We start from the raw sequence: 576,716 nt of genomic DNA on the forward strand, positions 1-576,716 counted from the left end.
TCACAATTTTTAGATTTTCAGAGGTACTTCATTGAATGGCTTCCCTTTGCTTAAGAACAAACATATCACTTTGTATTTATGAGGACTTATCTGGATTTTTTTCTGTATCTGAGAAAAATTAAATAAAAGCAACCCTGTGATGGCTTCACCTTTACATGGTTGGCTAAGCATGATTTTAGTTCTCTTTTAGGAATGTTTGTAGTTTGGTAGTATACAGAATAGACAATTGTATGATTTCTTTGGAGTTATTTAGTTTTTGGTTTTGTTTTTGCACTGAATCTGCTTTTCTATTTTCTGGCAGTAAACATTTTAATTAATCATTAAATATCAAATATCAAGAAAAAATATGCACTTCTTTGTGAACTACTGATCTTCCATCATTAATTCCAACAGCAATTATATTTTCAAGTTCAGAGAGTATTTTTCATAAAAGAATAATCTTTAGGTTTAGACTAAAACTTTACAGACTACTGAAATGTTCTCAAAGGTTTTTACTTGTTTATTTTTTCTTCGTTCCATGTCAACTCTCAACAATTATGAATATTACAATCTTTGGGGGTTTTAATCTGTATAATACAGAAGTCCTAATATATTAAAGTAGTACAGTAGTTCTACAATAAAATATGAAAAAATAGCAAGGAAACTAGGAATTAACACATCATTTTCAGAACTTCAAAAGTAAATTAAATATTTTAAAATTTTATTCATTCAAAAATGTTGTTCAAAACTTGTGGAGTTTTGAGCTCAATAATACTAGTGTAAATACAAACACAAATACTCAAATAATACTCAATACTAGTGTAAATACTAGTGTATTTACAAACACAAATACTCAATAATACTAGTGTAAATACAAACATAAATACTCAAATTTTTATACTTGATGGGAAAACAACTATAGAAACAAAAAACATATGATTGATTGCTTTTTTGAAATTTACTTTAAACACTGAGGTTAAATTTTATTAACATTTTTCTTGTTATTATAATAAAACTAATATTACTAGTTGAACTTATCTAAATTCAGGAGATCACTTAAGTTTTGACCTTTTAAAAATGTTTTCATATTTATTCTGTGACCTTTATATTTATATGTATTCGGTGACCGTATTTATTCTTACCTTATAACACGAGTGGTTTAGAATTTTTCTATTTCCTGTAGCCCAATGTGGTGTTAAGGACCTGGGCTCAAGATTTTGCAAACTTAGTTATTAATTTAAGTCTTAAAATTTGCTTGTGAAATGACTTTAAGTAAATTCTTTAACCTTATTTAATCTGTTTCTTTATGTAAAAGTAGGTATAGTAGTATTTACAAGTTATTATCATGCAATGAATATTACACACGAATTTGCCTAGCCCAATGTCTACCACAGAATGTTTGGTACCAGTTTCCCTATCTGCTTCTTTCCCTTCCTTTTCTACATATTATGGAATTGTATATTCTAGACACTGGTTCCAGGTACTATGAAAAAAATTAAATTTACCATGGTTTTGGCCCTAAGGACCCATACCTCTTTTATTTTCAGTTTTACTATCTTTTCGTAAAATCAGTTTACTTCATAACCTAATCTTTTGCAATTATCTTGTTTCCATATATCACTATTTCTCACCTGTCTTCCTGTTCCCTTTCTTCATGTTAATGTCCATAATACCTTAATCACAGCTATGTAATCATTAGCTTAAATTCCTCTACTGATGTCCTTTACATGTGTACTTTTATTTTTAACATAAAATTTAACCATATTGCCTAAAATATAAGCCCTCCAAATCCACATCATAAAAATAAACGAATAATAGTTTTCAACCCACTTTCCACACAATGGTCATTTGATTATCCCAGACTTCCTTAACTTTTCATGTTGTCTGGGCTTTTGGCCTTGTGTAAATCATATCATGTTTCCTCCTGATAGTCTATAAAAATCAATTCCCACATATATATTTCAATGCTCATTTGGAACCACTTCCTTCTCCAAGTCTAACATCTAATAATTCTTCCCACTTCTGCCGCATAAATGTAGGCATGCTCTGTAGTTCACACCTGAACTAAATCTACAACTCATATTAATATTTAAATATTCAAATAAGTCATGAACTCCTCAACAAAGAACAGGATCTCATAGTCTTGCATCCCTCACAGAATCAGGCTCAAAAAGATAGAAACATTGTTATATTTAATACCTTGCCTGTTAGAGAAATAATTTAGGAAATTTTATATGTATGCATACCTCAAAATGGAAAAATAAAGTAGTTAAAAGAAAGGGAAAAAAGTCCTAGAAACTTAAGCTACATTATTCATTAATGTAATAATGAATAATCAATAATTATAATTTATAATTATTTTGGCATGAAAATTATTATATAGTTATTTAGATATAAATTATTTGGAAAGAAAGCTAGAGACCTGAGAAGGTAGCTGAATATAGATGATAGACATGTTTATAGATGAGTATTTGAGAGTTTTCTCCTCTGAAAAATATTAAGGACAAATTAATCACAAGATTTTTCATGATTTTCAGGAAAATTTTATCTGAATGATAGACTTCAAAATATATGATTGTATATAATTCTATATGGATATGTGTTTATGTGTATGAAAATATATATGTATACACTACTTTTGTAATAATATATGAAAAGCAAAATCAGACTAACTGAAGGGTTTTTTTTTTTTTTTGGAAGTAGTATGTTCTAGCTTTGCTATTTGTTCACTAATTTTCCTTTATGTGTTTCTTAATATCTTCATCCCTTTACAGAGTGTCTTGGCATAATTGACATTTTAGAGAGTTGTAGGAAGTGCTTTTGCTCTTTGTCTTTAATGAAGAATAGAAATTCTTGGTGCAGCTATTAGGACTGGGAAGCTACATTATTCAGAATGTGAGTGATTCTGTTTTGTCTCCAGAAAAACTAGTGTAGTTCACTTTATGCTTTACCCATCGGTCTGTTGCTTCATGCTGTGAGTGTTGGAAGTTTATTATATACTTGGACTCTTATTCAGTCAGTAATGCACACTGAGCACTTTAAAAAATTAGTAACAATTGAATGATATAACTCATTTCCTAGCCTTGAAATTTTACTGTTTCAGAGGTGAGTGTTACCAAGAGTATGTGTGTTGGTGTGGTACAGTGGATATGATATTCAAGAAAGGAATTTACTTTTGAAATTACAGTGTTAATGGTCAATTTACTTCTTTAAAAGAGAGAAAGGGTGCTAAAAATGAACAAATTGTGCTTGAATGAGTCATCCTCCTATGCTGTAAACAATCACTGCATTTCTTGCCCAAAACCTAGGAAAAACCCTTTCATCCATCTCTCCCGGCAGTTGCTATAGATTGATCAGAATGAGCACATGTGATGTAACCAATTCACCATTCCTGTGTTAAACATCTCCTACAGCTCTTTAAAAGCACTTTCTTGAACAGTAAAGATAATTTTTTACCAAGAAATATATCCCAAACTTTTAGACTTTGTATTATTTTATTATAAAACATTTAGTGATATATGTAGCTTTGATTTTTGAGAAATCAAGTTATACTACCTTTTTTCTTTGCTAATATGGTCTTATTTCTACTGCCATTTATTTTATTTTTTAAAATTATTTTTGCCATTTATTTTATTTGCCCGTTTATATATTTACTATTATGTACTACCAATATCCTCTAAATATTTCCACTAAGGTTTTAATTAAGATAATTATTATAAAAATGATTGTAATACATTGAATAGGCTTACCATTTCTTATTTCTAGATTAATTTTTAGTGTTTTTGAAGCTTTCTGCTATGAGGACCCTTCCTTTAATTTTTTTAAATATCCACAAGTGGCCTTCTTAAAACTTGTTTAGATAAGTGAAAAATTATAGTCAAAATTAGCCTTTAATTCTAAGATGTATTCTGGTATTGCTATTCAAATGTATTTTGATATATTAGATAAGATTTCTGTTTTTGACAATTATTGCCCTGGATATTCTTTTCATATGGTTTATCTATTTTTCTCTTTGGCTGCTCTTGCCTTTGTTTTCCAAACTTTACTGAGCATTCTGTATATGTGATTTCCTGTGAGGTCTATTCTTCTCTAAGACTTTGTCTTCATTATGTCCTTCTGTTGGGTAATAGTAAAACAGGCTATGCATGAGCAAATTTTCATCCAGACAGACCTGCAGTGCTTCAAAACCATGGTTAACTGTACCTTAAATCACTTCAGTGGACAAACACAGTACTCAATGGAACAAAAAATATTCTTGTTAAACCACATAATTCTCTAGTATATATAACATCTGCTTAGAGTGAGGGAAACATGTAAGAAATTTTTAGTCTATTTATATATCTAGATGCAGAATTGTATCCGAACTACACATGTAAAAAGGATACCGAGACAAAATTATTGTGCCTACAACAAAAAAATCCACATATTTGCCATATCGCCATATGCCAGTCCCTTACCTCTTCCTAGGTTTCAACTAATTTTTCCTTTGTCTAGAATCCTCACAAACCAAGCTACCTCAGAAACAGAGCACATTGGGGCAATTGAACAAAAATGAATACATAGGATATGGAGGTAGTAAATAAATGATTGGTAGAAATCCATTGTTCTCAGAAAATTGCATATTCTTATAGTGCCATATTTGATGTGATTTCCTCTAAGTTTCATTATCTTTAATGATGTAAAAAAGATACGAATTACTGCAGTATATACCCAGTGCAAGAGTTTCATACTATGCCATTTAAAAAAAAAATGTGCAAGACAAAATGCCTGATAGAGTGTTAAGGGCATAGGGTGTGCATCATTGGTTCAGCATGGAGCAGGACATGAAGAATGAGAACAAGAACTTTTGATAATTTATATGCATGTACCATTCAAATTTTTATTTTTTAGATGCTTAAATATATTTAAACACATTTGTTCTTTTGTATTTTGATGGGGTGGTTCATTTAGTAAAGCACTTTATACTTGAGATGACTTTGGTAACATTGGTTATTGACATTTTAGCTAATAGCATATAAATAAAAGATGATGAGTTGGCCTCATTTCTAAATACCTCCCTGCTCTTCCCATTGCTGGGGAGAAAACCAAAATTAATTATTTAAACATTTGCTATGAGCTTCCTATGTGTAAATAATGATATTGCTAGAGGTAAGAATAAAGGCAAAGATCATTTAATTGTTGGTATTGAATCTAGAAAACTTTTTCAAAATGTGAGAAGTGTATCTTTTTCATATCCTAAAGCAAGTGGTAGACTAAGAAAAAAGGTTATGTAAAAATATATGTTCAACAATAAAAATTAATTAAATAGTAATAAATTCACAAGTGGAATATTATTTAGTAAGGATTGAGTTTTGCATATTCTGTTTGAATACAGACAGATAAAGTCTTAACAAATAGCTAGACTCTTATAAACCACAATTTTTCTTCATGGGCTCATGAATCAAAATTTTATTCAACTTTATTCACAAATCTGTTTGAAGAAATTTCCTAAAATTAGAATTATCTACCTCCTTATTCATTGTTGAATTTACTAAAATGGACCTCAATGTCTCAGAGAATTCATCAACCATTTTAATAGTTATACATATTAATTTTAACTCCAGTTAAATTATATTCACTTTTAAAAACCTCAGTCTCTTCATCTATTTTTGAATAGAGTAATAATGATTATATATAATTACTTTTGCACTGAAATTTTGGAAAAATAGTTCCATTTTGTTCTTTAGTGACATGGTTAGAGAAAATGTAATAATATATTTTAGCTAGGGCCCAAACCTGGCGGGGGGGGTCACTGGCAAAGGGATGAGGTTGAGCAGAGCATTGCCCTGGGGTAGTCTGGTCTGCTGATAACTGATGAGCACCCAAATACTCCCTACCTCCCTGAGGTGCACTGCAGAAGCCTAAGTGTGGCTGGGGAAAGAATTCTCACAGGTGGTGACTCCGTTGAACTTCATACCTGGCTGTCACCACACATTAGTTCATTAGTTATGTCATCAATCCCTTGCTATCTCTCTATTACCAAATTTGCATGTGTATTTTCAAATATGTATATTGCTTCTCCCAATTCTACTCAAATTTAATAAAATAGGTATCAGTGTTCAAGGTGGAGTGGTATGAAAGGATTGTGAAAATTGGTCATAATTTCCCAGTCCCCTTATATGCTGTATAGTTTACTTATTACAGTCATTTGCTGAAAATAGGAACAGAAAAGTAAAAATTATTAACTCATAGAAATAGAAAAGTTTTTGCCAGTGACTGGGAATGGGGTGAAATAGGGAGAGGTTTGTAAAAGAATACAAATTTTCAGCTATAAAATGAATAAGATCCGAGGACCTAATGTATAATGTGGTGAGTATATTTGATAACACTATATTGTATAGTTGAAATTTGCAAGATTGTACAACTTAAATGCTCTCTCTCTCACACACACACACACACACACACACACACACACACACAAACACCAAAAACATACACACACATACACAGAGAGGAGGTGATGGATGTGTGGATGTATAATCAACCAAATGGGAGAAAATGTAAATCACATCACTATGATGAACACTCAAGATCTTATAATTTTATATTTCACTTGTACCTCAGCAAAACTGACTTTTCAAAAAAGATTGTATTTATTTATTCATGACAGACAGAGAGAGAGAGGCAGAGACACAGACAGAGGGAGAGAGGGAGAGAAGTAGGCTCCATGTAGGAGCCTGACGAGGGACTCGATCCGTGGTCTCCAGGATCACGCCCCGGGCTGCAGGCAGCGCTAAACTGCTAGGCCACCAGGGCGGCCCAAAATGGACTTTTTTTAAATTACATTTTTAGTTCATTTCCTCATTTATTCAGTATTTGTTAAATATTGACATGGGTCAGGCACAATTTGGTCCTGGAAATAAATAAGTGAACAGAATATGATCATTCAGTAAAACATGGCTTATTTCTCCATTTCTCATTTAAATATTTCTTTTGGCAATTGGAAATCTTAAGAAATATGTATACCATTTATATTTGAAGCTTTTTAAAGCATTACTTGTGATTTTTAATATGGTTAAGTCTGAAACATATTAATCCTTGCTACTTAGTTTCATGGTGTGCTTTTATGGTGATGCCTCTTTAAATGAATGCTCTCATGGATAATCTAATGAGCATGAATGATTCATCATTTTCCATCCTTCACATCTCCTTCTTACATTAAGAGGACTGCATTGCTCTCTTATTTGTATTTGCAAACTCAAAATTAGGGAATGATGAATTACATATTAAAAAGCCACCATGCTCTTGGTGTATGCATCTGCTCATGTTTAGAACACAAAACTTTTTCCACTAAAGTTGGATTCTATCCAAGGAAATTTCACTGATCTGTGTCCTATTGCTCTGTAATCTATTAAATTAAATAAGATTGTAAAGCACAGGCGCATGAAAGCATGCCTATGGTTTTAAATAAGTGTCTTCAGGTAACTGTTTCCAGGAGGATGCCTGCTGGAATATATCTCAGGGACAATTAAGTTTCTAAGAAGAATTTAATTCAAGTTCAATTTTGCCATTTTCCATATGTATAGATGAATAATAAACAACCCATTCCTAAAAATGACCTCAGCCCCTTTATCCTTACGTCTTATTACACATTCCCTCACTAAACTACACAGCTCCACTTGTTATACAGTCCCTGGGTCTTCCTTGTTCTTGATTACAAATTTCAGTTTTCTTTTCCTTTCAGAAGACTCAGCTCAGAATAGACTTTCTCATAGGATCAATAGTAACAAATTTGAACTCTCATCTTTTTTTCCTCACCCTTGTTTTTCACTTTTTGTCTATACATTTTCAATACATGGCTATATATGACTTAAAACAAACTCTAGGCAGATTTTCATCAGTCTCATTTAAAAGAAAGTGTCTAGAGCACAAATATTATGTCACACATGGAGAGGAGAAAGCTTATAACTCATGAAATAGGTTTATATGCTTCTTTGGAAGGTTTTTATATTTTGGCTGATTTTGCATGTGAACATAACTTGTGTGTGTAAATACATGTGTACTTTATGTATTTATTTGAGGGAGAGAGAGAGAGTGAGAAAGCAGAAGCAGAGGGAGCAGCAGAGGGAGAGGGAGAAGCTGTCTCCTTACTGAGTAGGGATCCCAATGAGGGACTCAATCCCAGAACCCTGAGATCATGACCTGCACCGAAGGCAGATGCTTAACCAAGTCAGCCACCCAGGCACTCTTACTTCAATTCATTTTAATTGGTCTGTTATTCTATCTTTCAATATACACTTCTCTATTAATGGACATTTATGAGATTTTAAAAATATTTTAGTATTATAGGAGTATCCTATGAAAATGTTTTATTCCTTATAAGTTCTGGGATTTGTATGACATATATAAGGGAAAGAGCATGTGCATCTTCAGCTTAACAGATATTTTCATAATTGTCTTCCAAAGTGAGATACCAATTCATACTCCCACTAGCAGTTTTTGAGAATACCTATTTTTGAGAGCTATGAGAAAACCATATTTTCCACACACTTGTTATCCTCAGTAACTTCAAGTTAACTGCACATGTGGGTATATTCCTGGAATTGCTATCATATTTCAGTGCTCTGTTTTACTGCCCTTGAACCAGCACTACCCAAGTTGAATATAACCTTATAATAAATGTTGATATCTGGTATGGTAACCACTGCTCTTACTCTTTGAAAAAATGTTATTCTCTCCTCTTCATTCATCAATATGAATTTATCTCCATTTGAAAAATAAAACAAGTTTATTGCAATCAAAATTAGAAAAATAGCTCAGTGCCATGGTGAAGGTGCTATCATATTCTGAAAAAAGTTATTTTTTATAAATATAACTGCATACTGTCTTCTTTTATATTTAAATAATTTTATCCACTAAGGAGGACACTTGATGGAATGAATACTGGGTGTTATACTATATGTTGGCAAATGGAATATTTTATTTATTTATTTATTTATTTATTTGGCAAATTGAATTTAAATAAAACATTTTTAAAAAGAAAAAAATGAATAATTTCATCTAGTTTCATTTCTTGTAATGTTTCTGTTATGTTGGTTCTTAAGTTATTTTCATATCTTTTCTCTGCTGCTCAAGTTCCTTCAGAAACACTTTATAGGTTTTGCATTTTTTAAAAATATTTTATTTATTTATTCATGAGAGACAGAGAGAGAGAGAGAGAGGCAGAGACACAGGCAGTGAGAGAAGCAGGCTCCATGCAGGAAGCCTGTTGTGGGACTCGATCTCCAGGATCACATCCTGGGCCAAAGGCAGGTGCTAAACCACTGAGCCAACCGGGGATACCAAGTTTTGCATTTTTGATCTCTGCTTTTTCTTTGCCTGAAATCCACCATTCTGACAATTTTTTCATTTCTTAAACTCTTAAAGGTTATATAAAGTCTGCATCAAATACTTCTGCAAAGTACTTGATATCCTATTAGAGAATGACTTTCCCTCCATCAAGTTCCTGGAGCATCTCTTACTCACATGGAACATATCAAAAGTTCTTGGGCTGCTGCTATAAAATCCAGTAGCTCCCTGGAGCTTCAAGAACTAAGCATCGCCCTCCTCTGTCCTACAGTGTATGCATGTTTCCTCCATATAAATTTCCTTATAGGCATTCGGTGTCTGCTCATTTCTTACAGTTCAAGAGAATACACTCGGGAACCTAGTGAAAAAAACTCTTCTTTTTCTTACTTAGGGTGTTTTTCAAACATAAATCATTTCCTACAAGCTTCATGACTTTCCCATATTCACAAACACAGAGGCTGTGTGTTGAATATTATTTTTTAAATAGACTCACTATTTCCACTTAAGCTTATTTTTTTAAAAAAATAAACTGATACAGTAAATTGGAAACAAGTCTCACTTGCCAAAAGACAACAGGAAAGATATGTCCATTTTCACCTGCCATAAGGTAAACAGAAAAGGTGAATACAATAGCAACAACAACAAAAACAAAATGATGACATCCCAACTTGAGAGACACGGTTTAGCTGAAAACTTCTCTAATTGCCTTTTTTTTTTTTTGAAATGTGGTTAGAAACTAGTAATGTGTCTACTAGCATAAAAAAGACTTTTCTTGTGATGTGCAAAGAAAGCTTGGAAGCAAATATAAACGAGAATAGATTTCTCTTTATGTGAATCAAATAATGCCATGCTTCTTTACTATCTGAAGTGACTACACTTACCACTTAAGATAGTTTCCCTACCACCAGTAGTAAATCTCACATTAGGACAAGCATGGATTATATTCATTTTTATTGGTTTATGGATACTAAGGACAGTATAGTGTATATTTAAAGGTATTTAAAATGTTCTGAGGGTGCCTGGGAGGCTCAGTTGGTTAAGTGTCCTACTCTTGACTTTGGCTCAGGTGATAATCTCAGGGTCCCTAGTCCTGCTCCAGACTCCGTGGGAAGTCTGTTCTCTTCCTCTCCCTCTCCTCTGCTCTTCCCTGCTGCTCATGTATGTACTTTTCCTCTCTAAAATACAGAAGTGAATCTTTAAAAAATAAATAAAAAATAAAATGTTTTGCATGTAAAATGTTTTGCATGTAATAGATATTGTCAATAAAATGTTTTGCATGTAATATTCAGTAGATATTTGTTATATTTGTTGGGGAAATAGTGTGATGTAGTTAAGGAAAAAAAAAAACATCAACAAAAATGCCATATCAGTCCATAAACTTGAATCCAAAAATCAGTGTTTTACTTATTTGAATATGTTGACTTTTTAGTACTTCAGATTACTAATTATTAAAATGGGACCCATAAGATTCACTTTTATAGAGTTAGTTGTGTTGATGAATAAACAAGGTAACCCATGCAAAAGGTTGACTCAGGGCTTGGCTCATAGACAGTGTAGGGTATGGGTGAGAAAATGAATTTAGGGATCAGAAAAGCTTCTTTATATTTCTTGTCCTTATCAACTCTTGCCCCTTTTAGCTCTTGGAGAAATTTCATAACTTTTGTGGGCCTCATTTTCCATATCTTGTAAAAAAAAAAAGGATAAGAAGAGCTTTCTTCTCTGGTTTGCACTTAGGATTAGATGAATTAACTGGGCGCTTGTGTCTGGCACATGATAATCTCTATGCTGTCCTTTGCTGTTAGTATTAATTTCCTTTCTTCTCCTTGATTGAAGGATCATATAGTGTTAAAATGTACAATTCTCTTTTTAACCGAAAAGGAAAATTTTTTCATTTTGTTATAGGAAGTAATTTTGTAAGTATGAATAAAAATCAATTACTTAATTTTGTTTCATTTTTAGATTAAATAGGATCACTTAGCCTTTTAGTTTAAGAGTATAACCAAACATAAACTGGGCATAAATGCATCTGGTAGGGAACACAAAGTACTGTTAAAATGCAAAAGTCTACAAATGGCACTAAAACATGCAATCATTTCACCTTTGTACTGTATCATGGAAGTAATCTAGTGAATAAGCACTTTGTAGTTTATCATTAAATCTGTATAATTTTTCAAATGGATTTTGATATGCAGAATTTCACTCATTCAAATAAAAATTTTAAGGTGCTTTAAATAATTAGGTGATTTATATTATTACTTCTTTTCTTATTCATCCTAACCTACCTTTTCTAGTACAGTAATTAAATAAGTAAGTGAATAAACAAGGAAAATATCAAAGATCACATTGGCTATTAATATATTCAGTTATTCTAAGAATTAGGAATGTACATGCTTTTAAACAATTTTGTTTTATATTCCATCTAGTTAAACTCCCAATCTGTACTGTTTCTTTCTTTTTTTTAAGATTTTATTTATTCATTTTATTATTTCTTTATTATTCATTTATTCATGAGAGACACAGTGAGAGAGAGGCAGAGACACAGGCAGAGGGAGAAGCAGGCTCCATTGCAGGGAGCCCGATGTGGGACTCGATCCGGGGAGTCCAGGATCATGCTCTGGGCCGAAAGCAGATGCTCAACAGCTGAGTCACCCAGGCGTCCCTAAGATTTTATTTATTTATTCATTTGACAGCAAGAGAGAGAGAGACAGAGAGAGCATAAGTAGGGGGAGTGGGACGAGGAGAAGCAGGGTCTCTGCTGAGCAGGAAGCTCAATGTGGGGCTCCATCCCAGGACTCTGCAATCATGACCTCAGCTGAAGGCAGCCGCTTAACCAACTAAGCCACCAGGCGCCCCTATACTGTTTCTTGATTGTAAAATAGGTGTTTTTAAACCACTTAAATGCAATTTGAAAAGACCACCAATTTATAATGTAGCCAGGCCTTTTCAGATCATCAGGTTGAGGTCTGAATTATGTATTGTGGTCAGGAATATAGCTCTCCAGATCTCTGGAGAATATGCAATTTTAAGAAAACAATTTTATAAAATGCAATCAGTAAACAGTTTACACATTGGGAACCTGTAATCAAGTCTGCAAACTTTGGAGAAAATACTTTGGTTGTTACACAGAGGATACACAAGGATAGGAACGTTAACAGTGAGCTCTGTGCAGCCACCTGGTTTCCATGGACAGGTATTCATAAATATAGGAGAGGAAAAATAATTTTCCATCGACCTTTTGAGTCCTTGGCTGAAGCCCCTGTAATAAAGGACAGTTTAAGAACAACAAAACCCAACAGAAAGAACTTTATTAACATGTACTATTCACTTATACATAGGAGATAACCAGGGAAAAGTGAGTAACCCAAACTGATGGCTTAGAATGCAGACTTAAATGCCAATTTAATAGGAAAAAGGGAGCGAATGAAGGCCTCTTAGGGGAGAGGAAATTATTTTTAGGAAAGATGGATGAGCCCTTAGAAGAACAAGTGGGAGGTGTAACAGGGTAACAGTGAAGTGTAATAGTTTATGGGTATGGTATCAACATGTACCTGGGTGTGATATCAACTTCTGTCCTCCTTAGATGTTAGAGGTGTTGGCCCTTCCTGGTAGATGACACTCCCAGGGAGAGGATTTAGGACAATTTTGGAGGTTGTCTTTTAGCAAATAAAGGGAGTTCAGAGAAAGCCTCCCCCTTCATTTGCTGATTTTCAACTGCCTAAGCTCGATGTGTCAAGATATCAAAGTGGAATATTTTGATGTAGCTTTTTTTTTTTAATCCTTCATTGAAAACTGTGATTTCTGTGTTTGGATATAGCAAAATTAATACAATAAATAATCTTTTAGGGGATCCCTGGGTGGCGCAGCGGTTTGGCGCCTGCCTTTGGCCCAGGGCGCGATCCTGGAGACCCGGGATCGAATCCCACATCGGCCTCCCGGTGCATGGAGCCTGCTTCTCCCTCTGCCTGTGTCTCTGCCCCTCTCTCTCTCTGTGACTATCATAAATAAATAAAAATTAAAAAAAAATAATCTTTTAGACCACTTTCTTTTCTACCTGTGAAAATAAGGATCAGTCTCACTATGTGAGTGAAACATTTCATTTCTTTCCTTTAATCTTTGTAAAATTATTTTGTTTCTGCACAGGGAACCATTCTCCGATGACTTCTTTTCACTTCTACTCATATCAAATATATTAACCAATTGGGATTTTTTTTTCAGTTCCAAATCACTAAGTAAAAATGAAGAAAAAACCCAACTTTTAAAAGCTCATGAAAGCAGCTAAGACACATAAGTAGGTTCAAGAAGATAGCCTCTTAGGTCATAGAAATCACTATTATTTCATTTATTATCAACAAACAATTGAGTATTTAGCTATATTTCCAAATTATGTAGCTGTCCATTTTCCAGCACATTACTGATTTAATTTAAAAAATCAGTAAAAGCAAAACTATCAATCTTCTTCATCAATTCTAAAAGTATGTAATTTTTTTCATCGAAAATGTATTCACTGGCATATGGTGGGATAAAGAAAGAAAAGCTCTAAGAATCAATATATATTTATATTTTTGGTAGTTACTGCACATTGCATTGTTTAATCTTTCCATATATTTCAAAGGTAGGTCAGTGTATTGTCAATTTTTAGATAAGGAAGTGACTCAAATACATGTATAGAGTGACAAATAGCATATGGTCAGAACACCGTCGAAATTTAAAACTTCATGAATGTCATCCTTTGATCTTATTGAAGAACACACACCTCAGAAATAAAGAAAGAACAAATTCATTTAATAAGATATTTTTGAGGGCAGCCCCCATGGCCCAGCAGTATGGCACCACCTGCAGCCTGGGGTGTGATCCTGGAGACCCGTATCGAGGCCCACGTCAGGCTCCTTGCATGTAGCCTGTTTCTCTTCCTCTCCTTCTGCCTGTGTCTCTGCCTCTCTCTCTCTCTGTCTGTCATGAATAAATAATATAATAAATAAAAAATAAATTAATTAATTAATAAATAAAATCTTAAAAAAGATATATTTTTGAAAGCCTGCTGCCTGCCTGACAGTATTATTGGACAAATGGTGGCTACAAAATATTTGTTTATTCAAAACACATTTTACACATCTATTTTTCTACTTCAGGAAGTTGTAACAATAAATAGATCAAAATCCCTGCCCTTATATAGCTTCGTTTCTAGTGGAAGTAACAGGAAATTAACAGATAAGTATTTAATTTACTACTAAGTGGAGAGAAGTTCTATGAAGACAGATAAATCAGGGAGAGGGAATTAAGAGGGAGGGGCACTCTTCTATTTTATATGACATTCTTACAGAATGCTTGGTCGGAAAAACACATTGTTTTGGGTAGAAAGCACACTTTCCACTGCTCTGTGGAACACTGCCTCTCCTATTTCTTTGAATTCACTTCATTAGATCTCTGTGCTCCTGCCTTTCTGCTAGAACCAGAATATGATGGTTAAGTTCTTTCCTCTCTCTCTGAAAACCTATTGCCTCATGGATGCATAACTTCCCTCTTAGTGTCCTTCAGGACATTGCTCAAAACTTGTGTTTCCAGTGAGGCTTTAACAGGCCACCCTGTCCAAATGAAAACACACATTTTTATTATCCTCCTTCCTTGCATTATTTAGCTTCTTACTTACTATCTGTTTCATTTATTTTTGCTTGTTCTTTGTGTCCAGCTTGAGAAAGTAAATCCCATGAAGGCAGGGATTTTTGTTTGTCTTCCCTGAAGCATGGATAGCTTCTAGAAAGATGCCTTGTATGTAGAAAGTGTTAAAATAACTTTTGTTTGATATATAAATAAACACAATAATTATGCTATGGGAACACGTTCCTTGAAATTAATCAGTAGATGCAAGATTTAAGGCAGAAGTTGGAAACCTTTAAAATAATCATGTCATGACATGATAAATGCTGACCATGAAAACTGATACAAACAGATATATGTAAAAAAACATAAGCTATAATGGTGGAACTACATGTCCCCCAAAAGAGACATAGGATTTAAGTATCAATAAAAATTTTATTATTTTTTTTAACTATAAGGACATAAAATATTGTGCCACTATCAATACAATAGGAGACACAGTGATGGCATTAGAACTAGAGAACTGTTCTTGAGGACTGTTGTTTCAGAAAGCCCCCACCACCAGTCAAAAGATGTCACTGAGTCCAATAAAGGAGATGAAACAGCTACAGCTCTTCCAATTCACAAGTGGGAAAAAATACATACTAAGGATCATATAATATTATTTTGAATTAAATATAATTCCACTTACTCTCACTGCATTCCCTAAGTATGTTTCCAGTTGCCTGAACTTCATACTTTCTACATATATTCATCCAACCATAGAGTTAACTGATATTTATTGAATTTTTTAATGAAGCTCATGGATGTAATGGTAATATACTAAAAAGAACCATTATGACCCCCAAATTGCCCCCCCCTTCTGAGTTAAGGTAAAAAATTGGTTCAGTTTTAACTGAATAAACAGTAAAACCACCAGGAAAATGCCTAGCATGGAGTAGGTATTCAATAAAAGTTCCTACTAATCTTTTTGTGTCATTTATAGCATCCCTAACTATGTTTGACGCTATGGTTATATAAAAAAATTAAGCAAAGGAGTTTATAACCTTATTGTGAGTGTGTTTTTTTTTTTTTTCCTTATTGTGAGTGTTAAGGAGAATAATTTTCCCTCTACCTAGGAGTTCTTGACTAAGGATCCTGTAAAAAAAAAAAAAAGATTAATAGGAAAAAAACCACAGAAGTTTATTAACATGTATACCTCATACATATGTGGGAAATAGGAAAAAATGAGTAACCCAACAAAGTGGCTTAGAATTCTGTCTTAAATACCATCTTAAGTGGAGTGGAATACAGGCCTCTCAGAAGAGAGGAAATTATTTTTAGGAAAGATGAATGAACCCTTAGAAGAATAGATGGGAGGTGTGATAGTTTGTGACAAAGTGTGTCTGGCTGTGCTGTTGATTTCTGTTCTCTCCTGTGACAACAGTCAATCTTTCCTGGTTCATAAAACTCCTGGGGATGGCACACATGACAAAGAAGTTTCTTTTGGTGGATCTCTCTTTAGACAGATATAGGTTGTTCAGAGAAATCTCCCTGCATTTGCCATTTTCAAGTGTCTACAGTTAAAAATAATATGTCAAAGTGGCCCATTTTGGGGTGGCATATTCTGGTATTTCATAAGCTAAGACAAGAAACAACCACAAACAACAGAAAAGAGAGTGATTTTATATATATATATATATATATATATATATATATATAAATATATAAATATAAACAATTTCATATAAAAATACAAAAATATTATATATATATAATCAAGATATATATAATATATCCACAAGATTCCTCAAGTAACAACAGCTAGTCAATATTCTTACTCAGTTTCTTAACACTAGTACTGGAAAAAAGGCCGATTTGTAATATGTAAAGCAAAATTACCAGTTCTCTTTTCCCATTTTCCACCTATGGTGGAAAGGCAGGTTAATACTTATTCATGATATACATGTGCCCATTCCAAGGTTAGTGTGAGTAATGATGGGTGAAGCATTCATCTCTTTTTCTGGCCTATTCTCCTATATGGCCCCTCCTAAGACTCAGCAGGCAGAGAGGCCTAAGATCTGGGGCAGGCCTCAGTAGGGCAATTCTCCAGCACCATCTTATACTGGCAACACTTGATGACTTTTCAGACTTCTCTTTGTGTCCCTCCTTCATGTCATCAGATGTTGAACTAGTCTGCATTCCTCTCTCCCTCCAACTTCTTATATCATAAATTGGCCTTACCTTTTATGTTCCCTTTTAAAACCGAAACAATTCAGAGAGTTGAAGTCTAATTTTTGGCTCAACTGCTTTGTCTTTGTTTAGGTAATCAACATTTAGTTGTGCTAGAAATAAAAAACAAACTTGTTTTGGTTAGATTATATTGATCTTTAATAGGTCATCTATATTTGGTTTATTTAAAGCAGAATACTCTAAAATAAAACATAGTTTTAATGAATCTCTTCTTTTCCTTACCTCCAAAAGTGAGAAAACTCCAAGCAGAACACCTTTCTGAAGAGTTCATTACACATTTGAAAATTTTACACCAAAACAAATTTGAGTAAACTATATATCCTTTAATCTGATAAAATGTAACTAGAGTTGTCAAAATGGAATAAGAAAGACTTTCAATAGAGTATTTTGAAATTTGTTTCCAAGATTTTTCATAAAGAGTGGTGCTTTCCAATCAATTATCAAGACCATGAAACTATACTGTATCTCCCTTGTTCTCATTAACTTTTTCTATTTGCTGTTAAAATACAAGCCAATAACTCTTAGTCTTTCTTTGATTCTTTCTTACTTTTCTTTAAACATGTTTTCCTGTAGATCCTTATTGATTTAAATAGTGTGGGCTTTCCACTTGCCCAGTTAAACTCTCCAGCTGTGTTTCTGGCAAATTTATTTGTCCTTAAAGATTTTCCTTTTGCTCCTGCTGTGTATGTGTCGCAGTGCTTGCCAACGGGCCCCTCATGCTTGCAATCTTAGTGTCAGTGGTGCTCATGACTGTCTATGTTGTTTTATCTCTTCGTGTTGATATATCTCTGAGTAGGCAAAAGGCTTCTCAGCCTATTTCACAGTTGCTTTAATGGACAGGTTTTATTATTGTTATTGTTATTAATATCACATGAAGGGCTCTAAGAATTGAGTTCCTTTGATGTTAGGAACTTAAATCTGAGTCTATGCTTAAATAAATGCCCCTGAACTGATTGACTTTTCATCCAATTAAGTACTGAAGATGTATTTCCTATGTAAAAGTGCATAATTTTAGGATGCATAAAGTATGTAAAAGAAGCTAAGAATGACTATTGGGTGACTGAAAAATCTCTGTCTAAATGTCCACAGTTTTATAGAACTTTTACTCATTTGGGAATGTGTTTCTCTTTTAATGACTATTCAAGTTTCTTTTTTTCTGTCAGGCTTGGCTAAAATCTTCTTCTATTTCCTATCTCAAGAGGCAGCCCATTTGACTCAGATATCTTTCATCATTCTTGAAATTCAGTTGCTGGGCTGCTTCTTTTCCAGGCTATAAAAATTGACTACAACCTTTTCTATAAACCAACTGGAAAAAAACCCATTCCAAATAGATAATTTTCTAAAATAGCAAATTTTAACTACCACCATGTTGGAATATGCCTTTGAGAATTAAGTGTCATACTTAGAAAGTAGTATAAAATGCCATGGTAAGTGGAGTTTACTGTATTGTTTTCAGTCTCTCTCAACATTAGTAACTGTTTAGAGACTCATATTCTGGGAACAGAAAATAAAATGCCTTTCTGCTTTGTAAAGTTCACACCATATGATTTGAACACTTCAAACATTTTGTTTTTAAAATAAGATTTCAATGATGTGTTTTAAAGTTAATTCTAATATAAATACTCATACAGCCCTTGAGTAGGTGACCACTAGCTAAGAGGTAGGAAACAAAAAGTTTTAAAATGAGTATTTTCACCATTTAAAATGAAAAGGGCACTTTAACATCCTACTTTCCTGCTCCTATATTGCTCTTATATAAGTCAATGTAATATTCATTTGAGAGCTTAGGAAACTGGGGCAGAGAAAGGCTAAATGACTTACCCTAGAACTCACAGAATAGAATGGCCAGGCTGGGATTGCAATTTGGCACATAAATCTGGGACTGCATTTAGTCGATTGTGCTCCATTCCTTGTCTGAATGAATAACAACTATAATGTTAAATCGAACATGATCAACACTTAAAGAAAAGTGACATCAACATGATTTACCACTTCTCCTAGAAATAAGCTACTCCCATTGAGCAGGTTAAGAAATTTTGGAACCAAGATTCAATTTTTATGGTTACAAGGCTGTTGCATACTGGTACTTGCGTATACCATGTCCTAGGTCCAGAATCAGAAATTAAAAGCAATTTCCCAAATTATCTAGCTTAGTTTCTTGTAGACATATGTTTTTAAAAAAAATTTTAGAGGTGTATGTTTTATATTTATATTTCACCTAACAGGGGACACAGCAGATAGGTCTGAGCAGAAATTAGATGCTCAATTTATATTTTGTTAAGGAATCAAGTTAGCAAGGGAAATAAGTAAATACTTTGCTACTCCTTTCCAGTTTTTGTGCTTAAATCTCTACATTATATCCAGTGTTCATGTGCGTAGTATTATAAAATTGTAAAATATGATATTCAAAACACAGTTGTATCAGATATATCACTTCCAATATAAAGTGGTGTTCTCTAATTTATGGCTGTATCAGCAAATCGACAATTCAGTGGCAAAATATAAACTGGAGATAGGAAGTGCTCAATACCTGGACTTGAACTAACTTTCAAACGTACTCAAGCATTTGTGCAAAGTTTGAGAGGCCTTTTTTTATATTTGGTAAAACTCAGATTTTAAAAAGCCATGTCCAACAATTCGCCTCCTGTTTCTCAGTTCTTACTCCCATTTTTAAGTTGTTCAAACTCCCTCCCTTGTATGACGATGAAGATATAATTGTGTCAGTTGGTCATTCTTTCAGACAGTATTTCTCTCTTACAAGACATAAAATGGGGTATTACACTAGTAGCTTTTATTTTTTAAACAACTACAATTTAAAACAATTACCTTATGCATTGTACTCTCCTTTAACATCTTTTCTTCCTCTGTTCTCATAAATATTAGGAGAGGTCAAATTTTCTTTAGCCTTTCCTGTCTATCCAGAAAGGTTCCATGTCTAGTTATATTCACAGATGCCCTCCTATTTCCACTCCTAATTTTAGAAAATAAATAATAAAACCTCACTGAGAGAGGGCAAAGGCTATTGGGCTCAGGAAGGGGAAGATGGCTCTTTCATGCATACATTCTAGGTCCCACACATTGAAATCCAGATGGAGGAGGTTTGTGGTCATGGAGCTTCTGAAGAAGTGTTCTATGAAAGAAGATAGTGAATCTTGGTGCCACATGTCTCCATGCCAACTACCTGCAGACTTGAACCACAGCACAGCTGCTTTCAGTTTTGCATATGCTGATGTGAGTCAGAACACTAGTGTAATAAGACCAAAAGCTGTTCTTATTGGATTGTGATGATTATAACCTGTCTATGCCATCCCCATTTTGTAGAGAGCAGCTGCTTGGCTTATCTTTTGTCATTGTTACTAGTTTGATGACCGCCACCTCTCTGAGAATGCACAGCTCATCTCTGGATCCCAGCTTCATCACCTCAATTACTCACCCATATTAAGTGTCCTCATTTCTTTTCCATTCTCTAGCTCTTATCCTGGATGTAAACTTGCACTGACCTCTGATTAATACTCCAACAGCAAACTTCAGACTCTCATCAAAAGTCCCATTTCTTTGCTTTTCTTTACCCTTGAAAAATTGCCTGTACTTACTTCATTTCTGTTTTCAGTTTTCTTTTCAGCCCACTGTAATTAGGCCTTAAGATACTCAAAGATCTTTTTAACTCTCTTCCTAGAAGATCATCATTTAAGTTTTATGTCAAGAGTCACTTCCTTTGTGAGGCATTCTCTTTTTACCCCCTGTCTTTCTACCACTTTCAAAAGAGTCTCTCCAGTTATATCTCCATGCCTATTATCTTCATAGCATCTATCACTATTTAATATTCTATTACTTATGTCACATATCTATTATATTATTGTGTTTCTCTTGTGGTTATTCCCTTCTGTGAGGCAAGGAAATAATAGCAAATGGTCTCTGCTATTCTAGTTAATTTCTCTCATATTCCATCCAGCTCAGTGGACTTCACTAGAATTCCCTGGGGCTAGATTATTAGTGATGAACCATGTTTAGTTCATTCTGGATTAATTCATTGTATTCTAGTTTTTAAATGTTATGTTATTAAATTTACTTAACAAAATAACCCCCCCCCAAAAAAAATAATCCCTTCTGAAAACCAGATTTTCCATACCTTTGGAGACAAGTATGGAAAAACTCACAATGTCTATTTGCCTATGCATCTTTCATTTAACCTTATAAAATTATGATGGACATTTTATTCACATTATCAAGATTTTTAAAGTATGTTTCTTTGTAAAGAAAGTACAAAGTCGAACTTTGAATAAGCCCTTTCCTGAATTGCACACAAATACAAGTAAATGCATTTACCTTAATGTGAATGCTGATAGCTGTCTTGATCCAAAAAGGCTGAAGACTTCTTTGGTCTTACCTAAAAATGCTGGGTATTTTAAGTTATTTGATTCTAAAAAATGCTTTGTAGACATGAAATATAGTATGAAATGGAATGGCAAAACTAAGATGAGGAAGGTTCTAATTACTTTATTAAGTAGCTAGGAGGAGTGAGTGTACTGAACCTTGAAAACCAAAAGAATTGCAAAGAAAGTATTGAGAAGTAGGGTGCTGAAATTATATAGTGGATGAAGGTAGAGAGGACTCTAAACCAGAGTGACAGCTCAATGTGGTGATGTTTTCACTCAAGAAATCATGATCATCTCTCTCCCTTTTAGGAAATCTATTTTACTGATCTGAGAAAATAAGTTTCTCTGCAAGTGTACATGTGTTAGGTAGATTCCTTTAGAATGACAATATTATTTAGTGATATTTTCTCTTTTATTTACAGAATTCTCAAAATGCCTAGGGAACCAAGATATTTCAGAATATTTTTAATACTTGAAAATGGATCAACAGTTAACATTTTAGGCAAAGGTTGTAAAAGTTTCAATTCTATAAGAGTTTGCTTAATCTCTTAGAGTACATTGTCACACTTCTTTGCTAGTACTACTACTGCACTGCAATGGCTACTTAAATGTTTTGTGATTTTATAAAACACCAACACCCCCAAAATTTAAAAATCCAGTCAAGAAACTGGCAGAAGATATGAACAGACATTTCTCTAAAGAAGACATACAAATAGCCAGCAGACACATGAAAAAATGTTCAACATCACTTGGCATCAGAGAAATACAAATCAAACCCACAATGAGATACCAACTTACAGCAGTCAGAATGGCTAAAATGAATAACTTAGGAAACAGCAGATGTTGGCAAGGATGTAGAGAAAGGGGAACCTTCTTACATTGTTGGTGGGAATGCAAGCTGGTACAGCCACTCTGGAAAACAGTATGGAGGTTCCTCAAAAAGTTGAAAATAGAGCTATCTTATGACTCAGCAATTGCACTACTACGTATTTATCCCAAAGATACAAATGTGGTGATCCAAAGAGGCACCTGCTCCACGATGTTTATAGAAGCAATGTCCACAATAGTCAAATATGGAAAGGGCCCATCCATTGAAAGATGAATGGCTAAAGAAAATGTGACATACATATACAGTGGAATATTACTCAACCATCAAAATGAATGAAATCCTGCCATTTCCAATGATGGGTGGAACTAGAGTGTATCATGCTAAATGAAATAAGTCATTAAGAGAAAGATAAATATCATATGATTTGACTCATGTGGAATTTAAGAAACAAAACTGATGAACACAAGGAAAGGGAAGGAAAAATAAAATAAGATGGAAACAGAGAGGGCAACAAACCATAAGAGACTCTTAACTATAGAAAGCAAATTGAGGATTGCTGGAGAGGAGGTGGGCAGGAGGATAGGGTAACTGGGTGATGGGCATTAAGTGGGGCACTTGATTGAATGATCATTGAATATTATATACAACAGATGAATCTCAAAAAAAAAAAAAACAACAGATGAATCTCTAAATTCTACTCCTGAAACTGATAATGCACTATATGTCAAATAAATGGAATTTAAATATTTTTTTAAAAATGAGAACAAAACAGGTCTGTAAGATTTAAGAAAAAAAAATTTAAAGAAAACTCTACCCTTGTCTTTTTTGCACTTTGGATACTCTAAAATATGTTGTGATGAGGAAGGTATATAAAGTAATAATGTTAAGCTCATCTTTAAGAAAACACCATTGACTTTCTTAAGATGATGAAAATAGCTTTCATTAAACAACATTTTTGTGTGTCTTCTAGACAGCCTTTTCTCTCACCCTTTTGTTATCCCATTTACTTTACAAAATCATTGGTGGCATTTGGTATATGTACAGAATTTCTATTGCTTTACAAAAAAAATCTTATTGCTCAAAATACCATTTTCTTTGTAACTTGTGTTGGTTTTATTTTAGAGACTTAAGTTCTCATTTTTTTTCTAAGACACAGTAATCCCACCTTCATGTCTAAGTAGAATTAGTAGAAATAGAATATTCTGAAGAACTTTGCTTTAATGTGAGATGAAAGACAATGCATGATATAAGTAGTCACAGTGTTTGTGCCTTTTCACAGAGGAGCTATACAAGGGAAAGTCTCCTACTTGCCAGTCAGGCCTAGCCAAGTCGTCTACTTGCCAGTCAGGCATAGCCAGATTTCTGCTCTCTCCTGCTCTCCTCCTATATCCATATGCTTCCTTTTCTTATGCCCTTCCTTAATCTTCCCTTTGATGGTGGTAGTCCCTAGAGTTCCTTTGATCTTACTCATATAATATATTTTCTACTTTATAATCATACCACTTTTAGAACTATAAAATCTCCACCAAAATCTTCAGGCAAAATTCTCATGGCATGCGGTCATCAGTTATAACATACTACACAGCAGTTGATATGTTGTACATCTCCCCTTGAGATAGGAATCCCATTCAGGACTAAAGATTGAGGCTAGTTTCAAGGAAATGTGAACTATTAACCTTAATAAAAATGACATTAAGCAAACAGATAATTCTTTATATCATGAAAGAATTTTCTCTTGTACATCCAGTACTATTAGTACTTCTAATTCATTTAAAATTCTGAATTAATATATACGAAGATTTTTATTACATGGAGCATAATACTCTTCGCAAAATTAAAATATTTAGCTGCATTAAAATAATTTAAAGTTACAGCTCTAAAATGAAAACAAATTGTGGAAAAGCCAAAACAATTGTGGATATTTGCATTTATCAATATACCGTTCCACATTTTATTTAGAGTAGGATTGGCTCAATAAATACTACAACTTACACTTAAGTTATATATTTTATATAATATATATAGGCATCCCTCAGAGATATGGCAAGTTCCATTTCAAACCACCACAATAAATCAAATATTTTGATAAAGTGAGTCATATGTGTTTTTCGGTTTCCCAGTGCATATAACAGTTATGTTTATTCTATACTGTAGTCTATTAAGTCTGTATTAAACGGATGTAGAAAGGAACAATGTGCATACCTTAATTAAAAATATTTTATTGCTAAAATATGCTAAACATCATCTGACTTACAGTGAGTTATATAATCTTTTTGCTAGTGAAGGATCTTGCCTTAACGTTGATGGCTGCTGATCGATCATGGTGGTAGTTACTGAAGACTAGGGTGGCAGTGGCAATTTCTTAAAACAAGATGACAGTGAAGTTTTTTGCATCAGTTGACTCTTCCTTTTACAAATGATTTCTCCGTAGTGTGTAGTGCTATTTGATAGCGTTTTACCCACGGTAAAACTTCTTACAAAATTGAAGTCAGTTCTCACAAACCCTGCTGCCACTTTATCAACTAAGTTTATGGAATATTCTAAATCCTTTTTTGTCATTACAATAATCTTCACGACCTCTTCACGAGGAATAGATTTCATCTCAAAAAATCACTATCTTTGCTCATCCATTTGAAGCAACCCTTCATCTGTTGGAGTTTGATCATGAGATTGCAGCAATTTACTCCCATCTTTAGGCTTTTCGTTCTAGTTCCTTTGCTGTTTCCACCACTTCTGCAGTTACTTCCTCCACTGAACTCATGAACACCTGAAAGTTGTCCATGAGGGTTGAAATCAACTTCATCCAAGCTCCTATTCTTGCTGATATGTTGACTTCTTCCCAGGAATAATGAATGTTCTTAGTGGTGTCTAGAATGGTGAATCTTTCTGGGATTTCAATTTATTTTGCCCAGATCCATCAGAAGAATCACTGTCTATGATAGCATTATGAGATGTATTTCTTAAATAATATGTCTTAGAAGTCAGAATTACTCATGGGCTCCAGAATAGATGTTGTGTTAGCAACATCATAAAAACATTACATTAATCTGGTTGTACATCTCCATCAGAGCACTTGGCTGACCAAGTGCTTTGGCAATGAGCAGTAATATTTTGAAATTAATCTTTTTGTGAGTAGTGGTTCTCATTAGTGGACTTAAAATAGTCACTAGTCATGTTGTAAACATATATGCTATCATTTTCGCTTTGTTGTTCCATTTATAAAGCGTATGCAGAATAGGTTTCACATAATTCTTTAGGGCTCTAGGATTTTTGGATTGATAAATGAACATTAACTTCAACTTAAAGTCACCAGATGCATTAGCCCCTAGCAAGAGTCAGCCTGTACTTTGAAGCTTTGAAGCCAGGCTTTGATTTCTCCCTTCTAGATATGAAAGTCCTAGACGTGTCTTTTTCCAACACAAGGCTATTTCATCTACATTGAAAATATGTTGTTGAGTGTAGCCACCTTCCTGAATTACCATAGTTGGGTCTTCTAAATAATTTGCTTCATTGCTGCAGCTTCTACATCAGCACTTGCTGCTTCACCTTGCACTTTTATGTTTTGGAAATGGCTTTTTATTTAAACCTCGTTTAAAAAAATGAACCTTATGAAATCAGAGAGGGAGACAAACCAAAAAGACTCTTAATCATAGGAAACAAATTGAAGGCTGCTGGAGGGGTGGGGGCTGCGGGGCTGGAGTAACTGGGTGATGGACTTTATGGAGGGCACATGATGTAACGAGCACTGGGTGTTATATAAGATTGATTAATTACTGACCTCTACTTCTGAAATCAATAATACATTATATGTTAATTAATTGCACTTAAATAAAACAAACGTTTGTGCAAGGGGAAAAAAACCCTCATGACCCAACCTCTGCTAGCTTCCAACTTTTCTTCTGCAGCTTCCTCACCTCTCTCAGCCTCCAGAGAATTGAAGAGTTAGGGCCTTGCTCTGGATTAGGGTTTGGTTTAAGGGAATGTTGTGGCTCCTTTGATTTTTCTTTTTTTAAAAATCCAGACCACTAAGACTTTCTCCATATCAATGATAAGGCTGTTTTTCTTTCTTATCACTTCATCTGTTTGCTGGAGTAGCACTTTTAATTTCCTTCAAGAACTGTTTCTTTGCATTCACATCTTGGCTGTTTGGCCCAAGAAGATAAGCCTTTCTTACTAAGCTTAATCATTTCTAGCTTTTGATTTAAAATGAGACATACAACCCTTCCTTTCACTTGAACACAGAAGCCTTGCAGGATTTTTCATTTGTTAAGTTTTTATTTAAATTCCAGTTTACATAGAATGTAAAATTAGTTTCAGGTGTACAATAAATATAAGAATTCAACAATTCCATACAATAGCTGATGCTCATCACAAGTCATTGCAGGGTTTTTAATCAGCCTAATTTCAGTGGTGCCCCAAAACAGTTATTAGTAACACCAAAGATCTACTAATCAAAGATTACCATGGCAAATATAATATTAATGGAAAAGTTTGAAATATTGTGAGAATAACTAAATGTGACAAAGAAATACAGATGAACAAATGCTGTTGGAAAAAAAAAATGGCACAAATAGACTTCCTTGCCTCAGGGTTGCCAAAAATCTTCAATTTGTCTGTAATGCAGTATCTGCAATGCACAATAAAGTGAAACACAATAAAATGAGATATGCCTGCATTTTATATTAGCTGACAGGTAATTTTAATTCTTCACTGATGTTGTTTTTATTTTGGTATATTTATGCAGCATTATTTCTGTTGTCTTATTTGTTTGACATGCATAATAAGAGAAATCTGATGAATCCTAAAGAGGAAAACATACACTAAACTAAGAAAACTTATTGCATTGGAGAAAATTATATTTTATAACAATCTTTTTATCCTTCAGGTAATGAATGAGTTATTCTAAAGACTGTATGCCTAGTACATAGTCTTTACTTTTCTTAACCATATTTCTTGGTTGTATCTGGCAGATAATATATTTGCTTTTTAAAAGAATTAACTTTGAACCTGAATTTATATATTACCAAGAAATACTACCACCTCTTTTCCAAAACTGATTTCTGTGTATATCAATATGTTATATAATATTTGTGTAACAGAATAATACAGTATAGTGTCTTTTTTTTAGAGATCAATTCTATCGTGAGAACTCCATGAAATAAAACTAAAATAAATAACCAACAAAGTTCTAAGTAAAAGTATTAATTAAATATATCTATATAATTCTAAATAAAAGTGTATTTTCTTCCCAGAGGTTCTTTCAAATACACTTTCATTTTATTAAAACATATGCCCTGAGCACTAATATCCTGTATTTTTAGATAAAGGTACAGAAATGTCTTTTAATAATATTGGTCTCTGTCTACTCCAAAGAACAGGTGACACTTACTCCAAGAGTAGCTGGGATATGCATAGAATTTTAGGTTATAGACACCTGGGAGTAGAGTGGATCATCCTCAGAGTCTCCTGAAAGAAATAGCTATTATTAGAATTGGGCAAATGACTGAAAATAATATACATCTTAGTAGTATCACAGTTAAACAGCTCTAAAAAGCAGCACTGATGATGTGGTGTGAGGGGTTTTGTAAGATTTTAATCTTATTTAATTAATTTTAATTGCACAGAAATAGTTCTTTGAATACTCACTGCCCATTATTTGTAGATATATTGTGCCTTTTGATTTTAAAAAATCATTCGTTTTAGTTTTGAATGCTTCTTTTCTTTCTTTCTTTCTTTTTTCTTTTTTCCAGATGACACGAGAACAATATATACTGGCAACACAACAGAACAACCTGCCAAGGGCTGAGAATGCACAACTTTACCCCGTGGGGATTTATGGATGGCGAAAGAGGTGCTTATACTTCTTTGTCCTTCTGCTGTTGGTTACCATGATAGTTAACTTAGCCATGACAATATGGATATTGAAAGTGATGAATTTCACTGTGGTAAGTACCACCATGACTTTATATCTACTGCTTTTGGTTCAAAGACGATATAGCACTGTTATTTTTATTTTTAAGTGAAAGTTATTTATCTTAATCTTTACAAGTATATGTATTGAAATTCCAAAGACTGTGATATATTATTTTAAGACTGCATTCACTATGTGTTCATGACACACATATGATATTAGTACCTATCCTTTAAATGTGGGGAATTGAGATCATGAGATAGTATAGGATACTGATTCATTAGCAGTTAGAAACCTTTTAGCCTATAGATGTAAACTATTGCTTGCTAAACCTGGTAATCTAGGAAAGAGGTCTATATTTTTAGAGATGATATTTTATGTTAAAATTAATATTAGACATCACAAGTGCTTTTAAATTACTTTACATAGAGTATTTGCCTCTCTCTATATGGTTTCTGTGTAGCATACTGCATGATTACATCTAAACCCTGAAATTTTTCATGGACCACATAGACCAATGTCTGTAATTGTCACCAGGTGGTGGTCTCATTCTTTTGGAGCACAGACATGGTAAATATAAGATACACCAGAAATTAAATCACTCTATCATGAAAAATACTAATTTAATAGCAAAATAATCATATTACTCATTGATAAATTTTGCTTTAATTTATTGAATGTGTACAATAAACATATGAGCCTGGCTTATCTGGAAAAATTAGCTGCTTCAGCAAAGTTAGTAGCTCCCTTTGTATTTTCTAGCTAAATTCTTAAATTTACTCTCCTCTGCCTTTAAAGCTTTCTGCTTTTGCTTAAAGACCTAAGGTATCTTCACATTCAAGCTGGTATCTTACACTTGCTGACCAGACTACTATTATTCTTTAGAACTCTGCATCCTCAGGGGCAAGTGTAAAGCTAGATATTTAACTTCACTGATCTTTGTATATCGGGTTGCTTCTTTTTTTGTTGTTTTTAAACTCTGCTGTGTATTGATTTAGCAAGAATGGTTTCTTTCCGAGTTCACTAACATGTAATTCTAACTTGAAACAGAGTCTCAAAAAGGAAAATGAGCCCAGCATCTGTCCATTGTGTTAGGGCACTGTGGTTGTGTGCAGAAGGATCCTGGGAGAGCAGGTGGCCTAACCTTCCTGAGAGGAAAAACTGTAACAGAGCAAAGCATGATAGAAGAACATATGCTCATGGAGAAAATGAGCTGAGCAAGGGTTCCATTTCTCTGACACAGTGCAAATTTTGAAGAGTATTCATCAGAAAAGAAATGAAAGGCAAAGAAAAGTTGAGCAGAACTCAGTATTCCAGGATTAAAGAAAATGACTATATCCTAGCAATGGATATGTGTTCAGGGTCACTGATCAAGGCCTAAGAGGCTGTGTGTGGTGGCTAGAGGTGGAGTTGGGTGCTACTAGACAAATTATTGCTTTAAGAGATGCTCTGGTAATATATCTGAACTATTTCTTTGTCTTAAGTGTGGCTCAGTGTCCCCGTCCCCCACTCATTGAGAATATTTTGGCAGAGATTATACTAATTTTACTCCTAGTCTTTTAGTTCTGAGCTCTGCTCCTGTCTTCTCTTACTAGTGTCTGGGCTTCATTAATGATTCATTTATCACATTTTAGAGGCTGGAGATTCTTTTATATGTTTTTGACTGTCAGCCAAATTAGCAGTTGTTGACAGCAACTTTTTCAACCTCATTTTTCTTAACAAAACAAAACAAACAAAAGTCACTTTGAAACAGACAAAGAGTATAATTTTCTCCAAGATTTGAAATTTCAAGTATTTGATTACCTCTACCAAAGAGCATCTTTCTAAAGCTCACAAAAGTTGTGATCTACTCTCTCACTTCAGGAGCCTTGATTCTATCCAGTGACCAGGCCATGGAAATTTTCAGATTCAAGCCCTGTAAGTTTCTCAAACATATTTAAATTAATTAAGAAAATAAACTTAAATGCATAATTACATGGCTGCATGCATCAAGCTCCCAATACCTTGCCTCATGCTGAGGTCATGGCTGGATAAGCCAGCCAAGAGAAATAATTGAAACAATCACCTTTGTCCTCAGGATCCATGCAGGCCTCAGGGTTTCAGTCACCTATGGAGCTATCTAATTTGAACCTCAGCTGGCCAAAATGTAAATGTCAACATATTCCTGGGGATAATGAAAAGGAGTTCATTTACATAGGAGTTTTGGTGTTTATTTATTTATTTAATTTGTAAAACCACAGTGTTGCTTTTTAATAATCAACAAATAGGAGGTTATTCTTTAGCCACGTAAGCTATTTGTATGTAAGTGAAATAAATGGAAAGATGAAGTAATTATTGTGTTAAAATACTCTTTGTAAGGTAATATACTCTCCATCTCAGTGCAGTAATTCAAAATTGTTCAGAGAAAATCTGAATTAGTTAAATAGTTGCTGAGTTTAGCAGTTCTGAGTACTACACACCAGATTAAATTGTATGAATTTGAAAATTGTGAAATAATTTGTAATCCTCTTACATTAGAACAGTAAAAAATCAATTTTATATTTTCACTGGTGCATTATAATTGCATCTATCTCTAGAGTGAATACCAGAAAACATTTGCCATACTATCATAAGAAGTAGTAAATGATGTACAAATTGTTTGGGGACTATTATTGATTTACCCAAAATGTATTTCTCTTTCATCATAACAGTTTCTATCCAGTCCATGGAAATGTGTGTTTGTTAGCATCTTTTATTTCAGCAAACTCGGCATGTTACTATTATCAAAATACTGTGTTTTTAGCCAGGGTAGCTGCCAACCTGGGTTTATGATGCTTCTTGAAGTCCATCATTATGCCTAGTGGTATACATGATCTGTGTGGTTGATATGACCTTATTCTGTTTCTTATTTTGTGGAAAATAAAATCACACAGCTATTGAGATACCCAGGTGCAGGGAATCAAGAAAAAGGAAATTATACTACAGGGTGAAGGCTTAGGATAGATATATACCACAATTTCTTGTCTATGAGAGTTGATTAATGTAGGAATGAACTGAAGAAAGAGATTGTGAAGTTTCATTCTCTCAAGATCAGTGTAACCCAATTACGTGTTTGTGTTGTTGTTCATGTTGGTGGTGGCTAATTGGCATAATAGCTATATGATTCAATGTAAATGGACTAGTTTAGCAGATCTGTCGAATCTAGGCATTCTGCTAACATGATATGCTTCTTTGGTTCAAATGCTCATCCTAAGTAAGTTAATTTTACATTTGAACACTGAAAATTAATATAATAAAGTATTCATTTTAATCACAAGAGTACCAAGTAAATGTTGGTAGTATCAACTGCAACTTCATTTGATTAGCTATGCTAACTAGGCAGCAAAAGAAGGATGGAAAAATAAATGCCATTTATTAAGCAAAGAGGGGGATGAACGTCATGAATATTGAAACTGAGAAGCCATGAATACCGAGATATGGGTACTAATTGAAACAATTGATCAATTGAATAAATTGGAAAACAAAATTCTTAGAGACTTGTGTGATTGTTGGGATGAATGTTAGCTGAAAGGAGATCCCATAAGAAGTAGGACTGAATATGATAGTCTTTTAGGATTAAAAAGGAACTGGGAAATCTTTAGTTCGGCCGTCCACATACTATTAGGGGTCACTCTATGACATTCTCTCCATTTAGTCACTTAACACCGGCTTAAACCCTCCTTTGGATAAGCAAACCATTGCATTAAATCACTAGATAGTTGTATTGCTGTTTAGTATCTTGCAATTTTGTTGCATTCTCTCTGTATATAATTTCAATCATGGGATGCTAGGTGCATTCTTTCAAACCGACATGAATTTATCGTTTTATTAAGACTAGTTTGTTCTAATACACAATACACACATATATACATACATACACAAAACACACACGCATATATACATATTCAAATATACATACAGTATACATACACATACACTTATACACATAGTCACATCAAGGATGTATATTCTATATAGATAACTCTTCTATATCTTTACTATTCTTATGCATCAGCTTTGGCTTCCTTAGCAGCCATTCACCTTTCTTCATTTCAAATATTATCTATATTACATTATTATCATTATATGTTTGCAAGACGATCAACTTTTTAAAGATCTCTTTCTGTTTATTGCTGTTGGCCAGAACATCATTGATATATTTTATCATATTTTCTTTTCTTTTGGTGTACGTTTCTAAAGTTAAGAGAGAGCATATGTATCACTATATTCATTTTCTGCTCTCTAATGTTTTTTAATGTTGTAAGCTTTATAAGATAATTTTGGGGAAATATGAAATAATATACATTTGCTAAGTCTTCAATCTTGTGCTCTAATACCTTGGTAAATGAAGTATCACATATTCCCATCTCACTCGTGTGACTATTCTTTTTCTTTATCTTCATCATTAACCCAGTGCATATTATCTATAGCCATTATTGATTTACCTAAGATGGATAAAGTACATTTGCGGTATGCTGTTATGTGTCAGTGTGTCCATCATCAAACTTTTTACTCCACAGTCATTTTAATTCCACTCTTTAATGGGACCATTAGGTTGGAATAAACTTTTTCCATCTCTACGTATATAGCCAATTTTTATATTTATCAAAGCTGTGCCCCTATACCAAATGCATTTTATTTGTTTTTCAAATCTATGGTAATATACTGGTTATGTGGGAAGCTTAAAGGAAATAACTATATTTTGTTGATGTTTCATTGCTTTTTTTCTTAGCATGTTCATCACAGATTATTTCACTTTATATGACTTTGTTTATTGTCTGGTCTTCTTCCCCACAGATAGAATAAAAGTTCCACAGGGCTCAGCATTTTTGAACCTTATTCCATTGCTGTATCCCCAAGCCAGAGGACAGTGCCTGACAGATAGTTAGCTCTTAAAATGTATTTGTGGGAAAAAAAATCCAACTTTAACATGTCTTTATTGAAAGCTAGGTAAACTCTTCATTCACTGTGATTTGTGCCCTTCCAAAGACCTGCCTTGAGCTTGAAGAATTGATAAAAAGACTACCAGTTATCCTGTCTCTCTGTTGGTGTTTAAGGTCTCATAAGCACATGATAGGGTTCCATGGACTGTGCATTGGTATTTATTAACTTCTGCATTGATAAAGCAGTTTGTGTTCAACACATCAAATTTAATATTCTTAGCAGACCCTGCATTTAAGCTGTAACATATTTTAGGAATGAAGGCCCAATCTTGATTACCCATATTAGTAGTACAGAGAATTGCCATTATTAACACTTTAATTTATTTATTATGAAATATTTTATCCTACAAAAGGATTTCCATGTAATATATATTTGAATCAGTAATAATAATAGCGATAATAATAATAAACAATAGAATGAGCACCAGTTTCCTCATCATCTAGCCGGAAAAATAAATTCCTAACTCTATCTATAAAGAACTATAGTCATAAAGTGATTGAATCAATTTATATTACCTCCAGCAACCTGTAAAGGTTTCTTTTGTTCACTTTGTCTCTTAACAGAGAATTGCTAAATTGATACTTAAGCTACAAATCTGACACCTAGTTAATTGATAAAGATCCTTTTTATTGGTTTGTTTAGATGTTCCTTTCTGACAGATTTATTCCTGTATCTATTTTTAGTCATATGTCTTATCTCTGTGGTAGTACTTACTATGTTGCATTAGATACATAATAATGGTTCATTTAGATATAGATTCTTATCTTCCACCAATTTTCCCCCAGTCCTGATGCAGGCAGACTGGGTCCAAGGACCCAGAGAAGGGTCCCACAGGATGAGCCAAGAAGCTCCTTGGCTTCACACCAGATAGAAATCAAATGTGAGGTGGAGAATGTGAAAAGAGAGAATAGTGTGAGTGACAGGTAGAGAATAACAGATGGAGTGTCTGAGAGACTGGAGGAGAGAAGAATGAGACTCGTCATTGCTTGGGGCTAAAGGTTTATATTAGGAAAGGGTCTAAGATATCTGTTCCTCTAGGAATGCACGGTAGGGGCCAATCAAATTCAGGGAATAGATGTTATTTCATAAATTACCGATAGTGGGGGTATTGATCCCAGTTGGCATCAGCTGAGGTTTGTTTGAAGCTAACGTCCTGAAACATGTTTGGGACCTGGCTTTTCTTAGGTATTATCAGGTGTTTGGGGCCTAGGACAAAACTCAGGGAATGATTCACTTTTTTGCTTCCCCCCTTGAGGTGGGAACGTGACTTCTTTGGCTTATCAGAGGCAAAATATGGGACAGGAGTAAATGGAGCCTAGCATAAAAACAGTAGAGACAGAGCTTTTCTACAATGGAGTCACTTCAGTTTCCCCACTTCAGTTCCATTAATGGGCGAATACCTCAAGGAGCAGAGCTGGTTTTATTGTCATATTTATCTTGGTGACATGCCCAGGAACATACTAGGTGGTGATACATTATTTTTGATTGCCTTTTTGTAAATTTAAAAAATCTAGTTTCACTTTCAGTAGAGGGAGCCTCAAATTTAATGTCTTCATGTTTCTACTTATTCTCTCTGTAAAACTGCTTCAGATTCCAGTTGGTTTCCATTTTTACCTTGCAGACTTTTGTTTTTGGCTGAAATCTCACCCTCCCCCAATAAGAGAGTGGCATCTCTCAAGTCCTTTCACATCTTTCAGCCTCTCGTGACCAGCTTCCCATGACAGGAAGACAAGCAGAGCACATTTTTTTCCCAGAATCCTAGAGCTCTTAAGTAAGATGGTTTTTCAGCGAAAGTACAGTCCTTTGAAGCTCCAATTACTAGCTCTGATTCCCTCGGTAATGACTACAGTAAAATCCCAGTCTTTTCTTTTTTCATGGGGAAAAAAAAAGCTCCCCTTAGATTTTTATGTAAAAATATTCTTTTTCTATACTATCCTACTTCATCTTTTGAGGCAATATCTGTTGATAATTAAGAGATGCCATAGCTGGCAATTACTTGTAAATGACTACCAAATCCCAGAACTTTTGTGCCATCAGTTGTTTACAATCCTTCTAGAAAAAGTAATCAGATCTTCAGGCATGAGAGAAAAACACTGTGTTTCCTGACTTCCAGCATCTTTTGGGAGGGCACCTGCTGCTGAGAAGCCTAAGCCTGCTCACCATAATCACACATAACTTTCCCAAATGCCTCTTCATATAACAGCTGAAGTCAGTGGAATATTAAGATTTTCTAGACATTTGTTGATCTAATTTGGTCTCATTTCTAGAGGGTATTTGTGATTTTCTGAATTTGCTTTGATTAAAAAAAAAGTCATAAGCACAACAAACAAAATAAACATCCAGTAATTTTAATATAATTCCAGTTAGTGAAAGAAAGAGGAAAGGGATCAATAACAGCAGAAAGTAGAAAAAGGAAATACTTTTATTCAAGTAGCCCACAAGGGCAAAAGTAGGGGTATGAGTTTTGTCATTTGTATTTCTCACAGAATTGTTATAAAACATGGATTCAGGGGCACTTGACAGGATGAGCACTGGGTGTTACTCTGTATGTTGGCAAATTGAACACCAATAAAAAATAAATTTATTATTAAAAAAATTAAATTAAATGGCAGCCCCGGTGGCCCAGTGGTTTAGCGCCACCTTCAGCCCAGGGGGTGATCCTGGAAACCTGGGATCAAGTCCCACATCAGGCTTCCTTCATGGAGCCTGCTTTTTCCTCTGCTTGTGTCTAGAGAGGTCTCTACCTCTCTCTCTCTCTCTTTCTCTGTGAGTCTGTCATGAATAAATAAAGAAAATCTTAAAAAATAAAATAAAACAAAAAAATAAAAAATTAAATTAAAAACTGAACCTTAAGTTCTTTCTAGTAGACATTCATTCCTCTCAAAACCCACATATGATTTTGTATATTCAACAATAGAAGACCATAAAATGTACTATTTTTTATTCAAAGGTGTTATAATACCAGGGGAAAAAAAACCTTGAGTTTCTACTGCCTGCTAGTGACATATTTTCCCATGAAAATTGATATCAAATAGATTTCCTTGGTGCTGGTACTGCTAGATACCTCTCATCAGCAATCAGGTAGTGGTTGAAAGAATGAACTTTGGGTCCAGATCTTGTTTTTGACCTCATTAGCTATGTTGCTTTTAGCAAGTTACTTAAACTATGACGTAGTTTCTTACTCTGTCAAATGAATACAAGTTTTTTTTTATTAGATTATTATAGGCATCAAAACAATGAAAATCATGACAGTTCTTCAGATATGCCTGGTAGATACAAGTCTCCCATGGTTTGCAGTTATATACCCTTACTCATTTTATGTGGCTCCAACTTCACAGTTATTCCATATATCATGTGAATTAACTTGATTCTGTTCAAGTCAAGTCTAAAACTGTAAGGGGCACCTGGGGGGCTCAGTCAGTTAAGTGTTCGACTCTTGATTTTGGCTCAGGTCACTGTCTCAAGGTTATAAGATCAAGCCCCACATTAGGCTCTGCACTGAACACTGAGTCTGCTTGTCCCTTTCGCTCTGCTCATTCCCCATACTGCTCACACTCTCTCTCAAATAAATAAAATCTTTAAAAACATTATTTAAATATTAAAATATAAAACTGTCCTAGAAAGATAAAAGGATCTTGAATTCATGTGTATTAATAAATAAATGGTAAATAAATTATGGTGTTTATAGTCTTATTTATGCTAATGATATGCATAAAGGCTGGGAGCATGAGCTTTTGTGCTACACTGGTTCACATTCAGGCCCCATCACTGCTGCGAGTTCCTGAGCCTTCTAACTCTAGTATTTCCATCTGTAAAATGGTCAGTGGTGTTGACCCATAGAGATGTGTATGACAAACATTATTTCCCTGCATTATTAGATGTTAACAATTAAAATTATTTTACTTGATACATTTTATCATAGAAAATGATGTATTTCCTCAGAATGATCAAAATCATAAATATTTCTTTTGAAATTATAATTTAGTGATGAGATATAAAAAAGTATATTTAAAATTTCTAAGAGGAACCCTTTAGCTGTCAAACATCATAATTATTTTGGTGACCATAAGCCTTTTTTTTTTTTTAAACTTGTATTACCTAAAAGTGACCCTACTGGCTTGTTTGAAAGAAGGAGCTCATTTACCAGAGAGCACTAATCTTTTTGAACAATTTGGAAAAAATATAATTAACTAGATGATAGAAAGGGATGTATGTTCTTAATCCTAAATATTCTGAGTTTCTTTGATGTTCAGAGTTTTAAATTGTTATCTGTTTGAGATAATGTATTCTGAATATTTTATCACATCCCAAATTATAATCTTAGGATATAATCTTTGCATGTTGAAGTTTAAGATGTCTGGGAGCCCGTATTTATTTAATATGTAGTTTGTATTCAACAAGATTGTGTGCTATATAGACTTGTCCTTAATGAATTTCACAATACTGCAAAGTAAATATTATCCCCTTTGACAGTAAAAGACACAGAAACTTCGGGAAATTAAATAAACTTCCCAAGGTCACATTGATGAGCAAGGTTAGAAGCATGGGTTCTACAATTTTAAAGTCCACATTCTTTGCACTACCTTTCATTGCATTAATGTTATCAAAATTAAATTAAAATTAAATTAGTTCAGTATTCCTCATTAAATGATTTACCTCCCTGTCTACCTCAGTGCATTCATACAACACTATTAAATATATAACTATGACATCACTGCTTTTTAATTACATTTTGAATTTGTTGGACAAAAGATACCTCAATTCTCTAAGCTTTTATTAATTTAATGGGGAAACATACCTAATCTCTCATAGTCAGTAATTAAAACAGTGAAAACTCCTCTGTAAGTTCTGAACATGACTGTACTTTTGATTTTGGCAGAGTGAGCATTAGGTTTAATTTCTGGATACAGCAATGGTGCTTATTAATAGCATCTTTATAAGAGACAATGGTTTTCATAAAGACAGTTTTATGCCTGTGTTCCAATCTTTGCTCTGGTTCAACTGTATTTTGCTGAGGAGTTTAAGTACTTGGCCATGAAGAAACCACTCTGAAGATGATTTAGGATCACAGCTCTTGTCCATCTTTCTGGGCTGCCATTGCCATTTTCCCAGTTAATTCCTCTGTGCATGAATCATGGTGCCCACCCCAAGCCAAGATGGGGCACTACCTTCTGTGGCACCATAGTCATCCTGAGGGAGAGAGTGCCAGCAGTAGGAGCCTGCCTGCTGGAGAACCATCCGGTCTGCACCGCCCCTCAGTGTGGTGTGTAGATTTATTACAGAATTGATGAGAGTGAATGATATAGTTAATGTTGCAAGACTGTTTCCATTATATCCCTCTGTTTGTACCTCTTCATAATTTTCTGACAAATTGTCCCTCTCCCATGGAATCTTTCATGCTTAGTCTTAGCCCAGCAGTACATTTTCTTTCCTTGACTTTATAAAGAAAAATTTAGTCATTTTTACCCTAGTTCAAACAAGTACCAAGTAAGTCTTTTTACTGAAACAAACTACAGAAACAGTGACATAACCTAAGTCATAAATCATATCTATCACATGCAAAATGAACTATGCTAGAATACTAGATATTTTGGAGGGGAAAACAAAGAATTAAGAAAATTAGTTATTGAATAAAAAAGTTAAGACAGTACAAAGTTGTTAATTTATATGTTTCATAAATTCTCTGTGATAGAGAGCTGGAAAAGACTTCAGTTCAGCGCCTATAGAGAAAATGGAAGTGCAGAAAAATAAAATCACTCACCCACATGGGTAACTCAACAGCCAGAATATAAAATATGTTGGGTCAAATTGAACTTAAGGTAATATGTTTCACATGTGTGCTTATTCTCACATATAATAACATATAGTTTGTCTTATGTAATTTGACTATTTTAGTGAGAAATTTGGGGATTATTTTAACTAAAACTGAAGTAACAGTAATTTTCTTAAGAAAGGGAAATGTTTTACTATTTTTATACTTTGTAAAAAAAAATTTCTTTTCAAAAGCATACTTGAATGTCATATTTGTTGTTCCAAGTAAAGAATATTATTTTCGTAAAATTGATCTTATTGCATAGGCATTCATATGGGTTTATTAATTTAAATAATATCACCATAGACCTTCTATTTGTTAGTTTGTAAAATCCCTAGATCAAATATATGTTAATACTACATAATAGATTAATAGCACTAATACAACACATTTAGTTTGCTAAATAAATAATTTAATACTTAGTTTTAAATACTTGTGGAAATTCACCACAAGTGCCCTTGCAAATAATTGGAAGTTATTTATATCTGGTGATGACTATCATGTAGGTAGCCATTTGCATTCTTCCCAAAGTGTGAGTAATGGTGCATAAAATATCTCCAAGTGTGTTCAAGTGTACTTCAACATGTCTTATAAATTATGTAATTGAATGATGTCATTAGAAAGTAAAATAACTGGTTTCTCGCAATTCACATATTTTTGCCATCCACAATTTTTGTATATTTCTGGATTTAAGAGATTTGAAATACATGAAGCACCTTTTACCACTGATAACTCCTTTATTCTGTTTTGATCTAGGGATTTATTAAACTAAATTGCAGAAACACTGTGCATTTGCTAAAAGTTTAATATAAACTGATCATGTTTATCTCATAATGCCAATTTTAGAAGAGGGAAGTATAAAAGTTAAATGCAAATGTGACCTAAATATGCATATGTGTGTGCATTACCAGAAGAAGTATTTATTTTCAGTGTTCATTAGTCTCCAAAACATGACATTAAAAAGCAATACAAGTTACTTAAACAATATTTAAAATGAGTATATCTTCATTGTAGTTATAAATTTTATTCTAAAGCTCATGGTAACTTACAATTTTGTAAACTGAAATCTGTTTTTAAGTTACTTAAGCTACTTTCTTTCTAATATGCTTCATTTCTGATTGATGACTTAAAAGCAATATTAATTTTATACTTCTCTAGAAGCTCTAGTTAGTAAGCTGAAAATAAAATAAAATACTCAATTTTCTAGAAAAGCTCTTATAAATTTATTTAAAGTACGTTACTGTCTAGGTACTAAAAGAAAATTGGTGTTAGTAAAGAAGGAAAAGGGAAAAAGTATTCATGCAGCAGCAAGGTGTTGTATATCTTTTGTTTTAATAATATGATATTCCTATGAGATACATACTATTACCTCTGTTTTTAAAGAGAAAATCTTACCCAACTTCAGGTAACTAAAAAATGACTGAGTTAATATTTGAGTATTTGTTTATTTAACACAGCAGGTCAAAATGTTTCCACCCACTCAAGAATCATTCTACCATTGATATTATTCACAAGCCATTCTAGCCAAAAGAAAAATTTTCTGTGTAGGCAATATTCTACTATATGACAATAATAAGTGTTAAGTCCTCATACATTTTTATAGGGCCATGAAATTGAAAATTTCTTCCTTAACTTTAGAATGGGATAAGGTTATTAGTTTAATATCTGTTAACTTATATTCTGTTGCTATATTTTTCTTTTGATTCATTATATACATAGTAATTAATTATAACAAAACTAAAGAATAATGGTACTTTCTATAACTTTTTCTGTCATCTGTGCAAATAAAAAGTAGTCTGTTACATGCACAGTTGGCTAATCATCTGACTCTTTATTTCAGTTCAGGTCATGACCTGAGGGTTGTGAGACCAAGCCTCACATTGGGCTCCAGGCTGAGTGTGATGCCTGCTTAAGATTCTCTCTCTCCCACCCTCTCTGCCTCTTCCCCCCACCTCTCTTTCTCTCTTAAGGAAAAAAAAGTAATTCCAATATAAATTGATTATATAACCATATTTGACAGTAAAAATGTCCTTTCTGAGGAATGTTTTCCTTTAAAATTCATTCCAGTAAAAATGTTTTCCTTTCTGAGGAATAACTTGAAATTTGTATCATTTTTTAGATTCCAGATTTTCAGAGTAATTTGACATACAGTATATACCCCCCAAAATTCAGAAATGTGGAGAAAAATTATAGTCAAAGAAGTATGTCTTCTTTTTGTATGCAGCAACATGAAGATCTAAATAAAAGGGGAAGTTAAATCTATAATAATAAATTTATGTATTAATATTAATTATTAAAAATTATTTTAAATTATATTAATGATTTTGAATAAATCTGTATCATATAGCTTCAAGTGAAAAAACTTTTAAATAATATATACAATATTATGTCAAGTCTCTAAAAAGAATTACATAAGAAAATATAGTAAAAAGCAAAATAGCAAATGGTAATTATCAGTAGTGCTCTTACAAGTTTTTTTTTTTGTACTCTTTTCTGTAATCTTTATTCAATGAGTATGTATTTTATAATCAGTGGAAATCTATGTGAATCACAGTGAATTCACTATGTATTCTGTGTGGCATGTGAACCACCATCTGTGTGGCATCATAATATGGGCAAATAACAACCAGAATTATTTCCGATGGAGACATCTTTAGGCACTCTCCATTCTAGCAGTAGAGCTAGAATGAACCAGTAACCTTAAAACACCTTATTCCAACTGATTTGAACTTGATCTGACCTAGAACTGAATTAAGGACATGTGATGAGGGCCTCGGTTAGGTATCATTCTGTAATACACTTTGTGATCAACAATGTTATGTGACAAGTATGGCTTTGATTATTTTCTTTTCTGGAATTAAATACAAAAATATGGGTTATCAATGAAAACCCAAATGTTTTTAAAATCTTATGCTATAACACATGATGAGTACTTATATATAATTCTATGCCAAGTGTTCTGTTTTATGTAAGAAAATGCAGAAATAAGTATTCAATTTTCAAAGCCAACAAACTTAAATTTTTTTTTTTCAGAAGTAAATGTAACTTTGAAACCTGACAAGATCAATCTTTATTTTACAAAAGACACACTTGGTCCTAGATTTGCAACACTTTCTTGTTCTGATTTTGTCCACTAAAAATAACATCAAGTGTGTCAGAAAAATCTTACTGACCTAGAAAAACCTATATGGGAATCTAATCTTTAGTTATGAATCCTTGAATATTAGATCAGGAAATATTTTAATTTTCCTGCTCAGTGTTTTTTTTTTATATATATATTAAAGTGAATTTAGTCCTAGGAAATAGGATAAACTGAGTAACTAAAGACTTATGATCTCTACTTTACCACTGGGTGGAAAAGAGCCAAACTTGACTCCCCTGGTTACATTTTTCTTCATGAAGAAAGTACTTGACTCTGAAAGTCAAGAAAGGAAGTACTGACTAACCAAGTCTGATTCCTGCACCTACCGTGATATATATGAATATTTTTAAATGGAGCATTGTGTTCTCATTTGACAATTTCTTCCCTCTGTCCTTCTTTCCTTCCTTCCTTCCTTCCTTCCTTCCTTCCTTCCTTCCTTCCTTCCTTCCTAAGTTTTATTTATTTGAGAGAGAGTGTGTGCGTGAGAGCAAATGAGAGAGACAAAGAGTGAGAGAACACAAGCGAGTGGAAGAAAAGGTCAGAGGGAGAGGGAGAAGCAGACTCCCAGCTGAGCGGGGAGCTCAGGGCAGGGGCTCCATCCCAGGAACCCAGGATCACCACCTGAGCTGAAGGCAGCTGCTTAACTGAGCCACTCAGATGTCCCCTCAGTTAACAGTTTCATTAAAATGACTTGATTTTTTTTGTGAGTGTGAATATTCTTTACTTTTGCTTAAACACAAAGTAAATATATAAGCCTTATAAAATAGCAAAACCTATGCAGGTCTGCCACAACGAGTATATAGACAACCTCCTCCACTTACTTTTCTGATGTATTTTACCCAATCAATATTCCTATTGGAATTTATCTGTGTTTGGCATAAAGAGCTGATTTCATAAGGGCAAACAACATACATTCAGTTCTTCCAAAGACTCTGTTTAAAGTAGCAATGCAATATGCTATTACATAGAAATAGTTTTCTAATTGTGATTTTAAGTAAAATTAGTGAAAGTTAATAAGTTACTCATTAACTAACACTTTTATTTGGATTCCTAAAAATAAATAGCTGTGGCCTATTTTATTAAAATTGTGGATAAGAATTCTTCCTGAGGATCATTTACCTCAGGTTTTATTTATTTTTTTTTTTTTAAGATTTTAACTATTTATGAGAGATACACAGAGAGACAGAGAGAGGCAGAGACACAGGCAGAGAGAGAAGCAGGCTCCATGCAGGGAGCCTGAGGTGGGACTCCATCCCCGGTCTCCAAGATCACGCCCTGGGCTGAAGGCGGCACTAAACCACTTGAGTTACTGCCCCATTTACCTCAAGGTTTATGAAATTTCCTGTTAATTCTCCTAGAACTTGAGTAATTCCATACTCATTAGGTCAACCTTTTTAAGTGCCCCTTCCACACACACTGGAGAAATACTGAAATTGAAGGCAGAGAAAAACTGCTAATGCCCTACAGAATTCCACCAATCAGAAAAATCAAACAGCCATAGGCTTTGGGTGATAATGATGTCTTAAAACAGGTTCATGAATTGTAATATAACATTCAGTTCAGGATGTTGATAATGAGGAGAAGGTTATGCAGGTGTGGGAGCACAAAGTATGTAGAAATCTGTAGGTGTCATTTAATGTTACTGTGAACCTAAAATTTCTGTAAAAATAAGGTCTATTAACATTATATATATGTATATATGTGTGTATGTATAGTGTAGGTATGTATTATGTATGTGTATTTATATCTATATATACACGCATATAAAGACATTAAAGAAATCAAGCAAAACCAAATTCCTATACTTGAGAGCTCCAGCCTTCCTTCATCCAGTAAAGAATGTCTTCCTTAGTCATATCTGTAATTAAGAATAAAAACATTCCCTTGATTTCTTCACTGAATTATGAGTTGAGTTATTACAAGGGCATTAATATTTTTAAATCAATTCAATACAATTTATATGATTTTTTTTGAAACTATGTAGTGTAATTGGCTGAATTCTCTATTCTTTAGATAATGAAAATGTACTCTGAATATCTTCTAATGACCTGTTGACAGTTTAGATGTTTGTATGTCACCTGAAAAAATGTTTATGAAAAAGTTAGATCTGTTATAATTCTCCATATTGAATATTGTCCCAAAATTTCCTCTTTAGCTCTTTAATTAGTAAGTCTTTGTGATACAGGTCCATACATGGAGACGTCTACTTTGAGATACAGTAAGCTATAACAATATTGTTCTAATTTTGTAAATTGTATGCGCTACTGAAAGAAATTGACTTGTGATTCAGATTATTTCTATTTTTTTTCCTATAGCCAATATATGAATACTCACTTTGCTCTTTTTGTTTCTAGAAAAAAATAACTGCATCGTAGCAACTTTCCACAAAAGGCAATTGACACTCTTCTTTAGGATCAAATAAATATCTTACCTGCTCATGCTTTGAGGTTTCTGATTATTATTTTACTCTAGATTCCCCAAAAAGTTACATAAGTCATGTGGATATCTAACTGGAAGTTTCATCCTAGTAATGTTGCCTTAATTCATTTTTTAAATTCATTTTATAAATATTTGTTCATAAGCTTTGTTTTATAAAACATATTTTATAAAAAATCATGAACAGATATAGAAATTTTCAATCTAAAATTTATATCTATGACTCTTTGCATCACTTCTTTAAAGTATTGGGGATGTTATTTTTCAGAACACTGATGAGGACTCTGATGGTTATGTATTGGGTAGAAAATTTATAATTTGGGTAGAAAATTATAAATTTCTTTTTTTTAAAATAAATTAATTTTTTATTGGTGTTCAATTTACCAACATACAGAATAACACCCAGTGCTAATCCCGTCAAGTGTCCCCCTCAGCGCCCATCACCCATCCACCCCCACTCCCCCTCCTCCCCTTCCACCACCCCTAGTTCATTTCCCAGAGTTAGGAGTCTTTATGTTCTGTCTCCCTTTCTGATATTTCCCACACATTTCTTCTCCCTTCCTTCTATTCCTTTCACTATTATTTATATTCCCCAAATGAATGAGAACATACACTGTTTGTCCTTCTCCGATTGACTTACTTCACTCAGCATAATACCCTCCAGTTCCATCCACGTTGAAGCAAATGGTGGGTATTTGTCGTTTCTAATGGCTGAGGAATATTCCATTGTATACATAGACCACAGCTTCTTTATCCATTCATCTGTCGATGGACACCGAGGCTCCTTCCACAGTTTGGCTATTGTGGACATTGCTGCTAGAAACATTGGGGTGCAGGTGTCCCAGCGTTTCACTGCATCTGTATCTTTGGGGTAAATCCCCAACAGTGCAATTGCTGGGTCCTAGGGCACGTCTATTTTTAACTCTTTGAGGAACCTCCACACAGTTTTCCAGAGTGGCTGCACCAGTTCACATTCCCACCAACAGTGTAAGAGGGTTCCCTTTTCTCCACATCCTCTCCAACATTTGTGGTTTCCTGCCTTGTTAATTTTCCCCATTCTCACTGGTGTGAGGTGGTATCTCATTGTGGTTTTGATTTGTATTTCCCCGATGGGAAGTGATGCAGAGCATTTTCTCATGTGCATGTTGGCCATGTCTATGTCTTCCTCTGTGAGATTTCTCTTCATGTCTTTCGCCAATTCCATGATTGGATTGTTTGTTTCTTTGGTGTTGAGTTTAATGAGTTCTTTATAGATCTTGGAAACTAGCCCTTTATCTGATACATCATTTGCAAATATCTTCTCCCATTCTGTAGGTTGTCTTTTAGTTTTGTTGACTGTATCCTTTGCTGTGCAAAAGCTTCTTATCTTGATGAAGTCCCAATAGTTCATTTTTGCTTTTGTTTCTTTTGCCTTCGTGGATGTATCTTGCAAGAAGTTACTGTGGCCAAGTTCAAAAAGGGTGTTGCCTGTGTTGTCCTCTAGGATTTTGATGGAATCTTGTCTCACATTTAGATCTCTCATCCATTTTGAGTTTATCTTTGTGTATGGTGCAAGAGAGTGGTCTAGTTTCATTCTTCTGCATGTGGATGTCCAATTTTCCCAGCACCATTTATTGATGAGACTGTCTTTCTTCCAATGGATAGTCTTTCCTCCTTTACTGAATATTAGTTGACCATACATTTCAGGGTCCACTTCTGGGTTCTCTATTCTGTTCCATTGATCTAAGTGTCTGTTTTTGTGCCAGTACCACACTGTCTTGATGACCACAGCTTTGTAGTACAACCTGAAATCTGGCATTGTGATGCCCCCCAGCTATGGTTTTCTTTTTTAAAATTCCCCTGGCTATTCGGGGTCTTTTCTGATTCCACATAAATCTTAAGATGATTTGTTCTAACTCTCTGAAGAAAGTCCATGGTATTTTGATAGGGATTGCATTAAACATGTAAATTGCCCTGGGTAACATTGACATTTTTATAATATTAATTCTGCCAATCCATGAGCATGGAATATTTTTCCATCTCTTAGTGTCTTCCTCAATTTCTTTCAGAAGTGTTCTATAGTTTTTAGGGTATAGATCCTTTACCTCTTTGGTTAGGTTTATTCCTAGGTATCTTATGCTTTTGGGTGCAATGGTAAATGGGATTGACTCCTTAATTTCTCTTTCTTCAGTCTCATTGTTAGTGTATAGAAATGCCATTGATTTCTGGGCATTGATTTTGTATCCTGCCACGCTACCAAATTGCTGTATGAGTTCTAGCAATCTTGGGGTGGAGGATTTTGGGTTTTCTATGTAGAGTATCATGTCATCGGCGAAGAAGGAGAGTTTGACTTCTTCTTTGCCAATTTGAATGCCTTTAATGTCTTTTTGTTGTCTGATGGCTGAGGCTAGTACTATGTTGAATAGCAGTGGTGAGAGTGGACATCCCTGTCTTGTTCCTGATCTTAGGGGAAAGGCTCCCAGTGCTTCCCCATTGAGAATGATATTTGCTGTGGGCTTTTCGTAAATGGCTTTTAAGATGTTGAGGAAAGTTCCCTCTATCCCTACACTCTGAAGGGTTTTGATCAGGAATGGATGCTGTATTTTGTCAAATGCTTTCTCCGCATCTAATGAGAGGATCATATGGTTCTTGGTTTTTCTCTTGCTGATATGATGAATCACATTGATGGTTTTACAGGTGTTGAACCAGCCTTGTGTCCCGGGGATAAATCCTACTTTGTCATGGTGAATAATTTTCTTAATGTACTGTTGGATCCTATTGGCTAGTATCTTGTTGATAATTTTTGCATCCATGTTCATCAGGGATATTGGTCTGTAATTCTCCTTTTTGGTGGGGTCTTTGGTTTTGGAATTAAGGTGATGCTGGCCTCATAGAATGAATTTGGAAGTACTCCATCTCTTTCTATCTTTCCAAACATCTTTAGTAGAATAGGTATGATTTCTTCTTTGAATGTTTGATAGACATTCCCCTGGGAAGCGATCTGGCCCTGGACTCTTGTGTCTTGGGAGGTTTTTGATGACTGCTTCAATTTCCTCCCTGGTTATTGGCCTGTTCAGGTTTTCTATTTCTTCCTGTTCCATTTTTGGTAGTTTGTGGCTCTCCAGGAATGCGCCCATTTCTTCTAGATTGCCTAATTTATTGGCGTATAGGTGTTCATAATATGTTTTTAAAATCGTTTGTATTTCCTTGGTGTTGGTAGTGATCTCTCCTTTCTCATTCATGATTTTATTAATTTGAGCCTTCTCTCTCTTCTTTTTAATAAAGTTGGCTAATGGTTTATCTATCTTATTAATTCTTTCAAAGAACCAACTCCTGGTTCTGTTGATGTGTTCTACAGTTCTTCTGGTCTTGATTTCGTTGAGTTCTGCTCGAATTTTAATTAACTCTCTTCTTGCTGGGCATAGGGTCCATCTGCTGTTTTTTCTCTAGCTCCTTTATGTGTAAGGTGAGCTTTTGTGTTTGAGTTCTTTCCAGTTTTTGAATGGATGCTTGTATTGCGATGTATTTCCCCCTCAGGACTGCTTTTGCTGCATGCCAGGGCACGGAGCCTCTTCCTCTGCGGGAGCCACAGCCCAGCTGCTCCCGGCCGCACAGCCCCCTCCGCGGAGCCGCCGCCCGAGCCCCTCCGAGCTGCTCCGGGTCCGCCATGCGCGCTGCAGCCCTTAGGGAGCTCGGCGCACTCTTCCGGGGGCAGGTGCCTGTTAGTGTCCCCGGGAGCCCGAGGGCATCCCCGCCCTCCTGGGTCCTGCTCTGACTCCCTGCAGGCGCCTTTCCGCCCAGGAAGGTTGGTGCAGCTCCTGCTTCTCCGGGACGGGGCTCTCCTGTCTTGGGGACACTCCCCCCGGCCTCAGCCCGGCTCCTCGCGGGGCCCCTCCCCCTTGGAGGCCTTTTGTTCCTTTATTTCTTTTTCCCCCGTCTTCCTATCTTGATAGAAGCGCGAACTCTTCTCACTGTTGCATCCCAGCTGGTCTCTCTTTAAATCTCAGGCCGAATTCGTAGATTTTCAGGATGTTTTGAAGGTTATCTAGGTAATTTGGTGGGGACAGGTGACTTGGGGACCCTACTCTCCCGCCATCCTGCCCCTGCCTCCGAAAATTATAAATTTCTAATTGCAACTCATTTAGCCTTGAATTCCAGCACAATTGTGAGAGCTTTTGGTAGTACAAAAGCAGTGTGTGCTCACAGTCACATCCACATATGTAAACAAACACATACACAATAGAAAAAAAAAAAACCCTTAATTTTAATTTATTGTTAAATCAAGTATTTTAAGCAATCTTGCTGTATTCTAACCAGTGACCTAAATCTAAATTCTGAAACTGCAAGTAGAATTTAACGCTGTCAGCCATCAGGACCTCTCCTGACCTTTTATTCTTATTTAGTTTCTCAAATAAAACACAGGGACTCATTGGCCAGTATTTGTGCTTGGGACAAAGGAAGGGAAGGACAGTATATAATGTGTATAGTCTAAATTCTAGGTGCCTTCAACGTTTTTTGAATTTCATTGCTTTTTATGCTTATTTTATGCAACTACAACTTGAATAGGATTTAACCCTCAGTTAAAGTTGATTGTTAATAAATTGAGTCAAATAAATTTTGAATGTAAAACATCTCATTAAATTAGCAAAATTGGGAGTGGGAAGTACTCATTATTATTTTTGATATGGTTAATTTTTAAAGCTGTTTACTTTCTGTAGCCTCTAGTTTCATACAATTCTATTTTTAAAATTCACTTTCATTTTAGTACATACCTATCCATGGATATGATATGGGAGAGCTTGGTTCTTGCCTCATGCAGTTGAAGAATGGATCTTACAGACCATTCTCATTGGTCTTACAGCTCAATAAGAGAGAGTGAGCAAAGCAATAGAAGTTTATTAAGCAGAGATACAGAGAAAGCTCTCAGAAGTGAGAGGGTACTGGACAGGGTTGCCACTGAGGGCTTTTATGGTCTATCTTTTACAGAAAACTGACCAGGGGACTTAGTAAATTTCTGGTCAATATCAGAGGGATTTGTAAATATGTCTATATTTAGAACAAACATAGTGGACTTGTAACTATCATAGTAACAAACCAGATGTTTTTGTGAATATAATGAGCCCAAACAAGGTGTTTCTTTCTCTCTGGTTAATATCTCCTCCATAATATTTCTCTATATCTGAGATTTTTGTGACCCTAGTCAGGTAGCCCATGTCCTTGATATTCTTGTGGCATCTTGGTTTGAGCAGGGACTATTGATAACCCCTTAATGACATATTTCTGTGATTATTTAGTAGTCATTAAAGGAGGATACTTCCTAACATTTTGGAGCTAGTGATCCAGGTTTATTTTTTTCTGTTTTCACTGTCTTATCCCTGTTCTCTTGGTATGGGTAGGAATCTGACCCTGGGGCCTTTCAGTGTCCTTGGGGTTTACAGGAGCCCACGGATTGCTGGTAGCCTGATTCTGGGCCTTTCCCTTATCTTTCCCTGCCTAGCCCTGTCTGCCCCTAACTCATTCCTACATCAGATTTACTTCAGCAAATCTATAATGTATAGCAAAAATGAATCCAGTGAATAAGAGTCTGGGAAGTTCACTTGAAATCAATTGAAACAATATTATAGAAAGTGAAATTTTAGGTATTAAATATTAATAACCAACTATCTTAACTGGAGATTTCATAAATCTAAAATAGTCATTCATTAATAATTTTCAAATTTTTCTTTAGAAGAACCACATTAAAATTATTTATGAGATGTTTTCTAAAATAAATCTGTAAAATTAATGGAAAAGTTGAATTTATGATGACACTATCATATTTCCTAGACCTCATGAAATTACATTTGAAATGTAAGATGTTTTGAAAATCAAATATGAAATATCCTTTTTCTTTGTCTAATTAATTTATAGCTTAATTTATTAATTGACACTACACATTATTTTTGATGTAAGAACATTCTTATTTCCCACAAAAATATTCTGGAAAATTCTGCTTGACTCAGACTTTATTATTTTCATCTCAGTGATTAAGCTAAGGATTTATTTCTACTTACAATATGTTTTTCCTTAAGATGGTGTGCTTGAACAATTTAACCTTGCTTACAGGAGAGCAACATTCACTTCTTATAAAGAATCATACTTTTAAAATCCTAAAGAAATTGCTGAAGGATATAGTTCTCTAGAAACATAATAGAGAATTTGTCTAGTTCAAATTTTTAATAAGCTTAGTGATGAATATATCAAAATTATCATTATGATGTATAGGTAGAAAATAATATAAATATATTTACTTAGATTGGATATATATCTATTTATGGTTAATATAACACTTGAAGACTGAACATAAATGGACAGTTTTCATTAGAGATAAACAGAACTCCTATTTGCCAAATAAGTACATCTGGGAATAGGCGAAGTAACCTCTCAGACTGGCTGAAAAGCAGGGAATGAAAAATGCACATGACATAAAAACAGGGAATACTTTGTGACCAGAGATTTTGGAGAAGATTAGTAACAAATTACTCAAAAAGTATGTTGGGGGGGGGGCGCATGGGTGGCTCAGTTGATTAAGCACCCGACTCTTGATTTTGGCTCAGGTCATGATCTCAGGGTCTTGGGATTGAGCCTCATTTGAGGCTCCATCCTCAGCATGGAGTCCACTTGGGATTCTCTCTATCCTCCTTCTGCCTCACCCCCTGCATGCAATCTTTCTAAATAAATAAATAAACAAACAAACAAAATATTTTTAAAACAAAAGTATATTGGGAAATATTTGGGGACATGGAATTTTGTAGAAAAATGGAAGTATATAAATAAGGGACAATCACAGGAAAAAGTTGGGGATTGATACCATTTTAAGTGCTGATTTCTAATATATATTAAAAAATAACTGATTAGAAAAACATTTACCATACTTGAATATTTTTATACATTATTTTGGCTTTGCAACTTAGCTAAGTATATTCGTACTTAAAATGGATAAATATATTCTGTGATTTCTCAGTTTTTGCTAATGAGTATGCGCCATGATCAAACCTTAATATGTCCTTGGGAAATTAATGTTAATTGACATCAAAATAACTAGAAATGCAGATTCGGTCTAACTACACAATACTTTGTAGCTGGCATATTAGCTATCTATTTTTAATTATATTTATAGGATAATGACCTAGACTCCATGTTTACCCCATTGTTAAGCAATTGCTTTAGTAAAGGGTACAGTATGTTTTAAGAATTCAGCAGAGATAGGAAGAGTGCTATGAATGTCCAGACTGCAATTATATGTATACCAATTTTGATAGTCAAATAAAAGATGAGAAGGAATATTGGATTAAATTTCCAGGAATTTGAATATAGCAAGTCTGAAATCAGTGTCTAATCAAAGTGAATATAGGATTGGGAGCAAGAAATGAAAGCTTTCTTAAATTATAATTTTTGCATATATCAAATGTTTTAAGATAAAATCTACAAGCAGAATAGACATGTTAAAGCAAAACCAGTCAGCATAATGTGTAGGAACTCAATTCTTAGATTTAAGTTTTGTTTTAAAACACTGGTTCTTCCCTTTTCTAGTGGAAAGATTCTAAACAAGTTACTTAACCTCTGTGTGTCAGTATCATTTTCTTCATTTGTAAAATAAAGATATTAATAGATAACTCTTTGGATGTTTTGTTGATTAAATGAGAAAAACAGCCTTAGCACAGAGAAGAAACAATGACTGTTGTCCAGATTTTCTTAAAAACAAACAAACAAAAAAAAAAAAACTCATGAAAATTATCAAATACAGAATCCAAAGTAACCGCCAATAAGATGGCAAATAAATCACATAACAAAAACCCTGGAAAAGTTTCTGTAATTTTCTTAATTAATAAAGATAATGAAAGAGATTTTACAACTATGTGCCAGAAAGACCAAGTAGGCTTATTAGAATCTTCATTCTACTTCCTATTTGTCCTAACTCAGGAAACAGAACCTATTTATAAACAGCCACATTACTCTAACAGGATAGGCAATTCACCTTTATACTTTTAAGGCCAAATATTGACGCAGGATAGACAATTTTGGAGTTAAAGTATATCTACAAAAAATTAATTTGTTTTTGTGCCATTATATCCTAAAAAGGTACTAATAAATAAAACTGTTTTATCTTTTTTCCTTACTATAGACGACTGAATTTTTCCAGTAATGCTCTGTTCCCTGGTGAGGACCAAATGGAGAAGCAAAATAATCTCTACATTACATGATGTATATACATGAGGGCTATAGTGCTAGGAAGAAGAGCAAGCATATCTCCAATATCTAGCAGAAGACATTGACAATACTTAGTGTTTTGGCATCACTGAGGACACGTGAAGTTAATGGTAACTAAACGATCACAAAAGGCAACCAAGAGCAGGCTAGACATCTCTAGATACCTCTTTGTTCATGGATAAGAGGAATCCAGAAGCTCAACATGTGGTAGGCAAAATCCTATTTTACAAAGGAAGAATATTTTCCTACCTGTTAGGATAGGAATTCTTTTTTTTTTTTTTAATTTATTTATTTATTTATTTATGATAGTCACAGAGAGAGAGAGAGAGAGGCAGAGACACAGGCGGAGGGAGAAGCAGGCTCCATGCACTGGGAGCCCGACGTGGGATTCGATCCCGGGTCTCCAGGATCGCGCCCTGAGCCAAAGGCAGGCGCCAAACCGCTGCGCCACCCAGGGATCCCCAGGATAGGAATTCTTTTAATGAAATAATATAATTATGTTATAAAACAGATATATTACACATTGTTACTATTCTCAATAAATCAAAAAGAAGTTTCTAACAAATAAGATGAATAAGAATAAGATAAGTAATTGAATTAAAAAATAACATAAAAAAAAGAACATATAGGCACATTGGAAACATCAAGATAATATAGATATACATATTGGTAGAAAAATGAAATCAATGAGACAGAGAACAAACATGTAAAAAACTCCAAATATCCAAGAGGTAATGGTAATGATAAAGATGAAAGGGATAAGACATAATGTAACTGATACCCAGCCTACAAATAATACAGTTTTCAAGTAAGAAGCAGGGTAAAGAGATAAAAGGCAGACAGAAGTTTATAGCAGATTGATAATAGCTATGAAGATTTTTCATAGTAGTGGTGGTCTTATGAAAGGAAATCAACATTAAGACACAATCTGATAACAATTTACAAATTTAAAGAAAAAATAAAATTGCAAGAATTTCAGCAGAAGGGAAAAATTTATTTTACTAGCAATAAAAAACATTTAGTTATTTAAAATTGTCCTGTTTAAAATTGTCCTTATTTAAAATTCAAAATAAAACAGTTCTAGTTGCCAGGCTTTGAATGAAAAGCCTTGTACATGAGTGCCTGGGTGGCTCAGTCAGTTAAGCCTCTGATTTGGGTTCAAGTTGTGATCTCAGGATCCTGGGATCCAGCCTTATATCAGGCTCTCTGCCTAGTCAGGAGTCTGCTTGTCCCTCTACCCCTTGCTTGTGCTCTCTCTCTCTCTCTCTCTCTCTTCCTCTCTCTAATAAATAAATAAAATATTTTTTAAAATGAAAAGAAAAGCATTGTGCATTATACCTGTAACATTTCCTCCCGGTTTTCTTTCATTGTATTCTGTGTTCTTTATAATTTACTTCATAATCTCCCTTCCTATCATGCTTCTTGAATTTTGTCTCAGGGTTCTATGTTCACCTTTCCACTCTCTCATTCTATATGTTTTTCCTGGGTGATCTCATCAATGAGTTCACCTCTGTTCTGAAATCAAAGCAACAAAAACAACAACAACAAAGGATCTCTACCTGACACCTCTGAGTTCCAGATTAATATAAAATGACAACTGCTGGATAGACTCACTAATTGCTTACAGAATCCTGTCAATCTCCTAATTTTATGGAGGATATTTACAATGGTCTCACTTATACTACTTTTTATTTGTCAGAGTCTCCAGAGGAAGAGAACCAATACAATGTATATGTATAGAAAGAGAGAGGAACTGGCTCACCTAATTGTGGAGGCAGGGCAGGTACAAAATCTTCCAGGTAGCCATCAGGCTAGACACTTCAGGAGGACTTGGTGTTGCAGCCCAAGTCCAAAGGCCATCCTCTGACAGAATTCCCGCTACTTTGGGGAAATTGGTCTATTTTTCCCTCAAGGCCTTTAAATGACTAGATGAGGCCCACCACCACTATGAAGAGTAATCTGCTTTATGTAAAGCCTACCAATTTAAATATCAAACTCATCTAAAAAAATCTTCAACAACATTCAGAACAATGTTTGACTAAATATCTGGATATTGTGACCTAGCCAAGTTGACACACGAAATTAATAATTGTGTACTTCAGACAATTCCTTGATTGACCCATTTCAAATCTACCCTTCCTACTGTAATCAGAGAAAAACATTTAAACGCATGGTTGGTCTTAAAATATGTCAAAGATTCCTCCTCATTGCCTAATAGAGGAAATCCAAGTGGCTCTTTTACGTGGCGTACAAAATCTTTTATAACCTAATTGATGGTGCATAACTGTCCTGCCTTCCACAGACCACGGAATATCCAATCCTTCATGCTCTAGTAATGGGCTGCCAAAGATATATGCTTTTACTTTTAGTATTCCCTCCTCCTGGAAGGTCTTTCTGAGTTATATGTAAGGGGAAAATGTTAACCACCCTTCTAAACTCTGCTCTAACACCAGCTCTTTGGACTATATTCTTCACTTCCACAGATTGGGTTAAATGCCTTTCTTGATACTCTTATGGAATCTAGAATTTTCTACTCATCTAGAATGTTCCACTTATATTGTTATATATAGAATGTATCTATTAACACTTGTTCTCTCCCACTATAGTATGAAGTTCCTGAAGGCAAAGCCTGTTTAAAGTTTCACATAAAAATTCTGCATAATAAATCTTTTTTACTTCAACAGCATATTGAAATCAGATAGAAACATAGTTATAAGTAAATAAAAAAACTAAATGCAAACATAGGAAAGGAGATAAGCTGATGTTTTAATAATTAAAACAAAATAAAATTCATATTTAAAGATCTATACAAATATGGAACATCTAGACATATATTTTAAAATAGTCTCTTAAAATGAAGGAGATGATTACTTTTATGGGTATCCCTATGAACCATTTAGAATGTAGAGAAATACAGGAGGCAGACTTATGACTCACCTCACAATGGCTATGATGGAAAAAAATTAACAGTTGGATTTGTAAGCACGTTCTCTCTATAATTTTATCTGCTCGTTTCTACATGTTCTTTCCTCCTGAAAAGAAATATAGCTTAGTTTCCTTATTTACTCTCCTCCACAGAAAATTTAACAGCGTTTTAGAATTCATAACTGTTTTTTCTTATGTTACTAAACTCTCTGGACAAACCCTATGTGGTGGAACTATTCAGTGACACAGTTGAACATGTTCAAATTAATGTTTGATTTCTCATTTGAAATAATTGATATGTATTGTCCCCTATTAATTGTTTTTTCAATGATAATGTATGGTGAAAAAGAAGTGTTACAAATTTCTGGGGAACAGAAAAAAGGTAAAGACTTCTACCAGTTCTTGGAGGAGGGCTCAAAAGTGTAAGAAAAGTTACCAAGAGAAAGTCAGATGCTAAGGTTCTTAGAAATTAAAATAATATATATATTAATTTCTACATATCTTAAAAATAAAAAATAAAACATATATATTTCTTAAATTCAAAGCTTTATTTCATCAAATTCCAACACATTTTATATTAAGAGTGATTCTATCTGCATCATGTAATCAGGTCAGTGACCTAACTACCAAAGAGGAAACCTCACACATCTTACAGATTACTAAGAAGTTATGGTTAAAGGCTATGCACATATAGAATGACAAGAAAGCATCCCATTTGGTCTAATGGATATCTTACTTTTTATCTATATTCATTGGGAAATTGTGGATAAAATCTCTTAATTCTCCTAAAGTAACATTTTTAATCCTTAAAAAAAAAAAAGACCAAATGGCTTGAGTTTTAAAATACCCACAGATTCATATTATTTAACGACCTCCTCTTTAGTAGTGCATGACTATATGTACTAACTCATAACTAGCCTGGCCAAAACCAAGCATTTTCTTTTGCCTATATGTTAACTATATTTCTAAGTGTTAGATAAATAAGATTTAGAACTTGATCCCGCAAAAATTGTTTTCTTTTTCCCCTTGATTTTCATCTTGGGGTCAGAACTGGAAGAGGAATATAGACTATTGAAATCCCATCTATATTGAGGAAACAGCTGAAAACCATTAATACTTTTCCTATCTCTTTTTTGGATCTTTGGTAGCAAAATGCCTTGCAGAGAGCCCCTCTGATTGGTATGGGTTGCCAAAACATAGTAGAAATGTTATTGACATGCCATGTTTAGACAGGAATGTATAAAGATTCCATTCTCAATCCCACTGAACAACTGTGTAATCTTGAAGAAATACAGTTTTTGTAGGTACCCACAAGAATAGAAATTAGTATGATGAGACTGTACATAGCTTCCACTGGACTTCTGATGCCCCACATGAGATGACCCTATCACAGAGCTTGCTGTGTAGGACATCCTTAGGTGGATCAGGAATATTATCTGGGACTCCAAAGATCTGTGAGAGCCATGTTGGGTGTGTGTCAGTAGCATGTGTAATTGCACTGCCTGGCTGTGCTGAAATCACAATTTACAATTCATGAAGAGTGAAGTATGGTATTTCATTGCCAATATGACATGCACAAAAAAAGCAGAGCACTCACATAATCACAGTGGGCCAGAAAGGAGCAAAAGGATACAATAAAGATCAACATGTACATAGCAGGCCCTCTATCTTAAACTCTATATGGCCACATAAGCTCCCCTTGATGGAGCCCACACACCATCTCAAGAAATGGCTTTGATATGAAGTTGGATTGTGAATGAGCTGAATATTCCTGATCTCATAGAAGTCTGTTAACCTAGAAAACTGAAATAACTTTAATTTAAAGCATAGGTTCTTTACCTTTCCTCACTCTCTTCTATCTCAACTCCAGTAGTAGAAACTGGCACTCATGAAGAAGTTTAATCAGTAATGGAAACAGAGAAAAAATATTTTTCATATCTATATTTTAATGTCTACACTTTTATCCTATAACACTAAAAATTATTCTTTTAATGAGATTCAAGCAAAATTTGAAAATATGAAATGTGAGTTGGTTTCTTTCTCTACTCCATATCCAGAATATTTGAATAATTAGACCCTAAACAAGGATATATTCTACTAACTTTCACATTTTTTCTCTTCATTTATAATATTGTTATTTTTATCTGTAATATTCTATTCTTTCAAAAAACATCTTCTTTTCAATCTTTCTCTGTTTTTTCTTCTATTTAATGCACACACACATGCACGCAGACATACAACATACATTGTCCATTTATCCATGATTTTTATTCCTTTCAATCATCTCAATATGTATTTAACTAGATGTTTTAAAATTGCAATTTAAAAAAATATATAAGCTAAACCTATTCTACAGTTTCACAAAACTATTAGTTGTAAAGGGATTTGTTTTGAAGACAAAAGGATGGGCCATTCCTCAGACTCTCTTGGCTCCTTTCATTTTTTTCTAGCTTAACACACCGTATGCCCACAACACACAATTTGTAAAAATGTAAATGGAGAGAAATGGCTGTCTCTGAAATTCATAAACCAAAATTCAAAAAATAAAAGCCCAAAAAGCAGAGATAAGAGTTTTGTGCTAGTTCTTTACATAAAACAACAATAACATTTATATTTAATCAACTAGTAAATTATCAGTTTATAGACTGGTATATGAAATCTGACTGCCTATTGAATCAAATAAGTTGATAAAGTATATTAATTTGAGTGATATACACTGTGATGGAAATAAAAGGTACCAGCACATTTTTCTGAATCATTATTAAAATAACAATAAGAACAACAACAACAACAACAAAAAAAAAACAGATCTTTGGATGCATAGGGAGAGTATCACCATGCCTACACTTGGATTTCTATAGAAAAGGTGAGCAGCTGTGAATTAGTTCTGCTTAGACATAGTTTACTAAAAGCTACTCAATATATAAGTGGTTTGACATCATATATCACTAGGCTACTTATAGGTGGGAGGGAAAAGATACTTCTTTCAAATTGTTGGTGGAGGGGCAGGTGGATGGCTCAGTGGGTTAAGCCTCTGAGTCTTGGTTCTGGCTCAGGTTGTGATCTCCTGGTGTTGGGATCAAGCTCCACGTTGGGCTCCATACTCAGTACATATTCTCTCTCCCTCCTCATCTCTACCCCCTCCCACCCTCCCACTCCCACCTTTTCTACCCATGGGTGCATGCTCTCTTTCTCAAGTAAATAAGTAAATAAATAAATTTTTTTTTAAAAAAATGTGGAAAACACATGAAGTTTCAAATTAAATAACTAGAATTTTTTTTTCAGTGTTTAACATTGCAGATTCTAGGATTTTTCTTTAGACATATTCACTTTCATAAGCTGAAATTTCAATATCTTTTCTGTACTTAAATAAATTTTTCTAGGTTTTATAGATCTAATAAACCACAGTTTATTCAAAAAAATAAAGAAGCTTCAAATGTACAAGTAGTCCCAATTTGATGTATAACCCATATAGTCAAAGTGCCACATAATCAAAAGCTGTCAATATAGAAAACATGAGCTGAAGGTCCAAAATATAAAATTAAAATAAATAAAATAAAATAAAATAAAATAAAATAAAATAAAATAATAAAATAAAATACAATAGAGGAGCAGAGTTGGGAAGTAATTAGTAATGATTATATTTAACTGGAAAGGCAATTTAATGCATAAATTCTCTAATTATAACCTACTTTAATATTTTGAAGCCTAGGAGTAAATGGAACTAGAAAGATTTACAAAATGCCCTAAAATTATGAAGGCAATTTTGCTAAATGTTTCTTTGCTTAAGGTAATCTTAAATGGGTCCTGGGTCCTGTTCAACTTGAATTCAGACTCTTTTTTTTTTTTCTTATTTTGTTAAGAAAATCAGCTTTTCTGATCTTAAATATAATGCTCGGTTATTAAAAACTTCTGTCCCAATAATGAACTGAGAGTGATAAGGAGCACTGTCAGCTGCTTATTGATAACAGTAACAAGAAATTAAACTTCCTTTAAACTATGCCTTGCTGGCAAACTGTATAGACTTATCAAACACAATAACATTACATTTAAATCACTTTTCACTAGAAATCTGATTTTTCTAGCTAAAGGTAAAAGACTAATATATATTTTGATGTTAAGATAATTAATTTAGAAGCTTTGAAAAGAATTTAAATAATTAATAGCAACAGGATGGGGATCCCTGGGTGGCGCAGCAGTTTGGCGCCTGCCTTTGGCCCAGGGCGCGATTTTGGAAACCTGGGATCGAATCCCACATTGGGCTCCCGGTGCATGGAGCCTGCTTCTCCCTCTGCCTGTGTCTCTGCCTCTGTCTCTCTCTGTGACTATCATAAATAAATAAAAATTTTAAAAAAATGGCAACAGTATGTCTTTTGTTATTTGGATCATTCTGCAAAGAGACAATTTGATTATTAGCATTGATTATAGACCAGATACCAAGGCCCTAGGTTTTGTAAATTGCTACAATTAAAAAATTTACTTAGAAAAAAACCCCAAACCTCCTTATATTCTTTCTATTTTTGATGTGCTAGTGCATGTCTGTGTATGTTGTACCTACCTAGAGTAAAAAAATGATTGAGTGCCTCTCTAGTTTTCTCACAAAATACTATTTGGATTTCATGAATGAATTTACCTTAGTCCAAGGTATGGGCTTCAGCCTTGCAAGCTCAGAAACCTGACTTTATTATAACACCTAGAGGGAATCCATTATTCAGTATTAAATTCACATTATCTTATGACCTTGATGCTTAAACTCAAAATGCACACTTATTAACAGATGACAAATATAACTGTCTTCAGTACCAGAAGATTCGGTGTCTACTGCAGTTTCTCTCAGTAGGCAAGTATACAGAAAATACTCAAAATGTATAATGACCATAGGATTAGAACTAGGAGAGTAAAATTAATTCACTGTTTAAGTCATCAGGATGAAATTATCTGAAACATTTGCTGACCAGACTAACGTTCCCCCAAATGGATACAAACTGCCAAAATGTACCTCTGGGTTTTCTTTTCTCTGCATTTCCATAGCAGGGCATAGTGGTTTCTGATCGACTCACTCCTTCCGATAAATTAATATGTTCAATCAGGTAATTTGTGAATCTTGGAGGCTATGAAATTTCTGTGGACAGTACTGCCAACTTGTTAAAAGCACCAGCTTTGGAGTCAGATGCCCTGAGTTCTTTAACTGGCCTTGACATTTCTCAGATATTTGACAAGATACTAAACCTTTCTGAATATTAGTTTCCTTTCATGTAAGTTGTAATGACAAAAAGTACCATTGGTATTAAGTGGCTAGAGGCAAATGCATAAAGGAGTAGGAATCAGAAGGGCTTCACTGCAGTGAAGAAATTTGGGATCAGTAAATTGAAGTCCAATCTTTCACCCAAACAAAAGGAAGTGCCTCTAATATTACATATGTAATGTCATATATAACATATATGATTATATGTTCTGGGGAAAAAAAGAAAAAGCTATAAGTAAAATACAACTTGGTTCTTAGGTTGATAATTAACCTTTTTGGAAAAGCCATTACCTTTTTCTAAAGCCACTTTGTATGTTTAGCAATAGCATATGTTTAGAATACATGGTAAACTCAAATATTCTGGCTTTAAAAAATCTGTGTGAATAGTTGTGCACATATGTATCTACATTATCTTCATGGAGGGTAGGAAGAATAATTGTCTTGCTAGCACACTAATTATTTAAGCTTTATAGACTCCACCATTTTTCTCATTGGTATAGATTGTATTAGTGCCTCCTTAGCCAGAAATGAATTAGCAAAGAATTTTTCAAAGATTTTTTTTAGTACTTCTCAAGAATGGATGTAAATACTAATTTACATACAAAAGTGTATAAAATTTATATCTGGCTACTTTTATGTATTGTAGGAAAGGTCAATACATTTATAATTATAATTTTAAAATATTGTTGTATTTCCAATTAATTCTAAAAAGATAGGGGTATTTTAAATTTTATGTTAGCAGATATTTCTATCCATTACCCAATTTCTCAATAATTACAAAAACCATAATTTATGAATGTGATATTGCTCATAATTCTCATATACATCATTAGTAGAACATCCATACAGATTGATAAAGTATAGCTATGTAATAAAATATCAAGTTATCAATATTTTAAAAATACATAATACCTTAGAACTTTTTACATTTGAAGTAAAGTTTTAAAAATATTTTGCCTAGTATTTTGAATGATTCCTTTTGTACATTAAGCTGTGATAAAGTGCACACACATATGTGCACCAATATAAAAAAAAAATCCCAATAGATTTAATTAGTCAGATCTGAGGTACAAGAACAACAAGAATAACGTTTTAAATATATGTAATCCTTCACTGAGTAATGGGGCTAGATCTCAAGTGTTCTGTTATAAAATTGTTCGCCTCTTCATAAATATTTATTGCAGGTTCACTCTGTGTTAGATACAAGGTTAGGTCAAAAGAATATCAAAATGAATAAGATCATTCCCACCCATGAGGAGGTTAAGAGAGCAGGTCCCATGATCAGAAATAGTGTCAGTACAATGTGGTAAGAACAAAAACCAAAGCCATTCTAGAATGCTGAGGATTTTTGTGGTATTTCCTGTCTTTTTTTTTCTAGTTTATCTGGGATTGACTTAACTTCAATTTGGTTTCTAATGTTTGAATGTTCCCTGTTTTTACCCGTAGGTTAATTGCAATCTATAAGACACAATACAGCATAATTCAGTTCCTGACAGAGTGATCAATAAGTTAAAAAAATAAATTATTAATGCAGGAAATGGGTTCAGATTCAAAAAAAAAAAAAAAAAAAAAACACTGGTTTAGCATTCTGTTAACATTTTCTGGTTTTATATAAATTTTGTTCCGGACTATTTTGGAAGGACCACTCTAGAAATGTATCATTGGGCCAATTAATAGGGTTGTCAGACACTTCAGGGTATTTGTTGTTGCTGTTGTTAAGGTGCTGCATTCATGCAGTGTGAGTGCATTCTGGAACATTGGAAAACTGTTTAATGTCCTTTAAAAAATGTGTTTGTTATTTTTGGTATTAAATTAAGAGGAGCTTTTGAAATTTGACTATTTCTTGCCTGTTGAAAATTTTCCTAGTATTCAGTCATTAGGCGAATCTGTAATGGGCCATACCCTGTGTCTCATGATTTATTATAGAATTGTACTAGGGCTTGGTTTTTTTAACCACTCCAATTTTGCTGTGCATTTGGGGTTAAAGATATTTTTGCTTACATATATTAAGAGACTGTTCTTAACCACACTGTACTGATTGCTAATAACTGCCCAAAAGCTATTTTCCCAGGTACATTTATTAGATTTTATTCCATCCTTACAATTTTTTTTTAATTTTCAGAAAATAGCAATACAATAAAATAATTTTTACTGTCACACTGCTGTTCCCTAGTTTTCTATGGAAATCTAGAATCAATGTATAGTTATTATCTTTTTGGTTTAACCTGTATCTGTGCATTCTTGTTTTAGAATGACTAATGACTAAATCAGATGGTTAACGGTTCACAAATTAAATAAAAACTGTATTATTATAGGTTTGAAAGTATTATGGCTATAATTATTAGGTATTTTTATAACAAAAGCTATTAATATAATATATATCCACATGTTTCCAATTGTTTTTTATACTCTTTAACTTATAATTAGATTGAACTATCTAAAGGTTAGTACAGGGAGAGCAAACTTTGATGGCAAATTAATAATCAATATTACTGTGATAAAAATCGACTTAAAAGTCATTTAAACAAAGAGAGAACATCATTTTTAATATACTAATTTACAATAAGTAGCAAATGACTAGAAGTTTTTTTTTAATGACTAGAAGTTTTTTTTAATGACTAGAAATTTTTAACTTCCATATTATATGCAGATCATCTCAAAAATATTTTGTGTATAATCACATTTTGTGTTTGTACATCTTTTTGCTTCGTGGTTATATGGGTTTTGTTATATTTATTATAAATATATACTCTGTTCTTTATCAAGTGTGTTAAACAAATGACATTATTTTTTATAATCAGTGGATTTGAAAGCCTAAAATTATTTAATTTAGACTGGTTATAGTAGAAGCTTGAATAAGTGTTTGTTGAATGAATGAAAAATCTTCTGCTTAAAGTCTTAGCTTTTCTATTCTCTTCTCTTTTTTTCTAAATGTTTTTTTTCTAATTCTAGTAAGCAGATAAGCAGTGAGTAAAGTTGCATTGTACAGCATTTTGTTATAAAATGGGAGATTCAAAAAGAAAGCTAGTAACCAAAGGCTCAAGAAGGAAGAGCTTTAGAGTAATGATTGCTAGATAGTCTTCCTTACAACCTATGAGCTGAAATTATCCAGTCTTCACCATATACATTCTCATGATGTTTAGATGATGAATATGAATACTTTTGGTTTCTCTGATATAGTAGTTTGGCCAAGATATCTTTTTAAAGGCATTTTGTACTTTCACCAGATGTTTTGTCAGGTAGATGCTTTAGAATCTGGGCCTGTAAGAAACAGACCTGAGTCCAAATTTTGTTTTTCCAACAAATCAAATGTAACCATAAGCAGGTTAGTTAGTCTCTGTGAGTCCTGGTTGTCTCTTTTGTTAAATGTAAATGATAATAACTACCAAATAGAATTGTGAAATTTAAATAAATACTAAATCAAATATTGCTTAAAAGGATTCCTCTCCTAGTGCTTGGCACATAGCAAATGTCCGGTAAGTTTTATTAAGCTTTAGCTATGGATATGTAATGAACAGGCAATATTATAGTTTTCAATCATTGTCCAATCTATGATTCTCCTGTTTAGGAAGATCACTGCCTGCCTTTACTATTCTAAAGGAATATTTTGAATCTAGCTTTATAGGATTTTTACTTATGAACTACATCATAATTTTCTTTAGCTTCCCAGTAACTAAAATGCTTTATGAGTCACTTCTTTGCTCAGCAGTGAAGACTGGGGAACAATAAAAGGAATTGCTCCTATTCTCTTGTGGCATTTGTGTCTTTACCTTAACCCATGATGAAACTAAGAGTAAATGGGAAAAATATTGAAAGTCCTTGACTTATTAAAATGTTCTCATACACACACCACACACACACACACACACACACACACACAGTGCTTTGAGCATATGGTAACATTAGAGGAATGATGTTTAAATGTTTCTGTTTTTCATAACAATATTTTACCTAAAACAAAAAATCACCAATTCAACTCCTTTAGAAACTTCTAATTGGCTTGGATTATAGAAAACAATTTCTTCAAAATTTTACTCATTCTTTCATCCAGAAACTTGAAATCAAGTGATCACTGTATGTCAAGGAGCTGGCATACATTGATGATTCATTGGGGATCATCACGGAATAGATGTAGATCTTGTCTTCAAATAACAAATCCTTAACTTTAGATCAAATTTAGACAGTATTTGGTACCAATGCATGTTATATGTTTACATTATAACACAGAAGGACTCTTCATAAAGTTATTTTCTAGTTTTTTTTCTGACTTCATAGCTAATCTGACCATAATTTAATGATTTTTTAATACTCCCGGCATGGACATATTTTCTTATTGATCTTTGTGATGAATTGGTACTCTTGCCTATAATTTACTTGATACTGGATCCTTGTATGGAAATGTACCTTTCAATTAGGGTATAATTTCAACAAGAAAAGTAGGATCTATTCCTATATATCACACTTTTCACAAATGTACTATGGATAAACTGCAGAGCTTGTAGGATATTTTGACAGAGTTTGTTTTTAAGATAATGAGAATCAATACCGAGGTTTAACCATATTTTTTCCAGTTTTGTTAATGTTTAACTGATATGTCAAAATTATTTTCTTTCTTATTATTTTATTTATTGTAACCTTTTATTTTGGAATAGTTTAAGAATCACAAGAATAAGTAAAAATATTTTAGAATCCTCATTTATCTCTTTACCCATCTTCCCCCAGTTATAAGATTTTCATAACCATTTTACTGCTTACTCTTGGAAAATCTTTGTGAATTTTCTTTCCCCTTAGATTATTGTAATGTAATCTAATCCATCACATCACATTTCTTTATATCTCTAGGTCATCCCTTAAAATGTCCCCAGAAGTATCTTGAAATTTCATCATAATTTTAGACTCTTCCTTTTCTTAATTAAAAAAAATAAAAGATTTTATTTATTTATTTGAGAAAGAGAAAGTGAGAGCACAAATAGGAGCAGAGAGAGGGGGAGAAGCAGACTCCCCACTGAGCAGGGAACCTGACACAAATCTCAGTCCCAGGATCCTGAGATCATGACCTAATGATGTCAGATGCTTAACCAGCTGAGCCAGTTCTTTTTTATAGATTTATTTATTTATTTATTTATTTATTTATTTATTTATTTATTATTTATTCATTCATTCATTCATTCATGAGAGACAGAGAGATTGAGGGCAGAGACACAAGGAGAGGGAGAAGCAGGCTTCCTGTAAGGAGCCTGATGTGGGACTCAATCCCAGGATCACACCCTGATCTGAAGGCAGATGCTCAATGGCTGAGCCACCCAGGCATCCCATCTGAACCAGTTCTTAAACAAATGTGGAATAATCCTGAAAGCATTGAGTGATCTGATGATACATGAAAAAAATCAAATAATAAATCAGAGAAAAACAAATGCAATATGATTTCATCTATATGTGACATCTAAAACACAAAACAAATGGATAAACAAAGAAGCAGAATCAGACCTACAAATACAGATAACACACTGATAGTTGTCAAAGGGGTGTGGGGTTGAGGGATGGGCAAATGTGTGAAGGGGAGCAGGAGATACAGGTTTCCAATTACGGAATGAATAAGTCACAGGAATAAAGGGTATGGTCAATGGTATTGTAATAGCATTGTGTGGTGATGGATGGTAACGATAACTACACTTGTGGTGAGCACAGCAAAACATATAAACTTATTAAATCACTATGTTGTGCACCTGAAACTAATGTAACATTGTGTTAGCTCTATTCAGTCTTTTTTTTTTAAGGGGAAAAATAGTGAGTTTTATAATCCTAATAGATTGTATTTCCCTTTTCAGAAAAATTATGAGTGTTTGACACTTCAAAAGAAAGTTATAGTAGGGTTTCTTTCCTTCATGTTTAAGTACTATTTTTTTTTTTTTTGGTATATGGAATAATTTTAATTGCAGTTCATGTGGAGAGAGACTACAGTAGAGAATGTCTATTGCTAATCAAGTCATAACCATGATCCATTTTTCTATCAGATGGATTATTTTTTTCCTCTTATGACCCACGGCATTGAATTTATTAAAATCATTATTAAATGGCTGCTAACTAACTACATAGTAGTTTTTGAGGTGAAAGAAACAGTTTTTTGTTCCTAGTCATTGAAATGTATTAAACTTTCTTTCAATACACATAGATAGCTTGAAATTAAAAAAAAAAAGTTCAAAAAAAAAATTCAAGTTCATTAGTTTTCTTTTTGTTCAGGCATAACACTTGGAATTTATCGTAATGAAATTTAAGTAATCAAATTTAAATCATTTATTTTAATGATGTCACTTGAGCCCAAAGTGTTTTATATCACTTTAAGTAAATCAGTTGTTTCAGTTTGTCACCAACGGCACAATTAGTGCATAGGTAATGCCTAAGATTGGGTACAAACCTAAACTTAAACACAAATAACAGAATATTACTAAGCAAACCTAGAGGTCACAAAGGCTTTACTGAAGATTCTCTTTGTCTCTTTCTCTCTCAAATAAATAAATAAATAAATAATAAATAAATAAATAAATCTTTAAAAAGAAAAAAAAGGCTTTACTTGAGAAATATGATATGCTATTCCCACTTTATTGCTCTAAGTATAAAATAGAGTAGTTTTGTTTATCTTGGAAGCTAAATTCCCTTCTGTTTATTCATAAAAGTGTAGAGTGGTAGATGGCCTGAGAAAACATTTCAGAATTGCAAAAGCCATCATTAATATCAGCCTAAAATATTAGATGTTCTATGATAGTCACTGGATAAAGGAAAAGACATAAAAATGGTCAATTTCAGATTTAGGCTTCTATTCCCTTGTGTGTGCAATAATTAGCTCTTTGCTTACCGAGCTCCTGTACTAAAAAGAGTGAGTGCCTCAGAAATAAAACTCTTTCATATTTACTTCCCCATTACTGCAAAGTAGCCCTCATATATTAAATAATCAATAAATATTTACTTTTTGACTGGATGAAGAAAGGAAGAACAAAGGAAGGAAGATGACAGTTCTAAAAACTGAATGCATGGTTATTCCAGTTAAGAACTTTAAAGTACAAGGAAAAAGTCGCTCATATCGTCTCAAATATTAAATATTCAAGAGCATTTGACAGCCAGGAATAAAACAGCTAGAAAACAGCTTCTCTTCCATCTTTTTTACAGGCCTCTAATTGTTCCAGCTTCTCTCTCCACACCTACTTTATTCACTTCGACCAACAGGTGTTCTCTGTTTCTTGGTAGTTTATTGCTATCCCCAAACTGCAACTTTGGCATTTCAAGACTTCTCTGGTCTCAACATCCCAACTATGGTGTCCAACAGGAGGGCCTGATTCCCTCAGCCTATGTTTGGATCTGTTTAGCCCAGCTCACAGTAGTCCTACATTATTCAATCTGCCACCACAGAGCTCATGGGCTGACTGTGGACACCCACTCCAGATGCGGTAAGCTGTGTCTCACCAGCCTTGCTTCTATGACCCAGGTTCTCTTACTTCTCAGCTGCCTTTTCTCCTTTGTACTGACTCTCATATTGTTTTTCTCATGAGTTTTCCTAACATACTTTCCTTTTAATGGTGTTCAGTCACCATGATGACTTTAAAAAAATAAGGCCATGTAGCCATACTGAAATTTTTATGGAACTTTTCTGAGATACATTCAAATTGTTTCAATAATAATAATTATTATTCAAAGGACATATTTTTTGACTGATATATTTTGATTAATGTGGTTAAAAGTAATCATCTTTTACAAAAACTATAGTATAAAGGGAGAAAAAAACATATTAATCAATAAAGCAGTACTTTTAGATTCCTGAATGTGTCTAGCTGATCCGTGGATTGGAGTACTCTCCACATTTATATTCCTTCAATTTTGGCATGTAGAGATACAAAATTATGTCATCATGAGTTTCTTTGAAAAGATAACTAAATTCATTTTATATTTCTAAGTTAACTACTTCTCACCTGAGGATATTTTAAATATAATTATATCTCTTTCCCCATTACTTTATAGCACAGAATTTTTTTAAAAAGCTTAATTGGTCAAATCAATAATAAACAGTAAGTTTGTGTTAAACTATTTAAAAATTAAAAACTAAGATCCTCACTAATATTTTAATTAATCCAAATAAGATTTATTTTTTAGTGTGGGTTAGTTTATTTATTTATTTATTTAATTTTGTGTGTGGGGGGGTTAGTTTAGATGTGATAATCATTTGGCTTTCTTTCACACTTTATTAGGAGGTATTGGGTAGACACAAATACTATTCTGAAGAGAAAGTAGTACATTTTAACATACATAGAAAGAATTATTGGGATTGCTTGTTATGGGCACTAGCAATCCTCCAAAGTTGTAAACTGAGCTATTTGTGAAATGACATCGTCTGACATATAAGATAAACTAAAAGGATTATATGGTTCAAATTATTGTTAATGAATCAGAACTAACTCCATGCTTTTGAAGTCAATCTAAGGGGAATACTTTAGTCTTCCTCTTCTATTATACTATATGCAAACCCTGAAGTCCACATACATACACATATACACACTATACATGTGCGCACTGTTTAACTCAGTTCATGACTGGTTTCTCCTCGTATGTTTCTACATTACTATTTTTCTTTGAAGGGGATGCTCTTCCACTTGCTTTTACAAAGTTTAACAACCAACCATTAGCTCTTCTTTCATCTCAGATTCTTCCTTCAAAATGGCATAATTTTAAGATCCTGAGCCAGGGCTCCCGGGTGGCTCAGTTGATTAAGCTCAGGTAGTGATCTCCAGAGATCCTGGGATTGAGCCCCAAGAGTAGGGCTCCTTACTCAGTGAGGAGCCTGCTTCTCCCTCTCCCTCTCTGCTCCTCCTGTTTGTGCTCTCCTTCTCAAATAAGTAAGTAAATAGACAAATCTTTAAAAATGTTTTTTTTTTAAATAAAATCCTATGCCATTTCAAGATCTATCTCTTTACCCATGAATCGATGTAGTTATTGAGGTAAGAGGTGGTTACTCTGTTGGTGTTCATTCTCTATGAAATCTCTACTAAAAACTGCTAATAATCCAGTTAGCTTTACTTGAGGGTTTATTTTAGCAAACTTCTGGTGCTTAAAAGTAAATATGTTCTTGTAGTGGAAACTTTTTTTTTCCCAGATTCTGGGGCAGAAATCATTTTCTTCTCCATTATCTGCACACCTCTGTGATTTTTAGGTCTGTACCTTGAACACTTAGGCATATCTGGATCTCTAGGGCCCTTATATGATGCCATTCAGATACTTCCATAATATTTTCAGTGTAATCATTTAATTTTAATTAAAACTTACCTGGCAAGATTTCTAACATATACTGTTTTCTAGAGGAAATGATTTTTTTAAAACAAACAAAGTAATTGCTTCTGTGTTTCTTTATTTGTGTGATAAAATTCACTGTTTCGAAACCAAGTTTTATACTGGATTTTTAACTATGATATTCAATTAAGCCTGGTTTTATAGGGCTTAGTAAGTTCTTCCTGAGGGATCCCAATACTTTCTATCTTCTAAGATTATTTAACCTTTAGTCTCCTCTCATGTAAGATCATTATTGGCATTATTGAATCTCGGAACTAGACTCATTCCATCTAGTAGCTATCAATTATGGTGGTTAGAAGTTTTAGATGTGATTAAGAGTGTAACCAGGAAGTAAGAAAAATCTAGTAGGGAGGGAAATATTTGGGATTGGGAAGTAAAGGAAAGAGAGGAGAGTCATTGAATTGACATATGCTAGTCTTTGTGCCTAATCTTTGCATTCTCTACTTCACTGTCAGGATTGTTTCAGGATTCTTGTTTCTTGAGATCCTGTAGATTCCCAAATACTATGGAATTTAAATGTGTATAGGACACATTTATGTACATGTAGCCAAACTTCACTTATCCTTTATGGTCAACGAAATTGATTTTTCCACATAAGTACATATTCTTAGGAATGTTGTTGCCATTCAATTACTACTAAAAATATCCTTGATGGACATATTTTAACATACAGTTACAGAGTAGTTCAGCTATTTTTGACGGCTCGTTTTCATTATTAAATATTCACTAGTGCACCATACAGCTTTATAGTTACAACCTCATTGTCCTTTCAAATAAGTCACAAGAGCACTTTTGTATCTGATACATTTAAGTGATATGATTGAAATAATTAAATGATATCTGCCAAATGATATGCATTCAAGAGCGCTCTGAAATGTGAGTCTGAAGGGTCAGAAATGCTAAACAATATTTGATCAATTCAACTTAAATTGTTAATATGTAGAAATAGGGTCAAACAGAATCAAGTGATTTTTTTTTGACAATAAAGAGAATATATAAAACTTTAGAAATATAAGTGTTATTTATTTGTTGAATGATCTGTGAGGAGTCATAAGCTATAAAAAATAATATATATTACATTATTGATATTTTGAGGCTGATTAGAAGAAGAAAAGACAGTATTGTGTTTTAGGTTAGTAAAATAGTTTATCTTCACACTTAATTTTTCCTTGGATAGCTTAAGAACAGGCATATCATTTTTATTAGAGTTCAAATGATTATAATAGCATAATATGCAAATGAATGTTTTTGTATACTGAGAAAGGTTGAGATATTTATTTAGAATCTTTCAGATTAAGCATTTGGCAGATTAAGGATATTTAAATATTTAAATATGTTTATGAATAGAAAGTCTAAAATCAGGCATTGCCTATTATGCAGCAATTATGCATTCCTAACTTATAAAATAATTTTTCTTTAATTACCATTCCTGATAGGAAACTGAAAATATCCAATTTCAATGTGCATTACAAATTTTGAAAATATGTTTCTACAAAGGGACATTAATAAATTTAAATTTTATTATTGTTTGCAATGAAGATAGATTAAGGGAATGCTTGAGGAGTTAAAGTCAAAAGAATTTTTCAAAGCCTCAAGCAAAGCATTTCAAGAAGAAAAATAGATACACAATAGTTGCTAAAATGTGCTATTCATCCCAGGAGATATATTTAACATTCAGACCTCATGAAACACATAGAAATATTAGGGTAAAACCTAGGGGGTTTTTCTTTTGGTAATATGGCATATTAACATTAAATCTCTATATTGTATACATAGATGCCTCATGTGTAGGTCTGATCATGTGAAGAGCAATCCTAGATGAAGGCTAATGCATCTTAGTGGAGTTCTCTACCAAGCTGATTGAAGCTGACAGCCCTGTGCTGTTTGCAAGGAAAACTTCATGGGGAGTTAGGAACAGATGCTAAACAATATGGCACATTTGATTTCATGCTGCTCACGCATGCCAGCCCCTGGCAGTCTTTATGAGGTCAGAGGATTAGTAAAATTGCAGTCAGCAGGAATACAGGGCATATAAGTAGAAAGAACCAAGCAGGTGTGCTAAAATGAGTTAGATGTGGGCTTTCCCCAGGTGTGTCTTACTTGCCCTTCAGCATATGGCTGTAGGATCATAGGGGAAAAGTTAATGCTCAAATAATTGAATCCAAATAATGCAACTAGTTAGGACTTTATACATGTTGAGTATGAAATATATATGTATGCTGGACTAAACATAGGCTAAAGATAATGGTAATGTTTCTTTAAAAATCTAAATTTTGATGATTATTCATAAAAATACATCAATATTTAGTAAGAAAATATGTTGATGATAAGGAATTCAGTTTTGATTATAAGCCTTTTTTTTTTTTCAAATGGTTCTGGCTTTTATGGACTCAGGTTATTAACCTTTAAAATTAAAATGTTGGAATGGATGACATCGAAGATTCTAAGATTCCTTCCATATATGAAAAAACAATGCCTGTTTAATAAATCTCAAGACTTCAAGAGTTGGTTATGCTATTTTTGTTTATTTGTTTGTTTGGCTGTTGTTTTGTTACATAAGATAAGGGTGCAATTTACCCAGTGATTATCAACTTGGAGGAAGGAGACAGCACAGAAAAAGAATTTGGACCTGAGAAGTAGGAGGACATTCTCAGCCTTTTTCTACTATAAGTGTCAATTTTCTCCTGTAAAATATTAACGGAAGTCTGTTCTGTAGTTTGGTTGTCTTGGGGGCATAAAACATAATCACTAAGAGAATTTATTTTAAATAAGAGGAAAGAAACTAAGACCCTGAATGATTGTCACAAAACTAGATGGCAACACATTTAGAGTTTGTATGACATTAATTTGGCAAGTGCTCTGGCTCTCACACTAGCTCTTTAAATCTTTTTGAGACTCTATAAACTGGAGAAAGTGGTTTGGAGTGGGGTAACACACACACACACACACACACACACACACACATACACACACACACACAAATACCAGCTGCAATCTTAATACAATCTTAGAGGGTAGAAAGTATTGAGATCCCTCAGGAAGAACTTACTAAGCCCTATAAAACCAGGCTTAATTGAATATCATAGTTAAAAATCCAGTATAAAACTTGATTTCAAAACAGTGAATTTTATCACACAAATAAACAAGCACAGAAGAAATTACTTTTTTTTTGATAAAAAAAAAAAAAAAACACCTTTCCTCTAGAAAACAGTATATGTTAGAAATCTTGCCAGGTAAGTTTTAATTAAAATTAAAGGAATACACTGAAAGCCCATTCTCTCTTTCGGCCTACTCTGCTTTCTCCTATCTACAGAGAGCAGCCTGTGGGAATGATAGCACAAGTGCAGGTGGTATAATTCATGTACAAATTCATTGTCGAAAATTGAGACTCCCTTCTTTACTAAACTTGAGGTAGTTCTAGTTTACAGTGGCTCCTTGGGTACATACTGGATAATTTGGTATCAGTGTTTTGCCTATGTTTCTATCATATATGAAAACAGAACAAAGAGGACTCTGAACAGAGTCGTCTTATATAGCAGCACCATAATGGTTGAATCTATTTTGAATCTATTTTGTGATACTAAGAAATTAGATAAATGTATGATATGAGTGAGGAGTCACCTCCCTTCTCCACTTTTAGTTATTTTTGAAATATGTAGTATATACTTCAATCAGCAGCCTCACAAGTCTTGCTACTCACAGTGTATTTCACATTCTTTTTTTTAAAAACTGATTTTACTAAAGATGATCATATGGTACAAGATGTTAGAAGTTTAGTTTTGTGATGTGGTATGAATCTGTCATAGAGATATTTTCCACTTTCAGTCTAAGGAGAAAGAACATAAACCTCTTGGGAACACATTTGGATGCTATGCATTTCATGTGATCGGAGCAATAAAATTACTAGAGACAGTCAACAGCTTTACTTAAGTATTTTCTGGGTAACAAAAAAGTCATATAAAATCAAGAAATGTACTAACTTGAAAAACAGATATGTATCTTTTGCTCAAAGGAAATATTTTTTATCAGTTATGTAGAAATAAAATTTTTTAAAAATCAGAGAAAGAAGGACATGAAGTATATTCGAACTCTGTAAATACTGTAATTCAAAGATAACATTGGTATGAATGATATCTCTAAATTTAGGTATATAACCTTTCCACATACTTGAGCTCTTTGTGCAAGGTTTTATTAGTTTCTTTAATCTAAAGCTCTGAATTTGGGGACACCTTGCCTCAAAGAGAAATTAATTACAGCTATTGTAACCCAAGTTACTAAAATTCTGTTGTATACTAACAGACCTAGAAATAGAGAAAAGACAGTATATATCAAGGTTATCTGAAAATTTTAAGATTTCTGATTGAATTACTGCTAAATATTATGCATTATGTGGTATTTCCAGGCATGAGAAATCAAAGTTGGCCAATTTTACAGGAAACAAAGACAACTAATCCATTTAAGTTTGAGAACATTAGAAGCATTATCTCCTTTATACTCATCAAAATTTCTGTCAAGTATCAAATTATTATTTTAGAATATGATCAGAAAAAATGTCTTGCAGAAGCTTTTAAATTAAGTGTTACAAAAACCAAATAATAATGTTTTGTGACTTTTTTTTTATTAACTGGATACTTTACCTTGGACTCCTCTAACTTTGGCATGTAGGAAAATACTCTGCATTCTATTTTTTTTTCTATGCAAAATAATGCCCCAAGACTAGATGTCCAGGATTTCTTGAGCGCCTTGTATTGTTTTACATCTTATATCTGTCTGGCTTGTGGGTACAGCTTGCTACCTCTCTTAGAGTTGACTGTTACTCACCAGAGATTGAACTCTTTAATATTTATAAGTAGCTAGAGGAAATTATTTTCCCTTGAAAAGGTTGACTAATTTGGGTTATATTTGCTTTTTAATCTGTTGGTTGTTTTTTTTTCTTTTGCGTTATGACCAGGTAACCATATAAACAAACATATATAAATGGAGATATATGCAAATAGAGTTATAGGCAGAGATCTGAAACCCTTTAAAGAAATATATTGTCTTGGGATCCCTGGGTGGCGCAGCGGTTTGGTGCCTGCCTTTGGCCCAGGGCGCGATCCTGGAGACCCGGGATCGAATCCCAATTCGGGCTCCCGGTGCATGGAGCCTGCTTCTCCCTCTGCCTGTGTCTCTGCCTCTCTCTCTCTCTCTCTGTGACTATCATAAAAAAAAAAAGAAATATATTGTCTTTCTTATAAGATGTGATAATTACCTTTACATGTAAGCTGTATTTTGTTAGGAATGTGCTAGAAGGATGAAAGCAAAGTACAAATAGGGATACACGTTTTTAAAGATTTATTTATTTATTTATTTATTTATTTATTTATTTATTTGAGAGAGAGAGAACACACAGAGGGAGACAGAGAGGAGGAAGCAGACTCCCCACAGAGCAGGGAGCCTGACATGAGACTCCATTCCAGGACCCTAAGATCATGACCTAAGCCAAAGGCAGACACTTAACCAACTGAGCTACCCAGGCATCCCAGGAGTACACTTAAAAATATATATATTCTAAGTTGCTTCACAAATTTTAGAATCAGGTACCAATAAGATGGAGGAAGACTACTTTATTTTCCAGAAAAGGACATTAATTTTAGACCATGTAATTCAGTAACACAAAGTGGCAGGATTATCTATCTCAGGAAGCAGGGAGCAAGGGCAAGTAATGGGGAGTTACGGCTATTTGTCAGTCTATTTAGAGGGAAAAAAAAACAGCAAAAACTCCAGGCAGAATGATGGTGAGTCAAATGTATACTTAGAGTGATAATTGATTTCTTGAACAATCTGAGGAGAAAGCTTGACAATGGACCCACAATTGGGACCAGAAAAGAATCTTGACAAAACAAGTCAGAATCATATTACTTCCAGACAAAGTATGTTATATGCTTTACAAAACACAAATTAGATGTAATGATTATTAAAATTAATTATGTAGACTTCCACTTCTAGGAGAATTTGACCATTTACCTACTCCAGTAATTAAGTACAACTAAAAATCTTGAAAAGGGTTGTTGTAGAAGATTAAGTAGGGCATTGGGACTTTCATACTAGCCAGGTGGGAAAGAGACCTCTGCTATAGTATCAGTGAAGGTATATAAAGAGCAGTAAGAAGGAACTTTGAGTCATCTAAGTCAGGGGAAGTATCAGGGGAGACCTAGTGGAAAGATAGAATCCCCATCCCTGCTTAGGAGTAATGAGGCCCTGTGTTAGGTATCAGTGGAGGAGAACTTGGTCTTTCATGCCTGCCTGAAATTAATGAGGCAGCCCATGCCTTCTCTCTTGCTGTGTGGTGTCAGAGGAAACTAACTAAAACTAAAATATATAGAATCTAAACTTTAATAACACAATATCCAAAGTTTCAATCAGAGATCACTCAACATACCAATAATCATTAAATATTGGTCTGACTCTTGGCTTCAGCTCAGGTTGTAATCTCAGGGTCATGAGATTAAGCCCAGTGATGACTCTGTGCTCAGCACAGAGTATGCTTCAGATTTTCTGTTCCTCTCCCTCTTGTGCTCTCTCTTTCTTTCATAAACAAACAAATAAACAAATAAATAAGTAAATAAATAAATAAATAAATCTATCTTTAAAATGATTAAATTAACAGATATTAACCAAAAAAACCAAATGTTAAATAGAAAGCCTCAAAAATAAATAAATCTCAGCAATAAATTAGAAGACATAAGAATCAAACAGAAATTTTAGGATTAAAAAGTAAACTAAGAGAAATAATTTAGTCAATGAATAGGCTTTACAGCAAAATGGACATAAGAATCAGTAAACTCAAAGATAGAAGAATGAGGAAGAAATGGGAAAGAATCAGTAAACTTAGAGACAGAATAGAAATTACCCAATAGAAGAGAAAGAAAGAGAGAGAGAGTGAGAGACAGAGAGAGAGAGAGAGAGAGAGAGAGAGAGAGAGAGAAGACCCGGAAAAAATAGCAGAGGCTCAGGGACTTGTTCAGTTAAAATAATGATTTGCTATTTGTATTATCACTATTCCTGGAAGAGGAGGAGAGAGTGGATGGGGCTGAAAAATTAGTTGAAGAAATGAAAAAAAAAGTTGAAGAAATGATTGAAAACTTCTTAAACTTTGTGAAATAAATAAATACATAAACTTACAGATTCAAGAAGCGGAGTGAAAAAAAAAAAGCAGAGGGAATAAAAAACTGATGCTATCCGAAGAAACCCATAGCTAGACATGTTATAGTCAAACTTCTAAAAACCAAAGACAAAAACACATGAAAGCAGTGGAAAAGAAATGACATCTTACCTATGGAAACAAGAACTTCATGACAGATTTTTTTTCTTTTACCAGAAACCACAGAGGCAAGAATAAAGTGCCAGAATTCTTAAAATTCTGAGATGGAAAAAACAAACAAATTCCTGTCAACCTAGAATTCTATTTTAAGTGAAAATATCATTCAGGAAAGAAAAGTAAATAGACATTCTTAGATAGAGGTAAAGAAAGACCTTTCTTTAAAGGCCTGTCTCTCTATCCTAAGGAAATTGTCTAAACAGAAAGGTAACAATAAAAGAAGGAAATTTGGAACACAGGAAGGAAAATGGTAAAAAATAATGTAAGTTAGTTTAATAGACTTTCCTCTCTTCTTGGGTTTTAAATTATGTTTATTGAGTGAAACAAAAATTACAGTATTAGAATGTAATAAATTGGGCAGCCTGGGTTGCTCAGCCGTTTAGCACCGCCTTCAGCCCAGGGCATGATCCTGGAGACCTGGGATCGAGTCCCAAGTCAGGCTCCCTGCATGGAACCTGCTTCTCCCTCTGCCTGTGTCTCTGCCTCACTCTCTCTCTCCTCTCTGTGTATTCTCATGAATAAATAAATAAAATCTTAAAAAAAAGAATGTGATAAATTATGTATATAAGGTAATATATCGAACCACCACTAAAATACAAAGCTGCACAGAGACTCAAATTCTATATAGATAATCAAAATAGGGTTATGAAAATGAAAATAATTACATTTTCTGGGACTCATGTAAAACTGTTTTGAGACGAAAATTTACAGCACTGAATACATCAGAAAAGTCCCAGTGACATCAGAAATCACACTTCCCACCTCACGAGCCTAGAAATAAAAGAGCAAAATAAACACAAAGAAGCAGAAGAGAAGGACTAATGGAGATAGTAGAAATCAGTGAAAGTAAAAATGGAAAAATATTAGAAAAAATAAGTTGGTTCTTTGAAAATCTTAATAAAGTTGAAAATTTCTAACAAGACTAATACAAGAAAAAAAAAGAGCAAAGATACAAATTACCAATATAAAGAATGAAACAACAGAGAGCATTCTAGACTTTGCAACACAGGAGTATAAAAAGAGAAATAATAGGGACACCTTTCCACACAATGTAAGTTGAAGTAGACCAATTATTCAAAAAACTCAAGCTACCACAGTTCACCCAAATTAAAATTATGTATTTAAATAGTCCTGTAACTTTTAAGGAAGTTAAATTTTAAATTGAAAATATGCAGAATTATATATCTTGTCCAAGATGTTTTCATTGGAGAATTATACCAAAGATTAAAAGAAGAATTAACATTAATTATACATTATTACTTCTAGAAAATAGAAAAGGGAACACATATAAATTTATTTTATGACTCTGTTATTAATCTGATACTCAGGGACACCTGGGTGGCTCAGCGGTTGAGCACCTGCCTTCAGCCCAGGTCATGATCCTGGAGTCCCAGGATCGAGTCCCAGGATCAAGTCCCACATCTGGCTCCCTGCATGGATCCTGCTTCTTTCTCTGACTATGTCTCTGCCTCTCTCTGTGTGTGTCTCTCAAGAAAAATAAATAAATAAATAAAATCTTAAAAAAAAAGACTCAGCTTTTCTGATACCCAAACCAGATAAAGTGCCAGAAAATAAAACTACAGATCATATGCCTCCATAAATATAGACGTTAAAATCCTTATTAACAAATACAGCAATATTTAAAAAGAATTATACTCCATGAACAAGAAGGGTTCATACAAAGGACTCAAGACTATTCAATATTTATAAGTTAATTGATGTAATCCACTAAATTAACAGGCTATACATGAGATATCACATGATGCTATCAATGCAAAACAAACATTTGACAAAATTCAACACATAATTAAACCTCTCAGAAAAATAGGAATAATGAGGTACTTTTTCAAGTGTTTACAGAGCATATAATTAACTTACATGAAAGACCTAAAGCTTTCTCCCTCAGATTAGGAACAAGGCAATAATGTTCACTCTCACCACTCCTATTTATGTTGGAAGGTCTAGTCAATGCAGTAAGGCAAGAAAAGGAAAGAAAAGACATGCAGATTGCAGAAGAAATAAAACTGTCCTACTTTTAAATGACATGAATGTCTATGAGAAAAATCCCAAGGAATCTTAAAAAGAAAATCCTAGAAATAATAAATGGGTCCAGAAATATTATAGGATATAAATGTTATAAAATCATAGTATTTCTATACCAGCAATGGGCATATTTACTCTAAGATTTAAAATATATCAATTATAATGGCTTAAAAATGAAATACCTAGGAATATATATATATATATATATATATATATATATATATATTTTTTTTTTTTTTTTTTAATGTGCAGCACGTAGGGCATCTGGCTGGCTCGGTCATTAGGTAATGGGACTCTTCATCTTCGGGTCTTGAGTTCAAGCCCCTATTGGGTGCAGAACTCAAAATATGTACAGCATTTTATACTGAATACAATGATAATGAAAAAAATTAAAATATCGAAAAGAGAGACATATCTTGTTAATGGATTGGAATAAACAACCTAGTAAATATGTCAATTTTCCCCACGTTGATAATGTATTTTAACAAAATTTCTGTCAAAATTTCAAAAAGAATTCTTATATATATCATTAAGATTCTTCTAAAAGGTGTATAAAAAAGGAAGCAAATATAATAGCTACAACAATTTGCCAAAGAATAAAAAAGTGAGAGGAATCAATCCACTCATTTTTAAGACTTGCATAGCTTCTATACTCAGGGCTGTGTAGTATTTACGTAAGGATAGATGGATGCATTAATGTAGTGAAAAAGGAACCCAGAAATAGACTTACACGAGTATCCCCAAGTGATTTTTGACAAGGATGCAAACGCAAATTAGTAGAAGATAGATAAGTCTCAATTCTTTTTGCTGTTGCGCTATGAATGTCCAATTTACTTGAACACTATTGGTTGAAAAGCTTAAGTTTCAAACCTTATAAAATGAGCTCAGATTACAGAGTTAAATATAAAATGTAAAACTATAAAACTTCTAGAAATAAAAAAGAAAATGTTCAGGATTTAGGGCTGGTCACTAGACTTGTCACCAAAAGCATGATCTCTAAAAGAAAAAAATCATCAGCTGAACTTAATCAACATTAAAAACCTTTGCTCTGCAAAAGGCTCTGTAAAGTGAAGCAAAAGAGAATCTCCTGACTGGAAGAAAATATTCCCATAACATGACAAACGACAAAGTATCTGAAATATATACAGCATTTTCAAATTCACCAACACACACACACACACACACACACACACACGCACACACACAAATTAGAAAAAGGACAATACATTAAAAAATTCACTGAAAGAAATATGTGGAAGGAAAACAAGCACATAGAAAGACATTCTATGTTATTAAGTCTCAAGGAAATCCAAGTTAAAGCCACAATTAGACATCACAACATAATTATCGGAATGGTTAATGTAAAAAACAGGATAGTATTAGTACAAATTTGAAAGAATATACAGAAGCTGGATGACTCATACATTTTTGTTGGAAACATAAAATGGGACAGCCACTCAGAAAATTAATTTGGCAGTTTTTAAAATAAAACTAAGTATCTATCAAATAACCTAGTATTTGCATTACTGGGTATGTGTTCTAGAGAAATGAAGACTTATGTCACACAAAACCTGTATATAAAGGTTTATAGTGGCTTTATTTATAAAGGCCAAAATCTGAAAACAGCCTGTGTCTTTTGATATATTCATAGTTAAGCAAACCAAAGCACTGCCATACTATGGAATATTACTCAGCAATCAAAAGGAATAAAATCTTGATACACCCAAAAACCTGGGTGAATATCCAAATAGTTAGGCTGAATGAAAAAAAAAAAAAACACCTAAAGTTAATTCCATATGATTCCATCTATATAACATTCCCTAAATGACAAAATTATAGAAAATGGAAAAGAAATTCAGGTTGCCACATATTATGGAGGAGGCAGTGCCAGGAAACATGTGGCTATGAAAGGCAACATTAGGGATTCTTCAGATGATGGAAATGTTCTGCATCTTTACTACTCAATGTCAATATCATGGTTTGATATTTTATTTTATTTATTTATTAATATCTTATCATCAGGGCAAGCTAAGTATAGGGTACATAGGAACTCTCTGTATCATGTTTTACAAACCTGCATGTGAATCTACAATTACCTCAATTAAAATTTTAATTAATTAAAATAAATAAATAAATAAATAAAATTTTAATTAAATCAATTATATGCTAAAGAAAATATCTTCTTGATTTTGTTTTACTATACTAAATTTAACTGTTTTCAGCAAATGCAAACATGCTTATTAAATAATATTGGTTTTTGAAAATAGAACTCAAACATGTATGCTATTATTACAAAGAGACGGAGGCACAGAGAATGAGGGCAAGAGAAGGAAAATGTACCAAAATAACATTTCTGAATACAATAAATGGTAAGGTCCAAAGAAAGTTAAAATTAGCAGAGGATTCCTTTTGAATGTCAGATTGAAAATAGTTCATTTTTCATGGTCTCAATCCTTTTTTATTATGCCTATTTTATTTTCATGTAGAAACATATTGTGTCCTCATTCCTGCTTCATTCATTCTGCTAAGTGCCTACAATATGACAATTTTTGTTTCAGTGCTATTGCATCTAGGGAGGAAATTGATGTGTTTTATATTATTTTCCGTGCTGAATTGTATTTTTTAACCTGATTTAGCATTCATTTATTAACATACTTGGATGTTTAGCATGTTCCAGCAATGTGCCAAGAGATATATCTAAAGCACTGGTGTCTGACACTTTTGTCCAAATTAAATTTTAATGTTATTAACAGTTTCAATTACCATTGATTACAACATTCTCAAGTTTCACCGGGCTGGCATGAGCTTCAACAACTGTGAATAGTAATAGCTGTTTTCATGAACAGAAGATCCCTGTGGGGAGGCTGTCATTAGAAACCATATGACTGCCAGAGAGCACTTCAGTATGTCAATTCCCCAATGTTCTGTAGTCATCAAGACAAAATCGTACTTTGTTTTCATAGTTCCAACACATTGTTAAATAATGTGAACTGAATTACCACTTGCTAATATCCCATAAGGGATTTTTCGGGTTGCAGTATAACCTGCTATGGGTATAACTTGTCAATGTGGAATGACTGTTATTCAAATACTTGTCATGACAAATTCTTTCTTATGATAAATTTATCATCACTCTTCTGTTTTAAAGTTTTTAAAGGAGAAGGAATTCAATGTTGTACTCACAACTGGCACACCTTGAGTGCACGCAGTATTTTAAAAACTAACATATGTTGGTAATATGAAGTAGGGCATGACTGGTGCACAAGAAGCTACTTTCTATAAAGGATGCAAGACACATAAAAGACATAAATACATATATATGCTTATATATTACATACATGCTTATATATTTATATAAACACAAAACAATAAATTCTATGCCATAGTGTCTTTGAAAATATGTAAGTATAGCTAATGAAATAGCTGATAATACTTGTGGAAAGTCAACAACAAAACCAGTATATTCTAAAACAGTGCTTGGAAAAAAATAGAGAAATACGAGAGGAAGATTATTGTAGATGTAGAGACAGAAAAGACTGAATTTCCAAGATATGAAAATGCATGAAGAAAAGTAGAGGAAGCCATAAGTATTCTTTAGTTCACCATCGATTCTTAGCATAATGGATATCTAACATTCTCTAACACTATAGATGATATCTAACAGAAAATTAATATATTTAAAAATATGACATATAGTGTTTCCTAACATAAGAATTTAAATATGTACTCCCTTGATTCTCTTAATATGTAGTGTTATAGTTTACTTTATTACAAATACATTAATTAGAAATATTATAACATATTATTTGATTATTTCACATCAAAAACTTTTCCATGTTTTTATCATTATGGAGTTTTATTTTGGTTACTATATACCATCTTTTTATGTTTTCTGATATGTTGAACATGGATTCAAGAAAGAGCTTCATTTTGCCACAGTATAGCTATATTTTGTAATATTTTCTGGGGTCTATAAAAAATACAAAGCTTCTTAATCCATTCTTGCAGACAGAAAAAACTAAAGCACATTCTCAAAAACAGATTCCATAATACTGTAAAAAACCTATTCCAGCACTTTGGAATAAAATGGTTATACTGTTGGTGAGAATAGAAACTTGTGCAGCCACTCTGGAAAACAATATGGAGGTTCCTCAAGAAGTTAAAAATCAAACTACCTTACAATCCACCTATTGCACTTCTAGGTATTTACCCAAAGATTACAAAAATACTGATTCAAAAGGATCCACACATTCAGAAGTTTATAGCAGTGTTATCAACAATAGCCAAATTGGGGAAAGCCCCAATGTCCATCAACTGATGAATGTATAAAGATGTGCTATGTATATATATACATGGGGATATTGCCCAGCCATTATAACGAGAGAGAGAGAGAGAGAGAGAGAATGAAATCTTTCAATTTGCAAAGATGTGGATGAAGCTAGAAAGTGTTTTGCTAAGTGAAATAAGTCAGAGAAATACAAATACCATATGATTTTCACTCATATGTGGAATTTAAGAAATACGTCAGATCAACATGAAGCAGAGGAAAGGAGGCAAATCATAAAACAGACTCTTAATTACAGAGAACAAAATGAGGGTTGCTGGAGGGGAGGTGGGCAGGGAATGGGTTAAATAGATGATGGGGATTAAGGAGAGCACTTGTGAAGAATACTAGGTGTTGTATATAGGTGATGAATCACTAGACTGTACACTTGAAACTAAAGTTATACTGTATATTAACTAAGTGGAACTTAAATAAAAACTTAGAAAAATGAAAAAAATACATTGGGAGAAATTTTTTTTTAAATCTAAGTATCCAAAATCAATAAAGAATTTATCAAACTCAACATCCAAAGAATAATCTAGTCAAGAAATGGGTAAAAGACATATACAGACATTTCTTTAAAGAAGACATTCAAGTGGTCAATAGATACATGAAAAGATGATCAACATCACCTGGCATCAGGGAAATATAAATCAAACCCACAATGAGATATCACCTCACTCCAGTCAGAATGGCTAAAATGAACAACTCAGGAATCAACAGATGTTGGTAAGGATTGGAGAAAGGGAAACCCTCTTACACTGTTGGAGGGAATGCAAGCTGGAGCAGCCACACTGGAAAACAGTATGGAGGTTTCTGAAAAGTTTAAAATATTCTATGACCCAGCAATTGCACCACTAAGTATTCACTCCAAAGATACAAATATAGTGATCTGAAGGGGCACCTGCATCACAATGTTTTAGCAGCAATGTCCACAATAGCCAAATATGGAAAAAGGCCCGGTGTCCAGGTGTCCATCCACAGATGAATGGCTAAAGAAGATGTATATGTGTGTGTGTGTTTGTGTGTGTGTGTGTGTGTATAATGGAATATTACTCAATCATCAAAAAGAATGAAATCCTGCCTTTTGCAATGACTTGGATGGGACTACAGAGTATTTTGCTAAGCAAAATAAGTCAGATAAAGACAATTATCACATGATCTCATTTATATGTGCAATTTAAGAAACAAAACAGAGGATCATAGGGGAAAGAAGGAAAAAATAGAATAAGATGAAATCAGAGAGGGAGATAAACCATGAGAGACTCTTAATTCTAGGAAACAAACTGAGGGTTGCTGGGGTGCAGAAAGATAGGTAGGGACTAGCCTACCTGGGTGCTGGGAATTAAGGAGAGCACGTGATCTATTAAATACTGGATGTTATATATAACTGATGAATCATTTAACCCTATCTCTGAAACTAATAATATACTATATGTTAATTAATTGAATTTAAAAAAATTAAAAACAAACAAAAACAAATTTTTAAAAATAATAAAATTTAAAAAATGTTTCTATATTATGATCAATTAGTGATTATTTTAGGTTTACAAAGATTATTTGTGTGGACCTCAGTTATTGTCTTAAAAACATATTAAATATATATATTTATGTGTTAAAGAGTGTTCAAATCTGACTCATTAGTTGATATGTTTGCTATATTCATATAAAACAAATTACATAACCTGATGTCTATAAGGCTATTAAAGATCTTGCCTAAACTCAGTTTTAAGCCCATGCCAGTCCAAACCTTCTTATGATAAATTCCTGTGACTTACTTCCTCAGGTTTTTCGTTTGTTAGCTTTCAAATACGAGCACTCACATGTCACCTTTATTCTTTATATCTCATGTGATGCCCATGAGAAAGAGAAATTGGGCTCTTGGGGTCAGAGCCAAGTCCTTTCATTGGTTTGTACAAAAAATGTATTTCCATGCAGCATTTTCTAATATATCAATAGTTCCTGAAAATTTAGTGGTTATTGTAATCAGAGTGCACTACAATCTCCTGGTTCCTGGCTTTAGCCTCCCTCTACTTATTTTCTCTTTTGTGAGACCTTAATAACAATGAACAAACCCTACAACATTTCAAAGTCAGCAGTGTTTCCATGTCCTGAATCTTAGGTTTAAGTTTTTAAGTCAAATGGTTGCAATACCCAACAAAAAATTTCAATTTATAAGGGCCTAATGGTGAACAAAATTTTCTCAAAATTTGTACCCTTTGGTGGCATAGATTCAAAAGGTATTCCCAGTCAGCCATTCAAAAGGTCCCTGGATGTCATCCATTGGTCATTTTATGCACATATGTTGACACAGTTCTGGCAGTACTAATGATGGAGAAAATAAATCACTGATAAACAAGAACCTAATTCATGTAGAAAACATACGGCAGATTTTCTTTATGGTCCTTCTTTTAGTACTAAGGCCAAACTAATTTCTCTGATATTAGTACAAAGTTCCTTAAAATATTTGCAGCTGCCCTGTGTTTCTATAGAATAAAATGAGTCATGTAAGTAAGGAAAACCTGGAAAAAACAAATGTATTTTTTAAAATCCATTTTTATTGGCCCTATAGTTTGAGAAAATTCCTTTTTGTCTCTATTATTAAATTGATTGTTAAGTTTTAAATTTTATTATTACTTTCACTCATTTCTTTGCCTTCACGATAATTTAGTAGAAGAGAAAAGAATTTTCATCGTGAGCATCCTGCAGATGCCATTTTAAAATCCTTTCACATTGTTTTAAGCAATAATCCATGAGATGGAGGGTTGGACATATTATTCTTAAATAAAAAGATCTCTTTCTATCTCTTATTGGGTTACTGGGTGATAGAAATAGATTTAAAAATAACAAGTGAGGTGATAACATATTAAAATATATTCAAAATCATTCATTTTTCAAAGCAGATTTTAGCAAAGCATTTTTTAATTTAAAAAGACAAACATTTTTAACAAGTGATATTAGCTAAAGTTTTGGGAAATTGGTTCACTCATATACTAGGATTGGAAGTATAAATTAATGTATCTACCTTGAATCTCAATGGGCAATACCCATCAATGTTTTAAAACAAAAGACATAGCACAAAGACCCAGATATTTTCTTTCTCACACACAAACTCACAAATAAGCACAAAGATATTTCTATCACAATTGTTTTTGCATAATTCTTAATACAAATTATTATAAATTATATATGCATTAACAAGACTAGTTACATCTTTTTTAATGAAACTGTAATATGAATAGTCATAAGGAAATGAAGTCCTATTCATTATTATTACACTTACTATGTAACCTTGGGCAGAGCACTGTGTACAAAGAGGAATTTTGACTTGGTCAGCTTTTCTTTATATATCACTGATGATAAGAATTACTAAGGATACTTACTAACAATATAAATTCTCAGTCTTTATTTACAGGATCATAATCCTTGGGGAAGGGAGCTGGGAATGTCCATGTCTAAGGAGTATCTGGAAGAGTCTTTAATAAAATTTGGGAAACACCAGTATAGACCATTCCTAAAATTTCTTAAAGGTCTTAAATTCTAAAAATGTAAATATTAAATTTGAGCATCTACTATGATCTATATATAACACAAAGGATTATGAGTGATCAGGAAACATACTAACAGGAAAAAAAAATAAGATATATTGGGAGGCAACAGGGGTTTGTGATTTAGTTGGAGATCTTCACATATGTGACTAATGTTACCTGCTTGATATACAAATACATCTTCTTACATTTGCATAATTAATCATGCCACGTCTACTTGTTTATATTAATAGGTACTCCAAATTTCTCTTTCAAAGCCCAGTTTCCACTTCCCGAGCACCCATCTTACTGAGATAGTGAAGGGCCAGTCCTATTTCCAACCAGCATGTGAAATACCCAGAGATCTTGAAAACAAGGCTGTTTTAGCTGCCAAGGACTTACTACCAGGTTGATGGGTGCTTTATAGTCTAGTTTCACATGCTGGATGAGTGTTTCTCTATGATGAGAAACCCAGTTTCACAGATGCTTTTTTTTTTATCCTCAAAAGTTAAGCAACTGTTGCAACTTTTTAACACAAGATTAAAGCCCTTTCAATTTTTTCAGATTGTTGTTAATAATCTGTAGACTATGCTCACATACCTAGATGTAATCCAGGAATACTCTGTCCTTTAGGAATCAAAAGAAGTGGACCTATTCAAGCATCGTTCCTGAAATCCTGGGACCGTTGGTGGGGAATTATGTTATCTTCTGGTTCCAACATCTTGTTTAAGATCTTGAATTAAGTTAATGATAGTATTTTTATGCCCCTTTCTTCCCCAAAGTCTTTTGTATTGCATTTTAGCCCAGTTTTTTCAGTTATAAAATAGAATCACTTGGGCTCTTGGGTGGCTCAGTGGTTGAGTGTCTGCCTTTGGCTCAAGTCATGATCCGGGATTGAATCCCCATTGGGCTCCTTGCAGGGAGCCTGTTTCTCCCTGTGCCGGTGTTTTTTCCTTTCTCTCTGTGTCTCTCATGAATAAATAAATAAAATCTAAAAAAACAAAACAAAACAAAAAAACAAACAAAAATAGAATCACTGCAGAGCTGCTTTTATTGCAATAAAACAAAATTTGAAGATTTTGAGGTCATGAGCAACTTAAAATTTAATTAGAATATCCCTGTTTTATTTTAGGTTATTCTCCCCCTGGAAGTTTCTCAGTGGCCAACATTTTTAAGAAGGTTCTGGCATCCTGCCGTGTTTGCTGGTCCTCCTATACTTGATCTTTTCTTAAAAGTTGCTCTCAGTTTTTTGTAGGCAATTATGCAGAACTGAGACTGTATCTCTTTGTTGTAGTCTCTTTATGGTATGACCTTTGGGCCTTTTGGGGAAACAAAAGTAAAAACAAAATATTCTCCTAACTTAAAACAAACAAACAACAAAAACCTCTCCACGAAGTAGAAGAGCAAGATACATTTTATTATTTGAATACACAGGACACTAGAATGCAATGTGCATTATGGGCAATCCATTAAAGGGATTGCAAAGACATAAGAAATCTCACTCTCTTCTATAACCAAGCAGGTAGGACACTTACGTGTTTTCTCAAAATAAACGACAACTAGTCCTCAGGGAAGGCAGCAGCATCACCTGTCACACACAGTTCACCCTAAATTCACCTGGTAATTTGGACAACCATTTATACTCACTACCTGCCTTATCCAAAGCAAAAATAAATTTCTTCTATATTTGTAATGGGGTATGTTTGCAACTTGGAGCCAGGAAACACCTGAAATTAGCCTACTATGTCTCCACAGGCCAGGGGACAAAGGGTGCCTGTCTTCCTTGATGTTTACATTTCAAAGAGATGGTTCCTAGGTCCTTAAGAAAGACATTGTTGTGTTGTAAAGCTGACAAGAAGTTTATTTAGCTCGTAAAAAGATTTACATACATCTCAAAGGAGCAGAAAAGAATTCACAAGGGCAGGTTTTCTAAAGCAAATGATTCTTGAAAGAAGGAAAATTTCCCCTTTTCAACCCTGAGAATTAAATATTTAATTTTCTTATTTAATTTATTATTATATTTTAGTTTCTAATTTTAATTTCTAATTTTAATTTCTTATTTAATTTAGTTTCTTATTTTAATAATAGATATTTCATTTATTTTAATTTTCTTAATTTAATTTCTTACAGGCCTCACCTCTCAAAGTGCTCTATAAATGTATTTTCTGACCAAAAGCTGTATTATGGCATAATCGTAGGAGGCAAAGGTGACTAGAGACAGTTTCGGTTTAAATTTCACTTGTTTACTGTTAATAGATAACCGACAGAGTAACAACGTTCCAATATCTCTAGCATCTTTTGACACAAATAAGTTTTTTAGTGTATTCTCCAGAATACAAAGATAGGCTGTACAGTATCAAGTATTGAAACTGGGAAATTTTTACAAATCAACAAAGTCAATGGCTTCTTTTTTTCTGGTGTGAGGTAAATTAAGACATCTAATTAGTAACCAAACCTGAACTGGCACTTGAGCCTTTTAATAATCAGTCCACTTTACATTACACCTTTTGCCTCTTATTATAGAAATAGAATAAAGTAGAATATTTATGGGGATAAACCCAAAACTTATTAGGCATATTAAATATAAAATAATATTCTCTAAGTGTTTCAAAGGGAATTTCTCTTTCTCCAACTGTTTGGCCTACATTCCTCACTGCATGGGAAATTTTTTTATTGGGCAAATAAATCAAATTAGGAATAATACATTAGTCACAACTGTGAAAATGCTATCTTGAAAAGTTACAATGTTTACCTGATTATTTAGGAAGATTTGGGGGATCCCTGGGTGGCGCGGCAGTTTGGCGCCTGCCTTTGGCCCAGGGCGTGATCCTGGAGACCCGGGATCGAATCCCATGTCGGCTCCCGGTGCATGGAGCCTTCTCCTCCCTCTGCCTATTTCTCTCTCTGTCTCTCTCTCTCTGTGTGTGACTATCATAAATAAATAAAAATTTTTAAAAAAGGAAGATTTGTAATATTGCAACCCCAATCAGCAGAAGTACACATCGCTCCTAGTAAAATAGTTTTCTATAGCTTGTGTACACGTAAATAGCAAGTTTGGAGTTTGAAGTTTTTAGCAATATTATACTGTAGTTTTCTTCCTGTGGTTGTTTATCTGATTTCTTTGTTTATCCGATTGCCTAAATTTGCATAAGACATGAAAAGCTTCAGTTTTGCGAATGAGATAACATTGACAAGCCTCCTTGGAACAGATGTAGCCTTTCTTGCCACTGTCATTTAAGCTCTTGACTGTTGCTGCATTTTACATTTATGATATCATACATATAAAATTCTAATCTGTATTACTCCATTTTTGTAATAGCTCTCCATTGGATTAAAATTTCCCCATCCATCATCTTCTGAATGTGGCAATATTTCATTTACTTCAAAAATAATTTAATGAATTCAGCTACCATTTAAACACTGTTGATAATAAAGCCTTGAAACCTACATGACTATCAGTTTAGGTCTGATTTTGGTCCATATTGAATTTTGATTGTCAGCAGAAAGAAAAAAATGATTTGTATTTATTTTATTTCACATAGTGATATATTAAATTTATTAAGATGTGTATCTACAATTCCCTATGTTCTGAATTTAATGTTTATTATATTATGTAGTTTCAGCGGATGGTACATTATGTAATGCATTGCATGTAATTTAGTCATTTGATAGTTCTGGGAGACTCAAAGGCATCTAGAGCTAGCTCACCATGGAGATGGCTGTTGATGTTTCTCTGGTGAGAAATGTCTTTCACTTAAAAATTTCAAGTCTATTAGCCTACCTCTAATAGAAATCTATTATTAATGATTCAGCAGCAGGTAAGTTAGCTCATATAAATGTGGATACATCATATTCTCTGGAAGCAAAAGTAAAAGGTCATCTCCTAAGCAATTACGACAAGGTTTTAAAGGTATTTATATGATTTTTTTTTTTTGCCATTTTAACTCACTTTTGCATTTAAATTTCAGACAAGATCAGAGAGAAATTTGATCCTATAATAACGTTTTCTATTTTTCATTGACTAAACAGAGAAGCAAAAGTCAAATTATAGATAATAACTGTGTTTAAAATGGCAAGTGTTGTCTAATAAAAATCTGGGAAACAATAAATTCCATATCATTCTATGAAAGGTAGAATCTTTAAGATAGTACACTCAAAAGAAATCTAAAGTAACAATTCATTACATCATATTTATTTTTTAGTCTTTATTTACTATAAATTAATCCTTATATTTCTATCAGCAGTGTTTATCCTGGGACTTAGACATGGTTCACAAAGGTTTTGAACATTCTATATTAACACTAAGAAAACTTACATTTGGATTTAAATGTGTTTTTGTTTCCAATTGATACTACACATTTTCTTTAAAGTTTTTGAAATATAAGGCAAATTAAAAGATCTTATTGTCTCTGTATTCATTTTGTTGATCCTAATTATGTTTAAACATATAAAAATGTATTCATTCAAATAGTATAGTGAACTCACTTTCATTTTATTCTTAAATCAAAGTAATTGAAAACTTCAAACAAGTATTTGTGATAGGATGAAATCTATTAAAACCAATTTAATCTAAAACTTGATAACCAAAGTGGCTGACATTCCAATATAACCAGTTTTAACTAGAGAGATACTTTGTTCAGTGCTATGCTTCTCAGACAGATATTTGATAGAATGCCACTCAGGAGAAAAGCTGTACACCCACTGTGGCATATCCCTGGAATTTTAATTTTCCCCAAAGATTTGGAGAAATTAATTCATAGCTCTTATAAAAATGAATATTAATTGCTCAAATAGTATAGAATGAAAACTATTGGCATTCTGAGGGCCCTGTGTGTTCTATCTCTGGAGCCTTAGTTGTGGTGGGGGAATATTTGTTCTCTGCCTTTAAAATCATTTCTCTTAAAAAGATAGTGTTTGTTTGTTTTTTTTTTTAAACTCCATCTTTTTTTTAAAATTTTTTTTTAAATTTATTTATGATAGTCACACAGAGAGAGAGAGAGAGAGAGAGAGAGAGAGAGAGAGAGGCAGAGACACAGGCAGAGGGAGAAGCAGGCTCCATGCACCGGGAGCCCGATGTGGGATTTGATCCTGGGTCCAGGATCACGCCCTGGGCCAAAGGCAGGCGCTAAACTGCTGCGCCACCCAGGGATCCCAAAAGATAGTGTTTGAATGCCTTTAGTCACTGATAATTTTTGTAAGTTCTTTTTTTTTAAAGTTTTTATTTATTTGAGAGAGAGAGAAAGCATGAGGAAGGGGTGTGTGTGGGGAGAAGAGCAGAGGGAGAAGGAGAAGCAGACTCCTCACTGAGTGGGAAGCCCACTATGGGACTGGAGTTCGATTATGGGTCTTTATCATGGGATTATGATGGTGAATATATATATTTTTTACTTCATCATATCTCAGGGATGATCCCTGATTACCACCATGTATTTCTATTTTTTTTTAGCAACTACTCCAACTACTCTTCAATGAGTGCCTATAATATGCCAGATCCAGACACTTTTTTAATAGCATTAACTGCATGTAAAATATTCCTAATTGACTGCAAATAATTTTATGATTGTTGATTCATAGATATTTGCAGTCATAAACTGTTCCTGGAGTCACAAATTCATTTGTTTACAGGAATGTGGCTCTAGTGAAGTGAGTTATTCTTTTAAAAAAAATTAAATTCAGGGATGCCTGGGTGGCTCAGTGGTTGAGCATCTGCCTTTGGCTCAGGTGTGATCCTGTGATCCTGGGATTAAGACCCACATCAGGGCTCCCTGCATAGAGCCTGCTTCTCCCTCTGTCTACATCTCTGCCTCTCTGTGTGTGCCTCTCATGAATAAATAAATAAAATCTTAAATTAAAAAAATACAAATTTAAATTCAAATAAAATATATAATATATTATCAGTTTCAGAGGTGGAGGTCAGTGATTCATCAGTCTTACATAATACCCACTGCTTATTACATCACATGCTCTCCTTAATGCCCATTACCAGTTATCCCTTCCTCTCATCCCCCTCCACTCCAGCAACCCTCAGTTTGTTTCCTATGATTAAGAGTGTGGTTTATCTCTGTCTCTGATTTCATCTTATTTTATTTTTTCCTCTCTTCCCCTGTGATCCATCAAAAGAAAGCTGGAGTGACAGCCCTTATATCAGACAAATTAGATTTTAAACAAAAGACTGAAATAAGAGATGAGGATGGGCACTATCTCATAATTAAAGGGTCTATCCAACAAGATCTAACAATTGTAAATATTTATGCCCCTAACATGAGAGCAGCCAATTATATAAACCAAATAATAACAAAATTAAAGAAACCCACCAACCATAATACAATAATAGTAGGGGACTTTAACACCCAACTCACTGTAATGGACAAATCATCTAAGTAGAAGATCAACAAGGAAACAAGGGCTTTGACTGACACACTGGACCAGATGGACTTCACAAATATAGTCAGAGTATTCCACTTTAAAGCAACAGAATATACATTCTCCTCGAGTGCACATGGAACATTATCCAGAAGAGATCATATATTGAATAAAAACTCAGGTCTCAAGCAGTAACAAAGGACTGGGATCATTCCCTGCATATTTTCATATCACAATGCTTTGAAACTGGAACTCAATCATAAGAGGAAATCTGGAAAGAACTCAAATACATGGAGGATAAAGAACATTCTACTAAAGAATGAGCGAGTCAACAAGGAAATTAAAGAAGAATTTTTTTAAAAAAATTCATGGAAACAGATGAAAATGAAAACAGTTGTTTAAAACCTTTGGGATACAGCAAAACTGATCCTAAGAGGGACGTATATAGCAGTACAAGCCTTTCTCAAGAAACAAGAAAGGTCTCAAATACACAACTTAACCTTACACCTAAAGAAGCTGGAGAAAGAACAGTAAATAAGCCTAAACCCAGCAGGAGAAAGGAATTAATAAAGGTTAGAGCAGAAATCAATGAAACAGAAACCAAAAGAACAGTAGACTAGATCAACAAAACTAAGAGCTGATTCTTTTAAAGAATGAATAAGATTGATAAACCTTTGGCCAGACTTATCAAAAAGAAAAGAGGTTTTGTTTTGTTTTGTTTTGTTGTTTTGTTTTGTTTTTGAAGATTTGGAGGCAGGGCAAGCTGGTGGAGGAGCAAGGTCCTCACCTCTCCTGGCCCCATCAACTTCCCTAGATAACTTTCAAAATATCCTGAACACCTATGAATCCAACCCGAGATTTAAAGAGAGAACAGCCAGAGAGCTGCAGAGAGAAGGGTTTTCACTTCTCACAAGGTAGGAAGGCGGGGAAAAAAATTAAAAAAAGAACATAGTGGGGGAGGGGCCCCTCGAAGAGCCGGGCTAAGGGGGGCAGCAAGGGCTTCCAACAGGAAAGCACAGCTCCGGAGAAGCGGGGACTTTAAAAGTCTGCCCCAGATTCTTCCCAGAAACGTGCTCAGCAGGGAAAGCTGGCAAGACTGCAGGGGGAGCCGTGGGGCCCCCAGGTTCCAGGAGTCACGAACAGAGGGGTGCCCAGGGAAGAGCAGCCGCACCCCACAGGCCGGGGCTCCGCCGGAGGGTGCTGCACCTGCTGCCTTCAGGAGCCGCGACCCAGGAGCGTGATTCCAGCAGCACAGGCCCCGGATACCAGGGCACCACAGGACATGGCCGATCTGCCCTCCCCCGGGACAGGCGGAGGCAGGGAGGGCCCAGGACAGCAAGGATGGTCCTGCTGCCACGTGCCCCCAGCTGTGCAGGTCAGTGCCAGCCCCCAGAACATCCAGGACCCTGCGCACTGGGAGCTGCGGTAGTTACTGGGGAGCTGACTCCAGGGCTGGGGAGCTGGCCGCTGCCAGTGTGGTTGTTCCTCCTGGTGTCACCCTGTGCCTGGGACGGAGCGGGGCCACCAGGGGACAGGGGCCTCACAGGGTCAACAGCTCCCACTCACCTGCGCACCTGGCAGGGGGCAGGGCATCTCCCCAAGTGCACAGGTGCACACATCTGAGGATCAGCACAGCAGGGCCCTCCCCCAGAAGACCAGCTGGAAGGACAGGGGGAGAGCAAGTTCTTGACAGAGCAGTGCTGGAAAGCTCCAGGGAAAGTCAAGGGATTTACAGTATGTAAGAACCAGAGGGTACCCCTCCTATTTTTTTCCTTCCTTTTTCCAGTACAACTCATTTTTATATCAGACTGTAAATTTCCAATTTTTTTCCTCTTTTCCCACCTTAACTACAATATTTTACCACCTCTTCATTTTTAGTTTCTTCCTTTTTCACTTTTATATTTATACAATTACAGGTCCTAGATATATTTTCCACTTCTAGATTCCCTTCAACATACTCAACTTAATTTTGGGAGATATACAAGATATGTTTTTGTTGTTATTATTGTTTTGTGTTTTTTGTTTTCTCTGCCTCATTTTGTTTTACAATGAGGAAGTTAATACATGACCAGCATGCACCCAGAACCAAGTGGTATACCATGCTGGTTGATTCTGTGAGATTCCTCATTCCCATTCTTCCCCCGTCTTTTATCTCATTTACTGTTTTGGTGGTCCATGTTGAGGCTTTCTACAAGTATTTCTGGTTTATATAAATTTGGGACTGAGCGTCTTCAAACATACAGAACTTAATATACTCAGAACCAAGAGGATCACCCTCTAGGACCCTTTAGGTAGACTACATTCTCCCTTCATTACAACTTCATCACCACCACCATCTCCCAGTCTCCCCTTTTATTCTTCTCCTTTTTCCCCCTTTTTTTCTTTTGTTTTTCCTCTTTACTTTTGCTTTTTTCCCCTCTTTTTCTCTTTTTTCTCTTATTCTTTGGGATTTTTGGCCTTTTATTTTTTGCTACTTTTTTTTTTTAATTTGTATTTCACTTTAGTGGTCCTTTTGTTTTATTTCGTTCTGACCTTTGTTTTCAATCTCTGGTCTCTGACCTTGTCAGAATCATCTAAGTTGAAATTTATTTAGGTCGTGGTTGATATTCTTGATTCAGCCTGCTCATAAAGCCACTCTGCACTGAGCAAAATGACTAGAAGGAAAAATTCACCACAAAAGAAAGAATCAGAAACAATACTCTCTGCTACAGATTTACAGAATTTGGATTACAATTCAATGTCAGAAAGCCAATTCAGAAGCACAATTTTAAAGCTATTGGTGGCTCTGAAAAAAATGCATAAAGGATTCAAGAGACTTCATGGGTGCAGAATTTAGATCTAATCAGGCCGAAATTAAAAATCAATTAAATGAGATGCAATCCAAACTGGAGGTCCTAACAATGAGGGTTAGTGAGGTAGAAGAAAGAGTGAGCAACATAGAAGACAAGTTGATGGCAAAAAAGGAAACTAAGGAAAAAAGAGAAAAACAATGAAAAGACCATGAGGAAAGGTTAAAGGAAATAAATGATAGCCTCAGAAGGAAAAATCTATGTCTAATTGGGGTTCCAGAGAATACCAAGAGGGCCAGAGGGCCAGAAAACATATTTGAATAAATCGTAGTGGAGAACTTCCCTAATTTGGGGAGGGAAACAGGAATTCAGAGCCAAGAGATAGAGAGGTACCCCCCCCCCCAAATCAATAAAAACCATCCAACACCTCCACATTTAATAGTGAAACTTGCAAATTCCAAGGATAAAGAGAAAATCATTAGAGCAGCAAGAGACAAGAGATCCCTAAGTTATATGGGGAGAAATACTAGATTAACAGCAGACCTCTCCACAGAGACCTGGCAGGCCAGAAAGGGATGGCAGGATATATTCAGGGTCCTAAATGAGAAGAACATGCAGCTAAGAATACTTTATCCAGCAAGGATCTCATTCAGAATAGAAGGAGAGATAAAGAGCTTCCATGATAGGCAGAAACTGAAAGAATATGTGACCACCAAACAACTCAGCAAGAAATATTAAAGGGGACACTGTAAAATAAAGAGGAAGCCCAAAGAAATAATCCACAAAAACAAGGACTGAATAGGTATTACGATGACACTAAATTCTGTCTTTCAATAGTTAATTCTGATCATGAATGGGCTAAAAGATCCCTTCAAAAGACACGAGGTTTCAGACTGAACAGAAAAGCAAGACCCATCTATTTGCTGTCTATAAGAGACTCATTTGAGACCCAAAGACACCTCCAGCCTGAAACTGAAAGGTTAGAGAACCATTCACCATTCAAATGTTCCTCAAAAGAAAGCTGGGGTAGCAATCCTCATATCAGATAAATTAAAGTTTATCCCAAAGACTATACTAAGAGATGAAGAGGGACACTATATCATACTTAAAGGGTCTATACAACAGAATACCTAAAAATCATGAATATTTATGCCCCTAATGTGGGTTTTGCCAAATATATCAATCAATGAATAACCAAAGTAAAGGCATACTTAGATAATAATACACTAATAGTAGGAGACTTCAACACAACATTTTCTGCAAATGACAGATCTTCTAAGCACAACATCTCCAAAGAAATGAGAGCTTTAAATGATACACTGGACCAGATGGATTTCACAGATATTTACAGAGTTTTGCATCTTAAGATAACTGAATAAACATTTTTCTCAAGTGCACATGGAACTTTCTCCAGAATAGACCACATACTGGGTCACAAATCAGGTCTCAACTGATACCAAAAGATTGGGATTGTCCCCTGCATATTTTCAGACTATAATGCTTTGAAACTTGAACTCAATCACAAGAAGAAATTTGGAAGACATTCAAACACGTGGAGGTTAAAGACCATCCTGCTAAAAGATGAAAGGGTCAACCAGGAAATTAGAGAAGAATTAAAGATTCATAGAAACTAATGATAATGAAGATACAACCATTCAAAATTTGGGATACAGAAAACGCAGTCCTAAGAGGGAAATACATTGCAATAAAAGAATCCCTCAAAAAATTGAATAAAACCTAAAATATACAAGCTAACCTCACACCTAAAGGAACTGGAGAAAGAACAGCAAATAAAGGAGAAGGAGAGAGTTAATAAAGATTCGAGCAGAATTCAATGAAATAGAGACCAGAAGAACTGTAGAACAGATAAACAAAACCAGGAGTTGGTTCTTTGAAAGAATTAATAAGATGGATAAACCATTAGCCAGCCTTATTAAAAAGAAAAGAGAAAAGACTCAAATTAATAAAATCATGGATGAAAGAGGAGTGATCACAACCAATACCAAGGAAACAAACTATTTTAAAAATGTATTATGAGCAGCTATATTCCAATAAATTAGACAATATAGAAGAAATGGATGCATTTCTGGAAAACCACAAATTACCAAACTCAAACAGGAAGAAATAGAAAACCTCAACAGGCCAATAACCAAGGAGGAAATTGAAGCAGTCATCAGAAGCCTCCCAGGACACAAAAGGGCCAGATGGCTTCCCAGGGGAATACAATTAAATGTTTAAAGAAGAAACAATATCTATTCTACTAAAGATGTTCTGAAAGATAAGAAGGGATGGAATACTTCAAAACTCATTTTATGAGTCCAGCATCACCTTACTTCCAAAACCAAGGACCCCACCCAAAAGGAGAATTAATAGACCAGTATCCCTGATGAACACAGATACAGAAATTCTCAACAAGATACTAGCCAATAGGATCCAACAGTACATTAAAAAGATTATTCACCGTGACCAAGTGGGAGTTACACCAGGATGCAAGCTTGGTTCAACACTCGTAAAACAATCAATGTAGTAGATCATATCAACTCAAGAGAAAAAACAAGAACCATATGATCCTCTCAATAGATGCAGAGAAAGCATTTCACAAAATACAGCATCGATTCCTGATCAAAACTCTTTAGAGTGTAGGGCTAAAGGAAACACTCCTTAGCATCTTAAAAGCCATCTACAAAAAAAGCCCACAGCAAATATCATTCTCAATAGGGAAATACTGATAGCCTTCCCCCTAAGATCAGGAACAGGATAGCGGTGTCTCCTCTCACCACTGTTATTCAACATAGTACTAGAAGTCCTAGCCTCAGAAATCAGACAACAAAAAGAAATAAAAGGTATTCAAATTGGCAAAGAAGAAGTCAAACTCTCCCTCTTCACAGATGTACATAAATAACCCAATCCCCACCCCAGGTTTGCAAGAACTCATACAGCAATTCGGCAATGTAGCAGGATACAAAATCAATGCCCAGAAATCAGCGGCATTTCTATACACTAACAATGAGACTGAAGAAAGAGAAATTAAGGAGTCAATCCCATTTACAATTGTACTGAAAAGCATAAGATACCTAGGAATAAACCTAACCAAAGAAGTAAAGGATCTATACCCTAAAATCTCCAGAACACTTCTGAAAGAAATTGAGGAAGACACAAAGAGATGGGAAAATATTCCATGCTCATGGATTGGCAGAATTAATATTGTGAAAATGTCAGTGTTACTCATGGCAATTTACATGTCCAATGCAACCCATATCAAAATACCATGGAATTGGTTGGAGAGAGTTGGAACAAATCATCTTAAGATTTGTGTGGATTCAAAAAAGACCTGAACAGTGAGGGGAATATTGAAAAAGAAAACGAGAGCCGAGGCCATCACAATGCCAGATTTCCAGTTGTACTACAAAGCTGTGGTCATCAAGACAGTGTGGTACTGGCACAAAAACAGACACATAGATCAATGGAACACAATAGAGTATCCAGAAGTGGCCCCTCCACTCTATGGTCAACTAATATTCGACAAAGCAGGAAAGACTATCCACTGGAAAAAGGATAGTCTCTTCCATAAATTGTGCTGGGAAAATTGGACATCCACATGCAGATGAATGAAACTAGACCATTCTCTTACACCATACACAAATATAAAATGGATGAAAGATCTAAATGTGATACAAGAATCCATCAAAATCCTAGAGGAGAACACAAGCAACACCTTTTTTGAAATTGGCCACAGCAGCTTCTTGCAAGATATATCTATGAAGGTAAGGGAAACAAAAGCAAAAATGAACTATTGGGACTTCATCAAGATAAGAAGCTTTTGCACAGCAAAAGAAACAGTCAACTAAAAGACAAAAAGACAAAAAAAAAAAACTAAAAGACAACCTACAGAATGGGAGAAGACATTTGCAAATGACTATATCAGATAAAGGGCTAGTATCCAAGATCTATAAAGAACTTATTAAACTCAACAGCAAAGAAACAAATAATCCAATCATGAAATGGGCAGAAGACATGAACAGATATTTCAAAAAGGAAGACATAGACATGGCGAACAAGCACATGAGAAAATGCTAGGCATCACTTGCCATCAGGGAAACACAAATCAAAACCACAATGAGATGCCACCTCACACCAGTGAGAATGGTGAACAATAACAAGACAGGAAACAACAAATGTTGAAGAGGATGTGGAGAAAGAGGAACCCTCTTCCTCTGTTGGTGGGAATGTGAACTGGTACAGGCACTCTGGAAAACTGTGTGGAAGTGCCTCAAAAATTAAAAATAGGAATACCATATGATCCAATAATTCCACTACCAGGTATTTACTCAAAGAAAATGAAAAGACTATTCTGAAAAGATATATGCACAATATGTTTATTGCAGCATTATTTACAATAGCCAAGATATGAAAGCAACCTAAGTGTCCATCAATAAATGAATGGATAAGGAAATATGGGGTGTGTCACACACACACACACACACACACACACTGAAATATTACACAGCCATACCAAAGGATGAGATCTTTACCTTTGCAATAACATGGATTAACCTAGAAGGTATTATGCTAAGTGGCATAAATCAGAATGAGAAAGACAAATACCAAATGTTTCACTCATGTGTGGAATCTAAAAAACAAAACAAATGACTAAACAAACAGAAGACAGATTCAGACGTGTAAATGCAGAGAAGATTGATAGTTGCCAGAGGGAAGTAGGGTGTGTGTGTGTGTGGTGGGGGGAGTGTAAAATGGGTAAAGAGGAGTAGAGATACAGGCTACCAATTATGGAATGAATAAGTCACATGAATAAAAGATACAACATAGGGAATACAGTAAACAATGCTATAAAATGGTGACAGATGGTAGCTATAGTTGTGATGAGCCATAGCATAGCACTTAGAGAAGTTGAATCACTATGTTTTACACCTGAAACTAATGTAACATTGTGTGTCAAATAGTAAATCAAAAAACTGAATAGAATTGGGGGTAAGGTATGTGTATTAATATACAAATAAAACAGTATATGAAGACAATGTAATCACTTTTTCACAGAAATGTACCTACTGCATGTATATAAATTAAAATCCACATATATAAACTCACATATATACATAAAGTAAAATTTGAAAGAGTTGTTGGCATAAATAGAAAAAATTAACATTAAAATTAGATTTTGAAACATCTTAAGTACTGGTACATCAAGCAATATAACAAATAATAAATAATGAATTCAAAATAAAATAAAACAGAATAATTCAGTTAAGGAGTTCAAGACAATAGCTAATCTAATATGGAAAAATCAACAAATTTACAGGGAATACATACTACTTCTCAGAATGTATGGGCTATTCATAATTGTTAATGATATAATATGAAATATTAAATTCCTCATGGAAAAAAAAATCCTGAGTTACAGAAATGCATAAGAAACTAAATTACACTAAAAAGTGTAGGTTTCTTAGTTAATGCAAAATATTTCATTAAACAATAACAATTGTGTTATGCAGATTATATGATTTATTATATATAATATAATATGCACAGCCACACTAGCATCTGAGTAAGAGGGAGAAGCAATAATTTGTGTTCAATTTTAATTACTTAGAATTTACTAGTGTAATGGCTAGTACAACCACTAAAATAATAGCACATATGTGTTTAACTAAAATTTTGGCAGAAGGCAATGTGGAATTATTTAATATATACTTTTTTAAAAAAGATTTTTATTCATTTATTCATGAGAGACACAAAGAGAGAGGCAGAGACACAGGCAGAGGGAGAAGCAGGCTCTCTGCAGGGAGCTTGATGTGGGACTTGATCCAGGGATCTTGAGATCACACCCTGAGCCAAAGGCAGATGCTCAACCACTGAACCACCCATGCATCCCTGATTTAATATATACTTAAGGTAAAAAAACAAAACAAAACAAAACAGAAATCAAAACAGAAAACAAAAATAAAAGGAATGAAAAGCAGCAAAGGGAAATTATCTGAAAATACAATAGGTCATTCATCCTTTTAGTTTTAAAAAATATTTTTGATGTTCAAAAGTAAACATAATATTTTCTGATATGGTTCTCAGTGTATATTTAGGTAATATCTAAGCCAGTGATTTGTAATGAGGAGATGGAAAAGAGGAAAATCTGTTGATACACACATGAATTGGTAAAATGTTGACACTAATAGACTATCAGTAATGTATATGTTTTAATCCCTAGATCAACTACTAAAAAAGTAGTATGAAGAAATATATCTTAAAACACTATATACTGAATCACTAAAAAAAAGTTTGAGTAATCCACAGAAATAAGAAATTGAGAAACATAAATGAAAAATTAGTGACCAAACGCAAAAATATGAAAGTCTTAAAACTTAAGTAGCAGTAACTTAAAGTTAATTGATCTAAATACACCAATGAAAAGACAGAGATTTTCAAACTGGATTCTAAAAATTATCCAATTATATAGTTTACCTCAGAAACTCATTGCAAATATAATAATATGGATATATTAAATGTAAAAGGATGGAAAAAATATAACATGCAGACACTAAGCAAAAGATAGCTGGAGTGGATGTATCATAAGACAAAGTACACATCACAGCAAAGATAATGATCAGGAATGAAGAAGAATATTATAAAATAAGTTCAATTTGTCAAGAATACATAATAATCCTGAATTTGAGTATAACAAATAATAGAGCTTCAAAAATGACAGAATTGGAAGATAAACTTGACAAATCCATAATTATAATTGAATACTTCAACATCTCTCTCTTGGTGTCAATAAAACCACTAGAAAGCATATCAGCAAAGATATAGAAATATGGAAGGACATCATTAACCAATTATTTCTAGGCACTATTTATAAGACATTCCAACAAACAGTAGTAGATTACACATTTTTTTAACTGCATATAACTCACTCAGCATGATAAACTGTGTCTGATCATAAAAGACAAAATTTGCTAGAGGAGAATAACAAAACTACAAGAAAATTGAAAGTGAAATGATGGGAAAAGCATGGTATATGAGCAAACTGGAGAAAATTGATACATCTACAGTAGGATCAAACAAAGTAGACTTCAAAGGATTGAAGCACTAGCAGAAACAGTCACATTTTGTTATGTTAAAAGGGTCTGTTCACCAAAAATGTATAAGAGTTGTAAATCTGATTAAAGGCCCGCAAAATAGATTTGGGTATGGATGTTATGCTTAATAAAATATTTTCTGAATAAAAAAAACCCCCTAAAAATATAAACTAATCTTTTTAGGAGTAAAAAATAAGATTCATTTCAACAAAGGATGGAATGTACAATTATCATATGACAGATTAATATAAGATATTTATATCACCGAGATTGGCAAAATTAATATTATTGATATTTAAATCAACAACAACAAAAAAATTCATTAGGAAAATGTACCAAAAAATTCCAATCTGACATATGCCAATGTTCACAAATAAAAAGATCTATATATTTATACCACATGCTTAGAAAATATGGGTTCTTAGATGGTATTATTGGGGGATGAGGATATGAGGAAAAACAACTTATGGGCAGTGGATGGGAAACTAAATGATTTTGGATAATTTGGAAAAAATAACCTATTAGGACATATTTAAAAAATAAGCAGAGATATCTTATGACCTTGCTATCTCATTTTCCATTTATATACAATATTGTGATACTCAATTGAAAAGGCATATTTATTAGGATGATATTTATGTCAGGTAATCTTTTAGTAGCAGAATATTGGTGTTCATTGATCTGTGAATGGGTAAGTAAAATGTGATGGATTCATGTTATTTGAAACTATGTAGCAAATAGGAAAAATAAACTTAAAAGAACCTGCAGTAATGTGGTACTATATATTAAGAACACTATACTGAATGGAAAAAAAGTTAGAAATGAAATTAGGTTTATAGCAAAATACTGTTTATGAAAACATTATATACACTCTTATCTAAACACATATACATGCTCAAAAAACAACTTTTCATATTTTGTAAGATATTTTATCAATCTAATGACAAATATTATAATATTAGAGCATCTGCCTACATTAGGAGATAGGGAATACAAGGAAATAAATATGTAAGCTAAAACCAAATAGAAACTTTCAGGAAGCAATGATGATAATGTCTTCTCAACTGAGGAGTATAATTAATTCTCTGCAATTCTGATACAAAAACAGTTATATTTACAATTCCTGTAAATCATTCTGTGTATAACACAGAATCTGACTTTCAGAAAGTACTGAATAAATGCAGAAAGAACAGTTTAAATGTTAGCACAGTATCTCAAGTGAGAGATGATGATGGACTTGAATTCATTGATAGTGATGAATATAGGAGAATAATAGATTCAAGAAACAAAATCTGATAAGACTTAGTGACTAGAATTGTAATATGAAGGAAAAGAACTGTTTCTGTCTTATATGAAATATGAAGTATTCCATATAAATAAAAATATTTCATATAAATACTTACATGAAACATGAAAGATCATTTTTCAGTGTCTGTTGTGGGACAGGTTGATATAATTTCCTGAAAAAATAAGGAACATGGGACGACTGCAAGCTTTAGAGAGAGGGAAAATCATCTGGGATGGTTAAAATATCACAAAACATTTTTTGTTTTTTGTTTTTTCCAAATCTACTCAAGAAAATTAGTAGTGTTGATCAAAGATGTGATGGTGGCAATGTGACATCAGGAACTGTTCAGGTCTCTGGGAAGGTTAGTTTGGCTTGGAATAGAAAAAGAATCAAACACTTGAATAGGAAGAGCTTTCTCATTTAATCCTGGAGTCTTACTCGAAGGATTACATATTTGGGCCTCATTCATTTTTTTTAATTAATTTTTATTGGTGTTCAATTTACCAACATACAGAAAAACACCCAGTGCTCATCCCATCAAGTGTCCGCCTCAGTGCCTGTCACCCATTCACCCCCACCCCCCGCCCTCCTCCCCTTCCACCACCCCTAGTTCGTTTCCCAGAGTTAGGAGTCTTTATGTTCTGTCTCCCCTCCTGATATTTCCCAACATTTCTTTTCCCTTCCTTTATATTCCCTTTCAGTATTATTTATATTCCCCAAATGAATGAGAACATACACTGTTTGTCCTTCTCCGATTGACTTATTTCACTCAGCATGATACCCTCCAGTTCCATCCACGTTGAAGCAAATGGTGGGTATTTGTCGTTTCTAATTGCTGAGTAATATTCCATTGTATACATAAACCACATCTTCTTTATCCATTCATCTTTCGATGGACACCGAGGCTCCTTCCACAGTTTGGCTATTGTGGCCATTGCTGCTAGAAACATCGGGGTGCAGGTGTCCCAGCGTTTCATTGCATCTGAATCTTTGGGGTAAATCCCCAACAGTGCAATTGCTGGGTCCTAGGGCAGGTCTATTTTTAACTCTTTGAGGAACCTCCACACAGTTTTCCAGAGTGGCTGCACCAGTTCACATTCCCACCAACAGTGTAAGAGGGTTCCCTTTTCTCCGCATCCTCTCCAACATTTGTGGTTTCCTGCCTTGTTAATTTTCCCCATTCTCACTGGTGTGAGGTGGTATTTCATTGTGGTTTTGATTTGTATTTCCCTGATGGGAAGTGATGCAGAGCATTTTCTCATGTGCATGTTGGCCATGTCCATGTCTTCCTCTGTGAGATTTCTCTTCATGTCTTTTGCCCATTTCATGATTGGATTGTTTGTTTCTTTGGTGTTGAGTTTAAGAAGTTCTTTATAGATTTTGAGTTTAAGAAGTTCTTTATAGATTTTGGAAACTAGCCCTTTATCTGATATGTCATTTGCAAATATCTTCTCCCATTCTGTAGGTTGTCTTTTAGTTTTGTTGACTGTATCCTTTGCTGTGCAAAAGCTTCTTATCTTGATGAAGTCCCAATAGTTCATTTTTGCTTTTGTTTCTTTTGCCTTTGTGGATGTATCTTGCAAGAAGTTACTGTGGCCAAGTTCAAAAAGGGTGTTGCCTGTGTTCTCCTCTAGGATTTTGATGGACTCTTGTCTCACATTTAGATCTCTCATCCATTTTGAGTTTATCTTTGTGTATGGTGAAAGAGAGTGGTCCAGTTTCATTCTTCTGCATGTGGATGTCCAATTTTCCCAGCACCATTTATTGAAGAGACTGTCTTTCTTCCAATGGATAGTCTTTCCTCGTTTATCGAATATTAGTTGACCATACATTTCAAGGTCCACTTCTGGGTTCTCTATTCTGTTCCATTGATCTATGTGTCTGTTTTTGTGCCAGTACCACACTTCCAAATTCATTCTATGAGGCCAGCATCACCTTAATTCCGAAACCGGACAAAGATCCCACCAAAAAAGAGAATTACAGACCAATATCCCTGATGAACATGGATGCAAAAATTCTCAACAAGATACTAGCCAATAGGATCCAACAACACATTAAGAAAATTATTCACCATGACCAAGTAGGATTTATCCCCGGGACACAAGGCTGGTTCAACACTCGTAAAACCATCAATGTGATTCATCATATCAGCAAGAGAAAAACCAAGAACCATATGATCCTCTCATTAGATGCAGAGAAAGCATTTGACAAAATACAGCATCCATTCCTGATCAAAACCCTTCAGAGTGTTGGGATAGAGGGAACTTTCCTCGACATCTTAAAAGCCATTTACGAAAAGCCCACAGCAAATATCATTCTCAATGGGGAAGCACTGGGAGCCTTTCCCCTAAGATCAGGAACAAGACAGGGATGTCCACTCTCACCACTGCTATTCAACATAGTACTAGCCTCAGCCATCAGACAACAAAAAGACATTAAAGGCATTCAAATTGGCAAAGAAGTCAAATTCTCCTTCTTTGCCGATGAAATGATACTCTACATAGAAAACCCAAAAGCCTTCACCCCAAGATTGCTAGTACTCATACAGCAATTTGGTAGCGTGGCAGGATACAAAATCAATGCCCAGAAATCAATGGCATTTCTATATACTAACAATGAGACTGAAGAAAGAGAAATTAAGGAGTCAATCCCATTTACCATTGCACCCAAAAGCATAAGATACCTAGGAATAAACCTAACCAAAGAGGTAAAAGATCTATATCCTAAAAACTATAGAACACTTCTGAAAGAAATTGAGGAAGACACAAAGAGATGGGAAAATATTCCATGCTCATGGATTGGCAGAATTAATATTGTAAAAATGTCCATGTTACCCAGGGCAATTTACACGTTTAATGCAATCCCTATCAAAATACCATGGACTTTCTTCAGAGAGTTAGAACAAATTATTTTAAGATTTGTGTGGAATCAGAAAAGACCCCGAATAGCCAGGGGAATTTTAAAAAAGAAAGCCATAGCTGGGGGCATCACAATGCCAGATTTCAGGTTGTGCTACAAAGCTGTGGTCATCAAGACAGTGTGGTATTGGGCCTCATTCATATTTGCAAACTTAGGTAAACCCAAAAATGAATAGGAAATAATGTAAAAAGAAAGAAATTCACCCAAATTACCTCCATTGCACATTTATTGAGTTCCTTTCAGATTTGAATAATATGATATTAAATGATAATCATGTTATGAATTTTTTTGTATTTGTATTAGTACATAAGGAGGTATCATTTTTTAAGATTTTATTTATTTATTCATGAGAGAGAGGGAGAGAGAGAGAGAGAGAAAGAGAGAGAGAGAGAAGCAGGCTCCATGCAGGGATCCTGATGTGGGACTTGATCCCAGGACTTCAGGATCACGCCCTGGGCTGAAGGCAGGTGCTAAACCACTGAGCCACCCGGGAATCCCAAGAAATATAAATTGTGATGTAATATTGCTTTCATTTCATGTAATCCTCATTCATTACTCTAACGCATTAAATTAAGTCATGTCAGTGAGGTTATATTTTGAAATTAATGAAATTTTTAAAAGGCTTTACACTAAGCCAAAAAAGCCATAGAAAGACAAGTAGCATATGATTTCACCTATATGTGGAATTTAAAAAACAAAGAGATGAACATGGCAAGAGGGTGGTGGGAAGAAAGGAAGGCAAACCAGAAAGCAGACAGATTCTCAACTATAGAGAACAAACTGAAGGTTGATGGAGAGAGATGCATGGGAGATTGGTTAAATGGGTGATGGGTATTAAGGAGGGCACTTGATAAGCACTAGGTGTTGTGTTAGTGATGAATAGCTAAATTCTACACTTAAAACTAATTTCACACTGTATGTTAGGTAACTGGAATTTAAATAAAAACTTGAAGAAAAAAACAAAAGTGTTTGCAAAAAATTAAATAATAAATATAAAACATTCTAATGATGCAACTGCTGATGTAGTATAAATCATATGTTTAATTCAAATTTTCCTGCACAATTCCATAATAAAATCTATTAGAACAAACAAATCAATAAACAAGTCTTTTATTATTCATTTGGTTTATGAAAAATTTAGCTATCTCCATCTTCACTGAAGTAAGTTCATGCTGGTTTTTCATTCTTAACTAGAAATTATTGTACTAATTTTTACAAACACTAATGATGACCCATACTCACTCATGACTATTAACGTCAAATTGTCTTAGATGTGTTGAATAATTCCTATATACCTGATGGCTAGTGTTCTATTATTATACAACAATAAAGGATTTACAGTGTCCAGCCTCCTGACATATTTTGGAAAATTCACTTCTATGTGGTTAAGAACTTAAATGTCAGTAATACATGATCCCATCAAATATATTCTCCAAGATGAGCTATTAAAATGAAATACCAAAGAGATTCCCCAGACACTAATTTATAATCTGTATGTGCAGCACCAGGTTACTAGACCATAGTATAGGGTAAAGATGAGTTTTTTATTGGCTTTTTTTCTCTAAGATTTTTTTTTATATCCAATAACCTAAAGAAAAAGTATTTCTCTAAGGAAAATGAACAAAAATAAGGTTAAAATATTTTCATACTAATATCAGCTTTGCTTTACTTATTACAAACTTGCATTTTTCAGGATAACTCCTTTTTTTATTGGAAACACATAAATTACCTTAAAAACCCACAAGGACTATTTAGTGTACTGCTAAAATAGTGTCCTGGTTGGCAGTAGTTAGACAGCTGAGCTCTCAAATAACCTTAGAAATACTCACCTCAATTAAATACTCCCAATAAGTTATAGGAACACATAGTGAGCTAAGAGATCCCTGATGTATACTATCTTTTCCCTTAACAGTATTTATTGATTTTTTGATCCATTAGAGTGTACGTGCATGTGCCCATGCATGGGTACATGGGTGCATGCACACAGGTACATTGTGATATGTGTCTGTCTGTTACAGAGTGGCCATTAAGGATTTAGGGGGGAGTGGATCATGAAGTTATGGACTTTCCTACATATCCATTTTAAGACATGTACTTAAACTGGTCAAAAGTAGTTAAGTAAAAAAAAATGGGAATTAATGAATTAATTTTTATTAATTTTAAGGCTTGACAGGAAATAGGTCTTTAAGGTCCAGTCAAATGAAATATAAACAAAGAAATGAGATGGATTTAATCATTGATGAGTAGAATGAATCAAGAATATTTTTGTAAGTTTTTAATGTCCATGAGGAATGTTAGTATATAAAACTGGGAATGATGAGGTTTCAGTTGATTAAAAGCAGTACTACAGATTTGAGGTAGTAGAATAGGCCAACATAATTTTCTCATTCCATATTCCGTCTCAGGAATGACTTCTTAAAAGGAATATTTTTTTCCTCACTGGTTATGTCCTTGAAAGATTTTAACAGAGCTATATAGGAATCCAGAACGTTGAAATAAGAGGTCTGATAAAAAAAAAAAAAAAAAAACTGGTGCACATGTATGTGGACATAAAAAATCTATTGATTTCCTGACCTGTTATCTAGAACATAACTTGGCTTATAATGGTGGTTTGATAAATGGTTGTTGGATGATCAAATCTACACATTGATTTCATAAATTTTCATTTAATATGAAACCTGAGATTTTATGCTCATCAGAGAGAGGTAGGAGAGAAGAATGGCAGAGGAGGAGAGAAGAGGGGAGAGGTTGAGAATAAGGACAAGAATCAGCAGGGATCATTTTGCAGTGAATTTTTTACTCTGTTATGGAGTTCCATTTATGGATCAAGTAAAATCTACGCTTTGAAGCATTTTTTATCATACTCAAGCAATATTGGTATTTCCTAGACAAAATACAGAAGGTCTAAGATATTTTCCATTTTCATACTATAATAAAGAAACTAGCATATGTGGAATACACATAAATATATTACTCATTCCATTTATGTAAAACATAGACAAAGTTCTATAAGCAAGATGTGAAGCAAAGGTCAGTGATCAAGTTGGGTGTGGCTCTGAGATCCAACAAACCCTGGTGATCAGTGGGGTGACAGTGTTGTAGCCAGTTTATCCTCACCCATTTCTGAGATCCAATCAAATGTATTTGTTTCACATAAGAGGCTCATAAAATGCCATTTATAGGTATTTTTTTCTAATTTATAATACTTTGTTTTCACCACACCATTGTTTCTTAGTACATTTGCTTTGTGTATAATAAAAATGCAACTAAATTAACTCACTCTCCTGCTTTGTACTTTTCATTTCCACACCAACTGCCATTTGCACACACACACTCTGACCAAAATGAATTCATAGGATGAACAAGATCTTTAGGGCAAGCAGTTAATTGAGATTAGTAAAGTGCCACACCAGTTTGAATTATATTTATAATTCTTTTAATAAGAAAGATCTTGCTTAGTTTTTTGAAGACATTATTTTGTAGCCACTTATCCCCGCCCCCCCCTTTTTTAGAGAGGAGGGAGGAGAGGCAGAAAGGGAGGGAGAGAATCTTAAGCAGGCTTCATGCCCAGCACAGAATCCAGTGCAAGGCACCACCTCACAACCCTGAGATCATGAGTCAAAATCAAGAGTCAGATGCTTAACCAACTGAACCACCTAGGCATGCCTTTGTATTCATTTGTTAATTTTTTGGCTACAAAAACAGGTTTGTCTACCCAAACATACAGTGAACATAGCAGGTAATAGTTTAAAATGTTGAAGCTTTAAAAGTCATTGTTCTCATTCTAGTTTTTAAATGTAGCCATAGGGATCCCTGGTTGGCGCAGTGGTTTGGCGCCTGCCTTTGGCCCAGGGCGCGATCCTGGAGACCCGGGATCGAATCCCACGTGGGGCTCCCGGTGCATGGAGCCTGCTTCTCCCTCTGCCTGTGTCTCTGCCTCTCTTTCTCTCTCTGTGACTATCATAAATTAAAATAAATAAATAAATAAATAAATGTAACCATAGCCTCTTAGAAAATGTCCTGTTAATCTAATTTGGTGATAATGAATTTTTTAATAAAATGGGAATTCTGCTAGAAATTATATTGCTCTTTTATATTTAATAAATTTAAGAGCTTGAAAGAATAAATGTGTTCTGTTAAATGAATTACCTCCTATTCAGTTCTATTGACTTGTGGTATTTTATCTTTACATTAAATATATGTAAATTACTAGTTGGTGACAATTTTTCATCTAGAAGACACCATTGCATTTATGAATACAAAATTGGAAATCCTCAGAAACTAATTAAAGTTAATCTTTAGTTAAATGTCAGAGAAAAATTGCATCTGACAAAAAAGAGGTTAAGGAAGATTTTATTCAAGACTACTGTGATATGGTTGCCCTGGGTGGCTTGGTCAGTCAGGTGTCTGACTCTTGATTTCAGCTCAGGTCATGATCTCAGGGTCCTGGATCAGCCCCCACCTCAGGTTCTGCACTCAGCATGGAGTCTTCTTGAGGATCCTCTCTGTCCTTCTGTCCCTTGCCAGGTTCACTCTCTCTCTCTAAAATAAATAAATAAATCTTTTTTAAAAAGACTGTCATGATGGCGGTCAAGATTATTACAATAGTGGAGAAAGATTGGATTTAACTCTTTTAAAGCAGAGAGTGAAGGGTTTTTAAGCATTTAGATGAGTTAGTAGAATCTACTGGAGGATGTTGAGGCAGAGATTCATCAATGTGATTAGCCCAGATGTGTTTGCCTAATTGCTCCTTATGAAAGTTGGGCTCCTGCCTTCCCATAAAGACTGGGAGATAAGGATGCCACCTTTCTTGAGAATTACATTTCAAAGGGTGGTTCCCCAGGTCCTTGAAAAAGTCATTCCTGGATTGTAAAAGTGGCATGGATCTTGGAGAAGATTGGCATTTCAAAGGTGCAGAGAAAGAATTTACAATTACAAGTTATCTAATGTAAATGCTCTAATAAAAGGAAGGTTGGGACCTAGAGTCAGAGGGAAAACTGTCTAAAGTTTAGTCAAGCTGAGGGAGAACCTTAATGCTGTCTGTGTCATAAGCAACAAACCAAAAACAGTTTATTGTAAAGGCCATGATGAAATATACTATTTCAAATTTCTATTCAAAATACAATATATGACAAAAATGCAATATATATATTCAAAATTATATTGCTTAACCATTAAAAAATGGAATCCTGCCATTTGCAATGATGTGTGAAGCTAGAGAGTATTGTGGTAAGTGAAATAAGTCAAAGAAAAACAAATATCATATGATTTCTCTCATGTGAAATTTAAGAAAAAAACAAATGAGCAAAGGGGGAAAAAGAGAAGCAAACCAAGAAACAGACTTTTTTTGAAAAAATATTTAATTTATTTATTCATGAGAGACAGAGAGAGAGGCAGAGACATAGGCAGAGGGAGAAGCAGGCTGCCTGCAAGGAGCCTGATGTGGGACTCAATCCTAGATTCTGGGATCAACCCCTAAGCCAAAGGCAGATGCTCAACCACTGAGCCACCCAGGAGTCCCCAAGAAACAGACTCTTAACTGTGGAGAACAAACTGATGGTTTCCAGATGGGAGGTGTGTATGTGTGTGTGGGGGGGTGAAATAAATGATGGGGATTAAGGAGGGCACTTGTGATGAGCACTGGGTGTTGTATGGAAGTGTTGAATCACCATATTGTACACTTGAAACTATACACTGTATATTACACTGTATGTTAATAAACTGGAATTTAAATAAAAAAAGAAAAACAATATCAAATATTCATCAATCTTCAGATTCTAACACAAAGATAAAGATGTCTTATTAATAGTGTCAAAGAACTAATGAGATGGTAGGAAATAACCAGACTGAGATCCAAGAGAGGTCCAGAAAAAGCCAGAGAGATGGATCTATTCAGATATATTTTCATTTTGGGGTATTTGTTGTATGGAGAAAGCTGCTCATAAGCTAAGCTGCACATTCAGGAATTTCATGGGCTTAATTGGAGAAGAGTAGGTTTTTTTATAGCATGTAGAGGGTGGGCATTCTGGTTAACGACCCAGGTGGTCCTGTAACCCAAAGGACTGTGTCTTAGGAGAAAGAATAAATCAGAATTAAATCCATCACTGTACTTAATATTGTGTGGAAGCTTTAATCATTCATGATAAAAATCCTCAACAAAGTAGTTTCAGAAAAAACATACCTCAACAAATGAAGACCATCTATGAAAAGCTCACAATGATCATCATCCTCAATGGTGAAAAACTGAGAAATTTTCCCCTAAGATCAGGGCTGTGACAGGGATGTCAACTCTCACCACTTTTATTCATCACAGTCCTGGAAGTTTTAGCCAAGCAATCAGATAACAAAAAGAAATAAAAGGCATCCAAATCAGTGAGGAAAAATTAAAACGTATGCTATTTGCAGATGACATAACACTCTATAGAAAACCTAAAGATTCCACTAAAAAACCTGCTAGAACTGATCAATGAATTCAGAAAAGTTGCAGTATATAAAATCAACTTAGAGAAAACTGTTGCATTTCTATATGCCAATAATGAAGCAGCAGAAAGAGAAATTAAGAAAACAATCCCATTTGCAATTGCACCAAAAATAAGATACCTAGGAATAAACCTAACTAAAAGGTGAAATACCTATTCTATGAAAACTATAAAACATCAATGAAAGAAATTCAAGATACACAAAGAAATAGAAAGACATTTCAGGCTCATAGATTGGAAGAAAAAATATTGTTAAAATGTCTCTACTACTCAAAGTATTCTACATATTTAATTCAATCCCTATCTAAATACCAACAGCATTTTTTACAGAGTTAGAACAAACCTAAAATTTCTATAGAAACACAAAAAATCCCAAATAGCCAAGCACCTTAAAAAAGAAAACAAGGGCTGGAGGCATCAAAATTCTGGACTTCAAAAAAAAAAATTCTGGACTTCAAGTTATATTACAAAGTTTTAGTGATCAAAATAGTACTGGCACAGAAATAGACACATAGATCAGTGAAACAGAAGAGAAAACCAAGAAATAAACCCACAACTATATGGTCAATTAATCTTTAAGAAGAAAGAAAATTGAATGGGAAAAAGACAGTCTCTTCAACAAATGGGGTTGGGAAAACTGGACAGTGACATGGAAAAGAAAGAAACTGGACCACTTTCTTACACCATACACACAAAAAAATTCAAAACAGATGGAGAGACCTAGATGTGATATCTGAATACATAAAAATCCTAAAGAATAAAGGGAGTAATTTCTTTGACATCAGCCATAGCAACTTTTTTTCTAGATATATCTCCTGAGGCATGAGAAACAAAAGCAAAAATAAACTATTGGGACTACATCAAAATAAAAAGCTTCTGCACAGTGAAGGAAACAGTCAACAAAACTAAAAGGCAACCTACCAAATGGGAGGAGATATTTGCAAATGACCTACCTGATAAACTCTTAGTATCCAAAATGTAGAAAGAATTTATGCAACTCAACACCCCCAAAACAAATAATCCAATTAAAAATGGGTGGAAGATATGAACGAACATTTCTCCAAAGAAGACACAGATGGCCAACAGACACATGAAAAGATGTCCATCATCACTAATCATCAGGGAAATGAAAATCAAAATTACAATGAGATACCACCTCACACCTGTCAGAATGGCTAAAACGACTACACAAGAAACAATAGGTGGTGATTGGAATGTGGAGAAAATGAAATCCTAGTGTACTGTTGCTGCAAATGCAAAAAAAAAAAAAAAAAAATTAAGCACACAGGAGAGCCTTTAAACCCTAAGATCCCATTCTGATTGTTTCATGTTTTGTGACATTTTAAAACAAACCATTTAACTTTTGGTGTTTTGTATTGCTTATCAATAAGAAGTTAAATAAGATCTACCTCATGGAGATAGTGCATCAAGTGATAGTACAGAACAACAAAAAAAGATCACTAATGTATAAGCAAATCTCAAAATTAAAAAATATATGTATATATATTGGAAAAGCAAATGTCAAAATATGAGTAAGCTTGATTCAGAATGGGTTTATATTCTTATTTAGAGTGAAAATAAGCTCTTACAATTACATTATGGAATTATGAGGTGGAATATAATTAAGACTATAGAAGCCATGTCTTAATGGAATTTTCATATTTCTTCTTTTTTTCCGTGGTAATAGCACTACACTTAGAGAGTGAATTAAGGGCAAATGATCCTGTTTGTATAACCAGATACCTTGGTGAATCAAAATGAGAAATGTGATTTGATCTTGTCTAATTTGGGTTCAGTTCCTCAGGGTCACTCTTAGTGTGAACATGTCATTGTCCCAATTGTGATGTTTCAGTGACATATAATATTTTATACAACATGTCACCTAACTAATATAAACTGCTTTATAATGCATTCTAAGAAATGGCTGTCTATTCCAGTATGAAGGGAAAAATGGGCTCTAGTGGGCTCAATGACAGTGATACTTTTGGCTTTACCTTAATAATTTCACCTTAATAATTGACTTTAAAAACTAATTACTTTATAAGAAGAACAGTTAATTTGTAGTTGTTTAATAGTGACTTCTATTATAGCATTTCAAATTTATCCTTTATCTTTGTTATATAAGGTATATATTACTTGAATACAGACTAAGCTTCTTTAGGAGCAAGACCACAAAAGATAATGTCCTTTTTTCCCGAAAGATGTTCTTTATATATTCGAGAGAGAGGGAGGAGAGAGGGAGTGAGTGCATGAGCATGAGCACGAGTGGGGTGCAGAGGGAGAGGGAGAAGCAGGCATCCCTCTGAGCAGGGAACTCAAGGAGGGGCTTGATTTCAGAACCCTGGGATCGTGATCTGAGCAAAGGCTGACACTTAACCCACTGAGCCACCCAGGCACCCCAAAAGATGTGTTTTTTTTTCCAAAAGATGTTTTAATAATATGGCAGTTATTTATTTCTGGGTTACCAGTTCAGAAGTTTAACTTCAGATGCAGGACTATAAGAGACTCTCCTCCATGCGTATTCCCAGATATCTCAATTGGTTCTGAGCATCATGCTCCATCTCTGGTTTTAAGGGAATTACATCAGTGCTATGTTTTAGAGAACTGCAAGGGGAGAGGAAATGTAGGGCAAATATGTTCTCTACAATGATGACTTAAAGTAGCGTGAGTGAATAACTTGTCCAAATGCAGGAGTTTTTAAGAATGAAGGGGTGATAAAATAACTTCATACTTTTTTGGAAATATTAACTGAAAAATTGGTTTTATTATTTTGGTAGGTGTAAAAAACAGTTCTATTCTAAATATAAAATGCTTTTAAAAATAGCTTATGTTCATATACTTGTTGTCTTAGAAAGAAAGATGATGGTTGCCTTATACCAAGAAAGATTGAAAGACAAGAGACAAGTTAATTTACTGATCATTTTTTAGATCTCTTTATGCTGCACTGAGAATTCTATTCACAGTGCCCACACAGTCTCACACATAAGAGGTAACACCAAGGAAGTAGCTGGAAGTACAAACTGGAGGGCTTACTTTATCAAGGCCTACTTTAATTCAAATACTGATAATGATGGTTAAAAATGATAAATTCTGGAAAGACTGTTAAAGTAGATGGGAAGATTTGAAGATGTCTGGGGAATGTGTTCTTTAGTTGGATGGCCACGTATCCAGCTAAATCTCAAACAAAGAGCAAAAAGCAATAGTTACTCCTACATGGATTACTAGTTTCTGACTTAGTGATTTAACTAACTTTTCTGCTTTCTTGTCTGAACTAGTGATTGCTAGCCCTTTAAAATATAAATAAAACAATATTTATACTAAGTGAGCAAAAGATTGTCATTTCAAAATTAGATTGGGTTATTTTTGCTGGGAAATGGTCCAGTAAATCTATCCAGGAAGAAATTAGGGACAATTGTGGCTTCACATTGTTTCCTGTCTCACTTAGAGAAAAACAGTCCTTGACTGCCTATTGCCCAATGTTTAAAAATGATTGTTTCATATATTTTGTCTAGCTTTTTAGTTTATGGTGAAAAAATTAGTTTTGTCTCTTGATCAGAAATGGAATTTCTAATTTATTGAAATTTTGTTTTTTTTTGTTTGACATTTTAATTTTCTTTCTGAATAGTAATAAATTTCCCCAGTATAAAATTCAAAAATTAAATATATAATGAAAAAAGTTTCCCCCACTTTCACTTCCAGAGGCAACCAGTATTACAAGATCCTTGTATAGTATTCTAGATTTATGATATGTATTTACAGAATAAAAATGCAATAAACTCATCCAAAATGTGATTATAGGGTCAAAAAAAATCAATAGCATAAAATCTTGGGTCACATTTATTGTGCTATCAATAAAAATATTTTTCTGTTAGATAGTACTCACTAGCAGTACAAAATTAATTATTATGAAATGCATATTGTACATTACTTAGCAAACAATGAATTGAGTAAGTCCCCATTGATCATGGGGCAATGACTTCTAAATTCTCCTCCTCACTTCATTATTTACAACCATGTATGAGCCTCCTGTGTTTCAAATCCTCACAGAAACTCATGAGTGGAACTTTTGTTTTGTCAACCTGATTAATGTAAAATGACAATTCATCCTGTGTTTAACATACCCCTGATTACTGAGATTAAGCATAATATATCCATTGTTTATTCATGTCTTAATGTTCTGTATAATATTTATATCTTTTTTTCAATTACTCTACTGGGTTAATTTATTATTCTGCATATATTCTGAATTACTAAACTTTTGTGTTTATATGTTGGTTATAGTTTATTTTTTCTTTAGTTTATGGGCAATCTGTTCAATTTTTTGAGAACATCTTTTGATAAAAAGAAGCTGTTAATCTTAAAGCAGTCAAGTTCTCAAGATTTATTATTATTATTTATTACTAACTCTTTTGAGCCTTTTTTAATAGAAAATTTTTCTTTACAGTGCAGTGATAGGGATATTATTCTATATGTCTTTAATTTGAAAGAAATTTTTATCTCTGTGTGGGGTGTGGAATAAATCTAGATTTTATTTTAGTCAAGAATTTTAAGACCCAACCTCAGTTACTCAAGAAGTCTGCATGGTGAGAAGTAATTAACACAAAAAATGAGAAAGAATATCCAAATTGGAGCTAAAAAAATAATGTGGTAGTCCTAAGCATTATAAAGCCCTGACACTGATTTAAGGAGTGTGCACATACTCATAGAAAGGGATAAAGATCTGGATAATGAAGCAACATAAGGTATGACAAATTTAGGGAGGAAGATAAGGATAAGGATTATCCAGTTAGAGAAAAACTAAGAGACTATGGTGTCCTGAAGAGAAGAGAAAAATATTTCAAGGAATAATGATCATAGATGTCAAATTTTATCAGTAAGTCAAGTATGATGAGACAAGAGAATTGGCCATTAGATAGAGAGATAAAAGAGTATTAATCATCTTGAAAATAGCAGTTTTGGTGAAGAAGTAGAAGAAAACAAACCATAATGAAGTATGCTCAAACTAGAAGGCAAGAAAGTAATTAGAGACAGATGAGAAAAATATGTCAAGAAGCTTTTCTATGAGGGAAAAGAAGAAGTGGGGTGATAAGTGGATACCAAGTGGGGTAAGGATTTTACAGTTGTAACGACAGGCAGTTTTAGAAGTCTTATCTGTTTGCTTCTATTTTATAAGTGAAAGAGAAAATAAGGTCATTAAATAAGAGTGAAAATGGGTAGGAGAGAAAAGAATTTATGAAATTTTGCTCTGGGCAAACGTAAGGGTGAATGGAATACAGAATTGTAATTTTTTTCTCGGGAAATTTTATCTGGGTAATTTTTTTTTTTTGAAAAGAAAGATACTTAGGTTTTGTGATCATATATTTAAGGTGAAACAAATCAGCTTGATTCCCTCTTAGTTCTATTTTATTATTTTATTTTATTTATTTATCTTTAAGATTTTATTTATTTAGTCATGACAGACAGAGAGGCAGAGACATAGGCAGAGGGAGAAGTAGGCTCCCTGCAAGGAGCCCAATGGGGGACTTGACCCTGGAAACTGGGATCACGCCCTGAGCTGAAGGCAGATGCTCAACCACTGAGCCACCGAAGCATCCCAGTTCTTCTATTTTAAATCTCATTTTTATTTTTAAAAATCTAAAAGTAGTTTATTCATTTGTATCTGATAATTCCCACATCTAAAGTCTTTGCGAACATACTTGCTTTAGTTATGTTGGATGAGTCTTGCCCATGCAGGCATGTTTTCTTTTACTCCTCTTCTTTCATCTACTATATTTTCCTTAGTGTTAATTCATGTTTTGATCCTGAATAATTTAATGATCTCCAGTCTGCATTATCATTGAGGTGGCATGACCAACAACAAACAAAAATCAAAACCAAAATCAAAAGTTCTACTCAAATAGAGAATCCAATCATCTGGATAATAATATTCCTACTATCCAAATTTTATTTAGAAATACCAACAAATAAAAAAAAAATGGGATCCCTGGGTGGTGCAGTGGTTTGGCGCCTGCCTTTGGCCCAGGGCGCGATCCTGGAGACCCGGATAGAATCCCACATCAGGCTCCCGGTGCATGGAGCCTGCTTCTCCCTCTGCCTGTGTCTCTGCCTCTCTCTCTCTCTCTCTGTGACTATCATAAAAAAAAAAAAAAAAAAGAAATACCAACAAAATAATGTGAGCTTTTATTAATGAGGCAAAAGCTGAAAGGTAGTGAAATGTAAGAGGCCAAAACAGTTAAGTAGAAATTTATGGATAATCTGAATTTATAATTATTTCAAGACCTGCTTTAAGAAGAAGCACATATAGAGAAAATATAGAATGGTCCGAAAGGTGAAGATGTGGCTTTCTGTAGCAAGAGGAGCCAGAAGTTTAAAGAAATAGATACCAAGAGAATAGCCAAAATTTCTAGCTGGGATTCTGAGGGACAACTCTAATAACTCTTCTTTCTTGGATTTCAGAAGAGACCTCCATTTCCAATCTTGCAGACCTATAAATATAATAATATAGTTCTTTACCCTTTGTTTGTTTGTTTAATAGACTTTATATCTTAGAAAAGCTTTATGTTCACAGCAAAATAGAGTGGAGATACAAAATTCCCATGTCTGTATTCCCTACCTCCACACATTCCTAGCCTTCCCACATTGGTTACAATCTATGAACCTATGTTGACTCATTATTATCATCCAGAATCCGTAGCTTGCAATAGGGTTCATACTTGGTGTTGTACATTTTATCAGCTTAGAGAAATGTACAATGACATGAATCCACCATTTTGGTATTATACAAATGAGTTTCACTGACCCAAAAATTCTTGTGCCATCTATTCATTCCATTCTCTTCCCTCACTATTGGAAAGCATAATCTTTTTAGTGCCTCATGTTTTGCCTTCTAAATATCATGTAGTTGAAAAAAAATAAATATCATGTAGTTGGAATTATAGTGTAGAGCCTTATCAAATTGAGTTCTTATACTTAGTAGTGTATGTTTGAGGTTCCTCTATGTCTTTTCATGGCTTGATGCTCATTTCTTTTCAGTGTAGAATAATTTTTCACTATCTGGATGTACTAATTTACCTACTAAGGGACATCCTGGTAGCTCTAAGTTTTGCTTTATGAATAAAGCAAACAGCCATGTGTAAGTTTTTGTGTGGATATAGTTTTCAATTTGGGTAAATATTGACTGATAGACTGTATGGGAAGAGTATATTTAGTTTTATAAGACACTGCCAAACTGTTTTCCAAAGTGGTTGTACCATTTTGCATTTCCACCAGCAATGGATGAGAGTTTTTGTTGTTCCACGACCTAGTCAGTGTTAGGTGTTGTCTGCCCTTCATTTTCTTCAGGCTCTTTCTTAATTATTTTTCAGTATATATTCTTTAAATGAATGTCTTCACCGCTCCACTAAACTTTTATGAACAAACTTGAGTGAGTTCCTTGAAATAAAAAAAATGCTCCAAGAAAAAAAGACAAAAAGGAAAAAAAGTTAACCATAAACCAAGAGTTAAAGATTGCATAGTGAAGAAATGATAGTAAATTTGTGATAATAATAACACCTCATTATCTAAAAATCTACATTTTTCTTCTCTTTTACATTTTTACATATAAGATAGTCTGGATTGTTGTATGTTGTGATGAAAATCTGAGCCCACTTCAAAAAATGCTATAATGTTTAAAATTTTAGGAAATTTAGGTCTAATATTTTCATGGTTATTAAATCAGAGTATATGTTGCTAAACAGAATCATTTATTAGTTGTACATATTGTTTTAGACAGGTTTAGTAGATGATAAACTACTGACGGAGAATAAAATAGTGTATAACTACTATGAGGAGGTATCTAATAAAAATAAGATAATTGTGTCACTTCTACTACCCAAACTTAATTTAGAATACTAATAGGGTAATAAAAATCACTAGTATGTAAAACAACTTACAGTGGTAAGAAGCACAAAAATATAGGTAGTAAATTTCAATGAAGAATATTAACATTCATTAATTAGCTCATAAAATCAAATGCTTAAAACCTAAGTACTTCAGTATCTCAAAGTTTGTTTCAAAGGGTTTTGCCAGCAGGTTTGAGCTTTTTCTTATTAATGAAATGCAAAAGTAGCATGCCAGTAGACATTCATATAAGTAATTTTATAGAGAGATGTTTTATGGAGTTCAATATAAATAATAAGTTTCTAATTTATTACTGTAAATTACTTACAGAAGTGAAAAGAAACAAAGGGTGCTCTTGAAAAGAAGGAAATATGTAAAGGAGAATAAACTGAATATACCCAAATCATAAATTAGAGGAGGGACATTTGCCATCAGCAGCAGTTCATATGAGATTTTCCAAAGGAAATAAAATCTGTGTAGGGTTATATTTTTATATATTTTGGAAAGAACATGTAGTCGAATGTTATAGTTTATTAAATAATAGATGGGGTTTGGGGTACCTGGGTGGCACAGTCAGTTAAGCATTTGACTCTAGGTTTCAGCTCAGATCCTGATCTCAGGGTCCTGAGATCAAGTGCCATATCAGGCTCCATGCTCAGTACAGAATTTGCTTGAAATTCTCTCTCCTCCCTCTGCCACTCCTGTTTGTGCTCTTGCCCTCTTTCTCTCTCTCTTTTTTAAAGATTTTATTTACTTATTCATGAGAGACACACAGAGAGAGAGAGAGAGAGAGAGAGAGAGAGAGAGGCAGAGACATAGGCAGAGGGAGAAACAGGCTCCATGCTGGGAGCTCAATGTGGGACTTGATCCTGGGATCCTGGGATCATGCCCTGGGCCAAAGGCAGACACTCAACCACTGAGCCACCCAGGCATCCCTGTGCTCTTGCTCTCTTGCTCTCTTGTTCTCTCTCTCTCAATAAATAAATAAATCTTAAAAAAAAAAAAAACAACCAACCAAACAAACAAACAAAAAAATGGAATAGATGAGTTTTTGCCTCTTTTTAAAAGTACATATAGGAGTTTGGAGACTGCTTGTCCAAGACAAAGAGGCAAAAAACAAGTATGAGCGTAGTCATCAAATGGATTAGATTTTAGTTCTGGCTACAGGATTCTGGCAGGTAACTTGTTATAACTCCATAATGTCATCTGAAAGTGGATATTAGTAACTACTACATCAAGTTGAGGGAATCAGTATATTAGCATTTATGATGGGATGGGATTTGTGCAAAGTTCAGAATACAGAAAATATTTAGTAAATTAAAAGCATATTATTCTTATTAAACTCTGATAGACCATTAGCCATAGCGAAGGGTAAGTCCTTTCAAGAGTTGGAGAGATTCAGTATCATATGGGCTTTGTTGTAATTATTAGTACATTTAAGAAAATATGTTCTTTCTTTATTATTTATTATTTCAATAAATTATATACACACATACATATACATGAATATCCAATATTGAAACTAATATATTTGTTCTGCATACATTACACATATGTGAATTGTCATTTACTTCTTTTAAGTGGAACTATTTCTGTTTATTTTGTCCTCTGGCTTTAAGGCCCTGATTATAATATCCTGGAATATTGGGATAGGGATTTAGTTTTTATTGTAATTTCAACAATTCCTAGCAGAAAGTTTTCTTTGTACATAGAAACCAACTAATGAATATATAAAATAGTTAAAATATGAGCTTTATTGTGAGCCATCAATGAAAATTTAATCTAGGGGCAGCCTGGGTGGCTCAGAGGTTTAGCACCGCCTTCAACCCAAGGCCTGATCCTGGACACCCAAGATTAAGTCCCACATTGAGATCCCTGCATGAAGCCTGTTTCTCCCTCTGCCTGTGTCTCTGACTCTCTCTCTGTGTCTCTCATGAATAAATAAATAAAATCTTAAAAAAAAGGAAAGAAAATTTAATCTAACACATTTTCAATCAGATATATTTCCTTCTGTTTTAACAACAACCACTTATTAAAATGAATCATTCATGGAGATGGCAGTTTTTAAAATGACAACAAAAGGAAATTTCTGGCAGCCCAGGTGGCTCAGGAGTTTAGCACCGCCTTCAGCCCAGAGCATGATCCTGGAAATCAAGTCCCACATCAGGCTCCCTGCATGGAGCCTGCTTCTCCCTCTGCCTGTGTCTCTGCCTCTCTCTCTCTCTCTCTCTCTCTCTCTCTCTGTGTGTCTCTCATGAATAAATAAACAAAATCTTTAAAAATATATTTAAAAAAACAAAAGGAAATTTCTTTTAAATGTTTTATTTATTTATTTTTTTTATTTACGACAGTCACACACACGAGAGAGAGACACAGGCAGAGACACAGGCAGAGGGAGAAGCAGGCTCCATGCAGGGAACCTGATGTGGGACTTGATCCGGGGTCTCCAGGATCCTGCCCTGGGCCAAAGGCAGGCGCTAAACCGCTGTGCCACCCAGGGATCCCCAAAAGGAAATTTCTGTGTAAAGAATTCTTAATCATTGTTGCTACTATTTTTATTTTATATTTCAGTTTTATTACTTTTACAATTATGTATCAGTTGTTTTAATTCTACCCTAACAGTTATTCCACAATTGTTTTACCTTTTCTTATTGGAAAATATTGCATTTATATATGGTGAAAATACTTAAACATTGACACGTATGTGGAATTAAAAATCTATGTATTTTCATTGGTAATATTAAAATATGATTCTTTGCTAATACAACAAAATTGAGTGTAAATCTGTTTAGTTTGTAATATAAAATGTAGAGCTTTACTACAGTGCTCTTGTATGATTTGAAATATTCCATTTTCTAAGACAATGGCATAATAACTCATTGAATAAATCTGCATTGTGATGTCAGGTTGGTGAAGAAAGTATATATATCTGAACACTTAACTCTTCTGGCATTCAGCATAGATTTTTGGCAGCTTCAACTATAAGGAGGTCCAAAGAATGGCTTTAATATAGCAGATTTGGCCTTTTCAAATTTATCTCACGTGTTTTGGAATGATGCATTTCTAAGATTAAAACTGTGACTTAAAAAAAATTTCACTATCTCTCCAATGGCTAAAATCATTTGGATGTAATAAAAGGCTTTGTCAAGGGCAGGTAATTGATTTTTCAATGCGAATCAAAATCTAACAGTAAATTTAAGTATTTTAGCCTCTGACTATAGTTTCAAAGTTCTTTGGAGGAGAATGTCTGCAATATATAATTTATAAAATTATTCTTTTTTTCTCTAATGGACAGATATATTTTAATTTTGTATGAAGGAATACCTGGTATGATTTATATTTTCCATTCTTGAAATTAATCCACAGAGCTCTCTATAAAGTTAAAATATGCCTAAACATCGAAAGAGAATTATGATACCTATTACTGAAAAATATAGTTGTGATATTAAATAGATTTAAAAACTAATTTCTAACATCTCTTTCTGTGTGAACACATGAGTTTATATGTGTAGTCATGCATGTGTGTGCCTATATATTTAGGAGTATATATTTTAAAAACATCTTAATCATCTAGACTGCACTTGAAAGACTTAGAAAATGATTCAAAAGTTCAAGTATTCACATGTACAGGAGGTATATAAGATAATATAATGATCTGAATTTAAAATAATTTGATTATCTAACTCGTGTTTATAGAGACCCTAGAATACTTCAGCTTTGTGTGCAAAATAGTTTTATTCAGGTAACATTAAATTATGTTGTTAGAGGTCACTCTTCCTAGTAACAGATGTCCTTTATCATTTCAGTAAGGATTTATTTTTTCATCTGTAATTTTCTCTCATATAAAAACTCAGAATTTGGCAATGAATGCTGCTGCAGATAAGGAAAGTATTTTAAACATATTTTTCATAGAAAACATTTTTTTAATTCTGTTGAAATACATTTAGGAAAAGTCGAGTCTATTCATTTGTGAATTTTGATCAAATGTTTTCACTAACACTGATGTAGTTTAAAGTACTGGTGGAAAATTAGTACTATTTTTTGGGAGAGATTTTGTTCATATAATGGATTCATTATTTTCATATTGTATTTACTTTCTTGCCTGATATTTATATCAGGGTTGAGGTTAGGAAAGTGGCAATGTTTTTAATGAAATTATCTCATATATATAATGTGATAATAAAAGGAAAGAACTTAGGTTTAACATGAGGGCAATAGTAGATTAGGGGAAAGTTTTCTTATTCCTAATTATCTTATACATAAAAATGTAATTTGAAAATAGTTATAATTTTTAGCTATTATCTTAGGAAAATAGAACTTTATTTCCGTATTAAGACATAAAGAGAGTACTTCATAAACCATTGTAATATACTTTAATATGCATGGAAGCAGGTGGGAATTTTATTATAGTTTTAATTATAGATGTAATAGAGTGTAAAAGATCACTTTCCTTAGTTCATCCTGTATCATAGTAGTGCCTATAAGAAAGTATAGAGTCATTAAAACAAAAGGAAGTCAAATATTTTTGCACATCTTAAATAATGAATTGTCAATTTACATTACTAGTAGATTTCATATTTTGAATGTCTATTTGTAAAAAATCATTTGTAAGTTTCAAATCAATATTCAGAGTGCTCTTGTAGTCATTCGCAGACAGGTGCAGAATGATAAGAATTTAAGTCTCTGTTTTTATGTTCCTGGTTTTGCAGCTCTCATAGTAAAAATATATGTCCTTTCTGTGATCTGTTTAATGCCAGTTGTGTGTGTGTGTATACATTTTTTGGTAATGAAAGTATTTAAAATGTGCTGTCCAGTGTTCATAAACAAAAGAAGGCATCGATGTGTTTACAGATAAACATTGTGTGTTAGGTAAGTTTCATTCAAGAATAAATTATGTTGGTAATGAGTCAATATTAATGAATCAAAAATACATATTAGATATAGTGTTTTAAGAAGAGACACGTTAAGCAAGGTTATATACTGAAAGATTGATGAAATTATTGTGAGTAGGAACTTTCAGTAACTTATCTCTGAATTTCCCCTAGAAATGGTTCTGGATTCACAAATTTGATGTTTACAATGACCTTATAGAACATTAGTATAACTTATGAGAATTGACTGCATTTCTAATATACCATACAATTGTGCAAAATGTTATCCACATTTTATGGTTTTTGATTTATTTATTTTTAATACAAATGAATTCCTGATATATTAGAAGAAGTAAGAATATCAGTATTTTTTAAATGCATCATAGATAAATAAATGACATCTGGAGACAGCTCATATTTGGAACAGCTTATTGGTATTTCTAATGATTTTAGACACATATATTTATTCAGAATAATTATTTTGACATGGATATGATAGCCATTCGAACTCTTTGTAAATTTACTTACCTACAAAGTAAAAATTATTCATTTATGTAGAATCATCATATCAGCAATTATTGACATATTAATATGTGAAATAATGTATTGAATTAAAAACTGTTAAATGGCATTGGGATGATTATTTTTATTCATTTAATAGCTTATTCACAATATTTAGTAAATATTAAATTGGCTTTCAAATTTTGTAGCTGATGTGACATTTGTGGCAAATTACTTTTCAGGTGAATTGGTAATAATTATATGTGTTGAATAATTAATTGGCAAAAGGGATCTTCATTTGAGGGAATTTATATGGGAAGGATAATCTCCATTGAAGATTCCAATCCAAAGATTAGATCCTCTTTGTATATGCCATTAAAATAATGGAAGATTTTATCATGCATTAGTGTTAGATTTGATTAATGTGTGTAGCTACTGCCAGAAAAATAGTACATATCTTACCAGTTTGAATTAGCATCTCTGATAATATGGTACCATCACTAAATCTGAGATTCATGAGCATATGCTAATTACTGTATTTATCAGCACTACAAATTACTCACTATTCTGTGATACCAAGTAGACTAAATGAGTTGAATATAATAACATTAAAAAAAGAATATAATAACATTCTGCATGTCACTGATAGTCTCCATTTTGAATATTTAATAATTTGAGGAAATGTTAATTTGCCATGCTTTAGTTTGTTATATTTTTTTAAGAAAACACAAGGTATAAAAGACTTGCAACAGTTTCTAAAGACAATTAGTATTCCCTTAAAAAAGGATGTATATGTCTATTTAGAGAAGGTTTACATAAAAAATTTAATTAAAATGTACACACGACTATCTGCCTGAGGATATTTTTTTCCAAAGGATTCAAAAAAATGAAAGCAAGTTTTTTTCTGAGGCAGTCCATCAGTCAACCCAGCGTTGTTTCTCTTACTGGTGCTGGTGTATCATTGCAATGATCATTGCAGCTGGGATCTAGATCATTAAAGATTGAATAAGCGAATGGAATTGTTAAGACCGCTTACTACTCTTTAGTGCAACTATCTAAATACCCTGGAGGACTGACAATTTGGTATCAATGGAGTTCTATAGCAACCCATCTTTTCTTAGTGCTCTGTCCAAATGACTTTCTTTTGAGCTCTTGTAAAGAGGATGATTTTATCGCTGGCACATTTTATTCACACCTTTATATGTTCAGTTCTCTTCTGTATCAGAATGGTTCTCAATTTAATTGCTGATTATCCACCATCATCATATGCTTACTCCTCATTATGTGCTCAGAAATACCCTCAGGCAGAATAAATATATCAGGGAATAAATATATATTAGAAGTAGTTTTCTGAAAGTAATTTTCCAAGTATTATCCAAGAATACAGGGACTAACAGATTTGGATCTACAATTGATTGACTTTAATTCTTGCTTTGGAACATTTTAGATGTGTCTTTTGGTATTGGTATGTTTTCTTAAATTATATAAGAATTGATTCCGGGATCCCTGGGTGGCGCAGCGGTTTGGCGCCTGCCTTTGGCCCAGGGCGCGATCCTGGAGACCCGGGATCGAATCCCACATCGGGCTCCCGGTGCATGGGGCCTGCTTCTTCCTCCACCTGTGTCTCTGCCTCTCTCTCTCTCTCTGTGACTATCATAAATAAATAAAAATTTAAAAAAAAAAAAAAAAAAAAAAAAAAAAAAAAAAAAAAAAAAAGAATTGATTCCTTCAGGGTTTTTTTTTTAATTTTTTAAAGATTTTTTAAATTTCCTTTGAGAGAGACAGAGAGAGGGCATGAGCAGAAGGAGCAGAGGGAGAGAGATTCCCAGACTTCACTGGAGCACAGAGCCATAAACAGGGCTTGATCCCACGATCCTGAGATCAATCACCTGAGCTGAAATCAAGAGTTGGATGCTTAACTGACTGTACCCAGGTGCCCCTTGTTCCTTCCTGTTTAAATTAAATAGTATTTTACTCGTAGAGAATATTAAATTATACTCTTTAATTCTTCCAACAAATATTCATCGAGCACCTACTATGTGCCAGCAACTTGCTAGATACTGGCATTTATGAAACAGGGAGAGGAAACCAAAAGCAAAGACCTGATGTTTAGGAAGACAGTCATTCATCAAATAGTCACACAAACAAATGCAAATTTTCAACTGTGGTAAATGCTATGAAGGAAGGATCCCTTCCATTTTCCCTGAAGATGGAAGAGGGCTTTGAGAAAATAGGTAAAATAAGAGGTCCTTGAGTAGGTGGTACTTAAGTTTAGATCTGAAAAATGAGTAAAAGTGAAGTAGGAAGATGCAAAAATGCAAAAAGACAGAACACATCAGTCAGATGGAAAAACTGCATTGCAGATTAAAAAATATTAGAGGAAGTGAGCAGAATAAAAAGTTGAACCTTGGTATTCAAACTCCAAGGCCCTTTGTATAATCTCTACAATATTCCCTGGGCCACTGGTTCTCAGCCAGGAGCAGTTTTGCCTGCTATAGGATGTTTGATAATATCTGGAGGTGTTTTTGGTTGTCACAGTTGAGTGTTACTGGCATCTAGTGGATAGGTGCCAAGGATATTGCTAAACATGGTACAATTTCAACAACTCTTCACAACAATTATTCAGTCCAATGCTGAGGTTGAGAAACCCTGCTTGTAGTAGAGCCACCCAAGCAGCTTTGTCTTGTTCTGGAAATGACAGTCATTGAAAGCTGTGGTTTGCTTGTTTGTTTGTTTGTTTGTTTTTAGATTTATTAATTTATTTGAGAAAGAGAGAGAGCAAATGAGGGGAGGGATAGAGGGAAAGAATCTTCAGACACCCTGCTGAGTATGGAGCCTGATCCAGGGCTTCAGCTCACAACCCTGAGATCATGATCTGAAGCAGAAATCAAGAGTTGGATGCTTAACCATTGAAGCTGCCCAGGCCTGCTATTTCACTTTTTTTTAATTCCATAGATAAGTAAACTAGGCTATGAGAGCTTAAGTTATTCTTTTTAGTCTCATGCAGATCTTTAGAGAAAAATAAAGAAAATAAGTCTTTCTAGATTTCAGTAACTTTCCATAAAATTGGTCTGCTGTTTTTCAAAATAAATTGTTCTACAACAAGCATATCAGCTCAAATTACCCTCAATAAAATCAAATATTTGATCATTCCATCATTCCAACATTCCATCACTTGGATCTAGTCCCACATTGGGATTCCTGCTGAGCGGGAAGTCTGCTTCTTCCTCTCTCTCTCTGCCCTTCCCCCATGCTTGTACGCATGCACTCTTTCTCTCTCTCAAATAAATAAATAAAATATTTTTTAAATGAAATAGATATTTATTTAAATCCTCATTTAGTTTAAATCTCAGTGATGTTAAACATCAGTTACACATTTGCCATTGCAGAGTTGAATGAGGCACTGTTTTTGTTCACAATTTAGAAGATGAGGGCAGAAATGTTAGAAAATAATTATCATCCATTTTAGAAAGTTACATTGAATAAAAAAATTAAAAATACACAAAAGTTCTGAAAGGTAACATTTAGTTATTATTGAGGCAAGATATTATAAAGTAATCTAAAATTAAGTACATTATGAAAGTTGACTTCTGTATGCTTTTCTTTATGTTTTAAAGACAAGGATGGTGATTTACTGTGGTTTTGTTTGAATTATTTGAAAGATCTGGTAAATGATGCAAATTATTACTGATGCTTGTAATCTATAAGATTACAGATTACCTTACAGAGCATGACCAATAACAGGAGTAGCAGGGCAGCTTCTACTACAATATATTTAGTGTCTACTATGCTCAAGTGCTAGGCTAAGAACTTTACATAAAATGCTTCATTTGATTTCTATAATCTTATAAAATATCATACTATTTCTATAATCTTGTAAAATATCATACTATGTTTACTATACAGATAAGCTGAAGCAAAGAAATATTGAATTTCTGCAATGTAACATAACCAGAAAGTGACAAAGTCAGGATAATTATACAGATCTGAATGAAGCCAAAACTCTTTAGCACTGTGCCACCTCTTGGAAAAAAGTAAAGTGGACATTCGTTGTGAGTTAATGTAAATAGTTTCAGCTGTTTTTTTTTTTTTTTTACATTGATTTAATTTTTTTAATTTTTTAGTATGTATGTATGTATGTATGTATTTGACAGAGTGAGAGAGAGAGAGAGAGAGGAAGCACAAGCATGGGGGTGCAGGAGAGGGAAAAACAGACTCCCTGTTGAGCAAGGAGCCCAATGCAGGGCCAGTCCCAGGACCCTGGGATCATGACATGAACCAAAGGCAGCTGCTTGACCCACTGAGCCATCCAGGTGGCCCATAGGTTCTAAATTATCATTAATAAATTAATTTGACCCAGATAAAATGGCCAATATTAGATTATTTTTTTCACCCAATATTTTATTTAATTCAAACTAATAATTAAATATGTTTTCCAGTTTCCACAAAATGGAATTATATCCCTTCAAGATGTGCCCAGTTTTTACTCCAAGAGTAACTGCATCAGTAGAATCTGACGTAAGAGGGTGTCATTTTTATTAAAGTCTGCTTAAATATTTTAAAAATATTATGTAATATGCTCTTATTAAAAGCACATGGAAATTTTATAAATGCACAATCACCTATGTGGTCCATTCTGCTTGCCCCTTTATATATTATTTCCAGTTAGTTTAGCTACTTATTTACATCTTCTGTATAGATTTATACATTTCTTGAGATCAAATGCTAAGCATTATTCTAACCAGAATTCAAATGAATGTTACAATGTTAAGCTTTAAACTATGTCTTTGAAAAAGGAGAGAATTGTTCTGGATAATATGGAAGGATATTTTTTAAAAGGCTAATAAAATTATAGCTAACTGGGAATAAATTTGTTGTATAAATGAAATAATTGATAATTCAGTGATGTAAACACTAAAAACATCTTTTCCAAATGCCCTTTCAGTGTCAAAATATTTCCAAGAAGGAGAAGACATATATAAGGTTCTTGTTGAAGATATTTGTAAAGGGATATGTTATGTCATCTATGTCAATAATTCCTATGTACTGCCTCTAAAAGAGCTTATTATTATTATTGTTGTTGTCTAGTGGAAATTTTCTCAAGAAGTAAAATCATAAATATTTTAAAAAATACCTCAACAAGTAATTTTTTAAAAGACATGTATAAGCTATATTTATTAGAACATTTCATTGAATCTTGCAATTTAAAATCCTATATGTATAGTTTGTGGAAGAGTTCTGAAGCAAGCTCTTACTGGAAAATTCCTCAGGGGCCCTGGTGTCAACTGGCATTTAAATATGGTGCTGAAACTGCCACACTGACTCATCCAGGTCAGGGCATCTTAGACTTTAACAGTGAATGAATCATCTAGGGATCTTGTTCAAAAGCAATTTTTTATTTAGTAGGTCTAGGCAGGGCCTGAGATTCTGCATTTCTAACGGCTCTGTGGTCTACACTGTGAGTAGCAAGAGCTAGCTATGAAAATAATTAGATGCTTAATGTAAGCTGATGAGAGTCACTGGGGATGCTACAAATGCTACCATGAGCAATAGCTGGAAAACACTATATTCCTTCTAGAAAGGACAGAATGCTAAAACTTGAAGTTACTCTGAATGAAAGCCATTAGAAGTGGAGGAGATCTATCCTCTGGGACTAGCTGTGGAGTACAGCTGCCAAAACAAGTTATCACCCTTGAGAGAATCATCTACAAGGAATACAGGAACTACTGTTAATGGGAGCTGACAGTGAATCCCACAGCCAGCATTCCTTTGAAGGGGACCTTATTGCATAAAGATAGCATTCCAATCGACCAATCCACTGGAAGTCCCCTTTCTCATCTGTTATTAGGGTAGTGTGTTGTTTTTTCAATATACAAAATAATGAGGAACAAAAGTAACATTTTCCTAGTGGGACATATATTGAGATTAATCAACTTTACATTGTATAACTGACTCACACAAGCCTCTGATTTTTTTTTCAAGCCTCTGATTTTAAAGAGAGGATATGGACTGAATAAAAGTGTTGCTTATCATTTTACTAACATATTAAGTAATAATTAAAATAATTAAAAGTGCTGTTGTGAACCATGTTTCTGAATTGAATAGGAACCATGCATTCTGAACTAGAACTTCTGACCTCTAGCTCGAGAGTTAGGCAAGATGTCAATGTTCTGCTGTTAGGCCTTTGGAAACATTGCACAATTTTATCTTTCCAAACCTGATTAATAGGACCAAGAGTGAGAAATCTACTCCTTCAAACTTAGAAGGCCTATGTTCCTCTCAGTGTTTCTCAGGAAGCATACTGTTGAATTTTTGTCAGTTTTTACAGTACAAAACCTTACAAGCTGCAGAACTATTAGCATCTCTAGTCCTATCCCACTAAATGTCAGTGATCCAAGTAATTTGGGGGCAACCCCAGAGCTGCCCCCCATGCTGATTCCTACCCACTCTGAATGAGTCCTAACTACTGACAGCCATTCTGTAGTTAATACAAAAATATCTATTTGGTTCAGAGTTTTTAAATTTATGAATTCTCTTATGTTCATTGACAGCCTACAATATTATACACATTGTGTAAATGTTTTAGTACATACTTCCACAGTTCAGGCCTCTAGGTTTTGAATTATGCCTGTACCACTGTGTGGCCTTAGGCAATTTGCATTATCTTTTCTTGTTCAATTTCCAAATCTTAGATGTTGATTAAAATGTATCATATATTATTTTTAATATGTTACTGGGAGACAGTTTGAGACTTACAGAAGTTATATAACTAGTAAAAAAGAGCTCATGTGTACCCTTTGCCCAGTTTCTCCTAATGTTAACAATTTACATAAGCACTGCCATATTAATCCAAACTAAGAAATTAATATTTGTAAAATATATATAATAAAACTTACTAAGGATGCCTGGGTGCTCAGTGGTCTGCCTTCAGTTCAGGGCATGATCCTGGGGTCCTGGGATCAAGTTCCACATTAGGCTCCCTCCAGGGAGCCTGCTTCTCCCTCTGCCTATGTCTCTGCCTCTCTGTGTCTCTCATGAATAAATAAATAAAATATTTTTAAAAACCCTATTAAATACCACTATTTGAATTTTACCACATTTTTCACTAAGATCTTTTTCTGTTCCAGAATATAAATGAGCATCGGTTGTAACATTTAGTTGCGTCGCTTTTTTTCTTCCAAGTTTTTATTTAAATTCCAGTTAGTTAACATACAGTGTAATATTAATTTCATGTGTAGGATTCAGTGATTCAGCACTTACATACAACACTCAGTGCTTAGCACATGTATACTCATTAATCTCTATCACATATTTAACCCATCCCCCTACTTCTCTCCCCTCCAGCAATCTGTTTTATTCTTTATTATTAAGAGTTTGTTTTATGATTTGTCTCTTTTCCCCCCATGTTCACCTGTTTTGTTTCCTAAATTGCACACATGAGTGAAATCATATGGTATTTTTCTTTCTCTGACTTGTTTTGCTTAGCATGATGCACTTGAGCTCTATCCATGTCGTTGCAAATGGCAAGATTTCATTCTTTTCGATGACCGAGTAATATTCCATTGTATATATATGTATGGCACATCTTCTTTATCCATTCATCTCTTCGTGAACATTTGGGCTCCTTCCATAATTGGTTATTTTTGGTAATGCTGCTATAAACCTCAGGGTGTGTGTGCCCCTTTGAATGAATACTTTTGTATCCTTTGGGTAAATATCTAGTAGTATAATTGCTGGATTGTAGGATAGTTCTGTTTTTAACTTTCTGAGAAACTTCCATACTGTTTTTGAGAGTGGCTGCACTAGTCTGCATTCCCACTAACAGCATACAAGGGTCTCCCATTCTCCACATCCTCACCTACCCCTATTGTTTCCTGGGTTGTTAATTTTTGCCATTCTTACTGGTGTGAGGTGATATCTCATTGTAGTTTTGATTTGTATTTCCGTTTGTTTTTTTTTTTTTTAGAAGATTTTATTGATTTACTCATGAGAGACAGAGAGAGAGAGAGAAAGAGAGGCAAAGACACAGGCAAAGGGAGAAGCAGGCTTCACGCAGGGAGCCCGACGTGGGACTCGATCCGGAGTCTCCAGGATCCCCCTGGACCAAAGGTGGCGCTAAACCTCTGAGCCACCCGGGCTGCCCTGATTTGCATTTCCTGATGATGAGTCATGTTGAGCATCTTTTTCATTTGTCTGTTGGCCACCTGGATGTCTTCTTTGGAAAAATATCTATTCCTGTCTTCTGTCCATTTCTTAATTGGATTATCTGTCTTTTGGGTATTGGATTTCATGAGTTCTTTGTATATTTTGGCTACCAACCCTTTATCTGATATGTCATTTACAAATATCTTTCATTCTGAAGGTTGACTTTTAGCTTTGTGGACTGTTTCCTTTGCTGTGCAGAAGCTTTTTGTTTGATGAAGTCCACATAGTTTATTTTTGGTTTTGTTTCCTTTATCTAGTAAGAAGTTGCTACAGTAGATGTCAAAGAGGTTATTGCCTGTGTTCTTCTCTAGGTTTTTGATGGTTTCCTATCTCACATATAGGCCTTTCATTTATTTTGAATTTATTTTTGTGTGTGGTGTAAGAGAGTGGTCCTGTTTCATTCTTTTGCATGTTGCTGTCCAGTTTTCCTAACACCATTTGTTGAAGATTGTTTTTTTTCCCCCATTGGATACTTTTTCCTGCTTTGTCAAAGATTAGTTGAGCATATACTTATAGGTTCATTTGTCGATTTTCTATTCTGTTCCATTGAACTTTGTGTCTGTTTTTGTGCCAGTACCATACTGTCTTAATGACTGCAGTTTTGTAATATAGCTTGAAATCTGGAATTGTGATGCCTCCAGCCTTGCTTTTATTTTTCAAAATTGCTTTGACTATTTGGAGTCTTTTGTGTTTCCAAACAAATTTTAGGATTGCTTGTTCTAGCTCTATGAAAAATGCAGTGATATTTTGACAAGGATTGCATTAAATGTAGATTGCTTTGGGTAGTAGAGACATTTTAATAATATGTGTTCTTCTAGTCTGTGAGCGTGGAATGTTTTGTGTCTTCTTTGATTTTTTTCATAAATGTTCTATAGTTGTCAGAATACAGATCTTTTACCTCTTTGGTTAGGTTTATTCCTTAGTAGATTATGGTTTTTGGTGTAATTGTAAATGGGATCAATTCCTTGATCTCTCTTTCTGCTGTTTCACTATTGGTGTATAGAAATGCCAGAGATTTCTGTATGTGGATTTTGTATTCTGCTACTTTACTGAATTTATGTATCAGTTCTAACAATTTTTTGGTGGAGTCTTTTGAGTTTTCTACATAGAGCATTACGTCATCTGCAAATATAGCTGTGTCTCTTTCATGTTCTCCCTCTTGGGACACAGTTGTTCTTATGTGCTTTTGAAGTTCCATTGCCTTTTTCTGAGTACTCCTTTAATTTCTGGTACCACAAGATATTCTAGGTTTGTCTTGTATTTTTCTGCCTTAGATCCAGATCGACCCCCTTCCCAAGAAGATGTGTCTGCTTTTTGGTTATTTTTGTTTGTTTGTTTTTTAAAAATTATAGAATAGGTCAGAAACTAAGATCTGTGTATTAAATATGCACATTGCTACTGGGGTGGAATTGCTCTAAGCCCTCTCAGAGAATAGAGCTACAAAATATATGTATGTATATGTGTGTATATTCATATCTCCCAAAAGGGAGAGAGAGAGAGAGAGAGAGAGAGAAAGAGAGAAACATATAGTGAAATAGCTAACTCTCATTATGTACAATATACTTACTGGTTAAATCATACCATGCAAATAAAGTGGTTTCAGAATTACCTAATCATAATCTTGTGAGAAATAAGTTTACTACAAATTATAATATTTATGTACACATGTACATTCTCTTTGATTCTTTGTTTTAAAAAAATGAATGGCTTTATTGGCACATAATTTATATATCATGAAGCTTACTTCTTCAAATTGTACAGTTCAGTAGATTTTAGTGTATTTACAGAAATGTGCAGTCATCCTCATGATCTAACATTAGAACATTTTCATCATCCTAAAATATCCTCTTGTACCTATTAGCCATCACACCCTTTCCATCCTAGTTGTAGATAACTTTGACTAACTTTGACTAATCTACCTCATGTCTTTACAAATTTGACTAATTTGGACACTTCATATGAAGGGAAACAGAAAATATGTGATTCTCTTCCTTCAACACAGCATACTATAAATACTTTTTGCAATTTCCTTTTTCAATTTAATAATATTTCCTATAAATCACTCCAGATTAATACACAGAATTCATTGTTATTCTTGTTTACAGTCCTGAACACTCCACTGAGTGAATGTGCCATAATTTATTCAACCACTTATGTATGAACATTCAGGTTGTTTCCAAAATTGTTTGATTATAAACAATACATAAATAATCTTCCATGTGTATTTTCAGGTTGGAAGTATACCTTTACGATAGATTCCTAGAAGTGGAATTCCTGGTCAGAAACCAAGAACATTTATATACATTTTGATAGGTATTGACAAATTTCCTTCTAAAACTTTTAGGCTAATGATTATTTCCACCAGCAATATATGACAGTCTATTTCCTTAGAGTCAACAACACCACACTTTTCATTTTTGCCTGATAGAAGAGAAATGGAACCGTAGGGTTGTTTTTAAATTATATTTCCGAATTATGATTGAATTAGAACTTTTTACCTGTTTGAGGATAAAATATTATTTATGAATTGTCTGTTAATATATATTATCCATTTTTCTATCTAGGACTTATTACTCATTCTTTAATTTATAGAAATTACATATATAATGGGGATTTTAGTTCTTCAACCATGGCGTATGTTACACATATTTTTTCCCTGTTTTTCAGTTGCTTTTTGATTTTGCTTGCATTTCAAAAATTACTTTGTCAGATATATCAATCTTTATTGCATCTTTATTTGAATTGTTCTTAAGAAGATTTTTTGTACAAATTCAATGAAGAATTTACTCATTTTTTTCTCTTAGTACTTGTATGACTTCATTTTACATTTTATAAACCCTTTTTAAATGGGAAAAACACTTATAAAGAGTATATATATATATATATACAATTTACATTTAAATATGTAACGTATATTTACATTTATATATATTTATATATTATATATATTCAAACATATAGGTATTTTCATGCTTCTTGTAATCCATTTAATTTTTATTTTTTAATTTTTTTAAAGTATGTCATTATATCATCTTATATATGTAGTATTTTTTTAACATTTTATTTATTCATTCATGAGAGACACAGAGAAAGGCAGGGACATAGGCAGAGGGAGAAGCAGGCCCTCAAGCCTGATGTGGGACACAATCCCAGGACCCCAGGATCACACCCCAAGTGGAAGGCGGACATGCAACCACTGAGCCACCCAAGCGTCCCGTAATCCATTTAATTTTTAGAGCAGTTTTCGGTTCATAGTAAAACTCAAAAGAAAATATGGAGAGTTCCCATTTGTCCTGTATTGACAATAGTTCCCACATCCCAGTATTGACATTCCAGATTAAGGTTATGCATTTGTTGCAGTAGATGAACCTACATTGACTCAACTACTATCACCCAAAGTCTGTAGTTTACATTACAGTTTACTCTTGATGCTGTACATTCTATGGGGTTGACAAATGTATAGTGCCTTCTATCTACCATTGTAGTATCATTCAGAGTAGTTTCATTACCCTAAAAATCCTCTGTGAATCACCTGTTTGTCCTCTCTACCTTCAAGGTGTGAGCAACCATTTATTTATTTATTTGTTTGTTTGTTTGTTTATTTATTTATTTATATTTTTTTACTGGCTCCATAGTTTTGCCTTTTCCAGAATATCACACAATTTGAATCATACCATTTGTAGCCTTTTAGATTGGCTTAATTCACTTAGTAAAAGTTTCCTCAATGTCTTTTCATGGCTTTAGAGCTCCTTTAAAAAAAATTCTGAATATATTCCTTGTCTGGATGTACTATAGTCTATTTATCTATTCACCTACTGAAGGATATCCTGGTTGCTTCCAAGTTTTGGCAATTAGACTAAAGCTTCTATAAACAACCATGTGCAGGTTTTGACGTGGAAGTAAGTTTTCATTTCAAATGGGTGAATATCAAGGACTACAATTACTGGATTGTATGGTTAGAATATGTTTACTTTTGTAAGACACTGCCAAACTGTTTTCCAAAGCAGCTGTACCATTTGGTATTTCTGCTAGCCAGAAATGGTAGTTCTTACCGTTCCATATTCTCTCCAGTATTTCATGTTGTCAGTGTTTTGGATCTTGATCATTCTAATAGGCATGTAGTGGTATCTCATTGTTATTTAAATTTTTGCAATTCCCTAATCACATACAATTTTGAGTATCTTTTTAGGTGCTTACTTGTCAACTGTATATTTTCTTTGGTGAGGTGTCTGTTTAGGTCTTTCCCCCATTTTTTAAAATTAGGTTATTTGTTTAAGATTCTTTATATATTTTGGATAACAGTCCTTTATCAGAAAGGCCTTTTACAAGCATTTCCTCCCATTCTGTGGCTTCTCATTCTGTTGATCCTATGTCTTTTAAAAATTAAGCTATGTTTTTTTTTTTTTAATCTCATAGTAAAAGTAAAAGAGTGACTTTCTCAAATATAAGCAAAAACATACACTATAAAGAAACATTCTTAGTTTAATGATATTTCCACTAGGTCACACTGTACCCTGACACAGGATTGAATTTCACTGTTAACGATAGATTCTTAACAGATTGCATCTTTTCTAGTCTAAAATCACTAAACCTGTCATCATATACATATTCATCAAAAATAAACATAAGACAAAAAAAAATAAAGACATGAAGGGAGCTAAATTTCCTATGGATTCTATTTTTGTTTCTGTCAGTCTTCAACTAGTTACCTTTTAGTAGCAAAGAGAGAAGCCGTTTTATAGATCCCTGAATGCTTTAAAAGATACTCTGCTTTTAACATGTATAGCGAGATGGGTAATTTTCTAACTATGAAATTGCTAACTAGTTTTTGACCTTGGGGACCACTTAAAACAAGTACCCTCTGCTCTCCTGGTGGGCTTGGAGCAAAGCAGCTGTATTTTGCACAGCACACTGAATCATAATGGGCTATGTGCTGCTATGAATATTCATAAAGCTACCATATTCTGCTTGCCCCAAATGATTCCAGTGGATGTTGCTAGAGGGATTTAAAATATCACTTTTGTAGTATCCTTGAAAAGAATACACATATCAGGAAAAATAGAGCTGGAGCCCAGGTAATTCTGTCCTCCGCGTGCACTTCAGAGCTCTCCTCCAAATGATTTTGCCCTGTAGCAATGGCACAGAAATCCGTTGTAATGACAGAAATGAGAGGCTTAAACTTTCTGAGAATCTTAAAATAGGTTAAATTAAAATCTAAGTGGTCACTGCGGTATGGTTCCACTGACTGGCACACTTCCTCACATAGGAAAGAAGTGTTCTGATTCTATAAAGTAGCGGTGGTTACTAGAGGTGTGATTTCCTGATGATACATTTAACTAAAATTATAGCTGCTTTCAAATTACTACCAATGATACTGGGACACTCTTGATAAGGCAGATGAGTGTATTTCCACACAGACATTTTCTACTGTGCTTTTCAGTTAATTCAATACTGCTCATTACCCTTCTGACTCTTTATGTTAGGTTATGCTAACTGTAAAGCCTATTTCTCTCTCTCTCTCTCTTTGTCTCTTTTAAATTCCCTTGTGGAGATGGAAATTAAACAAGCATAACCACATACTTACATGCTAAGGAGTCTTTGCAAGTGCCTTTGTGGAGAGGATCACAATGATTGCTTATGAACTGAAACACTCTCGTTGACAGGGCATTAGGTTGTTAGTAAAGATCCTTATTGGAGATTCAGGCTCTGTATATCTTGGCTTCAACATAGAAACATGACCTTACTGTGCACTTGTAATGGAACCTTTGTCTACAGTGATTGGTGGGTTATTGTGTCCTCTCTGTTTTATTGTTGCTCATATTAAACATGTGGTTTCATTTTTCACATTGTCACATTTTTTCATTTTTACTCTAAAAGAGTCGGACAAATATATTACATTACATTACATTATGTTATATTACAGTACTTAGTTATATATACACCATTATAGAACATGTGATATTACCCACATTATAGTGTCCACATTATATTGTTCACTTGTATTTATAATCTTATAAACTTTTGCTCTCCTTACTATGATGAGGGCAAGGATTTGAGGGTGAATTCAGTAGTATTCCATTGCAGGTACAGATTCTGATCCTCACTGTTAAATACACATCAAAATTATTTTCTGAGTCTCTGCGGGAGGAACTGAATCCTGAGTTTACCTTAACTGCCCAAACACAAAATATTCTAATACACTAAGAATAATATCAGCTTTTAATTTAGTATTTGGGAGTCTTTCTGGCATAAAAGATTAATCCTGAAATCACTTTTTATAAGTCCTATGATATTTTTATGGGTTTTTTTTACCTGTCAGTGAAAAAGCAATTTATAAAAAGTCTATTCATGTTCTAAAATAAAGCTAAGAGAATCATAGATGTTGGCTACTTAATGGTTTATTGTCTATTCTAGGAATATATCTGTATAGATAACATATTCAAGAAATATCATCTTGAATGAAACCCCCATTTGAGTTTACTGGGACTGTTGTAACAATATACCATATTGAAGGTAGCTTAACCAAGAGGAATTCATTGTCTCACAATTTTATTGGCTGAAATCATATCAACAGGATTGTTTTCTCCCCCTCTCCCTCTCTGCTCTCCTTCTTAATGAATGTTTCTTTCTGAAGGCTGTGGGAGAGTCTGTTCCATGTTCTTCCTAGCTCTAGAATTCCTTGTAACGATGTTCTCTCTTTCCTCTATACACACTTGTCTTTGTTCCAAATTTCTCCTTTTATAACGACACCAGTCATTGGTTTGGGACAAATCTAATGACCTTATCTTGACTTGATCATCTGCAAAGCCCCTATTTCTAAATAGAGTTTTAGGAGTTAGAATCCTAACATCTTTCTTGGAGGATACAATTTAACCCATAACAAAAGGCCTGTATTCTGAATGTGAAATTGTCCTAAATCTATAAACCCCATCATTTAATAGTGTTTTTTTTCCTCTCCTCCCTTTAGAAGCTGATATTTGAATAAAAGGACCTGTAAGTTATCTTATCCTTATCTAGAAATGACATCAAAGGAATGACAAAATCTTTCTAATATTAAAATATGTTCTTCATGTCATATGATGGAAGTATTAGATTATCAGAAGTAGAAGTAGTTGTAGAAGTAGTGAAGGTGTCCTGCTTGTGACAGCAACCAGGATATACTCAGCATGTAGTAGCAATAGAACAAAGAAGTTCCTTACTATAGCCTAATGTGGACTTGCTTAAATGGTTGTAAACAGACTCTTGAGTGTTGCTTAATGGAATAGTCAGTAAGATTCTTTATACAGCACTCTTCTTCCCTAGAAGTCTTTTGTTCTAGGGCAAGACTAGACTTCCCTAGAACTCTTTTGCTCTAGTCTTTTGCTCCATGGGCAGCATGGAGCTTATTTTGCACTCTGTGATGAGCTGAGGAAGCATCAGGTAATATGTCCACTCACTTCTATCTGTTACTCTGAGATGTAATGCATATGTGTTTGCCTGGCAAATAAAGTCAATCTTAAATAAAATGCAAGGGGCCATTATCATCAATGTTTACACTCAGATTAACCTTTTAGTTCCAGTGTACTCTAAGTGGGAAGAGATATTCTCATCAATAAGTGCAGGGCTCTCCAAAGGGAGCCTGCTGCAGGACTCGATTCCAGGACCCCAGGATCACGACCTGAGCCTAAGGCAGATGTTCAACCACTGAGCCACTCAGATGCCCCTGTTTATTACATTTCCACTCTCTTTTACAAAGCCAGGACTCATGGTCCAATCTTTTTAGATAGATTATACAGTAATTAAAAGGTGGCTTGAATTTACTAACTGATGCATGAGATCCAGTGTGACAGTTTTACTCGAGGAAATTGGCACCTTGTAGATAATTGTAGTTAAACTGGTCTCTTGGTATCAGAAAAGTGTCTGCCACGTGGTCCTTTCTGATGCATTCTTAATATGGATTCTCACTTTAACCAGTACCAGTGGCCATATACAAGATGTACTTGGCAGCAGAGTACTGCAGATGGTGGACTGTTAATATGTTATTTAGTAACAAGAGCATCTGGAGTCTTGTGCTTTCCTTATTGACATCTTCTTAGCATCTACAGTCCATCTCTTGTCTAGTGTTGTAACTGCTATGAGTTCCAGAGAGATTTTTAACTTTTATTTGGAATGGAGATTATTGTTATTTGTAGGTTCCCCCTTCACCCATTTGCAACTAGTCTAACATCAAAAAGAAAATTTACTTCTATTAACATGTGTTTGTTAACTGAAATAGTGCGAATATATACAAGTGCATTTTCTATATGTGTAAAATTATTAATTTTTGCTAACATAGACTTGCATGATGCATCTTGTCAATTACGATTCCCAGAGATGGCTGTGGATGATTATGAAATAATGCAAAGTCTTCCATTACAGATGCTTCAAAATATTGCCAAGATAAAGCCTGATAGAGCTTTGAACTCTACCAATTACTTTTTTTCTTGTGGCTACAGTACCAAAGATTGCCCTTATTTAATTAATCCCTTTGGGTGTTGTAACTTATTTTTCATTATGAGTCGTGTGTGAGAAAATGAATGTGTGAATATGTTTAGGTTATGGGAAGTTTAAAAGCACATCCCATGAGTTGTAATGTTGATTACTTTTACATGGTGCAGTTAGAAAAATCAACTTATTTCGCTATTATTAGGGTAATTTTCTCTCAAGTAATTACCTTATATTTTAATAAATTACTAAATCTGGGATTTAATTAGATGTTTGAAAATATTAAATTTCCTTTTTACCCAGGTGATATATCAGAATGACTCATTATTTGTTTTTTCATCATATAAATTCCAAACAAATATTCATGAAGCATCATGGAAAGCCTAATTATTTTAGAGATGGAGACTATTAATTTGACTGATGGATTCCTCAACTGTTAGCTGTGGAATCAAAATAAGTCACTTAAATATCAGCTTCAGTTGCTTCATGATGCTGGCTGAGTGAGCATGGGTCTAGAACCGTTCATGACCTTTTTGGCTTACTGCGCAAGATTAATATTCTAATATCTTAAAGAGAGTTCACTTCTTATAAGCGTCTTATATTTCCTGGAAAATGTGGAATGTTTCTTGAAAAAGTATTGCAATGTATTATGTATCTTTTCTATTTTTATCTTTAATTTCATTACTTTCAAAGATCTAAAGCTTTTGAATGAAAATGTCTTAATCTTTTTGATACAAACTACTTTGAAACTAACATTAAATTATAGTTCACGTGGGGTAATGCATATGGAGACTGAATTTTTCTAATCTTGTTAATTTTAATATCATTGGGGCACCAGGGTGGCTCAGTCAGTTAAGCGCCTGCTTTCAGCTCAAGTCATGATCTCAGGGTCCTGAATGGAGCCTCAACATCACATGTCATCTGGTTCCCTGCTCAGTGGGGAGCCTGCTTCTCCATCTCCTTCTGATGCCTCCCCTGCTTATGCTCCCCGTCTCTGTGAAATAAAGAAATAAGATCTTTAAAATAAAATAATTGTTTTCATTATGCTTTGGGGGAGAGAATAGTGTAATCGTTCATATTTGTGTTGGTTTTAAAAAGAAAAGTTCTGATCCCTTAATTTATAATAGGGTGTAGGCTGATTCAGATGCTGCCTGAGTCAGCACAATGCAAATGAAAAACTGATGCTTTCCTTTACCTAATATATCTGATGGAATTCTTATATAAAGTAAAGGATTCCTTAAATTATTTTACATTAATAACAGATTCATATGTAAAGTGGACAGAGAAAAAAAAGTAAAGCATAGTGAAATTCATTTCTAAGTTCGCTTAGCATTGTTATGGAAAACATAGTTGCTGAATATTGCATCAAAGTTTATCACCACCACCAATAAGTTAGAATGCTCACATAATTAATAATACAGTGTATGTGGAAACCATATTATTTGTTATTATTGGTTCAGAAACAATTTTTAGAGATAATATGTGTCTGACTATCAAAGCTAATATATATTTTTATTAGAGTAATTCCTGTTTTATAATTTACTATCCAAATTGAGATTGGACTATCTCTAAACTATATGTTAGGTTTTGCTTCACCTAATTTACTTGAACTGTGCCTCAAATTCGGGTAAAAGGATATAAGTAGAGTTTATAGTATAACTAGACATTACCATGATTATTGTAACTGGGAAGAGCATTAATTTACTACATGCTGAGGAATAAGTGTTAGTGCCCATCATATAAGAATAGACACAGCTAGGGACAGCCCGGGTGGCTCAGCAGTTTGTTTATTTATTTATTTATTTATTTATTTATTTATTTATTTATTTATTTTAAATTTATTTTTTATTGGTGTTCAATTTACCAACATACAGAATAACACCCAGTGCCCATCACCCATTCACTCCCACCCCCCGCCCTCCTCCCCTTCTACCACCTCTAGTTCGTTTCCCAGAGTTAGGAGTCTTTATGTTCTGGCTCCCTTTCTGATATTTCCCTCACATTTCTTCTCCCTTCCCTTATATTCCCTTTCACTATTATTTATATTCCCCTAATGAATGAGAACATATAATGTTTGTCCTTCTCCCATTGACTTACTTCACTCAGCATAATACCCTCCAGTTCCATCCACGTTGAAGCAAATGGTGGGTATTTGTCATTTCTAATGGCTGAGTAATATTCCATTGTATACATAAACCACATCTTCTTTATCCATTATCTTTCGATGGACACCGAGGCTCCATCCACAGTTTGGCTATTGTGGCCATTGCTGCTAGAAACATCGGGGTGCAGGTGTCCCGACGTTTCATTGCATCTGAATCTTTGGGGTAAATCCCCAACAGTGCAATTGTTGGTTCTAGGACAGGCCTATTTTTAACTCTTTGAGGAACCTCCACACAGTTCTCCAGAGTGGCTGCACCAGTTCACATTCCCACCAACAGTGTAAGACGGTCCCTTTTCTCCGCATCCTCTCCAACATTTGTGGTTTCCTGCCTTGTTAATTTTCCCCATTCTCACTGGTGTGAGCTGGTATCTCATTGTGGTCTTGATTTGTATTTCCCTGATGGCAAGTGATGCAGAGCATTTTCTCATGTGCATGTTGGCCATGTCTATGTCTTCCTCTGCGAGATTTCTCTTCATGTCTTTTGCCCATTTCATGATGGGATTGTTTGTTTTTTTTGGTGTTGAGTTTAATAAGTTCTTTATAGATTTTGGAAACTAGCCCTTTATCTGATAGGTCATTTGCAAATATCTTCTCCCATTCTGTAGGTTGTCTTTTAGTTTTGTTGACTGTATCCTATATGACATAAAAATTTTGAGAATGAGAAAAATATCTTGATTAGAGTGGTAGTTGCATGAGAATACACTTTTGTAAAATTCAGTAATATGTGCAATTAAGTTCTAAGCATCCTTTCTTATATAAATCAAACCTTAAGATGTATATATACATGTAAAAACTGAAAATTATGTGACAAATGATGAATTAGTTTTGAAATCTGTGGAGGTAAACATATTGTAAAATTAGAATCATGAAGACTCAAAATGAAATAAGTGCTGATGTGTCAGTAAGGACTTTCTAAAATTATATAAAATAAATATGTATATATATATATTATTTATTTATTTATATATTTTATTTTGAGATAACTGTAGATTCTCAGGCAGTTAAAAGAAATAATTCCTGTATCCTCTACCCAGCCCCTCCAATTGTAGCATCTTTCAAATTTATAAATATCTCACTAATATATTTTTTTATCTGAATACAAGCCCCCAACCCAACCCCCTCCCCTTTAAAAATTTGAAGTACATTCAATTATTGCGTGATTTGGCTAAGGAAAAACCCTATTTTTAGCAAGCTTTTATGGATGGCAAATCAAAGGAATCGATATTTTAAATGCAAGTTAGCAAATTTAAGGGTATCTGTTTTCTCGTACTGCTCATGAAATAAACATTTGAACGTTTATCTAAATATTTCCTGCAGGTCATAACACCCATTTTAGGGCACTATATTTTAAGAACACAGAATACATTTTGAAAGTGTCACACTTAATGTGATGCATGGTTTAGAAAAGAAACAAAAATATATTATGCAGGTGGGCTGGCGTATGTTCAGCAAAAGCCTATCCAATAACTTGGGGAAACCTGGTAATGAGCATATTATTGAAGGGCCAGGGCTCAATTTGTCCAGATCGTAAATCTCACCCCAGTGATAGCTTTGGTGCAGTAAATAATTAGCATCCAAGGTGGGTCTGAGGGAGGTTTTCCAAAGAATGTTCCTTGATTCTCCAAACATAACTGAGATCAATCCATTCAAAGAGCAAATGAAGAAAATCCATGGGTACTAAGACAACTGTTCTCTATGGGATACTAATAGGCTATGGCTTATGAGTCTATGTTTAAATCCCCTTTTACTACCAGCAGGAGTTTGAAAGTGTTTATATGTTATATAAACATCTGAATCGGAGGATTGATACAATCATGTTGCAGAACATTTCCATCAAGACAGAGATCATTGTTTTGCACTTTTTATAGGGTATAGGTATACTCTCTATATACTCCTATTAACCCTTAATATTTCCTCCATTTCAACAATTCTATCACTTCAAGCATAAATAGAATTATATGGTAAATAATTTTTGGGATTGGCTTTTTTTTCTAAGCATAATTCTCTGGTGGTTTATCCAAGTTATTATATGTACCAATAGTCGGCCCTTTTTTATTGATGAATAGTATTAACCAGTTAACCACTGAAGGAAATCTGAGTTGTTCCTACTTTTCACTATTGTGAATAAAGATGTTAAAAATATTAATATGTGAAGGTAAGCTATTATTTTTCTGGGATAAACATCCAAGAGTGCAATTGTTGGGTTATATGATAATTGCATGTTGAAATACCAATTTTTTTCAGAGTGGTTTTATCATTTTATATTCCTACTTAAATGTGTGAGCAATCTATTTCTTCCCATTCCCACCAGCATTTGGTGTTCATTATTCTGTCTGTTGCTTTTCTAAATAGGTGTGACGTGATATCTCAGTGTGGTTTTAATCTGCATCATGGCTAATGATGTTGATCATCTCTCATGTGTTCATTCACTATCTGTATATCCTCTTCAGAGAAATGACTGTTCATGTGTTTTGCATATTTTCTAATTAGATTGTTTCTATGCTGATGAGTTTAAGAGTTCTAAACACACTTAGTCCTTCGTTGGGTATGCGGTTCATGAATATTTCTACAAATATTTTCCTGAGCCTTTTTTATCCTGTTAACAGAATCTTTCAGAGAACAAAAGTCTTTAATTTTGGTGAGTCCAATTTATCAATTTCGTTTTATGAATTGTGTTTCTGTTGTCAAATTTAAGAACTCATTTTCTAATCTCATATTGTGAAGATTTCATACTTTTATCTAAAGTTCTGTTCTACATTTTATATTTCATGTTAGTTTTTGTATAAGGTGTGAGACTAAGGTCAGTTTTTAGAAATTAATTCATTTATTTGTGTGGCCTATGGGTGTCTAATTGCCACAGTACCATTTGTTGAGAAGGCTATCTTTTCTCTACTTAATTGCCTTTCACCACTGTCAAAAAATCAGTTGGGCATGTTTGTGTAGCTCAAAATACCTTTCTGGGTATTTTTCTGTCATGTTTCATTGATTTATTGTTCTGTCCGTCCACTGATACCACTCAGTCTTTGTTACTGTAGTTATATAATAAGTCTTTAAATCAGATAGACTGATTCTTTCCAGTTTATTTTTCTATGTCAAAACTGTTTTTAGCTACCCTAATATCTTGTGTTAAATATATATTTTAGAATAATAATATCTATATCTCCATAAGTCCTGCCAGGATGTGATAGAAATTATGTTAATTTGTGGAAAATTTACTTCTTTAATACGTTGAGTCTTTCTATTCATAGACATGGTATATTTTCCCATTTATATATATCTTTCTTTTCTTTATCAGCAGTATTATATTTATAGCATAGAAATTCAGTACATTTTTTGTTCGATTTACAACTAAGTGTTTTTGTTTAGTGATAGTTAAATCACACTATATTTTAATTTTTAGCATCTACATATTCATTGCTAATACATAGAAATATAATTTTTTGAACACATATCTTATATCCTAGAACTTTGCCAAAGACTGCAGGATACAATATATTGGTACTATTATTATTATTATTATTATTTACTTTCTTAACATTTTCTACATAGGCAACATGTCATCTGCAAATAAAACAGTTTTATTTCTTCTTTTCCCATCTGCAGGACTTTATTTACTTGTCTTTTGTATTGCACTGGTTAGACTATCCAACACTATCTTGAATAAGAATGTGAGAGTGAACCTTCTTACCACATTCCATATATTAGGAGGAAAGCAGTCTTTCACCATTAAGTATAAGTTTCCTGTGAATACTGTTTATCAAGTTAAGATAGCCACCCATATGCTCTTATTTTTCTGAGAGATAATCACAAATGTCTGTTAAATTTTGCCAAATTCTTCAGTTCATATGATCTATAAGCTGATATTTTAGATTATGTTGATTTTCAAAGATGAACAAACCTTTTACATTAGAATACACTTCGCTTGGTCTTAGAATAAACTTTGCTTGGTCCTAGAGTATATGTCTTTTTATACGTTCCTAATTCTACTTATTAATATTTTGTTAAATATTATAATTTATTTATATTTAAAGAAATATTGAACAGTTGTTTTCGGTTTCATTTTTTATTGTCTTTGTCTGATTTTGATATCAGGGTAATGTTAGAGTCATAAAAGAAATAGAGAAGCATTTGCTCTTCTATTTTCTGATAGAAATTGTGGAAATTTTATGTTAATTCTTTCTTATGTGCTTAGTAAAATTTCTCAATGAGCCCACTGGGCCTGGATATATATATTTTTTTAAGTTTTAAAATGATATATTCAATGTCCTTAATAATTATAACACTGAATAATTTATAATTCCTACAAATATAATAATTATTCACATCATATTAATTACATAGTAGGTGTCTATTTTAACTAGGTTTTCATATTTATATGTGATAACATATCATATTACGATATGATTAAGTTATAGCATTCTCTTTTTATCCTTTTGATACAGAGGATAATAGATACAGTAGTGATATACTCTCTTTCATTCCTGATCTTGGTAATTTGTATCTATTCTTTCCTTTTTTTCTTTAATAGTTTTTTAGATGTTTGTCAATTTTATTAATATTTTCTAAGAGCTCTTTTCTTCCAGTTGTTCTTTTATTTTCATTGTAATTCATGTCTTATTGTTATTATTTCTATTTTACTGCATGAGGTTTATTTTGTTCATCATTTTATAAGTTCTGGAGTTAGGAACTCAGATAATTAGTTGGTGAGTGTTTTCTTTTCTACAAAAAATGTACTTAATGCTATAAATTTTCCTTTCAGCAGTATTTAAGCTGTGTCCCACAAATTTGGTATATTGTATTTTCTTTTTCATTCAGCTCAATGTGTTTTTAGCTTTCCTTTGGAAATTTGTCTTTGGCGCATGGTTTATTTAAGTTGTGCTGTTTAAGTTCCAAATATTTGAAGATTTTTCTATCTTCTTTCTCCTGTTGATTTCTATTAGATTCCACTGTTTTCAGAAAAAAAAAAAAAAAACATTATCTGTAAGATCACAATGCCTTTAAATTTAGTAAAGTTTCTGTTATGATCCAGGATGTAGCTTAATTGGATATATGTTCGTGGACTCTTGAAAAGAACATTTATTTTGTTGATGAGTCATATGAATTGTCAGATGAATGTCAAATAAATTCCTTTGGTTGATGACGTTGTTGAGTTTCTTCATATACTGGCAGATATTCTGTCTAGATGTCCCATCAGTTGTTGAGAGAAAAACATTGAAATCTCCAAAAATAACTGTGGATTTGTCTTTTCAGTGTTCAGTTTTAACTTCAGATTTTAAATCTCCATTGTTTTATGTGTACATATTTTAGAATGTGTGTCTTTTGGGTCCATTGACCCATTTATAATCATATAATTCCCCTTTCCATCTCTGGCAATTCCCCTTGAAATATACTTTAGCAGATATGAATGTAGCCACTCTGGCTCTTCTGAGTAATGTTTGTATGATGTATCTTTTCCATCCTTCTCTTTTCAAACTACTCATAATTTCAGTGAGTTTCTTATAGACAGCATACTGTTGACTGTTTTTTAATTCACTTTGTTAATAATGTCTTTTAATAGATATATTTAGACAATTTACATACATTAAATGTAATAATATGTTAGTACTTACATCTGTTCACTTAATTTTTGTTCTCTTTGTTTTTTCTTAACTTCTTCCTTAATTCCTGTAACTTATTTAATTTTAATTTAGAATTCCATTTTGATTTATCAATAGTGTCTGATTATCTTTGTATAGCACTTTTTAGTGGTTGCAGTTGGTAATACATTATAAAGGCACAAGTGTTCACAATATACTTATGTTGTTATTTTACCAATTAGTGTGAAGTATAGAAACCTAACTCTCCTTGCTTCCTCTTTTTTTATTGTAACCATCTTAAATATTTTTCTCTAGAACCATATTAAATGATTTATTTTTTCCATATTAAATGATTTATTTTCTCAAGATTTTATTTATTTATTTGAAAGAGAGAGAGAGAGCACGAGAGCTTGAGAGAGAGAGAGAGAGAGAGAGAGAGCATGAGCAGGGGAAGGGGCAAATGGAGATAGAGAAGCGGACTCCCAGCTGAGCAGGGAGCCTGACATGGGTCTCCATCCCAGGAACTGGACCACAATCTGAACCAAAGGCACGATTATTGCATAAAGTTTCCTCTCTTACTAATGTAACTTTTTGTTCATTATTTTATTTTTTTAAGAGAACTTTCTTTAGCTGTTCGTTTATTTATTTATTTATTTATTTATTTATTTATTTATTTATTTTATATTTTTTTGAATTTTTTATTTATTTATGATAGTCACACACACACACAGAGAGAGAGAGAGGCAGAGACACAGGCAGAGGGAGAAGCAGGCTCCATGCACCGGGAGCCCGACGTGGGATTCGATCCGGGGTCTCCAGGATCGCGCCCTGGGCCAAAGGCAGGCGCCAAACTGCTGCGCCACCCAGGGATCCCTATTTTTTTTTTTTTAAGATTTTATTTATTCATTCATGACAGACACAGTAAAAGGCAGAGACATGGGCAGAGGGAGAAGCCAGCTCCCCGTGGGAAGCCTGATGTGGGACTCAGGCTACTCGATCCTGGGACTCAGGGATCACACCCTGAGCCAAAGGCAGACTCTCAACCACTGAACCACTCAGGCTGTTCTTTTAGAGAAATTCTGATGGTGACAAATTTTCTGATTTTCCCTTCTTCTGCATCTGTCTTTATTTCTCCTTATTTACTGAAGGATTGTTTCACTAGATACAGACTTCTGGATTGACAGTTTTATTTTTTTTCTTTTCCTCTTCACATGTTAAAATGTTTGTGTCACTTCTTTCTGCCCACTGTAGTTTCTGATATGAAATCCGTTGTCACTTGAATTATTTTTCCTCTATAAGTAAGGTGTCATTTCTCTTTCACTGTTTTACTTTCATTTCTTTGTTTTTAGCTTTCAGAAGTTTGGATAATTTGTGTCTTGGTGTGGATTTTGGGGGGGGGGTTTCCAGTTTCAAGATTTAACTTCATGAATCTGGAAGTTTATTTTTGATCAAATTTGAAAATTTTTAGACATCATTATTATGTACTTTTGAAGCCCTATTTTTCTCTTTTCTTCAAGGACTGCAGTAACACAATGATTCATATTTTACTATTATTCCACAGGTCCCTGGGCTGTTTTCTTTTTTCTTTAGTAATTGCTATTGTTCTATATTATAGTTCACTGATTCATTTGATCCCTTAATTCTGCTGCTAAGCCTAAAAACTGAGTTTTTATTTCCTTTATTTTGTTTTTTTTAGTTCTAAAATTTCCATCAGATCTTTCTTTCAGAGACTTTCTTTCATTCATTTCAAATATGTATATGCTCACTTGAGTATTCTTTATGGTTTCTACTTTAAGATCTTTGTCAGATTGAGGACTTGGGTGGCTTAGTCAGTTAAGGACTGAATTCTTGATTTCAGCTCAGGTCATGATCTCAATGTTGTGAGATCAAGCCTTGAGTCAGGTTCTACAATGGGTGTGGAGCCTGCATAAGATTCCCTCTCTCCCCCTCTCTAAAAAAAAAATAAGTAACAAAAATTGAAATTAAATAAAATCTTTGTTAGATAATTCTGACATCTCTGTCATTTCAGTGTTGGCATGGTTGTTTTTCATTCATTTTGACAACTTACTGGTTCTTGTTACAATGAATATTTTCTATTGAATCCTGGACATTCTGGATATTATGTTATGGAACTATGGATCTTGTTTAAACTTTGTTTTTAGCTAACTTCCTTTGACACTATCCTGTCAGGAAACAATGGGGTAGGGTTCTTTGTTACTACCAGGTGGGAATAGATGTTCTGGTTCCTCACCCAGATCTGTTTGCACCTTAGGGGTGATACTTTTGTCACTGCGTGATGCTCTAAGCCCTGACTCTTCCTAAGTCTCTGACACAACCTCACTGGGGAAGGGCAGGGACTTTTCACTACTATCAAATTGGCATTGGAATCTAGGCTTTTCACATAGTCTTTCCAGTTTCTGTTTGTGGGGAGAAGGAATGGAGAGGGAGGGACTTGTTCCTGCTTTTAGTGAGACTTGGCCTCTTCTGACACTTCCCAGCAGGGAAGAGAGAAAGTGATATTAGTCTCATTATAGCCTGGTATAGATGGCAATTCTGGGCTCCCCGTTTGGCATTTGCTGCCATGGGTAAGTGTCACCACAGTATTTATTTTTTCTGTGTGTGATTTTGACTGGAGAAAAGATATTATTATCTAATTCTTTTCTTTCTTGCTTGGCTATCCTTTATCTAATTCTTTGGATATATAGAGGGATATTTTGGGAATAATTTTTTGACTACAACTATGTCTTTTTATTTAAATCATTTAGATATGAAATATCTAGTAATACTGAAATGATTTTTAAAGCACTAGATATATCTGGAAAATAAAGGAATATCTGAGGTAAGATAGTGTTTGTACCAGTGATATTTGAAAGTATTGCATTTTATATTAAAGCATTGTCTTGGATTTTAAAATAAAGAGCTTTGAAATGGCAAGGTCAGTGAAAGTAGAATGGTCAACCTGCAATGCTAAAGGTTGTCTACATTTCTTTCAGTCATGCTTTTACAAAATATTATTATAGGATTTTAGGTAGCATTTGCAATTTTCAGCAATTTCTCCTGAAAGCCAGCTCTAACAATTTTGCCTTAAACCCGAATAGCACAAGTAGCCCCAGACATTTCCTCCATGTGTTGCGTAATTGCTTTTCAGTATCTATTTGATTTTCCATATTTAGAGGGATTTTTTCTTTTTTATATTTTTAAATCAGAGATACATCTTGATTTACATTTCAATTATCAACATACCGATGAGAGAGAATATTCCTAAACCTTATCCCTTATGCAGCAACAAATCAATTGGTCTGCTAAATTGATTTACATTTCAATTATCAACATACCGATGAGAGAGAATATTCCTAAACCTTATCCCTTATGCAGCAACAAATCAATTGGTCTGCTAAATTATAATAAATATAATATAATATCATATCATATCATATCATATCATAAATATAATATAATATCATATCATATAATATATTCCTGATTATACATGTGTATATTCCTAATTATAATATCATATAAATTCCTAAGTCAAAGTATTAGCAGACAGAAAATTTCCAAAAACTTATTTAAAAAAACCCTTAAACCTGTATTTTTCAAACACATTTTCTCATTAAGAAGAATTGTTTCCTTTAACAAATGCATAATGGTTAGAGGTAAAGCCCATAGTAGGGGGGATGCAAATCCCTCCATCTTTAATGTCACTAAGTGCTCATCATGCCAAGAGGCAGGATTAATCCTTTGACATCTATAAACCTCTGCAGAGGATGCTTTGTAAAAGGTCCTCTCTCTTAATTATCTCTTGTCTTCTGAGATTTACAAAAATTCTTTTGGGGGAATCCCTGGGTGGCACAGTGGTTTAGTGCCTGCCTTTGGCCCAGGGTGTGATCCTGGAGACCCCGGATCGAATCCCACGTCGGGCTCTCCCGGTGCATGGAGCCTGCTTCTCCCTCTGCCTGTGTCTCTGCCTCTTTTTCTTTCTCTCTGTGTGACTATCATAAAAAAAAAAAATTATTTTTGGATTATAAAGATAATATTAAAAGAAAAAGAAGATACCTCTTTTGGAAGTTCATTATAATACCAATTCTGTCATTAAAAAGTGTTTCTTTTATAACAACTAATACACAAATTTGTAATGGAGAGTATAGTGTTAAGGTATAATTACAGTCATGGTTTTCTAATTATTAAATGATTTAGTATTGCAGTGATATTCTAGGCTATTTCTCAGGAAAATTATTTAAGTTTTAAACAATTAAGTGTTGATGAAAAATTTTGTTTAAATCTCTGTAATATCTGATAGAACAAAGTGGTTTAAAATTTTTAAGCTTTATTGGGGTATAATCAACAGATACAATTGTATAAATATAAGGCATATGATGTGACAATTTGATATATTTATATGTTAATTATCACAATAGAGTCAACTAATACACCTATCATTTCACATAGTTTACCTTTTGTATGTATGTGCATGCAGTGAGAACATTTAAGATCAACTCTCTTGGCAAATTTCAAGTACCCAAGTTGTTAACTACACTCATCAAGTTACACATTAGATCCCAAGCCTTATTCATTCTACAAGTGAAAGTTTGTATACTTTGACCAATGTGTCCTCTTTTCCCCAACTCCTCAGCCACTGGCAACCACCATTCTACTCTGTTTATGAGATATCACAAGTGAGATTCTATAGTATTTGTCCTCCTCTGACTTATTTCTGACTTTTATCTATGGTGTTGCAATGGCAAGACTTTCTCATTTTTTTATAGTTGAATAACATTACATTTATATATAATGATTTATCTTTCAACAGATACTTAGGTTGTTTCCATGTCTTGGGTATTATAAGTAATGCTGTAATAACTATGATATGCAGATATCTCTTTAAGATAATGTTTTCATTTCCTTTGGATATATACTGAGGTGTGGGATTACTGCATCATATGAAAGTTCTATTTTTAATATTTTTGAGAAATGTTCATACTGTTTTACAAAATTTATTGTACCAGTTTGCTTTCCTCTCAACAGTGAGTTATGTGTTTTCTTCCTCCACATCCTTGCCAACACTTGGTTATCTCTTGCCCTTTTGATAATAGCCATTATAATAGGTGTGAGGTATACTGTTGTTCAAATCTGTTTTCTTATTGATTTTCTGTCTGGATAATCTATCCATTGTTGAGAGTGGATTATTGAAGTCCCCTAGTATTATTATATTGCTATTTGTGTCTCCTTTTAATTCTACTAGTATTTTCGTTATATATTTAGGCACTTGGATGTTAGGGGCATACATATTTATAATTGTTGTATCTTTTTTGACAAATTAACTTCTTTATAATCATATGATGGCCTTCTTTGTCTCTTGTGACAATTTATATCTTAAAGTCTAATTTGTTCTATATAAATATGGCCACCTCTGCTGTCTTTGATTACCATTTCCTTGGAATACCTTTTTATATCTCTTTACTTTCAGTCAATATATACCCTTTAAAAAAAAAGATTTTACTTATTTATTCATAGAGACATACAGAGAGAGAGAGGCAGAGTCACAGGCAGAGGGAGAAGCAGGTTCCATGCAGGGGGCCTGAAACTTGATTCCAGATTTCAGGATCACGCCCTGGACCGAAGGTGGTGCTAAACCGCAGAGCTTCCCCGGCTGCCCCACTACCCCTTTTTTTAAAGATCAATATGTATCCTTAAAGTTAAAATGATTTTCTTGTAGAAAATATATTATTTGATCTTCTTTTTCTATCTATTCAGCCACTCTATGTTATTTGATTTGAGAATTTAATACATTTATTTTTAAAATATTTATTGATAGGTAAGCAGTTAGATTTTATTAAATATTTTCTGTTTTATGATTCCTCTCTTCCCTTCCTCCTTTGCTCTCTTCCTCTATGATTTGACACCTTTTTGTAATGGTTATTTTGATTCCTTTTTCTCAATCATTTGTATACGTACTGTAGGTTTTTCTTTTATGGTTACTACGAATCTTAAACTATTTTATAGTTTTAATATCCAATTTCAAGCTGATAGCAACGTGCCTTGAATAGCATATGAAAACTTTGTAGTTCTACTTTCTAACACCTGACACATATTTTAGGTTATTAATGTTCAAATTTATACCTTTTTATATTGTAATCCAATGACAAATTATTATGGTTATAGTTATTTTTAAAAAAGAGTTTATTCATTCCTGAGAGACACGGAGAGAAGCAGAGACACAGGCAGAGGGAGAAGCAGGCTCCATGCACGGAGACCGATGTGGGACTTGATCCCCGGAATCCGGGATCATGCCCTGAGCCAAAGGCAAACGCTCAACTGCTGAGCTACCCAGGCGTCCCATGGTTATAGTTATTTTTAATGCATGTGTTTAATTTTTTAAACTAGAATTGAAAGAGATATATGTATCCCACCACTACAATATCAGAATATCTGACTTTGGCTATAACTTTCCCTTTACGGGTGAGTTTTATACATTCATATGATTCCATGCTGTTAATTAACATCCTTTCATTTGAATTTAAACATTTTATTACTGACTTGAATTATAAATCTATTCTTTCTTCCATACTCTTTCAGGAACATACTTTATTCTTTTTCATGGTATTTCATCCCATAGGCTCTCCAGGCATGTACACATCTAGAGTAAAATTGAATGAAGAAGCCTCAATCACTTGAGCTTTTCCTAAATTATGTAAGGCATAATATTAAGGCTTCCCCTCAGAAAATTAGTAATAAGTGTATAATTTGAGTGTGAAAATAAACAGGATTGTGAAATTCAAGATCAAGTTATCTGAAGACCATTTGATAAAAATATTTGTAATGAATATGATTTAAGATATGTATATGCTATTCACCTTTTCTCCATATTATGAAAATGTAAAATAATAGAATCCAATGATTCCTCCTAAAATTTAATCATCTAAAATTGTTTTTTTTTAGATATTATAAATATCATACAAACTTTCCATACATCTTATCCTCAAAGCCTGCTATAGTTTGAGGTTTGTTTTCCTTTAGAATCTTAGGGAAAAATATTACATTAGCTCTCAAACTACTTATAAATTATATAATAAAAGGATTTGTTTATCATGTGTAACTATTTAGAAAAAAACATTTTGCTTAATAACTTCTTAAGTATAATGCTCATAAACTTTACAGATAATTTATTTTAGTAAATTCTAGATTCTGTATACCAAACTATTTACCATACATGTCAAAAAGTTTCACATCTCTGAAATAGGTCAGTGATTTTTGAGATGTAACTTCATGTAATGTTGTCCAAAAGCACAAATTCTTATATTAGGATTGTATTTTTGTTGTAGTGAAATGCACAGAATATAGAATTATAATGAGAGTTGTTTTTGGCAAATGACAGGAAAAGTTTTAATATGATGGTTTATAAAGCCTTAGCATTTGTTTAGCTATTCTAAATATTATGGTCTGAGGTGTCTTTCATATTCTTAAAAGTTATTGAAAACGCTGAAGGGCTTTAGTTTATGGGAGATTGGTTGTATATCCTGATATTTACTAAATTAGAAACTAAAACAGATATATTTACTCAGGTATTCGTACATTTAAAAAATAACCATAATAAAACCTGTGCCTGTACCTTAAACCATATATTTTATGAAAAACAACTACTTTTAAAAAATATTTACTGAGAAGAATATCATTGATTTTTAGTTTACAGATCTCTTAGTATTTGGTTTAATACATGACACATCTGCTTCTGTTGCTATATATTGCTTTGGTTGATGTATATGGAGAGAATCTGAAGGAGTAGTTTTCAGATTATTGTGGATATTTGAGATTGTAGTAAAACTTGAGAAGTAATAATTTATTAAAAGAGTTGTTCTTAATGTGGCTTAAGAAATCACATCACCAAACTTTTCTAATCAATTTTATTTAAATCCATTGGTCTGTGTTGTTTTTCATTCAGATCATTTGCACACCCAATCTCATGTAACTTCATGCATTGTTCATTCCTATTTTATTTTATTTTTTTAAGATTTTTATTTATTTATTCATGAGAGGGGCACACACACACACACAGAGAGAGAGAGAGAGAGAGAGAGAAAGGCAGAGACACAGACAGAGGGAGAAGCAGGCTCCATGCAGGGAGCCTGATGTGGGACTCAATCCCGGGTCTCCAGGATCACACCCTGGGCTGAAGGCGGCACTAAACGGGTGAGCCACTGGAGCTGCCCAACATTGTTCATTTTTAAAATATTAGTTTACTAAGATATATAGAATTTCTCAATGTTGACAGATTTCAATATACAATGTTAAAAAACTCATATGCCAATATCACTTCCAAAATTTTATTTAAAAAGTCTTTTGGGGTGCCTCGGTGACTCAGGCATTTTGGCATCTGACTCTTCATTTTGACTCAGGTCATGATATTGGGGTTCTGGGTTTGAGCCTTGCATTGGGCTCTGCTCTGAGTATGGAACCTGCTTAAGATTCTCTTTCCCTCTTCCTCTGCTCATTCCCTCCATCCCACCTCTTTCTCACACAGAAACTCTCTCTTAAAATACATAAAATAACATCTTTAAAAAATAGATAGATAAATAAATAACTAAATAAATAAATAGTCTTTAAATACTAAGAGGCTACTAAGTTCCTGGTATTGGGAAATATTTTTCAAAATTCTCATTTTTACTTAAGGTTTGAATTTTATGTTCATCAGTAAATGCTGTCCTTCCCCCCAACCCCCCAAAGGAATAGTCTAACTTCATTTATGTCTCTAGAAAATATCTGGTAAACTCCAGATACTTTGTCAGTTTTTCCTTAAAGTAAAAAAGTGTTTTTCATAGAAGAATGGCTAGTTTAGCTCACAGTTGAATCAAAAAATGCTTTTGCCCTAGAAAGCAAATATACTTTAATATGAAGCAGAAGTTTTATACGGATACTTTCTATTTGTCATTAAGAACATACATAACCAGAGGTAGAGATGAATGAAATTAATAACTTTTATTGCTTAGTGAAGGGACTTCACTAAGTGAACTCCCTCCTTTTGGAAGATCTTAACGGTGAAGAATATAATTGCTACTACTACAATCTGATGCCTCTACCTTGATTCATGTGAAGGCATTAGCATAATTGCTTTTATATCATCAGTGCCAATATCAACACAACTAAAAGGCAAATAAGGCCTTACTACAATTACAAAAATTATTTTGACCTCACACATCCCCTGAATGCATGTTAGATTCTAGAAGTCCATGACTACACTCTAAGTACACTGAGTAGATGATCTTAAATGTATGTCTATTTTTAGAAGATTGCTAATTCCCAAAAGAAAAAAAAAATGGAATAATAAGAAGAGAGAACCACTCTTTCCACTCTTTGGATTCAACAATTCAACAACTTAATAAGATTTATAGTTTAAATATATATCTGCTGGGTAGTTTTCTTTGCTTGCCCTGACAGAGCTGCTTTTTTTTTCTTTCTCCTCTGCTCTGTGCCTCAAGAGGCTGTCTCTGGATGGCATCACCAGAATTGCTTTGCTCCTTGGCTTCCCATTGGGTTTGGCCAACAGAAACACTGGCAAGAGACCAAAGTGAAGAGGATAAAAATATCAGAGTAATTATTCTCCCACTCTGTTTCTTCCAGGCAAGAGTTTGATAATCACTACAGTTTTATACCCAAGGCTGCACCCCACAATGTGGTTATAACTCAGGATTAGGAGAAATAATATTGTCTTATTATTACTGCTTCCTTGATATTTCACCATATCTTGCTGGTTCTAGGTACCTGGAAACACTTTTGATAATTTTATCTTCATTAGACTCTCTTCAGTTATACTTTGGAATTTACCAAATCTATTCTACAGGAAACATGTTTTAATAATACACTCTACCATTATTTTTTAGATTAGCTAGAGAATAGGAAATCTTAGGTAAATAAATATGATGATTAACTGAGTGTTAACATGGACATTACATCCAAACCAATGAGCTAACATTTTCAAATATTTGCAATCTAGCAATATATGTATTTATGTATATATCTATATATATAGTTACTGAACTTCAGTAATCATATTTAAATTTTTATTTCAGGGGTGTCTGGTTGGCTCAGTAGGTTAAGCATCTGCCTTTGGCTCAAGTCATGATCCCAGGGTCCTAGGATAGAGTCCAACATTGGTATCTTTACTCAGCATGGAACCTGCTTTTCCCTTTCCTTCTGCCTGCCATTCTGGCCTACTTGTGCTCTCTCTCTCTGTCTGTGTCAAATAAAGAAATAAAATCTTAAAAAAAATAATTATTTTTTTATTTCAGAATTTATAAAGTTCTTTATCAAGTTACAGAATCTGAGGTCAATATATTTTTAAAGATTTTATTTATTTATTTGAGAAAGAGAGAGAGAAATAGTGAGTCAGGGGTAGGACCAAAGAGAGAGGAAGAAGCAGACTCCCCGATGAGCAAGGAGCCTGACTCTGGGCTCCATTCCAGGACCCAAAGATCATGACTTGAGCTAAAGGCAGACACTTAACCAACTGAACTATCTATGTGCCCCTATCTGAGGTCAATATTATGAATGAATATTCTATATCATAAGGAATACAATTGAATTTTTTATAATATTCTACATATTGACAGTGTTCTATTTGTGCTGACTTACACTCATGGTTTGGAAGTTTTTCTGCTGGAAAGAAATTTTCAATGCTCTTGTTTCAGCAGAAATGTATTGTTTTTAAATGCTTAAGATAAAAGTGCTATAAGAACAAACACACAAAAATCAGCAGAGCGGAACCAGATATGTAAACTGTGAAAACTGATATGATATTATTGCTTCAGTTATGTCAGTGCTTCAGAGAGTAAAGGCTGGTGCTAGTATATTCTGCTAGAAGTACTGGATGATTAAGCTTGACCCTGAAGATTGACTGGGATTTTATTAGGTGGACAAAGCAGAGTTCTAGGCATTCTAAGAGAGGCATTCTAGGTAAAGGGAACACCATAAGTGATAGCATATACTATTAATACATGAAATAGTACATTCAAGTGGATTATTTGTCAAGAAATTAGATTCAGGAACTCCTGGATGGCTCAGCAGTTAAGCATCTACCTTTGGCTCAGGGCATGATCTCGGGGTCTTGGGATCGAGTCCCACATCAGGGTCCCCTTGAAGAGCCTGCTTCTCGCTTTGCATATGTCTCTGCCTCTCTGTGTCTCTCATGAATAAGTAAATAAAATATTTTAAAAAATAATTTAGACTCAGTGATGGAAGATCATAATGGAAATCTTGATTGAGGCTTTTGTTGATTTATTTTGGGATCATAATTCTATTTGTCCTTGAGATAGATAGTTTTCTCAGTATTTCAACGTGGTAAAGTATATGGATTTGTCCTTCATGTCACCAATATGCTTTCACATGAGCTAGTTTTAGTTTTAGCACTTGCCATCATCATTGCAATGCATGTTGTACTGCGGTGGCCCCTGATGGAAGGCAGAGCCTCCTACTTTCCTCTGCATCACTGGTGCGTGCATAGCACAGAGCAGATAATCATTTCATGTGTTAGTTGGACAAATGATAAAACAACTCAGTGGCTTAAATGCTATTCTTAAGTAGATTTCAAACAATCTAGAGATACCTGCATATTTTTGTAGGTGTTCAATCCCAAGCAATATTTCAAAATAAGATATTAATAGCTCTAATTTTTTGCATACTCCCTACAATCAGAGAACTGCACTTTGTATTTACATATATTATATCTTCTGTGGAATTATCTTTTTGTACACCTGAGGAAAACTAGGCTTGTAAAAGTTGAGTATTTTGACCATGGTTGCACAGTTATCATATGGTAGAACCAAGTCTTCTTTTCTTAAAAGGACAGTAGTCATTGGATTTCAAGTCCATGCCAGATCCAATATGGTTTCATTTCAAAATATTTAATGTAATGACATCTGCAAAAATAAAATTTACAAATAAGGTCACATTCAATTATGGGTGGAAAAGTCTTTGGGGAGCCATTGTTTAACTTACCACATGACTTAGTAGGCCCTGTGTGACCTGGCTCACCCTTCCCTGATCCCCTCCCACTCTTCTTCCTTACTCAACTGTGTTGCTAGCGTCTTTCTGTTTCTGGAAAGAATCATGTAGTTTTGCCTCAGGACTTTACTCTGGCTATTGGCTCTACTAGAACACTCCCCTGAGAGCTATGTGTCTCACTTGTTCATTTCTTTTAAGTCTTTACTCAAACATCACCTCCTACCCTGACAAAATGTTTCAAATTGCAACCAAAATTGCACCCATCCTCAAACCCACCATCAACTCCAGCATTTCCAATTCCTTTCATCAGGACCTACTCTACATTTTTATCTTTTATAACACTCATTGCCTCCAAATACTAAAAAATATATGTATTTTTACTGTGTGCATCAGCCCACTAGAATGTAGGTTTCGAAGGGACAGAGATCTTTGTCATTTTCAGTGATTACATATCCGATAGGTGTTTTTATGTATAAACATCCATTTAATTACTGGTAAAAGCAGAATGTACAACTTGGCTTATCCTGTGGCCACATTCAGTCTCTTTGAATTTACCCTTTAGTTGTAATTATATCTTCCTCCTAATGGAAAGATTTTAAATCAGATAGCTATCTGGTTAGCTCCTAAGAAGAAATCACTGCCAAATACCTATAAAACTCTAATAGTGATGATAGAAAAAGAGAGTCCTTAAGAGGTGGAAGAGGGGCAAGTAGGGTGGAGATCTTCATACCAATTCCAATTGGAGAGGGAAGAAGGGATTCCTCATGGTAATGTTAGGAGTGGGGGGTGGGCAGTAAACTCCCTAACATATTCCAGGAGAAAGAAAAATCTCTATGGCATGATCTTGAGTATTCAGATAATGCATCCTCTCCAAAATGCCTTTACTCTTTTTTTTTAAATTAGTTTTATTTTAGTTAAATTCAACTTAATTAACATATAGTGTGTTATTGGTTTCAGAGGTAGAGCTCAGTTATTCATCAGTCTTACATAACACCCAGTGCTTATTACATCGTTTACCCCTCCTTAATGCCCATCACCCAGCTACCCCATCCCCCCACCCCTAGCTCCTCCAGTAACCTTCAGTTTGCTTCCTATAGTTAAGAGTCCCCTATGGTGTGAAGCCATGTATTTTCTACATTAGGAAAATGCCTTTGGCAAGGAGACTTTCACATATACATTGTTACTACCTGAAGGGGCACATTACCCTGTAATTCACTCATTCTTTCATTGATTCTATTCATTCATTTTAACATTACTGGGTTGCTAATAAACAGTACTAAGTCAAAGTTTCAAAATAAATAATAGAGTGCTTCAATAAGAAAGATAGTAATAATTATGAAATGCAGTGTTAGAGACAACAAGAATCTTATTTGATCTTAGACAGTTTTTTCATTTTCCTCAAAATCCATTCATTCTCTTCAGGATATATTTTCAATCTTTGCTACTCTATTTATTTATTTTAGCAACCACCTTGTACACTTTTCCATGTGTGCATGCTTCATTATCTCTGGTTTCCTCCTGTTAGAGGATAATGTTCTTTATCCTGTGTTCTCAATTACATCCAGAGTCCAGGGTGCATTAATTAATTATTCATTCTCTGGCTTTTTTCTCAGCTCAGAAACATGCTGAAGTTTTCCCAAATTAAGCTAAAGCAGAAATAAAGAAGACCTCTCATCATCCTTAAGATCCCTTTCATCTCTTTTGCCATCTCTCTCCTTTCTATAGTAAGCATGTATTCTCCTTGCTCTGTTTCTCTAACTGTAATTGTTCAACCCACTGCCATTTGGCTTGCACTACCAACACATAATACATTTTTTTTATGAAGATTGCTAGTGACTTTCTATTAAACAAATGTGTGGGTACACATGTGCCCTTACCATACTATTTAAAAATGACATTATCATTTGCTTCCCATATTCTGACAATCATCCCTATTCCTACCCAAAAAACAAGGATGTTTTTTGTTTCACCATCTAATGTAACTCAAATTTTACTGCCCTTTTATAATATGCTTTTATCTTCTAGAATTTGGTCATCATGAGAGATTTGCTTTTTTTTGTATTTATGGCTGAAACCCTTGAATATGGATTAGTACCTGATACATAGTAGATACTCAATAAATATTATTGAATAAACAGATGATGAACATTGGCCTTTTTATGAAGAAAGAAGAAATGAATTTATTTGCATATTAATGTACATTATTGCAATTAGGAATAATAATATTTAGGTACATATTTGCTTTGAAATATCTGAATCTTTGTTCTTCTTTTGGCTTCATAGCATTATTCTCTCTTTGTTCTTCTAGTGTCGCTGATCTTTCTTTAATACATGGTAACTGTTAGCAATATCTTCTTTATTTTATTATTATTTCTTACTCTTCGTATAATTCACACTGACACATTTTTGGCTTAGATCTCCAGTTTCTCTTACTTTTACTGCTATTTAAATTATAAAGGAAAAAATGATAATTTTAACTACAGAAATTAGAAAATATCTAGTAAATCTCATATAAACTAAATAAATGAAAAACTAGAAAATAAAAGCCCTATTTACAAATATAGTTGCAAAATGTATCTCTCAGTCTTTTTCACATCATGGCACACTTAAAGAATGAGAATATTTATGTGCCCAGCTGGGATAAAGAGAAGATCCCATAGTCAGCCTGAAGTGAGCACCTGCACTGCAACTGACCCAGTCTTTAACCAGCCAATAGGCTGGCTAAAGGAATCAATATCTTGGCATTCAGTTACCTAGTTAGAAAGTTCTGGCTAATGTTCTCACTGTGTGAAGAGTATTTACAATGAATTAGAAATACTTATGTAAATATAAATAAGTAGAAAAAATAACATAATAGAAAATGGGAAAATCAATGAGAAATCTTTTAAATATATCGGTGTTAGTATGAGGGGTTACATTGATAATATATGTTAATATTAATATTGCTAATTTATTTATACCATTCAACTGCCAGAAAAATCATCTGCATATCATCTAATTGTATAATAATAAGCATGTAAGGAGTTAGGAACTTTTATTTTTTTAAGATTTTATTTATCCATGAGAGAGAGACAGAGAGAGAGAGAGAGAGAGAGAGAGAGAGAGAGGCAGAGACACAGGCAGAGGGAGAAGCAGGTTCCATGCAGGAAGCCCGATGTGAGACTTGATCCTGGGACTCCAGGATCATGCCCTGGGCTGAAGGCAGGCACTAAACCGCTGAGCCACCCAGGGATCCCAGAAGTTAGGAACTTTTAAAAAAGGTTATTGTCTTTTACAGTATTGGAAAATTCAGTTGTGGCATTGATTAAAATAGTAAAAGATTGGAATTAGATATTTATCAATAAGTGATTGATTTAATGATATATGAAAATATTGACACACACACACATATATATATATGCCTTAACATGTAAAATGTCAATATATTCTGTTAAATAAAAGAATAAATTTTGGAAGATATAATAGTTATAAATGTGGAATGGATATTATGATGCTATACGGGAAACATACGTGTGTGTGTGTTTGTGTGTATTTCAGTATACTCATACAGAAATGTGAACTAAATTGCTTTTATAATGGGGTTGGGAGGATGGGTTTTTCAGACAGAAATTTCATTTTCTTATTAGCATATACTGGGAACACACAATGTTTACTATTACTGAGTATCAATCACCCCTTTAAAAGCTTTGCATATATTATCTCTCTTAATCCAAAATGTTTAAATATTCTACAAGTATTTTCTTCATTACAATGAGAAAAACAAGCCTTAGTACCCAACATTGTATAGAAGCCTGTTCAGGATCTGATCATACTGTCTTCCATTTTTTTTTTTATTCTTACTTTCCTCTCTTCTTACACTAAAAACACCAAGTTTTCTGTGGAATTTGTAATGAGTTGCATTGTTTCACATCTCTGTCCCCTCGAAACCTTCCATTACTTCTCTAAACCAACACTAATTCATACTATTTACTAATTTATATTATACCCTATAGGCATTATATTTTGCATTTGTTATACTTTAAAGATTCATGAATTACCTGAATATGAGTATGTCTGACATTTAGCAGAGAGGGAGGGGAGGAGTAAAAGGAGACAGGGCAGGAGAGAGAGAGAGAAGGAAAGGGGAGAAAGTCAGGAAGGACAGAAAGGAGGGGCAAAATGGAAAATTAATTGTAGCACTGAATTTATTGAAAATATTATTTTGCAATTAACAGTGGAGGTTTTTTTTTTTTTAAATTTAGGAGGATAGCATTTGTAATCAGAAAAATTCTAAAACACACAATACTACCAAGAAGGAAGGTTTTAAAGAAGAGCACTGATGGTCTATAAAACACATGGCAGAAATTAATAGTGATAACTACTAGGAAAGATCTGGGATAACAAAAGCAATTCTTAACGTATTTCTGAATTTGTCTAGGTAAGTCGTGAAAACTATAGTAGCTCATCTATATCTCCCCACAGGCCGTTCTTATTCAGTAAATCCAGTAAGTCTGTTTTCTGTGTCTTAAACCATTCTTTTTTTATACAAGTAATTTTTTTACGTTATGCAGAAAAATAACAACATAAATGTGAGTTTTCTTTATGGTTTTCAATTACAGTATTTCACTTCGCCTTGCACCACTGAGTGCCTGAGGCATCCATGACATCCTTGAAGCTGAAACTCAAAATGAGATTTTCAATGTTTAAATTAAGTAGTCTGAAATTGCCTTCAAAACAGTTTTCGTCAAGGAAAGTAACATAGCCTCACTGTCTTGCCTATTAAGTCATCATCATCATCAACAACTATACATATATATATTTTATGTCACATATATATAATCAACATAATTATATTATAATTATTCATAGTATATATTATTTAGTATATATATTCAGCATAAATATATATATTTATGCATAATATACATTCAGCATAAATATATATACAGACTCCCTTTATCAAACACACAAACAATTTATCTTATTGCTGGAGTTTCAATATTTCTTCCACAAATACTTTATTTAATCTGATAATTCTAGATGAAACATAAATCTCATGTAACTTTCCCATATTTTGGATTATTTGCTAATAATACATTTCAAACAGAATTGTGTTTTCTCATTTTTAAAATTTTGAGTTAATATTAAGACCTTATGGGTTTTAAATCTTTGCAGTTGTATGTATACTAAAGAAGTATGAGCAAATAAAATACATATTATATATGGGTTGCATAATTTTTGCCAATATCAAAATTGTATTTTATTCTACTAAAAGAAGACTAGCATCATCTTGGTTAAAAAAAATATTGGTCCATATATTTCCCATACAAAATGTTTTAAATGTTTCATTGTAAAAATCTGAGTTCTAAATAAAGTTTCCTCTTGATGTGATCTATGTTTCCTGTAGGTTTTTTAAATTTAGGACATATTTTATAGACAGCTTAGTATTATCAAGCTCTATCCTGGCCTCTTGGATATATGAGGATATAAGGTAGACAGTAATCCCTATCCTCATGTTTTATTATTACACTTTAATTTCCAGTAGGCTTTATTTAATTTTTTCTTTAAATGCATCTTTATTGAGGTATAATTTGCATATAAAATTCCAAGATACTTAAAATATACATTGTGATGATTTGGATATATCTATACATCATGACAGCATTCCCCCATCTAGTTAAGTAACATATCCATCATTTTAGATATCTTTTTCTTTTGGTGCAAATATGTAAGTTCTGACATTTAGGAAATTTCATTTATACAGTGCAGTGTTATCATCTTATAGTGACCATGTTTGTTTGTTTTTTAAAAGATTTTATTTATTAATTCATGAGACACAGAGAGAGAGAGCGAGGCAGAGACACTGGCAGAGGGAGAAGCAGGCTCCACACAGGGAACCCAATGTGGGACTCGATCCCGGGTGTCCAGGATCACGCCCAGGCACTAAATCTCTGAGCCACCCAGGGATCCCCAATGACCATGTTTTATATTAGATCCTCAGACTTTTTTATTATAGCAAAAAATTTGTTTTCTTTTACCAAACTCTCCCTATTTCCCCCACTCCAGAACCTCTGACAATCAGTTTTCTACTCTATTTCTATGACCTTGACTTTTTTCTTTCGGGTTCTACATGTAAGTGACACCATGTGGTATTTATCCTTCTCTGTACTGCTTATTTCACTTAGTATTAATGTCCTCAAGATCCATGCATGTTGGAAATCACAGGGTTTCCTTCTTTCTCAGGGCAGAATAATATTCCATTGTATATATGTATATGTATTTTGTTGTAGTTATGCACAACACACACATGTACATTGCTACATATATACAATACCTTATTCATTCATTGACAAGCATTTTGATTGTTTTCACATGTTGGCTACTGTAAATAATGCTGCAGCAAACATGTGAGCCCAGATATCTTTTTGACGTCCTGTCTTTATTCCCTTTGGATATGTACCAAGAAGTGGAATTGCTGTATCATTTAATAGATTTTAAAAATTTCTTAAGGAAACTTCATAATGTTTCCCATAGTTACTGCACCAATTAGAACTCTCACCAAAGTGATTCCTCTTTCTCCCCATCCAAGTCAATACTTGATTTTCTATGTGTGTGTGTGTTGTTTTTTTGTTTTGTTTTGTTTTGTTTTTGCTGTTGAGTTGTATGAATTCTTTTTTTTTGTATATTTTTATTGGAGTTTGATTTGCCAACATATAGCATAAGACCCAGTGTTCATCTTGCCAAGTGCCCCCCTCAGTGCCCATCACCCAGTCACCCCAACCCCCCCACCTCCCCTTCCACTACCCCTCATTCATTTCCCAGATTTAGAAGTCTCTCGTGTTCTGTCTCCTTCTCTGATATTTCCCACTCATTTTCTCTCCTTTCCTCTATAATCCCCTTCAATATTTTTTATATTCTCCAAATGAATGAGAACATATAATGTTTGTCCTTCTCCCATTGACTTACTTCACTCAGCATAATACCCTCTAGTTCTATCCACGTTGAAGCAAATTGTGGGTATTTGTCATTTCTAATGGCTGAGTAATATTCCATTGTATACATAGACCACATCTTCTTTATCCATTCATCTTTCGATGGACACCGAGGCTCCTTTCACATTTTGGCTATTGTGGACATTACTGCATTGGGGTGCAGGTGTCCCCGCATTTGACTGCATCTGTATCTTTGGGGTAAATCCCCAGCAGTGCAATTGCTGGGTCGTAGGGCAGGTCTATTTTTAATTCTTTGAGGAACCTCCACACAGTTTTCCAGAGTGGCTGCACCAGTTAACATTCCCACCAACAGTGCAAGAGGGTTCCCCTCTCTCCACATCCTCTCCAACATTTGTTGTTTCCTGTCTTGTTAATTTTCCCCATTCTCACTGGGGTGAGGTGGTATCTCATTGTGGTTTTGATTTGTATTTCCCTGATGGCAGGTGATGCAGAGCATTTTCTCATGTGCTTGTTGGCCATGTCTATGTCTTTCTCTGTGAAATTTCTTTTCATGTCTTTTGCCCATTTCATGATTGGATCGTTGGTTTCTTTGCTGTTAAGTTTAAGAAGTTCTTTATAGATCTTGGATACTAGCCCTTTATCTGATAGGTCATTTGCAAATATCTTCTCCCATTCTGTAGGTTGTCTTTTAGTTGTATTGACTATTTATTTTGCTGTGCAGAAATTTTTTATCTTGATGAAATCCCAATAATTCATTTTTGCTTTTGTTTCTCTTGCCTTCATGGATGTATCTTGCAAGAAGCTGCTGTGGCCAAGTTCAAAAGGGTGTTGCCTGTGTTCTCCTCTATGATTTTGATGGATTCTTGTCTCACATTTAGATCTTTCATCCATTTTGAGTTTATCTTTGTGTATGGTGTAAGAGAATGGTCTAGTTTCATTCTTCTGCACGTGGCTGTCCAATTTTCCCAGCACCATTTATTGAAGACACTGTCCTTTTTCCAGTGGATGGTCTTTCCTGCTTTGTTGAATATTATTTGACCATAGAGTTGAGGGTCCATTTCTGGGTTCTCTATTGTGTTCCATTGATCTATGTGTCTGTTTTTGTGCCAGTACCACATTGTCTTGATGATCACAGCTTTGTAGTATAACTGGAAATCTGGCATTGTGATGCCCCAGGTCTGGTTTTCTTTTTCAATATTCCCCTCACTGTTCGGGGTCTTTTTTGATTCCACACAAATCTTAAGATTATTTGAGTTGTATGAATTCTTTATGTATTTTGGATACTCAGCCCTTATCAGTTATGCACCATGCAAATATTCTATCCAATTCTGCAAAATTGCTTTTTCATTTTCTTGATTGTTCCCACTGCTATGCAGATGCTTTTTACCTTTATGCAGTCTTGCTTGTTTGTTTTTGCTTTTGTTACCTTTGCTCTTGGTGTCAAATAAAAAAAATTACCAAGACCAATGTCAAGGAGCTTATAGCCCATGTTTCTTTGTTTGGGAGTTATATGATTTTAGATCTCATATTCAAGTCTTTAATCCATTTGAGTTGGTTTTCATTTATAATGTAAGATATCCTTTCGAATGTGGCTGTCCAGTTTTTCTAATACCATTAATTGAGTAGTCTATCCTTCTCCATTGTATATCTTTGGTTTCTTTGTTTTTAATTAATTAACCATATATGCATGCATTTATTTCTGAGGTCTCAGTTCTGTTCCACTGATATATGTGCCAGTTTTTATGTCAATATCATACAGTTTGATTATTATAGGTTCATAAAATGGTTTGAAATCAAAACATTTGATGCCCTAGCTCTCTTCTTCGTCAGGATTCCTTTGGGTACTAGGGGTCCTTGTGATTCCATACAAATTCCAGAATTGTTTTATTTTTGTGAAAATTGTCATCAGAATTTTGATATGGATGTCATTGAATCTGCAGATCATTGAGAAGTATGGACATCTTAACAATGTTGTTTCTTCAATCCATGAGCATAGAATACCTTTCCATTATTTGTATCTTATTGATTTTCTTTCATCAATTCTTCTGGTTTCCAATGTCCTTATCTTTTACTTCCTTGGTTCAATTTATTCCTAAGTATTTTATTCTTTTTGATGCAATTTAAAGTGAAATTTTTAAAAAAATTTTCCTTCTTGTAGTTCATTTTAAGTATATAGAAATGCAACTGATTATTGTATGTTGAGTTTGTATTCTGCGACTTTACTGAATGCATTTATTAGTTCTAGCAGTGTGTTTGTGTGTGTGTGTGTGTGTGTGTGTGTGTGTGTGTGTAATCTTTAGGGATTTCCATATCTAATGTAAACTTATCTGCAAAGGAAGACAGTTTTACTTTTTCCTTTCCAATTTGGATGACTTTTATTTCTTTTTCTTGCCTAATTGCTCTGTCTAGGACTTCCAGTACTATGTTGAATAAAACTGGTGAGAGTGGGCATCTTTGTATAGTTCCTCATCTTAGAGGTAAAGCTTTCAGCTTTTCATGTTGACTGTTTTATTAATTCTGCACTTGTTATGCATGGTCTTTACTATGTTGAGGAATGTTCCCTCTATTACAAGTTTTTGAGGATGTTTATCATAAATGGATGTTGAATTTTGTCAAACGTTTTTCCTACATCTATTGAGATGATCACATGAATTTTAGCTCCATTTTTATTAATGTGATATATTACATTGATTTGTCAATACTGTACTATTCTTGCATCCACTTTATTATTGTGTATAATCTTTTAAATGTATTATTGAATTTTGTTTGTTAATTTTTGCTGAGGATTTTTGCATCCTTGTTAATTAGAGATATAGGCTTATAACTTTCTATTTTTTTAGTATCCTTGTCTGGTTTTGGTATCAGGGTAACGCTGGCCTCATAGAATGAGATTGGAAGCATTCCTTTGTCTTCATTTCTTGGAAGAATTTGAGAAGGTTTGGCATTATATTTTCTTTAAAGATTTAGGGAGACTTCACTAGTGAGGTCATCTTTTCCTAGACTTTCATTTGTGACAAGGTTTTTGATTACTGACTCAATCTCCTTACTATGAATTGTTCTGTTAAGGTTTTTTATTTTTTTGTGATTCAGTCTTGGTAGCTTGTATGTTTCTAGGAATTTATCCATTTAGAGTAGGTTATACAATTTGTTGGTGGATAATTGTACATAGAAGTATCTTATGATCCTTTCTATTTGTGTGGAATCAGTTGTAATGTCACTTCTTTCATCTCTAATTTTATTTGAATACTCTCTCTTTTTTTCTCCGTAGTGTCTACTTAAAAGTTTCTCTATTTTATTTTTTTCTAAAAAACAACTCTTAGTTTAAATGTTCTTTTCTATTGCCTTTTTAGTCTATTTTATTTACCTCCACCAGATCTTTGTAATTCCATTGCTTCTGCTGACTTTGGGCTTAGTTTGTTGTTCTTTTCCTAGTTCTTTCAGGTATAATGTTAATTTATTTGAGATCATTCTTTTTTCTTGATATAGGCACTTATTGCAATGAACTTCCTTCTTACAACTGCTTTTGCTGCATCACAAAAGTTTTAGAGGTATTGTATTTTCATTTTCATTTGTCTCAAGATATATATATATTGTTTTTAATTTCTTTTTTTTATTTCTTCTTTGACCCATTGTTTACTCAGTAGCATGTTGTTTAATCTCCACATATCAAATAAAACACTTTTGTCCATTTTATTAAATGGACTTTGGAGTTTTAACATGTTCTTTTGTTTGGTACTTAGTTCTCTGGTTTGTTTTATTGTTGTTGCTGTTGTTTTTACTTTCTGTGTTTGTTTTTGCACCAACACAGATGTTAGACTATGCACATGAAGGAGTTCTGACAAAATTCTCTCACAGTTTTTAAAGATTTATTTTTGGGTTCCCCAGGGTGGCTCAGCCTGTTAAGAATCCAACTCTTGATGTTGGCTCAGGTCATGATCTCAGGGTCATAAGATCAAGCCCCATGTTAGGCTCCATGCTGAGTATGGAAGCTGCTTAAGATTCTTTCTCCCTCTCCTGCTGCACCCTTCACTTGTGTGTGGTCTCTCTCTTATAAAAAAGGATGTATTTTTGGTTAACAATGAGAGAAAATGAAAAAGGAAATCACAACTCATAATTTAAAAAAAATCTTACCAATTTTAATGTAGTTTTAGTCCAAAGATTTTGAGTAGAAAAAAATTAGCAGGAAAGGTTGACAAGCTACTTCATTAACTCTGAAAAAAACTGCCGAGAAGTATAAAGCAACTAGTCCTTTCTTTTAAGAGTACAGTAACATATTCAAGAAAAAAAAACATTACAAAGAAAAAAAATGTATTCACTGGGGAAGGGCTTGCACAAACATACTTCACTTGGGAGCAGGTTTGCACTTGTTATTGTTTAGTGTGCCAATCACATGTGTTTTCTATGGTTCTTCTGCTAAATGGGATGTGACCTCTCTGTGTTGGGCATACAGGTTTCTAGGTTCAGAACTTCAAGTCTGCCAATCAATTTGGTATCTGTCAGAAAACTGAAAGGAAAAAAAAGGAATACATTTAAGAAGATAAAATTGGTGAAGAAAACATTAGGGCTCCTTAAGAATAGTAAATACAGTTTGTAAAACTGAAATACACTAAAAACAAAATAACGAAAATAATTCAATAAACAACAGGCAAAGCTGAGATGATAAGAGTTGAGCTGTAATCAAATATTTTGTTGTAAATACCAATATGGCAATTGTGAATAGCAATGATTAATAATGGTGACTAGTCTGTTTTGTGCTAAGGTATGCTATGTAACTCTGAAGATTTATTTTTTCTTTTATATTGTTTCAGCCATCTTTCAGAGAATCCTGTTAACAACAACAAAAGAATAAGAAGATTAAAAAATTCAGAGAGTCAAATTAGTGCATAATACAGGGTATGAGAAAGGTAGAATTATTACAGGTCCAAAATCAGAAGCCATTTAAACAGCTTAACAGGCTGGATTATAATGTAGATTGTGAAAGCTATAAATACAATAAGATTAATATGATCTGTACAGTAGCAATGCTGGAAGGGATTGTTAACAGCAAATGAAGAAAATATTCTTCCGACAAATCACATTAGGTGCTCAGTCCTTGAATTGTGAAGCAGAAAATAAACCATTATTCTGTAATCATATTGAGGTTGAGAAAGGTAAATGTTCTATATCACTATGGAAACAACTGCTAGTCATTTCACCATAGCAGTAGGACTTTGAATTCAATAAATTCAATATTCAATATTCTTATTTCTAAATTAGAAGTTTTACAGAAATGGAAATCAAGCTCACATTACTCAAATTCAGGTTTACCCTATTTGTTGTAAAATGGAATAATATAGAAATGGGTAGTTGAGAGACACCTGGGTGGCTCAGCTGTTGATCATCTGCCTTTGGTGCAAGTCATGATCCCAGGATAGAGTCCCACATCAGACTCCCTGTATGGAACCTGCTTCTCCCTCTGCCTGTGTCTCTGCTTCTTGCTCTCTCTGTATCTCTCATGAGTAAATAAATAAAATCTTTTAAAAAAATGGGTAGTTGAGATTTTGTGTTCATCAAGCACTATAGCTGTCATAATACTAAGAAATAATTAAAATATGCAAAATCTATATCATTTAAGCAAGGAAGGAACTAAATAATTGAAATGGTTTTTTATGCTTATTAGGTTTATAAAGGAGATTAAATAGTTTAGACTAATAACAAAAGTAAAATGAAATAAAAACCTCATACAGACCAAATATTGAAAAATAAAAGATAAATAGGTGGAGAGAAAATTATATCAACAACCAAAAATAAGGAAGCAGTCAGCAAAACTTTGGATTGTATTATGTTCAATTTCAATGTGTTCTTGGTTATAAACAGCAGCAACAGGCTGCTTCCCAAACTATGTGGACAGGGATACTTCTTATTTTTCTTTTTCTTTTCTTTTTTAAAAAATTTTACTTCCGGTTCCTTATAGAGCAACACTTTTATAAAATACAATAAATTTGTGACGCCTGGTTGGCTCAGTAGTTGGGTGTCTGCCTTTGGCTCAGGTCATGATCCCAGGGTATTGCTTTCAGGTCCCACACCAGGCTCCCCACAGGGAGCCTACTTCTCCCTCTGCCTATGTCTCTGCCTATGGCTCTTCCTCTCTCTGTCTCTCATGAATAAATAAATAAAATCCTTAAAAAATACAATAAATTTGTATTGACAAACTCAAATTTTCACAAAAATTTCTAATTATTGAAATTTGAATAAGTCTCTCTCCATCCTCCCCCCCCCCCCCCCCATGTATAAAATTTATTTATTTGAGAAAGACAGTGTGTGAGAAAGCACAAGCAGGGAGAGAGGCAGAGGGAGAGGGAGAAGCAGACTCCCCCACTGAACAGGGAGCCCTACACAGGGCTCTATCCAAGAACAAAAGATCATGACCTGAGCTGAAGGCAGATGGTTAACTGATTGACCCACCTAGGCTTCCCCTCAATTTTTATATTTATCTTATTGTCCTTCATTGACCAATAGTTTTCTGACTTGAAAATCAATACCAGTTTTTGAATCACATTTTAATAGTAATAGGTGAAACGGGATAAACCATTTCATTTAAAAAAATGATGCAGGGATCCCTGGGTGGCTCAGTGGTTAAGCACCTGCCTTCAGCCCAGGATGTGATTCTGGAGACCCGGGATCAAATCCCATGTGAGGCTCCCTGCATGGAGCCTGCTTCTCCCTCTGCCTGTGTCTCTGCCTCTCTCTCTCTCTCTCTCATAAATAAATAAAATCTTTAAAAAAGAAAAAAAAATGATGCAAATAATTTCCTTTATACAAAAACAGTTTTTGAAGGAAGGTATAAATGCCTCCTAATAGTAAAATCAATGTAATCATACTACTGGAAGCCACTGTCACTGTCCCAAAGTAATCCTCTTTTCTGCATGTCTATAAGGAGTCCCTTTTCGTTAATAGTTTTGGTCTTTTAGGACTAGTACTTCTGCAAACAACTCCTTAGGTCTAGACAATTTTCTATTCTTCACAGCTGTTAAACATTAATTCTCAGTTCTCCAACCCTTAAGAAGAACCCCCATACAGCCCAAATCATGATTGAATACTTTTATTATGTTTTTTTTACTTAAGAACTCTTTAAATTTTAATTCCATTTAATTAGTATATAGTGTATTATTAGTTTTAGAGGTAGAATTTAGTGATTCATCAGTTGTATATAATACCCAAGGTTCATTACATCGGGTGCCCTCCTTAATCAAGTGCCCATCACTCAGTTATCACATCCCCCCAACCGTGTCTTCTCCAGCAACCCTCAGTTTGTCTCTTATGGTTTCTCTCCCTCTGATTCCATCTTATTTTATTTTTCCTTCCCTCCATGTTCATTTGTTTTGTTTCTTAAATTTCACATATGAGTGACATCATGTGATATTTGTCTTTCTCTGACTGACTTATTTTGCTTAGCATAATAGCTTCTACTTATATCATATTGTTGTAAATGGCAAGATTTCATTCTTTTTGATGGCCTAATAGCCATTCATCTGTTGGTAGACATCTGGGCTCATTCCCTATTTTGGCTATTGTGGACCTTGTTGCTATAAACATTGGGGTGCATGTACCCCTTCAAATCACTATATTTCTATCCTTTGGATAAATGCCTAGTAGTATAGTTGCTGGGTCATAGCATTGCTCTATTTTTAACTTTTTGAGGAACATCCCTACTCTTCCAAAGTGGCTGTACCAGTTTGCATCCCACCAACAGTGTAAGTGTTCCCCTTTCTCTGCATCCTTACCAACATCTATTGGTTCCTGAGTTGTTAATTTTAGCCGTTCTGACTGGTATGAGGTGTTATCTCATTGTGGTTTTGATTTGTATTTCTCTGTTGCTGACTGATGTTGATGATTGAATACTTTTAATGCGATGGCAAATACCTTCATGATATACATCCACTTAAGCTGTTTTTCTCAATATTATTAAGTTCTTTCCTCCCCTAGAATAAAATCTCAATGAAAACAAGGCTTGTGTCCATCCTGATTCACCCTTGAATCCACATCACCTAGAAAAGCACCTAGCACATGGCAGGCATAGTCTACAAAATAACTGGTATTAAAAGATCAGATTCAGGGAGGACACTGACAGGATTAGAAAGTAAAGTACATTTCTTCAACAAATAATATTAAATGTATAATGGAAAAATGAAATCTATTATAAAATTCCCAAAAAATATATAGTTCAAAATTCAAAGAAAAATTAAAATTTGTAGTTGAGATCTGAACAATCAAAAGTGGGACTTAATTTTAAATAGTTATTTGACTCTATAAAAAGAAAACTGTTGTTGGCCTCTAATGCTAGGAACATTTTCCTTTTAGTGGACCAGGTGAATTGACATCGAAATGATAAAGAAACACACCTGGTTTAACATTACTCAAATTTTACATATATTTAATAATGTAAATTTTCCTCATTGTTTTTTAACTTTTTTGTCAATATGTGGACAAAGACCTAGAGTTTTATTATGGTTGTGGAAAGAATATAAATGTTTATGGTTGTGACAATGAAATAAAAATGTAGCTGGCATAACGTAGGAGGTGAAATTGAGGTAAGGACAAAAAAAGGTAATGATTACATGTGATGGAACAAAATCCAGGCATATATGCATTTCTTTTCAAAGTTGAAAAAATAATCAAAAGATCAACAAAAATAATGATCATTGCAGAAATAATTGAGGAAAGGAAGAGTGGTGATAAGAGTGATACATCTGTACTTGATGAATACAAATATTGAGTTATAAGTCTATTGACACAACCACCAGAAGAGTTCAAACTTGAACTATTTAAAATTTATATAAAGAAGAGAATATAGGTGTCACTGCCTAAAGTTACTGAAGGAAGAACTTGATTGTGTGTTCAATTTTGGGCCATACTCGCCAGTTGCACTAAGAACTGAATCGAAGACTCTTTAGGTCAATATTTAAACATCTGATATATAAAAATTACTTTTCCAGTGAACTTCATTTTCATCTCTCAGAAAACTTAAAAATGGGCTCTCTTTGTATGAGCTCAAAAACAGGATGAGCGTGGAGGAAGAGCTCTTCTTACCTTTCCCTCAGGTTATCTTTTAGAGGAAATTCAAGTAACCATCTTATCTTGATGGAGGAAAACATACAAATAAAAAAAACTCAAACCCACAACTGAGCCTTCTTCATACTCTTTCCGTAACCTTCATCTCACTGGTGACATAAAAATGGTATCATCCAAATGTACTTTTTTTCCATATAATAATACTTTATGCATAGTACATAAGCACTTTTACATTCATTATTCTTTTATTTTCAGTAAGCTATAAGATGGTTATTGCTCTCCCAAATTACAAAAAAAGGAAATAAAAACTCAGACAGACTAAATGATATACACAATGCCCTCAAACTAATAAATTGGCCATATGTGCTGCCAAATTTTGCCTACACTAAAATGTTTCTTTTATAATACTAATGTGCCTCTTGCAATATTGATGAAAAATGCCCATTATAAGAATGCAACAGAAAGTTATTAGCTATGATTTCAATACAAAAAATCATGGGATTTGATTTTTGAATCCAAATAAAGTTGTCATTAAAACGCATTTAACCTTTTACCATTTTTTACCAATACCCATGGGCAACATTGCCAACAAGGAACAGTTTTACTTCCTGTCTCAGCCTTTCTCCATCTCTGTCATCTGGAGGCTTCACTGCTTCTTGGCTATTCAGATTCCCTGTGGCAAAACTTGGAGCCACTGTGGACTTGAGGTCATTTCAAGTACCCTTCTCCAGAACACATCTTTACTATGTTCTTATTCATTCTCCTAATACAACAAGATGATTTTTTTCATAGTATAGAAATAGTATAGAAATTCTATGTTGACATGAAACACTAAATAGAAGCTAAATATAGTTTTTTTTACATTGAACAACTCTTAAGTTGCTCAATCTTATAAATATATACATATCTAATTCAATTTCTAGATATGTTAATTCTCATAGAAACTATCCATCTTAAAAGAAGCCTTCTGGAAATAATATTTCCTCATGTAGGTGTAAAAGTATATTTTAATTAGAATACTTTAATGAGAAGATCAGCTCTTGGGCAGCCCTGGTGGCACAGTGTTTTAACGCTGCCTGCAGCCTAGGGCATGATCCTGGACCCGGGATCGAGTCCCACATCAAGCTCTCTGCATGGTGCCTGCTTGTGTCTCTGCCTCTCTCTCTCTGTCTCTATGAATAAATAAATAAATAATCTTAAAAAAAAAGATCAGCTTTTAATGCTTACTATGGACAGGCTATGTGATCTCCCCAAACAGTATTAGAATATTAAAAGAAATTGCCTTCCCTAACTCACAGGCTTTTCTGGTGATAAAATTAAATAGCATATTGGGAAGTTCTTTACAAACCATAAAATAAATAAATATGTTTCCATTACTGAAAAAAAAAATGATTATAATGATTAGGTTTTCTTATTTGAAGCGAGTCAGGAAAGGACATAGTTTTTGGCAACCAGGGCAGTTTCAAATTCTGTGAGCCACACTGGCCAATTTATATTCACTCAGTCTATGGATTCTCTGTGCAATGCAGTGTGAACAAATTCATGCACTCCCATATCTGTCAAAGATTGGAAGCTGTTTGTCTGAACCTTTATTTTTTTTAATTGCAATATATGCTCTCACCCATTCCCTAAAGAAGAAAATCTAAACAAAATCTATCTTTCATAAATCTACTTTCTTCTTAAGGAGCTATTCAAAAGTGCTAAGTCTAGACCTGAAACAAGTGAAGACAAATTCCATGAAAGATGTCAATTAATTTATTTACACTAATTTTCTTGTTAAGTAGAGTGGTGTGATTTCTATGACAATATGCACATTTTCTGAACTCAGTGCTTGACTTTGTTATTTTCAGAAACAGGGAGAGTTTAATTTGTATTCAGATAACAAAAATACTACATTTTGAAATAGCTATGTCCTTGGCTCATTCCTGTTTCTCAGTAATTTTCCTGTATATTTTCTTACAGTTAATATAATGTATTCAGTATTTCTGGAAACACTCATATTCTGTTGTAATAAAAAGATTTTTTAAATCTATTTAGAAGCATATCCATTATAATGTAATTTTGGTACTTATATGATTGAAAATTTGTATTTATATTTAAATGAATTATGAGGACTTGTGAAATACTATTTAACATTCCTCTTTTTATTTATATCAAAAGACCCAATGAATCCAATGTTATTTCTTTGAAATTCACTGAAATTACAGAAAATCCCTACTTTGGCCATTGTAAAAGTACTCTTCTGTTAATAAAAATATGACATAAGTAACAGGAAATTTTGTAAAATCTGCAAGTGCCTTATTAAGCACAATTTTCCAAAATATTTTTAAATGAACTAAGAAATGAATAACAGTGATTTTCTTGAAGCACTTTCGTAATTTTAAGGGTGTCTCTTTTAATCAGCATTTTTCAAAACAATAATTTCAAAGTAGATTGTCAATTATATTAAATCTTCCAGTTTCAATTCTATGATCACAATTCCATAAGTGATTTATTGTAATAATTGTTATGAATTGTGTCAAATATTAACATATGTATTTATTTACCTATCTCCTCACATACTGACCAGAAGGCACTCTCTCCATTTCCAATATGTGCCTAAAAGTGCAACACTTGTGAACATAATTGGTCAGACTTAACTGTTATGCTCTTGTAGTAGGTTAATCATGATTTATCTTTGTGTTGTAACATTTATTTAAGGTAGCATATCACATGTTTTTCTGCTCTTTTTAAACTAAATCTTTTTTGAATCCCAGACTCATCAATATACTTGAGATGATTTATAAATTTATCATATAATCTATAAAATAATGATGGCCTTTTTATTTGCCTAAATTGATCTCAGGCAGGTTTCAAAGTCTAACAATTAAAAACTCTTAGGCCTGACCCTCAGCTTACACAATAAGAATCTCAGGATGGCATGTAGAAATCCAATTTGAACTCTCTAGGGAGTTCTCATGGACACTCAAGTGTGAGCAGCACTGAATTAAAGACATGAAGACCAGAGTGTCACAAATGTATGACATATCTAAGCTAAACTACAGCAAAATAAGACACGGATAATGTTAGAAATATAAAAATTGGTTTTTGGTTTAAAGGATGTATGTATATATATGTTTCTGTGTGTTGTGTTGCTTTTGGCTTTCTCTTCACTCCTTTCTAAACTCTTAATATTTACTTGTATGTCCTGCTAAATATGTAAGATAGCAAACATTCATCTGATATTAATAACAGTCTTTGTTACCCAACTATTGTGAAACATATAAATACAAATCATGCCAGTTTATTTTCATGGATTATGAATTGAGAAAAAAAAAAAACACTAGATTAAATATCTAAAGAACAATAGGGGTAGGAAACAGTCTTACTGGAAAAGAGTAAATGATGTATTCATTCATTTAGCACACTTCTATCACACATTTGTAAAGTTTTAGGACTCTAGATATATCAGAGAACAAAATAGACTAAAGAAAATATTCCCTTTCCTGGAGTTAATCATCAATCTAAAAGATATATGCATGAATGGATTTATAAGACAGTTTCTGTGTTTGGTATGTAGATGTGTTCTTATAGGGTGCAGAGGACAATTAAGCAGGTAGAGAGAGAGGAAATGTGATTTTAGTGCTCTAGAAAAAAGAGATGGGCAGAGGGAGGTATTGTGGGCATCATCTTTAGAATAGTTTGCAAGTTAAAGAGAGACTGAAATCTTTCAGTCATACTGAAAATTCAGTACCACCAGCATGAACTAGAAAAATACTTAACCTGACATCATCATATAGTAAGAACCAGAGATCTAACACATTTTACTATGTACTCCCAAAATATCCATTTACCTTAAAAAAGACTATTTCATCCAACAGGGCCCATCCAATATACTCATTATGGGAATCCTAAGAAAATAGGAACACACTCCTTAAAAAAATAAATAAATAAATAAAGTGGAGGAGATACAAAATTTTCGTACTTAGTGAATAGAGAATTAAATATATATGCAGTTAAGCTTAAAAAGAAATGTAACTTTGAAATATGAGAGGAGAACTAATCTTGACTACAAAATGTATTCTGGACTTCCTTTGAATTATATGTGGATTGGTATAAAGTAATAATACCTAGAGATTGTCAGAGCAATATCATAAAAACATATTTTCATATTACTATGTTGCTCTGGTCAATGATACTATCTCATGTGACCTTTTCAACTCAAGGGAAATTGGTGATTAGGATGCTAACGTTAAAATAGTAAGTAATCAGGTCACCTGAGTGGCTCAATCAGTTAAGTGCCAAACTCTTAATTTTGGTTCAGGTCATGATCTCAGGGTCATGAGATACAGCCTCGTATTGGGCTCTGTGCTGAACTTGAAGCCTGCTTGAGGTTCTCTTATCCCTCTCCCTTCACGCCTCCTCCCACTCTCTCTAAAGAAATACATAATAAAAAAATTAATTAAGTAAGTAATTAATAAAATATAAAGTCTTTAAAATAGTAACCAATCAATAGTAAGAATTTATTAATAATAATAAGAATTTGGTTGACTTTTTAATGTATTGATTTTATGCAAAGCACAGGAATTCCAAAATTATCTTAAAGTTCTAAAATGAAGTTTGAGGTTTGCAGTTTTAGATATACTTATTATTTTAGAGAGAGAGTAAAAGAGAAAGCATGCAGTTGAGAGGAGGGGCAGAGGGAAAGGAGGAGTAAGAATCTCAAGCAGACATCCCACTGAGTGCAGAGCCTCAAGGGCCTCAGTCTCAGGACCATTAGATCATGACTTGAGCAGAAACCAAGAGTCAGGATCCCTGGATGGCTCAGCGGTTTAGTGTCTGCCTTAAGCCTAGGGTGTGGTCCTGGAGTCCCAGGATGAAGTCCCACATCAGGCTCCTTGTGTGGAGCTGCTTCTCTCTCTGCCTATGTCTCTGCCTCTGTGTGTGTGTGTCTCTCATGAATAAATAAATAAAATCTTATAAAAAAAAAAAAAAGAAAGAAAAGAAACCAAGAGTCATGGCTCAGCTAACTGAGCATCTGATTTAATGCATCTGATTAAATGCCACTATTTAGTAATAATTCACATAATAAAAAGGAATTTTTCTTATAATCCACATCCATCAAGTTTCCAATTGTCACCACTCTGCAGATTCAACTATTTTAATTAAAATTGTGTCATCCTTGTAGTTGTGGCTGGATATTTTGCTACCTTGTACTGTGTGTGTCCTTAGTGAGCTTTTTAATATGCAGCATAGGTGCACATTGAATACATTACCCCGGTGAGAGATTCCCACTATGGTTGGCTGTAATATTTGATTAAAATGAATAGCTCAAGAAAATGAGGCTGAGTAAAAGGTTAGGTTACTCATTAAAATGCTCACTGTTGTGCACTTCCTTAAAGTTAATGCAGAGTATGTGTTTTTACCTGATGACTAGGTGAATTATTTTAACAGAACAGCTGCAAAAGGCAAGGCCTGGAAGCATTTATGCTGAGATTATCTATTTAAATTGGAAATGCAATTCATTTGAATATTTCACCACATTTTTGCATCCATATGAATTAGACATTCATATGTACACATAGTCAGCGATCCAAAAGGAAACAGACATAATTATAATAGCTGCTGTTTATTAGATACAAACTATGGACCAGACTCTCTACTAGATGCTTTACATACATTGTCTTTAACCCTAAAAGAACAAAAACAAAGACTATAGGGGTCTGAGATATTTTAATTTAACAGAAGAGGAAACCGAGGCTTGGTTTCTCAATCATGAATCTGGCTTTGAGTCCAGGTCTATGAGATGACAGCCCATGATACCCTTCTCATTACTACCACTCAACATCAATTAGAATTTCATAATACTGTACAGTACACATCATTATTTTCTGAAAATGGATTTTTGAATGTCAGCACTAAGCTGGACACTGGCTTTGGTGGAATGATGTACGTAAGGTTGTGAACAAGAGATGCATGTCCCTGTCTTTGCAGAGAAAACAATATATTCTTACTTATAATTTTCTTCCCATGTGTACACCTCCCTCCTGTCAGCCACTTTCAGCTTTTCTTCAGTGAAGCTATATGATTAAAATAATACTTGCTGGCTATCTTCCCCTTAGATCACATGGGAATGTGTGAAAGAGACCACAGTTCTAAGACTTTGTTGAGTGGTTGTGTTTCACTGATGACTAACATTGAATGTATTTATATATAATCATGTAATTATGGGGTACTACTATTGAAATAACATTGATTCATGAGACTAGTATTTAATGAAGATTAACAATGTGCTAGACATTTTAGTAGATAGTGGGCAAACAATGGTTTAAAATAATAGATATGGCACATACCCTCAGAAAGTTTAGAGTTTGAAGGAGGTAATTTAAGAAATATATAATTATTCTTATGTTAACTTGGGTTGTATACACTGTAGGCAGCAAAATGAAGTATCAAACTCTCCATCCACGGGATGCCTGGGTGGCTTAGTGGTTGAGTATTTGCCTTTGGCTCAGGGCATGATCTGCATTTCCGAGACTGAGTCCCACATCAGGTTTCCTGCATAGATTCTGCTTCTCCCTCTGTCTATGTCTATTCCTCTCTCTCTCTCTCTCTCTCTCTCTCTCTCTTTGTGTGTGTCTCTCATGAATAAATAAATAAAATCTTAAAAAAAAATAAACTCTCCATCTTCCGTTGGTTATGTGATTAGAGACGATCTTGTTTTCAGCCTAATTAGGCAATATGTGTAATAAATCAAAAGTTTTCTATATCAAAGTGGTCATGAACTTAAAAATTTCCCTGAGTAACAGAATGCTCATGTATTTTATGTCTTGTGGCTAGAAGCAATGGTTTCTATGACAATATATATGCAAAAAATTTTAAGAGCAAAATAATATTTAAGGAATAATTCCTAATACTATTTAAGAATTGAAGAGTTCTTTCCAAGAGAAAATATAGGTTCTTAAAATATTAAGTAAAATATTTCTAATTTTAAAAATAAATCTGAAGAATAGCAAAAAACAAAATTCATCAGTTGAACCAGTAATCACATTATTTTTATTGCACAATACAGTGGTTTATAATCTAAATATTCTTTAGCTTTTTAAAAAATTTTCATCAAAATCATAATTGTTTTGAAGAACACAGGAGCTTCCTGGCTCTTTAAAACTTGCTTTAAAAAAGGCAAATATTGAAGAAAATGTCAGCACCATTATTTGATTTAGACTGACAAACTAAAGGTCTCTATTTGTTTTAACTTTTTCTTTAGAGAGAAGCCTTGTTAAGTTTGAAAAAAAGTGTGCTTGAAATGGAAGCTTAATTGAAACTCTTGTTTATTTTTTATGTTGACATAGAATTACACAGAATGCCCACATTACAATCCCCAAATATTGTTTTGTCCTTTTACAAGTTTTTACAAAGGACAGTTATACTTGGAGATCCACTTAGTTTATTAAAAATCAGTCCTTTCTTCCCTTATATTGTTACACAAATAAAAGTCAGTTTTGTCTTTCAGGGTCATCAAACTAATATACTCAAAGCCAAGATATCCAAAGAAATATCTTCTAATTAATTCATTAACTTTACTCTATCTCTGATGAAAGTTATAAACTCACTCCTATGTACTGAGTCATATTTGTTATGACTATAAATAAGTGTTCATACTTGGAAATGTCGTAGTTCTTGTTTTCATATTGGGTAATCTACTTTGCATATCAGTTTATACCCATATATCTTGCAATATATATTCATCAATATATTCCATTTGGTGAGAGTAAAAGTTTGGATTGGATCAAAGTTCTCAACAAGAGACCGTTAGTATTTTGAGAAATGTGTTGGTTACCTTTAACTTTTTAAATTTACATATAATAGGAGTGTCTTAAAATACAAATATATTATTTTAATATTAATGGTAATTTTTGGATATGACATCTCTGTACAAAGTAAAAGTTAGACAATGTTTCTTGTCTCTTATTCTGACAAATTCAATGAGATTACGTGTAGGACATTTTTATGAAATTTAATCCATTTCTTTTTATCTCAAGTTCTGAGCCAGATGTCTGACACCAAACACTGGGTGTCTAAACTGATCAAAATGGAGGGCACGGAAATATTTACTAATTGATGGTATGATCCATGTTCATTTCCAAACTATATATTTTTTAAAGTTTTCATTTTAACTCCCCTCCTAAAACCACACATCAGGATCTCTAAGGAGGAAGTAAAATCTGAGAGAAACTATTTTAAAGCTGTATATTATAAATGCTCATTGGAATTTCGGGTATAGATAAATGCTGAGTAAATGTATGTTGGTTTTTTGAATAAGTGACTGATTGATTTTTATCACCATATCTCTGAAATAGTCAATTCAGAAACTTTAATCATTTTATCTTATTAAGAACCCATTATGCTAAACATGGCTCCGTGTTGTGTATAAAAGACAGAAGTGATCCTGGAACTTAAAACCTAGTTAATGAGACAGTCATTGACCAAAAAATACAAGTGTAATTACGTAATTTAAAATTGTATTATGTTCTATGAAGGAATGCATAATACATTTTCTTATAAAAGAGGATAACAGGAAAAATCATTTTGAATAGGATAGGGGGTCAGGGAACATCTCAATCATAAAGCAATATTTAAAGCCTAAACATTCTTAACTAGCTGAAGACTGAGAGGAATAAAAAAGAACCTAAAGCAGACAAAAATTTGGAAAATTCAAGAAAACGAATGAATACTAGAGTCTGGTAAACAAGATGCCATGTAGGACTAGATAAAGTTCTAGTGGTAGATCTGATAACCTAGGTTTTTTGTGACCATCTAAAACGCAATGGGATATAAACAGGTAAGTCATATAAACTGATTTATATAGAAAAAATCACTGTGGCCAGAAAAATAAAAGGAATTACAAACAGTCAGGAAGGGCACCTGAGTGCTGCAATCAGTTAAGCTTCTGCCTTGGGCTCAGGTCATGATGCCAAGGTCCTGGGATCAAGCCTGAATGGAGCCACTCATTGAGCCCCGTATCAGGCTCTCTACTCAGTTGAGAGTCTGTTTTTCCCTCTGCCCTTCCCTCTGCTGATGCACCTCCTCGCTCACTCTCTCTCTCTCTCGCCCTCTTTCTCTCAAATAAATAAGTAAAATCTTTTTTAAAAAGTAAAAATACCCTCTCTTTCCCAGCTATTACAATTCAAAGATTGTCTATAAGCATATTTAGGTGCTTTGGGAGATTCTTTAGAAAAAATGGACAAAGTTACCATTTTGAAAGCCTCTGTTTGATACTCAAATATATGCAAGAGAAAAAAAAGTGCACCAGCTGAAACTTTTCAGAATGATTCTTCAGTGGCAAGTGGGCACTTTTTTTTTTTCATTTTTTTGAGAAACTTTCTCAGTTCTTGGTACTGAAACAATATTATATTTTACTTAATATTTAGTAGCAATGATCTATATGTGAATTATATTTTCCTATATCCTATGCCTGTATTATAATACTTAATGCCTCTTTGATTTATATATATGATCTAATGTTAACTAACATTTTGTGATACTTAAGAGAGATGTTATACAGTAGGAGGAAATGTGGAAATAGTTGTATGGAGATGTTAATCCTAGCCCTGCTACTACATAGTTGGGTGATGTTTGCAGACTATCTTAAATTTTCTGAATCTGGGTGTTCCTATCTATACAATATGACAGACAATATTCTAAAACTTTGTTTTTTAAATTACCTGTGGCAAAAGATTAAGAAACCTGGAACAACTAATGAACAACATGTAACAATGCCTGAACAAACAGGTATTCACATGAATACAGATATCACAAAGGTGAGATAACTAGGCTACTCCGAATGCAAACTTGTTTGTGATCCCATTCAGAGTTACCTGCTTAGTCCCATTGAAAAGGAAATCTTATAAAATATAGTTATTGACACAAGCTTCTAAAAATAATACTTAAATATTCTAATCTAGTAAAATTGTATTATTTACCAACTTGAATACTTAATCATTACAAGTAGTAAACTAACTGAGACACCTCACAGCTCTAGATACAATATAGTTGGAAATCAGTCTTGAAAATCAATATTTTAAGGTTCTGCTATGGTCACAAAAAAAGGATTCTTATTATTTCAATATTTCCAACACATTAAATTTTATACTCCATCTGTTTTTTAAATGTAAAATCAGCCATAATGTAGGCAATTGTGATTCTCAACAAAAGGGCATGTTAAAAGCAAATTGATTTGCCTAATGTATTTGATATTCTGTGGAAGAGGATGTATTAGTTAAATAATCAACGATGTGCATACTGAGGTAGATAAAAACAGTTCACAAATCAAAAAAAATTATCTGATGGTACTGGATTTTATGAGTGCATTTTAGTTTAAATCTTAATGGAATATGTGTGAGAAAAAATAATAGTTTCATGGGGAGGCTATGTGAAGCAATAATAAGTCACATCCTAACCTTAAAATAGTGAAATAACTTACAAAGCTTAAATATTCAGCCAAACTACATTTTATCTGTCAGCCTCCAGTCAGAAAAATGGAATCCGTGTCATATATTTCAAAGGAGGGAATTTAACATGGAGAACTAATTACAGAGAAGTAAGGGGAAATGAGGCAACTCAGAGTTGACACTTGCAGGCAAATGCTTATCAATCTAGGGCTGGGAGAAGGAAAGGAGAGAGTAGCACCAAGTTCAGGAACTAGCACCTTTCAGAGGGAGGAGGAGAGGGGACTTTTAAGATTGTAGGCAGCTGGGCCCACCAGGCTAGATTTTTTTTTTTTTGAATTTTTTTAAATTTATTTTTTATTGGTGTTCGATTTGCCAACATATAGAATAACACCCAGTGCTCATCCCATCAAGTGCCCCCCTCAGTGCCCGTCACCCAGTCATCCCCAACCCCCGCCCACCTCCCTTTCTACCACCCCTTGTTCCTTTCCCAGAGTTTGGAGTCTCTCATGTTCTGTCTCCCTAGATTTTAAATCATGAAGAGACTACTGGGCCAGAGCTGTCCTCCAGAGGGTTTAGAGCCACTGCTGGAACTGCAATATGGACCTGAGAAGGAAGCAAACACGCTTCCCTTTCCTCCTGCCCTTCAGTCTCATGGCAGTGCCTCCCACTGGCCAAAATGAAATCAAAACTGTGGGAAGAGAAACCAGACAATGTCATTTTTAGATTTCAGCTCCTTGAGATATGAGCAGAGCTAGGTAAAAGGAAGGAATGGATCTGCGTGCAAACAGGAAAATGACAGGTGCATAGGTCAATTATAACAACTTAAATGCAGGGTTGGAGAAAGAGCTAGCCAGAAAAAAAAAATCTGCACTTCCTTTCATAATCAAAGTCAAATATCTACATGAATTCTCAGTGGTGCCAAATCGTAAAGATCTTTTCTAACGATTAAAGAAAAATAGTACAACATCTAATTTGAAATGACAACCTGAGGTCTGAATTTTCTCACCTAATTTGACAATCTAAATGTCATTTTAATCATTTATCATTATTTCTGAGTATGAAAAGAACTTTTAAGATTCTCTGAATCTCCTTCTAACCTTTTCCCTCCACCTCTTCCAATGCTCATAAATGCCCGCATTCTAAATTACAGTCTCCTTCTAAGAGGACGTGTTGCTGTAACATCAGTGCCCATGTTTCATAAAAATGGACATTTTCTTAGCATTTATTAGGTAATTTATTTAGTATAGTATAATGTTAAGGATTTTCTAGCAGTTTTACCCACACTGAGCACTGTGGAAGTTTTATGTGGTTAAAAAAAAGAAGAGAATTGCACTAGATAAACCTAAATGGATGGGGTGTTTACAGCCAGGTCTAAGTCTATGATTGTTATAACATGGGAGTGTAATTGAAAATTGAGTTAAAGGTAATGCATCTCTACCTCTGTTACCATCCCTCCTCTAATCTCATATTGTCTATTCTCAGGCACATCATTTGTTAGTCTCCCCATCCATCTTCTCTGTCTCCTTCCGTGCCTTCCATTTTGAGATTTATGCATGGCAAACATCCAGTTGCCAGAATACTCATTTCTTTTCCTTCAAATTCCTATCAAATCCTTCTCCCTACTGATACCTAGATTTTCCTAGTAAGTCTGATGATTGTTAAAGCTCTAAGCATTAAAAAGTATATCGCTGACAAGTTTAACAGGGTTTTAGCTCCTGTTAAGTCTGTAGACATACAAGATAGAGGAATATTGTATGCATATTTTTTCTTAGGTTTGAATAATATACAGACCTCTTCAGGGGCAAAAAGCATGCCAGTTTAAGAAATTTTGACATATGAAATTATGTTTTATATAGAAACATAGATAACTCATGGATATGATTTATTCCTACAGAGATAGTTTTATTTTATAACTAGTATAGGGTTTTTGTTTTGCTTTTTTTGTTCCTTTGTTTTTAAATAATCACTGATGATTTAGCAGAATTAAAAAGCAAAACAAAGTTCTCTGTATAAATTCCCAGATCCCAAAAAATAAGTTTCTGCAGGTTCCCAACAGTGACTCTCTCTGTCACTTTCCCTCTAACATAAGAATATATTCTGTACTTAAAAACAAGAACATTGCATAAGATTTTTTTAAACCTATGTTGCTTCTACTCTGTTGAAATAATAAGACAACAATATGTGGAAGAAAAATGAACTAGCTTTTCATAAGAGTTATTGTCTACTGGGTCACCTGGGTGGCTCAGTGGTTGAGCATCTGCCTTTAGTCCGTTCTTGATCATCAGGTCCTAGGTCAATTCCCACATCAGGCTCCCTGAAGGGATCCTGCTTTTCCTTTTGCCTATGTCTCTCCCTTTCTGTGTGTCTCTCATGCATAAATAAATAAAATATTTTTAAAAAGAATTATTGTCTACTATGAGCGAGGAGTTTTATTGATTTGATAGATAATACAAAGAAAGTGAAGAAGTAGTAGATTACATCATTTGTTACATTAGTCGTTATGGGCAAAATGAATCTGGGAAAGTTACTTGTAGGTGTGAAATGAGCTATATCTTAAGTGACTTGGATTGGTGGAGTGGAAGGAAGACTATGTCAGGGCCATTAACAATAAAGAGAAATCAAAGCAGAGGGTGGGACTGGCCTCCTTGTGGTGAATCATTGGTTTTCAAATCATGTTCCACTGACCGCTAGGACTTCATAAATTATTCAAATATGTGGTTAGATTTTCATTGTTCAGAATATATTTAACATAACAAAACAAATATAATTGCCATACATACTCAATTACATAAATTGATTTGAACTCTTTGAAGATCAACAAACAAATTAACTTGGGCTGCCAGACTAGCTCATTGTTGAGTATTACATTAGTTCAGTCCTTTTTTCATCTCTATGCATATTATACTTTTCTGTAAATAAGTTATTGATTAGGAAACTGTAGCTTTGCTCTTTTAAAAATACAGATGTGAGAACAGTCACCCATATAAAAATGCACAAGATAACAGAAGCATGACATGTTTGATTAAGAGTACAAGGTTCATGTATCCAGTACATGGTCTAGTTATATAGTAGTTATACTCATGGTATAAAACAATTGAAGGGACCCCTGGGTGGCGCAGCGGTTTGGCGCCTGCCTTTGGCCCAGGGCGCGATCCTGGAGACCCGGGATCGAATCCCACATCAGGCTCCCGGTGCATGGAGCCTGCTTCTCCCTCCGCCTGTGTCTCTGCCTCTCTCTCTCTCTCTATGACTATCATAAATAAAAATAAATAAATAAATAAATAAATAAATAAATAAATAAATAAAATAAAACAATTGAATATGATGGTTCCCACAGAGGAAATGGGAACTGATAGCTGATGGGCACAGAGTTTCTGTATGGGATGATGGAAATGTTCTACAATTAGATTTTGTTGATGGTTGTACAACTCCATGACTATACTAAAGAATTTAGAATTGCCTACCTTAAAGAGATTAATTTTATGGTAGATGTATTATAGCTTAATAGAGCTGTTAAAATTAAGTTATAGAATGCTTGAGTGGCTCAGTTGGTTAAGCATCTACCTTTAGCTCAGGTCTCAATCTCGGAGTCCTGGGATCAAGGAGCCGCTGTGTCACTGGGTTCCCTGCTCAGTGGGAAGACAGCTTCTCCCTCTCCCTATGTGCCCCCCATCTTGTACTCACTCTTTCAAATAAACAAATAAAATATTAAAAAAATAATTTTAGATGAATATTATCAGCTCTCAAGCTCAGTTGTTACTGCTTGAGACAGATTAAGAAATGTAACATATATCACCAATTACAATTGACCCTTGAACAATTTGAGGGTTAAGGCACTGACCCCTGGCATAGTTGGAAATATGTATATAATTCTTAACTCCCCCCAAACTTAACTACTAATAGCCTACTATTGACCAGAAGAAAGCCTTACTGATAACAAAAACAGTCAACACAATTTTGTATGTTATATGTGATACACTATATTCTTACAATAAAGGAAGATAGAGAAAAGAAAATGTTATTAAGAAAAGCACAATGAATAGAAAATACATTTACACTATTATACTGTAAAAACTCCATGTGTACATGGAGCCCTGCAGTTTCAATCCATGCTATTCAAAAGTCAACTGTTGTTGAAAAATATTAAGCTCAAAGCATGGTAATGGGTTCTGAACAGGTTAAAAATAATCAATATGATATCTCTTATATTCACATAGTTCATTATATAGTTGAAAGAAGGATATATAATTTTGAATTCACAAAGTGCTAAAAAATTACTGCAAAGTGTCTAGAAGAAAGTAATTCTAATTCTAGCCAGAAAAACTTTTTTGTCCCTTTTAAAAAAATATTTTATTTATTTATTCATGAGAGACACAAAAAGAGAGAGAGGCAGAGACATGGGCAGAAGGAGGAGACACAGGCTTCATTCAGGGAGCCCGATGTAGGACTTGAACCAAAGGCAGAGGCTCAACCACTGAGCCACCCAGGCATCCCAAGACTTTTTTTTTTCCTATTAGTAAATCATCTGTTAAGTGGGAAAGAACCTACATACTCAGAGCATAAATAAACCAACTCATGAGAAAGGCCTTAAAAAAAACCCAGCCTATCAAATTTGATTGAGCATCATTGGACAAGTACATTGCAGGCACTATTAGAAAGCAAGTGGATGCTCAACCTTATAGGATTTTACAAGTAAAGTAAAAAATTGTTAAGTGAATTCTGATTTCCCAATCATCTAAAATTATACACAGGTTATTTTGTAATAATAATATAAAAATAATATTAAAATTTCAACAAAGAATATATCTAATATATTAGAGAATAATGAGACATTCATAGTGAAAATGTTTAGTTCTGAAATGCCAAAAGCAATGAGACTGTCACATTCTTCTCATATCTCAAAATTATAATGATCAACTTAAGTTTCTTTTTTTTTTTTAATTTATGTATTCAGAGAGAGAGACAGAGACAGAGACAGAGACAGAGACGGAGACAGAGACACAGGCAGAGAGAGAAGCAGGCTCCGTGCACAGAGCCCCACGTGGGACTCAATCCCAGGTCTCTAGGATCACACCTCAGGCTGCAGGCAGCACTAAACTGCTGCGCCACCGGGGCTGCCCTCAATTTAAGTTTCTAAACCCAAGTCTGGGTTATTTGGAGTTCAGAAAAAGAAATGTTACTTTTAGAAGAAGTAGTTAATAATCACAAGTAAACAGATTTTATAACAGTAAATAATCAAATACAGTATTTAAATGATACTTATTTCAATTAGAATTTACACTTGTTGAAATGAAGTTCCTTAATTGATAGGCAAAGGCTAGCATATAAAATGGACCTAAACTAGATCCTTGGTGGTAAAGATGAAAAGAATAGGATCAGGTTCACTTCTAGAAGGAAAAGATACATAGAGGAAAGAACTATTATTAATGGGGACACTTCGAAGAATAATTTAATATAATCCAAAAAGCAATCCTAAAGGGTAGATAATATTATTATCATTCTAAAGATGAGAAATATGAATCTTAGAACATTCAAACAACTGGTACACTTTCTCACAACTAGAAGAAGGTCTATCTACTACAACATACTCATTCTCTCACTTTACTCTGTCTCTTTTCCAGTGGAGATCCCAGATAACTTGATACAAATTAAGGGTCACAGAAAGCCCCCACTTGAGTTGAAAGTCTGAACCATTAACTTAAATAGGCATTCTTAGAGGAATACAATTTCATACATCAAAGGATTTTATCAGATTCTCTGCCAGTAGAGAGTAGGGCTTTGGAATAAAACATAGAGTGTATTTTGATGACAAGAAGTGTGAAAAAGCAGAGAAAGACAATTATCATATGATCTCATGCATATGGAATTTAAGAAACAAAACAGAGGATTGTAGAGGAAGAGAGGAAAAATAAAACAAGATGAAATCAGGGAGACAAATCATAAGAAACTCTTAATTATAAGAAACAAAACTAAGGATCTCTGGAGGGGACAAGGGTTGAAGGGGATGGGTTAATTGGGTGATGGACATTAAGGAGGGCGTGTGATGTAATGAATACTGGGTGTTATTTAAGACTGATGAATCTGATCTCTACTCTGAAACTAATAATAAATTATATGTTAATTAAATGAATTTAAATTTTAAACATACTAGAGGGAGAAAAGGGAGAAATGCAAAGATTCAAGGTTTTGTTCAGGATTGACAATCTTAAATAAAGTCCCAGATGAAAGATCTTTGATAGGCCAGAACTTCAAATGAAGATATTAGTGACAGATGGTGGTGGGGGTCACTAAAAAATCTCTTTGGAGGGGCACCTGGGTGGCTCAGTTAGTTAAATGTCCAACTCTTGATTTTTGGCTCCAGTTATGATCTCAGGGTCATGAGATCCTGCCCAGTGTCAGTCTTGCTTGAGTGTGGAGTTTATTGGGATTCTCTCTCTCTCACCTCTGACCTTACCCCTCTTAAAAAAAAAAAGTTCTTTGGATACCAAATAATTTTGTATGTTCTCCATATAGTTTTTAGATTTTTATTTATTTATTCATTTGAGAAAGAGTAAGAGAGAGAGAGAGAGAGAGAGAGAACACGAGCAGGGTGGTAGAGGCAGAGGCAGAGGAAGAAGCAGATTCCCCACAAGAACAGGGAGCCTAAGGTGGGGCTCAATCCCAGATCTGAGATCATGACCTAAGCTGAGGGCAGATGCTTAACCAACTGAGCTACCCAGGTTCCTCAGTATGTCCTCTACATTTAATCACAAGGAGAAATTATGATCAGTTTTATTAAAGATGAGATTATGCTGCCTGAATCAGAGAGATTAATGTTATATTTTATATGTTGGATATTTAAAATGATGCTGCTTATTTATTATGCACTATAATATTGAAAGTTTCTCTATATCATGAAACAGGAAGTTATTTTCCATTTTTTTTTAAGATTTTATTTATTTATTCATGAGACACACACACACACACACACACACAGAGGAAGAGACACAGGCCGAAGGAGAAGCAGGCTCCATGCAAGGATCCTGATGTGGGACTCGATCCTGGGTCTCCAGGATCACATCCTGGGCTGCAGGTGGCACTAAACCGCTGCGCCACCGGGGCTGCCCTATTTTCCATTCTTTACATAAAATTTAAGGTAGGTACTACCACAACCTGATTAGAAGCATTATATGTTGATGCAGAAGAAAAAAAGAAGGAAAAATTCCTGTGAAACAACTACTTCTTCCATTTACAGTGTTGAATTCCTGTTAGAAGCAGTAATGGTTATTTTAATTGGGAAGAGAAACACAATAAAATGGTTAGTGATTTTTGCAATTTCACCTAATTTTAAATTGCCTTTTTAGTTCTCATGTTTCTTCTCTGAACCAGAAATATTGAGTGTTCTAATATTACTAGCTTCTATTATCAACATAAAAAACTTGTAGCCTTCCATATTTCTAACATATCTTAATAGAGAGTGAGGAATAGCATCTTGACAAAGATGGGAAGTCAGTCAAAATTTTGTATATCTCATTAGTAGAAAACATCAAATCCCAGAGATTTAATCAGAATAGGTATAGATAACATTATTCTCATTTTTAAGATGAGAAAATTGATTCTTCAAAAAAAATCAATTGTTGGGGCTCTTCCACATGCTGTTATGAATTCTCAACAACCTTAAGAGGGAGGGTGCATGAGGCCATGTTACAAAGGACAGAGCTTCTTCTAAAAGCGATTAAGCAAATTCCCCTTCGGTAAAGCATGAGCTTTGCAATACACCAGGCTGTTCCACCAGCTTCCTTCAGATAGCACAATATTGACATTTAATCCCTTCCAGATGTTCTTTAGAGGTGATTTATCTTGAGTGTAAGGGAAGACACAGGATGAAGAGAGTAACCTTTAAAGCCCACCATCTTATGACTCCACTCATTGGATCTCGAAAATAAGCCACTGAGCAGACTGATCATGAAAATGACTCTCAGAAATCAGTAGCTATCGGCTACTCCCACTGCAGTATCTAGTGAGAGTGGGAGTTTTGTCTAAGTAATTCACTTTAATACCCCTAGCACCAAGAAGAGGGCCTAGTAAAGAGGAAGTTCTCAATAGGCATGTATTGAATATTGGATGAATGAATAAATTTGACTATATTTGAAGGCAGAAGGAATAAGTTGGATAATGTTTCCAAGTCCCCAAGCTGTTGAAATTCTAGCTGTTGTTCATGAAGATCTGCTATCAGATAGGGATTTCATCTGTACCAGTTACCCAGTATTCATTCCCATTTCCTGGGGTCAAAAATTCTGAACAATAGGAATCTAGAGTAATAGAGGGAAACATTGTAAGACTATCCACTTCTTTTGTTCAGAAAAATATATTCATTTGAAATCCTCACCTTACACTAAATTGAAAGCATATTGCCTGGGAACTAAAGCAGTATAGAGTAAAATTGCTCATGGATGACTCAGGTGATCTTTCCAGCTAGACCTCATGAGTAATGGGGAGACTATTGGCAATTTATAGGCAGCTACAGTGGCAGGGTAAGAATTGTCAAGAAAAAAAGCAAATAATACCTATATCTTGGTCTAAACTTTAAAAAAATATTTTTCTCTTTTCTACTTATTCTCTCCCTTATATTAAATATATATAAAATGAAGAGACATTGAAAGTGAATTATAAACCTACTTTGACTTGTATTTTGATCCCTTGGAAATGTGAATTTTGGTTCAATACAAAAGCATCAGAATTTTTCGAGAAGCTAACGGCTATTTTTGCAGTTATCTTATTTGATATTTCTACCTATTTTGATAGCCCCTTGTTTGGACATTATGTGCTGGGTATCACCCACTGCCCCTACAGTTCAACTCTCCACCTTTCTCCTGATACTGGCTTTGGGCTCCTTGCCCTCTGATTTCTGGTGGTGTTTACCCAATGCCAAACCCTGCTTGGGATAGTAGAAGTGAAGAGAATGAGGTCAGGATATTTTAGAGTATTTATTCTGTTGCCACCCTCCTGGTCATCTCTGACTGGCTGTGTCCTGTGCTGAAAACTAATAATCCCCTCAATGTTTCCCTTTCTATTAAGTGCTCTCCCCTGTGGATGGGAGGTCTCTGCTGTTTTTAGCACCAGTGAATTGCACTCTTTCTTGTCACATGGCAAACAGCCCTTGGTAAAATATCCTTTCTGCAATAGTCTACATTTTCACTTTTCCTCAAACATCTTCATCTTAGTGTGTCACCTGTTTCCCTTCTGCCAACTGGACTGATAAACACAGCATCCCCTTTCAGAGTCTTACTCCTCTCTTTCTTTGCTTTCTTTTCTTTGTCATTCCCAAGACAGTAACTTCTAGTTGAATGAGTGAGTGTGGGTGGGAACCTCCAGGGCAATGTCTGCGTTTGATATGGAGATTTTTGAATCACCTGGTGATTTCCAGGACTATTGCTATAGATAAAAGGACTTAGAGAGCTTACAGACAGAAAGGCTAAGGGCAAAATAATTAGAGCTAGCATTCACTGAGCACATTCTATGTCCCTTGCATTTTCTAAGTACTTTTCCTATGTAATTCTTCAGAATTCTCTGAGGTAAATATTATTAGTTTGCCAGTTTTACAACTTAGAAAATGAAGGTCCCAAATAACTAAACAGTTTGTCCATGTCACCACCAAGTCAATAGTGGAGCCAGTACTGTGACAGTGTTTTGGAAGGCTGCAAGATAAGGACCAAACACTGATAGAACACCTGGAAACCTGAATGGGCCCAGCATGACCAACAAGTACCTTATTCAACATATTAATTATTTAGGTTTTCTGTTTTCTTTATTCTCTATTTTAATTGTTATCACCATCAAATTACCAAGACTAAAATCCTGACCTCTTCTTTATCTTAAACATCTCCACTTGATCTGTATTACTGTGGTGCTAGTTTTGGCCTTGATCATTTTACCCATAGAAAACTATCCTTGAGAGTGTCAGAAATTCACATGAATGAATGGATGAGAATCTTAGACTAGGCACCTAAGCCAGGCATGACCTCAGGTGTTTGAATTTGACTCAAGTATTATACGTGTCATCTTAACAAGTATTTGTGAGCTTTTTTTAAATCAATATGTGTCTTGAAGATATTGGAAGTAGAGAAGTGCATAAAGCATTTCAGGATATAGCAGTATACATTTATACTTTATTTTTTACATTTATATTTTACTTCTGTTTTCATACTAAACATGTAAAATATTTTAAAATAAAACTCAGAAATAATTGATACATAAATATGTGTTTTAAAGAGCTGCTTCTAGCTAAAGCCTACACATTAATTAAAGCACAAGGCTAGGATATTAATGCATATAAAAAGTTAATATACACAGAGGTGAAAATTGATTTATACAGAGATGGCAATACAAAATTCTCTCCTAAGATCTTAGGCTTTGTAGAATGTTCAGAGTTCATTAGGATCTGTAAATCAGTACGTTTATTGTAGTAATTTCTGGGAGTATCTAAAAGCACAACAGAAAAAAAAAAATAAAAGCACAAGAGATACTTGCCCTCCTTATTTATAAGTATAGAATACAACATTACCTTATCTCTTTATAGGAGATAATTATGTTGGACTGTAGAAAACAAGATATTAAAATCTAGAAAGGCAGCAAGTCAAGATAATGCAGAGACATTTCTTTACATCTTCCTTGCACTGGGTCCCCACAGTAATCACTACCTATGATAATTACAAGATTGTTAGAAATACAGTTTGAGTTTTGTTCTTAAAGGCGTATCTCCTAGTAAAACACAGTATGAAGGATAGTAAAAAGTAAATTAATATAACAGAAATTTCCTAATCTAAAGGGCCCCAGTGTTAACTATAACCTTTTTTTTTAAAGCATGAAAATAATATACTATGGCAGATAAATCTCCAACATTTTTGCAGAGTAAAGTTTGATATTTTTAAGACTTGAAGGCATTAAATATTTATGCATTATTAAAGAAAAATGTATGATTAGTAGGCATGATATTAAGTAACATATACTTTTATTTTAAACTTGTAAATTCACAATAATTCTACTTGCTTATATAGGCTTACGGTACTTATTTTTAATGTAATTTAAGTAATCATATTCTATTTACTTATGTTATTAAACTAATAAAATAGATTTCAAGTAGATATCAATGTGAAAACCAGGATTAATCTAAGGTTTGGTTCCCCCTGAACTCTTAGTTCTGAAATATAGTATAATTTGCTTTGGGAACTCTGAGCATTCCAATTTTCCAAATCAGTAAACATCTTTTCTACTCTTATCCTATTGTGACAATAACAGATCTTAAACTCATCCACATCATTTTGATTACCATCTACTTCCTCAACTTGGTCTGCTATCTAGAGAATCTTACTAGATTTAAGAATCAATACTTCATACTGTCTGAAAGTTAGAAGTATAGCTACTTTACTTTAGCTAGAATAAGAGAAAATGATTCTGAAGTAAACTTTTGGCAAAAAAAATTAGCTCTGAGATGAGAAAAGAGAATGAAATATCAGTAACGAAAGTAAGGTATTAAAGTATAGCTGTTACTGCATTAAAATAACTAATAATTGTCTTTTTGTTATTTATCTAAAATATTAAATTTAGGAGATTAATAAAACCAGAACCCTGGGAATCATTTAAAATTTATCTTTCCCTTATTTCTCATGACAGCCCTAAGTGCAATGAATCACAAAATGTTGTTCACTCTGCCTCTTACTGAACTAATCCCTACCCATCTCGCTGCAATATTGGAATGATTTCCTAACTGGTCCTCCTCCAGTAGATGGGCTCCTTTCCTAACTTTTCACAGATGTATCACTGGGCATAGTACTCCCTGCTTTAAATGGGTCAGTAGCTCCCCATGGGCTATAATACAAATCTGGCATCCATTTATCCTTTCGGATATATATGGACTCTCTTAGTATATATATGCAGGACACAGATAAAAGTTTTAACAATGACTCTTTCTACATTGTAGGGTTATGCATAATTTTTCTTTCTTTTTTCTTGTTATTTATACCTATAATAGTTGTATGATATTTTTTATAAGAAGATTAAATTTAAAAATACTTTAAAAATCTTCTATCCAGAGACTAACCATATTATGGACACATATTTCCAACAATGATAACAGAAGATAATTTTGCTGGGTTAGTCTTAATCTTTCCAGTCTCAAACTAGGTGTTATATCAATCCGTTTCCCGACCATCCCTAGAGCTTCAATTAAGAGCATATATCCCGGAGTTTCTTAGGCCCTAGAGACTTGTTATTGGGTAATGTTGGAGACAGAAGACACTTAGGATTTATTTAGTTCTTACATCTAGAGATAGGTCAGAAGTTTATTTTGTTTGCCATATTTTTTCATTGCATATTTCCTCCAACTTGTCTTCCTTCTGGATTACATGTGTTCACTTAATTTCTCTGATTTCTCACTAGTGGCTTGAAAGCTAAATTCTATATTGCTATTTTAATAGCTATTATTAACAAGTTCAAAGTTAGTGAATATATCTTCTTAGATATATGGATTCTTTAGAATAATGTTTAATAATTATTTTGCTAAAACACTAAGAGAATTATTTAAAAATGCATTTCTAACATATTTTCACTTTTTAAAATAGCTTCAAAATGTACTTCATGTAAACATAATAACTATGAATCTTATTTATTTGTTTGTTTTACTTGGGTATAGTCAACACACAATTGTTATATTTGTTTGAGGTGCACTACATAGATTCACTATCTCTGATGTCGTACTCACCACAAGTGTCACTAACATCTGTCACCATGCAATGCTATTACAGTACCATTGACTGTATTCTCTAGGCTGTACTTTTTATTCCTAAGACATATTCATTCCATGACTGGCAGCCTGTGTCTCCCATTCCCCTTCACTCATTTTACCCATCCCTCTACCCCCTTCTCTCTGGCAACCATTAGTTTTTCTGTATTTATAAGTTTGATTATGCTTTTCATTCATTTTTTTATTTTTTTAGATTCTACATATGTATGAGATCATATAGTATTGGTCTTTCTTAGTATGACTTATTTCACTGACCCTCTAAGTCCATCCATGTTTTTGCAAATGGCATAATCCCATTCTCTTTTATATCTCTGTAATATTCCTGTGTGTGTGTGTGTGTGTGTGTGTGTGTGTGTGTGTGTGTGTACCTATCTTTTTTATCCATTCATGTATCGATGGATACTTGGGCTGCTTCCATATCTTGGCTATTATAAATACTGCTTGCAATAAACATAGGGGTGCATATATCTTTTTAGATTAGGGTTTTTATTTTCTTTGGATAAATACCCAGTACTAGAATTATTGGATCATATAGCATTTCTATTTTTAATTTTTTTGAGTAACCTCCATACTGTTCCAGAATGGCTATACAAATGTACGCTCTCACCAACAGTGCATGGGAGTTCCTTTTACTCCACATTCTCACCAACACTTATTATTTCTTGACTTTTTGATTTTAGTCATTCTGACCATTGTGAAGTGGTATCTCATTGTGGTTTTGATTTGTATTTCCCTGATGATTAATAATATTGAACATCTTTTCATGTGTCTGTTGGTCATGTATATATCTGGTTTAAAAAATGTCTATTGAGATTCTCTGTTCATTTTTTAATTGAATTATTTGGTTTTTATCTTACGTTGAGCTGCACAAACTCTTAATATATTTTGGATATTAACTCCATATCAGATATATCATTTGTAAATGTCCTCTCCTATTCACTAGTTTTTTTTTTCATTTTGTTAATGGTTTTCCTTGCCATGTAGGAGCTTTTTATTTTGATATAGTCCAAGTTGTTTGTTTTTGCTTTTTCTTTTTAAAGAATTTAGTTATTCATGAGAGACACAGGTAAAAAGACAGAGACATAGGCAGAGGGTGAAACAAGCTCCTGTAGGGGAGCTACATCCCCAATGTGGGATTCCATACCAGAACTCCAGGATCACACCCTGAGCTGGATGCAGACACTAAACCGCTGAGCCACCAAGGTGTCCCTATTTTTTATTTCCCCTGCCTTACACATATATAGGAAAATGCTGCTGTGACTGGTGTCAAAGAAATTATTGGGCAGCCCCAGTGGCCCAGAGGTTTAGCACCGCCTTTGGCCTGGGATGTGATCCTGGACACCTGGGATCAAGCCCCACGTCGGGCTCCCTGCGTGGAGTCTGCTTCTCCCTCTGCTGTGTCTCTGCCTCTCTCTTTCTCTGTGTCTGTCATGAATAAATAAATAAAATCTTTAAAAAAAAGAAATTATTACTTGTGTTGTCATCTAGGATTTTTGTGGTTTTAGGTCTCACATTTAATCTATTTTGAGACTACAAACTTATTTTAAATGGATATAATAGAATTTACATACCATACTAATTCAGTGGTTACTATAATCTTATTTACAATATAAAGATTTTAGCAATCAGAATTTTTTCAAAATCCTTTCAATGTTTTTATTTTTTTGTATTTTATTTTCCCTAATATATTTTATCTTAACATATAGTAATTATGCTAAAAATTCTCATGTCTCTACAAAACTATATAAATTTACTTTAAAAAATTTCAATATTTTGTCAACATAAGAATCTTAACACTTTTTCTTGATTATTAAAATTATAATTAAAGTAGTTGGTTAGATCTATATAAATATAGTAGAGATATATCTTCTAATTATTAAACAAAATATTTTATTAGAAACAGGTTTTAATGAGATTGTATTATTGCCCCTCCAGTGTGTCATGTATCCAGGATGAATAATGCTTATTGCTAGGATAAGATGGATTTCAATTTCATTTCATTTTTTATTTTACTTTATTTTTTTTTACAGAGTGGGAGAGAGAGAGAGAGAAAGCATGCACATGGTGGGGCGGGGAAAAGAGCAGAGGGAGAAAGAGAGAGAATTTCAAGCAAGCTCCACATCCAGCATGGAGCTGAAGTGGCGCACAATCTCAGGACCCTGAGATCGTGACCTGAGCAGAAGTCAAGAGTTGGGCATTTAATCGACTGAGCCACCCAGGCACCCCTTTCATTATATTTTTTATGGCCACAGTGCTAACTAAATCCTAAATAAATAGATGGGAATGGATTTTTTATTCAATCATAGTATCATTCATATAATCTATCTATCATCGGTGTCATTTTTGATGTTCCAGAAATTGACATCTTAATTTGGTCTTCCTTCAGTGATGTAGAAAAGAAAAAAATTGAAACCACCTCAACTGTAAAAATCATTAGTCTTTCAGCCTGTCAATACTAATATCCATGTCATCCTGTCATTTGCTTGATGACTTATGGGTTCTTATACCTTTGACATTGCTTCATAATTACTTTCAGTATACCCGGGCAAGTCAATTTTGAGAAAACTAACACACTAGATGACAGTAGTCATATGTATTATTAATTTAACAGTCAATACTTAGCTTTAGCCAGATATTTACTAATTTCTTTGATTTCCATTCCCTTTTATATCTTAATATTTCTTCCTGGACATACTTTTCTTCTTATGTAAGCATATCCATATATGTTTTATGAGGATCTATTGGGACAAATTCTCTAAGCCTCTATATAAAAATTTATATGTTTTCCACTCTCATTATGGACTTTCAGGTGCAATAGGTTTAGAATTCTAAGTTGAACTTTCAACTCTGAAATTTGCATTCATTGTGTTTTAGTCATCACAAAAGTTATGTGTGTGTCTATGTGTGTAACTATTATTACTTTTGTTAATCCACTCTTTTTTTTTCTATCAGGTTAGTTTTATGAATTTTCTCTGTGTCTATAATCAGCAGTTGTTCAGCAGTCTCACCATGATGGCTACTTTGAATTTGCTGCCATAATTCCTACTTCGACATGATTTGCTATTTTAATCTGCGTACTTACATTTCTTCTTTAATTCTCAAAAATCCCAAGGTGTTATTTTGAAGTATCACTTTCAATCCATTTTCTTTATTTGCTCCTACAGTCCTCTTGGAAACTTTTTTATTATATTCTCCACTCTTATTCAGAAATTATTTTTCAAAATAACATATCATTTAAAGAAATAAAAATCACAAATATCCATATGCAAAATAAAAATTCCTTTTTTATTTTCTGGACATTAAATTATAAAGTAAGAATCACAGTAGTCTAGTCACATATTTCTATTTTTAAATAAAATTCTCTGCAATCACCTTCAAATTGTAATTTTTATAATTAATAAATTTGAATTTGTTGACTCTTTAAGTTGATTCTTAGTTCAATAATAATTTTAAAGGTTCTAAAGTAACTGCTAAATTTAGAGTAAATTCTACTGTGTGGTGGATGATCCCTCAATTTCAGCTTTATTTGTATTTAAAAAGTGACTATGTCATTCTGGATTTTCATTTCCATTCAGACTACCTTTCTTTAGTAAACATTTGCTCCAGACAAATGTCATCATATATCATTTATTTGCATTTTTTGGAAGCTTTCATCAAATTTGAATTCTATGAAATCATGGCCTTCTTCATTTTATTCCATTCTTATGCAGAAAATGAATTAATTCTATGCACATACATGATTTATCAAAATATTTTAATCAGAATTCAAGATATTCTAAAACATAGTTTTCTAATTTCAATATTAAAATATATACACTACTTAAACTTTCATCATCTCACTCTCCTTTGCATTTGTAAGCATTCATTTTGATATCCTTCCATTTCAAACTTGGTTTTCAATTGTTGTAATAAGTTAAAAGCTTTGAAAGATGAACTTTTGGCATCCATTAATACAATAATAATTAAAACTTTACAACAGTTTTGAATAAAAATCAAATAAAGTGTGCTTTTTGTGTGCTTATATTGGCACAAATATAAGATTTTTGTAACTTTAATTTTCAACAACTGTAACTTCTGTGTCACTTGCCAGGATTCCAGAGCTTTTTTAGATGCAAACATTAGTCTTGTGTGCACTAAACCAATTCTATGTGCATTTGCCTTTCATAGATTTCCCAACTGATAAAAGTATTACTTTTTACCATGATGGATTCAAATGTTTTTCATCTTTAATATTGTTGTTTTTAACTAAACTTAGAGTAGGATTTGCAATTATATCACCTGTTTAACTTTCAATAAAAGTATTGTTTCAATTCCATATTCATCATTAACTTTCTTGAGAAATGGAAATGTAGTACTTAATTTGTCATTATACATGTACTTTAGGTTTTCTTCCTCCTTTTTAAGTATATTGCTTTCAAATGGCTTACTGCAACAAGAAAATAAATAAATGTTGATATACTCTATGGTGTAAGTTATAAAAACCATAGTAGCAAGAACCCAGAGACCGATCTTTCCAATTTTAGTGCATGTGCTGCTGATGCGAGTACAACGGGAAGACTAATCTTACATTCAAAGTCAGGACAACTCAGCCTCATTTTTCTTATGTATTTAAGTCCACATGTTTTCTATTTTCCCTGCACTGATGGCCTGGCAATTTTGTGCACCTCAGGGCTGTGATGCGGACAGTGGTTCAAATAGCTGATATTTCAGGTGGCCAGCTAGGGCACTGATCCTAACTCCATTGTCAGTTTAGCAAATGTTTAGCTCTGGTGTGGCAGGAAGAATTTGTTGCATAATCAGGATATCCCTATAGTCTCTTTTATCAGTGTATAGTAAGAAAGGCTGGAGGGAGTACTCATTTTTCCTGTCACTTTTATGCAATACTCTTCATGATACATTTCTCCAGGTGTTAGCATGGTAATGCTCAGAAAATGGTAACAATGTACAATGAGCAGATGTGAACAATGTTCTGAGAAGGCTAGCAAGGTGTCACAGAAGCTGGAATGCTTACTAGTGAGGTAGAAGCATGTTTCACAGAATTATTGAGTCATGACACCATAGTGTTTGTGTGGGCAAAGTGGGGTTCAATATGCTTTGATAGTTTTCTCAGAGGATAGGGAGTCATGTGGAAACAATTGGGCAAATAAGGTAAAATATGGATTACTATTCATAATATGACCCTGTCAGTGCTATCAGGGTGGCTAGGCCTAAGCAATTTGATTGTAAAAGATTACATATTTTTTTTATATTCTGACCCTGTTTCTAACTCTGTTCTCTCTGAACTTTTAATAGCTTTGTTTAAAGATCAAATTATATATATCTTTATCTAAGAAGCTTTCTAATGGCCTCTGGCCAAAAAATGTTGGAGTTCAGACTTGTCCATTAATAATTAACACAGGCATCCATATATCTAAATCCTATGAATTTTCAGGCTAGTTAACATTTTTATTAAATATTACAAGATATACTTATTTTTTATCTTTTTTGCATACCATCAAATCAGATAAAAATAATGTGGGTCAGAAACTATAACTATGGTTACAAGAGCGAAGGAGTTTAATGCACCATGACAATGTACCAAGAATTATGGAGAATGCACACTAAAATTTTTAAATTTTTAAATGTTTCCCTGAGGATTGGAATTTAGAGCATGAAGGGTAGTCTTACATTCATATTATAGAATTCTTTATTATTTGAATTTTGATGGCTCTTTTTTTCAATAAAGTAAAATGCAAACAAAATCATTAAATGATTTATAAGTTATCTAATACATTAAATTTGAAAAATTCACTAGTCACTTTGAAGTCATCTATTATAATTCAAAATAAATTCCAGATATATTAGAGTTAAAGCTAAAACTATGACATGCAAATGTCTTAGAAAACTATAAGTGTTTATCTAATATTGATTAAAGAAAGCCTTTTAAAAAAACATCAGAACAATGGAAGAAAGTAAAGGTCAATGTATTTGACATTGTAGGTGACGTAATAACTGCAAACCCAGGCTGGGAAAAATGTTCACAATAAACTGACACATAGAATGTTAATGTAACACATAAAGCTTACATACATCAATAAGGAAAAAACTATTATGCCCCAATTAAAGGTTATGACAGACTTACAGAAGAGAAAATGAAAGTGACTGACAAGATTGGAAATACTTAACATTTTTTAAGTGAATATTGAAACAATTCTAATATTTTAATATCTGGTAGGTCAAGACACACCTCCCTTAATAGCTCTTCTCTTAGTGTTTACCTATTGTCATATGCTGGTTTGTTCATAGTAACTTAGCATCAAATTGATTAGGTACAAAATACTATATTAATATTTTATGGAGATTGTATGAATTTTATAAATTGTCATTGGACAAATTGACATCTTTATGATATTCTGTTTTCTGAGAGCGCAGGATAGCTTTCCATTTGCTCAAGATTGTGCTTGTGACAAAAGTGTACCTTAAACTTTTTCCATATAGGTTTTGCACAGTTTATAAGTTTATTCCTAAGTGATTGATCTTGTGTGCTGCTATTGCAAATGGAAGTTTCTCTGCCGTGATAGCCTCTTTCTAGTTATTGTTTATCTGTGAATGATAGTAGGCCAATTTTATCTTTTACCACCTTGCCAAATTATTTTGTTATTAATTTCAAAGGTGAGTTTTTTCATTGATTTTTCAGGGTTTTCTAGGAATATAATCATATTTTGGGGAAATAGAAATAGGTTTTTCCAGTTCTTAAGGTTCTAATTGATTTTTTTTCTACTTGCATTTGCTGATACTTTCAGAATTATAAGTGGTAGTAGAAATAGTGTGTATACTTGCCTTTTTCCTTATATTAGTGAGAAGTCTTTAGTTATACTTAAGATGTTAGTTTAAGGATAAAAGTAAATGTATCATTTAAGAAAGTTTTTTTAAAAAAGAAAGAAAAAAAGCATTTACCAATTCTTATTTTTAAATGTTTTAGAAACTTTTATTTAAATTTCAGTTAGTTAGCATACAATGTAATATTAGTGTGAGGTGTACAATATAGTGATTTAATGCTTCCATACAACACCTGGTGCTCCTCAAAACAAGTGTATTCCTTAATCCCCTAATGCTACATACATTGTTCCTGAGGTGACCCATGTAGTTTTTAGTCCTAAATGTCATCCTTCTATTTCATTGCACTTTCTGTTATAATCCATGCCAAATATTCATATAGATGGCTGCCCCCATATTTTGGATTTTCAATTCCTTGATTTCTTCTTCTCCAGTGATTTTTCTCTTCAGCCTAAACTCAATGATTCACTCTCAGGATCATGCCTAGATCTTATCATTGCTAAAAAATGAAACTTGTGTAATTTCTACTCAAAACAACCCCCACTTTTTTTTTTTTTAATTTCAACTCGTATTGTTGCACTTAATTCTCTCCTGTTCCAAAACTATACTAATCCTTTAGCTTCATCAGGCATTACTGTCCAATACCATCTTTTCAGCTTTCATGATTCCATAGTGTTATTCCACAGTCCCTCCCTAGTTTAAATTCCCCGGTCCACTCATACACCCTCAATGACCTTATTCTTCTCTTGCTTCCTTGTGCTCCTGTGGAAAAACTTTAATTTTCTGGTTACCGGATCTCTACTCCCAGATGAATTTGTCTGAAGGAAAACAGAGCACTGTTTGGTCCATGTGGTCCATTTTCTTTATAAGTTTTACGATCATTAATCCTAAATTTACTATTAGTGTACAAGAGTCCAATGAGTTAAGTTTCTTTTCAACCAAATGATTGTTTTATAGTTTTCTTTCTTTACTCATTTATCTTGTACCCATTATTATTCTCACTCACAGCAGCTGTCCATTCTTACTTCATTGGAAAAAAAATTCAGTTAGTTAAGAATTTCATCAAATTCTTCCTACCAGATTAATGAACACATGTGCATGTGCACCTTCCCTCGTATTGCTAAAGAAGATCCTCTTATGCACTAGCACTAAGTCCCACATCCCCATCTTACTTAAGAACTTTTATCTATAACTGCTCTATTGTCTCTTAGTTTTTCATATAAAAACATTCCCTCCAGTTCCCATTAGTTATCTGCTATCATTTACATGAAAAATTCTTGAAAAATTCATCTAAACACACTTTTACAGTTCTCGTTTCATTTTCTTTTGATGCCCTTCATTCCATCTTTTGCCCCCATCATGTCACTAAAATTGTTTTTTTTTTAATCATTTAGTGAGTGCTTGCTTCAGCAGCACATATACTAAATCATTTAGTGATTATGCCAAATTCAGTGGTCAGTTTCCAGTCCTCAATTACTCCTTCCTTCCTTGAAGTATTTATTTGTTTTTTACTCTAACAAAATACCACATTTATTTGCCTTACTTCTCTGTCTAATCTTCCGTAGCAGGGTCTATTCATTGGGCAGAATGGTGTGTGATCCCTTGGGCAATGTCTTGAGGCTTCACTGTTTCACCATCTTCTCTAAATATCTTGGGTTTCATTGTTTGAATTGTCATCGATATGCTGAGCACTAATAAATTAATATTTCTAGCCCAGACCACTACTGTGAATTCTGGAATTGTATATCCAATTCATACTCAAAATAACCACTTGATACACATATATGAATTTCAAATTTAACATGTCCAAATGGAGCTCATGATCTTTCTTCCATTTTCCAGTAAACACTTCCCATTTCAATAGATGTCAACTCTGTCCTTCCAGTTGCATAGGCTGACAATCTGGGAGCCATATCTTTCTTGCTTGTTTAACTTCATGCATATAAATCAGCAAGTACTAAATACTAGAGATGATTTCTTATCAAATATACTTTTATCATTCTTTTGCAAGCCATCATTTTCTCTCCCTTAGATTATTCCTAAAACCTCTTCACTGATCTCTCTGCTCTCATTCTTTGCCAGCCAAAGCTTATTCTCAACATGTCAGTCAGTGGTGTTCTTGATTACAAGTCAAATAATATCATAATGGCACTCCTTTGCTCAGAATCTTTTCATGGATTTCTGCCTCCATGCAGAGGATATACAACCCTCCAGCTTAACAATAAACTATTAGGTCCCTCATGAAGTGCCTCTACAATTCACTTCATTCCCACTGGCCTCATTTTCTACTCATTTCCCACTTTCTTTGGACGTAATCCCCACAGATCCTGCTGTTCCTCTGATAGTTTAAGCATATCCTTGTATCAGGCCTTTTCCTTTCTTGTTACTCTGGTTAATGTTTTTGTTTGTTTGTTTTACTTTTTGTCTTTTTTTTTTTTAAACTCCAATTATCTCCAGAATTCTATAAGATTCACTCATTTGTCTTCTTCAGGTATTTGCTTGAAACACTACCTATTCTGTAAGGTTATTCCTACCAACCTGCAAAAAAGTGCATCCAACCCACTTGTACAACCTATCCTCTTTCCATTCTTTATGTTACTCTATAGCACTTTTCACCAGCCAATGTGACATATAGTGTAATTATTTGTTTTATGACTTTTCTTTCTTATATCACAGAATGCAAGCTCTATGAAGACACAGGTTAATTTTATTTACTCTCTATGCCTAGGTCATCGAAAATTATCTGGCATGGAATAGATAGTAAATATTTGCTTAGAATTAATTTTCTGATATTTCTTTAAGATATGCATAGATTGAAAATTAGATAGATAGATATCTTCAAACTAAGGCACAGGTTACTGATAGATTTTTTTTTCCCACATTGATATTCTTCGTATAATTTTCATACTCATCCTGGAACTATATACTTTGGGAGATCGACATATATTATCTTCAGGATCTATACTCTAGTCATTAGAGTTTCATGCTCTTTCTGGGTTGTATATCCTAAAATCTCTTCAAGGTCTTTGAGTCTCTCCTCCACTAATTTTGCCATATTCCAGCTCATATTGGGTTGTAGTCCCTTTGAATTTTCATGGCATGTAAAGATTGCCTTATAAATTTAGTTTTTGTTTTCTTTTCTATATATAAGCCTAATTTATAAAAATGCACAACAAATAATATAAGGGTAAAGACAACATTTCTTAGTTTTTATGTATCACCATAAACCTATTATTATCATGGGCATATAGGTGGCAGTGCATAACTTGCTGTTTATTATTTTTATTTTTATTTTATTTTATTTTTTAACTTACTGCTTCTTGATTCCCTGACTGCTGACTAACTGATTGATTAATTGATTGATAGGGCCAATAGCAGAACATTTGACTGTGTGAGGAATTCTTTATCCACACTTAGGGAAGAAAGGCTGAAATAATAATTAAGAGAGATGGCCCTTGAATGCTTCAAAATATATGAAATATTATATATATATATGTATGTATATTTATCCTGAATGTATATATTCAGGATAAGATCAATGTGGAAATTTCAAGTGTCTGATTTTAGTGAGTATATTCTTAAAATACAGATTTTTAAATAGTTGTTATAGCAAAGATTTCTTTCTAAAACCAGAAAATGTTATCACCTAACTAAACTGACTTCCTTACCAAAAGACTTTTTAATGATTCTAATGACACTTATTTCTGATCTCTTATTCAGGAGACTTAGTCATTAATTGTCTCATGAATATGTTACAGCAAATTATATTCTTTTGTGGACATCTGGATTCTTTGAAGGCAGAGTTTACTTTAAATTCCAAATTTGATAAATGCCAGAGATTTCCTGAAGGTGCCTACCATCTGGGAGGAATCTTTAATCCTTTGAATATTTTAAACTTTTTGGCATGAAACAAAAGAACAAGAGTAATTTTATTTGACTTCTGCAGTGTAAAAGTTATATATCTTCTTTTCAACGTGAGGATATTCATTTCCATATTTCTTTTATAACTTCTATGGAATAATACATTCATGATTGTGAGTAGCAAAAATGCTTAGAAATGCATTTTAAAGTTGCTCATTCCGTGGAGCTTCCATATTGGGTTTGCGTTACATGCCCAGGACAATAAATTTGTATTAGCTAATTTAAGTTTTTAACAATAAATATGTTTATCTATCAATGTAATTATTTTATATATACTTATTCGGTGGATACTATATGCTAGTCTTCAAATCAAATGTTTATTACTTAATAAGCACAAACAACAAAGAACCAAAAAACCAAAAATCAAAAACCAAACCAAAAAAACAAAACTAAACAAAGACCATCAAGCTTATCTGCATAACTAGTATGCCTGAGTTTTCAAGGTGCACTTTAATAATCACATAAATATTAATAAAATCTCATATTTAATAGAAATATAAATAGAGGACACTTTAGTGATGAAAAGAGAACTGATAATAATTTGTGTTAATTCAAATCTGCTTACTAGCTGTGCTATCTTAACTGAATTATATAAATTCTCAGAAGCTTATGTTTTTCATATTAGAATTTGATCAATTACATATAACTTATTTATTTCAAGAATTTTAAGTAGCTAAGTGAATTATTATGTTGTGCTTTACAGAGTAATAAAGCCAATTAAAGCAATATACTATATTTACATTGAGGAATACCAGGTGACTGGCCAAACTGACAATTTCTAACATTTAATAACCACTTGATCAACTGTGTCTTTGTCTACTATGCTCTAGAATGCATTTGACTTATAGACAACTGATAACGAGTTGGTGTTTCTACACCAGATCAGTCTTTATCATTTAAACCTTTATTTTCTTCTTTGTGTTAGCACTTGTGTCAAACCTGTCACTTCATTAGAATGAAAAGTTTTTAATTCTCCAACAGAGCTCTGAAATGAGTTTGTTGCAGAGACAAAGATATGTCAGTAATTTATTTATTTTTATTTTATTATTATTATTATTTTAATAATAAATTTATTTTTATTTGTGTTCAATTTGCCAACATACAGAATAACACCCAGTGTTCATCTCATCAAGTGCCCCCCTCAGTCCCCATCACCCACTCACCCCCACACCCCGCCCTCCTCCCCTTACACCACCCCCAGTTTGCTTCCCAGAGTTAGGAGTCTTCACGTTCTGTCTCCCTTTCTGATATTTCCCACCCATTTCTTCTCCCTTCCCTTCTATTCCCTTTCACTATTATTTATATTCCCCAAATGAATGAGACCATATAATGTTTGTCCTTCTCCAATTGACTTATTTCACTCAGCATAATACCCTCCAGTTCCATCAACGTCGAAACAAATGGTGGGTACTTGTCATTTCTAATGGCTGAGTAATATTCCATTGTATATATAAACCACATCTTCTTTATCCATTCATCTTTCGATGGACACCGAGGCTCCTTCCACAGTTTGGCTATTGTGGACACTGCTGCTATAAACATACGGGTGCAGGTGTCCTGGTGTTTCATTGCATCTGTATCTTTGGGGTAAATCCCCAGCAGTGTAATTGCTGGGTCATAATTTAGATTTGTAACTTAACCTATATCTTAAGAAATATATCCTAAACATTTCTTTACTTTGTTTGGTCTTCTCTTTTTAAAAGTAAATTTCAGGGCATCTGTGTAGCTCAGTAGTTGAGCCTCTGCCTTTGGCTCAGGTTGTGATCCCAAGGTCCTGAATCGAGTCCCACATTGGGCTCCCCACAGGGAGCCTGCTTCTCCCTCTTCCTATGTCTCTGCCTCTCTCTATGTGTCTCTCATGAATAAATGAATAAAATCTTTTTAAAAATTTAAAAAATAAAAATCAATTTCAAACATCATATTTTGAACAGATCAGTACTAACACAAACTCATTCCATATTGAAGTCCCTAAGAGTCCTAACATAATCTTTGTTCTTATGCATAATTTAGAAGCTATGAAATATTTAAACATATGTAGTCCAAAGTACTATTCATATTATAAATATGACCTAAACTCATATATATCTAAATTTTAAAAAAAAATGTGTGCTTAAAAAAACATGCAAATTAATTCAGTCAATACAATAAATTTTAAATATTATCATTTTGCTTTTTTAACTATAGCTAGTATTTGAGTGTTTGGCATATGTGTGACATGGTGAGGTGTTTTCTGTGTATTATCTAATTTAAAATGAAAATAGCCCTACCTACTATAGGATTAAAAGTTTAGATAAATTAGTTAAATTGTGTGAGGTTATATGCTCAGATAATGATAGAAGTATGATGCAAATTTAGTGTTATGTGACTTCAAAATTTATATTTTTAACCACTAGACTGATGCATCTTAAAAAGTAATCAAGTGTTCAATTTTAATGAAAATAAATGTAAGATAGCTGAGTAGACTCAAGTACGCTTCCCAATTTAAGTAATTGAGTGGGTGATCAAATCTATAATCTATAATTTGAGTGTTCTTAAATTACAGACAGTCACTTTTGCTTGAGTTGCTGACATTTAGTGAGATCTCATAGAAAGCTAAGGATAAAAACTTGTTTAAGAAAAAAAAATTATAAAAAAATGAAAAAAGATTTAAAATGGTGAATAATATCACCTTCGAATCAACTAAAATTAATACATATATGTAAGACATTTTTAGTAATACTGAATCTAATACTTTGGTTTTAATATGATGTATTTTAATATTTAAAAGCAATCAAGCTATACTAGAACAACATGATATTTTCATACTTAATATACTTTTAAGAGTTAGCAAAATTGTTTTTAAAAGTACTGATGGATATTGTTAGGAATATTAATACAAAAGACACTAAGTTAATAGTAAACAGAATCCTAAAACATTTACAGAGAAAACACACCATGATTAAGTAGAGCTTAGTCGAAGAATGCAAGGTTGTTTGGATGTTAGCAAAGTTCTTAATATACCACAATATATGGAGAAAAGAAGGAAAGATGTTGGAAACATTTGGCAATATTAAACATCTGTTTCAGAAAAAGAATAAAAAATTATCAGAATACCTATTAATGAATAGTGGTTATCATGAATATATCTATATATTTTCTACCTCAAATTCTCAATCTTTATTTACATACCTTCTCCCTAATATCAGCTATAGGGATGAACCAGCTATCTCTATTTCTCAGTGTTTCCTTCATATGGTCTCTCCAACAGGGCAAAATTAGAAACACTGGACTTCTGTTGTGATGTTGCACACCTCTAACGTTGTGTTTTCTGAGAGGATCTCCAGCAGAAGCTGTACCTATGAAGACACACAGAATCACTTCTGACAAGGTTGTAGATACCTCTGCATACAAGAGGAAGAAACACAAATCCCGCCTTTTAATGGAAGAGTGTAAAACTCATTGTAGGAAGAGTATGGTGGGATAGGATATATTGGTATGCCCATCTTTAGAAAATAAAATCTGTCCTAAACAGGTAAAACAATTAATAGAAGTACAAATGTCACATATAATAATAATAAAGAGGATATAATACTTAGGAATAAATAACAAATATGCAAAATATACAGGAGGAACACTTTCCATGCTCCTTAAAGATACAAAAGTAGCTTTAAATAATGGGAAAACGGGGCAGCCCGGGTGGCTCAGTGGCTTAGCGCCGCCTTCAGTCCAAGGCGTGATCCGGGAGACCTGGGATGGAGTCCCTCGTTGGGCTCCCTGCATGGAGCCTGCTTCTCCCTCCTCCTGTGTCTCTGCCTTTCTTTCTCTCTGTGTGTCTCTCATGAATAAATAATAAAACATCAAAAAAATAAATAATGGGAAAACATGTGTTGTTCTTGAATAGGACAATGTACCCCCCTTGATTTAATTTATAAATTTAATGGAATCTTTACAAAAATTCCAACAGTCATTTATATAGAGCTGAACAAACTGATACTAAAGTTAATTTGTAAAAATAAACATGCAAGAATAGTTTAGGGACATCTGGGTGGCACAGTTAATTGTCAGACTCTTGGTTTTGGATCAGGTCATGATCTCAGGGTCGTGAGATCAAGCCCCGCGTTGGGCTCCATGTTCAGAACACAGTCTTAGTCCCTCTCCCTCTTCCCGTTCCCTGTATATTCTCTCTTTCTTTCAATATTAAAAAAAAAAAGGGGGGGAGTTTAAAAATTATTGAAACACTAAGTCTACAGGAAGAATTTCCCAATCAGATATTAAAATATACTATATATATTTTTTTATATATATGTGTATTTTAAAATATGATAGTGATGCATGAATAGACAGATACACCAAGGAAAAGCAAAGAGTTGAGAAATAGACAAAAGTATATATGAAAATTCCGTACGTTACAAAAAGGGGATCTCGAATCTCTGGGAACCTCAAGTGGACAGAGGAAAAAGATCGAGTCATAATCTGGTAGGAACACGTCAGTGATAATTTTCAGATATTGATGAAAGCTGAGGGTAGACAAACTTATAGGTAAGAACCCCCAGGAACCCAGTCTTAGGGAGGCTTTCACAATTTCCTGGGTTTTACCTCTAGGACATCACCATGTTCTGACTATGAAGATCCAAGAAAAATCCCCTTGTTGTTTCTAGAAAGAAAGGAGAGTAACCATTTTGAAATAGACCCAGAACAAAGTCCAATTCTCCAGGGCAAAAGACTTTACCAGATTTTTATCTCCCTGAAACACTCCTGAAGTTCATAGCCTAAGGCTGTGGTCTAGGACTGCCAAGAACTGGGATTTAATTATAGGATTAGAGTATGTATCTCCTTCCCTACATCTTGCCACAGCATCAAGATCATTCCAGTGTAACAGTAGGGAAGTAAATACATCTTCAAAGAGTGAGTGGTTACATGTTATAAAGTCGCAAGTACCAGGTGTGAGACAATTTCATCATCAAAATAAATATTAATAGTAATGGATTTTAATACATTTAATAAAGCAGCAATCAATCCATATTAATTAAAAATAATGAATAATAATTATTTTACCTAATTTATCCTCTCACTAATTTGTGCAATTATATGCTAAACCCTTTATATTCTAAACACTCATTTAATTATATAATAATTGATTTGCAGTTAAGCAACAAGAGAAAAGATGACTGTATTAATAATAGTACACTAATAAGTGCAGAAAAATGATGGTGTTAGAAAAGTCATTACTTATTAAATATCATAGTAATTCTTAGGGGAAGAATCATCAAAGTATGTTAATAGTAAATGTTTGTTATGAAATAGGATAGTTACACATTCAAAATACTTCTCCATAAAATACTTATAAATTAGTAAAAAAATGGAACTTTATAGTAGAGTAATCTGGCAGACACCACTTTATCCAAGTGAAAAAAATTAATAACGTCAGTAATGAGATAAACCTTAATGATATGGCTTTCCTATAATACACTGGAAAGATAATATGAACTCATGGTATTCCTAAAAAACATAGAGCCTCTATCTAGTCGTGAAAAAAATATCAGAGAAAGAAATACACTGAACAATATAAGTCACCTTTATTCTTCAAAAAATGTCAAGGTCATGAAGACAAAACAAACAGAGAAACTCTTCCATATTGAAAGTCTAAAGAGACGCATAGTAATTAAATGCAATAGGTATCCTAGACTGTATTGGATTGAATCCTGGACCTGACTTTGCTTTTGTTTTTGTTATAGGGAACCTTACTGAGATAATCGAAATATTAATAAGGTTTACATTTCATAATTATGCCACATTTAGTAGGAAAATGCTATTGTTGTCAGGAAATGCACACCAGACTATTTAAGAGTAGTCTGCAATTTATTCTCAATGGTTCAGAAAAAAAAAAAATCATTGTACAATATTCAAAGAAAAAAGGATAAAGCAAATGTGCTAAAATGTTCACAACTGAGAAATCTGTATGGAGGGTTAGGTAGGAACTCCTGATATTATTGCTACTTTTCTTTGAGTCTAAAAATACTTCCAAGTAAAAGTTTATGAAAAAGAAGTAATAACCATTTGTCAGTAGACATAAATAGTTTTAAAAAAAAACCCGTTAGGTGAAGTGAATACTCAGGTATCACTAAATTTAAGTCAACCAACATTGATCCAATACCACATATATATAGGTCTGTTATGTCTTGGAAAATAAAATGAGAATTAGAAAATTGTTCTCTTCTCCACAGTATAATTAAGCAATCAATTTAGTGAGAAAATAAATCAGGCAAACAACTTATTATAATAAAAGTCAAAGAAAATAGAAATAGAAAGTACATGGAAATATGAACAATGTGCTAAGAGAATGAAAATAAAGAGATAAATCCTAGAGCTTATTTCAACAAGAATGGCTTTGGCTTTACTGATAAGAAGAAAGTTAATTAGTGATCAGAAAGTCCAAATATCTTGAATATTATTTTAGCTTCACTTAAAAAAGTATTTATTTATAAAGTAACTATTTATAAAGATACTAATGAGTTTCTGTATCTTTCAAAGAAGTATTTGTTTATAAAGACAACTCTAGTGTACTATTTATATCTTGAGTTAGCCTCTAAAATAGGCTTTGATGTTTAGTTGTTTCAAATAAATAGACTACTAACTTTATCATAGAGTTTACAAATTCCAAGAACATCAACAAAATTGAGAAAATATTAAATATTACTACTCAATTATAAATTTTAAAAGGAAGATCCCTAGATTTCAAATTTTTTGATCAAGGATTCACAATGCCATGATTTTCTGTCACCAAAGTTTGGTCTTCAACAATATGTAACGCAAATAGCAAATAAAAATTTAGGTCTTTTGAAGGATTAATGAAAGCAAATTATACTTTCCTTGTGTGTGCTCTTCAGTAGCATGCATGTACTATGAAGACAGGGATATCTGTGCTTCCAACTGTATCTTCTGGGCATCACCCAGTACCTTATGCATGATAGTATTCAATAAACTCACATTCAGTGAACATATAAACAAACGGACATTTTTATAGTAGCAGTCCTCATGAACACATTGAATCACATCAAATAAAATCCTATTTTCTATTCTGTCTGTGAAAGTAAAAATAAAAATTATTATGGTAGCACCTAGGGGGTGCAGTAGGTTAAGCATCTGACTCTTTCAGCTTGGGTCATGATCTTGAGGTCATGGAATTGGGCCCTGCATGGGCTCTGTGCTCCTCACTGGGGTCTGCTTGAGATTCCTCTCTTTGCCCCTCCTGCTTGTGCACTCTTTCTCTCTCAAATAAATAAATAAATATTAAAAGAAATAAACGGGATCCCTGGGTGGTGCAGCGGTTTGGTGCCTGACTTTGGCCCAGGGCGCAATCCTGGAGACCCAGGATCGAATCCCATTTCAGGCTCTCGGTGTATGGAGCCTGCTTCTCCCTCTGCCTGTGTCTCTGCATCTCTCTCTCTCTCTGTATGACTATCATAAATAAATAAAAAAATTTAAAAAAATAAGAGAAATAAACTGAAAAATACAATGCATGACTAATGAATTCTATCGAACTAGGCAAATATCTTCCTACCCAAACTTCTTTTTTTTTTTTTTTCCAAAGGATTCAGGGTATGATTCCAATCATGTAATCACTACAGGGAAAGGTGATGCTGAGGCACTGTCTCAGTTCACTTACTTAAATGTATACAACTGAAGAACAAAGCTTAGAGAGGAAATGGGAAATGAGGAAGGGAGGTGGATTTCAAAGTCTTCAATTTTACTTCAGCAAAGTCCAAAATCTCAAATTTAAAAATAATCAGTTATCAGTTATCTTTAATATATTCATTTGGAAAATTTTCAGTCTTTTCTTTATATTTCATGGCACTGATATTTTTGAAGAGTACAGATATTTTGAAAAGTAGTCATTTTGTGATCTGTCCCTCAATTTGAGTTTTTCTCTGCCTTCCTTCATGATAACAGACAGATATCTGCTTTTGGCAGGAATACCACAAATGGGAGGTAGAATTATTCTCAGTGAATTTTAACAGGATGTACAGCCCCTTTATAGGGAATACTAATTTTGATTAGGTTTTGCCATTGTCAGGGTTGTCACTGTAAAGTTGTTATTTTATTATTTTAGTCACTATAATTCATCAGTGCCTTGCAGGGAAACATTTTGAGACTCTACAAATATCCTGCTAATTCTCCAATTTCACTAGTGAATTTTTGTACCTACTGAATTTTGCTTACTTGCCAAATTGTGAACTAATTCCATTGTTCCTCTATTTTCAGTAGTTATCACTCTAGTGTATGAAATAGTGTTTCCTTCTCCCACACATATTTATTTCTATCAGTGTAGACTCCTACATTCTTACTTTATTTAGCATATTATAAGTTTCATATCACTATTTATTTTCATGTTCAAATTGTGCCAAAGTAGCTGGGTTCTGTGTCTCTTTGACAAACCCCAATCATTTTTTGAGTGTAGGCCTGTTTTTTGGCAAAAGAAGATATTTTATACTCATCTTGTATTTTCCCAGCTCCATCTGTAAAAACAACAATTTTAAAAAAATGATTCTTTTCCGTTGAAAATAGTATTAAGACAATGTAATGTATGTGTGGGGTGTGTTCATTGCAAGTAGCCGTGGACAGAACTGTACATGCCATGGACAGAACTGAGAAATAGATGTTTGTATGCACATGAACACAAATGGTATTTGTGTAAAGAGGGAGAGGTAGACATACAAATACAAAAAGATATATATAGATAATGGAGGAAATCAATAAAACCAGAGATTAGTTCTTTGAAAAGATTAATAACTGAGCACATTTTTAATGAGCCAAGAAATTACAGAGAAAAATACAATATCAGGTATCAAAATAAGGAAATAAATATGATGATACAAAGAAAAGATAATATAATATGATGATTTTTATTATCTTATGCCAATAAATTTGATAGTTTAGGTCAAATAAAGACATTCCTTGAAAAATAGTTAACAAAAAGAAGAAATACAAAAATCTAAATTAAATCATGTTAAAATTAAAAAATCTATTACATACTTTAAAAATGCATTTGTTATTTTTAACTTTCTCACACAGATTTCCTGAGAACTTTCTCCAAATATTGAAGTCCTAAATAACACCAATTCTATTTATTTATTTATTTATTTATTTATTTATTTATTTATTTATTTTAAATTTTTTTGGTATTTTTTTTATTGAGGTTCGATTTGCCAACAGATAGCATAACACTCAGTGCTCATCCCGTCAAGTGCTGCCCTCAGTGCCTGTCACCCAGTCTCCCCAGCCCCCCATCCACTTCCCTTTCCACTACCCCTTGTTCATTTTAACACCAATTTTAAAAAGTACTCTTAAGAATAGCAATGGTAGAAACAATTCCCAGTGTACTTTATGAGACCACTTATGGACGTGCTGCCAAAATCTATAAGAAATATAAAAAAAAATCATAGCAAATTTTCACTATGGACATAAAGGCAAATTTCAATACAATATACTATTAAATCAAATCAATAAATATGTAAAAATTATGGTCTATCAAAAATAGGAAAGTCAGAGACTTTGGAGATATGGAAGTCATTGTTCAATGAATGAGCAAAATGCAAGAAATCTTATGTATGTGTTTCAAAGATAATTTGACAAAAATAATTATTTTCTAGGAAATGGCCAAAAATGAAACAGAAGGATCTCAAAGAATTCATGTTTTTGAGAAACTCAATGCAATATTTATTTATTTATTTATTTATTTATTTATTTATTTATTTAGGTATAGTTAACACACAATGTTACATTAATTTCATGTGTACAACATAGTGTTTTCACAATTCTATACATTATGCTGTGTTCTCTACAAGTATAGCTCCAATCTGTCACCACACAATACTATTATAATACCTTTTACTATATTCCCTATCCTGTACCTTTTATCCCTGGGACATATTCATTGCATAACCTGAAGCTTGTATGTTGCAATCCCCTTCACCAGTGATATTTAATGCAATTTTAAAATATATATTAAAGTACAAATCTATGTGTTGATAAGACCATTTGGATTAAAAAATCAAGAGGGTATTTAACCTATTAGAATAGATAGTATTACAATAACATATATTAAGAAGAAAGTGGAAAAGTTCTGTATATTATTAAGAAGAAAGAGACAGGGAAATGGCTTGATACATAAAAAAAAAAAATCTCTACTTTTTGCCATATGAAATGATGAAGGCCAAATAGGTATCAGAATACATTTGAGGAGAGAAAAATTAAGAGCTATTGCAAGAAACTCTATGAGAATATTTTTGTGAGATTAGGCTGGAGAAAAAATTCTTAAGCTAGATTCCAAAGAACCACATATTTTATATGTTAGGTTTGACTGTATGAATATTAAACTATTCTTCAATGAAGAGTGTGGACAGAGTTAATATGCTTAGCAGGTAGGAAAAATGTATCAAGATAGACAAGGTATACAAATCTGAATTATATAAATAACTCCCACAAATCAATGAGAAAATATCAATAAATCTAATAAAATAAAAGAAAAATAATACAAAAGAAATTTAGGCAATGAAAGCCTAAATGCCTAACGAAAAGTCATGAGTTAAGTAACTTCTTGAGTGGTCATAAAATGCTAAACAAAAGCAGCAGGATGACAATTTACATCACTCAGTTTGGCAAGGAATAGAAAGAAAAAAATACATCAAACATCAGTGATGGTTGATAATGTATAAAAATCCTCAACCATTGCTCCTAAAAATTAAAAACTGCAGAGCTATCCTACAGAACCATCAGTCAATATCCAGTGACAAAGAATATGTATATATTCCAATGATTCATTAATTATATACATAATATTATATATATATCATAGGGAATGTACCAAAAATGCTCAGCTTTCTGTTTGCAGGCAGTGAGAAGGAACCTAAGAGTCCATCAATAGGGAATATGTAATAAAATGAGGTAGGTATTTTTCACAGTTATCTGTATAATATTAAAAGCACTAATTATTTGTGCACAAAACAACATGGAATGATCTCCAAAACAATTGTGAAAAATAGGATGTATATAAATCTAAAACACATTTATACAAAAGCCTATGCTATATATTTTGGGGTTTTTTTCTTTTTTGAAAGGACATGTAGAAAATAAGTTATAGTGTCTATGGCATAGAGAAAAAATAATTGGAAATTATATTTAAAGGGGAAATAATTATTGCTGATTATTATATGCCATGAATTTAGTTTATTTAATTTTCTAAATAAATAATAATTAAAGAGGACATCTATCTGTCAAATATGAATAATAATGGAGAAATACAGTTCGTGAAATTAGAATACCAGATAAGTTTAAATATCTCCCAACAAGAAATATTGCACAAAGGAGAATGAGCAGTGCCAGCGGTGTCATGTGCAAACAAGACTTGTGCAGCCTCGATATCTGGTCCAGCAGCTGCCACAAAACAATTGTGCAATAACTGTTAGCTGAGAAAAAAAATGAATAAATGATTGATTACTGCCTGATTTTTGTTAGCCAGTTAGTAAGGTGAAATTTGGTGAAAGCACCAGAGTGTCAGATCTTCTTTAGGAATAAAAGTAGACTTGCTTGGGGAAAAAATAAAAATTTGTGCCATCTGGCCACAAATACCCTCTGTTCCAATTGCATGTCTTGTGCTTGTAACCTGTGGGTATAAAACAAAATGCTAAAGTGCTGCTTACAACTGATCCAAAATTAAATAGTGCTGTATTGTAGCTTCTGGATGTGAAAGATGTCATCTTTCGATTGTAACCATAAGAGTTTAATCTAAGCCTGAAAGTCAATATTTTTCCCTTATTACCTGGCTCTGGATATTCACAATTTATATGACTGCCAATGAATAGAGAATGAGAGAAAAATGGCAGAGTATGAAAGGTCTCTTATATTTCATGTTGTCATTATAGAATCTGTCTACACCAAAGGTGCAATATGTCACCTGTCAGTCACATTGAGTTTTCTTATGTCCTTAGTCCTATGGAGAGAGAAAGGTAATAAAGAATGCTTTTGCATTTAGACTCCAAATTAGAAACACTCTATTACTATCATTCTGTTCTTTCCTGACTGTCACTTGTAAGTAGTCTTGAAGATAATATGCAAAATTAGCATCCACATATTGAGCTATGTAAAATATCTGTTTGAAGAACCTATACAATCATTTCGAAGGCTCACATTTTACCATCTTGTATTACATAGTGTTATACCAAAATATTTTTCTTAAATCCACTTTCTTAATTTTCCATTATTCATACACATTTTTGGATGGAATTTTGCATGTTTAAGGAACTGTCTATATCTTTTAATTTTTAAAGTAAGAAAATGTAAATAGCCAAAGGAAGGGGTGGTTTGGTGTCTAAAAGGTTTTCTACAAAGGGATATAAGCTACAAAAGCAAAATTAAACTTTGGCAAAATAAATATCTAGCTAATGAAGGGCAAATTCAGAGCAGGAATATTTAAAATAGTAAAATCAAGAAATAAACACAGTATAGTAAGAGGTTGATTAATTATCCTTGAGAATGAATAATTCCATGATAAGAAGTCTATATTATAAGGTGTTTCTTTAAAAAATATATATGTTTGTTTATTATTTATTTATTTATTTATTTATTTATTTATTTATTTATCTATTTATTTATAGCATGCCAGCACAAGCAAGGGGAGCAGCAGAGGGAGGAGGAACTGAGATAGAGAGAGAGAGAGAGAGATTTTCAAGCTGAGTCCATGCTGAATGTGGAACCAGACAAGGGGCTCTATCTCATGACTTGGAGATCGTGACCTGAGCCAAGACTCAGTCAGGAGGCTCAACAGACTGAGCCATCCAGGCGCCCCCATCTGGTGTTTCTTTAATTACAGTAATTAGAGGAGATAGATGAGAAATACTTGATTTGGGCCTTGAATGAGCTCTGAGGAGCAACCAAATGCAAAGGCTCTGTGGAAGACCTGCAGGAAGGAGCCTGCACCTCAGGCTCTAGCCCAGGTAAGGATCCTAGCTAAAGTATGAGACTAAACATGTAAATAAAGAGTTTATTGTTGTTTTATATGTAAAAAGAATTGCATTGAAATACTGAGTTTTCATGTCTCTCATGAGCAAGCTATATTTATCTATAGGTTTGATGCAATCCCTGTAAAAACTCCAGCAAGAGTCTTTTTAAATACAGACAAGCTTATTCTAAAATTTATAGGGAGGGGCACCTGGGTGGCTCAATTGGTTAAGCTTTGGCCTCTTGATTTCTGCTCAGGTCATGTTTTTCCCTCTCTCTCTGATTTTCCCTCTCAGCAACCAGAGGTGATTGAACTTGCTGGCCATTTCCCCAAGTAGTGTCAGAATTTTGGGAACAAATGATCATCAAACATGGGCTCTAAATATTTTATTCTATCATGGATAACAATCTCTACAAACTTAAAATGTGTTTTCTGAATGAAAATGTAGTTCAATTGTTCTAAATTTCTTCCAGAGAAAAAAACATAGATTCAAAGAATTCACAGGATTTTCAGTTACTTTTTGGTATTAGTCTTTCTTACTATCTCACATTACAGTAATAAGATTTCATATTTATATATATATATATATATACACATACATATATATAAATATATGAATAAGATTATATATTATATATACGGTATGATATATATACATACATATTTCTGACCCTTAGTTTACCTAGCTTATTTTGTCAACAGTAAGCAGTTATTGTTCAGCATCCAAGTAGGTTAATTAGATCACAAGCTATTTTATACAAACTATATCAACATGCAGGAGACAAAAGTATTTGTGATTCTACAAAGCACACAATTTCCTGATTAATGAAAAGATTAAGCCTGAAGTATTTATAACTTAATTAAAATACATTCTATCCTAGAAAGAAAATAGTTTTATTATGAAAGTTATCATTTTGGGGTTCTATGTACATATGCTACAAAATGCATTTTGATGTTTCCATCTCATATGTTGCTTTAAAGAATTAACAAAATACTATATTCCTATAAGCACATTTCATAGTGAAGTATTATGGGCTTTTGGTGAGACTGGTATAGTGTCACACTCAATAGTGCAATATACCATATCCCCTTCAGATTTTATTTTTGTCCTCACTGAATCCATACAAAAGATCAGGCAATTTGTAAAAATGCCGTTCTTACCAACAGTTTGATAACTGTTAATAATTTGGATGTTTCTTATTTCTTGAAGCTGTAATAGAATAAGATCTAATTGTTAAAAAAATTCCTGCTGAATATTAAATAGTTTGCTTATTATTCTATAAAACGCTGTGGAATATTTCTTTTCTCTTACACATATACAGATATATTACAATTTGATTTATTCTTGGCTGTGAAATAAAGCTGTTTTTCAAATGTAAATATATTTAACTGGAAAGAAATTATTCTTGTATTCATTTCATTGTTTCTACCATATTCCATATTATGAAATTGTACTTCAATTTGTGGCAGTTTTTTTCCAAGGTGTAATTGCTCTAAGTCGCGAATTATATGTAGTTACCTAAGCATGTGCCTTAATTTTCAAATACGTCAAATCACATTTTACCTGTACTGTATAGAATGGGTGCTATGGAAGTTTTAGCAAAATACTGGACCATAAAATCATTTAGTATGGTGTGAACTAATGCATAATTTGATAAAAGGTAAAAGAAGGAATAGATCCTTGAAGATTTGTCCATAGACATGAGGCATGCCTCTTATGACATTCTACTCTGTTGTTTGAGAGTTAGGTGAACATATAAAATAGCGATTGGGTTAATAGGCTAGAACAAGGTGGATTACACCTAATTTGTGTTACTGCTTTAGTATTTTAAAGGACATGATATTTACCTGGCAAATTTTAGAACATTGAACTTTGAATATCATGTTTTCTTTCTGGAAGAAGGTTTAGAATCTATGACTTCATTTGACATCTCATTTTGTTATGTTTTATATATATATGTGTGTGTGTGTGTATATGTGTATATATATATATATATATATATTTAAAAATTTTATTTATTTATTCATGAAAGCCACAGAAAGAGAAAGGCAGAGACATAGACAGAGGCAGAAGCAGGCTTCCTGCAGGGAGCCTGATGTGGGACTCGATCCTGGACCTCAGGATCCACCCTGACCCAAAGGCAGATGCTCAACCACTGAGCCACCCAGGTGTCCCTGTTATATTTCAAGTAAATGATTCATTGAGGTTTTTTTCAATAATGAAAAGTACCAAGGAATCTGGGTGACTTCAGCTTAGGTCATGATCCCAGGGTCCTGGGATTGAGTCTCGTGGCACATAGGGCTCCTGGTTCAGTGTCTACTTCTACCTCTGCCCCTCTTTCTCCTCTCCTCCCCCCGGCTGGTTCTCTTTCTCTCTTTCTCAAATAAATAAACAAAATCTTTAAGAAAATAATAAAAAGTGTCAGGTACAGATAGATTCAGTTATATGCAAACAAATATTAATATTGTAATTACAAGTAGGTATCATTACATTTTAATATAATAAATAATGAAATGTTAAGTAAGAATATCCTAATTAAAAGAAAAGCATATTAGCTCAGGTCATGATCGCAAGGTCCTGGGGTTGATCCTGGAATTGCTCTCCCTGTTCAGCAAGAAGCCTGCTTCTCCCTCTCTCTGCTACTTCCCTTGCTTGTGCTTTCTCTCTCTGTCAAATAAATAAATAAAATCTTTTAAAAAGTGAAACAAAAACATAAAGCCATACATTTCAGATTAAATTAATTTTTAAAACAAAAGGACAAGTAAAAATTATCATACAAAAATATCCTTTTTAATTTCTCTTACATACTTTTATCTTACATGATGTTTTTCTAACTCAAAATTTTCAAGATAATATTTATATTTCTAATAATTTACTTTTTAATCTAAAATAGCCAAAGACTTTAGACAGTTACTATATCCATATTGTAACTAACATTTAGCTGTATATTTCAGTGACATCTGATGACAATAAGATTTCCTGTATATTCATCAGCAGTAGGGAGCCAAGCATCCATTCATGGACAGAACAAATTGGTTTAAATTTGTTGCTGTGTTTTACTCGCATTCTTGAAGGAGCTAAAATATATAATATTCTATTTATACAACTAGAGTATAAAGAAGAGCTTTAGAAAGATGATGTCAATGTACTGAAAAGAAAAATGAGTTTTGAGTATTGATGACACAGATTTGATGCCCAGTTTTGCTACTTAATAGTATGTAACATAAAGGAAACTCATTAGATCTCTTTCTGCATTGGGTATCCTATTTAAGAATAAAAACAGTATCATTCTAAAAATGTTGGTGGTGTAAGATGTGATGATATATTTAATGCTTATAAATCCATACCTTGGCCACAATTGCCACAATTATTGAATGTGTAGCCCTAGTCAGGCAACTGTTCTGTGGCTAATGATATGGACCTAGAGACATACACCCAAATAAATACTCAGGACATGCCATTATGTGTAGCCCAGTAGGGAACACATAACCAAATGAATATTTGCATGGGCCAGTTTCAATTTGTGAGCTGTTAATATATTTGCAGTAAGGGTTGTCAGGGCTTTGACTTTGTGATTATTTTCTTCTGTGATTCAGAAAACACTTTTTGTAATCATTGGAGAAAAGTAAGTCAGCATTTAGCTGATTGTTAGTATTCACTGATTCCAGAGTGCAGTGGTTGACTGATCAAGTTTCCAGGTAATAGCAAGTAGATACTAGCTCCTCCACTTTGTAACATGTGACCTGGGACATTTTCCTCATCTTCCATTAGCATCAATTTTTTCAACTGTAAATGAGGGATAATGAACTACCTGTTTGCTAGAGTTGGGAGAGTTGAATAAGATGATAATATATGGTGTTTGGCCCGTTAATACTCAATGCATGTGACATTTTATCCTTTTATTCTTTTTAAAAAAATTTATTATTTTTTTATCCTTTTATTCTTATACCTCCCTGAAAAAAAATGAAAAGTAGTTACTTTAATAATAGCATTATGTAGTAACTATTTTGGATTTAATGTGTGTTATGTAGATGTAGTCAGTATCTCTTGTCCTACACCTTATCTGCTCTTGACTTTTCTGACCTATTTCACTCAGTCCAAAGTATATAGTTCTGTATACTGCAATAGCATTGTGGTTAAAAGTGACAAAATAAATGAAAATTGACACCGTACTGATTACTGGCAATGTTATTATTATTGCTACTCATATGGAATTTATATTTTCACAAGCATAAAGTCTTAGGCACTATTTTCAGGATAAAAAATTTTGAGATTTTTAGCACATTAAAATACTTATCAAAATATGCTTTGCTACTAAGTGGTGAAGCTGTGAATAGAACATATGTCTTCTTAATGGTGTACTAGCATGTTTGCTCAAACATTTATGTGATGTTTTATATAATTTAGTGATATTTGTGAACATTTGTGACTTTATAGCTTTAATTTTTTTAAAGTGTTAACATATGAAGGTGTATATGGCATCACTATTGTTTTGTTCATTTTAAATGTACTTTTTGTTTACAAGTTCATATTTAATTGACTTGCATAAAGCATTTTTCAGGTTATAAATAACTTTATTTCTTCTAACTCATAATTTCTGTTGGCATAATATTGTACTATGATATTTCTGAAGGTTTTCCTCATGCAGCATTCCATATTTTAAAGAATTAGCATGTTTATATAAAAATTATAGTATTCTAAAATTATTTATATATTTTTCTATTATTTTGATAACTATTAGAAAGTACTACAATTTTTAAAAAATCAATATGATATTTTCTTTTATCATGGGTTAGAACTGACTCCATGAGAATTTTCCACTTGGGGGAAATAAGACACAAAGAGAAAAGTAAATTAGAATGATGTGATATTTTGTAAATATGTAAACTTTCAATTTATGAATAGAAATATAAATTTTATTTAGCAAATAACAGTAATTTAACACACCCTAAAATGTGCTTACTTATATTCTACCTAATATATATTCTTGATGTGGTTTTATGTTAATCCTGCTTGAAGTTTGTTGAGATTCTAATACTTCCAGATTTATATATTTCAACATTTAAAAAATTTTATCATTTTGTTTTCAAATATTTGTTTTTTGCCAAACTCTTCATTTCCTGACACTCTATTCACATTTTGAATCATATACGACAGTACTATGTGAACTGAAGACTCTGTTTTCTTCATTTCATATCACTATCTGCTTACCAGCTAGTCATTCTTTTCCTAAAAGTTTTTTGTTTGTTTTGTTTTGTATACTTATACAACTTACATTTTGTTCTTTTTATATTTTATCTATTTTTGTATTGTTTCCTTCAGATGTACACATTTCTCTTAAAGTATTTAGAAGTGCTATGTTAAAGTCTATGTTTCTTAGTCCATCATCTATGTGATTTCTGGATCATATTTGTTTGCTTCTTCACAGTGATACTGTGTCAGACACTCTGAATGCTATAGTATGAATCATACGAGTTTTATTGTTTTTCTTCTTAAGATCCCAAGCTTTTTTAGATGACAGTTAATTTACATGTAGATCATCTCTATTATTTCGAACCTTGTTTTAGGGTTTTAAAAAAAATATTTGTGCATAGGATACCTGGGTGGCTCAGTCAGTTAAACCTCTACCTTCAACTCAGGTCATGATCCCCAGGTCCTTGGATGGGGCCCCACATTGGGCTCTCCACTGCTTCTCCCTTTCTCTCTGCTCTCTTGCTTCTGTTCTCTCTCTCTCTCAGTCTTTCTCTCTCTCTCTCAAATAAACTTTCTGTATCTCATCAGTTATTTATTTCTTGTTGTTCTTGTTTTCAATTTCTTTGGGTTTTTAATGCTTTCCCTCGACATATTATATTAACTCTTAGTTCATGAGTTTTATATTTTTAATGGAATTTGGGGTTAAGTGATTATTTCACCAATTTCTACTTTTCGCACGCAATAAGCAGTAGAGGTAAGGATTTAAAGCAGATGTTTAACTCTGTCGTTGCTTGGCTCTTTCACATTGCTAGGTGCAGTCTTGAAAATGATTCCAGTGGTTGCCCAGTCAAGCCTCAGGGTGCAAAACATTTTTCAGAATTTATCTTTGCTCTAGCATCTTGACTAACGTCATCATCTCGGGGTTAGGGTGGTGTGTGTGGGGAATTCTGATGCACACTTCAATGCTCTGCCAGGGTAGTAATCTGGCTGGTCTGTCCCTGTCACTCTGTTTTGACAGTTGCTCACTTTCTATAGTCCCTCTCATTTCTCTTTTTGACCTTTCTGCTGGCTCACTGCTTCCATTTCCTAGTAGTTTCTGCTTCTTGTCATGTGTCTCCATATTTTTCTACTTTTCACAATTTTACTTTCTTTTAATTTTAATATATGTTAATTAAAACTCCCTATTAGAAAATATTTTATTGCATTAAGATATAATTCAGAACCAATAGCTCCTAAAGAATAGAATTCTCATGACATGGAGTAGAAATCTAACCTATAAGGCTCTAGAAAACCATACATTTCTGTCATTGAGCTACAAAAGACTTCCAGTTTATTCTGGCCAAACTAGTATGTCAAGATAGCATGGATTCTACTATGATTATCTATTTAAGGAACTACTTTTGCAGTTTACTCAGAAAGGGACCTATGGGTGTGAAGTTTTCTTCAAGTATCATGACTAATACAGGCATCTGTCTTCCACTTGACTTATTCACGTTAATTTTCACTTAAATAAATAACAATATTGATTTATATGTGTAAGTTTGTGTTTATGTGTGAGTGGGTGTGTGAGTATGTATGTATGCAAAATCCTCCTTTCTTTCTCAAATGCCTAATATGGACAATCTAACACAATACATTTAAGAAATAATGAGATTCTTTTTTAAGATTTTATTTTATTTATTCATGAGTGACAGAGAGAGAGAGAAGCAGAGACACAGGCAGAGGGAGAAGCAGGCTCCTCACAGGGAGCCTGATGTGGTACTCGATCCCTGGACTGGGATCACACCCTGAGCCAAAGGCTGAGCCACCCAGCATCCCAGAAATAATGAGATCTTGATTAACTCCAATTAAAAATAGTTTCTTGTGAATTTAATCTTTGTTGTTATCATCATCATCATCATCATCATCCATCATATGGCATAATGGTTAATAGCACATTAATGGTTAATAGCACAATCTTTGGAATTAGACCAGATTTGGATTCAAACATCTCTATCAATTTTTACCTTTCTTATTTAGGTGATGTCATTTACATATTCTGTGCCTTAATTAAACTTTCAGGATTCTTTCAAGTATTAAATGCATATAGTGCATATGAAAACAGCTTATAACAGGATCCAGGTTTGTATGAATCAAATTAAGAATCTATATTATTATCACTTTTTGTTAGAATCTCTTTTAATGAGACTAAAGAGAGAAAAAGTGGTACTCAAGCTACTGTCCACATGCCTTGATATCAAGAGTTATGCTAATTTTAATCATGTTAAAATTATGTTAATCTTAATTAGGAATGTCTATTTTTTAATGTGTAGAGATTATTTGAGTAAATATATTAAGGGAGGGATCCCTGCGTGGCTCAGGGGTTTGGTGCCTGCCTTTGGCCCAGGGCATGATCCTGGAGTCCCAGGATCAAGTCCCACATCAGGCTCCCTGCATGGAGTCTGCTTCTCCCTCTGCCTGTGTCTACCCAACCCTCTGTGTGTGTCTCTCATGAATAAATAAACAAAATCTTTAAAAATATATATATTAAGGGATATCACTATTATGGCCACTCAGTTAAGCCATCAGATAAAGTTACCAAGATTAATTTTGGAGTAATCAGTATTGCATGAGAAATGATACATTTACACATTCTAGTGTTGTAACAATTCCAACAAAAGACATTTATGAAACTTAATAAATTTTAAATATAGCTACTTCGAAAACAATCTAGACTTACAAGAGAAATGCAAACTTCTCAGTGATCTAAGAAAACTGAGTTATGTTATCTCCATGAATAAACTAAAATATAGTCGATGACTTTGTAAACACTATTGCACTTTCATCATTTTTTTAAACTAATATCACACTGAGGAAAGCAATTAATTTGTTTGGCTTAAGTAGCATGTATTTTCTCCTTTATTACTGACATCATAAGCCTATGTAATTTTAAGAAAGTTGAATGTTAAATAAGCATAATTGATACCTTCTTCTTTGAATAAAATAATCTCATTGAATATATGAACTGAAGAATTAAAAAATAGGTATCTATATAGGCACAAAAGCAGTGACTTGTCATTGCTAAAGCAAGACAGGGATTGGGTTCAAATCTGAAATCTGAAATCATCTTTGGAGTCTGAAAAGGCTCTATTGAGACTTTCAGCTTAGAAAGAAATGAATATAAATGTAGAGAATGGCCCTCATTTGGAAATTTGTCCTGTATCCTTTACTATATTGCTCACAAAAAATATTTTTGAAAACACCATAGGTTCAATTAAAAAATTCACATTTATAACATATTCAGACTGTAATTACGCGATATTTAAGGGGATATATAATAGCATGAGTGTTATATTCCTGACCTCAGGAAACATAAAACAGATCAGCTATTTACATGAAATATCTTCAGGGTTGTATTTTCAAACTAATGCTAAAATGCATCAACTCTTTTATTTTGTCCTTACTCAATTGTGCTAGTAATAACAAACATAATTATCTAATTTCAAAAAGTGGTTATTTGCAAAAGATACATACTTGGGATTTAAAATGAACTTTAATGAAGACAGAACATCTTGAAATCATTTCTAATTGTAGTAAATGTTGGAATTATAATGCTTTCTTCCAAAATGTGTACTATATCTTACTTAGTAAAGTTCAAAAACCAAAACACAATTTTGTGAAAATGTTCAAAATATTTCTGCCACTTGAAATATAGACAGAAGTAGTTGTTAAGACATCATAAAGTATAATTTATGAAAAAAATGAAAGCCAACACAATAAACCATCCTATCAATATGCTGGAGCTCCAAAATGACAACTTTAAGGTATCAAAGACGTAAAAATGCTCCCCCTTTATTCCCCTCACCAATATCCCAATTCTAACCACCAGAGGTAACACTCTTAGTGGCTTTTGTATTATCAGTTTTTAAAATAGGCATCATCATGCTTTTTAAAAAAAAATTTCCTCTGTTGTAAAACATATTTTGAATATATGAACTTCTCACTGGAAAAATAAGGAATTTAGTTGATCTACACTGCCTACTGTCTCTTCCACTTAAGTTTCTACTTCAGAAAGTTATTTTTAATATTCCAGTGTTTGCTCTCAGAAGTTTAAATTGTATACTTACTTCTTGATTTATCAACTCTCTCTCTATATATAGCACTTTTTAAAAGTTTTACTTAAATTCCATTTGCTTAACCTACAGTGTAATAGTAGTTTCAGGTGTACATATAGTGATTTTACATTTCCATAGAATATCCAGGGCTCATCATAAGTGCCCACCCTAATGCCCATCACCTATTTCACCCATCCCCCCTCCCCTCTTTTAACCATAAATTTGTTCTCTATATTTAAGAAACTGTCTCTGTTTCTTTCTCTCTTTTATTGGTCATTTGTTTTGTTTCCTAAATCCCACAAATGAATGAAATCATATGGTATTTGTCTTTCTCTGACTGACATTTCATTAGCATAATACTCTGTAGCTCCATCCATGCCATTGCAAATGGCAAGATTTTCATTCTTTTTTTATGACTGAGATATATAAAGATAAAGAGTATACATATATATATATGTATAGAATATATATAATATTCTTTATTCTCTTTATCCATTCACCAGTCAAGGGACACCTGGGCTGTTTCCATAATTTGGTTAGTGTAGATAATGCTGCTATAAACATCATTGTGCATGTATCCCTTTGAATTCATATACTTTATTCTTTGGATAAATACCCAGTAGTATAATTGCTGGATCATAGGGTAGTTCTATTTTTAACTTTTCCACGGTGGTTGCAACAGTTTGCATTCCTATCATAGTGCAAGATGGTTCCCCTTTCGCTACATCCTCACCAACACCTGTTAGGTTTTTTGTGTCGCTGATTTTAACCATTCTGACATTCTGACAGGTGGGTAGTAATATCTCATTGTAGTTTTGATTTGTATTTCCCTGATGAGGAGTAATATTCAACATCTTTTCATGGGTCTGTTGTCCACCTTTATGCCTTCTTTGGGAAAATGTCTATTTAAGTCTTCTACACATTTTTCAATTGGATTATTCATTTTTGGGGTTTTGAGTTTGGGTAAGTTCTTTATTTTGGATGTTAACCCCATGTCAGATATATCATGTGCAAATATCTTCTCCCACTCTGAAGGTTGCCTTTTAGTTTTTTTGTTTGTTTGTTTGTTTCCTTTGCTGTGCAGAAGCTGTTTATTTTGATGTAGTCCCAGTAAGTCATTTTTGCTTTTCTTTCCCTTGCTTCAGGAGACATACCTGGAAAGAAGTTCCTATAGCTAATGCCAAAGAAGTTACTACCTGTGCTCTCTTCTGGGATTTTTGTGGCTTCCTGTCTCACATTTAGGCCATTAATCCATTTTGAGTTTATTTTTTGTATGGTGTAAGAAAGTGGTCCAGTCTCATTCTTTTGCATGTTGCTGTCCAGTTTTCCCAGCATCGTTTGTTGAAGAAACTTTTTCCCATTGGATATTCTTTCCTGCTTTGTTGAAAAATAACTAACCATATAAATATGGGTCCTTTTTGGGTTTTCTATCCTATTCTATTGATCTATGTGTCTGTATCTGTGCCAGTACCATATTGTTTTGATCACTATAGCTTTATAATATAACTTGAAATCTTGAACTGTGATGCCTCCAACTTTGTTTTTCTTTTTTCAATATTGCTTTGGTTATTCCGGTCTTTTTTGGTTCCATACAAATTTTTGGATTGTTTTTTCTAGCTCTGTGAAAAATGCTGTTGATATATGGATAGGGATTGCAGTAAATATGTAGATTGCTTTAAGTAATAGAGACATTTTAACTATTTCTTCTCCTAATTCATGAGCATGGACTATCTTTCTGTCTCTGTGTTATCCTCAATTTCCTTCATCAGTGTTTTTTTAATTTTCAGAGAACAGATCTTTCACCATTTTGGTTAGGTTTATTTCTAGGTATCTTACTGGTTTTTGGTGCAACTGTATGTAAATTGGATTGATTTGTTAAACTGTCTTTCTGCTACTTCATTATTGACATATACAAATTTAATAGATTTCTGTAAGTTGATTTTGTATCCTGCGACTTTACCATATTTATTAGTTCTTGAGGTTTTTTGGTGCAGTTTTTTGGTTTCTGTATAGAGTATCATGTCATCAGCACATAGTGAAAGTTTTACTTCTTCCTTGTGGGTTTGGATACCTTTTATTTATTTTGTTGCATGATTGCTATGGCTAGGACTTCCAGTACTGTGTTGAACAATAGTGGTGACAGTGGACATCTTGGTCTTGTTCCTGACCAGTGAGAAAAAGCTCTTAATTTTTCCCCCTTGAGGATGATATTAGTAGTAGGTTTTTCATATATGGTATTTATTATGCTGAGGTATGTTCCCTCCAAACCTACTTTGTAGAGAGTTTTTATCATGAATGTATTTTTTATTTTGTCGAATAGTTTTTCTGCATCTATTGAAATGATCATATGGTTCTTATCCTTTATTTTATTAATGTGCTGTATCATGCTGATTGATTTGCAAACATTGAACCACCCTTGCAAGCCAGGAATAAATCCCACTTGATCTTGGTGAATGATTTTTTAATGTACTGTTGGATTCATCAGGGATATTGACCTGCAGTTCTATTTTTTAGTGTAGTTTTTGTCTGGTTTGGGTATCAGGGTTATGCTGGCCTCATAGAATGACTTTGGAAGTTTTTCTTCTTTTTCTTTCTTTTTTTTTTTTTTTTTGGAATAGCTTGAGAAGAATAGGTATTAACTCATCTTTAAATGTTTGGTAGAATTCACCTGTGAAGTCATTCTTGTTTCAGTTTTGGTAATTTATATGTTTCTGGGAGTCACTATTTCTTCTAGATTGTCCAATTTTTGCCATACAGTTTTTCATAATATTCTCTTATAATTGTTTATATTTTTGTGGTATTGATTGTTATTTCTTTCTCATTTGTGTTTTTTTTTTTTTTTGAGTCTTTTTTTTTTCTTTTTGGTAAGTCTGGCTAGAGGTATAATTTTTATTAATTTTGTCAAAGAACCAGCTCCTTGTTCCATTGATTATTCTATTACTTTTTTGTTTTGTCTTTCTTTTTGTTTTGTTTTTTTTTTTGTTTTGTTTCCATATCATTTCTTTCTGCTTTAATCTTTATTTCCTTCTTTCAGCTGGCTCTAGGCTTCATTTGTTGTTCATTTTCTAGCATTTTTAGGTGTAAGTTTAGGTTGTTTATTTGAAATTGTTCTTGCTTTTTAAGGTAAGCCTGCATTTCTATACACTTCCCTCTTAGGACTGCTTGTTGCATTCCAAAGATTTTGGACTGTTGTTTTTCATTGTCATTTGTTTACATGTATTTGTTTATTTGTTCTTTGATCTCTTTGTTTACCCATTGATTGATTAGGAGCATTTTGTTTAACCTTATATTTTTGGTCTTTCCAGATTTTATCTTGTGGTTGGGGGTGAGGCCCACCACATTAGGACTAAGATAAGAGTGACTCAGAAGGGCAGATCCACTGGAGCACAGGGGGTGGAGCCAGAGTCTGCACAGTGATGTTTCCTATGGGTGGCTCTGTGTTTATGCTGAGGGGCAAAGGAGGGAAATGGCAGGCATCTGTCAGCTCCTGTGTTCCCGGAAAGGCCTCTCCAAGAACACTGCCTCTCAGAGACAGACTACAAAAAGAGCAAAAAGTCTCCCCTCTATGTGTGCCAGGTGTTTTTCAGATCCCTGTTTCCATTCTGTCTGCCCTCAGGTTGTTTGTCTGCCTTCTCTCTGCAGGAGCAGTGCAGTGTGTGCTCTGGGCTCTATCCCAGCCAGCCTGCTGACTTTTTTTTTTCCTCAAGCCTATCTACCTTAAAACTCCTGTTTTAAGTCCTGCTGGTTTCAAGAACTCATGAAAATAAGCCCCAGTGTTTGGAGAAATATTCTCCTGTGCATTCCCCTGTATGCTCCTGTCTCTCTAGCCCTTCTCTGCAACCAGGGCTCCCTCCTTTCCACAGCAGCCTCCATCCACTCACCCCTTAACCATCTCTACACTTTCTGTCTTCTGCAGTAGGGCCTCTTTTCTCTCTCTAGTTGTGGAGTTTGTCCTGACAATCTTCAGGAAGATTTCTGGGGTATTTAGGTTGATTTGATAGTTAATCTAGTTGTATTCATTGTATTCATGAGAGGAAGTGAGCCCGAGGTCCTCTTACTCTTCTGTCATCTTCTCAACTCATCTAGATAGCACTTTTCTATTTGCTTGCCCTGTCAAGCAATATGAAGAAACCACTAAAATTTTACTTTAATATTTATTTACTTATCCTCCATCTCCCAGCTTCTGCTGAGTATTACATTACTTATATATATATTGTCAAGGTTTGAAATATTTACACATTGTCAAAATTATGTATAGATCAAATCTAAAAGTTAAATTGCAATATAGATGACAATACATTTTATTTATATGTTAATTCTTATTTAAAACCAAGTTGTTGTGGACCTACAGAGTAGTATTTTCAATGCTATTTTATTAATTTTGTACCATTGAAAAGATGACATTCAAAACACTATAGTCAAAGAAGTATTACCTTTATAAATTTTATAAAATGTTCAACCTCATGCCTTGAGTTAGTGTGCTTCATATATATATATACATACACACACAGACTTTTTTTTTCCAGGTTATCCTCACACCTGTAAGCAAAAAGGAAAACACACACACATACACATACACACACACGCACACGCACATTTAATTTTATCTCATCAGCAGGAGCATCTCCGATTTTTTATATCACAGATTTTGTTAAAGTCTATTTTCTTCTGGAAAACATTGAAGTTAGCTTTCTAATTTTGCTATTTCTCTCTTATGCTATTTCTTGTTTCTTAATATGCATCATTTCCATTTGTTCATCTTGATCTTTTTCTTTAGTCTCTTTTTTTTTCCCTCGAAGCTCTAGGAATTTGGGGACCTTATTCATATTTTTAGATGTGTTACTCTATTGAAAAATACCAGTAGCTTGTAAAGGATTTGAGGTAACTGATATATACAGCTAATGTCACCTCTCAGACTTTTTCATGTGTCAAAATAGAGAAGATCTGCACTGAAGTCATCCAAGTTATTTTCTTTTACTCTTAGATATAATGCACATCTTTCTCTGGACACTCCCTGAACTGATTCCACTGACTATGGAAGACATTGTCTGATTGGTCCAGAACTCCAAAGAGACCATTTTAGTCAATAGCTCCTGTTAATGGTTTTATCATTTTCACAAGTCTATACAGTGTTCAGAAGTTCCCAGAGATCTTGATTTGCTATCCAACTTTATCTTTTTGTCAAATCTGTTGAGTAGAATGGGTATACATGACTATTAAATTTTACAAATTAACTAATCTCAGATAAGATGTCTTTTCCAAGATCTTAAAATGCTGCATCTAGTGATTCAGAAAATCTGTATATAAGTCAAATAAATATACCATTTTTTTGAAAAATAAATGAAACTCTCAGTTTTGTTAGATTTGTGAAATTAATCTTCATGAATAAGAGAAATCAGTCTTTTTACTATTCTTGGCATAATTACCAATTATATGAATTTATTTGGAATCAAGAAAATAGAGAATATAGACTGAGTTTTTTAGTACAAATAAAATTGTGTGTCTGTTTTACTACTGATTGAATATATAAATTATCTTGCATTCTTGACATGGTTATAATAAAACATCTGCTTGTAGCTTATACACCAATAAAGTACACAAACACTTTGGGGAATAAGTAAAATGTATAACAAAGATTGAAGAGATTGACATCATAAGTTAGATATAATAATAACATTTGGATTCAAGAACAATGTTGAGACAAATGCTTTATGCAATGCTAGCTTGCCAAATTGAACTTGAAATATACCTATAATTTTGGAAAATATTCAGCAAACATTTTTGTTGTCAATGTTGTGCCACAGAAAAATGCTTGGAAATAAAGTCAGATACAGCTTAATTATGTCAACTTTGGGGAAAATGCAGTTTTATCATTTGGATATAACTTTGTATAATATTTATGTTGCTTTACCAACAAAATAGTTAAACATATAAGTGCTAAGAATTGGAAAATAAATAGGACTTATATAAAAACTTACAGTAATGTTCTTTAGTTTTAGAAGTTCATGGCAAAGTGTTTTTAAAGTTTTTTTTAAAAGTAATCTATCAACATAATATTTTATATAATAGAAACACATTTGGGGATACATAAATATATACATTAACATGTGCATTTATTTATTTAATGAGGATGCTTAATGCTTAGTAATTTGATACTACATACCCATACCTATATCATGTTTTACTCATTTGGTTTGTCTTGTCCTCACTGATTGATTCTGGTAGTATGTTCATCTTCTTAGTGTGTTACAATGTTAGCATACTATAAATATTAGAATGTCATCTCCTTCCTAAAAGTAAGATCAATTATTCTTAACTTGTAAGACTCACTAATTTTTATTATATTTTCCCCAATTTCCAAAAGAAAAAATCTTGTGTTCATATGTGAATGGTGGCATTATGAGAATTATTTTCTTCTTAACCTTTCTTACATTTTCCATTATTTTGCACAATAAAATATTACTTTCTCAACAAAAAAATAAAAGATTATTTTGTAATAATATTAACTTCAGATTATTTTTTAAGCCAACATTGTGTAAATATTCAGCAAATATTTATTTTTTCCCTTTAGACATGTTGAATTGGTAATACCTATGGAGTATTTCAGTGGAGCTACCTTGTAGGTAGATAAACACAGAAGCCTGAGTTCTAAAGAGAGATCTTGGTAGAAAGAGACAATTTTTTAATATAAAATCATGAATTGAGGTTACATCATTAAGTAGATATATGAAATTTAAAGATTAGAGAGGGCCAAAGATAGAATCACAAGGAACTATCTTTGAAAGATAGTCATAAATTAGAATAATAGGTAATATTAATTTATTGATTTCTCACTATCAGTGAGATATTTAACAATTTAAAAATATTTAAATTTTCTAAATTTTTGCTTATAATGAAACCCTCTCACTAATTTCCTAAAGAGAAAAATATTCTTAATAGCATTTTGCTGTTAAAGAAACTGAATCACAGAGAAATCGATTAACTTGCCATAGGTCATAGAAATAATTTGTGTAAGAATGAGATTTCAAACTCTGGCAATATGGCTTCAGAGCCTATGGTCTTAAACACTATTTTCTACTAACTTTGGAGGGTCCATATCGTTCAGAATGCCCAGAGAATGGTCCAGGATAGTTATTTGGAAACCAAGAGAATGTTCTGGCAACGAGGCTAAGTATTTAAAAAGTGGTACAGATCAAATGTTAAATTATATGCAGAGATCAGTTAGGGTAAGGAGCAAAGTTATTCAGTGGATTAAAATTAAAATTGACAGCATGTGTATTGAGAAGAGGGAAGCCATATAAAAATGGGTGGTCAATGGCAAAAGGTTATGGACAGATATTAGAATTGTTCTTATGTGGACAAAGAAAGAGTTCTCAGGTGAGTTTTTTAGAATTAGCTTTAGTTGAGATGAGGAAACTTGATGCTTTGTAAAGTTTGGTCCATTTGTCACCTAGGCCAGAAGACACCTAAGCTTAATATTCCTCCTTTTGCTCATTGGTGCCATCGGCACCAGAGGTACTAGATAATTTCACTATGTCTTGCACTTGTTAATATTCAATCTGATATGAGTCAGGACAAAAAAGTATACTTGAACCCTGTGTCTTTCTCTTTGATATCTCTGCTTATTTCAAATTTTCTTGACTTCAATATAACCACACAAGCTTGGTTTCTTCCTTCCTTTATATATATTTTTTTCCAGTATTTCCCTTCTAGTCCCTTCTTCCCCTGATCTCCCAAAGCAAGATTTTCGCTCAGATTCATTTACCACTTTTATGCTGTCTATACTTCCTTTATGCAGCATTTTTCTACTCTTTTACCAAACTCCCTATACTTGGTAGCTGATATTGATTCCTAGATCAAACAATGAGTTTCAGGCTGGAAATTCTTCAAATCATATTTTTAATTAATTTTATTTTTAATCAAATGAATTCTCTTGTTTTTTTCTTTCATTTTCTTCTTAAATTTTAATACCTATATTTAACTTTGCATAAAATTAGTTTCATTTATACCGCTCCCTCTTACGCCCAATTCTTTCCTCCTCCTCCTAAATGCAAACTTTGAAAAGGTACAGTCCCTACCTTCCTTCAATATTGTGGCAGCTAGCATATGTCCAGTAGATGCACAAGTTCCCTTGTCCATTCTGTAGTCATGCAAGCTCGATAGCAATATCTGCTGATTTCAAGGCTGTCTCTTTACCGTCTTTGCTATATCAACCTAAACCCATGTTCTCATCTATTCACGCTTAACTTATTTTAGTAAATTATGCCTTGGTCTTGGTGAACCTTCACTTTTTACTACTTCTTCTAATCAAGAGTGAATTGTTTTAATGAGTGTGTTGGGTATCCTTCCAGACTCTTAAAAATTTATAGTAAACTTAGAGTTTTGAATTACATATGAATCAAATTATGTATGAGTTATATCTGCCTACCATTTTTACAACCTGCTTTATTTATGTAATAGTATCTTTTAACTATGGTGATAAACAGATAAATTTTAGGAATTTAACCATACCTTAAAAAATTCCAATTTCAAGTATACCACATCTGATTTATCATTCCCTTATTGCTGTATATTCAGTTGTTTACAACTTTTCCCAATTATAAACCATCTTTCAAACACATTTTTGAGCATATCTACTTGTAAAGCTGTGTGATAATTTCTCCAAATATTCTTTTGAGAATTTTACTGAAATAGAGTAAGCCCATTTTCACTGTTGATAGGTGGCACTTCCTTGCTTTCCAGACTGGTTGTTCCAAATATACTTTATCAAAAGCATGTGAGAGAACTGTCCTACCAAAATGTCTAGTGCACTTCATCCTAAAATCTTTAAACTGTTCATCAATTTGGTAGATAGAAAGTATTTAGATTCATTACTTTAAAATGTCCATTTCCTCAATAATAAGGGGATGGTGTATCTTTAAGTTTACTGGCTACTTGTATTTTTGTTTCTTTGAATTACCTGTTCATGTACTCCTTATTTTATTTTATCATTATTATTTTTAACCACTTGCACTTTTGTCTCTATTCTTCACAGTTTACTGAAATAGAGAAGGAAATACAACTCTTTGAGTGATTTACATTTGCAAAAAGTCTGAGTATATTGTTTTATTCTATGTTCTTATACCTCAAGTCTAAAGAGAATCAATAAAATATAAATGTATGATAAAATCAGTGAATACCACAGAGTAAATATTTTGAGATATTTAAAAAAATATTTATAAAATGATAAATCAACCAGAGTGGACTTAAGTTTATTACTACCAGTTTACATTGTAATCTATTCAGAAGATAAGCCCAGGACCTGGTTCTTTTATAACAATAATTCAGATGTATTTAATCTTTCTCACTCATTCCATATGTACACAGTAAATCATGAATGACTTTCCAAGACTTTCCAAGTATACTGAAAAGATTTATTAGGGAACATCAGAATTATTTGCTTAGTTTTGATTTAAAGATGAGAGTTGTAGAGGGTCAGCTTAATAGAAATTTATTGATTAAACATGCTTACGGAAATCAATTGTACAAACAAGTTCTAAAGTTGACCCTCTTCTTCCCCCATATAGTTAAAATTCTGCAGGTTTAATTAAATATATACCATATGCAAAGCCTTTAAAAAGTTATAAATGTTACAATTCAAAGTGACTACATTTAAGTCACTATGAGTTTCAGATGAAATTACAAATTCAATTTTACTTCATTTCTAAGTGTAGTTTCAGAAATTAGTATATTTTTAAATTAGTATTTTAATATCATTCCTATCATGCTACATGGCAGGTAATTAAGAATAGAAACAAATTTGTAAGTAGATTTCAGCATCAATAAAGTGGTTAAAAATATTTTATTCCAGGGAACAATAGAATGAGAAGCTGAATACAGTTAACTTGACACTTACCTCTAATTAAGCAGATGACTAATTAGGTTTGCACGTCAAAACCTTATATACTGGAGATTCATTATTTACCTACTTTCCCGAAGGCATCTTCAGAACTCCAAACAAACTCAGATACCTATTGGCAGTGAGAAACCTGCAGAATTCAAAATTTATGTATGCATGGATATACGTATTTATAGATAGGTGGAGAAATTAAAAAAAAAAAAGATTACTTGAAGCACTTTGTACAATAGCATGCATTAGATGTTTCCTCCTTAAAACCTTTTTCAACTTATAAGTACTTTATTATAAATCTTTAGCTGAAGAAACTCTCATCTTGCAATATAATTGATTTTCCTGAATGTGTAGCCATATAAATATTTCATTAGATATAAGAAACAATTTAATGCTGATACTTTTTAAATTCTAGTAAGAACAAGTATTCTCCTAAAAATCATCATGTTCTTACATGGCATGGGAATGCCATGAGAGCCCTTGGGTTCTACCAGAAAGGTATTTTCCTTATTAATAGAAAAAGAACAGCAAGATTCTGTTTATTTTCTAGTAGAATAAATTCCAGGCATTTACAGAAATCATCACTGCTAAGAAAGAAAGGAAGAAAGAGAAAGAAAGAAAGAAAGAAAGAAAGAAAGAAAGAAAGAAAGAAAGAGAAAGAAAAAAGAAAGAAAGAAAGAAAGAAGAAAGAAAGAAAGAAAGAAAGAAAGAAAGAAAGAAAGAAAGAAAGAAAGAAAGTCCTGACAGATGGAATTCATTGTTAATTTAAGTTAAATGAATTTTTATTATAAAAGACTCTTATTAAAGAATATACAATGCAAATAGTACCATTTCTAGCTATCTCCTCAGAAATCAGGCACCATGGAATGCACTTTATACATAGTATTCAAATAATTGAAACAATAAATCTACACTGAGGACATTATCCATGTTTTATATATGTTTAAAAATGAAAGTGAACAACTAGCCCATGTGATATAAAAAGTAATGAGTGAATTTGGGATGTTATTCTGGCTCTGTTTACTTAAAAGTCCAACTCCTTAGCTTTTAAATATGTATCCAAGAAAACAGAAACCAAAAGGAGACTTAATTTACCCATAATCAAGAAGATAGTGGAATAAACCAGTCAATTGAATTAAAAAAAAATTATCTAGAGAAATTAATCATCACTATTATCCCAGGGGATTATTGACTTTCTTAATGTAAAAGCAATCTAAAATACTTTGTATTATCCTCTTTCTATTTTTGCTCAGTAGTCCTTAAGCAGAAATGCAAATCCAAACCACAATGAGATATTACCTTCCACCTAACAGATTGTCCATTATCAAAAAACCCAAAACAAAACCAAAAAAAGCATTGATGAGGATGTGGGAAAAAAAGGAACCCTTGTGCACTGTTGTGCACTGTTGGGGGAAATACAAATTGGTGCAGCTACTGTGGGAAACAGTATGGAGAATACCTTAACGTTAAAAATAGTACTACCATGTGATCCCAGCAATTCCACACCTGGGAATTTAGCAGCAGAAAATGAAAACATCAATTTGCGGAGATATATGTACCCCTATGTTCATTGCAGCATTATTTACAATAGGCAAGATATGGAAGCAAACTAAATGTCCATCCAGTTGATTAATGGATACACAGTGGACAAAAGTCAGACAAAGAAAAACAAAAACCATATGATTTCACTTATATGTGGAATCCAAAAAACAAAGAAATGAACAAATAGAAATTGATTCATAGATAAAGAAAACAGCCCTATTTACTAGGACCAGGCTGGGCAGGTGAAATAGGTAAAGGAGATTATGAAGTATAAACGTCCAGTTATAAATAAATAAGTCATGGAGATATACTGTGCAGCATAGAGAACATTATCAATAATATTGTAATAACTTTGTATGGTGACAGATGGTAACTAGAATGACATTGGGGATCATTTTGTTATGTATAAAAATACCAAAAAACTATGATGTGCACTTGAAACTATAAGATATTGCATATAACCTGGGTGGCTCATTTGGTTAAGCTGTTGCCTTTGGCTCAGGTTGTGATCTTGTGTGTGTCCTGGGTGTGTCTCTTTCTCTGTCTCTCTCTCTTTCTCCCTCCCTCCCTCCCTCTCTCATAAATAAATAAATAAATAAATAAATAAATAAATAAATAAATAATCTATATGATATTGCACATCAATTATACTTCACTTAAAAAAATCTTACATGCCAAAAAATTGAACAACATGGAAGAAATGGAAAAATTCCTAGAAACATTTAGCCTACCAAAACTAAAGAAGAAAGAAATAGAAAATTTTAACAGACCAATTACCAGCAATGAAATTAAATTAGTAATCAAAAAGCTCCCAACAAACAAAAGTCCAGGGCCAGGTGGCTTCACAGGCAAATTCTACTAAACATTTAAAGGAGAATTAACACTTACTCTTTTCAAACTATTTCAAAAAAATACAAGAGGAAATAAAACTTACAAAGTTATTTTATGAGGACAGTATCTATAAGGTCAGGGTATCACCCTGATTCCAAAACCAGATAAAGATACCACAAAGAAGAAAACTCCAGGCCAATATTTTTCATGAATATACATGAGAAATCCTCAACAAAATATTAGCAAACTGAATCCAACAATACATTTAAAGAATCATAGTGTTTTTGACAAATGGTGCTCAGAAAACTGGACAGCTATATGCAAAAGAATAAAACTGGACCACTTTCGGTCACCATCCACAAAAATAAAATGGATTAAGGACCTCAAAGTTAGACCTGAAACCCTGAAAATCCTTAGAGAGAGCAAAGACAGTATTCTCTGTGTTAGGCCATAGCAAAATTTTTCTAGGTATGTCTCTTGAGGCACGGGAAAAAAAAAAGGAAAAATAAACCATTAGGATTGCATCAAAATAAAAGTTTCTGCACAGTAAAGGAACAATACGCAAAACTAAAAGGCAACCTACTATATGAGAGAAGATATTTGCAAATGGCAAGTCTGATAGAGTGTATCTAAATATATAAAGTATCCAAAAGACGAAAAGAACTTACAAAACTCAGCAGCCTCCAATATAATCCAATTAAAAAATGGGCAGAAAACAGAAAACATAAATAGACATTTCTCCAAAAAAGACATACAGATGTTCAGCAGACACATGAAAAGATGCTCAACATCACTCATCATCACGGGAATGTAAATCAAAACTACAATGAGATATCACCTCACATCTGTCAGAATGTCTGAAAGCAACAACACAAGAAAGAGGTGTTGGTGAGGATGTAGAGAAAGGGGAACCCTCTTGCACTGTTGGGGGCAATGCAAGCTGGTACACTCACTCTGGAAAACAGTATGGGGGTTCCAAAAAATTGAAAATAGAACTGTCCTAGGATCTAATAATCACCCTACTGGGTATTTACCCAAAAAACACAAAAACACTAATTCATAGGGATTCAGGCACCCTTATGTTTATTGCAGCATTATTTACAATAACCAGACTATGGAAACAGCCCAACTGTCCATTAACTGGTGAATGGATAATGAAGAAATGTTATGTATGTACAATGGGATGTTACTCAGCCAGAAAAAGAATTAAATTACGTCATTTGCAACATGGACAGAGCTAGAATGTATAATGCTAACTGAAATAAATTAGTAAGAGAAATGCAAATACCATATGATCTCATTCATATGTGTTATTTAAGAAACAACACAAACAAACGAAGGGAAGAAGAGACAAAAAAGAACAAGAAAGGCAAAGTGAGAATCAGGCTTTTAATTGTAGAGAACAAACTGATGGTTGGTTAGCAGGGGGGAGGCAGGTAGGGAGGGTCGGTGAAATAGATGATGAGTTTAGAGTACATTTATCATGATGAAAAAAAATATCATAAAATAATAAAAAACAAAAAAAATTATCTGAGTTTGGCTATCATTTCCTACATAATCATACGTGTTTTTATAAGCCATCTTTTCCAAGAATGTTCTTCAAACACCATTTAAATGATATAACAAGATAAAATAAATGTTTTAAAATGATAATACAGCAATTATGACAGAGGAAAATTAGAGCAGGGAAGAAAAGATGAAGATAAGACTGAACTTTATACAAGGACTGTTAAGTAGAAATTTTCTATGCATGCTAAACTCAGCTGAAAAATTAGATTTCTGACAGCCAATAGAAAGAAGGAAATATGATCATTTCCATGCACCAAACTGTCCATGAGACAAAATCTACCAATTGCTCAGAATAAATGTCAACACAAAATAGCAGCAAGGCCTGATTTCCAATACCTGTAATAACAGTGTAGCTGTTTTACTGTGCTGATTAAGAGCAAAACTTTTATTTGATAGCCAGACTTTCTGGGTTGCAGTGCAATAGCCATTAGTGAAAGTTAGGAAGAGGAGAGTGACACATACCTAAATAAAAGACCACTACATAAGTGTTGTGACAGTGTCAATGAGCAGTCAAGATTCACTCCAAAAGGTAATTGAAAAGACCTATCCTATGCAGGTTATATGCATATAGAAATGAGTAATGAAAACCTGAGGTTTTATTCAAGATAGAAAAACTCCCTAAAATATCAGCAGTGAATATTTTTAAAGCACCTGTGACCAATGACATTACTTAGTCATTAAATAGTTTTAACAAAGGATCTTTAAGCTATGTGACAGTTAATAATGTAAATTTCTAGTATATTCTTACCTTAAGTCATGATCCCTGGGAAATAGACTCTAAGTGGACTTTTCTGAATGGGAGAATTATTGGAAAGTGCATTCAGCACCAATAACTATGGGAGAGAGAGATAAAAAGGAGCATTGGATAGAGGGAGGAGTTGACTTGCCATGCAATTGTTATAAAGGCCTCAGCTCTTCCACAGAAAGCCCTGGAGCTGGATGCCTTCTTCAAAGTAGACCATCCCTGAGGCAACATGGCCATGACTCTAGACCTCAGCATGTACCAGTCATTGGGTACCTCCCCCCACAAAGGGATCGTTATATCAGATCTTCAGTTTGGATAATTCATGGAGGACTCAGCTGAGAGTCACTAGCCACCAACACTCTTAACAACAAAGAAAATGAATGCTTCCATCCTAAAGATATGATCAGGGTGCTTGTTGTTCCACAGTATTCGCTACAACTCAAAACTAAAGTCATTGAAAAGCATGTTTGGGAAAAAGTTTTTTTTTTTTTTTCTTTTTTGCTATTTAAGATTATAACATAGAAGCTGGTTAGATATTTGGAATAGTTTAGAAAAGTTATTCTGTTTCAAAATAATCCTCTGCATTCCTTCTTTTGGTTATCATTCGTAATCTGAGATGGAGATTTTGTAAAGCTATCCATTGTTTATGGTCATTACATTGTTATCATACAACAAAATGTTCATTTTGTTCTTAATCCCTATTGGCAAACAGGGGAAAAACATGTATTCCTGTCAAGTAAAAGTAGTTTCATCAGTAAAAAGATATGAAAAAAGCTGGTCTGATTTCAGTTCGGCAGAATAAAGTAAGATGAAAGATACTCTGGCTCTAACATCTGGAAATGTTGGATAACAAGTGAAAAACAAAGAAAAATGCATTAAATCCCTTATTAAGTCAACAGTGAGGAAGGGAAATCCCCAATAAAGAGAAAGAGGAAACTGTAAGTGAGGGCGGAAAGCGCTTGAACCGCTTCAGTAACATTTTCAGACTCACCAGATAACTGGAGAAGAACCCTTGGGTTTCCATGGAACAGGTTGCAGCTGACATCACTGCAATAAATGTGAGTCCTTGGAAGGATATATTTGTTTTTTGAGGGGAAAAAACCTGATCTAGGAAAAAGAGACCTAACAACCAGTTCAAGGAGATGGCAAGAAAGCTTGCTGTATATCTGCCTGGATAAAGAAAAGGATAAGCTAATAATATCAAACCCTGGGACCTACTTGGGATTTTGAGTTTCCATTTTAAAGCATTCTACATGCACAGACATGCACACATGCATACTTGTGCGTATCAACACACCCCAGAATCTCCGACAGAGACAAATCCCCATGTAGCTTCTATGGGCCAATTGTAATTTCATCTGTTTGTCCCAGTTTCAGAAAAACAGTGATTTCCAGCATTCCAGGTAAATTTAGAGTCCTCTGTTCCATCTCCCTGATTCACACCAGGCCAAAGCCATACCTCCTGGTGTCAGGCCTGGAATTCACTGCAGTATTAGCTACTGGAACCTTAACTGGGTCTGCTGTCATCTCCTCATCCCTCCAAGATCAATTCAGCCTAATCCACTGTGTTAGCTTCTATTTTTAACACACACCTCTGTTCTCTTTAAAGGTAAGCAGTGTATTAATTTTACCCTTACATATTTACCCAGAAACTCTGTGTACTTATTGTCTGTGGTGGTGAGATGAATGCCAGCTCTGCCCACTGTGTAGCCAGCATCAGATCAGAGTCTACTGATCTCATTTCAAATGGACCAAGGAGACTCCTAAGTGGTTATTTGATGATTTTTTTCCCTTTGGATCATTGGTATAACTGCTGTCCTCCTTATTTACAAACAACAAAGAGTTAACCTAAGTGAGAGACCTTAGAATACAGGGACATTTAAACGCTAATACCATTGTCTTCACAATGGTACAGGCACACAGCTTTCTTTCCTGCCCTCCAAGAGTTCTTCTGGTTTTGGGATTTGGGTTTTCCAGTTAACTATATTTGTGCTCAATTGAAATGGCCTTATCCCTAGTGGTTTTCCGTTCCAAAATACACCTGCAGGAGAGTTATTTTTAATGCTGTCTTTGATATTACTGGTGCTTCTACATTTTCTCCATTCATGCATCAAGCTCAAAGATATGAAAAGTTAGAAATTATATCACTTAAATGTGGTGAATCTTCTCATCAATTCTAGTCTTTCTTAAGATATTATAGTTTTGAAACATAATGATAATAGTGCTCTCTAGCTAGGTTTCAAGTTCTCGTTTGCCCTTTCTTTGAAGCTAACTGATTTTAAACAGTAGCAAACCAAAAAATTTGAGGGTTAAAACTGTAATTAGTATGTGAAAAATTACTTTGATTTCATTGCGAAATTCAACTTTTAATGCCATAACAATATTATTCACTTATTTCCTATTTCTTTTTTTTTTTACATTGGTTCAAGAATGTAAAACTTTAAACAAAGGCAATCTACTTATCCTATCCTTATCTGTTGCTTATAATGTTAGTCATAATTGAGGCAAAATGATTATTTCTTAGTGATCTTCTAAGGTTTAATGGGAAAAGGTAAAGTTTATTTTTAAATTTCTATGAAATCTGAGAGTGCTGTGATTTAAAAAAAATTTCCCTGATAAAAAATTTTCCCAGGCAAAAAGCATTTTTAAAAGCCAACAGAACAAATTTATAAAAATTATAACAATTATAACAAATATATAAATACATTTATAATTATATAATGTTGAAACAAGATTTATAAAATTTATAAAATGTACATTAAAAGAGTTGAAAGAAAAGATATTTATATGCATTTAGTCTCTTATGAGCAATGAGATAATAACTTGTTTAACTTCATCCTCCTCTGTTCCACTGATTACTTTATAAACTACTTAGCTAAACTACTTATAACTACCTAGCTATAAACTACTTCAAATATATTGTTTTTATGTACTTTTATAATTGCATTCAGAGCCCTACCTCTGAAGGAGGTGCCTTAATATCTTTATATCTCATGGTGATAAAGCAAAATGCTCCAATTAGGTGGATTCACTTGAGGTCAAGGGACTGACCTTAGTAAAGCTTGTATTAAGCTCTTAGGGCTTCATGTTAATGCATTATTGAAAATAAGCAGTCTATTAGTAAATAAGCAGAGGCCAGATCTCATTTTTGTAACAATACTATATTCCTATGATAATTTAAATATTTATAAATCCAATAAAACCTCATTACTTGTTAATGTTTTATTCAGAAGTAAATTTCAATTTTAAGTGTATCATTGAAAAAAAATGTCCATATTTTACTCATAGCCCAAATACTGATTCATTGATTTATGAAGTAGAGCCTTTTTCAAAAGCTCTTTGTTTAAGCAACTGAGAGGCACCCTGGGACTACTTGATCTCTCTCCTCCCTCTGTCTCTCTTGACTAATTTTCTTATCTTATAAATGACCCAAAACGACTGTCCTCCCTCTGTGCCTTCCTTTACATGCCCCTCCTCAGAAGTTTCATTCTCCTTCTATTACTTCCCAGTTCCTCTCTGTCATACTTTCTACCTCAAATATCAGTAACTAACTTCACTGTGTGTCTGAGAGACTCCTGGGCAGCTAGTGGCTTGGCCCCTTGTGCCCTACCTCAGCAATCAGCATGTTGATTAAAGAGAAGAGAAAATTGTCTCATGCCCTGTGCAGAAATGTTCCTTCTAGGATTATGACAAAAAAAAAAAATAAACAGCAGCAATAACAACAACAACAAACAACCTTCTTCAGAAGGGAGTAAGTGGAGCCAGCAAAACAGTATGTGTTACACAGGGCAAAATAAGTGTGCTGCTTGGATAAATGGGATATGATGGAAAAATGTCTCCCTTGGCCTTTTAATACTTTGTGTGTGTAACTGTATGCTGGTGAAACTGCTTCTATCCTCTGACCTGCTCATTTGCTCCCTAGTCCATCTTCTCTCTGCTTTGGGACTAATCAGACTTGTCTCCCCATTTTAGTTTCTCAGAAATAACTATCTACCCATCCCCTATTCCTATTGTAAGCCTTAGCTAGTTCCTTAGTAAATAGATTCATGCCCTCAACTATTCACCTCTAACCCTAAGGACTTTCTCCAACAAATACTTGAAATATTTTAAAATTCATTGTCAGTTAATAGAAGAAATTAGCAATGATTTGGTGAGGAAGTTTCCAATTTTTGTGTATGTGTGTGACTAATACTAATTATATAGGACAATAATATTACTTAAATTTATCAGTAAGTTTGGGAATTGCTATACTAAACACAGCTAAACATTTTTTAAAGCCACAGAACTTTGCAGAATTTTTGATGATAATCATATATCTGTTATGCATCTCTAAAAAGGACATACGATTTCTAATATACTTGATATTAGAACCTTTATGGCATATGTAATTGGACTATTTTTCCAGGAGATATGATTTAAGAAAAGCAAGGTATATTAGAGTCATATTAGCTACTCTTAGATCTTCACCTTATAATTTCAGAGATTTAACACAGTGAAGTTTACTTTTCAGTCCTTTAGAAGTTCTGTGGATGTGTCCTTGTTTGGTGGGTAGCTTTCTGGGCCACAGGCTCTTTCCACCTTGTTACTCTGTCATCCACTAGGATCACATAGTCTTTTACTTTCAGTTATTGAAAGACACACTTGCTTGTCAAAAGTCCTGAGACTGACAGATCTCTTTTCTACTTAAAATCCTTGGTGAGAACTAGTCCTCAAATCACACTTTGATGAAGGATAGAGCATAAAGAGAATCTGGTCTTTATCTGGGTAACTGGTTCCAAACCACAGTGTATGTAATGAAAAGGGAGCAGGATATCCATTTCTACTGCACTGAGTTAAAGGAGTTTCTTATCTTACCACACACTCTGCAATCTAACCAAAATTTGCAATGTTGTTTCTATGGAAAATGTACTTTGCATTCTTTGTAAAATTAAAAGGAAGTTTTGATGATGATTACAAATTTAGAACATTACTCAGTACTAAGTTTTATTGATTTTCCCAACTTGGTAAAATTAAACCCATTAAATAAATTTAGTAAAAATGCTATGAATACCTATCTTTCTGTAGCTTCATAGACTCCTGAAAACTCATTATTAAAATTTAAAAAGAAGAATCCAATTAAGAGTCTATGAAAGTTTAGAAAATGATGTTTGCTTTTTATGTACTTGATTGAGAAAAATCAATACTTTAACTTTTTATATAGGCTGAAAGACATTTTTTAAGCCATCTCAGTGTCTTGAAATACAAAAGATTATACTTTTTTTCTACCAAATCAGTTTTGAATTTTCATTTGTCTTAGATTTATCTCCCTAAATATATCATGAGCAACTTCAGAGAACATGCCATGCCTTTTATTTATTAACCATTTACCCATTCATCAGATACTGGCTTAGCTTCAACATGTGCCAAGTATAGTGCTAATGGTGGGAACTGATTGATGAAAAATATATGGCTTCTATCTCAAAGCATTTCAATCTATTGCAATAGACAGAAATAGAAATGAATTACTAAATATAGTGTGATTAAGGATAGGCACACGTATTTGTTTATTTTAGAGAAAGATTAATCTGGGTACGTTGTATTTATTGTATTTTATGGGCTTTTGTAAATGAATATTGTTAGTAATAGTAGTAGCAATATTATTTAGATTTAAAAGAAACAGTGCAAATAAGATTGTGCATATATGTAGGTTGTGACTTTCAAGGAAGACATTTCACTCATTTGGAGTGGTAGGAAGGTGAAGAATGGAGGAAAGGATATCATTCCTATCATAAGACACAGTGTATTAAGATCTTTGTTAAAGATTTTTACTTTTATACTTTGTCTTATGAAGAGCCACTGAAGAATTTTAAGCTTAGGGTACCATGACAAAATTCCAGTAAGCACTGAAAAATGAGCTCTGAACGTAGTATGGAAGATGAATAAGAGAAGCCTGAATGAAGTCAGAAAGACATGTCAGAAATGTACTGCAAAACACAAGTTTTAAACTATTGCTGGGCCAATGTGAATGCACAGATGCACACTGAATTCATAGGTATATGAGGTGCAATCTATTGAATGAAATAATCAAAAGGATATAGAGGGTTATGAATATCACAAAATATCAAAAAAAAAAAGATTGTGGTTATCTTTAATCAGGATTGTAAAAGAGGGAGCTGTTTAAAAGAGATAAGTAGGTGGTATCTGGGGTCCTAGCAGTGCTCTGTTCCCTGACCTGGCTAAGGGAGTAGGGAAAAAAGATGGCCAATGCCTGGCAATTGACTACAAATTGATGTGATGTGGCTTGTTGATACTGTTAGAAACTATCCATTGTTAAGCATATCATTATATGCCTCCTGAAATGCATTTACTTTTATACCAGTAGAAATAATCTGATTATTCATGGAAGCGTTATTCTTAATAGCTGAAATTTAGAAACAATTCAAAGATCCATCAGAAGTGAAATGAATAAATTCCAGACTTCTTATATAATGAAAAGAATTTTCATATGATGAATCAAGAGTATAATATTGAGTAAAATAACACAAACTCCAAAGAATTATAAAATATATTCATTCACATAATGTTCAGATAGGTGAATATTATGTTTTCAGATGGAATTTTAACTGACAAAATTATAACATAGAAAAAAGAAATGATCCCCATAAGAATCATGTTTGTGGTAATCTTTACTGCAGATGGAGAGTTTCTGAAATTGAAGGGAACTACAAAGGACTACTGGAGTGTTGTAGTGATCTGTTTCTAGATCTGGGTAGAGATTGTGCTGATTTCCCCATCAAATTATTAGACTATGCTTTTATCAGGTTTATGGGATGTGTGTGTGTGTGTGTGTGTGTGTTTATAAAATAATATTAAAATACAGTGAGGGTATTTTAATTTAGGGTAAAAGAAAGCATCTTCTTTCAATGATTTAGATTAGTTTTTATTTTATTCTTTAAAGTACACCCTTCTTTAATAAACAGAAACATTTTGCATCTGTTTTTAATGTAAGTGAAAACCAAGGTTAAAAAAGTTGCCCCAAGCTCATAACTAATTATATTTAATTTTTAGTTTTCAGTGAAAGCCTAATAATTCTCAATATGATAGATACAAAAAGCAGAGTTTATTTACACATTTTATGTCTTTGTGTTAATCAATGTATCTGATTAGTGGTGCTACTGATGGTAATTGAAAGTGGACACCTTGAAGAAGCATCTAACTTACTAGACAAAGTAGAGCTGAGAGTCCAACTCAAAGGTAAAAATAGGTTAGAAAGTAGGTTGATAATGAAAGGCATAAGTCTAAGGAAACAAATATTCAAAAAAATTATCTTTCAAAAAGAAAGTTAATTCCTTAGTTCACTTCTCAACAAATAATAGAATACCTACATTCAATAATTCTCCTAGGAATTATTAGTTAGAAATATTGTTATTAGCTCTAATATGTTCTTTTAATCCACTCACATTTTGTTGTACTGATATCTGTCACTTTGTATTGACGTATGTATCTTAAACTAAAGTTCACTATTGTGCTTTAGTATAAAAAATAATTTATGGTAATTCAAGATGACACAGTATTATTAATACAGGACCAAAGAATTTTGAAGTTAAAGAAACTTTAAATACCCTCCCTATATTTCTGTAAGTCTAAATTTACTTGCATTTTTGGCTTGCCTTCCAAAATCCACCCAGAGCAAATTAATTTCCCAACAAATTTGGTAAAAATTTGTCCTAAGGGTCAGGCACTATAGAAGACCATGACCTAGCTCATTGGCATTCTCTCCTATGACTCCCCAAAGTGAATTTCATATATGACATGCAGAATTTATTTTCATTCTAGAAATATACTCAACCAATTTGATTAAAATTATTTCATTTAATTCTGAAACTTACACATATATTTTTTTCTTTTTTATAAAATTATTTACAATGGTTTATTTTATAAAGTATCTGTACGTGGATTAGTAAAGCAGAAGCAAAGAAATAAATGTTTAGGGAAAAATATGAAGGCCATGATAAATTTTTTTTGTGACTAAACATGAAGCCTAGATGTGATAAACTGAAAAATGAGGAAAATGGTTAATTCAAATATGAAAACAGAAACACACCGTTTCCCAAAGAATGCTTTTTTTAAAAAAAATTACTGAATTCTTAAGGAAACTTCTTACATAGGCAGAACAAGGAAGGATGCAAGGGAAAATACTCTCAATAAAAGTTTTATGGCAGTTTGAAAAGTGGAGTCTGTGTGTCAGGTTATTTTGGGAATCCTCAATAAAAATTCAAGACATTGCACTGATGATGCTCACTTCAGTGCAGGAATTCTGCAAGTGGCTACACTCATATTATCTCAATATGGAATCTTTCTGCTGCCAGACTCTATCAAATGATAGAATGTAGTCTTCTAAGAAAAATGAGGGGTGTTTTTGAATACTGTATTCTTTAAAATAAGATAATATCTCTCAGCTGGAATTTTGACAAGAAATTATAGCCTCTGGCAAGTAACCAGGGTTAATATTCTCTATGGCTGATTAAGGACAGATTAGTTTTCTTGAACAGGTGTTAGGCTTAGCCTGTTTTTATGAAAATTAAGGAAATATACCTCATGGAAAGCTTACAAAGATATTATAAAAGCTTCCATCTTAAATATTATCTTTTGGTTGGAATATTTACAGAATGGAAGAAAAATAAAGAAAACAGCTTAAACTATATTCTTAGTTTAAAAAATATGCACATGCACACACATGCACATATGTATGTACCACAAGGAAGATAAAATATTTTTTTTTTCTCTAGACCATTCTCACAAAAATTACTCAACATGTTAAGGTGTGCTCCTTTATCTTTTTTGTAAGCTCTAGTCTTACCATATAATCTAAAATAGATTGTTTTATTTATTTTGATTGTAAATCTTCCCATGTGATATAATGCTCTGTACTGAGATAAATGACAGATTATTACTTAGTACATTTGGCATAAACCTATTTTAAAAATATTTCATGCAAAATAAATGATATAACTCTATGATTTGAAATGGTCAATATATTCACCTAATAGTCTCCTTGATATTCTCATTTCAATTTTCATTTCCATATATTTTTGTTTTAATAGACTATTCTTTAGGGCACTTTTGAGTTCAGAGCAAAATTGAGCAGAAAATATAGAGCTTTCCCATCTACCATCTACCCCCTGCCTCCAAACATGTGTAGCCTATCCCATTATGAATATCTCCATCAGAGGGTACATTTGTTTTAATCGATGAACTTATATTGGAACATCCTTATGACTCAAAGCCCATAATTTACATGAGGGCTCACTCTGAATGTTGTTCATTCAATGGACTTGGAAAAATTTGTGATGTCATGTATTCATTATTATAGTATCATGCAAAGTAGCCTCACAGCCCTAAAAATCCTCTCTGATCTGCCTATGCATGTTCTCTTCCAGCCCAATCTTTGGTATCCTCCGATCAATAATCTCAAAAGTTTTGATATTTCTAGATTCATATAGTTAGAATCATGCAGTATGTAGCCTTTTCCAATTAGCTTCTTTTACTTAGTAATGTGCTTTTAGGTTTTCACCATGTCTTTGGATAAATCTTTTCTTTTTATTACTGAATAATTTTCCATTGCCTGGATGTAACAGATTTTTTTTTATACATTCAGCCACTGAAAGACATCATGGTTGCCTCTAAATTTTGACAATTATGAAAAAAAATGCTTTCAATTTGCATTTCTCTGGTACCATATGATGTGAAGCATTTTTCATATGCTTATCTGTCATCTCTATATACCTTTGGTTAAATGTCTGTCAATGTCTTTGGCCCAGTTTGGAAAAGTATTTGTCAATGTATATTTTTTATTTTTTTTAAGTTATTGTTGAGTTTTACAGGTTCTTTGTATACTTTAGATAATAGCTTTTATCATATATTTTTCAAATATTTTCTTCTGGTCTGTCTTCTCATGCTTTTGACAGTGTATTTCACAGAACATACAATTTTAATTTTAATTAAATTCAGTTTAACAAATATTTCTTTCAAAATATAAAACTTTGGGATCCCTGGGTGGCGCAGCGGTTTGGTACCTCGTAACAAATATTTCTTTCAAAATATAAAACTTTTTCACTGTATTTTTAAATCTCAGAATTTTATTAATTACCCGTTAAAATAAAATAATGCATAATCAGCGATTTTTAAAAATCTTAGACCTATATTTTCTAATCTAATTTAATTCTTTTAAACTGTCAAAGAAACTAGAATACTAGAGTGAATTTTTTCTAAATAACAGATTTATTTTTTGTATGGTTTCAGGCTTACAGAAAAGTAAGCATAAAGTACAGAAAGTTTCCATATACGCCCCACTCTGCCCATCCCAGCTTTCCCTATTATTAACATCTGCATGTTTTAAATTGTTACAGTTGATTTGGTATCTTTGTTACAGTTGATGAGCCAATACTGATACATTATTATTAAATAAAGTACATAGTTTGCATTAGGGTCTGCTTTTTGTGTTGTGGATTCTATGAATATTGGCAAATGTGTAATATGTATCTACTATTTACTGTATCATAAATAGTTTCATTCCCCTAAAAAAATCTCAGTACTCTTTTCATCCCTTCTCTCTTCCCTGAATTCCTGGATACCACTGATTTTTTTACTGTCTCTATGGTTTTGTCTTTTCCATAATGTTAGGTAGTTGGAATCATATAGTATATAATCCTTTCAGTTTGACACCTTCCTAGTGTAGAATTCTTATGACATTATTCAGCAATATTTAGGATAAAGCAGGTATCCCAGATTCCTTGGTATACCTTAGAAAAAAAATATGCCTTAAATGTGTAGTTATACAGATGTTGATTATATTTTAAAAGACCAAACATATTTTTGAAGTTCTTTTATTAAAGAAATGAGCTCTCTGGCTAAAACAAGTGAAACCAAATTTAAGTCAAATGAAGCCACGGTTAGATCAGGTGGTGATGGATGGTTAATAAGATATGAAAAGCAGGAGGAAGGATGAAATTATCACATGAAGAATAGCAGTACAGTTCTTTCTCACCCTGAAAAACAGATAGTGGAGTCATAGGAAGTAGGGTAAGAAATGAGCCAGAAGGCTGTTTATTCCTATTCTCTAATTAATAAGTCAAAGAAATTGGGATTCAGAGAGCTTTCATGAAGTCATGCATGAGGAAGGAGTGGAGCTTGGTCTAGAATCCAGGTGTCTGAAATTGCAATAATTATCTTCCTTCCACTGAAACCAGTGATACTAAACTTCACAATATCTGGTAACTTAGCCTAGGCTAGTTCTGAATCGTTTTCTATTTTGTAAGAAGCTGTTAGGAACCAAGCAAAGGAATTGAAACTTTTGAGAAATCTGGGAAAGTAACAATTTTGAATAGCAGTAGGTTTAACGTGCATCATTAAACAGAGCTTCCAGAACCCAGAGAGATCAGCATGACCTGTTCTCATACAGAAAAAGCTGGATACCTGCAGAGATTATGTGTTTTTTGTATTATATATTTTCTTTGCTATTTGTAGGAAACACAATACACTTTCCTCAGTGAATTTCTAGAGTATAAAACTGGACCAGGAGATGTATATATTTTCAGCATGAGTAGATCTACTGACCGTTTTCCCAAAGTGACTGTATAAATGTCCTCTCCCAGCAGCCATATATGAGAGTTCTAGGTGCTTCACATTCTTGCCAACACTTGGTACTGCCACTAAATGTTATTTTCCACTCTAATGAATGTGCAAGGATAAATCCTGGTTTTAACTGGCATTTGCCTGATAACTGATGAAGTTAAGCACCTTTTCATAACTTTATAAACATTTGGATATCCTCTTCTGTGAAGTTCCTTTTCAATTCATTTGCACATTTTTCTATTGTATTGGCTGTTTTACTCTTTTGTAGGAATTCTTAATAGATTCTAGTACAGTGTGTATGTGTCTCTGTGTGCACTTATATTCATGCTTTTATTGTAGTGATGCTTTTAATATTGCCTATAAGCGAAATTTCTATAAAAAATTTCCCCAAATTTGTTGCACCATATTTTACACTCTGACCAGCATGTGTATGAGTTCCAATTACTACATTCTTTTCTAGACCTAACATTATCATTATTTTTAAGATAGTTTTAGCCATTATGACAGGTTCGTATTGGTATCTTATTGTGGTCTTAATTAGTTAGCATTTCTAGTTGTTCTCATCTATAAAAATGCTATTAACTATTTTGGCCAACAATTTAGCTAAAGTCACTATTTCCAAAAATTTGTCTGTACATTACTTGAATTATCTGCATACATAATTAGGTCATCTGCACATTGCAAATTTTATTTCCCTTCCAAACTACCCCACCTCCACCTTTGTTCCTTTCATTCTTGCATTGACTCATGCTCTACTTCCATTTGTTAGAAATTATAAGTTGGACATTTGTTTTTGTTTTTGCTTTGTATCTTCAAAATGTTATTTTTGTGTGTTTTAATGAATATAATTTATTTTTAAAAGTTAGCTATCAGTCTGACCATTGTTACTTTGTAGTCAATATCTTCTTTTCCTGTCAGAGAAAGGAAAAGATTTTCTCATTCTTTTTTATTCTGGAAGTTTTATTATATGTCTCTAGTGTGGTTTTCTGTGCATTTTGCTCTGATTTACTTTTATAGACTACTGGATATTTGTTTGGTAATTTTATCATCAATATTCTTCAATTAAAGTATCTTAGATATTTCCTTCATGGTCTATTAGTTTGTTCTATTTTTTTCTGCACCTTTTATTATTATTATTACTACTACTGCTGCGACTGTTTTTATTATTAATTTTTCTTAAAACTGCATATTTGCAAATGACCTCTTATTCCCTTCATTGGTTCTCTCTTCAGCTTTTCCAATGTTCTATTATACCCATCTACCAAGTTCTTAATATCCATTGTAGAATTTTTCAGTTGTAGAATTTCCACCCCATTCTTTTTTGTGGGTTTCAGTTCCTCAATACTTTTATTTACCCATATATTTTCTTGAATATATGAATCATAATTATTTTGAATATATATCCACATTATCAAGCAATTGGATCACCTGTTGTCTGCATCAGTGTGTTTTTCCCTTTGGTACCTAGTGTGATTGATAATTTTGAGTCACTTCTAGACTTGGTGTCTGAAAAATTATAGAGGCTTTAGGTGACATTATTTTTGTCTACAGAGGATTTACCTTAATCCCCCTAATGAATAAAACCAAGGTGGGAGATGATTTGATGCAAGATTTAGATGTTTGGAATCTTCTCTGAGGATGGTTTATATCCTCTCTAGGGCATAGTCCTCTCTGGTTCCCAACTGAACTTCGAAGTGTTTACTAGGGTCCCCTCTACTACCACCACACTTCAGTGAGTACTAAGGTCTGAGTTTTGTGTTCTGGAATTATACAACTACTGAAAGTTTTATGAAATTCTCAGATGTTTTTAGTTCAGCTTCTTAGCCTGCCCTAAGCAGCTTACTAGCCAACAATAACTTGAAGAAAATCCTGTACAGAATCCCATTTTTCTTCACCTACCTTTTCAAATCTGGTGTGTTAGTTCCTCAAGTGCGAGCTACTTTGGAAAAACTGTATTTTAATTTTTTTCTCCTCGGGTTCATGAGATTAGAGATAGCATCCCTGCTTCTACAACTTATCTATTCTCTACTAGCATCTTAACCTCAGCCCCATGCCTTGAGCTATTTAAGTTGGCAAGATATTGGAAGGAAAATAACTAAACAGGAGGCTGAGCCAGAAGCATCTATTCTTTTAGCATCTTGACCTTCAAGTCTAACTAACTTCAAACATATGTTACTCCTCTTCACACCCATTAGGATAGCTGTTATACTAAAGCACAAAACAAAACAAGAAAAAAATGTGTTGGTGAAGATGTGAACAAATTGGAGTCACTGCTGATAGGGATGTAAAATGGTATAGACATTGTGGAAAATAGTAGAGTTACTCAGGAAATTAAATATGGAATTATCATATGATCTAACAATTCTACTTCTGGGTATATATTCTGAAGAATTGAAAGGAGTGTCCCAGAGATATGTGTACACCCATGTTTTTAGCAGCATTATTTGTAATTACCAAAAGGTAGAAGCAATCCAAGTGCCCATCAACAGATGGATGGATAAATAAAGTGTGGTATATACAAGAGAATATTATTTAACCTAAAAAGGGAAGGAAATTTTGACACATGCTAGAACTTGAATAAAATTTGAAGACATTATACTAGGCAAACAAGCCAGGCACAGGACAAATGTTATATGATTACATTTATCTGAAGCACCTCAAGTTGTCAGATTTAGAGAAAAAGAAAGAATAGTGGGTACCAGGTTCTGAGGGTGGAGTATTGGACAGTCAATATTTAATGGGTATAATTCAAACTTGTGAAAATTTTTGATGACATAGTTTTCATGGTTGCATAAAAATGTACTTAATGCCATTGAACTGTACACTTGGAAATGGTTAGAGTAGTAAATTTTATGTTACATTTTTGTCACCACAACAAAAACATGTATTACTTTCAAAGACAGTTGGTTTTGTACTTTATTACTCTATGACACACTTTATAGATATTTTCAGGGGATGCATTAGCCTTCTATGAGCTACTCTGACATAAGCATCCTAACTACTCATAGATATTCTAAAAATCCATTTTTTAAATCTCAGTTGATGTTTATCAAGTACTTGAAAGTACTTGTGCTCACATATACAAGTCATTGTGATAAATTCAAAAGAAAACCGGAGGAGCCATATTTATATCAGAAAAAATAGATTTTAAACAAAAGACTGTAACAATAATATGGGCACTATATCCACTATATCATAAAAAAGGAGTCTATCCCCCATAAGAAGATTTAAAAATTGTGAATGTATATGCCCCAACTAGGGAACGCCCAAATATATAAATCAATTAACAGTTGAGTATAAAGAAACTCATTTATAATAATGTAATAATATAGTAGGGAACTTTAATACCCCACCTGTAGCAATGGATATCTGATCATCTAAACAGAATATCGAGAAGAAAACAAAGGGTTTGAATGGCACACTGGACCAGAAGGACTTAACAGACATATTCAGAACATTTCATCTGACAGTAACACAGTACACACTCCTTTCCAGAAGTGTGCACATGGAACATTCTTCAGAATAGATCTCCACTGGGTCAAAAATCACACCTCAACAGATACAAAAAGATTGAGGACATACCTTGGGTATTTTCTGACCACAATGCTATGAAACTTTGAATTGAATAACAAGAAAAAATTTGGAAAGACAACAAATATATGGTGTTTAAAGAATATCCTACTAAAGAATGAATGGATCAACTATGAAATTAAGGAAGAAATAAAGAAATACATGGAAGCAAATGAAAATGAAAACATGACAGCCCAAAACCTTTGAGATGCAGCAAAAGCAGTAAGAGGGAAGTATATAGCAATACAGGCCTACTTCAAGAAGCAAGAGAAGTCTTAAATACAAAATCTCAACTTACACCTAAAGGAGCTAGAAAAGGAACAGCAAATAAAGCCTAAAGCTAGCAGAAGAAGGGGATTAATAAACATTGGAGCAAAAATAAATGAAAACAATTAAAAACCCCAGTAGAACAGATCGATGAAATGAGGAACTGGTTCTTTGAAAGAATAAATAAAATTGATAAACCACTAGACAGATTATCAAAAAGAAAAGAGAAAGGATCCAGATAAATGAAACCATTAGTGAAAAAAGATAGAGACCACACCAACACCACAGAAAAATTCTAAGAGAATATTATGAAAAATTACACACTGAAAATTGGGCAATCTGGAAAAATGGATACATTCCTGGAAACATATAAGCTACTAAAACTGAAGCAGGTAGAAATAGAAAATTTGAACTGACTCATAAGCACCAAAGTAAATGAATCAATAATAAAAAAAAAAAAACTCCCAACAAACAAAAGTACAGGGCCAGATGGCTTCCCAGGAGAATTCTACTAAACATTTAAAGTTAATGCCTATCTTCTCAAACTATACCAAAGAAAAAAAATTGAAACGGAAGTAAAACTTCCAAACTTACTGTATGAAGCCAGCATTATCGTGATTATAAAACCAGACAAAGAGCCCACTAAAAAGGAGAATTATAGACTACTTTCCCTGATGAACATAGATAAAAAATTCTCAACAAAATGCTAGCAAATCCAATCCAATGGTACATTAAAAGAATTATTCACCACGATAAAGTGGGATTTATTCCTAGCTTGCAAGGGTGGTTCAGTATTTGCAAATCAATCAATGTGATGTAGCACATTAATAAAAGAAAGGATAAGAGTATATGATACTCTCTAAAGATGCAGAAAAAGCATTCGGAAAAATGCAGCTTCCATACTTGATAAAAAGTCTCAACAAAGTAGGGATAGAGGCAACATACCTCAGCATCATAAAGGCTGTATATAAAAGAACCTCAGCTAATATCATCCTCAATGGAGAAGAACAGATAGCTTATGTAGAAAACCCAAATGATTCTACCAACAAATTGCTAGAGCTGATACAGGAATTTAGCAACTTTGTGGGATACAAAATCACTGTACCGAAATTTGTGATGTTTTTATATACCAAAGATGAAGCAACAGAAAGAGAAATCAAGGAATCGATCCCATTTACAATAGCACCAAGATATAAGAGGCTTAGGAATAAATATAACCAAAGACATGAAAGCTCTGTACTCTGAAAACGACAGAACACTATGAAAGAAATTGAAGATGACACAAAGAAATGGGAAAACATTTCATGCTCATGGATTGGCAGAACAGATATTGTTAAAATGTCTATAATATCCAAATAGTCAACACATTCAATGCAATCTGTGTCAAAACACCACCAGTATTTTTCACTGAGCTAGAACAAACAATCCTAGAATTTGTATGGAACCAGAAAAGATCCTGAATAGCCAAAACAATCTTGAAAAGGAAAAGCAAAGCTGGAGGCATCACAGTTCCAGACTTCTAGCCATATTACAAAGCTGTGATCATCAAGACAGCATGGTGCTGGCACAAAAATAGACACACAGATCAATGGGACAGAATAGAGAACAAAATGGACCTACAACTATATGGTCAACTTATCTTTGACAAAGTCAGAAAGAATATCCAATTGGAAAGACAGTCTATTCAACAAATGATGTTAGGAAAACGGGACAGCATCACATAAAAGATTGAAGCTGGACCATTTTCTTAAATCATAACAAAAATAAATTCAAAATGGATGAGAGACCTATATGTGAGGCGGGAAACCATCAAAATCCTAGAGGAGAACACACACACCTCTTTGACCTTGCCTGGAGCAGCTTCTTACTAGACATGTTGCTGGAGATAAGTGAAACAAAAGCAAAAATGAACTATTGAGACTTCATCAAGATAAAAAGCTTCTGCACAGCAAAAGATAAAATCAACAAAACTGAAAGCCAACCTATGGAATGGGAGAAGATATTTGCAAAGGACATATCTGATAAAAGATTGGTAGCCAAAATATATAAAGAACTTAGGAAATTCAACACTCAAAAGATGAATAATCCAGTTAAAAATAGACAGAGAACGAATAGACATTTTTCCAATAAATATGTCCAGATGGCTAATCGACACATGAAAAGATGCTCAATATCACACATCATCAGGGAAATGCAAAGCAAAACTGTAAGATACCACCTCACACCTCCCAGAATGACTAAAATTAATAACACAGGAAATGACAGGTATTCACAAGGATACAGAGAAAGGGGGATACTCTTACACTGTTCATGGGAATGGAAACTGGTTCAACCACTCTGGAAAACAGTAGAAAGCTTCCTCAATAAGTTAAAAATAGAATTACCCTATGACTCGGCAATTGCACTACTAAGGATTTACCTAAAGGATACAAAAATACTAATTCACAGGGGCACATGCACTCTGATGTTTATAGCAGCATTATAAGCAAAACTAAATTATGGAAAGAGTCCAAATGTCTATCAACTGATGAGAAGATAAAGAAGTTGGGTATGAAAAAAAAAGAAGTTGGGTACATATACAACGGAATATTACCCATCAAAAGACTGAAATCTTAACATTTGCAACAATGGATGGAGCTAGAGTATATTATGGTAAGTGAAATATATAAGTCAGAGAAAGACAAATAACATAAAATTTCACTTATATGTGGAATTTAAGGAACAAACTTGAGGTGCCTGGTGGCTCAGTTAAGTATCTTACTCTTGATTCCGGCTTGTGTCATGATATTGGGGTCATGAAATCAAACATCATGTCTGACTCCATGCTCAGTGGGGAGTCTGCTTGAGATTCTTTCTCTCTCAGCCCCTCCCTCTACTCATGTACATGCTCTCTCTCCAAGATAAATAAGTAAATCTAAAAAAAGAACAAAAACAAAAAAACAAAACAAAACAGATGAACATAGGACAAAAAAGGAAAAATAAAAAAGAGAGAGGCAAACCATAATAGACTATTAAGTATAGAGAACAAACTGAGGGTTGCTAAAGGAGAGGTGGGTGGGTGATGGACTAAATGGGTGCTGGGTATTAAAGAGGCTACTTGTGATGAGTTTTGGGTGTTATATGTAAGTGATAAACCACGTATTCTACTCCTGAAACCAATATTACACTATATGTTAACTAACTGGAATTTAAATAAAAACTTGAAAACAATAGCATTAGGAACATCTTTCACTCTATTTGGTCTTTGACTCTGACTCCTGACACAAAGCTCCTAAATGATAGAAGAATTTCTTGGAAATTCCTAAATGATAGAAGTGTCTTTTGTCCTAATGAGGGGACTCCTCTTGGGGTCCTGGAGCCTTCAGGATGGGGGCTTATAACCAAAAAAAGACCAGGCCATGATTAGAAGCTTGTAACTTTAAGCCCCAACCACCTCTTGAGGGTTATCTGAGTTAATCATTGATCATGATTATGTGCTAAAGCCTCTATAAAAATCTCCAAAGTACAGAGTTCGAAGAGCTCTGGATTGATGGACATGTGAAAGTGCTGGAATAATGGTGCCTGCAAAGGGTGTAGAGGCTCTTTGCCCCTTCCCATATACCTGTGTGAATCTCTTCCATTTGCCTGTTCCTGAATTAGATAATAAGCCAGTAATCTAATAAGTAAAATGTTCCTATGAGTTCTGTGAGCCATTCTATGAAATTAATCTAACCTGAGGAGGTCATAGGAACCTTCAATTTAGCAGTTTGGTCAGAAACACAGGCAACAACTAGACTCAAAATTGGTATCTGAAATTGAGGAGGAGGCAATCTCATGGGACTGAACCTCTGGGATCTACGTCCAGGTAAATAGTGTCAAAATTGACTTAAATTATAGAGCACCCACCTGGTGTCTTAGGGAATTGTTTGATGTCTGAAAAACCCAGTGTCAGAAGTATCCTGAGTATAGAGTATAGAGTAAAAACACTCTTGTGCTTTTTCTTACTCAGAAGATATGTTCTTTCAGTAAAGTGAGATCACAGCAGAGAGTTGCCAGTTAACAATGAATTATAATGCATTGCAATAAATGCTTGAATAAAAGAAAAGTTGTTATGGAAACAAAGTAAAAGGATTAAGATGCATTGTGGGAATGTTTGCAAAATAATACAACAGTTGTTGCTGGATCATAACTTATTAGAATATAATTCAGAATATGAAAGGCATTTTCAGGTTGAGTTTGTCCTTGGACACTGATTAAATAAGCTTCACTTTATAAGAGGATAAGAGCATCAACAATTTGAAAGAGAATTTTAATTGTCTACATTAATGATAATGGGAACATTTAGAAAACCAGTATCACAGTATAGACAGAAAGTGGAAAAAAACTGAATCAAAACTATACAATGAGGATAAACAAAGGGAATAGATCAGATTGGCCATTCTGTAGCAGGTTCTACTTTGTTTTTAAATTCAGGTACAGAAGATTGATAGAGTTATACCCTTCAGTTTATGGGACAATGTCATCATCAGTCCCTGAAAAATCTCTCACTATTTACCATTTTTTCTTTCTTTCTTTCTTTCTTTCTTTCTTTCTTTCTTTCTTTCTTTCTTTCTTCCTTCCTTCCTTCCTTTCTTTCTTTCTTTCTTTCTTTCTTTCTTTCTTTCTTTCTTTCTTTCTTTCTTTCTTTCTTCTTCTTCTTCTTCTTCTTCTTCTTCTTCTTCTTCTTCTTTTTCTTTCTTTCTTTCTTTCTTTCTTTCTTTCTTTCTTTCTTTCTTTCTTTCTTTCTTCTTTCTTCCTTTTTCTATCTCATTTTAAAAATCTATATCTCCATTTCCATTATGAGCACTTGACCTCTCTATAGTCAATAATTCTGTTCTTTTTAGTGTAAAAATACATACATTTTAAATTAAAGTAAATATTATTCTATTTTTTTGATTTTTAACTACTGCTGCTAAGCATACATCTAGTCTTTTGGTGCACATGACGTGATACTCCATGATGTGTATAGTATATTTTACTCAAACTTTACTAGGGATAGATGCTTAGATTTTATCCAAGTGCCCCTTCCCCAAAAGACCATACTTATACACAAAGACTGCATAAGCCTATGCTCTAACTTGTTCATAAGATATGGGAACTGATTCATTTTATGGGGTGAAAAACACAAAACATTGATCATAACTCTGAATTTTGTACTAAAAGCTAGAAAGAAGATGGATGGTAAAATCACTACCTACCATAACTTTTCAACCAATATTCCACCAAGCATCATATTTTATCTTTTAATAGTTTTATATATATAAAATTCCAAATTTATTCAAATATATATATATATTTAAAATTCGGGAAAAAAACAGTTCTAAATTTTGATTAATGTACATATAAAGAGGCGATTTTACTTCTTTGGCTTCTAGGTACATAGAAACTAACTTAGATTTGCATTATTTGTTTGGACCTGTGTAATTTTACAAAATTTCCATAGTTTGTAATCAAATATTTTAAGAAAGTCTGTGATAATTGAGTTGCCATTGAGAAAAGCTTGCAGTGCAGGCATTAAAGATGAATTTTTTGGTGCTGATGGTACATTAATAAAGCACTCTGGAGGAAAAAAAATATCATATATTTGAGTTGTCAATATGAATATCATCTCATCCTACTTTTTTCCCACCAGGCAGAAATATTAATGTTCTGTTTCCTCTAATATATATTATGGTTCATTTTCATTTTTAGCATCAGTCTTACCCTTTCCCTAAGATTTAATTTAATTTTTAATGTAATTTTAATTTAAAAAGTATCATGGACTTATTGCATTTTGATAAAATGATTTCTCAATAACATTGCATCAAGGGAACAGAATTGAGAAGAGAGAGGAGAGAAGTCAAAGAGTGATGTAGAAGAATGACAGCCTTGATGACACCACAAGGAACTCTAAAGCTAGAATAATCCTGAGATCTTTTAGAGGGAGGTTATCATAGCTGGACATTTAAATTTTCACATTGATCAGTTGATCACGGACATGATGACTTTTGCAGTTGAGACATTTCTTGACAGGACTTACAGCTAAAGGTTTTCTGCCACTGGTGGTCATGGCAGGTGGGGCAAGCACTTCACTGAAGTGGGACCTGACTTTTGCTGGACTTGGTGGCTTACCTGGTAGAATGACTAAAGTCTTCATTTCTCAGAGGTCTCACACTAGGGTGATTGCACTTATTCATTCACTGTCAAAATTTGGCAATAAAAGTCAGTGGATTCTGGGTTGAAAAATTAGCTCATGACCAAAATTGGGCAAGGAATCATGACTTGAGACAACTGCCTTCAACCTGCTGTTCATTCATCCTTGATTTGTGTTGATACAGCATACTGAATAGGGCCCTTGTTGTTTAATTATCATTTTTGCTTCTGTGGCCACCAGATTTATTGGCCATGTCAATAAACATTCTGGAATTGTGCATTGGTTGCTCTCCCAACCTGGCCCCTCATTACCAAAACAGTGTTAACCTGGTTTCAGGCTACCATTTGGCCTTTATTATCTCAGGTCCTCACTACTTCCATTGCTGTTAGAAAATCTGATTTTACAATGGTCTTTCCTATCATTAGCTCTGACCTACAGAGAAAAACTAGGACTGAACTTAGTGAATCTTATATCCCTCTCTCCAGTGATTTCCTATACCTTCGTAAATGGTGTATCCTGTGGATTTTCCCATAGATGGTAATGATTTGACATGTCTTCTGACCTTCCATGTTTTATGCAGTCCAACATATTCACTTACCTGAGATATTTGGTCCCTTTTTTCCTATCTGTCATGAAAATGCAGGTTGCAGGTTACTTGACATGGGTGATTGCATTTTCCATGCTTCTAGGAGCCATTCTAGTAATGAGTTTGCACAATCTCTGAGGAGCCTTTCCAGATATATTATACTGTATCCCAAATTGAGCTTTGTGTTCTACCCACATGATAAAACATCCTCAAAAACCCAATCCTCAGAAGCCAATTGCCTTCCTCTTGCTGGTAGATGCTGGCTGGTTGGATCTTGCCCCTCCTTTGAAATATAGTCTCTTTATCCTTATCAGTACCCCTTCCCTTTTTAAAATCCCATCTGGTTTATGTTTCAGCTAAACTCTAGGATATAGATAGTGGCCAGGAGAGTAGGTGAGAGAAAATCCTGAGAGGGTCAAACATGGATTTGAGAAGAGCCTCTACATGTGACCATCCAATCCTATGGGGAGTTTAGCCCTAAATCCGGAAGGATGGCCTATATCAAGAAGCTTACAGGTTTCAGAGGTCTAGCACAATCTCTGAAAGGCCTCACAGTTAAAGATAACCTACTCTCCTTGCTTCTACCAGTTGGGGCAATAAGTCTTTCATATAAAGGCTATCTGTATAGCACATCCCACTGTGAGCCAGAGTAATACCAGAATGAAGGCAAGTGGGTAGGGCTTGGTAATTGATCCATTATGAGAAGTACTACAGAGTCCAGGATGAGATACAGATTTCTATTAAATAAGGATGATAATAGTTCTTTGAGATATGGAACACATCAAAAGAAGAAATTCATCTTGAGGGATTATCATTTTTGTTTGGGATATGCTTGGTTTGAGATGCTTGTGATATTCCAGAAATAGTAGGCAGTAAGTAGATAAATACTGCTGTCTAGAATTCAAAAGACACATTTGACTTGTAAGTATTTGATTGTAAGAGTAAATCTTGGAATCAGTGGTGGTACCTGCCTATAATAAGCTTACAATCTGATGGAAGGTGTAATCAAATATTAACAGAAAAGAATGTGAAATGGTGCAAACTCTGATAAGGCTCTTGAAGGGCATGTGTCTGGTGCTGAGATTCACAAAGGGAACAGTTCCAAGCTTGTATGGGAAGATGCCCTCAGGGGGAGGTGCCTTCTGAAAGGTATGTTTGAACTGTTATACAAACATACCTTAGACAGAGATAACCAAATGGAGAGGGAAGAAGAATGGAGAGAAGGAAAAGAAAATACAAAGTTCCAGTGATAGAAGCTTGATTTTTAAGTAAAAGGATTTTAGGCATGGAGGTGGATGTGATCACCAAGAATGAGTATAAATATATAGAGAAGAGATTCTATTGGAATGGACTTAACTGTTCTCTTAGTAAACTGGGATGTAGTTTAAGGAATGGGAAGAGAGAGAGAGAAAGGAAGAGAGGGATGGAGAGAAAGAGAAAGAAGGAGAGAAAATTTGTGAGGCCATGATACTTAAGGAAGTGTTGGGAATAAAACAACACAATCTGAGAAGGATAGTTATGCATCTGGATACTTGATACTTAAGGAAGTGTTGGGAATAAAACAACACAATCTGAGAAGGATAGTTATGCATCTGGACCTCAAGAACAAGAAACAAAAATGTTTGCCAAGTAGAATTAACCTCTTTTCTCTCTTGGCCTCTCTTAACCTAGGCATATTCTGATTTTCTCTATGTAACTGAAGGTCTGATCACAGTAAATTCCCACTTTTACATTCAAAGAGATTTTGTTTAATTGGTGGTGGCTGCTCTTAATTTTGTCAAAACATGCTACTAAAAATGTATCTGATTAACCAATTTTGGTTTAGTTATTGACTCTTGCTTGAATTATCTGCAGAAAGCACATCAGAACCCGGTGGGGTTGACCAAGGGGGAAGGAGGAAGTTCTCACAGGAAGGCCTTCATTACAGGCTGATATCTGTCTGTGATATAACAAACAAGCTAACAAAACTAGGAAAGGTTGCCTTTTGGAACTATAATAAAGCATTATAGATACAGTGTAGAAGAATAGAAGCTCATAAGTATCCAAATTGATGGCTAAAATATTCCTAATGGAACTTACATAAAAGATGTGATGCTAGACTACATGTTGTAGACAAAAATAATCCATCCTTAAAACTTGAGAGCAAAATAGATGGAAACTTGTAGTATCCTTCAAGGAAGCTTATAGGATCTTTTAAGTTTGGCTGGGAGATGACCCATTGCATTTATGCATTTCTCATTGATGGTAAGAAGAATCTCCAGATATAAAAACTGAAGTGACATCTCTAGTTTAAGAGGTCAAATATTATAGACCTATAAATTCAGTGTTGTGCTTGCCAACTGCTATGGGTTATTGCTAAACAATCCAAAGTCAGACAACTCTTACCAGTGGTCCAGTCCCACTTTCTGGTCCCACAGAGAGCATCAGCTTACTCATTTATATCATCATGGGATTTCTTTCCTGTCTCTAATGAGGGTCACCCAATATCCACTCAGTTCTTATCCAGTAGGACAGCTACAATTTTAAGTTTAACAAATTAATTTTACTTACCCTTCCTGTGAACTGACGTCTTCTAAATACATGCATGCATGCCCATATGACTGCATGCATGCACACATAACTTGGTTTTATAGGATGAGGGGAATCACAAAACAATTCATAGGAAGAATGTAAAATGGTGAATGTTTTACTTACCATAAATACTGTTTTGAGATTTCTATAAAATGTTCTATGCCTGAACAATCATCAAAAATTTGTTCATAGGACTTCATTTTCAAGGCAGATTTTATAATCATCTAGAAACATAGTTGTCTTGCCAGAACGTTTTACAGAACTTTACCATGAATCAGGTCTGAGCCAAAAAAGAAACATATGCTAGTAAATAAAGTGAGTTAGAGAAGGAAATTTTAAAAGATTCAAAAGGCATATAATTTCAGAAAGAATTGTTATCAATTAACTCAAATAATAATGAAAAATATTATGACATCCTTATTGGAGCTACAGAATAAAAATAACTTCTATTTTTTTATTCCTATCATTGCCTAGATTGATTAAAAGTAAGAGGACTAAGGGTGCTTGGGTGGCTCACTCAGTTAAGTGCCCAACTCTGGGTTTCAGCTCAGGACATGACCTCATGGGTGGTGAGATTGAGCTCCACGCTCAACAGGGAGTCTGCTTAGAATTCTCTTCCTCGGGGATCCCTGGGTGGCGCAGCGGTTTGGTGCCTGCCTTTGGCCCAGGGCGCGATCCTGGAGACCCGGGATCGAATCCCATGTCGGGCTCCCGGTGCATGGAGCCTGCTTCTCCCTCTGTCTGTGTCTCTGCCTCTCTCTCTCTCTCTCTCTCTCTGTGACTATCATAAATAAACTCTCTGTGACTATCATAAATAAATAAAAATTAAAAAAAAAAAAAAAAGAATTCTCTTCCTCGGGCAGCCCAGGTGGTGCAGCGGTTTAGCGCTGCCTACAGCCGGGGGCGTGATCCTGGGGACCCGGGATCGAGTCCCACGTCAGACTCCCTGCATGGTGCCTGCTTCTCCTTCTGCCTGTGTCTCTGCCTCTTTCTCTCTAGCTGTGTCTCTATGAATAAGTAAAGTATTTAAAAAAAAAAAAGTTTAAAAGAATTCTCTTCCTCAGGCGCTCCCCCAACTCGTGCATGCTCCCTCTCTCAAATAAATTAAGTAAATAAGAGGACTAGTCTTTGGGTTAACTTACTAGCTGCATAAGATCCGCTTAGCTTCTCTCACTCTCATTGGTGTTTACAATAAAATGAGAAGAGGTTGTCATGATGTGCCATTGGCTCAGTGTCTGCTAATGTACTCTGTGGACTAAGTCATTAAAGTTAATTCCATAGTGAAGGCAGATATTAAAGATATTGTCTTGGGAGTTTGGAAGAAATTTTTAGGCAAGACCTTACCATGAGTACTGACTAGGTAAGGTTACCATACCCTAAGGACTTATTTTTACTTTATAGGTCCAAATATGTGATTTTGTTCAAGGCAAAAAGTGATCTCTCTTTAAGGAAATAAATCATGCTTATGGTAAATGGCAATTATATGCAAAAAGACCTGTGGTCAGCATTACCTTCCTTTAACATTTCTTACAGAAAATAAGAAATTACATCTGTGAAGCAGACTAGATTCCTCGCAGTGTTCAACATATTCTCTCTAGTGTTTAAAAAGAGCTGGAAAGCCAAATTTTAAACAGAGTTTAGTGGTACAATATATAAGCTCTCAATAAATATTTGTGGAGACATGATGGCTTTTAACTCTTGAATCACTTCTATGCTTAACACTGCACCACTTTGTTAATAGTTTTTCCTTCAGAGTTTATAAAATATAAATAATTAGAGCAGTATTTGTGCAGTGTGTTCGAAGGTATATCATTCCACCTATTCCAACATGTGGCCAAGAGAGTGGGGGAACCATTGGACACAATATTTAGTGAACTTCTTATTGAACAAAGAAAATATGTTTTGTTACCCCAGACTTCTCAGTGTTTCATATGCTAATATGCATTGTCAGTCTCTGAGTGGGAATATATCATTTCCCGGTTTCCTAAATTTAGCTGAAAAAGGAACTTTGTTTCCACTGGGTTTATTATAATTCTAGCATTCTGTTTATATTTTGGGAATGATAGATATGTTAACAGTGAAACTGTAGGCTTTATACCCTTGTTGCATAGATTAAAATAAGGATATTCCTCAGTCACTCTCTGCATGGAGCCTGCTTCTGCCTCTGCCTGTGTCTCTGCCTCTCTCTCTCTGCATCTCTATGAATGAATAAATAAAAAATCTTAAAAAAAAATTGTTTTATACAATTAATATTACATTTTTAGATTAGGCCACATCAATAATATTTTCTTAATAGTGATTCCAAGAGATAGCCTATAAAAACATTTTTTCAAGAATATTAGACAAAAAAATGCCCATGTTCAAATATTTCTACTATGATCTGTTCTCGACATAAATATAGCTATAATATATCTCCCATTATTTTAAGTAAATATATAATATATATATATATATTATATATTAGTGGTCTCATATATAGTTTCATTGGATTTATTGATTTTTCCAACCATTGGATGATTGTGGTCATATCTGCCATGTCAGATTAACATATTTTTAGTTTTATTTTGTTTCGGCATATTTTCATTCTGATGATTTTGTTAGTAAGTGATTACATATGTTGTATGAGACTATTAATATGAAGACTGTTACAAAAAGAAAGAAATTCTTGTCAAAGAATTCTATTATCAGTAGAGGAAAATTTGGAAAACAAATTTAATTTCAATTTATTATGCTTTTAAAAAATAATTCACATATTTAAAAGAACCCCAATACAAATTATAGATACAAAGTGCAATGCCTATTGTCATATTTAAAGACAAATATGTTAAAACCTCTTCATAATGCTTATATATAAATTATGAAACTTTGAATGACTATTGGCTATGAACAAAGGTAATAAATGTTCCAGATGATAAAAGATATATTATTAACAACAATTTCTAAAGATGTTTCTATACAAGTGAATAAAGGTCAGATTCCTAGGTCTATCAATTCTTATCACTGTACAGTTTATTTGCTAATAATAGACAGGAATAAGGCAGGCCAATTAAAATCAAAATAAAATACAGTCTTATAGCAAACAACACAGTAAAAACATACATAATAAGCAGGCTGTCAACTTACATTTTGTTTGTTCTTTCTCTTGTGCTTGGGGAAAAATAGCTTATTATAAATTATAAATAACATCAGCTTAAAAAAATAACATCAGCTTAAAACAGGTATGAAAGAGGGAAAAAAGAACATGCTTAGATATTTTAAGGAGAATTTCTCCTTAATTAGGAGTGGGGAATTAAACAATTTTTTTTAATTCACTTAGCATACAGTAAGGAATAAATAACAAAGAGACACTTAAAAGTGGTTTGTAATTGTTTTTGAACCATCTAATACTTTAATCTCCTTGTATGGTTCTTTACTAAAAATATTTAATCCCCAAGACCTCACAAAATAATTTATCATACTAGGCTTCAGTTTGTCTCTAAATAGCCTCTTTAAGGTCATTTCCTCATGCAAATTGTAGTATAGAATGAATATCATTAGATAATCAAGGCCATAAAAATACTATATTTATCTCTCTTTTTAATCAGCTTCTTTTGAAATAATGCTAGTAATTTGGAAGGAATTTATCTTTGATTTTAACTAGAAAAAAAATTCAGAATGTATATTTAATTATCTTCTGGGTACTAGATTCTTTCATCTTTCTTTGAAAACTTTTTTTTTTTTTTAATATTTAATCAAGCACTTGAGGCTCCTGGGTGGCTCAGTTGGTTGAGCATCCAACTCTTGATTTCAGCTCAAGTCATGATCTCAAGGTCTTGAGATCAAGCCTTGTTGACAGGCTCATGAACAGAGCATGGAACCTGCTTAAGATTCCACACCCACCCTGCCTCCCTCCAAAAAATTCTCTCTCTCTCTCTCTCTCTCACTGCCCCTGCACCCCCTCAAAAAAATCAAGTACTAGATTTTGTATATTATTTAATGATCTCCTCAATTTTAAACATTTTTATCAATTCCATGTCAACATGCTCATTACTTTGAAAGTTACATTTGCCTGCAAAGACATAATTGAAATCCTGATGTTAGCCACTGTCCAAACAGCTTTTCCAATACCAGACAGCTAAGCATCATAAAGAACCTTGTGTGAAGACAGAGCGCACTAGGGTAAGATCATTGCAAAGTTATGAGTGTGGATTTTAAATTAAAAAGACATGGCTACCAACATTCTTTGTTTACATTTATATCCCCAATGTACTTTAATGTCAATTTCTCATAATAAATCCCTCCAAAATATTTCTCAGCAAAGTATTTTCCATCTTGTCCAAAAAATCAAGTGCATGAAAATTATAATAAAGATTGTTTAAAGTTTATAAAGATAAATAGATAAATTCTATGAATTTTGGTGATAGCATGATTTTTTATAAAGATATGAATTTAATTTTTTGTTTTATTTTTTATCTCATAAAGATCTAAATTCTACTGATCAATTAAATACTCAGGCATTCAGTAACTACATACCACATAAAACCACTGTTAGAAGGACTATATTAGAAGAAGGAGTACATCTATAAGGAAGATGATTTACTTTTTAAGAAAATATAAGTGTATACACAACTAAAATTATAATCAGAATATGATACATTGCATTTTATGAAAAAAATGTAGAGTATTTTGGATATACAGAGTAGAAAGTTTCAAATCCAATCTGTCTGGCTTCACATTCCCTTCTAAAATGACACTACACTGTCTATCAAGAGTAGGTGAGTGATTTGGAAGATTACTAGATGAAAAAACTGCATCATAACTATAATGATGATAAAGCTTGATACAGAGTCTACTCAAGGTCAAAGATAATCTCTCAAAATAAACAATATGATTCTTATATTAATGATATGAGACAAAAATGTAAGTTATTTTTATGAATATGTTTATAATGGCTAAAGCTATTGAGTACTACTATGTAAGTTAGGTTTATTGTGAGTTCTTCATATCCTCATACAGTCCTTGCAATAAATACATTAAGTTGTTGTTTTATGGCTTTTATTGGAGATACACTTAACACACAAATAAATTAGTTAAGTTCAAGCTTACATTGAATGAAGATGATAGAGCCAAGGTTGAGGCCTGAGCCATAGGTTTATTAAATTCTCTACTTTATCATGTTTTGGCAATGTCATCCTTAACCACAAATCCAGAAGTTATTTTCTCCATTTTAGATGTTGAAGGGGCCAAGAGTATAGTGAATCAGGAAAGTATAGTGACAGTAAGAATAAAATCACGTTCTAATGCTCCTGCAGAAGGGAAACCAGATTATTTCACCATCTCATATATTATAAATGGACTTGGTACATGCATGTGAAGATCAGATTGATTATATACTGAATATGTGATGCACCTTTATGTATTTTACAACTACATCTGGATAACATGTAAGAACCTGAATATTCATTTTTTAATTCAAAATAGGAGAAATAAAAGGAAGGACAAATGGACATGGTAGAGTGAGGTTAGATTCAAAGCACAATATTATCCTAACACTCCTATTTACATGGTGGAAATCTATTTCATCTAATTTAAATGAAATATATTTATATGCCACAAAATATATATTATATAGAAAATATAAAAAGAAAACATTGTGTTTAATTTTCAAAACCTTTCAAACTTAGATATGAATATTGTATAAGTAATACCACGGTTAACTTTGGATGTCCAGTTCTTTTATTTCTCACCACCTTATGAACATATTTTTTAAGGTTAATGTTGAACTGGGAATTATGATTATAATACAATTTATTTCTATTGCTCTGAGTTAGACTAACAGTTGCATTAGATGTTTCCATAGCAACTTCATGGGAAACATTTCAGAACACTTCCTTCCGACAGGCATTTGAGACTATATATGGAGAGTCACTATGTGAGATTTAGTCAAGAAAATACCTCAGGAACAAAATAATATTTTAAAGTAATGTGTCATTTCCTATATTTTTTTCTGAATTACAGAGCATTTGGTCTCCATTTTGCTTCTGCCCACTGCTAAGGTGTTCTTCAGGCCTCATTATGTCTAGAATTTCTTTTTTACCTTCACAATCTCACAATCTGAAGTTCCATTTTTTAAATCATAAACTTGTGTTAATATTTTTCATATTTCTTAACTCCTACTGAATTCTACCATTAATTATCAGTTGTCATACCCTAAACTTGTACTATTTTTGCTGTTCAATGTTGCTGTTCTGACTGTACTTGTCTCTACCCAATGAGAAAAATTATGGTCAGCTATTTGAGGGGCATCATTTTTTTGCGACTTCGGCACACCACGTGCTTCTGACCTTCAGTCATTCCTGCTTAGCAAATCCTTAGTGTTGATTCTTTTTCCCTGTTAATTCCACCAGTTTCTGTTCCTAAATAGGTATAATGTTGCCAAATGATATTAATTAGAGCCAATAAATGAGTGATCATATAATTGATGTCTAAATCACTTTTCACTTTTGAAAGTAAAAGAGGATATTATAAAACCAGCTCTGTCTCAAAGAAACTGGGGTGTGTCATCCCAAAAATAGTAGACCTATTTTCTTATCAGAATAAGTCTTCAGTGATGCCTGAAACTCTCTTTTTTAAAATTAAAAAAAGTCAATTCCCTATGAGACATTTCCAGTGTTAGCTTTATATTTGAGTCTCAAGAAATGAATCCCTTCATCCCATCCCAAGTTTAATTCAACCAGAATTCATTATTCTGTCTTTCCAAGAGGATTGAGATTTCCACCATGTCAGAATCTCTCTCTCTCAGTAGTGATTTTCTTTCTGTGACTTAAAAAAGAAGAAGGAGAAGAAGAAGAAGAAGAAGAAGAAGAAGAAGAAGAAGAAGAAGAAGAAGAAGAAGAAGAAGAAGAAGAAGAAGTCCTTCCTTTAGGGTGTCTGTGTAGCTTAATTGGTTAAGTGTCTGTCTTCAGCTAAGGTCATGATCCCAAGGTCCTGGGATTGAGCCATGCATCAGGCCCCCTGCTCAGTGAGGAGTCTGCTTCTCTCCCTGCTTATGCTCAAACTCTCTCTCTCCCTCTCTCTCTCTCTCTCTTTCTCTCTCTCTCAAATAAATAATTTTGTTTTTAAAAAAAGTCCTTTAACTCTTACTCAAAATTCTGATCATTGTTATACTACTTCATTGTCTTTCTTTGGGGACAGGAGGTGGGGCCGGCCAGGTGGTAGAGGCTGGAGCTATCATAATTCCTTGGCTTTCTTCCTACACAGATCATAGCATGAAATGCTTCTTTCCAACGCATAGCCCTGGTCATTATCCAAGAATTTCTCCTTGGTTTTATAGACATCTTTCTGCAGAGGACTTGCTCATGCATCATAGAAGATTCAAGCTTGCCTTGAGCAATTGTCATTCTCCAAACCCTCTTTCTTACAGATGTACTAGTTGATGGATAAATATTTGAGTTCTCAATGATACCTCAAAGTTAGCAAGTCCAGAGCTAAACTCATTTTGCCTTTGAGCATGTTAACTTCATTATTCCTATTTAAAAAATCACTGCATTTCCTTATTTGGTCATAGCCACAATATCTGAGATTAGTTATGAATGTCCCTATTTTCAGTATCTCCATATAAAATTAGTCACCTGGTCTTGTAGGCTGTTCTTCCCCCATACTGCTTATAAGTATTACCAAGTTGTGCCTTGTTCCTGCTATTTTGTCAGGTCCACCTAGTGCTCCTACCAGATTAATTGAAAACCATAATTCTGATACTTTCAAGCCATCGAGCTATTCAGGAACTTTTTATGTTTCTTCTGCTGGAGTTTGATGTTAGTACAGACTCTTTACCTTTGCATTCATGGCTTTCCTTTCTCTGGCTTCAAAACAACTCCCAGTTGTCCATATATTAGCCAGATGGGATGGCATGCTGTTTCTTAATGTTAGAGAATGTTCATTCTCTTTCTCCCTCTATGGGCATCTCCTGTTGAAACTCCATATTCTTAAGACCCTTCTTGTGGTTAATAGTTAATCTCTTCCTTGAGAAATTGTTCACTCTCTTCTCAAATTTGAAAGCTTTCTTTAATTCCTTTTAGCACTCCATTCTTACTTTTAAAATTTATTTTATTCTATCTCATAAATGTTACTTATATACTTGTTTCTTCTTCCTTATAGTGTATTGTTTTCTAAAGGAGAGGACATGAGCTTTACTCATGGTTTGAATACAGGAGCATCATGCTTACTTATACTAGCCAGTTATTAAGTACTTGTTGAAATCATTGTACAAATGTGACTATTTAACTATTGTAGAAATATGTGTATACCTGTAATGTAAAAATATTATTAGAAATCTCTGCACAGCAAAGTTGTTTCCACTAGTCAGGTAGCAAATATCATTATACCCCCAAAATAGTTAAATGGGCTGATGCATGAAAAAAATACAGGATTTTTTCATAGATAAGTCCTAGTCTCTGATAGAGCTAAGAAAGGATACCAGGTCCTCAATATATCTCTTTTCCTGTTCATTTTAAACAGAGCCCTCTATATGCATGCAAACTGCTGCAATCATTCCTTAAGTAGACTCAATCTCTCATTTTCCTTAAATCATCACTGATTTGAGCTTATTGTTTTCTCAATTTAGCCCTAAGAAAATTATGGCCAGTTATTCATTCTCTAAGTAACCTAAAAGTGAACTATATTTCATTGCTTGTAGGATGGTATGGGAAATCTGAGAGTCACCAAGAAGGGAATCCGACTTGAAGGTATATCTGAGTTTCTACTTCCATTGTATGTGAAAGAAATTCATTCCCGAAAGGTATGTGATACTGGCTTTGGCTTACTGTAAAAGATAATTTAGAGATTATGTTTTAGTTTGAAATAAGAAGATAAAACCCCCATATATCTTTAATATGTATTTAGTTTCCTTAAGATAAAGATTGATTTGAAGAAATCAAGACAATTAAAACAGTTGAAAAACCAGTGGAGAGCGTTAGTTTTAAACTGAAAAATTAGAGAACCATTTTGAATTAAACTTCAGTGTTGTTTTCTTTAGTCTATAAATTTGCCCCTCTATTTTCAGTAGAAGTTAGAAATATACAGGTATAGTAATTTCAAAAGGGGCATTTGATATATTTTGAGTAACTTTTGCAGGAAACATTGACTTGAATAAATGATTCTATTTCAGTATTTTATAAATCTTTTTAGTTCAAATGAACATGCATTTCCTAATAAAGATGAAGAAGAGTCTTAGTATGGATATTAAAATTACTTTTGAATGGACATTATTTAAATAAGTAAGAATATCCATTCAAATGTGTGGGTGTGCATATGTGTGCCTTGTGGGTATTTTATCACTTAGTAGCATGCTGAAAATCAAGATTGTAGCTTAGCCATTGTGCACTTTGGCTTAAGTATGTTACTTTTCAGAAAGTAGCAAGTATTCTTGGGTACATGAAAATATAACTAGAATCTTTTAAATCTATTAGGCATATGTGCATATGTATGGAAATGTAGTAAGTCAGAAATAATGGAAAGCTTGTTATATATAAAATGTTGAAATATTACTAACCATATTTCATTAATATGAAAGTCTATTTTAGACTAAAATAATTTTTCATTCCACTCATATGATATATTAGCAAATGGGTTTCATAGTAAGCCATAATTTAATAATTTGCTTCAAAGGTATTTTTCCATTACATATCAAAGTGAAAACAGAGCAGAAGAGTCTTTTCTATAAAACTTTTAATTGGATTAATTATATTAACTTTAAATTTTATTTTGTCATATATGAACCTGCAGAGCTTCACAAATACACTATATTGATTTCCACTCTAGGCACTAGAAATATTACATTGAGAGATTACTTTACTGCTGGATTTGGGGCAGACAAATAATAGGATAAACACATGTATGAACACCTGAACTTACTATAAAAATGATTAAATTTAAAATAAAGTTGTATTTTTGTTTTATTTTCTGTTATGAAAACTGAAAGACTAACATGCACACCCAAGTGAGTGCCGTCCCTCTGCCTTGAAATCACTACCACTCAGTTATTTACTACTTTTTTCTTGTGATTGGCACTATTAAATGGTTTAATATTTGAAGGAATGAAAACTTAAACATAGAATCAAGAAATTACTTAACACAAGAAGGTGAGAATAATCATAGGCAGGAACTTCTTTGAAAACACATCCACTGATTAGTCCAGGAACAGCAAAGATTTATCTTCAAAGCCATTTAGATCAATTTGGAGTGGCTGCCTGGAATCCAACTTAGACGAATTGGTAAGCACTTCAACCAACAGGCAGGTCATAGAATTTATCTGCCCAGCCAGAACATTTTTGAGAGTATCAACAGCCATAAACTAGGATTCTCCTGGGAAACTGGAATATATGTTTACACCTTCAGTTCACCAAATAAAAAAGAGTCCACTGATGTGTTAGCTTTAAAGTGTGGGGTGGTGACAGTCAGGCTCCCTGACTTCTATCCGTAGAGAAGTTCACAACCTCAAGTGCATAAACATTTCAAAACCCACTGTTGATTGAAACCTCTATGCTCCTTTCACATCCCAGACCTGTTGCTTGTCCTCCTCAAGTCTCTATTATCCTTGCCTCTCGGTGACTGCAAAGCCTGGCACAGCAAGAGTGGGTGGGACCCTGTGCCCTCCACAGTCAGACAGGAGGCTGGGTATGAAAACAGGGAAAAATAGAGACTCATTTCTTCTTTGAAAATTTCTTTACACACACACTACAAAAATAAATATTTAAAATAGAGATAAAAATCTGTCTTTTATGAGCAGTTCTCGCATTAGGATTCTCTTGTCTGTGCATGTATGCAGTTGTTCATTCTCTGCCATCAAGCCTATTCACTGTTTTAAAAAGCTAGCCACAGTTTCCCTGAGTCTGGGTTTTCTCATCAATAAAATGAGTTTAGTAGATACTTATCAAAACACTTAATTTTCAGCTTAGGAAAGAATACCAAAATTTCAGTAATACTAGAGGAAGTGAGATTTTTTAAAACCCCATTATACATTTCAGTATTTGCACACATTTTCATGTATTTGAATATTTTTATAATAAAATGTCAAAGCTCCAGTAGGTTTAAGTTAAGGAAATCTGTTAAATTCAAAAAGTACTTCTAAAGATTCAATTAAGATGAGAAAAAGACTACTACTGTGTACAACAATTTTAATTTGTGTGAATTTTTTTCCTGCAATTTTGATTTGGGTGTGTATGTGTGTGTATGTGTGTTTTCCTGCATTAATGCTAGTGGGTAGCTCTCTTTATATTTAGTTAGTAGTCCACTCTGAAATGAAGAATTTTCTTATTTAAAGTAACTTCCTGGTTATGTAGGTATTTAACCCCATATGACTACACAGAGAGATCTCTATTAATCAAAAAAATACAGTGGTCCACAGACACACATACCTAATATCCTAACCTACCAAACCATGAGCTATTTCTGCTTTAAGCTAACTGATTCCCTGTCCCCACCAACAGATATCTATAGGTATTTGAAATTTATTATTATACATCACAGTTTACTCTTCTTGTTTTTAAAACATCAGCCTTTTTTTTAGGTGGTCCATAAATATCAGTACACAGAAAAGCATTATATTTATGTTTGAAATATCTTAAAAATTCAATACATCTTTCAGAATTAGCAACATTTTTTTTTTCAGAAAGTAAGCACTTACTGAGTATTTTAGTGAAATGTAAATATATAGTTTTCTTCGAATAGGAAAAATATGAAGGATATGGGATCTGAGGCCACCTTACATAAATGATAACAATGATAATAAGATTTTGAATCAATCTTCAATGCACATGATCTAACATGAGGTCAAAATCTTTGATCTATCAGGAAATTAGAACATGGAATCACCACACTTTTTTCTTTTATGTAATTAGTGTATTCCCAAGGTTTCATGAGTCCAGGGAACTAAGGTGGTTAAATCACCTACATTCCACTGATTCTTGCCTGAAAAAATTGCATTGTGCAGTTCTCTAGAACTTGTTGTATTATACCCAACCTTATCTGATATTAACGGAACAGCTGTCTTATTCATATTTTGTTCTGTTCAAGTGTTCTTAATTAAGGTACTACCTCACCATTGACCCCTATCACAGCATCCTTCAAAACAAACTTATAATTGTCCTGGGGGAACTGCTACCAGATAATTTCAATTCTAGTAACTCCACAGCAAAGCAAAGTTAAATTTGGGCTCTTGGGACTCCTGTGTTAGCAGAGCTGGGAGTAAGGCCATGCTCTCCCCTTTACGTACAGTCATTGTACTTGACTTCAAAATCGGGATACTCAGTTCTTGGTCACAACCAGTTTTTGGCATTGTGTGTTTAATTATTCTTTATAGAGTTCAGACAGAAAGCTATGGGGCTAGGCAAACACAGCAAACCTCGCACCTGCTTACACAACATGCTGATCTCCTAGCCCTGTATCTTTCAGGTACATTGGCAAATCTCCTCTATACAAACCAATTCATACGAATAGATATCTATCTGCAGGCTTGTGTAATCATTTTGTTACCATATTGTTATCATTACCATTTTACATTTAAGTGTTTAATTGTGTATTATTTTACTATAATGTCTTTATTCAAGTTGAAAACACAAATCACTCCCAAAGTCTTCACACTCAGAAAAGAAACTATTAATGTCTGATAGATATCATCCCAATTATATAATTACACATCTGCACAAATAAAAGGATAAGTATGGAGACATGTATATGCTACTTATAATGAATATGTTATACATGGTTTAATAGATGAAAAATCTGAAATAAATGGGAAAGCATTACTGAGCTTAAATATTTCTTCACCACAAGAATGTTTAGGAAAAAACTTGTCTTTATGGTTAAGAATAAAAGACTATGAATATCATTAAGAAGCTAGATGCATTAGCTCCATGTTTTAATCTCAGACAGTATTCATTAACTCCCTGCAGTGCAATCTACGGTGATTAGCTCCTCTCCAATTTGTCCTTACCCCACTTCATTTTCATTTTTTTAATAATTATATTATTTTAACTTTGTCAGAGTTCATAATATTTACATTCTGTTCTGCAACTTTAATTGCATTGGCACTTTGGTCCTAATTCTACAGATAGATGGCTGCAGTACTAACTAACCATCAGCTCCTTTTATTATGGCTTCTTCAGGAGTGAGTTCATTATTCCAGTCATTCCCTCCTTACTTGTATTTCATTGTTAATTAGTTTTGTTAATTCTTGAAATATTTCATGCTGAAGGTGTCTGACTGTTGTCTTTATTCTTTTCTGGAAATATTATTAGTGGTTCATCCCTTCTTTTCCTGTTAACTAATTGCCCTCTTAAATTCCACTACTGAATTTTGTTTGTGGACAGCCTGGTATGTTTCTCCTGCTGGCGACATGAATGTTCTGCCTAGATACCTGATACGTTTTTTACCATTTTGTTCTAGGGAAATATTATCTATTATATGACTCAATATCTTTCATTTTCATTTGTTCAGGCTTTCCCTTCAGAGAAAGCAATAATTCTTGTGTTGATCATCTTTGTCATCCATAGCTAGCATAATTTCTCTATTTTTAAACTCTTGATTGTTCTCTGAATACAAGTAATTGTCATTATCTGAAGTCTTTCACCTGGTCTTTAGTTTGTTTTTCTCCATTTGAATTTTGCCCTTGCTCTCTCTAATTCTTTTATTTTATGTATAAGGTGTTCCAATTCTCTGAATTTTCTATAGGCCCACAGACTCATTGTAAATCATATTAGGTTATTTTATTGTCTTTGAGCTATGGTTTTATTAAAATTTAAAATTTATCATTTATAAAAAGCATTTGCCTGCTCTAGTTTGAATGATATCTAGTGAATCACAATTTGAGGTAGGAGAATTACTATCTAGTTATTTTGTTTCACCAGTGAGATGGTTGGGGAGAAGAAGAGGTGCCACTAAATGACATGCCAAACAGATGTGGACTATTTTAATCCTGTGGGTCTTAGTGGGCTTTTCTGCCTCTGCAAAATTCATCCATTGATATATATTTTTGGCAGCCTTTTTAGTACTATCTACTTTACCACCCCCCTTTCCTCTATTCATATCAGTTTATTTAGGTTAGACTTCTCTGAAATGTATTAACACTCCTTTTCTTCTGGTGACATGGATGAAATAATCTCTTTCTTTTCTTGGCTTCCACTTTTTCAAGTTTATAGCATAAGCTTACAATCAGGAAATTGTTGGCTGTTCCAAGAAAAAACATTTTTTTAAAGAAAGAATTGTAGGGCACCTGAGTGGCCCAGTGGGTTAAGCATCTGCCTTCAACTGAAGTCATGATCTCGGATCCTGGGATGGAGCTCCACATTGAGTTCCCTGCTCAACAAGGGGTCGGCTTCTCCCTCTCCTGCCCCACTCCCACCCTTAGCCCTTGCTGTCTGTCAGTTTGTCTCTCTCTCTCCTCAAATGAACAAATAAAATCTGAGAGAAGAAAGAAAGAAGAAAGAAAGAAAGAAAGAAAGAAAGAAAGAAAGAAAGAAAGAAAGAAGAAAGAAAGAAAGAAAGAAAGAAAGAAAGAAAGAAAGAAAGAAAGAAAGAAAGAAAGATGGTTTAATTTGATAAGTAGTGAAGGAGAGAAGTTTTTGAAAACTTTTCTATTTGGATATATGGTATTAGGTAAGATTATTCCTTCTCTCCCTCCTTCCTTTTCCTTTCTTTCTTTCTTTCTTTCTTTCTTTCTTTCTTTCTTTCTTTCTTTCTTTCTTTCTTTTCTTCTTTCTTCTTTCTTTCTTTCCTTCTTTCTTTCTTACTTTCTTTGACAATATCCCCTAATACTATAATTTGAATAGTCCATTTGTCCTATCACTGATATGATATATAACTTTTTCATATACTGCATTCTTAAATGTACCTGGATTTATTTCTGGTCTCTCTGTTCTGTTCTATTGACATGCTTAGACTAAAACCAAACTTTAAGGAATGTTTTTTTATAACTGTGAGAGCAAGTTCTTTTGTATTACTCTTTTTCAAAAGTTTTTGCCTATTGTGCATTTTTTCTTCCAAATGAACTTAATAATCAGCTGTCAAGTCTCATAAAAATTCCTGTTGAGAACTTAATTATGGTTAATTTAATTTATGGGAAATTGACATATTTATAGTTTTGAGTTATCCTATCTAGGTACATGACTTCTCTTTTCATTTTTTTTCAGAACTTACTTGCATTGCTCAGGAACATTTCTTAATATTTTTTTCATATAAGTATTACTGACTTGTCAATCATATTATTATTCTTATTGTATATAGGGATGACTTTTCCATTCATTTTTCTTATTGACCTCTGTGCTTATATTTAAATAGCTCTTCTTTTTTGGTGTGGATATATTCTGGCCATTTTCCTGAAATTATATTATTTCTATTATATTTAAAATTATTAAAATTGTTCTTGTGACCAAAAATGATTTTTATAATAACAGCTAACATTCAGCTTACACTAGAGCTCTAGAGTCAAATTCCTGGTTTGAAATCCTGGCTCTTTCAATTAGCAGTTGTAATTAATTACCTTATTTAACTTCTCTGTGCCTTACTTTTTTCATATGTAAAATAAAGTTCATAGTAGAACATAATGTTTTTATCATTAAAATAATAGTAGTGTCCAACCCAAGAAATATTTTTAATCAAAATCGAACATTATATTAAATGCTTTGCATATTTTAGCTCATTCAGTCCTTATTATGTGATATGTATTATTATAAAAGACAGTATATTTTGAGAGTAGAGTTTAAGGATTTAATGACATACTATAAATAAAATGTAAGAATATGAGATAATCTAATATGATATCAAAATTTTTTGTTCTGATTAACTGCTATTAACCAATTGGGGGAAGGTAGGGAATGGGGAATGATTGTGAGCACATTTTTGGAACTGTTAATTTTCCTATTAGGAGAGCATGGATTTCTGGTAAGACAGGTGGATCCATGAGTCTGGACTTCATGTTGGAGGTGTAAGCTAGAAATATAAATTAGAGACATTGTCTATCTATCTGCCTATATATCTATCTAATTTCAATACATGAGATTAGATAAGAATATCAAGTGAGTGCACATAAATAGAAAATTTAAGGAAATTTATTGAATGAATCCTTGGGCACCCAAAATTGAATAGTTTAGAAAGAAGTGTCAGAACCAAACAGACTAAAGAGGAAAGGAGACTGAAGTAAGAAGAAAACAAATAATTCAGTATCCTAGAAGCAGGAAAAAGAGTGTTTTCAGGTTGTTAGAGTGAAGAGCTATTTCTAATAGGCCATGTAACATGAAGACTGAAAATTTATCCTCCCATTATTAGCTTAATTATACATTAGTCAGAAAAAAATTATTATTATTGATTTAGAAAGAGAAAGAGAGAGAGTTATTGATTTAGAGAGAGATAGAGAGAGAGAGCTCATCAGGAGGGGAAGAGAGAGAGAGAATCTCAAGCAGACTCCCACTGAGCACAGAGCCCAACGTGGGGCTCGATCTCACAATCCTGAGATCATGACCTGAACTGAAACCAAGAGTCAGATATTTAGCTGGTTGAGCCACCCAAGCACCCCAAAAATAAAAGCTTTTATCACATATTAATATATCTATTAATCTGAGTTTTATTTTTTAACGTATTGATTGAATTTCATGAAAAGATATCCAAATATCCAAGCATCCTTTTATTACTGGGACAATCTTTTCTTTTGTTCATGAGATAGCAATTTTTTAATAAATAACCATTCAACATTGAACTTTGCACTGTGTAAACCACTTTTATACATATCACTTTACTTAATCCATACTGCTATCCATAGGAGATAATGTCTTCATTTGCATATGGCAGTGCAGCTGCCGTAAAAATAATACAACATAAGTCTTAATACTGTGACTAGAATCTCAATCTTCCTATCTTGATTCACTGCTTTTAACAGTTCATCAGACTCTCCAAATTAGTCATTTTTCACATATTCTCCAGGAAACTGATATTTCTATTTATGTATATGGAGTGCTGGGGTGGGTGGACCCATAGAAGAAGGTATGGGGACAGTTTGAGCATAGTGGATAGTGGCCCCTGTTTCTGAAGAAGAGAAAAAAATAATAATGCCATGGTAGGAGCTCTTTATTAAATTGCGAGACCATATAAAGTTGCTGAATATGTAAATGTAGGTGAAACTACTGTCAAAGGGAAATATTCATTGGAATTAAAAACAACAAAACAACAACAAAACTATAGGGAGATTCCAAAAGGGTTCTACTTACTATGTATTTCTTTCTTAAGATAATGATTGTCCTCTCACTAGTGTGGTCTCCCAGACATCACTGAAGCCTTACAGAGAAATACAGATTCTCTCATCACCTCATACTTAACCAGCTACCTTTATAAACAAACATGTAAACAAGTTACCTGTAGTTTTTCTTCTTTACCAAGACACATGCACACACACATAACCCTACACTTACTACTTTTTAAGAAAATATGTGAGATAATGAGATAGCAAATGTAGGAGAAAAGAGAAGCACCCAATAGGTCAGGTTGCTATTATGTACAGTATCAGGTTTTTTTTCTTTTTCTGGCAATCTCTTGTGGAGAACTTGAAACAGGTATATATTAAATGTAGAGTAAAACCAAGATGCTAGTAAATCTTATACATCTTTATTGCCTTACAATAATCTGATATAACAATATAATTCAGTGTTAGGAATTACCTGCCTGAAGGAGCACAAATAATTAAGCTTCAGATCCCTGCTAATTCATCTCAAATAGTTCCTGCTACCAGTTATTAAGTACTTTCCATATGCTAACTGCTATGTGAAGGGCTCGTTATACATGCTTATCTAATTCACACAACAACCCAAATGAAGTAGACATGAGTACATTCATTTTGCAGATGAGAAAAAGAATGTCTTAAAGATTTATCTGAGAATCACAGAAAGTTGTGGGGCAAAGATCAAATCCAGATATTTCAGACTTTTTTAACCCACACCATTATAACTACTGTGAAATCTCTACATCAGTTCGTGGAATAAGTCAAGTCTTGTCAGGAAGAAGTTTGAAGAGGATTCCTCCAGAATTCTATTATTATTCATTCTATGAAACATTCCATACTTTCCAAAAAGTATGTTTTCTAAAAATCCTTGCTATGGAGTTTGTTTTAAAATAGGTACTTAAGCCCTTTAAGATTTTTTCTTGCATGAGATAAAAAATAGACCCTTGTTTTATTGAATGCCACTCTCCAGTGAATGGGATTTTAATGAGGTATCAGTGTCATTTCTTAAAGAAAGCTAAAAAAAAATTGTCCTCCAACTAGTAGATTTCTTCACTACCCCAAACTTAACACATCTCCAAGAATGTGTGGGTGCACTATCAGTATATAGGATCATCTTAGTCATGATGAGGAGAGCAATTTACTGAAAATGTCCAAAGTTCTGGGAATAGACTACAGAGAAAACATTAGCAATACCTACATTAGCTCAGAGTTTTTCAAACTTTTTTGAATATGAACCACAGTGAGAAACAAATTTTACATTTTAGTGTGGTATATATACACTGATTTATTTTTGGTAATCTGATCTACCCTAACAGGTTCATCCAGTTTTAATTTCGATTGAATTAAATAATTAATATTTTACATATTATATATATATTATACATATGTTACATCTCACCAAATTTAGTTAATGACCTTTCAATGTGACTGATTTGAAAAACATTGCCTTGTTCGTTATTCAAATAGTATGTTCAATTCGGCAATGTATTTTCTCTTTTCTTTCAAAGTCACAGATGTAATGGATTCTACAGTAGGGACTGTATTATTTGAACTTCAAAGGAAAAAATACAAAAGGTGTAGATACCGTGAAAGCAGCAATCTTATTTTGGCCATTTCCTAGAACTGTGCCTGGTGGATTAAAAGCCCAGTGAAATTTTTAAACTTTTTATTAGTACGTGTGTGTACAGAAACACACACACACATCTTAGTGAATGTTTATTTTACTGAAAGAATGCATGGTTAATGTATACAAAAAAAATATTTATTTATTACCATGCAAAAAGATGCTTCTCTGAGACAAATGGAATAGGTAAGCCTACTACTTCTAATATTCTGTTTGTTTCACAAGTTTTTAACCAACATAAATTTGTGGTGAATTAGATCCTAGAATTGCCATTGATAGCATAAGAAATAGTAGTCATATTAACTTCATACTTACAAAGAGGCAAAGTAGTTCGCGGTTGCATTCACTAAAAATAATTGAAGAGAACAGATCTAATTTTGAATTTTCAGAGCCTTCTGGGTTTATTTTGATCCCCTCTGTACCTGAGCCACAAAATGATCTGCCTTATGTTTCTTATGACTATGTTGCTGTCCGATGAAATTATTTCTATTACTTTCACATTAATGTTTTGTGGTTTTTTTCCCCTAGTGCTTTGTCTTAGAAATCAGGTCTGGGAACTGCGTTTAGGAATGATCTTAGTGATGGTCTTTTCACTTTGAGTTGGGTCTTCCACGCTACATAAATTAACTATGGACCAAGCTGGTATACTTCCATAAGGAAAGAATTTAAGCTGGACTTTAAAGAATGATTGGGATTTGAATTTCAAATCACAAAATTTTTATGAGCAAAAAAATCATTTTAAAAAGACATTATTTAAGAAACAGTAATTAGAACGGTTTGGTTTGATACAAGAATCCTATAATACAATGGCCTCAAATCCATCGGGTACATCCTAAGTATGTTCCAAGACTTTCCAGAGGGCAACAAGGCATGGAGTTATTCTTTCTAGGCTCTCAAATTTCAAATGCACTCCTTAAACTTGATCTGTCTGCAAATACCCTGTAGCTGCTCTTTCTCTTTTTCCTGTTTCTCTACCACTACCACTATTGTTATATAAAAAGTAAGACTGTCATAGGTCTTTTTTTTTTTTTTTACATTTTTAAAAAAATTATTGTTAAGGATATAAAAAGTTTAGAGTGGGCGAGAAGTGATTGGCTAAACAACAAAAAAGAGTTTGAGGATACACTGCACCGGAAATAAAAGTAAAAGTTCAAAGATATATTGATAAATCAATAAATAAATGTGAAAAACAATGGAGACTACAGAGTATCAGTGGCTGGGTAAGACTGCTGAAAGGAGAGTGTATACATTCCTCCAGACCATAAACTCCTGGCAAAAATCTCTCTCTCTTTCAGAATTATAAATCAAAAATAAGTTAATTATCTTCAGATAATATTAATATATTTATTTGAAATGAAACATTCAATCACTTTTTTGATAGAATGTAAGACTGGTTTTACTGATGATTTAGGGCATATGGCAGATGCGTTGTATCATTTGGATAAGCTCAATGTAGAGCTCCACAAAATTGGAGCATTATGCAAAATACATTTAAAATACATGTACAATAGTTTACATCAGATAGTTTATCCCTTGTAAACATTAAACTTTAGATACCAAACATATTTCAAGTATAGATTAAAAACATTTGGGGAACTATAGTTTTAAGAAATATTTTAGGGAGTTGAGTGAGCAAAAAAACATTTGAAGAACAAATAAATAAAGGAGCAGAGAAACATTGATTTGGAATGTAGCTTAGGACTTTACACATGGAGGGTTTGAATGCTAAGGAATTTGGGATTTATCCCTAAGGCACTGATACACTAAACTGTGTATATTATCTTACTTTTGCTTACTACACTATATTTCAGGTTAATGAAATGTATTCTTTTAAAAATAATAAACAGATTTTTCATTAACTGAAAAACCTCTTCATTCTTACCCATTATTTAGGGTTGCTATATTTTAATGTGGTGAGCAATCATTTTTTAAATATACTTTTTAAAGATTTTATTTTTTATTCATGAGAGACACAGAGAGAAGGCAGAGACATTGCCAGAGGGAAAAGTAGGCTCCTTATGGGAGGCCAATGTGGGACTTGATCCCAGAACTCCGGGATCATGTCCTGAGTCAAAGGCAGATGCTCAACTGCTGAGCCACTCAGGCTTCCCTCTTTTTAATATTTCTAACACATAGAATGTTAGAAATTTTATTAAAAAGCATTATACTGAGCACAGATAAAGATATATTTTTAAACAGAAATATTCAGTATCTTAATACTAAAATCTATTACTCTTAATTCTTACAAATTAAAATATTCACATTTATTCATTGATGTTTTATAAAAGACTTTTAGATATGATATCATATGATATCACTTCAAATGATATCTTACAAAAAATAAAAGCAATATAAAGCATATGGATACAGAGATCTGGCCTATCCATGAGAGAAATCTTTTGGACCTCTGGTACCCCTGCATTATACCTTGAGAAACCCTGGTTTTGACTGCTATTTTTAGCTTCATCCTACACTTTTTACATTGTATGCTCAGGAGAGCTATCAAAATAAAATCTAATTACAAATACTGTAACTACCCTTCTGTCCATATTTCATCATAGTAGGGCTTCTTCATCACTGTAAAAACTCATAATTTATTATAGTCATATTTTTGCCTTTTCAGATATGTCCCCCTTCTCTGGTTTCCCTTTGACTTGCATTGATAAAATAATTAAGAGATTTAAGGTATAATCTCTATTTGTTAATTTTCTATCTCCATAGCAATTGAAATCTCTTGAAGTAAAAGCAGCTTCCTGTAAATCACAACCTTTAAGTAGCACATGGGTGACACAATAAGTAATCTTTATCACAAACCTACTAAGACATGTCAAGATCCTGAAATTTCCAGAGATTAAGAAAAGGACATATTAATTTGATGTAATTTTGGTTTTATTAATTTTATTAATGATAAGTGTAACATTTTTATTACAATGAATCTATATGTTGGCCTTGATCATCCTTCTTTCTAGAAACTTAAATTTATATCTTGCAACTTTAAAGATTCGATTAGTTCCAACAGTTTTGGAGTTGATTCTATAGCCCAGCAGCTATGTCTTTAAGATTTCTGTGGATTTCCAGGGAGCTTAGGTCCTTGGGCTCCAATTTTCTATCACTATGGAATGATTTGGTTTATTTCCCCCCCGTACCATATGAAAGTTCTTAATGCTGTCATGATATTTACCCAAATATGGATTTCTGTCATTTTCTGGATTTTCCCATTTTCTTAATCCTCTAAAATGAACAGATATGTTCACACATTATTGTTTATTAATATTATTCATGATAGAGAGAGAGAGAGAGAGGCAGAGACACAGGCAGAGGGAGAAGCAGGCTCCATGCAGGGATCCCGACGTGGGACTCGATCCGGGACTCCAGGATCACGCCCCGGACCAAAGGCAGGCGCCTAACCACTGAGCCACCCAGGGATCCCCGATTTTTTTATTTTTTTTATTTTTTATTTATTTTTTTTCCGATTTTTTTTAAATACTTAAAGATCTCACAAAAGTTTTAAGGAGATGTAGTGTTTACATTTTGATATACAATATGATAAAATGCTTTTATATAATAGAATGCCTAATACCTACATATAAACAATCTTAAATGGAATTTTAGGTATCCTATAACACGAAAGCATTTTATCATATTGCTGACTCATTCTTGTACTTGTCTGTATTCTTTTTCTCTTTCTCTCCCTTTCAAGAATAACCACCGAAAAATTCTTCTATATATGTTTGTGCATTTTTTATAAAAAAAAACAGAAAATATGATGGAAAAATGCCTACCAATTTGTTAGTAGAATTTATGTTAGATAATGAAAAGAAACATGAGAACAAAACACAAATTAAATTTAGACAGTTTTGTGTTTTTAATTAATACAAACAAATGTCACAGGCCCAAAATTTGAACTTGTTTCAAGGCCCTAGTTTTCACACCATCCCCAGGATCCCAGAGGATATTGTAATTTTCTCTTTTCTCTTTAATTAAAAACCTAGAGAAAAGAGGGTTTTTTGCTAAGTGAAAAAAAAGATAGGTCAACCTACATAACTCAGAAAAGGAGACAAAGAGTAGAGAGGAGAAAAGAAGCTATAAAGTACTGGAGGCATTTGTCATATTCTATAAACATGGATGGGGAAGAAAAAATAATTATGTATTCAGATTCTTTTCATAGATTTTGAGATATGCAAAGTAAGGTTGTGAACTGTTAAAATTTACTTTGTGCTGTGAACTGTTTTTTTGACCCTGACACCACTCTAAGGCTGAATTACATGGTTCTAGTCTTTAACCAAATCACAAAAGTATTAATTTAGAAATTTAAATGACCAGGAAATAAAGAAGGAAACAATAAGATGAATGGTTAATTAAATGTCATAGCTCTTGTATGCTCTGTAGTCACGGCCTCATTGCCTACCTATACTTTAGTTACTAGTTCAGTAAAAGTTATTGCAGCAGTATTTTTCCCTGATAAAATATTTAAATGAATTTCTTATTCCTTGAAATGTAAATTAGTGCAAATAATGGCCTTCAATAAATTTTAGGTGTAATTAGTAATTCTCTGCCATTGCATTTCTTGCTGGGAAGTCTTGGTGAAGTGTGCTATGTTTTTATTATTTTTATTTTATCTTGAAGTAGGAAAGGAGCAGTTTAATTTGATTTATACAAATGCCTGCATTTATTGCTTTTTACCTTCTTAAGTCAGTGTTGAGGTAACACCACGTCATTCCTGCTCTCTTCATCTATCTGTGATTTGTAATTACCATCTCATGCTGTGGTTCACTCAGCGTCCTACAGTTTCAACATATTGGCTTCTTCTTTTGATCATGAAAATCTGAATGAGGGAAATAGAGTCAAAATATTCTTGACCATGACAGATACCAGAGTTTATCAGAGAGAACTTGGGAAATCATCCAATACAGCAAAAGGCTTTTGCAGAGAAAGTAAATCTGATATTTCTAAGTGCTTTACACTATATTAGGAATATTGTTTAATTAGCTGAGTAGCCCATCAAACATCAAACCTTGTATATTATTTCAAAATGCATGAAATTAGTGGTCAGGTATATGGTTTTAATAGGGAAGAATATAGATATTATTTTTGGTTAATTAATAATTTATGTCATTCTGTAATGTCACATTTAACGTGTTGTTGCTTTAATCATATTGTTTATAGACTATTTTTTGTTATAATAGGTATGAAAAATACTTTAGTTGCTTAAAAGCAAGATATGAAGACTTATTTAGACAGCTGTAGCTAAGAAAAAGGCTTTTACCCCAAAATTAATACATTAAAATCATTAGCATTTATTATTCCTCTCAAATTTGTGCATAGCACAGCAATTTTTCTAGTTGTACTAACTGGCCTGAGACTGGAAAATCTAAAACGTCCTCACAGGTCTTTGTCAGTTGGCTATGATGGCTGAGATGACATTACAGATGGTCTCTCTTCCTGTAAGTTAGTCCCAGCTTGATCACATGATAACACAATGGTTCCCAGCAGCAAAAGAAGGCGGCCGCCATGTGCAAGTGCATCTCAATAAAATACAATACATAGCCAATACAAACCACAAGATTGAGCCCAAATTCTGTGGAGAAATTGAGTCTATCTCCTGATGGTAAAACAGTGAAGTTAGTTTACAAAGGTCATACACCAATGGGAGGAATTTGTGGTCACTCTCTAAGCTACTACAGAGAATATCATCATTTCTGGTCTTAATAATCTTATAGTACTTTTTAAAAAAATGTAGTTTACCAGTATGATTTTCCATGAAAGATTGAATTGTGTACTTATACTATTTGTTTTAAAAGTAAAATTTTAAATTAAACTTAAAATGATGAATATTTTCACTTAAAATCAGATAAGATTCCTAGATTTTTGCTATCTTATGTTTATGACAGAACTTTGAATGACCTTTGAAGATAATGGAAAACCTGCTTATCAAATTTTCTAGAAAACTTAGCTTTGGGACATTGAATCTTTCTTGCGATTTTTAAATAAGCAATATAAATATTAGAATTGTTGGATGTTGTGGTCATATCAACAGATGTAATTTATGTGGCATTACTATGATTTATAAGGCATAATTATGCTAATCATTACCCATCTCTGAATTTATGTGATTACATATTTCTTAGGATAGTAATATTAATAGATTAATTATTGACATTGATTGTCCTATAAAAATTTATAGCTTAGCTTTATATTGTATTAAAATAAACACCAACAAACATAAGATATGTGTCAGTCTATTTAATCTAGAATCTTTGCATAATAAAGCACCCTAAACTAGCATAGATTATTAGAGTACTTTCTATGTACTGTTTGTCTCAAACTTGATTTCATGAATATTATAGATTTTGATATAATTATAATAGCCTATCATTCCTAATTGCTATTAATTGATAATTTCACTAAGGCTACAAATCTCTAAACTTGGTTCTCTTTTATTTTCTCTATCAGGCGATGTCTTACTTCTATTCCATAACCAAATTGTATCTATAATTAATGTGAAAATAGGTGTGCTATTTCCAGACTTATAAGTGAATGCTACAATTTCCTTCTTTATATTGAAGTAGAATTGAGAAACATTATGCTAGTTGCAGGTATACAACATAATGATTTGACATTTGTATACACTGTGAAATGATTACCACATTAAGTCTATTTACCATCTGTTCACCATACAAAGTTATACTTTTTGTTCTTGTGATGAGGACTTTCAAGATTTACTTTGTTAGCACTTTCAAATTTATAATATGGTATTATTGACTAGAGTCCTCACAGTACATATCCCTGGATTTATTTAATTTTATTTTTAAATTATTTTTAAAATATTTTATTTGTTTATTCATGAGAGACACACAGAGAGAGGCAGGTACATAGGCTGAGGAAGAAGCAGGCTTCCTGTGGGGAACCTGATGCAAGACTCGATCCCAGAACCCCAGGATCATGACCTGAGCTAAAGGCAGAGGCTCAACCACTGAGCCACCCAAGTGTCCTGGATTTATGTATTTTATAACTGGAAGTTTATCCTTCCTGATCTCCTTCACCCATTTTGCCCACTCCCCTCATCTCCTGCCCGCTAGCAACCACAAATCTGTTCTCAGGATCTATGAGTTTTGTTTTTCTTATTCATTTATCTTTTAGATTTCAAAAAAAGTGAAGCTATTAGAAGGAAGAGAATGATAAAGATCACAGTGATAATACGTGAAATAGAGACAAGAGTTGGCTCTGTGAAAAGATTAATGAAAATAACAAACCTGTAACTAGACTCACTAAGAAAAAAGAGAAAAAGCTCAAATAAAATAAAAATTGAGGAGAAGTTACAACTGAGAATCAAAACATACAGAAGGCCATAATGGACTACTATCTATAAACAAATATATACCAATGAATTGGATAATCTAGAAGAAATGGATAAATTCCTAGAAATATATAATCTTCCAGGACTGAATCATAAGGAAATAAAAAATCTGAATAGACTAATTGCTAGAAAGGATTAAATCATTAATCAAAAAACTCCTAACAAACAAAAGTACAGGATTGGCTGGCTTCATTGGTGAATTCACCAAACATTCAAAGACTGAATACCAACCCTCCTCAAACTCTTCCAAAAAAAAAATGAAAAGCAACATTTCCAAAGTCATTTTTTTTAAGATTTTATTTATTTATTCATGAGAAACACAGAGAGGAGAGAGGGAGAGAAAGAGACAGAGAGAGAGAGAGAGGCAGAGACACAGGCAGAGGGAGATGCAGGCTCCATGCAGGGAGCCTGACATGGGACTCTATCCTGGGTCTCCAGGATCACACCCTGGGCTGAAGGTGGTGCTAAACCGCTGAGCCACCCAGGCTGCCTTGCAAAGTCATTTCAATGGGCCAGGATTACCCTGATACTAAAACTACACAGGGACAACACACACACACACACACTCACACACACACACACACACACAACTGAAGGCCAGTATCACTGGTGGGCATAGATACAAAATCCTCAAAAAAAAAAAAAATCAGCAAATCAAATTTAACAATACAATAAAAGGAGCATACACCATTATCAAGTGAGCTTTCTTTCAGGAATGCAAAGATATTTCAACCTCCACAAGTCACTGTGATACACACATTAACAAAATTAAAATTTAAAACATAATCATCTCAATAGATGCAAAAAAAAGGCATTGGACAAAATTTAACAACCACTTACAAAAAAAATTCTAAACAAAGTTGAAAGTTTAGACCATATTGCAGCATTATAAAGACCATTTATGACAAGCCCAGAGCTAACATCATGCTCAATAATAAAAAGCTGAAGGCTTTTCCCTTAAGATCAGGAATGATACAAGGATACCCATTCTCACCACTTTTATTCACCATAGTATTGGAAGTATTGGAAGTCCCAGCCAGAGCACTTAGGGAAAAGAAATAAAAGACATTCATATTGGTAAGAAGTAAAACTGTCACTATTTGCAGATGACATGTTTTTCTATATATAAAATCTTAAAGACTCCACCAAAAAACTGCTGGAACTAATAAATGAATTCAGTAAAGTTGTAGGGTACAAAATCAACATGCAAAAATCTGTTGCATTCTTATACAGCAACAGTGACTATCAGAGGAATTAAGAAAACCTCTGCAATTAAATAAAAAAAGAATAAAATACCTAAGAACAAATTTAACTGAGATGCAAAATCTGTACACTGAAAACCATATGACATTGAAGAAAGAAATTGAAGAAGACTCAAATAAATGGAAAGATATTTCACGCTCATAGATTAGAAGAATTAATATTGTTAAAATGTCCATATTACCCAAAGCAATATACAGATTCGGTGTAATTCCCATCAAATTTCCAATGACAATTTTCACAGAAATAGAACATACAATTTTTATTTTGGCCACATTTTCAGGAAGTGAAATAAATCCCAAAAGAGGATATTGCTTTGCCAGAGCAACTGAATGTAGAGCCATATAATTATGAGACATGCACATTTTAGTTTTTCCTTTAAAATATGATCATATTTTCATTTGGGAAAATGATATTTTTGTATCATTTGTAGGTGACTTTATTATTTTAATATTCTTTTTCCACAAACGTAAAGCCTTACTAAAAGTATATAGGACTAAAAAAAAAACTATAACATACTCTACAAATCATCATTTTCATTACAGTGTTTCAAAGAAATACAAGAATAAATAGGGGAAAAGAATAAGTGATAGTTCAAGTGGAAGTTAGGTTTTTGCTGTCTTAGAAACATCTTTATCTATTTATTTTTTTAAAAGATTTTATTTATTTATTCATGAGAGACAGAGAGAGGCAGAGACACTCTCCCTGCCTAGGGAGAAGCAGGCTCTCTGCAGGGGCCCGATGTGGGACTCGGTCTTTGGCCTAAGGATCATTCATGCCCTAAGTCAAAGGCAGACGCTCAACTGCTGAGCCATCGAGGCATCTCAAAACGTCTTTATTTATTTCAGAAAAAAAAGTCTATAACTGTTTGGTCAACTAAGGGAATGATTTCCAACTAACCTATGTAGATATAGTGCAACTCCTTTTATTATTCAAGTTATAAAAATAAAAGCCTCTGACATTATTGTAATTCCAAAGAAAAAGATTGAGTCAGTAATGAAATGAACATAAACCAGTACATTTTTTTAAATTTTTAGAATGTGAAATATCATATTGATATTTTGCTCCTTAATGTAATTGGTTATCCATTATTTCCACTGACAATCCAGAAGACTCTGATGCTTCAGTATGTCACTGTTGATGTGGTATGCTTCATTGAAAGTTTTTTAGAGTCATTCAGTTGTGACAAAAAAATACATTTGGAGTACCTAATTTTAGTTTGACACTACTATGAATCAACTGACTCATTGTTCATTGAAGCAATGCATGGTTTTCTGTAAAAGTATTTAAATAAGAGGACTTCTAACCTATGAACATCCTGCTAGTATGTGTATGCAATATTGGTTTTTAAATAAATCCATGTCCTTTACATTTAGAATTTCTAACCTTGATATTTATTTTTATAGGATAAGTGAAAACATATTTTACTTTTAAAATGACTTTATCTTCTGTATTTATGTATTTGTCTCATATTATCTTTTAGCTAGAATTAGTTTCCTTTATATAATGTTCCTTGTGATTTCGCTTTTCAGATAATTTAAGAATACATTGCAGTAAATTATTCCTTGTAGAAACTCATTCCAAAATATGTTTGGAGATTTTAAATAGGTTTGCTTTCCTTTGTATTTAAGATTTTTTTTATTTCCCAAAATATCTCAGAAGTGCCTTCAAATATCCTAGGTGGTTAATGGCCTTCGATGAGGGTGTTGTAACAATAGACAAAAGGGACATGCTAGATGGAGGGGTAGCTTGAGAACTGGTCAGAGAAAGAAGTACAGACATGGCTGAAATTGGAAAGTTTAATTGTCTCTCTGAACTTGAATCACAAATTGAGATTTTACTGACTGAAAAATAGCCATTAAGTACTTTTTGAGCACTTAAGTGACTTACAATTGTATTTAAGAATAGGCTTTTGGTAGTTATATACAGAATGAATTTGAAGCAGGGTGATAGTAAGGGAAACTATTTATTACAAAAAAAATAGCATTAGTTTGGGACAAGTGAAGCTTGAGTTTCCAGAGAGACATTTTGATAGAAATATTCAGCAGGCTTTTGGCAAATAGAAGCTCAGTCAAACATAAAGCTAGAGAGATGGATAAGGAAGCCAGAACATGGTGAAATGGTCAAGCTCTTTAAGTGAATGGCAATTGAATGAAATTGGAGAGAGACAGAAATACCTGATATAGGTTAAAACTTTCAGAATAATACTTTTGTCAGAGGAGAAAAAGGTCCCTATGGAATATGGTTAAAGAAGTAGGAAAATTAAAGTGTAGAACAAATAAACAAAATATAAAATTTTTCAGTGTACCTAGTAGTGGCTTCTCTGAAAAAGTACCAGGCAGGTAATATATGCTTGGTTTGATAAATAGAAAAGGTAACCATCTATTATAATGATAATCTGGATCAGTAAAATCATATAATCAATCAATTCAAGAAAAATTCCAAATACCCAACTCAGTTTTTTTCACAGAAGTGTTTAAATTTCATGTTAGAAGATAAGTTATTTTGTTTTCCTTTTTGGAGAAATTATATAAAATACTTTCTAAGTTTTAAGAGCTGGATTTTATTTAAAAAGTTAAAAAATAGTTATTAAGATAATGTAGTAGATTCTCACATTTGGTCCAATTACAGTGATGTGTATGCCTTTAAGTTGTAATTTTAGAGAAAGAGAAGATATTTTAGAGCTATTAATTTCACTTTCTATACTCCCTTGATGCTTTGTGTAGGTGTGTATGTGTGTGTGTGTGTGTGTGTGTGTATACATGTGTCTGAAAAATCACCCTTTGTAAATCAGCGACTTCTTTTAATTAGTGCTTATAAAGAAGGTGACATGTATTTCTAAACAATTGGGGGAAAACATCAATGAGCTCTCAAATGAAAGACAGTCTTTGAAAAGAGGTTTTTGAAAACATTCAAACAGCTACATAATTATCATTTTCATCTGAAAATACTTGGTTGGTGCTTTGAGTTTAAAAATATGCTTTCTAAAGAAGATGAGCAACAAAAGTTATAACTTAAAAACTACATGTGAAGGATAACATAATAATTAAATAAATACTAAAATCAGTTTCAAAAGTTTTCCAAAAACCTTCAAATTACTTACTTCAAAGTACCTTTACTTTTCTAACATTCAGTCAAATGGGCTTGGGGTTAGAGGTTTTACAATGAATGTACGGAGTCCTCCAAAACAAACAAACAAACAAACATGTCAAATAAAACTATTCTAATTTTAGAGGAACTAAAGTTGAAACACAAAGAAATAATTTCTTTCTTTCTATAATAAATCTATTTTAAAAATCTAAATTTTATTCTTTTGGTAAAAGGCCTCTGAAATTTGTTGCAGTGTGTTCTAAAAGATATCAAAATAAAAATAGGACAAAGGCAAATCTGAGTGTAAACAGGCAGCATTTTATAGTTAAGTCAAGAAAAGGTGTTATTAAACTTTTCAAAAGTTGTCTTTGTGGAATTTGAGTCATTATTCAGATAGAAATTGTAATACAGCTTTCCACAATTCTGTCCTTTCTTCTATCAGAAAGCAGGAGTCAGCTCCATGCAGAAGGAAACAAGCTCTAAAGAAAGATATGTGCAAACTCTTTCAGTTTAAAGAACTAGACATTGAAGGATTTTATACCTACATCTTAATAAGGTAGTTTGAAGGGATAAAATTAGATAAACTAATACAATGTCTGAGCATATAGTAAGTGATCAATAAATGGATGGTGATGATGCCAGGTTGTTGAGCACAATGGTCAAGAAATAATTTTGGAGTCTTTTCAATAGAGTTCAAAGTGCTGTTTTTACTATACCACAGTGGCAGGACCCACTGGCAGAAAGAGCTGCATCGTGATTGTAGGGATGACTGATTATATAGGGCTTTCTGTCCGATGGAGGTGAAAGTGACATCGAGGCTCCAGGAAATTGAGTCTATAGGTTCCTGGAAGTCTGGCTATTATTAAGATTGTGTTTTTCTTGTAAATCATTAAAACAGTTAGAGACTGTAATGGAGTTTTTCATATCCTACATGACTATAATCTTAGTCAGTTAACCATTTGTTTCCTCCTGCCTTTTTTGTTCTTAGGCCACCACAAGTGCCTATGGAATGTCAGACATACTCCACTTTAAGGGGTGGAGGCTTGTGGGGTGTCAGCTCTTGTTTTGCCCTCTGGTGCCTTTTGTCTTCTCTTCTCCTTGATGGTGATGATGATTTCCTTGAATATCCAAAGTGGATTCACTCCTTGATGGTAGTTATTATCTTTCCTGGTCTGGTACTGCCTAACTTCTTCAAGTACCTCCATTCCTGAATCTTGTCTTTCAGAATCACATTGTTCTGGCCACCTTCAACTTCAACAGTTCGGGTCAACACCCCACTTCTTACTTCACTCTGTAGTTAGAATTCATAGTGGCCACAAAGATTTTCTCTCTTTTTTTTCTAACTTACTCTTTTCTTTTGAGGCAATTTGCTTCTCCAGTGGTACTGGAGAATAAATATTTCAATGACTAATATGACTGACATTCTTTTAATGAATTCCCTCCTTCTTAGAACTTTGGTGGGGGGGTGGGTTTAAGAAGTAAGCCATTATCTCCTTGTTTTACAAACAAAGTTAGCTTTGTTAGTTGCTCTTTGGTGATTAGTCAGAGACCAAATCCCATATCCATTGCCGTTTCCTTTGCTTCATATTTGGCTGGGACTACAGCAGGAACAATGGTGCTGTGACAGCTGTGGGGGCAGCAGCCACAAATGCAGCCAAGAAGGCTTTAGCCTTTTCAGCAAGTGGGAAGGCTTAATCAGTCTCCACTGACAAGCCAGGACCCACTTGTATCCATTGATAATAGAATGGGCTACTGGTGCAACAGTCAGTAACAAGTCAGTAAACATAACACTAACAACATTGGAGACGCTGTGCAGGAAGCTAGGATATGGTTTCCTCTGTGATATGGAGCACTTCAGGGTTGTAGATGCTGCCACTGTCAAACACCTGCTGGGTGGAGAAGGTAGGGGATAATGAGCATGTTCAGCAGCATGGCTTCACCAGCTCCCACTTTGTCTCCAGTCTCTATCAGCTGCACATCACTTAGGATTTCAGCGATGCCCTTTTAGACTTTAGTCTAGTTATGATGCCTACAGCCTGGAAGAAAGAACTCTTCTCAGGCCCAAACCCGTGTTCTGGGCTGGCACGGTGACTTCATATGGGGCTGTAGCACCAACACAGCTAGAAACTGATACAGATTTGGCCAGCAGCATGTCCCTGGTCTCAGTGAGGTCCTCCTGGGTGAACACAAAGACCACATTTCCCTGAATATGAGGCAACCATTTCTTCAGGGGTAGAAGGTTCTTCAGATGCCTTTGGATGGCCTTGTGCATCATGTGTGTTCTTGCCCCTCAGTAAGACAGCCTTCCTGCAGAGGGACATGTGGTTCTGCTGTGTCTTTTGGAGCCCACATTGTCTTTTCCCACAATGAAGCATTTTAGATAATCATCCGGAAGCTGGATGATCCTAAGGAAGTAGTTGGATTTCTAGGTCACCATGTCTTCCTTGGGCATCATGGTGATGCATTAGGGATTGCCATGTAGAGTTTGAAGTCTCACCGGGACTCCTGGTGAGAGAGGGGAGAACTTTCTTAGTAGTACACATTGTCTCACCTCTACCTTAAGAAGATGTTTGTAATTTCTCGAGTTTTTCTTGTTAAATGTTGCAATTCAGCCATATTCCCCAGATAATTCCTACAGTGTACTTATTAACCATCATCATTATCCCTGCCATCCAGCAATTATTAACTGTGAGGCAGCCCAGTACCAAAGACTTTTCATACATTTGTCATGTTATTTAATCTTCATAACAATCTTATAATACCATGAAAAGCTCCTTTATTTAGGTAACAGAATAAAAGAAAATTATAGTTTTAGTAATACAGCCAAGGTCATACAGTAAGTATGGATTGTACTATATTAACATAAAGACTCAAGCTTGTTCCATCCCTTCCTCATTCCCTGCCTTCCTTCTTATATTTGACTGTAGAACTTCTTTTTAAATTAAAATATAAGACATGTGGGACACCTGAGTGGCTCAGTACGTTAAGCATCTGATTCTTGATTTCAGCTCAGGTCATGATCTCAGGGTGGTGAGATGGAACCCCCTGTCAGCTTCATGCTGTGTGTGGGGGGCATCCTTAATATTCTTGCCCTCTGCTCCACCCCACCCTGCTCACATGCATGCATACTCTCCTCCTCTCTCTCTCTCTCTCAAAAAAAAAAAAAAGGAAATATGTGTGTATGTATGTATATGTGTGTGTGTTTATATACATATATAATACATGTATAATGAAACACATAGCTCTGAAATATAGTTCTAATATATATACATCCTTGTGACTCATACCACTGTCAAGATAAAACATTTTTATTTCTCCAGAAGTTCCCCAATGTGCATTTCTAGTCAAGTCTTACTCTGCCACTTGGAGCAATCACTGTCCTAACACTATAGAGGTATGTAAAACCACAGATCAGTTTTGCCTATTCTTGATCTTTATACAAACGGAGTCATAGTATGTTTTTGTTTTATCTCTCAACCTATAGTTTTGACTTATCCACATTGTTTCATCATTCAGCAGTTCATTCAATTTGGTTATTGAGTATTATTTCATTGAAAGAATATATCAAAAATTTTTTATGAATAAACATATTATGAACAAACATATTATGAACATTCCCAGGGATAGACTGTCAGATCACACAAGTTAAGTAGCTTTCCTTTTATACTTCTCTTTCCAGACACTTCCTCTTCTATATATCATGGGTCAGAACCTGTTACCTCCTCACTCCTTTTTGTCTTCCTGAAGAGAATGTTTTTATTTAGAACTCAACACGCTGTCCATAAAACTGGTCAAGTTATATTTTGTTTTATGTTGTGTTTTCCAGAGGGGTCAAGTACCCACCCCATACAAACCTTCCCCTACTCAGGGTTAGGGCCTCAGAAGAAAAGTAAAGAGGCATTCAAGAAAAGCTAGCACTGGGCAGTCCCAGTGGCTTAGCGGTTTAGCACCGCCTTCAGTCCAGGACATGATCCTAGAGATGGGGGATTGAGTCCCACATCAGGCTCCCTGTCAGGCTCCCGGCATGGAGCTTGCTTCTCCCTCTCTGTCTCTGTCTCTCTCTCTTCTGTGCCTCTAGTAAATACACACACACACACACACACACAAAAACAAAACAAAACAAAACAAAAAAGCTACAACAGTGGTGTTTCATATATGGGCACCTAGGTTTTACACTTAACTCAGACCTTACCTTACCTTCTGTGACTGGGGTAGAACATCTGGTTCAGGCTTCCCAAGGAGCAATGGGAATCAGAGCACAGGAAGAGGGACAGAGAAGGTGCTTAAGGTATTTTCTCTAATGATTTTGATTTTAATGTGAGTAGTAGTTAGTTTTTATTAGAAATAATGTGGTAAAATATACTAAGGAACGTTTAGAACATACCTTAATGAAATCTTTAAGTAATTTCTGCTGTTCTTAAACTTGAGAGAAATATTCATAACATACTGTAAGCTTTAAGCTGATATTTCAGGGTCTTGAGAGCTGCGGACCTTGTAAACCAAATCCAAGGGTGATTTTAAAATTGATGAAGGGGCACCTAACTAGGATTTGTTTGTTGTGTTCTGCTACCAGTGTGTGAGCCAGTAATGAGGCAGTGCAACATTTTAATTAATAATCTGGCTTAATTAAGTGTTCAATATCTAATCCTCTCAAGGGGAGAGTTACATAGAAAGTAGGAAAAATGCTTAATTATAGTTCTCTTAGAAAAATTTCTACATCTCAGATCAATAAATTCCCTAGAATTTCAACATACTTGCAGAGGTTTATGAACTTAACTAGTTCATTGACCTTAGTCAATTTGCATCAAGTAGTTGGAAGATTTTATACAGATGGGAAAATTACTGAAACACATTATTTTATATTTATAAATTTGAGCCATTCTTTACACTACTTAGAAATCATTGGTATACTTCTATCTAAACAGACACATTTAGGAGAGGGATAAAAGTGCAACTTACTGATGAAGTTTCTATGTAATATGAAATGTTAATGTGAAGTCATTGGTTGTCCATAGGTAGACATGAGATATTTAATTTTCACTCAATGCATTTGATTATTTTCAAAGATTTATCTTTGTGAAAACTTAAATATCTCTGTTTTATAGAATCCTATTTTATTTTGCTACACAGATGAAAAGACAAAAAATAAGGCAAAAATTGACACTTATCTGTGGCAAGCATAGAATCTAGGTTAAAATTTGAATGCATTCATTTTACATATATCACTTCATTCTCTACAGGGATTTTCCTTTTTTTTTTTTGCATTAGATATGTGTAGCTAAATTACGGTTTGTTCCACACTCTTTTGGTTTTCTTAAAATGAAAAAGGTCCTTCTATAGACTCTATCTAAGCTTAAAAGGATATTTTTTTGTCTGTGCTTTTGAGATTACTTCTGAAATGTTCAATAGGTCAATATGTCTTTGGTCAATCATTATGTTTACTTTTCTCCAAGGGTATGAATGTGACCATTCTTTCATATCCTAAAACCTAAAGAATCATGAAAAGATTTTTAAAGTTGTATTATAGTTTAATACACTCTAATAAATGTGTTTTTTGTGTACTGATACTAGAATATTAATATCCTAATAATGACACTTAATATTTATTGAGAAACGCTATGTATAACATAATGCTACACGTGTTTTTAAGCTATACAATTTAATAACAAGCACATGAAAAGATGTTCAACATCATTAGCCATTAGGTAAATACAAACAGACACTCACACAGTCAGATACCATTTCACATGTCCTAGAATGGTTGTAATCATAGAGACAAATATTAGTGTAAATGTGGAGAAAATTAGAACATCTGCACATTGCTGATAGGAATGTAACATGGTACAATCACTGTGAAGAGCAAAGTGGCAGTTCTTGAAAGGTTAAAAAGAATTAGAATATGGTCCAGCAATTCCATTCCTAGGTATATACCTAAAGAATTGAAAACAGGTGTTCAACGAAAAACTTGTACATGAATGATAATACTAGCACTACTGACAATTACCAGAATTGGAAACAACCCAAAGTCCATCACAGGATGAAAGGATAAAATATGGTAAATCCATACCGTGGTATGTTACTCAGCTTAAAAAACAAGAAAAAGAAGAAAAAAGTTATGCATGCTGTACTATGGATAAATCTTGAAAACATGCTAAATGAAAGAAGCTAAACCACAAAATGTCATATACTGGCATTATTCCATTTTTGTGGAAAAAATTATTCCATTTTTGTGGCATACCTCAAATGGGCAAATCTGTAGAGAGAATCCAGAGACTGAAAGCAGATTAGAAGTTACTAGGGCCTGAGGAAGAAAGAAATGGGGAGTAACTAATTTAAAGGATACAGGATCATTTCAGGGCTGGGGTGAGGGGAGAATTGATGAAAAAGTTCTAGAACTATCTAGTAGTGCTGATTGCACAGCACTGTTGATATACTAAATGACACTTAAATGTTCATTTAGGTGTTTAAACTGGTAAATTTTATGTTATATGCATTTTACCATAATAAGAAAACAACTAATACAGGCTGCTTTAATTTGAGATTATAATAAAATTTAATAATACACTCCAGAAGTAAGAAAGCACTCCACACTCACATAATGGGAGGAAAAAGATTTTCACACATATATACATTGAAGGATCCTGAAGCTTCAATTTGACAATCTCATTCATCAGTCAAAAGTAAACTGATATACAGAAATTCCTACTACTTATCTCAAAAAGTTGCTCTGCTTTCTAAAGGGCATATAAATTTTCTTTCCACAAATAGAAGGAGAAAAACAACCAAACAAAAAATATCAAACTGTATTTTTCATCATTGTTCACCGAAGAGAATAAATCCCATTATCCATTTAAAACATATCACCAAATTCTCAGACTGTAAAACCAGATTCTAATCACTACAAATGAAGGGTCAGCAAAAATAAAGCTGTAGGGCAACTAGAGAATCACCTCAGAAACCAAGAGAAGATCTGTTTGAATTTAAATAGCCTGACAGGTACACCTCTCAGTCTATGGAGCTTAATGGGCTCTGACAACTGAGTCTAATTGGGAATGTTGGTAAAACCTGTAAAAACTTTTCAAAATACCAAAAATTGAAAAGTATGACTATCATGAATATGTAAAAATAAACATATCAAAGATATATTATCTCATTAGTACTATGACCATTTAAGTATCGATGCTAGTTCAAAGAGCATTTTGTAAAACAAGGATTTTTATAGTGAGCTAAGAAAGATATATTGAAATAAATTTGCTGAGTTAGAGACCAAGCTCATTAATATCTTACATAGCAATAAAACTGTAACCTTTTGGGCTATTTTATTCTACTGGGCAGAGATCTATAATTTAATGTGTCTCTCCACAGAGCCTAAGCCCTTAATTACTAGTAAATAATAAAGTCAAATCGAGGTACATTTTCCTAGATAATTAAATAATGCTGGGTTAAGCCTAGCACATAATACTGTAATATGACATTGAAAGGATCTGTTGCCTAAATTTTTGCCTTATCTCCCAGTTTAAATATTTTTAACATGATATGACTATATTGAAAAAAAATAAATGATGTTCAAGGAATGAAGACAATTTGCAAACAGGAAAAATAACTTACAACAATGAAAAATTCTTATATGCTTTCTAAAAAGCTTATGATTTTTTATAAAAAAAAAGTTTATATACTTCTTATGAAAGAATTCTTTTACATTTATGAGAAAGCATAAATATTCTATTAGAGAAATAAAAAAAGGACAAAGAAATCACAATTAATTCACAAAACATGGATTACACATAGGAGGAAAAAACTAAATTCACTAGTGATCGAGAAATGCATGTTAAAACTATAATGACAGGGGCACCTAGGGTACTTTATCGGTTGGGTGTATGCCTTTGGCTCAGGTCATGATCCCAGGGTCCTGGATCAAATCCCAGGTCTGCTTTACCCTTTCCCTTTGCCCTTCCCCCATATTAATGCTCTCTCAAGCTTTCTCTCTCAAATAAATAAATAACTGTAATGACTTACATTTGTTAACTTTTCAAAAAGAATTTTTAACAACAGATTTGTCATTATGATTCAGATACTCACAAAATGCTAATAGGAATATAAATGGCTTTAGTCTTTCTAGGAGTAAATTTATGTATATTTTAATAGCCTTGTCAAAGGCAGTTCTGTAACAGATTTATTTCCAGAAATATGTCTTAAGAATACAATGAATGAATAATTATAATGTTCTAAAAGCAAATTTTGAAAATAACATAACAGTAAGGTAAATATGTTTATTTTCTCTTTAGATTATCTGTCCATTGATGTAAGTGGGGTGTTAAAGTCCCTTACTATTACTTTATCATTATCAATGAGTTCATTTATGTTTGTTATTAACTGTTTTATATGTTTGGATGCTCCCATTTTGGGTGCATAAATATATACAGTTGGTTAGATCTTCTTGTTGATTTGTCCCCTTTATTATGATATAGTACCCTTCATCTCTTGCTAGTCTTTATTTTAAAGTCTAGTTTGTCTGATATAAGTATTGCTACTTCATCTTTTTTTTTTTACATTCATTGATGTGATAAATGTTTCTCCATCCCTTCCCCCTTTCAATCTGCAGATGTCTTTTGCTCTAAAATAAGTCTCTTGTAAGCAGCATATAATGAGTCTTATTTTTTTATCCATTCTGACACCCTATGTCTTTTGACTGGAGTCTTTTGGATGTTTAGTCCACTTACATTGAAAATAATTATTGATAGCTATATTCTTACTGCCATTTTATATTTGTTTTGTCATTATTTCTGGAGATGCTCTTTCATCCTTTTTTTTTTTTCCTTTGTCACTTTTGATTTTTCATTTCTTCTTGAAGAGTCCTTTTTAATATTTCTTGCAGAGCCAGTTTAGTGGTCATGAACTCCTTTAGTTTTTGTTTGTCTGGGGAACTCCTTATCTCTCCTATTCTGAATGATAGCCTTGTTGGATAGAGTATTCTTGGCTGCAGATTTTTTGTATTCAGCACTTTGAGTATATCATGCCACTCCATTCTGGCTTGCCAAGTTTCTGTTGAGAAATCTCTAACTAGCCTTATAGGTCTTCCTTTATAAATTAAGGACATATTTTGTCTTGCTGATTTTAAGATTCATTTTTTTCCTTTATCAGTATATGTTACAAATTTAATTACAATGTATCTTGGTGTTGGTCTGCTTTTGTTGATTTTGATAGGAGTTCCCTATGCCTTTTGGATCTGGATGTCTATTCCCTTCCCTGATTAGGGAAGTTTTCTGTTATTATTTTTTAAAATAAATGTTATGCCCCCCTTTTCTCTCTCCTCTTCTGTGACTCCTATAATATGAATGTTACTAAGCTTGAGGGAGTCACTAAGTTCCCTTGGTCTATTCTCTTGTTCCATAATTTTTCTCTTTTTTGTTCAGCTTCATTATTCTCCATTATTTTGTCTACTGTGTTACTGATTCATACCTCAACTTCTTCCAGCCTGCTCTTTATTGCAGCAAGCCTGTTTCTAATCTTGTTTATTGCATTATATTCACCTCTTATTGATTCTTTTTTTAACTCCCTTATCTCTGTGGTAAGGGTCTCATTGATATCTCCTATTCTTTTCTCAAGCCCAATGAGTATCCTTATGAATGTTGCTTTAAATTATCCATCAAACATGTTACTTATATCTATTTTACTTAGATCTCAGGCTGTGGCTTTATCTTGTTCATTCATTTGGGATAAATTCCTCTACCTTGGCATTTTGCCTAAGTTTCTGTCTTCTTTTGTGTGTTAGAAAAGTCAGTTATATTCCTGTTCCTGAAAGTAATAGCCTTATAAAGAAGAGGTCATGTAGTGTCCATGACCTAACACTTCAGGAAGTATCTCTGTTATGTGCTGTGTGTGCTATGTTATTGTATTGTAGCTGTTCTATCCTTCAGACTAGTTGTCTGCAGGGGTTATCCTGGTCTGCTCTGGGAAGTGTTTGGTCCTTGACCTGAATGTGGAGTTTTAACTATGTATGCTCTCATCTCCTTATGAAATGAGACCTGATCCTACTTCATTAGAGCTGAGGCCCTGAAGAATTGTCTGATCAGAAGATGTGGTGTGGGCAGGGGTGTGTGCTGGTCTTTGGGGAGAGGGACACATCATGCTGGGACTAAGGCAAACTTGACTGAAAAAGAGAAGTCCTGTCAGAGCACAGGTGATAAGTCATGGTCTAAGTAAGTTAGGCAGCCAGTGTCTGTGCTCTGCTGCTTCTGACTCTGTGTTTATGTTGAGGGGTGGGAGAGGAAATGGAGCCAACAAACATTTTCATTCCCAGAGAGGGTATCTTCATGAATGCTCCCTCTCAGGGACACTCTCCAAGAAGAGCAAATAATCTCCTCCCTTTGTGCCCCAGGCATTCTTTAAACCTCTATTCTTTCACACCATCTGTCCCCAGATTGCTTGCCTTCTCTCCAGGAGCAGGGCAGTGTCTAAAGCTATATTCCAGTCAAGTCCACTCACTTTAAGCTCTGCTATTGACAAGAATTCTAGGCTTTAAACTCCACTGGTTGGAAGAATTTATGAAATTCAGACCCTTTTCATTTCCAAGTCAGTGATTTCAAGTCAGTGGTTCTCCTTGTGTGTTCCCCTGTGTGCTCATTTTACTCTCTCACCCTTCTATGAAACCTTGGCTCCCTCCCCTCCACAGAACTCATGATCTGTTTCTCCCCTAAACCATGTCTTTTCATTTCCCACCTCCTTCAATGTGGCTTCTTCTCCCTCTTTAGTTGTAGAGTTTGTTCCATCAGTTTTCAGCTCAATTTCTGGGGTATTTAGTGTAATTTGATAGTTATCTAGTTCTTTTCATGGTAGGACATTAGCTTAGTGTACTCTAACTCTCCTGCTATCTTCCCTATAAATCTCACACTGGACCAGATGGACTTAACAGATATATTCAGAACATTCCATCCAAAAACAGCAGAACACACATTCTTTTCAAGTGTACAAGGGACATTCTCCAGAATAGATCATATATTAGGTCAAAAATCAGGCTTCAACAAATACAAAAATATTAAAATCATACCATGTACCAAAAGATTGGAAGGTTTGAAAAGACGATAAATACATGGAGGTTAAACAACATGCTACTAAACAATAAATGGCTCAACCAGGAACTCAAAGAAGAAACTTTAAAGAAAGTACATGGAAACAAATGAAAATGAATATACAATAGTCCAAAATCTTTGGGATGCAGCAAAAGCCATCCTAAGAGAAAAGTATATAGCAATACAGCCCTTCCTCAATAAGCAGTAAAAATCTTAAATAAACAACCTAACCTTACACCTAAAGGAGCTAGAAAAAGACCAAGAAATGAAGCCTAAAGTGAGCTGAAGGAAGGAGATGCTAAAGATTAGAGCAGAAATAAATGATATAGGAACTAAAAAAAAGGAGGAGGAGGAGGAGAAGGAGAAAGAAGAAGAAGAAGAAGAAGAAGAAGAAGAAGAAGAAGAAGAAGAAGAAGAAGAAGAAAAAGATCGATGTAACCAGGGGCTAGTTCTTTGAAAAAAATAATAATTGTCACACCTTTAGCCAGACTTATAAAAAAAAAAAAAAAGAGACACAGTATCCAAATAAATAACATCACAAATAAGAGAGAAAATATAACAATCAACACTACAAAAATATAAGGACTTATAAGAGAATATTATAAAAAGATATGCTAACAAATCAGGCATTCTGGAAGAAATGAGTAAACTCCTGGAAACATATAAACTACCAAAAGTGAGAGTGAGACAGGAAATCTAGAAAACTTGAACAGACTGATAATCAGCAAAGGAATTGAATTAATAATAAAATTTCCAACAACAAAAGTCCAGGGTCAGATATCTTCAGAGGTGAATTCTACTAAATGGGTTTTAATAAAGATTTTATTTATTTATTTGAGAGAAAGAGAGAGCTAGCAGGAGAGAACATGAGCAAGGGAGAGAGGGAGAATCAGGCTCCCCCATGGGCAAGGAGCCTGATGTGAGGATTGATCCTAGGACCCTGGGATCATGACCTGAGCAGAAGGCAGATGCTTAAACAATTGAGCCAACCACGCACTCCTCTACCAAACATTTAAAGAAGAGTTAATATCTATTCTTCTCAAACTTTTCCAAAAAATAGAAAAGGAATAAAAACTTCCAAAGTCATTCTATGAGGCCAGCGTTACCCTGATACCAAAAGCAGACAAAGACAACACTAAAAAAGAGAACTGCAGGTCAATATCCCTGATGAACATGGATGTAAAAATTCTCAATAAAATACTAACAAACCAAATCCAACAGTATTTAAAGGAATCATTCACCATGATCAAATGGGATTTATTCCTGGCCTGCTAGATTGGTTTAATATTTGCAAATCAATCAGTGTTGTTATACAACACACTATTAAAACAAAGGATAAGAACCATATAATCCTCTCAATAGATACAGAAAAGGCATCTGACAAAATACAACATTCATTTGTGATAAAAAACCCTCTACAAAGTAGGTTTAGAGGGCACATACCTCAACATAATAAAGGCTATTCATGAAACACAGCTAATATCATCCTCAATGGGGGAGAACTGAGAGCTTTTTCCTCTATCATCAGAAACAAGACAGGGATATCCACTCCTACCATTGTTATTTAACATAGTACTGGAAATACTCACCACAGCAACCAGACAACAAAAAGAAATAAAAGACATCCAAATTAGCAAGGAAGAAGTAAAACTTTCACTATTTGTAGATAACATGATACTATGTGTAAATAACCTGAAAGGGGCTCCTGAGTGGCTCAGTAGGTTAAGTGTCTGCCTTTGGCTCAGGTCATGATCTCCCATGTTGGGTTCCCTTCTCAGCAGGATGTCTGCTTCTCTCTCTCCCTCTTCTTCTGCCCTTGCTTGTGTGTGCTCTCTCTCTCTTTCTCTCTCTCACTTACTATCTCTCTAATAAATAAAATCTTAAAAAAAAACACAAAAACCTGAAAGACTCCACTCAAAAACTGGTAGAACTGATAAATTCAATAAAATCGGAGGATACAACATAAAGAAATCTTGCAGGAAAGAAAAGAAGAAAAAAGATAAAGTAAGAAGCAAAAAGAGAAATTAAGAGATCAATTCCACTTACGCTTGCACCAAAAGCAGTAAGATACCTAGAGATAAACCTAACCAAAGAGGTGAAAGACCATTTGTTCTCTGAAAACTATAAAACACTGATTAAAGAAATTAAAGATGACACAAAGAAATGGAAAGATATTCCAAGCTCATGAGTTGGAAGAATAAGTATTGTTAAAATGTCTCCACTACCCAAAGCAATCTGCATATTTAATGCAACCCTATCAAAATACCATCAGTGTTTTTCACAGAGCTAGAACAAACAATTCTAATTTTTTTTATGGAACCATAAAAAACCCTGAATATACAAAAGAATCTTGAAAAATAAAACAAAGATGGAGGCATCACAAACTTGGACTTCCAAGTTATATTATAAAGCTCTAGTGATCAATCAGTATGATACTGGCACAAAAACAGACAGAAATCAATAGAAAAGAATAGAAGGCCTAGGAAAGAACTCACAACTGTATGGTCAAATAATCTTTGATAAAGGAGGAAAGAATATCCAATGGGAAAAAGACAGTATCTTTACAAATGGTGTTTGGAAAACTGGACAGAAACGTGCAAAAAAGAAAGAAAGAAAGAAAGAAAGAAAGAAAGAAAGAAAGAAAGAAAGAAAGAAACTGGACCACTAGACCATGAATGAAAATGAAAAATGAAACTGGATGATCTAAAAACAAATAAATTCAAAATGGATAAAAGACCTAAATGTGAGATAGGAAACATCAAAATCCTAGGGAGAGCAAAGGCAGTAACCTCTTTGACATGGGCTGTAGGAAATTCTTTCTAGATATGTCTCCTGAGGCAAGGGAAACAAAAGCAAAAATAAACTACTGGGTCTCCATCAAAATAAAATGCTTCTGTACAGCGAAGGAAGCAATAACATACTAAACGTCAATCTACAGAATGGGAGAGAGAAGATATTTTCACATGACATGTCTGATAAAGGCTAGTATCCAGAAACTATATAGAATTTATGCAGAATCAGCAACCAAAAATGAATAATCCAATTAAAAGATGGGCAGAAGACATGAATAGATATTTTTCCAAAGAAGACATGCAGATGGTCAACAAACACATGACAAGATGCTCAACAGCACTGGTCATCAGGGAAATGCAAATTAAAAATACAATGAGATATCACCTCACACCTATCCGAATGGCTAAAATCAACAATACAAGAAACAACAGGTGTTGACAAGGATGTGGAGAAAGAGGAACACTCTTAGACTATTGGTGGGAATGCAAACTGGTGCAGTAATTGTGGAAAATAGCGTGGAGGTTCCTCAAAAAGGTTAAAAATAGAACTACCCTACAATTCCACAATTGCACTCCTAGGTATTTACCCCAAAATACAAAAATAGTAATTCAAAGGGATAGTGAGGGGGATTAAGGAGTGCACTTGTTATGATCAGCACTAGGTACACTAGGTATTGTATGGAAGTGTTGAATCACTACATTATACCTCTGAAACTAATATTACACTATATGTTAACAAACTAGAATGTAAATAAAATTTTTTAAAAATAATATAAATATAATTAAATTTAGTGTTTTCATTAAAAATTAAGTGATCAATAATTTTTAATAGTATGAGTAACCGATCATGATGTATGAAGTAAAAATATTCTGTAATGCCTTCTATGATGTTGGTTATACAGTATTACTAACACATCAGTTCAGTCAAGCTTCATAATTCTTTTCAACACACTTTAGATAGTCTGTCAATCATTTGGAGCTTTGTTTGTGAGAAGGGAACCCTTTTGCCATTGCTGAATTTTCCATTCCATTTAAAATATACTCTGCAAAGGTTTGCTAACTGTAAGTGTAGTATGTGTGCTGCCGAAGCGAGCACAGGTTTGCTAACTGTAAGTGTAAATGGGGATCTGAGAATTATGAATTCCTTTATAAGTAACCTGGTCGGATAAGGTTTTATGAAAGAGGGAATTTTTGAATTAGGTTCTGTTCAGATGAACAAAATGGTAGAAGGTAGATATATGATTAGGACAATATGCTAGGGATGAGGCAACTTCTTGGAATTAGCAGGACACTTTGGCATCCTTCAGAGAGAAAATCACACAAGGAAGTGAAAAATTCATTATAGAAAACTAAAGACTCACCTAAGATTTAACACAGAAAGCTAATTTGTAGACTAGAGAAAAATCAAAATATGTTGACTTCATTAACATGAAGCCAAAATTCAAATGCTAAATAAATAGTTTATAATCCAAATAACTGATCCTGGTAATCTTCCTTTTAAATAAAGTAGCAATAAATGATTTTGGCTGAAACACCAGCAAAATCATATTTGTTTTCTGCAGTGAGTATTTTAATCTATAGATATTCCTCAACTTAAAATGGAGTTACATCCTGATAAACCCATTATAAACAAAAATATCATAAGCCAAAAATGCATTTAATACATTTAACCTATTGAACATCATATACTTAGCCACTTAAAAAATGCTCAGTATACTTATTAATATAAGTAATCCAGCCTACAGTTGGATAAAATTATTTTACAAAGGCTATTTCATAATAAAGTATTGAATATCTCATGTAATTTATTGAGTACTTTACTAAAAGTAAAAAACAGAATGGCTGTATAGGTACATAATGATTGATAAGTGTATAGGTTGGTTGTTTTCATGACCATGTGGCTGCCTAGGAGCTGCGGCTCACTACGCTGCCCAGCATCACGAGAGAGGATCAAACCACATATTACTAGCCCAGGAAAAGATATAAATTCAAAGTGTGATTTCTGAATACTTATCTCCTTCACACCATTGTAAAAACAAAAAATCTTAAGACACGGACCTTTTGTAGTTGTAAGAAGACAGTCTCCTTTTTTTTTTTTACATGAAATTGTCAACAATAATAGGAACTCTTATTTGTGCCTGATATAAGCCACTAAAGGTTGCAACATGAACTTCTCTCCAATCTTTACTCATAGATCTATATTGATAGAGAACCTGTGCACTGTTTGTTTCTCCTACATGAACAAATCACCGATCTAGAATCGTTAAATGTAGAGACATTTCCTGTGCTGTGGGATGGTAAGGCTTCTTATCTTTTTTCCTTAAATATTAATTTCTCTAGTTTTGTTTCTTTTCCCCCAATGGCAAGAATTATTATTTTTTCTTCTTAACATGCAAATATCAAGGACTATATGTGGACCATTATTTTTGAAAAATATTGTGAATATATGAAGTATGACCAAAATAATGTCTAATTATCTACCCAAGCTTTCTGAGAAGTGAGAGAACACTAAGAAGTTTCTGCCATCATGGAGCAGCCTTTACTGTAAGGCAGCCCCTTCCATAGCTCTATATAGAGCCATATTAATAGCTGCCTCATATAACTTGACTGAGTTTTTCTCCCAAGAGTTGAACAGAATAGATCTAATTTACACCTCACATCACATCACCATTCTGCTAGTGATGATTTTAGGCTAAATTTACTCAGTTCATTAACTTATTCTCCATTTGATAAGTTGTTTCTTTGTTTTTAATATATCTGGGCTTGCTTTCCTCTGTGTTAACTTCATTCTGTGGGGGAAACCTAACTGAATTTCCAGCTAACCTCAATACTTCCAATTTTTCAGTACCAATACAGGTAGAACATTGTCTCTTATTCTCTATTGATGTGACTGATTATACATTTTTCACTTTTTTGGTGGCTACAACACCCTTGCTTCCTATTTACTTCTTGGCAATTATATGGTTAGGTCTTTTCACATGAACTGATGAGCCAGGTCTTATCCATTTGCTATTCATATATTTTGTCATTGGGATGCATCAATTTACATATAAAGTGTATGTTTTATTTAGTTTTATAAATGCAACTTTTTTCCTTATGCAATATATTATATATTATTCCATGGTATGAACAGAATTTGCTATGTCTTATGGGCTTTATCCTTAATATTATATATATAATATATAGTATATATCCTTTATTTTATGTATTATAATACATATATTTTATATAAATTTGAACAGGCGCCCTCTGGAATATCTTGAGAAACTGCCCTTAAATTTGACATTAATTTTACAATATAAGTACTGAATATGATTATTTAAAATACAGTGAACATACTTACTATTATCTACTCAGATCTCACTAACTTCTACAAAGTTTGTATGTTGCCCAGTCAAAGGTCCAACAGATTCTAGCATGTATTTATAGCATCCCTTTGTTTTAATAATTGAATAATAAAAATGATGAGGTTTAACAATTGCCTTTAAGAGGGCATAGGAAATCTCACCAACTAAAATTCTTCCTGCTACAAGAGAACAAGGTGGACATTTATTTTTTTAATGCTCCATACAAACTTTAAAGATATGGACAAGCTTTCTAAGCATCAAGGACCAAATGAACTAGTCCTATATAACAAGGGGTGGTTTATGAGGTAGACTGGTGACCTCAGGGCTTTTTTTTTTCCTTGGAGGTATTGAAATTTCTGAGTATAAAGTAAGGATTTGGCTTATCCCACACAGGTGGACTTTATCTGGAGAATGAGAAGCCATTGAAGTTTTGTTAGTCTCACAATTCTGACACTACTGGATGGAAATATGTTGATTCCAGAGTAAGATCATATCTTCCCACAGGACATCTGCAGATTTCTGGAGCTAGAAAACTAGCTAGAATAGACTCAGATGTTAGAGTGAGTGTATCTAAAAGACAGAGTTAACCCTCCATTAATTTCTCAAAAGAGAATACCTCCTCCTCTGATAAAAGGAGGAGGCCAGTATCAAGCACATAAGTTGTTCTTTCCTTAAAGATTTTCCATTTTGGAAGATACAAGACTAAAGCCAAGCTCAGAAGCCTGCAGAGGGAAGAATGAAATGTCATCTATTTTACATGGAAGAACAAGAGATTTATCAGTCTCTCAGCAAAAATATACAATGCACAGCACAGAATTAAATATTACTGGACAAGCAGAGAGGCAGGAATAATCAAAATCAAAAATCAAGAGAAAAAAGACAGCAGGATAAGACAATACACATGCTCCCAGCAGTGGAGTAAACATCCATTAACATAAACATGAACATTAATTAATTAATTATCAATTATCAATTAAAAAGAAGAGTGGACAAAACACAAAAAAAATTCAACAGAGGATTGGCACAAAATAAACATTCTACAATGAAAAAAATGTTAGTACTCAAAATTTTGAAAAAGCATTGTTTGGCTTGAATAGTAAAATTTATACAGAAATTGACAGGATCAATCTACAGATGGGATAAATTGAAATCAAATGATAAGGAGATGTTTGAATCCAATTTTTAATACTAATATTAAATTTAAATGAAATAAACTCCAAATGGAAGACAAAGATTGTCAGAATGAAGAGAAACCCAACTCTTTACAGGAGAAGCACTATAAATCTAATAACATAGATAATTTGAAAACAAAGTGAGGAAAAGCATATGCCATAAACATAGTAATTAAAAGCAAATCAAATATTAAAATCAGACAAAGTCTATCTTAGCATAAGAATATCAGTAGAAAAAAGGCCCTCCTTTGTATTATGTCTCAATGATCAAATGGTCAATTAAAGAGGAAAATATAACAATCCTTAATTTACATATGTCTTCAAATTTTATAAAACAAAAGTTGAAGGGAATCAAAGGAAAAATCAAGATAGCAAAAAAATAGGTCCTAAACAAGAACAAATTCTATTAAAATTTTTATTTGATAATTTGGGAATATAAAATTAGGTTCTACTCAGAGCCTGGCACTTATTTTTATAAATAAAGCTGTAATGGAACACAACCACACTCAATGGTTTATGTATTGCTTATGGCTGCTTGTGTGGAACTACAGTAGAGTGGAGTAGTTGTAACAGAGACCATATGGCCCACAAATCCTAAAATATTTACTATTTGGTCCTTTGCAAAAAAAGTTTGCTGATTCTTGTGTTAAATTATTGTATCTCAGCACTGTTAAAAATGCTGAATTTGAGAATTGCACCATGATTGTATAAGAGAATATTGTTGTTTTTAAATATGCACTTAAGTATTTTGGGTAAAGGAACATGATATTCTCAAGTTACTCTCACATGATTAAGAAAAAGTAATTTTTATTTATATATGGACAGATTATTGAAAAGATTAAAAGGTGAATACCCAGAGCACATGAGGATGACTTGGAACTTTTCTAAGTAGGGAAACTGTATCTACTGAGCAAGAAAATGTTAGGTACTCTCTTTTCTTGAATTCTCTTAAACAGAACTTATAATAATATACTGAAAGGGTTAAGACAGTGGAAAGACGGTGGAGGGTTTCTGAAAAGTCAAAAAGGTTAAAAACTAATGGAGGCAAGTGAGAAAGAGGGCCTTTTGAGGATATTTAGTAGGATTACTGGGGAATACTGAGGTTCTACTTGAGTTTGGCAATTGTGAATCCAACAATGGGATCGGCCTCCTTTTTTTTAAAGATTTTATTTATTTATTCATGAAAGACACACAGAGAGGCAGAGACATAGACAGAGGGAGAAGCAGGCTCCCCCTGGGGAGCCTGATATGGGGCTCGGTCCCAGGACCTTGGGATCACACCTGAGTCAAAGGCAGACAGACACTCAACCACTGAGCCACCCAGGCATCCCTGGGATCGGCTTCCTTGTTTGTGTGATTGTTTCTAGCAATTCTCAGTTATGTGGAAAAAGGCATAGAGAAATATGATTTAGGTATTCACTCAAGGTTAGCATTTCTCAGTCTACAACAACAAAAGTGGAAGGAGAAGCATATTGAATTACCTGAAAGAGGGTGACGGTATTGATAGACTAGGGAAGTGGGATTTGAAAAGAAAGGAAGCATACTCAGAAAGGGCTAATGACAGGGTGAAATGGTCATTCAAAGGATTGAAGGTCTTGATAAATTGAAACCAAATATTGCAGTAGGGGCACTGGAGCAAGTGAGACAGAAGGATAGAAGGCTGGGAACAGAGTATAGGGGAGCTTCATTTATGATTTTGAAGCTGATCTATTTTCTGATTTTAGTATGCAGCCACTGAGATTGGTAGCTGAGGAAGGGTTGAGAAAAAGTGATTATAAGTGGGGACATAAAATGAATGAAACACTAGGTGTTCAAAACACTAAGAATGATCCATACAAGGAATTGGTTTACAAAATATTAATGAATATGAGTATGTGTGTATGTATGTGGTATATGTGTGTGTTTAGAAGTCACAGCAGGATGACTAAAAGATGGTCGATGCCATAAGTGATGACAGGAAGGGAATGTAATAAATAGGCAGAATTTTCAAAACTGTGTGGATTTTTAGGAGAAAGAAGAACAATAGTATGAATGTGGAGTGAAGGTACATAACTTACTTCTGACACAGTGCTATAATGTTATCTAAGAATTAATAGTTTTTAGAGAGCAATACAGGGGGGATCAGTATCCTAAGTGGTTAATCAAAAATCAATTAAAGTACAGAGAAGACAAATATTCTTAATAATGTTCAGGGCATCTGAAAATTTTATTTGCCCCTTTGTATAGTCACTGTGCAAACAATAGTTATTGAATTCCTCGTTTTTATAGTATGGAAGGAATACAAAGAAGACTAAGTTTATTCCTTTTAACGAGAGCCAATATAGTTTGAAAATTGACTGGATACAGACTAAGCTAAATACATCTAGGAATATCAGTGTTTGAAGGAGATTGATGACATTCAGAAATACAGAGCAGAGCAAAAGTAAAATAAGTATGTGTTAAGGCACATTGAATTGTATATACAAAAACAATTTTATGATTCAAGGACAATCTTCTTTTATTTCTAAAGATTCCTATATATAAATACATATATTTCTTGAAAGTATTTTTGCTATAATAAAGTGTCCTATCATCATTCCCTTTATGTGTTCTGGACTGACTCAAATATTCCTTGTTACTCTTTCAGATTATATATTTTTAATTCAAGAAGAATGCTGTGTTGATGGATATTTTTATTAAAAGAGTTGACTGTGGTGGTCTTATTTCCATTTACTTAGCATTTCAATTTCATGGATTTCTAGGTGGTCTATACATTTAAAAAGTCAACTGATTTTTTTTTTTTTTTGGATAGTGAAGGGATATTTTTTATCTGATTCTCAAAGATTTGTGATATAAAAAAGTTAAGAATCTACCTTAGTGGGAAAAAATCCACCTTAGTGGATAAAAACATTGCATAAAATTAAATGTTAAATGAAAACTCTAGAGAGAGGGGGAGAATGGACCTCGTAAAGATAGATTGCACATTAGAAAGTTTAAATACTATGAATAAAGATTTTAGCATATTGCCTGGGACAAAAGAACTATGATATACATTCTGATTAATATTATATAAACTTACTATCCTATTTAATTGTAGTAACTAATAAGATATGCATACTTATGTCAATTATACTAAGTAGAAAACTAAGTGGCTTCTCTACCTTAAATTACTATCATTTTTTTTTCTTAAACTACTGCACTGAGGTGGGCACTTGACGGGATGAGCACTGGGTGTTATTTTATATGTTGGCAAATTGAACACCAATAAAAAATAAATTTATAAAAAAAATTACTATCTTGAATGCATCCATTTCAAAAAAGCTAGTGGGCCTGCATCCCAAGAAGGTGACTTAGCTAAATCTTTTGTCCTATTATACTAATTAAAATCACATAAAGTCTGGATGCCTGGGTGGCTCAGTGGTTGAGTGTCTACCTTTGGCTCAGGTAGTGATCCCAAGGTCCTGGTATCAAGTCCCACATCATGCTCCTCAAAAGGAGCCTGCTTTCCCTTTGCCTGTGTCTCTGCCTCTCTCTGTGTGTCTCATGAATAAATAAATTAAAAATCTTTAAAATATAAAATAAATTCACATCAAGTCTCAAAATTTATAGGTCTGATAAAATCTACATAGCACAGGAAATATTTGTCTGATCTAGGATAACACTGACCTCATTTAAGAAAGGATGTGGTTATCAAAATATAAGAACTACTTTTATTTTCTATGTTAATTGATGCCATTCTCTTTTTCTGTATACTTTCTTCCTCTCTCACCTTCCCAGTCCTGCCTCCATAGATGAGATAACTGGCCAAGTAAATCATATTTAATAAGGCTCAGGAAAGAAGCCAACACACATGAATTAAGAACACTGACGAAAGGGTCAAATTAATAGCAACAAAAGTCTAAGCATATAATTTCCTGGTTGGAAAGATATTCAAAATCAATTTCACACAAACTCTGTTTCTAACCACAAAGGAATCAAAGGTAATAATTATCATTAGTGGTGTTGTTTTCTAATCAGGAAGACAATATAGAAAACCTAAGTACCATTAAAACACCATCAGAGATTTGAGATTTAAGGACTCAGGAATAATAGTACTAGAAAAAAAGCAATACTCTTCATGTTTTATATGGATATAATATCAATGATAAAATTGCACTTAATCTAGTCTCTTAGAAAATTTAGTGGTCACAATATTCCATCTTTTTAAAGAGAGGAATTTAGTAGTATCAGATAAAGGAATAAAATCTTACCTCGAGGTTACAGACACATTTAATCATACAGATTCTTTCCTACTCTGTTATAATACATATTGCATTAGTTAGATTTATATTCCTACCTTTTCTTGAAAGTGTAATTGTTCATACAATATTGTCCATGTCTTTTTTGTATCAGAACACACAGACCATTTATTTATATGGATTTAAAATAGAAGTCCTTGTTATCATCCGTAGCTTTATGTTATTATAATTGACAATGATGGAAGATTGTGTATGTAGCCTTCTGCCTAGCAGATTAAATTAATTTGTTCTTAATTCAAATGTAATCCCATTTGAACAAAATCCTAAGTCATACGGTTCAGGCAGTAGTCCACATTTGACTTCCACAATTTAAAAAGGCATTGGCAAAATAAAAAGGAATTGAGCAAAGTCCCAAAGCTGATTAACTTTTATATTTTGACCTGGTTCATTTAGATCAAGATCAAGATGTTATTTAACAAATCGAGTTAAAGAATGAGTTTTCACAGGGGGACCGTTGATATTTATATTTCTCTAAGGACCTAATTAGAAAAAATAGAGTATAACAACATGAGTCCAATTTGAAATAGCAGAGAGTTTTCGGAAATTTCAGAGTCATTAAATATCAGAATGAATGTCATTGAGGGTGTGAGTTTCCTTTGTGAATACTAAGATTGAGCCTCATCTATCATCTATGTGGAACAATGTATGTGACTTTACTTGCCAAAAGTTGTACAGTGGAGGTAACCATATCTATTCTTGTGCTATGATATATGCTATACTTAAGGAGTCTTCACATATGTCTTCTTTCCTTTCGTTACTAAAGTAGATTTAAAATGTATCTTACTGTGATTCATGGAGTCACCTAACCCAGTCTCCTGCCACAGCATGCTTGTTCTCTTTATTACACATGGGTTAAAAAGAAAATTTAATTTAAAAAAGTGCAGAATTTCCTATACAGAATTCAAAATTTGCCTGTACATTGTTCTGGTAGGTTTGGAGTACCTGGTTATAGCTACAGTTGTGGTTAAGAAAAAAGCAATATACAGATGAATCCTAAATTGTTTAATATTTTGTAAAGTTTAGGAGTGCCTGAGTGACTCAGTCAGTTAGGTGTCTGACTCTTGATTTCCACTCAAGTCATAATGACCTCATCACGGTCATAAAATCGAGCCCCGTATCAGGCTCTGCACTTAGCTCAGAATCAGCTTGAGATTCTGTCTCTACCTCTGCCCTTCCCCCACTCATGCTCTAAATAAATAAATAAATAAAATCTTCAAAAACAATATTTTGTAAAGTTTATATATGTTTAGAAAAGATCTTTATCTAAATTTCCAAAGAAACCAAAGGTGAGCTCATAACTGGTTTTTGTACTTTTCCAAGAAAAAAAGCATGTTATACATTACAGCTTTTCAATGATTTGTCTGCTTCTGTGCTCAACATGGCCTGGATAGTTCATTGCACTGCCCATACAAATAGTTACCGTTATTTTTACAACAGGGATACACCACCCACAGAGGCTGAAATTGGGGAATGGAATCAGAGTTTATTGAAATTAGAGAAACAATTGCCTAGTGATAGAGACAAGGAAATAGATTGACCTTGCTCCTTATAATACTTATAAGACTGATTAATAAATAAACCAGGCTGTTCATTAATTCCTTTTCAAATGGTCAGTGAAAGTTTAGATTATTAATATCGACACAGTTAAAATGTTTTAAGTCCTTTGTAACATGCCCATACTATTTTAACCTTTACTCCAAAGATACTTTAACAATAATCATTAATGTCAAATTACAGCTATGAGATTTTATGTAGATCTTTTAAAACTACTAAAATAAAAATTAAAGAATTTTTTCAGAACTAATAAATCTCAGCCAACACTAGCTTTTATATCCTTAAGTTAGAAATAGAGGTACAATTCTGAATTAAATGGTGAACTAAAATGGACTGCTGATTCCCTTCCTCAAATTCAACCTGAGACAGGTTCCAGAAACAAGGGAGGTTTATGAATCTTGTAACCTGTGATAACACAGCTATCAAATAAATGTACTACATTCCAAGAAAACTTCATATGTGGACCTGAATTTGAATTCCATATATTATCATGTGTCATAAAATGTTACTTTCACTTGATTTAAAAAAAAAAAAAAACTTTTTAAAGTAACCTTTTAAAAAGCAAGTGATTAGGGATCCCTGGGTGGCTCAACAGTTTGGGGCCTGCCTTCGGTCCAGGGCATGATCCTGGAGAACCGGGATCAAGTCCCACATCAGGCTCCCTGCATGGAGCCTGCTTCTCCCTCTGCCTGTGTCTGCCTCTCTCTCTCTCTCTCTCTCTCTCTGTGTGTGTCTCATGAATAAATAAATAAAATCTTTAAATAAAAATAAAAAGCAAATGATTATTACAAATAATCACCACTATTTGTCATTAAGAGAAAAATTTGTTATTTTGGCTAAAAAGATACTTGTAATAAATGAATAACATAAACCTTTGGAGACATGGTCTCTTTCTGAGGTGGTTCATTATTTGGCCTAGTCTACTTCCACCACTCTGGATTTGCTACTGTGCTACCAGGTTGTCTGTGTCCACAGCCATCACCAACCAGAATCAGAGAGGAAAATGGAGGCCAATGTTCTGATGGTGAAATGACATCCATGCATATGATCTCCAACTCCAGTGACTCATTTTGTTTATTTCTTTGTTTGAAGCAGTTCCAGAGTTTTTTTGAAAACTGGAAGCTAATCACCTGTTTGCTTTTGGTTGGTCAACTCACGAATCATGCACAATTGCTGCTTCTGATGCAAGCAAGCAAATAACAAGAAGAACGGAATAGTAGCTAAGCTAGCCATCTAAAGTAACTGGATTCATCTCAGGCAACACTGACTTCTAGAGATTGGCATCATAAAAAATCTTGAGATATAGCTAGAATAATGGTTTCTGTTTATGCTTCACCTGGGTTCCATGCATTTGCCTTGCTTGCTGGCCAGACAGACCTTTAACAACCGCTCCTATTGGTCTCCAGTTTCTGCTGCTGCTGTTGCTGCCACTGTTCCCACAAGGGATCACGAGACCCATGCTGACATTGAGTGACCAAAATTTGTTGTGCGCTTGACCGATTAGTTTCCATGGGAGATCTGGCTTTCTTAATAGCTACCTGAAGAGACCTGGCATCAGAACCCAGGAGTGTGCGGGAGTTAGAACATTGTGGTACAGCATTTGATCAATAGAGGATAAGAAAGTGGATAATTATTGCCCCTGACAGATGATTGTCCTCAGATGTCATTGTTCATAAGTTTTCTCTGACAATGAATGGATATCAGTGGCCATCTGGGTAACTCTTTTCATTATATATGTTCTTCCTTCTTTCCTGCCTCACTGCTTTCCCCCTCCTTCTCGTACTCCCCAGGGACCAGTTGCACTTTTTCATATAAAACACTAACACATAAATGTTTACTTACTGATTTCTAGGGAATTCAACTTAAGATAGGTAATTAAAATTAAGGTAGATAGCAAAAACAAAAGTGGAGCAATATATTCCTACTATTTTTTTTTTAAGAGACATGTCCTCATTAAATGTCTAGACTAAGAATTAGGGACATTTCTTTAAAACATCAATTTTTCAGGGGAGAGATATCACATTTTAGGAGATTATGACAGCATTTGCCATATTTCTTTGGGCTGAGAATTTAAAACTACTTTGTGGATTTCCAAAGATATTTCTCAAGGGCTTTTTGTGTACTTTGAGTGCATCACAAAGTTCTAGATAGAGGTAAATCGTAGCAGAACACGAGCCTCTTTGTTATGACACCTTACTGGAACATTGCTATTGTTAGTAATCCAAAGATATGGCCTGGTGTTTAGGAGAATCAGCTTTATAGCTGGAAGATTATACCTATAGATATCTAGCTTATTGGCAGGAGGCATGCTGCTTGGAAAATAGTAATCTGGAGAATATAGAAACATCTGAGAGTCTGTTATCACTGTTTCGCAATCTTTTATCCTCCTTTCAGATCTTCTCAACTTGATATGGGTTGCCCAATAACTGTAAACAGCTGATCAAGAAAACCTTAATGCCCTCGCTATCTCATGTGTACTTTTACCACTGTGGTCACTTTGCTCATCATAGTCTTAGTTTAACTAAAATATCCAGAGGTCTGAGTAGGGAGAAGCAGACCACTAAATATTATACTATTCTAATGTCTATTAAACTGTTTGAAAATAAATGGAGCTAAAAAGTGTTATGTAATCTACACAGTAATCCTCCCATCCCATTCTTTCTGTTTCTGTTCTGGATTCTATGCTCATGATGTGTTTTTCCTCCCACCAACATACTAGCAATTTAAGAAGTTTTACTTAATTGATTTTGCAATCATTCATTCACTCATAGATTGTAGGGAGACTGCCCTTCAGTCAAGTTGAAAAGGCAGATATATAAACAGATGATATAGAGTGATATATATACTGAGAGAATATGGTCTAGAGTTAGCAGAAATGGAAGGTGACTATTTCTGAATTGAGTTGCAGAATATCATTTGCACTGGCACTAGAAGAGCATTGGATATGTAAGAGAGGAAGTTTTCCATGCAGAGAAAACAGGTTTGCAGAAGCTCACCAATACGAAGAACATGGCCCAGTCTGCAATCCCTCTACAATTGAGTACAATAGGGTAAATTGGAAAATGATATATGTCAGTAATGGGGAATTAGACATCACATTGCAAAAATTTGTTGCGTCATGTTGTTCTGGGGAATTTGGATTCTATTCAATATGTGAGAGGAAACCAGAAATGGATTAAATGGAGGGCAGAGTGATGGGATGGGATGAAATAATCAAAGTCAAAGTTTTAGAGAAACACCCTTGAAGATAGTATGAAATACTGAACAGAAGGAGAAGAAAGTATAGAGAAATATCACGGCTGTTTTAGAACAGTCCGACTGAGAGTGAGCACCTAAATCACATCAGGGAACATAGATAAGGTATGAGGGGGCAAAGATTCAAGTGATAGAAAAGATATAATTATTAAGACTTGGTATGAAATTTTTATTGAACTCAAAGGAGAGAAATAAATCAAGAATCACGTTTTTTTTTTTTTTCTGAGAACACATGGTGTGGGATCTAAATTAATAATTGCTTCAATCCTTCAAAAAAAGCACAATTATTGAATACCTGCTATGTTTCAATCACTGTGATAAGCACTGGGGATGCAAAAATGAATGCTACAAGTTTTCTAAGACTCTATAACAAGATGATTAAATGGAATTGTTTTCATCATAATTTCACTTGAGGACACAAGAAAATATATACTACATTACAAAGTAAGATATGAGACTACTACAAAGGACTTTCAAAAGAGGCATCAGAAAATAATTTGTACTACTTGTAATGCCTACCAAACTGAGTGTGCACAGGTACAGAATTTTGCATAATAAAAGAAAAGAGAGTTTTATTTCTCTGTATGCTCTACTATACCCCAAGGGAGAAGCATGTTCAGCTCTAGCAGAGAGTGGCTCCAACTGGAGGATGTGATACATGTTCCCTAGGACTTGGGAGACAGAGTGGACCATGTATGATTCGGGCCTGAGAGATTTAAAACGTGAAAGGGTTGGCACATTGAGATGGCTTTTACTCCTTGAATTTGGGAGACTAACAATGATGAGTGTTCCCCTAAGCCAGGTGTTGGTTCTAAGTGAGTGACAGCTGGCTTGTGGCTTACATCTAAGTAGACTGTCAGTAGGGATAAAGTGATCTGTATGGAGGTAAGCTGGGGTGCAGGATTCCCAGGTATAAGGCAATAGTCTTAAACTACTAGCTGGAAGAAAAGCATTCCATTGCATAAGGGATTCTGAAGGAGAGGAATCTCAGCACTTGGGACATATCTCCAACAAAATCAAGAAAACAGGTGCTTTAAAATGATAAAAAAGAGTTGTCTCTAAGCACCTGCCATAGGCATAAAGTGCTAACTCCAGCCCAAAGCAATATTAGTGAAGTAAGAGTGTTTTCTTTCTCTTGATTTCTTCCCCCTACCCCTCCTCATGTTCTGACATTGAGGAGGAGGAAAAGGAAGGGAAGGGGTGCTGAGTGGTCAAAGAGAGGAAGGACATATGTGTCTCCTTTAAATGTGAAGGAAACTAGAATAAACAGACCTCAGACAAGAGAGACGAAAGGAGGTTTGAAACTTTTGAATAGTACAATGGTTAAATGCATTAATAATACAAGGAGGACTTTTAATTTTCTGAGACTATCTAGAAAATTCACTGGGCTTTAATTAGATTTCATCCAACAGGACAGGGGAGAAGTTGTCATATAGAGTGGGGAAGAATAGGCAATGGAGCAAAACCAAATTGATATCTAATTTCACTCTGTGGGTTTACATTTGGTTTTCATCATAATTTGAAAGTCTGCAATTTAAATGTGTTTGAATAACTGGCCTTGGTTACCTAACTGGAACTTGACTGTGAGTCAGGATACCTAGGGGTTAGCTGTGACCTGTGACACTAGGCATATGGCCATATTGCCCCATGTCATTCTCTGTGTTCTCATAATGTATATCAAGGACTTGAACTAGCTGATCTCTGCGATGTCTCATATTAAATTCTGAATTCTGACATTAGATGAGCAATATTGCTCTGATATACTTCATTTATTTAAAAGATGTTGACTAATGGGCAAAACTGAAATGGAGATAGAGGCTTGCCAAAAGTCTGAGGAGCAAAGACATTTGGGGCCACTTTTTTTTTTTTTTTTACTTTACACAATGCTCTGAGTATTATCATTATTATTATATCTGCACTGCAATTTATATAGTGATGTCTGTCTTATTTGAATGCCTGAAAAGTATAAATTCAAAAGTATAAACAATACTTTTTTGTGGGAAAAAAAAAGAATAGGAAGGAGTGCCTGGATGGTTCAGCTAGTGGAGCATCTGACTCTTGACCTTGGGGTCATGAGTGTGAGACCCATTTTGGACATAGAACCTACTTTTATATAAGAAAAAGGAGAGAAAGGACATATTTGAGGTCACTGAAATAAATGCTTAGCAGGTCTCCAAATGAACAGCACTTAAAATAAAACTGTTTTTGGAATGCATTTTGAAGGAGATTGTCATATATAATAACATGTTTGGAACATAAGAAAAGCCTATATTAAATCTTGGCAACACTAGAAAAAACAAATAACAATGTATAAAAGTTCTAATCTTTTATAACTTAAATCTGTACTCTAAAATCAAGTTCTCTTTGGTCTCATCAATGTTTCTAAAAAACATTAGAATCCATCAGAAGTTGAAACAAACGGCTTGTGCATAACTTCATAATATGAAATATTTATATAAACCAACTCTCTTTTTTGAGCATAATTAATTGTAAGCTTCAAGGATGTGCTGAATTCACTTGAAATTTCTGGTGAATGCCTCCTTTTATTATTTCCAATACTTTATTTTTCTTCTGCCAAATGTTTAGAATAAGATTTACTTTGCTGCAATATAAAAACAGCAGTAAAAGTATAAGAAATTGCATGCTTAAAATTCTTTATTAATATATGCAAATAAAATCTCAAGAAAACAAGCAAATATTAAAATATTAGAATGTATTTTAGAGGGTGTTTAATAAAAGGCACCCTGAAGAATTTCCTTTGAAGCCCATTTCTAATAAAGAACATCAGGAGAGAAGAAAGCCATCTGTCTGTTTTCTTGTTAGAAATTTGCAGGTATATTTACAAAAATAATCCCATTTTGTAAAACAACAAAAAGAATTTAACAACTCTCAGATTTCTAAGATGTAGGGTGATAAAGTTGCTACATTTCTGAGCTGAGATAAAATACTAAATAAAATATTTTGTTGTGCATGCCTCCCTTGAGAGGTTATTATAATGCTCATTAGTTTTTAGACTTAGTATTCAGGTTGCATAAGATATTGTCGGCATTTCATTTCCTTGTTAAGGACAAGTACTGAAATAATTTACTCAACACACATGATGGTAGATTATATTGTATGTTATCTCATACATATCTTTGGATATCTCAAACATATCTTTGGATTTTCTTGGTTTAAACATGATAGAATATCTAAATATTCTAAGTCTTTAAACATTAGAATTGAGAGTAGTATAGTTAAAAGTTTTGATTGATAATATTAAAAAATTGCATTTAAGTGTCTTTACAAAGATTGGAAAGTTCACTGTGAGATTCAATGAGTGCTAATTTGTTGGAATGTCCTGGGAGAGTTTGTGCATTGGATGACCATCCCAAGTCACTTTGTGTGTCAAAAACATGTGGCATATGAGCCTGATTTCAGGAAGAGTAAGGGGGAAGACTTCAGGTAAAGCCAGAAACTTTTTTCTAGAACATACAGGAAACATTAAGTCATTTTCAAGGTGCAGTATAATTTATTTATTTATTTATTTATTTATTTATTTATTTATTTATTTAATTTATTTATGATAGTCACACAGAGAGAGAGAGAGAGGCAGAGACATAGGCAGAGGGAGAAGCAGGCTCCATGCACCGGGAGCCTGATGTGGGACTCGATCCCAGGTCTCCAGGATCGCGCCCTGGGCCAAGGGCAGGTGCCAAACTGCTGTGCCACCCAGGGATCCCCAGTATAATTTATTTTAATAAAATGTAAGCACTAAGCCTTGGACTAAGCTACTGAGAGTAACACAAGAGGAACCATTTTCTGTTATTTTTAATTATTATTAATTTTATTATCAATAATTTTATACCTATTTAATAAAGATCCTCATGAATTATTGTCATTGAGGAAAAGCTCTTTGTTATGAGATTTAAATGAAAGAAATATTTCACAAATAAATTAGAAAGTTTTTAAAAAGATTTTATTTATTTATTTGAGACAGAGAGAGAAGGAGAGAGAGAGAGAGAGAGAGCACATAAGCAGAGAGAGGGGCAGAGGGAGAAGGAAAACCAGGCTACCCATGGGGCCTGTATCCTAGGACCCTGGGAACATGACCTGAACTGAAGGCAGACGCTTAACTGAATGAACCACCCAGGTGCCCTTAGAAAGTTTTATAGTACTCTCATTTTACTTAAATATAAACTTCATTTATTTTATTTTTTATTTTTCTTTGTAAACACACGAGGGTTTATTTACAAGCTCAAGCCTGGGTCCAAGTATACCCGACACAGCAGAGCAGGGACTTGGACCCCCAGGTGGGTTTCAGCTTAGTTTTTATAGGCTGGTCTAGGGGATCTTCAGAAGGGGTGGAGGAATTTCTCAAGTTCTGTTTACATTTTGATATGGGGCTTTCAAGGGCATTGAGCTCTGTTCTCATTCTAATAGGGGCTTCCTGCCCTTGGCTTGGGCTCTGTTCTCATTCTAATAGGGGCTTCCTGCCCTTGGCTTGGGCTCTGTTCTCATTCTAATAGGGGCTTTCTAGGACGTTAAGCTGTAAACTGTTTTCTTCCTGTAACTGAAGTAAGGTAAAGTTCAGCTCTTATTCACAGGGGCCTAGGATGGCTGTACTTGTGATAACGCTGAACTTAAAGTGGAATGGCCTTAATTTTCTCGGCCTCCACATTTCCCCCTCTCAGAGGAACCTAAGGAAGGACCCAATCATGGGTCCAGGTTGCTCTCAGAGTGAACCATGGGGAATGATTAAACCAGGATTCTAACCAACCTTGTTGCTATTCTCGCTCCCATTTACATTCCAGGGAAGAAGCAACATCTTACATTTAAGGCAGCACATAACCATCCCCACCCCACCCTTTGTTGGAAGAAGACTAAATCTAATCCCCCTTCAAAATAGAGGGAGATTAGACTTAGTCTTCTTAGGACAAAGGGTGGGGTGGGGATGGTTATGTGCTTCATTTATTTTTAATTTAACATTTACACTGATATATTTAATTGAGATAGAGAGAGGGAAATAGGTCATCATCATCCTCTCCATTTAGGAATAATACAACTTATTTCTGAAATAAAATTTCCTCAAATGATCTTAAGAGCCGAGATATAACTATTCAAATGTAAAATTTCATTTCTACCACAGTTTCTTCTATGCAACATAGACCAAAGCTAAGGTTAAAACTTGATGTTCACCAATATGGATGCAGTATTAATATTTTGAAATAAATTTAGAGTCCTTCCCTAGTAACTCAGAAACAGCCAATGGTTTAAAATTAGGATAAATACAATTTATTCTCTAAACCAGAACATGTTAAAGCTTGAAAGGATGTTTCACTACTACAGTGGTGTGCAAGAGCTGACTCCTAGGGACTTACAGGAGATGATTATGTATTTTTCACAAATAGAAAAAGCAATTTTAAAATTTAAATGGAGCCACAGAAGACCCTGAATAGATAATCTTGAGCAAGAAGAGCAAAGATAGAGGCATCACATTTCCTGATTTCAAACTGTATTACAAAGCACTAATAATCAAAACAGTATGGTATTGTAATAAAAACAGACACATAGATTGGTGAACAGAACAGAGAGCCCAGAAATAAATCCCAGTATATATGATCAACTAATATTTGACAAGGAGCCAATAATATACAATGAAGAAAGGTAGTCTCATCAATAAATGGTATTGAGAAAGCTGGTTATCTACATGCAAAAGAATAAAATTGGATCCCATTTTATACTGTACACAAAAAATCAATTCAAAATGGATTAAATACTTGAATGTAAGACCTGAAACTGTAAAAGTGCTAGAAGAAAACATAGAGGATAAGCTCTTTGACATGGGTCATGGCAAATATTTTTTGAATTCAACATCAAAAGCAGAGACAAAATAGCAAAAATAAACAAGTGGGTTTCCATCCAACTAAAAAACTTCTTCACAGCAAAGAAAACCACCAACAAAGTGAACAAAATGGAAAGGCAACTTATATAATGGGAGAAAATATTTCCAAATCACATATTTGATAAGGGAATAATATCCAAAATATATAAGGAATTCATACAACTATATAGCAAACAACAGGAACAAAAACCAAAAAAATCCAGCCCAAGTAAAAAATGAGCAAAGGACCTAAATAGACATTTTTCCAAAGACATACAAGTAGCTAACAAATACCTGCAAATATGTCCAACATTACTGATCATCAAGAAAGTCCAAATCAAAACTACAATGAGATACCACCTCACACATTAGAGTTGCTGTCATCAAGAATACAAGAGACAGACTTATTTTGCTTAGCATAGTACCATCTATGCCTTCAATCAGAGAAAGACAATTATATGATTTCACTCACATGTGGAATTTAAGAAACAAAACTGAGGATCAAGGGGAAGAGAGTAAAAGACAAAATGAAATAAGAGAGGAAGACAAACCATAAGAGACTCTTAATCATAGGAAACAAACTGAGGGTCCCCAGAAGAAAGGAAGGTAGGGGAATGGGGTAACTGAGTGATGAATACTAAAAAGGGCACATGACGTAATGAGCACTGGGCATTATGTAAGACTGATGAATCACTGACCTTTACATCTGAAAACATAATACATTATTGTTGATTAATTGAATTTAAATAAAATGAGAAAGAAAAGTACAAAACTGGAGGGATCACAGTCTCAGGTTTCAAAATATATTTATATATCTGTAGTAATCAAAACTGCATGGTACTGGCAAAAAAATAGACACAGAGATCAGTAAAACAGAATAAAAAGCCCAGAAGTAAACCCACAATTATGTGGTCAATTAATATTCGACAAAGGAGGCAAGAGTATGGAGTGGGGAAAGCCAGTCTGTTCGACAAATGCTGTTGGAAAAACTGGACTACATATAAAAGAATGAAACTGGACCACTTTCTCACCCTATACACAAAAATAAGCTCAAAATGGATTAAAGACCTAAAAGTGAGTCCTGAAACCATAAAAATCCTAGAAGAGAGCACAGGCAGTAATCTCTCTGACATCAGTCATAGCTCAACATTGTTTCTAGATATGTCTCCCTAAGGCAAGGGAAATAAAGCATTAATAAAATATTGGGACTACATCAAAACAAAATGCTTCTGCACAGTGAAGGAGACAATCAACTAAAAGACAATCTATGAAATAAGAGAAGGTATTTCGAAATGGTATATACAATAAAGGGTTAGTACCCAAAATGTATAAAGACCTTATAGAATTGCATGCACAAAATAATAATTCAATTAAAAAATGGGCAGATGAACAGAAATTTATCCAAAGAAGACATATACATGACCAACAGGCATGGGAAAACATGCTCAACATCACTCGTCAGGGAAATGCAAATCAAAACCATAGGAGTTATCACCTCATACCTGCCAGAGTAGCTAAAATCAAGAAAGAAGTCTTGACAAGGAGACAAAGGAACACTTGTGTACTGTTGGTAGGAATGCAAATTTGTATAGCCACCATGTAAAACAGTATGGAGATTCCTCAAAAAACTGAAAATAGAATTACCCTATGATCCAGCATTTGCACAACTGGTTACTTATCCAAAGAATACAAAAACACAAACTTAAAAGGATATATGCACCCCCTATGTTTATTGCAGCATTATTTACAACAGCCAAATTATGGAAGCAGCCCAAGTGTCCATCAATAGATGAATGGATAAAGAAAATGTGATATATATAATGGAATATTACTCAGCCATAAAAAAGAATGAAATCTTGACATTAGCAACAACATCAATGGATATAGAGAGTATAATAATAAATTATTTAGAGACAGAGAGATACTGTATGATTTCACTCATATGTGAAATTTATTAAAGTAAACAAATGAATGTAGAGGAAAAGACACAAACCAAAAAACCCAGACTCTTAACTGTAGAGAACAAACTGATAGGTTACCAGAGGGGAAGTGGTGGGAGGTGATGGGTGAAACAGGTAAGGGAGATTAAGAATACACTTGTCATGATAAACATGGAATAATGTATTAAATTGTTGAATCACTGTATACCTGAAATATATATATATATATATATATATATATATATATTTATACACACACAAACACACACACATGCATACATACATGTACACACACACACACACACACACACACACAGGAATGTTACCTAGCCTTAAAAAAAAAAGATAATTCCTGACATTTGCAACAATATGGATGAACCTGGAAGGCATTATGCTAGATAAAAGAAGCCCCACAGAGAAAGACAAATAGTGTATGGTATCCCATATACCTGGGATATAACAACAACAAAAAAAATGAAACCATAACAATAGAAGATGGTTGCCAATGCCTGAGGGGAGGGCTGGTTAATGGGAAAAGATTAATAAAAGGCTATAGACTTGATAATGCTCTGATGTATAACTGGAATTCCCTAAGGCATTCAATTTTAAGTATTCTCAACAACAACCAAAAAAAAAAAAAAAAACCCAAAAAACAAAAAACCAGGTAACTTTGAGATGATAGATTTGCTAATGAACTGCATTATGAGAATCCTTTCACACTGTATATGTAAATCAAGTCATCACATAGTAGGCTTTAAATATATTAAATTTTATTTGCCAGTTAAACCTCAATAAAGCTAGAATTAAAAAAAGCAGATGATTATGTGCATTCAGTACAATTCTAAGTTCAATGCTGTCATGTTTAGTTTGAAATCAGCTAAGCTAGGATCATTTACACCAGAGAAATCACCAAATGCTCCAAAACAGTGTTTTCAATCCTGGAAAGCCAGTTATTAAACCCTTAGCCCAACACAGGTTATTATGCAGGACAGTAGTGCTAATTGGGACTGTCTAGGCAAACTGTGACATTTGTTCAGCCTACTTAAAATGGAATTTATATAATTCAGCTGTCAAAATTTCACTGAAGGCATTGGTAAATGGATTAAAGTATTCAAGACATGAAAAAGCTTCCATTGTCCCATGGGAATTACGTCAAGACCATACTTTAAAAAAACGAAAATGGAAAAGTTTAACTTTGGATTCTCAATGTCAAATTTACCAAAAAAAAAAAAAAAAAAAAAAGAGTTGCAAAATTGGGAGACTGCTGGTAGCAGCAGTTGTTCACTTGTTTCTAGGCAGTAACAAATGCTTTAAAAGCAGATGTGGCTGAGGAGCATCCATTGGAGAGCTGAGGTTCTAGGAGGGAAAAAAGGAGACTTGGTGCTTAAAAGAGCAAGCCAAGGTATCTAAGTCCTTAACAGAAAGCTGAACAGAATCAGTTAATAGATTGGACAATCATGTGGGAAGTTAGAGAAGAAGCTGTGGGGTACAAGAGACATGAGTCTCAGGTTTGCTCCAATACTTAAGCAAAATTGTGATTCCAAACTTTCCCTCTCAGAGAGCTGTATTTCTAAATCTTCTATGTTGGTTAAATGAGGCATCCCCTCAGAGTAATTTTTCTGACCTTGCTGGATGTGAAAATACCTAGATGTTCTCATGAAGAGAACATAATCATATATTAAAGTTTATATTGACCACTTCATATTAATCAGTAACAGATGAAATTAATCTCACCTGAAAGTTTTCAAAGTATAGATAATCCTGGTGATATATGAAAAATTTCTAAGGAATCTGGTTCCAAATTATCTTAAAATTGTAGTTATTAGTCAACTCTCACGACTTCTCATGAAACTACCTTATAAAGCCTCCATTCACAGTGGCTTTTTATCCACTTTACAGAAGAAAGCACAACCCTCATACAACCCAATCTTAGCTGACATAATGCCCAGAAGTTATAAAAACCCTTCTTCAGACAGGAAGAAAGGGATAATTTGAAATACTGTTTTAGGGAAGCATTTTTAATTGACTAATCAAGACACCTTAAACCCATTTGGCTTCCTGTCTTTTCTTTTGTTATAATTATTTCTGTGCAGCCTGCAGGTTGGCCCCTATCAGGATGCTCCAGATTCAGAAAAATGGAAGCAATGTAGCTTTTAAAATGTCACTGGAATATTTCTCAGGACCATCTCATTTCCCAAAATACTTAAAAAAAAAAACTCACACAAAATTTTATATGATCTCTTTCAGATGTAGTCTCTATTTGAAACAAAATATGAAAAACTTTTATGAAAACATCATCAAATATTTATTCCACTTACAGCTATTCTTCATTTTATTTTACCTTATAAAATGTTTATTATTTTTCATTTCCTGTTAGCAAAGAATACTTATTAAGGCAGAATTAAATATTTAAATGTCAACTAAATGTATATGAGAAAGTATGTTCTTTCTTGAGGGATACCCAGGAAAAATGTTTGAAGATCACTGACCTAGTCAAACCTCGGCTGCCTCCAGGGGTGTTGTGTCCGCAGTCAGGTGGCCTTCTACTCATTAGACTTTATCTGTACATGCACTGGGGTTGTTGAAATTCACAGAATAATGGCATGACACCTTGTCCTCCAGGATTTTTGACTTTGACTTGATACTTGCTACAGTATCATCAGAAATTTCTCGGTCAGAGAGATCAATGACCCAAAGGCAATATATGTTATGGAGATCATCTGAAAGTTGAAACTGAATGTTTAGTTATGAGGGTGCATCAGAATCACCTTGTGAACTGTGTAAATACACAGGAGCTCCACATGATCTTCCAGGGTCTGCATATATTTCTAATGGAGTATGTAATTGAGAAGTAACCAAAAATAGTATGAAAATAAGGAAGCCAATATGATTCTATTTCTGGAAATTTATCTTGAAGAAATACAGATTTGCACAATAATTATAGCATAAGAATATTTATACCACCATTACTTAGAATAGCAAAAGGTGGATATCCTTTAATATCCAACAGTGGAATTATTGATTAAATTAATATATTGTGATGAAAGATTTTTGAGCTATTGAAATCATATTCCCAAATAATGTTGATGTTTGACAGTCTTTACAGCATAATGTTATGGCAAAACCTTAAACTGATCTCCAATAGCTTAATTAACCCCATCATTATGAAAAGAAATAACAACATTTGTGACTGTATATTTGTAAAGAATATAAAAGCACAAAATGTTCAGAATTGTGTTAATTATATAGAGTTGAATTATGTGTAATTATTTTAATACTCTTTTTACCTTATTTTTCATTCCCTATTAATATTGTATGATTTATGCAAACCTGTAAATATACTTAACATATATACTCAATAATTTGAAATAAACATAGTTAATTATGCACATTCTGCTCATTGTAGTCAAATGTTACATTCTATTATTTAATATACTTCAAGCATTCAAATAGGAATGTTTATTATAAGAATATTTAATTGCATAACTACTGATTAAAGAATGAGCAAGAGGGGCACTTGGGTGACTAAATGAACTGTCTGACTCTTAGTTTCACTTCAGGTGGTGACCTCATGGATGAAATCCAGCCCTGTGTTGGGCTCCATGCTCAGTGGGGAGTCTGCTTGAGATTCTCTCCCTCTGTCCCTTCCCCCACTCGTGTGTACTATCTCTCTATCTCTAAAATAATTAAATAAATCTTGTAAAAAATGAACAAGAGTAACAAATGCAAATGTGCATACAGTTTTAATGTAAGTCTTTGTTCTACAATTTCCTCACATCTAAAAACACACATATATAACCATAAAGAAAAATGCATTTATTTATCTTATGATATTAAAAGCCAGTAATAAAATAAACAAGTTTTACAAATAATATACATCACTGATACTTGTTAAAAAAACTATTCCTAATCTTAATTATTAGGTCAAAAACGAATCATGAGAGACTATCCGCAACTTTTAATGAATGCAGTAATTTCGTACTGGATTATAGCAAATATTTAAAAAAAAGCCAGTTTTTTAACTTGAAATCTGGAAAGTCACGTACAATAGTACCTAGCAAAATGAAAGGCAGTAGAGAAATATATATATATATACATATATATATATATGTAATTTCTATATGTATTATCTACACCAGTCCCTATTGTGCTTTTTATTTTTGGCATTATATTTTTTTTATTTTTGTCATTATATTTTAGCACTAAAATTTTTATTTTTATTTTTACTTATTTTTTTAATATTTTATTCATTTATTCATAGAGACACTGAGAGAGAGAGAGAGAGAGAGAGAGAGAGAGGCAGAGACACAGGCCTTAGAAGGAGAAGCAGACACCATGCAGAGAGCCTGACGCAGGACTCGATCCAGGGTCTCCAGGATCACACCCTGGGCTGCAGGCGGCGCTAAAACGCTGCGCCACCGGGGCTGCCCATCACTAAAATTTTTAAAAATATCATAGTAGATATTAGCCACTGTAATTTTAGTCAGTCGGCAGAAATATGAACAATAAGTAATTTCCCCAAACTTTCAAATAAAAGGAAATTAAGCTAAAACTTTATTTCATAGAAGTATAGAATTACATGTTTTTAAATGCTGAGCTGACCGATTTTTGAAGAGACTAAAATTGTTTCCTAGCAACAGGTATAAAAAAAAGAGGAAGAGAAAATTCACACTTTCAACAGAGAATATGATGTAAATACAAAATGAATATGTAAATAAAAGCTGTGGAAGACTCTTAAATGTATACAATTAAAATGGAAATATTTTAGATCACTGAACCCAACCTCCTCACTATACAGAGAAGTAAAATGAGGCCCTGATGAGCTTTTACAAATGTTCCATCTTTACAATCCCCTTGCTCCTCATTAATCACCATGGCCTCCTTGAAGCAGCCGGAGTAAAGCAGTGGCAACAAAAAATCTGTCATAGCAGCAAGCAGTGAAGAAATTAACTGTATTATACATAACAGCATCATGAGACTATATGATTTCAATAATGGAAGAACACAATGGAAATGGCTTAGTTGTTTAAACTGTCTATATCACATTATCTTTTTCCAGTTCATTGTCACTTTTCCTATCAAAATATCAGCAAAACTCATCCTATAATTTAGAATAGTAGCACTATTAGACGGACTGAATGAATAAAATATAATGGCAATGCTCATGTTCACTGTTCGTTTCCCATGAGCTTTTGCTCATTGATCTTATATTCGTTTTGAGGTCCTTTATCATCTTATGAAATGTAATGTAACCTTCTCAGAACTACTTAGCATTGGAACTGTCACTTGATGGACACATTGTGCTCCAGTGTGCATATTGTCAAGGATATTGCTTAGATCCATAATATACTAAAAATTATCAAAATTACCTGGAAAATGGGAAAATGTTAATGGGGCATTTTCTAACACATTCATTAAATTTCAAATTAAATAAGAAAACAAAGGCATCTTAAGACAAAACATAAAATGATATGCTCCATAAGCCTTTAAGGTCTAAGGACTCACTTAAACTCCTTTTTTTGTTTTTTTTTTCTAAGTCCCTCCACCCAAGCCATTTAGATATTCACTGAAAGAAACTCAGTCTAGATCTTCATAATGTCATTCAACATCTTCCCTACACCACTTTAAGGGACTGTGGTATAATAATCCCAGTGTTCTCTTCATGATCAGTGGTCTGTGCCACAACTCTGTTTCTGAGGTATACTTAATTCGTTTCATTTTTAACTCATCTACTAAGACTTCATGAATTTTACTATCAGTTGCTTTGACCATAGACAACTGGAAGGGTTTCAAGTGACTCACATTTGCTTAAGATCCAAACTCAGTAGAATGGCCTATCAGTTCCCCCATGATTTCTTGACTCTTCACTAAGTTTCCTGTTACAGTTTTCTCTGTGACGTAAAAATACATTTATTTCAGTTCTCCATTTTGTTGTTGTTGTTGTTGTTGTTGTTGTTGTTGTTGTTCTGGCTTTGCTTGGTCTCTTTCCACTACCACAAATGGTTTTCATTGTTTTCTTGGGTCCCTACATTCTCCTGGCTACTTTCTATACATTATTTGGCATTCAGTGCAAACATGAATGTCTTGAAGAAAACCTTCCTTAGCCATGTCCTTGTGTATTATTAGGTGAGTCATTTTAGTACTCCCACAGGACTTGGTAAAACATTGTATTTTTTCCATCTTTTGTATTCATGGTATTTTACTCATTTTCACTCCTTGTATTTCTTCACTCTATTGCATTACTGTCTTACTCACCAAAATATAAGACCCTTACAGACTAGTACCATGCCTGTTATAATTATATGGCAATAGTCTCTGTCCCATGGTAATGGATCATATTTTGGTTCAATTTATAAAAACTGGTAGTATTTCAGACTTTTGCATTTTCTTTAGCCTGTTTCAAGAATTGCAAGACTAACAAGGACTAGATAGTATTAGCACTGGCCAAAATATAAATAAGACTGTTTGGTCTTTGAGTTTCAGCCACGTCTAGGAAAGAAATAATTGTTTAATCCTGTTTAAGAAAATAAATGGGGCAGGCACATATATAAATATGATGTAAACCTAAAATGACTTAACAGAGCATCAGAAGTGAGGCTCCTACTGCAGTGTCTTTGGTTTTCAGAATCATACTAGGTATTCAAGGTTGGCACCCAAAAGGAGTCAGATGAAGTAGCCTGGGACAGGGGTTTAGATAAATATATAGTGGTCCAACCTAATTCCAATATAGTCTTTCTGGCCTATCCATCCCTTCTGGGATATTCTGAGAGCTGTCTTAAAAGTGCCACTTAGAGGGCAGCCTGGGTGGCTCAATCGTTTATCGCTGCCTTCAGCCCAGGGTGTGATTCTGGAGACCTGGGATCGAGTCCCACTTCAGGCTCCCTGCATAGAGCCTGCTTCTCCCTCTGCCTGTGTCTCTGCCTCTTTCTCTCTCTCTCTCCCATGTCTCTCATGAATTAATACATAAAATCTTAAAAAAAAAAAGTGCCACTTAGAATCAGACCCTTTGGTTAAGTTTTATTTATTTATTAGAGAGAAAGAGAGCACAAGTGGGAGGGGCAGAGGGAGAGGGAGACCTCATAACCCTGAGCTGAAAGCAAGAGTTGGAAGCTTAATTAGCTGCACTACCCAGTGCCCCAAGGCTAAACTTTTTAACAATATGATGGTTTTGATGATTTGGGATAAGTAAGAAAGGGTTACTTATCTTAAGTTCCTAGGATTTAGAGACTGACATAAAAAATATCCTTTTCTTTTCTTATGGACATTGTCAGAGATAGGACACAAACATGAAAATACAAATCTTCACAGTAGTAGTATTAATGATTTTTTTTAATCTTTTCAGAAGAGTAAAACATAGTACTCTGCCCTTCTGTGTATTTTTTTCTCATAAACTACTACACTTTCATTTGCGTTCTACAATTAGTTTAAGAAAGTTTCAAAATGTCATTATTATTATTTTTACTATGTAGTGTTTAGGAGCACCACCAATTTCATTAGATACAGAGCACAATGATGAAAACAAAACAAAAGGAAAAAATATTCATGTTTTCATATGGAGCATTTCCCAAATGAATCCATCTTCTTATTCTTCAGGAAATGCTTATTTAAGAGAAAAATAGCTTTCATTTTTTAGCCTAGTGCATTTTTTAGACATTTTAAAATTATCATTGATTTGATGAAGAAAATGGAGGTTCATTCAATTCATGGTTGATGGAATGGAATTTATATGGACTTCTACTAATTGATAACCATGTGATCATCCAAGGAATAATGTTGTTATATTTCAAATTCTCTGAAGAACTGTGTCCTATCATCTCTGTGAGTGCCTCTTTCATCATGTTTCAATTGATTAGAGTAGGACTAGGATACACATAATTTACTTATTTTGATTTCAATGTGTTCAATAATAACACATCTTTCAGGAATATTTTTACCTTGAAAATTCAGTGATTTTTTTAATATTACTTTTGCTTTCCCCTTCTGGGGGTTAACTGACTCCTCTGACAGTCTTAAAATTTCTTGTTGACTTTTAATATATTCTTTGTATTCTCTAAAGAAAGAATCTGTACCCCCATGAAACTGAATAATTTATTTGACAGTTTGTGGAGACTGTTACTCTATCCTAGGGTGAATACTCAACTTGAAAAGGGTTTGATCATTCTTTTATCACCCTTCAATTGCTGGTTTGGTATTCTTAGCATTACATTTTGGTCAATATATTGACAAGTAAATTTAAGAAAAACTATAAAACATCTAGTTGTCCAAATAGGCAGCTTATACTTGGCATTGAGCCAAGTGAGCCGATTGGCTTTGCATTGTTCTACAGAGGGTGATAAAATTTTACGTTTAGCAAAACTTTTTAAGGGAGTAAACTCATTATAGACCTTCAGTTTCTAGATAGATAGATGATAGATGATAGATGATGATGATGATAGATGATAGATGATAGATAGATAGATAGATGATAGATAGATAGATAGATAGATAGATCCTATATACCTCAAGTTCCAAAGAAGTTACACTACATTAAGTCATCCTTTAATAACAAGAACATATATTATCAAAACATTTATTTACCTTAAAAATTTATTGAATCTATTTGTTTAGAGAAGGACTTTCTTCTTTAAATATTTTACTAAGTATCATTCTACTCATTTCAAGTACCAGCTCAGTTAGCTAGCTATGTGTTAGAGAGAGGTGGGGGAATATATTTCTGCTTGAGCAAAGCATCTAATGGCTTAAGAACTTAGTGAAATTTGGGATGCCAGGTGGCTTAGTGGTTGTGCATCTGCCTTCAGCTCAGGGCATGATCCCAGGGTCTCCGGATTGAGTCCCACATTGGGAGCCTGCTTTTCTCTCTGTGTATGTCTCTGCCTCTCTCACTGTGTCTCTCAGGAATAAATAAATAAAATATTTAAAAAAAAAGAATTTAGTGAAGTTTCATTTTGTAAAATGTATCTTTGTTTTCTAAAGGAACATACCTTGGTTTTTGCTTAAACATTTCTGTGGGCTTGCTTCTATTCATGTGTCCTTTTTGATAAATCCAGTATAACTTTTACATATAGTGTAATTGGAATACTCCACGACAGTCTGAAAATTGCATTTGTTTTGTAAAATGTGGTTTTTCAAATTCATGTACTGAAGGTTACATAAGGCTAAATGTCTCTTCATAACATAAGTGCCTAAAGTATAGAAGGTAAGGTTTTAGCACACTTTGGAATCAAACACAAAGATGCAGCCAAGTATATGTCATGATGATGGTTAGGCTGCTTATTGAACATTTTGCAAGGTTAAAAGCCTGCTCTCTGCTTTTGCATTATGGTGCATTATTTAGAATGTCTAATGATTTTTAGATGTTAGGTTGCCAGCATGAAGAAGGCAAAGACATGCCGCTGCAATAGTTTCTATAAACTGAACTATTTCTCATTTATTTCTATCATGACTTACATAATTTTCACACTTGAAGATCACAAAAGTTTGTCTGAATTACCTGAACATGTGGAAACTAGTTTAATGCCTGTTTTCCCTGCTTGCAGGTAAACTAATCATTGGCATATTGCATTGATCCAGTGAAACATTTATGTTATTTCATGTTATATTGAATGCACTCTGTAAGAACTTACTATCACAATACTTCGATGAATTTTGAATGCTGTTTATTACTTGATATCATCTCAGCACTTAGTTTATTTGGAGAAATAGTAAGCCTGTTGTTATCATTCTTCCTATCTTGTCTGTTAATTTACTGTACCTATAACCTCTAAATCTAGTGTTAATCTAGAACCTGTTAACTAACCTTGGTCATTTAGAATGCCAAGTGGATCTCTAAAAGAGTTAGTCAAGGGTTCAGAATTATCTTTCCAGTGTAATTTTAACTTTGTTTTAATACATAATTAGAAGATTCCTGGGAGATTAGGGATGTAGACAGCATGTGTAGAAGGTTTCAATGTACAGAGAATTAATGCACTAGTCCATATTTGTAATGAAATATGCCAGACTAATGATTAGTGGTGTAACTTGGTGTCCAGAAAAACTGAATTGAAATAAAAACTGTCCTTTTCTTCCTCATAAGAACATACGTACTTTTTAATTATTTCCATTATAATCTTCATATGTGGATAGGATAGTATTTTTCTAAAGTTATTTTAACAATATGTAAATGATGGCTTAATACTCATATTCACTGCTAGGATATAAGGTAATCCTTTCAAAAATATAACATGATCTAGTAATTAATGGCACTTTTTTTTGAATAATACAACCTTACTGCTTTGGATGATTTATATTTTAAATGCCTAGCTCTGGGGCACCTGGGTGGCTCAGTAGGCTAAGCAGCTGATCCTTGGTTTCAGCTCAGGTCATCACCTCAGTGTCATGAGATCAAGCCCCACATGGGACTCCACACTCAGCAAGGAGTCTGCTTCATTCCCTCTCCTCTGCTTCTGCCCCTCCCCCACTCATGCTCTCACTTGCTCTCTCTCTAAAATAAATAAATCTTTAAAAAAATAAATAAATAAATAAAAGCCTAGGTTCAACCAAAATGTCTACAAGATTCTTATTTCAAGCAGCTACCAAAAACCTCTGCCATTTCATTATTTAAAAGATATTGAAGGGCAGCCGGGGTGGCTCAGCAGTTTAGCCCCACCTTCAGCCCAGGGCCTGATCCTGGAGACCCGGAATCAAGGCCCATGTTGGGCTCCCTGCATGGAACCTGCCTCTCTCTCTGCCTGTGTCTCTGCTTCTCTCTCTCTCTCTCTCTCTCTCATGAATAAATAAATAAAATCTTAAAAAAAAAAAGATATTGAAGGAAGTTATCTTTTTATTGGTCTTGAATATGTAAATATACCTATCCTTATCTATGTCTATGTGTATTTAAATCAGGATTTCTGGTGTTGCTTGGTATCAATTTAAATTATCACAGCATTTATTATCTCCTGTTAAATATGTGCTTATGCATATTAACATGATTTACTTATGATGCATTATTTTTCTATTTATGCCTTATTCATTCCAAAAAGTATAATGAAGATAACAAAAATGTGCAAAACTGTAGCAACATAAAAACAATAATACTATAAAAAGCAGGTTTGGACATTTATTTCTCAGACTTTGAAAGGCCATATAAGATTCTGTTTATAAATTTTAGTGCCCAATTTAACATTGTGTTTAACTTTATAAACACTTAATATCCTTTTGGAAGAAGTACCATTTTAGTAAAAGCATAAATATTTTATGTTTTGCTCCTCTGTGAGTTTGCTTTTCAAATAGCAACTGTCTTTTATTTTTTATGGAAAATAGAACAATTAAGAAAAACTGTAGTACTTTTTACGTGTAAAAATGACTTCCAAAAATCCACAGATTTCATGTCACAAATTCTACACTTTAATAGAAAAAAATCCCTTTAGTCCAATGTTCACTAGTATTAAATTGATTAATTTATTACATATGGAAGTTTTTAGCTGTTTCTATAGGCTTAATATAGATAACTTACTCTGCAAAATGTTTTCTAATTCTGTGATTTAAAAAATACTTTTTGAATAATGGATCAACTTTGAGACACCGATAAAGATTGCTTTCTTCAAGTATGAATTCCACTAATCTTTCTAGGAAATATTATTAAAATTTATTTTTAAGGATGACTAGAAACCAAAATGAACAGTATGTGCTCTGCTATTATCATATACAATGGATCATAGTTGTTTATGACTTCACTGGTAATCTTGCAGTGTCTAAACTCTGAATTTGCAAACATTAGTCCTTCATACAGGAGCACATACACACATATGCATCTTTACTTTTTAGAAGGATCTGATGTTTCCAGATACTTGCTTGTCTAACTTCAGGTCACTCACCATTCTATCCTTAAAATAAGCATAGTTTATTTTACATTTATTTCTTATCACCTCTCCTCTCTATACTTAAAGCTGCTTTTTTTTTTTTTTTAAAGATTTCATTTATTTATTCATGAGACACACACACACACACACACACACACACACACAGAGAGAGAGAGAGGCAGAGGGAGAAGCAGGCTCCATGCAGGGATCCTGATGTGAGACTCCGTCCCGAGACTCCAGGATCATGTCCTGGGCGGAAGGCAGGCGCTAAACCTCTGAGCCACCTAGGGCTTAAAGCCATCCTGACTTTAAGCTTCTTTTGTATATTTTGAATAATAAGCTTATTTTTATGTAAAAATGGTATATAATGAGAACTGTGACTTCTAGTAGATTTGTGGACTCTCTATCCTAAAATAAAGTCCCACACAATCTAGATTTATGTAATTGAATGTTTTCATTCATTATTAGAGAAACCATAAGTTAAAAAAAAAAGCAAAGAAAAAAGAGAATTGAAACGATAAGAGGCTGTGAAAAGTGAAATCAGAGTTTCCCATAATGATAATTAACTATACCTATAACTTCAAGCCATGGGAATTAAGAACCAGCTGAATAGCATAAGAAACATCAGGCCATTACAATTACAAATACTGTGTCCTTTGTGAATTTGTAAATGTTGTCCTGCCCTCTTGAATTCATATCATCCCAGATAGGCACGGTCCTCCAGTGTCTAGCAGGAGCAAACGCAAATCTTCTCCAGAAGGATACTTCCTTACTCCAGGCCCCTGGAAATTCTTATATGTTAACCATGGGCTAAACAACAAATGACAAAATCAAATGACAAAAAGACAAAAGAAACAACAAAATGACAAAAAGAAACAAAACGGGAATGGGCCAACACAAGACAAATTCAACACAAACAATGATTCCCTAACATAGCTCTCTAAATTATTTCTGCAATTAGAATTTTCAGGTACAGAATATGGAAATACTATATATAATAATGCTTAGGAAACAACTGGAATAATAAGAAAGGAAATACAAATAACATGTCAAGTTAACACTATATTTAAAAATCATTCAAAGATAGAATTACTATGATATTAACATTATTTTGAAAACTATTGGGTCCATAGTTGCTATAACTTTAAGATCTGAAATCCATCAGAGATTCTTTAGGTCAGAATTCAGTAAACTGTGTATGCAAATGTCTGCCTTTTTTTTTTTTTTAATGAGATTTTAGTGCAATACAGACATGTCCATCCATGTCTTGCTTGAGGCTACTTTTGAGCTACAGAAGCAGATCTGAATAGTTGCAACAGCGACTGTGTGATCTATAGAGTCTAAAGTATTAACTATGTGTCCCTTTAAGAAAAAGTTTGCTAATCTTTCCTCTAAATGAAACCATTTTGATTAATTACTCCTAAGAGAAAAATACACTGTTAAATATCTGTTAAGTGTATCATTTAACAAATCAATCTGTAACATCATAATGTTCTGAAAGTCTATCAGTGTTATGAGAAATGTCATATGATTATTGAAGGAGAGGAATGTGGAGAAAATTTAAGACAGGGAGGGAGGGCACTGAGGTGGGGTGGCCTTGGGTGGACACACTGAGATGGTCACCTCCTTCTAGAAGAAAATGAAGGATACTGTATCAGAATAGGCATACTCCTATTAACAAATAATTCTGGTAACTCATCAGTTAATTCAAATACAAAAGTGATTTATCTGTCAGTTCTCAATCAGGTGGCATTAGTAAGACTGGTGTCCCAGACCCACACAGACATTTAGAGGCCTAGGTTTTCTCCACTCTTTGTGCCACTACACCTGAGGCCTGAAACAGAAAAGTTAGCATGCGGCTGGCAGGCTTTGGTAGTTCAGGCCTACAAATGTCTTATATCACTTCTGCCTGTATTTCCCTGACTACAACTTTGGTTGTATGGCCATACCATCTACAAGAAAGAATAGAAAACATTGCCTGACTGCTGTGTGCACAGGAAAAAAATGTCACGGGTTAGTGTTTCCCATGGAGGTTGGGAAGCAGAGGGCAAACACATCCTAATTTATAAATCTGTGGGTTAAACATAGGCTTGCCATGCTGTGGGGAATAGTTCAAAACTAATTTTTTTGAGACAGCTGCAATTTTCTGCTTGATCTATGGGTTCAGGCCACACTGTAAATATAGAAGCTTCTAGCAAGTAGCTCTCTATTCCTACACCTCAACCAAACAGATCCCATACTATTCAGTCATCTGCAGATAAGTAGCATGGTATCACTTGGGAGATTGTTAGGCATGAAGAGTCTCAGGCTTCACCCCGATCTGAATGTAGAAAGATCCTCAATGATTTGTATGAGCATTACAAAGTTCTAAGAATCAGGTTAGAGCAATTTCTGTAGTCCTGTCATGTGCTAATTGGTCTGACATATTCTAAATGTTCACTGACCACAGATGCTTAGGTTACCATTTTTTATACTGCAAAAAAAGTATAATTAATTTCACATTTCTTCTAGCCCAAAAACCTGTTGTAATTAGATTTTCCTGTTAAGAGACCAAGGGAATAAAAAAGAGAGACCAAAGATTATTCCTTATATTATCTTAACATAAAAAAAAATATCAGAAGCTTGAAAGTGCTATTGTCCTTTGAAAAAGTAATCCCAGGGATACTTTCTACCATTTTATTTAGTTGACAAAGAAAAGATGAAAATTGCTACAGGTTTTCAAAGTAATGATTATACAAATTGAGTGAGGATTTATTCATATATATGTATATACACACACATATATCTGTATATATGCATATATTTGCACAGTTGTCTTATCAAAGATATAACCATAGTTAGCAAAATGTTTCAAAACATGGAAAATCATAGATAATCATACAATCACAATACATGCCATCTAAGGGTCAGTTTTTTGCTTAATATTCATATACATATTTTTACCATGTTCCTTTAGTAATTAATATGGATACTATATTAGTCTGGATTCTCCAGAGAGTCTATATTTAGGTTTTTGAGGGATAACTCAAATACAAAAATTATCTACACAAAAATTATAACCTATTATAGGTTTTCTTTATCTTTCTCTCTAAAATATATGCATTATTATATTATATTATTTTATAATATTATGTATAATTATATATTTATTATAAGGAATTGGCCCACATAGTTATGGATGCTAAGAAGTCCCAGAATCTGCAGTAAAAAAGCTAGAGACCCAGGAGAACCAATGGTATAGTTCTTGTCCAAGTCTAAAGACCTGAGAACCAGAAGAGCTGATGGTATAAATTCTAGTCTGAGTTTGAGTCAGAAAGCAGAAACCTGATGTCCCAGTTCAAAGACATTCAGGCACAAAGAACAAATTATCTTACCCATCTCTTTTGTTCTATTTAGGTCCTCGATGGATGTGAGGCAAATGCACATGGAGGCAGGCAATCTACTTTATTCAGTCTACTACCTTTAATTTTAATCTCATTCAAAAAAATCTGACAGATACACCCAGAATAATGATTAACCAAATATCTGGGTACCCCTGACCGCATTAATTTGATATATTAAAGTAACCATCACAGGTACTATAACTGTGTTGTATTTATTTAATTTTATAACCAAATGTTTTTCTTATTAACTATTTTGTCACCCCATTATCTTTTGTTACTAGGGAAAAATGTTTGTCATAATCATAATATTTCTGATTTCTCTCAGCTGTTTAAGTAATAGCATAGATGCACACACATAGGCACGTGTGCCATACACAATCAATTAAAAGTTGGTCCTATTATTTTGGATACTAGAAGTGCTTCATCAACCAACTAGAATTTAAGAGAAAGATTTGTTGTTATTGTTCTTGTTGTTTTTCCTGTTTTTAACTAGAAGAAACTTAATAAGAATGAAGACATTTCTAAGTGAAATCCAAAAATTATTTTTCTTTCACATTCTCTACCCCTATTCCCTTCCTCAACATAGGCATTTTTTTTTTTTAAGATTTTAAGAATGCCCTTCTTTAGTGCCAATTTCAAGCAAGGTAAAAGAAAAGCAATTTAATTAAGACATACTACCTTGCTTAACTCTATTTTTCCTCATCTTTTGCATTTATATAAGATAAAGTCTTTCATTTACCAACACTTATGTAGCATACCTTGTAGTATTTCATTACAAAAAAAAAGTAGGAAAGGCTTTGTATTGTCCTTGTCCTGAAATACTTACTAATTCATCATTGGATAGTTCCATTTCTAGAAGACTTAAATAGGTCCTTGTTCCATATAAATAAGTGATTTAAGAGGATTGATTCTCTTAATTTTTTAGGGCATATGAACTGGTTAAACAGAAGATACTTGCATATACTCTGAAGCTTCTTTCTGCCTGTCAGAGTGAGTACAACTTATGTATTCTAGTGAGGCAACCCCCAGTCTCCTTTACCTCATCAACTGGGGTAGACGTTATTCAGGTTCTTGTTAGGCAGAGAGTGAACAAACAGGTTGGCACCCTCAAACTCCTGGGAAGGCAAAATCAGCCTGAAGAAACACTGAAAGAGCACCTAAAAAGGCAAAGCAGGAACTCAACAAAGAGATGGAAAGAAGAAGCTATTTCCCTGGTGCAGTGAATGTCGCCTGAGAATTTAATGTCACCTGGTTAAAGCAACAGCGGCTTTTCATTGATATGGATCTTTATGAATTTAGGTAGAGATAATACCTTTCCCTTTTAGGATACTGATTCAAGAAGCATTTGTTTTCTAATCTATCCATGAAGGTTGAGTTGGAACAATTTGAATGATAAGAAGTGGCAAGATCTCCGAAGGTTCCCTGTGAATGGAACTTGTGTGCAAAACTGCTCCCGGTGGCATTATTGTGAAGACACAGTCATCCATAGCAGTTGGGATAAAGTGGCCTTCAGGAGGAGTATGTGGAGACTACTTTGTTTACTGTGTGGCTTTACAGAAGCAGGAAGGAGCTAGAAGAGCCATCCTAGAAGTCATAGGTCATTCTCACAAGATATTCCTTATAGTGACTTCCATGCCTTAATAATTTATAACAACAACAACAACAAAACTAATGAAAATGATGCATTCTCAATAAAAGTATTGGGATAAAGTATTGTGCTTCTGTAGAAGCACAGAAAAGCTGATTGGTGAATCTATGCTCTCTCCCCTTCACTACTTCACATTCAGGTTAAGATGTGAGCACTGAGAATTTGAGGAAGTTAATTTAACATCTGTAGATAAGATTTCTTTTCATGGTCAATACTTCTGCTTTGCATTCTGAAGGAAACAAAATTTCAAGGAATTGTTTTCTTAACCAAAAAATTTAAAAAATTGCTTGCTTTTCAGCTTCTTAAGTGGATCAAATGCTTAGGGAAAGGGATGAAGGCTGCCTTGTGCAGAGATAATGACTATAAATCACATCATAATGTGATAGGACTTGTTCCACATACATGGTTTTTGTAGAAAACTTGCTGTGGGGGGAAAAAAAGGTTGCAGGAGCTTGGTTAAGTTCTGTGTGGCCTGAACACAAATGCAGGCAAACACAGGTAGTCCGAGTGCATTATATTGTAAATGTGCTCAGTTCAATTCATTCACTCAGCAGACATTTATTGAACATGAACTAGGTGCCAAGCAGGACACAAACTATGCTTTCAGAAGATTGCATGTGTAAAAGAAAATGACAACACACTGTGCTTTCAGGACAGTCCAGTCTAACGGAGGATATAAACAAAGGAACGATCAAAACAAAGCAAGGCAAAAATCTTGTGACAAGTACCGTGATAGACATCAACGCTGATTGAGAAACTGGTGAGTGGGAGGTGGATTTTAATTCTGGAAGAGCACGGATTCTTCACAAGCGATGTAACTGTGAGCTGGAACTTGAAAAATATCTATAATTTTGCCAATTATGGAGAAGTGGATAAGAATTTCAGGCATGGGGAACATAAGATGAGAAGGCACGGAAGTAGCATACTTTCAGAAACATGGGAAATTTGTGTCATTCTGTCTGGTGAAGGGGTATGAAACTGAGCTAGAAAGCAGAATTGGATCATATTATAAATTAGTATCTCATATGTTAGGAATGGGATTTTTTTCTCCAAGCTGGGAATAAGAAATCAGTAAATGTTTTTAGTTTGTTTTGTTTTAATTCCAACATGCCAATGTCTTTAAAGATGTTTTAGAAAAATACCATTGGACGTGAAGAATTAATGTCAGGAGAATGTCGTCGTTGCAATGTGAGTTATGAGTCAGTTACAGGAATGGTCACACGAAAAACAAGAAAGGGATATTGAAGAGACAGTTCTAACATAGCTGATTGAATATTGACGAAAAGCAAAATAGAGGATTTGGGGGGTGATATACGTTTATTGCAAATTTATATCATTTCCGTCCGTGAAGATGAGAAACTTCACCTGGTAAACCTCAGGCCAAACAGTATAAATTCGAGAATGACATGCCAAATTCATGCCATTTGCACCAAACACGATGGATCATTAATTATGTTCTCTCTCAGTATAGCAAGTAGGGAGACTCTCATAAGTGATACATTCTAAAATATGTGTATAGAGGGCAGTTCAGGGTCATATACTCTTGCTCTAGAACCTGAGAAAACAAAATGAGGCAACAAGAACCAGACCCTTACTGAAACATGGATGATTGGCAGTGCGGAGCTCACGTCTTACATTCCAAGACAGTGTATGTGTCAGATTGTCCTTTTAGAGATTGCAGTGTTTAATTTTAAATCATGCTTTCTTCACTTATTTTTTAAACTTATTTTCACATTTTGATCTGACATTGTAGAAAGCCTAGAATTTAATCACCACCAAAGAGGCAGTGTCTCAGTGGTTGACAAGGGAGATTCTAGTTCAAATTGCTGGGTTCAAATACTTGGTCTGTCGTTTATTACCTGTGTGATTTAGAGCGAGTGACTTATACTTTCTTTATGGAGGTTTATTCATTTGCAAAACAGAAGTGATAGTAGCTGGTACTATTATTAGTAGAATACTATAATTACAGTGAGGAATAAATAATAAATGCAAACACTGATAGTTCTTTTAGCAAAGGCTAGCTACTAATCGAAGTATTTTGTGTATATTGTCTCATTAATTCCTTATCAAAAGCCCACAAATTCTGTGTTATTGCCCTATTTGCAGATGAAGGAATCACAGTACAGAGATGTTGAATGATCTGCCAACCCAAGCAGAAGGTGTTTGGCAGACTTACCATTTGAACTTAAATAGGGGGTGCACTGTCTGTCTTGCAACCAGTTTAGCTTTTGATTCTTTCATGGGTGGTTTTATTTTAAGCAACTGACAATATAAGTGTTTAGAATGGAGTCTGGCGTGAGGAAGTGCCAGTAGGTGCTAGCTGTTGCTCCTATGACAACTATATCTACAACTTAATAGGGATGAAATGACGAGTATCTGAAGCTGAAATGCCTTCTATACATATAACACCTAATATGTGTACAAAAACAGTATCTTCACATCAGTAAAACTGATACTTTGTGAGAAAAGTCTCTATTACAGCAGCTTACCACTAGTAGCATTCTCTGGGTTTTTCCATTGTTTTTTTTTTTTTTTTAATTTATGTGGTTATTGTCTAGTTTTATGTGGTAGGTTATGAACTCCAGAAGAAAAGAAAGTGGGAATCCCTTGTTTCTGTTGTTTTACCCAGTAACTAGCAAACAGCTGGACACACTGTAGGTAATCAGTAAATATTTAAGATAAGCAAATGAGAAGAAAAGAGTCTTTTTTTTTTTTTTTACCTTAATCACTTGCACTGCCTCTGACAAAAACATTGAAATAAGAAATATTGCATTATTTTCCTAAAACCATTAGTAAGGCTTCATTCAGGCCTTTGGCATAAAGAAGGTGTGCATGATGAATCATAAACAGGGGCTTTCAGGTCCCCTTCAAGGTACCAGTTCTTTTCTCCCTAAGTCTCCAACATGCTTGTCTCAAGAGTAGCTAAGAAGGCAGAGGGGTTTCTGAGAGTTACAGCCAACATGCCAGGCAGCTCCAAATCACTGTGATATACCCACCGTAATACCTGCCATAAGAAATCTGTTGGTTTTGGAGAGTAGATATTTGAATCAAAAGATGAAGCTTTTTATTTCTCCATAAAGATATTTATATTAGTATATTGTGCGGAATAATACACCACCTACTTACTTACCCTCACACAGAATTTAGTATGTCTTATTCCAGCTCCATCAGATGATACTACCGAATCAGCTTCTTTCCTTTGTGTTCGGGAAGAATAAGCTCTAAGAGAGTACTACTAGGTTTCTTTTAATGTCTGAAGTTGGACCCCAGCTTTCAAAGTCTTGAAATACAAGAATGTTATGTCAAGGACTGTAAGGAGGGAATGTAGAGCAGAGAGTGGAAAGCAATGATTTCTTAGTGGAGATTGAGATGAACACAAGAAAGGAGATATAAAGCATTCTTAAAAGTCACTTTTTTGGTACTAATTTTTACCTAAATGAAAAGTGCTTAGTATTAGATTTACAGATGGATAATGATTGTATCTTCTTTAGGTATTGCTATCATTTTTATCATGTGTTTTTTTATCACATATGTATATTTTAGTTAGTACAGGGTCATCCATAAGCCATGATTCTAAGCCCCAGAGATGTTATTTTACCGATATATAATGCAGAAAATGATACTGTGATTTTTCAGTGAAGATAATGAACTCACATGCGTTACATTTTGTTTAACAAAACTAATTGTTGTCTTTAAGTGTTTGTTCATTCATTCATTCATTCATTCATTCTTTCTTTCTTTCTTTCTTTCTCTTGTTTAATCTTTACCCCCAATTTGGGGCTCAAACTTATGACCCCAAGATCAAGAGTTATATGCTCTTCCATTTGAGCTAGCCAGGCACCCCAATAGTCACTTGTTTTGATTCAACTCACCTAATTTTATTTTAACAAGTCGGTATAACATAATAATATATTAATGTCCATGTGACTACAGCATAGAGAATTGTTCATTACCCTGATAGGTACGTGATTCGAGTTTTAGTAAAAAGATTGCTACTTTTATCATAGTGAAGTTTAAATCTGGATATAAATATTTAATTCTGAAGGGAAATTTAGTGGACTCATGTTAAGAGAAGGAATGAATGCCAAGGGGAGAACCTCATTTCTGTGGTTATGGTAAGAGAAAAGTAGATTGAAATATTATAAATAAAGACATATAATGATTAAATTTTCACTTCCAGCTCAAGTCTAACTCTCTACTAAGTCAGATGAAATTCTTATTGCCTTTTATAAAAGACTATTCTCTCATCTTAAAATATTTAGTAAGGCAATAATTATTTTATTTTTATTTATTTATTTATTTTTATTATTATTTATTTAGTCACAGAGAGAGAGAGAGAGAGAGAGGCAGAGACACAGGCAGAGGGAGAAGCAGGCTCCATGCACCGGGAGCCCGACGTGGGATTCGATCCGGGGTCTCCGGGATCGTGCCCTGGGCCAAAGGCAGGCGCCAAACCGCTGCGCCACCCAGGGATCCCTAATTATTTTAATATACATACATTGTTTTGAAATTATACAATGTTAAAGGTTATGCTTTTTTATGCTATAGTTCACAGAAATTTAGGCTTAGCAAAGCAAATAAAAGCATATACTGTCATCAACTTTTAAAAATCTAAACATTCATTACATATGTTATTTCATAAAAATATTAAAACAATCTGAATTAAATTTCAGTCAATATATTTTTATAGTATTTTGAACTACAAGCTACTTTATAGGCATCTGCTGTTTCTTTCACATAATTTTATTTGATTCAAAACCCCTTTTTAAATGCATGAGTTATATGTAATTAATTCTACTAACATAAAATAGAATTTTTGTGTGCTTTTAAGAACCATGTTCTTTGTGCACATGTGTTCCTTACTGGCTATAATTGTATACAGTCCTTAGTCCATTGCCTATACTATAACCAGAATTTGAACATATTGTTCGAAAGGAAAGATGGAATTAAAATACGTTAGATATTTTCAAAGATGGATGTCTGTAGTATAGGAATACCTATGGAAAAAATGGACTAATTACATTTTTGGAAACTGTACAGATAACACTTTTGATTTGTAGCACAAGAAATGAATTATGGTAATAAACGTAGAGAATGAAATTAACTATAGTGGCTTTTGTCCAATCAGGTCTCACTTTACAGAATAAATGTATTCTTCAAAGAAAATTTATTTTAAAAAATCAAATCTTAGTTTACACAGAGTAGCAAAACTTACTTTAAAAGAAAGCTCATGTGTGCCTGTGTACATGTGTGAGTGTGTGTTTGTATTTCTTTATTCAGTGCTTTGCATCTAGTCAGATGTGGTACAAATCAGCTTTAGGAAAAAGCCTATAAAGTCTGTCTATGTATATCCAAATCACAAATCCTAATCATGAAAGTTTTTATGTGGTTTGTATATAAAAGCATTTGTGTGTTTACATTGACATAGAAGTGACATATCACCTAGGTGTAAGGATGGTATTGGGAGAGATTTTTATAGAATTTTATTACCTGGATTAAAAGCTCCATGAGGGCAGGTATTGTTCTCTTTTGATCACTGACCTGTCCCAAACCTCTAGGACATTACAGCATGCACAGTGAGCACTCAATAAATACTTGATGAAGGAATGGATGGACAGTTTGTAAATGATCACCCTCCTTATGTTATAGATCATAAAAATGAAAATTTAGGCAGCTGTAAGTTACTTGCCTTATGTAGTGGTGGCAAAAGGCCAATATGCAGGTTCCTAAGGCAGTGGGTATTATCATTCGATAAATTATTTCACTGTTAAATTAATGATAAAAGTAAACATATAGTCAAGGTTAAATATTCTAAGTGAGAACTTCCAGGCAAACATCTTACATTCTTATATTCTATATACCCCCCTATATAAACCATTCTGGGATTTACAGGGCATTTCCACATAAGGTAAATAAACAAGTTAATATCATTTATTATGAAAATTTACTTACCCACTTGGTAAATACCTAGTAAATTTTTCAGCAGTATGCTGAATAGTGAGGATATAATTGTATGCAGATGACTGCCATGGTCCCTGTCAAATGGACATTTCCTTTTGTGACATAAACAAATAAAACTAAGTAAACACATACGTATGCAAGATAAATCTGCCTTGTGGTAAATGCTTTGAACAAAATAAATGGAGACTGGGAGTTTGGGGATTGAATGCATTTGTTGGGGAGGCAATTTTGATAAGATGACATTTAAGCTGGGATCTGAAAGTTGCAAATTCAACTTAAAAACGAACTTCCTCATTTGGGTAGGTTCTAAAACATCTCCATACGTAGGCATATATTCCATTGGGAAATGGAGAAGGGAGGAGTTACTATCCTATACGCTGGACTTACAATAATCGGTGGAATTGTCAATTACTGCATCAAATAGTTAATGTCCATTTTCTGAAGTGGAAACATCCCTACCCTGTCAAATAGTCATTATGAAACACTCATATTGTTTTATATTGTTCAGTCAGTGTTTGGGATGTTAAAATAAATGCTTAATATAAAACAAGGAAATAGAATTTTGGTAATACCCAAACAAATGCAGTATAGATGTATATATTAAATTTGACTCTATTTCTATTTTTATTTGATTTCTTTATTTTATACATGTTTCCCAGGATAGTCCACTGGTCTTACAGTCTGACAGGAATGTAACAGTCAATGCAAGGAATCACATGGGGCAGTTAACTGGACAGCTGACAGTAGGTGAGTGCTTTGGGGGTAAAGGTTGCTCAGACCATCTTACTCCATTTAAAACTTTGTGTGATTGTTTAAATTAGGGAAAGCAAAAGTATATTATTTCTCTAATATAAAGCTAGACATTCTTTTTCATCCCAACTATCTTGCATATGATTTTATTTTTCATAAGTTAATTATAGTTTCCTCTATTTGGTAGTTCTTACTCTTGTTAATATGTTACTATAAGACAATTATCTATATTTTGTTGTTATTACTCTTGAATTATGAAATGCACCAGTTTCCTAACAAATATCTCCCTAATGTATGTTAAGTTATAGTAAACAGACTAAAACACATGAGATATAACATCATGTGTCTATGTATCTTTTGTTTTAGGTAAATAATTTTCTAGGAAATATTATCTGCTAATGTAAATTAGAAATGACTTATTAATTGAATATAATAAATCCTAACTTACCAATTACTTATAAAGTTGGTGTTGAGATTATTTATATTTTAAGATGTTTGGGCTTTAGAAGTTATAAATATGATAATGATAAAATATTATTAATGTTTTCTCATTATTGTCAAATATTAGTGATTCATATTACATGGCATTATTATTTGACTCCATTTTTATAAGAAAACAGACAAGTAAAAAGTCAGTTTTAATTATGTAAAATAAAATATGTGATTTGTGTATAACTATCAAAATATCTTTAGAATACTGAACTCTTTTGTGGAGAAATTACCTAATATTGATAATATATGTGTGTATATAAAAGTATATTATAAATAGTAAATTACAGTCTTGAGGAATGAGTTGTCCTTATCTTAATGAAAAATTAATGAGCACCTTAATACAAATATATGCTTCCAATAGTTCTTTTTAAATTACACAAGAACATGGCATGTGAACTGTGAGATTTATAAACATTAATTTGTGTCTACTTACTTTGTAGGTACATGAAACACTTTCAATATGCTATTTTTTTAATTAAATTTATTGGTGTTCAATTTACCAACATACAGAAAAACACCCAGTGCTAATCCCATCAAGTGCCCCCCTCAGTGCCCGTCACCCATTCTCCCCCGCCCCCCCGCCCTCCTCCCCTTCCACCACCTCTAGTTCGTTTCCCAGAGTTAGGAGTCTTTATGTTCTGTCTCCCTTCCTGATATTTCCCACACATTTCTTCTCCCTTTATATTCCCTTTCACTATCAATATGCTATTTGCTTTAATGAAGCCAAAAATACAATTTGTATTTTAGTATATATGTATTTCCAAAAAAATATAATTGTACTTTATTTGTAATAACTCAGTTTTATTTGACATAATGTTCACATCATAGAAGTTGGTCATTAGTCATCAAGAGTCAAATAGTGGAGGATAAAAATAAAAGGAGGATAAACTGAAAAGCTGAACAATAAATATCAATGGGCAGAGTTAGTTTTGTTTTACTTTTTTTTTCTTTCATTGGTAATCTCTCTCATTTAAATTTCAGTCACACTCAATCATGTTTGGGAAATCCAGAATAGCTGCTATGTGGGTCCTGTGGCATAATCATGATAAGAAGGTCCATAATGTCACATCTATAACATCATCTCAGTAAAACTTTAATACTATTTGGATATTAAATAATTGCAATGTCATTCTTCTAAATATTTACTTTTAAAATCTGCTTTAAGTCACAATCTTATGCTTCATCTAAAATCACGTATATCAAAAAAATAAAAATAAATAAAAACATGTATATCATTATAATTCTCCTTATTTAATGCTCAATAAATTTTGGAGAATAAATTCACTCCTAGAAACTGCTAACTTTTAATGTCAGAATCATTTACTCATCTTGGATATCTTCACTTCCATTTATCAGAAATCGTGACATATCCAAATTATATAGAAACCTTAATTACAGTCTGTAATTTCTCATTTTTCTGTCTTTCTTCATTACGTCTTCAAAGCTTAGAGTTATGGCTGCCTTAAATAAGTTTTACTATATGATAATAAGAGTGTAATTTGCAAGAACTTAAACAAAGTGATACTAAGACTTAGTACTAGTTTGTTTTTCATAATTCACAATTTGAGGATTAAACACCACATAAAATAAAAACCGTTATACACAGCTTCTGCAGCAGAGTTGACTATTTGCTTTCCTCTGAGGTCTGAGGTCCTTCGTTGCCCAAGGGGATTCACAAGAGAGCCAGTCAGGGAGTGGGCATATTGAGTGGCAGGTATGTCTTAGTACTGGTCCTGTGCCTTTTCTAGCAGCTGTCAATTAGCTATATACACCTAAAATCAAATCTGTTTTATTTTGTGATAAGAGAAGTTGTGCTTGATGAGAACAATTAGGCATTAAGATTCTATAAGGAGAACATCTTTCTTGTTTTCTCAGGATTTTGAGTCAATATACACTAATAATAAAGTGTAAATAATAATAATAAATATATGGATATTGAAACAACCATTTAAAAATACTATAAGTTTATAAAGATAAAAAATTAAAATGTACATGTATACAAAAATACCTTAAAACTTAGTACATCCTTTATCCATATGGAAGCTATTTGTATCGTATATAATGATTAATTAAACCATATTGACCTTTCTAGTAGTAAAGGTGTAAAGAAAAATGTGAATAATGATATGATCCTACTATGTTTAAGGAGAAACATCTGAGGTTTTTTTTTATGAAAAACAAGGTATTTTTTTCTCACATACACTGAGCAAAAAGTACACATTGTTTAAAGAAAAGTGGATGACATAGTTTACATATTTTTAACAGCCCTACATCAGAGAAACATAGGCCTGCTAATAGTATGGCATGATGCTTTAAAGAATGCTCAGTGTGACCGCGAAGTACAGTTAGATTAATTGTGGGAGCAAAAAATAGAACATGTTTACTGGTTCAAGTAATTCAGGAATAAAAATGTAGGCTTAACTTCAAGAGATGATATATGTCTATTAAGTATTCCTTATGATACATATTTTCACCTGAGCTTGTCATTGGCCAGATGAAGTGAGAGCCCAAAATGTTAGTGTTTATGTCTGCGTCTTTTCATTTCAGAAGTGAATTGATGATTAAACAGATATCCTTTAGTGAAAACTGAAGACCCTAAGACTCTTAACTATGTTGATACTCTTCTGCCCACCTCGGTATATTTCCAACATCCAAGACAGGCAAGCAGGCATGCACATGCACACACACATAACACACACACACAGCACACAAGCTCCCCGACAGAATTGGTATAAGGAAAGTACTGGGAAACAAAGCCAGCACAGCATTTAAAGAAACACTTTGAGTCTACTACTATACACAGATTGAGTGAGACATCGGCATTTTATCCAATGCAATGTGCTACAAGACAATTTAAGTATAGAAACTTTTCTAAAAATATTTACTAATCACCTATCGTGGCAAAATAAACCATCAGCAATGCAAGCAGTGAATAAAATTGCATAGTTTCTAAAATGAATCACATAATCTTAATAATAACTATGCTACTATCAAGAATTTATTGTACAATGTTTATTATATGGTTTAAACCATGAGCATTTTTTTAATGTTCCACAAGTTTAATTTAATCTGTTTATCCAAAGATTTCACAATGCCTGTCACAAAACATTCTTGCTAGAAAGACGCTTTGATTTTGACTAATTATTAAGAGATGTTATGGAAAACCAAAAAGAATCAGGACATAAGTTCAATGAAAATTATTTTCAAACCACAGGAATATATGGATTTTCTCTAATATCAATATTCTGAGGGATGATCATGTGATTTATATATCCAAATGTTCTAGAAGAATATACTCACTTAGAAATCATACCTTAGTCAGATTAGCTTAGCTTTAGAAAGGAATTATATTTTAATAGTTAAGATCATGGATTCTGGAGCCAACTAAATCCCAGATCTGTCACTCCCAGCATTGTGGCCTTATGTAGGTTACTCAGGGCATTCTCCATTCTCTAGGCTTCCATGAGGGTAATATGAATGTTCATCTCATATAGTAGATGTGAGAATTGAGTTAGTGAATACATGTGAAGTACTTGGGAGCACTTCCTGGAACACTACATATACATTATTATTGTAATTTTTATTAGATCTGTATGTAAATAATTCTATATATAATTGGCCAGGCTTATTGGTTTTACTTTTCTTATCTATAAAATGAATATTTTGTTAGATTGTCACTGGTTGTTTCCTGAAAGTAAAAAATTACTTTTACCTTTAGAGAGGAAATTAGTTAATGAATCCTCTAACCCATTAAATTCCCCACTATTCACTAATCCTCACAAAATGACATCTGATTTGATTTTATGATATCTTGACCACAAATTATAGTACAGATTTTTCATTTAAAGTGACAAACGTAAGTAAGCACAGCTAAATCAGCATCATTGTTGCTTTAATTCTTTCACCAAATTTTGGCTTACAAAGTGGTATTTTTAATGACATCTAATCCACAAAATAATCCAACAAGTCCAATCAGTTTATTTTTGTCAATACTAAACATCAGCATGTTTTGTCCCTAAATGAATGGAGAAAATGTAGATGAGGGTTTTATAATAAATATTTAATGATCCCTAAAGTGACATGTAATCTTGCGTTAAAGCAATTACTGTGAACACCTGGGATTTGCTTAATTGACTGCAGATGGTGTAGGACATATAAAAAGTAGAAGGTTACAGATTATTCTCACGTACCAAATTTATGTTTTTTGTCATTGACTCATTTTTTTTAAACTTAAAGAATGCTGTAATACTCTGGACAACTTAATGAGTATTTTATGTAAAATAGTCTGTGCAAATCTGGGAGAAGACATCAACAAAACACTTTGGTTTAATACTGCACACACGTTTTATTTTTTATTTATTTATTATTTTTTGCACACACGTTTTAAAAGATTAAGTGCATTATTGATGTTTCAGTGTTCATTTTAAATAGTAATTAATTAATTAATTACTTAAGCTAATATAAATTAATCAATTTGAGAAAATAGTACATCAAAGCAGATGACTGTGATATTAGGAGAAGGCTGGCATTCTTAAAAACTAGTAGGACCTTTAATCTGTGTAACTCAAGTGTAACAAGGAATACAGTTTCTGAAGACAATGTCCATGTTTTGAAGTTATATTACTGGAGTATTTCATTTTTTAAAAAGATTTATTTACTTGAGAGAAAGAGCATGCAAGTGAGGGGGCTGCAAGAAGGAGAGGGAGAGAATTTTGAGCAGACTCCCCACTGAGCAGGGAGCCCAATGCAGGATTTGATCTCACAACTCCAAGATCACTATGTGACCCGAAATCAAGAGTTGGATGCTTAATGGACTGAGCCACCTGAGGCACCCCTCACAGGAGTATTTCATACCATTGTTTGAACATCCTGAATCATTATACCATTTTTGTAGTGTAATTGTTACTACCTTAAAAACAGAAAAAAAATGTGTTGTCTCAAATATTCAATTAAATTCTCAAGTATTTGTAGTTAGATGTGCAGAATCAAGGAATACTAAGGATTTTTCTTCCTGGAGGACCTAGGCCAAATTCTGAAGTAGATGGTTTGGTTAGTCATTTCCAACCTTTGCTAGTTTCTATCCTCCTTCTCCTTCCAGATACTCCATGCCCTAATCTGAGATCGATCATTACAGTTCTACGAGGCCAGCTCCACTTAACAGTGCTCTGTGTTTTGGCTCCAAAGACCATCCCTGCAAGGTGTTAGTTTCTACTTCTCAAGATCATGGGTAGCTAATCCACTAAAATTGTCAGTGGATACTAATGCTTTGATTGATATGAAAATATCTTTGAACTTTCTCCCCTTCTAGGCAAAATATGTTTCAAACTATGGTCTTTGGTAATAATGCCTCTAGGCGTCAAAGAAATAGATCTAATCTTGAATATTTAGGAATGAGGAGAGTAATAGGAAAAATGAGAAATGGTTGTCCCATTAAGACATTTTATAAAAGTGACATACTCCTCAATCTTAGCCCTACCAAGTCCAGTCCATCTCTTTCTATGATGATTAAAGAAGATAATATAGATTTTTTCCAATAAATTTAATGCAAGAACTCATTAAGTGTTTCTAACTGCATAACACAGTGGAAAGCAGTAAAGACACAACCATTTTATTGATTCTGATTACATAAAGATTTTAAAAATATGCTATGATCATAGCTCACTGTTTAAATTTTAATATTAAGAATATTTTAATAAAATAAAAATGATATATTAAAGTATGTAAAAGAATTAGAATAAAGTAAACGAAATAGCAAAAGAGTGATTTATGACTTAATATTTTATATATTTAATTAGCATTGTGGCTATATGACTTATCTGAATTTTTTTTAAGATTTTATTTATTCATGAGAGACAACAGAGAGAGAGAGAGAGAGAGAGAGAGAGAGAGAGAGGCAGAGACACAGGCAGAGGGAGAAGCAGGCTCCATGCAGGGAGCCTGATGTGGGACTTGATCCCAGGTCTCTAGGATCACACCCTGGGCTGAAGGCGGCGCTAAACTGCTGAGCCACCTGGGCTGCCCTGACTTATCTGAAATTAATGACTCTATAAATTATACACTAGACCAACCTTTGTTTTTAATGGGGCTTCCTTTATGGAACCTCAGAATTATAGGTGCATTTGAGTTTCATATATAATTGGCTTTTTGAACATGCAATTTTGTGTTGGTCTTAATAAGAAACTTATCTTTGGAAATTTGGCTAATGGGGCATAATGTTCACAAATGTAAGGTTATGAGACTAATTATCAAAAAACATCTGGCAGTAGGAAGCTAAATAAAATTTAGGGGTTCATATGTACACAGAAGATCATTTACTTCAGTATCAGGAGCCCTAGATGAGGTCTCAGCAAAGCACATAACTGTAGAACAATGCTAATTGCCTGGTCATGGAATAGAGGAGATATACCATAGAGGGCCATTACCTATGATGGTTTAAGTCTGTTAACTACATAAGTTTTTTCTTTTGTTTCACTTTAGATTGAGTGTCTATTCTTATGTGTAGTTTTGGAGAAATCACAAGTCAGATAATGCATAATCAGAAAAAGAAAGCATGGTGGGAATAGAAAGTTGGGTAGAGGAAGAAGAAAAATGAAGAGCAGTTCTTTTGTTTCCAAGTATTTATTGGACTCTTGACAACATACTCCTCATAATGAGGAACCAGTATTACCAAACTCTTAAGACTACTTTGTGATTACATCAGTAAGCTATGTGGTAAACAGATGTGCTATCACACCCAGATGTGCTTTGCTGTTACCTTTATAGAACATAGGCAGAGTAGATTTGCTATAATTCTTAAGGGCTCTAGAATTTTCACAATGGCAAATGATCATTGCCTACTACTTAAAGTCAGCAGCTGTATCAGCCCCCAAGAAGAGATTCAGTCTCTCCTTTGAAGCTCTGAAGCAGGTATTGACTTCTCCCCATCTATATATGAAAGTCTGAGATGTTATCTTTTTCCAATAGAAGGTTCTTTCACCTCCACTGAAAATCTGTTGTTGAATATAGCCACCTTCATGAATTATCTTAGTTAGATCTTCTGTTAACTTGCTGCTTCCCCTTGCACTTTCGTGTTATAGAGGTGGCTTCTTTCTTCAAACCCCATGACCCAACCTCTGTTAGCTTCCAACTTTTCTTCTGCAGCTTCCTCATGTCTCTCAGCCTTCATAGAACTGAAGAGAGTTAGAGCCTAGTTAGGATTAGGTTTTGGTTTAAGGGAATATTGTGGCTGCTTTGATCTTCTGGCCAGACCACTAAAACTTTCTCCATAACAGCAAGAAGATTGTTTTGCTTTCTTATCATTCATTTGTTCACTGAAGTAGGACTTTTAGTTTCAAGAAGTTTTCCTTTGCATTCACATTTGGCTAACTATGTAAGAGGTCTCGCTTTTAGCCTCTCTCAGTTTTCAAAATGCCTTCCACACTAAGCTTAATAATTTCAGGGTTTGATTTAAAATGAGAGATATTTGATTTTTTCCTTTCTCTGTAACACTTAGAGGCCACTGTAGGTTATTAATTGGCCTAATTTAAATATCATTCTGTCTCCGGGAATAGAGAGGCTTGAGAAGAGGTAGGAAGTTGGAAGAATGGCCCATCAGTGAAACAATTAGAATGCATGCATTTATTAAGCTCTTTGTTGTAATGTACATGGCCTGAATCACCCCAAAACAATTAAAATTGCAGCATCAAAGATCCCTGATCACAGATGACCATAACAAATATAATGATAATGAAAAAGTTTGAAAGTGGCAATTATCAAAATGTGACAAAGTATGAAAATACCGTTTGAAAAATGGCACTGATACGCTTGCTCTTGACACACAGTCGCCATAGTTCTTCAATTTGTAAAGAATGCAATACCTGCAGGACCGCCTGGGTGGCTCAGCGATTGAGCATCTGCCTTTGGCTCAGGGCGTGATCCTGGAGTCCTGGGGTCAAGTGCCACATCGGGCTCCCTGCATGGAGCCTCTTTTCCCTCTGTCCATGTCTCTGCCTCTGTGTGTGTGTGTCTCTCAAAAATAAATAAATAAAATCTAAAAAAAAAAAGAATGCAATACCTGCAAAATTCAATGAAGCCCAATAAAACAAGGTATACCTGTAAAGTTGACAAGCTAACACAGATTGTTAAATTACTTTAAGAAACTTCAGTAAGGGCTTCGGTAAATGTCTATGTTTCTTTCTCCAGTATAAGAAAATGCATAATAACTAGTCATTTGCCGCCAAGATATTAATTTTATTAATAACTGAATCTTCCTTATTGATATAAAGTGAATTCAAATTAGTTTCATTTCATTATCAGTCTTAAGAATAATAGAATTATTTGCAAAAAATATTCCATCTAGCACCATCATAACTAAAGCCTGCCCCATGTTTTTATGTCATCTATATTCTTTATCTAAGTTGTATGATATGCTTCTTTAATATACAAACATATGTGGATAACTCCCAAATATACGCCTCTAACATTTCCTGTCTTTTCCTTCAAGCCCAAGAAACTAACAAACCATTTTCTTTTCGTTGTCTCCTTGAAAACCATAATGATCTCTAACTCAACATAAATTTAGCACTGGGTACTTTGAAGAGGCTAACAAATATATATATCTGCTCAGGTTTTAGTTGGCGAGAGTTAAGTTTCCTTTCAACACTAATACTACATGTTTTTAGAGCTGTTGGTTTTACTTTTTAATGAAACGGATCAGCTTCGCTTTAAAAATTGGCTCCATTTTCTGTTTTTTCACCTATAGTAAACTGATCATTTGGAATAGTCTGTTTTCTTTGAACGCAAAGAATAATCCATAACTATTCTTTGAATGCACTAAATAAGCCACTTCTACTTTTGAATAACTTCCTTAAAGCTCAATGAAAATAGAAATTATCTATAGTATTTGTTGAAATTATGTTCGTGACAAGGGAATAAGATGAGTGCAAACAATGTGAAGCTATTGAAAATCATACTCCATTTAATAAAGTTTATGGTTCTAAACTATTTACTATTATTTAAATAGTTTAAAAGGAAAATGTGTTTTGAATATAAAAGGAAGAAATGCTTCAAAGCTGATTTAGTGTCAAAGTTCACGAGGTCATTGGCTGAGCGTAGAAAACGAACATCAAATGTGCCTCTTCAAAATAAACCAAAAGATTTTCTTTACATGCAGAATATTTAATGGATTGAGGAAAATGTTGGTAGAATCACAGTATAAGTTATAAGAATAATAATTTTGAAAGACAATCTCCTAAGTGTTTCAAAGAAAGAATATTATGTAACATTAGAAAGAACTTAATGTAATGATGACTCTGATCTTAAATGCGCTTTCTGGCCTCCTTACGTTCTCTCTGTATCATACCTCTTTCCCTCACTGGTCATTTTGTAATTTGATGATAACATTATAAAATCTTTTCTGTGTCAGAACTTCAAGAGATCTAAATTTATACTTTTTATTTCTTTCTGTGTTGCAAAATAATCAGAGGAACCAAAATAAATATCATTTTAGTGTAACTGAGCTTTTGTATATAATTATATTTCAAGAAGCACAAAGTTACATAACATATACTATGCATTGACCCTGAGATTTGGCAAAAAGCCAGGGAAGGGACAACTAGAAAATTTAAATACTTTTCCAATTCACTGTTCTTTCATCTCTCTAGCTTTCAGAGCTGGAGATATTTCCTCTGCACCTGTTACAAGGTATACACCCACAATAGTCCCTACGACTAGCTTATCTGCTGACAAGAATATTAAAACTGACTAAAATATTACCATTGGTTCTGTTCTGTTCTTGGTATCTCCATCTCCTGATATATTGATTCATGAATGTATTGAAATAAAAATTAATGATCTCTCAGGAAAAATCTTTGCATATGGAAGAACTATGTTTAAACTTGACAAGCTATTCAGGTTCAGATGGTATCCTTATCAAGGTAAGTATAAAACCTTGGGATATTATTTGGGATGAAGAGTCACTTAAAAACTTTGAGCTCGGAGTAGCACAATATTAGACATTCTTAGTGGATATAAATTAGAAATAAATGGAAATAAATGGATGAATGGGAACAAATACAATGTGTCTAGAGGATGAAAGTATATATTTTTAACATGTGTCTTAGTTTGGGTTTCCTGGAAATATAGATGGCCAGCTGGATGGAGAGAATGTATAGAAGAAGGTTTTTAAGGGAACACATGTAAAAGATTGAGGAAAGTGGGAACACAGAACTGGGGAGAAAAAGAAACTGACCCTTGATATCCTATAAATAAGTCCTCAGTTGATCCTCTGAAGAAGATCTCAGGAACTCAACTGCTGCTGCAGCATGCGTTCAAAGGGTCTGGGAAGCAGAAAAGTATCAGAGTGAAGACCACGGGCTCTGGCTCCAGAGGACATGAGGTTAAATTGCATGCTATCTCTTACTAGCTGTGTGATTTGGGCAAGTTAGCTAACCATTCTGTGCCCAATTTTCCTAACTATAAAATGGACATAATGGTAATACTTAGCTTGTGCAGTTATTTTGATAATTGAGTTGATGTTCATCAAGTTTCTAGAACGTTTTAAGCACGATAGAATGCTAGCTGCTACCATTTTTATTGGTAGTAGAAGTAGTTTCTTAATGGGAGAACAAGCAGAAGATAATCTTGACTCAGAATTACCCTAATTTTTATTGGATGGTATGGATGATCACTCAAGGTAACATTTAATTTTAGCATCTTAAGTTTTTTAAGTGTTATCACTTGATTTATCAGCGTAGGCAGGTGCTTCCATGTGTCATGACATTCCTGAGATTGCTGCTGGGCGATAAGCACAATTAAATTACCCATAGCATCTGGCCCTTTAACCAGTCTCTGACAGAACATTAAGGTTCTATATTTGTTCCCTCTTAGTGTTCTGACATTCCAACAGCTCATCAATTTTGGTAAAAAATACTATTCTTGATGTGAATTCTTTAAAAAGATAAAAAATACATAGTGAATTGAATGGCTTTTATTAATTCCATTATTTTACATTGATATTTACTGAATATCAACATTTTAAAAATCTGAACTCTATAATATGCGTTTTTATTTATTAAAGTTCTTCCCTGAGTTAAATTACAAATGTAAAGTAATTCAAATGAAAATACTAACGGATGTTTTGCAACATCATGAAATATTTCCAAAAAATACTATTTAAATGAAATGCCAAAAGAATTTTGATATGAACATATGAAATATTACAAGCACAAAAATTAATATAGTTTGAGATTAGACAGATCAAGAGCAATAGAATACCATATAAAAGCGAGAGACACCATGTATCTACAATAGTTCAGTATAAGATAGCCTTTCCAACTGATGAAGATATGAGAAGGGGATTACTTAAAAAATTGAAATTAACATAATTGTTTACCAGTTTAGAGACAATAGTTAAATCTCTCTGCCTTTATATAATAAACACAATAAACTGATGATAGGGTGAAGGTTTTATTTGAAATTTGAAAACAGTAGTGGAAAAATATATCAGAAGAGCTATCCGATCCTGTCTGTGGAAGGTCTTCCAGAGTACAGTCTACAACAGGAGCTATGAAAGAAAAGATTTATTGATTTACATGCATGAAACTAAAAATTCTTCTGAGGGCTAATATTCTCATGAACAAAACTGAAGTTATCTAGGGATCCCTGGGTGGCGCAGCAGTTTGGCGCCTGCCTTTGGCTCAGGGCGCGATCCTGAAGACCGGGGATCGAATCCCGCGTCGGGCTCCCGGTGCATGGAGCCTGCTTCTCCCTCTGCCTGTGTCTCTGCCTCTCTCTCTCTCTCTCTCTCTGTGACTATCATAAATAAATAAAAATTAAAAAAAAAAAAACTGAAGTTATCTAAATATCAAGTAAAGTACCATCTTGGTTGAACTTCCAAAGAGGACTCCTGTAGCTGGCACCAATACAATACCCTCGGTGTCTTTGAGGTTTCCTGTTGCTGGAGGACGTTTTCTCCAATCTCTTCTGATTTTGAGTCCCTTCTTGTTGGAATCTACACTGGACAAACTAACTATGGGACTACACCTACATAGTCATCATAATAATGTAATCAATCAATGTGTGTAAAGCATGATACCTACTAAGTAGAAACCACTCTGTGCTAGCTATTGCTGTTATTATTTTTATATTTATTTCATTATTTTTATTTTAGCTCAACAGTTTTATTTATTTAACAAGTATTAACTAGGTATTACCATATATGAGGGACTGAGCTAGGAATGGAGATACAGTGGTGAGCCGATACAACAGTTCCTCTAGCGGGAACTGCAGGTGTTAATCATAAAATCATATCTAAATGTGATAAGTGCAAAGAGAGCATTTAATAATACATAGATTTGTCTTCCAAAATATTCTTTCTCAGTTCAGGACTACGATATTCCTAGGACCAAATCCTCTTTTCAGGTTTTACACACATACACCCACATAACACATGCACGTAAGACATTGCTTATACACTTGCTACCTTATGAGAAGAAAATTGCATTTTCATTAGTTGGCGTTTTATCCCTTCAAAACTCCATGTCCCTTTATGAGCTCCCTCTTCATGGGCTTATTGAAATTCAATTTTTTGTTCTATACTAGGCAGACCAAATGAATCCTTTACTTTACTTCTATTTGACTCTTAACTTCCCTGCCCATGCTCAAATGCTAAGGAGTATACTACTTTAATGATTACAATATCTACCCCAATGTAATATACCTTATACAGATGTGTTTTTCTTTTTTTTCCCCACAACTTGAGATGGTGGAAATGGCAACATCTGTTTCTTTAATCAGATTGAGGAAGCGTCCTTCTTTACCTACTTTGCACCTTTTGTAAAATAAATAATTAGTGGATTTTAAATATTCTGAAATACTTTTTCTTCATCTATTGAAATAATATATTTTTCTTCTTCCTCCTAGTGTTATATCTTATATAATTATATCTTATATAATTGCATAATACCAAAGCTGAGGAAATGGAATCAGTACAATACACAGTTTATTCAGATTTCACAAGTTGTACATGCACTCATTTGCATGTGTGAATAGACATCTATGCAATTTTACTACATGCTTAATTTTGTATACCTATTATTACATCAAGATCCATAACTGTTCTGCCGCAAGATTCTCTTATATTACTTCTAATAGCCCTTACTTTTCTGTTGTCATATTTTGCTGACTAGAATGCTTGGAACATTCTAAAGAGTATTCTAAACAGAGAAAGAGTGTGAGGGCCAACATACTTGCCTTGTTACTGATTTTAGGACAAAAGCATTCAGTCTTTCATTATTCTGATGTTAGGTATAGGCTTTATTTCAAGTTGAAGAAGTTCCCTCTACTTCTAGATTGCTAAGATTTCCTATCATGTGTGGATGTCAGACTTTGACAAATATTTTTCTGCAAGTGACATGATTGTATGACTTGTTCTCTATAGATTTTATTGGATTACTTTGTTTTTTGAAAGTTGAAATAGCCTTCCACAAGTGGAACAAAATCCCACTTGGTCATAGGGAAGAATTATTTGTATATGTCCTTGGATTATGTTTGCTGCTATTTTGTTGAGGATTTTCTGCATCTAAGTTCCTAAAACATGTTGCATTCTAGGATTTTGCTGTTGTTTGCTTGCTTGTGCATAGGAGTGTTTGTTTTTTACTGTCTTTGGATGGATTTAGTATCAGGGTAACATTAACTTGATAGAATGAGGAAGTAGTCTCCCTTTTTAAAATTTTTTTGAAGATTACATAGAAATTATCTAGGAAAGAATATTTCTTTTGGGGGAGTTTTTATTTCATTTAGCATTATAGAACAGGTTGCCTATTTCACCATGTTTTTTTTGTTTTTTTGGTTTTTTTTTTTTGCTTTTGGTAGTGTGTAGAAGTTGGTTTGTTTTTTTTTTCTAAATGTTCAATTTTATGAGCATAGGTTTGTTCATTGGATTATCTTATTATCATTTTAACAACTGCAGCATCTGTAGTGATATCCCCTCTTTAATTCCTGATGTTGGTGATTTGTGCTTTCTTTCATCATTTTCAGTTTTGAGAGTGTATTACTTTTATTTTTTATTTTTTCTCAAAGAAACAGCTTTTGGATTTACCAATTTCCCCTATGGCTTCCCCACATCCAATTGCTTTGATTTCATCCAATTGCTTATTATTTCATTCTTTCTGTTTTGACTTACTTTGCCATTTTTTCCAAGTTTCCTAAAATAGGAACTTAGACTATGACTGTGAAACTTAGTTTCCATTTTGTGATAGTTTGTAGTACTATAAGCTTCCTCTTGTGCCTGCTTTCATGCTAATGCTATTTTTTTATTTTTATGTATTCTATGTTCATTTTCATTCAGTTCTGTATATTTTTATTTTCTGAGACTTCTTTGACCCAGGAATAATTAATAAATGTGTTAATTTTTAAGTACTTGAAAAATTTCCCACAGTCTCTCTATTATTGATTTCTGGTTTGATTCCATTATAAACTGAAAACATATTCCATACATATTCAAATGCTTTAAATTTGTTAAGATTTATTGTAGGACCCCAGATGTGGTGAAGAAACACATACATTTGGTAGAAGTTCCTTGGGCACTTGAAAATAACTTATATTTAAGTTTTGCCTGCTAAACAGTTCTATATATGCCAATAAGGATCCTATTTGGGGATCCCTGGGTGGCGCAGCGGTTTGGCGCCTGCCTTTGGCCCGGGGCGCGATCCTGGAGACTCGTGATCGAATCCCACGTCGGGCTCCCGGTGCATGGAGCCTGCTTCTCCCTCTGCCTATGTCTCTGCTTCTCTCTCTCTCACTGTGTGCCTATCATAAAATAAAAAAAATTTAAAAAAAAAAAAAAAAAAAGGATCCTATTTGATCATATTTTTCAATTTATATATATCTTGCTGACTTTTTGTCCCATAATTTTTAGATGGTATTTTTGGAACAAGAAAGGGCTCTTTGATTTTTTAATTTTTGTTTTGATTCATTCATTTAACAAATATTTATTCTGCCTTGGAACTATGCTCAGTAATAACAACAAAGTAATATAGCCAAATATAACTTCAACCCTTACATAAAAAGATACATATGATATTGCTAAATAGCCTCAGAAAAATTCCAATAAAAATAATATAAAGTATAATAGGGATCTAATTGAAATGAGTTTAGAACTAGTGAAATTTGCTGAAAAGTGTGATAACTCAATAACCAAATGAGCAAGATCTCTATTCCCCTCCTTGTTACCTACGAATAATTTTTTTAATTTTTTAAATTTAAATTTTATTATTAACATATAATCTCTTCAAAGGAAGAGATCAAGGATTCATCAGTCTTATGTAATACCCAGTTCTCATTATAACGTGTGCCCTCTTTAGTGTCCATTCTACCCAGTTACCCCATCCTAACACCCCACTCCTCTCTAGCAACCCTCAGTTTGTTCCCTATGATTAAGAATCTATTATGATTCCTCTAATTTCATCTTGTTTATTTTTTCCTTCTTTGTTTTTAAAGATTTTATTTATTTATCTATTCATGAGAGACACAGAGAGAGAGAGACAGAGAAATAGGCAGAGGGAGAAGCAGGCTCCCTGTGTGGAGTCTGATGCGAGACTCGATCCCAGGACCCAGAGTTCACAACTTGAGCCAAAGGCAGACACTCAAGCACTGAGGCACTCAGTTGCCCCTCCTTTCTTCTTCTATGAATTCTGTTTTGTTTCTTATATTCCACACATCAGTGAGATCATATAATAATTGTCTTTCTCTCATTGACTTCTTTGGTTAGTATAATATCCTCTGGTTGCATCCATGTTGCTGCAAATGGCAAGACTGCGTTTTTTGATGGCTAAGTAGTAGTCCATTACTATATTCACACACATCATCTTCTTTATCCATTCATCTGCTGATGGGCATCCAGTTTCTTTCCATATTTTGGCTATTGTGTATATTACTACTATAAATATTGGGGTACAGGTGTTCCTTTGGACAACTATAGCTATATATTTGGAGTAAATACCCAGTAGTACAATTGCTGAGTCAGTCATAGGGTAGCTCTGTTTTCAACTTTCTGAGGAACTTCTGTACTGTTTTCCAAAGTGGCTGCACCAGCTTGCATTCCCACCAACACTGCAAGAGGGTTCCCCTTTCCCTGTATTCTCACCAGGAATCTGTCACTTCCTGACTTGTTAATTTTAGCCATTCTGACTGGTGTGAGGTAATATCTCATTGTGGTTTTGATTATATTTCCCTGATGCCAAGTGATGTGGAGCATTTTTTCATGTGTCTGTTGGCCATATGTAGGTATTCTTTGGAGAAATGTCTGTTCAAGTCTTCTGCCCATTTCTTGATTTGTTCTTTAGGTATTGAGTTTCATAAGTTCTTGGATACTAGCCCTTTATCTGATGTGTCATTTGCAAATCTCTTCTCCCATTCTGTTTGTTGTTTCTTGGTTTTGTTGACTGTTTCCTTTGCTGTGCAAAGCTCTTAACCTTGATGAAGTCACAATAGTTTATTTTTGCCTATGTTTCCCTTGCTTTTGGAGGTGGTTCTAGCAAGAAGTTGCTGTGGCCAAGGTAACGAAGGTTACTGCCTGAGTTCTCCTATGGAACTTTGGTGGATTCCTGTCTCATTCCTTTAGGTTAGAGTCTATTTTTGTGTATGGTGTGAGAAAGTGGTCCAGATGCATTCTTCTGTACGTGGCTGTCCAATTTTCCCAACACCATTTGTTTTTTCATTGGATATTCTTTCCTACTTTATCAAATATTAGTTGACCATAGAATTGATTGTACATTTCTGGGTTCTCTATTCTGTTCCACTGATCTATGTGTCTGTTATTGTGCCAATACCATACTATCTTGATTACAGCTTTTGAATAGAGCTTGAAGTCCAGAATTGTGATGCCAACAGTCTTGTTTTGTTCTGTTTTGTTTTCAACATTCCTTTGACTAGTCAGGGTCTTTTGTGGTTCAACACAAATTTTAGGATATTTGTTCCAATTCTGTGAAATAAGTTGATAGTATTTTGATAGAAATTGCATTGAAAGTATAGAATGCTCTAGGTAGCACCGACGTTTTAATAATATTTCTTCTTCCAATCCATAAGCATAGAGAGTTTTTTTTTTTCTGTTTCTTTGTGTCTTCCTCAATTTCTTTCATGAGTGTTCTATAGTTTTCTGAATAAGATCCTTTGCCTCTTTGGTTAAGTTTATTCCAAGATATCTTATGATTTTGGGTGCAGTTGTAAGTGGGATTAATTCCTTATTTTTTCTTTCTTCTGACTCACTGTTATTGTATAGAAATGCAACTGATTTCTGTACATTGACTTTATATCTTGCCACATTGCTAACTTGCTGTATGAGTTTTAGCAATTTTGGGATGGATTCTTTTGGGTTTTCCACATAAAGTATCATGTCATCTGCCAGGAGTCAGAGTTTGACTTCTTCTTTGCTGATTTGGATGTCTTTTATTTCTTTATGTTGTCTGATTGCTGAGGCTAGGACTTCTAGTACTATGTTGAATAGCAATGGTGAAAGAGGACATCATCCCTGCCATATCCCTACTCTGAAAACTTTTAATAAAGAAAGGATGCTGTACTTTGTCAAATGCTTTTTCTGCATATGGTTCCTGTCCTTTCTTTTATTGATATAGTGTATCATATTGATTGATTTGTGGATGTGGAACCACTCTTGCAGCCCAGGAATAAGTCCTATTTGGTTGTGGTGAATAATCCTTTTGGTGTACTGTTGAACCCTATTGGCTAATATTTTGGTGAGAATTTTTGCATCCATGTTCATCAGAGAAATTGGCCTGTAATTCTTTTTGGTGGAGTCTTTGTCTGGTTTTGGGATCAAGGCAATGCAGGCCTCATAGAATGAGTGTGGAAGTTTTCCTTCCATATCTATTTTCTGAAACAGCTTCAGAAGAATAGATGTTAATTCTTATTTAAATGTTTGGTAGAAATCCCCTGGGAAGCCCTGGACCATTGTTTGGTGGGAGATTTTTGATTGCTGCTTCAATTTCTTTGCTGGTTTTAGGTCTGTTCAGGTTTTCTATTTCTTCCTATTTCAGTTTTGTTAGTTTATACATCTCTAGGAATACATCCATTTTTTCCAGATTGCCTAATTTTTTGACATATACTTGCTTTTAACATGTTCTTATAATTGTTTGTATTTCTTTGGTGTTGGTTAGGATATCTCCTCTTTCATTCATGATTATATTTTTGGGGGGTCATTTGTCTTTTCTTTTTGATAAGTCTGGCCAAGGATTTGTCTATCTTATTAATTCTTTCAGAGAACCAACTCTTAGTTTCATTGATCTGTTCTACTGTTCTTTTGGTTTCTATTTCATTGATTTCTGCTCTAATCTTTATTATCTCTCTGCTCCTGTTGGGTTTAGGATTTTTTTGCTGTTCTTTCTCCAGCTCCTGTAGGTGTAAGATTAGGTTGTTTATTTGAGATGTTTCTTGTTTGTTGAGAAAGGCTTGTATTGCTATATACTTCCCTCTTAGGGTCACTTTGTTGCATCCTAAAGATTTTGAGCAGTTGTGTTTTCATTTTCATTTGTTTCCATGAATTTTTAAAATTCTTCTTTAATTTCCTGGTTGGCCCATTCATTCTTTAATACGATGCTCTTTAGCTTCCATGCATTTGGGTTCTTTCCAGATTTCCTCTTGTGACTGAGTTCCAGTTTCAAAATATTGTGGTATGAAAATATTCAGGGAATTATCCCGGTTTTTTGTGCTGGTTGAGACCTGATTTGTGACCCAGCATGTGATCTATTCTAGAGAGTGTTCCATGTGCTCTTGAGAAGAATGTGTATTCTGTTGCTTTAGGATAGAATGTTCTGAATATATCTGTGAAGTTTATCTGGTCCAGTGTGTCATTCAAAGCCCTAGTTTCCTTGTTGCTCTTCTGCTTAGGTTATCTGTCCATTGCAGTGAGTAGGGTATTAAAGTCTCTGACTATTATTGTATTATTATCAATGTGTTTCTTTAAGTTTGTTATTAATTAGCTTATATAATTGTCTGCTCCCAAGTTAGGGGCATAAATATTTACAATTGTGAGATCTTCTTGTTGGATAGACCCTTTAAATATGATGTAGTGTCCTTCCTCATCTCTTATTACAGACTTTGGTTTAAAATCTGATTTGTCTGATACAAGGATTGCCACTCACCTTTCTTTTGATGTCCATTAGCATTACAAATGGTTTTTCACCCCCTCATTTAAATCCAGAGGTGTGGGACACCTGGGTGGCTCAGTGGTTGAGTGTCTGCCTTCAGCTTAGGTCATGATCCTGGGGCCCAAGGATCCATTACCACATCAGGTTCCCTGCAGAGAGCCTGCTTCTCCCTCTCCCTAGGTCTCTGCCTCTCTCATGAGTAAATAAATTAAGTCTTTAAAAAATCAATCAATCAATCAATCAATCAATCAATCAATCCAGAGGTGTCTTTAGGTGTAAAATAAGTCTCTTGCAGACAGCATATTGATTAGTCTTATTGTTTTATCCAATCTGATACCCTGTGTTTTTTTTTATTGGAGCAATTAGCCCATTTACATTAAGAGTAGCTATTGAAAGATATGAATTTGGTGCCATTGTATTACCTGAAGTCATTATTCCTGTGTATTGTTTCTATTCTTTTCTGATTTATGTGGCTTTTGGGCTCTCTCTTCACTTAAAGGATCCCTTTTAATATATCTTGTAGGGCTAATTTGGTGATCACAAAGTCTTTTAGTTTCTGCTTTTCCTGGAAGTTTTTACCTCTAATTTTGAATCCTGGGTGGATGAAGCATTCTTGGCTGCATATTTTTCTCATCTAGCACCCTGAATATATCATGTCAGTCCTTTCTGGCCGGCCAAGTCTCTGTGGATAGATCTGCTGCCAGTCTAATGTTTCTACTTTTGTAGATCACAGACCTCTTCTGAGCTGCTTTCAGGATTTTCACTTTGTCTGAGATTTGCAAGTTTCACTATTATACGTCAGGGTGTTGACCTATTTTTATTGATTTTTGAGGGAGACTCTGTCTCCTGGACTTGGATGCCTGTTTCCTTCCCCAGATAGGGAAGTTCTCTGCTGTAATTTGTTCCAATATACCATCTGCCCTCTCTCTCTATTGTTATCTTCTGGGATCCCAATTATTATAATGTTGTTTTGCTTTATGTTATCACTTATCTCTCGAATTCTCCCCCAGTGAGCCACTAGCTATTTACCTCTCTTTTTCTCAACTTCTTTATTTTCCATCATTTTGTCTTCTGTATCAGTAATTCTCTCTTCTGCCCCATTTAGCCTAGCAGTTAGAAACTCCAATTTTTATTGCATCCCATTAACAGCCTTTTTGATTTTGACTTGATTAGACTTTAGTTCTTTTATTTCTTCAGAAGGAGACTCTCTAGTGTCTTCTGCTCTTTTCTCAAGCCTCACTAGTATCTTTATAATCATTATTCTGAACTCTAGGTCTGACATCTTACTTATGTCCATACTGATTAGCTCCCTGGCAGTCAGTACTGCCTCTTGTTCTCTTTTTTGAGGTGAATTTTTCCATCTTCTCTTTCTGTCCAGAGAAGAATAGATGAACAAGAGAACAAAATACTAAAATGGCAACAATGACCACAGAGAAAAACACACTCAACAAATCAGAAGAGACCTGAAATAAAAAAAAAAAAAAGAGAGAGAAAGAGAGAATATAATTAGACAGGTGAACAGAATAGAGCAATACACTGGATCCTGTGTACATTTTATCCCATTTGTTAAAAAACTAGATCCCAAAATTGTAAGAAAAGAAAAACTTATTTATGTAAAAAAATACAATAAAAGGACAGAATATAACTGCAAAAATGACAATTACAAGACAAAAAAAAAGGAATATGAACAAATGAATAGAAGAGAGCAATTCACTATATCCTGAGTGTATTTTGGTAGATTTTTTAGAAGAAATTACAACCGCAGAATTGTAAAGAAAGAAATATATATATATATATATATATATATATACACAAAAATAAAATACATTGAACAAATAGCATGTTAAAAGACTTTAACAAAACAGAAAAAAAATAAGATGAATAAGAAAGAAGAAGAAAAAAGTGAATATGACTAGACAGGTGAAAAAAACAGAGCCATACACTAGATTCTAGGTGTATTTTTGTCCGTTAGAAGAACCTATATCCCAAAATTGTAAAGAAAGAAAGAAATATATATATATATATATTATATATATATATTTCTGTGTGTATATATGTATATGGTTGTGTGTGTGTATATATATATATATATATATACACAAAAAATAAATACAATGAAAGGATAGAATATAACTGTAAAAATGAAAAAAAGATTTTCAAAAAAGAGTTGATAAAATAAGAAATTGGTTGAAAAAGGAAAGAGAAGAAAATTGAAATTGAAAGACTAAGGAATTGTGGGCAAAAAAAAAAAAAACAAAACATGAATTCTATGTTGTGTATTCTCCTAGTCCTAGAGGTTTGCAGTTCTCAAAGATGGGTAAACTTGGTCTTGGCTGCATGTTCTTGTTGACTGTATGGGCGAGAGCCTGTTGCATTGATTCTCAGGTATCTTTGCTCCCAGCAGAATTTCACCTCCCTTGCCAGGGGGCCAGGCTCAGTAATCAGCCCTAAGTGCTTATGTGGCTTTTGTTTCCTGAAGGTCTTCTATGCAGCTTTAGAGGATGAGAGTGAGAATGGTGGCTTCCCAAACTCAGCCCTAGAGCCAAAAGCTCAGAGCCTACTCCTCAGTGCACTTGCAGGGAAAAGCAGTCATTCACTCCTGTCTGCCTCCCTGGTCTCTGTCTACACTCTGCACACGCCCAGCCTGGGGCTGAGCATTTCTATCTCAGGCACACAACCCCATTTGGAGTCTCCAAACCTGCAGATGCCTAAGGCATGTTCTCACTCTGCTCCTCCCAGAGGAGGAAAGAGGGGGGTCTTGGTGGATTCTTCCACTTGCTGGGCCCCTGCTTGGGCCCCTGCTTCTGTTCCCCAGTTTGCAGTTTATGACAATCTGGGCTTGCTGATTGATTGATTGATTTGATAAACAGAGAGAGCGAGAGAGAGAGAGAGACAGACAGACAGACAGAGGCAGAGACACAGGCAGAGGGAGAAGCAGGCTCCATGCCAGGAGCCCAACGTGGGGCTCGATCCCAGAACTCCAGGATCATGCCCTGGGATGGAGACAGGTGCCAAACCGCTGAGCCACCCAGGGATCCCCTTGGGCTAGCTGATTGCAGCCAGCTTCCTTCCTCGGATGCCTGGCAGCTCTGCCACACTCAGGCACCCCGGGTCTTCCTGTGACCTGTTGATCCCAAAACCATATTGTCCCACCTAGGATTCCATCCCTACTTCGCCGCCTGAGCATCTTTTAGGCAGGGATGTCCCTCACTGGAGCAGACTTCTAAACGTTCGGGTTTTACACTCTGCTGCTGTATCACTTTCTAGTAGCCGGGTGGCTAATGGAGGCTCTCCCCGCCCACGTTTATCTTCCCATATATTGCCTCGGATTCACTTCTCCACATTTCCTATCTTGCAGAAAGTGGTTGCTTTTCTATTTGTAGAGTTGCAGCTATTATTTTCTAAGATCGCCAGATGAGTTCACAGGTGTTCAGAATGACTGAATAGCTGGCTGAATTCCTGGGACTAGGTGAAACTAAGCTCTCTGACTCCACCCTCTTGGACTCTACTGTCCTATAGTTCTAGTTGCAGAGAGCATGGTGTTACAGTCCTGAACTATAGAGTTAGTGGATTTAACTGTTTCCTCCCTCAACTCTACAGGTTTTGTTTCATGTATTTTAAAGGTCTCACAACCATGAGATCAAGACCTCATGACGCTCAACCAACTAAGGCACCCAGGTACCCCAAATATCCTGTAGCTTTTGATCTACTCCCATAGTTATGGTTTTGTTTTGTGTATGCATATGTGTTTATGTTTGGGTTTAGTTGTTTGAGTACTTTTTATTTTCAGTCACTATGAGATGCTCCTGCCCTGGCCCTAGAACCACTTATTTTTCCAAGGAGTCCTGGTTCTTTTATTCTAATACCAGATGGTATTTAAAAAAACAAGATCTTGGCATGAGGTGTACTCATTGCTACTAGAGTGTTGTGGCACCAAGCCCTCTCAGTTGACAAGGCAGGGACATATTTGGAGATATATGCTATACATGTATCTGTAAATATATCTATGTGTAAACATCTTTATATTAAATTAAAATTGAATTCATTCTCATGTCTCCCACTCTAGTCAATAGCTTTATGGACTTTTTTGGCCTCCTTTTCTTGTTAGTCTGTAACCTATTACCCCCAAATGACAGACCTAGTTTTCCCTATCTGCCCTCCGTTTATTAATTGTTCAATACCAACATGCATGTGTAGTGGTTTCAGGACTGTTAGTCTGTACTCTCAAGGGAAAAAACTTTATTCACTACAATAATGTTCAATAATGTTCAGGAAATGGGGCGTAGACAAAAGGAAACGGGTTGTAGACCCCATTCATTTCCATACAGGTTCCATTCATTTCAAGTTACATAGGTCAAACCTTTCCCCTAATCCCTTTTACAGGGGCTGTTCCATACATTTGTACTACATTTAGATTCCTTTGTCACATTAGGTGTTCAATCCTAGAATCCCCTGATCTCCTAAATGTGTTTTGTTTTGTTTTTACACATACATTAAGGTTACTCCTTTTGTCATAAAGTCCCATGGGGTTTGACAAATACTTAATTTCTTGTATTCACCATTACCATTATAGGATCATAAAAATATTTCTGTAGCCCTAAGAAATCCAAGGTAGTTTTCCTGGTCTATGCCCCCACAAATACACATAGAACTCTTGGCAGCCACTTATCTGTTTAATATGTCTTTAGATTTGCTTCTTTCCAGAATATGTAATTGCAATCACACATTATGTAGCCTTTTTAGACTAGGCTCTTCACTTAACAGTAAGTGTTTAAGATTCAGCCATGTCTTTTCACGGCATGATTGTTCTTTTCATTACTGAGTAATATACCATTGTAAGGATGGACCAGTCTCTGGTTTTTGATTGGTGTATTTGGATTGTTTCAAATGCAGTTACTTATTGATGCGTTATATCTTAAGTCTACCATTTAATTATTTACTTTGTTTGTTGCTTCTGTTCTTTGTTCCTTTGTTTTTCTCTTTTCTAACCTTCTTACAGGTGACTTGATCATTTTTTAATGATACCATCATATTTTATTTCTAGTCTTTTTAAGTATATTGTTCTATAAGGTTATTTTACTGATTACACTAGATATTACCATGTATAAACAACTTCTATCAGCCCCCACTAGTATCAACATTTCTTATCTCTTAACATAAAACATTGAAATCTTGCCTTCATTTAGGTCTTGTTACCCTCTCCACTTCTTTTTTTTTTTATAAGATTCTATTTATTTATTCATGAGCAAGAGAGAGAGAGAGAAAGAGAGAGAGAGAGCCCTCTCCCCTTCTTAAATGTAATTATCTTCAGTATTTTATTCACTTAGAGTGAGCACTATATCAAATTATCATATAATTACTTCAACTATCAATATGATTTAAGAAGCTCACAAAGAGAAGAAAATTTGTTGGTTTTTGTTTTGTATGTATCTCAGCCTATTGATAGTGATGCTATTAGATAGCAATGGATGCACTTGCCTGGGCCCATACTACTTATAACAGTCCCCACAGACATTTTCACACCACACCAGAGCCAGTATTTGGGTTGGAGAGGCCCTTGTGCTTCTTATTATGATTACAAGATGCACCTCCCCAACAATCATCAGGAAACTATGAAAAAACAAGGTTTATTACTCACAAGTGTTGGAGAATACACAGCATACCCAGAGTCACATGGTGAGATCATGAGTAGGGAGAAGGTCACTCAAGTAATCAGTCATCTAGGTCATCCAAGCATTTTAAAAGGGGAGCTTCATGGATGTGATGGCCTGACTGTTATCTAGTTGTATACCTGGCATTATGTTTATTCAAGATGCATGTCTTTGAAATGTATACTTTGTCACTCAAAAAGTTAATGTCAGGTATTTACATAATATCTCTACTCCATTCTGTTGTTTTTCTTTCCTTTCTAAAGTTCCAAGCCTTCTTCTCATATTATAACCTATCTACTTGGAAAGGTTCCTTTATTTTTTGTTAAGGCTAGATCTGCTGGTGGCGTATTCTCTTATATTTTTGTTACTTTTGTCTGTTTGTTTCTTGTGTTTTGTCTGAAAGTATATTTATATCCAATTCACTCTTGGGGTATAGTTTACCCCAGATAAAGAATTTGAGATTGATAGTTATCTTGTGTCAGCACTTGCCTCTTCTTTTTGTTCTCCATGGTTTCAGATGAGAAATTACTGTCATAAAAATTGGTTCTCCTAAAGGTAGTCTATCCTTTCCCTCTGGTTGCTTGCTAGACTTCTTTCTTTTGTCTTTGGTTTTCGAAAGCTTCATTATCATATGCCACATATATTTCGTGATTTTCATTCTATTTCTTGGCTTCTTGAATTTGTAGCTTTGTCTTTCCCTCAAATTTGGGAACATTTCATCCATTACTTATTTAAATATTTTTTCAGTACCTCGTTGTTTCTCCATTCAGCACTCTAATCATACAAATGTTAGATCTATTACTATTGTCCCACAGTCCCTGAGAATCTGTTTATAACTGTTGGTGTATTTTTGTTGTTATTGTTCTGAGTATTTGTTGATCCATCCTGAAGTTCATTGATTATGTCTTCTGTCATCTCCACTCCATTCAGCCCATCTAGCAAGATTTTTTTTTTTAATTTTCATTATCATAGTTCTTAGTTTTATAATTTCTATTTGGTTCCTTATCATAGCTTCTATTTCTTTGCCTCAATTTTCTATTTTTATTTGTTTCAGGAAAATTTGTAATGCTTTGTTGCTTCAGAATTCTTGTCCATTAATTTGGACATACAATTCACCTCATTACTGGCTTCAGTTCATGATTTTTTTTTCTTGTTTGAGTTGTGATTTCCCTGCTTTTTGGTATGCTGAGTAATTTCCGTTGCATCCTGAAAGTACATTGTGTATATTATCTAAAGATACCCTTGCTCCCATTTAAATCCTCTATTTAAACAAGCAGTCACCCTGTTTAGGTTTAGTGTGTAAGTTCTGATCTACTTTGAGGGATGTAGTTTCAATGACAATGTGGTTTGCTGAGTCTTTGCTGTGATTTTCTGGACTGCTTCTTTTGTTTATTCCTCTTGGCTCCACTGAAACTCTTGTTTGATCCCTACTGGTATCACTGAAGGTGGCAGAGGTACTTTTCTAGGTCATTCAGTATACACAGATAAGGGGTTGGAGATGCCAGGTGCTCAGAAAGAGAGTAGTTCTTTTGGCCTGTTTTCTAGCTGCATATTCCTCTCAGGCTTTTCCTCCAGTCTTTGCTGGTCCTACCAGGAAAGGAGGAGCCACCTTCTGCTTCTTGGTGAAAGATCAAGAAAAGCCAGTTCTGGATTGCCTTTTGTTGGTAGGTGAAGGGTTGGGGGACACTGAGCCTGGGTCCCCTTCTGCTGTAGGATGGAGGACTGAGAGACTTGGCTATTACAAAGTAAGGGAAACCCTAAACAATACAGAAATAATGAATATAAGTACAGCCAGTAGACAAGAAGTGAGCTAGATCACCCAAAAGAGAACCTCCCACTCCTGTACCCCAGGACTGAGATCCAGAACTTAATGGAGAGGGCACAATTGTGATTTACCGGATGACAGAGAAGTCATTGCAGTGACACCTCATTGGTACCTTTGGTCATTTCCATCTTGATCTTTTGGGACAAGTACCCTTAAGGATAGGTGCTAGACAGTTCAGTTCACAAAGAAATGTCTCACTTGAGGACCTTTGCTATGAAATTATTTGGGGAGCGGTGTGGGGTGTTAGGGAAGCTGCTGGCCACTGGGTGCTACAGAAGCCTGGTGCTGGGGAATATGCATGTCTTAGGAATCTTGTATGAAAGAGATACCCTTGAAAAAGATACCCTTGCTGCAGGAGTTGGACACTGCAGTGACTGCACACCACAGAAGCACAAAGAGCTAGCACACTAGACCAGGAAGCAAAACTCATCTTACTCCAGCCATGTTGCTCTAGTACCCTCTACTGACAAAACATAACAGCATATCAGCTGGGAAGGAAAATTCTGCAAAGAGTCCAGATCCATTTTCAAAGAACAGACAAAAAGAGTGAATTTAGAGCTGAGAGACAATAAGTGAACAATTGGCACACTCCTTTGGGGAAAGAAGAATGTCCCAACTATGTTTTGGCGATGGGCTGATAGTATAATTAAGCTGGGTTTCTCTTAGTTCAAACCCAGTGAATCTTTCCAGATGCAATCAGGAATGGTGTTGAAACTGGATTGAGAAATACTGAATAGAGGAAAATCAGTTAATGATTATTTCCATAATCCATGCCTACAGTCACAATGCAGTGACCTGGCACATAGTAACCACAATGTAATATTTTTAAATAGATGTGAAATGATAAAAACAAGAAAGAATAAATTGCATTTTTTTTTTTAATGAGTCAAACAAGAAAACAAATAAGGGTTGTTCCAAGACTTGAGCCTGATGGCTTGGGAAACTGGTGATGATGTTTTCAAAACATGGTATTGATAGTAAGAAATTATTTCAAACATTGTGAAAGTTTTACAATGAGTTTAAGGATATAGTAGTTAATCAAGTAGAAGGAAAGAAATGAATATATTTTTTCAGAAAAAATATTTTAGTTCTTTCATCAATAACTCCTAAAATAAATGAGATAATTATATTTTTCTTTAATTTGTTATATTTAAATAAAAATATAAAATCAAAATATATAATAGTGATATAACTGATTCTAGTGCGCATTTATGCAGTGCTAACATATTAGTAAATATTCATATTAGCTTTTTTCTATAACTATGTCTTACATAAATATAAAAATAGGTATATGTAACAAAATGGGGTTGTATTAAGCATACATTTGCTAACAAGGATTTTCACTTAATGTATTATGAACATGTCCCATGTCATTAAATATTCTTCAAAAATATGATTTAAAATGGAACATTTAAAATGGATCACTTTAAATCATATTCCATTATTTGATTATGCCATAAATTTTTAAGCACTTCTCATATTATAAGAGGTAAACTGCTCCTAATCTGTCTTATTATAACTAATGCTAAAACTAACATCTTTGGACATAATACTTAGTGTGAATACAGGATAGTTTCCTTGGGATAAATTCCCGATAAATTACTAAGTCATTTTCAAAATATTTTTTTGTGAAGGAAACAAGTAGTAATACAAATTATTATATAATTAAGTGTTGCCAATTGCCTTTTGTAAATGTAATAACAACCTTTAACAACAATGAGTAATAACATTGGGCTCCATCCAGTATGCTTGCTAATACTGAAGTTGCTTATTAAAAATAAAGTAACAGCACTTTGATAATCTCAATAGAAATGGTATCTTATTGGTCATTAACATTATTAAGTTGGCTGATGTGGTTGAAAAGAGTTGTGATTTTAACTTTTTTTGTGTGACTTTAACTTTTTATTTGTTTTTTGTTTTGTTTTATGTTTTTTTTTTTTTTCATCCCTCCATACTTGCTTTAGACATCTTCCCATTGGGGATATTGAAAGTAATTCCACCTTGCTTCAAAATTTTAAATTAACACTTTGTAAATGTCTTACAGTCCTACATTTTTATTTAATATCAATGCAATTATTGTTTTAAAATAAGTGTTTTTTAAAACAATTTGAAAAGTTATTTAATTATGCTAATTATATTTAAGTCATCTGTCTTCCATTGAAATCAACATGGAATTTGACCATCTGAATCTTTCAATAGAGCTGATTGGTTGAATGGCTGATGTCCATCTTAATGAAGTTCAGTAATAGGTTTATATTCTGTAAAACTAAACATGGTTTGTCAGAAGTACTTAGAATATGAGCGTTTAAGTGAAGTAAATGAAAGTTGACTGGATGTAATCAGTTTCATTTTCCCTTCATAGGAAGGAAATTTTAACAGTGCATCCTATTGTGTATAAAGGAACCGCAGCATTTTCTGCCTTAGTAAAAGAAAGAAAATTTTCTGGGATATGTAGTACTCCGCTTATAATAACCACCAGGGAGCTTACACTCAAAGTATCCATCTGACCAAACCTACCCAATGTTGCATGTCAAGTGATCATTCTTAGGCAAGATGGTATGGGGTTTGTTCAAAAGAGAGCTAATCTCTGCACTCCATGAATTTGTTTTGTTGTGTTTTTTGTCTGAAGCAGGTGGTTGTCTTTCCTTCTTGAAATATTTAAACATCAGCAACTAATTATTTTTTGCCATCCCATATTAATGATCATACATCTTCTGTTTAATAAAAGAATGCCACCACATAATTAGAAGAAATACATTGAGTATTTCAAATATAACCATGATACTTTAACATAATACTTTAACAAAGAAACGCTATTAAAAATAAATAAAGGAGGCGCCTGGCTGGCTCAGTCAGTTGAGTGTCTGTCTGCCTACCGCTCAGGTCATGGTCCCAGGATCCTGGCCCAAGCTCTACGTCGTCGGGCTCCCTGCTCAGCAGGGAACCTGCTTCTCCCTCTGCTCTCCCCTCCACTTGTGCTGTCTCTTTCTCAAATAAATAAATAAAATCTTTTAAAAGATAAAAAATAAATAGAAACCTTAAATATAGAAAATTAATCCAATGTTGACTACACTAGAATAGAAAATTTAAACCAAAAACATTCTAGTGAAGAAGGTGGTGTGTATTTTTTTTGAATTCTTACATTTCTTACATTATATTTGCAGCATGATTTCTGAGGCTAACATGAATGCAATGAATTCTAATGCCAATCTATCTTAGCAAAATAATTTTAAAGACGACTCAAGAACCAATGTTTTGTCTCTAATTTAGCTCAGCAAAATTTAACAAAGCATTATATTTAAATTAAATAACTAGTTAAATACTAATTGGCTTATTTAGCCAATGCATTTACAAAAACCAGACTACCAGCTGAAGCAAAAAAGAAAAAAATAGAATATGTTATAAATTATTATATTTTTAGAGCAACTACTATTGTCCTCCACCCTTTCTTAAAAGGTGCATCTCCCCATTGCCGAAAGTTCTGTTGTTGATATTTGAAAATATAACATTAGTCAGTTAAGCAACTTTGTACTTAGCTGCCTGCCCAATTTAAATACTGTCCTATAGAAATGTTAGAAAGTGACATGTGAATGACTGAACTTTAGGGTGACAGGGCTACATGCACATGCCATCGTAGATAATGTGCTTGCTTTGGTGTGGACTGAAGACCATGGGTCTCCCCCCCAGATATTCTAGTGGCCTCTAAGAATCTCAGACTCAACACAGTCCTAGGGAAGAGGTAGACCCAAACAAACTGGCTGAAATGAGAGATAGGGTTGGAGAAAGATGATTTGTTTACAGAAATAAAATAGCATTACCATTCCTAAAAAACAGATAGTTTGGAAAAAAATGTGTATCAGTTATAGTAGGACACAATAGGGAGTAAGCCAGAATTGACAACTTATATATGAAATACATCATATGAAAATGAGCAGAATGTATCATAGTAAAAGTTGTATCACACACTTAGATACAACTTATTATGGGTTATATCATAAGCTTCCAGTTCATGTTTTCAGATCTCCTTGGAGGAAACTCTCACTAAAACAAGAACAAAGCCAGCTTCCACCATTTCACAAATCTTTTCATTTTCAGCTTAGATTTCTTTTTCTATAAATGTTAGGATTTCCTGAAATTTTTTATTTAACTTTGAATAATTTTGTGTGCTTATACTGTAATATAAGTGCTGATTTATTATTATTTATCTATGTATTTTTTAAATTAATTTTTATTGGTGTTCAATTTACCAACATACAGAAAAACACCCAGTGCTCATCCCGTCAAGTGTCCGCCTCAGTGCCCGTCACCCATTCCCCTCCAACACCCGCCCTCCTCCCCTTCTACCACCCCTAGTTCGTTTCCCAGAGTTAGGAGTCTTTATGTTCTGTCTCCCTTCCTGATATTTCCCAACATTTCTTTTCCTTTCCTTTATATTCCCTTTCACTATTATTTATATTCCCCAAATGAATGAGAACATACACTGTGTATTTTTAATTCAGCAAGAGATGAAGGTGTTAAATAAGTGACTGGCTATATAACATAGATATTGTGCAAAATAACTCTTATCTTTACAACATAAGGTTTAAAGTTTTAAACTGTAATCTCTGAGCTTTCCTATACCATAATTTAAATCTTAAAGATTAGATAATAATTGGTATGCCACCAGAATAAAGATATTATTATTTAGCCCACATTAAAAAGGCATAATTTTTCCGCTATTAAAGTCATCTTCTGTTATTAGGAACATAAACAGATTATTTATACATAAAAATACAATTTTTGTTATGTTAAATGATAACTAATCAGATATTGCTATAATGGAGACAACATAAAACTTGGTAGTATAAAAACTGTTTTTTTTCATATTTATTTATTCATGAGAGACAGAGAGAGAGAGAGAGAGAGAGGCAGAGACACAAACATAGGGAGAAGCAGTCTCCACACAGGGAGCCCAATGCGGACTCGATCCCAGGACCCCAGGATCATGCTCTGGGCCGAAGACAAGCACCAAACCACTGAGTCACCCAGGGAACCCCAAGAACTGTGTTTTAAATATGCAACTTGTTTAGTTAGAGAAATCTGGTCATTTTTCTTAACCTATCTGAACCTAAAATTAATGCTATGTAAAATCAAGAAGATATGATTGAAGCATTATGAGGAAAACTGTGTGATTTACTGTTTAGTGGAACTGTCTTACTAAACTCCAAATGCTATTTTGTACAGTTTATATTATCCCAATGCCTCTAAACAGGAAGATAGATTTCAAAAACCACAATTTAAAATAGCATAAAACTATTATGCCACTCAACTATATTAACCTACTGGCTACAACTGAGCCTTAAAATTGGTTCTGAGCTACCTGACAACTCAGATTAAAAACAAAAAGACTACAAACAAAAATGCTTATATTTGATTATGTAATTCTCTTGGTCAGATTACAAGAAATTTTATTTCCTCATAGAGGGAAAGAATGTTGTCCTCAAGTCCTGAACTATTAATCTTTACATAAGTAACATTGTATGATATAAGGGACAATATTTTGAACCATGATTTTAAGGAGAAAATTGCTGAAACATTAATTGAACATTTCTTATATAAGATCCACATAAAAGGAACAGTGTTACATTTTAACTCTCTAAAAAGCATTTTAGCAGGTTGCTAGGAAAATATAATCCAGGTAAATTGCTTTCTGAAATTTTGAAAATATAAAAGAAAAGGGGAAAAAAAGCCTTGAGAACATCACCTAATGACTATTTAGCATATTGAGGGGGTGTCTATCTCAATTGATGCCTTGAGTGACTCTTTGACAAGTGTCATTTTGTAGTCTGTATAGAGTGATTCTCTTAAATTATTAGGATACTACTTTTATACATGGTTGATTACAGGCTGATGCATGTGATGTTTTAAATGGATTTATTTGATATAGAGCCCCAATAGGAAGTAGGAAAAAAATCACATTCTTAAGTTAACTGCTGCAGAGCATGTCAATACTGGTTTTGAAAGACTTGGGAACAACTCAGATTCACCCAGGGTAGACCTGGGCTTCTTAATAATCTATATTTCAATTAAGGGAGTACACAGAATGTAGAATTCTGTGGTCTGAGAAATATTGGCATTTGATGTAAAGTGAAGACTTGGATGTTAGCCAAAACTATCTGTTCAGGATAAAATGAGAAGAATCTGAAAAGTAAGAGTCATCTCCAAGTAACAGAAATGACAGAAGGAAGAAGAAAAAAACAGTTACCTTTGTCTCTTTCCTATCATGCCACATCTTTCAACACCGTGCCCCTGCTGTGGCAAAGGTCTAAAAATTTGGCAAAGAAGGACAGAAACCAGTACCGGTTCTAGATATTGGATCACATTCTCCATCAAAATGGGAATGACTGGATTTTCCACAGTGCACCAGACTCTGTTCATCATATATTCTCAATTCTTACTCTTTCTGTTTGGAACACTCCCCTCCCAAATCTTTTCCTAAGTAACCCTTACACAACCTTTACATTTTACTGTCAAATGGCACCTGCCTGGCTTGCACCTGCTGTGCGCACCAGTAATGCACTCTCATCCATTCTCTCACCGTGTTAATTGTATTCTGCTGTAATTACCTGATTCCTTATTGTAACCCTCACTAGGTGATAAGGTCTTTAAGGGCATGAATGATATTTCATTTGACATGTTGTCCTAGTGCTCACCTCGAGTGACCTCTATATCTTCATCTGAACATTCCCACAGTAACAACTGCTATCGCTGAAAATACTCAAGGTTTGACATTTTAAAATCAGGTATCTAATTTGCTGATCAAAACACATTATCCCACTATAGCTGCCAAAAAAAAAAAGTATGCAAATGATAAAATTTAGGAGGATACCACACTGATTCGGAGAAAATAAGAATTTTTCTGTTTGCACCTTGGAGAGACTTGTATAAGGTCATGTGAATCCTATAAATTATTTGCATGGAAATCAAGAGGAATAGATTTGTGTTAAGTATAAAAAGATTGAAAAATTTCTAAGTTAATCAAAGTAAGTGGTTAGTTCACTTTTAGCTCCTATATAATTATTCATTTATAAACCTGATAAGGCTTTCAACTCTCTTCAGGTATTAAAGTATCTACCTATTTGTTTTGGATTGAGTAGTTTCTATTTAATATATCTTTGCTGATTCAACTTTAGTTTAAAGCCAAATAGACATAAATATATCATTACAATACTAAAACTTCAGATAATTGCATGTATCTTCTATTTTAAAATGTGTCAAGGGAGATCATTAAATCATTGGGTAGCGCACTAAACAACTTTAAGTTCTAAAAAGAGGGGGTTAAGTTTAAATGTATGAAGAAGAAACTCTATATAACTCCTATACTAGATTAATGCCACAAAATTACCAAGGGGTCTTTAAACCTTTCATAAAATACCTTGGAAGGAGATGAAATAGAAAATCCTTAATCAAATATTTTCATTTATTTTCACATCAATATGGCTTTAGAATAAAACTTACTACATCAATTTGGCTTTCATCAATGTAGGGTATTAAAAGCTTCTCCTAGTATGGATTTCTAAATTTTTTTTCCTTTATGAAACGAAATAAAAAACTGGCCAGAGTTGATAATTATCTATGGCTATTGTAAAAAATTATCACAAACTTTGTGTCTTAAAACAACACAAAGTTATTTTTATGCAGTTCTGGAGATCAGAAATACAAAATGGAGTTTGGTTGCCTAAAATATCAAGTATTAGCCAGTTCTAAGGGGGATCCCTTCCCTTGCTTGGTCTATTTCCTAGAGGTCACTCTTACTCCTTATTCCCTTCCATTCTCAAAGCCAGCAAAGGCCAGTTGAGTCTTTCTCATATCACTTCTGCCTTCCTCTTCAAAGTTTGAAGACCCTTCTGATTACATTGGGATCATCCAGGATATTCTTACTCTTTAAGGTCAGGTGGCTAGCAATCTTAATTACATCTACAATCTTAATTTCTTGCTGCCAGATAGCAGAATTATGCCCGATTTCTGAAGATTAGGATGAGGGTGTTTTGGGGGTAGCATTATTCTGCCTATAGCAGTCGGGGTCCTTACCATATAAATGTTACATGAATTTTGATTTTTAAAAAGATATTAGTCTGTTATTCAAAAAACATATCTAACAATTGCTTTTAACAGGATCTCACTAGTCATTCTTCTTATAACTTTAAGATCTGCATTTCCATAAACACATTTCTTGAATAGATGAGGTACTGAGAAAAATCTCTCAAGTATTTTCAGTTTTTATAAATGACAAAAATAATGAATGCACAATTTATAATTTGTAAATTGTAGAAAATAAAACAAAGCTTAAGAAATTTGCAATGATTACAAAATCATCAGTTTTGAGCTGGTTCATTGAGAAAGATTTTAGCTATAAATTTAGTTTTATTCACTGGAAAAATGTTTAAAGACTAATATATTAAAAATCCATCTAAATAAAATTATGAAAAGAGACTTTTAGCTCACATATGTGGATGATGTAGTTATGATAAAATTATAGACTCAGTCATGAAAGTTATGTTCAATCCCATCTCTGCTCATGCACTTACAAACAGATGGTCCTTAACCCTGATTTCCACTCTGGAAATTTACTAGGTGACATTGCTTTTTAAATGTTCTTAATTAGAACAGCAAGCTGGCAAATTCTAAGGGACTGACCATGACTTAGTTTATGCAATTTAGAAATATAAAAATGTGTGACAGAAGCCAGGAAGTAATACAAGAAAAAAATATGTATTGATAGCAGTCATTTATTGAGAATCAACCAGACATAGGCAGTGTGCTAGAAAATATATTTTCCAATTCTTAAAAACAGAGACAAAAAATGGAAACCAAACCTAGATTTCCAATTTCCTTTTTTTTTTTTTAATTTTTATTTATTTATGATAGTCACACACAGAGAGAGAGAGGCAGAGACATAGGCAGAGGGAAAAGCAGGCTCCATGCACCGGGAGCCCGATGTGGGATTCGATCCCGGGTCTCCAGGATCGCACCCTGGGCCAAAGGCAGGCGCCAAACTGCTGCGCCACCCAGGGATCCCAGATTTCCAATTTCCAAGCCAACATTTAAGATTCCTAGAATGTCGCCACTCTGTTCTAACAGCAAGCAAAAAGCTGACCAAACTGAAAAAAGCAACTCTTCTTAGATCTATAGAAAAAGGGAAGTCACAGGGGAAATTTCTGCGCCTCAAATCAGAGACCAACAATTACAGAGAATCACAACTTAACAAACTTTCTCCATGAGCTCTAACTTTTGCAGGAACCATTGCTGGGGCAGGAGAATCTGAACTGAAAGTTGTACAGCTCCTTTTTATGGTTGAAGAGTCCCACAGTGTGCTTATGCACTCAGCAGTTATGGGACATTTAGATTTTTTCCAGTTTTTAAATGATTATGAATATAAAGCCACGACAGCATATATACGTACAAGTTATTATGTGATCCTAATTTTTCATTTGACGTGAAAAATACCTAGGAGAGAGATTGCAGTGTCATATGGTAAGTGCAGGATTACTTTATAAGATTATTTCAAACTGTTTTCCAAAGTGGCAGTACCATTTTGCATTTCCATCTGCCTATATGACCATTTCCACTTGCTCCATATCCCTGCCAGTACTTGTTTTGTCTTTGAATTCTAGCCATTCTTATGTGTAAGTAATGATTTTAATTTGCATTTCCCTAATGACTAATAGTGTTGAGTTTCTTTTCATGTGCTTATTTTCCATTTGCGTATCTTCTTTGATGAAATGTCTATTTAAGTGTTTTGTACATTTTATTGTTGGTTTTCTTCCTAATTATCAAATCTTTAGAGTCCTTTGTACATTTTGAACATGAGTTCTTCATCAGATACGTGTTTTGTAAATATTTTCTTAGAGTCTGTGGCTTGTCCTTTGATTCATTAACAGTGTATTTTAAAAAGCAGGTATTTTTAATTTTGATGAATTGAATTTTAATGGGCTCAAACTTTGAAAGTCATATCTAAAAATATAATTGATTTACTAAAAGTCACAAAGATTGGGCAGCCTGGGTGGCTCAGCAGTTTAGCGCTGCCTTCAGCCCAGGGCGTGATCCTGGAGACTTGGGATGGAGCCCGAGCATTCAGCTCAAGACATGATCCCAGAATCTGTGATCTTCCCACACTGGGCTCCCTGCGTGGAGCCTGCTTCTCCCTCTGCCTCTCTATCTCTCTCTCTTTGTGCCTCTCATGAATAAATAGATAAAATCTTTAAAAAAAAGTCACAAAGATTTTCTTCTATATTCTATTCAAAAGGTTTATGCTTTATAATCCATTTTTACTTAATTTTCATAAGTATTTTGTGATAGGGACCAAGGTTCTTCTTTTTTTTTTAACGGAAGTCCAAATATCCCAGCATCATTTGTTAAAAAGACTTTCCCCTTATTTAAATTTCATTGGAATTTGTGCCCAAAATCATTGATTTTATATTTGCAGGTCTTCTCCTGAACTGTTTTGTTCCATCGATGTATGGGTCTATCCTTTTATAGGTGCCACACTGTCATGATTTTTGCAGCAATAATCAAATGATTTTTCTTGTTCACCCTGGCATAATATGGTCAAATATATTGATTGATTTTTCAAATGCTGAACTGATCTCAAAATATTTATCCTGAGATAAACAACATTATTTAAGATGTATTATCCTTTCTATAAATATTGCTTGATTTGATTTGCTCAGACATGTGATTATATCATATGTTGAAGATCTATAGTGTTCTTTATTCAGGAGGGATATTAGCCTGTAGCTTTTCTTTAGTATCAGAGTAATACAAGAATCAATAAGGTAGGAAGTGTTCTTTCCATTTTTTTTTTTTTTTGAGATTTATCTATTTATTTGAGACAGGAATATAGGGAGAGAGATAGTGTGTGCAAGTAGGGGGAGGAGTAGAGGGAGAGGAGGAGGGAGAGAATCTCAAGCAGTTACCCCCTGAGCCCAATGCAGGGCTCCATCTCATGATCCAGATGATGACCAGAATCGAAACCAAGAATTGGACAGACGTTCAATGCACTGAGCCCACCAGGCTCCCTACATTCCATTTCTATTGTAGTCTAGAAATGGTATTATTTCTTACTTAAATGTGTAGTAGAATTGGCTGTTATGCAAGTAAAGTCATCTGGACCTTAAGTGTTCTTTAGGGAAACTTTATTAATAAAATTATTGATATTTAACTTACATAAAATTAAATACATTCATTTTAAGTGCATACTTCAATGGATTTTAGTAAATTTGCAGAGTAGCGCAACCATTTCCATAATCCAATTTTAAATAATTTCTATGACTTCCAAAATGTACCTATTACCTGTTTGTAGTCATTTTCTTTTATTATATGCCTCCACAGCCAACCAATAATTTGTTTTCTCTGTATGTAAGTTTGCCTCTTCTGGATATTCAATATAAAGGAATCAGGTAATATTTGATCTTTGTGTCTGGCTCTTTTCACTTAGTATAATGTAAAATCCCACCCAGGGATTTTTCACCCATATTGTAGTATGTGTCAGTGTAGTCTATTGTTTTAATTTCTGAATATATTCCATTGCATATGACTTTACTACATTTTGTTTGTGAATTCATCAGTTAATAGATATATGGATCATTTTCAGTTTGGAGCTATTAAACATAATGCTGCTATGAACATCCGTGTACAAATCTTTGTGTGTATTTAGGTATTCATTTCTCTCTGATAGATATCTAGAGTGGAATGCCAAGTCATGTGGCATATTTGTGTTTATTTAAAATAATACTAAACTGTTTTTCAAAGTGGTTCAAAAATTTTGCATTTCCAGTCTTTCTACAAATTTTCCAGTACTTGTTACTATCTCTTTCTAAGGACAATAATTCTAGTGGGTATGAAATGATAACTCCTGTGCCTTTAACTTGCATTTTCTTACTGATATTCAGCATCTTTTTATGGACTTGTTAGACATTCCTTGTTTCTTTTCTGTGTGTGTGTGTGTGTGAAATGTCTATTTATATATGTTGTCCATGTTTAAATTGGGTCATTTGTCTTCTAATTGACTTGTTAGAATTCTACAGGAAAGTTTTTAAACATAAATTAATGTCTTTAATAAATATAAGGACATGCAATTTATCTATTTCTCCTTGAGTGAACTTTGGTAGTTTGTGTCTTTCAAGAAATATGCCCATTTCATCTAAGTTATCAAATGTATAGGCATAAAGTCACTTATAATATAGCTTTATTAATTTTTTATATCTTTTGAATATGTTGGGATGTCACTTTACTCATTACAGTAGTTCTCCCCTTATGTTCCAGGACCCTCAGTAGATACCTGAAACTGCAGGTAGTACTGAACACTATATATATTGTTTTTGCTACACTTACATACCTCTGATAAAGTTTAATTTATAAATTAAGCATAGTAAGCAATTAATAACAATAACTAATAGGGGATCCCTGGGTGGCTCAGCGGTTTAGCTCCTGCCTTTGGCCCAGGGCGCGATCCTGGGGTCCCAGGATCGAGTCCCGTGTCAGGCTCCCAGCATGGAGCCTGCTTCTCCCTCCTCCTGTGCCTCTGCCTCTCTCTCTCTCTCGCTCTGTATGTCTATCATAAATAAATAAATAAATTTTAAAAAAACAATAACTAATAATAAAATAAAACATTATAACAATTTACTTTAATACAAGAGATGTAGATGTGCTCTTTCAAAATATCCTACTGTACTGCACTCACCTGTCATCTTGTGATTATGTGGGATGATAGTGTGCTTGAGTGATTAGATGAAGTGAGGTAAATGACATGGACACTGTGACTAGGGTTAGACCACTGTTGTCCTGAGGCAATGACAGAGGAAGGATCATCTGCTTCCCAACCACAGTTGCTCAGGAGTAACTGAAACCACATAAAACTGAAACTGCAAATAAGGGAGGACTACTGTATTAATACCGGTAGTTTGTGTCTTCTCACCTTTTTCCTGGCTAGATGTTTATTAGTTTTATTGATCTCTTCAAACAATAAAATTTGGGGGACACCTGAGTGACTCAGTCAGTTAAGCATTTGATTTCAGCTCAGGTCATGATATTGGGGTCCAGGTATCAAGCCCCACATTGGGCTCCTTGTTCAGCAGGGAGTCTGCTTCTCTCTCTCTCTCTCTCTCTCCTTCTGCCCCTCCATACCTGCTCATGCTCTCTTTTTTCTCTCTCTCAAATAAATAAATAACATCTTTAAAAAAAACAAAACAATAACATCTGGTTTCGTTAATATCCTCTATTGTTCTTCTCTTTCCTTTTCAATGACTTCTGCTTTGATCTTTGTTTTCCCCTACTGCTACTTGGGATTTAAATTGTGCTCCTTTTTCTAGTTTTTTGAGGTGAAAACCGAGGTCCTTGATTTTAGGTTTTTGCATATTTTTGGTTAAACTCCATTCCCACCATGAGAGAGTGCAAGTGGGGAGGGGCAGAGGGAGAGGGAGAAAGAATCTGAAGCAGACTCCACACTGAGCACAGTCAGAGGTGGAGCTTGACCCCACAACTGCAAGATCATGACCTGAACTGAAATCCCAAGTGAGAGGCTTGATTGACTGAGCCAACAGGCACCTCTCCACATTTTTTATGTAGATGCTTAGTGCTATCAGTTTACATTTATGTATAACATGGTGTTATCGAAAAACTCATATGTTTTGTTTACATTTTCATTTACTTCAAAATTCTTTGCACTTTCTATTTTAATTTCTTCTTTGATGGATTATATAGAAGTGGATTATTGAGTCTAAATATTTTCAGATTTTTCAGATCTCTCATAAACTTCATTTCTTAATGACATTGTTATAATAATATAATTTGTAAGATGAGACTTTTTTTTAGTTTATTGAGACTGTTTTATGTACTAAAATTAGTTCTATCTTGGAAAATGTTACATGTGCACTCAAAGAACTAGTATATTTTGATTGGTAACATTTTTTTTATATAAATGGCAAATACAGTTTGTGTTGCTCAAATCTATTACATCCTTGCTCAATTTTAGTTGACTTGTTATATTTATTTTTGTGAAATAGGGCTTGAAATTTCTGTGATTTTGAGTTTGTTTCAGTTCTATAAGCTTTCCTTTGGGTATTTCCTCCAAAGCCCTTAATTAAGTGTACAAACATTTAGGATTATTTTTTGTCAGAAGAAAACTTCTGACCCATGACCTCTTCATCAATATGAAATTATCTTTTTATCTCTGATAATACACTTTTATTTGATTAGAAACAGTCATTTCTGGGGGCCTGGGTAGCTCCTGGTAGCTCTGTCAGTTAAGAATCTGCCGTTGGCTCAGGTCATGGTCCAAGGGTCCTGGGATCTGGCCTGCGTCCAGCTTCCTGCTCAGTGGGTAGTCTGCTTCTCCCTCTCCCTCTGCCTCTTACCCCTCACTCCTGTGCTCTTGCTCTCTCTCTCTCTCTCTCTCTCTCTCAAATAAATTCATAAAATCTTTTTTTAAAAAGGCAGTTCTGTTTTCATTGGATTAGAGTTAGCATATCATTTTCTATCCTTTTTCTTTTAACTTGTATCTTTTATTTAAAGTAGATTCCTTGTAGGTGAAATATAGTTGGATCTTATTTTTTTATCTAATTTGCCAGTCTTTACCTTTTGACTGGAGTATTTGCGTTATATCCATTCAATAGATATAGTTAGCTTCAGGTCTATCATCTTGCTATTTTTTTTTTTTTTACGATTTTATTTATTCATGAGAGAAACAGAGATTAGCTGAGATTTGTATGATGCCACTTGGTCTATTGGCTTTTTTTTTTTCTTTTTTTCTTGTTTTTGTTTGTGTTTATTTTTCTGCTGGTTGGTTGCTCTAGTGCTTATAATAAAGATCTTTCACTTATCATAGTTTACCTTCAAGTGATACATTAACACTTCAAAAAGGACCTTAGGAGAGTATACTTTAATTTTTCCTTCCCAGTGTTTAGAGGTCTATAATCATACATTTTATGTACTCAATTTACACATTTCACAATACATTGTTATTATTTTTGTTCAAATTGTTAATTATGTATTAAAAAGTTTAAATAATAAGAAAAGCATATTTATCAAAATAGGTGCCATTACCATTTATTTCTCTATATAGATTTATATTTCCATCTGACATCATCTACCTTTTTCCTAAGAACTCCATCTGACATCTCCTATAATGCAGATGGCTAGTAATTAACTATTCAAGTTTTTGCATTTGTAATTATCCTTTTTTCCCTTTTCTTCTGAAAAATATTTTCATTAGAGGGGCACCTGGGTAGCTTAAGAGGTTAATTATCTGACTTCAGCTCAGGTCATGATCTCAGAGTCCTGGGATCAAGCCCTGCAGCAGGATCCCCCCTCAGCAGGGAATCTGCTTGTCCCTTTCCTCTGCCCCCCATTCATGCACTCTTTCCTCTGTCTCCCTGTCTCCCCTCTTCTCTCTCTCAAATAAATAAATAAATAAATAAATAAATAAATAAATAAAATCTTTAAAAAATATTTTTTCACTAAATAGAGTTTTGATTGTTCAGTTTGGGGTACATGTGTGGTGGTGTTACTGCAAATATTTCTATTTTAGGAAAATATTTTCCTATTTTATCTCTTGCATTATTTCCAACAGGAATCTTTTGCTCTCCTTATCTTTATTATCCTGTATACAAAGGTATCTTTTATATATGATTACTTTTGTAATTTGCCCTCTATCACTCATTTTCAACAATTTGAATGTTTTTGTTTGGTAGAGTTTTTATTATACCAAACATTTCTTAATATTTTTGTGTTTAGGATTTGTTGTTATGTGTGTATAGCTTTATTTCATTTATTAAAATTAGAAAATTTTATTCATTATTTCTTCAAATATTTTGTCCATCGTCAGCCCCCTTCTCTTCTCCAAGAAAAGTATAGGAACCCACATAAAGTTGTTTAAAACATTACTAATGTTCTCTTCATTTTAAAAAATTCCATTCTTAGGGTGCCTGGATGGCTCAGTTGGTTATGTGTCTGCCTTCAGCTCAGGTCATGATCCCAGGGGCCTGGAATTAAGCCCCACTTATGACTCCCTGCTCAGCAGGGAGCTTGCTTCTCCCTCTCCCTCTGCCTGTAGCTCCCTCTGCTTGTGCTCCTGCTCTCTCTCTCTCTCTCTTTCTGTCAAATAAATAAATAAAATCTTTTCTTTTTAATTCCACTCTCTCTTTATATTTTATTATGGATCACATTCACTTGCAATGTCCAACCTACTGCTAATCCCATTCATGTATTTTCATTTCATTGTAGTTTTCATTGCTGGAATTTTGAGTTGGGTATTTTTGTCCATATCTCTGGATTTTGAGCATACAGCATACAATTATAATAAAGGTTTTACCATCCATTTCTGCAAAGTTAAACATTTTTTGTTAATTCAGAGTCACTTCTGATTACTTAATATTTTCATTATGGGCCATGTTTTTGTGCTCCTTCTTGTGGCTCATAATCTTTTAATGTTTGATGGGAGACATGGTACATTTCACTTTTTTTGATGCTGCAAACTATTTGATTTCTTTTTTTTTTTTTTTTTTTTTTTTTTAAATTTTTATTTATTTATGATAGTCACACACACACAGAGAGAGAGAGAGAGAGAGAGAGGCAGAGACATAGGCAGAGGGAGAAGCAGGCTCCATGCACCGGGAGCCCGACGTGGGATTCGATCCCGGGTCTCCAGGATCGCGCCCTGGGCCAAAGGCAGACGCTAAACCACTGCGCCACCCAGGGATCCCCAACTATTTGATTTCTATAAATATTCTTGAACTTTGTTCTGAATTCAATTAATGGAAAATGAATTGATCCTTCAGGGTCCTGCATTTGAGGTTTCTTTGGCAGATCTGTGGCTTTGCTAGGTCTGTGGCTAATCATTCTGGATTATGAACTGTGATTCAAGATTTTCCTGAGTCCTCTACCAAAGCCGCATTAATTGTGATATTTGTATTTGTTTTTTTTTTTCAAATCTGGAGGGTAAATCTCACCCCTTTTGAAATGTCAGACAATATTTCCTCTATTTCTTTCTCTGACCTATGATAGTTTTCTTACATACTTGCAATGATATATAATCTACTGATTTTTTGAGGTAGGTCCTCTGAAGATCTCTAGAGTTCCTTTCTCTAAGCAGCTCCATTCTCTCCGATACTCTGTCCTGAAAGCTCTACCTGTCAGTCCTGCTGAGTCTCTGCTCCTTCTCCCCAACTCAGGAAGTGTCTGGGTTCCACCTCAGTTGCTTGTCTCTGCACCCCAGACTGGGAACTCCGTTAAAGCAGTAATTTGTAGTACGTATGATCCTATCCATTTGTTTATGTCTCTTAGGCATTACTATTCTTCATTCCCTGATGTCAAATGTTTTGAAAACCATACTTTTATATACTTTTTATGTACTTTTGTCTTTTTTGTTGTTATTTCAGATGAGAGGGTAAATCTGGTCTTGGATATTCCATCTTGCTCAGAAGCAGAAATTTTTTTTTATCATTTTGTTTATTTTCCTATCATTATAAGTTATGTCAACAGCCTTCATATACCTTAGAAGTCAAAATGCAGCTGAGCTGTCAGGTAAGGTGTGACCAAAACGTGTGACACCCTCACCCTCTGCTATTTATATAACACTCTTTTTCATTCCAACTATGATTACACTACACTTCCAAAAGTAATTTCACTGTATTGACTAAGTTTATATCTCTTCACCAAAAAGGTTGTCCTTACTCTGGTCACATTCTTAATTCACATCAACAATCCTCCATCAGAGAATGCCTGTAATAACATACGATAATCCAGATAGATACGGTTTAATTACCTACAGTTTAACAAGATCATTTTCTTGCTCATCAGCATTGCATCTCCAGGTATACAGTCTAAGAAAATATTTACTACTTAAATCTATCTGACAAGGTTGCCTAACAAACAAAACATTCCCCCCACACACAAATGTTGATAATTCTCCCTCCTTATATTATATTTTTCAAAGGACGTCTCTTTAGTCCCATGTAAAATATATCTATTTTATTAATATTTATTAAAAATGATCATTGCGTCATGCCAACCTGTCAGGATCCTTTAGAATTGTCATTCTGTTAAGTAGCTATCCAAGTTTAGTGTCATGTGAAAATTTAATTAACATGGCATCACTGTATTCCTCAAAATGATTAATAAAATATGTTGTTCAGATAGGAGTTTTCTTATTAAACCACAAGCAGTTACAACTTACCAGAATAATTGTAAGCAAATATAAACACATGTTAAAAAACTACATATTGAATCAAACAAAAGCTAGACAAGTTTGAGTGCCTGCATTATTATATCCTCTCATTTATTTAGATTATCATCAATCAAAAGATAATTTAAGAGTAGAGTACAATTATTATGTGAAAAGCAGTGGACAAACATTATAAAAAATGTGCATTTTGTTTAAGAAAACAAAATGTGCATTTTGTTCATGCTTATTGTATTTGATAAAAATAAAAAAAGTTTACAAGGAACAATGAAAATTGTTCCATTTAAGGGAAATGCCAGAAGAGGATTTATAGGGCAAGAGTAGAAGTGAGACTCATCCTATATAACTTATGCTTTTTACTTTTGTATTATGTAAATGCATTACCTTGTCAAAGGAAAATGTGATTTCTGAACAATAATGTAGAAGAAAAGATTTTGACAGCATATTGGATATAGTCTCCTACTGAGAGATCTTCAAAAACAGTATCTCTTCTGCCAACATAACCACAAACAACAAATGTAAAAAACGTATATGTAACTGCAGTAATTTTAAAAGGATGTTATCACTCCTTAAAGTATATGAAGACATACACACCCATTGCATATGATTTTTAGTAACTGTAAAGTATAGTCTCTGATGGAATACATGAATGATATGTTGTATTTTATTAAATCCCTTTAGGTTTCCCTTCTTGGTAATTTAATTTGGAAAATGAAAATTGTATTCTAAGTTCAAATATATACTCCATTAAGGCTATCTACTGGTCTTTTTTATAGTAATTCTTATCTTAATAGCTAAATATATATTAGAAATACCTGCAAACAATATTGAGAAACTAATGTACTGACATCAATTTCATGCTTATCTAATTAGTGAAGATGAAGACTTGGAAGAAAAGAACTATAGAATCAGATGAAATAGCTAATAGTATTAAATATAGGCTTAAATAGAATTTTTGAATAAAAGCTCAAACATGATATGCAATATATTCATAATTATTTTACTGTAAATTTTATTGAAGAATGCTTGAAGGTCACAAAATGTTTTAATATCCCAATGTGATATTGCTTTTCTAAAATATAAATGTTATGGAAAGAAATAGAGGTTTAGTTATAAAAAGTAGTGTTCAATAACATCAAATTATATAGTAAGAAAGAAAATCAGAATGAGTAATAATTAGTGGTAATTGTCAAGCAGACCACTAAGTGATAGAACAGTATTTTTCCATATTATCATTTATTTTTCTTTAAATTCAAAAATTAATAAATGACAACATAATAATTTCCTAAATAAAAAGGTTATAAAATTATTTATTTTCTGTCTTTACAATAAAGCATTACCCAACTAGGATTTTTGGAGAAAATATTTTTACTAAATCAGTATGCTTCTAGTATGTTATATATATTGTTTGTTTTTAAAAGACATTGATTATATGGCAATTTTTGGGAGTCATAGAAATTTATATAAATATAAGCAATTTGTTTATCCACAGTGTGACTTAAACCTAAAGGGTCTCTGCTTCTGATAGCCTTCCTTTGCTTATTTTATAGGCAAAGGGATCCATATTATTTGAGATAAAATAACAGGGCCATAATTAAGAAAAGTAATCCTACAGGATATGGAATCCAGCTATTACTGGCAAAAGGACCATAAGAAAAATATGTGTAAATGTTGATTCTAGAGGTTTTGGATGTCTGAGGAATGATTAATTTCTGAGGTAAAAACACTTATGTGATGCTGTAGAAACCATTGATGGCTCCTTCCCTGTGGCCATTCTTCCCCTTCTATTTTAGAATACAACCTCAAGTGTTAGTTGCCCATGTGACTACCCAGTTCAAGGCTACAGGCTTCTATTGCAGCCAGGTGTGCCTGAATTCTAGCCAAGTAGATGTAAGCAGAGATGACATGCACTGATTTCAGATAGTGTCTTGTTAAAAGAAATGAGTACATCTGAAACTAATATAACACTGTAGGTTAACTAATTGGAATTAAAATAGAATCTTAAAAATAAATAAAGAAAGAAGAAATGGGCCTGCCCTTCCTTTTGCCTTTCCTCTCTCTGGAATGAGACACATTAAAGTGACCTGAGCACCTATGTGGCTCTCCAGGATGGAAGCTGTCATTTGAAGGTGGCAGAGTAACAAAGTAGAAGAGGCCTAGATCCCTGACATCATCAGGTTTCCATTCTAACCATTGAGCACATACCGTATATATATATTAGAGCAAGAAACAGCCTAACCAGTGTTCTGATAAACACGAATATCCAGAAGGAACTTTTGGGAAATGTACTTTCAACTCTTAGATCTCTTCATTTAATACCTGCAATAAGTAAGTAATAACAGAATAATCTGCCAGGCAATTCTTTTCAAGTATTATAATTATATTCCACTTAATTTCATCATCAAATTATTTATATCCTCTGAGTACCAAACAGCTGGCTTCAGGGAAAGACAGGTGGAGATATGTTGGGAAAATTAGACTAGTATTTAAAATGTGCTGCATGTTTCGTGACAATATTTTTCTTTCCTATTTAGCTGGATAATCTGATGACAGGCATTGCTTTTAATCAGAAAATACTTCAGAATTAAAAAAAATATACTAATGAATAGTAAAGGAAAATATGTGGAAAGTAATTAAGAAGCTTCAATTGGATGATAACAACGTAGGAAGTTACTTTAAATGACTCAGTAAAATACACTGATTTAAATACCTCTTCTGAAAGAGATGGGCCCTGAAGAGACAACAGAGCCAAGCTTAAATCCAAAAAAGGAATAGATAATCAGGAAATAAGAAACTTAGAAATCCATTCCATGAATTACTTTTAACAAATTCAATTTTTAACAAATTCAAATTTTTTAGGGAAAAATTAGATTTTTTTTTCCTAAAGATTTTATTTTTTTATTCATGAGAGACACAGAGAGAAAGAGAGAGGCAGAGACACAGACACAGGGAGAAGCAGGCTCCACGCAGGGAGTCAGTCCCAGGTCTCCAGGATCACACCCTGGACCAAAGGCAAGCACCAAACCGCTGAGCGACCCAGGGATTCTGGAAAAAAATAGATCTTAGAGAAATATTATTTTTTATCTGAAAATCCTGTTACCTTTTTGAAACAACCAATTAGGTATTTTATAAACCAGAAGATATGTGAGTTGGTCAGGTGCTATTTCTGAGAGAAATATTTAATTGAAATATAACATTAATTTAAAGACTAAATCTTTAATCACTAAGTTTGCTTTTGTCATTTCTATGTGGAAAGAAAGCCTTTTAATGGCTCTATTCATTTCTCTTCATTCTTTTCCTCTCTGTTCTTAGATTTTATAGATATTATTTATTTTTAAAATTGCAAATTCTTTCTTCTGCTAGTTCAAATCTACTGTGGAGTGAATTTTTCATTCAACTATTGTGCTGAGCTTCAGAATTTTAATTGGCTTTCTTTACAACTTCTATATCTGTATTGATATTCTTCATTTGATGAAGTATTTTATAATACTTTTTTAAACACAGTTTCCTTTAGTTGTTTGGATGTGTGTATACAGGCTACTTTAAGTAGCCATTTGAAGTCCTCACCTGCTAAATGTGGCATGTGATCATTTTCACAAGCAGATTCTATTGCCTGATATTTCCCATCTATGGGTCAGACTTCTTTCTTTGCATGTCATAATTTTTGTGGAAAATTGGAAAGTTTAGGTAATGTAGTGAGCAGTTCTGGGTACTGGTCCTCCACCATCAACCTCAGGGCTTGTTATTATTATTTGCTTGCTCATTTCTTTAATAACTCACTGGATTATTTTTTTGAAGTCTATTCCTACTCTCTGTCCCCTTCCCTCCCCTTCAGTTTAAAGCTTGTGAAGTTCCTGAGATCTGCATACGGTCACCTAGAATAACTAGTTTTAGCATTGCACTCTGTCTCTTTCTCTGATTACACCCTGCTGATAAGCTGTACTAATTCCCGGTTAATTGCTATTGTTTTAAGTATTGTCCTGGAGCAGAAGTTGTTTCATGGACTATGGTTTAGCTTATGTCTCTGATAGTCTTTGGTCTCCTCTTAATTACATTTCACCACAGCTGTATTGTTTTTGAGAGTATCCTTAGGTTTGAACTTAATCCAACTCTGATGCAAATAAAGTCTTCTTTGGGAAGAGCTTCAGTTCTCTGTTTTACAGCCCATTTCTCTTCTTGGGCAAAAATCTTGAACTACAACCGGAAGAGGGGACAATGGTAAAATTGCTCAAAAATTGCTTTTTGAGTGGCACTCCTGCTTAGTAGCCAGGCATTTGGCAAAGCCAGGGATTGGATGTAGCTTCTAGGACTTGCTTCTCCTGACATGAAAACTCCAACCTGTGAAAGAACTAAAGGGAGGGCAATTTGGGCCCCTGTATTTTCACTGCATCATGCTTAAGAAGGACCTATATCCTATGAGTGGAGTTTGAGTGGAAGAAGTGAGCCCTCACCTCACAGTTGAACTTAGTAGGAATTTGTCCTCTGCATGTTATCTAGAGCATAGGATGGGAAATGCTGACACCCTCTCCCTCCTGGGAAAATACCTTAATTCTCCACCTGGGAGGTAGATGGAGAGGGAGCTTTGTATTCTAGGCTGTACCTACATAGAGTGGAATTTCGATCAGTTTGGCTGGGAGAGGGATAAAGTAAGTGGCTCATGATCCAAATGATATAGACTCTCTGTTTCTATTGAGTTTTAATAGATTTCTTGAATAGATGTTTCTTCATCTGCTATGTATCCTTAGAACTCTTTACTGAGAATTCAGATTGTTTATAAAATAATTTTCAACAGTTTTCCTGGAGATCAGGTCTGCCAAGCTCCTGATATTGTAATTCCAGAAGCGGGATCTGAGATAAACCTTGGACTTGAGGGTTAAACTATTGGGGTGAATTGTGGCCCACTTGACCAAGAAAGGGATTAGTGAGGAAAAAATAAATTAGCAAGTGTGTGATAATTAAGAGTTTTTATTGAAGTTAAACAATGCTTTTCTGACATTTATAAACAGTTAATTATGTAAATGTGAATTCCAGGGTAATAACTAAACTAATATTTAGTGCACATGTTACAAATTTTGAACTTGAACCTGTATACTTTACTTAAAGCCATGATCCTGGAAGAGAATCTATAGGTGAATGGATATAAACAGTGAAAGATTTTCCTCAATTCTTTTATTTTTTCTTTGTTCTGGAGACATTTTACACACACACACACACACACACACACACAAATACATTTTAAGAGTCATTAGTCTGACCTCTGGAGCATGTAAATATTTACAGAACAGGAAGAAAAGGGGAAAACAGATGTAGACTGGAAAAGCATGACTAGTGAGCTAAAAGAAAGCCAAGGAAAATGCATTTTCTCAAATCTTAATCTTCCTGTATCTCTGATATCTGATCTGTGACTGTTTCCTTTTTCTGGGAAACAGTCCTTTGTAATTTTCTTAAACTGAATCTGTTGGTGATTAGTTCTTTCATTTTTTTGTTAGTCTGAAATATCTTCTGGCCTCCAATCTTATTTATTTTATTTATTTTTTTATGATAGTCACAGAGAGAGAGAGAGAGGCAGAGACACAGGCAGAGGGAGAAGCAGGCTCCATGCACCGGAAGCCTGACGTGGGATTCGATCCCGGGTCTCCAGGATCGCACCCTGGGCCAAAGGCAGGCGCCAAACCACTGCGCCACCCAGGGATCCCTGGCCTCCAATCTTAGATGATAATTTTGTTAGACTTAAAATCCTAGGTTGGCATTTAAGTTTTTGTTATTTTTTTCTTTTTTTCCCGTAACATTGAAGATATTTTTTATGTGTTGAATCATGCACCCTGCCAAAAAAAAAAAAAAATCATATACAAAGTGCTAACCCCTAGTATCTCAGAATGTGATCTTACTTGAAGATAGGATCTTATTTGGAGATAAATATAGTCAAGTTAAAATGAGGTCATTAGGGTGGACCATCAGATATGATTGGTGTTCTTATAAAAAGGAGAAATTTGGGCAGAAAGATACACGTAGAGGGGAGATGAAATACATGGAGAAGATGTCCATCTTGTAAATAAGCCAAGGAGAGAGACCTAGAACAGATCCTTCCCTTACAGCCACAGAAGGAAGCAACTCTGCCAAATCTTGATTTCAGACTTCTAGCCTCCAGAACTGTAAAGCAATAAGCTTCTGTTTTTCAAGCTACCCAATGTGTGGGGCTTTGGCAGCCCTGACAAACTAATAAATATTTTATTGTTCTCTGTCACTTTTGTATTTAAAGGTGAACACTGGGTCAAGTATTATAAATTCCTACTTATTTGGGAACAGACTTGATGAGTTCACCTTCATTAGCCAAGAAAATGAAGTGATGTGTTACTTCTAAATGAAAGTACTCACTGTTCCATATCCTTTTTTCTTGTTACCAAAGCTTTGAAGGCAAGTGTTGATATGGAGCCTTCATTTGGGTCCCTGAGTGGTTACTGTGATTATAGCATCTTGCTGAATCTTGCTAGAAATGAGCATGAACAAGCCCACCTTTGGTGGGCTAAGACACTCTAATTTGAGGAATTGTTTTATCAGATTATAAACTAGATCTTCCTTTCAGATAGAAGAGCTTTAATCCAAGTACCCCAATTTCATCATTTTTTCCAGAAACCCAAGTATGATGGTTCATGGGAATCAGAAATAATACTTTTCAATGCAAGCAATCCTAAGAATTCCACATAATTATAAAAATATGCATTAGCTATAACAAATCAATAATGCACAATTGCCTAACAATATTTAAAATGATCAATTATAATAAAAATTGTATTTTATATTGGATTTCTTAAATTGTTTATCTTGAAGTTTATTCTTCTTTAGTGCTCAGTTAACTGATTTATAACACAAAACACATGTTCCCATTAAAGGAAATTCAGAGACAATCTACCTAATACTAAGAGGGATATGAAGAAAAAGAGGAATATGAAATAATTGTTATGAAAACTATCAATAAGTACACCTCAAATAGTCTTACTATTATTAGCATGCAGGGACTCCTGGGTGGCTCAATTGGTTAAGTGTCTGACTTTGGCTCAGGTCATAATCTCTGGGTCCTAGGACTAAGCCCCATGCTGGGCTCCCTGCTTAGTGGAGGGTCTACTTGTCCCTCTCTCTCTCACTCTGCCTCTGCCCGGCTCATACTCTCTTTCTCTCTCTCAAACAAATAAATAAAATCTTTTTTAAAAAGTTTAGCAGGTAGTACGAATAAATATGTTAGAGCCACTCTGTAAAGAAGGAGATTACTTGTTCATAACATTTTCAAGGATACAATTATTTGTCTAGAATGGTTTCTGTTAAGTTCTCTTACATTAAAATAGTAAGTACATGAAAGTGACTTTTGCTGATATTCAGGTGATAAATTGTCAAAGTCAGATGTTTTTGAGAACAAAGATAATCTTGAAATTTGGCAAAAAATGTATACTTGGTACCATGATATTACCTTATTAGTTGAATACATCTGCAAAATTATACTGCCACAAGTAAACAAGTTATACTACATATAATTTAGGGAGAATTTGCATAAAAATATATCAGAAAACTGTGCACCAATTCATTTTTTATGCTTGTGTTGATGTGTAGCATGGATACACTTGTTAATTATTTGAAAGAAAATGCATGTTAGAAAGGAAAAAAAAAAAAGTACTAAGGAGTTTCATGAAACTACCCTGATAGGTGTGTTAAAATGTCGCAGAAGACCAGGGCAAGCTGACAAGAAAGAAGGAAAAATTCTGAGAAGTTAACTTGTTGTTCTTATGAAAGAAACATATGTTAAAAAGTAATAGGCTACAATGGAAAAAAACTTTAGTTCAGTATTATCAAAAAATGGCTATGCAACTCTCATGTCCTTCAGTATATTATATTACATCATTTTAGATATTTTTAATGTCTGCTGAAAAGTTAAGCAGTAAGAGATTACAGAGAACATTTTCTTCTCTCTTTCTTATAAAAGCAACTTACCACAAATATAGTTGTAAGCAGTCTTTTCTCATTATTTAAGTATTCACTGATTCTACTCATAAGAATAATTCTATCAGTATTTTTTTCACTGCATGCAGCATGCCTTTTTTTTGTTTCTAGTTTTCCTTTATAAAATAAAAGAAAATGAATGATTGTGATACACAAAAAATGTTAGATAATAATATTTTACTCATCAATTTTGTGCCATCCACAGTTATGAAATGCTATAATTTCATGTTTGCATAATATACCAAAAAACCCAGAATATTATGCATATGCTGTTTGACTGGTCCCCTTAAACAAAATAAAAAGTCAAAGATGTCTACTTTCACTTCTCATAGACAACGAAGTCAACAAAAGTGGGATAAAGAAACATATTTTACTTGATCCTGTCAAAATTCATAGTGACTAGGCCCAGGAGAAAAAACTATAGAAATTTATGAAATGGCTGGCTAGGTAGTCATACCAGCATAATGATAATGATAAATTAATTAATAATATTGTCATATAATTATAAATCACCAAAAGACTAAACTATACAGGTATAAAAGATTATATTTATACCTTTAAGGCTAGTTTTGGCATTGTCTAAGAAGAAATTTAGTTTGCTCAATGCAAAGGCTATATAAGAAATTTGCCTCAGGATATTATGGCATCCCTCCCCACAAAGTCCTAGAGCATTTTCTTTTCCTTTTAATTACATCCTAATGATGTGTGTGTGTGTGTGTGTGTGTGTGGGAGGGGGGCGTTGGTCAGTGTTTGTTAGAGGTGGAAGATATCTAACTTCTGTTTAATAAAGATAAGAATGAGAGGGAGAGAGAGAAGGATCTATGGAAACAAAGAAGAAAATAACAGAGTGAAAACAATGCAAAAAGAAATCAATTCAGAATTTATATCCTCCTCACCTTCAGTGAGGTAGATGAGTAATTTATTGATTCATATAATAAGCAAGGCCAGGGCTACATTACTTTGTTTCTGATTGGATCTGGCCATTTAAGCAGTAGTTTCAGATGTGTCTCTATGTTCTTCTCATTCTCCTTCCAACTTTACCCCCTTTTCACTGATGGACTAAATTCTCAGACAAACTTTTTCCATGTAGGGGTATAGCTAGCCTTAAAAGCTTAAGTTTTTATCACACCCAGTGCCCATGATCTGAAAAGAAGAATGTGCCTCTTTTTCAAAATGTAGAGAGAAAATCAGAGGCATGTTTGAGTAATGTGCTTGTATATGAATCCATTGCTTTGGCCAGAGAGAATAATATCCCTAGGAGAACAGAAGCATTTCCAGACAAAAAGTCAGCCCCACATGCCCCCATGTTCTGACTGTGGGGAGTATATATTATCAGTAAGTGTGTGTATGTGTGTGTGTAATCCAAGACATGTAAAACTAAGAAAAATGTTTGAAGGATATATACAAGTAATAAAGTTACAAGATGAGAATAATAAAGACTCACTTCAAGATAATGGTGACATGCAGAGCTCCCTAAGGATGAAGGGACATGTGATTAAGAAGAGATTGTGCTGAAGGCTGGTGTTGGTAATGATAACTATTTCTTCAGCCAGGTAGTGGGTAACATCATGTACACAACTGTTATATGTATAAGCTTTTCATAATTTTTTTTTAAAAAGGAAGATGGAGATCAATAGTGTGTGATCAGTCATTAGCAATGACAAATACCCACCATTTGCTTCAACATGGATGGAACTGGAGGGTATTATGCTGAGTGAAGTAAGTCAATCAGAGAAGGACAAACATTATATGTTCTCATTCATTTGGGGAATATAAATAATAGTGAAAGGGAATATAAGAGAAGGGAGAAGAAGTGTGTGGGAAATATCAGAAAGGGAGACAGAACATAAAGACTCCTAACTCTAGGAAACGAACTAGGGGTGGTGGAAGGGGAGGAGGTCAGGGGGTGGGAGTGAATGGGTGACAGGCACTGAGGCGGGCACTTGACGGGATGAGCACTGCGTGTTATTCTGTATGTTGGCAAATTGAACACCAATAAAAAATAAATCTATTATAAAAAAATAGTGTGTGATCATAGCTGTGGTATAGATGGGCAAGGGAGTGACAAAGGAAGCATAAAAGTACAAATGGTGGAAAGCAGTAGAATTCAGTTTAAAAACAAATTTTTTTTAAAAAAAGTTTTTATTTAAATTCCAGGTAGTTGACGTACAGTATAATATTAGTTGCAGGTGTACAATATAGTGATTCAATAGTTCCATACAACACCAGGCCCCCACCACAAGTACACTCCTTAATCCCCATCCCCTATTTTACTCATCCCTCCACCCTCTTCCCTCTGGCAACCATAAATTTGTTCTCTACATTAAGAGTCTGTTTCATGGCTTGCCTCCCTCTCTCCCTTCCCTCCTCCTTTTTGCTCATTTGTTTTGTGAAAACAAACTTGGATTGAAGAATAACTGTGTACAGGGCACTGATCTAGACACAGAATGGTAGGAAGACCCAGGTAGGGATATAAGGGTGAATGTAACCTCAGGGTTCATAGAGCTGAGCTACCTTATTTGCTAAAGAAAGAATGGTTACTCCTCCGATTCTGAAACAGAAATTAGTCCCTCTGGTTGGGAGTAGGTTGTAGAGATGGGATGTGGGTGTGCTAATCTCTGACAGGATCCAGTGTAGATTGCAATTGCCAAAGGCTCAGGATCCCTAGTTTCAAGATAAGTCTCCCAGGCCCACCCCTGTGACTTTCCCTCATTTTGCTTCTCCTTCTCTCCCTAAGTACACTAAGAGTACACTTGCCACATGAGAGTTTTTAATGACATACACAGTGTAAAATAAAATAAATGCAATGCTTATTTGTATTTATATGTCAGGAAAGCAGCTTCTTTGGTTTCAGCTTCTTTGGTTTTTCTTTTTTGGAGCCGATGATAATTCTAAAACAGGAATTTCAGAACTCTAAATTTAGTTCACTGTATTGACTCTTGTTTTTGTTTTTCTTGTGGGAGTTTCTAATCTTTTAATAATTCCCTTCTTCAAGACCTTGAAAATATTGACAATATGTAAAATCAGAGTTATATTGGAAGAAAGATCCATCATGATATGCTTGAGGAAAACACACCAGAGATAATTAGACATATCCATTTTGATCTTTGCCTTGTTTTCTTTAAATTAGGACTAAATAGTACCAAGAGGCCCCATGGAAATATATTGTTTGAGCCCCTGTAGAGATTTTTATTGAAGAAAATTTTCCAATTCATGCGTTTGACTGATGAAATGTAGAAAATGCAAAGACAGTAGATAAATTACTGGAGCCTCTCTATTTGTCAGCAAATATGCCTTTGGCTACTGAATATGACTATAAGAAATGTGAATGCTCCAAAAAGGCAATGGAGCCATCTCTGAGGAGAATAAGAAATTAGCTTTGTTGTGGCTTTGTTTGTTTTAAAGAATATATACAGAACATTAAATGAACTAGAGAAAATATTTGGATATATATTGAATACTTCAACCCTTTTGTGGAAACTATGATTTTACTTTCATGTTTTCTCTCTTTTTCCTTCCAATTCTCTTTACTTATTTTATCCCTGACTGCTCTCCATTTGATTTTGAAGTGCTAACATAAGTTTCTCAGATATTTTTTTTTTTTTAAATTCATGACAGACGCAGAGATAGAGAGAGGTAGAGACACAAGCAGAGGGAGAAGAGGGCTCCATGAAGGGAGCCTGACATGGGACTCGATCCTGGGTCTCCAGGATCACACCCTGGACCGAAGGTGGTGCCAAACCACTCGGCCACCAGGGCTGCCCATTTTTCAGATATTCTTAAGGAAGCATTTAGTCTTGAGACTTTAGTTAGGAAGTTAGTGTTTGAGATGACTAGTAAAATATAGAACTCTCCAGATAACCCTATTTCCCACAATCTATTGGCTAAGATCAAAGCTCCTTATCCACAGTCATCAGGCATATTGCTTTTCTGCAACTCTGGAAGCATTGCTGGTGGAGAAAAAATGGAACTTAATATTTACTGCCGCTCTGAACAACTGGATCCTAAGTTGACTTAGCTTAGCAGATATATGGAGGTAGGAACATGAAAAACAGAATAAGACAACACAAAACATGTTATGACATAGTAACTTCAATTTCATATAGCCTAATGTATTAACTTTATTTATTTATTTTTTTTAATTTTATTTATGATAGTCACAGAGAGAGAGAGAGAGAGAGGCAGAGACACAGGCTGAGGAAGAAGCAGGCTCCATGCACCGGGAGCCTGATGTGGGATTCGATCCCGGGTCTCCAGGATCACGCCCTGGGCCAAAGGCAGGCGCCAAACCGTTGCGCCACCCAGGGATCCCTAACTTTAAATATAAATACCCACAACAATGCAGTATGTGTCTAATTATCTGCATTTACTGGTTGTTCTTTGTAGAAAAGCAACATACAGAAGCACAATATATTCGGTTATTTCCTGATTCAAAATATTTACTGTCAATGCATTGCAAATTGCTTGCAGTTTTGCCTTCTGAAATTTTACTAATAGGTTGAATAAAGTGTAGTCTGCAGTATTAATTTATATATCTATTTTTAATTGAATGCTTCTGCATGTATTTATTTATGGCCTAGATGCACATTTTTTTTAATTCCAGGTGTGTGTATATTGTCTTACTTGCTTATTTGCTTTTGCTTACTTGAATTTAATGAATTAAGATTTCAACTAACTTTACCATATCTGGGTACTCTACTTATATTTCTACTAGTTTATGTGACATACAATATAGCATATTTATGTTAGTAAAGTATCTTCCATATAATGGCATTAAATGTTATGTCAAGAAAGTCTTATAAATTTGTGACCATACACAGCATGTGTGTGGATATAATATGTTATATATATATATATATATATATATATATATATATATATAAATATATGTGTAGATAGATAGATAGATAGATAGATAGATAGATCTGATGTACTTCAGTGTTGTTAAAGTCACTGATCTACCTTTTGGATCAATTCACCCAATATAATATATTTGAAGTATAACTATATTTAAGATAGCAATGTAATGCACATGTTAACAGGCTTTATATGTATAATATCTAGAATATCCTTCAGGCAGTTCGGATTTAGTGTATGTCTGAGTGCCTTGAAGATTGAGACATAGAGGCCTTCAAATTTAGAAGTCACAATTATCAACACATTCAGCCCCAAGCATGGTTTTTTGAACATCACTCAGTTGGGTTACTATGGTTTAAAGATTAAAAGCACAATACAGGAAGGTTAGATCATGATTAGCAGAAGACATACTCAACTGAATACAGGCTGTTGAAATAATGCTTGGCAGATCAAACACAATGACTGTCACCAAGGACAATAGGTTCTTCCATGGTTTGTCCAATATTGTCATTAAATTTCATAAGAAAGACGCTTTGCTTTACAATATATATATAACAGACGTTAAAGTACAATTCATGCTGTTTTGATCTTGACAGCCTGCAAGGTTAGCTAAGTTTTATCTTAGCATTGTCATAGTTGAAACTTTTAAAATTTTCTATGTGGACCTGAAAACATGTAGTTTCTTATAGTAGGAGAAAAATATACATTTTGTTTGCAGAGAAGTTGTCCCACATATTATTAGGGATTATAATTAATATTTGCTCTTACATGCCTCTCAGAAGCTATGATAGTGGGAAAGTGTAAGATATTAAAGCCCATGGGCTAGGACTGGGAGCAGGGCTGTGGTGGGTTGAGGGCCTAAGAAAGGGACAGCAAGCTTATATCTCGTATTCATTCACCTATCCAGCTTCTTACCCTAAGCACCCCTAGAAATCAGACCCAATTTTAAATTTGGAGGATATTTTGGAATACAAAGAGGATCTCATGTTTTGAATTCCTGGGTCATATATCTAAAAAATAGTGGTAATATATTGTCACAGTCTGCTTGGGCTGCTCTGCTAAAATATAATAGTCTCGGTGGTTTAAACAACAGAAATTTATTTCTCACAGCTCTACATGCTGGGAATTCCAATAGCAAGGCACTAACATATCCAGCGTCTGGTTGAGAGGCTGCTTCCTGGCCTGTACATAGCTGGCTTCTCACTGTGTCCTCACTTGACAGATTGCAGAGAGAGAAAAGGCAGACTTTATAAGGTCACTAATCCATCCATGAGGGCTCTGCCCTCCTGACCTAATCCCCTCTCAAAGATGGCCTTTCCTAATACCATCACATGGTGAGCTTGAATTTCAACATATGAGTTTTTGGCAGACACAAACATTCAGTCCATAGCATATGTAAAGTAAATGAAAAGATATATGCACAAGTGTGATGTGCCTGGGTCCCTGAGCGGGCTGAATTGTATCTGATGAGAGTTTCTGATGTAGCTAGCAAGGAGAGATGCTCCAGATCTTAACAGGAGGGGGAGATGTAGCATATGCCAAACATGTTATGCCAAAAGAAATAAATTGGAAATATGGAAAAAGCAATTCCTCACCCTCTGACCAGTTTGATCTTCTGTCGAAGCCTTCAAACTCACAAATTAATCATGTTTTCCAAATATGGAAGCTGCCTTTGTGATTTTCAGATGGATTAATATGCAAAATTGTCCAATAAATCAGAAACAGATTTCCAATTTTGTAGTGTAACTAAATTTATTTAATGCTATATTTTAATAGATCAAGAAAATTATTGATGAGAAGATACATTTGGGAGCACTAAATATATAGATATATTTGCAAGATTGGCTGTTAACATGTATTCACATTCAGTGATAGTAAAGGTGGAACAATCTTCAATAGTAGTATATATGAAATATAGAGTAGCTAAAGATTCATAATTGAGTAATGCTTTCCAAGTACCTTGTGATGCAGTGACCATGGGCACTATTGTTTGCTTGCAGAGAGAACATGGGAGTCATTGGGTCCACAGGTATTGATTGCGCATCCAGTGTGTGCCACGTATAATGCCAAGTTTTCAAGCTACAACCAAGAACAAAGCAGATATCATCTCTCTTTGTGTATATGCAAAGTTTTTTTTTTTCTTATTGTTGTTGTTGTTTTTAACTAGCTAAACCTACAAACTTTGTTAGGCCTATGTCACGTATTTAGAGGTCATATGTATGCCCAACCTCCTCGCTCAGCAAACTATCAAATTAGCCCACTGAAAAAGGTAACAATTTAAAAATATTAATTCAGATGTAAAAGGTACTGCAGACATAAAATAACTAAGTAATCCATGTATTTCTCCTCTGTTTCTAAAGAAAAAAGATACATGTTAATGGTTTCCTGCATACCAGTTTCACTTTTAAACCTTTCCTCTGACTGTAGGAGCTGATGCTGTGGAAGCTCAGTGTAAAAGATTTGAAGTGAGAGCGAGTGAAGATGGCAGGGTGCTGTTCTCTGCAGATGAAGATGAGATTACCATTGGGGCTGAAAAGCTGAAAGTTACAGGTACTGTAGTTTGAGGTCTTGGAACATTGTTTACATCTTCAAAGAATATGCATCTGAACAAGAGCTATGCTGTAAGATGTGTGATCCCCATGCCTAAAGTCAAGTTCACATAATAACATGATCTCACACTATTTGATTTCTCAGTGGTCTTCAAATAGAAGGCACGGGTTGTGGCAGCAGAAGACAATGTAAAAACTGGCATTAGTGACATAAAAGTAAAGCTGTGTGTCCTAGGTGGTGGTAGGATAGGCGGAGGAAAGTGGGTCAGGAGAGTGGAAGAAAAAGTGGGGTGCAGACAGTGAGAAAAGCTGATTAAAGGTAATGGACAAATACAAATCAGGGGGATCATTTAAATGCAAATATGAAGAAAATATGCAAAAGAGGAACTAAGATGTAGATATCAACTATAGAATGAAACAAAGGGAAAGTTATAAGTAAATTAAATTATTTTCTTTAGGGTTTGTAATTCTCAAAAGTATATACATCAAGAAATAGTGCTGTCCACATATTATTTAGAAGTTATTGAAGTCATTATTCTAATATTAGGGCTATTAAAGTCAATCACCAACTGAAATTAAAAAGCAAAAACAAAAGCAGAAATCAAAAAGCAAGGCTGAGAGCAGGGAAGGATTTTATGAAGACTATTTTAAGCACAATCTCTTTGAATGACTTGATTTGCAATCATAATACATACTATTTTAAGAACATAGTTTAAAAATACTCAAGGGGCCTACATTAAAAAAAAATTGAGATAAGCTTGACCTAGTGTTTCCCAAATTTGAGTTTGGGAACAGCTCATGGGATATCTATCCTATCATCAATTAAGTCTTCCTGAGCCTTGTGGGGTCAGAACAGTTAGCATGGAAATTGGCCTCTGCTCTTCGTCTGGGTTGAATCCTGCCTCCATCATTCCATAGTTAAATAAACTCTATGCCTCCAATTTTCCTTCATCTAAATGATTGAAATGATAATGATAACTTTAGTGCTCAAATTATATCAGTGTATGTATGTGTGCACAACTATGTGTACCTGTGTGTGTTTAGAATATTTTAGAACATAATGACATTGGAATAGTTAGTTCTTTATATTTATTAGTAAAGATAATATTAATCTTGCTAATGTTACAAACCTGAGGGCTTGTGTGTATTTCAAGAAAGTTGAATGGTAATGAAATTCAGCAAAGATAGTTACTTTTTTTTTGAGAGACAAAGAGCATGGGGTGGGGGGGGCGGGAGGTGGGGGGGGTAAAAAGAACATCTTAAGCAAACTCCACACCCAACACCGAGCCCTATGCAGGGCTCAATCAATCTCATGACCCTGAGATTATGAGCCAAAATCAAGGATCAGATGCTTAACCAACTGAACCACTCAGGTGCCTCTCAAAAAGATAAACGGGGATCCCCACTGGGCTTCCCTGGCCAAGGTCACAACCCCCTACTACTGCTCCTACTGTCTCCCATAGGTTCCTTTCTCTCATGGGATGTTCTGCTGAGTAGTTGGAGCCTGCACCATTGGGTTGGTGTTTGGAGTGTTCCCCATTACTGCCCAACTGCCTCATCTCCCTTTCTTTCTTCAGACTCCTTGGAAATGTCAGTAAAGGAAGTCTCACTGAAGGCAGAAATTGACCTTCCTAAGCCCCCAGTTTGGGGGGCTAAGAACAAAACAAAAAGCATGATGGTTCTTGTTGACACAGAGCACAGACAAATGGGAAAGGACATGGATTTAGTGCCGGTTGGTGCAAAGGCAAGGAATCCAGGTAGAAATACACTCCAGGTGATTAAGCAGATGTGATTTCAATATTTAACAATCTTTGAACTTTGGTAGTGCCTACTGGCTATCAGCTTCAATCCTGAGATAGCTTTTAGGATGTTACATGCTTATCTAAAAATTATTTTATCCATATTCTGATATTCCCATTGAGTACTTTGCATTCATAAGTGACAGGAAATTCTAGAGCTCTTGACAGTTTTTATGAACTCATGAAATGTTAACTTTCTCTGATCTTATGTTGACTTGTCTATTAACAGTTGCAGTGAAGTGCTGTCTTCACAAAATTAGACCCATTAACTAGTTTCCAACTTTTTCTTTGAGTGGCATGGATAGTCGTGTTTATTTTCCTCTTTTTCTTGTTAGCCTGGTCGCCATCCTTGGATTGCTAACTGGAATTATTAAGTTATTAAGTTATAAAGTCAGCAGAGAATGTGGTCCCCCCCAAATCTGAGTTTTTCTGCTTCTCAATGAACTGTCTCCAGGTAGTATCTCTGCTAACTTAATCTCTCTCCCTTTCTGTGTATGTGTGCATGTGACGTATGCATGGCATCTATGTGTGCTTATATATATATATATATATATATATATATATGTATATATATATATATATATATGAATGTATCGACAGATAAATACATATGTCTCATTCTGGTTCTCTTTATCCATTTCCTTCTGTCTCAAACTTATGCACATAGCTATGAGTTTACTTTTCATACTACTTTTGATTGATTTTTATTATTCAGTTATCTTAGAAAATTAATCAGTTTTATAGTAGAGATCTGTACCATATGGTTCCAGAAGATGGTAAATAATAAAATAATTTTGAGGTCATAACTGCAGAATCCAGGCCAAAATTTTTGTGAAGGTTTTAAATCATAACACTTAAGATAAGAGAATGAGAGGGTCTATAACTAGTAACCCCAATTTCTAACCTGATGTGGATATAGAAGAGGCTCCACATTATTAACAAAGAAATACAAAGTTGGGGAGTATTTTAATTTGATCAGAATTCCCCTCCTCCCTGACCCCATTGCATTTCTTTTTCTCACGGAAGAGTCCATATACCCACAGACACACATAGACATAAACATACACACATACACACACACCCTCTCAAATTCCTGCTAGGTCCTTTCTCCTTTAGCAGAATATCAAATATTTACTTTATGGTAGCTTTATCCCTTCCTGCGATACTTCTAAAATAGAGAAAAATAAAGATATCAAAGGCAAATATGATTTAGAATTTCACGTACTTAGAGGAAAAAATTGTGTATAGCATCGCATACAATTTAAATGCCCTGGGATTGATTAGAAACTCACATATACTTTAAAGCAGTGCTTGAATCATTTGACAAATAACACTACAAAGAGACACTGACTCCAGGGTGCTTCATATAAATTAGGTAGCTGTGCTGACAAGACTTCAAAGTTACATGTGACAAGAGATCTGGGTGAGGTTGATTCTAGAATTTTAAATTTGTGGCACAAAATTTTCTATTTAAGCATTATCCATTGGAATTACAAGTGACTCTCTCTGCCTTTATGCTTTATGAGCAATGGCATTTCATACATGGACTTTTCTTTCAGGGTAACAGAAATGGATGAATTTATTTAGACTATGTGTCTATATCCCTGAGGCAAAATTACTTATGACTAAAATTATTCATAGATCTGGCATAGCTCAGGATATTTACATTTACTCTACTTCAAAAATAGCAGGAATTTACCTGATATGTTCAAATACTCCTAGCGTGCACAACGATAGAAGCAAAATCACAAATGGTTACGAGTACACCAACACGCCTCATTACCCCATCACCCTGATAAGCAATCATATGCTTAAAATTTGTAATATTTTACTCTCAATATTACTTGAGTTGCTCAGTAATCATTTGCTTAAATCTTAATTTGAAGCTACTTATTTGACCTCTCTACATCACTACATATATTGGAGTGTTACACATTAGATCACATATGCACACTTGAAAACTTTCTTTTCATTAAAATTGGTCAAAGAGATTGCTTACTGCAGTTACTTTTTTTTTTTTTTTTTGCAGTTACCTTTTGAGACCTAATACTAGCCTAAGATATTACTTACTGCAATTATCTTTTGAGACCAGGTAAACAAATAAAAGATATAAACCTTTACACTTAGAAGACTCTTAAATTTAGTGCTTTCAGGCAGAATCAATCAACTGCAATTTGTACTTTCATTTGTATTCCAAGTAGTATGTTAAGTTAGAAAACAAAGTGTCAGTCCAACTCCTTTGACTTTAGAAAGTGAAAAACTTTAGCCATATAGAACACCTTCATGTTAAATTTGATGCTATTAGCTGGACTTAGACCCCTCTGTTTTTGCTTATGAGAGAAAAGAAGAGAAACAGCTAAATGTATAAGGAGAAAGGATATCTCCTCTTTTTTTTTTTCAGGCAGTCGAAATTAAAGCTGGCAATCTGAAAGAAGAGTGAGACCCAACCCTGCATCCATGCTATACCCTAATGTTTTCTTGAAAGCCAGGACTGTTTCACTCTTTTGTCCCTATTCTAATTGAATGATTGGAAAGATAGACAAGCTCCAATGCTTGTTTGACAACAGAAGAAAGGCTTTTCTGAAGAGCTGTCTTTTAAATGAAACACCATGCTTCTGGGTTGAAATCAATATTTCCTGGTTTGTTTTTATTAGTTAGTCTTCCTACATCCTTGTTCTTGTCTGTTAAATTGGCATACTGTGTGGAGGTCAGCTTGGGAATCAAGCTTTCTATTACGTAGGACTATTGTTCCTTCAAGCTGTCTGAATCCCAAGAATGTGGTAATGTGCAGCTGACAGGACAGAGCTGCTTGGTTTGAAAAGCACCTTAAAAAATGTGATTATACCAGGTGCTGAGAAAAGTGATGTTCAATCACTTAATTTTCTCAGGTGTAGCATTTCAAGATCCTGGACTTGGGTAAATCACTCAACTCTGTTTTCTAGTTGCTTTTTTTTTTTTTTTTTAAGTTACTGAGGATACAGATTTTTTTTTTTTTTTAAGATTTTATTTGTTTAATCATGAGAGACACAGAGAGGCAGAGACATAGGTAGAGGGAAAAACAGGCTTCCTGTGGGGAGCCTGATTTGGGACTGGATCCCAGGATCCTGGGGTCGAGACCTGAGTCGAAGGCAGATGCTCAACCACTGAGCCAACCAGGGGCCCGAGGATACAGATTTTAGAGATGCTACAGATAAGTACAACTCTTTCCCTTCAAATCTCCAGGTAGCAAGAGGATTTCAGAGTTCAAAGTATAGAAATAATGAACCATGCCATTCTCATACAATATGGTATTGGCTCCAAGCACCTTATTGACAAGTCCTCTCCATGACTTACTGTATTTTTCTGAACCCTCATTTAAATGTTTCCTACATTTTAATTGAAGTAAAATTTATTGAAAATATAATTGCATAATAGAAATCTGAAGAAAGTTGTAAAAGAGGACTTTATAAAGGTTGAATTGGGGGCCTCAGATCAACAACTCTGTGTATTGATTTTAAAACTTTCCACTGAAGTTTAAATTTCTTCTTATAGCTATGGGCCTTAAATCCACAAAATATCTCAAAGATATACTTTATCCTGCCACTGTGTAAATGAATAGTCTGGTTTCTTATATATTGTGATGACATTCACAAAATACATTACTTATAGAAAATGGTCTACTAGAATTGCTTGCAGTTTCATTGTTTCTTTGCTGGCTGTCAATCAGGAGCTGATATTTACTCCTGAAGGTGACCCATATTCCTTCTCATGCTTTCCAAGTGTCCTGTCTCCAGGAACACTGGGTGAATCCCTCTTGTGATTCAAATCCGTCTAACTTTCCCTCCTGTTGTATCTCTCTAATTTCTTTTTTTCTGCCTACAGCTAGAGAAAGATTATCTGCTTTTAATAGCTCATATGATTACATTTGCCTATTACATTACCCAGATACCTGGATAATCCAGGATAATCTCCCTATTTTAAGGTCCTTGATTAGTAACCCTAATTACATCTGTAAAATCCCTTTTGTCATGTAACATATTCAGTCTGCGAGGTTTAGGATGTGAACATCATTGGTAGGGGGAGTCTATTCTGTCTGCCGCATTATGCAAATTATTGAATCTCTCTAAGCCTTTTTTTCTTTTTATGCTAAATTTTCATTTCAGTGTTATGCAGCTGCATAAGTATAAATATTTGTTCAATATACAATTATGACATCCATAGGGAATGTCTTAGAGAAAATAAGACTTCAGATATTTTATTGCTTTATTACTAGATTCAAACAAACTTTCAAGCCAGTAAATCTATAGCTGGGAGTATTATCAAGAAGCACATTTTACAAGAACAGGAGACTGACCACATAGAACACAGGAGAATTTCTACCAGCTGAATGGAGAGATTACAAACATATTATATGAACACAACCTGAAGTACTCGTACTTATCCAAAGTGCAAAAATACATTTGGCAAAAATGATAATGATACTATACAAAATATACATAAAATATTATTTGTAAACAAGTAGGTAGTGGTGTTTTGAAGGAAAGTAGACAGTTTAAAAGTGAAGGCTTCAAACCATGACTGGTCTTGATGTCTGAATGCAGAAGGATTGGGTTATGACAGCCTCCTGCACAGATATGAATTATAAATATTGAAACCACTTTTGAATCTCTAAACTTTTTTTTTTCTTCTTCAAAGGAGCCTTATTTGAAACACCTACCACACTGGATTTTGGTGAAGGTAAAAGATATATATGAAAATAACTTAGGACCAATCCTGATGTGAATTTGGTATTTAATAAATACCACTTTCTCCTTATTTACTTAATATTTTTTAAATGAATACAAAAAAAAAAGACATCCGACAGTGGATGAAGAAAAAAAAAGAAAGGTGAAAATATATGAAACAAAAGTCGTATATTCAATATTAGAAATGGGAAATTGTATACCTTACTGGATATTTAGAGATATTTGAAGTCTTTCTGAGAAAATGTTTAAAAAAAAAGGATAGAAGAAGATGAATATGTAATACTAACTGTATTCTCAAAATGTCCATTTCTCTCATTTAAACTTACAGACATAGGCAGGCTCTGTGAGACATCCAGTGATACAGGTTCCTTAGGAATTACATATCTGGGCAGCCCCGGTGGCTCAGAGGTTTAGTGTTGCCTTCAGCCCAGGGTGTGATCCTAGACCAGAGATCGAGTCCCACATTGAGTCCCACATCAGGTTCCCTGCATGGAGCCTGCTTCTCCTTCTGCCGTGTCTCTGCCTCTCTCTCTGTCTGTCTCTCATGAATAAATAAAATCTTTTAAAAAAAGAAAGAAATTAAACTACATGCCTCTAGTTCACTATGTTCCCCTTGTCCATAAATTTTGAAGCTGCCGCATACCATCATCTCTGCATTCCAGCACAGAGGAAGTGAGAAAAAGAGGAATCAGAAGGAAAAAACTTTTCTTCAAATATTACATCACTTATATATTAAATTGGGCCAAAATTTAGTCACATGCTTATATGTAAGGCTCTGCTAAGGGTAGTGGAGAAGTGTTAGCACTCACTGGGCTATGTTCTATGCTAAAATTTTGGGTTGGGACTTCTGGTAATAAAGGAAGAATGGACTGACTGCAAAAATGAACCATTTCTGCCACAGGAAGTGATGTAATAGCACAGAACTGTAATATATAACTTCAAAGGGAAAGAAAGATAAAATGCATAGTTTTAATATATTATCTGTTAGACAATACCAGCCTTCAAAATGGCCCTTAAATTTGCACTGTTTTCAATCTACAACAATCTCCCTCATCCTATTTTACCTATTGCAGAAGACACCCAGGCATTTAATTGTGAGTTATCTATTTTCTGAAAGTCATTACTATTATGTCATTCAGTAAATCAAGACCATATCTTCACTCTCTATCATCATCTTTATTAAACTGAAACCTCACTTCCATTATCAAGATTCTTAAAAACTTTAATATGACATTTTTCTTATTTCTTTCTCACATACACACTCTAGTTGGATCAACCAACTCAGTCAATTCTCCATCCCTCCGCAACTCGGAATGCTTGAAGTCAAGGATTGAATTCTAAAGAGTGATAGTGGACAGTTTTACTTTTAGGTGACTCAGAATGTCTAGAGCTATGTGAAAACAGTCAAATCAAGATCAACAGAGGAATTCCAACACTGAAGTACCAAGGAAATCTCAAATATCAAGTCTAGAAGATTGATGAGTAAGGTGAATCTGGAGATTGAGACAATCTAGTTGCACTGAACACAACTAGTTCTCAGACTTTATTTCCAAGATACCATTCTCCAATAAGCAGAATTAAGGACTTTTTGAAGATAAAATGCATGATACCAAAGCTAAAGCAAGAAAAAAAAATAAAATGAGAAAGTTTCTTTCTTATGCCAGAAAGTAAAGAAATACTCAGTTGAGGATAGGAACATGTCAGGAAGACAGGAGCCAGTCTGAAGAGGCTCCTGAAAGCGCTTTGAGCATCAGTACATATAATGAAGATAAGAAATTTGACTCGTTGAATAAAATAGAAATCTGTGAATCCATATTGCTATAAATAAATAAGAAAGATAGATCTCTTAATTAACAGTGGGATGTTAATTAAAAATATAAAGGAATTACAGGATTAGAAAGTACCATTTGACAATCATTGGAGTATTAATTATTTCAGGGGAAAATATCACTGGATGGTAAAACTAGGAGAGAAAGTGAGATGAGGCTTGAATTTTAGAGAGCCTCAATACATATTTAAAACAAAAATATTAATTTTAAAAGGGAATAAGTAACTTTGCAATGGTAAGCTCTGGCTGTCACCATGTTACTCAAAAGTATCACCAGTCATGGTATACCTGCTAGACTGCAACAAGAATTGAGAATCACATCTATGTTACCTCAAACATAATTGCATAACCTGAGGATAGTCCTAGGGAGATGAATTACAAACACAAATTGAGAGGATTCTACAAAATGTTAAGGTCTTAAAGTATTGAGGAACTCCTGAAAGAACTGAGATATTTGCCAGCTGGGTATAGCACATGATTCTAGATCAGATCCCTTGGCAACAAGGTAAATTACTAGAATAAATGGTCTTCTAGCATCTAATTTTGTGTAACGTGTTATCCCAAGACTCAGTGGCTTTGAAACAATGATAGCACTTATTTTACTCAAACTCTGCAATTTTGCCAGAGCTCAGTGGAGACAGCTAGTGTATTCTCTTGGCTACAGCTGAGGTGACAAACTCTGGAAGCTGTATCATCTGAAGGTTTCCTCACCCACTTGCCTGGAAGTTGATAATAGCCGTCTTCAGAGACCTTAGAATGGGCTGCCTACCAGAATGTCTATATGAGGCTCCTCCATGATCTGTTTCCTCACTTCATAGTACCAAGGGTTGAAGGATAATGGGTCTCAGAATGGGAGTGTCAGGGAACACAGCCTACACTGTTTTATGAAGGGAGTGTTAAAGAATTTTCAGGCAATTTTTAAAAAGATTTTATTTATTTATTCACAAGAGACACAGACTGAGGGAGGAGAAGCAGACTCCGTGCAGGGAGCCCGATGTGGGACTCCATCCCTGGACTTCAGAATCATGCCCTGAGCCGAAGGCAGACGCCCAACCACTGAGCCAGCCACCCAGGCATCCCTTTAGACATGTTTTAAAGCCAATCACATTTAGCAGAATTTGAATAGAGCCCCTGGGCAAAGGATATACATTTTTTTTTTTACAAAAACGATACTCATGACTTTTCTTTAGTCTAAAATCCTTTTAAACAAAAAACTATAAATTCAAACACCATAATCAATCACAGATAGCATTTTTCAGAGTATAGAAAACTGTCCTTTATGTTTGTCTTGGTCGGTTCAGGCTGGTAAAACAAAATTTCATGGACTGGTAGCTTTAACAGGAGAAATTTATTTTCTCACAGTTTTGGAGGCTAGAAATCCACCAAGATCAAGATGGCAGCATGGATGGATTCTGCTGAGAGAATTCTTCCTGGCTTGCAGACAGCTGTCTACTCACTGTGTCCTTACATGATACAGAGAGAGTGAGTGAGCCCTGGTATCTCTTTCTTTCTTTATAAGGGCATTAATCCCATCTTGAGGGCCCCACCCTCAAAAATCTATTAAGCCTAATTATCTCCAAAGGATCCTATCTCCAAATACCATCACATTGGGCATTAGGACTTCCACATATGAATATTGAGAGGACGAAATTCAGTCCATAGCACTATGGTTAATTATTTTATTAAAGTTAAAAATATCAAGTATACAATATTAAATTTTAATGCTGTGAAGATATTTATAGATAAATATAAATATGGATATTTATTTATTATGTAAATATAATTACATAGCATTGGGAATGCTATGAATTGAGAATCACATCTCTTTTCTTCACTGCATTATTTTTATTCAGGTAATACAGGAATTTATAGCTCTTATAATGAGGCAAGAAAAAGAAATAAGAGACATACAGACTTAAAAGCAAGAAATAGAACTGCTTCTGTTTGTGTATGGTGTGATTATCTCTATTGAAAATCCTCACAACTGCAAAATTTTTCTATAACTTATTAGGTGAGTTCAGTAAAATCACATAATATAAATATGTAAGATCAATACATAAAAAATCAAATTTTATGTATTAACAATATACATATAAAAACAAAAATTAAAACACTATGCCAAATCCAAATACAATTACTTCAAAAGGAATGAAGAAGTTAACAAAACATGTACCAGATGTGTATGCTGAAAATGATAGAATGTTCATGAAAGGTAACAGTGAGGGATCCCTGGGTGGCGCAGCAGTTTGGCGCCTGCCTTTGGCCCAGGGTGCGATCCTGGAGACCCGGGATCAAATACCACATCGGGCTCCCGGTGCATGGAGCCTGCTTCTCTCTCTGCTTGTGTCTCTGCCTCTCTCTCTCTCTCTCTCTATCTGTGACTATCATAAATAAATAAAAATTAAAAAAAAAGAATTAAAAAAAAAAGAAAGGTAACAGTGAAAACCTATGTGAATGGAGACACATAACATTTTCATGGGCTGGAAGACTCAATATAGTAGATATGTTAATTCTTCTAAAATTTATGTGGGGCTTGAATGCATTCCTATCAAGATTTTACCAAGGTTTTTTTTTTAATACATAGAAATACATATTCTGAAATTTATATGTAAATTTAATAAAATAACAAAAGCTCTGATGATATGGCTTGGATACAATGGTAGACCTCAGAGAATCTAACACAACAATATCTACGTGGTCCATTGTTCCGTTCCTCTTGAATATCAATTGCCTTGCTAGGGTTTTATAGTAGCTGGATTGCAAACAATGAAGATTGCAGTCCCTATAAAGTAAACTAAAAAACAACCCTGTGTTGTTGATTGAAAGGGGATCCTACAGTTTGAATACCATTCATTTCACATTTTATTCTTTCTTGGCAGTTACTGTCAAAACTCTGGTCAACTTACTCCATGGGATACATCATATTATCAATGAACTAGCATCTCAATTCTGATTTCTCTGTCAGGTTAGACAACCCCAATTCCTTTTGCTGCCCTATTCATGCTTAGAGATAGGCTGCATATCACAATTTTTGACAAAGTCCAACTATCCTAGGAAGAAGTGTGAGATAGGCTTATGGATCAAAGTAAGTACTCAGGTCTAAGCCCCCAAATTCTGACTTTAGGTGAGAATGTTAACTATAAACTTTTGTTTTTAAATAATTATATAAATTTACATGCTGTTGTCAAAAAATGATGCAGAGAGATCCCATGGAATGTTTACACAACTTCCCACAATCATAACAACTTTTGAAACTATAGTATACTATCACAACCAGGATACTGACATCGATATAGTCAAGACACAAAACCATTCTATTACCACAAGGATGCCTTATTGCCCTTGAAATCACACCCACCTTAACCCTTAATTATCACTTATCTGTCCTCTGATTCTATAATTTTCTTATGTAAGAGCATTATATATAGACTGCTTCCATAGTGACCCTTTGGAATTACTCATCTACCTTATACTCAACATAATTTCCCAGAGATTCATTCAAGTAGTTGTATATATCAATAGTTTTTCCTTTTCATTAGTGAATAGTATTCCATAGTATGAATGTACCAAGTTTATTTTTTTCACTCAGTGAAGAACATCTGGATTGTTTAGGTTTTGGCTACTATGAATAATGCTACAATGAACATGTATGTACAGGATTTTGTATAAACATAAGTTTCATTTATCTGGTATAAATCGCCAAGATTATAATTACTCAATGATATGGTGGATATTGTTTTGTAAGAAACTGCCCAATTGTTTTACAGAGTGACTATAACATTTTAGATTCTTTCCAGCAGTGTATGAGTTTCTTTGTATCCTCTCCAGCTTTAAAGTTTTCATTAAATTTTTAATCGAGAAACTATGTAGTCACGTGGTGATAGCTGTAGAATATCTCCTTGTGCCTTCAATTCGCATGTATTTTATGCCCAGTGATCTCAAACATCTCCTTATCTGTTTATTTCCCATCCATACATCCATTTTAGTAAACTGTCTGTATGTAATCTATTACCCATTTACTAAATGGATCGTTTATACTTTTTTACTTTTGTTTCCTATATTCTATATACTAGTCCTTTGTTAAATAAATGGTTTGCAAATATTCTCTCCATCCCTGTATCATCTCTGTTCATTCTTTTACAGGGCCTTCAGTGAAACAAATTTTTAAGTTTTGATGAGGTGCCATAATTTTTTTTTTGTTTTTTTTTTTTATGGATCATACTATTGTTATTGAACCTAATAATGCTTTGCCTAATCCTGCATACCAGAGATTAGGTTTAGCTTTTTTTTCAAAAAGTTTTATAATTTTAGTTTTACATTGAAGTCTATTACACATTTTGAATTAATTTTTGAATATCATGTGAATTTTAGGTCAATGTTCTTTGGTTTGGGTTTTGTTTGCTTTGCCTAATAATATTCAATTGCTTTCTCCATTGAATTCCTTTTGCACCTTTGTCAAAAATCAGTTAGGCATTTGTCTACTTCTAAATTCTCTATTTCATTACACTGATTGAGTTATTTATCCTTCTGACAATATCACAGTATCTTGATTACTACAACTATAAAATAAGCCTTAATATAGAATAAAGAGAGTTTTCCAAACTTCATTTTCAAGATCGCTTTTGTTATTTTATTAAATTCACATATACATTTCAGAATATATATTTCTATGTATTAAAAAATGTATTTGGATATGGCATAGTGTTTTAATTTTTATTTTTATATGTATATTGTTAATACATAAAATTTGATTTTTTATGTATTGATCTTACATATTTATATTATGTGATTTTACTGAACTCACCTAGTAAGTTATAGGAAAATTTTGCAGTTGTGAGGATTTTCAATAGAGATAATCACACCATACACAAACAGAGGCAGTTCTATTTCTTGCTTTTAAGTCTGTATGCCTCTTATTTCTTTTTCTTGCCTCATTATAAGAGCTATAAATTCCTGTATTATCTGAATACAAATAATGCGGTGGAGAAAAGAGATGTTTCTCAAACAAATGTTTTGAGAAAATAATAACATGCTCAGATACTATGAGGCCTGGTCACTCTATTCCAAGAATAAGGATCATATATATTATTTTCTTGTAAATAATTTGAACATTACTCAGATCATAATGTGTTTTCTAATTGGATAGGCATATTGAAAGACTCACAAAAGTTATGAACATTCCACAGAACATAAGAAGTCTATAGTTACTTATATTGCTCATGAATCAAGTAAAAATTCAGACCAAAAAGAACACTAATCATTGCTGTGTTTATAAGCTAAATAAATAATTCCTATCCCCAAACTCTTCCGTTATTGTAGATTCTACCCTTAATTTGACAAACAATGACTATGTAGCAATTGTTTTGAGTTACTGTTACAGTGGATACACAAAGAGAGATTTTTAACTTTGGCCTGCTAAAAACTAGCTATCAGGGATTTATTCCACAAAAGAAGTTCTGGATGATGATAACCTAACACTGAATCCAAATACGTTCAGTCCCAGGACAATGTAGCTGTTTTGAAGGGTCAGATGGGAAAAGGAGGAATAGAATTCAGAGAGAAATAGGCTGAGCAGAAATTACTGGAGATATTCAAGGTGTAGCAATTAAGAACTTTGCCTCTGGCATTACAACTCTACTGCTTTCTAGAAGAGTGATCATGGGCAATTTAGTTAATAGGTTTCAAAGTGACCAGTTTCTCATCTATAAAATATGAGGATAATAAATAATAACACCTCATTGTATTTTCACTGAATTAATGTGAGTTGATGCCTGTAAAGCATGGTGTCTGACACATACTAAGTGGTCAATAAATGTAAGAAATTATTGTTGTTATTATAACAGACATAAAAGCGTTACTTTATATAATGTGTTAATGAAAAGACACTCTTCCTCTGGTGGCGCTTATTACAAAGACCTTCTAAATTTAATTGTTTATCATTTGTCTCTCTCTCATACATACATAACTATATACAAGATAATATTGAACACTTCATGTAATACCGAGCAATATTCAATCCAGTGTAATAAAAGTAATTTAAAGGTCTTTCAGGGTATTTCAGTGAAAACAGTGTGAGATAAAGTAAAACAAACAATAAAGATAAGAAATGTATAACATAGTAAGTTTTAGAACAAAAAAGTCACAAGTAATCACAATAATGAATAACATTTTGTCATAACCTTTGCTTTTGACAAAGTATAGTCATTTTCAATAATTTGTTTACTCCTCAGTATTTAGGGAGGTGTTTATCATTATCTCTGTTCCACACACTGGGCCTCAAGTTAAGTGATTTGCACAAAACACACACAGCTCTCAATGGCAGATCGGAAAGTAGATCTGTGTCCTCACTATTAGCCCAGTTGCATTTCTACTTCATTTTATCTGTGTCAATATATGCATATGTATATAATATATTTAGATCCTGAATAAGAATTTCTGTAACAAGGAGAGCTTCTAGGATCTGATTTATTTCGTAGGTAGGTTATAATTTCAAGCAGATTTATTTAGGAGGCTGGAAAAAGTTAAAGGTGAAGAGGAATGAGCACATTTAAATACTATATATCTGACTCTCTCAGTTAAATCAGAGAGGGCTCCAGGAGTAACCTCTCTATCTTCATGTAGCTATCTAAATTGAAAGCTCAAGATATGTCAAACAATGTCAAAGGAAGATTGAGGTAAACGATTGATGTTATAGTCACTGTGGAAAAACACTAATGTAATCTTGGTTGGAAATTTTAAAAGTCAATTGCAATTTGAGAAGGAACTAATTTTAGTTTTAAGTCAACTGTATATTCATCAATCAGGCTGACCTTTGTCTTCAAAAAGTATTTGCTGGAATGTGTCAAGGTAAATTTTATTTCTAATTTCACCTTTGGAGTTTGTGGAGGTGTGTTTTGTGTAAGTGTATAAAATTTCCATGTCCACATAAATGATCCCTGGGACAATCTTTCATTTCCCAATAAGGGTAAAGTAAGAAGGAAGGAGAGAGGGAAGGAGAAAGGAAAAATATAAACTTGAATGGGTTGCCTCCTTTGCCAATCACCAACTGGTTATGTTAATTTCCCATTGCTGCAGTGACAATTATCACAAGCTGAGTAACTTAGAACAAAATTGTTATCTAATATTCTGGAGGTTGGAAGTCTGAAATGGTTCTCATTGGACTAACAGCAGGGTGTTTGCTGGGCTGTGCTACTTTCTGGGAGATTTTTTTTTTTTTTTTTGGCTTTTTCCAATTTCTAGAGGTCATAGGCATTCCTTGACTCCTGGATTAGCAATGACAATTCTCTCATCCAAATTCCCCTTTGCTTTTAAGGTACCAAAGTCATGCACAGATATCAGGGATTAGGACATGGATATTTGGTGAAGGGAAGGAATTCTTCTGCAACCACATCAATTGATAATGGATTTCACCAAATGATGTTTTTACTCACTCATCTGCCAGTTCCTGGGAGATAGAAACAAAAGATATAGATTCCCTTCTTTCTTGAATTCAGAATTGGTAAGACAAAGAAAACTGAACTAGGCCCGAGCTTATCTGTGTTCAAGCAGTAATGGGTTTGTGTTTTCTCTAACCCTGGGTCATCTAAATGCTTATGCCTTAGCATTTGGGCCTCTCTCTGCTTCAATTCTCCAACCATAGAATAAGGATATTATTTTTTAAATTTCTCTCAGAGTTTGACAGTAAGAATTACGTTATTTGACTTGGTATTTGTCCAGTGCTTAGCTATGACTGAAGTAGTTTAAGTATTCAGTGAATATTTTCCATGATCATCAGTATCTCTAGTAGCAGCATCAACAGTAATAGTGGTGGTGGTGGTGGTAAAAGGAGTAGGAAAGGGAAGAACAAGAATATGGGAGAAGGAGGAGAAGTAGTAGTGTTATCAGTTTCTTCATCTGTTAGTTCCTGATCTTCTCACAAGGTTAATCTAAGGATCAGTAATATTATGTAGGAGAGAACACTTGAAATTAGGATAAAGTATTATCCTCTTTAAAATGTGGCCAAACTGAAAATGAATTTTTAAAATGCCTCTCATAATTGTTCAACTAAAGGCACAGGCTGGTGCATTTATTCATCAACTTTTCCCCCCATTGGTTGAAAGGTAGCCTCAGAGGTACTGAGTCCCTGGCAAGGCATTTTGGGGTACCCTTGGGTACTGCTTGTGCTGAGCCAGCTTCCTGGGGCTCTGAGAAGCAGAAAGATCTTCGGCACATTCTTGAAGTGATGGGTAATGAATATGAGTCTGAGATGCTCTGGAACTGTCCTCCACCTGTGTTGGCTGAAATCAGGCATGAGCCAGGGAAATTTGCCTAATTCATTCAGAAAATAAAATCTATAGGTTTTGATCATGGTTCCAGACATGAGTTATTAACCTCATGTGACATGCCTGCAAAATTAGGAAGGAAGATGTTTTAGCATAACTTAATCATAATATAAATGTAAATCTCTCTGTATCAAGTTTAATATTCACTTATAGGATCAGTTTCTTATTTATCCACAATTCTTTCAACATCACTCTTTCCCCCATACAGATACAAAACTGTGAAGAATTTATATTTCATTGCATAGCCTCTTTCAAGTTTCTGGCTGAGAAATGAGATAAATTATTTTTTTTGATAATCATTAGTAATTGCCCCAATTGGTTTGGATTTTAGAACAAGGGGATCAGAATAATCTTTCAGCAACCAGTCTTTCTACTTACCAATTCTTTATTGCATGATAGGTGAAATAATATGGACTCTCAGCCTTAAAAATTATCTAAAATTTTAATTATTCCAAACTTCCCATGAAGTTTGAATTTTCTCTGTTGTGTCTTTGTAATGTGATCGTTCTCTCTTAACAGAAATTTCATAGCCTCTCAAGACAGTGATTTATCTTTAGAAATTTACTTAAATACTTCTATTTAGGATGACATCTAATTAAGATGCTTCTACCTTTTAAGAAGAATTGTATATAAAAAGGAAAATATCTTTGGAGTTTTCATTTTATGTGTTAAAGTAGAAAGCTTTAAGAGGAATTAATGTTTTCCAAATTTTCTGCAATGAAGCAATTTATTTGAGTTTCTAATCAGATGAAGGAGAAGAAAAGGGACTAAAGACCAGGGGAGAAGAAATGAAGAAAGCTGTCAAATGATGAATGTTGACCAGTGAAGATTTTATGAGGCCTTTAAGAACATAGGTATTTATCCATACCTTATGGAAATCTAATATTCATTTTTAATTCATATCATTCAGTGGAAGTCTATATTTTAAATGGCTAAAATGATTCCATTTTTTGAACCATAATAGTTTATTAAGTAATTCCCTATTATTAGACATTTGGATTATAGTCAATGAACCTAAACAAGGCTATCATTCAATTCTTTATAGCTGCATCTTTGTATAAGAGGCTATCTCTTCAGGATAAATTCCTTAAAATTGAATCATTTGTTCAAAGTATAAGGACTCGGGAAGGTATTCATTATTTGCCCTCTCATCAACAGTGAATAAAATTCTCATATTCCTGAACCACCATAGATCATTAAGTCTTTTTTTTTTTTTTAAGCAGGCTCCGTGCCTCAGCATGGACCCCAACACAAGGTTTACTTAATACCCTAAATTTAAGACCTGAGCTAAGATTGAGTTGGACACTTAACTGATTAAGCCACCCAGGTGCCCCAATTACTAAATCTTCTAAACTGACTTTACACATATCTAATAATGCTAAACAATCATGAAGCATACATACATATAGATAGATACAGATATAAGTGATACAGATATAATATAGATAATAATCTCTTTATTTTCTATTTTATTTAAAATTTTTAAGATTTTATTTTTAAGCAATCTCCACACCCAGCATGGGACTTAAACTCATAACCCTGAGATCAAGATTCATTCATTCCACCAACTGAGCCAAGGCGCCCCGATAATAATCTTTTGAAAAAAATCTTATACAGTCCTGTGAGGAGGAGAGGACACACAGTTTTCTTTTGTTTTGTTTTATATATGAGAAAATTAAGATTTTTAAATAGCTAAATTATTCATTCAGTGCCACATTGCTAGTGAGACCTAGCGAGATGACACATTGACCTGTTTGCTGTAGTATTGCACATCCCCTCCAATGTCACGCTACTAAAAAACTATATACTTTCTGATACTCTGTGTAGTGAGCTGACAAAATAAATATCTCCACACAATCTTTTAACTGAATAGCAGACTTTAAATTATCTAACTTTGAGACCGATTGCAATTTTCTTATTTCAGGTAGGATTTTAAGAAAAAAACAAAACATTTTAATTTGAAACAAGTGTGGAAATTTGGTAAGATGTGCTATTTCAAAATGGCTATCTAAAACAAACAAACAAAGAAAACGCCTCCAAAAAAGATTTTATTTTCAGTGAAAAATGCACTTTCTATAAATTCAGCAAATACTTTAGTCACTTTCCAAACAGTCACATAATGGCATCCATTTGCTGTGAGCCTAAAGTGGAAAATAGTGAATAAAGCTTTGTTTCAGCCATGGAGATAATAGAAACCAACATGACGGGCTGACTGTTCTAGTATCCTGGCCACTAGAAAAGATTCAAATAAAATTACATCTCTTTTTTGTTCTCATTTCTAAGTACTGATTAGTAGTGACATGGCGCATTTTTCCCCCCAGTGTACTGACTGTTCAGGTTTTTTTTTTTTTTAGAATGAGTTTTCTTATTGATCTGTAGGAGTTCCTTCTATTTTCTGGATGGTAATTTTATATCAGTTATATTTACTATTGACCATATATTTTTTATCTAATTTTGCTTAAGAGTCTTTTTATTGTTAAGAAAATTTTATATTAATACAGTCAAATTTAAGGGTACCTGGGTGGCTCAGTGCTTGAGCTTCTGCTTTTGATCCCGGGGTCCTGGGATCAAGTCCCACATCAGGCTCCCCACAGGGAGCCTACTTCTCCCTCTGGCTATTTCTGCCTCTCTCTGTGTGTTTCTCATAAATAAATAAAGAAGATAGTAAAAAATACAATCAAATTTATTGATTATTTTCTTAAAGCTTTTTATATTTTCTTTCATAAGAATGTATCCATACCTTCTCATAAGAAATATATTTTTGCCTTTAAAATTTCTGAAAACCAGAGGATTTAACATGATACCTCAATGCAGTTTTAATTTGTTTCATTTGATTACAAACGAGCGGAACTGTTTTTTTCAGATGGCTCTTGAATATTAATGATCCTTTCTTTGTGAAGTAGCTCTCCATGTTCTGAGTCATTTTCAATAAGTTTCACTTTGCTCAATTACTTTTAGTGTTCTTTACATATTTGGAAATTGATCTTTGTCACTTGTATGTGCTGCAAATGTTTTCTCTAAAATCAAGGCTTACCTTTCAGTTTCTTATGGTGTCCCTTGTTCAGCAGAATTCTTAATTTCAGTGTATCCATTTTTATCATTTTTTCCTTTATAGGAGAAATCTTTGACCTGAAATCAAAAAGATATTCTCCTATATTGTCTTCTACACGTTTTCTTAAAGATTTTTATTTATTTATTTGAGAGAGTGCAGGAGAGTTAGAGAAGAAGCAGGCTTCCGGCTGAGCAGGGAGCCTGATGACACTGAGCTTGATCCCAGGACTCTGGGATCATGACCTGAGCCTAAGGCAGATCCTCAACAGACTGAGCCATCCAGGTGCCCCATCTTCCACACATTTTATAACTTTGCCCATCACATTTGTAGTCCAGCTGAAATGTATTTTTGTAGACAGTGATAAATACAATTTGATCTTCCCATATGTGTAAACAATTATCCTAGCGTCATTTATTGACTAGCCACTTGTTTCCCCACTTAATAATGATTATCATAAATTAACTTTCTATACAGATGTAAGTGTACTGGTTTGTTTCTAGGGCCTTCTTTATTCCGTTCTCTCTCTCTCTCTCTCTGTGTCTCCTACAGCCACACTGAACTCTATGTATGTTGTGTTATCTAGTAGGGAAAATCTGCCTAATTGAATAGGGGAGGGTGTTCAGAATTGCCTTATTTTTCTTATTTTCCCATATCCTTCTAGATAGGTTTCAGATCAGCTTGGCAAATTCCATGAAAATATCATTGATGATCTGAGATTGCATTAAATCTGTTCAAGGTTTCGGGGAAAATTAACAACTTTAGGTTCATATCTTCTTATTTATGATCACATTATATTCTTATATTTAAAATTGCTTTAATATCTTTTGACTAAATTTAATAATTCATTTTATAAAGGGTTTCCAGGACTTTTATTAAATTTTAAGTCAGAATAATTCTCTTACTAATTTTATTAAATTATCTGTAGGTTCTTTTAGGTTTTCTGTGTAGAAAACCATACTTTATATGAAGCATAAGATTTTGTTACTTTTTCCTCAAGCTATATGCTTTTAATTTATCTGCATTTTTCCTTCCCTTCCTACCAAGTGGTAGTACAAGAACTAGAGTAGGGAATTTAATTGAAGTGGTTATTCTAGACAAAAAGTAAAACCAGGAATGGCCTTGGTGGCTTAGTGGTTGAGTGTCTGCCTTTGACTCAGGGCATGATCCCAGGGTCTGGGATTGAGTCCCACATCAGGCTCCTGCAGAGAGCCTGCTTCTCCCTCTGCCTATGTCTCTACCTCTCTCTCTCCCTCTCTCTCTCTCTCTTTCTCTCTCTCTCTGTCTCTCATGAATAAATAGATAAAATCTTAAAAAAAAATTAAAACCACATCACACCTTTGTACCACTGTTGCTTGTAAATGAAATATTATAATATGTCACCAGTAAGTTTGAGGTTACTATGGTTTTATTGTTTTGTTGTAGATGACTCTAGCCTATGGGAGAAAGTTCACCTCCATTCCTATTTTCCTAAAAGTCAGTTATTGTTATTGTTATTATGGTTGTTGTTATTGTTAATCATGGAAGAATGTTGAACTTTTTGAATGGTAGGTCTGTATCTTTTGATATGACTATATAATGTTCCCCAGCAATAAATCACTATGAAGAATTTTATTGATTAATTTTCTGCTGTTAAACAAAAATTACAATAAATACTAAAGAAATGATCCTGATATTTCTTACTTTACTGTTGGTTTCAGCATAGTATTTTCTTTAGGATCTTGGTATCTATACCCATGAACAAATATGAATCTTTACATTTTCTCTCTTATGTAGTTCTTGTCTGTGTTTGGTATTGAAGATTCCCTTCATATATTAAGGCATCATGTTTTCTCTTCCAATTTTCTGAAAAAGTTGCTATTAAATTGGAATTTTATTTGGAGAATATTGTCAGGACTCAAACTAAAACATCTGGGTCTAATGCTCCTCAGTAAGATGCTATAACTTACATTCACACACACACACACACACACACACACGCACAGATATGTGTTTTTGTGCCACAAGTTATACTTTCTAAGAAAAAAGGAAAACTTTGTATTGAAAATATTGCATCTCTGCTTGACAGGTCCATGGAGAGATATTTGGTGAATATATAACAATATTCCAGAAATGTAAAATCTCAGGGACACCTCAATGGCTCAATCAGTGAAAAGGCAGGCTCTTGAATTCTGCTCAGGTCATGATTGCAGAATTGTGGGATTGAGCTCTGAGTCAGGCTCTATGCTCAGCAGGGAGTCTGCTTGAAGATTCTTCCCCTCTCTCTCTCTCTCTCTCTCACTCTCTCTCCCTCTGCCCCTCCCCCAACTTATACAGGTGCTCTCTTTCTCTCTCTAAAATAAATAAGTAAATCTTTAATATATAAAATCACATATCTAGATTATCCTGTTGTACGTTACCCCCAATTTACCAGCACAGAACCATTCATATAAAAGGATCTAGTACTAAACTCTATAAAAGCATTATTTTATAGCTCAGAGGGCCAACTTCTTTAAAGCTACTTGGTGTGGCACACAAACCAGGCACATAAAATAAAGGGTGACATAATAGTTCCAGAATTTTGAAGATTCCTGGGACTTCTCTATGAACTGTGGATGCTCAGACTGGTTATGATTTGCATAAAACTCTAATGGTTTACTCTGCTTGCAATTGATTTAAAGATCATGCAAAGGCGTTCATGGCAATCCCAGCTGGAAATATGATGAGTGTTCATGGTAAAAATCTTGTTATGGAGGGAAACAGGTTCTGATATCCTTTACATTAATTAAAAGTAATGCTGCCAATCCTCTTCTGGGTAAAAAACAAAACCCAAATAAGTGGAGCTTTCTTTGTTTACCTATTGGCACACAACAAATTACATGATGGGTGATAACATAAAATTCACAGGAGCAATCTGAAACAACAAAATGTAAAAAAAAAAAATTAAAATAAAACCTCATAGAAATAAAAGGATGAAGGAAATTTATTTTGGCATTAACAACTGCTTTCTGATGTCTGTGTACCTAGCTCTCTCCCATTTGGGCTCTATCTGTGTATGCCATACTCTCCTGTTATTACAGGATAGGCTTTTGAGACTTTCACTTTTCACCTGAATTTTTATAAAACTAAGTTACTACTAAATGAGTAGGGACATAAATATCAAGGCAACTTGTCTGTACAAACATTCCAGATTCTGTGTCCACATCAATAGAGACATTGTGAAAATCATAGGTAACTAAATGTTTTAGGGTCATTTAGACATATTTTTAAAGATTTTATTTATTTGAGAGATAGAACAAGAGCAGAGGGAGTGTTAGAAGGAGAAGCAAACTCTTCACTGAGTGGGGGGCTCAACTTCGGGACCCTGAGATCATGACCTGAGCCCAAGGCAGATGCTTCATTGACTGAGCCACCCAGGCACCCCAGTCATTTAGATATCTTGAGATAAGAAGGAAAGCCTAAATTATGTCTAATTTGATATGATGTTAAACGTCCTAGCTTTGTTGATATATCAGTTTGTACAGATTAAACACCTAGTTCAGGGTCATAAAGCCATTTACAGAATTAGCATCTTTTGAATATACAAGGTTAGAGTTTTGTTTTCTGTTGTTGTTGTTTTTTTTAATAAAAAAGAGATAGTAGAAAATTAAGATAAATCCATAAACAATGGAATGAATATCTGAAGCCACTGAAGACAAACAGTACTACCTGTTTTAGACAACTTCCCTACTGGTTTTTATTTTCCATTAAAAGCAATAGAAATGTATGCATTTTATGTTAATGTATCAAAAATCTTGAAGGGGAGACAATTAAGAAATAAAAGTTCTGCTGAGATGATGAGTCCCTGTCCTTGTGCATTCCACCAGGTAATGCACATAGTGCCAGTAGGAAACAGTCTTCCTGCCTGGGACTCACAGCAGCAGACATCCCATCTTGCCTTCAGAGAGTAATCTAAATAGGGGTAAAGAACTTGAGGAATAAAACATGACAAAAAGGCAGAATTAAGTATTCACCTTTCTTTCACAAAGAAACCTGAGTTTATCTTGCAACTGACAGAAGATTTTTAGATAAGTGAATTTCCTCAAGGATCCGAAAAGCTTAAATTGCATATGGATTGAACGATGATTGAGTTTCTAAAGGAGAGGGTTACACAGAAAACGTGCATGCATAAGAATGAACATGATCTTAAAGAGGCAAAACTAGTATTAGATATACTATCTGCATGTTAGGTAATATGTACAAACCTCAAAACAAAATATACTATTAGATTAGGTATTTCCATGCTTCCAAAAATGTATTTAAATGTGCGTAAAAATAATTCACTTAAAGATATGGCTTTATTAATTTTCTAAATCTTACGATGAACTAATCTTTTATGATTTATTTTTTATAAAAAATGTGGCAAAAACAATTTAGGTATCTCATTTGTTATCAAGTTATTTAATAGTTTTACATTTTAATTTCTATTAGAATCTTTGCAATGTAGTGATAAGTTGATTCAAACATTCCTGCCTCTTAATAAATTCATAGCAATCGAATTTATGATTATTTTGTCTACTAAAGATATGTTCTTGGTGACATCTTTTGATTTAGGATTTGCTAAAAGAATTTTTCTAAAAGCCTTAGTATTGTTTCTCATTCCTTTAGTTTATGTAAGTAAAGGACAAAATGACAACCTCTGTAATTATAGATCTTAAAATGACTTATTATTTCCTGGATATGTATATCCTCAGAGTGAATGAGAAAAGCTCTTCTTAATGATTCTAATATTTTTTTGGAGGTGGGAATTTGAAAGAGGGGTTATTTTTGTACCCTCACTCCTAGATGTAATTTTCATCAAACTACATATTCATTCAATATGAACATAATTTATTTTATTTTCCATTCTGTTTTCTTCATACATGCTTTAAAATTTCAAATATTTTTGCTTCATTGAAAGCAATAGAAAGAATTAACAAATGAAGAGGTTTTCTACCCTAAATAATCAGAGAAATAAGTGCTAGTAAAATACAAAATACTTGAAGGTTATAAAATATGAAGAAGGCTGTCTGCATTATTTCTAGTCCTGATATATTTAAGTCTTTTTTTTATTGGTGACAAATCAAATATTTTTGAAATATACTTCATCTTGAAGAAAATAGTTTTATTCTAATGCATTTTCCATCTGATTAAGTATCTTTTCCATTATCTCTTTTTATCTTTTGAAAACCTTCAGAAATGGAAGAGAGGACACGATTTAGCATCTGGGAATAAATGCCTTGAGATATTTTTTAAATTATAAAAGATGCTGACTGAAAAGTAAAACAGATTTTGAAATAATATATTTTCAGAAATCTTGGCAGCTTATTCTCCCATCTCAAATGAACAACATGGTGTTTTTTTGTTGTTGTTGTTTCCATCAGAAAGACAATTTAACAATACTGTTTCCCTGTTTCAGCAGAATAATTAACTTTGGCTAGGCTCATAGTAACAGTTTCAATAAATTCAGATCATCACCTCAGGGTATTAATAACCCAATTTGTATTGAAGTATTAAACAAAGAAATATGTTAAGAAACAGCAAGTTCCCATGTTTTACACATAAATTATAAATAGAATAATTTTAATGTATTCATGCTTTCTCATTCTTTCCTTCTCATTCTTCCTTTCATTAACTGACCTCAACTATATATCATAATCTAAGATCAGTGCAGAGTGTACAAAACTAATTAAGACAAAGTCCTTGAGTTCAAGGAACTCATAACTAATTGGGTAAGAGTTCAAAGTAAATTGCACAGCAATGTGATAAATATTATACTAATAATTTTCACAAGGAGCTAGAGAAGCTGAGCAGAGGGAGGAAGAACAGAAAGGACACAGATAATGTTTGTTTCACTGAGAAAATAATATAGAATCAGATCCTACAGAATTTGTAGATTTTACCATCGAAGGGGAGAAGGATGGGGGAATACTGGGAAGAAGTAGTATTCACGACAGTTCATAAATATTTCAAAATCTGCAAGAGTTGTATTGTTACTAAAGCGTAAAATGCATAATGCTGCTAAGAGGTAAATTCTACTTAGGCATTTGGATTTGACTTCTATAGATGATTGGATTCTGGAAGCATTTTTTTTTTTTTTTTTTTTTAAATTTTTTTTTTTTTAATTTTTTATTTATTTATGATAGTCACAGAGAGAGAGAGAGAGAGAGGCAGAGACACAGGCGGAGGGAGAAGCAGGCTCCATGCACCGGGAGCCCGATGTGGGATTCGATCCCGGGTCTCCAGGATCGCGCCCTGGGCCAAAGGCAGGCGCCAAACCGCTGCGCCACCCAGGGATCCCATGATTCTGGAAGCATTTTAAGTGAGAATTACAGTCAGCTTTTTTTTTTTTTTGTAAAGATTTTTATTTATTTATTTGAGAGAGAGTATGAGAGAGAACGAATTGGGGGGGAGGCATAGAGGGAGAGAAAGGATGAGAAGCAGACTTCCTGCTGAACAGGGAACCCCACAAAAGGCTCAATCCCAGGACCCCAGGATTATAACCTGAGCGAAAGGCAGACACTTAACTGACTGAGCCACCCAGGGATCCTTCAGCTTTATTCTAGAGTATTAACTGGCAGTGGTATGGCGGAATAATTGAGAGAAAATAAAAGTGATGTTGAAGTTGTAGAAAGAAGTAAGCTAATAAGGAAGTTGAACAAGAAAGTACATCTCCGTATACTCCCCAGTTTCTGAATCAAGTGTTTAGGACATAATTGTACCATTCATCAAACTAGCATTAAAAACAGGAGAGAAAAAACTTTCAAAGGAAGGTCCTTGAAATATTGATCCTTTTCAGTATTGATAAGGATCAACAATGTCTTACACATGTGAAATATTAATTATTATTTCACATATGTAAGGCACCATGTTGTGCATAAGAAGCCAGTGGGGTATGAGTATGAGTATGTCTTTTTTTTAAATTCTAGATAGAGAGTAACACAAATAATTTAAAATGTAAAATTTTAGGATAAATATGATAGGTTCTACATGAGCCTGACAAGTAGTAAACCCTAAATATGTTCAAAGGATGAACAAACTACATTTACCTTAAGAAGTGGGAAAGTAGTAAAGAGACTTCATAGATAAGTAGAGGAAAAGAAGTCTGAGCAGGTGGATGGGCTCAGATTATAGAAGTCTTGTATGCTGGGCAGAAGCAGTACCTAAGAAAATAATATAGTTATTTGTAGAGGTGAGATATCAGGAGGCTTGGCAAGATTAATCTAGCCATGTATAGGTTGCATTTTGTGGAGTTAACTGGAAGCAGGAACACAATTTAAATTATTAAAATAACATAAGTAGGAGATGTATGTTGAAATGTGTTGACATTTTTTTAAGGGGAACTCTTTCTGATGGGGGAGTAGAAGAAATGACATTTAATAACTTACTTTGCCAATATAATTGCTCCCTTTCTTCTCCAAAATATTTTTTTCTGTTGATTCATAGGGACAAACTCATTTCCACTTGTATTTAAGGAGAAACGAGAAGAGGTATATAGTATACACATTTTGACATGTTTGGGAAAAAAAATGATATAACTGACTATTAGAAAGTGAAAGTACCTTAGATATCATATTATTCAATGCCTACCTTTTTAAAAGATGTATTTATTTATTTGAGAGAGCAAGAGAGAGCATGAGGGGAGGGACTAAAGAAGGGTAAGTAGACTCCGCTGAGCGTGGAACCTGACGTGGGGCTCAATCCCATCACCCCACGATCATGACCTAAGCTGAAATCAAGAGTCAGTGTTTAACTGACTGAGCCATCCAGGAGCTCCTGAGTGCCTAATTTTACAAATGACAACCAGAGGGCTTTAAAGACCACAAAACAAATTAGAGGCAGATCTGGTAATAGAATGATACTATTTCCCATCTCATCTTTGACTTTACCAATTTGGATTTGGAGGGAAAGAGATGCAACTAAAGGTAAAAGAAGGCAAGACATGAAGCCTTCCAAAGACTGAAATAATCAGTGGCATAGGTTTAAATTTGAAAATAATGAATAAATTGGAACTTTCTGGTGCTTAGGAGGTATATGAATTTGCCCTCATCTTCATCCCTTTTCTGGTGTAGAAATTTAAAATGCTGCCTGATATTCCTAGAAACTGAGGGCAGAGGGCAGGGAGGGTTGTGTACTCTTAACCTCTTTGGCCTCATGGGCTTCATTTCCTTTCATGTTATCTCTTCTATCCTATATTGATCTGGATGTAAAACTCATTCCCTTCTTTGTCCTCTCCATAATAATAATAATAATACTAAATCAAAACCTCAAAGATATAAATGATCATGGTAGATTGTATTAAAAAATGGAAGGCAGTCAGAGATCCCATTTGGCAAGCATCAAGACAAATGATGTAAAAATAGAATTTAAATGTTTCTATTTCTCTCTGGCCTCCTTCCCACAGAGTGAGTTGTCCCAGCCTTTCCTGATTCCTTTGTGCCCATTCCCTCTGGCTTTTCTCTTTTATTCTTTTCTCAGATTCTCCAGAACAGCAGACATTCCACACTAGGCCTTAGCCTTCTCTTCCAAAGCCCTGTGCCAGCTGATCCGGAGGCCCCTGGGGAAGCTGGATCTCCTCCAGGCCAGGGGTGCTACTAGGCTCTTCATGTCACTTCCCACAACTCCAGAGAGACATATTAATGAATGCCTGTCTTACACTGGAAAAGTGCTAGGAAGTGGCACTATAGAGTGAAAAAGGCCCTGATCTCAAATACAATTAAAAAAAAAAAGTCACAAGGTGTAAAGAACCTTTCGATGTAATTAACCAAAGAAATTGTGTGCATTGAATAGCACAGGATCAAACTTGAAGATAATGAATAAATAGGAATATTTTTACCCCTGAGATATAGATGGATTCACCCGGGACTTTGGCCCTATTCCAGGGGAGGAATTTAAAGTACTGTCTCAAGTTTAATAAAGTTTTTGATTATTTAAGTCTCCTAACAGTCCCATGGACTGGATATTGGAGGTGGTGCTACTATCATGACACTGATTCCTCTCCCTTAAGTTCTTAGAGCTAATTGCTAGCTTGGGATTCTTTTAAATACAACGACTGAGATTTCTCATTAAAAAAAGAAATATTTTGGGGCACCTGGGTAGCTCAGTCAGTTAAGTGTCCAACTCCTGGTTTAGGTTCAGGTCATGATCTCAGGGTTCTGGGATCGAGCTTCAGGTCAGGCTTTAGGCTCAGTGTGGAGTCTGCTTGTCCCTCTCCCCCTGCTCATGCTCTCTCCCTGTCTCTGTCTCTGTCTCTCTGTCTCTCTTTCTCTACCTCTAAAATAAGTAGTCTTTAAAAAAAAAAAAAGAAGAGAACTATTCTCTTCTGCCCTATGCTCTTTCCCTCTGTCTCTCTTTCTCTACCTGTAAAATAAATAAAGCCTTTTAAAAATAAGAAAGAAGAGAAATATTCTAAGGAATGGCATCCTATACTATTCTTTCCTTAACTTTCCTTTGACTTTTAAAAGGAAGCTAAAACTCTGGTGGAGTTAATGACTGTTTCACCTACTCCAGTTACTTGGATGATGAATTTCCAGGATACCCTGCACAGAGGGCTAATAAGTGTAAAACACAGAAAAATTGCAACCATCCTTACATTTTTGTTTTCATTTTTCTACGACCTTTTAAACATTAGGATAAAGTACAATTAAAAGGGAGATCATACAGGTCACAATTTTTTGTTTAGAAGAAACTTCTTTCTCAGCTTATTTAGGCATTGATTGATCTTATCTAGTACCTATGCAGCTGCATTACGAAATTCCTTGATTACTGAATAGAGTCTTGATTAATAAAATGCATTTACTATCTAACATTTAAGAACCTCTTTACAGTGTCTAAATTTCAGATTTCAGAATTCAGCATAAGACAATGTTACTTGAAACTAAAATTTTGGGAAGAAAGATGTCATGTATTAATGAGTGAACCCATGTTGGGCCATTAACCGGCAAACATAATGTGTACCTCTTCTGTGGTGATTTTCATAAAGAAAAATGACAGGGCCGGGGGTGGTGCAGATTAAGAAATACTGAATTCTTACCTTAAACCAGGCACATTTATATCCTATTTAAGAACACCTTACCCAACCTGTAAGGTTGGCATTCTTATCTTTCTTTATATCTATGGAATTTGAAGTTTGGACAGTTTAAATAACTTGCTCAAGTCATTTAGGTAAGAATGAAGGAGTGAGGTTGTCTTCTACTGTCTGCTAACTTCAAAGTGCATGGAAAACCTGAAGGCCGGGGAGCCTGGGTGGCTTAGCAGTTAGGTGTCTGCCTTTGGTTCAGGTCATGATCTCAGGGTTCTGGGATCAATTTCTGCAACCGGCTCCCTTCAGGGTGCCTGCTTCTCCCTCTGCCTGTATCTCTTCCTCTCTCTGTGTGTCTCTTATGAATAAATAAATAAAATCTTAAAAAAAAAAAAGAAAAGAAAAACTGAAGGCCAAGATTCTAGCTCACAATGTGAGGTATTTAACTTCTCTGATTACAGCTTCATCATTTTGCAGGCATAAACAGTATATTATCTATTTACATTAAAAATGTCTGTGAGAAAAAAAGATAATTTATGTAAAACTAATATTTCAAAGTGCAGAAATATCTTTGCTTTGCTGCTGTGTGTATTACTGATCATAAGTCCTCCATACAAAGACAATGACCTCATAAAACTATATCTGAAAGTAACTGCAGTAGAATTTATGAAGCTAGTGGCTAGAAAAACGCTACCTTTCACAGGATATATATATATATATATATAGAGAGAGAGAGAGTTTCTATAAAGTTGAGGAAGAACCTCAGAACACCAGGTATTTTTGGTTTGGTTTGGTTTTTTGGTGTTGTCTGTTCTGGTGCAAATGGCAAACCACCTAGAGTAAAGCATTTTTTACAATATAGACAGCCACATTAGGAAGGATATGTAAATTTAATTTTAATGTTATATTTTCATTTTTGATGGTGATGGTCTTTTATGTTAGGCATTCATAAAAAGTAGCATCCAGGGGTTCCCTGGTTGGCTCAGCAGTTGAGCGCCTGCCTTCTGCCCAGGGCCCAATCCTGGAGTTCCGGGATCAATTCCCACATCAGGCTCCCTGCATGGAGCCTGCTTCTCCCTCTGTCTGTGTCTCTGCCTCTCTCTCTTTCTCTGTGTCTCTCATGAATAAATAAATAAAATCTTTAAATTTAAAAAATAGAATAGGTTACAATTTATTTTAAAAATATAAGCATTTTATTTATTTTTATTTAAATTCTAGTTAGTTAACATACAGTGTATATTAGTTTCAGGTATACAATGTAGTGATTCAACTTTGAATTTCAGATAAATACCATATCATTTTTACTATAAGTATGTCCCCTGAAAATATTTCATACTTATTTTAAAAATTATTTCATATTTCCTGAAATTCAAAGTTAATTTGGTGTCCTGTATTTTTAATTGCAAAGTCTGGCAACCTTCCTAATCATCTGACATTTGTAAAATTTCCCAATTCGAAGGTAATATTAATTTTAATTTTGATTTTTTGTACTGTGAGAGTATGTATATGCCTGCTTCAGACAGCTTTAATCTTCCCTTTCTGATTCCCTTTTAAGATGATCATTATTGCTTATTAATTAGTACCCCTTTGGCTCATTCTAGGACAGCAATGGAGAGGATGAGAGCAATTTTTTTCATTATCTGGAGGTTTATAGTTAGTTAATCGTTTACGTTATTTTATTCAAGTTTTAAAGTTATCCCCTTAGGAGATATGATTATTTATTCAAGTTTTTTTTTAATCATTAAAAATTTTCTATACTGATACTTAGAATTAAGACCTCTATCAGGTTTTTTTTAATATATATATGTATATATATATATATTTATACATATATATATTAGAGATTTTATTTATTTATTCATGAGAGACACAGAGAGAAGCAGAGACACAGGCAGAGGGAGAAGTAGGCCTCATGCAGGGAGCCCGATGCAGGACTCGATCCTGAGACTCCAGGATCAGCCCTGGTCTGAAGGCAGGCGCTAAACTGCTGAGCCACCCAGGGATTCCCCCCTCTATCAGTTTTTAATCCTCATTGGAAAATTAAACCTTTGATAATATTCCCCTTTTACTTTCACCGATATAGTCTATGCAAAGTTACTATGTGTGCCGTTCCATGTTTGAAAATAAGTGTTGCTACTGCTCTTTAATTATATTTCTGTTATCTTGTCTGGAAAGTTTTCAAAGTCACAGAATAGTGGAAATTAATTTTTAAACTTTATACATGGATAACTATTTTTTCTGGAAGTTATATCTTCTTTTAAAATGCTAACGCAATCTCTCCTTGAGATATGAAAATTTATACCTTGAAATGTTTCAAATGTCACCCCTGCCACAATCACAAAATTGGGGTTTTATCTAAAACTTTTACTTCACTTTCAAAGACCTATCTCTAAGAATTTTCCATTCACAGAAATAAAATATCTTACAAAATATCAAAAGAACAAACTCTATAAAGAAATAATTGCTCTGATAATCTATCTATATATCATATGCCCTACAGAGTCTCTTTAGAAAAAAACAAAACTAAACATCAACAACTACTAAAACCTGGTGAGAGGTCAACAAATGCCAATAGCTTTTAGCTTATAAACTGAAATCTGTAATCTTAGGCATTTACTGCTGCAGAACCTTATAAATTTACCCTTAGAACCATAATATAGATGAAACCATGTTACAGTCTTTGAAAAAAAAAAAAGTCTTCCTCTCTGCTTGAAGATCAAGGTCTGCATTGCTGTTTTATGTAGAGAAATTGGTGATTTTAGTGTATTTTCTTACAAAACAACTTATTTTTAAGGAATATAAGTGTTAGCTCTAATTTTCTAGTGAAAATTTCTTTATTGCTTATTGAATCAATATATTTCCCATTGTTCTTCACAATAAGCATAAGCGGCTTTATCTTCTAGGTTTAAAATTTATATTTTTTATTTGCATTATTTGTATTATTTGCATTATCTTGTAAAATTTGTATTAATGAGCTGGTGTAGAGGCCATTGATGGAGCAGGCATGACATTCCTACACCAAAATGTTTTTGAAGAATAAGCCAAAAGAAAAAATCATTCCAAAGGGAATGATCTAAAAAGTTTATGTGAAATTTCAAAAGAAAAAAAAAGATTTTTGTCATCATCATCATCTTCAAAAAATGTTTTGTTGCAGTTTTAAAAAGCAAGGTCATTTTGTTTAGCTCAGTTAAATTATGGAAAGGCTCTGGGAATCTGGAAAACCACATGGAGTCAATAAATGAAAGTGTAGTTAGAATATAATTCAAGTGCCTGAGGAAAGTGTTGGAGTGCATGACCTCTTTGGGTAAGTATGATCCCACATGAAGACAACTCTAATGAAATTATTTTGAGCAGTTTATGGTTTTAGATAGAGCTTTAGTTCCAAAGAGGTCAAAGTAAGTGCCATGGATAATCTCTCTCATCAAAGGCGGGTGTTGTGTGTATGCCAAATGTCCCACAAGACCTATGTCTTTAAAGAATTAATGTTATATTACAAGGGAACTCACTCTCCATATTTTCATTCACACTCTTGCTTGTACTGACTACTGGCTTCCTGTTCTGTCCAGGCACTGAAGGAGCAGTATTTGGGCACTCTGTTGAAACACCTCACATCAGAGCAGAACCATCCCAAGATCTCAGGTAAGTTCTGGCTCTTCCATCCTGTGGCAGAGTTCAATCCATGTTGATTTGCCCTTGATATACAGAGAAGTAAAATAGAAAATGTGCTACATATTTGTGTTACTTGAATATATATATGTAACCTGTTGTCAGGGAATGTCAACTCAACACAAATATGTGAGTTATTATTCCAACCTTCTATATATTTTTGCCTCTAATAAAATGAATATAAAAATAAACCTATCAGGCAGGAGGAGTGTGGAAAAGGCAGTTACAGAGGAGGTTTAGAGAGGATTGATAAAAATCAAGATTCCAGAAGATCTGATAGGCAATGAAACACATGGCACACATAGCAGAAAGAGGAGGCAGAAAGTAGGAAAAAGCTAGAAATTGTCAGGGAGTGTTATGTTAAGGGAAACACAAAGCAAATGTAAATAGTAATCAGAAAAAGGCAGAGCCTAATTGCCTTATGATGGATTCCTCAATCTTATATTTCCAATGGAAAACGCTACTTTCTGATACCATGCTGTTTCTAAGAGGCAGAGCTGTATGTAACAGCCCTCACTACCCAGGAAATTATGAGACAACTTTATAGAATTAGTCCTGAGATAATTACAGCAACTGTTAATAAACGTTGAAATATTAAAATCTTGTAACTGATTGATTAATGTTCTTAACTCAGTAAGTGAGTTAAGGTTTGGGGATCAAAGATCTTTTATATGATTTATTGTGGTCCTCATTCCAAAATATATCAGTACATCAAATCATGTATATCTAAAACTAATAGGATCTTATACATCAATAAAAAAAGATGCTTTATATAATTACTATCTGATAGGTAAATTATATTCCAAAATACATTTCTATAGGATTAAAAAAGACAACATTAATGATGATAAAAAAAATAAATCAGATATTAAAAGTCATTTTTAAAGCTGAATCAAAGTATCAACCTGGGAGATGGCATTTGTCTTGGAAAATACAATATGAATATGAAGCAAAACCCAAATTATTTCATAAAGATCAGGTTTAGTCCTTCCTGTTTGGATGAGTGGGAAAAAATGTTCAAATGAAAATAGAATAATAGAGAAAAAAAATTAAATGCAAAAAAAAAAAAAATCCGTACTTTCACAACAGTAAATTTTTCAGACCTTTATAGTTCTGTGATAAAATTTCCTAAGGAAGTCAGTTTCTCAGTATTTTAGCATTTGACATCCAAGTAGTCTGGTTAACAATAACAGAAGAAGGTGGCCATCTTCAAGGCATTTTTTATGAGACAGAAATAATTTTTTACTCAATGCCCAAACGCCAGGGATTTAGGAGGGTTGAAGAGTATATGTAAATAGCATCTCATGGTGTGTTATACTTTTAACTTATGGCTCTTTTCTCAGTTAGGAATTCAACATTTTTGTGTAATTATTTATTTTATCCCTCCCCATCTAGGAAGGTTGTATGCTCCATAGACCAGGATCTACATTGTTCCTTGTTTATCTTTGTATAAACTATTTAAAGACTGCTATAGCAGTCAACATGTATCTCACATATAATGTGCCTGATACATATCTGTTCATTTGAATTACTGAAATAGCAAAACTCAATAACAAGGATGTTGAGTGCATGTAATGTAAGAAGTGTGGTCACAGTTACTGTGTTATTAAGACCCATGTGGCCAACGTTGACTCCAATGGTTTTTGAACTGTTTTAGTACACATGCCCGAGCTTAGTGATTCATTCAATAAAAAAATTGTTTAAATTACACCATTCTAAAAGAAACTTCTTTTTACTTCTAACATTTTAGTAACTATATACTCATTGAATGATTTTCATTTTAGTAACTATATACTCATTGAATGATTTTCATTATGAAAATCTATCGCCAAAAGAGAAATAAGAACTTTACTTTAATTACCTTGCTGACATGTCTCAAAATTCATAAGTGTGAATGTGAATTTAATTATAATTAGTATATAGTGTTTAGAGCTTTTATTTTCTAATTATTCATCAATTATTTAAATATCGCACTAAGCTAAGCTTATCTGCTAGTGCTAAAAGCAAATTAGCAACCCCCAAGATGAGTGTTACTGATATAATTCGAAAGCTGAAACAGAAGCAAACCACAGTAATGATGGGGGTGTTCAATTATTCATTTGTGTACAAGAAGATTAAAAGCAGAATGTCTGAGAAGATTTTTACGAGTCCTGCTGACAATTCTTCTTTCAGGCCAGTAAGAAGTACTCTTAGTCGACACCTAATTCTAATTAACAAGGTGAGATTGGTTGGCCAGGTAAATCAAATGGTAATTTGGGGAGTAAGTAGCTGTGTTGTCTTTAATTTTGTTTTTGTTGAGAATAAAAGACTTTAGACAGGTACATTCCAAAAGTTTTATTAAAGAATATAGGTAATATTTTGGAGTGGACAGGAAGTAGATTTCTACAATTTGCGTATTCAACATGTTTGATGAGTCCTTAATATTTGGCCAAATTCTATGCTAGTTTCCACATGCTCTTTAAACCTACACATGTAGATTTTCTAGGATATTTTATATAAAGTGACATTGTTTTTTAGTAGGTACCTATGTATTAGAAAGGTGGAAAAAAGTATATTGAATAGTCAGTAACAGCATAACAGTATATTTTTCCAGAAGAACCCAGGTATGAACGTTCTTCTGTTTTTATTTCTTAAATTAAAATATAGCTAAATTATTACAGTTCAAAAGAGATTCTGCACTCTATGGTGAAGACTGATGAAACCCATTGTATATTGCCCAAACATTGTTTGGATCTGAGTTTCATTAACTGTTCCAAGGAAAAAAAAAAAAAAAAGAATCCAGACTCAGATTCATTTCAGTAAAATGAATTAATATTTAATGATGTAACTGGTATCTTTTCATCTTGTTCATTCTTGTATGAATATAATTTTAAACTGAAATGTGAAGTTTTGCAGGCTCCAAATTAATCACTGAAAAACACATAACTCTCATTTACATTGTGATTGTGTTCAAGGAAAAGCCACCGCCATGTACAAGGTAGTTAAAGATTTTGCACTGACAAGTTTTGTCAATGAAAGGCTAAGATAAATTTGCTGAAAAAAACAGTAAAACGGTATTTTGTTCCTTTCCCCACCTTTTCTCGTCTCTGCCTCTTTCTTCTCCCTCTTTATTCTTTCATGCTATGTCTGTATTTATATATTTATTTAGAGTTAATAGCAAGTGATCATTATGAGAAGCTTGTCTTAGCGTGTAATCTTGGGAACACAGAGCAACAATTGATCTAGAAATGTGTTTGATCTAACTTGAAGGAAGAAACCATAATGGAAGGTGGAAGTAGGCAGAAAACAGTAAAAATTGAGGCAACAGAAACAACGTGATTTGCAGCTGAAGAAAACTCACTGCAGCTCGAAGTGCTAAGACATTAAAATTGCCTGTATATTCAGGTCACAGTTTGCGTTGGTCTTTTTTTCCTGTAAAACATTTTTCTGTCCAATTTTCCATTCAATCCATCATTGAAATAAAAAATAATTTGGATCCCCACTACATGTCTGATGCCATGTTAAATATTTATGAAGAGTGAGATACATGATGCTTAAGTTCTGCTTAAGTTTCCATGAAGTGGTTGTGTCTCACAGCTTATTTTAAAAGGAGTCTGAATTCCTTTCTCAGAATATTGAGGATTCTTCTAGAAACCTAGGGCACTCATTTTCAAATTGAGAATCTCATAACACCTTAAAAACAAAATCTTGTTTCATCTGTGGTATGTAAATACAGTAAAAATAGAACATCTTGGAAAAAACAGGTGGCAGGGTGGCTTGAGTTCAACATTACTCCTTTTCCCTGCTAGAATCTCTGTTTGCACTATAAGAACTAGTCTGAAATCTGTTGCTATGATTGCTAGAATGCTTTCAAAATGAACACAATTGTACTTAACTAATTCTAGTGACTAATAGCATCAGAATTCAAAAGCTTTGCAAATAAACATGGGTTTCATTTTTCAACAGGCCCTTTTAGAGAATGTTATATAATAAAATAAATTAAAAATCTCTACTATGTTGTAAGCCCTCCTCAGGGGAGGCTTGAGAATTTCTATATAGGAGGGAAGCAGGGCATCATTTCATTGTTGAGACTGTGTTGCCAAGAGTCTGCTTATTAGAAGGTTCTAGAAGAGAATACAGGTTTAGTCTAATTTGAGTTCCAGAGTATTCTGGAATGTTTGAGCTCCAGAATGACTCCAGGACTTCTAAAGGGATTCTAGGCTTATTTGAGGAGTCCAAAATATCTAGAGAAAATTGATGCAAACTAAGATTTACTAAACTTTACCAATTCTTTTTCTTTATGATTTTGGGAGTTTCCATCTTGTTTTAGAAATTTTCTTTTTTGTATCTGGGTATTTCCTGTATGTTCTTCTAATTTTCTCTTATTGGTTTTGTACACTTGGTAATTTATTTCTTAGTTTTATGTTTTGAATAAATGAGCAATTGTGTTCTGAATTTTCTTATAATTTTCCATTGAAAATTAGTCTGTGATGGGATCCCTGGGTGGCGCAGCGGTTCGGCGCCTGCCTTTGGCCCGGGGCGCGATACTGGAGACCGGAGATCGAATCCCACGTCCGGCTCCCGGTGCATGGAGCCTGCTTCTCCCTCTGCCTGTGTCTCTGCCTCTCTCTCTCTCTTTTTGACTATCATAAATAAATAAAAATAAATAAATAAAAGAAAATTAGTATGTGATTTATTATTTTGTATACTTGGTGATTTTTTAGTTTACTGTTTTGAATAAATAAAATGAAAAATTATTCTGAATTTTTTTCTAATTTTCCATTGAAAATTATAGTCTGTGATTTATTAGTTTTTATATTTTGAGTAGGTAAAACTGGAAATTATTCTTGCAGAATATGAAGGATCTAATGTTATTGTCTTTAGTATGGAGAGTCAATTATTAAGCATCTTTATTAAATAACCTAGGATTTTCCACCCAAAATGATTGCCATATTTCTCATAAACTAATTTCTCATAAATACTTTTGATGTTTTAAATTATATTGTGTTCTATGATGAATTTTTTTTTAAGATTTTATTTATTTATTTGATAGAGAGTGAAAGAGAGAGAGAGACAGCATGACACTGGGGAGGGTCAGAAGGAGAAGCAGACTCTCTGCTGAGCAGGGAGCCCAACATGGGGATTGATCCCAGGACCCCAAGATCACAACCTGAGCCCAAGGCAGATGTTTAAACGACCGAGCCACCCAGGCACCCACCATTGATGGGTTTCTATTTTTAATTTCAATCTCACTTTTAATTAAAATAATATCAAATTATGTTCCAATTTTAAAAAGAAAATTTGCCACTTTAACTTCATTTTAAAAATATAATAAGCGTCACACGTGCTTTTCTCCCCAAAATAGTTTAACATAATGTTTTAAGCTTCAAGAGACTCTATTGAGATTCTTGTTGGGATTTTATTACATATGTTTATTATTTTTTAAAATATTAGAATTTTCATGATATGGAAGTAGATAGGAATTTACTTTTATCCAAGAATATCTCAAATTTTTGAATTTTTAGGTAAAGTAAATAATAGATATCCCTCTCCAGAAAGTAATTGTAACATATAGACATTGAGTGATACATCATTTATATTAACATGGCAATTTAGCAACAGGAATTAAATACATATATATATATTTTTTAAGATTTTATTTATTTATTCATGACAGACATAGAGAGAGAGGCAGAGATAAAGGCAGAGACAAAAGCAGGCTCCCTGAAGGGAACTCGATGTGGAACTCGATCTCAAGATCCAGGATCATACCCTGAGCCAAAGGCAGATACTCAACCACTGAGCCATCCAAGCATCCTACGAATTAAAAATATTTTAAAAGCATCCCTATATGTCATTAGTACACTTTATTGAATTTTAATGGTCAATGACAGTTGAACATTAGCATCGGTTAACGGTTTTCCTATTTGGATCTACATAGCATAATGTTTTATATATTTTAACCAAAATTGAGTAAAACAGATATTCCTATAAGATCTGAGACCATACTTTCTTTCCCAACATTTTATGAAAATTCTCAAACATGCTTAGTGTTGAAGCATCTCATAATGACCATCTACATGCCCCCAGCTAGATTGCTTCATTATTGTTGTCCTTGTTGTTCCCCTTTAATCACATAAGTACACATTCCACTAGCCGTCTGTCAGTATATCTTATTTTTTATGCATTTGAACATACATTGTATGAATCTATACACGTTGTCTATTCACTTTGGCATGCATATCATTAACTACTATTCAAGATTACTTACAGTTTCTTTTCTTTTAAAAATAATCATACAATGACATTCACAAAAATTAAGTGCACATTTCCAGAGTTTTGACAAATTCATATACCTGTGTAACCCAAATTTCTACCATTATATAAAACATTATCATCAGGGCGCCTGAGTGGCTCACTTAGTTAAATGTCCAATTGGTTGATTGGTGGTTGATTAAGAATTGGATTGCTTGGTTAAAGGTTGATTTCAGTTCAGGTCATGATCTCAGGGTCATGAGATGGAGCCCCACATCTGACTCTCCACTCAGTGCAGAGACTGCTTGTCCTTCTTCCTCTGCTCCTCCCCCTGCACACACTCTCTCTCTCTCAAATAAATAAATAAATTCTTTAAAGAACAACACACATCATCACCCAGAGAGTTCTCTTATGCCCTTCCCCGAAAATCCCCATCACTACCCACAAGAAGCAACATTTTCTCTCACCTTTTTTCACCCTGGATTAGGTTAGATTGATTTAGTACTAATTATAAATTAATCTACAATATGTACTCTTCTTTGCAAGATTTCTTTCACTCCACAAGACGTTTTTAAGATCCATCTGTGCTGTTGTCTGTATCAATAGTTCTTTCTGCTTTACTGTTGATTAGTATTCCATTACATGAACATACAATATTTTATTTATGCATTTTCCTAATTGATAGACACTTGGGATATAGCCAGCATGTATTAAGGTTTATATGAAAATGTCAGAGCTTTCCAAAGCGATTATATCATTTTCTGTAAAAATGAATGAGAATTTCAGTAGTGCACATTTCCCCAATATTCAGTGTTAGCATTCTTACTAACTTGAGCCATTCTGGTGGATGCTTAGTGGCATTTCATGTTTTTAATTTGCCGTTACTTGATGAGTAATGACATTAATGATTTTTTCATGTACATATAGAACAACCATATATATAGTGAAGTGTTTGTTCAAATCTTTTGTCCATATCTTAACTGTTTTTTGTATTTTCATCTTTGGACTAGAGGATTATTTATATATCCTGACACCAGTCCTTTGTAACATCTGTATTTTGTGGTTACTATTTCCCAGTCTATGGGTATATTTATTTTATTGATGGATTTTGAAAAGCAGCTTTTTCATCTTGAAGACATCTAATTTATGTTTTAAAATATTGTTATTCCTTTTGTAAAAATAGTTTTATTTATTTATTTATTTATTTATTTATTTATTTATTTATTTATGAGAGACAGACACAGGCAGAGAGAGAAGCAGGCTCCATGCAGGTAGGCCGATGTGGGACTGGATCCCCGCACTCCGGGATCACCGCTGAGCCACCCAGGCGTCTCTTGTTGCTCCTTTTTGTAGCCTAAGAAAGTTTGGCCTATTTCCACATCACAAAGATATTTTCTTTTAAAAAACCTTACAATGGGACACCTGGAGTGGCTCAGCGGTTGAGCACCTGCCTTTGGCTCAGGGCACGATCCTGGAGACCCGGGATCAAGTCCCACATCAGGTTCCCCTCAGGGAGCCTGCTTTTCTCTCTGCCTCACTCTCTGTCTCTCATGAATATAAATAAAATCTTTAAAAATAAATAAACAAAAAGCCTTACATTTTAGAGGTGCCTGAGTGGCTTAGTGGGTTAAGCATCTGACTCTTGGTTTCTGGTCAGGTCATGATTTTAGGGTGGTAGATTTGAGGTTTGGGTTAGGCTCTCAGCTCAGCAGGGAGTAGGCTTGAGGATTCTCTCCTTCTGGATCCCCTCTCCCCGCCCCCATTACGAGTTCTCTCTCTCTTCTTTCTCTAAAATAAATAAACTTTTAAAAAATAATTAAAATAACAAAAGCCTTATGTTTTAGCTTTTATTTTTGATAACAGTGGGTGGTATAGTCTGAAGTTCTTTTTGTCCATATAGAGATCAGTTATTCCAGCACTGTTGAAAAGACTACTTTTTCTCATTGGGTCACTTTACTGCGTTTGTCAAAAACCGGATGACCATACTTGTTGGAGTTTATTCCTAGAGTCTCTGTTATTTTATTTTTCTATTTGTTATTTGTTATGCCAGGCCGGCAACTGTCTTCATTATTATAGCTCTGCTTAAAATGCTTAAAGTGCGTCAAAGTTCTTAAGTTCAACATTGCTGTTCTTTTTCAAGGTGGTTTTGGATATGAGATATAAAAGCTAGTTAATCCTAAACAAATAACTCAACTACACTAAGATTCAACTACTTCCTAAGTAAAATATGGATAGAGCATGCATTTCTCAGTATTAGTGGAATGATTGTGAGATAATCCATGCAAAGTTTTAAGTATAGGATGAGTTGAAATGACTTTTTCCCATTGGATAGATTTTCCTGCTTTGTTGAAGATTAATTGACCTTATAGTTTGGAAATAAGATTTATATTATATTTTGATGATTACCACACTTAGTTTTATCAAGATTAACAAAGCATACAGTTGAAACCTGTTTAATTCAAAGTCTTAATCACTTCATAACCTGATTTAGCAACACTATAAAATTGCTACCACCTTTTGAATGTTTTGTGTATTCTTTGATCAATTTTACATATATGTAAATTATTAAGTATATAGGTATATATTATATATAAGTATATATGTGTGTATATATATATGCTTATGTATATATATTAAGTATGTATATATATTAAGTATGTATATACTTATGTATTAAGTATATATATGTATATATACTTATGTATATATATACATATGTGTATATATACACACATATATACTGTATATACTTGTATATATACTATATACTTGTATATATACTATATACTTGTATATATATATATATATATATATATATATATATATAAAATTATATATGTGTGATGTGGCAGGTATATATTGTCTTAGGCCAGCAGATCAGCTGCACAGAAATGAAAATATTCTTATAAAACTGTATTTACATATTTGGCCTTCAATGCACTGATATCAGAAATTCAGCCTCAGTCTATTCAATTCTCTTCTTTGTCTCTGGGGTTCCATCACTGTACCAAGGGGTTTACACTGTGCCAAAGCTTTTGGGGTGACATTTGGTCATTAGGAGCCTCATGACCCAAGCTGACATGTGCCAAGAGGTTCTCATTCTTCCCTCTGCTTACACGTTCTTCACCACAGGTCACCACCTCTCTCTCGGTGGAGAATCTTTGGTCTCTTGTCCTCAGTCATCCTGAGATATCTCTACTCTCTTCAGACCTCTAACCCATAAAGAATAAAGGCCATACGTCATAGGGCTTGGCCTCAGGTAGCACAACACAGAGAACAATTTGAACAATTCTGTTCATTCCCCATCCAAATCTTCTTTATTCTGTGAATCAAGAAAACAGTGCTCCACAGGTGGAAATAGAGCACAAGCTCTCACTGGCTACTTTTCTTTTGGTGTTTTTGCTCGTGTGCTGAATCACTTTCAACACATTCCACAGCTAGGTATTTTTCAGTTCAAAGTTCTATAAGATTAGGAAAGTTGAAAGATCTTTATCAACTTCTCTGCTCCATCTTCCACTGTTTATGGCAAAAGATACTATTTAGTGAACAGCAGAACTTCTAGGAAATGTGATAGGAAAGGAAATTCCATCAATATCTCAAAGTACTGCCCCACTACATATTTATGTCCCTTACTACTCCTAAGATATCTCTTATGGCCCCCAAGGAAATGCTGTAATTTTCAATTTAGAGATACAGAAACTGAGTCTTATTGTTACTGGCTAACTTTCCTGAACCCATCTCTAGGTCTTTCCTGCCTCTTTGAATAGAGATCCTCTAAGTCAGTGGTAGCAAACCACTGTACTCTGTGGCTATGCTGGAGATGGCTACCTGAAGTCTAAAATGAAGATGAATATTATATTTTCTGATTAAATAATAAAAATGAGAACGGAAAAACTCAAAAAAGCCCAGAAAGACTAAATATATTTTAGTGTTCTAGTACCAAGTGTCAAACAGGGTAGAAATATAATACAAAAAACATGTACACATTTAATATGAGTATCTTATTATCAAATATATGAGTAAGAACTTCAACCCCTATCCTTGGAAACAAACTAAACCATATCAATTATTTGATAAAGTCAGGGGGCTTTTTCTCCCACTTATAAATTAACTGAGTTGTGTTTGCTTGAATGTCAGATTCACATTCTGTTTTAGAATATTAATTCATTTTAATTAAGTACCTGACTTCTATTTGAATTGTTCATCATATCCAATCTTATATAATTACATTTAATGTTATGGATAATTAACCAATGAAAATTGTAGTGGAGAATGGTGTATATTTGGGGATGTATTAGGAGAAATCAATCATAAAATACAGAGTTTAATACAAATGTAGATTCTATGTGGAAAGTATGAGGATTATGAGTGAAATTTTTTTTATTTTCAAGTTTTTTTAAAATTTTTATTTATTTATAATAGAGAGAGAGAGAGAGAGAGAGGCAGAGACACAGGCAGAGGGAGAAGCAGGCTCCATGCACCGGGAGCCTGACGTGGGACTCGATCCCCGGTCTCCAGGATCGCGCCCTGGGGCAAAGGCAGGCGCCAAACCGCTGCGCCACCCAGGGATCCCTATTTTCAAGTTTTTAAATGCTGTGTGAAAACATGATTTTTGTTTTTCTAAAAAAATACAAACATTTCTTTAAAAAATATATTATATATGTATATATATATATATATATATATATATATATATACATTCAAAATCGGACCCATCCAGGGATTTTATAAAGATGTCCAAGAGGCCCATAGAGATGAAAGTTTCAAAGTTACTTTGTTGAGTGAAAAAAAAAAATTTTTGAAAATGTCGAATTTACTTCTTCTAAATGCTAAGTCTCCTCCTTCATGTCACTTGAAAGTCTCTAAGTTCAACTTCACCATTGAGAAAGAGCGGATCTTCAGAGATCAAAATATTTGATGCGGTTTTCCCTGCAAAACAACTGTCTGGATCAGTTGCCTCAGAGGAAATGAGTTGCTCTGGATGATGGTGAATGTGAGCTGAGGGGACTCTTGTCCTAAAGCTGTCTGGTCAGGGGAAACACACGCAATTGCTGTCCCAGAACAGAACATTCATCCAAAAAGACCAACTTGGGAATGGTTCCTCTTCTCACACTTGTGCTTTTTACCACTGTATTCTAGTTTCCATGTTCTGCCTTCTTTTGCCCTTTTCTCCAGTTTTATAATTGAAGATAATTTTGAAATTGCCAGCTAGCTTTTTTGCAGGTGCAACTATCTAAAACAGTTGTGTTGGGTAGCCCAGGTGGCTCAGCGGTTTAGCGCGGCCTTCGGCCCAACATGTGGTCCTGGAGACCCGGTATCAACTCCCTGCATGGAGCCTGCTTCTCTCTCTGCCTGTGTCTCTGCCTCTCCCTTTCTCTCTGGGTCTCTCATGAATAAATAAATAAAATCTTTAAGTAAGTAAATAAATAAATAAATAAATAAACAGTTGTGTTTTCCCCCCCCTCATAATTTATGCAATCTTTAATCATACTTGAACTGATGTATCATCTCTCATTTACTTATTCTCTCTCAGTCTAATGTCATTCATTCTGTGGACATTTTCCTGGGCCAGTGGAGGTTGGTTGATGTAGGAAATGGCTTATTTCTTCATTTTAATTAATTTCTAAAAGTTTAATGAGTACTTTGAAAATTTTCAGGTCTACAAAATTTTGACTGTGGAATGCTTAAAAGTTCATGATATTAATGATTTTCATTAAACTTCTCTCTTTGCAAGCCTCTTTATTGAGGGATAGCTACATGCTAAGTTGGTAGAAATTTATTTATTAAAACTCAATCATTAATTTTGAAAATATATAAAAGATGTAAGCAAGTATACTTACGACGACCTACTTTTCATGTGCGTTGTGAAAGGAAACCACATAAGAAACTGTTATTAAATCATTAAACAAATGAGAGTAAATAATTGATGTTAACAAATGAACAATTTCATAAAGAGCCAAAAAATAGATAAGGCAATCATTCTAAAACTCATTTTGGCTTTCTTTGAAATGGCAAGGATTTTTATTTATGCTTACCTGGTTGTTGTAGTTACTAATGTTATCTTTTAGTCCATCATAATTTGTTTTTCTTTTTACTATGAAAGAGTCTTTTGTTTTGCTCTTAGGCTTGAATCACCCACCAGGTCCTTGATAATGGAGGCTCCGCGAGGGGTCCAGGTGAGCGCTGCTGCAGGAGACTTCAAGGCCACCTGCAGGAAGGAGCTCCATCTACAGTCTACAGAAGGGGAGGTGAGTTCCCAGGGCAGAGACTGGACCTTTACTGCTAGAGTGCTTCTCAAATTATATGCAGTGACACATAAAGGACTGCGTCATGAGAGAACTTAAATTATGGAAATATAATACGTCCTGAATATGAAATTTGGTAAACCTGATGTTATATTCCTAAAACAAAGCTCCATTTATTTTCTACAGAAAGATACCCATTCAATAAGTCCATTTTAAGTGGGGCATCTAAATTCCTGTAGTTTCAGAATTGGCAGATAAACATAATAAACATCAAGATAATATCAAGAGTGAAGGCAGTCTTTGTTTTTTGAATTTCTTTTTGGGTCTTCCAAAAGTACTTTTTTTTTTCTGTAGAAATGGTTCCTATATTTCTTCTAAAAGAAAAATGAAACAAAAGTTATTTTACCATTTAGCCCAATTGTTATTCCCTAGATAAGGAGATAGATACATGTTAACATTTTTCTCCCATGTTACTTTACTTCCTCCAAGAATCTCCTGTAAGTCCGTTGTCATTCCTTTAAAGAGCATTGCTTTCCCTCACTGCCTGCTGTAAAGAACCCTGTCTTCCATCTGCCAGTCTTCCACTGGAATGGCATAGGCACACATTCATTTCATGTACCTTATCTGCTGCTAGTCATGGTTGTGCCAGCAGAATGACATTTTTGTCAATTCTGGAAATTCCGCAGCATTGGGTTTTCTCATATTACTGCTCCCCATTTCCTCTATTGCCCTTTTCTGCAACTCTGAAGAAACTCTGTTTCCATCTCCTTACCTGCCAGAGCTCTTAGTCTCTCCTTCTTAGTTTCTATTTCTCTGTCTCCCGGGTGCCTCATTCTGTTTATTCAGATCTACATGCCCAGGTTCCTTTTCAGTATCTAATTTCTTATTTAATGCCTCTGTTGAGCTTTTAAGTTCAATAATTAGAGATGCCTGAGTGGCTTAGTTGGTTAAATGTCTACCTTGGGCTCAGGTCATGATCTCAGGGTCCTGGGATCAAACCCCACATTGGGCTCCGTGCTCAGTGGCTCAGTCTCCTTCTCCCTCCCTCTCTCTCTGCTCCTCCCTACCCCCAGCTCTCGGGTGGGTCCCTCTCTCTCTTCTCTCAAATAAATAAAATCTTAAATAATTTTAATAATTACGTTGTTCATTTTTAGGATTCTCATTTGTTTTTTGTTTTTTTCAAGTCTGCCTGGACATCTTGATAGTTTCTCTTTTGCTTGCTTGTTTTTAATTTTAATTATTTCAAATCCTTATACCAAAGTCCTTGAAAGTCTAAATCCATTGTATTGCTGTTTCTACCAATTAAGTCCCTTAGTATTTTCTTCCTTCTCGTGCTTTTTAAATCTTATTATGAGCTTATAAAGGTCAAGTTGAGAAGAAAAAGAACAGAAGAATAACTTGAGAAAGATGCTCTGGAGCATTTTATGCCTCTTCAGATGTAAAGATGAAGGGAGAAATCAATAGAATCGAAGGAAGATGTTCCTTTCTTACCTTTATGCCACTATTTCAGTTGTTGATTCAAGATGAATTTTAATTACATATTTTGCTTCTTTTTTATAAACAAAATTACTGGCAGGACCATATTAGCATATTAATGGATATTAACACTTAATGATCTAGAAATATACTTCATAATATTGTAAAAGTATATCCTTATTACCTTTCAAGATTTCTTTCTGCTACAATTACAGAATACAATACTTTGTCTACCACAGCAAGATGGAAATCTTTAAGTATCTTGCATCCTTTTTAAAGAGTTGCTTTTATCATGCTAATCATTTCATTCAAATTATTCATAATGAATCATCCCATAATAAATATTGGTGGTTATTAATCTCTGTTCTGTTCCTATTTATGCACCACTTTACTCATCTTCTTTTATTCAGTGTATCAGCGGAATGAATCCTTGGATTCAATTACAGGTTAGCTTTTAATTGTGAATTGGATATTATGCTATAAATAAATCATAGCCAGAGATTTTCAGCTGTGGTCAATTTTTTATATTAATAACATAAAGACACAGAAAAGCACAGCACTTTATATTGGAATAAAATAACATGTAATTTTCCTAGGAAAAAGTGTGAAATGATATGAAATCTTTCTCCTTGCTCCACTGACTATGCCACAGAAAGGCAAACTGATCATTTACTAAACAAAATAGATAAAAAGTCCCTCCCTTAGACTGTTTTTAAAGTAGTTGAGATCAGGACAAACATAATATTGAGGTAACAAAGTAACTGACAAAATGCATAAGAATGAAATTGCACTCAAAATTATGCACTGATGAAGATTCAGTCATTTCAGATATAGTGTTGCAAGGAATTTCCAATTCTTCACTGAAGTCAACCTGCATCATAATATGGGTGGAACTCTGCAAGTGTTTTAATACCACACAGCCATGCAATAATGCAATAACACATATGTTACAGGATTGCAGAGGAAGGGGGAATCATTTTTATTTTGCAAATCTATTGAGCTTTTCTATCACAGTGATAGGCCTGATTTCAAAGAGTAAGAAAGGGATAAATGAAATCGTGGTTCAGAGAAGACAGTGGGCCTTGATTTAAAAGCTCAGGCGAGTGATCGGGAGCACCAGGGAGAGTTTCAGAACAAATGGATTCTATGGTTTATAGGACAATACAGAAGAAAAATATCAATTTCAGAATTTGGAAGTTGAACAGTTTCACAGTAACTGCCTTAGCAGAACAGAAGGAGATGTGAGCAAACCCATCAGTTACCGGACTCGGGTCCTTGGATCCAGCAATGGCAGGAAGGGGGCCCGACCTAAAATGGAAAAGCACAGGCAAGGCTCCACTGGGGCTTCTGCTCCAGCACCAGGGAGGCAGCACAAAGCAAAGAGTCCTAGGGCTGACTCTCTAAGGAGATGGGGGATAGAGTATTTTAAAGAAACTTAGGTGGGGAAAGGGTGACAGGTCAGTCTGTAGAGGTGGCTTGTCTAATTAGCATGCTAAATCTCCACCTGGGCATGAATTTCCGTTTTATAATGGGGGGAAAAGTGGATGAAAGGTCAGTACTGGGGTCCTTCTGGGCGCAGACTGGTTTGCCATGGATTAGGCTTGCTCCTTAGCTGGTGCTCTGCTCTGCAAGAAAAGTGCTAACAGTCAGTAGGGAGTTCTGCAAAAGAGGTGATAATAGCCAGCAGGCAGGAAGGAGTTTTCTAAGTGCACAGGGGCTTGTTCCCAAGGTCCCCGACTGTCTTATTTCTCCTCTGAGAGATTTCATCTTCCTTCTTCTCAAGGAGAAGGGACTAAAGGTCTCAACTTCTGAAACTGCTTCCTGCTGAGCGGGAGGAACCTACCCTAGAGGCACAAATTTTCTTTCTGACTGTTCTACACACTTCTGGGGACTTGTGTCTTCCTGTAGCAGTATAGGTTAGAATCCTTGTGCCACCAGTAGCTTGGCTTGGAATTGTTGGAGCTTGAATGACACTAACTTTAGTAACAGGTTAAACTGAGAGGGACCAAAAATAAGTAGCAGTAGGATAGCCGCCAATCATCCCAGGAGAGGGGAAACAAACAAACAAGCAAGCAAGAGAGACTGGGGAGGGCACAGTTGATTGTTGACTACATATAGTTAGGATTTGTCCCTTGGTTATACCAAGGCAGCCAGGATACCTGCTCAGAAACCCTTTTTTGCATTTACTTCAATTTTCTTGAGTTAGTTATACTGGCACAACCAGGTTTTGTTAATAACAGTATAGGCTCCTCCTTGTTCAGCAAGCAATCAGGTATTAATAAAAGGTGTTTCTGTGAAAATAAAAGTAAAACACAGGTTGATGATTGGAGCAAATTATAAACCTAGTTTCTGAGTCCTGACTGCTGCCAGTGAGAAGATCTCTAGATGTGAAGCCTCAAAGCATCCTCAGATAGAACAGGGGCAGGCAGTAGCAAGCTGATGGATTTTTCTGATTTGTAGTTCAAATTCTCTGGGTGGTCTTTTGAGTGACCCATAGAGCAACAGGGATGGGAATTGTCTATACATGAGCTACCCTGGCAATTTTCTGGAATTTACTACCAGGTGCTCTAGTTTTGGTCTGCAGGACTTCAGGAAAAACAAACAAACAAGAAACAGTTTTACTTCTTAATGATTCCACTACAAGAGAATGCAAGAAGATTAGAAGCCATAGTTTGGAAGGGCTTAGCCAGATATCTGAAGAAACCAGAAGAATTCAGGATCCATCCCAGTCTCATAAGCAAATAACAAACACTTAAAAGGTAATTACTCAGACTAAAATCTAACATCCACAAAGGGTATGTTATTGAAACACAATTTTCTCTCTAAAGTCACCCTCATTTTCATCAAACATAGCCAAATTAAAACCAATTTGTTTGCAAAACAAGTCTAGTTTTAACAAACCTGACCTAACTATTTACATAAGTACAGCAAGAATAGTGATTGATCACATAAGTCCTCTTAAATCTGCTTTGCTGGAACTTTTGCAAGGAATTTTAAGTTGAATTTAATAGCCTCTTCTTCAGGCCAGAAGCCAAGCCAGATACTTGCCATTAGTTTTGTCTGCAATACCTGTATATTTGGGTGAATTCTGCTTCTTGAGGTCTTCAACATATCCTTAGGTTCCTGCATCTGTGGAGAAGTGACCTTCTTTACTCAACTGGGAACTCTATTAGTAAGGTACCAGGCCAACACTTCCAAAGGGGCTCTTTTGACTCCAAAAAAAGTCAACCTTAGTCCCTTAATGCTGTCTAGTCATATCTGAATCTATGCATGTCTTTCTCAAGTATGATATTCCAGTCAAAGCCTTGGTAGTATAACAGATGTTTCGAATAGTATCTTGTTACAGGGAGAACAGATTCTTGTTGAACTTATGTAAACAATTAATAATTGCCAAGAAAGAATACTCCCTGGAAGTTTTCTGAATTCTAAAGGGTTCAAGAAAGGAGTAAAGTGCAACACCTCAATTTGTTCAGAAAGGAATATTTTATCAAATTTCTGTAAGTCATAGATATCTCAAGAGAACATGTTCCCTTAAATCTGGAAGAGCAAACCAGCATTGTTTCAAAAAGAGTCAAACTATAATCCTCTTTCTCTATTTATTTAGTCCCATGTTACTAATTTTTGTTCTGTTCAAATAGTTTTCCCAGCAGTTCCAGAAATTCTTACAGTTTAGTTTCATGATGTTAAGAATCTCAAAAACCTGTACTTGTCAAAAATTCTTTTCATGATTCTTCTTGAGGTCGAAACACCTTTTGCAAGAGCATCAGAACAATAACTGTAAATGACAAAAGACTCAAAAACAGACATAGTTAGAGATCTGATAAGAGTTCATTAGAATGTAGTTGGCAAGGAAATCTAGTTATTTCTGTGACACACACTTTAATAATTGGAATGTCAAGTGATGACCTTTTACCAGCACATATTAAAACTTTAGGATTTCATATAATTTCTGGAGGAGTTATAGCATTGACCCATGCAGTATAGCCTAAGAAGCTTTATTATCATTTGTTTGTTAATGCTTCCCTTGTAACCTACATACCAAATAAACAAGTCTAATCAGAAAGAATTATTTAGAATTTGAATTTGGGGGAAGTTTGTTAAAAACCTCAGAAAGTTCTAAAGCACATGCCTAAATAGGATCACAGATTATTATAAATCTTAATATTTATTTATTTAACCAAGATGAAAAGATATTCCAAAGACAAATACATAAAATTATACAATTGTTAGCAAAACTTGGCTCCTTTAATATTGAGAAGACTTCATTTTCCTAAGTAATCAAAGGATTGATAAGAACAAATACAGAGACCTTGTTTTTCTGGGAAGATAAAGAAAAAAAAAAAACTTTATAATTTCTTAGCAAGAACAACAATGCAAGAACTTGGTCTTTTTAACAGAGAGAAAAACCAAGTTTTATTTCTTTTTTTTTTTCCAAGTTTTATTTCTATACCAGTTTACTCTTAAGACTCATATATTCTTAGTCCTGACCATATATAAAATTCTTTTCCGAAGATTCCCTCCACAAGCCTTCTACAACTTTCGTTTTCATTCAGATTTAGTCCTAGGCCTTTTCTCTGTAAATAACCAGTCTCAGGAAAAAAATTCTTCCCTCAACAAAAATGTATTTTCATTCCTTATGCTTTTTTAAACATATTTCCTACATTTTTACATACGGACTTGTTTACCTTATCATTTCCAGCAATCTCAATTACGTTTATCAGAATTTTGACTCTTTGAAACAATTCGTTTTCTAGTAAAAACTAAATAGTAAGCAACTGTGAACTGTCCGTTATACCCAGAACTCTTTAGATTGGAATTTATGAATACATTTCATAATTTTTAAAAACACAAGCTTTTTGTTAAGAACAATCTTTTTTTTTTTTGTTCATGGGAGAGAGAGAGAGAGAGAGAGAGAGAGAGAGAGGCAGGCTCCATGCAGGGAGCTCCATGTGGGACTTGATCTCAGGACTCCAGGATCATGCCCTGGGCAGAAGACAGACACTAAACCGCTGAGCTACCCAGGGATCCCCCTAGAATGATCTTTCAATATAGCATAAGACATGTTGACTAACAGACCCAAATTTATCTTTAGTTTTTCTATAATAAGCCAAAAGCAGATAAATCTGTGTTCAGTAATTAATGTTTTGGTGTTTTATCTTATTTGGAAAAGACTTAGCTATCCAGAGAATTCAGCCTGATGTATCATTTAATCTATCAAAGCTTCAGAGTTTTAGGTTACCAAAGATTTTAAAAGCTATAAACCTTTTTATTTAATTTACTTGTTTTATAAAAATTACCCATGAAAACTTGATGAGACAGACAAAATCAAACATTGTTAAGTCATTTATGCTGACAAATGGCAACAGATACTACATGATTTTAATAAATTCAGGTAGAATGAAAGCTGTTGAGAACTCCACAAGACATGTCTATTTTAATTAAACCAACAACCTTGAATCCACTTGTGTCCACTGAAAAGTCAACCCACTTGTTCCCCACTGTCAATTTTACTTGATGCTCTTGAGGGGAAATCTGAAGTGGTGGGAGGCCAGGGGAGCTCTTGGGCCCCATCATGCTGACGTGGGAGGTGTTCTAGTCCTTCCATAAGGAGGTAGCCTGACCACTTAGCATGCTCTTTGCTCCTCCACAGTGAGGGTGGGAGGAGCAGGAGCCAGTGGCGCTGGAGACACCAGGGATGCCATAGGAACCAGCTGCATGAGGGGTCCAGGTGGTGGTGCGGTAATAGGAGGAGAAGGGGGGGGGAGGGGAGCTGCTGACAAGGCCAGAGGCAGATTTTAAAGCTTGAACAATCATTCTTCCATCTCTAGCTCTAGCTCTTGTCTCTTCCCCCTGCAAACATGCTTTTTCTCTGGTTGCCCTGTAGCCCCCTGGAGGGGGTGTGGGAGAAGGCAGTGGTTGAGCATCAGTACATGCTTGGCGGGGGGGTGGATTTAGGTTTTACAGTATCCACCTGTCTTTCTCCTCCTTTTTTCTCATTATTCTGATTATTATGAAGGGAATCAGATATCTGAGATTTGTGTTCATCCTTATTTCTCTGGGCCATCAATTGGGTCCTTTCCTGTGAGGCGTTACTGGAGTAACATAAAAGCTTTTAAGTAGGGGATTTCATCCCAGATCATGCGATCTTGAAAAACATTGGGTTAGTTTTTATCTCTCAGTTTAAAAATGCCCAATGTTTGCAAGTGCTTGCCTTTACAATTACATAGGGCTCCTTAACAAATGAGTTTTAGTAATTACCATCTGGAGGTCAAGAAAATATCTCACATTTATAATACATGTGGACACATATACACAAATAAGATGCAAACAAAACCTAGCCTTTGTTCCACTAAAACTGTTGTAGAAAACTTAAAAAACAATTTCTGAAGACCCCCCTTTTATGAAAATAAATCTAATTGCAAAATAGCTTTATAATTTATGGCTCCATTAATTATTTTTTATTTTCCAATTAGGATATGCTGGTTTTGTGCAAAGATATCCAGAGCTGTGACAACAAACAAATCAGAGGAAACCCAGATTATCTTTGTGAGCATTCCTTTCTCCCCAAAAGTTGAGGACCTCACTGAACCAAAGGGCTTCCTAAGTTTTGGGTTGTTTATCTTAAAGCCAGCCTTTTCTGATTCTGTGCAAGAAAACTAATTTAGACATGTCAAAAGAGCCCCATCTGGGCCAGTTGAGACTCAGGTTATCCTTAATTTTTTTCCACCTGGACAACATTAACAGTAAACCACCACCACACCCCAACAGCTCAAATAAAAGCAGGGCCAGCAACTGAAATTGTGAAGGTCAGGAAATCGGAGACCTTCTGATACATCCATGAGGAGCTCCCAGGCTGGTGCTGGTCTCAAGAGCCCCGTTGTTCCAGGGGACACCACAGCTTCTCAGCCTGGCTGTTCTGACATTCTGTTAAAGCCAGGAAAGGTTGATGCAAAATGAACAAACCCTGAAAAAAATAAAAATAAAAAGAGAGAGAGAGAGAGAGAATGGAAAAGTGTTCTGTTCCAGTTCAAGTGAGGACAGCTGCCCGGGATACACAGTCTTCACAAAGAAGAGAATGCTTGCAGGGGAGAAACCTTTGCTGCAGGGTTAACATAAAAATTTACAAATCACTGGACAAAGGACATTTCAGACGGTTGTAGGCCTTACTTAAGCTTCTAGTGTGTGCAAGGCTGCATGGCTTTAATCTCATGCGAACTTGGGGAGGTTTTACTCTTTATGTTTGGAATATTCCTTTTTAGTTAAGTGAGGCAGATTCAAGTCCACAGTTTTTCCCCCACAGATGAATACATAGAAAACAAAAGTAAACAGGTTTTTATTTTTTTAAAGATTTTATTTATTCATGAGAGACAGAGAGAGAGAGAGAGAGGCAGAGACCCAGGCAGAGGGAGAAGCAAGCTCCATGCAGGGAGCCTGATGTGGGACTCCATCCTGGGTCTCCAGGATCACACCCTGGGCTGAAGGTGGAGCTAAACCGCTGAGCCACCGGGCTGCCCATAAACAGGTTTTCAAACTCAAACCAGGGACTTTTGGTGTGAGCAGGGGAAGAAAACTGGTGAGAAAAGAGCGAAAGAGAACAAAGAAAAACCCAAATGAAGACTAATGGCTCCAGATAGGGACTCCAGCCCCTTACCAGGTCAATCACTCTTGGCCCAAATCTCCCAAAATCACAACTATATGGGAGTCCCCTGTGCTAAAGGTGCCTGTAGCAAAGAAAAGCAGTGCCTGTTCCAGCAGAGGCCCACACTCCACGGAACCCTGTGAGTGACATCAGCCACCACCTGAAGGCCAGCTGGATCCCAAGGGCCTGCCACCGTCTGAGGGGAGGAGCCCTGGCGCAGTCAGCACACTGAACTTCTGGGCTTTGTTTAAGGAAAAAGATTCAGAGAAGCAGACAGCGCTCACAGAAGACAGAAAAGAAAAGCCTGAGGAACCAGAGGGTCACTGAGAACAAAAGGAAGCTGGGAACCGCCCCCCCTCCAGTCCCCACAACGCCAGAACAAAGAGGTCTGGGCCCTGCCTCAGTCGTGGGTAGAGGTTCGAGTCTGGCAGCCCCAGTTCCACTGGGTCCTGTCTCATCTTAGGGTCCCTTCGTGGTCGCCAAAATAGGTTACCGGACTCGGGTCCTTGGACCCAGCAATGGCAGGAAGGGGGCCCGACCTAAAATGGAAAAGCACAGGCAAGGCTCCGCTGGGGCTTCTGTTCCAGGACCAGGGAGGCAGCACAAGGCAAAGAGTCCTCGGGCTGACTCTCCAAGGAGGGGGTGGGGTAGAGTATTTTAAAGAAACTTAGGTGGGGAAAGGGTGACAGGTCAGCCTGTAGAGGTGGGCATTTGTTAGCTCCTGTGCACTTAAAGGTCATGCTTCTTCCCGCTTGGCTTGTCTAATTAGCATGCTAAATCTCCACCCCTGGGCATGAATTTTTGTTTTATAATGGGGGGGAAAGTGGGTGAAAGGTCAGTACTGGGGTCCATCTTGGCGCAGACTGGTTTGCCCTGGACTAGGCTTGCTCCTTAGCTGGTGCTCTGCTCTGCAAGAAAAGTGCTAACAGGGGATCCGTTGATGGCTCAGCGGTGTAGTGTCTGCCTTCAGCCCAGGGCCTGGTTCTGGAATCCCAGGATCTACTCCCACGTTGGGCTTCTTGCATGGAGCCTGCTTCTCTCTCTGCCTGTGTCTCTGCCCCTCTCTCTCTCTCTCTCTCTCTCTCTCTCTCTCTCTCTGTATCTCTCATGAATAAATGGATAAAATCTAAAAAAAAAAAAAAAGTGCTAACAGTCAGTAGGGAGTTCTGCAAGAGAGGTGATAATAGCCAGCAGGCAGGCAAGAGTTTTCTAGGCACACAGGGGCTTGTTCCCAAGGTCCCTGACTGTCTCACATTGATGCTGCAGAAACCTGGTGAAATCGGGTTGAAAAGAATCAATATGCAATACCTCTTTTTACCTCATGATTTATTTTACATCTCAAGCCAAGAAAATATCATTTTACCTTTAAAAGCCCCTATTCAGGGATCCCTGGGTGGCGCAGCGGTTTAGTGCCTGCCTTTGGCCGAGGGCGCGATCCTAGAGACCCGGGATCGAGTCCCACATCAGGCTCCCGGTGCATGGAGCCTGCTTCTCCCTCTGCCTGTGTCTCTGCCTCTTTCTCTGTGTGTGACTATCATAAATAAATAAAAATTAAAAAAAAAAATAATAAAAGCCCCTATTCATTTACATTTATCTATTAACAAAATATACTTTTCCTATATGGGTGAGGGTACAGTATGGATCTCAGAAGTTAATGGAATTAAGTGTAGTCCTAAAACTACATGCTGTTGAGAGTAGCCCCGGATTGGATAGCCGAGCGGGAGGGCGCTGCTAGAGCCACACACCTGCTTCAAGTAAGGCCCGAGTCCTCCAAGGATAAGTCTGTCGATGAGGCCTCCATTCCTGTGCTTGTTTTGCAAGGCTGCCACCTGCACACCCTACCTGTACAAAACCTGCTTCTCTCTGTAACTTTAAAGCCAGCTTGTGCCCGCAAGCCCCTCTAAGCCACTGGGGATGGCCAGTAATGGTTATTGCTGTGCTGACTAATAAGTGAACCATTCACAGTATCTTACATTCATTTGATCCATCCCACGTGAAGCTTCCTCACCACTTTCGCTTTGTGCTCTCTCACAATGTCATCAACATCTCAAGGTTTCTTGGACAAAGCCATCAGCTCCTGACATTTCCTTGGAATGAAAGCATCTCCAAACATGCAGACCTAAACCCCATTGTTCCAGAACTTGCCCCATAGTATTTTTGGTATTTATGAAGTCTGGGATTTCTGCTCTCTGCAAGCATGCTAGCTCCTTAAAAAGAAGTGAGGGACGCAGGGTAAGCTATGAGAGAGTTCTTCTCTTAAACTCAACCAGAAGAGAAGTCCTCCCTCTGTTTCTACGGAGAAATGAGTGAAAGAGCCCAGGATATGTAATGGTTGGTGTTACGCTCAATGACATCCCGCAACAAAGAGACACAGAGCCAGAAGAAATAACGCCCAGCCTGTATAACCAAAAATATGTCATCATTCCCTTTTGCTTTGTTTTGTGCGCTTCCCATTTTCCTATTAGGAAAAAAAAAATATGTCTCCTTAAAAAAATTAAAACAGAAGCATTTTCTTTCTCTTTGCTTTCCTGTCACTTAATACACAAGTAATTATGGGGTGATAAATTTCAACATTTGACACCTACAAACAAAAATCTTAATCATGCTTTCTTAACTTTGAATATTGTTGGTAAATTCAATCATCCATTTACTTTATAATCCCTTAATGTATTCAATAACCATTTGTATTATGAGGAAGCTCTATGTGTGAGGTTAAATATTATGAAGTTATAAAAGTTTCAGGTATGATTCCACCTTCAAGGAAGATATTATTTTCTAGACAAAGGAATATATAAATAGAACTGTAAAATAACTTCAAATGATGAGCAAAATAAGATATCAATAATAAGTTTCTATGGGAGAAGCAATAAGAAGAGTCCTTCCATCTTGGAGCATCAGGGAGGAGTCATAGGGGCATGAAGTGGATGAACTGGACTTTGCTAAAGGTGACATTTGTACCCTCCAAGGGAGAGACATGTCCATGGCAAAGGAAGAACATTGTTTCATGCCATATGCACTGATACAATTTTCTGCACTATTCTGTGAACCAAAGACAGCTGTAGATCTTACTTGCTAGTAAGAGAAACAAACAATAAATGAAGAAATACATATTTAATACAATGTTAGGAAAGGATTGGTACTACAGAGAAAAGTAATGCCATCAAAGAGAGATTAATGGATTAGTGTTATTTCAGAGTGGTTAAGAAAACCCTTTTTTAGAAAATGATCTTTTAGTAGAGATCTGAAACATCTAAATTAATCTAAAATATACATGTCTATGGCATACGAATTATTTTTCTATCTTATTTGCAGCATTCAATAGATTCCTGTGTTTCAAAATGTTTTAAAAATAAAGGAGTTTAAAACTATTAAAAATAATAAAACATATAAGAAGGGCAAAAACCAGAAATCTCCTTCCTACCCTTGCTTTCTGACCACCCAGTGAATAACTACCCCCCACTTGTAAATGTCTGGAGAAAAAGTTTTGTAGGCTAAAGAAACAGGGTGTAGAAAAGCCCAGAGGCCAGGGTTCTTTGGTATGTTTGAGAAAATGCAAGAGCTGAAGCAAGGAGAAGAATGCCAGGAGATGACGTTAGAGAGAAGGCAGGTCAGGGAGAGCTTGGTGGACATGGGAAAGAATCCAGATTCACGCTGAGTGTGGTGGGAGGCCTTTAGGGAGTTTTGAGCATGGGGGTGACCTGATCCGATCTATATTTCTTAGAAGTTCACTAAGCAGTATGTAAACAGGCTATAAGATGACCAGAATGGCAGCTGGCAGGCCAGTTAGGGGGCTGTGGGAGGAGTCCCAGTGAGAAGGGAACAGGACTCAGATGAGGGTGAATATGTAGGAAATGGAGTAACCTCAGATTCTCCTGTCAAGTTAGAGATGCCTGTAGACAGTCATCAGCTACGTAACAACAGAATGAAGAAAGAGCTAGAGAAGGTTGTTTCTTTGCTCATTCAGCTTCACAATTCAGTTTTTCTTTCTTTGAAACTTTCCCCTTGCATGTCAAAACCAAATGACCACCGTCCCTAAAAGTGCCAAGTCCATGTTTGGAACAGGTGAAGTAATTTTGCAGATTGGAAGATCTAGCAAAGTAAGTGTTGCGTACAAATAATACATTTCGAGGCCACTTCAAACCCGATTCTATCTAATCATTGTTAAGAGTGCAAATTATCTACATGGTATACCCTTTAGACTATCAACATGATCTTATGACTTTTTTTTTTTAATTTGGCCACCGAGTACTTAGTTTTTATTAATCGTCCATCCCTTCGGGAATGTCATCTCCACGAGCATCCCGATTTCTCTGTATGTTCTTCAGACGAGGCATGATTAAGAAGTTAAATGGAGAGACTCTGTCAAACTCATTAATTTTCTGTGGTGTTTGAATAAGTGGGTTGGCCCCTTGAGCAGACTGTGCAATATTGCTTTTTCAGATCGAGGGCTTTCTGTCAGAACACAGCATGTCTCAAAGGAGAAGATAGCTGCCGAGCTTTGGGGCTGTACCCAAGGAATGTAATTTGTTTGCTCAACAAAGCATGGCAGCTAAACCAATGGAATTGTTGGTTGTTTAGTCTTTCTCATTAGACCATGGTGTCAAGCTCTGAGGAATGCTGAATGCTAAAAGGAATCACAATGCACTTTCTTCCCCCCCACCCCACCCCCCTATCCAGATATTTTTGAATGCAGATAAAATCCGCCTGGGGAACCTACCAACCGGCTCGTTGTCATCTTCTTCAGCCAGCTCCTCGAATTCTCGGCAGACAGTGTACGAACTGTGCGTCTGCCCCAATGGCAAACTTTACCTTTCTCCAGCAGGAGTGGGGTCGACCTGTCAGGCCAGTAGCAACATCTGCTTGTGGAGCTGAAGTGACTGATTTCTCCTCACACCAGAATAGCCTTTTGTTCCTGTCCGTCTGCTTCACAGTTCTGCTCGGTTTCCCTTGTGATGAGTCCAGAGCTTCTTCCAATGGTCCACAGAGCAACTTCTTCCAATGCAAGCAGGGATTCGCTGCCACCTCCTCTCATGATTTACTGTACTGCTCAACGCAGAGAGTGCGGGTGACAGGACAGTGGAAAAATCACCTTCAGCAGGAAAACCGGATCATAACTTTTGCTCAAAAGGGAGAAAAACATAGGTGCCTTTGCTACATGAAGTGAAGCACACAGTTTTAGATTTTTGCAGGACCTGGATATGAACTGCACACACATACATTACATAGATGAAATTCCCAGTCTCCAATGGCAAGATGAGATGGTTAGCCCTGTCAGAAAACTAATTCTACAGCCTGAAAGCACAATTTTCCAATCATCTTTTTGGATGTAAACTTTTATCCCTGAATTTTAAAATTTTCAAGCATTAGATAATGCTTGCTTTACTAAAAAAAAAAAAAAAAAAGTAAATTCAATACATGATTTTTAACAAAACGAAACAAAATGAGACAGAATCTTACCCTGAGTTTTATTTGTTTCTTTGAATTCGATGTGTTGTTACTCTTTGTCTACTAAGTCTAGGGTTTTGTACATTAGGTAATTTTGAAAGCACTCAGCAATATAATCTTTACCGAATTAACAAAATGCCATTATCCTGTCATATGTCAGATCTGAATGGCCTTATATAGTATTTACTTGGCTTTTGCATGTGACGTATTTGCTTTTAACAAAACATCTAATTTATTGAGATATAAGATAGGATTAAGAAGGGACATACTGACAGTGTGGAATCCATAGATTTTTTTTTTAAAATTCACATGCTATCATTTCCACTAGTACATAGTACTACATAGTACTCATAGTACAACATTCTGTTTGCTCCATTTACTTTATATTTGACTCTGACTGCTAAAATTCAAACATATCCTCTAAATAAATTACTAATGTGATGCATTATGCTGAGAATGGATTCACTTCCCATTGGACTATAATCTTCAGAATTATATCTATGTATTTTTTTATTGGAGGTTAAGATTTAAGGACAGTAGAAAGTAAATTATAAATCCCTGCTTACACGATAAAAAAATATAAATGTTAACAAACATGTTGAAAATGTGTTTGCTCCGTTAGATTCCTATTTTAAGGAATTTGTTCATATCTCCTTTGAGTGCTTAATACGTAGTTACCTTTATTAGACTGTTAAGCTACCCTGGCATCAAATATCATAGCTCCTTTCATTCTCCACTGCTTATTTTTGTAAATTAGCACTAATAAATAACTCCAGAATAATGTAGATTTGTTTATCACAACACTCCTTAACTTGAATTCTTGAAACTTACAGAATCCAAGAATGTAAAATTGTATTAAATATTTCCTATTATGGGAAGATGACTTGATTACTCTAAGGTAAGTCCTTAAATGTTCACGTGTCAATCAGTCTTATTTCCCCCATGCACACCATTGCAGGTGTATGGAAGCTTCATTTGGGGGGCCCATCTCCGTAGAACCTGTGGAACTCTGCAGCATAGAGCCAAGTGAGAGATGGGAACCTGTCAGAGTAATTTGGTGAAAGTAGAAAAATTAGATAATGCAAGCAGCAAAGTGAACCATTTGGCCAGAATTACCTTGTTTGGATAACTTAACAAGTTGAATGCTCGATGAAGCTCCAGTTTACTAAAATGCATTCTGTACTCAGCAAAAGGTCAGAATAGTTAGGGCAGTTTTATCACTTTTAAAATATAACTTGACTTACGTTTGGGGGTTATTATAGAAAAGTTAATATTGGAGTAAGAATTGAGATATTCAATTGCTTAAAAACATAACATAAGCGTTCAATTTATTTACGTTAGAATATTAGAATTTAATATGAGAAATCCTCACATTGATTTAGCAAGGTACACAAAGTGTAACACAAGAAATTTTGAGACCTTATGGGTGCTAATCACTATGTTATGGACCTTTTAGGAAAACACTGTGTAATAATTTGAGATATATTCAAGTTCTAAACATCCCTAAATTAAAACAATTAGAAAGTTTTTTTAGTCAAACGGGAACAATTCTTTTGATTAGTAATTAGCACTGTTTCTAATCTCGGCTCTGTCTTCTACTAATCAGCAAGCTGATTTAGGCAGTCTGGGAATATCTCCAGACTCCAGTTTACTCAACTATACAACAAAAGTATTCAATCAACTGGTCTCTTGACAATCCTTCCAGCTCTAACATGTTCTAATTCCAAGAGCAAATATTATAGGAAGTGGAAGGAGCCACTGAAATTTTAAATTATATGTTGTAAAAGGAGAAAAGTTGAAAGAGAGTGAGGAGACAAACAGTATAAAATCCAATTCTGGTGAGGGGCTGTTAATTTCAAATTCAAATATGTTCTGAAATGTTACAGAAACAGTTTGAAAGAAATGTTAAGAGATTTAGACTATGTCTAAATGATGTAAAAATACCTGTTCGACTTAGTAGAAAAATATAATGATACAGGTAGCTTTCCTATCCAACACTGGGTGGTTGGTTTGAATTACGTGACTGGCTGTTTTAGATTCTTTAGAATCTAAGTATAGATTCAATTCAGCCTCAGAGTTGGAGCTTCTGTGGAAGGCATAGAAGATTCCTCCTGTAAGTCCTTCATTTCCTCATAAATGAAGGCTTGGTTCTCTCCTAATACAGAGTTCCCTTAATTGTAGACTACTAAGCAGATTCATCACCTGTTTCTCCAGTAACATTTTTATGTTACATCTTACATAAATACTGTGCAGTTTACTCAGATGCAAATTTCATCTTTCCTAAATTTAACTCAGAAAAAAAAGAATTCCTTTCAGGTGTAGTACGTGGACCATAAACTTTGTATTTAGTTCCCTGGAGAAGGCAGGAAGGGAAGAAGGGAAAAGGCAAGCCCCCCAGGCTTGAAGGATAAAAGGAAGAAAAGGGATTGACAGGATTCCTAGTATTTACATTTTTAGCTGGGAATGAATAAATTGAGAGTATTTGAGTTCTGTTGCTGGGGGTCAAAAGGAGAGAAGCAAAGACACATTATCCCTTCTTCTTTTTAGAATATTTAAGTGAGCTACTCTCAAAAAAATATACTTCCAAATTTCCTGTTTCTTTTGCTCATCATCTCCCAAAATTTCTACCCTATATTTCTTGGTCCTATTTTTTTTCTTATTAGAAACCACAAGCTTTATAATTTAGTACATAATTATTTATTGAAGGGTTTAAGATAATTGCATACTTTAAATTTTACATTAATCAGGAAAATTTAGATTTCAGTACCCACAAATTTCTGAAACTGGAGCCTGGAGTTTTAGTTCTTGTTCTGCGCCTACTTACTTGCTCATGTGACCCCATGAAATGTATTTCATTGTCTTGATCACAGTTTACATACCTGTGAGAGCGGTACAGCAAACTAAAAGTTTCCTTTGGTTTCTTTCATCTCTAAATTTCACTGATTCACTTAAGAAGAGGCTCAGCAACCTTGAGTTCTGTGGCTTAGTCCGAACTAGCATTACTGATCTCCTTTTATACCTTAACATGTTATTTGTATATGTTGAGATACAAATCTTTCCAGCATCCCGCTCCTTACTCCTTTTTCTATTTCTTGTTCTTACCATGTGAACATTAATATCTCTTTCATAAATAATGCTTCATTGACAGGCTTCAGTAATATGGTTGACATTTAAAAAAGAAAAGACTATATTTGGGTTATTAAAAAAATGACTCTCGGAAATTAATAGAAATATTTACCAAATATTAATACTGTTAATCATTCTGTTACTACTTATCCCCATCAAACTAAAAAGCTCCGATCTTCTAAAGAAAAGATAATTTGATCACTAAGGTCAGTTGCTGAATTTTTATAAGATGCTATGCCATTCAAGTTTCCTGCATCTTCTACATAAAAATTACTTAGTTGGACAGTGCCTCATTTTATAAAACTGGCATTTGATACAATAAAACTCCTAATGAATTGTGTCATTGCAGCATGGTATCTCTGAGGCAGCAATTGGTAGAAGACTGGAGAGTGTTTAATGCATTAAGTGCTATATTTTATACAGATAGTGTCAGTATCATAATATTAAATTATTAAAATAGTTGATATGTAATGGCCAAATTTTCTATACCACCACCAAACCAAATTCATATTTGAGTTTCATCTGAGTAAGGTCTTATCACCTTATTCTTCCAGTAGCTTTGGTCTAATTAGAATTGTTCATGTGACCATATTTAAAGATACTTGGAGAAATTATTTTCTCTATGTAGTAGTATATGTTATAGCAACAGATATTACAAAATATCATTATCATAAAGTAAAATGATACTGTATTTTTATTCTTTTAAAACAATCATAAACTAATGAATGACCTCATTGAACACTGTTATTCATATTGTTTTATACTGCAGTTCATTAGTTATTTAAATATCAAAGACCAAAGACTGGGATTTCTATTGTATTTAACTCTACAACACTGCTGCTTCTACTAATTAATTCAAATGAATAGGAGGGCTTATAACATGAGGTAGTAAACATCCTCCTTGCAGGATTCTGAGCTATATAGGTCATTAATTAATGTTTTGGTTTTAGAAGGAAAATTTTGTTGGTGTAGTCCACTTACCTTTTCTACATGCATAATAAATTCCTTGATATTCATAATACCAGTATATAAAGATTATATGCTAAAACAGGCCCAGTATGGATTGTCTCAGCTGAGTTTAAACTTTCATTGCTTGGTAAAAATTATTTGGAGAATATAATTAATTTGAAATACTTTTAGAACCAGAGGGCTATTTTTTAAGTGTTGATTGAAGCGGTTCCACACTTTGAGAAAGTCAATGAAAAACATGAAAGGAAATGAGGTATAATGAACTGTGATCCTTTGTTTTTGCAGTCTTAATACCTCATCTGTCTGAATGGTTATAAATAAAAGCCAAACAGGGTTGAAGATGTGCAAGGATATTCACTAACAACGGAGATACGTAATTTCAAGTTTGAGTGTCTCGTTATTTATACAATTCCTTAAACCAGGTCCACTACTCATTTATTTTGTTTTGTAATTTTCATGTAAATGTTTTCTTGTATATATAGATATATGAAAAATGGAACTATTTTCTTACACATACTATGCAATATGTTTGTAAAATTGCAATATTACCAAAATACAAAAGCTGTGCTTTTGTACTCTATCTTGCTTTATGTAAAATCAATCTTTTTCTATTTAAATGGACTACCTGTCCCATAAACTGTAGATAACATATCTATTCAAAATCAGTCTATTGTATCTTTTGTTTAGTTTGGGGTGGATTGGGTTCTATTTCTTTTGGGAGAAAATGCACCAGTTTGGCAGTTGGAAACTTTGTTTTCCTCAAAAGATGAGAAGCATGCAATGAGCTCTATAATTTAAGATCTCTCCTGTAATTCTTGTATTTTTGTCCTAATTTTGGTGCTACTGTGTAACCATGATTAAATGTGATAGTTAAAACAAAGAGGATCGAAACTTATATGCTATCATTTATTTAATCGAGAAAACAGTTTGAAGAGGAAGGATGTGAGTATTGTAGTGGTTAGAGACCTTTTTTGATTATGTATTTTAAATATCAATTCTAGTAAGATATATGCTTTTCAAATTTTAGTTTAATCTGTATATTTATATTTGATAAAGACGTTTCCCTTATGAAAAAATTGAGCATATTGTTCTTCTTAAACATATGACCAATGAAACTAAAGAAACCAAATTGATTTAAAAGTCTTGGTCACTACATTTTACCAGGTGATTAGCTAATAGTTTACTCATTCTGCAATCTCCATGATTTGATTCTGGACATTAGACTAAATGAGTTGCTATTTGCTCAAGTATACATCCCTACACAGACATGTATCATCACACATAAGTACACATACATATGCAATGGTGTACTAATTGGCATTTACTTATTTGATGTTGTATTTCTTCATTTCCTTGTTACACGCAAAGCATCAAGAACTAGCTAGTTCAAAACAATAACCTGGATTTTATTACCTTTCAGAGATACAATTCCCAGTCCAATACCCTGCATGCCTTGAGAGTGACATCATTTCTCATAGGTTTCAAAAAAGCAACTATATAGGTTGGAAGTTTTGTGCCAGTTTTGGTTGTTGTTTTTGTTACTACTGCCTTCTTCTTTGCTGCCCAGATATTTCCCCATACTGGTCTACATACTAGGAAAAAGAAAAAGAAAATACACACACAAACATTTACACACTTCACAAAAGCTTTCAGATGTTAATCATCAATGGAAAATAAATGAATGCTTTTACTTTTGGGAAGCCCTATATAGTCTATGACTTTATTGAATCTCAACAAAATTTTGGTGGTTTTACTAAGCAACCAGACACTTCCATACCTATTTCCAGCATGTTCTCAGAGCAGTTACCAACCATTGCACTGCCTGGTTTGGCACACTCTTTTCTCTCATGAAGTGGGGGTACTATAGAGTGCAGATGGGTACGGGTATTAAGCCAGAGAATTCCAGTACAATATTATACTAGTATTTTCCAGTGGCGACAGAAAATAGCACTGTGCAACTGAATGTTGCCATAGCTTTCTCTAATGACCAGGCATAAGCTTACCCTCCTTTTGTGTCATGTGACAAATTTTAGAAAGGAAAGCACTTTGTTTTTTCATTTTTCTTTCCCTTTTAATAAGAAATAGTACTTGCTTTGAAAGTGGGATATATGGTAATAAAAAATCTTGGTATTACAGTGTTCACTAGTGATTTTCAAAATTAAATATGTTCTGCCAGTTAAAAATTATTCTAACTCAAAAAGGGAATACCTTGAAATTACTGAAAATATGATTTGTGCCCCCCCCTATTTTTTTGTCATTCAAAGAAACACCATTGATACTAAAAGAAGAAAGACTATGTCACAAAGGAAAGATTTAATTGCATCTTACAAATACATACTAAACTCTTACTCAGAACTAGCCCAAACCACTCACTTTTTTCTGGTGATGGATAAAAATTGTGAAGATGGGATAAATACATTGGCTTGGCTCAGAAAGAATGTCATGTTACTATTAAACATTGGATTAAATTACATTTGCCAATATTTTAGATGATCTAATCAGATTTTCTAGGTAGTGATCACCTATTCTTTAATATATCACTTGTTACTAGAAAGAATATCAGGTTTCTTACAATATAGAGTGAACCCTTAAAACAGAAAAAATGAAATTAAAGGAAAGCCATAGAGAAGAAAGAAGAAACAAAAAGATTAATCACTAAAACAAAACTAAATATGCTGAATATTAAGTGTATGTTTAGGTTTCTTGAAAGTTAAGATTTAAAGGTTAGACTATATCATTAGAGAAAAATAAGTATTTCACTTCATTACATATAAACACTTCCTATATAACTCTAAAGACTGCTATTGCCTAGGTATTTATCCATGGATCCATAAAGAATACACAATGCCTAAAAAAATAATTTCATTTAAAAATTGTCCTCTAGGGATCCCTGGGTGGTTCAGCGGTTAGGGCCTGCCTTTGGCCCAGGGCGTGATCCTGGAGACCCGGGATCCAATCCCACGTCCGGCTCCCGGTGCATGGAGCCTGCTTCTCCCTCTGCCTGTGTCTCTGCCTCTCTCTCTCTCTCTCTGTGACTATCCTTAATAAATAAATAAAATTAAAAAAAATAAAGCTTTAAAAAAATTGTCCTCTATTAACTATTAATAATTATAGAAAATAAGAAGTTAAAAGATCTCATGGACTGTTGCAAAACATGAAAATTTCAATTCATTCATAATTATTATTCATTAAAATATGATAAATTACTCCAAATGTATAAAAATTACCCAAAATGTGTAAGATGTCAAATGTATAGAAATAGATCCAAAGCATGTGAGAACTTGCCAGATATTTTTGGAAATATGTGCAGTTTTTCTTATGCAATTTTTTAAATTTATATAGCAGTGTCTATAAATGAGTTTAGCTTATAAGGTAGGAAAATAACAGTTTGGGAAGTATTGCAGATGAAAAATCTTGAAAAAATTCCATACCACTTAAATTTTAAGAATATGGTGAGCTCAGTACTTTCCTAGTGTTTACAACTTGCTAGAAGATTCTGAATTCATTGGCCACCACAAATCAAGGCTTTTGGACATCATGAAAAAAGTTATCAATTTTTCTCTATTAATTAAAGAAATATAAAGCCAAAAAAGGACATACCCAAAATTCTAGAAAGATATCACACTTTTGGTCCTTGGATCAATCTCACCACCCAATGAGATTTTAGATCATCTTTAATTTATAGCTAGCTTAATGGCATTCCAGTATATTTTGAATGTATAATACTTTATATGAGGTCACTGTTTAAAGGTAGTCTAAAAGCTCAGAAAAAATAAATTTACTAAGTTACAGCTTCAAAGCAGAGCCCTATAATATAAAAAATTTAAATTCATTAAATAATAACTGAAGTTTCAAAGTAAAATATTAAAAGAATTATAAGTTTCCTTTTACATTTCATCTTTTGATGTCTACAAATTATTTATTTTTACTATGATCCATCTTGAAGCAATACAATCCTTATATGTAAATGGCTTTGATTTTTAAAAAGGGGCATTGGTAAAGTAGAAGTCAAAAAATCAGATTCTAATTCCTGTGTTGCTTTGAATGTCCTTCAATGATCTGCATTAATCTAATCTAAATAAGAGGTTTAAACTTCATTTGTGATTACACATGGAGTTCCCCTTACATGCCAACTCTGCCCAACTGGAAAGGGCTATCAATATGGGACATTGTATTGAGAATGATTCTAGAATAAAGTTCAAGCTTTCTAGGAAGAGTATCATGATCATTTATTATGTCAGAAGTTCTGAAGTGATTGATTAATTTCAGTACATCTGCTCTATTTTAGCAGTGCAATGATCTTCAAACTCTATCAACTCAACACTAGGCTTCAGTTTCCTAAATTGTAAAACAAAGAGGTTAAATACAAACCATTTTTAATGCATCAATATTACCTTAATATACTTCATAGTTTCAAAAGGTTTAATTCTATGCTATCTTAGATTTCCTTTTACTGTAATCTGGAAGTGTAATCTATAAAGCAATACCCTGAAATAAAAAAAAAATAAGGAATAGAGGAGGCACATTGTCAAGCATTTGATGAGTTATGGTCTATTCTGTAAATTCAAATTCCACAACAGAATTATCTGGGTTATGGAAATTATCTGGGCTCTAAATAACAATTTTACAAGAGAGTCTACTGTTCAAAGATAGAAGGAAATTAACCAACATGGGTTAAGCTTAATATTGTAAATTGTACACTGAATTAAGACACTTAAGTTATATTACTTCTTCAATTATAATCTCAACTCTCTTTTGGATTAAATTTAATTAAACCCAGGTTTAGAGACAAGAAAGCTATGTTTCTGAGAAGTTAAGTCAACTATTACAATTTTCATATTTATTTGATTTTAATGCATTTATTTGCTGATTTATTTAATAAATGGTAACAGGTACTTGCATATGTCAGGCACAATTTTACTAGTCTGGGCATTGGTAAACAGTGGCCAACCAAACACACATAGAAGAGGCCCCTTGTGGAGCTCCTGGATTGGCAAGGAAATGCAGACCACAAATAATGTAAAAACAAATAAACAAGATTATGTCATAATATGAAAAGTTCTATGAAGAAAATAAGCAAAGAGGTAGTGACAATGAATCTCACTCGTTATAATAAGCACTTGAAGAGAAAGAAGAACCTCATAATTTCAAGTCACAAAGATTTCCTTTATTACAGCATCTAGTGATCTGCAGTAGAACGTGTGCCTACACAACCACCTGAATACGTGGAGGCAGTTAGGCAAATAGTCCTAACAGAAGCAACTAGGAAGTTTGTATTAAGATTTCAGTAACAATGCTGTAACTGGATATTAATCAAGAGTAAACATTCAATGTCATTATTAAATCTACCATTGAATTCAAAGTCATAAACTGGTATCACAACTTTGGTCATAATCGTGTGTGTTGGCCTCAGACACACTCTCTTTTAACACAGACCATTATTCCTGCTGATTTTATGTCCTGGCTGCATGTGGAAAATAATGCCTCTTTGTGTGTATGATATATTACCCAGTATATCAACAAAAAGTTATTTTACTGTGGAATACCTCCCCTTCAAAAAATAAATCTCAGAATGCTATTCTAATGATGAAAAATAAAAGCCTTGATGTCCTGAAAAAAAAGTTCATTCAGAGTGTAATCACATTCTACCAGAAGGACATATTTACCCTGGATTCTGACCCTTACAAAATGCTTGAAACTCAGTGTTGCTCACGTGACATCAAATGACTTATTAGTTGTTTCCTCTTCATGTGTCTGTTAGAATAAGTCAGCCGTAAAATTGACTTGAGTATTATCATAAACTATATCCCAAGATAAAGCAATTTTGTCTCTGGGATAAGTCTGTTGAGTCAGGTGATTTTAATGATTTAGTAATACGTTATTAGTCTTAGTGTCTTGAATTGTCCTGAAGGCATTTGAAAAATATTTATTATGGAAAACAAATTAAATTAAAAATTACAAACTTATACCTTGGTCATTTGCCAAGGAAAATATATACAGGAATATATATATGAATATATATATTGGACTAATATATATATATATATATATATATATATTAGGGTTTGGGTAAATTATTCTTTTAACTTGGGCATCCAAAGATTATGTATTGTTAGAGTATCTCCAGACGATATAGTCCAATAAATCTTCATGCCAACCATAATGATTGACCTAAAAACAATACACTATTTGGACGTCCTAATATTCAATTTTCAAAGTTTTTAACAAATAACATAGAGAAGTTTGGGCCAGATAATTTTCCAATTCAGAAACTTGAGATTTATGATTTTTTTAAAGAGTACACAAACCAAATAATTTCCTTGAATGTGGCTTGTTATGTTGCATGGCTATCTGAGCATAGTTGTCATAAGAAAATTCATGGTGGTAAATACCTGTTAATAGAACACTTAAAAACAATTGGAGGAGAGGACTGGTATCTAATATCAGCAACTTAGAGGTAACTATCATTTGCATTACAGTAACTTCCTTTTTTTTTTTTTTTCAAAGATAAATTAGTTCAGGTTGGAGCTAAACTTACTGTCAATGGTGATACTAAAACGATTCAGGGGCTTTGACAGATCCATCAACTTCCCCATACTGCTTTAAAAAGAAAATTGACCTACCATATTTTCACCACCACCTAAATGGGTACAACCAAGTAAACACAAATATCTTATAGACTTGTAAAGTTCATACATATTTCTTAAAGCAGTACTTAAGTGTTACTTCATATCTATTTTCATTAACTATTATTTTTTTGTTAACAGTGGCCCAGGATAGGGACGCTTGGGTGGCTCAGTCTACTGAGTGTATGACTTTTGGTTTAGCTCAAGTCATGACCTCTGGCATTGTGGGATCCAGCCCTGCCTCCAGCTCCCAGCTCAGTGCCCAGTTGTCTTGTCCCTCACCCTCCCATTTTGCTTCTCCACCTGCCTCCTGAGTGTGTGCTCTTTTTTTTTTCTCTCTCTCTCTCCAAATAAATAATAAATAAAAAATAAATGAATAAATAAAATCTTTAAAACAATTAATGTCCCAGGATAATCACCTGTCCATATTCAGATCATGATCAGGAAAGTTGAAAGATTTATCCTACTAAAGATCAAGAAATCGAATAAATCTAACTGAATTTATTCAGCCTCAACTTTATCTTTCTCTGTTTTTGTTTTGCATTATTTAAAATCAATATCTTAATCAACATTTAGCAAATGCATATATATGATTGTACTATAGTTTCATATTCCTAAGAGCTAAAGTAAGATTTATCTAGTTGAGTTAATGTGATGATGTGATAATTGAAAAACTGTTAAAATTTTTCCTAGCATTAAAGTTATTGGGAAAATTTTTAAAATATTACATATGAGATTAGCTTCAGCACTATTTAAATATAGGAGTACCTTGTATAAAATGTACACTTCTTTTGATCTATTTTAGCCACACATATTCAAATTTAAGATGCTGCTCTGAAAATGTCAGAGAAGATCATTTTATCTGCAACAATGTGTTAAACTGTTTTGCTCTGGTAGAGAAATATATTTAAACTATTCTGTGTAGAGGCAACAACTTGATATGAATTTTCAGGAAATGGTTTTAGCTTCCAATCTTCCATGTCTCCGAATTCTGGAATGGTGTGCAACTGGCTAGTCAAAGGGAATTCAAAAGCCCACTTACCTAAAAACAGTAATCAGTCATTATTCATCAAATATAATCACTGTTCAAAAAGGTGAGTGAATGATAAGAACTATATTATATTTTGAAAATTACAGGGAAATTAATAACCAAAAAGTAGTCAAAGATTAAAGGCAATTATTTTCATTCAAATGCATCATTTGAAAAAAATACATCATTTTTATTAAACTCAGAGCCATTATTTCCAAATATGATCTGCTCCACGATGACTTCAACAAACAGAATAATATATTGAGAAAATAAAAGGCAGATAATATCCTTCAAATGATGCAATTTCCACAGGCTTAGCTTCTCAGTCCATGGTGTCTGGATCAGTCCAGTTTTTCATGACCTCAAAAAGAAGAATCATCTCAAAAATCAATAAACAGAAGGAAAAGTACGTGGCCTAAAGTATTAATTATTCATTGTTTGACTAGGTTGGCATTTCTGAATCTGAAGATGTATTTAAGCTAGCAATATCTGGTACCTACAAGTTTTCATTAAATTCTCTGCACTTTTCCACAAATACATTTATCAAATAGATTAAGATATAATTGGGACACTTTTCTTTACCCAAGAAATTCAACAAAATGGTCTTAACCTAAACACCCAAATTTATTATTTGCAAATAGGAACACCTGCAACAAGGTAAACTGCTCTCCAAAGTAAAAGACTGGATTTTCCTAATATAAAAGGGTTACTGGAATGAATTTTAAGTAAAATTCCCTTAGTAATTGCTTAACTATAGAAAATTCAATTAGGTGCAGCTTATTTTCATCCTATGCACTAATAAGGATATGTTCTATTTTTATTTGAAAATTGAGCCACTTGAATGAACCTAAATATAGGGCTTTTCACAGAAATGACCTTGTAATTATTCAAAATGTATAGGAAACTCTTCAGAATGTTATTACGCTTGCCCCAAATTTATATTCTCTCTCTCTCTCTCTCTCTCTCTCTCTCTCTCTCACACACACACACACACACACACACACACACACACACAGTCTTAGTTTCCTTTGGGTAATTTAGGAGCATTATGTCACTCTTCACAAAGTTCAATGGAAGTCCTTATTTTTTCATGATTACCGACTTGTTTGCAGAAAAACACAGTGTCTATCTTAAGAGTGTGCTGGAGTCACATCATTTATTTCTTGGTTAGTTGTTGTTTTTTTTTTTTTTACCTCCTATTTTAAATTCTCACATATTTTTAAGCATAATGAATTTTTAGTTTTTACTCATATAGAGGACACCTTATGCTTATTAAACTACTGAAATTTTTATATCTAAAGGAAAAAATAATTGCCATATATTTTGGATAACAAGAAAAAAATGCATTTTGACCACATAACTCTGCTTTCTGAAACAATAAAATTTATATGACCTTAGCTAATGTTCCTATAAAATTTTAAGACATGTAAACATATCTTCCCAAAATATAATCTTGTACATTTTAATATTAAAATATCACTTTAGTCAAATTATTGTTATAATAAAATATATACATTCTAATAAAGTTTCTAAATAGCATATTATGTCCTTTTATAAATTTGTTTTATTGAGATTATTAAAATATATATACATGTAATATATTGTAAACTTTTTAAATGCACATTACATTGGATTTTTAAAAGTAAATATAAATAAAAATATTTAGTACGAATGATAGTCAAGTGTGATAACTTCATCTCTCATATTAGATGGCTTTACCATTAGATGGCTTTACCATTATAATAACATAATTTATTTTAGGAAGAAGAAAATTCTCTGGGAAAATAGTGGTAAAGAAATGATACTATAAACCATTGAAATATCTAACAAAGTGAATGCAGGATTGAAATAGTTACTTAGAAGACAAACTGATCTTTTATTTCTTCTATGATAATATGCCTTTTATTTTTCCTGAGGATGTTCTACAAATACACACTTTCTTCAATTAATTTTTCTGTAAAGAACCAGCCTGTGGGAATAGACAAAATTCACCTAAAACCACACTGGGATATAAGCCTCTTAATACAGATATGTCACATTGAATCAGTGTTTTCAAATGTATGTTTCATTAACCACCAGCTCTGCAAAATATAAGCAAGAGTGTAAAACAAAAAAGTCACATGGACAAAACAAAACTGAACAACAAAAACCACAAGAAAGAATGGACAAATAAAGTCATAGAAATTTTTTTACTTGTTAAAAGCTTTAATACATATTGAATAACTTCAATATGGAGATACATTTTGCAATGCCTCCCAGTTACTTCAGCAGAGAAACTTTTTTTAATGGAGAATATCATATTGAACCATATCTTTGGAAATGCTGCCCTAGGTTTTTCAGCAATGTGCTATACTGTTAGTTGAGATTTTGCTCACATAAATTACTCATTATATGAAGAAATGCTCTCAAGCCGCCTGTCTGTCATATACTCAGATAACAATATTTTTAAATAAAATCTTCTAATTATCCCAAGAATTTCCCATTTGTTGTATTTACTCTATCAATTTGAATTCTGATTCTCTCACCTTACTGTCTATGAAAGCTTCTATGTCTGCCTATAAATATTTGACACACACAATTTTGGTGACAAGTAAGTAAAATTATGTATTACATAAAAATTGTTTTAGGCATGGATCATCATTTTTCCTTTTACAAAAGTTCAGATTGTATGTGGGCTAAGGCTACAGCATTGGAGAATCTGGAGAAGTGTGACATTTTTATATATAGTATTAACATACAGAACTAGCAACGCTCTAATCCCATTGTTATTTCATAATGCTTTCTCATACAATCTATTTTAAAAACTCATTTGTTCCCAGGGCACCTTTAATTTTACTTCTTTCAAATGTAGCTCTTCAAATGCTTTTGTTAAAGATATATGAGAATAAAAATGCATAGTCTTTGATAAAAACATTCTTTTGTTAAAAGGTAAATGAAGATGAACCCAACTTTGAAAAGAAGGAAAGTCAGTTGTTACATAATCCGTTATTCATGGGTTCAAATCTGTGTTTTCTTTTTTCATTGTTTGTAAGCTTTAATAGCATAACTTTATACTTAATGAATAGGAATGCCCGATCCCCTAGCAAAAAGATACCAGTATCAGAAGAAAAACTTCCCAATCTTTTTTAAAAGAATTCATTTACGTTATTATTATGACATCTAAGAAGTATTACTTGAAGTAAAAGATGCAGAAAGAAAAGCGAAATTTACAAAACTATGAAAAGCCCAGCATAGTCATAAAGTGTATATGTTAAATAACTCTCTCATCCTTACTTTTGTAATGCAAACTGAATAAATATACATATCCTCAAATTATATTTAAAAAGGAGGAAAAAACCAATCCAATATTACAAGATAGAGCTAAGACATATTGTCAATATATGTGAACACATAAGCATACACATAGGAAAACAGAAAGAACAAAATATATGAGAAAGATTTTTAAAAATCCATATTGTAAATAGTACCAAATCAGAAATCTATTATGGACTGATTTAAAGTTAGAGACATCAAAATCCTTCAAAACAGGGCAGGATTATCTTACTATTATTACTACAGGGAAAAACAGAGTGAATCTGTTCTTGAAAATGTTTGTACTAGAGTTCAAAAATAAGCAAAAGTAACTTACTTCTGTAAAAACTATATAATACAGAATCTTTTAGTGCAAATTAGTTCAATTATTGATATACAACAGTGTCCCATTAGAGACTTCTTGATCTAAATCCCCCCTCCCAAAACCCTCTTTTTATACAGTTATTAATATTTTCTTCTTCTAGAGCTAATTCCTCTCCCCAGTCATTCCTGCCAAATGTCTTTCCAATGTTTTGTGGTAGTTTCCATGGTAGCTGAATTCTCTGAAAACTTCTACCTATAATATATATATATATATATGAATAAAAATATATTTTATATACAATATAAATTCTTTCTATATAGAATTATCTATCTATCTATCTATATATTATTTATTTATTTATGAGACACACACAGAGAGAGAGAGAGAGGCAGAGACACAGGCAGAGGGAGAAGCAGGCTCCATGCAGGGAGCCTGACGTGGGACTCGATCCCGAGTCTCCAGGATCACACCCTGTGTCGAAGGCGACACTAAACTGCTGAGCCACCCGGGCTGCCCTACCTGCAATATTCTTAAAGACTCAATAATCACTGGAATGCAGAAAATCCATTTATTAAAAGTGAGTGGATGGCTTCCTTTTCTGTATTCTGCCCAGGTGGTCTCTTCTTTTGTATTTATTCTCTTATGCCCAGATAACCATGAGTCACTACATTGATCATGCTGTTCCATGTTTGCAGTTTCTCATCCAGCATGTCTTTTTGACTTTGATGTGTGTCTGTAACTCTGGGTTCAAACACTGGCACCCAGAAAAACAACCCAGCAGTTTGCTGCTCTTTTACCTTAATATTGTGTAGTCTTTCATCAATAGCATAACCTCATATGTACAGTTGTTCCTCAGTGGTTCAACCCAATCAATATCATCCATTTTTAATAATATTTAAGAGACCAAGAGCTCTGAATAATAATTGTATTGTGAATTTTTCTCTCTTAGGTTTAAATTTTCATGGTTAGAATTCACTGAAGAGATAGATTTAAAATCTAAAATATTTTAAAATGATGATAATTCTAAATAATTTTATGGTGAATTATATAAATATAACATAATTCATGAGTGACAATAAGGAAATCAATACATTTCCATTCCAATACATTGTGAATAATATAATTTAAATAATGCAATATTAAAAAAAATAATTATAATAAATTGTAAACCACCTGCTCATGAAAAAGACATGACGGTTAGGATTGACTACAATGAAAGTAAGTTCCTTGGGATCCAGTATTATAGTGTTCTGGAAAAATACTACACTAAATAAATTCTAAGAAACACTAAATCAGCTCTAAAAATCAACAGATACGCGAGAAAATCAGAGAATACAAAATAAAATAGCAAGATTTTAAATAGAGGCAATCCTAATTTATGGGAAAACAAGTGATATTAGTAAGAAATTTGAAAATATGTATCATTTATTCAATCCTAACTGCCTCCAGGACCCAAGTTTTAATGCATTCTCTCACCAAGTTAACATATTTGGTGCCAATCTGACAGCTCATCCATATGTCAGCTTGCAATTTGATTTGTCTCACGAGGTACAATTGAGATTTTTTTTCCTGATTTTTCTCAAGACAATTGATGTCAGTAGGATGTGGTATAACATATTCAATTGCTGAAATTACAACAAGAAAAAAAGGTTAAATCATAGACATTACTCCAAACTACTTCAAATATATAAGCTTTTAAACACTTTGAATGTTTAATAATTGAGATTCTCCTTCATATTTGCCACACATTGCAGTATGTTCATTATTCCACTAAGACGAGTTTCTATGTTTTTCTGTACAATGGAACCTTATTTTCTTAAAATCTTGCATCATGTTAAATTAGAGTTTTGTCTTGCATTTTTCCCCCAAGTTCCAATTCAGTGATGTTCAGTATGACATTTGCCTGTAGTCCTTCTAATATAAGAAGTCTTCAGTTTTAGCATCTCTATACTTATGTGAAAGAAGGTTGCCTTTCTCATGGTTGTGACCAATTATGAGGCAAAAATCTCATTCAGATGTACTTGATGAGCATATTACAGGACGTGTCCTGTACTATGTGAATTTAAACATGGACTCCCCTTCTGGGCAGTTGTGAAACATGTCAAGGTTTATGTTCACAGTGAAATTTTAATATTTCTATACTCAAATGTCATCTATAAACATTATAGATGCTCCTGTAATCAACAACATGTGTGTATATATATGTGTGTGTGTGTGTGTGTGTGTGTATATAGATATATATATAGATTGTATATATATGTATATATTTATATATATTATATATTTTATATATTATATTTATATTTATATATATTTATATTTAAATAAATATTTATATTTATATATACATATTCATTTCTATATATATATATATATATATATATATATATACAGCAAAAATTCTAGAAAATGCAATCTTGATCAGATTTCCACCTATTGAATATTTAAAAATCTTGCCACATATGGTAGAGAAAATATCGCCTACTATCTGATCTTTTGAGTTACTTTCTTTTTTCCCCAGGACACATGGAATTTGTGATTTTCACCAAAATGACACACCCCAAAGGCAAAGCGAGGTATCTGCTCAATTTCACATGTACCAACTGAAATTCTACCCATTTTATTTCCACTCCATTAAACATAGCAAGAGGGAACTATTTTAGTCTGTTGTAGGTATAATGTTGAATTGCCTCCAACTTATAAAACATAAATCATGCTGGTCCTCTGAGATCAATCAATACATTTTTGAGTATTGCAGACCTGTTGTGTATGCCTTGGTTATGCTGTTTTAGCCAATGAAAGTAAACCATATGTTTTGATTCTGTACTGCCTGATGGAACCTCCTAGTGGTCTCATTATAAAGAAGAAAACTCCAGCCCAGGAGACCACAGAACTCATTTTCCTGTGGAAGTATCCTGATGTGACTTGCTATCACTGAAAATAATAAAATGTTCCCAAAGAAATGGCAAGAGCTAGGAGGAATATATTCATAAAATAGCATCTTACCTGTATTTTCAGTCCTTGGTTACCTTCTGGTAACAAATGACAGCTGAGAAAGGATCGTTAAAGTATAGAGTGAAGGAGTACTTGAAAATGCTTATAAGTAATATCTACAGTGATTTCCCAGGGACTTGGAAAAAATTCATTTTCAGTCTGTGCAGCATCTCAAACACTTTTTAAAGTCAGCTCTATACTCTTAACAGCTCTTGGAGACTGGGATACTATGGAGCTATGCCTGTCCTTCAAAACCTTATGGTATGGGGGGTGGAGACTAGCTCATCATACAAGGTGTTACAAGGTATTACAAGGTGTTAAATGTTATGAGGGGAGAAAAGCCAAGTGTAATTCTTAATTTTTAAAACCCTCTTTTTTGTTCATTTTAGCTACTACCAAAATATGATTTGCAGTAATTACATACAAAAGATTTCAGGTAAAGATACATCTCAAATATGTCATCTATTCTATAAAGCTCCTCAGTGAACATGGGTTTCTGAGTGAAACAAAGTGAGGCATCTTTGGATATAAAAGAGGAATACTCTGTCCTATAAAAGCCTCCCTGGAACATTTTCATGATGTACGATCTTTGGAAATTGTAGTTCTAACACTTAAAAAAAATGGTATTTAATTAGTTTAGAAATTTTACTCAAGGACTATCTTCTTCTAGTTGTAAATGAAGTGTTTCATGATCAAGATGCTATTGTTCAGGGAAAAGAATGCTAACAATTATTGCAAGGATACCTATGAGTAAATGTATCACAAACAAAGAACAGAATAGCCAATGGTAAGGAAAATGTGTAGGTGTGGCACCGTTCTCAGAAAGCTGAAGGACAAAGTGCCTTATAAGAATAGCAATATAAAAAAAAAAAAAGAATAGCAATATATATTCTCTATGCACAGGGTCTGAGAGGATAGGAAAATCTATTTGGTTATCTATAGCAAAATAGTCCACACTTTTTCTTTGCATTAAATATGTATGTAGGTAATATAATTACCAGATAGAGAGAGAATCAACCTGAAAACTATCAATAGAGCAATGACAATAACAATAATGATGTCAGTAATATTTATGATTCTCAATTACCACTTAACCAATGACTACTACAAGTCTGTCCCTTTGTAATCATTTTCTAGAATACAAACAACCACCTTTCACAACAGATATCATTGTCCCTGTTTCCCAAATAAGGAAAAATTAGCCTTAAGAACCTGAAGCAGAACTGTAAACATGGGCTGGTTTTACAAGCTACTCCCATTTCAAATGTATTTTAAAAATCACGTTGAAAAAAAAAAATCACGTTGAAACCTAAGCAACAGGTTTACAGGAAGGACTTCAGAAGTCTAGAAATGAGTGCAAAGAAGTTTTATCTTTTCTAATCAAAGATTACTTTTTTCTAATTATGTTGAGAGTATACATGGTAATGGTCACTTGTTATGTTTTCTGGCTACTAAACACCTTTTAAATACTCTCTATTTTGGAAACTTCTCTGCCTTACAAATCCTGTGCCCTGAACACAGAGACCAGAAACTAGGGTGTGGACATGTGGCAGAGACATCATGGTTCAAACACACTCATGCAAAATTGCTTCACAAGCTTACTTCCGTGAAGAATTAATTTTCAGGCAAGTATGGTGGCGGAAGCATCCATTCTGTGACAGAAGTCATAGCATTCTGTGTCAGTGTCAGCAATTCAATTTCTGGTGTTTTTGCCCAGGAGCAGTCGTGGCGATGTCTTCCTCCAAAGCCAAGAGCTATTAAATACACTTCAGTAAGTTCTGTCATGAAGGAAAGTGGAGGGATCCCTGGGTGGCTCAGCGGTTAAGTGCCTGCCTTCAGCCCAGGGCATGATCCTGGAGACCCAGGATCAAATCCCACATCAGGCTCATTGCATGGAGCCTGCTTCTCCCTCTGCCTGTGTCTCTGCCTCTCTCTCTCCCTCACACATGAATGAATAAATAAATAAAATCTTTTTTAAAAAAATGAAGGAAAGTGGACTCTGGGTTTGTTTTTCTTATTTGTGTCTTTGTCTGCTTGCTTGTTAATTTTTTTTAAATTCATAGCCTTTATGTCTTGAATTGTTATTTAGAAAATTCAAGAAATTCTAAAATATCTACAAAAAATTCAAGTAAAAAGAACTTTCCTAAAATTTTATCACCACACAGGGAAAGTTTTAATAGCTGTCTTTTCAAATATGTCAATATGCTTTGAAACGTTACGTACATACTCACCTATGTATGTATAGGACTCACAGTTGCATGTTGAGTGAGGCAGTTCCTGTTATCATATACATAGGGGGTAAAGTCCCAAGGAGGCTGAGAAAATAAGCTAACAAATGCCTTCACATTAATTGTAACACATTAACAAGGTAGTAAGCACATTGTCCTAGGATTCAGAAGATATCCCCTGTCCACCCAGCCAGATTCCCACTTCAAGACCAAACGACTCATTATACCAAATTCTGGGTTTTGGCAGCCTGAGCACGGAGCCTGCTTCTCCCTCTCCCTCTGCCCCTCCTCCTGCTCATGCTCTCTTTCTCTCTCTCTCAAATAAATAAATAAATAAATAAATAAATAAATCGTTTTTTTTTTTTTTAAGAAAGGAAATTTCAAAACTATAAACAGTCCTGCAGCATTTCTGTTTCCCTCTCCATAAGAGAAGGGAGAAGCGCTATTTTCCAAATACCCTTAAGCCAAGCAAGAAGAACTCAAGGTAAAGAACTTGAATCAAAAGATAACAGATTTCAGAAAAAGATAAAAGAGCTTGGGAAATTATGAGAAGCATGAGAGTAGTTTCCTCTCTGGTCTGTAGCTCTCCTCTACTGCAGAATGAGGACAGAGAGTAGGAGTCGCTGTACTTCTGCCTTTGGATGAAGGAACGGTGTTTGAATTCCTATCAACGAGGAGGAGGAAGTTGTCATATGTGGATAAGTAAGTCATCTGGAAAGGACCTCACCACCAAGAACTTCCTGCTGGAGCAAGTAGCTGCTAGGAGAAAAAGGTCATATCATACTGACAAAGAATATTTATCATTTGCGTCACTATCCATTCTCTATTACTTACAGTTGTAAAATAGAGGAAAAGATGACTCAGACCTTTATAGAAAGCCACCAATATTCTGACATCATCAAAGGATAGAAGCTGAGGGACATCTCAAAACAGCAACAGGAGAGTGCAGAGTCCATGCAAAAGGGCCTGGTTCATGATGTCCCCAGCGGTCCCACAAATAGCCCACAATTGAAGGATCAATTTGGAGGCTTGCCATGACAGCATTTATCAGTCAAGTAATGACCAGAAACAAAATTGAGGAAAAAAAGTTCTGTGCCCTATTTTCTTTCTTTCATGCCTCCTCCCTGCCAAGATCTGTCTCCCTGCAGAAGCCAGAGGGGACCCAGGGGGTAACGGAGGAGAACACAGAAAGGCATTCAATGTGAGAGCCTCTAGGGGTAAAAAGGGAGTCACCGTAAGAAAAATGTGAGGTTCAATTTTTGGACAGACTGGACTGGATGTTTAAATTTTAAAATACTATTTTATTGTCTGAAATTTACCAAAAAGTTATTTCATGATGGTTAATCTGTGTTTACAACCTCTCGATCCTTTCTTGATTCTTTTCTGCCCTGTTCCTGGCCCGGAATGCTAACCTCTGCACATTGCAACTCTTTGGTCCCTCATGTCCTTTGGCTTCTGGTTGTGCCCATCCAACTGGGGCCCTACTCCAGCAGGATAATGAGAGAGGGAAGAAAGGGAACTCAAGGTATTCTTAAAAAAAAAAAAAGATTTATTTATTTATTTTAGAGAGAGAGAAGGGCATGTGAAAGAGAGGGAGTTGCAGAGGGAGAGTCTCAAGCAGACACCTCAGCTGAGTGCAGAGCCTGGCTGGGGCTTGATTTCAAGATCCTGAGATCATGGACCTGAGTCTAAATGGAGAGTCTGTCACTTAACCGACTGTACCATCCAGGCGCCTTGAGAATTCAAGCCATTTATTTCACTTACACCCTTTACTGGGGGTGGCTGGGTAATGTGCTTCTTACCCATGGTGACAACTCCTGCAGAGTCCTCCTAGCTAGGGTTTCCTGCTTCATGTGCTCAAGTGCCAATTCCCTAACCCTACCTCCAAAGGCATACCACTGGTATTAGTGTCCACTGTTGGCCGTCCCTGTGTGCTTCACCATTTCCTTTTGGCTTCCTTATTCTTACCATTATCTCTGTAATCCCACCTTATTAAACTCCTTTTTACTTCAATGGTGACTGTGTCACCTGTTTGCTGATGTGAACCGGGAGGATGCATAAAAAATCTGTCAAAATGTCCTCCAGGGGATGCCTGGGTGGCTCAGCAGTTGAGCTTCTGCCTTCAGCTCAGGGCATAATCCTGGGAGTCCTGGGATCAAATCCCGCATCGGGCTCCCTGTGGGGAGCCTGCTTCTCCCTCTGCCTATGTTTCTGTCTCTGTCTCTCTCATGAACAAATAAATAAAATCTTAAAAAAAAATGCTCTCCAAAGCCACTGAATAGCTGAGAGAATATGATTGAAGCAGTGGTCTGAGAAAAACAAAGCAGTTTTCTTTTTGCCTCTTGCTATGTCAAGCTGATGCAGTGAAGAAGATTTTATGTGGATATAAAGTTAATCTTTATTTGAAAACATTTATGTAGTGTGCATTTAATGTTAATCATATTACTTAAATTTATATGACCCAACACATACATTAATCTTACTATACTGAAGTATTATTTGAGTATAATAAATTATTTTACAAATGGCATAAACAGCTCACACTCTTTGATAAGCAGTGTTTCCAATTCAAAAATATATCTAGAGATTCCTGATGTACAATATCATTTATAACAGCTCATAGTATCCCATTGCCTTGATATATAACAACTTAACCACATTCTCAAATCATAACACAATTTGAGTTCTGTCCAATTGGAGGCTAACATAAACATCAGTTTGATGAAAGTTCTTGATAAACTCAACCTTGCATATAACTCAAACAACCCATTCTACATTGCAGTCAGAGTATATTTTTAAATTTTAAGGCATAAATTATACCAGTTTACATCTCCAACAGTACTGAATATAGTACTATTTTATTCATATCCTCATTCAGCATTGTCAATAAATAACTACTGTTAAGTGAATATTTGCTGTATGATATAAATTATATTAAGAGTTTTATAAAACCACCTATTGTCATACCTTATATAACTTGTTAATTCTTATTTTTTCCTAAACTGGTAAGCAAAATATTAACACCTCAGTTTTTATGTGTAATTTCCTGAAGACTGGTTACATGAATGTCAATAGCTTGTATTTCTTCTTTAATAACAGCTTGTTCATATGCATTATTATTTCTATTAACATATATTTTCTTTGTTTGAAAATATTTTATATATGAAAATATTAATGCTTTGTATAGCATATCTGTCTCAGAAAATTTATTATCTTTTTCTTTAGTTTTGTTTATTTTCATTTTTATGGTGTTATGTCATATGAAAGGTTTCATTTATGAATTCAAATCTAAACATGACTTATTTATGATCTCCAAGTTGCCTCTAAAGTTTGATTAAAATTTTCAGAGCCTCAAAGATTATGAAAATATTCACCTATATTTTCCTCTAGCACCTTCATAATTGAAATTTTACATTTAAAATTTTATTTGTCGGTTATTTGTCTTTGGTTTGCCCTGGCATGTTTCATTTTTCCATGTGTAGCTAGCTAGATATTTCATCACAACAGAAGTGATTGTATTGAACCAAAAATTATTACTGTATGTGTTATCATGACTGTGAAGCCTGCCTGAGCTCACACAATTTGGATGAAAGACCAGCATGGAAATCAGTGTCTAAAATGGCATGGCAACTCCTAGGCAGATACTGCCCCTTGGCAGATTCCCAGAATTGATATTCTCCAGGCAGCAAGTGGTTATGGCAGGTAGTCTGCATAATAAGGATAAGCCACAAAAAGTTATGATAAAGATGTGTATGTTAAAATTTAAAACTTCTGAATGGGAAGATAAAAGGTCCCATTTAAAAGAGAAAGGCAAGACAAAATCCAGGCACATCCATGAATAGACTTACTTTATTTTTTTTATAAGATTTTATTTATTTATTCACTCATGAAAGACACAGAGAGAGGCAAAGACATAAGCAGAGGGAGAAGTAGGCTACTCACAGGGAGACCATGTGGAACCCGATCCTGGACCCCGAGATCATGCCCTAAGCCGAAGGCAGACGCTCAACCGTTTAGCCACTCATGCGTACCTTTGAACAGATTTAGCTTCACAAGTGTTTTGTAAATGATATGTTATGACAATAAAATACTACTCTACCTCTATCAAATGGACAAAAAAAAGAAAGAAAGAGAAAGAAAGAAAGAAAGAAAGAAAGAAAGAAAGAAAGAGAAAAGAAAAGAAAAGAAAAGAAAAGAAAGAAAAGAAAAGAAAAGAAAAGAAAAGAAAAGAAAAGAAAAGAAAAAAAGAAAAGAAAAGAAAAGAAAAGAAAAGAAAAGAAAAGAAAAGAAAAGAAAAGAAAAGAAAAGAAAAGAAAAGAAAAGAAAGAAAACCTGACAGCACAAAGGTTTTGAAAGGATGTGGGAAACTGTAAGCTATTAAATTCTACGGAAGAAAGTGTAATTGATATAAACATACTGAAGAGAAATTTAGTAATACCAAGTAAAGTTGTAGATTTCATTTCCTATCACCAGATGGTATTATTTTTAGGATCTACCAGAGCCACCAAGTTGTGTCCTAGGTAAGAGAGCTTAGCCAAAGGATAACATGGAGGGCCAGACTCATCTTGCTGTGCTCACCAAGTCATACACCCTGATGTGGGGATTCCTGCCTCCAAAATAGATGCCTATTAATTTCCACAAATGTGTCCCATGAATTATCTCTAGCCATGATGTTCCTCTGGAGAAACTGTCATATATGTGCACAAGGAGACAGATACAACATAGCTACTACATCATTATAGCTAATAGCAAAAATATGCAGGTGGCACACCATTTCTTTTGTAAGGAAAAGAGTGATTGAGCTCAGTGCCCCCTAATATTTATATAGAAATATATATACAAATAAAATACAGTAGTTCATAACAATGTTTTAAATGTTGAGTTTAAGATAAAAATGCAGAAGAATTAAACAGTATTGTACCATTTAAGGACATAAAATATAAGTAATAATAATGAATTTATTAGGATCATAGATAAAGGGTATTAAGAATACACTTATCATGATGAGCACTAAGTAATTTATAGAATTAATGGATCATTGTATCCACCTAAAACTAATATACTGTATATTAATTATAGTTTAAGATAAATATAGAGCAAAAATATACATAGCAATAATAAACTTATTTGGCTGTGTTGTACACATGAGAAGTACATGGCAAAAATATGCATCAGCCACAAGGTGAAAAGTTGTCCAGGAAAAGATCTCATGTTCAATTGTGCTTAATGGTTATGTAAAAAATGAAAAATTCTGGCTTCCACTGCTGTTTAACCCCCTAAAATTGTGATCTATGGGCTAAGTCACTTAACTCTGTATGTCTAGTTGTCCTTATTTTAAAAGACAGAGGTGGAAGAGTTCATACATCTTGAATTCTATGAACGTATCCAGAATAAAAAAAAAAAAAAAATACCAAGGATGTAATATTAAAACAAATCTCAAAGTAGTTATCCCATTGTTAAACTTAAAATTCTCCCACATTTCAGGATAAATACAAACTCTCTAGTGTCCATCCTATATCTTCAGATTCATTGCTTGCTATTCAAAATATGAAGTCCTGAAAATAGTCCTGCTTTCTGGACCACCACACATGCTCCTAAATAAATGACATTCCTCTTCTGGGGAGCACCTACTTATTACAGAAAGCTCCATTCATATGACGCCTCTTCTGAGAAGCCTTCTTTGATCATAAAATCAATGCTCCTCCATATGCAAACCTTTATGATAACACATTACCATTTTTAGTTACTGAATTTATTTTATTTGAATTCATGAAGCTGAGCTGCCTTACTCAATTATGAATTTTTGGTGTCTCAAGAATTCCTGACACATAGTGGCCATTCAATAAATATCCTTTAAATAAATTTGTGGGTGAAAGTGAAATAAGATCCATTCTCTTTGTGCAATTTTTATTAGTCTTATTGTGAACATAAAGATCACATTTCATCTAGGTTCACTCATGCTTGCAATTACTCTTCTATCATTCAAAGTAGGAGTGTGTCGCTTCAAGATAGTAGCTAAGACATTAGTGTATCCTGGTTTTGCTGAATTGTGGCATGTTAATAAAAAAGAAAGATATACATCAGGCAAAAATACTTATAAGAGAAGCCCTTATTCATGAATATAAATTATATCCATAAAAATAATATTTATCAAATATCTGAAAATTAAACATTAACATCACATTTCTTCCATATTCACTTAAGAAAAATATAAATAATAATACACTAAAGAGAATAATGATCAAATAATTGGAAATATAAGGATCAAGACAAGAAAATTAGAGTCCAGTATGATATGAATGCACTGCAGGTAATATTGATATTGTAATTTATTTTTCTCAAATATCAATATCTTTACTATAATTTATGTTTTTCAAACACCAGTATCCAAATAAAAATTCTGGCAGAAAATATACTATTTTTCATTCAGATGATGAAAAGACATATTTATGGATATATAAAATTAGGAACATGCTCTTGCTAAAAAGGGATCATTAATGAGGTATGCAAATAGATCTCTCATTTGCTTTTGGAATATTCATAAAAAGCAAGTTATTCATCTATGAAAGATACAGACACCATAAAGCATATCAACCACGTCTTCAATCTTCTTTACATTTAAGAAGATACAGTATCTTGTGATGTTAGGGAATGCCAATATGAAATATTTCAGGCAATTTGTGCTGTTTGGTTCATTTTATATTCCACAGACAAAAACTTGCTTAATTGTAAAGGGAAACCTTTCTCAATAGGTGTTATTATAAGTTCCCAGGTGCTGCCAAATCAGGAGGTTAAAGCATTTATAATTTAACATACTCCATTCTATTAGTCTTTTATGCTGCACAATCATTCTGTGACGAAGCAGGCCTTGCTTTGAAATCCTTCCTCAGGACTGCAGAATACACAATATGATCCTGCAGTGAGAGAAAACCACTTCCTTATCCTTCCTTTTGCCTTTTGGAAGACAGAGGAAAGTTCCCATTTCCAGGAGCGACAGCTGCTCAGTTGAGTACTTGGAGCATCAGCAGTGGATATCCTCCTTCCAATCCTCAAGATGACAGCAGCCCTCCTTGGGCATAAAGTTTCCTTTGGCAGTCAGAAAAGAAAAAAAAAAAAAATCCTAATAAGGAAGTTGTTATGGTGTGGGTGTTAGCTCTTAGCACAAAGTTCATCACCATTTTGCTGGGCAGTCAGCTATGCAGCTCTGATGCAGGGTAACTTCCCTTCTTCATGCAGACTAGGAGGTCAATGGGAGGTAAGTCCAGGATGCAGGTGAGGGGGTTTCCTCAGTCATGTCACATGAAAGTACTGGATCCATGGGCTATCATCCATTCCCACTGGGCAAGAGGAACTTAGGACCCCTTCTACCAGGAAAACTCATCTGGCACTTCCTGAGTGTGTGTGGGTAAACAGATCAAGCTTCTAGAACAAGTGCCCCAAACCAGGTCCAAAAACTCTGCGGGGGTCCCTTCCAATAAGCCTTTTGCTTGGTAGATTTCCATCTATCCAAACTTCCAATTTATCACAGAATGTAATTGACCATAATGGACTGTTCAACCTAAGCCCTAGTCATTACCAAGGGAAAGACGAGACAAAAACAAGCAATAAACAAAAAACTCTGAACGGAGACGGCTGACTCTTCAAACTCTTCCTTGAAGCATTTGGGAGTGGGTTTGTCTTCTAGGATTATGTCTTCACTTGTGTTTTTACAAAGATCATGGGCGTTTCCCGGGGTTGAATTTCCATATAAAACCAGGTTAAGCATCTGGACATTTGTTTCGCTACAATAGATAGTTGTTTAGATCTGTCTATGAGCCTAACAATTTAATCTTTCTAATGACACTATGAAGTAGGTATCTTATTCTTTTTTCTAAAGATTTTATTTATTTATTCACGACAGAGAGAGAGAGAGAGAGAGAGAGAGAGAGAGAGAGAGAGGCAGAGACACAGGTAGAGGGAGAAGCAGGCTCCACGCAGAGACCCTGATGTGGGACTTGTTCCCGAGACTCCAGAATCACACCCTGGTGGGAAGGCATCGCTAAACCGCTGAGCCACCCAGCGATCCTGGGTACCTTGTTATTAACCTTAATAGTACATCACAATGCCTATGTTTACAGATGAAGTTTAGTGAGTACCAGTGACTTGTCCAGGCTCATAGATTTAACAAATGTCGGGTCCTGGATCCAATCAAATCCTTTTTGAATATAAAGTGTCTGTTCTTCAACACTTTGCAAAAACCTTCATTTTCCATCTCTATAGATTTTCATATTGTTCTTAGACAGAAGCAGGCATATTGTTTCTGAAAGGGGCTAAATAGCAAATATTTTAATCTCGTGACCAACAAGCAAGATTGGAGCTATTATGTAGGTATTTATTTTCAAGAGGTAAAATAGCTGTGACAGATTTGTGTTGATGAAATTCAAAATATAATAATTGAGAGCACTCATTTTATAATACAGATCCACTGTAAGAAGAATGGAATTCATTTGCAGTAGCGGGACAAAATTCTTTTATTTTTAATATTAAGTTTTTCATTTTAATTACAGTATAGTTAACATACAATGTTTTTTTTTTTTTTAATTTTTTATTTATTTATGATAGTCACAGAGAGAGAGAGAGAGGCAGAGACACAGGCGGAGGGAGAAGCAGGCTCCATGCACCGGGAGCCTGATGTGGGATTCGATCCCGGGTCTCCAGGATCGCGCCCTGGGCCAAAGGCAGGCGCCAAACCGCTGCGCCACCCAGGGATCCCAACATACAATGTTATATTAGTTTTAGGTCTTTGAAGTTTAAAGTTAGTGTTTCTCACCATCAAATCTGTTATAAATGTTTAACTGTTAAAAAAAAAAAAAAAGCATTCTCAGTCATAGAGAAGCAAGCAGCCCCAGATTCAGCACATGGGCTATAGCTTGCTCTAGAAACACTTTCATCCAAAGGACCTGGGGATCTGCATCCATGAAGATTTTCTTAACAGCTTTACACAGGGACAGAATATTTCCCAGTGTAGAAAGAGTATTACCCATGTGTACACTTTACATAAAATTGACTCACTCAGCCCTGTCATCTCCCTAGCACATAAGAAGAATTCTTTGGAGATCAAATAATAATTTCACAGCATTTGCCAGATAAATTTTAAAACTCCTGGATTATTGGATAATACAAAATTTAAACATATAAGCAAAACTCATGCTGTACCCAAAGCAGTGTATTTTATTTGTGTGAAGTATACCAAAAAATTTAAGGAAATAAAAGTGACTCACTTGAATTGTATGAAATTATATAATGTTTGGAAGAAATCCTATTAAGTTGAGAATAACTCAAATACTTGTTGAACTAGTTACCACAGAAATCATCTAACACTATACGATTCTTAATTTCAGAGAATCTCCAAAAAGATTCGTAATGTTATCCATTGTGAAGATCCAGAAGTTTTGATCCCCAGAAGTGACACATGCTAATAATATTATAATCTTAAAGCCATAAAAATTCAGATTATTGCATTCATAACCCAAATGTACTTTATGTTCAGGTCACAGATGAAACTAATTATGCTCTGTTTGGGATTTAGCCCTCAGATGGGTTTTTCTTTATTTTTAAAATATATTTCTTATTAGGAAAATGTAATGCTCAAGTTTCTAATTCATTATTCTTTATTTTCTCTGATTGTTTTTTAAAAAGCAGTATGATGTCAATGATGCAATTAGAGATTCTTAACAAGCCTTTTAAGACTATTTTCTAACCCCAGGACCTGACTTTGATTTGTTTCTCTTGTAGCGTGCTGATAGGAGTGGGTATTCTTTTTTTAAAGAATGCTTAATAATTTTAGGTTCATGTTACAATAACAAGAGAAAAATGAACACATTGGAAACCTGGATGAATAAATGCCCCTGTCATGCTGGTTTTTGTTGAATAATGAGGATTTGCCTTTTCTGAGGTTCTAAGACCTCAAGTGTATTGGTGATCTTCCAACAAAGTGTTAGTGCAGATGATATGATGATATAATTTAGCAATTCTCTTCCACTCCTCTATTAGCCTCTGGATTATGGTCTAGGCCTTAAATCTGGCTATCAACTCTGTAAGAAATTGCTTACTGAGAAATCCACGGCTCGGGTGCTAAGTCAATTGTACCAATTTTGCTTCCAAGTTAAACATACACACACACACACACACACACACACACACACACAAACCCCTGATGATGTCCCTAACGTTATTTTTAAGACAACCATGAAATGAAGTGCTTTCTCATGGCTAGATTCAGGCCGGACTAAGGGAAATCAGTGGGTGGCCTAAAAAGGTGCTCATCAATGATTGGTCTACAACCGGCAAGGGGATACAAGAACCCCTTCAAAGAACTCACAGATAAACCAGTGGTGCCGAAGAATCCCAGAGACAGACTTAAGAAAAGCATAGAAGAGGCTATAGCTACTTTGTCACAGATTACTTTCTTCTGAAGTTAAAACTGTCAAAAATCTTTTTCCCCTTGGAAAAGCATGTTACCATACATCACTTGAAAACTGTTGGGAGAATTTAGTGGGATAGTTGAAAAGTCCCATTTGGATGGTGAAATAGATCTTCTGGAAAGACTGCATCAGGATCAATTACCCCAGGTTTCTCTTGAATGGTGGCAAGGCAACTGAGGGGGAGAATGATTTATAGAACTATTTAACAGGTGTCATGCTGGGTGGGTAGTATCTATGGGATGTGTCCATGGAGGAGAAAATAAAATCAATTCTGAAATGAAATATTTGGCTGTAGTTGGCAAAAGATAAATTTGAGAAATGGAGTTCCCTTAAAGAGATTCAGTAAGCAGGGGCTATGGGGGTGGGGGGCAGTGCCGTGCTTTCTAGATAACGAGAAGAAAGCCACGTTCACACTAATATCCTAGGTGACCAGCTAAAGAAACAACTATTAGAATTCACTAATTGTCAATTACTTAAAAGCCAAGCAAAATAAAACTGGAAAACCCAAAGCATAGCTTAGCTAGTAACAGTGCCTCCCTGTCTTATCCAGAGCCCCAAGCTCTGAAGAGCCTTCCTTTCTTGATTGCAACCCCTAAATTTACTCTAAGTCCTCCATATCAGTTCCCCATACTAATCAAATCCCATAAGAAATCTCTTAATTTTCAATTCTGTTCATTTCTCTCTCTCTCTTTCTCTGTATGTGTGCATGTAGGTAGAGCTCTAGAATTCAAGCTTTTCTTTTGAAATCTTGCTGATATTTCCTATAGTTGTTGAATCTACTCTTTTTTTTAATAAAGGAAAGACCCTTTTATCAATCCAATAAAAGCAATCATAATGCTTAGCAGACACAATTGTTGGAGAATTTTAGCTTTGCTTCGAATTTATTTTAGTTACAGCAAAGGACTTATTCTGTATCATTCTCAACGTATATACCAAAAAGACGGTTGCTGTCAGAAAAAGCACAGTGGTAATTTGGGGTAATGAAAACAGCAGGTGACTCCTTCAAGATCAACTAGACAGACATGTTTCAGGAGCCAGATACCAACAGCCTGCACAAAGCAGTTTTTTGACTGGTTGTATGTCAGCTATTTTTTTTTATAACGGTGCCTCTTTCCTAATCCATGCCCTCAATACATGCATAGTAGTAATAACAAAATTATCTCATCTATAACCCAAAAAGACTTATGCCACATATTTGCACAGTCAAAAGTTCAATTAACATGAAATATCCTTCAAGTCTTCTTTCCTCAAGACTATACGGCTTTCTGTCCTATTCAAATAATGCCCGGAATGTTCTTTTCAAATGTAATTTAATTGTCTGTTAAGATATTTATCTTACTCTTAGCCTGTTCTCAAAATCTACACAGATACTGCTTTTTAAGCATAAAATTGTCAGCCTCTTATAGTTCATTTCTTCAACAGGGTCTGCTTTCCTCTCTGGATCCTAAAGCAATTTCTGAAAATGAATGGAAGGTGAAGTCATGGAATTACATACAAGGGAATCTGGAAAACAGGAGGTTTTATTTTTTTATTTTATTTTATTTATTTATTTATTTTGAAAACAGGAAGTTTTAAAACCAGGGTGTCTCCCTGGTGTCTCCTGTCTCCTTCCCCCTTTGTTTCTCCTGTTATGCATGCAGATCTTAAGTAATCAATTTTCCAGTTTTGTTCTTTCCACAAAGGTGGTATCCATCTCTAGGGTTCCAAGTGAGAGCATGTTGGAATAATCGAAAAGTTTGGGTCCGTTTTAACTACAGATATGATTCACTGTCACCTGGAGAAATCTGGTCATCCATGAACATAAGAACATAAGTCAGGCCATAACATTTTTACCATTCCAACCTCTTCGTTTGAAGGGCACCTGATGGCTCAATGGTTGAGCATCTGCCTTCCCCTCAGGTCGTGATCCTGGGGTCCTGGGATCGAGTCCTGCATCAGGCTCCCCACCTGCTTCTCCCTCTGCCTATGTCTCTGCCTCTCTCCGTGTCTCATGAATAAATAATAAAGATAAAAATCTCTAAAAAAACAAAACAACAACAAAAAAACCCCTCTTCATTTGAGTGTGGTCACAATATCTTCATTTTTAGCCTTCACTAAATTACCAATGCAGTGTCTTAACCACTCATTCCTTGGTATTATTTTTAAAGAAAGTTCACTTCACTTCCTTAAACAAAATGTGGGATTATCAGAAAAAATTACCTTATTTTAATCATATATCTAAAACTGAATGAACAGGTATGTCTATCTTTTCTTACAAAAATATCACTATAAAAAATGTCAAGACTAGGAGTATTGTGTGTAATATACAGAAATAAAATAAAAATGACTGAATTTCACTCACTCTCAGAAGGGAACAACTCTGAAGCTTTTGGAATACTTCTTTGCTCTCTATTGATTTATCAGCATAGTTACATGAAAATGCTTAGTTCTAGATACACAATGATATTTTTTAAAAAGCTTGATGAGGGACATTCACAGCATTGTGTTGCCATAACCAAATAAAAATTAAAATTCAAAATATTTCATACACTTTTCCTTTTCTAGACAAAGTTCCTTTTTCCCTTTGCTTCTTTCATTGCTTATCTGAATCACTTCTCACAGTCATTTTTCTCCTCTTTCCAATGTAACATTATAAAAAGCTTAATATTTATAATTGTATTTTTTCTCGTGTACTTCTGATCACATATAGATATAATATATATGAACTTATTCTCATCTATGATATCATTTATTTTTATGTTTTACAATTATGACATATAATCTTCACAATGTTCACAAATCCGCATTCAGTGCTTTTTATTTAACAATATCATTTCAGAAAGGAGTAAGCCTTTTTCATTTTTGCCAACAGTGCACCTTGACCCGACATGTGTACCAGCAATGGTGTTGTTCTTTTCTGTATCTTTTCGCCATTCTGTTAGATATAAAGTCATATATTAGTATTAACTGCATTTGAATTTCTCTGACTCCTCATGCATGAGCATCTTTTCATTTGTCACTAGGACTTGCTCTCTTGACAGTAGCTTCATCGTGTCTTTACTCACTGTTTTGTTTATCCCATTCTTGTCAATTTTCAAGAAATCTTTATATGTCAGAAACATTAACCCTCTGTCTATTATCTACATTAAAAATATTTTCAAATCTCATTTGTCAATTGATTTGTTTTTGACATGTTAGATATTTGTATATTTTTACTCCATAAGTATGCATATTCCTGAATGTTTAGAGAGATGTTCCCAAGACTTTATTTTTTTTCCCTAGAAGAATTTTCACAAGCTCTGTGTTGATTTTCTCTGGTTACTGATGTTTAGATGACGGAAAATCATTTCCTTCCTGCTATTTACCAACAGCAGAGCATGTGAATTGTCCTTGACCCCATTCTCGTGGCACTTGAGTACTGATTTGATACTCTTCACAGTGGCAGTTTGATAGGGAATCTAAAGCACACATGGCTTGGCTAGACTTAAATATGATTTCTGGCCCACTATGGTTTTTATGAATCTGTATTCTCTTTTGCTGTGTTTTTTGGACCTGCTCATTCAGACTCTATCACCTCTCATAGTTAACAATGTTTTATTTCTGAGGGTTATCTTCCCAGGATAAGACTTGCCACCACTAGCCCTCCCTGCACATGTGCATACACACACACACACATGCTCATATACATTCACTCTTTCTTCCTTGCCTCCCATCCTCCTTCCCTTTTGCTTTCTTTCCTATCCTTTGACAAACTGGCTTTGGGTAGAGGGTTAGAAAAACAGCACTCTGGGTGACACAAGAATCAGTAGTCCTACAGTTTTCATCTTTGTAAAAGATTGCATTGCTGAAGTAAGGGTCAAACAGCAGACAGTAGGAGAGGGATGGGTCGCCTTTGTGAATGCATATATGTGTAGGTGGACGTGCTTTGGGGTTTCAGAGAAGAGTGGGGGATTCCTGAATGACTCGATGGCAATTCACGTCAGGTCCATCAGCCCTGTGAGCGTGGCCTCTCTCCCCTGGTTTCATTCCTAGGTCTAGTTCACAATACTGCTGTGAGTTTTCATCTTTTTATTTTTATTTTTTAATGTTCTGCAGCCATTCCAATAGGAAGCTTGGAGAGGTCCTATTAAAAGCTGCTAGGGAAACCCCCCTTTTAAAAAACTGACAAAAGCACACATGTTGTTAGAATGCTGAAACACGTTACTCCACTCTGACCATTTAACTTCATTCATGAAATACATAACTCACATTTTACTCTAAATATTGCTACTCTCATGTGAAATCTCTAAGAAAGGATGAGCCACTTCTATCACAAATAATTGAGAACAATAGATGTCAGGCCACTGGGACCAGTTATAAGTTGGTTATTCTAAAAATATATTATATAAGGAAGAGGGTGAAAGGAAGAAGGAAGTGCTGGGGAGTAGGCAATACATTAGACCAGTGATCTCTGCCAATACTCATATCCCAAGATTCAGGGGTTGCACACAAAAAATACACACTAGGAATTGGTAAAGTTTCAGTTACTAGTGCTGTGGGAGAGGAAATTCTGAATCAGCCTCCAAGATTCCTGACCCCTGGGGTGCACTCCCTGCATAACCCCCTCCCCTAGAGCATTGGCAGGACTTAGAGATGTTGATGGGATTTTATCCACAAAATTGGGTTACGCTCTGTGTGAAAGATGTAATTAAAGTCCCTAATTAGCTGACTTTTAAGTAGGCCTGACCTCATCTCATAAGGCCTTTAAATCTGGGTCTGAGGCAGAGACAGTCTGAGAATTCAAGTAAGAGAGAGAGATGCTCTCCTGATGGCCCGGAGGGAAGCAGACAGCCGTGCTGTGAACTACGTATGGAGGGGCCAAGTGGTCACGACTTTTAGTTGCTAAGAGCAATCTCAGCTGACAGCCAGCAAAAACAGACAAACAAAAAACCCAAAACTAAAAAAAAAAAAAAAAAAAACCAACACACACACAAAGATATCAGCTCTACATCCACAAAGAACTGATTTCTGCCAACAGCCTGAATGAATTTGGAAGCATAATCAGAGCCCCAGATAAGAACAGGGCAGACAACACCCTAATCGCAGCTTTGAGGCCCAGAGCAGAGGACCCAGCTGAGCCATGTCCATACCCGTGACCCATGGAAACTGTGAGATAATAAATATGTGTTGTTTTAAGCTTGTGATAACGTGTTATGCAGCAATAGGAAATGAATACAGGTACTAATACTGATGCTTTGTAATTCATTGAACTAAGTAAAACCCCTCAGCACAGAGAAGGGTGTGGAGAAGGTACTTATATAAATGCTCTCACATCCACAGTATGTTACCACCTTTTCCAGGGAGTCTACAATAAACATGATAAATTTAATATTCTCTGATACTGACATGAAAAAAATATGGTAAGTTCTGGAGGGCTTGCCACTGAGTGTACCCAACACTGTATCACATGGTCTTTATAATGTAGACTGTGGTGCTCTTATCAATTACAAACTCCAATTCACGTTTCCAGTTCAAGTCCCAGGAAGAAGGGACATGTTGGTCAGCCGAGTGGGGAGGCTTCACAATAATGCCCACTACTGGCCATAAACAATTGTATTAGGTTTTCTTTGTTTTTCTGATTCTTTTATTTTCCTGCTTCTCAGATCATAGGTTTTGATACTTCCTTCTATAATGTATCAGTTTTCTAGTTTTACTATAACACATTGGCACAAACTGGATGACCTAAAACAGAAGTCTATTATCTCACAGTTCAGGGAGCTGGAAGTCTAAAATCAAGGTGTCTGCAAGTTATTCCAGAATCTCTGAGGAAGAAACACTTCCATGTCTCTTCCTGATTCCTGGTGGTTACCAGCAATCGGCATTCCTTGACTTGTAGACGTATCCCACCAATCTCCATGTCCATTGTCACATTACCTTCTGTGTGTGCCTGCATGGCCCGTTGTTTTCTGTCTCTCATAAAGATACTCTTGGTGGATAGAACTTAATTCAGCATGATCGTATCTTTATCTTTTCCTGGAATACATCTGTAAAGATTAATTTCCATATAAAGTCATAGTCTGAGGTTCCAGGTGGACATGAATTCTGGGGACACATTATTTAACCTACTAATGTCCACAGAGCAGAGCACTCCACTAGACATGTATAGGCTGCTTAATTAATATGCAAAGTCATAACTGAATAATGCGAGAAATTACATAATTGAATAATAATTTGTTATGTAATTGAAGAGGAAGAAAGGAATTAAAGACTTAAAAAATAGACTAAGTGGAAGAGGTGCCAGGCTACTTGTAAACTGAGCTTTAAATCCAGTAGTAGATTTAAAATTACAAGCAAATTTTCTAACTCTTTAGTTTCAGAACAAAGACTTTATTAAGAGAATGATAAAGGGATAGAGCAATCTTAGCCAGAAATATTTTCTTTCTCTCCTCCCTATATCCCTGGCAAATAAAAATAAAAATAAAAAGTCTGGCTCTGGCAATTATCACAGGTGTTACTGCCCTGTAACTCCACTTCATTTTCCAGTCCATTCTCCTAGATCATTAGTTCTTCCTTGCCCTCTCTCCCCAGATCTTTAACAGTTCCTCTGTCTGCATCCCCAAATGACCTTCTCTGTTTCACTCAGAACACAGTAATGATGAAAAGTAAAATCCAGAGGAAATGAATGAAGGTGGCCAAAGGTACAAACTTCCAGTTACAAAATATGTAAGTCCTGGAGATGTGATGTCCAGCATGGCAACTGTAGATCTGAAAGTTGCCAAGATGAGGACTTTTAAAAGTTTTCATCACAGGGGAAAAAATGTAACTATCTGAGCTGATGGAGGTTAACTAAACTTCTGGTGATCATTTTGCAACATACACATTCATCAAATTGTTATGTTGTACACTTGAAACTAGTACAAAGTTATATATCAATTATACGTCAATAAAACATATAGGAAAGGGAAGGAGCACTCCCATGCACTCACCAACATCCCTTTTGCACCCACCCTTGGTTTTGCTGGATTCCTTGTCATAGTGACCAGTTGTCTCAGCAACTGTCCACACCTGCCATCCAAAGACACATGGGTTCTCACTTCAGATCCTCAAAGACACCATATGAGCAATTCTCCACTTTCTCCTCTGAATTACTCATCTTTTTTTTTGTTTTGTATTGTTGTTGTTTTTAGCATTCAAGCATGTTATTTCTTCCATTTAAAAATTTTTAAAAAGCTTCTGACAACCATCTTGGCCCCACCGTCTTCCTGAGTTATGGCCCTGTTTCTCTGCTTCCATTTGCAGCAAAATTCCTTGAAAGAACGTCCAATATCTCCTAAATGTGTCTCAAACTACCTTCAGTCATGCTTTCATTCCAACCACTTCGTAACAATCCTTTTTTTTCTTAAGATTGTATTTATTTATTCATGATAGACACACACAGAGAGAGAGAGAGACAGGCAGAGACACAGACAGAGGGAGAAGCAGGCTGCCAGCAAGGAGCCCGATGTGGGACTCAGTCCTGATCCCAGGATCATGCCCTGAGCCAAAGGCTGGCACTCAACCGTTGAACCACCCAGGTGTCCCTATAGCAATCCTTTTTGAGGTACCATACCCCATATGTTGAAAGATCCAACAGTGGGGGTCTTCAGTCCTCTGACTTCCCAGCAGACTTATGATGGTAACTCATCCCATCCTTACAACTTCCTTCCCCTGGGCTGCCCTGATGCCACCCTTCTTCACCTCCTCTGCCACCACCTCCTCCTCAGTCTCCCTTGGTTCCTGGATGTGCCTAATCTCCCTGACTCTTCCCCTGTTTCTTTATCTGTCTCCACCCCTCTCTTGATTATCTTCATGTTTTCTCCCTCTTTCTCCTCTGACTCTGTAGGTAAATTCAACCAGTTTCTCATATCTTAATTTTGAAATGTCCACCTCATCTGAAGCCAGAAATATCCAACCTCTTTTCTCTTGGATGGCTTAGTGGCACCACAAAATTAACATATCCAAAATGTACCACTGGTCTCCTCTACCACCAGTGCTGCCACCCTGAAGCAGCCAGAAATATCCCTTGCCCAGATTATTCAGGTAACTACCCAGCAGTCTCCGTCAGTGTGTCTCCTCCCTGCTCGCATCTATTTCATGTGTTAACCCCAACAAGCCTTGTAAATAGTGAACCCAACTATTTCAACCCTCTGATGATGAGAGAATAAGCAAAGGCCTGTTAATCACAACAGAGCCCTGGTTACATCTCCCATTTCATCATCTCCTGACATCCCCCAGGTCCCCGCACTGCTCTCTAGCCAACCGGCCTCCTTGCTGCTTGCTTCGGGACCTTTGTAGTTTTGGTTTATTCTTCCCGAGATGTTCTCCTCAGTCAGCTCCTTCATGTTTCTGCTCAAATGGTATTTTATTATAGAAGTCTTTCCTGGAACTTCTCAATAAATGTCAGAACAGGCTCCCAATCCCACACTCTTATTTTTCTTAACTGTGATATGTTCTACTCTGCAGCACTATCTCCTCTTTATATGTACTTGTTTTCTTGTTTATTAATTGATTTCCTTCCAATAGAAACTTCATGGAGACACTTGTCTGTTTCCTCCTTCTTGTGTCATTGATTCCTAGCTAAGAATCTGACACACTACAGGCACTGGACAAATGTTGTCAAATGAACAAATCACACAATAATAGCAACTAAATATTATATACTCTGCACTATGACTTCAAAATGTATTTCAGTTTATAATTATTGTTTTTCTAGTTTACATTTGGGATGGTCTGGGTGGTCCTAATATATGATGGAAGAGATGGAAGCTCTTGAGAATACTGTTGAAGATGGTGGAGATATTCATATTTTATAGCTGAATGGAAATACTTCTTCCCAGTATTTGCAGAGTGAAGTAAATAGCACCTCTCTAACATATGCTCAGTTAGTTTTTAAAAAATAACCTCTAAATTAAACAGGTGACACAGATGGGAGATAAATCCAATAGCTTTATCCAATTGTGATAGTCAAATTGGAAACGCACAATTAACAAACAAGTTGTCTGTGGCTGGGAGAAAACAAGAAGGAGAATTAGCTTTAGGGATAGATCTGTATTCAAATCTTAGCACCACCTACTAACGACGGACCTTGAATGAATAGTCTTTCTAACCCCACTATCCTCAGATGTAGGGATTGTCCCTCATATGCGGGAAGGGCTTTAAAGCCTGTTAACTTGTCTGCACGTTTTTTTTTTTTTTTTAATAGTATCTAGCTTCAGCAATTCACTTAATCAAAAGAAAATACATCTGAATTCTATCTGCCCTCGGTGGCTCATTTTAATATCTAACCAGAAAAAAGTGTCCTGGCATAGAATTATTTTTCCCTTTCAAAGAGTTTTTGCAAAAATCTTTATCTTTTAATTATAGATAATACTGTCCTACTGTGTATAGTTCAAGTAAATTTTACACAAATACTTTAAAAATTATATAAGGAAAGCTTGAATTATAAATTATTAAGAATAAGGTAATTAAAATCCATTTTTATGGATAATGAATATGCATCAATACACATCTGCTAATAATAGAAATACTAAGACATTATAATGAAATACTTCCTTAGATAACACAGCAAGATAATAAATACTACAGATTACTACCAGTATGGAATTCTATTGAAATTGTTAATCTTCTTTAAATTCTCCCTAAGCCATACAGATAGTCTTTATTTTACACAGTCTTATATTAAAAGAAACACGTACACATCATAATGGTGTCTTACTTTACATGATTCCCACAATTACAATTTATTGAACATTTATTCAATTTTTAAGTGCTCACAATAACCACATGAAGCTTAATTCTGAATGAATAATATGAGGTCTGGAGAGATTAAAACTTGCAAAGCTAGTAAAAGACAGACCCAACAAACTAATTCACATCTGCTTTTTAGGTGGATCTTCAGAGGTAACCTGAAAACTCTAATTAGGAAAGTTTACTTTTTGCTGAAGCCAGAGCTCCTATTGACAGAGAACAGCTGTTAGTTTTTTAATCAAAAAATATAATATTTGTTTGATATTCATCTTTATTTCAACCCAGACATCTAGACAGAGAATTGGTGCCATTAATAACAATAATAAAAGAAACCACTAGTGTTTATAGGTTTTTACAAAGTGTCGGTCTCTGTTCCAAAAGTTGAACTTTGTAATAATTCATTTAAAACTCACAACAACACAGGAAGAGGCATCATTCTTACCCTCATTCTGTACATGAGTGAACTGAAGCAAGATCAGAGTGAGCGAGTTCTCTAAGGGCATTCATGAGGCTGTGAAAATTGTAGGGTAATTGAGAGTCTGGCCACCAAATCAGTACTTTTAAACCCACGCTATGCAGCTTGTCCTGTTTATGCATGTAGCCTCTCATTCAATGTGTTTTTGAGATTCACCCATGTTGCTATGGGTATCAGTAGTTCATTCCTTTTAGTTGCTGAGGAATTTCCCATTGTGGGAATATAACAAAATGTGCCACAACGTATTTTTCAAATAAGCCACTTATGTTATGTATTTATAGGTTGTTCCCAGTTTTGGCTTTTCCATAGAAGTCACCATGGACTTTCGTGTACAAGTCCTTGTACATGTGTTTTCATTTCTCTTGGATCAATCAACACCTAGGACTAGGATGGGTGCTAAGTGCAAATTTAGCTTTTAAAGAAACTGCCGAACTGTTTCTTGTTTTGAGATACTTGTAATTTGGCCCCAAACAGTGAATTTTAATTTCATTTATCGATTATTAATTTGGTGAAAAGTTAAGGGCTGAAAGTTTTAGTTCTTGCTATTATTAAAATGGAATTCCTACAAACTCCAAACTGAATTCCCCAATTTTAATATAATAAATCCGTTTTGACAAAATGAATATGATTTTGATTCACAATTCCATAAATTATTTCATGATTTTTCATTCTTTCCTATCTTGTGATGATATTAAAGTAGAGATTGCATTCACTTTTCAGAAAACACTTCCTAATCTGACCCTTATTCTTCCCATTGGCTAACTCTCGTCTCTTTCTCCTATCCCAAGAGTCCTGACACAAAGGGTAAACACATCCTGATGTAAGTTTTGGGGAGAATAATTGGTATTCCATTCTGTCTCTAGTGACTACTTCCGTAGTAGGAATATACTGTTGTTTCCTCCAGGGAAGAATTCATTTTATAAAGATGGATGGTATTGTAAAGGCAAAAATACCTTCATTATAGTACTCACGTACTTCAATGTTGAATGGACCACTGCCACATACAGATAAGAAACCACTTTCAGAATTTCAAAACATAGTTAAAAAATTAATAGTGTTGTAGTGATAAAAACTGAAGCCAATTATTTTTTTCATATTAGAATTATATTTTGCATAGGCTTTTGCAGCCAGATGTTTTCTAGTCATACTATTCAATTATCATGTTTGCTCATCAAATTCATCATCATTAGTCTTATAATTATATAGGACATTCTGTCACAGAATGTATCCTTTTAGACTAGCCCACTAGCATAATAGCACTTAAAGGAAGTAATTACACAAATACAATCATGTAGTTGATAATTAATGGAATGACGTAAAATTTTAATGAGCATATTTTTACACATTTTTAGTTAATTCCTGTGTTTATTCTTAAAATATGGATATATGGTAACAATAAGTATATAAAGCAAACTCCATTAGTGTGATCAGACAGCATGACTTCTCAAAGAAATATAGGAGGTTCAACAACTATTTGGGAAATCAGAGCTACCTAAATCTGTTCTTATTTTAAAAACTCAGAGCAAAATAAAATTAAATTAAGTTAAATTAAATTAAATTAAATTAATTAAATTAAATTAAATTAAAACTCGGGACACCTGGGTGGCTCAGTATTTGAGTGTCTGTCTTTGGCTCCGGGATCGAGTCCTGCATCTGGCTCCTTGCAGGGAGCCTGCTTCTCCCTCTGCCTGTGTCTCTGCCTCTCTCTCTCTGTCTCTCATGAATAAATAAATAAAATTTTAAAAAGATAAAAACTCTCCCACCTCCTTCAATAATGGGTATTTCCGCAAAAATTACCTGGAGAGTGAATAAGTGTATATAATTTAAAAATTCTAAGTTTTGCATACCTTAAAATGCTTTTTCACTTTTATAATTCTCCTAGAAGTAAGTCCTGAATCATTGATTTGATCATGGGTCCCCTTATTGCTTTATACAGGGAGGTGAACTTCCATCATTTCTTACTCATCCAAAGCTTTTGATTTAGCTATGGTTCAGAAGTCAGCATTTTCCTCCCACCCCCCACCCTGCCCCTCCCTTCCATTCCATCCTTCCTTCCTTCTTTCCTTTCTGCCCTCCCTTTTTTTCTTAGATTTTAGAAAGATACTGCATTGCATATACTATATCCCCTAACAAATTTTTAAGGCAGTACCTATAATGATCACACTAAAGTGTCTGCTAAGAATTATGTAAATAATCACACCAAATGGCATAGATACTATATATATTATTTCCTTTTTTGACTGTTATTTATTTTTATTATTAGTACCACCATGGAAATTTGGGTAATCTTTTGTTTTTTTAGAGCATTTAGGACTTTGGAATTTCAGATAAAGAATTATGAACCTGTATTACCTTCTGTGATCGATGTTTTCGTATTGAAATAGCTATGCTTTGAAAAAATAAGTCTGAGCAGTATCATTTTCCTTGTCTTCTTAGGCTTCAGTGTGAAGCAGGTAAACACATGTTCCTTACCTAATGCAAGAACATTTCCTTATCGCTTCACCTGCCTCCCTACCCGTATATACCTGCTCATAGGAGATAATAATTGACTTCAGTCCATGGCTTTATTAAACAGCTACTACACACTCAAAACTATACTAGCAGAGGTGCAGCTTTGCATTTTACCTTGAGGACCCCCCTTCTGTCATTGTTGTCATTGCAATGGCAATATGCACAGAGATGTATCAATAGGGACACTTGGGTGGCTCAGTGGTTGAGCGTCTGCCTTTGGCTCAGGTCATGATCCCGGAGTCTTGGGATCAAGTCCCACAGTGAGCTCCTCACAGGGAGCCTACTTCTCCCTCTCCCTGTGTCTCTGCCTCACTCTGTGTCTCTCATGAAAAAATAAATAAAAATTTTTAAAAAGAAATGTATCAATAACATAAAACAGAATAATATATTACTAAATTGTAATACTTTGGACCATGAAACAACGTAGTAATTCAGGGAAGAGAAGAGTTCATTATGGAGTGGAATTTTCCTGAAGAAAAAAGGCTTCTGCAGGTTTTTAGTGCCTATTCACAAAGAGGGTTAGGAAGGACATTAAATAAGTTAATGAAAAGAAAAAAAGGAAGAAAAACAATATTTACTGAGCAACTACTCTGTGTCAGACAAACTCGATTATTAAATGTATTATCACCTTAGCAGCAATTTATGTATAATATAGAGAGAAAGACCAAAACTGTTCTGGTGAAAAAGACGTATATAAGAACTGACAGACAATGAAGCACATAGAACGTACTAACAGTCCAATTTTCTATAACAAAGAAAACTAGGGATGTGCCTCATATTTCGTATATAAATAAAAACTGTACTAGCAGGCTGTTACTTCTGTTTTTATATGAGATATTTACAAATAGTCTGAAATAAAGTTGGTTAAGTGTCTGGCTCTTGATTTCAGCTCAGGTCATGATCTCAGGGTCCTGGGATCCAGTCCCCAGTCAGGCTCTGCACTTAGCGCGGAGTCCGCTGGAGATTCTCTCCCTGTTACTTGGCTCCTCCTCTGTTCATGTGCTCACTCTCTTTCTCTCTCTCACTTGCTCTTCCTCTTAAATAAGAAATAGATAAGATCTTACAAGAAATACACATATGTGCTATATAGAATGCTCCCTCCCCCAAATATTTCCTACTTCCTGGGACCTGTGAATAGTTTATTTTATATGGCAAATGTTGGTAAGGTTACAGACCTGAAAATAGAGGGTTTGTACTGGATTATCCCTGTGGGCCCAATCAAATCATGACAGTCCTGGCTTTGAAGAGTACAGAGACCAGAAGCCAGGGAACGCAGGAAGCCTCTAGAAACTGAGAACAATCCTCAGCCTAATGTCAGAAAGGACACAGGTCCCTCAGTCTTAGGGTCCAGAATAAGCAGATTCTCTCTCCAGACTGACCAAAACCTTGGTTTTAGCCTTTCAAGAACAAGAACACGGAAACTAACCAAAGCCCAGTGAAAAGTTAATAGCAAGGACAGAAACTATGAGATCATAACTGTATTGTTCCAAAAATCCCAGAGTCTGATAATTTAAGACAATAATAGAAAGTTAATATATGGGATCCCTGGGTAGCGCAGCGGTTTGGCGCCTGCCTTTGGCCCAGGGCGCAATCCTGGAGACCCGGGATCGAATCCCACGTCAGGCTCCCGGTGCATGGAGCCTGCTTCTCCCTCTGCCTGTGTCTCTGCCTCTCTCTCTCTCTCTCTCTCACTGTGTGCCTATCATAAATAAATAAATAATAATAATAAAAAAAGAAAGTTAATATATTGTACGATTGAATGGAGGAAGGACACATTAAGAAATAACTGTATGAATGGGTTTACTATCTTGACTTTTCATATTCTTAAGATGGCTTATTTTAAACATTTTTAAATTGCTCACAAAGGTATGCTTCCCCACAGAAGGCACAGTACTTTTTAGTGCAAAGTGGTTTTTAAAGTCTTAGCAAAAAAAAAAAAAAAAAGTTAAAAACTGTGTCACAAAGTCAATTAATGTTCTGTTTCATGAGTTAGAAATTAAGGGAGACTTACAGAAAGCTTCATTTATTTTCAAAATCATATTTCCCTTCTTTTCTCTGGGGCAAAATGGTTTTTATTTTAATTAGGTAAATCTTCCCCCAGATTTTGACATTGGATAATAAGTTCATATATCATAAGCTTACCCGCTATGCTTGGAGATCATTTTTCATTAACGATGTAATAATGCTCACACCTTCATTAACTCTGTTTAGCAACACTAATTACGATGGATGGTAAAGTCTCTCCCACTTCATTTTTTTTCTCAATGCCATCTCATTAAATCATTAGGATTCATGGCTAAAATATAATAAATGCACAAGTACATATTTATTTGACGCACTTTTATTCTTGTCACTAGTATCGTGGCCATCATTTCTAGATGGGTTAAAACTTTACTGGATATGGCAACAAGAGTAGAAGCCATAGCTAACTTATCAGTGTCCCCAGTCCCTGGTAGTAGATCCTTGGCATTAAATCTCATGTTGTAGAACATAACCCCTTGGCTAAAAATGTCTACTAAAATGTCTGTTATTTCTTTAGCCATTCATAAAACACAATATTAATTCAATATTGAATGTGTTGGTTTAGTATCTTATTAATGGTAAGGAATAAATTTTGTATAGACTCTAGCAGAGCAGTAAGGTATATGAAAACCTGTCTGTCACTACTCTAAAAAATGACTACATAATAGCATGATAGCATTGAAGACATTATAGCAGAAATTAAGGGATCAGAAGTTTGGGGCACCTGGCTGGCTCAGTAGTTGAGCATATGCTTTTGGCTCAGGGTAGTGTCTCGGGGTCCTGGGATCAAGTCTCTCATCAGGTTCCCCACAGAGAGCCTGTTTCTCCTTCTGCCTATGTCTCTGTCTCTCTGTGTCTCTCATGGATAGATAAATAAAATCTTTAAAAAAGAGAGAGAGAGATCAGAAATTTAATCCCAACTAAACTAACAAATGGTTATACAGCATTAGGAAAGTCATTTACTATTTCCAGGTAGCAATTTGTCCATCTTTGAAAGTGAGAATTTAGACTAGGTTTCTCCAAGACTCTATCCATATTTATGACTCTATCTGAATAAAGCATCTGTTAAAGTAGCTTTGGAAACTAGGGTTTGCTTGTTAAATATCTGGCCTGGATAGATTGCTAACTAACCTTGAAAAATAGTACTCTAAAAAAGCAAGCCTTTATTCAATTGTAAATGTTATATTGTTTATTCTCCTTATCATTTTACATGATGACCAGGCTTGGCAAACTCTCCAGGTCATCAACCTTGGAATAAAAATTCTAATAAAGAATAAATAATTTAATGTTGTATGTGTTTTTTTGTTTTGTTTTGTTTTGTTTTGTTTTGTTTTGTTTTGTTTTGTTTTTGTTTTTGTTTTAGGTTGGATGAAGAGCCAAAATGTTTTATTTTTTCTTTTGGTATTTATAAATTTATTATGAATGGATTTTAGTTTTCTGTTAATGTATTCAACTTAAGAAAAGGCAATTGATAAATTATCCATTTTCCTTAGATCATCTGAAGCAAGGGATCAATCCTTTCTTTATGACTCTTTGGTATATATTTTGACAGAACTCTGTATTTCCAAATTTTGTTAGTCAGACATGTCATAACTCCTTTTGACTTTTTGATTATTTATCATTTGGCAATCTCACAGGTAACCAATGTTGATTTTTTTCTTTGTTTACTATAAATAGTATTTTTTTAATTGCGGGATTTCTTTAATTGCAGGAAAAATGTAGTCAATTTTTAAACTGTTGAAAGATGATTTGTGAAAAGAAATATTTAAAATTAAAAAAAAATTCTTGAGGTAGAATTCACAAACTAAAATCTGCATGTGTTTAAGTTGTATGATGTGATGAGAAACAGCATATGTGTATATCTCTAAAACCATCACACAAATCACAATAATAAACATCTCCAAGACACTCCAAATTTCCTCCTGCCCCTTTGTAATTTCTCCCTCCAGACTCTCTGCACTCCACAAGCCTATTCGACAGGTAAACATTGATCTATTTATGTGTCTGTAGATTAGTTTACATTTTCTAGAATTTTATACATGGAATCACACAGTATATACATTTTTTTTTCCTGGCTTTTTTCAATCAACATAATTACTTTACGATTCATGTGTAATTTTACATGTATCCATAGTTTATCAAAGCATTGTATTCCTGAGTAGTATTCCATTATATAAACACAGCAAAAGGGGATCCCTGGGTGGCTCAGAGGTTTAGTGCCTGCCATCAGTCCAGGGTGTGATCCTGGAGACCTGCGATCAAGTCCCGCATCAGGCTCCCTGCATGGAGCCTGCTTCTCGCTCTGCCTTTGTCTGTTTCTCTCTCTCTCTCTCTCTGTCTCTCTCTTTCTCTCTGTCTCTGTCTCTCATGAATAAATAAATAAAAAATCTTAAAAAAATAAGCAGCAAAATTGTCCATTTACTTGCTGATGTCTATCTGTGTCATTTCCAGTTCTGAAGTATGTTATGGGTGGAATTATGCCTCCTTCATTCACGTGTTGAATTCCTAATCCTCACTACCTCAGAATATGAACTTGTTTGGAAATAGATTAATTGCAGATATAATTAGTTAAGTTAAAATGAGTTAAATGCTGGACTGAGGTCCATTCTTACATCAATATGATTGATGAACTTATAAAAGAAATATATGTAAAAAGGGAAGATGATACAAAGACACATGGAAAACACCATCTACCATCCAGGGAAGCCAACATTTCACGCTGTCTATAGATAAATACTGTTTCATATCTTCCTTTCTGATCTGAATTCCATTTATTTGTTTATGATCTATCTATCTACCTATCAATCAATAGATATCCATATATCTATCATCCATCTAACTACTACTTTGTTATTAACTTATTGTAGTAGGTGGAATCTATTTCAGTGTTGAATAGAAGTGGTAAGAATGGATATTCTTGCAGTGTTCTTGATCTTAAGGGGAAAATACTTAATCTTTTATCATGAAGTATGATATTTGCTATATATTCTTTTGTAGATCTTCATCAGGTTCAGAACTTTTCATAGTAATCCTAGTTTGCTGAGGATGTTTTATCAGAAGTCAATGTTGAATATATTGTTAAAGGTAGTCAAACCATTGTCTGTGGTTAGAGAGATGAGCACATGTTTGTTTCTATTCTAATTTTTAAAAATTTGTTAATATAGTAAATTTCATTGACTGACTTAAGGATATTAGTGTTAAGAATGTTTAAGAACTAATTTTGCATTCTTAGATAAATGCCATTCAGTCATTATGCATTAGTTTGGTATAAGCTGTTGAATTCAATTTGCTAAAATTCTTAATATTTTTATCTCTGCTCATGAAAGATACTGGTCTGTAGTTTTTTTTCTTCTGTGTCTTTGTCTGGTTTCAGTATCAAAGTGATACAGTGTCTTCATAGAATGAGTTTTGGTGTATTTCCTCCTCTTCTAAAAGAGATTGTACAAAATTGATATTTTTGGTCCTTAGATATTTAATGAAATTCTAGTAGTAAACAACTAGAGTTGGAGTTTCTTTGTGGGAAAGAATTTAAAAACATTTTAGTTAACAGATATGATGCTATCAGTTTGCGTTTCTTCCTGGGTAAGTTTTGGTAACTTGCATCTTTCAAGAAATTTGTTCTGTGCTTCTAAGAGCTAAAATGTATTAGCCTAATGTGCATAATGTTGCTTCATTATCCTTTAAGTATGTTTGATCTTTAGTGATGTCACCTCTATAATTCCTAAAATTTGTAGATTATGTCTTTGCTCTCTTTTCTTTTTTCATCTGTATAACTAGAGGTTTATATTTATATTTTAAAATCTTCTCAAAGAAATGGTGTGGGTTTCAATGATCTCTATTGTAACCATTGGCTCAAAATCCTTTTAAGATATTTATTTATTTATTTATTTATTTATTTATTTATTTATTTATGAGAGACACACATAAAGGGGGGGGGGCGGGGCAGAGACACAGAGGGAGAAGCAGGCTCCATGCAGGGAGCCTGATGTGGGACTCTATCCTGGGACTCCAGGGTCACGCCCTGGGCTTAAGGCAGGCGCTAAACTGCTGAGCCACCCAGGGTTCCTGGATCTACTTATTTTAAATATTACAAATCAACATTTGTAAAATATGCAGACTTACTAGTGGAGTTTGTTTTGGTTATAAGTATACTACTTCCTGTGTCCTAGAAACCAATTTACATAAATAAAACTAGTAAAATATTCACTCCTATATGCCACTGTTTATACTTTTGAAATATCATCAGATCAAAATATAGTCAAATTTACCTATTTGTCATATCATTACAAGGTTAACACTACATGGGCTTGTAGCTTTTCTACAACAAATTTCATTTGAGGTCCTTTGGCAAAGTCAGTATATGAATTATGGCTCAGAAATCTTTCAGTTGTCTCTTAAATGAATTCCAGACTCAGAATAAGTATAAATATTATAATAAATATATTTAGTAAGATATAAAGCAATGGCAAGAATTTAATTGTCTCAAGTCAATCTCAGTTATAAACCAAACCCAATATTCATATATATGTGGACTTTATGGTTAGGAAGATGCCATGCCCCACCTATATCTGCTTACCCTTTATTTGGCACTCAAAGTTCCAGGCAAACCAGTTGAGTGAGGAATGAAGGTCTCTCAGGATCAGCTCTTAAATCAATTGAAACAGCCAAATTTCCTTATGCCCTGGATAACATAACTGAAGGGAGAGCTACACATTTCCTGGATCTCCCAAGTTGGATAAAGCTTCAGTTTTTGTTTTCATTCATGATGTATCTTAACATTCCATTTTATAGTTTAGCTAAAGTACAGTTCTTTTCTATCAGTATCTGTCTCTCTATGTCTACATAGTGTTGTCACTGGGAACAAGGAAAAGAATAAATGCCAACTAATTTCACGCTGCTACTAAGTACTTTGTGACTTAAATCCAATTGTTTTAGATTTTTCATCCTATAAAATCTAGGCTTCTTACATTTTTAAGTCTTTTAAAACTTTTTAACATAAAATATTCATGAAAATAAAACTAGAAAATATCTCAAATAAAACTATTTGAATTTTCCTGTGTCCCCAAAGAAGTGAGTTATTTAATGTGTTAGATTATTGCCCGAAGCATTAGTCATTTATAATTATGCCTTGCTTATAGAATTAAGGAATGGAAAGTTGGTTTTTTTAATAATCCAGTGATGCAGTAATCTTTTCTTTTTTAATTAAAAATTAATTTGCCTCCTAATGAAGACAAATAAAACATCAAATCTAATTAAGATTGTGTGAAAGGTTGTGTTAGCCTCAGTTAAAAGGCCTAACAGACAACAAACTTCATAAATACCAACCCTCATCTTGTTCCTTTCCTAGAAGGTCCTAGGGGTAAAAGCAGCTGCAGAACATTATTCCTTCTTTTGTTTTAATTGCCTTTAATAGATGAGCTAGAAAAAGCATTATAAATAATGCATCATAATGCTTTGCATAAAGGTAAACAGAACAAATGTACCAGGTGACAAGTTTATGACAGTATATTTTAATAACCAGGCTGTTTCTTGAATTATATTTTACTTCTCTCTTTGTCACTCAACTAGGAGAAAGGGAATGACAAAAACAGACAAGGAAAAATGAACCATAGAAGAATTTAAAAGGTACTTAATGATAATTAGGAAATAATAACAAAGAAAGTTGAGGTCTGCCCACGGGAAGGTGATTTAAGTGTCTTAATGATTACATACAGTCGGGATTTATAAGAAAAAAAGAACTGTGATAATGATGTAGTTAGAAGATTTTATTTCCATCCATTTTTATTGAAACATCCACTAAAGTTTAGATGCTAGGTTAGGTTCTGGGTTTGTGTAGATTATTAAGTAACAGACCCAGCTCTTTAGAATTCAGTTTAGAGATGTAAAACAATGATCTGTAAAATCCCAAGAGAAAAATTTGTTCAGTGTGATGCTGGAAACCAGAGGATGAATGACTAATTCTATCTTGGGGAATCACATGTTTAACAAAACATATAAACAGAATCTGAAAGTATAATAATACCAAGCAAAATATTTTATGCAGAGGACACATACAAAAAAAATTGGAGCGCATTTTCATGGTAATTGGAGCAATATTTGCGAAGAGAGTATGGTAGATGGTCAGTCTTGAAAGTCATGTGTTTTATCTGATTGCAAAGAAACCCAAATGTCACAAAATAGAGGTTGCAACTATATAACAAAGGATAGTTCTTAAATTTTCCAGAGCTGTGATATTAGACAATTTATGTAATATCATCAAAACATTCAAATTTATCCAAAAATGTTTGAAAAATATATATGGTAGAGTTTTTATGCCATGAAAATTTTCTAAAATTTTACCTTCTCTAACTTTGGTGTATGTCCAGGTTCTTATTTCAAAAGACAACTATTGGCATCACTCACTATAGGAATAGGCAATGCATGTGGCCACAGCTGGAGTCTTGCACAGAAACGAGGTTCTAATAAAAGACTTTAACAAATTTTATTTGAGTCATATTTTAAAATAAGTATGAATTTTTGAAGTAGTTCAACACACCAGAAAGAAACACTATTCTGAAATATTAAAAATATACAGCATATTTAAATCATCTGTTTTTCTAAACAAGAAAAACATGGTTATTTATATCCATGTGATAACTTCACAGGAGTAAAGATGAACATTTTGGTGAAAAATTAGAATTATCTTGGAAATAAGTTACAAAAATAATTCTAAATTAAGTGGACTTGATTCTTGCACTTTGTTATCAGGTTTATTTGGGCATGACATGAGATGAAAACATATGTCTAAATTTGTTCAAGTTTTAAAGATCTTCAGTATTATAAGCTATGAAGGAAGACATTAACATGTAGCTCCATTTTATCCATCTGCATGCTGACATTCAACTAGTGTATTGGTGGCTGTATCCATTGCTAAAATATAGAAACACTTCTACAGGTCATTAAATGCCCACCACTCTGAGTTCTACACATTCTCATCTCAATGCTACCGCATGCATTGGCTAATCTCTCAGACCTCTAGAACTTTCACATTTCAGCAGCCAAAGAGTCAATGCCTTACATCATAGGAGAGCTCCAGGACCCAACTTGTTGGTGGGTGGTACATGCCTCATATTGGTGGTGGTTACATGTTCACACCTACTTTATTTATTTATTTATTTATTTATTTATTTATTTATTTATTTATTTCAGAGAGAGAAAGAGCATAAGCAGAGAAAGAAGCAGGCTCCTCACTGAGCAGGGAGCCCAATGTAAGGCTTGATCCCAGGACTCTGAGATCATGACCTGAGCCCAAGGCAGACAGCCGACTGAGCTACCCAGGTGCTCTCACACCTACTCTTATGCAACAAACATATTTCAGTAAATGATATAAGCCATACACTGTACTAGGCACTTGGTATACATTGAATTAGGAAAAATAAAGAAACAGAAATTGTCCCAGTCTTCATAAAATTCTAGTGGGATTTCAATTATGAGATAAGCCACCTTAACTGGGTGCATATTTTAAAATAATAGTAACTACCAAAGAATAAAAGAATACTATCAAATCATAAAAGGTTGATCAAGTTTATATTTAGGGATAAGTCATCAGTGGCAAATTAGCTAATCCTGAAAATGAGGCATTATTAGCAAAGCCAAAGGTATGTGGGCAGGGCTTGCATGGTCCAATGCTTAAATATTTTTGTGGTTGCTGAGTAAAAAAAGAGTAAGTAAAGAAAAGCCCAAAGGAAAAGAGTATTAAAGCAATTTAACTTCCATTTTCAAAATGGGAGCCTCTTGGCTTTGATGACTGATTTCATTTCTTTTCATTGTATAAACTTGGTCATTATGTTATTCTTCTGAACCTTAATTAATTTCCCTACAAATTTTATGTTACTTTCATCAAGGCAACTAGTACATAGATCCTATTCTTTGCACAGAGCCTGAAACATAGTAGGTGGTTAATAAATGTCTTTTGGATGAATAAATCTGTGAAATGAAAATGAAAATAATTTAGAGTTGTAGTGAGGATTAAATTCTTTATGTGTGATAAGCATGTATGTATGTGTTTATGCATCTATATTTATAAATTTAGAGTTTTTCATGAAATCATAGTTATACTTCTATACCTACATATAACTGTAGGTGCAAACATTTGCACCTGGGAGTCCTGGGATCAAGTCTCACGTCGGGCTCCCTGCACGGAGCCTGCTTCTCCCTCGGCCTATGTCTGCCTCTCTCTCTCTGTGTGTCTTTTATGAATAAATAAATAAAATATTTAAAAAAGAGAGAGAGAGAATCTGATGGGATGAGGCTTTACAGAAAATGACATATGATGGCATAGGTATAACATCATATCTACACAATGTACTTTATTGAGGTGAAAATACAAGTTTTGTGTATAAAATACCTTGTACAAAAATGTAGTAAAAATGTTTTTTGTACTTAATTGTTTTTCATGTAAAATGCAATTGTTCTTCCTGAAAAAAAAAAAAAAGAAACATATTTAACTGAACAAATAAAATAAGAGAGCACATTTTAATTCTAACAAAGGAAATTTTAATGCCAAGGCTATTATTTACGATGGATACAATTTTGAAATTGTAACAAGATCTCTGTTGTGACAATGATCAAGTTGTTTTTGAAACCCAATCAGTTTTAACTCTTAGTTGGCAATATAGTGAAATCCTGGACTCACAAAGGCATGTAACAGAAAATGGAATCCGGGCTTCCATTGCTGACTCTGCTACGTAGTGATAGGCTTATTTCAAAAGAAAACTAGGATTCTCAATACTTCTAGAGTCGAATTTATGTGCTAACATTTACTTTGTCCTGAAGTGAGTGAGGTCTGACTCGACAAGGTCTATGCCGTTGATGGCTTTGTCAGCAAGAAAACCATTATGAGCCCATGTTTCAATGTTAAGATTGTCTGAGGTACAGTAACGTCTGAAAGCACTCTACATTGTGTCCAGGTATCAGAAGATTTCTGCCTGAAGCCAATTTAGTAATGTTTCTTGCCTTTCAACCTTCCCAAGCTCTGGGAAGTTTTGCAGAGTTGCCTCCTCCAGTCTCCCACTCCAAAATGGCACCTCAGCCACACAAAGATCATGATTTTTCTGCAGCATCATTGATGCCATTTCTGTTACCTCGAACCAAAAGATTTACCTCACTTATGAAGCTACACGTGTCCATCAATTCTGATGAATCATTTTTGAAACTGTCCCTGGAAAATTTGTCTCAAAATTGTATTTAAAAAAAAAAAAGACTAAAGATTTGTCTTCAAATGTATCAACAAGAGCTCAAAAATTGGTCTCTGAAAAGTCAGTATATTTTTGTACAATAAGGGAGAATACTGTATGTAGTACCAATTTTCTGAGAAAATTCTCAAAATGATAGGAATTCAAAGGTCATTCAGATGAATTGATAACTTGTCTATCAATAGATAAAACATATTTTAGGATTTTTAAAGAATTTTTTTAGTGCCAGTGCATACAAATACGTAAAGCTAATGATAACCATGAAGGATGTCACTATTGCTGCATCTTTTGTCTTCTGGCTAAGTAGCATACTGACAATTATTCAACAATCAGCTTCTTTTTTTAATATTTTATTTTTTTATTCATGAGAGACACGGAGAGAGAGAGAGAGAGAGAGAGAGAGGCAGAGACACAGGCAGAGGGAGAAGCAGGCTCCATGCAGGGAGCCCAATGTGGGACTCCATCCCAGAACTCCAGGATCATGCTCTGGGCCAAAGCCAGGTGCTAAACCACTGAGCCACCCAGGCATCCCTTCCTTCAGATTCTCATGAGGGTCCATGACCCCAACATATTTAGTATGTTTAAGTAACGATCTCTTATCATGTACCAATGCACTGGTATATATACTTATTGAAAAGAAATATATCTTTTTAAAAATGTGTCCTCAAATTTTGAGTATAGTAGGCAGGCCAAGTACAATTAAGGAAAACCAATTAGTTACAGACAAGAGCTATTAAAGTCTGCATGTCCCCAATGTGCCACAAATCCTTTATACCCCCCACTGGTCCCTTCAGTCTATTAGAGAAGTTGGTTCTTAACAGCCCTGTTTGGTTTTCTTTGTGTGTGTAACACAAAAGATGGATAATGGTTAAAAAGAGAAAGGATGAGAAGTGAAAAATAAAAGCAAAACATCAGAAAGGCTAAGTGAGGCTATGTAAAATTTATAATTTAAGAGAGACCTGGGAAAGACCAGGAGAGGGGAAAGAAAGAGACAGGGACAGAACTAGTACTTTCTTGGATCAAGAAGCAAATTATTAAACCCATGTAAATCACTTAGAACAATCTATGCTACAGAATAAACACCTAATAAATGTTACTTCATAATACTCATTATTTTCATTGTCCCTGTCATCATCATCATCATTATCATCATCATCACCAAGAGGGGAGTTTTAAAATGAGAGAGGCTTTGAAACAGATGCAAGACGTCAGAGAATGGGAGATGAAAGTAGATTGGGGTTCTTAAAAACTATTTTCTGTAGCATACATTTTTAAAAGATTTTATTTATTTATTCATGAGAGATGCACAGAGAGAGAGAGAGAGGCAGAGACACAGGCAGAGGAAGAAGCAGGCTCCAAGCAGGGAGCCCAACATGGGACTTGATCCCGGGTCTCCAGGACCACACCCTGGGCAGAAGGCAGGTGCTAAACTGCTGAGCCACCCAGGGATCCCTGATGCATACATTTTGGATCGCCTTCAATATTCTTCGAGATATTTAAAATAAATAGTAAATCTTTTAAAATTATTGTGGACCAGAGGTCTACCATTATTTGGATACATCTCTGAGCTGGTATTGGGCCCTGGAAAAATTCCAGTTCTTATGTAGATTATATTTTGAAAACTGTTGTACCGGATTTGGGATTTCCACTTCACTATACAACTACGGTTCACATTAAAATTGTTAACCTGTACTGAAGCCAAAATTGCATATTAAAGCACAGAAAGAAAGTCTAGCAGATAAGAGCCATTATGATTCTCAGAAATCAAGAGCCAAGTTAAAGAAACATCCTGCAGACACGCTTAAGTGGAGAATTAGATTTTCTCAAATCTTGTGAAAGTTTACCAAAATTCCCTCATGAACTTATAAGCTGGAATTCAATTTTTCTTTTACCCTCCATGGAAATCCAGTTTCTCATAAAATTAGTATACTTTCTATATGCAAGAAGAAGGCAATATCAGTTCTATGCTTTGGAGACTATATCTCCTAGGGCTAGAGCCTTTACCATAGGATTTTAATTAAAAGACTTTCTAACCACTGGCTGAAGTCACTCCTTTTCAGAAACTAAACCAGCATGTCAGTGACAGAGTAGAATGTTTTGAATTATGGTGACTCAAATACTTCAGGAATAGAGAGCTTCAGAACCTGAAAAATGTTGAACATTATAGGATAGCAAAACCACCAATATCTGATTTCTGCAGAAGAGTACATTTTTGTTCTAGAGCCTATAGGAGGTTTAGTAGATGATATTTGGAATATTTATGTCAAATGTATAACCATGTCAGCCAGTTTCATAACTATGTTGACTCTTAAAAAGCTGCTATATCGAGTTACTTGTTAAGATTGGAACAGAACTGAAATTATTGAATCATTTGATATTTCTATTTTTAATTTTTTGAGGAACCACCATAGTGTTTTCCACCATGGCTATATCAGTTCCCAACAGTGTATGACAGTTCCTTTTTTTCACATCCTCCAAACAACATCGATGGACCTAGAGTATATTATGCTAAGGAAAATAAGACAGACTGAGAGACAAATGACATATGACTCCACTCATAAATAGGGAATTAAAAAAAAGGAATAAACAAACAAAAAGCAGAGTCAGACCAATAAATATAGGGAACAAACTGGTGGTTACCAGAGGGGAGAGAGGTGGAGGTTTGGTCAAAATGGGAGAAGGGAGGAGGGAGATACAGGTCTCCAGTGATAGAATGAGTAAGTTTTGGGAATAAAAAGCAGAGCATAAGAAACACAATCAATGATATGGTAATAGCCATGTAATGGGATGGATGGTAGCTATGCCTGTGGTGAACGTAGTTTAATGTATAAACTTGTCAAGTTACTAAGTCATACACCTGAAACTAATATAATATTGTGTGTCAACTATACTGAAATAAAAATAACATTGGAACAGGAGTGACGGATGGATATGTTTTTGTATAGAAGTGGCTTAGAATAAAGTTTTAGTAAATTTTAGAAGGATGATAGAACTCTCACAGAATTCTCACTGATGAATAGTTATTTACCATATAAATACACTATGAAAATTATGGGCCTGGGCAGTTGGAAGTGAGGCAAATATTCTTTTCCTTTGAGAAATCTGACCTTTCCAATGAGGCTTGTGTGTGTGTGTGTGTGTGTGTGTGTGTGAACAAATAGGCCACCCACCATTGACCTCTCCCTTCTGAGAAGACCTAAAATCGGGGTTGAAAACTATAGCAACTGATTTTTCTGTGGTGGGTAGAGTTATAAGTGGAAACAGCAAACACAGGGGTACGTTTGTTTCTAGATCTTCATAGAAGATCATCAGCCAGAATGGGACAAACCAAGTTGCCCTCAGTCAGCCGAAAACATTGGTGTCTATAGATGACATTTCAGCAAGGAACTACTCTCAGAAAGGAATGAATCCAGGGCATCACACAATGGTCCTTATACAGCATTTTAGGAAACTATCAGTAAATAATATTCTGATTTCTTATTCCAGTTATGAATCAATTTAGAAATAAGACAAAAGCATGAACTTATAGACACCAAAATATCAATTTACTTTATGATAAAACAGATATTACAGAACAGAGCTGTGTTTACAGAAAGCTGGGCTTCCTAATACCATAGACCCCTACCACTGCTTATACTATGGCTGTCCACTCTATCCTTCATTTCAGCTGCAACACCTACCCTGGAAGGACCTCAGCCTAATGTGTGCTCTCCTGATAGCTCGTTCTCAGAAAGAAAGGAAAAGGGCTGGCTCTGTATAGTAGGATCCTCCTTTCAAAGTCACCAATTAGAATAGACAAGTCTTCCTCTCCAAGAAAGTAGTGATAGATGAAATAAGGCCAACAGAGTTACACACTTAGAAGAAAGCATGCTTCATCTGCCCCTCTGATAGTTCTTACCTATCAGAAACACAGGTCTTGGGAAGAGAGTGAACTAAATTTCAGAACAATATTTTCTTGCCCAGGAAATACCCATTTACAAGATTCAAAGTATTTTCCAGGAAGGCTTTTGACAGTCACCACTAAGTTGAGCTTAGTTGTGTTAAATTATTTAAGCGAGGAGGCCATTAGACTCAAGTGACTCTCATGCCCTCCTGGCCTAAGTAATCAAATCCAAACCTAAGCCTGTAAATGCCTCAAGATCACAAAATCAAAACCTCAAGGACAATCCATCACAAGCAGCCAAGTAGACTTGGAGCTATAGCTAATCAATAATCTTCATAGCTTTTCCCTATAAAAGTTTTTCCCTGAGCTCCTCTCTGTGGAGCGCTCCTAACCACTTATGGGTTGGCTCTGCCCGATTCCAATTACCATTTTTCAATACTCAACATTTTCAACATGCCTCAGTTTATCTTTTAGCAGCTTCGAAGTTCTCTTAGTTGTATCTTTTTGCATAGGTACATATAATTAATACATGGGGGAAATGTGGTGGGATCACTACATTTGACGTGGGAGTATATCCTGCCTTACAATGAGGAATGAAGTACAGTAAACCTATTTCTGGCCATCCATATCTCAGGACACAGAAAGGCAAACATTGATTCAAATATATGTGGATCTCATTTGCCTGTAATTAATTTTTTTTGTGAAAATGATAGATTTATCTATTTGGTTTAATTGTTTTCTCAGCTTGCCAAATCACTCTGAGATAGCCAGTACAGTAGAACAAGCCATCCAAGTCCATCATCACATATTACAGATTTGAAAATTGATTTGGAAATGGGGAATGGAAGCAAATTAAATAGTTTTCAGTGACTTTTTGCCAGAGAGCAAGGAAAGGGAGTTCTTCATACTGAAACGAGTGCTCTGGGGCCCATATTAAATGAGAAATCGGAATAAGTCTGTCAAAACCTGGGGTATATTGCTAATACCTCTATTGGAGGAGAAGATAGCCTTGCTTGGGTGGTGCCAATTCAGCACACCATCTGTCAAATGCCCATAACTACACCAATTTCTTTTATTAAAAGATCATAATTTTACCTCCACTCTTTTAATATTCAACCTAACAGCCAGGACAATTTTTCATATGTTTATTTAGGAAAACATTGACAAAGGCCATCCCATTCCTTCCTCCTTTATTGCTCTTGAAAGTCTAATTTCTCTCGATGAAAATCAGTTTTTCCAATGACAGAAAAAAAGTAATTAAATAGGTTCAGTTCATAGCTAACTTATCTCATTGCCAACCATCTAAATAACTGGATAATTGTGTGAGGAGAACAGCAGTAACCTAGTGATATGAGTTACAGGAAATTAGGGGCATATAATTTGTCCCTCTGGATACAGCCTAGTATTGGCTTGTATATGGCCAGAATGGATATCATGACTCATATTTACTGCCTTGTAACGTGAGCCCTTCTCTGTCACACATTGACACAAGCATAGCTGACATAATCTGAAGTGAAGCATGTAACAGGGCTGTCTTTATCTGTTAAAACCACAAAACCAGGGACTGTGTTTGACAAATAAGGCTTTGAATATGGTTTTTGCACTTTATTTTTTATTTTTTATTTTTTTTACATTTTCAGCTTTATTTTAAATGAAGGCTTGCCATAGAAGTTTACATTTAAAACAAGACCACTGGTTACTTGGGCAATTTAATGAAAAGCTAAGAAAGAGGGGCTGCCTGAGTAGCTCAGTCAGTTAAACACCTGACTCTTGATCTCAGCTTAGGTCTTGATCTCAAGATTGGGAGTTCAAGCCCTGTGTTGGGCTCCATAGTGGGTGTGGAACCTACTTTAAACAACAACAACAACAAAAAGCTAATGAAGAAAATGAGAATTCTCATAGTTTGTCACTATTAAAAGAAAACTGACTATACTAGGAGATTTTTCAATCATCTAGTTTCATAACTGGATGGAGAACACTCAAAGTTTGTAAGTGGCAAACCTGTTCTGACATAGACACCTTTTGAAATTGACTCACACAGAGACTGTAGCAGGGTTGCTCACTAGCCACCAGAAGTGATCTTGAAGTCAGTGGGTGGACTTACATTCTTTGGTTTCCTCCTTTTATGGGTCATCATTTCTTGAAAGATCAGATTAAAACTACATATTTTCTCTTCTCAAATAATCTAAGTCCTACATAATCATACCATCTACATAAAATTGGATGCTATTTACCATACTTTAAGTACAAAACGAGTATATGCACCTTAGTTCCTAATAAGTAAGTCCACATGCAGAAGAATGAAACTAGACCACTCTCTTGCACCATACACAAAGATAAACTCAAAATGGATGAAAGACCTAAATGTGAGACAAAATTCCATCAAAATCCTAGAAGAGAACACAGGCAACACCCTTTTTGAACTCGGCCACAGTAACTTCTTGCAAGATACATCCACGAAGGCAAAAGAAACAAAAGCAAAAATGAACTATTGGGACTTCATCAAGATAAGAAGCTTTTGCACAGCAAAGGATACAGTCAACAAAACTAAAAGACAACCTACAGAATGGGAGAAGATATTTGCAAATGACGTATCAGATAAAGGGCTAGTTTCCAAAATCTATAAAGAACTTATTAAACTCAACACCAAAGAAACAAACAATCCAATCATGAAATGGGCAAAAGACATGGAAGAGAAATCTCACAGAGGAAGACATAGACATGGTCAACACGCACATGAGAAAATGCTCTGCATCACTTGCCATCAGGGAAATACAAATCAAAACCACAATGAGATACCACCTCACACCAGTGAGAATGGGGAAAATTAACAAGGCAGGAAACAACAAATGTTGGAGAGGATGCGGAGAAAAGGGAACCCTCTTACACTGTTGGTGGGAATGTGAAATGGTGCAGCCACTCTGGAGAACTGTGTGGAGGTTCCTCAAAGAGTTAAAAATAGATCTGCCCTATGACCCAGCAATTGCACTGCTGGGGATTTACCCCAAATATACAGATGCGGTGAAACGCCAGGACACCTGCACCCCGATGTTTCTAGCAGCAATGTCCACAATAGCCAAACTGTGGAAGGAGCCTCAGTGTCCATCGAAAGATGAATGGATAAAGAAGCTGTGGTCTATGTATACAATGGAATATTCCTCAGCCATTAGAAACGACAAATACCCACCATTTGCTTCAACGTGGATGGAACTGGAGGGTATTATGCTGAGTGAAATAAGTCAATCGGAGAAGGACCAATATTATATCGTCCCATTCATTTGGGGAATATAAATAATAGTGAAAGGGAATAGAAGGGAAGGGAGAAGAAATGTGTGGGAAATATCAGAAAGGGAGACAGAACACGAAGACTTCTAACTCTGGGAAACGAACTAGGGGTGGTGGAAGGGGAGGAAGGCAGGGAGTGGGGTGAATGGGTGACGGGCACTGAGGGGGGCACTTGACAGGATGAGCACTGGGTGTTATTCTGTATGTTGGCAAATTGAACACCAATAAAAAATAAATTTATTATTAAAAAAACGAAAACAAAAAACAAACAAAAAAAAAGACAAATGTGAATTTTGAATCAATGTGATTGCTTTTTAGGGAAATTACTCACAAATATTTACTTCTTTTTTTAAACACCCCTAGAGACCCCTATTACAAGTTACAGTGTTCAAGGGTTTTCATACCTGGATGCCTTCACAGTGTAGATATGCCCTTCCTACTCTAGAAAGCACACTGGAGTACAGGTAAGTGAGAGTAGTATTGTATTAAGTATAACATTATATATGATTTATTTTTAAGCAAGCACTTTGACAATATTAGCATATAAAATATTATCAATTGTAGTTCCTTGCAGCACTTCTCACATCTCATAAAACATGATGATGTTTGTTTAAGGCTATTGAGGGTGCAATTTATCTTCTTGTATGGAAAGTGTTAGGTATATTCTCTCTTAAGTTAATTCTGCTTTGATAAATGTAAAAACTAAAAGAATGTTTCTATTCAATTTATACTGGCTCGCCCCTACTCTACAGTTGGAAAGGAATAACACTAATGAGAATCTAAAACATCACACTACTTAATCCTCCCTGTTTGTTCCCTTATGATTTCCCTGGCTGTCCTTTACATCAAGCCTAACTCCAACAGGTGCAAAAAAAGATGCTAATAATATATTCAATGTGGATATCCCGATTTGGTCACATGCACCTCCCTGAACCAACTAGGGAGAACAGGGGTTTAGATCCCGTTCCTATTGTTGTGAGAGGGTGTGTTACATAGCTGATTACCACATGAGGACCATGGAGGAGGAAATTCTGGGCAAGAATGAAATCACATATACTCACTCTTTTAGGATCCCACTGGTAAGTTATGTAGATGGGATCTAAGCTCCGTTTCTGGCAATAAAAGCTTTGCTCTTTTTAACACACCATGCTGTCTGTTCTACACTTAAAGATAATAAATGATGACAAGTTTTAGACAACACAGCTTTTAATAGGTTTCAATTTGTTCTGATTCTAGTGGGCTTATCGATACAGTTTCCATATGCTCTTTGACAGTGATGTATTGGTTTATTAAGACATGAGTTTTTGTCAGTTTCTTTTTTCCTGTGTTAATAATTGGACTGTGGTCAAGTCACTGTATATGATAGCTTTGGCTGGCAGTGAGCTCTCTGAATATAGTCGTTTCCAGGTATAGACTATCAATCAAGACTTTTTTCAATTTGTTCAATATTAAGGAAAAAGAAATCCCTAAAAACAAAACAAAACAAAAAACTCAGGTTGTTGTATTCACTATTAGATCTGGTCCTTACTATACTAAGAGGCAGATGGTGACATATTAACTATTTAATGCTAGCTAAGAGATTTTAAAAAGTGAGAAATCTAAAGTTTAGCAGTAATAACAATTGTGTTAATAGACAACTTGTTTTGAAGTTTTAATCTAATTTGTGAATCTAATTCATGTGCTAAACTCCTTAAGTCCAATATTATATTTAATTTTCACAACTGTCTATTAACTACATTTCATACCCAAGGGAATGAGAAATTAAGAAACTTGCCCAGAGTTACACATCTGAAAGTGGTAGAGGCAAAATTCAAATCTACAACTTTCTGACCAAAGAGCCAAGACTTTTATTCCCATTCCATCACCACCATAGAGTCCACTTGCTCTGTGAAAGGTCTAGGCCATTCAGGGTAGATAGGCAGATTTTGTTATGGTTGTAAATGAATGACTATCCCTATACTTTCTCCTGTCTCATAGGGAAGGCTTGTGTCTTTATCTCGAGCCCAGTACTTACCAATCTCAGTAAACGATTTACACTGTAAATAAATAAATGTTCTATCAGCCTATATTCTTGCACACAAATTATTTTGAATAAATACTTTTGTAACATAAATTTCAAAAATACCCTAAGGTTAACAGTTAAAATCACAACTAGAAAAGGCTGCTTAACTCATGCTCTTAAAAACCATCATTCTTATTTACTTTTTTTTTAATATTTTATTTATTTATTCATGACAGACACAGAGAGAGAGAGAGAGAGAGGCAGAGAGACAGGCAGAGGGAGAAATAGGCCCCATGCAGGGAGCCCGATGCAGAACTCGATCCTGGGACTCCAGGATCACGCCCTGGGCTGAAGGCAGGCGCTAAACCACTGAGCCACCCAGGGATCCCTCTTATTTACTTTTAAGTATGTATTTATGTAGTTATTTTTTTTATTTTGAGAGAGAGTATGTGTGCATGAGTGGGGGGAGGGGTGAGGAGGACAGAGGAAGAAGGAGAGAGAGAATCTTAAGCAGATCCCACCCTGAGTGTGGAGGCCAATATTGGGCTTGATTTCACCACCATGAGATCATGACTGGAGCCAAAATCAAGAATCCAATGCTTAACCAACTGGGCTAATTAGAGGCTCCTGAAATAAATTATATCTTACCACATTTTCTGGAAGCGTGGATGAAAATGTTTCACAATGACTAAGACATTGCAATTCCAAGGTCAGAAAAGCCTGGTTAGCAACAGGATGCCTAGAAGACCACATCTTCTTTTCTGCCCATCCAGGAGCTAAACCTATTACCTGTCTCCATCCATGATCATGTGCTCCCTGTCTGCTCTCTTGCACATACCTGCCCCTCCCCCCGACCTCAACCTTTCCTTACAACACTCTAAGTGTCCACCTGACAGTCAAAGAGGTCAGTTGTTGAGACTCGAACCTGCAACCTCCCTCAGCTGCCGGTTCCAGAAATAAATTTTTCTTTAACTCTTTTCCAATGGTAACAACAACAATTAAAAAAAAAATACCCTAAGGTTAATTTAACAATAGTAGATATCAACTTGAATTTTTATTTTCAAATTTTTAGTTCAGGAATAAAATTTAGTTATGATTTTCAGTAAATTTAAAATAGAAATATTCCAGTCTGTAGATTTTTTCATTATGTAATCATTTCTGCTAATAGTAAGACACATCATATAAATGCATCATAATACTTCAAAGTGATAATCATTTAAGTGTTCAGGAAATCCTTGTGTCTGCTTGAATAAGTCGAGAGATTGACCATAGAAACTGAGTGAGAAAGGATCTCACTTACACTGGGAATATGAAGGTGGACCCAGTACAGTATGAGCCATAAAAATAGCTATTTATGTAGATATCTATTATTTTTGAAGTAGAATAACCAGAGTATGGGTTTGTTCTACTGCAAGGTTCAAAGAACTCTTTCTGTAAAAGAGCAAACACCAAATTACTTTAGTTTTTGCCAGCCATTATGTCTTTGTCACAACTCCTCACTTCTCCTGTTTATAGCCCCAAAGCAACCAGAAACAATCCATAAATGAAGTAGCATGACTCTGTTTCAATAAAACTTTAATTATGAAAACAAGTGATGGGCTGGATTTGGTTTGCACAGTATGGCTAACCAAAGCAGCAAAACAGAGGATTGGTTGGGAGACTTTTGTATTTTCTTTTCTACTTTTAACACAGGTCCTTCAGATCCCAGAATCATCGAGCTGCCATCTAGATGCTCAGCATCCCTTCTACCCTTTTTCCCACCCTTACACCTCTAACAGGTTTTCTTCCCTTGTTTATAGGTAACCTTAGCCTCACAGAACCTCCATAGACTGTATACCTTCTTCTAAAGTTTATACCTTAAACATGACTCCTAGAGATACAGTGCATTGGCCCATCATAATTCATCTTGGGTAAAAGGAATTTCTAAACTAATGGTCCAAGTATTTTAGAACAGAGACCTTTTGGCAGTGTCCTTTATGAAATACAACACAGGCAATTTTTCTTTTGCTGACTTTGGAAAACAATTACTGCCATACATGTTTAATATGAAATTAAATTTGTATTTAGGCCTCTACAATCTGTTTTACCCATTAGGCAGATCTGGTTAGAGGATTTACTTTGAAAGGCCATTTTTTCCATTTATGCAATATCTCATGGGGCTAAATGCTGATGAGCCCACTTCCCGTATGTACAACTAGAAATCTTCCAGAGAATCAGCACCCAGCACAAGCTATGCATTTTCTTCCCATGTCTTAGGTCTGATTAAAGAGCAGCACTAGCCATATATGTACCCAGATTGCCTAATAAATATTCACACAGCTAGTGTGCGAGAACATGCTAGAAAGTTTCGTTTTGGTCTTTTCCTCAGATAGTTCATTATCAGCAATCTATCATAAGCTCTCCTGATATAAAGGTAGACATCAATTTCAAACATGTTAAAACTCAACACATGACATTTCAAATTCTTGGGTAATTATTAATTTATCTATATGTCATATAATATGCTGGACATGTCCTACCTGTTCTACATTTAATTGCTGTAATTACCACATTTAAGTTACTCAAGCTCTGAACACTATAATAAAAACTTCAATTTCTGCTGTGATTTTAATATTTTCAGCGCCTTTTTTTAAAAGTAAACTTAGGGGGAAAAATCAACAATTTCATTTTAAGGAGATTTTTGGATGATGTCATCCACTCCTTTCTTTGCAAGGTCACAATGTAATTAAAATATTTGCTAGCAGAAAGCCATGGACTTGAAAGAGGCTTTCAATAGTCAGTTTCTGGGAGCACCTGGGTGGCTCAGTGGTTGAGCATCTGCTGTTGGCTCAGGGTGGTGATGCTGGGGTCCTGGGATGGAGTATCACCTTGGGCTCCCTGCATGGAGCCTGCTTCTCCCTCTGCCTATGTCTCTGCCTTTCTCTTTGTGTCTCTCATGAATAAATAAAATCTTTTTAAAAAATGGTTTCTGTTTTAGTATTAGCCAGTTTCTAATTCTCCTAAAGTCAGTGAGGACCCTTCTCTAGTGTTCCCCAGCCCTCCCTCTAGACCTTTGCCATCTAAGCTTTTTTATTTTTTTATTATTTTTTATTTATTTATTTTTTTATTTTCCCCCAGAAGCATCAGACCACTGGCTATTCCCTAGAAGGCTTTGTTTGCTTTTTGGTTTTGCTCACTGCAAATTTGGGGCAGCAAAGTTTCATTACCAGAATATCTCTTACATTGAATCAAAAGCATTCTTAGGTGTTAGCAACTCTAGTTATGATCAAAACAGATTTTCAATGATTTAGGTATATGAAAATATTTTATAAACTATAAAGCACTTTATAAGTATCATTAATTATTGTAATTATCAAGCGTCTTCTGGAACTGGAAAATAGGGACACCTAGATGTCATTTATAATTTAAGTGAATGACACGATACTTCATTCCCTTGTTCAAACTAAGACATTAAGAGGTGCCTGGCTGGGTCAATTGGAAGACTATGAGACTCTTGATCTTGAGGTCATGAGTTCAAGCCCCATGCTGAGCATAGAGATCAAATAAATAAATAAATAAACAAACAAACTTACTTCAAAATGAGATAATGAATGATATCTATTTTGCCTAACTGCATCAAATAAAGAAGGGAAGCAAGAAAATAATTTAGAAAAACACCAAAAAGAATATAATTTTTCCATTACAATTATTTCAAATACATAAAATTAAGGAATATCATAATTACTACATAATTAGTCCATTTTAGCAATGACTTAAAATATAAAAGTGAAGTTATCAAAATAACACTGCAGTGGTTTTTCTAGAATGAATATTGCAGATTATGACTTTGAAGTATTCCAAAAACAAATATCTACTTGTCTAAATGCCCAATATTGTGCCAGGCATTGTAGAAAAGGAAAACAGACTAGATAACATCCCTTGTCTTCTTAACGAGACAAGACAAACAGAAAATAGCTTGTAAATGACACACGGGAATATACACCAGATTGTGTTATCTTCACATCAGTTAAGGCTGTGTCAGAAAGGACTTAGCAGACTGCTGAACAATTTGCAAGAGAAGTGAATATTTCCAGATGAAGATTATTTCGATCAGGGAAGGGGGCTACATTAGGAGTTACATCTCTCCTACCATGAAAACTACTGCCTGGGATGATACTCATTTTGGAACAAACATTTCTTGCACTTATAGCGCAGACTAAGCCAAAGGAATCCTTTACTGAAGAGGAGATTCTCATTGGATAATTATCTTAATTTTCTAGCTCCTGAGATTTTGCCCTGTAAACTAATTTAGTGTAGTCAGCTTGAAATTGGTTATAATTAACACTTTCTTGTGTTTCTAGTAATTGAATGTCTGCAAGAGAAAATGGAAATAATGATCAGAAAGTCATGCTATGTATTTTTCATGCTATGTATTCTTCAACAAATTCCAAGTTATTTAGTATTTTATTTTAAAGACAGAATTAAGAATTTTTAGAAATTAGCTGGCAAATTCAAAAAGAAATTTTTCATCTTAGATCATTTATTTCTGAGTTGGGAACAATTCATTCAATAATGAGTCAATAAAGATTCAATAATGAGTCAAGATTTATGGCAACAAATTTACCCTCCCTGACATAGCTAAAGAATATGTACATAAGTCTGTAGACTATTGAGAGAGGGAGAGAGAGAGGGAGAGAGGGAAAAAGAGAAAGAATACAAATAATAAATATTTGACTTAAAAAAAAGATTTAATTTTATTTTAACAATAAAAGAACTACTATTTTAACATAATACTTTGAAATTTCCAAAAGCCCTTTGGTATAAATCATAATTCTTCTACTAAGCATCTAAGTACAAATATTTCAATTACATTTATTCCTGACAATATATTCTTTAAGGATTATAAAGAAAGTCCTAGTATTGCTACTTCTGTCATGCATTTCTATTTTCTAGTTTACTATTAATTTGATGGTAAATGAGGAGAAATATAAATCACAAACTATAAATTGGTCTACTCATTTACTGGTGTTAGAGCCTTCATAAATTGTTTAACAATGGAGTATGAGAGAGCCTGGGTGGCTCAATGGTTGAGTGTCTGCCTTTGGCTCAGGTTATGATCCCTGAGTCCTGGGATCAAGTCTCACATCAGGATCCCTGCAAGGAGTTTGCTTCTCCCTCTGCCTATGTCTCTGCCTCTCTCTGCATGTCTCTCATGAATAAATAAAATCTTTAAAAAACATCAATTGAGTAAGAAACAATATGACACTCAACTTCCGTTACCATATTTTCTTAAAGAGATAAATTTTAATCAACTGAAATTTAGTAAAATTCCCTACTATATCACAATCTCTGTAAAGAAAACAGTGGTGGATATGTTTTGTTAGCTACTACATTTCTTAAAGCACCTAGAACATAGTAAATACTAGATTAATATTTTGTGGATTGATTATTGTTGATTGAATGATTAGCCAGAGTTGATGCAAGCAACAAGACCACCAATCTGTCTTCCAGATCTTTCACTACAGGGGGGCTGAAAGAGCACTGTGTGGGGATAGGCTTCAGTTCACACCTTTTTCTAACTAAAAAATTGCCAGCATCTGCAATCAGACTTAATTCCTTTTCATCCAGGGAAACAGACATGCTCCTTTTCCTGTTTAAATACAGTTACTTCACCAGCATTCTTCATCCCCTCCCGTGCTGTCTTTGGACCAGACTGAACTACCCAATCTCCCAGCTCCCATTCCTGTTGTTCTTCTCCCTCTACTGAGTTCATTCCCTGCTTTACAGATATGTCCCTCCTTTGACTCAGTGTTCCCCTATGGAAGACCCCATTTCTCCCTTTCCATTCAACTTTCCAGAGAGTTGCCTACGTTATGATGGCTTGCTTCCTCTCTGTCCCTCTTTTATTCATGCAGTCAGGATTTTAGCTTCATCAATTATTTGAAGGTGTTCTTCCTAAATCATTCCTAAAATTGTTAAGTTTCAAAATGGATGGATTTTTTTTTTTTGGTCTATATATTGTTGGGTACATGCTAAAGGTAAAATGCTCATTGCCTTTTCAAAGTCTCCATTCCCTATGACTACCACCCTCTTCTGGTTCCGTGACCAATTTTTCTCTGCTTAAGGGTTTTCACCATTTACTTACGAATTTTTAGAGCACATCTACTCCCCTTCTTATTCCTCAGGCATTAGTGTATCTTAAGCTTCCTTCCTCCACCCACCACATCTAGTACTCTTTGTTCTCTTCTTGCTCTGTGAGTAGTCTCACCTACTCTCATAGTTTGAACTCCTCCCTCAATACCAAGGAAACCCAGCTTTCTTTCACAATAGCTTATGCATACTCATTTCAGAAAACACTAAAATGGCTATTTAATCTCCAAGCTACATGTACCATACCCCAGTAATGACATAAACAGGAAAAGGCAGTATGTAATTTCTGTCAATACTCTGTGGCTAGAATTACATCACATGACCACACCTTTTGTCAAAGGAGATCTGCATGTGTGGCTTTTGGCTGAGAAGCCATTACAGAGGGAGAATACTACCCAAATGAAGGGGCAACCACATTTTTGGCAATGTCAGTTTCTGCTGTAATTATATTGTCCTCATTTTAAAGAGTCAATGCTTGGGATGTGCATGTATCCAAAGTTATTATTCTTTGAGAAAGCTAGATATGTGAACTTTTACTCTAGTAAGACTTACTCTTTTTAAAAAAATTCAGGTTAGTCTATGGTGGCTCAGTCAACCATCTGCCTTCTGCTGAGGTCATGATCTCAGGGTACTGGGATCAAACCCTATGTTGGGCCCTTTGTTCAGCAGGGAGTCTGCTTGTCTCTCTCACTCTCCCTCTCTTTTTCTCCCTCTCAAATAAATAAATAAAATATTTTTAAAAGAGACTCAGGTTGTCTACAAGCTGACCAAATTTCAATAACACATCTTTAGTAAAAATCTCTTCCAATGAATTTAGCCCAGAAACTATATTTTAAGTACGATTCACATGATTTCTTGCTCTTCCTTCTTTCTTTTTGCTCTTGAAAATATAAAAACTGAAATAGTTCTATTTTTTTCCAAAAGTAGTGTGTCTATTCTATGGAATGGCTTTAGTCCTTATTTCTATTTGTTCCAACTGTTCAACTTTAAGGCCATCTTAAGGAAGTTTAAAAATATCTTCTGTGTCTTTTTGGCTCAATGTCGAGAATAGAGTTGGCTTGGTTCTTGGGTGTCAGCCATTCTTATCACGTTTGACCTGGCAAACCTGAAAGATGTTTTCCACAGAAGCTTGACAGAAAAGAAGAAATTCAGCAACATTTTAAGTGTGCTACTGCAACGTTAAGGGTTCTGATGAGACAAATATTTGAGAACTGTGACATTAGTGCTGAAATTAAGCTTGATATTGGATCTGAAATTACAATTCAGTTGTAACTCCCTTCTGAATACACAGAGCCACAGAGTCGGTGACAGGAGAGACTTCTAAAATGCTAGAAAACCTGTCAATGCTCTCTGTGAACACTTTTTTTTTTCTGTGAACACTTTTTAATGAAGTAAGAGGACTGCAATTCTAAAATTGACTTTTAATCTTAAGCAAACGTATTTGTGTATATTGTCAGCAATTATTTCAAAAAAAAAAAAAAACCTTTAGTCTCTCCTTTGAACCTGTAAGTGGAGAAAATAGTTTAGTACCCGACTAGAACAAGTGTGTCCCCTCTCTTTATCTCAATCCCCACTCCCTTGGTGAATCTGTAAACTCTACACAGTTTTCCTAGAAGTTTACTCCCAGATGTGATTTTTATCCAAAATTGAGCTCTAAAATAATTTCTAAGAGCTGGATATCTCTTGAGTTTATGCTGCCATCCAAGATGGTCACCTTTCTATGTCTTCTTGTGTTTATTTCCCCAAATGCAATGTTACTCACCTACTCCTCTCCCCATGGCCCTTCTTTCTATCAGTATTCAGCCTTAATCATCCAGAACACTCTGCCCCATGGACATACTCTGGGACAACTTTCCTTTTTATGATGCAGTTGTTGGAGGCAAGGATCATGTCAGACATTCGAAACACAGTATTATAGGAAGAACTTCCTAAGAAATATCTAAATATTCTGTTCTCATGAAGACTGGAAGGAAGGTAGAACAATTCTTATTCCAATTCATCCCATCACAGGAGTTAATTAATATGCATGCCATTGAATTGCATACTCTCAGTTCCACATTTGTCTGTTCTTCTACAATGAATATAACAGCCCAACTTGTTGAGTGTTATGATTCTTTCAGTACATATACCAGTGGCCAGTCAGAGACATAGTAAGTATATTCCTAAATTACCATCCTATCCTAACCTATCCTTTGATTGCATGTCTCTTTCCTAAATAAAAATATTCTATATTGAGAATGTTCTGCTCTGAACTAAATTTCCAGTAATTATTGTGAATTTAGTTCACAAAGGTACAGATCTCAGTGTGAACAGCCTAACTAGATGTTAGTTCTGATGCAGGTAGGGTAAAATTATGACTTATTCCTAGATTAATATTCTTTCTTTTAATAAATTAATTTTTTATTGGTGTTCAATTTACCAACATACAGAATAACACCCATGCTCATCCCATCAAATGTCCCCCTCAGTGCCTGTCACCCATTCACCCCCACCCTCCCACCCTCCTCCCCTTCCACCACCCCTAGTTCATTCCCCAGAGTTAGGAGTCTTTATGTTCTGTCTCCCTCTCTGATATTTCCCACACATTTCTTCTCCCTTCCCTTCTATTCCATTTCACTATTATTTATATTCCCCAAAGGAATGAGAACATACACTGTTTGTCCTTCTCCGATTGACTTATTTCACTCAGCATAATACCCTCCAGTTCCATCCACGTTGAAGCAAATGGTGGGTATTTGTCGTTTCTAATGGCTGAGTAATATTCCAGTGTATACATAGACCACAGCTTCTTTATCCATTCGTCTTTCGATGGACACCGAGGCTCCTTCCACAGTTTGGCTATTGTGGACATTGCTGCTAGAAACATCGGGGTGCAGGTGTCCTGGCGTTTCATTGCATCTGAATCTTTGGGGTAAATCGCCAGCAGTGCAATTGCTGGGTCCTAGGGCAGGTCTATTTTTAACTCTTTGAGGAACCCCCACACAGTTCTCCAGGGTGGCTGCACCATTTCACATTCCCACCAACAGTGTAAGAGGGTTCCCTTTTCTCCACATCCTCTCCAACATTTGTTGTTTCCTGCCTTGTTAATTTTCCCCATTCTCACTGGTGTGAGGTGGTATCTCATTGTGGTTTTGATTTGTATTTCCCTGATGGCAAGTGATGCAGAGCATTTTCTCATGTGCGTGTTGGCCATGTCTATGTCTTCCTCTGTGAGATTTCTCTTCCATGTCTTTTGCCCATTTCATGATTGGATTGTTTGTTTCTTTGGTGTTGAGTTTAATAAGTTCTTTATAGATCTTGGATACTAGTCCTTTATCTGATACATCATTTGCAAATATCTTCTCCCATTCTGTAGGTTGTCTTTTAGTTTTGTTGACTGTATCCTTTGCTGTGCAAAAGCTTCTTATCTTGATGAAGTCCCAATAGTTCATTTTTGCTTTTGTTTCTTTTGCCTTCGTGGATGTATCTTGCAAGAAGTTACTGTGGCCGAGTTCAAAAAGGGTGTTGCCTGTGTTCTCCTCTAGGATTTTGATGGAATTTTGTCTCACATTTAGATCTTTCATCCATTTTGAGTTTATCTTTGTGTATGGTGCAAGAGAGTGGTCTAGTTTCATTCTTCTGCATGTGGATGTCCAATTTTCCCAGCACCATTTATTGAAGAGACTTTCTTTACTAGAAGTCCTAACCACGAGGGTTAGAACGAGTGAGTGACATAGAAGACAAGTTGATGGCAAAGAGGGAAACTGAGGAAAAAAGAGACAATTAAAAGACCATGAAGACAGATTAAGGGAAATAAATGACAGCCTGAGGAAGAAAAACCTACCTTTAATAGGGGTTCCCGAGGGCGCCAAAAGGGACAGAGGGCCAGAATATGTATTTGAACAAATCCTAGCTGAAAACTTTCCTAATCTGGGAAGGGAAACAGGCATTCAGATCCAGGAAATAGAGAGATCCCCCCCTTAAATCAATAGATTAATATTCTATTGAACTTTGGTGTTTTTTTTTTTTTTTAGATAGATTTATTTATTTATTTATTTATTTATTTATTTATTTATTTATTAATGAGAGAATGATAGAGCATGAGAGCAGGAAGAGGGGGCACACAGAGAGAGAATCTTCAAGCAGACTCCCTGCTAAGTACAGAACCTGACTTGGGGATCTCCAGGACCCCGAGATCATGAGCTAAGCCAAAATCAAGAATAGGATGCTTAACCAACTGAGCCACCCAGGCACCCCAACATTCTAATTACACTTTGTATTAACTGCAGGCATTTTACTCTGTTGTATAGCTTTATGTCTCAAAAGACTAAGTTTATTTGTATACAATGTTTGCTTATCAAGCCAAATAGTAATACATCTACAAATGTCCTAAGAGTTCTAAATATACAAGAAAAAAATACAATATTTATTGATAGATTTTATAGATTTCTGAACTATAGTTAAGATTTGATAAACTTATGAATTATACTTATGATGTAAGTTGCTGATATTAAATAGAAAAGAGCAGATTTGACTCACAAAATCTTTAAGAACCTGTTGGCCACTGGTCACTTAAGTTTATTAAGTTATTAAGCATCAAACTGGAATAGAGTCTGACTTTTATGTCGTTATGAAACCAACTTTTATTTTTCTCCCAAACCATGAACAAAATGTTTCCTCTCCTACACTTTGCCTAACTTTTCAGTATTCAATAGTGTTCTTTGACACTTTCAAAGATGTTTAATATTTGCCAATGGTTTTGAATTCCTTAAATAAAAGTCTACGGGGGAAAGGAATTATGGAGTTTAGAGTTAGTGTAAAGTTATAAATTGTGTGCAGTTTGTCAAAAATCATACTAACTCACTTTTTAAAAGTAGAGAATGATGTGGCTTTTTTTAGGAGAATAATAACACTATGGCAAATAGTCTGATTCAAGTTAAGTTTACCTCCCATACTGTGGAAACAGAATAACACATTTAAGATAACACTGTTTACTTTAACAGATCCCTAGGGGAAACAACTGTGCAATAACCTTAAATAATGTGTTTTTATAAGAGTCAGAGAGAGTGAGAAACTAGACTTATAGTTTTCTTTCCAATTTTCTCCAAAGTGCTAGAGGATATCAGTTTCTCCAGGTGTTTGGCACAAATATAGAGAATCCTCTGTTTCTTTCTTTCAGAGAAATTAAATTCTTCACTAAAGTCCTGCAAAGGATGCTGTGCCACTTCATCACTATTTTGACCTTTTACTTTGACAATTTATTTTTTAATTTCGGCATTTTGGTTAACTTGTGTTTAGGTATTTTTATTAAGCACGCCCTGTCAAAATTATTATCTTGCCATTATTATTTTTATAAACATTCATCTAGTAGTAACTTACAGTTTACTTATTTAATTTTTTATGTTTTTTATATCTGTCATTTGATTCAGTCTAGGAGGGAAAAACTCTGCTAGGGAAGTAAAGCACACATCATAATCCTCATATTAGTTCTGAGGGAACTGCTAAATACTGAGTGCCTTGCGTATGTTCACACAGCTAATTAGTAGAAGTCAAGTCTCCTAATTCTATACTTAACAGAACTTTCCATCGCATTGATTTATGTCTTTTCAAAGCTGTGCTTTTTAAATTATTTCTAGAGGCATCCTTTTTCATTTTTAATGAAATTCCTCTAAAAAACGTATTCTTCCAATTCCAGAGCAATTCTCAATTTTAATCATTTTTCTGCTGGATTTGATGAAAAATTAATAGAGCTGAGTATTCTCTTCTTTACATTCTCATTTCCCTTTGTCTCTGAAACACCCACTTTCTGGATTATATATGACCCAGAATTTACTCGCCTTCTGCTTCTCTAAATGTTTCCACATTGTATATTCCTTGGATTTCTTGCATTCTTTTTACTTTCTCATTGTCAGTCTTGTTCATCTCAATACCTTACATGGGGGACGTAATGAAGATATGGAGAGAGCCAAAGAATATGATGACTTATTTTTATTTTTATTCAACACCTATTTATTGAGAACCTACCATGTGTCAGGCACTGTTCTAAAGCTTGTATTCTAGTGGGAGAAGACAGACAATAGATACACACTAAAATAAACCAGTGAAGGAGGACAGAGTGTGCCAGTGCTGTGTAGAATAAATGTGTTTAAAGTTTTCCAGAGAAACAGAACCAGTAGGATGTATCTTCATAGGAAAAGAGATTCTTGGGACCGGCACATCAGAAGTTTGCAAGGCAGGCTGGAAATTCCCATAAGAACTTATGTTGTTGTCTTGGGTCTCAAAGCAGTCTAAAGGCAGAATTTCTTCCTCTTCAGGATCTCCAGCCTTTTCTCTTAAGGTCTTCAACTGATTGGATAAGGCCCACTCACATTATGGAAGGTACTGTGCTTTCCACAGAGACTATTGATTCTAAAAAGAACCCTTCAGAGCAAAATCTAAATTGATGTTTAACCAAGCAGCTAGGCATGATAGCCTAGGCATGTTGACAATAAAATTAACCATCAAAACATGTAAATGAGAAAATGTACAAAGACCCTAAATGAGACAAGGACAACTAGGCCAAGATGTGGTTTTCTAGAGGAAGAGCAATTAAGCCAAAGGTAGAAAGACTAACCATCTTTGGGTGGGAATACAATAGTGGAGATCAATTCAGAGAGGGGCTGAGCCTGCATGTCTTTGCACCACTGTAAACTTTGGACTTAGTGAGATGGGAACACTTGGGCACATGATCTGACTTAGTTTTAAAACGATCCCCCTAGCTGCTATGGTAATTACAGAGTGTAGGCAAATGAGGACAGGCATAGAGAGCAACATTAGAAGATATGGAAACAATCCGGGGAGAAGTTCTTGGCAGTTTGGAAACAGGTTGTTAGGTGTGTTCACGGTGAGAAGAGATGGAGACAAATGGAAAATGATGGTGTGATTGTTGGGCTGCCAGCCGAGACCTAGACTATCCGCACTGGAAATCTTGCTTCTTGAGGGCTTTTATAGCTTTCAGTTGAATGCCTTTCTTCATAGCAGAGAACTGAGTGACTCAGCTTGTCAATGTACCATTACTGCAGATCTTCTCTTGTGTTTTCTGATAGATGGATCCCTTCAGCCTCAGAGCTTCCAGAAGAGACTCAGAGAGGCTAGAACCCATAACCAGTTGTCTATAGCTGCCAGTAACCTTGTCTGGGGCTCTGAGTCTCTTCCAGTTTACTCCAGGGGATCATACAGGCAGTATCATGTGTTTGCGGGGATTGTGGCGGGGTGTGTATGTACACGTGCAGATACTGATGTGAAAATGGTGGGGAGGCACTGTATTATTTTAGAGTGAACCTCTTCCCCCACTCCCACCCCTCCACCTATCACCTCCTGTGCCTTTAGCATTTCTGTACTTATTAGTGGATTACATTTATAGGATTTTTGTTGTATACCATGCACTGTTCCAAGCGTCTTACATGTATTATCATATATGACTTAAAAGATAATCATATTCAGTCTGCACAAAGAAAAGTGACCTTCTGCAAGATGTTTATCGATAGATGGTTGATGTGAAGATAATTCTTCTCAGAGGCTGGAACTGATCTTGAGTCTGTCATTCTTGTATCGTCTCTTTCATATGTTCAATCTATTCTCCATGTTGCCACTCCTCTTTTTAGATCCTGTCTGTCTGCCTCCCTATTTATTCTCCCTGCTGTCATTCTCGTCTAGTACAATGCATACAATTCTCAGCTTTCCTAGAAAGCTTGTCCTCTACTGGGCATGTTACACAGGCTCCTGGCCAATTGGAGCCCCTCCTGGATCATAAACTGGTGCAATCACATTGCACCCGCAATCACATTTCAGCCTCTGCTGCTGTGGGTCCTAATAATCTCTGATGAGCCATAAGGCTCCAAAAGGATAGACATGTTTTAGCAGAGATTTCTCTTTATTCTGTTGTCATAACACTTAGAGATCCTAAACTCATGTTCTCTTTCTCTAGAATTTTTAAATTTATGAGTGGGTTTACATTACATGCCATTCATGTGCACCTGTTACTAATCACATATCATTATCAGGAGTATACGAACTATGTCAGGCACAGGCTGTGCTAATAAAGCAGTCCGGTTGTAAGAATTACAGCATTTTGTGTGTGTGTGTGTGTGTGTGTGTGTGTGTGTGTGTGTGTGTTTGTTTTTATTTTTTAAAGTTTTAATCCCAGTTGGTCAACATGCACTTGTACTAGTTCCAGGTGTAGGATATAGTGATTCAGCACTTCCACACAATACCTCGTGCTCACTACAAGTGCCCTCCTTAATCCCCATCACCTATTTCACCCATCCCCCTCACCCACCTCTCCTCTGGTAACCACCAGTTTTTTCTCTATAGTTAAGAGTATGTTTCTTGGTTTCTCTCTCTTTTTTCCCTTTGCTCATTTCTTTTGTTTCTTAATTTCTACATAGGACTGAAATTATATAGAATTATAACACTTTTATTAGATGAATATGCCAACAACTACCATGTGAGCTACATTTTGTTCTTTGTTCTACATGAATAAGTTTTTTTTTTTCACTGAGAATTGTTTGCTATTAGATACATAAAACCACATTGATAGGATTCTTACTTTATTTGGGTTTTAATATCCATGAAACAATCTAGGTGTTACAGCATGCTTTGCAATATGGCAGGGGGATCACAGCATGCACTGAAAGCTCATAGATTTGTAGGAATAACTAATGAAAGATCCCTTAAGAAATGGGTCTCAGGTTATATAAAAGTGGGGGTACACTTTGATTTTTCTGTGAAGTGCATATATCACCTATTCAAATAAGTAGCGAATCCCTTATGTGTGTGTGTTCTGAACTGCCTAAATATATATAAGTAGTTAAATAATGAAGACAAGTAGAGAAGTAAATAAATTACAGAACTGAATAAAATTTAAAGTGACTGGAAGGGAGCAACAAGGATAAAGATAAGTCATTTCATATTTTTGTCAAAACGGGCAAAAATACAGACATGAAATAGTAGACCAATATGTATGGATTCAGAATAAAGTGACTTTGTAAAAGAAAAATACTTGGTTAGAGTACCACAACTTTTAGATGAGCATGTTGTATTAATGAAGAATTTGCAGCAGCTACTTCCTTCAGTGCAAGACCTCTCCTTCCCAGTAGGGATCTGCTAGGAGGAGCACATGCAGCCACAAGGCACTGGGGATCTCTCACAGTGTTCAGGTGAAGAGCATCTTCTAGACAATGACTGAGCACAGTGGATTGGCTGAGGCATGGTCATTTCTACCCCATCTTCGTGCTGAATCTAGCCCTCCTTCTTCCCCTTTCTCCTTTCACTAGTGTCAGGCCTGCATCAATGGCTTAAATAAAGTTCTTGACTACTCTGCTCCCCTCCTCTTTGTCTTTCACAGACATTCTTCACAGTAAACTTGGACTTCTGACTCCTTGGCATCTGATTCCTGGAGGACTTTAACTGACAGGTTTCCAAGAGCCCTTCTCTCCACAAAATCTCTCCTCTGACAAACCGGAACATTCACCCATACCATAAGACTCCCTAATAACAAACAGGTGTGTTTTGAGATGAATTAGCAGCCATTTTTTTTCTTTCAGAAAAAGGCAATTCAACAGTTAAAGTGGTATATAGTATCAGTCAGTTGAGTGGAACTTAGGAGAGGTTGGAGACCAGCGAGGTGAAGTGAGGTGTGGATAAGGTAAGACCTGGTATGTGTGAATTGTAATAATGGACTGAACCAAGTGGATTCACTGATTGGGAGTTGACACATGGTGACAGCTGGGGTGCCTTTGACAGAAGTATCTCTGTTCCACAGGAGATATTGCATTAGAGGTTTTGATGACTACCTTTCAAACGTCACAGTTTGCCTTGAAACACTTCTAGGAAGCGATTTAGCCCAAGAATTAAGAATTGATAGTAATGACGGCGTTGAGAACCTTTGAAAGCCACGGTGAAAAATCTAGTTCAGACCCTAACTATGATGGACAGTGACTGGTATGTTGAAAGTGTTTTAGTAATCTCTAAAGAATTTGATCTGTAATGAAAAAAGGTATGTGGTGAATATTAAGTTTGGAACAGTAGCATGAATTTCAGTGACTATTTTTCTTGAAATACTTAGTATTCTGTTTTTAATAGTCTCTTTGCTCAATTTTAACATGCTAAAAGGAAATCCCCATTTGCCTACTAATATCTGCATATGCATGTCATTAGAAATATATTCAATATTTAACTCCTAATCATATAAATTGATAATTCTGGAGGGCCCTTAAGAATTAGATGGCATCATATGTTCTTTTAATACATTCTAACTCTAAGGAAAGATGTTTAATTAATTTTATCAGTTGAAATGTTATTTAAAAATGTATTTCTTTCTTTTTTAAGATTTTATCTATTTATTCATAAGAGACAGAGAGAGGCAGAGACATAGGCAGAGGGAAAAGCAGGCTACATGAAGGAGCATGATGTGAGACTCGATCCCAGGACTCTGGGATCCCGCCCTGAGCTGAAGGCAGATGTTCAACCGCTGAGCCACCCAGGGGTCCCTAAAAGTGTTTTTCTAATTAACAGGAGCTAACATTGTATTAATTTAGCCACTTTTAAGTTCTTATAAAACATTTATTTCTTAAGATGATTTTTTTTTTTTTACATAAGCCTCAAATAACTATGACAGAGCCATGACAGCAGCACCATTTTTAGGTGACACTGAACAAGTGGGCTCAGAAAATTATTGACTAAATTTACACAGAGTAATCATCTTAATGATTTTTGCTTTTATGGGTTTTTTTCTGACAGTCACAAATAGATTGAACTGACAACCTTTAAAACATCAAATTAAGTGAAACATTGACTTTCATATGTCACATGAGAAATTTATGATAACTTTCCCGTGCTGCTAAAGAATGATGGACACTACAGTAATTATAAGTGTCAAGATAGTAAAAATGGCGTTTGATGCAAGAATTATTATCTCTTTGTTTATGATGAACATGGATATTTGCTGTGCTCATATTAATAATAACCCCCGAGTTTCTTCCAGCATAGAGGCCATTGAGTAGGGTTGAAGCTTTCTAGAATATTCTGTGCTTCCAAGGAAATTCCTGCTAGCTTGCCTCTGGTTAACTAGATGCTGCACCTGTAAAAGAGCTTGTGAATAGAGAACTAGAAAGCACAGAGAAAGAGAAGATAGGGATATAGTGAAAGGTTGAGGAAGAACCTAAGTAAATTTAAATTTATCAAGAGATCCCAGGAAAATTTAACCCTCACAATAAATATGCATGCAAATACAAACATATGTCATGTTAGAGCATGCATTAATGTCTATAGAGCTTATCAATTATAATTTTTTTTTGCTGTGAGATATATAAAATGACCATTGTTTAGCATCGTTTTAGCAGTAGAAAGTGTTAGAGTATGATTAAATCCATTGTGAAATGTGAAATATAAAAATCAAACTTAAATATGGTAAGAGATTTAATGAATTTCAACCCAGAAATTACAGTCTTAAATAAAGGGGCATTTTAATCAATGCACTTCTTTTGACATTAGCACCCTTGATAGTACATACTGCATACCTATGCAAAATAAATCTATGTGATGCAAGAAAAAAAGTAAAAATGCACATATTAAAAATAACATAAACATTTAAAATCAGAAAAGGCATCCTTTTATTTGATATACTAGCTTTTAAATTACATTGATTAGAGAATAAGTGCAATGTATAAGAAGCTAATTCAGGCTCCTGACAGAAAGAACATAGAAAATGCATGTATCACATTTAATTTGTTTTTACAGCAAGTCCCAGGCAATCTGAGCATGAGAAAGATAAAACAAAATTATGTATTTCCCCACTCACGCGTGCATTCCATCATTGTCCTACTCTGAATACCAGTTTCACCTGCTTAGTCCTCCTCTCAAGTATATACAATAAAAGTTAATCACCCTCATGCCAAATGCAGGTTTTTATGAGACTCTAAAATCTGTTCCCACCTTTTCTACCAAACACCCTCTCCTACGAGTTATCCGCATTGCTGATTTACCTGTTCACCCCTCTGCTCTGTCTGTGCTGGTTCAAGAATAGCTTCAAACCTCTATAGCCACAAATAATCATCCTACCTCCATTTCCAGTCACTGATACAGCACTGGTTTTCTGTGCTAAATTAAATTTCATTTCTTGTTTTTACTTATCATAGTTTCAATTCATACAAGCTTCTAAGAGAAATTTTGGAATATTCAGAATATGTTGAAGCACGGACAAGTAAATGGGAGACCACTAAATCAGAATTCTAATGCCCAGAAATAGTCATCTTAATTCCTTTAGATTCTATCCTTCTATTTCTATTACATGTAGCTGAATGTTTTCTTAATTTAGTGAGTTTATGTGGCAAATACATTGAAATACACTGAGCAAACAAAAGTCACTGTGCATTTTATCAGCTCCTCTGTGTGGCTCTGGTATCAGAAATAAAATTATATCTAGTGTTTTCATTATGTCAAAACTTGCCTGTCTCTTGGTATCTTGTGGTTTAGTTTGGCTTAGTCTTTTTTAGCATCTTCTAGAAATAGAAATATATAGTTATTTTAGAACTAATATTTTAAAACATCATGAGAATGTTTATTACTAATGTAGCCTACTAGACTAGTAGTTGAAAAAAATACATATTCAAGACACAGCTGGTAGTTCTGGGGCTTAGAATAAAAAGAAATATGCAGAACTTGAGTTCAAAGATGAAAGCAAATTATTTGTTTTATAATGCTAGTTTTCCTGGTGAAAGAAGGGCAAATTATAAATAGAATTTTTTGATGGCAAGATTTTATATATCCTATCAAAAGTTGATAAAAGATGGCTCAACTTCAAAATTTCATTGCAAAAATTAGACTCAGAGGAGCTGTTGTAGCTTTACTTTTAAGGATGGACTCCTATGCCTTCTTTCTGATATATACATGTTAAGATCTTAGGAAAGAAACAATGTTGCCCAATTTCTTTGTGTTTTATACAAGGTAAAACGCTACTTTGGATACCTCAAAAAACCAGGTTACACAGGTGAGAAGAATACTTTCCCATTTTCGGTCAACTTTGATTTTTGAGGCATGAGATAGATTCAGTACCTTTCCATTGTTCGTGTTATTTTATTTTTTTCTAGTAGTTTCTCTTTCATGAAGAATATCTGGATGTCCTGAGGGAAAACTACATTGATTTCCTTCAATTGAACATTGTTTCCTAAGTAATTATATGAGCCATCTCTCCCCGTCCTTCCTCAGATTTCTGTCCTAGTTTTGTATAGTGTTGGTTTTCATCTTAGCTAGTTGGGGGACTGTGTCGAGTGTTCCACATATGCCATGCAAAAGCAGATATTAAAAGGTGTTTAGCTGCAGAATGTTGAAGCCACACTGTTTTAGAATCTCAGCTGACCACACATAAAATGGACAATCATTATCCAAATAAGAAGTCCTTATCACACATACTGTGCAATCATGAGACTGTACAATCTTCCCTGGATTTAAAAATTTTGTTTTAGAAACAATAAAATGGAGCAACAAAAAAAGGTGCAATTAAAAAGAAGCAGATAGGCAGGGAATAGCTGTAGGTTGCTACAGAAGTGAAGAACCGATCCGGATGCATTTCAGCTTCATATACAGAATCCTTTGGCAGAAGATGTGCCTTGAGCTGTTTGGTTCTTCTCTGCACAAGGTTTTTCCTACCAAGGAGTAGCAGTTTAATTGGACTGGTAGAAAGTTTCCCACCTTCTATAGCCTTTTGCAACAATCTTTTATCTTCTAGAAACTAAGGAAAATGCTGCATAGTGGAGGAGGGGCTGACATTGCACCATGACAGAAAATAAGGGAACATTTACTTTTAGTTTTATTATTATTGTATGCTTTGTAATCCCTCAGAACAATTGGAGAAGGAAATAATTTGGAGGCCACTGCAAATAATGATGCCCAGGGAACAGTCTACCCACCTTTCCATGATCTTCAGAGGAATGATTCCTTAGTCAAGGCTCCAAAATTCTTCCAAGTGCCCTCGAAAATCAAAATGAGGAAAAAAACAAAAAAATTTTTGTAGGTTTTTAACAGAAAATATTTTTGATTTAAGTCCTCTGAGATAATTACTATCATGAGTGATAGTAACTAATTAATGTGAGTGTATAAATGAAAGAAATAGTAGGGTATAACTTCTGATATTCAGTTTGACAATCTTTTTATATGTTAGCAATTGAGAGATGTCAGCCAATCAATGATGTATTCTTGAAGTACACTACTTATTTGTAAATTTAAGAGAACAGAAAATGTTTACAGGTATTTATCTGCTTGCTTTATTCAATTTTTAATACAGAATCTTGCTGCAATATTCTCCAATTAATGATCTGATCTGATACATTACCTCTTAAATTAGTCATCTAACAAAAATACTACAAACATGAAACAATGAACTTATTTTCAGAATTGTTACTAAATTATACACCACTCTATTGAGATAAATACAAATGGCATGATAACTAAGTGTAATCCTAAAATTTAGTGCACAATTTCCAATAGCAAGGACTAGTATACAAGAAGTCATCTTTTTAAAGGAGACAAAATATACTATTCTAAATTTAGAACAACCACAGTCCTTGGGATTGCAAAATAATGCTCGAAGGGATTTGCCTACTTAAATAAAAAGGAAAAGTTAAACATCAAGCACCAATGCCTTCTAATGTTACTGATCTCTGAGCTCTCCTGGCATTCATAAACCGTGATAGAAAATTCATTTCATGCTTGTCTACTCTGATAAAACTCATGACTGAATTGTTTAAAAATGCTAAAAACAAGGAATGATTATAGGAATGCCCCAAAGTATGGGACACATTGGAACAGAAATAAGACTTTTGAGTGACTATAATATTGGCCTACCTTCACATGTCAACCTAACAAGGATCTTGTTAAACATGGATATAGTAGATAGTTTGACCACGCAATTTAGGGATAATACATGAAAATTATAGCATTACTAAAAATAACATTGTCCGTAGGCAAAGGTACATTTAGAAAATCATCAAATGTTAGACTTCATTGATCCTGATTCTCCTCCATGTTCCCCAGTTACTGAGACTAGAATTCTTCTCTAGGATTCATATCCTATCTGCATGAATTTAAGGCTGAAAGAGTATTCTCTATTACTCCTATATGTATCTCTTTTTAAGGACTATCACTTTTTGTTCTGGGGATCTTAATGGTGAATAAAACCTACAGTGTTGAGAATAACAGGCTCTTAGGAGAAACTGACTTCCAAATCATTCTTTCCTTATTTTTCTTCCATAATTCTCTAAACACTTTTTAGCATTCTCTGGTTTAAGTTCTTCTTCCACTAATCCTTGAATTTTCCTCCTTGTTCTGTGCCCAAACTTTTCTTCTTCTTCAGTACTTCCTTTTCATCTGAGAGCTACACATTGATAACTCCATTTTTTTTTTCTGCCTAGGGAATATTTTTCTTAAGTTCTATATTGTGAACTGTTGGGCATTCCTACCCCTAACCTAAAAGTATCAAAGCTTAATTCATTGTTTTTCTACCTACCCTGACACCTATTCTTTTTTTCTTCATTTTTTTAAAGTTTTTTAAAGATTTTATTTATTTGAGGGAAAGACAGAGAATGAGTGGAGGGGAGGGGCAGAGGAAGAAGCAGGCTTCCCACTGAGCAGGGAGCCAAATGCAGAGCTCAATCCCAGACCCCAGGATCATGACCTGAGCCAAAGGCAGATGATTAACCGACTGAGCCACCCAGGTGCCTGCCATTCTTTATTTTTAATCATAATAAGTAAAAGCTACCATTGCCCTATTCTTCTAAGCCAAAAGAATTAGAGGTTTAAATTTAAAAAGTTGTCCCCAGTAACTAGAATCAAATTAGTCATGAAGATTGATAATTATGTCCTCACAATATATGGAATTATTCAACAATTGTTCCATCACCACTGTCAGCATCATAGGTGATAATTACCTTATTTGCACTGGAATTTCTACAGTGGAATAACAATGGGTTTATCCAATGCTAAACATTGTTCCCTTGACTGCATTCTTCAAATTGTAGCCCAGATGGACTTTCTGAAATAAAATTTGATTAAATCATCACTCTGTTTAAAGATTTTATTGTTCTCTTAAGTTGTTTTTACAATGAAGTTCAAACATATTAAGACCATATCTAATATCCTATAGAACCTGTCCTTTCCTTTCTTCCAAGCATCACTACCCATTGATCCTTTTCTTCTCCTTCTTGTTGACAGTTTCACTATTTGCTTTATTCATATAGAATAAAGATAAAAGTTTTTGCTCTTTGCTATTGTATGTTTAGTATACAATATTGAAAGTGTAAATTTTCATATCTGTATCACTGAAATCAAGAGTGTCTATTTTTTTAAGATTTTACTTTTATATATTTGAGAGAGCACAAGAAAGGCAGGAGGAGTGGCAGAGGGAGAAGGAGAAGCAGACTCCCCGCTGAGCAGGGAGCTCCACACACTGGACTTGATGCCAGGACCCTGAGATCATGACCTGAGCCAAAGGCAGATGCTTAACTAAGTGAGCCACCCACGGGCTCCTGAAATAAAGAGTTATTTTGAAGAGGGGGGATGCTTATTTCAGAATCCCTAGCTCTTCCTGAAATACCTGGAATAGTACAGGCTCTAAATAAATCTCTGTTAAATATTGATTTAAGAAACTAAAGATATACTACCCAGTAATTTAGGCACTAGAGGTAAAGCTCTTTAATTAGAGAGTTTGCTATTGCTTCTGTTTTGGTGATTTTATTGATATAATAATACTGACTTGGAATTAACTTCCTCAGTGTTATTTTCCCTCTTGACCACTTGGTATTTTACAGATGTCTATTTTGACATCTCTAATCACTTTAAAATAGATACATAATCTTGAAAATCGAAGTGAAAACAACCTAAAATATTTTTAAAAATTTTAATTTCATGAGAGCTGTTAAATCAAAAGATACAAATAAATTAATGTTATTAAAATCTGCTCACTTGTATGCAAGTACTACAAAAGGTCTAAATTTGAAGCATTTTTTGGCTTTCATTTAGTTTTCCCTAAACAGCTGAGATAATAAATGCCCCAATCATTTTTCCCCAGTCCCATGCCAGTAAATTTATCAATATTTTTCCTACATATTCTACTCTCTGACCCCTGATTCAATTGGAGTTAATAGTCTTCATTGTCTTTTAGTTTCTTGATATAGGCTCATGACAAGAAAACCTAAGGCTATAGTTACAGTTCTTGAAAAAAATTAAAATATTACTTATAGAAATTCAATTGGAAATTTTGGTCTAAATTTGGCAAGCTTAGGTCAATGACCTTTAAAATCTTTGACTGCTATTCACAGGACAAAGTACTTTTATTGTCACAAACCAGAACATACAGAAGCTTATGAGATTAATAAGATTACAAAAATGTATTTAATCATTTTCAATGAGCATTTAAGAAAATACTGATGATTAATGATAAAATTGATTGTATGAGCCAATAATGGATTGTACTTTGCAGCACATAAAAATAACCTTTTATCATCTGATTGATAGTAGTGGAGGCCAAATTTTTATTTTCTCACCATTTTCTATATGAAAAGTCAGTAAAATTAAAAAGCTCTATCAAAATGCATAGCATCTTACTGACAGTTATATATAATCATAATGTTTTATTTCAATAACTAAGCTGCCTTGACACTTCTAACTAGAGGTAAGTCTGTCTCTTGACAATAGGACCTGTTGTGATAAACAGGCCTAGACACTGGTCTAAAAAAAAATTGACCATTTCCTTTTATGTGTATATTTCCCTGACATCCCTTCTACTTATTCTTGCACTAGTGAGTATCCATTCTTTGGGGTTTAAGTTAGAGGGACATTGTGGCCTAAGAAGTTGGGAATAAGCTCAATTGTATCCTGTAAATTGTTGGGAGAATATGTGCACTTGCATGCATTGTAGTTATCAAGTGATCTATCTTATAATCGTGGTGGCTCTTAATTTCCATTTGCCAGAATCAATTGCTCAACATATTAATTCTCTTCCGTGTATATTCCTAGTATGTATGTGTGTGTGTGTGTGTGTGTGTATGTGTGTAATCCCTACCTTCTACCAAATAGGCAAAAACAGCCACAGTCTTTTACAATGTTCTGGATATAGGTTATAACAGAAAGTGAAGCTCCCAAACTTCTGGAGATTTATTTTGTGTTACCCCTTAAAACCTTTCTGCCTTAATAGGGTTGAGGAAGAAGCATGATCTCCCCACATTCTCAGAGGATATGTGGAGAAAATGCCATAGCACTCCAAGAGCATTTTTCATACACATTTTTTTCTTTATTTCTGAATTCCATAGCTGAATTCTTATCCTTATATTGTCTGAGGATGGCTGATTAGTGTCACAAATTGACTTTAGAACTTTTCTTTTATGTTTATAATCCTATAGCTCCTCGTTTTGAAATTTGGGAGAGCTGACACTTACTGTCTTGAATCCTTCACTGCAAACAAGAAGAAAGAGACCCATTGTAAAATTCCATTGGACAGGCCTAAGCCATATGCCCAAACTCCCCTTCACTTAGGACCAAATTTAGCTGGCAAGAACAAATGACCATATGGGGCTGAAGTTGGAGTTCAGCATTCCCACTGAAGGGGAATAATTTGAGACAAAAGGATTGAAGAGTGAAAAAAGTTCAATGATTTGGTATTTGGCAATGAAACATTTGCTTATTCATATGCTAATATTTTCTATGGAATTAGAGTATCAGTTTTTCATTGAGCATGGCTGATGTAAATTGATTATTATTGACACCAGAGATGCCCAATGCTTTCAATACTATATGTAGTACTGCTACATATTTGTATCATACAAATACAAGGATTCTTGGAAATCCTATTTTTAATTGTATGTGCTATATTGTTTTAGTATGTGCTGCAGGGAGATAACTTCAATTTTGATTAGATATCAATGACAACCAAATCCTCCACATACAACTATAGCTTTTGATGGCTGGAAGAATTTTCCACAGTCTAGTGTTCATCTCTGTGTAGTCTAGTTCATATTTCTCCTTCAACACCCAAATACTTTTACTAATTCATACCTTAGGGCACATTTCAGCCATACAGTAATGTATGATCCTGTATCTCTTTGTCACCATTCTAGGTGAATTGACACAGGGGGAGACGGTGGATTTCCTAGGAGCCATTTCAACACTGAAACAGCTACAAGTAGCTTAATGGTACATGATGCTGTGTAGCACCATCCCCTAAAGCCAAGCTAAATAGATCCCTAACTAACTTTCTCCTATCTGTATATTAGAAAGTACCCATGGCCACTCACTTCAACAGCATCAGAAGGAAAGTGTGATGGAGGGAAATGCATGGATCAGAGCACAGGCATTTACTAATTATAATAAATGATTTAATTTTTCAGATTTTCAAAAAGCTATAACCTTAGGAACATATTGCAGACCACTGCAAAATAGGAAATGGGATCTATGATTGTGAAGGCCCCTAAAACTACTGCTTACTTAGTTTCAAGGAAAATTTGTCATTAAAATGTAATAGAAAGATCAAAACAAGATTTTGCATTTCTTCACTTAGAATATAGTTTACTGATGCCAGCTTATGAGCAGAGGAAGAAAATGCACGATTCCTCACATGCATAGATTCATACCTATGCATGGGCAAAGCTGGATCTGTTGTGAAGAACACACAAATACAGGTTATAAGTCTTTATCATCCAATTGCTTTAATTATTTTTTTTGCCAAAATGATTTGTCCATACAAAGCTATTTTAATTTATACTTCTTTTCGGTTTTAAAGTGTAAAAATTAAAATCCTTTTATAATTTTTGCTCACAAAATTATATATTTTTAGGGAGAGAAAAACCTATTTTGCTATTACCAATAGCCCTGTTCAAAATGAACCTCTGCTTTGTAAGGGACCGCTTATTTAGGGAGTGTTTCTTCCATTTTCTATTCTAGAAACTGTGAGGACATAGAGGAGGAAAGATAATCCATATTCTCTGGAACACTACTCAGATACTCTAGGGCCAAGTAAAGGTATGGTTATGTCATCTACAAAACTCTTTTCTCTATCAAGCATAAAGGTAGAACAGCTACCAGGAAATCTAAGG

At 34.2% G+C, this 576,716-nt stretch overlaps 1 protein-coding gene and 1 pseudogene across 2 annotated transcripts; one reads left to right on the forward strand and one right to left on the reverse strand.

Moving 5' to 3' along the window:
• The first annotated feature begins 28,088 nt into the window (after positions 1 to 28,088).
• On the forward strand, positions 28,089 to 485,708 carry SGCZ (sarcoglycan zeta). 2 transcript variants are annotated; one of them, XM_041753053.1, is made up of 7 exons: positions 28,089 to 28,283; positions 284,372 to 284,473; positions 365,028 to 365,115; positions 425,716 to 425,838; positions 459,143 to 459,215; positions 471,601 to 471,724; positions 485,514 to 485,708. In XM_041753053.1, the coding sequence occupies exons 1-7, from the start codon at positions 28,089 to 28,091 to the stop codon at positions 485,706 to 485,708; spliced, it is 900 nt and encodes a 299-aa protein (XP_041608987.1). The 2 variants fall into 2 exon arrangements, with proteins under 2 accessions (XP_041608987.1, XP_041608988.1); XM_041753054.1 differs by lacking the exon at positions 425,716 to 425,838.
• On the reverse strand, positions 307,813 to 308,722 carry LOC121489743 (annotated as a pseudogene).
• Positions 485,709 to 576,716: the final 91,008 nt, after the last annotated feature.

The sequence above is a fragment of the Vulpes lagopus genome, chromosome 4, assembly GCF_018345385.1.
Source record: "Vulpes lagopus strain Blue_001 chromosome 4, ASM1834538v1, whole genome shotgun sequence".
Lineage (NCBI taxonomy): Eukaryota > Metazoa > Chordata > Mammalia > Carnivora > Canidae > Vulpes > Vulpes lagopus.

What these genes read in the sequence shown, in the direction of transcription:
- SGCZ (XM_041753053.1), top strand. Translation starts at nt 28,089, where the DNA reads ATGACACGAGAACAATATATACTGGCAACACAACAGAACAACCTGCCA. An exon ending in AACTGGACAGCTGACAGTAG is followed by an intron (nt 365,116 to 425,715) that starts GTGAGTGCTTTG and finishes CTCTGACTGTAG; the next exon opens with GAGCTGATGCTGTGGAAGCT. An exon ending in TGAAAAGCTGAAAGTTACAG is followed by an intron (nt 425,839 to 459,142) that starts GTACTGTAGTTT and finishes TGTTCTGTCCAG; the next exon opens with GCACTGAAGGAGCAGTATTT.